This window comes from Micromys minutus, assembly GCF_963924665.1.
Source record: "Micromys minutus genome assembly, chromosome: 1".
Lineage (NCBI taxonomy): Eukaryota > Metazoa > Chordata > Mammalia > Rodentia > Muridae > Micromys > Micromys minutus.
Window position 1 is genome coordinate 82,255,241 of NC_137969.1, and position 576,716 is coordinate 82,831,956.

General features: G+C 40.7%; 2 protein-coding genes across 3 annotated transcripts; one reads left to right on the plus strand and one right to left on the minus strand.

The window, feature by feature from the left end:
• Positions 1-23,523: 23,523 nt before the first annotated feature.
• On the minus strand, positions 23,524-328,817 carry ASTN1 (astrotactin 1; the record flags this gene model as incomplete). 2 transcript variants are annotated; one of them, XM_080936628.1, is made up of 23 exons in its annotated part: positions 23,524-23,761; positions 27,885-28,068; positions 37,437-37,537; positions 43,356-43,491; positions 44,573-44,724; positions 48,099-48,232; positions 55,005-55,273; positions 92,038-92,226; positions 94,684-94,788; positions 100,435-100,562; positions 101,844-102,038; positions 104,986-105,152; positions 114,123-114,273; positions 114,771-114,908; positions 120,549-120,623; positions 169,650-169,734; positions 179,240-179,407; positions 180,237-180,386; positions 184,800-184,907; positions 185,848-185,994; positions 187,728-188,121; positions 215,970-216,157; positions 328,535-328,817. In XM_080936628.1, the coding sequence occupies 23 exons, from the start codon at positions 328,815-328,817 to the stop codon at positions 23,524-23,526; spliced, it is 3,885 nt and encodes a 1,294-aa protein (XP_080792754.1). The 2 variants fall into 2 exon arrangements, with proteins under 2 accessions (XP_080792754.1, XP_080792753.1); XM_080936627.1 differs by having other exon boundaries at positions 179,216-179,407.
• Positions 328,818-387,614: 58,797 nt separating this feature from the next.
• BRINP2 (BMP/retinoic acid inducible neural specific 2) lies at positions 387,615-434,730 on the plus strand (the record flags this gene model as incomplete). The annotated part of the gene is made up of 7 exons (XM_080939354.1): positions 387,615-387,883; positions 413,176-413,366; positions 414,514-414,722; positions 426,426-426,531; positions 429,864-430,100; positions 431,781-432,003; positions 433,614-434,730. 7 exons carry the CDS (start codon positions 387,615-387,617, stop codon positions 434,728-434,730), a joined length of 2,352 nt encoding a protein of 783 aa, XP_080795480.1.
• Between the last annotated feature and the right edge of the window lie 141,986 nt (positions 434,731-576,716).

Below are 576,716 nucleotides of genomic sequence, written 5' to 3' on the forward strand. Positions count from 1 at the left end.
TCTGTCTTAGGTGTGTTTTCTTATAACAGTTTCTGAATCACACCCAGAAAGAAACATAGTTTCATGGTCTTCTCCTCTTACAAAAGCTCTGAGATCTGTCTCCCCTAATTTTTTCCTCCAGTGGAAACTAAGACCAGGCAAAACTTGGAGTCACTTCAGGTATATCCAGAAGCTCTCCTCCTGTTCCTCCTACTCTTTCATGACCAAGGCCAAAGCAACAAATCCATAGACTGAGGAAAAAAACATTATTTGGCAGCAGCAGCACATTACCCCTGCTCTGTATGAAGTCACTATATCTATAGTGACTATGGATATAGCAGTATATATATATATATATATATATATATATATATATATATATATATAGTTACCTAAGAATAAATATATGGTGAACAACAAAGTCATTGAAAAGGGGACTGCACTGATAGTCCACTATCCCTAGCAATATAATAAAGAGTACTTAGATGATCTTTACTGTCTAGCTCACAGTTCCAATCTTCCAGGCAAAACAATTCATATTCTCAATTCCAATAAATTTAATATGGAAAGAACAATAGAAAAGTTTAGATTATCTACTAAACACACACACACACACACACACACAAAATTTTTTCTTTGTAGAAGCATTCAAATTCCTGGATGTGTGTCAACTTTTGCCTTGGGAAAATCCCGAAGGAGACAGAGACAGGGCAATAGTTATCTTATGCACAAATCAGGAAGAGAGGCTGCCACTCCCAAAGCACTCATGAGCACAGAGTGCCCACCAGTCCTTGTGCCTCCTCTTCATTAAGTCCACTAAAATTAACAGAGAAGACATTTCTATCCCATGCTTCACTTTAAGATACTTTGTTCTTTCTTGGCCACATTCACCCTGTCCTGGAAAGCCAAGAGGACAGTTTCTCTTGGTGTGTGGAAAGCTCTCCAGGCTTAAGGCCATTTAGCCATAATCAGCTAGAGACAGAGGCAGCTGTCCTGTCTAGACTTTGTTCCTAGGCTCCAGTGTTCAAAAAACCTTAAGTCCCTAATAAAGAAAATGATCAGAGAACCCAGGAACAACTCATGCTTCCCCCCAGGTGATTGCATTTTGTTCTCCTTGGACATCAATAATGTCATCCAGCACCCCCCACAGAGACTCCTCTGTCTGTTTCTTTATTCCATTGTCACCTGTCTGTTTCTTCCTGTTCCTGGTAACAAGAGTTTTGAGGTCCACATGGCTCAAAGGTGGCTGACTTCAATAGTTAGCATGGCAGCCTTCAATCACAGACACAGAAAAGAGGTCAGCAGGGGCAATGAGCAGATCCTGGCAAAGAAGAGTAGAGTCTTCATTTCTTTCCTTTCCTTACCAACATTACAAGGCCTTGGCCTTTGACATGCCATCTATTCTGTGTGATCACCATTGAGTGTGTCAGTTAACACCCAAGGAACAGTTTGATGGAAAACACAGTGAAAGGGGCTGATCTACTGTATTGTAATGTAAAACAGCTACATCCAGTTATTTTATAAGATCATGAAATGTTCATTAAAAAATCAGCACATAAAATATGAAGTGTGCTTGGTGTCTTATTCTTTGTTTCAATGATTTCATTGTTTCAGAGTAATTTTCATTGGCCCAAACCAGACCCACATTTCCCTTATTGGCTGGTCATTCCCTGCAGTCACATGAAAACTATTTGTTACATAAATAGGTTATGAAAGAAATGGGAATCCACAAGAAGAGATGGCATTTACCAAGGCAGAGTGTACCATTGTGGTGCCAAACACCTTGTGAGCCATGAAACAATGCTCAGGAAGGATCATTTACATTTCAGATGTGATACGCATCATCCCTGGATGCCAAGAGGAAGTGGCACTTGAGTCCAATATTGGACATCAGTGAGGCATCCAGCTTAGCTGACGCTCAGAACTAAATTAATATGTGCTGGGCAGTTGGTAAACATAATCTTATTTAAATCACATATTCTCACTTCCCAGATGAGAACACCAACCACCAGTCTGGAGAAGAAAGATCTCCCAGATGACATTACTAAACTAGCTTCAAGCCTGGCTTGTGGGATACTGAGGCGTAAAAATAACAGATAGGTAGTGAGCAAAAAGGAGGAGGTGATGGATAGTGTCAGAGGTGGTGGACCAGGTCAGAGGTGATGCTGTCATCGCTGAGGGAAAGGGAAGCCAGGAGAGCAAGTTTTGGAGCAAGAACATTAATTTGCTCCCTTTATGAACTTTGCCTGATGAGCAGACAGATAATTAGTTAGAGGCATCACAGAATGTGTGAGGTCAACACCCTGGAGGAAGCTCTGTACCTGGGACTAGGAGGCTAAATTCGCTGGTCATGCTACACACAGTTGGAAAAGGCTGGGTGGATTATTCATACCACCTACCTGGCACGTGGGAAGACATGAAGAAAAGGTGGGTGGAAACCTAACCAACCTGACCTTGGATTGTGGGAAAGAGTTTTGTGGTTGGAAGTAAGCATTATATAATAAAAGGAATGATTCTCTGGCATTTTCTGCAGTAACCTACAAAGTCCCTTCCTGTGAAGTCTGGCTATCTGTGGGTGAAGGGGAGACCACTTTTGCTTCGGCTGTTCTACAAGTGAGGAAACTGAGTGATGGGGAGACTATTAGAAATTGGAGGTACATGTAGTAAACTGCAGGTTACACAGGACTCCAGATTTGGTTTTGCTTTGTTTTGTCCTTTGCTCTTAAAGTAATGTGTTCTGTTATTTTATATGTAACCCAGGAGACCCAAGAGAGCCCAGACCCTACTGCAATGAGAAAGGTCACAGCTTTTCATCTGTTTGGGTTTGGAGGTACACACACATTTCCCTATGGTTTTCTTTCTCTCCTCCTGCTCTCCATGTTAAATGGTAGCGAATCCTCCTTGAGCCCTGGCCCTCTCATATGCCAGGCCCTGAGTATAAGCAGATGCCCTTGAATATGCCAGTTAGGACAGTTGGACAAAAACATCTGACAAGTTTTTATTCTTAACAGCATTTCCGAGGGAAAGTCTGGTTTTCATTGACTGACAAGTTGAAGTGATGTGATCAGTCATCCCTAAGATGGCTGAGAACTCTGAGCTGACGCCTGCACTTCTATACAGACCGTGCAGGTGAGGAGAAGCTCTGGAGGTGAAAACACGCTGAGCAGAACACCTCACACTTCCAAATTGCTCCAGTGAATCTCTGGACCTGGAGCTCTGGTTACTACACCCCCTTTCTCTGTCTCTCTCTTTCTCTGTGTATGTATGTGTGAGTGTATTCATGTATGGTTTTGTGTGCACACACACAGGCATGTTTATATATGTGAGTGCACATACATATGTTGGTATACATGTATTATGTACATGTGAAGGCCAGAGAACAGCCTTGGATATTGTTCACCAAGCACTAGGCACTTTTTTTAAAAGACAGGGTCTTTCATTGGCTTGAAACTTGTCAATAGGCTATGCTGTCTGGCAGCAAGTCACAGGGTTCTATTTATCCCCATTTCCCCAGTGCTGGGGTTACAAATGGCTGCCCCCATTCCTGGGGAATGGAGATCGGGTCTCCATGCTTGCAATGGAGACATTTCATAGACTGAGATTTCTTCCCAGCTCCTGAATCACATTTATTTTTAAATCATTTTGTTTGCTTTTTGCTTTTTTGTTTTTAGAGATAGAGACACACAGAGACAGAGAGACAGAGAAAGACCAAGGGGAAAAAAGCATGAAGTTGGGTGGGTAGTGGCATCGGAGAAGAGTTGGGGGTGGGGAAAGAATGTGATCATGATAATTGTATGAAAACATTTTTAAAGAATACCACTGACTCCCACTCTGATATTTTTAAAGGGGCTATATATTCATAATGGTCTTTGCCAGCAAGCTTTTGGTATGTTTCTTATACATTTCTCCTGCAAAAAGACAAGCTTGACTTAGAAAGTAGATGTTTATTCTTGTCTGTCAAATTTCCTTTTTCTCATCAAAATCCAGGCTGCTGGTCAGTGCACTGGTTCGCTCCATTCAGCTTTTTTCTGATAACTATCTTGCTTTGTCTTCTGTTTCTGTTTGTTTTTCTGATCCTGCTACTCCATCTTGAGGTAACATTGGTACATGTTAACAAGAGCCAGCATGACAATGGTGACGTACATTCTTGGGAAAATAATCTACCAGTCTCAGCTGTGTGATGTTTCCAATGAATATTTTAGAACTTCTAAGCTCTGCAAGACAGTTCTGAGGAACTGCAATTTGCTAATGTTTTTACAATCAAATTTTCTTCTAAGGATAATTTAATATAGTCAAGCTTCCTTTTCTTTGTCCTTGTCTACATAAAAGTCATTTGTTGAATACAAATAAAATCATATGAAGAGAGAGTGTTGACATTGTAATGACTACCCAGCATGCATCAACTTGTCTTTTCTCTCTACTAGGTAGCCTGTTATCTAATGCTACTGTCTTTACATGTTTAGAGACAGTCACATCAGATGTTTATATCACACAGAAACTCTCAAAACTACAAAATGCCCTGATGTTACAATTTATATATGACTGCGTGTTCTCTAAAGGATACACCAAACTGTTAGCACACAAATAATTTCCGAGTATTGACTCTGTGATTGATCAATAGCCATGCAAAATATCCAAGTGCTTTTCACTCTAGGAAACACTGCTCACAGGGAGACTCTGTTCTAGGGAATCCAGGGACAAGAATGATTTTCTTACTTCTCAGAGGCCAATCTTCAAGGATAGAAAGTCCAGCAAACAATAATTTGAGTTCTGGCTGCAGCACTCACTAGATAAACATCTGGTTACTGACTCTTTCTGAGCATCAGTCTCCTAATTGCCCAATGTTTTCAGTGCCAGGAAGGCAGACATTATGAAGTGTGTGCTGGCAATGATGAGTGTAGTCCACTGTATCAGAAGTTGTGTAGAGAAACTTGAGCAACTGGCTCTGTGTGGATTCTAGAGACCTTCAAATCTCCAAGAAACCAACCTGGGAGTCTGATATTAGAGGACTGCTGGGAAATGTGGCCTGATTAGTTATGTGCTTAGGAAACTCAGGTCATATGGTGACTCCGGAGTAGTTGGGCAAGAAGATGTTCTAGCCCACTGATCTAGGAAGAAGAAAATTGGATTTGTAGGAGAGTCATGGTAAAGCTCAGCACTAAGAAAACAGAAACAGGCTTAGGGGAAATTCATAGGAGTTGGAAAACCATATTTGAAAATGTAATTGGAACCTGCCTAGAAAATTGTATTAGTTGTGGAAAATGCTGGTTATTTTCTTCAAAGAGCAAGTTATTGAATCATTTAATGGATCTGTTTTATAGAATAACACTGCCCAATGTAGACCCTTACAATATTCTATATTTGAGTTATTCAATATATCGACCATCACACACATCTTGCTATGTAGTGTATAAAATATGACTGATGAGACAGAAGAAATTAATTCTGTATATTGTTTTATTCTAAGTATTTAAATATAAACAGCTAAACATGTAACTAGTAGATACCTTGCTTGAATATACAGTTGTAGTATGTTATAAATATTATACCATTTATTTTAAAATATATTCTGGGTATGCTGTCTAACTTTATTTTTGATAATACTTGTTTTAGTTAGGGTTTCTAGTGATATGATAAAGCATCATAACCAAAAACAGGCTTATTTCCACATCATAGACTATTACCTATGTCAGGACAGAATTCGATTAGGACTGCAACCTGGACGCAGAAGCTGATACAGTGGGCACGGAGGAGTGTTGCTTATTGGCTTGCTCTCCATGGTGTGCTTGGCATGCTTTCTTATAGAACCCAGGGCAATCGGCCCATAGAGGGCACCACCCACAACAGTCAATATCACTAATTAAAAAAATATATATCTATTAGATTTTCCAACAGCCTGGTCTTATAGAAGTAGTTTTTAAATTGAGTTTTCTTGCTCTCAGATGACTCTAGCCTGTGTCAAGTTTATATAAAACTATCCAGCACAGTTGACCCCTTGTCGAATTGATACAGAAACCACATCACTATTAAGCCATGACCTTGCCTTTCTCATTCATCTTCAAGCTCTTACATTAAAAAAAAAAAAAAAAAAAAAAAAAAAAAAAAAAACTTTAAAAGTCCCACAGTCTTGACAAATTCAAATACATAAAAAGTTCAATCTCTTTAAAGTAGCCAATCTCTCTTTAAAAACCAATGTCTCTTGATATTAAGTCTCTCATCTGTGGGCTCTTAAAAGTCAAAACTAAATTAAATACTTTAGTAATGCAAGAGGGAAGAACTAGGGCACAGTCACCAATAAAATCAAAGCAAAACCAAACTTCAAAAGTGTAAACAACTCAATGTTTAATGTCCGGGATTCACTCATGATCTGAGAGCTCATGGAAGGGGTTTGGATGACATCTCCAGCTACACACACACACACACACACACACACACACCACAGAGCTTGTCATCTAACCTCCATCGGGCTCCACTATACTGTTGCTGTTATTCTCAGTTGTTCATCCTATGGTATTGACATCTCCCAATAAACGCTGGGGTTCCTTGCAGCAACTTGACTGCACTTTCACCAATAGCCTCTCAGAGGCTCTCTTCATGGTGCCAAGCCTCACCTTCTTTGCATGACTCTTTTAGTCCTGGGCCTTCAAGTGCCACTGAGGCTACACTTTCAGCAGTGGTCTCTCTTGGCCTCTCACAGTGACAAGTGTTCTTCATGACCTTTCATACCACCTGGGTGATTTTTATACTACCAAGTTTAGCCGCCAACATGTACAAACTGGGCTGCTTCTGGAACACAGCTTCTATGTGCTCTCAGGAAATACTTCCGAGAAGATTGCACCTCTGTGATACTGGTCTCTTCTTAGTCACCACTAATTTCTCAGCACCGGCCAACTAACATCACGTATCCCAGGGAGGTTTCATTTTAGCAGTTCTGGTATTATACTAATCACAGCTGATTCTTTAGCCCCAGATAACCAGAACCACATGTATTACTTTATTATAACAAATGGTCCCAATAGAGTATTTAAGTATCTCTCTGAAACTTCACAAGCCAAGTCTCTATCACCTGCATTGTTCCCAACATTCATATCTACCAAACTCTTAGGAAACATCCCACTGAGCTCTCAAATCTCAATGCTTTTCTTGGCAATGTTCCAAAGTCTTTCTACAATCCTCACTAAAACAACATGGGCAGGTCTATTACAGCAAGAACCCGCTATCCTGGCACCTACTTGTCTTAGAGTTACTACTGGTATGATGAAATACCGTGACTAATTTTGTGTTTCTTATAGAATCCAGGACTACCAACCAGCCCAGGGATGGTACCACTAACAAAGGGCCAAGTTTTCTCCTCTGTTTAATTAATTAATCAAGAAATTATTAAATTACTAATTAAAAATCCTAACTAATTAAGAAAATACCCTACTGGGTTACCTTATAGCTTGATCTTATAGATGTACTTTTAAAATCAAGATTCCCTCCTTTTGGATTGCTTTAGCATGTGCCAAGTTGATATGAAACTATCCAGCACAGCACTAGAAATTGAACCAACACTTTATAGCTGTCAGACAAGTGTGTGCTCTGTCATTGAGTTACATCTTGGGCCCTTGGCATGAGGTTTTATATCATGCTAAGAGAGAGAGAGGGAGAGAGAGAGAGAGAGAGGAGAGGGAGAGAGGGAGGGAGGGAGAGAGGGAGGGAGGGAGAGAGGGAGGGAGAGAGGGAGGGAGGGAGAGAGGGAGGGAGGAGAGGGATGTCTGTACTGAGCTTTTCTTTCCATAACACCTTTATATAATTTTTACTAGATACATAAACAGGGGCACTAGAGATGGTACAAAAACACTTGACATAATAAAAAGGCATGAGAACTACTCAGATAAGTGCAGATAGACCAAGATTGTCCAACTAGCAATTGGCAGAGCCACGAATAGACTTAGTAGTCTGTTTCTAGAGCCTGTATATCAACCAACCCAGCTATTCTAGAGATTCCATTTCCTTAAAAGCCACACCCATAAAACACTATTCAGTTTTGTGGGTTCTCACACCTGAAAGCAATCCCAAAGATCCACCTCTTCCCTATGGCATTCCCTTCAGAGAGTTTGTCCTACCTCATTCTGAACCAACCTAGAATTATAAAACTCACTGTCTTGCAATGTTGTGAATTTCATATTAGAGATTTCTTCTGCTTAGGAGAATCAATGCATAGAATGTTGTTGAGAATATTATTGTTGAGTCCAGTGTGCTTTTTTGAATACCTATGATGTGTTGGATGCTAGGGTAAATTGGTGAGAAAAAGAAAACACACACACACACACAGGAATCAAATTTCTGTTCTCAGGGAGCTTAGTAAGCAACTGAAGAAGAGAGCATTATTTAGAGGCAGGACAGGAAAGAAATCATAGTTCACCAGCACACTTCAAATAAGGAGACAAGGCAAGTTTTCATGAAATGGAACTTATGAGATGGACTCAGGAAGATGAGTGTGTCAAGGCAGAAGGAACAGAGTCCAGGTAAGGGAACTTCCTGAGAACTCCAGTGGAAATTCTAGATACTGTTGAGGGATCCTGTAAACAGAAGTATGGGGCATTGGTCCAGAAGCAGTGGGAAGGCAGCCATTTTTTTCAGAGGAAGAACACTGTGAAGACAGTGAAGTGTGAAGACAGTGACATGTGACAGTGAAGTGTGGCCAGGGCTGGAGTGAGGGATACAGGAGTGCTTTGAAGATGTAAAAGGAGTGAGTGACCAGGCCAGGTGATACTAGAGAGAGACAGACTAACTCAGGCAACAGCATCCAGAAGCTCGAGATGACTTCCTGTGTGTGAAGAAGATCATTGAAGTTAGCTAGCCTGGAGCACAGTAGAGAGGTCAGGTGTAGAAGAGGGGACGTGGACCCTGTAGCATCCCTTAGCCATGAGAATGAGTCTGCCTTTCAGTCGGAGTGCATCTCCTCCTTATAGAGTTTTTGCTATACTTCCAAACAAGTCATGCTTATACACAAAAGCATCACCACTTCCTGTCCCAGCTATCATCTTTCTTCTATCCTGTCCTACTTCCACTCCAGCTGTGCGCAGGTATCACCTCTTGAACAGACAAGATGAAATCTTTTCCAAGCAGATTGCACTTTCCTCTCCTCCAGATACTTCAATTAGGCACACCCTGTCCACCTCAGGGAGTCACTGTTGCTCTGGGAAATGAATCCATTGCCTTTTACTGTCAGTGATGTTAAATTAGTCTCAAATCACAGATGGCCTTTGACCCTGAACTCCCACAGTGTCGGAACAAATACTCTGCTGCTCTACTGACCAGATATTTTGTCAGCAGCACCTGGACCTGTCACTGCAGTGCTCCGCCATTCCCTGTCCTGGACCCATTTTCTTCCTGTATTTCCTTCCTCAGCTGTTTCTCACAAGTCTTCTACCATGAAGCCTTGCCTCATCTCCCTTATCTTTGTCTATTCTCCATGCCATTATCTGAAACCATACCCCAAAGCAGCTTGAGGAAGGGAGGGTTTACATCATCTTAAAGCTTACAGTTCATCATGAAAGGAAACCAGGGCAGGTACTCAAGTGAGAAACCTGAAGGCAGGAACTAAAAAAGACAACATGGATAACTATTGCTTACCTGGCCTGGTCTCCACAGCACAATTGCTTGTTTTTTTTTTATACAACCCAAGCCTACCTGCTTAGGAGTGATAACCCCACTCATCAATAATTAATCAAGAAAACAGCCTACAGAACTAGTTTTCCTACTGATCAATCAGATGTAGGCATGTTTTTCCAGTTGAGATTCCTTTTTTTCTCCATAGGATTCTAGTTTGTGTCAAATTGATAACAACTGCAAAATAATCAGCACCCCCGTATTTAATGAGATTTTTGTGTATATGGTTCCTTATTGCCCTCTAAATAATCAATATATTTGATGGATATTGGTTTTAAATATGCTCTTGGCTTTCCCCAGTACTTAACTATGAGCTTTTTGATGGCTGATGAAATTAAAGTTACTAAGCTTTTTGAATATCATTGTGAGAACTCAGAGAATAAATCTCTTCATTAGAAAAAAAAAAGTAAACCAGTGTAGGATACCTCTATTTCAAATTCCAATTAGCAAACAGTACAGTTTCAAATGCATTCACATCCCTGACCAGGAAGTATGAGGTAGCACACATCTCACACTGCTACATGGCAGACAGAAATACCATCCCATTCATTGTAGGATCTCTGAACTTGACTTATGTGGTGCCCTGCCCAATAAAACACTAAACTCAGCAATCCTCATTTTAGAACCATGAGACCAAAGGGAAAAATTAAGATGTGCTGTTTGCATATTTGGGGTTGGCACAAGGCTAACACAGAACACTGTGAGGTTTATCTGCATAGTATGGAGATGATTTATTGGTCAGTAACTTAAATACCACTGAATTCAGGGATTATCATTTGTTATAAGACAGAGGCATGCTTTCGCCTAGATAACACAAATACATGTCCATGTCAGGTATAATTATGTGCCAACAGGGTACAGGGAAAGGAATAAACAACTGTTGACCAGGCAAGCTTTACAATATAAGAAGCAGCCCAGCAGCTTTATAAATTGCTCTTATGAGTCCATTACTGTAGTTAACAGAAATGTCCCTTGTACAAGAAGAAACAGACTAGTAGAGTGATCTAGGTGTAGTAAGTGACTACATTTTGAATTTCTATGTACTTTGTTTTGCCTTCAGTATATGCTATTCTAATAAGCTAACTGATATTATATTGCTCCTGTAATACACATATAAATAACGAGTAATTAAGTATTTTATGAGTTTTGGGCTGTGTTTTAAATTTAACTTCATCTAAATCTGTGACAAGATCCAGTTTGAAGTTCCCGATTAAATAATTAAGATGAAATTTTAAGTCTAAGTATGAAATGAGGAACATTTTTTATATATCTTTTTACACACACACACACACACACACACACACACACACATACACACAACTATATCAAGAAGACAATGTAATTGATAAGGTATTTCAGAAGGGCAGTACAGTGTCAGAGCCTGCCCCATCACTTTCTCTAGACAGCATCCATTAATGAACAACCATTGCTCATAGATACTTTTAGTGTTAAACAGTTGACATCATAAAGTAAAGAAATGCAAGGACAGGGCTTGGCAAAAAGAGTAGCGGAGATTTGTCTTGTTAGAAATGTACCTGCTGTTGCCAAGGCATCTGAACTTTTTAGTTGTTGACCCCCTAAAAGTTATCTTCAGTCGACATCCTGAATTCAGTTGTGCTCATTCATAAAGTGCAGAGTTCAAACTGAAGACCTTGTTTGTCTGTTCAGCTCAGGGAGGCCTTGAACCAAGTGACGGCATCTTCCGAAGCTGTTGCGGCAAGTAAGTAATCAGTGTATATTTGCTGGTCTGCTGTGCACATTCAAATGGGCTGATAAATAAAAGTAACTGTCATAGAAAGTGTTTAACTTTCTTTCTCCAGCTTGAGCTGGAAGCCAATAAGGACTTATTGACAATAGGTATCTGTTAATACTTATTAAAGAAACAATTTCTGTATTTGCCTTAAGGAGGTGTGCTATACCAATTGTAGAGCATGTCAGACGTACTCAAAATTTTATCTGGTTTTTTAGTTTCCATTCATACTGTGGCTTTTTCAAGATCCTAAGGCTAAGGATTAGATAAAACCAAAGGGAAAAGAGTTGAATACAAAACGGAATATGAGGCGGCAAGAACTGAGCTCAATTCCTGGCCCTACCTGCTCTTAGGCACATATGTTCACATGTATATATCAATTTTATGTTCCATTTTAAGGTTTTTCATGCATCTCCTAGCTGTTGAATGCCTTATGTGACCTCTGGTCTTAGATCTATGACTTGCTTGACCTTGACTGTGGGCCTTTCTTGGATTGTTTAATTCAAGTTCTCTGTATCATCTCAGCCTTACTCCTTCACTGTATTTGTACTTTTATTTTTCTGGAAATTTTAACCCATGATCACTTACATTCTTATTACTAATACATGTCTTTTTGTTCAAACTGTGAATGTATTGAGGTGGCCAGTCTATTCCCACAGTGGGAATACAGTATCCAGGACAGCAAGAAGCTAAGTGCCTATCAGTGGCTAACTTTTGCAGGGAAACACTTTCAAAGTGTCTCCTCATATTCTGAAGAATATCTGATTCAGAGGTTTGGGGGAAAGGAATAATTTATCCATCAAGCCTCTTCTGGTTCTTTAAAGAGTTTTCCAGATTTCTCTGGGAAGGTCACTCTTCTGTGCCCAGCAGTAGGAAAATCAGCACCTGGGAGGCATGCTTGCCTTTTCCACTCCTGCCTTCACCCTGAGAATTCCAGAGAGGTACAGGCAGTTCCTGCTAGTGGCCTGGCCCCAAGCTCTGTGGGAAGGAGTACAGCTAAGCTCAGACATTCCAGTTGCTGCTCAAACCCAATGGCACTTCATTAAGTCCTGGACCCCACCCTCTTCCTCTAAGTGTTTGCTGCTTTTCCATGGCAACTAAATACCCTTTCTTTATGTCTCCCCCTTCTTTGCCTCACTCCAGTCAGCTCCATCACCAACACCTCTGTCGTGGGTGTCCTCCAATTCCTTATGAGTTTCCAAGGGACACAGGGTACAGGAGGACGATCAAAGCATCTTTCCCTGTCCAATGCCCAAGAGTAAGACTGTTTGAAAGTTTGAAGGTCTGAAGGGCAACTGAGCTGCAGTCAAAGATCATCATGATGTACACATATGATATCAAAATATGTGCATTTGACCATTTTTGCTTTATTAGTAAATAGACCTCCAAGCAGCTGGGATGGTTTGCGTGTAAATATGGGGAGGCTGAAGAGTGGGGATGATGGTGTACCTTGACTCTTAGGTCAGAATGGGTTCAAACTCAGTGAAATCAGAGATGTGAGGAGTTCTGGACATTTCTAGCTTTAATAAGTACCTATTACCAAGAGCCTTGCAAATGCTATACTATTGGTCCTTCTCCATGGCAGTAATGCACTGTGCTAAAGACCTGGGGAGGGGTGTAACAGGAAAACACAAAGGTGTAAAGATTGCATTTGGCTTTCCTTTTGGAAGACTGCAAGGTTTGTTGTATGTAAAGCCATATGTTCCCCATCCTTGCTAAACAAAAGCAACCAAACAAAAATCTCTGTTCAGTTGAATTTCCCAGTTAGTTTAGTTCTATCTCGCCATATTAAACAAATATAGACTGGAAGGCTATTTATAAATGAGGCCATGGCTGCATCATAGAGTGACATACTTAACAGCTTTATTACATTGAAAATAACTAACCAATTCCAATAGTCCTCATATCTAAAAGAGTTGGCTGTAGAAACATATTTGCAAGTGGTCTTGGGGAATGAGACAAGAGGAATAGTAAGAAGTGTTTCTATGGTGCTGATAATTGATATAGCAAAGACTAAACACACTAGAATCTTCAACAACAAAAGATGAAAAGATGCCTTATGTATTTAGGGATAACACTCACACACACACTGGCACCCACACAACAACAGTTAAAGCAAAGGAAGTGGTGCAACTGAAAGAGAACCAGAGTGGTGTAAACTGGAAGTCTTGGAAGGAAGGAAGAAATGTAATTATATTATAATCTCAAAATTATTTTTTAAAGATGTTTTGTACAACATAGTAAAACCTCTTCAAAGAAATTCCATATACACATTTGAACAAGACCTTTGGCACATTAAAAAAAGAGATATACAATGTGCAATTGGACCATGTTTTCTTACTGCCCAGCCATGTTGTCAAGAGACAACACCCAAGAAATTATGAATTGTTTTGAAGTCTGAAAAATACTGAAGAGGGCCCCACAGCTCCAACACTGTTGAGCATGTGGCATGTTTCTGGCATTGCACCAAGTATCTTCCAACGTGTTTTCTTGTGCAGTCTTATTGTTGCTTAGCCATTAGTATGCTAGTGTATCTTCATTCATTCACTTGTACTCTATGATGTAGCTGCTGAAATCCTGCAAGCAAGCTGGGCTTCCTTTTTTGTTAGTCAGTCGTCCCAGGTGAGGTTTTCTTCATTGGGTACACTAGAGGGACACAGTTAAGAAGAGAAGAGACTGCGACTGGTCCTGACTGTTAGCTAGCTAACCTAGTCATCTGACGTCATCAAGGACTCCTTACCATGGCAACAGCAATATGGTCAGTCCATGTTATCTGGGTTCTGTTGTTTCTTTTCAAATATCTATTTATTATGTATTCTATGTTCTGCCAGCCTGTATGCCTGAAGGCTGGAGAGAGTACCAGATCTCATTATAGATTGTTGTGAGCCACGATGTGGTTGGTGGAAATTGAACTCAGAACTTCTGGAAGAGCAGGCAGTGCTCTTAACCTCTGAGCCATCTCTTCAGCCCTATTATCTGGGTTCTTAATGATTCATCTTCATCATTCCTAAGAGTAGTTCCAGTACCAATGAATCGTCTTTCTTCCTTAAGGGCCTCTGGTTTCTGAGACACCCATACCCTTCCTTGGTTTTCAGTCTAATGGGTAGTGCTGTTTTCTGCTATTTATAAGGACTCATGCCTTATTTAATTGTCTCTAATAGTTCTGCTTTGCTTTTCTGTCTGTAATATTTTAACCAATACTTTCTACTCAGTTCTAGTGTTGAGACATAAAACTGAGTTTAGCTAATGCATTGCTCAAGTACCAAAAATGGAGCCTTTGAAATACTTTGTTCCTGATAGTAAAATCATACTATTCATATGCCTTAAAATTTAGTTTTAGAAATGAAAGTACATTTTCAGAAAACCTAAGTAGAATTCTGGGGCTTTCATCATGTATCGGCAAAACCAAAAGATTTCAGAAGCAAGTTATTTGCTCTCATTTTTTTCCATTATCAAAGAAAACAGAACCTGTATTCTTTAGTTTTGTCATAAGCCATTTACAAAATGTGACTCATGTTTTCAATTTTCCTGTATATTTACAGTTTTACATATTCTTTACCTTTTTTGTTCCTGTAATCAGGGTAAAGAATCACATGACACATACCCTGTGAGTTACAATCTCTATACTCTCCAAACATTTGTAGACCTCACTTTTCCTGACCATAATCTGAATTTTTTCAAGCCAAATAATTAGGAAGCATTTCACATGTCCAATCAATTTCAGAACACAAAAGCGATCAACTTCTTTTTTTATTCTTATGTTGACTTTTAGAGTTTAAGTAGATCTAAACTTGTTAGTCATCAAAACTCAATCTTCAAGATAGTATCCAAAAACTTAATCACTTAAGTCTTATATTAAATGCTATGCAAGTAATTATCTTTCAATAACATATGCAATAGTTAAAATCCAGACAAGGGAACAGAAAGAATCTTAGATAGCTTTATAGAGGAGGTTTAAAATATGACATCAACTAGAAAGACTGAATTAGAGAAGAGAGAATATGTGGAATTGTCAGACAACCTTAGGTATGACAACATCCAGAGATGCTCCTCCTTTGTGAACACAGAGGACACACAAAGAATATAGAGGCCAACAAAGAGATGCTGGAGACACAATCCAGGGTAAAGGAAATGGAAATTTCCCAGCTTACTGCCTACTCCTGTTTTCTAAGCTTCTGAAAGTACATCCAATATTCCAGTAGAGGCCAGATGATAAGAGACTCTGGAAATATCATTACTAAGAGTCCATTCTGTGTGATGAAGAATAGAGCAGAGAGGGTCCAGCAATGGTTTCAAAAGAGATCATTGGCTGCTAATGGCACATAAGGCTTGTCTGACCTTAGTTTCATCCATGTGAATAAAGCTGAGTCCTGGGATGCCACAGTGACATGGTCTGAGGTGATTTCCTGTCTAGTGAGCAAGTCATAACAGTGTGTGACTCTTTGGACAACAGCCTCAGGGTCTCCTGACATTTAAATCATCTGAAACAAAGGAACTTGCCCTTCTTATTAGGCACAGAGTATGGCTGGGTTTCTGTTCCTAGGAAAGGTAGTAAGGAATGAATTATACTAATTTGTACCCCATGTAGGCAAATATACAATAGGCACTAACAAAAGTCAATTTTGGTGAAGAAATGTAATGTCAAAACCTGTCTATCTGTAAAGAAATCAGCTAATTGCACCAGCATCCACATTGCAAAACTCCAGAACAAGATGTTTACTTTTTTCTCAATTTGGATTAGTCCAGACATGAACCAAGCCCCAGATTCCTCACATGAACTGAGAGTGATTCCCATAAGACACTTGAGGCTTTAGTTAAAATGGAACCACTAATCAACTGTTTCATATGAAAAAGTAACACAATTGGAGTTCATGGTGGAAGCCTGGTTGGTAGTTGAGTTTATCAAATCCAGGGTTGGATTCTGGGTCTCGTTCTCCATTATCCTGAAAGCTTTTATCTATTCTTACCCAAGAATTGATAGGACTCTGAAAGGCTAGGGGAAAATAGACCTAAAGAAGTCACCAATGTATATGCAGAGCTATAATAATAATTCTGTAGCTTTGTATTGCCCTCATGAGAAAGAAAAAATAAAAGAAAGCCAAATTGGAATGGATCGTAGTAATTTCCTCCTTTAATTCCTCTTTCTCAACTCCTTGCTTTTCCCACCTTTCTTCTTCTCAATAAGAAGGTCCTCCCCACATTCATTCCTTATCTTAGTATGTAATCCAGTGAATTTAATAAGAGCTGCTTGCATGTGTATATTCATCTGTAGGCTAACCTACTAGGCTATAGGAAACTTAGCAACACTATATCACTGAAGAAAATGACTGCCAAGCAACCATCAATGAAGCTGTCAATAGGATCTCATGGAAGACTGAGGTAACATGAGGCTTTGTCCCATCTATAATGAAATGTTGATGAGCCAAGTCTTGTGCTATAGATAACTATGACTGCACAGAGTTCAGAAGTGTCACATTATGTTCAGAAAATGATATTTTGCTGAACATCTCTCCATTCTTTGGACCTCCCCTTTGTTATGTTCTGTCTTCCACAGTGTTTTCTGAGTTTTGGAAGCAGATGAAGGACAGATATCTCAAGTAGAGTGAAACATCATTTATTTTCCATTGAGCTGTTTTTCTAATGATGGCTTTTCACTAGATCCACTATAACATCTCCTCTTGCCTAGCATAGGACATACAGGCAATGATTTAGAAAAAAAAAAAAAAAAAAAAAAAAAAAACAAATCTAAGGAGGAATTAATGAAGTACAAATGCATATAGAAGAAGTACGACATCAGCACCATACTAACATGGCCATTAGCAGAAATGTTTATACTTTCATGCAGATACTTGATTTCTCTTTCTTAAATATTATTTCCAGACTTGTGATGAATATCAAAGAGTTTTATGCAGTTAAGAAGTTAGCATAGGAAGTGGCATGTAGGTAGTATGGACTGGAAAATCTATTTCCATGAAGTTCCAAATGCAAAAGAACACAGAGATATGTAGATTTATGTTGAGCCGATATATAATGAACAGGAGAGAGGGAGGCAGGGAAAGGTTTATGAAGGTGGAAGAGAAGGAGAGGAGGAAAAGATTCCAGAAGGAACGAAGATGGAGGCAGATGTTTTCATCTCTCACGGCACATCTCTAGCTTGATGAGGTTGTTATTATTATTTTTAAGGGTTTCTATGGGTTTTTTTTTAATCTTATACAGAAAAGCAGTTTTTATCTTTGGCCATTGTGTAGAGGGTTTGTGAATTGAGAATTTGATATATAAAACTGTTTAATAAGCTACCAGGCTTTGGAGTCATGTTTGTACCAAACCATGGAAAAAAGAAACATGCCAAGGCAGTCATATCCCTCTGGAACAGAGGCAGCAAAGGGGCAATAGAGTGATCCACGTCAGAGTTCTCAGAGGCCGCATGGAGCACCAAGTGGAATGAGATCGCATAGTGTGAGCCCTGTCCGCGGAGTAGACTGCAGGGTTCAATAAAAGGTTAAACCATTTCTTTTTCATATTTACTGCAACAAAGATAAAACAAGTGAGAGCAACCCCTTTTCATTCAATACTTTTTCTCGTACCTTGCTGGATTCTTCTCCTGCTCATTTTCTGGCCCTGAATATAATGTCTTCCCTTTCATGGTGTTACCATCTATGCTTTAGGATTTGCTCTTCTGAATCACTGGGGTACAGTATCTCATCTTTCTTTCTGTAGTCCTCTCATGGTGCACAGACTTTGTTTATGAGTGAGAAGAACATTCTTTTTACCCCATCATGCCTTCATTGGCTTCCTCTTCTTTCTGAGAGAATTTAAACCCTGTATGCTGGTCACTAAGATTGAATAGACATGCCAGTACTTATTTGAGTCTTGTATTTAGCATATATAATCATTTTACCATCTAATATAATTTGAATGAGTGTCAGGATTTCTGGGTAGGCTTGGCAAAATGATTCCTATATTCTTCATCATTTTGGTAGAAGCTGGGATCCTATTCAGTAGGTAGGGTGACTAGTCTTTTTTTTAACATAATATTTTTATTCATTCTTTGGGAGCATCACATCATACACACTCATTTCCCAGTACTCCATGCCTGCCCCCACCCTTGTGACCTTTCCCTCCAAAAAATAAAAATAAATAAATAAAATAAAATAAAATTAAACAAAACAAGTCCAATTTGTGTTATCTACATACTCACTAGCAGTAGTCAAACTCTCAGTGGCCTGACCCGTAAATGGAACTGAGTCATTCTGCTACGCACTTCCAACAGATGCCATCAATTGCCTAGTGCTAACTTCAGCATCCTTAATACACTTTTTAAGAGTTCTCTTTAATAACTTCCTGTTTAGGCTGCTATGTTAGTGGTGATTATTGGCTGTGGGTTAGGGTGAGGGTAGGGGTTGTCAGGAAAGTCTTCCATGTCCCTTTTTCTCAACAATGTGTCTGCAATTATCAAACTCACTGCAAAAGTAGCTGCTTTGCTCTTTACACTCAGCAGGAACACAGACCATGGGCTTCTCTGTGGTCTCTGGTGATAGCACATACTATGCACACGATCCCTGGCTGTTGTAGGCCCATAGACACAGACAAGGCCCTTGGAGGCAGCCCAGACCATGGGCATCACCATGACCTCAGGTGGCAGCACAGGCTACTCAAATCAATATGGCCCCCAGAAGCAGCATGGGCCATGGACATCAACAGGTTTTCAGACTGCAGCATAAACCCTGGGTATCCAGACATCCACATATGCTTTGGTGGTAACACATGCCACACATATAGACACAAACCCCAGCCACAATAGGACCATGGGCACAGACAAGGCCCTGTCAGGCAGTAGTGGAACTACTTTTGAAGTGATCAGACTGATTCATCTTTATGTTCTTAACAGAATTGTCCTAGGGAATGCTGTGGACCAAGAGCTATGATGTAACTTCCCCATCATGGAGTAGAAGTCAGCTTGGCAGCCTTTGTTTTCTTTCATTTAAAAAATATTTATTTATTTTTATTTTACATGTAAGAATGCTTTACCTACATATATTTGTGTGTGTGGTATGTGCAGAGGCCAGAAGAGGATGTCAGATCTCCCTGAAACTGGAGTAATGGGTGCTTGTGAGCTGCTATGGGGGTGCTAGAGACTGAGCCCATGTTCTCAAAGAGAGGAGAAAATACTCTTCCCTGCAGAACCATTGCTGTATCACCAAGTCTTAGATCTCTTATGCGAAGGCTGACTGCCCCAAGTGCATGCTGAGATCTCAAAGACTTTATGACTCTGGTGTAGATGTCATAAATTGTTACGTTTATGTCTATCATAAATTATTGGTCAAAACAGTCATTAACCTATCCAGACTTGAGGGGAGAAGATGCAGAACAACATACATGTAGTTGAAAGGCATGCAGAAGGGTCTGTGGCCAAAACACAGAACTGTCACAGCCTGTCTTCCCTTTATGAGTCCTGCCTGGACAGAGCCTATGACTTCAAACATCACTTTTCAGGGGCTCTATTAGACCCCTGAAATCTTAACCTCTGATTACTGATGAATTGAAAGGGAATCATATGTTTTGGTGGTAGACAAAAAACATCTAAAGTCACACTGTAGCCTGTAAAAAATATTAAGAATTTGGGGTTATGCACCAGGAGTTGTTTGTTTTATAACATCCAGCTAACCTCAATGGCCTTTGCAAAGCCATTTTTTATGTGTTTGGGATACATAAAGGGTGTATATGGGATGGGCTTTTGCAACATTTTCTTAGATGTACAATATTTGGACTCCAGAACCTCCCCTCCCATCCTGTGCTTTGTCAGTCTACCTTCCCCTCATAGTGCTATGTTCAAAGTGGAAGGCCATGCTCTGGCAGAGCAAGGCAGTATCTCTCTGTGTCTGGAATACAGTGGATGTGCTGCAGACATTCCATTTACTGTTTACTTGGAGGAAAGGATAAAAGATGAAAATCACTACCACATAAAAGTAGGCTTATAATTGGCCATGGAAGCTAATTTTCGTTTCTAGTTAAGATAATGGCTTCAAAGCCTAAGTATTCGGAATCTAAATTGTAACATTTAAAACTTGAATTCACCAGCGGGTCACCGCGATACTCAGTTTATGGGGAGACACAAGGTAATAGCCACACACTCAATGCTTACTGATAGCTTTGTTTATTATTTAGTTGATTACTTCATTTCTCATAATCGTACAATAAACCTTTTAAACAACACTGTTGTGGTTGAAGTTGGTCACATTACACCACCTCTTTCTTCTACAGTAGTGGGGTGTTTTTCACAATTATTTTTTAATAGAACATTTGAATATCAGGGAGTGCATTTAATTAAAAATAACAAATGGACCAAACTTCAAGAGAAACAATTGCACACTCACTGATGGGTGTGATTCTATACAGTGGCTCGTGGACATTCAAGAGGAAACAATAGAGATCTCAGTTGGACACAGAGCTGGAGGTGGTTAGGTGGACGGAGTGGCTCCTTAAGACCTGTTTGGCAGCTTAGAAATGAGGTTTAATACTGGCTCAATCACATTAGCCTTTCTAGACAGCTCCTCCAGGCAAGGACTGAGAATTATTGGCAGGATGTGATATGATCTCTCTGAAAGTAAAATCCTTCAGCAGCGTGTAGAATCTTCTGCAGACTACCCCCAATCCATTCATGTTGGAGATTCTAACTCAAGCAGACATTGCTCAAGTCATGGGAGCTGTGTATGTGGTGCTTCGGAGTGTGTGTGTGTGTGTGTGTGTGTGTGTGTGTGTGTGTGTGTAACACACATCTGAAGAGAAAACACAAGAGCACACTGAAAGAATAAGGTGATCAATGGGAAGTTGGGGGAGATGGAAGATAAAGGAGACATGAGTATGAGGTGGAAATCTTTGGAGAACAGGTCATAAAAAGAGGAGGAGAGTAAGCTTGAAATAAAAGCAGAATTGGTCAGGGTAACAGTAGTGATCTTAATAAAACTGCTTGTCTTCCCTCCACAGCCCATAAGTTCCTGTCTCCAACAGGGCTGGAAGGCATCCATAGCCTCAGTATCCTTCTGTTCAAACAAAGACACTCTTTTCTTCATAGGATTGAATAAAATAATGGGGAAAAATGGCATTAAAGGATGTTATACTCACTGCCACACTGGCCCATAGCATCCTCTTCTCTGGCAATGGTGAACAAATTGCCCTTGGATGCACTTTTACTGAAGCCCCTATACTGGCCAGAGGTGAGATAGCTAAGTTTTCCACTGTGTTTTGTTCTAAAAGTTGGGGAATCTGTGAGGTAAAAAGTATGAGGAATGTTTTCCAATATTCATCTGGAAAGAAGCAAAAGAGAAATAAGACCAGCCTTCAATTTATTCCCTTTTCTATGCATCCACAGGGAAGCTAGTGTGCCACAGTGCTGAGGGTACCAAAGGTGTCCTGACTCCAAAGGGTATGGGTGTACTTTGACTTATTGTACATGGTCCCTTAAGAAGGTGAAGTTCTCTGGGCAGGTCTCCTGTGGACCTTAGAGCTTCAACAGCCACATGCTCTAGGCAACATAGAGTAGTTAAACTCCTGTGTTCTGTAGGCACTGCAGCTCAGGGTATATAGTGTATGAGGGACCTGGGGAACAGTATGTGACCTTCATGCCTAGGTTTCCTCATCACTAAGAATAGAACTTTCTTTAGGGGGTGCTGTGAGATTCTAGTTGTTTATAGTAGTGCACAACACACACCAAAGAGTCAATTACATCTGTCATTATTCCTAATTTGAAAGTATGAATCAGGCTCAGTGGCTGAGTTACAGAGCCTTCCAGACCTGTGTCATGTGCTTCTACAAGAAGAATCCCAGTCAAGGCAAGCTGGCTGAATGTACACTGGGTCATTGCGAGTGAATTTGGTCCCATGAGGTTGTTTCTAAAAGGCTAGCCTTCCTATTAGCCAGGTGACCCTATCATCATCCTTGGGCAGTGTGTGCAAATGGAGCCTCAGTTTTTATGTGTGATCACCAGATGTTCTGGTCTCTCCAGAGGCTCTGATGCTCTTCAGTAACTCACAGATTTGTGTGGGCAGGCAGTGACAAAGATAGAGTCCTAATGATTTTCACCATACAGAGAACTGTCAAAATTTACAATATAATTAAGAAATTGTAGCTAGGGTAGTGTGGACAGAAATGGTCTCCAGACTGATAAGAGCTTTACTTCACTAAAACACTGACAAGAAAGAATCTCATTCCTGGATTAAAGCATACATCAGCCAAGTCCTTTTTGTTCAGGGAAAGAGGCTGGGGACCAAGCAGAACCAAGGCTCTTAGAACTCTGATGGTACTCTAGACATGGACAAATATTTTTAAACAAACTGCACTTATTTCCTGCAATGTTGGTTGCTAGATAGTCTTGCAGGTAACCCTCCCTGGAGTGATATTTGACAGGTAACATCTCACTGCCTCTCAAAGATCAGGTTGTTTCAAAGAAAGAACAGAAATCAACAAGAAATTATAGTCCTTCTTTAACATGGAGAAGGGAAGAACTAAATCTCTGTAAGGTCAGATGGACCTGTAACAGAACTTGGGTTTATATCTTCAGTGTAGAGACAGCAACAGGAGAGGGTCTGAGGAAACACCCATGAGAAACTGGCATGGGTCATTTATTATCTTCTTCAGTACATGCCTTGGCTCCCAACATTTTGATGCTTCTAAGAAACACCTGAGCTAGGGCATGTTGTAGCTGAAACTTTATGCCCTTACTTCTGTTCCCAGGTGCCATAGATTTGGGAACCCATTAAGTAGAAGAGCCTCCACCTTAGACCTGCTGTAAGACACAGGATAGAGGTCTTTAGAATCTTGATAGGTTGATCGAAGGTAAAAAGGTGAACAAAACCAATGAATACCAAAGTGAGATTCAAGGTAATCTTCTAAGGGAAAAATGGTGCTGCATGAAGCTACTGGCTGGCTGGCGGGTTGACTGGTCATGCAGGTGGAGAATGTCACACTGGACAAATCTTTCAGGGAGCAAAGGTCCACCATCTTCCTGGTTTAAAGAAGATTCTTGTGGAGCTTTGGATGTTCCATTAAAAAAAAAAATGTCTAGAAATCCACAAACCAACGCAGATGTTCCCCTCTTCTCCCCTGCTTTATTTTGGCAGTTACTCCCTGGCACCATGATGCTAGATGTCTTTGCTGTCCCCATAGTCATTGTAAGGGACACTCAAGGTCTGTTCCTCACATGTCTTCCTGAGGTCCCGGCTGAGCTCTGACCAGTCCAGTCCATAGGGTTTGATTTCGCTGTAGCGGCAGCCCAGGTATTTGAGTGAACCACGCCTTAAGCTTATCTTGGGCTCCTGAAGGAGTCCATTGCACCAGCTGCTCAGATCTCCAAGCTGAGAAAGGATAAGACCTGCTTTCCTACAGATCAAAGAGAAAAGAACACTTCTGTCAGAGAATAAAAACAAACCAGAGAAGGCTACAAAAGAATTACTATCAGAGTAATACTATATTTTAAGAAAGTTGAGCTGACCATTCTATCTTCTCCACTTAGTACAGCCTTTCTTACATGTGTATCTGTGGATGGATGGATGGATGGATGGATGGATGGATGGATGGATGGATGGATGGATGGATGGAATGGGTATGCAAAGTGGTACATGCACAAACTTGAAATAGAAGTAACAAATGCAGACATAAAATAAAAGTAAAAATGAGAACATGAATAACTAATGTTTAAGTGGGAATATATAACTTTTAAAATCTCAGAATCTGTAGTTTTGAAAGAAATCAGATCACTGTTCTATAAAGCCAGTGATTTGTCATCATTAAATGACATGGCATAGGCTTGCCTGAGTTTTCTCCTTTCAAGGCTATATTTGAATTGATATTCAAACAAACAGTCAATATGGTGAAAAGAAAGGGGTATCTGATATAACCAATTATGCCTGTGTGGAGGTCATTATGTTACAATAAGCCTGGGAACAACAGGACTCCAGCTCACATTGACGCGGGAGTATATTTTGGACAGAGCAGTCTCCCAGGTGTACATAGCACCCAATTAACCTCCAGGAGAGCTCATACTCCACTTCTTTATCTACTTCATAAAGCCACAAGGCCATTGCCATTTCTACTGAGCCCCAGCTGATAAAGGATGCAAGGTAGTAGATAAGAGAGCATCTGAGCCATTGAGGATCCCTTGGGGCAGGAGAGGAGAACAAGGTTGCCTCAGAATTACACACATTTGAAAAGACCAATTCCTTAGCATGAGGGAGCCTCTGGGGCCTAGCCTGGTGAAATGGCCATTATCGGATTGACTACTGTGTCTTTTTTTCCTGCTGTCAGAGATAAAAGGTACCTGGAAGCCAGTTCTCAGACCTTGTTGGTTTCCTAAGTTCTTAAGACAAGGGATTTATTTTCAATTCTTCAAAGATGTAAGTGGCCATGGAGCCATGAGGACGATTCTCCTCATTTCAGCAAGCTCACCCACGTAGGGTTCACAATGCTGTCTAGAAAACTTGCTGGGCAGAACCCTTGTAGTAAATGAGAGAATAAGTAAGCTAGTAAACTTCTCCTGTGAAGAAGCATCTCATCTGTTTTAATCAACAGTTCCTTACATAAGTGAGCTTTGTTTCTTCTGCACCTCACTTAGAATAAACATTTCAAAGAAGAATAAGTATATCCGTTTAATTTCTCTTCATCTGGGTATGTGGTGGGGGGGTGGTGGTGTGTGTGGTATATCTCTGGATTCCTAGAATGACAGGAGAAAGGAGAGTGAAGCTGACATTGAAGTCGGTGTTGAACTTTAAGCAGCAAGTCAAGGGGCTGAGAGCTCTGTGACAACATTGGAGGGGAAGTTGAGCTTTCTCCAATGGCTGTAGATCAGAGGAACTCACAGTCTACCTGCTGACTAAATAGCCTCTCAGAAGGATGATCGGTGTTTTCCCTATCAGCTTCTATAGTTAGGTCCGGCAGGTTTTCCAAAAGAAATTACCAGGACTGTGGTAATGATTTCCTCTAAATCCGTCCATTGTGTGCTATCATTAGCCAGCCTTCTGAGGAGTTGAAAGGAGTGGGGGTTGGGGTGTAGAATGAAAGAGGGCAACATCTCATCATCTTCCAGAAACAGGCAGAGCACAACCCAGTAGCCTTTCAACAGAGCGAATTGAATTAGACTCCGGAGTCTTTGTTGGTGTTTCCACTGCTGCTGTTATTGTCCTTTAAATAATAATTACTTTGGGTCTGCCCCTGACCAACTCAGAGTCAACAGCCTTCTTTGTTAGCAATGGAGCAACACTGCTGTCCTCAGAGCGTTTGCAACCTCAGCTCAGTCTGGAGGGCCTCCACAGGTTTCATGGAATTGGATTTAGTAGAATTGTGGGAATCCTTTCTGTTTGCTAACAGGAAGTGTGCAGCCGCAGACCCATTTTTATTCATTCTTAATATTAAGCCCACAGTGAATTGGTGTCCCTCAAGGTGTGGACATTTCCTTTCCTATGGCTCTCCCTGAGATCCATGACACTAAAAACCAAGATTTTGTTTTCCATGGACTAACAAAATAACACAATGTTTTCTACTATGTGTTTGCGAAAGGCCTGTATTACACATGAGAGAGCCCCTGGGAGGAGAGCGTGGAGGGGAGGGCTTTGCTTCACAGTGACATCCTCATTCCCTCCCCCATCACTTGCTGCATTAGCCAATTTTTCTTCTGAGTCTCAAGTCACAAAGAAGAAATTTTGAAGATTCAAATGCCCTTAGAAGTAACAATAAAATATGCAATGTTAGTGCTATTCAAAATGTGGCATTTATGCTTCCTAATAAAGAATTTCGCATGTATGCTCAATAAATCTTGGATAAAAGAAAGGGAGAGAGGAACAGAGGGAAAAGGAAAGAGTGAAGAAGAGGAGACAGCTGGAGAAAAGTATGTCAGGTGTGTGCAACAGTTTGGCCAGGGATAGAAATTGAGTACAGAGTAGAAAGAACATTCCTTAATATTTACCTACCCTCTAAGCAAGGATTTATTTCATACAAATGCTAAGATTAACTGGACTTATCTATTCCCCTTAGATCCGAAGCAGCAGCTTCACTTGTTTAAAGTCTATCATTTCTTATAAGTTACAGGTAACACTTACAGGTTGTAGCAAGATCCTGCTGACTTTATACAAATAATCATTTTACTCCAAGAAGAATACCCTGAATTTTCTCCTTTCCTCACAAATAATAAAGTAGAGCTTGGAAAGATGGCTAAGTCAGCAAAGTGTCTGGCATGCGGACGTGGGTGAATGCAATTTCCAGAAACCAAGGAAGAGACCAGCGCAGTGGGGCAGGATGTGTTTGCAATCCCACATCTGTAGAAGTGGAGGCAGGCAGAACAATGCCTGCGGGTAACCTTTGGCCTCCAAACACATACACACGCAGGTGTGTAGCTGCACAATGCAATCTTACACACACACACACACACACACACACACACACACACACACACACATACATACACACACACAGGAGAAGGAAATACAGGGGAAATGTCCTGAACAATGGCCCTCTGTGAACATTTATAACTACAAAGGTGAGTGTTCTTAGGTGTCAGATGAATGGGGAGAGATGACCTCTGGGGGACACTGTGCTTCATAATGGGAGTATAAGAAATGTTTTAGAGCCAGGTAGACACGCACAGGCTCCTATAGTACTGATTCCCTTGCTTCTCCTCTTTCCCTTCCATACCCCTTTTCTTTCTCCTTCATCTCTGTCATCTCCCTCATCCTCTGTCCTCTCTCTTCCATTATACCCTGTTCTCTTTTCCTTTCTTTTCCTTCTTTTTCTTCTACATTCTTCCACACACACTCTCATAGCCCTTGTTCTACTCCCATTTTTTCATGAATTCTTGATTAATTTAGTAAATTGCATGCCACCCAAATTTTTACCCCATCTAAGTTTCAGAATTTCTAGGAAAGCCTACTTTCTCAAGATAGCAATATATGGTCATAATAAATGTTATAACTGGGAAAGGATATCGCTCCACATTCCCCATTCCCCATTTTCCAGATACTCTATCTGGGCTCTGCATTCTAAAAAGAGTGGAGTGTATTGTGTGTTAGGAAGTGACAAGCCTGGATCCAGGGTAAATAAGTTAGTACCATCCCACCTTAATGGAGGTCTCTATCTTCTCTGATACTGTTTCAATAGAGCATTTGGAAGTCTGTATAAGCTAGGTAACATTCATGGGCACTAAATGTTTCAGGATAACCTCTTTAACAAAACCCCTAATTCTCTGTCATAAGACTTCACATTCTTTTCCTGCAAATTTAGCAATGGTAGTTGTGTGTCAGAGTGATTAAGGTCAGGAAAAAGGGCTTATTCTCGGAGTTCAGGAAGTGAGTTCATGACTCAATGGCTTCAAGAGAGCTTACTCCAAACCATTTTTGTACAGCTTAGTTCTTTGAGCATCTAAGATCGCTCAGAAAATCTCTGCAACTTCTGTAACATTGTGAGAGGCAGAAGAATCCAGGGAGTGTTTAAAAGAGATGCACAGCACATTGAGTACCTGGGTCCTAATTCATCTTCACACCTCCAGGTGAACTCCCCAAAGCTCTCGTAGTGCTGGTTATAGTGGTAGAGGACTCGATGCAAAGTGGGCGACCCCAGGTCCAGAAGGGTGTTGTAGGCGGTCTGTTGCTCCTTTCCACTGGTGTAGCCATTGAAGAGATTGTAGATCTTGTCTGCTATTTCTGAGGAAGGAAGAAAAGTCCAGTTGTGCTCTGAGAAATGCATAAATACGTGATATCAGCTCTGTGCAGATGTGCACCAACACAACTCTAGATGGTGCAGTCTACTAACAAATAGGGCATGTGTCACACAAGGTTCCCATAATCATGATGAACAGAAGATTAAAAGAGAAACAAGAGAGAGGATTCAATGAAGAGACACAGTAGACAGAGATGTGTGAGACTGCTGCTGCTGTGAAACAGTATACTATTTACAATCTGCTACTTTATAAGTAGTGAACAGAAATAATGTTAGGTCAGGAATAATCAGTACATAAAACAATGATAGCTGTTTGTTATCATGACCAACATTAAGCAATGCAAACAATTGTTTGTGTTACATGACTGGTGACACAAATACATTTGTTTACATTAGTATTCATGAGCCTGCCTGCTCTTCATGTCTCTGCTCTTACATCTGATTGTTACAGCATTACTTGTGCATAGGAAATCTGTAGCTCCATTACAGTCTTTATGGGACCGCTGTGGTATATGTGGTGCATTACTGAATGTTCTCCATTATTAATAAAATTACCATTATATAGCATTCAACATATATATATATATATATATATATATATATATATATATATATATATATATGAGTGTGTGTGTGTATGTGTGTGTTTATCCAGGATAGTTTATAATTTTAGAAACAAAACTTACAGACAAAATATTCAGCTACATTACACATAACTTTCCTTCAAAAATACACACATATTGGGAAAATATATACATATATACTTATGTGTGCATGATGTTTTTTTAAAACACTGAACCTAAAATGTGAAAGTGATTTGTGTAAGTCATTCCACATCTGTGCCACTGAGTTTCACTTTTCTCTATACTAAATTAGATTCCTTTGACTAATACACCTCTAAGGTCAATTTCAGCTGCAATACTTTTTGTCTTCCCAAGGTTTACTAAACAACACATAACCTGAGGCAAAAGCTCATATATTCATGCTTGATTGGAAAGCATAATCCCAGAGAAACAGAGCTGGGGATAAAAGCCAATGAAACAATAAATTAGCAAAAACATGAAGGATTATATTAGGAAGCTCCCTGAGTACTTGAATGCTATATTTTTCACGAGAGGATTATGCACTTTCTGAATCACTACTGGGCCATGCAATGGGAGAAACAGACTTTATGTTCAGCTCCCACTAAGGATTGGTTCAAGTTTGTTTCCATACAAGACTGGTCCATTTTTGCTCCCTTGAGACATTGACAACCTTATATATGTTTGGTAGCATTTACCAGGTGGTTCCCTAAAAGGATCAGGGTATCTAAGGTCACAGATGGCAGAGATAAAGTGAGGCAACCCCCAGGAGATACTTCTGAGCCATGAGAAGAACCTGGGAAGCAATGACTTTGGAACACAGAATATTTGTTAGAACCATATAGACCCCATGTAAAGAAATGGGGGTCTTATACATCCAGAAACTGAAGCCAGAACACTGTGCAATCACAAATGAGTAATCATTCAGTTTAATTTATATCCCTGACATTTCTGCCTCAAAAGTTCCCATGAATAAGACCAAGTTTGGGAGCACAGGAGAGCAGTAGCAGTTTTGTATAGCTTTTCGTTTTTGTTTTATAATTCAAGGGATGTTATCATGACATGTTTCCTCATTGCAGCTCTCAAAGGAGAGATGCTTTTGCATATTGTCCTAAACACCTGGGAGTTAAGATCCAATGAGCAGGTGAGCAATGCTTTCCCTTGGATGTGTTAATTCTGGAGGTGAAGGAACTGGGTTCTTAGGTAAGAAAATGAGAAGTATGCCTACTTAACCCCATTAGTTAACCATAGCATGAGCTCCTTGTACTAATACCAAGTGAATTTTGGGATATTGGCAAGTGACAGGCCCACCAAAGGGATTTGGAGAATGAATAAAATTTCTACCCAGTGTTGGCCTCCACATCACACTGATGGCTGTGGTGAAAGGAGACAGACCTTATTTCCTTGGTATCCTCAGAACCATCACTGCGCTAGATAAAACAGCTATCAGAAATTGCTAGCTGAACAAATACAACTCATAACTTTGCTTGTAGTTTGATTCCACCTTGTAGCAGGGTCTCTAAGTGATCTCCCTCCAAGCTGGTTTACACTAACTCCAGAAACAAAATTTACAGACAACATATTCAGCTATATTACACATGACTTTTCTTCAAAAACCTTTTAGGTTGTTAAAATTCCCAGGTTGCTAAAGTGTATTTTTTTTTTTTTTTTTTTTTTTTTGGATGAAGAAGACAATTTAGAATCTCAAGTCCCATGATATCTCTAGTTATTATTAAAGGTTTATTTATTTAATTGGCTAATACCTTTACATCCTCATACCCCTAAGTATGGATTTATGCATATCCTTCATTTACAAATAAGATTAAGAGATAAAACAAGGTTACCCACTGAAGGTCACTTAGCTATTGTGGACTGTTGTGAAGGTTCTAAACCGTGCCATTGCCACTTTGTGTCAGTTCTCAGTTCTCAGTGGAAGGCATAAGAGGCAAAAATCTTGAGATAACTATCTTCAGTAGAGCACATGAGGGTGGGGTGTCCTTTTAAGTATGATAGGAGCCTGTCCTTTCTGGAGTCATGACTGAAGGAAACAGAGGGTCAATCCTAAGGACTGACTTGTATTGATTTGGAAGGAAGAGGATGTTTACCTGAGACAAAAATGCCCAGGGAAGGAAAACCAATGATGCTCAAGACTTCAGCTTAAACAGGATGATTTAGGATTCCTCTCCAACTGATTCATGGATGGCAAATTATGTGTCTTGCAATGGGAGATAATGTGTCACATTCCACGTTCTACTTGCAGTAGTCTATTTTGAGAATTGGTCATGGCAGAGGTGGTGACTCTTGGTGCATGTGCCACTAATATGACAACCACTTTTAGCTGACCAAGTTAACGTCCACATCCTGTTCCACCACAAATCTTCTAAAGCCAAGGCAGTCCAACTTAAGGATAAGATTACAAGCCTATCCGTAAATAGGAACTCATACTTAGGGAAACAAAACAAAAAAACCTATGCATCAGCTCCCAGAGCATGATTACATCTGGCTCTTCCTATCTCTACCGAGAGAACTGAGACTATTTACTTCATTAGCTTTTAGAGCATTGCAAAGAATTCACTAACTTAAAGAATGCAGGTACTTTTAAATGATTATTTTCCTTGGCTTTGAGCTTCGCTGAAGTCTTCAGTTATATATGATAAATTCAGCTCCTCCCTCTCTTTAATATGCACAAGTTAGGCACAAGCAAAGAGCAGCAGAAAAGTTAGCAGGACATCTGTTAAAACCTCCTGCAAAAAAGGGAGGTTGAGTTACTAGACATCAGAGATCTCTCTAACAGTGAGATAGATTAACAGGGCTGGGCTGAAGCCAATGGACTCAAAGACATGGCTAAGAGCAGGCTTCGGAGTTTTGAATGGACTCGGGCTCCTGTGTATTGGACGTATTACTTACCCTCTTTGGGTCTTAGTTTTTCTGTTTAATAATGGTTAGTGATATACACTTCCCAAGGTTTTTAGGAGAATAAAAGTTTTACTCAATGTGAAACCTCAAGTTAGTACAATGTCTGGCCATAGGAAGTTTGTTTATACACTGATGTAATACAAGTATTATTGAATGCTTACTGGAATGGCCCTATCCTTGGGAGTCACATCACTGAGAAAAACTGACAAAATTCCTAACTCTGTGTTTGCTGTAGAGTAATGGGAGACAGTCAGTGAGTGGTCATTCTAAATAAGGAAAATGCAGTATGTTAGAAGATAAGAAAATAGATTTGAATGGTAAAGATAGACATATTGAGAAGAACTTTGCTCTTATAAATAGGGTGTCTGCACCAGATCTCAATGATAAGATGGGTACTGGACTTAGATACTAAGGATGGGTGGGCATGGGCTGTGAAATATCTTTTGAAGACAGGAAGTTCTAGCACCAAGGCTTTCAAATGATGGTGAGCATGAAATGGGCTGGTGCATATAAAAAGAGGTAAATGAGGGGGAAAGGGGGAAGATGGGTTTTTTGTTTTTTTAATTGCCAGTTTCTCACTAGATCCTGTTTTCTGGACAAAGAGAGAGGACATGAAGCACAGGCGCACTAGAGACTGGAAAACAGTCTAATTTAAATGAGGCAGTAACTTCAGAGACACAGGTTTCCTCAATCCCCTAGTAATAGCAGCTCTTTTGTTTTATCTAAATCAGGAACAGTTGGAAACATCTGTAGCTTTCCTTGATGGTTTCTTTGACAAAAGGTCCTCAGGCAAGAAACCTGATTCCTCACTTAGTAGTTCTCAAGATCCACCTACAAGCACAGTCCCACACTGAATGCCTCCCCTTCGAGCTGCCCTGTGTGTCCGGCAGAGCAGTGATTCTCACATGAGCAACAACAGCATTTCATCCATGGCTGCTGTTTGCCACTGGACTGTCTGACTTAGAGCCTGAGAACATCAATTTCTGGCAAGGTGCAGGGCAATGCTGATGCCGTAGATCTAAGTACCACATTTGAAGATAGCTGCTGTACACTAGCCCATTCTCTCAAACTTCTCATTACTTTTCTTCTGGGACCAGAGTTATTATAAAGCAAATCTCTCTCTCTCTCTCTCTCTCTCTCTCTCTCTCTCTCTCTCTCTCTCTCTCTCTCTCTCTCTCTCTCCCCCCTCTCACATCTTTTCCCCTGACTTGAGTATATATTCTTCCTTCCTCCTTATCTTTGTGTTTTCTGAAACCTTCTCTGGGACTTATGGGTCCTTCTCTCATGTCCTTGAGGAGAATGGTTCTTAACCCCCACAGCCAACTTCAAGCAATTCCTTCTCCCTTACATTGTTAAGATGCCTTCAGTTTCAAAATTCCCCTGACTTATATTTCCTCCTTCTCATTTCCTGACCACTCTCTTATAAAGAATCTTTCTCTTGTTCACCTCTGTGCCACTTCCATGGCAGCAGGTTTGCCCCTATCGAAGGGTACCCTTTAAGACACTCAGCAGCCAATCATTGTCCCTAAGAACTGTTCCACCTTTGAAATGTCAAATCTTAAAAGAACATACTCTGAACACAACTTTTTTTAAAAAAGCCTGTATTTCTTATTGATACTCAACCTATTCCTCAGTGGTAACAAAAACAAGCAAAACAGCAAAAAACCTGAGCACTGACTGCTCCATTCACTTCAGGTGCCCCTCAACCTATGTCCTTCTATACCTGAGATCCACACCACTTAATATTAGTTTGTTTTTTCTCTTCTCTTAGTCCCTCTTCTATTGTCTCTCTGCATGCTCACCCTTCTGGAATCTTCCAGGACAAAATCACACATCATTCAAGCAGATGAGACTGACATCACTCTCTTCCCCCAAGCTCCACATCAAACTGAGAATCAGATCAAATCTTAGCAGCTGCCGGATGGTTTTCCTGGTCTAAACACCAGCTTGCCTCACATCAGCTGCCATAGCCTTCTATTTCCACTTTAGAATGTTCTATGTGGTCTGCTCTTACCATGGGCATAAGAATGACATTCTAAAGTCTAATAAATTACTCTTTTGTCCCAAGTTTGCCAGGGCATTCCATCATAATCCCGATACCATCTCCTTCTACCAATGACAAAGTCCTACTAAATATTTCCAGAGCCCCTGGGAAATCCTACCTATTAGTGCCCCACAAATATGAGCCAAGAATCACAGGCCTTCTTTACCTTCTTCAAATATCCTGATACATTTTGAAATGATCTTTGCAAAAATATTTCTGTGGCTTCCCCTTTCATGTACTTTCCCCAACTCTAGCTTCTGCCCTTCCTCTAGCATGCTGCATTTATTATCTCCATAGAGGCATCATCATTTGTAACACATATTTTTTATTATTTTTGTTGCTGTTTCCGATTGCCTCTGCAGATATAGTTATGCAGATATGGTAATTTTTGCTCAGGTGCCTAAAACAGATATTCAGTAAGGACTAAATACCTGCTGGATGGATTAATAAGTCCATGAAATTGATTACAAGATCCTTGAAATTTGAAAATTGATTCTTAGTTTAATACTAGGATCTAATACATATCTATCTGTTCAGTGACTAATACCAGGAGCCAAAACCCATCCGTGGGAGTTTCAAATACTGGAGTAGATGCAGTTTTGTGGCACCAGGAAAGGAAGGTAAATGCTGAGGGAGTGAAGGACAAGAACTCCTTCCTTTGGTGAGATTCCATGAGGAACTTTCAGAATGTCACAACTCAGCTTTTACTTGAGGCAACAAGGTTTAACTTATTACTAATACTCTTGCTGCAGCTCCAGGAAGCTGGTTTCAGTAGAAGGATGGTAGAAACATATTTATGCAGTGACTTGAGTGTTATGACATGTTAAGATTCTTAGAAAGTACCTAGGAAGTTTTGGATAAAGGCTCACATGAGGAATAGTGCCTGGAAAATGACAGCACACTCCTGGTCAAATTCCTCTTTGTCCTTAGATTTAAGCTGAGACCCAAGTGAGTTATATTTATGAACACCATCTGTGTTTGAGGCAGACAAAGCATATGGGGTTTTTCTTTGTTAGAACGGTATTAATTTTTAAGGATACCCTCCATTAGTCTAACTAACCCATTAGTCTCCAGACTTGCTCTTTTTGGATGCCTTTCTGGCTGGAAGATAACGGGACCTGGGGGTGTTGTTTTATTCTCTCAGCACCAAATTGTCTTGTGTCCCCAGTTCCTTGTCTGGAGACAAAGGCAGAGCCAATTCAAGCACCCTGCTCTAGAACTGACAGACAGGAGCTCTCCAGAAAAAGAGATGTTCTGTTTCATGAGTCCTGTACTGAGCAAGATGCATCTCCTGTTAATCTCCTCCCTGCTCTCAGAGATTTGAGTCCACATTAAACAAGACACCTTCATTTTCAGTGACTGCTGCTATGAATCTCCCAAGACAGACTCTCACCTAGAGGTGTGGGACCCAGACCTATATCTCAGTGGAACTTCAGAGACCTTCATGGCTCAGATCCTGCAAACCAGTTCCTCTCCTACTAGGGAGAAGCACAGCTGCCTCACACATGTGGGTTTCTGTTCCTATCCCATTGGACAGAGCCCTAAAAGGGAGGATTCTTGCTGTTGTTTTTACAGTGGCTCTTCTTCAGCCATGTGCAGAGACAACAGAGGCTTTCATCTAATGTCCCTCTCAGACGTGTCCTTGTAACATTATAAAAATAAATGGGCATTGTGGTCAGATATGGATTCGAAGAGTGGCTTACATTAGGTTCTTCGTAACCTCAGGCACCTTATTTACTTTACTCTAAATTTCAATTTTCTCATGTGTGATTTTTTTTTTTTTTTTTTTTTTTTTTTTTTTTTTTTTTTTTTTTTTTTGCTTCATACATAAAATAGTGAGTTTCTACAGAAGGGAGGTTTTCTGATTGGTTATAAATGACTGTGATTCCTAACACTTGCTGATGATTTACCATATACTGATCACTGTTTGTTTTTACTATTTTAAGTTAATTGCCTCATTTAATCCTTCTAGACCCCTCAAATTGGGGTGTATTATTTCCTCATTACCACATTTTATATGTAATTGAACGGAGGCATAAGGTAAAGTAGCCTGCTCAATATTAAGTAAGTGGACAGTGAGTCGGGGGTCCAAACCTACGCTGTTGGCTCCAAGGCTAACGTAATGTTCTTATGTAACCTGTCAGTCAATTACACAGCCTTCTAGATATTAGAGACATATGGTGCAGAAAAAGAAACTTGACTCATACCATTATAACACCTACTAGCTAGTGGTGTCTGAAGATTGAACGCATCATTTTAAAAACTAAAAAAAAATATTCTAAAGTCAGAAACACAGTACTGTGAAGACGCCTAACAATGTTTTTTGCCATCATCTGCTATAAGGAAGGGACGCTTAAGCTGAATTTTCATGCTGAGATGAGTTAATCACTTGGAAGGGTACAGAGCATTTAAACTAATAGGGCCTAATACATGCAATGACCCTACAATAGAAGTGAGACCTGTATAAAAGGAATTGAGAAGAGCAATAGGAACAAAAAAGGAAAAAAAAAAAGACTGATGGGGTAGTTGGCAAGTAGACACAGAAGGAGTGGAAAGGGTCACCCATTTAGGTCCCAGTAGTCCTATTAAATATTTATGCCACAAGAAGAATGGCAATCCATTAGTAGATTGTAATGAGAAAGTCTTCCATTATAGCCAGGTGTCTTTAAAAATGCTGGGTCCATAGCATGCCAATAAGGTTAGCTAGGAAAATATTGTTCAAAGTTGTACAATACTAAAATGCCCGTGGATTTAAAATTAAATCAGAGCTAGGTAGGGCAAGGCATTTTGAGAGTCCCATTCCTGCTGCAGGGATCTGTCACTGCACTTTTCAATAAAAGCTCACTTGCTTGCTCTTCGGCCTGCTTTCTGTTCAAAGAAGTAGATAAAGAAAATTAGTCTCGATCTCTCCTTCCTAAATGACTTTTACCATTGTAGTGTCACCCAACAGCATTCTGGCACTATGTCCCTCTTGGTTAAGATGCTGTATACATAGCCAAGACCTATATGTAAGGTAATTCAAGGCATTAGAAAATGAGCTAAGCCATGGGTCACCCCTGACTGGAATCTGCAGAGCCTGAGTGCTCAGTGTCTCTGCTAATAAAAGAGCTTCAATTTCACTTCTGCCTAATAGACGTCCATGGCTTAGAGTATCACCTTAATTGGTGCTAGAGCTCAGCAGAGGAAGTAAGTAGAACTGACGGGCCCTGGCTTCAGAGATGTGAAAACTTCATATCAGGGAATGATGCCAAGACCAGCCAGGGAGCATCTCTTGTGTGACGGATGATGATCAAGGAAAAACTTCCTAGTGGACCAGGACCAATGCCAGTGAAGGAGCTTATACTGAATACACTCAAGAGGTGGCACAGAATAACTTCAAAGTACAGAGTGAAAGATTTAGATGCATCGAAGGAAGGGGCTGTTAACTGATCAATTCCAAATCTACAGCCTTGTATGCTTCAGCTTGAAACAAGCTTTCACATGTACAAATCCCCATGAAGAGCAAGTGATCCATGTGTGTCCTGAGGATAGAGGCTGCTGGTGCTTTTGCATGGACATAAGCATCTGCCTTCCTGGAGACTTTAATCAATGTCTGCTGCTGACTCCTGCATTAAGGACTCTATGGGATAGCAGAATGCAGTGGAAACTCCGGCCCGAGTGCAGACTTACAGCAGTACTGATAGAAAGCCAAAGGTTCTACCTTTAGCATGAATTCCTTCTTCCTGCCCCACCCCTGGCCATTCTGGTTCCTTTGAGTGGCAAGGGTAGATGGTTGGGCAATCATGTGTAGACACTGCTAACATTCTCATACCTTGGGCTTTGACATCATCCACCACAGGACATGGAGTCTTCACGATCACATCACTTGGCCTGGAGCGTCGCCCTGTGTTGTCTACTCCCCAGAGGGTGAACCTGGCAGAAAGGTAGGAAGGTAGGATTACTAGAGGGAATGCATCGAGTGGCTGGGGCTGAGCAGCTCTGTCTGAATGTCCAGCTTTATTTGAATAGGTGAGAACCCAGCCGGCACCCTTCAGCTCACATTCTGGTTAGAGAGCAGTGGTGTGAAGTCTCTTGCTGCTCCCAGTGGTCCATGGTTGGGATACGCTATTTTGAAAGCTGTTTGATTAGAAGCATCATAGGGAAGGACACTTTATCTTCACAGGGAAGTCTCAGGCACCATTGCTAAAAATCCTCAGGCCCAGTTCAGACCTGCTCAGGATAACCTGGAAACTAGAAACCTGCACGTTACCAAACACTGAGACTTCTAGGTAACCCATTTTCTTAATCTTTCTTTAAATCGGTCTGCCTGTCTGTCTATCATTTATCTATCTATCTATCTATCTATCTATCTATCTATCTATCTATCTATCTATCTATCTTTGACAAGGGTCTCATTGTGTTCCCCAATCTTAAGAAAGGAATCTGTGACCTCCAATGATCCTGTCTCTGCCATGACACAAAACTCAGATGCTTTTCAGGGATCCCTGATGCCATTGCTATTTTGGCAGTCAATCACAGGGTGAGAGAAAGAGCAGGTATCTTTGCAAATGTATGGCGAGAACTTGGGTTGAAGGCCAAGAGGAATTACAGTGACTCCTGTAATATCTATTTTCCCTGTCTATAACATGGGGAGGAAATAAGCCACAGAATGAAAGGGAGAGGGGGTGTACACAGCCCTGGAATATCATAGCATGCCCTGTAAGCTCTGTCCTGCTCCATGCTGCCATGGGTAGCTGTTCCAGTCACTGGTTTCCACTAAAAAACAGGAATCCAGTGGAAGTGCCTTAGTCCAAAAGAGGGAGCACTAGGACCCAGGGAATCTCATTGGATGATGAAACTGATAGAGAAGGAGAGACCCTGGAGACTTGACCATGAAAACAAGCTCTGGTGTGTGCACAGGGCCTCTGATAACTAATCAGGCCACTGCAAAGGGTGTTACTACCACCTTCCTGCCATCGTTTTTCATGCAACATTACTATAAAAAGCCGTGATTACTGAAAAACATGGATTTTGTTGTTGTTGTTGTTCTTGGCAAAGTTACAGGGAGAAAAAAGTGCAGGGGGAATAGAAAAAAAGAAGGGTGGCCCAGGTAAATGCCAGCCGGGCCTCAATACTAACCTGTGAAATAAAAAGCAATGGGTACTACTTAATGATTGTTTTCAAGGGATGTTTTCAAAAGCGAGGGGCTCTCATGCCCACTGTTCACAAGGAAGCACAGAGAACAGTAAGACCCAAATGCCCTGAGATGTCATGTGCCCTTCTCTTCTCTCCTTAAACTCACAGCAGTGCCATGGAAACCTCAAATAGGCAGGCTCCAGCATATCCCCTGGTTTAGTAAGACCTAAAACATGATGACCTGCTTAGATCCAAAGACTGGGTCAGATTGGAGCATTGCGTGCCTAAAGGGCGTTTTCAACAGTTAGATCAGGAGCAATCACTATGATTTTTTCCTTTCAGCAGAGAGGATTCAGACCACTCCATGAGGTTTGCCTTATACCTTGCTCCTAAGCTCTGCTCAATGGTCTTCCCCCGTAGCACCACCAATCACAGTCCTTCCTCATATGTGCCTTGATTCCAAACTGAGCATCTTGCCATACTTCTCCTGCCACACCTTCCCAGAGAGAACATGGGGCTCCACTGACACCCCTTATCCCCATTCCTGCCCTGGTAACTATGATATTTTTTCTAATTTGACTCTGTGTACTTCATCAGCTTCTTGGCCCTGTTTCTGGACTTGTTTGCTGGATCCTCAAACCTGTAGCTGGTACACCTATCCTTTTAGAACCTTCTGTATTTCTGAGTTCAGTTAACTGTTAATCAGGTCTTAGAGCACATTCAACTAAGGTTCTGTGGGGTATATCTGAAAGTACCATGAGCTACTCCCCATGCAGACTTATACCTCGTGGTCTGTGATGCTCATGCCAAACCATGTTCTCTGTATTCCCTAAGAGTATGTGAAGCTGGACATCCCTGACATTCAGAATGAACAAATATAAACTGTGGGAGTCTGAGACACTTTTAGTGAAAGTGGAATGTTTTTTTCTTCTGCTTGGGCTTCAAGGTTTGGTCTTTGTTGTGGACTCCATCCACTCTAGCAACTGTTCTTGGGAGAGCCAGGAGATACAAGACCCTGGCTGACACTTTAGGCTAGATGAACATAGTTTCAGATTACAAGTCTAGCCCTGTTAGCCCCTGTGCTCATAGGCAGCAGATCTTCCATGATCCTACACCTCCAGGTAAGGCTATGGCTACTACTTCCACCTGCTAGTAAGCTAAAGGTACCAAACTCAACTCTATGGCTGGTGCCATTATTTACAGCCCATCATAATTTAATCCCAGACCCTTAATTCTTAAGTTTCCCTGGACTATGGCATCTTATTATTTGAGTACCAACTTGGTACCCAAGTTGCAAAACCAGATGGATCCTGCCTTTCAGTCTGTAGGATGGAGTCAGTCACTAATCTTCAACAAGTCCACACTCTAGGCAGCTCTGCTTCCTATCTTGTCTTACTCTAAGTACCAGCTACACTGTGTCAGATCCTAAGCTGGGACAAAGATGTCCCTATTCCCTGTAAGTCTTCCATACTCTGTAGGGCAGCTAGAGTCAAGTGGAAGCTACTGATCTCTGACCATTTAATAGCACATTTGATTTTTAATATGGGACAGATAGTAGGAAAGGAAATGCCTCACACAACCTTCCAAGTACAGACAGAGCTTGCTCTTCAGTACATTTCCTCAGGAGTTCCAGCCCCCACACTCCCTCCACCCGAGCACCCCACCCCCTGCAACCCTGAGACACTGAGAGAGCAGCCAGCCAGGGTATTTGACTGTGAAAGGCTGGGAAGCACTTTCCTTATTTTCGTGTGGAAATGCCATGTGCTGTCATTAAAGGAAGGCCTTCTCTGTTTGGTGTTAGCATTCTCATTTCGCCACAGCACTCTCAGAAGGCAGCAAGAGGGTAGCTGGAATTACTGACAGAGGAGATAAGCCTTGCTCCAGATCTAGAGGGCTCACGTCTAAGTCCGTTTATTGCTTCTTCCAAAGCTTCTGGGCTTTCTTTCCAGCCGCAGGCTGGGTCCTTTCAGTGCGTAGTTAGCTTCGTGGTGATGACACCACAGAGGCATGTGTGTGTGGGAACTGGACACCTGGCTCAGGCCCCAGGGCTGGGCCTTAAAAGTCTGGAGTCTAATGCTAAGGATGATTGTAGGGCGGTCAGGGGCTGCCTAGAGTTTCACCTGCTGCTTCCTTTTTTTTTTTTTTTTTTTTTTCTGCCAGTATGGGGGCTTTTGCTCATCCTGTGATTCAGACATCTTTTTCAATCACCTGCCTGCTGCCATGTTCTCTGAAATGCAAGGGCTCTTCTACCAGCCAGTATGGTGAGAGGGTGGTGGAAAGGGGAGGTCATCCCTCCTCAATCCAAAGATGATGATGTTAGATCTGTCACACTTTATGGAGTTCTTAACTCTGATTTTGCCACAGGATCTATTCTCAGAATGCTTCTCTAGCGGCATTAAAAGAAAGATATGGCAAAGGAAGGCAGCCGAAACTCAGATATAACTTTATAACCCCCATTGAAGACCAGCTTTTGCTTTAGATGGCAGGATGATGCTACTGGATTCCAGCTGAAGAACCTGGGATGGCTTGGAAGTTAGATTCAGGGTGTGGAAAAGAAGAAACCCTGCTTCAGCCCCTAACCATTATTTACTTGTGGGATTCTGAGGGAAGTTATTCAGTTCGACTGACCCTCAGTTTCTTCAGCTATACAATGAGAACAAGTATGGTTATTCAGGACCAGATCTCCATAAATGACAGTTACCATTCTCCTAATTTATAAGAAAACTTGGGTGGAGAAAAGTTAAGGGTCTTATTTAAAGTCACTTTATAATTAGGAGCAAAACCAGGTCTGAAGGATTCTCTTTTTGCACCAAAGATGAAAGTTCAAATAGTCTTTCCTCCTCGACAAAGAAGAATGCTTCTATCCCATAATACTCTTTTCCCACATACTGGGTCTCATGTCCAGGCCATTGAAGGTTAGTCTGCCAGGATCTAAGAACATCATCTTGCATGCAAAAGCAAGAGCTTCTCCTCATTTGGGGCTATGAAGTTATATCTGAGTGTCAGCTAGCTTTTCTAGCAATCTGCAGTGCCACCTACTGGAAACTGGCTGTCCTTTCTTTAGTCTGTCCTCTCCCACTGCTGTAATCAACACTTACAGGAAGTAAGTGATTTACAAAACATAGGAAGCGAACACTAGAAGATCCTTAAAGAAAGTGGGAGAGAATCTTAGCCTCGGGTCTTTGACCAGGAAACAAAGCCAGGGCAAGGCTAAATTGAGGAAGGTCCTAGGTAGGGTTGGTAATGGTCTTTCTAAAAGAGCCATGCCCACCTATTGTCCCACTAGAACTTCTAACTTCCTAATTAACAGGTAGGAAGCCCACCCTATTTATAAATGGTCATAGGAGTCACATTGATTTGGAAACTTTTAAAAATTAGATTGCTGTTTTTCAGTCCCACATCTGTATTCCTCTGTCATGAGCTCTTCCTCTGAGGGGCCACAGCTGTCCAAGAGAGCTGTTATAGGTCAAGACATCCTTGCCCAAAGAGCAGACAGAGAGTCTTTGGCATTGGCGCTGTCACCTTCATGTGTACATCCCTTTCAGATTCAAAGATGTCACTTGTCTTTATTCATTTTACATTCACACGATACAGTCCTGAGTTACATGTCCTGTTTGTAAGACACACAGCTGAATATCTAAGTTCATCACAATCAGTGACACTCAGATTTCTAGTGCCGCCCATCTTTGAACTCCTTAGGAGAGGAAGTGGAGATGATTTATTCTGGAAACCTTGACTCTCTGCCTGTGACCTCATCTGTAAACTGTTAGATGTTTTTCATACTGGTGGGGTCAGAAAGCTTCCAAACTGCATCACTATGAATCCAGAGTTAGACCGTGGATTTTTCCACCATGACTTAGATGCTATCACCATATCTCCTCTTTTGGCATCTCTTATGTCTCCGCACACAAATATTTTACAGTTGATCCCAGAGCACAGGAAGAGATGAGAGGAGTTCAGTGAGAACACAGGGATGTTCCAAGCATAGTGATATAATTCACTACATTTTCTTTGAAGAAACATGCTGACCAGTTCTGAACTCTATAAATTATTTCAGAGCCACTAGAGATGGCTTTCTGAAGCACAGTTCTTGGCATTGTCCCCTTTTCTCTGACATACAGCATTCACTCTGACTCCCAGGTTCATTTTTCTGCCACCTCTTTTATTAGGCATCTGCTTCAGACCAGTTGGACCACCCACATCTCCTCTTCATGACTCTGCCTTTGCCCCGGGGATTTTTAACCTAGTGCCCCTTTCCCAACATCATAAAAGCTATTGATTTCTATACAATTCAATTTAGAATCTAGCCACCAACTCTACATGGAATAAATCCCTTCCTTCTTTCTTTCCAACAAGTCCCTGGCCTTTCTAACTAACATATACTTATTCTGCCTTGAGTTGCAATCATCTGTTTATATATGTCTCCTGTAAATTGTAAACCCTTTGATGACAAGACTTCTTTCAGAAGTTTCTCCATAATGCCTATTGAGATACAGCTGCTGAGACTGAAAGATAAAGTCTCCTGCAAAGTCTCTGAAGAAACTTGGGTAATAACAGGAGCCAGCAAAGACCTCAAACTTTCTGGTAAGGAAACATTAAGGTGTGTACTACTCACATGTAAATGGTGTCAGGTTCCAGGCACCGGATGATGAGAGAAATAGTGGTGAGCTGCTTGTCTGGCACCTGAGATGGCATGGCACACGGAGCCTTTGCTCCTGAGATGATGTCGTCTACAAAGCTCAGCACTGTTTCTGCACAAAGGAAAGGAATGAGGGAAGCCTGAGAAACAGTGATGTCCAAAACATGAGCAATACTAGAAGAAGTTGATGGAACTTCTTAACTTTCTAGCAGTGGAAGGAAGGAAACCTTAGAGAAAATTCATCTTTTCTGATGGTGTCATTGTTAGCCAATCAGCTGAGAGCCATTTGTCCAGAACTAACTCAGAGACTACTAAGGCAAATAAATAAATAAATAAATAAATAAATAAATAAATAAATAAATAAATAAATAAATAAAATAAAAAATAAAAAAGACAAACAAACAAAAACAAATGCCACATCTGTGCAATTTTTCATGAAATGGCTTGATGCTGATGAGAAGATTTGGGGTGCTGTTTTCTGGGCCCTAATATACCTTAAAAATACCTGTGCATGCCAAGGAAAGCTCTTCAGAAACAGTAATGGAGAGTTCTCCATGCTCCAAAGATGTGTCTTCAAACCTTATTACCAGGTTCAGTAGAAGCTCCTAGACTATGGGCACCCTCATCCCCAAAGAGGACCATTTCTATGCGAAAGATTTAGGATTATTTATGTTTGCTTTTCTCTATGTGTTGGTAGTAAGGCATGGGACTTTTATTTCTGTGGGTTATTTCTAAGGCTTCTCTTTTCTCTCAGGACTTGACAAAAGTCAGTTTGCTTTAGGACAAGATGTGGGTCAAGAGCATCTGTTGCGCACGCCTTTGCCTAGAGGGGGTTATTAGCAAAGGAATTTTTGTTTTTTTTTCTGTAATCATGGCAGTGGTTAGCAGAGAATTGTTTCTTAATTGTGGGCTGGGATAGCTAGTGTACCATGTTGTTGTTGCTTGTAAGTGTGCCTAACGGCAATGAAATGGACACCTCTTTGTGTAAATAAAAGAAAAGCAAAAATCAAAACAAGATTTGGTCAGATGTTCACCATGCAAAAACTCTTAAATCGACAAGATGGCTGCTGCCTGCAAGAGGCAAGAGCTGCCACCATTCCACGCTTTCCCGTGCTACCCTGCGGCACTGGGGGCTTGAAGCAATGCCACAGGCTCGGTGCTCTTTTCTTTCTCTACTTTTGGAATATGCTCACCTGTTTCTACTTTGGAGTGGTCCATCCGGTCAGTGACCTTCTCTTGCCGGATCAGGTAATCTACAATCTGTACTCCAATTGGTGGCTCTGAATGCTCCCACTCCAGCACCACGAGAGTGCTGCTCGGTTCATGCACTGTGGAAAGTCTCAGCCTGAGTGGAGAAAAGGGGAAACATGAAAGGAGAACTCAGCTGGGTCTCGTGTCACCACCTCAACTGAGACAGTTCAAGCTTGCCTTGCAAGTGATAACTCTAGTCTCTCTGAGCATTTGTCTCTCTCACTAGATGCTAAGGTCTGCAGAGACCTAGAAGGCTTATGATTGTATCTTGTAAATGAATGAATAAGTAAAGGTATAAAGATGTGTTTGGGGAGAGGGTTTTATTGACGGGTCTTTTTAAATATAGTTTGAAATATAATTACTGGGTTTTCTCTTGAGGAATACTAAGCAAATATTTCATGCAATGTGTAGCTCATAACCCAGTGAATGTGGCATCCTAGAAAACATTGCATCAATAAGAGCAGTTAGTTTAGTTCCAGAACCATCAGGAGCTGGCCAGCCCTCCTTGCCCCGCCCCTTGATCTGCTGTCTTCTTCTTTAGTCCATGTGCTGACTGAACTTCAGAACAGGCTCATCTTAAAAGTAATGCTGAAAGGTGAGAGTTGACCATGTGGCCATGTGTCACATTCTTTGGGTTGTGATACCTTATGTCTGCTGCTTAGGACCTGATGTCAGTTTCTGTCTTTGGGTGCCTATGAAACCTGGCTCCTACTTCAGTGACTATTTGTCTTTCCTTTCAGTTCACAGCTTCTCATTGTTTTCCAGTTGTTGTTGCCCTGATCATTGCTTTGCCTTGCTATCTCATACCTCTCTGCACATTATAGAGACTCAGTACCCAGTGTTGATGTCCACTGGGGTACATCTCCTGATGGCCAAAGTGCTTCCAAGTTCTGACTTCTTATATGTGGCTCAGGTTTCCATTTTGCTTCCAATTCCTCGTTTCTCTCCAGACCACTAGACTAAGAGGGTTTTCCCAGTTTCTGCTCACTTGTAGCCTCCTTCAACCACAATATCCCTAGTATTCACCCACATGTTTGTCCTTGATTCTTCTCCATCAAAAGTGTCTGCACCCCTTACCTTCTACCTTCTACCCAGCGCACATGTGCCTCTCTTGGTCTCAAAATCCAAAGGATGAGACAACACAGCTGGATCACACAAGGTGACCTGCAATGTCTAGTTTCAAGTCAACACCTATGTTCACAGTGTTTATGCATGTGATACCACTTTAAAATAAAATCAAGGGAAGGTGTTTGGGGACTAAGAAGCAGTTCAACTAGTAGGAAAACAATAAGAAACACATGGTCATATTTTAGCAGCTACTATGAAGGAGTGCATAGTTTTCATATTACATTAGGGTGGAATAGATCCAAAACAGTGCGGATATTGACAAATTCATTAATTAGAGTCATATGCAGAATGCTATTTTGAAGGGGGAAAAAACATTAGGACACTTAAGTTAGTAGCTGAGTTTTCTGAGAACTCAGATTCTGTGAAATAGAAGCTAAGGCCAGCCCCTACTGAGAAACAGAATTGTGTATGAGTTACATGGATTTATGTAAAAGTAGAGTACATGTCTATTTTTTTCTAACTACAATTAAAGTGCAAAAAAAAATTAAGATCTGTTACTGACTGAAGTAACCAGAGCTGAGAAGAAACATGCAGTTTTAATAGTTTATAGTTATATTTCTGGAATATTTTAATACTTTAATTGTATACCTCTCATGGATAATCCCTCGCTCACCTTCCTTTCCCATCATTATATTTGATAAATACATGTCTAGAAGTGAGGTTAGCCTTAGGATATTATGGCTGGATCTGTGTCCCTCTATTTGATAGTTTCCACATTACCTTTTCACAGTAGCTTTCGTATCTGGTGAATCTAACAGTATTACATTCTCTTAGTTCAGTCCTCCTAACCACTGAGCCATCTCACCACCCCAGAAAGTGATATTTTTATCAGGGTGGAACTAGGCTTATATAACTTGGCCAAGATCACAGGTAATGATTAACAAAGCCAAGCCATTCCTTTTCTACTATGTGAATTTTATCTTATTTTATTATTACTAATTAGAAACTTGTTTTTATTTTGATTCAGATGTCCAGTTACAGCTACAAAGAGAGAGAAGCCAGTAGCTGGAACATGTATAGGCACCTAAATAAGGAAATATTGGCTTGCAGTGATGGTTTGTTAGTACTATTTCCCACTTTATCCTTCAGGTCTTTCTCTTCAGCATCTACTTCTGCCTGCAGACAGGTCAGAGGGCAGCCTCCACCTGTGGATTTCTGCCTACAGTCCACTTTTTTGTGTAATTAGCCCTCTAACTCTGCAGGTCTTCTAGGCCTCAGGGAGGCATGGGGTCATATGCCACCATCTTGTCCTAACAATACTATTTCACAGAAAGAATACTTTGTGCCTTAACCCCTGTAGAAGTCACCTTACTACAGGATAACTTAATTCCTACATTGGGTCCTGGCCTCTCATCTTGGCCAGTTCTTTTAACTTCCTCATGAGAGATTGAGAATTTGGACAGGCTCATTCTCAGCCATCTCTGCAGCACCTCATCCATCCTTTCAATACAGACACCCCTAATGTCCACCCCAGGTTTCTGCTCTTCACAGAGTGTTGCTTACAGAACATTCTCGCCCCAGCTAACACTTTTCTGAGATTATTAGAAATTGTGTTATCTCTAGGTCTTTTTATTTCACAGAGATCCACTTGTGCTTCTGCCTACTGAACACAATCATCCCTTGATAGTTCATGGGTAAGCCCAAATGGGGCTGGTCTACTCCTCCTCGGCTCTGCATGCCTCTTGATTGGTTCCTTCTCAAAGATGGTTTATCCCATATTTAACAGTCACCGTGACCTGTTGGTTTTCACCCAAAACGTTTCAGTTTTATTTTCTCTGGTGTTATAGCCATTCTCAGCCATGACCTGCTTCCTGCTCTAAAACTGTGAGAAAATACAATCTTTTTGAAGTCATCTCTTTGTTCATTAATTGAAAGTGTGTCTCGATAAGAGTGTTTACCTAGTGCATATATTGTCTGACACCCAGGAAGTCTTTGAGAGGTGGTAGTGTTGTTGGACTTGTTCTGCCCTTACTGTAGACTTCTGTCTTCCCTGGGAGCCACAGCACTGCCACTCTATGACCTTCTACCCATGCTGTCTTACCTTGTTTAATTGCTATTTGCTCCATAAAGTTTTTGTTGTTGCCAAAAGAATGTCAAAAAGCAGCTCTTTACATTTTAAAAATGCAAAGATTTGTCATACTACTTCCAGTAAACAGCTCATGTGCCCGCCCCTTTTTATCATACTGAAAGTTCCCCGGTGGCAGGAACAATGCAACTTTCTTCTTTCCAGTCCCCAGCACTTAGCCTATCACTTTGAGACTAATAGCCACAAGATCCTCTTTCTGAGTAATGGTGCTAAAGGAAAACATGCGGGAGAGGCGAATGGGAAGAAAACCATACACAGGCTGTGGGAGGGGCGCACAAGTAGGGAGTCCATCTGCTCCAAAAGCAGTAGAATCACATCGGCACCAGTCCTCAATGACATCTCCAGTCCCTGAACACCAGAGAGAGCTCATGGTGGCCTCCTGTAAGAGCTGAACAAAAATAGCAAAGAGTAAGTTTTAAACAATGACTGGATGGTCATTACCAAGAGACCTAGCATCAGGGTCCTATGTGGTCCTAGATCATCTTCAAATAAAAGATTGTGTCACCACTGTACCACCATTCTCTAGTCTGAATCTGTGTCCCAGAAGATGGACTATGGGATAACCCAGCCTTGTAGGACATCTGGAACGTCCCTCTCCCTTTAGTGTAGTAGCTCATCTCTATCACTACAACCCATCATCGCCTTATAATCTAAATGTGATGACATTACTGAGATCTCAGCATTTGGAGGAAGGAGGATCAGAAGTTAGATACAAGTTTGAGGGCCAACCTGGCTAGAAATCCTGTCTCAAACAGAGAGAGGGGGGAGGGAGGGAGGGAGGGAGGGAGAGAATGTGAAAGAGAGGTGGGGGAGGGAGGAAGGGATGGAGGGAGGGAGGGAGGGAGGGAGAGAGGTTTACTGAGGCAGAGACAGACAGGATCAGACAGAGACAGACAAAGAGGGAGATAGAGGAGAGAGATTGAGGGAGAGAAGAAGGAAGCAAGGGAGGAAGGAAGGGGTGGAAGGAAGGGAGCGCAGAAGGAAAGAAGGAAGGAAGAAGTATAAAAAGGAACTTTCACTTTGAAAGAAAGTCAGTTTCCACTCTGTCTCTCCCTTACTGCATTCTATAATACCTCACACTGTGAGCTCTAGTGACATTAACTTCTTTACCTCACGTCTTTGGGTGGCCTGCCTTTGCTTTACTTTCCTCTCTCTAACTAGAACTTGGCCCTTCTTCAAATGTCCCTCTGTGCAGAAGGGTATACCTGCTCTCTCTGTCCTGCTTCTAGTCCATCATGGTCCCTCAGCCTGTTTGATGGTCCGTGGTGAATGTGTGTGGTTCTGCACTGGATTGAGAATAGACATCTTTCTTTGACTGCGAATCGGAGAAGCTGTGTAATATAAAGGCTAGATTCTGAGTCTGCATCCATCTTTGTGGATGAGAACCTTGGCTTTGCCAATCATTACCTGTGACCTTGAGCAAGTGACACAAACCCAGTTTCCACTTTGATAAAAATATCACTTTCTAAGCTGGAGAGATGGCTCAGTGGTTAGGAATGACTGTCTTTCCAGAGGTCCTGAGTTCAATTTCCAGCAACCAAATGATGGTTCACAATCACCTGTAATAGGATCTGATGCCCTCTTTTAATGTGTCTAAAAACAGTGACAGTGTACTCACATACATAAAATGAAAAGAAAATCTTAAAAAAGACTTTAAAAACAAAACAAACAAACATGATCACTTTCCTAACAGGGATGTATGACAATTAAATGAAACAGTCTATACCAAGTGTCATAAAATATGTACCATACCTGATAAACATTCTTGTTTTGGATGACAGAGGCTTACATAGAACCTTATAAAAATTACAGTCTGCCACAGTTCATTTCATCAAGTAATTTCATGGAGATGTTTGCCATGGCATAAAAGCACCAAAGATAAAATCAGACCAAAGAGGCAACAGCGCTTAAGACAGGGGCAATTCTCTGGCAAAGGAGCAGCTCCTGAGTGAAGGATGACCTCTCAGAGAGCGCATGCTCCCTCAGCTCGGATAATCTAAGAATGAAGGTTCCAGGCTATCTACACTCCAAGCTGTGTCTCTGGGTCACATGGCACTTTTGGCCTTGGCTTTTCTCCTCTCTGTCCCAGTGCCAGCTTGTCCACTTTGATAAGCTAGGAAAGGGGGACATAGCTGTCTTGTAGAAGTTCAGACTCTAAAATCACCAGAAAAGAAAAAAAATGTGAGAAGGAAGAGAGAAAGAGAAGAGCAAGGAGGAATAGAAATAGAACTCCACAAACACCTATATAAAGAGCCATACATAGGTTCTAGACTTTCAAAGTTTAGCATTGGTTACTATGGTAATATGCTTGACTCATGGGAGTGACATTATTAGGAGTTATAACCTTGTTGTAATAGGTGTGGCTTTATTGGAGGAAGTGCGTCACTGTGTAGGTGGGCTTTGACAAAGTGCAGAAGAGACCCTGGTTTTGGCTGCCTGCAGAAGATTCTTCTCCATTACCATGTCTGCCTAGAGGCTGCTTGGCTTCTCCCCATGATGATAATGGGGAGACTTCTGAAGTTATAAGTCAGACCCAAGTAAATGTTTTCTTTTATAAGAGTTTGCCTTGGTGCCTCTTCACATCAAAATGCTAATTATGACAGTTACTTAAGGCTACAAGATGGATTAAATAAGGGTCCAACTGATTCTACTACCAAAACTTAGAGTTTCAAAGAAGCAGGAACTAATTTTTCATCATAGTTATGATTTGTATAGTGTTTCTAATTTGTAAGGCCCATTTAGATACTAACTCTTGGGTGGATGATGATAATGATTTCCAGTGAAGGTTCTGAGAGTGATAGTTAGGAACTCGTTCAGGGTCACAGGCTAGTGAATGAGACAGTGCCAGAAAGTGGTCCCTTCATGGCTCACTGAACTCAAGCTCTTCCCAGTACTTGCTCTTAACTAACATTGACTTCACCATTAAGTTACTTACTTTATACTCTTCTGATTGAGATCCAAATAAAAAAGATAGCTTTTTAAAATTAGGAAGACAAACTCTTTGAGACAGACAAACTAAAAGTGCCTGCTGTTTTATGGTGTCTTCAGTCAACACCTGTTTGCTAACCATCTACAAGGGGCCATTTCCTGTGCTAAGCACGAAGAATGCAATGACGCACAAGAAGACACATACGGTCTCTGTCTGCATAAATTTTCCAGCTAGATAATAAACAAGCAGGCTGGATTCATGTAAACATTCAGATTCCACCATAGTGTTGAGGGGTCCTGATGAAAAGGTGAGGCTCTGTGGGTACACATAGCAGCAAGAAAAGTCCAAGAGGCGGGAAGGATACTATTCAGTTGCAAACAAGGATGGTATTCTTCATTTGGGGGAAAATTGGTGGAATTGGAGGACAACATGTGCGGATGAAAATGCAGTTGCATACTTTCTCTAGTATATGAAAGTGTAAAAAAAAAATTGACCTGAGAAGAAAAGAGAAAATGTTAAGTAAGGGAAAGGGAAAAGGGGATGGAGAGGAAGGAATTGGGGGTAGGTGGGAGGGAGGTTGACTATGATCTAAGTATAATATAAGCTAGTGTGGAAACATCACAGAGAAATACATTGAACTCTGTTATTACATATTAATGAGTTTACTTTTTAAAATAATCTGGTCACAAAAACTGTAGTGATGTAGATAGAAAAACAAACACTAAGAAGACTGGATCCTTAATAAAACTGGACTTGTAAAACCAACTAGAAATATCAGTCTGTCTATAAAAACCATAAGACCAAGAAGTTCTTTGACTGGGAGGTAGCGCTGGATTATAGTCTGTAAGGAGAACAAAACTATTATAACATTTTAAACATTGACTAGAGATCAGATATTTAATATAAAAAGGATGGCAAGGCACATATAATTCTTTTTAAAAAGCCATTTATTTAAAAGTTTTAATCTTCTACCTTTGATCCACACCGCTCTATGAGAGTTCTTACATCTGAATCCTAGGCAGAATTGAATTCAACAGACTAGATAGGGTATGTTATGGGGTGGGTATGAAGTGTATTCTTTAAAGGAGCCTTGATCCAATGTGTTGGAATTACTGACAAATAATTTGAAGACACTAATTTCATCTATATGTCAGTGCACTGGTTGATACATAACATAATAGACATTGGAAAGTAAGCCCTTGTAGGAGGACATAGGTCACCGGGGCTTTGTTTTGAAGGTTATTAGACTTGGAATAGTCCTTTTGAAGTCTCTTTGCTTTTCAGCTACGATGTGGTAATAATGTTCCTCCTCCACACTCCCCACTCTCATAGCCATGAGACCAGACAACCATAGACTCAAATCTGAGTAGCTGTGATATTTTTTTCCTTTAAAGTTGATTGTGTCTGGTGTTTTGTCACAGTGACGAGAAGCTGACTGTTATGTAATTGATAAGAAGAACCAAAGTGAAACTCTTTTGAAAAGAAAGAGAAAGAGAAAATTCACTGTTTTTTAGATCTACAATTTGCCATTTCATGAACTCCTTGGAGAATACCTACTTGTTAACAGATTTAATAAAGTCTTAACAAAGAAACAAACCAAAAGGAACAAAAACAACTCAATTCTGGATGGTGATTTTCTTAAAAAAGAAAAATCTGAATTTTTACTTCATGTTTACCAGTCAAATATTTATTCATCCATTCATTTATTTATTTAGCAGAGTATCAACGATGCACCAACCCAGACATTTTACAGAAGATAGAGCAGTTCTCATAGGCTAGAGTGGAGCAAATAACCAAACATCCAGCATGAGCATAGAAAATGCACACTTTATGATGTGTACACATACAGTGGAGGACCCACGAAGGAGTTTGAGTGGGACTGGGAGCCTGGTGGAGAGGTCACTGGGAGCTAGTGGTGCTAGATCTGAAACGTGGCATGATGGTAGGCATTTTCTTGTGACAGAAATGTGATGAGTGTATTCTTGGGACAGAGATTTGGAAGTCTAGAGGTCTGAATTCATGAAAGAAAATGTGGTGTGTTTGAGGAGGCAAATAGTTAAATTTTGGAGTATGGAGTATAACAATCTAGCCACTTACATGAAGATGGACAGGATCATGAGCAGCTTTGAAAGGTTATGATAAGGACTCTAAATTGCACTCAATGTGAAGGCCCATTAAATTACCTCAATGCCAAGATGGCCAGAAGTCAGTATTATATAGTAATTCCAGGTGTTTTAATACAAGGACTAACAAGATTGCTTCAATAAAATGTTTGATATTACAGTGAAGAATTAGGTTGTAATGGGGGGCTCAGATATTGGGATAGATACAGGACATACATGCTGCTATTGATATTGAAAAAGATACTGGGGATGTCAAGGACACTGGTTCCCTTTAATAAGACGGGAATTCCACTGGTATCTATTTAAGACAGAAGGTAATGAGCTAAAGTTTGTTGGGAAGTTATGTACTTGCCTTGTGACATCAGAGATCATCCAGTCTAACACAAGGACAATAGATCAAAGAGGATAGCTAGAAAATGAACCAACATATTGCATGGGAAGACAAAAGCCACACAGAGTTATCAGTGTCATGCTGAGCACCTGTCCAGCCCTTCCCTGGCTTCTGTACCCATCGTCTACATTCTTTGACGGAAAGTAAAAAGTGGGAAAAAAAAAAAAAAACAGTTACAGAGAAGATGGCAAAGGCAGAATGTGTCATGAAAAGGAAAGAATCCCCTGGTAGTGAGCATACTCTATCTAACACTAGCTAGCACATATTGAGAAACTAAAGTACTTAACACTGGGCCAGATGGGCACTGTCTTCCTGTCCCTTTCTGCAAAACTGATGCAGGGCAAATGGAGGGGTGTTTGGCAAGCAAGCAATCCAGAGAGTGGCGGCTAAGGTTGAACTTTCTTAAGCATACTGGATTTGATTGATAGCCCCAAGTTCTTTGGCTCTCACTGAGCTCTTCTCTATTCTGTAGCTTTTATCCACTCTAACTTGAAGGATGACCCTACTGAGCTCAGCTCCCCCTGTATCCAGGCTGGTGAACCAATAAGCTCTTGGTTATCGGATACAGCACTTGAGGGGGGCACAATGCTAGGTAGGCAGTGGTAGCCCTGTGTTAATACCAACACACCTTTGGGTGTCCAATGAACCAAGCCCTTCCTTCTTTCAAGTCCCTCTCTCCCAATTCTCTTCTTGTAAGCATCTCAGATTTAGGAATAACTATAGGATAGCAGGAACCATTTGTCTTATTGTTCCTGTGAGGAAAAACCCTGTATTTTCAAACACTTATTGAATTACCTACCGAAGAGGTGGGTAGGGTATGTGAGAGAAACAAACATGCAAAATCCCTCCTGTGAGTCTGAGCAACACCTATGATACCAACTGTGACACACCAGGTGTCTCTTCAAAGAGAAAAAAAGGAAGCAATTATCACCCCACCTGGATGGGCATTCTGCTCCTTAGGTAAGCTGTGGGCATTTGCCTTGCAGATAGTCTGTGAAACCTCCCACTCTCTATTCAAGTTTGGCATGGCTGGTTTCTTTGTCTGTATGCTGGTTTACCCTAGCCTGTAAGCTGAAGGAAGAAGTCACAGCCTCTGCTCCTCCCAACCCGCCACCTCAATCTTACCAGCTCAAATGTTTTTTCCTAAGAGCTTTAGGGACAGAGAGGTAAAGAAAGAATGAATCATTGGGAAATGTCATGGCCATCCAGAATAATAAAACATTGGGAAATCAGCACAGATGTGGTGTTTTTTCCTTTTAGCCTGTTATGAGCAGGGTACCAGGTCCTTCCAGGCTGAGGCTGCTAGGGTCTTACTCTTGGACCTGTGTCTAACTTGCCCCTTCTGGTCTAGGTACAGCTCGTTCTAGGTTGGGAGATCAGTTAGAATGGTTCACCTGCTCCAAGGGGGAGACAGAGGTGAGTGTCCATATAACATGTCCCCTTTGGAAAAGCTATTACAATGGCTTTAGTGATTGCATATGCCTTCTTATTTCATTTCAGCCCTTTGTACTCAGACTTCAATAGTTATTCCCGAATCAAATTATTGTGGGTATTATAGAATGCACTGATTTGATTTGACTTAATATGTAAACATGCAAATCTAAACAAACTAGGTGCTGCTCTTAGCTGACCAAAAAGATTTTGTAGCTGGGTTGCTGTGTGGAAAAAGTTCTCAGGTTTTGGTACCTTCCAGAACCAAGTATCTCAGCTCTCTTACCCTCTGGGTCTGGTTATTGGTCACCAGTTCATAGATGGGGGATGCTCTGGTCACTTCCAGCAGAACCGGTTCAGCAGGGGTTTCAGGGCTGGATGTCACATGACACAAAGGACAGGATGAGGGACATCGTCCCTTTCTCTGGCACTCCATCCGGACTCCAGCTGCCATACGCTTGGTGCCAGAGTCTGACAGGCTAGCGATGTATTCTGGGAATGTCAGAACCTTGGGATCCCTTTCCCGTTCCTCCGACTCATCAGATGGGGAGTTGCCTGCCAGACATGGGAAAAAGAAACAGTGAGGTGGGGCAAGATAGCAAAGACTGCCATGACTTGGTGGCTCCTGAGTTCTGAGGTCTAACCTTGAGAAGTTGAAAAGGGCCAATGAGGGAGTAAGCGTGTGCCTCTGTCATTCTGCTTAATTAGGGGCAAGCATCTTCTCAGTGACACAGAGAGTTGGAAATAGCATTTAACGTATGAGAAGAGCTTGGTTTTTTTTTTTGTTTTTTTTTGTTTTTTTTTTTTTTCTGAGAATCATTGGCTCCAGTGATCCATGCATAGAGATGTGTCTGCGGTATGTTTGTTTCCCAGAAAGCAGATGATAGCAACAGTGACCACTTTATGCCTTGGTTTCTCCATAGCTCTCACTTTTAGTGTTATTAAATGAATGAATAACAAAATGGTTTGAAGACACACATATGGTTTCTCACATGCAGGAAGGACTCAGCATCACAATCTTGGTCATAAGTACGACTGAGGTTTATGGAGCCTTCCTATGGCATTGGGGTTGACTGAAGATCTCCTTTTACCATTACATAACCATTGCCAAGACTCCACCATTACACCTATTTCTACAAATCAAGAAAGGACAATATCATCAAGGTCACAAAGGTACTGAATTGTGAAACTTGGTATTTGAACCAAAATGCTGAGTCCAGAGTGTTTAAATCATACAGAAAGACCAGCATTTCTTAGCTGCATAATTAATTCATGCCTTGAAAATGCAAAGGAATGTTTGGCTTTTTCAAAAAAATTTTTTTTCTACAGTTGTTTGCCACTTAGAAGTCAGCTATATAAACTCTTGATCTATTTTTGGTGAGGAACATGAAAAGAGCCTACTAGAGAATAATGGTTTGTTCCCCACAGAAGAAAGCACCATTTGCTCTTTCTTCCTTCGGTCCTCCTGCTTATCTATTTAATTCATTCGCTATGAAGGACTCTGTGGACAGAGCCCTCCAGATTTCTTGAGCTATTTCTGACAGTTGGTATCCCAAGCAGAAAACGATTTTGGAGAGACTGCTGTGCCTTCAGAGATGGTGGGTACACAGAATGTTCTGGTCTCCAGTGGGTGCACTAAGAATGTCATACTTGGTGGGACACAGTGGGAACTGGTTGAAAGACCTCACAAACTGGTTCCAGGAGGTGACTGGGAGATATGACTCACTGACTTAGAAAAGCAAATGTTCTCTCCTCTGGGGTATGGGGAGCACCCTCTAGGCCCTCTCTTTGGGCCCATGTGGGAATGTGGTGAGTTTCCCACTGTTCTTGATTACCAGATAAATAGCATTTTGTGGATGAGACATGCTTACCCAGCTACTCTTGACATGGGTTATCTCTTGTGTGTGAAGGTCCAGGATAAACTCAGTGACTATGGGAGTCAGTCTATTTAACATTTATATTTACTTAATCATAGATCCAGGATTAAACTTCAGTCCCTCCTGGAATATAGGAAACCTAGACAACAGCACACACACACACACACACACACACACACACACACACACACACTGAAAGTCAAAGATGATGACATCAAACTAACCAACCTCAAATCACTTTACCCACAAGTTCGTCTTTATGAATATTTAGGCATCTGCATCTCAGCCATGGTTTTGGACTTTATCTTAGGCTGAGAATGGATTGCTAGAAATATTTGAAATATACTAGCCAAGACTCTTTTCATAGACCTGCCAAGACTTTCTACACCCCATTTTTGGTCTGATTTTTTTGTCTTCTTTAGACTGCTGGTGGAGGGAAGTAAGATCTTTGGGCAGAATCTGGTATCTGTGCAAAGTCTTCATGAGGTTGGAAACTTTTTCTTCTTTGGCTCTAATCCCATTATCATCAAAGGTATTTCTGTAGGGTGCCACAGCCCTCCTTTGTTAAGAGTTCCATTCTGAACACTTGCAAATCTACAATATGACCACTAGATGGGGCTAGATGATCAAAAATTACCATGTTCGGTTTCATCAGACCACACCAGAGAAAATAAAATTTCAGAATCCTAAGGATAATATATCTCAATATTCTACTGGCCCTTTTTTTCTAACATACAAAAAAACTACAAAAGCAAAACAATTATAAATTATGCACCTCATATCTTCACAAGAAACATGAAAATCAGGCAACAATGACGGGATAATTGAAAGAAAGCCCACAGGATAAAGTTTTAAAAGAATCCTCTCTCAATTTTGAGTAAAAGTTACTTCAAAGTGAAGTAATAGGCCAACATATTTTTTTTCTATCACCTTTAAGCAAATTTTCCTAGGTCACTATCTAGATGAACTGTATTGAAATGCACCACCAGGGGGCACTGTAACGTGCGTACTCTGTATGGCGTTAACGTTCCTGCCCTCCAGCTGGCCGTCATTAAAGCTTGTAATTGCTGTGAACAAGAGGGGCTGCTCCCCTTGTTGCTGTCTTCTGGCAATGCCAATTAAAATCAAGATGCAGTTAATCCCTGTCAATACCCATCCACCCTACTTTCTTGGCAAGATTGGAGAATACAGAAGGAAGGCTGAGAAAAGCTTGTAGCTGGGGATGCTAGGTGTTTCCAAATGCTTCTGCTTTGCTTTTATCTTCAGGACCTTAATCTACATCTCTCCCCAAATCAGATCCACGTTTCGGGTTCCTGCTGGAGGCCAAGGCCAGTCAGTATACCTTGCTAACATCATGGTTACATGTGGTGGAACTGTCTAGAAAGAGGCTGGATTTATACAGTACAATAAACAGTGAGCTCCCCAAAGCCATCTATCCAGTCTCCAGCCAGGAATAGACATGTGCATGAAAGAGATTTTTCAAAGAGAAAATGGATTTTCTATGCACAGTTAAAGATACAATTGGGAAATGCTCCCTAAAATCATGAAGTCCATTGATGAAAGCCCACAAAAATCTCTCCTACCCCAAAGAGAGTGCCCTGTTCCCTGCGAGCAAATGAATAGTGAATGCTGTCTTCAGGAGAGTCTGCTATCTGTTGGTGGACAGGTGGGAAGAGGGATTGTCACTTTATTGCCTATGACCCAGTGGTCGCCCTTTTGTACTGACTACTCCTATTGCAGTCTTTGGAACTTTGATCTATCCTCTGGTACCTCGGTAGAGATGTTCCTGGAATCTGAAACACTGTGATGCTTCTTAGGAGGATGGATATTTACTTCAGCAGACAGATAGTCTTTGAACAAAAGAAACAATCTACAGTTAAGGTCTTGGAAGTGTGTCATCTGACAAAAACCAACCAAACAAACCAAACAACAACAACAAAACCAATGTATATGTGGCTCCTCACCCCTAGTTTTGCAGAGTTCACACTTTTATTCTCTGGGAGGTCTTCCTGTCAGCCTGTGACACTTAGCTTTCTTACAAGTAGAGAAATATTCAACCTGGAATGTAGTTAACAACCCTAAAACTGCAAAGCATTTTGCAAATACAGTTTGCTATAAATAAGTGCCATTTGCTTTAGGCTAAATCTGTACCCTCAAGCACACAGTGGATGAGTTTTCCCAATAGAATATCATGGCATGAGAATATTGGCATCCTTAATGCTCAGAATCTCACTGTGCATGTGTGCCCATGGCCTTAGGCGTGCACATATTGACCCACTGCAATTTGGGGGCATATTACAATGATGAAAGTGACCAAGTCTTTTTCATGCAGGCTTGGCTCTGCCTGTGTGAACTCACAGGTCACAAAGGTGAATTACTTGTTGTGAAGTAAATTGGTACAATACATGTAGGATTCTGAGGACTGCTTCAAAATCTCTCTCCTGAGCTTCTGCCTAAGGCAACAAGATGCAAATGACATCACAGCTAGAACTACACAGGCAGTTCATTAGGCAGCAAAGAAATCAAATGCAAACTAATCAGATCACAGCTTTGGGGATAGCTTTGGAGGCACCAAAGAAGGTTTGCATGGGCCAAAGAACTACAGTTCAGCCAGATATACTGGAAGACTGCCCACCCACAGCCAGTACCCCAGCACCCACCCCAACCTTCACCCGTATCCACTGTGGGAGCCATGATTCCAAGTTATCATACAGGCATTGCTCTCATCTCTGGTCTTCCAAATAGAGGAACCCAACTTGGCATGTCCTTAACAACCCTAAAATCGGTTCCAGTCAGTCTCTTCAAGTTGTTAAAATCGTTGGAAAGAGTTTGAAGTCAGTTTGAACTTGAACTGAACCCCGACTTATGCCATGAGCACCTATTATCTTAACTACAAAGGATATACACTGAGTACTTCCTACAGTTCCAGATGCCTGATCATAACAGCCTGACGTCAGGAACGGTGCATTCTCACCTTTGATTTTTATTCCCCTAGTTTATCTATTGTCTGTATCTGTAAGTATATCATTCTGTATCTAGATCTATCATTAACCTCTCTGTCTATATCTTTATTCTTTGTGTATCCTGAGAAAATTATCCTAAGTTCCAAGCCTAGGTGTGAATGATTACAAAACATCAAGCTTAAAGAATAGAAGTAAAGCATTTGTCAGATAGTTCTGTACCTTACAAAGTCCTCAAAGAATCAAGTAGAAAATGCAAAGCATTGCTGTGGGAGTGCTGACTCTGTGACTCCAGCCAAGTTCTCTTTCCTACATAGCAACGTTGGTCTTAGGTGCCTGTTAGGGCATCGACTTATACCAGTTATATGACGTCATACCCAAGATCCCCCTATTTGTGCTCACTGTCTCCTCCATCCTCTCTGGGCAGCCTGTTCCCCCTCATGCACATCCCAGATCAAGGGAAGAAAGAGATGATGCCCCAGTTGCCAAAATAACTCAACTCAAATTCCCTATATTGTAGCAGTGTTAGCAGTCTCTCTCTCTCTCTCTCTCTCTCTCTCTCTCTCTCTCTCTCTCTCTCTCTCACTCTCTCTCTCTCTCTCTCTCTCTCTCTCACTCTCACTTTCTCTCTCTCTCCCTCTCTCTCTCTCTCTCTCCCTCCCTCCCTCCCTCCCTCCCTCCCTCCCTCCCCTTCTCTGAATGTGTGTGCAAACATTCATTTAATTTAAATTACATTCTCTCTCTCCCCAACCCATATTCTTTCCTTCATGTTCAATATCATGAAAGGGAGTTAGCAGTTTTAAATCTACTCCATGGATGGCTTCAGGTTTTGAGTTTTTCTTTATCTCTTGTCAGCTGGATGACTTAGGACAGGCTTCATGCCTTCTAGAGAGTCTAGAAGTTCTTGTATGAAAAGTAAAAATGTCTAAACAAAGTGGTACTTCACCAATACAACTGAGTATAGTGATACATGCCTGAAATCCCAGCACGTGGGGGAGCAGAGGCAGGAAAATTAGCAATTTAGAGCCATCTTTGGTATGGGGTGAATACAAAAATCTGTTTCAAAACATTGAAACAAAACAAGCAAAACTGTAAATCACAAAGTTAATCTTGAACAGTCCTCAGAACACAGCAAATGTTCTATCAATTTATTTACTCTGACCCTGCTTGTCCACTTACCCTGTTCTGCCAGCAACCAACATGATGATATGCTGAGTACCATGAAGGACAATGCCTTGCTCTCCAGTGCAATACCACAGTACCCAGAACAAATATTTATTGAATGACAAGAGTGTTGATTAAATAATGAAAGCTTTTGCAATGAATTGCATATAAAGTGATTATGTCCTTCTTCCAATGGCAACTAAACATCTGAGCTTTATTAACTTAGAGTACTGTTGTCCTAGGTTCTTTTGAAATGTTCTATATTTGACTGGAATAGTGGGGTACCTGAGTAGTTTCCACTACTTTCATGTTTAAAGGATTGTTCAGAGACAACTCAGGTACAAAGACTTAGGTAAATACTGTAGAAATTTTATTCTGCATTTTTTAAACTGTATGTGTTTACATCCACATGGATGTTGAGTAATTTATTTACTGGAGATGTGAGGATTTAGGCTTCAGAATGGGAATATGGAGAGCAGTCAGCTCTGGTGTTGAGGAACAGCCATTAGAAAATGTGGATAGAAAATCTGAGGAAGTTATCTCAAATAATGTCTTCATGTAGCAAAAAGGTCATGACCGATGGCTCAGGGCCCAGGAGAATGTAGCCAAGAACTGTGTGGAATGGAAAATACCAATAGGGAAGGGAAAAGGAGTTCTGGGTAGATCTGAGGAACAGAGGCATTCCAGGGAGACTGGGAGTTTGGCCAGACATGTGTTTCTTCACCAGCACTGAGAGATAGCTGGACTCTAACTAACATAAGGAAGGGAGACACCTGGAAAACAGTATCTTCTGCTGTTTTCCCAATCTCCGAGGCTCAGCCTGCACACAGGGACAACTCTAGGTTCTTGGCTCTCATCCATCAACACCCAGTAGCTCCAAGCAAGCAACCTACTTAAGTAATAGAAATCATAGGTTCCATCTGATCAATGTATTCAGAAAACAAAACAAAACAAAACAACATCAACAAAACACAACAAAGTTTATATCCTCGTCTTTTTCTAAAAACGAATCCTAAAAAGACCCTTTTCTCATGATGTGCCCTTTCTTCAGGGTGTGCCCTTTCTTCTGTTCTAACATTAATATCATAGTACATTTCAGGCACAGCCCTTTGTTATTTCACTAGGAAATGTCTAGAAATAATGCCTCTTTGCTATCATCAGACCTTGAAGCCAGTCCCTGGAGAGCAATATCCAAGGCTGTGGTGAAGTGTCTATCATCAGATGCCCACTGACCACTTCATAAAAGGCCAAAAGCTGGGGTATCCAAGGAAAGATGTCTTCTAGAGAAGCGGGTGGATTTTTGTTTAATCGACACTTACCCAGAAAAAATGCTTACTTTTTCTGCAGTCCTTGTTGACATTTTTCTTTTCTAAAAATGCAGTGTTCCAATTTCCTGCCTGCTTCATAAAGCATTGCCTACCAAACAGAATTAAACCTTTCCCCCAAGTGCCTCCAGGTGATGGTTTTGTTCATCAATTATAACTATGCAGATTTGGAAGTTAAAGGAGACAGAAATAAAATGGCACCAATGCCCCAATGGCTTTTAAAAATTGATAGATAACACAATGTTATAATTTCTTAAACTAATCCCCTTTTCATGGGATTTTTTTCTAACAAATAAGTCCCTAGCTAATTAGGTTCCTGTTAAATTTAGATTTGGTATAGGTACAGCATTCATTTCTTTTGCCAAACGTTGTTAGTCAGCTTTGGCATGAGAACAGTGAATTCAATAATAAATGATCTAATTCACCAAGCATCCCATAATGTCTCCTTTGGTCAATGACAGTGACATTGGGGTCAAAGTTCAGTTAATGAAATTTTATGGTATCAGAATTTACCAAAGAACTACAAGACAAACACCAAGAGAGCCTTTCACATTAACCTGTGATCTCCATCTGCACCCTTCTTTTAGAATCACAATTTTTGTGTGAAGAAAGAAAAGTGAAAGTAACTCAGCCAGGCAAGCAACTTTTCCTGGAGAGTTTCTGGAAATCATCTTTGCACAAACCATACATCTCAGGAGGGGTGAAGATCAAATCCAAGAACTGCTGGGAAGCCCTAAAAATTTTGCTGCAAAAACAAACTTCTCCATTCAGCTGCACGGTTAGTGCCCAGCGTGCAGGAAGCTGTCTTATGGTACATTACACTGTCGTGGCTCATGCCCAATGCGCTTCAAGTCAATGAATTCACAGGAATAGAAAGAAGCAACACAAATTATGCCCATCCTCTAACCCTAACCCTCAAAGGACAGCCTAAACTTTAAGATTCACCACACGGCCAACACTGAAGAATTTCAACCTTAGCCAGATTATCCAGAATGGTTTGCTAAATGACCACATGGAGTTGACAGTGTGGGAGGCTAGGCTGAAACCATAGGCACTCAGACCTGGAAACAGATGCTTTTTTACTCTCCTTCCTTTCATTCCTCTTCCATTCCACCCCAATAATCCTTCATAGAAGTAATTAGACCACAATCTTGCATAGACAAAGACAGGAAATATGGTCAATTGCACTTGGCTTTGTGGATCCTGTCTCACTCACTTCCATAGGAGGGACATACCCCGTGCATGTCCAAAGAGTCCAGCACTGGTGTTGTGAAGAACAATCCTGACCTTGGCTAGATTATCAGGCTTCCAAGTTAGGAACAGAAACCTTAAAACATTGTATGACTCAACTTTTCAGTTCCCTCCCATAGCCTCACCTCTTTCATTTCTAGTTGCCTTTCATGAAAGTCAGAGCAGATCAACAAGGTTTGCTTTCACCACGTTGTGATTCTCAGTTTCCTAAGGCTGAATTTACAAATCATCATCAAGTGGTTTAAGTGATAAAAATGCCTTCCTTCCCATTCTGAAGGATAAGAGTGTGAACTGAAGGTGCAGTCCAAGAAACCATGCTCCCTTTGAAGGCTAGGAAAATGATCATCATTGCTTCTTTCAAACTTCTGGAGGATCATGGCACTTGCTTGGATGACTTAACAAGCTGCCACTCCAATCTTAGCCTCAGTTGTCAAATGGCTTCCTTCTCTGTGAGTCTCTGCCCAAATCTGCTTTCTCCTCTTATATGCTAGCCATTGGTTGTAGGGTCTATCTTGAGTTCATGATCACCCCCATCTTAACGTAATTCCTTTTGCACACACTAGTTTCAAATCGCTTAGCATGATGAGGTAGCAGATAGGCCTGGATTTTAGTCAACCCATCACTGTGTCCCACTTTTAACAATGTGAGTCCTGTGGTGGAGGGCTAGGGAGGTTTCCTTTACTGGGCATCTGGGCACTGACTGCCCCTTGGCTTCCTCCTCGTGCACACAAGCATTGGAAAAAGGAAACACGTTTCTGACTCCTTCACTATCCTGCTGCCCAGCAGCAGCTGCATGCAGCTTCTTGTCAATGTCAAAAATAAACCTGACAGAGAAACTCAGAGTCACAGCCTTCAGAATCTGAAGAGCTGGTCTGGATTATCCCTGCTGTTTTCCCCCCTAGACAGAATGGCATGGGGGAGGGGGAGAGGGAGAGGGATGAGGCGAGGAGAGAGGTAAAAATGAGAAGCACCTGCAGAGTTTGTGGTTTTTTAATCTCCATTAGCAGGAAGACAAGGGGACTGAATAAGTGTGTTCAGTAGACAACTAGGAGAGAGCCTCTGTGTCTCTGGAGGTGTAGATGTAGGGTTTCCTTCCCTATTTCTCTTGTGAGGCTGAGCTGAGAAAAACAAATATATACCCCTGATAATATTTCCACTGCAGGTGTTTTTCTTCTCTTGAGGTTCTCCTCAAGAAAGATCCAAGGATGCTCTCGGAGGAAGAAAATCATATGACTCCAAGAAGCAGAAAGAATCAGAATCCTGTAGATGAAAGGGAGCTTCCAGCTTAGATAATTTGGAGGATCCACCCATCTAGAGACAGGAATTAATGGCGCTTTCCTCCTCCCACACCACAGCATCATTGTCAGGCAGGACACCTGTGTGTGTGCTCCCCTGATTCTCCACCAGCTCAGCGGTCTATTATTTGTTTCTTCACGATGCACTGCACTTTGGAGGATGCCTGCCTCTTGATTCTTGACTCCTCCCCTGTGTGCATCTGCCTGTCCATCTCCCTTTAAACCTGGACAGGAGCACAGGGCAGAGAATCTTTTGGAGTGTTCTGAAACAGGGCAACACTGATACAGTAGGATGGATTGCCCTGGCTCCGCATTCAAAGAACGGGGCTACACGTGGCATATGTGGCTGAGTGAGGACAGCCTGCGTGAGTTATGTGCAGGTGGGGAGTCTCTGGAGTGAACTCAGCTCCATGGTGTGATATTCAAAGCTTCAGCAAGATGCTGCAGAGGCTGGTTATAAATATCCTTAACTACCAAATGGTCTAGAAATTTTTAATAAAAATATTATTCAATAATAATACTACTCCAGCCAGCAAGGGAATGTTGTAACACTCTCCATTTTCCTCTGGATACTCATCTAGCTTCTGTTTTTCAAATGAATTTGGATGTTAAATCCTTTTGCTGCCCTGACCAATTTATTCTGCAAATTAACTATATATGACAGAACTTCAGGGCCATCACCACTTAGCTCTGCTTCGCTGAAATTTATGCTGCTTCTCTGCCTGCTGGAACCATAAGCTCAAATACATTGTGACTCTTGCTGGCAATTTGGGATTCTGCACAGTCCTCTCACCTCTTGGTCCTCATCTCTTGAGTTCTAAAAAGTGCTGAATGGACCGGGTTTCTTTCCCCTCTCGGTGACCCGTGCCCCCCGTTCTCAGGTCCTCTGGTCTCTGTGGCTGCCTCTCTCAACCTCAATGAAGTTCTTATCATGAGATACATACAGCTTTACTCAGGGCTCTAATCCAAAGCAGTAGAGAGACTCAAGAGCCTCAGACTGGTTTTCAGAACCACATGCCAATGGTGGAAGCAGCCCAATGGTATGAGATAAGCAGGTTAATGGTTAGGACTGCATAAATGCTAAGCCAGGAGATGAATATGAGAGCACATTTAGGAGAATATGCTGATGAGGCTGATGAAAGAAGGGTCATGCTGCCATTAAAAAGCTACATTGGGAGTTGGCTTGGCTTTGGTTGGACCAAGTGCAGAGTCACATTTATCCTGGGGGAGGCAGTTAGATTTGCAAGATACTGGAAGATGTGGTCACATGAACAATATCTGAAGAAGATGGGCTTAGCACGGATATAGTGAGGCCTGGCAGCCCTCTGGTGGGTAATCCCCTAGATCTTTAGATATCTTGTGGGTTGTCCCCTAGAAAAGACATCACACAATTTCTGTGTATTTTCTGAGAGTGGAGCTCAGACCAAAGGCAGGAAGTGAGAACAAGATGAGTTTACTGTGCTTCATCTTGCACTGAGTACCTGCTTGTTGCCGGAAATGCTTCTTAGTGTTTGTGAGGGAAGATGTTGGTGGCTAAGAATATAAAGCTCATTTGACAATGTCTCTTGGTTCAAAGAGTAGAGAGGAACATGACAGTGAAGTGAGGGTTTGTGTTAGAATAACAGGAGATACTTTGGTATACACAAAGAGAAGCATTGAAACCATTTTCACTGGGGGAAGTAGCTGAAAGAAGAGACAACATTCCTTTAAGAATATCATTTGTAACAATATTTTTAGTTTGCACAAAATAAGATAGACAGCCTTGGAGATTGCAAACTTTTAACCAGAGGTATTATTAATGTAGAAGCTTGGGAATCACTTCTTGGGGGTATCAGCACACTGTAGGCATTTTACAATGAATTCTATGCCCCCTTTAAAACTAAATTTAAACTCACTATTGGGAAATTGGTGGAGTTGGGTATTTGTATCTCATCAGGCGCCCCTTGGGTGCTGACGGAATCAGGCTTTAAGTAACATGGTGAGATTTCTGGACAAGAGTAATAATTTATTAAATATTGCCAGAATACCTTATAAAATTCTTATAAACATTTCTAACAAAAATAAGTTAAATTGTGGGATAGGTATTTAAGGATTTCAGCAAGTTATTTTTCAACAAAAATAAACAGCTCCACTGTTTACAGAGATTTTTTAAAAAGTATGTATGCAAAGTTCCAGAATGTAAAAGGAACAAGTTTAAGAGCCACTGATTTCAGCTCTGATGACCTTGGCCTGAATTGTTCCAGAAGTAACCAAAGGTTCTTTTCAACCAGGAGATTGTGCTGGAGCTGCATAGGTTACTGTCAGAAGAGGCAGACTGTATCATATACCACAGTTAATTGGCTTCCTGTGTCTTCTGTCCTAATTGGTGACCAATTAAGTCAGAAGCGTTCTAGATTCTTGACCAAAGAAGAAATCTAATTACTTAAGTTCATCTTCTCATGAAGAGAGTACTCTGATAACAGTTTGTAGAGTATATGCCTGCAATCCAAGCATTCAGGAGCTGAGGCAGGAGGATCTCAGGTTCAAGTCCAGCCTAGGCAACATAAGGAGTTTGATGACAGTCTGGACGACACAGTGGCATCTTGTCTGAGAAATGGAGAAAGAAGGAGAGAGAAAAATAAGAGAGAAATGCTCTGATGGAGAAACAAGAAAAGTCAGTACCCCTATACACAGCCATCCAATGAGATGAACACAGACAACATGAGGAGGGGCAGACAAAGATACATATTCTCTTCCCAACATGGATCCAGTGTGAGCATATATCAACAGAGTGCAGTATTCATCTCTCACTCAAAGGAACCTTTTATCATTAGATTCAACAGGATGATATGGTGATTTCTGTGCTAGTTCTTAGAGTTCTTATAACAATAGTACATGTGGAACTAGTATAAATACTAAGTAATACATCTGTGTGTTTCTCATGGCTTGCTGCCAAGGAAAATAAGGTCTGTTATTGCTATCAGTATAACATGCCCAAGTTGGTAGCTAAGATAACTGATAAAGGAGTTATTGGTTCCTTGTTGGCCTTCTTACTTGTCCATTCAGCCCTCTGCAACCCGGGCCTCTGCTTTGGTTTGAATATGATTGAAGAGTGTTCTTCAAAGTTTCAGTCCTTCATATGGATACATTAAAGGTTATTGGGGACTTTAATGGACAGGTCACTGAGTCACTTGGGGAAACTATCCTTGGATGTGCAATAGACAACACCTGTGAGTCCCCTGAAATGGATTCACTGAGGTGGAACCTGCTATAAAAGAACAAGCTTGGACACTTCAAAGCCTCTTTGGCTTCTTGTCTGGTCTTTTAATCACCACTGTTTCCTTGGCACTCTTAAGCATCAAGATGCCATGTACTTTGAGATCTTCACTAGACCTAAACAGAAGGTATCAAGAATTTTGAACCAAATAACCATCTTTTGTTTATAAGTAGGATAGTCTCCAGTTTTTTTGTTGTGGTAATTACCCAAGAACTAATGCTGTTTTATTAAACATCTATCTCCCTTCGATGAAAATTGACCATAGAACAGCAATAATCAAGGCAGCAAATGTATACAGTCAGGCAGACAGACAGCTGGACAGACAAACACAGAGCTCTTTCCTGTATCAGAAGGTCTCTAGAGTCTCTGAGGAGGCTAGATTCTCTGGGACTTCTGAGTTTAATCACCAGATAGGATCAGGAAGATGTCTATGATGTCAGCATTTATAAAATAATGTGGTAAAAAGTCCCCGTATTGGGAAGACACAAAATCAGAGCTACAGGGTGAAACTAGAATTAGGTAAGGGTTCTACAACCTGCCTTCAAAATGCAGCTGGAAAGTCTATGGCTTAATATAAGGTCCTGACAGTAATGAGCTGTGTACCTACAATGACAGGAGAGATCAGAGCTAGAATATGGGCCCTGCTGTTCCTGGCTTCCCTACTAGAAACAAGTAGTCCCTATAGCCTCTCAGTGTAAGAACAAAAGAAAAAAAAAACAAATAGTGTGTAATATTGTGATAATAGGCTTTCAGGTAATTTTCAATATGCAACATTAAATAAAACAAATAGATCAATGGGTTAGAGTATTTGCTGAACAAGCATGAGGGACTACATCCAGATTCCAGCACATATAAAAACCAGAGCATGGCCACATATGTTCACCTGTAACCCAAGCACTGTTGGAGACAGAGACCAAAGAATCTATGAGACTTGATGGCCACAAGCTAGGTCAAATTCAGAGAAATTACTCTATCTCAAATGAAGATGGCCATGATATCCTCATCTGGCTTCAGCATTTATGTACATAGATAAGTGTAACTGGACACACATATGTTCATACCCTATACACCACAACAGCAAAAGTAGTAAAAGAAAAAAAAAGGAGGAGGAAGAAGGGAAAAGAAGGAGGAGGAGGGAGAGGAGGAAGAGGATATGGAGGCAGAGGAGGAGGAGAGAAATTAGATGGAGGAAGAGGAGAAAGAGGAAGAGAAAGAAGGGGAGAAAGAAGGCTACAACAAAGGCAATTGCTGACTTGACTAATATGTCCTTATGGATATCCCTATTGTGGACATGTTTGTTCAGATTAACAGGAGGCTTTTGTTCCCCCAGAGAACCCTAAAACTGAAAACAAACATTTTTAGAAATTGTCTGTTAATCAATATTAAAGTGAAAAAGTGGAGAGAAGAAAAGACTCCTGGTTATGTTGAACTTCTTCTCAAATAAAAATACTGGACTAGTAGAGTGGGATTAATCTCTGGTCTTCAAACCCATTCTTTTCCATTACAAAGGATTCTCTCTGAAATGTAGCCATGGATAGATAATGCTTACACAGTCAGCTGGTATATAAACGGGAGCCATGAAGAACTTCCATTCTCTACCCTAAATAACTATTCATAATACTTAGCTGTCAGCACTAAAGGAGTGTTAAGATTTCTAGATTATCTTTTGTTTTCACAGAAAAGTGAAAAATGCCTGCCCTTCTGTGTATCAGTAAAACCCAAGGGGTATCTTTACCCTGTCTACAACTGGAATCGGAAACCTACAGAGAAACACACTCCAATATATTAAGTCATAAATTCTAGTATTTCCAAAGTGTTCAGCCATAGAATCTTGTATTTAATTTTCATTGTGTTAGTAACAAGCCTACTGACAGACAATTCAGATATTGTCTTTACTGTACTGTGGTATCAAAAAAAAAAAAAGCCTACAAAATGCAATGCCTGTTCTTGTGTGTATACTGCATTCACAGCTAAATACTCTAGACAATTAAGTAGTATTAAGAGATCTGGAAAAACTGGATCCTATTAAAAAGCCTCGTCAGGAAATTTATAATGCTTCCAAGTTCCAGAGGCTCATCAGACAGGAAGGATTTAAATGTGCTGGAGCTTGCATTTACATCTCCAGATCAAAAATGTAGTCATTTTCCCCATGCATACATCATTTTAGGTCTTTCTTGAGCTTTTTTCATCAGATTCCGAAGACTTTTTCCTATCAAAAAGTTTCTTGACATCAGGCAAAAGTCACAAGACCCAAACTGGAACTCAACTCAATTCAACAGAGCAAATACAGAGTTACTGAGTGTTTATTTACAAGGTGCTCTATGGCTCTTCTGAATATTCCAAAATGAATTATATGTAATCCCTGCATTCAGAGGATCTATTACCTCCCATGTGAGTGAATACAGACACGAAAAATATAAATGTCACTTAAAAGATAGATCATGTAAGAGGCAGATTCCATCAGAGTGCTTGGAGTGAGAGAGGACCTTGGAGGAGTGGCTTCTAGGACAGGCCTCAAGGGATGCAAGCATCCTTTAGGACAAAGGCATTGCTATTGATAGCAGGAGGTGACAAGCTCTTTCTCTAAAGGACAAGACTGAACGTACTTTTTAGGTTTTGTGGGAATCTTGGTTTTTGAGGTTATACCTCTGCAAAACCAAGTACAGACCTTTAATGAAAGAACACATTTGTTCTAGTAAAGCCCTGCTTACAGAACCTAAAGGCTCATAGTTCCTGTAAAGTTTTACATAGTTTTCACATGTTGCCAGCTTTGATCCTCATTTTATTTATATTTTACTGCTGAAAAATACGCTGTTACTATTCTAAGCTTGGAGGACATTTAAAAGCTAGCAGCAGTCCAGAAGTACCTATGGGTCATAGTTTGCAATCAACCTCTCCTCTACTGACATCTTACTACCAAAAAGGGCTTTATTATAGGTAACCTGACTGCATTCTTAGATTTGATTTTAAGGTAGAAATCATTATTTTTATTTTTCAGACTTCTGGATAGAAATCTGAGGTCATGTGAGTTTCAAAGACCTTACTGGGCCATATTGCCTTCTCATAATGGTCAGGAACACATGGAGGTAGTGCAATGGATATTTTGGTTTGTTTGTTTGTATTTTAAGAAGCATATTGAAATAAGAATACAGGGTTTGCTGTGGTGGTTCTTGGCCCTTGGAGTCATTTTGGCATCCTGTGTTTATCAAGTTCTCTCCTTAACACGTCATGGAAGGAATAGATATAACACTCAATTACATTTTATTTCTAGAATATTACCCCCATATTTGAAGGAGGAAGAAAGTAGTCTTTGAGTATCTATTCCAAAGTCTCCCATCCCAGGTGGTGGGCCAGATCCACATGTGGGAAGTTGTCTAACCACTGCAGGTGGTGAATATGCTTGGAGATGGGATTGTCCGAGTCTCTAAGTTCTCTTTTTATTTTGCTCTCCATTTTGAGACACAATTCCCTCTTGCTTGGCTTCTTTGTACTCTCTCGTTTAAAATCAATTTTCTTTACTAGAGGTGATGAAAGAAAGGTGGATATTGTCAGGTTCTCTCCACCATTTGCTATAATTACCCCAGTGGTGGTCTCCAGCATGCTTGGATTATTTTCTTTCTCTAAACTAAACTATCCATGCAACTGTCTGTGGGATTCTCACAAATGTAGGCTCACCCTGAACTGTCAGCTCTTTGATGACACAGACAGACTCATCAGTTAGGACAGATCTATTACATATCAGCCCTGAGTCTAGCTCTGGGCTAGGTCCAGTAGGGAGTTCAGACAGTAAACCATCTTTCCTGAGAATTTATAGTCCTCAAAGGATAGAAGACCAAGAAACACAAAATGAAAAATAATTACAGCTTCTCCTAATTAAATAGTATCTATGTCCCTGGAGTATTTTTCAATCAAATAAAAAATCAGACTAATAATCAGAGATTTATTCAAAAGGATTATTGTCAAGGTAGAAGTGGCAGGATATTGTTGTCACAGAGAGAGAAGAGTCATTTCCATAGTGAGAACACTCTGATGGAACCTGTATCACGCTACATGAAAAAGCTTTTTACTTTTGTAGAAAGAAGTAAATGAAGTTAGAGTTAATATGGTGTGTGGAAATGTTATAATTGGATAGAAGACCTGAGGTAAGCTTCCTTTCTGGGCTAGCTAAAGGAGATGGAGGAAGGGTGAAGTCCATCCTGAGGGTAGGCTAGATCTCTGAAGATGAAGAGAAGATGCTAAATCAAATATTGATTTATAAACATTTGATACAAGCAATCCAGCCAATCATTTATGAGACAAAGAAGAGGAATTTGGTAGTTGGCCTCACAACCTTATCAAATGTAAACATGGAGTCTTTGGCAAGTCTATTTACGTATCAGAGAAAAAGGCATCTTAGCACAGAAGGGTACTGGGATTTCTTATTCTCTCCACAAAAATACATCACTGTCGGTTCACTACTGAACCTTCAAGGTTAATGTTGAAATAGCTGAAGTTATGAGCAGGTCTGACCCCAGGGTATACATTCAGTCCTAAATGATATGATTGCAACTGAAGGTGTAAGAAAGAAGACAATGGGTTTGAGAGACTCTTGGGAATAAATGGAGGACCACATTTTGTAGAATGTGCAGAGGCTCCCTAGGTTGTTAAGGCATAGTATATTCCTCAAAGAGGGTAGTAAAATTAAAAACCCACAAAGAAGATGGCTGCTACCGAAGTTAGTAGGTTAACTTAGAGACACAAACATGTTACCTAGAAAAGAACAAATATTAAAGGTACACAATAAGCCATGAGACAGAGTCCTGAAGAAGCAGAGCAGTAACAAGACTTGAAGCCATAGTCTGGGAAAAACACTTGCTAGAAGCTAAGGGAGTCTGCTAAGGTGCTGATGGAGGTAAATGATGCAGCATCACAACTTGAGCCCATGAAGGTCTGAGCGAATGAGACACCAGCCAAAAGACAAGGACAGCCACTCAGGCTTAAGAGTTCTGGGGGCCAGACTTGCATAGATGCTGCCTGCACTGAATGAAAGGCAAACCAAAGGGCTACCTTGGGGAAAACAAGAGGATTCCATGACATAGCTGAGAAGTAATAGATCTCTTTCTCTTAGAGGCTAAATAACAACAAAACCTTAGAATTTTTTTGATGTAGTTTTATAGAACTTTTGTTTATAGAAACTCAGAAAGTTCTTAAGTCTAGAATACCTTATCAACATTATTTGAATAAAAGGCAACCAAAAAGGTTTTCATGCTTTGAGAAGGTAAGAGAGCTTGCATCAAAACTAAGCTTATAAATCTTCAAATCTTATAAATCTTTTACAAACTTTAAAAAATATATATGGAAATTTAGCATGTGGTATTGGGGAAAAATAATTTGAACACTGAACTCAAGTCTTGAAGAATACCTTGTTGAACCTATGTACTATGAAACCTGCTTCAGAAAAGTTCTAAGAACCAGATTATTCAGAACCTACCATGGCCCAGGGCTCTACTGGCCTTGTGACATCTCCGGGGCACAGTATTTTTATTATTCCGTTCTGTAGATGAAAACTCTAAGGACCAGGGGGTTCATTCCTTCATTTGAAGATTATGGAGCCAGAAAGACTCTAACTACAGCTTCCCTACCCCAGCTTCACACTTCCTTCTGCTTTACACATGTGCAAGACCTTCAGTATCAGACTTCACAGCTGACTCCAGAACACCTGACAACCTGGTTTTCTTTTCTGAGTTATTCTTACCACTTTAAGACATCCTTGCTGTATTTCATAGACTGTGAGCCTGCTGATACCAACATCCAATCTGTCTCCATTCACCTGTGGTTCTACACAGCTTCTGGTGGTATCCTTCTGATTTGAGATTGCTCCTCTCCCTTTGTTCCCTAGAACCTGACATCTATAAACATGACAACATGGGCAGGAAAGGGCAGAATGAGCAATCTCCTGCCTCCTAATGTAGGCTGGTGTGATGCAGGATGACAAGAGAGGCACAGGTAGAGTCCTAATGTCTTATAAGTTCCTGGAATTGACATGCACCAGGCTGATTCTCACAGTTGTTACCATCAAAAACCGTTTAGTGTTAAATTTAGAATAAAAACCAATTAAAAGATAACAAGGAAACATATGCTCAGAATAGCAAGAATCAAACATGACTGCTAGCTGCTGCAGGAAAGAAGAGTTTGGAAGCTTTACCAACCTGAGTTTTTTTTTTCTCATTCTCAATCTCTCACCCACATTCCCAATTCATCTCCACCCAAATGGCTGGGGGGGAGGGAGGGCTCACTAGAATTTTTACTACAATGTATACAGTAGCCTGACACTACAAACCAAATTTTTCAAAAAATTCCTGCTGATCCTTTCCCATGTCTTAGACCAGAAGATTCTGGTTAGGGGTTCAATGGTGTGTTAAAACAGTGACATGGTCTAGGTTCAAGGTACTTCTCCTTGGGCTTATGACCACAGAACTGGTAGCTAATAAAATTATTTACCTGTTTCTCCCATCTACCTCAGAAAAGGGTGCCTGAAGCTTGGGAGACCAGGAAAGATGCCTCCACTCTAAATTCAGAAGGTGAGGTTGTTTTATGTTCTAGTTCCTTCTATGTTGCTATGATAAAATACTAATCAAAAGCAACTTGGGGATAAAGGGTTATTTGGTTTGAAATGCAAGGTCACAATGAACCACTGAGGGAAATCAAGTCAGGAGCCTGGAGTCATGAACCTGACGGGATTTGCTGGTTCTCTTTGTCTCCATCTTTGCCTCTGTCTCTATCTCTCTGCCTGCCTTCCTCAGTCTCTGTGTCTCTCTGAATTTCTCTCTCTGTCACCTCGTCTCTCTGTTTGTCTCTCTGTTTTCTCTGTGTCTCCCTGTCTTCCTGTCTCTGTCTCTCTCTCCCTGTCTCTCTCTCTCTGGCTCACTAGCAGACTCGTGGTTATGTAGCTCTCCTATAGAGACTTGGACAACCTGGTTAAGGATGGTATACCCACGGTGGTTTAGACTCTTCTGGATACTCACAGGGCAATCTGATCTAGGCAATTTCTCAGTCTAAACTTTCCTCTCAGACAATTTTACACTAGGTCAATTGGCAAAGCCAATCATGTCACTGCCTTCATCATTCCCAGCCTCTTAGGCATCTAGAAACAAGCTGTCATAGAACACAGTTCTGGTACTCAGAAAATCATGCCAATCAGTTTAATGCGTTTGCGGTCTTACTAAATGTTGGTTTGAGAAGTTATACAGGGTCTATGGTGGCTTCATTTAACTCTTCTTGGCTAATTCCCTATGTTATGTTCTGTAATGGTTCCCCACAGCTCTGCCCTCCATACGCAGAAAAGCCCATAACCTGGAAGAATTCCCTCAACTACTGTCAAACCCACAGTCCACTCGACATTGGTTTTCCCTTTACCTATCTTGGCTTTCATCAGTCCCTACCACTTCTACTCCAAAATGTACATTTCTAAAGCACAATCATATGGCAAATTTTCCTGTTGAAATATTTTAGTGATGTTAAAGAGACAAAAAGACAAACATTGGATAAGAAGATACTGCTGGCTGGCCCTTTAACCTGGGCCCTGTACCTCACTCCAGGCTCTGGGTGCTCCATATAGAGCAGGCATCTTCACTCTCTGGTTTCACGTGCCAGCCTACATCTGTGACCAGTTTAGATACCTGCCCTGGGTTGGCAATATTGAAGTTCTTTTACTTCCATCACTCAGTTCAGACAGTGTTTGTATTTCTCAAAATTTAAACCAGGCTACACTGTATTTTGTTCTTTCTGTTCTCACACCATTAGTAGCCCTCAGACTTCACAGTAACTTCTTGTTTATTGGTTACTGCCTAACTTGTGAACAACTTGTGAACAACTTGAAGGCAGTGCCTACTTTTGATCCATCAATGTACACTAACGCCCAGCCTTTCATGCAGGTCTGGACCCCCATCCACACTTAGTTCAGATATTTACAGAATGTGAAAGTGAGATGACAAGGGCAGAACTACGCAGAGGAATGAACTCGTCTCTTCAGCTGTCATCTTCATATTGCCTAGTAACACTACAACTGTCAAGCAAATGATCGTGACTGATGTGAAAGCCTCTTGGAAGGAAGTGGCATTCAAGGCCCAGAAAGGAAGAGACAGGATTAGGCAATAGGCATGTTTGGGGCCCAAGTAGAAACAAATCTGTAGCTCTTTGCGACTAGGATGACAAGTGATCTGGACATCGCCCCAGTTTCAGTTTTATTCTCTGTGTGACCCACAAGCTGGAGGCCTCACCTGTGGGCCTTGGATCCTCCCCTCTAGAGCTTGGTAGGAGTGCTAGACTATTAATAAAGAGGGAGAATAATAAAACAAAAACCTGGCTCTCTGGGTGATATTCTGACTGGGAAATGGCTCCTCAGTCACTATGCACTGGATGGGGTTAACCTACCCACTCTTGTGAGATCACAAGGGACAGCTCTGAACTTCTGCCCTTAGGAATGCAAATCGAAACTGCACCTTTGCAAATGAATGGAATTTACATAAGCCTTTGGCCAAACAGGATCCTAAGATATAACTTGCTTCCTTATATCATAAGGTGGTGAGAAATGCAGTAAATGTGAAAACACTAATAATTTCAAATTTCTGCCTGTGTTTTTTACTATTATTACAATTTAGGACTTTTTCAGTTGTGGTGCTTTACAGTTGTCTAGGACAGTTAGTCCATTTCTGCTTTGTGTGCTGTTATCAGTCTCATTGGAATAAGGCATTGCTGCTCACACCCTTAGACAGCACAATCCCCCATGCACTTCTACCTCCTGACCTCCCTCTACAATCCCCTTTGATGCCCACCTACTTCTTCCACTTGACCTCTAACCTGGGACACCCTAGAGTTGAGTACCAGGTTTATTCTTTTTCTCCTCGGTAGTTTCATCTACCCAGACCTCTAGGGCTTCAGACACTGCAGATCTGTATTTGTGCCTCTGACCTCCCCTTTGTTACAAACCTGCTGCTCTGCATTTGGATGACTTTGTGGCCACTTAAAATTTCCAGGTCTACCTGTAGCTCTCTGCCCTTAGTCCTCCCCTGTCTGCTGGGTCCCATCCCTCCTAAATTTAGTGCTTCTTTCAAATAATCAGTTACTTAAACAAATTTATCCAGAAACTAGTTCTGGCTCCCTTCCCCTTGCTCCTTCCCCCAAACTCACCCCATCACCAAGTTTCTCTAGCAACTACTTTCATAAAAGCAAATACAAGACTCCATTTATGCTGTCTTTGTCCACTGCCAGGGTATGAGCCACTTGCTGATGTACTTGTGCCAGCTCTGACTTCTCTTAAGGCTTTTTATCTGGTGCAGAGGAGACCTAGACCTCGGATTAGTGACCTCCTACCTAATGTTCTGGACAGAACTGATGGCTCTGTTTGTCAATCCTCAGCCCTTCTACCCTCCCAAGTCAGGCGACTGTCCCATTGCTCATATTACCCTGTCCCACCTGAAGAATTCCTATTGGTCACTGTGCTCCCCATGGATGTCTTTTCCCTATCTAGCTCATTTTATATAGCTTGGCCTGTGCAGTGAGTCAGCTGGACCTTTCCTGATCCTTTCTAATGTGGGCAACCTGACTGTATTCATTCCCTCCACAGCACATTCAAAACCCATAATCCTTTGCTGTTTATTTACTTTTTTGTATCATGTCTCTTCCATGGTCTCTATCTCTAAAAGAGTAGTGATTACTTTTCTTATACAGTGTTGTTTTCCCAGCAGCTATAAGTTGGAGACTATTCACTAAAGGACTTAAAAAATAAGATTTGAGAAGAGAGGCCAATTCCACTGTTATTTTTTATTTTTTCTGTTTATCTGTGGGTTCCTGGTGACCTCTACCAACCCTGCAAGTTCAGGGTATATGAACTGTATAAACCCAAGCACACTGACAATCCATGGGAGAAGAAACTGAATACAGTTTAGAGGATCAGCACTCCCCCGCCCCAATATAACCCTGTAGAAGAACGCAGAGAGCTGTGTTTCCTGACTATCTTCATCCCATTACCGTGGCCAATGGCTAGTGTGAACCCACCGTGAACAGGATCTGCGCATCACCTAGCGGAGATGCAGGATGTGGACTGATATATGTTCTCTAAGAAAAGGAACCAGGGGATTGAATGAAAGTGCATAGAGCCTAAAGGCCCCCCAACACATCAATATCACAGAGCCAATTACTACTGTAATCGACAGACTGACAGGAGGGAGCGTGGCCACCAGCCTGGGCAGCCAGGTACAAACAGAATGACTAAACATCACTGCATAAGCCCCTCGGTGGGGAAGAGCGCAAAGCCCCACAGAAAAATGAAAATTCCAAAACAGTGCCACTGTCTGCTCACCAATCACACTTTCTCTCTACTGCTGGCCCCCACAGTTCACCTCCAGAACACAAACTTTGATTGACACACCTTTTTTTTAAAGAAACTGAGCTGGAGATGTACATGTTTCTACCTTTCTTTTTCTCCATGTTTGTCTTGCTTAAAAAAAAAAAAAAAAGCATTTTATTTTTTTTTCCAGTTGCTCTAAATTGAAGACTTATAAGTTCTAAATCAGTGGGATGCACACTTGACCTGTCTGGGTATAACACAGTGGTGGATTTGCTCAGTTATTTGACTTAATGGAACAGTCAGTTCCTTTTAAATTACATGGTGCTTTAAGGAGACACCAGCAAAACTGCCTTTAGTGCTTTCAGGGTTCCTGAGCCAGAGGCCAGCCTGATGTCTTAGGATGGCCAGGACAGCTCCAGCAAACGCTCTCTCTTAAAATGCTGGTCAACTGCTTTCACTCAAACCTTCCACACAGCTCCCTTGCATCCCTATAGTTCATCCCATCAAGAACGGCCATTAAAGCACCATGCATGTGACAAACTGGGCTCTCTGTCAAAGCACTTGTTCAGGAGGAAGGATGTCCTGAGCCTTGCATCCCTTTCCTTACTTCTTCTGAGGGACCCTTGGATGGAAACACAGGCTCTTTCGGGAAGATAATGACTAGACAGCTGTTATGTTTACCCTCAGTGTTCCCTGTAGGGAGAGTTTAAGGAAGGAAGTGGATGTGATTGGAGAACCATCTGGATCAGTAGCACAGATGAAAGAGGTATACCAGGGCTTTGGGGCTATTGTAACATCAACAATCTACATTTCAAACAGTTGCTGACTAGCTACTGGGACCAGGTTTTAAAATGATGTCTCTAACTTCCTTTTAAAAAACAAATTACTATCTATCTATCTATCTATCTATCTATCATCTATCTATCTATCATCTATCTATCTATATATCTATCTATCTATCTATCTATCATCAATCCAATTTCCTAAACATTAATTTTTCTTATGTTTTTTTAATCCCTTTATTTTAAATATCTTTTGTTGGAAAGGCTCTCTAAAAGGCCCAAGCCTGGCAAACATAATGCCTGTAGGTCTTGCCCTCTTACCTTCCCTCTCCCTTGCCAAACCTTTAGAGTAAATCCTTAAAGCTAGCCTATTCCCATATTTGATTACTTCCTTATGCTTGTCTAAAAGTCCATGTTTTAACTATCAAAACACAAAGGTCTAGCAGTCAAAGCTCATTATTTGGCAACTCTGACTAAAATGTCCAATCGGGACTAACAAACTTAACCTAACACAGACTTCCATTTTTTTCTCTTTAAAAATCACTTCTGCAGGTACACTGTTGCTGTCTTTGCCCGATCAAGAGTCATCACTCTCTGCTTGCTCCTCCAAGGCACTCTCCTTTACACTGATAATTTGGTGTCTGAGTATTATGTGTCAATCCTAAGGTTCTTCTCACATTAATGAAACCAACTTCCAATGAGTGCTATACAATTAAAGAAAAGTCTGTCTCTGATTACCAAAGGACATAACCTGGAAGTTTTCTAGAAGTAGCCTGTGACCACACTACAGTGAACTTACAAGGAAGGGATTCTCATGGGACCTTAAAATCATAGTATCTGGGAGGCAGGGCTAAGAAGACAGGAGCTAGTCTGGGTTACATAGAGAAATCCTGTCTCAAAACCAAAGGTTGATAAGTAATTCCAGAAAAGAAACCTACTGCAAATTTACTACAATACTGACTGGTAACCCCTAATTCAGAACAACAATCACAAATTGAGAGTCTGCTGTGAATTAAACCCATTACTTCTAGTATCCCGTTTTATCAAATGACTTTCTTTTCAGTCTAGCCTGCTTTTGGAATGCCAAATTTATAGGCAGGACATAACCATCCAACCCTCCCATAATCATGACAGCTCCCATAGTTGATGATGACCATTGGAGATCTGAGAGGATGGTGGTTTTTGGAACAAGCTGCCTCTGGAGTATGGAAGGGCAGCACTAGGGCTGGGAAAGTGTTTATAGGTGATCCATTAAACAATATCCAGGTGCTTTTCTTAGAAAATATGACAAGGTGCAGAAGAAAAAGAAAGGGGAAGAGGAGAAAGAGAGAGAAGAGGAGAAAAAGGAGGAGAAGAAGGCAGAGGAGAAGGAAAAGAAGAGGAAGGAGGAAGAAGAGGAAGGAGGAGGAGGAGAATGAGAACAAGAACAACAAGAACAAGAAAAAGAAGAACAACAAGAACAAGAAGAGAAGACAGTTTCACATGTTTTGTTTGAAGAAAACTATTGTTTGGGTGTATGCTAAAGGCTGCTCATGGTGTGGCACATTTGCAAGATGTGAGACTAAGAAGCTGAATATTTATAGATGTAGAGACAGAGGTAGAGATCTTTTAGCAATCTTTGACTTCTGGATGCTGGTGAGGATGTAGAAAAAGAAGCTTCATTTGATGATAATGGGTTTGTATGCTGTGCCCACCACTATAAAAATTTCTCAAAACCTTTAAAACAACCCACCAAAAGGGCTCTGTGTCCTACAACAGAGACACCTCTATATCCACATTTATGGCTTTCTTCATGATAGCCAAGACACAGAAGCAGCCCAGATTCCTATCAACAGACACCTGAACAAAGAAAATTGGGTACATCTATACAATGGTATTCTGTTCATCTAGGAAAAAAATGAAATCATGACATCTGCAGGGAAACAACTAGAATTAGAAATCATCATGTCCAGAATAATAAATCTGGCTCAGAAAGAATATACTGAGGGTTTTCTCTTGTGTGCACTCTAGATTTTAGTTTTTATATGTGTGTGTGTATACATGGGCATGTGCAGAATATAACACTGGAAATGGGGCCATAGATGGGGAAACCTTCAGGTGAGAAAATGCATGTGACATGAAAACAAAAGAGGGAAGGAGGAAGGAAAGTAGTAGGAGTGGGAAGGGCATAGAAGAGGAAGTGAGAAGAAAAGGCTAAAGAACAAAGAATGGTTGAAAATGCCATCAAGGAACACATTACTTTGTATGCTAATTATAAGCAACAAACACAGTTGTTTTTTTCAAACAGGGAAAGTCTGTGCCTCTGAACATTCCATTAGCTGTTTCTGCTTGGCGAAAGCTTCAAAGGTTCCTAAGCATTTAAAAGGTACAAGCACCCCTGTGGCTCCTCAGAGGGCTTCCCTGGGTACCCTATTCCAGAGGGAGCCAGTGTTCACAACCCTTCCTTTAAAGGGACTCCAGTGAGATAGTGGTTTGATCTTCTTCCCAGGAGTCTGGTTTGTAGGGGATTCATCACTTGTGAAACAGGCATCGATTGTTTAGGGAAGGAAGGGATGCATTTTACTGAAGATTCTTTCAAAGGTTTTATCTGTGGCTATTTTGTTTAAAAGTAGAGAGAGGAACTTCATATTTCATGAAAATGATGATAAGAACAGCAGAGAGACTCATAATAATCTACATCTTGGTGCAGCAAACACAGAACCAGCAGATATTTTTCTTTATATATGAAACTTAAACCCACCCCATCTATCACTATGCAGTAGAGTTTAATAGCCCAACTTACAGACACAGAGACTGAGGCCCATATCTAGTGAGCAAACATCTCAATAGCCACATATAAAAGAAAAATCTGATGTAATTCTGTCAGACAATGAACTCTTGCTGCAAGCAACTCCATTAAATTCCTATTGCAGCACAGTTGAATTAACCTATTTAGCCTTGAGTCAGGCATTATTAAATGTTGCATTATGTTATCAGAAATAGAAATCATTTGCTGAGTTTATAGAGTCACAGAACATTAGAAGTAGAAGAAACTCTTAAGTGTAATCTAATTTCAAGTTTGTTATTATAGAGACAGGAAAATTATTTTGAAGAGGGCTAGGTAATTTCTTCAAGGTCAAGGTGTCTGACTAATAGCTCAGCTGAGACAAAGGACCCTGGTTCTCTGGTATCCCATTCCAGCGCCTTTCACCTTGGCTTGTTGCTACAGAAGAAGATGATCATACCAAGCCAAAGAAACAGTGCTCACCCCACAGTGAATAGCCCAGTGATGCCACATTCAGGCTCTCCCATTTGATACAGTCTCCTCCTGAATCACCCATTAGCTTGTGATTCTTTTTTTCTCTAACATAATTCCTGTAGAGGTAATTAGTTCTAGAATTCATCCCAAAGCTTAATCAAGACAAAAAGCCTCACAAATTGGTGCATCGTATTGTTAAGCTTCTAGCATGTGCATTATCTCTCCTGTGTCTCTACCATTCTTTCCAGACTAGTGGTATATGTTGGATAAAATCAAATGGAGCAAATACATTTTCCACATTTTACATTGCTGAATCTGGTTAATAGAGTACATTTGGCTATAAGCAGCGATTCTTATATTGTGTTACCGAATCCAACCATCTCTCCTTTCCACGGTCATTTTGCTTCATGGTCCAGTATTTTTCATAGCAACTCCTTGTGCTAGTTGCTTTACGTGCTGCTGAGACAAAAGCAACTTAAAAAGGAAGTTCCATTTTGGCTCACAGTTTGAGGGTATCATTCATTGTGGTAGAGAAGTCATGGGGTGGAGCCTTGAGGTCGTTGGTCACTGGATTACAGACGGAAAGCACAGAGAAATGACAGGTGATGCGCAGCTTGCTTTCTTCTTTCTATTAAATCCAGAACCCCAACAGGAGAAATGTACCCCCTTATTTAGAGTGGGTCTTCTGATCTCAATTAATCTAATCTAGAAATTAACTCACTGATATGTTTAGAGGTCGCTCCTGAAGGATCTTAGATTTTGTCATATTGAGGATCAATTTTACTGATTTCACTCTTATATGCATTACATTATTTGAGAAGCTATGAAACAAAGGAGAAAGGCTAGATCACTGTAATTGCATCTGCCTTGATTATTTTTACCTCAGGTCTTTAATTCTTTTATTTTTGTTTTTGTTTTGTTTTATTTAGATTTTTTTTTCTTGTGCCTGAATACTATCTGGGCAATAGATTCCCTGGACCTGGAGTTACAGATGTTTATGAGTGCTGGGCAGAAAACTGGATTCCTCTGCAAGAGAGACAAGTTCTTAGAACCACCGAGCCAACTCTTCAGCTCTTACACCTAGGTATTATAGGGTGAGCTCCATCTTCTATTCCAGGTTTCAACTTAGAACACCCCTCATCATCATCACTGTGTGATTCTTGCTGCCTGCCAACTTCATATGTCACCAGTTTTCCAGTTAACCTCCAGCATATCAGCTGATCATAGCTTCTTCATAGCATATATGTCTGTGTGAAACCATGGCTTTCATTCAGTTGCTCCTTGATGATTTTCCCTTCTCTTTAGGAAGATTTTTCTTCTATATCATTAATCATATACACAGTGCCTAGATGAACGTCTAAATACACAGAAGATACTGGAGAAGTAAGTGGATAAATCCAAAACCTATTCTTAGGAAGCAATCAATCAAGCTGCAAAAGTGACATTTACATACATGTACAAACTGAAAATAACCCAGAACACAACTGTAATGGGTAATCTTGATTGTCAATTTGAAGGCATTAAAAAACAAACAAATAAATAAACCACGGAGTGTGTCTGTGAAGAGTCATCTAGATTAGGCTGATGGGGTGGAAGAGCCCACCCTAAATGTGTGCATTGCTTTGTCTGGAGTGCAGAATAAAGAGAGTGACTTGACACAAGCATTGATCTCTCCTCTGCTTCCCGATTAGGGACACAATGTGACTGACTACTTCCTGTCCCTGCCACTACATCTCTGCTGCCATGGAGAGTCACAACCTGAAGCAAAGCCACCTTTGTCAGCTGTTTGGTCAAAGCATCAGGTCAGTAACTAATATGGTGATATATCAGCCATAAGACTGCATGAAGAATATGCTACTTCTCCATTGCCAGATCTAGACACCAGCACCGTCCTTTCAACCGAAGTAGTATCCTGGCTAAAATATAAAACTCTGAAAATTTGTGATTCTGAAAGTGGAGGGGAAAATGACTCTTTCTTAAGTACTATTTCAAGCAATCTTTTTTCTAGAGATGGTCAGATGAAGACAGTATTGCCTAGAACACAAAGCTAAACACCTTTACTCCTGACTGTTGTATACTCTAGTTTCCTTTAGTGTCTGAGTACGTAAGACAATCCACTGTTAGATACCAGATGCTTCTGTATATAAGCTCAATAATCAATGGCTTACTCAGGACAAAGCCTCCATCCGAGGTTAGTCCTCTAGCCTGTACCAGTCAGTACTTTGTAGATAGGAAAGCAAGAGACCCCTGAAGGGTGCCACTTATTGGTTGCAGAGGATGGCGAGAGAACATTCTGCCTGATGATCTTTGAGAAAGCAGGCACAATGTGTTCATGGAATGAACGACTTTGGTATCACCTGGGAGCTTGTTGGGAATGCAGCCTCTGAGGCTTCATCTAGGCTTCTGGAGTCAGTTTTCATTTTAATAAGATCCTATACAACGTGTATGCACACTACATTTTGACAATCATTGCTGGGATTTGGGAACTGCTGGCACCAGATATCCTGATGGAAATTAATGCTGCAAATTTTGAAAATCCAGAAAATTGGAGAAAATTGCAGTGCATCTGCCATGCACCTCGCAGAGCCAGATCACCTAGCCTTCGTAGGATCACCATAGATCAATTTCCCGACTTTCATGATTTCTTGATCTTACCTCAAACCTCTTTTTTGTATTGTGAACTTGCTAGGTAACATATATGAAGCCATTTTCAGTATTTGTTCAGTGATTTAAAAATTGTGTGTGCTTGCACACATGTGAATACTTTTGTGTGTTTGGAGCCAGAGGTTAACTTTGGATGTCATTTCTTAAGAGTCATTTTCCTTGTCTGATGAGGTAGAGTCTCTATCTTATCTACTGGCTTGGCACACAAGTCTGCCAGCAGTTTCTGGAATTCGGCTGGCCATCCCCTTCAGCACTGAGATCACCAGCATGCACTCTTATGCCCAGCCTTTTTTTTTTTTAACTTTTTATATTTTTAATGTGGATTCTAAAGATTGAACTCTGGTCCTCAGGCTTGTTTGAAAGTGCTTTACCAACCCTACTTTCTCCCGAGCCCTGCAGGCATTCTTTTCCAATCCTGACTTACTACCTATTAGTCCTGTGACCAAAGAAAATTACTGAGGCTCTGCAGAGAACTTCTTTCTATGGACTGGGGAGGGTAGGACTTAAGTGATCCATCTGCAAGAAAATTATATGAGAAAAGCTACATTGTGTACATAACAGATTACCTCGCTTAGAACAAGCCTTCAAAACAGTCACTGCTGCAGAATATTATTCCTAGTAGCATTCTCCCTCAACTTACAAACCCAGTTTACTCTGGACTTATTGCACCAGAAGCTCGGTGCCAGCAGCCTTGAACTGGATGCTCACACAAGCTTAGAAAGCTTAGGGTCTCTATTAGAGGTTCTGCCTATGGCATAGCCATACTCAGCTCTGGCAGCTCCTCCCTCAAACCTGTGGATGCCACAGAGCAGCAGAATCCTCCTGGTCCGTTTGCAGCTTACTGCATGGCTCTGGCTTTGCATTAAGCAGACCCTTAGCAGACGTTTGCTGAATGACTAAATGAATCATTTAGAGAAAATAGCCATATGCCATGATTGCTTTGCTACTTGAGTGCTAACTTTGTTGTTACAAATACACACAGAAAAGGGCCTTTGGAGCTGGTTTGCAACCCAAGGGTCATAAAACAAAACATTTTAGAAAATTTAATGATTACTTTTCCTCAGATTTCTGTAAGTTTGTGTCTTTAACTTGGTCACATTTTTTAAGGCATGCATTGCAGTCTAGGACATTAGCCTGAAAACCACACCAGCCTAAAACATATGAGACTAATTCTCAGCTGACCAGCACTCAGCCTGGCATCTGAAGAATAACTGCTCAGGAAGTGGCTGTTCTGGGGCAGCTGCAGCTGAGGTCTGTCTATCCTGGAAAAGGGACCAGGTGAATCTAAGACCAAGGCTACACACAAGCAAAGCAGAGAAACATGGAAAACACAATCTCGTGTGCAGAGGATACAGTGTCACATAGGTAGGTCAGACAGGCAATGGCATAGAAGTAGAGGTCATGGGATGTGACAAATTTCAGCCGAGTCACAGAGGAAAAGGAAGGCATCACGCTCAGCTTTCCCCATGGGGAGGAGACAGTGAATAGATAGCAGTATGTATTGTGGGGGAGCACAAAAGAAACTGGGCTTATTTCAGTTCATCAGCCTAGAGGCCCCAGCTGATAGCAGCAAAAGCACAGGTCAGGAAGGTAAAATGGCCAAAGGTTGGATCTCAAGAAACAATGTTAGTGACTTTGGAAATGAAAGGTAAAACAGGCCTAGGGAACAGGCTCCTGAGTGGAGTATTAAAAAATGAAAGAAAGCAGCTGAGCTTACTGTGGAACAGGGGATTAACATAAAATCTGTGCAAGACTTATTTGAGGAAGGACCACTGTTTCTCGATTACTTTTCTGAGCTCTATAGATAAATATAGCCTCCCCCCTATTTTTTCCAAAGTAAGGGAAAGTAAGAGGCTCATTCTTTGACCAATCTGTGGGATATAATTGTATGCCAGGAACTCCCTGGGGTTGCAGTCTTAGAAACTAATGTAATGTGTTCTTAATGCTTTGCATTTCTTTCCAGCCTTCTAGCTAAGCTCAGAGTTTTTTCCTTTTCCTCTTCCTTCCTTCATTCCTTCCTTCCTTCCTTTCTTTCATTCTTTCCTTCTCCATTTCTTTTTTTTTTTCTTTTTTTGTTGGGGGTAGAAGAGGTGTTGTGTGTTTTATTCAGAGTCTCACATAATCCAGGCTGGTTTTAAACTTTCTATGTGGCAGAGGAAGGCTTCAACCTCTAATCCTGTATTCACTTCCCAAATGCTGAGCTTACAACCATGCCAATGCTGAGTGATGTGCAGAAACAGTGTATCTTTTGATTTTGTAGGTTAACTTGACCAGTTTTCACTAAAGATAACAAATTTTTCATAAAATAGGTTTAAATTTTTATAAGACTTTATTATAGAGGAGGCACATATTTGTTGTAGAAAAAGAAATATGAAAGTTATCACCATAAAAAATAAAGCTCTATTATTCTTATCACTAATAAATCTTGGAGCAAACAGCCAGACAGTTTTCTTTCTTATATAAACAAAGTGGTGTTGGTATTACATATGCATTTTCTATATATATTACTTAGATATGTATATGTGTGGATTTATATATACATATTCTTCTATATGTATCTACATGTAGATATACCTATCTATAGCTATACATAGAGAAAACAACTAAGGGACTTTATATGTTATTTATGTATATATGTATTTGGATATATACACTGCATACAAATGTATAAGACCATACCTAATTTATCTATTCTACAATTTGTTCATTTGCCTATAAATGGAGAATAGAAACTCCAGATGTCTAGACAATAAACTGGTAGTAACTGTTGTCTTCTTCCCCCTGGTGAGTAGATTACTTGGAAAGAGTAGGGAAAAAGGATTTGTTTTTTGTTTTATACAGTTTTAATGCACTTTGAATATTTGAAACAAATGCACTTAAAATTAAAGATAGAAAGTTAGTGCTGCCAAGGTCATTGTTATGGGAGACAGTCCTACAAGAAAATACAACACAGGTGAACATAAGAATGCTCCAAAGAATCTATAAAACATGATAGAAGCAGGAAACATGCTACAAAGAACTGTGCCTGGGGTCTGGAGGCCTTGTGAAAATGGTGTCACTCTGGTAAGTCCTTGCAGAGTAGGAGGGAGATCCAGGGTGGAAGACAAGGTCGGGTAGATGGATAGATGGATAGCCTCAAGGCTCAGAAGTCCTAAGAACTTCAGTGCCAAGTGAGGAGATTCAGGATCTCAAGAAGCACTTGTCCTCTCTTTCTGAAGTCAGTCTTAGGAGCTTCAACCCACTGGGTCTGGATCCGGACTTCTGGCCTCCAGACCTAGCAGAGCATGACTTTATTGCTAGACTTCAAGCTTGTGCAATTTGTTACAGCAGCCACAGGAAACCAATACAGGGAGCAAAGCTGTACTTCTCATGCGGAGACAGCAGGAACAAGTAAGTGTGTGGCTTCATGCTGAGGAGCGATGCCATTAAATTGCATTTTTAAAAGGTAACAGATGGTGAATTTTAGAATGTAGTGAAATGGCAGGAAACAGAAGCAAAGGAGTTACAAGAGGAAACCATTTACATGTTGTTCTTATTGATATAATAACTATACAGATTTACAAGTACAGCATGATGTGTTGACTAATGCATATTATGTATACACATGATGTATGTTTGATGTAATAACCAAAGTGAGGTGATTAGCATATCCATCACCTTAAATTTTGATCACTCATTCATGATGAATATACTCAAATATTCATTTCTAGCTATTTAGAACATAACAACATTGTAGTTAACAATATTTACAATGTGTGTGCAGCACATATCTGAACTTAACTCCTGCTACCTATTACAGCATACCATATATGACCTTCGAACTTTCTCTTCTTCCCTTTTACTCCCTCCGATCTGAATCATTGTTATCGCAATTGATATTGTAACCCCAACCTTGAAGAAAAGCAAAACAGGAGATGGGTTAAGGTGGCAAAGAGGTCAGAACTTCATAGTGGTTTAATGCAACTGATATGAAGAACAAAGACTCTTCACTTTAAATCTTGTGCCATACATGGTTTTAAAATCTAGTGGTTATAAGGAATCCAGGTGTTGGTCACTGGAGTTCCTGGAGAAGATACATGCAGAAGTCTTAAACACTCAGTAGCAATGAAGTCCTGATTCTTAGAGGAAAGGAAAGATTTTGGGGTGGTAGTTGAGGAAGACTTAGATTGAACATCAATGAAGAAGGAAGGAACAGTAAAGATGAAAGGGGGCTAGAGACATGGCTCAGGGGGTAAGAACATTTGTTGCACTTCCAGAAGACCAGAGTTCAGTTCTTAGCACGCAAATTGGTGGCTCACAACTACCAGTAACTCCTGCTCCAGAGGAACTGATATCTTTCCTTTGTTTCCATGGGCAGTGGCACAGTAGCACAGCTGTTCCCAAACACACACACACACACACACACACACACACACACAGAGAGAGAGAGAGAGAGAGAGAGAGAGAGAGAGAGAGAGAGAGAGAGAGAACTTTGCATTCTTATAATAGAGGTAAATGATTTCTTTAAAGGAGTAAGGGCAAAGGTTTGAAAATAGAGGTTAAGAACATAGGAAGAGAGTATGAACAAAACAGCATAGCAACACCGTGCGACAAGAGGATTTTTAAGGAGTGACATGTTGATAGAAAGTCTATAGACAAGATAGATGGAGGGTCATAGAGTAAATGCTAGTGACACTGATTAAAAAGTCCTTGATTTTCTCCTCTAGTGCTATTAAAAAGCAATCAGAAGAGTGAAATGAAGTCAATGGGAGGCACAGAGAAATGACAGAAACCCTCTTAAGAAATGTATTGAGAATGTGTTTAAAGTAAACAGTTGTAAAAAGGCTCATGTTTGTGAGAAGGTGAGTTTTCAAAGTCTCAACATTGGGAAGAGAGAATTCAGTGGCCAAAACGGTGGCAGACTTACCCAGGACAGAACTGATGATCATGGGGTAAGGGAAACGAACAGCTGGGAGCCAAAGAGCAGGCAGAAGGTTTGATCTGAAGTGGAAGAAATTCCTGTTTTCTGGATTTCAGGGTAAAGGATAATGACAAGAGACCAGGTAACTTTAGAGATGGATACACAGGGACAAAGATTACTGAGAAATTCTATTTCGAATTGTGCTAAATTCTTTTTTGAGAAAGGAAGAATGAAAGAGAAGGGGGGGAGGCATAGAAAAAAATGAACGAGAGAAAGTGATCAAGTCTAATGTTAGATATAAGAAATGGAAGTATATTTTTTTCACAGGTTTCCAAAAGATTCACGTAGAGGTAGTTAATCCAGAATGCCAAACCACACAGTGGAATCATGCGGAGTTAAAAAACAAAACAAAAAAAACCCACTGTTGAATGGACAGCTTCCCTCTACAGATCCGGCCTCAGCCATGGGGCTCCTCAGTGCTACAGTGTGAATGCTGCATGCCCTCACTGATGCCCACGAAAAAAGTCCATATCAGAAGGGTTTTTACACCAGTGACTATCTCCACTGTCACCACTGGTGACAACTGCAAGAAACAATAACAACAGGAATGGGGACAAATGGTTGTGTTTTAGAGTTAAGGGAGATTAGTGCCCCAGATACAAATTTAAAATTGAGAACCAGGACAAACAATGGCACAGATGAATGCGATAGCTTACAGAGAAGTCTCAAGAGCAGGGGGTGGTAGCGTGAACATGGGCAGTGGTCACCCTTGCTTTTTACATGTCAGGCATAGCTAAGGCAAACTAAAATGACTGAATACCCTTTGAAGGTAAATGACAAGTGAGAAGTTAGATAAATCATATTTCGGAGAACTAAAGTCAAACAGTTGGGTTGTAGTAAAACTGTATCTTCAGTGACTAGAGAGGTTTCTCATCAAAGGAAAGCTAGGCTGAGTGACAAGCTATGACGAATTTCCCTTCTCAGTTCAGTATTTCTCTCTATGGACAGTACCGTCCTTGGAGAGAAGCAACATGTAGAATCAGAAGTTTGTCTTCCAGAAATGTGAGGCCTTGGCAATCACTGAGCCCTTGTCAAGTAGGACTAGCTGAGGGATCAGCCTGTGACTCAGTCCCTGGCCTCTGGAATGGAGACCTCAGAGAGCTTTGGCAGCTGGAACTGATCTTATCTACGGTCACTTATAGTACATTGTTTTCCTGGTAAATTGGCTTTAGAACATTGTTCAGATTCCAACGTTTGAGTAGTCTGAAGTTGTGTTTCCTGATTTCGGAGGACTCTGGCTTAGGGGATTATTTTCATAGCTACAGTAGCCCAGAGACTAATCTGCTGGTCCTGAGAAAAAGATGCTAGCCAGAAGAGAAGCCTTATCGCTTCTGCATCCTGTTGAGGAAGGCAAATGGGTTTGTATGGAGCTTTCAGGAACCGGAATACTCTGGCCAGAGCCGTAACTGCTCTTGGATAGCCAAGAGAGGAAAGTTCCTAGTCTCAAAGGAAGTCTTGATTCATGGTTGTTGAGACTCCCACTTGTTGAATTTTGTGTCAGTTGAAGACATCCCTGTTAGCAGCTCACAAGCCCATAACGAGCTCTCATCAGAATACCCTGCAGATCGGCTTAGCAGGAAGTCCAAGAATGGCAATGCTAAATCAGTCTTGATCTGATTATAAATACTTAGGACAGCATCACTCCTGTACGACAAAGTGACCTCAGAAGGTTTGAAAGTTTCCAGCATCACATTTATTGGTCATTCACTTGCTGTTCCAATAGCAGGAAAAATATTTATTTTTAAACCTGTCATCCAACACTATGACATTTCTTCAAAACACAAATCAATAGGAAAATGGAAAATAAACCTAAATATAGCACAAGAATGAACGAGAAGGGGCCTAGTATGTCATTCCTGTGAGAGGTTAAGAGGCAGTATGTGGGGTGGCTGTGAGTAAATGGACTGGAACTTTCCCCCCCTTCTCTCCTACTCCACAGCAGCAGAATGGATGGTGGCTGTCAGCCATTAGTGGTCTCTCTATTCTAACTAACATAGTGAACACATGGTTAGGATTCCATTCTGCATCATCTAAGATCCTCATTTTCAGATTTGCTTTGAAGCAAACTGACCTTAGAAATTTTGCATACGAGTACAGAGAACTGAGGGCAATCTGAATTAATTCTTTTCCTGTGGAGCCTTTCTGTTTGGCCATACAGATTGTATGTGGGCCTGTAGGACTTGCACAGGTGTAAAATGTGCCACTAGGCAGGCCACTCACCTTTACTGATGTCTTCATACTCCAGCCAGAGTCTCTGCTGGACTTGTTTATTTGGGTACCATATAGAACAGGATTCCTCAAAGCCGTAGACAGCTTCCTGGATGTAATGGTTACCAAACTGATCCAATAAGGCCACAAAATCTGCACGAGATGTAGCCCCATCCAAGGAGTGAAGAGCATTGCTGAAGGCTATGGGAGAAAGTCACCCAAGGGTAGATAAGGATGGGAACTCACCCATTAAGTACATGGATTTCTAAGCAACTTGGACCCAAATGTGACCCTGTGACCTAAAAGTAGTGTTTGAGAACTATACAGGAATATTATACATTTCTGTTTAACTGAAGTAAATACTCCTGTTCCCAAATAAGTATCTTTTCGAGTATGTTGGTTGTGTTATTTAATTTATGCAACTTGAGCAGAGGAGTGCAAATTCTGACTCCTGCAACCATTAAGCAAATGGTTTTTGTATCCCCTAAAACTGCAGTTCATGACATTAAGCCAATTTAGTCAGTTCAATTAATAGCATTTTAAAAATAGAGAATAGGTTAGTCTAAAATAGAAACAAATACTAGCAGAGAACATTTTATATCATAAGACGAAGCATTGTTTTAGGATACATTTGTTGTGCAAATGTGGGTGTGGGTAAAGCACAGGGTCATAAAATAAAAAAAAATTCTTTGGGTAGAGACTGTAATGTCTATTACTGATTGTCAGCTTGACAGAACCTGCAATCATCTAGGTAATTAATGAATTTCAGGGCATGTGTATGAAGGAGTTTCTAGATTGGGTTAGTTGAGGTGTTTCCTGACTGGTTTAACTTACATAAAACTAGGTACATTGAAGAAAATGAAATATTGAAGAAATATCTCCATAAGATTTGCCTATAAACAAGTCTGTTGAGTGCTTGTGCTTTGTTTTGTTTTAATTAGTGATTGATGTGGAATGACCTAGCTCACTGTGGGTGATGTCAAGTCCTGGCAGGTAAGCTTCAGTTATATAAGAAAAAAAATCTATGAAAGCCATCAAGGTGAAGGCAAGAAAGCAGCATTCCTCCATGGTTTCTGCTTCAGTTCCTGCTTGGAGTTCCTGCTTCAGTTTCCTTCAGTGATGGTCCATGAATGAGAAAGTGTAAGATCAAATAAACCCTTTCCTCCTGAAGTTGCTTTTGATCATGGTGCTTTTCTCACAGTAAAAGAATAACCGAGACAAGGTGGGAAGACCCGCCCTAGCTCTGGGGTGGGGGGTGCCTTTGAATGGGCTGTGGTTCTGGACAGAATCCAAAGGGAAAGCAAGATGAGTATTAGCATTCATCTGTCTCTGCTTCCTAAGTGCAGACACAGTGTGACCAGGTGTTGCCAGAACCTGCCACCATGCTTTCTCTAATGTGGCAGTGACCACAAACAAACCCTTCCTTAAGTTAATTGTATCATGTGTTTTCTGGTATATCATTGAAAAAAAACTAAGGAATATAGGAACCAAAGCAAGTTTGCAAAACATTTGATTAAGAAATGGGTAAGGAAAAGACAATGGGAGAGTATTCATAGGAAAGGTCACTGAAACAATGCTTCTATTTTATTTTACAAAAGCCAAATGTAAAAGAACTGGAAAATGAGGAGCAGCAGAACTCCGTGTGACTTTTCACTTTTCACCCCAACTAATTTTCTCTGTAGTTTCTGCTTTTCTTTAACTGCCTCATGGGAGAAAATGGTCTGTAGTAAACGTTCCAACTCTAATACTTTATCTGGCCAGCTTTGTCCATGTCTCTTTTCTAAACATTCTTTTTGAGTATATGGCTTGTTTTCCATAATTCCTTTTCAGTTCTTTGACTTGATTTTTTTTTTTTTTTTTTTTTTTTGAGACAGGGTTTCTCTGTGTATCTCCAGCTGTCCAGGAGCTCACTTGGTAGACCAGGCTCTCCTAGGACTCAGAGATCTCTGCATCCCAAGTGCTGGGATTAAAGGTAAGCACCACATGGTCCAGCTATCATCATAATTCTTAATGGTCAATTATCTTCTTTCTATTGACCCTGAGACTCCACCTTCCTTCTGCTGACTCTAAGATGCTAAATAAACTGAGAAGTCACTGCTCCTTATTAAATATAGTATATAGCTGCAATGTTTATATGTTATTATATTTTATGTAATAGATGTTACAAATATTATTACATGTAGTTATAGACATATTTCTCTGTTCCTTTTTATGGTAATCTTGCTATTATATTTGCTGTTTAGGAAATGACTCTCTTCCTATTTCATTCTTTTCACTTCCTTCCAGCTACTCGGTTTTTTTGGGGGGAGAGGGGGAGGCATGACATAAAATCTTTTAATCATGGTTTTGTTCTTTCAAATGTTTATTCTGACAATTTATGAAAAGCCCAATTTTAAAAAGATACTCTCATCACACTTAATATTCCTAGAAAAAATGATATTTCCATTGTTCCAGCCTTCCAATTCTATAGCATAAAATGTATCATGCAATTTAATCTATGTGTAGAAAATAATCTCATTCTATCCATTTGCCCTAAAGAGTCAATCTGTTTGCACTGGTTGCATGTCTCACAGAGTCCGCTGTGTGTTGATCTACTTCTGAGCTGAATGATTTCTTTGGAAAGGAAAAGCCTGGGGGAAAACTTGCTGTAGTGCTCACCCTGAGAGATGGCTGCTTGGTTGAGTTTGATGTGGTACATCACAGACCGAACCGTCCAGTGTTGCAGCACTGGGTATCCAGACACTTCACTGAAGTTCACCATCCCTGGGGACAGAGGAGACATAAGGTCAGTGTGTGAGGCTGACTGGCATGTTGCAAGTTGAAAAGCATGAGCCAGTTCAATTAAGCTAAGGATGTAATGGTGAGAAGATTATGAAGGGCCCTTTGATGAAGAGACTTTCTAGGCGAGTATTCAGCAGTAACAACCATCCTCCAGTGAACTCTCCATCTCTGCTGGGCATTTTGCTAAGCACTTTGCATAAGTTAAGACATTTGATCCTTCTGGCATAGAATCTATACCTGCCAATGAAGACATTGAGACCCTGAGAGGGAGTTTATATAAAGTATCCAGTATACTAGGTTAAGGCAGGGTGGGTTCCCAGATATGCCTGAACCTAGGCCCACGTTCCTTACTCATTCTATTGTAAAATCTAAACAATAAATTAATATCCAACTCCAGACTTACTGTACTACCAGATTCATAGTCTCAAAAAAAATGCAGTAATTGACTCAGTTCATATATCTGTAACATCTATTTTTCTGTCTCATTTAACTGATTTATATTTGCTATTTACACTTTAATGATTCTGAGGATGATTATACTTATTTCTGTTTTACCAGAAAGGACAGTGTCCAGGTAACTAAGTCATCCACGGGTAGTGGCACCCAAATATCACCATCTATGTGCTCAGGCAAGAGCTTATATATTTAAGGTGCCCCTTACCTATGAGGAAATCTAGATTCTGAGAAGCTAAGTCTGCTGCCCAAGGTTCTCTCAACATATGACTCCTTAGAGTCTTTACACATTATCAACAATGTGCTCTTCACTAGGAGATGGGAGAAAGAGTTCTTCAATTTCAATTCTAACCACTCTTAAAAATATAATATCCTTGAGAAACAAAATAACTGGGCCAAAGGAAATAAAATAATGTCTTTCTAAGTTTATTTAAGGGAAAACCAATTTTAGCTTAATTTCTGTGTCTGACATTTGTTTTGTATATATGTGTGTGTGTGTGTGTGTGTGTGTGTGTGTGTGTGTGTGTGACATGTATACCTAAATGTGAGTATGCATGTACACATACACAAATACATACTTCAAGTGCACATAATACATAGACTTTGGGTGCACAAATATGGCAGTGAGCAGACATGTGCAGACAATTCTTCAGCTCTTTTAGTTTATGGTTCTTCAAACTAAATCAACTAACATAATACCTAAACCAAATGAAGAGTCGGCAGGATTAACTAGCTGTTTGTCGACTCTGATCAAATTGGCTGAGTACTTACCAACTTTTCATTTCTGTGTGAATTATATGGGAATAATTATTGGTAAAAGGAAGAAAGGTCAAGAAAAATTACTTATTGAAGCAACTGCTTAAGTTTTCTCTCAGGTAATCAAGAAGAAGTTGCATTCAATGAGGAGAACGTTTTGGTGTTCTTATTTGAATGTTTATCTTTCAAGGTATGAGACTTTTTGATGACATTCAAAATGACTACAAACCTGGGTTTTCACCTTCACATTGACTTCAAAGGCACACAAATAAAATTTGAACTTAAGAGCTGCAAGACTTCATTACCTTAAAAATACGATTCATTAACACAGAAAACACATTCGCAGTGCAGAGCCATTCAATACAGTGTCCATGTCAGAACAGCCACTCTGTTGCTGTCTGATAATGCCTATGTATAAAACACATCAAGTCTAATACAACAAGATTTTCAACAATTGAGGGTAGAGTGCTTTAATTGAACTGTGTTCTGGTAGAAAAATATACACAAGAAACCATGCAGCCTAGACTGCAAGGCTAATACTGTGGCTACAGCTGACCATTTCAGAATGACAATTACTTTGATGTCTGTCACATTTTCCTCTCACAACCCAAGTAGCTTCTGTCGGGCTACTTCGCTGTGGGACATGTTGGTTCTCAAATGTTTAATCTGCAAAGTCAGAGTTCTGAATTAAATGAATTCTAGTTTTCTTTGCAGTTTGTGATTTCATATGACATTAGGCAAGTGATAAAAGTGTTCTGTTTTTATATCTTAAAAGTGGGTATTTATTTCATTAATTAAACATGTAGGTGACCAGAACAGAATAAAGTTATGAGCATAGAACAATTTGGGAGAGAATGAAGCAACATGTACAAGCATATTCCAGTGACCTTGTCACCTTTCTTACCCCACCCCTCTCTCTACCTCTACATATGTACTTGACATTTCTCAATGAATACATTGCTGTGATTTATAGACTTCATCCTAGAACAACACAAAGGATGTAAGAATAAGTGTGATGCATAGATATTTGGAGAGAGGGATGATGATATTCTACCTCTCCTCAGGATGAGCTAACTAGACTTGGTTACTTAACCTCTAAGCACAATTCCAGTGGCTATATTCAGGTTCCACTGTAGTCAGGGAAGCAGCTACCTAACTGTTAATGCTGGGTAAATGTCTGTTTATGCCTACTCACACATAATTCTTCCCGTAGTTAGAAAGGAAGAATGAAGTATGTATTTTCTAGCTGAGTCATGAGTTTCTTTCTCAGAGTGTTGTTGACATTTGGTCAGGTTTATTTGACCATCATTTTTTGGAATACATTTATACTAAATAGAAAACTATGCCAGTCTCTACTAACTCATCCAGGGAACAAACCTAAACAAGGCAGTTGTGTGGAAATCCAGCCCTTCCCTATCATATGACCCCAGAGGCCCAGTGATTATTCCCATGACAATCTCATGCAAACACCCAATATCTTATTAATGACTGACTATCTAATATGTCCCCCAAGGCCACAGCAGTTAGCTTACCTAGTGTATCCCCATGTCAGCAGCTGCTTGTCATACTTGCAACCTTCCCCTTTCTCATCATGAAGCTTCCCCACTTTTCTTTCAACCTTTGAGGCTGTGCCAAAGCAGGCATGATAGTTGCCCTATTCCTTGCAATCACTAACCCAGAATAAACAGCAGTTGCCTGTTGGTGCCGTGTGATTGGCTTTTCTTTACTGCCCTGCAGCCTACATCGATGGAAAGGCCTGGGAGTGTAGAGAGTTTAACTGTTATTCTGAAGAAGCCAATGAAGATTTATAAATCACGTTTTGCAGTGTTATTTAATAATTCTGCCAGACGGTCTGTGTGCAAAGGATTCTCTAATTAAATAGGATTGGGAATTGCTGGGGTAAATAAAGTGAAGGGGATTTCTTGCCTGCAGGCTTACTACACCAAGGTGATGAAAATTATTGAGGGAGGACACCACATGCAGCTTTCTGAACATATTTGAAGTCAGAACTGGTTTATGAATAAAACTTCAATTTTCTTCATGATAAAAAGCAAAAGAAGAAGGAGGAGGAGGAAGAAGGAGGAAGGGGGAAGGAGGAAGGAGGAAGAAGGAAGGAGAAAGAAGGAAGGAGAAAGAAGAAGAAGAAGAAGAAGAGAAGAAGAAGAAGAAGAAGAAGAAGAAGAAGAAGAAGAAGAAGAAGAAGAAGAAGAAGAAGAAGAAGAAGAAGAAGAAGAAGACGAAGAAGAAGAAGAAGAAGAAGAAGAAGAAGGAAGAAAGACAAGAAAACATGTTTAGAAATGCTGAGACAGAAGACTCTGAAGATCACTTTAGCCCTAAAACCTTCCAAGCTTGTAGGTTTGTGAGGATTATGACCCATAACAACACAGAGTGAGACAGAAAGGTTCACTGTCTCATGCTGTGAAAAGCTATCACTAAACCGTTGCCAGAAGTAGGTACTGGGTCAGCCATCTCTTTGTTTAATCCTTCTAGTTGTTCTGGGTTTTAAAAAGACAAGGGAAAGAGCTCACTCTTTACTAATATCACAGAAAGGCATGTCCTGGGTCTAATTTGTTCTGCTTAACCAAGATAGATTAAAAGCTGAATAGAAAAGCAGCCAGGTCAGGAACTGCGTCCATTCCCTCTGCACATCCTATTCTCTCTGTCTTGGAGCCATGCAGAGTAAAAGGGTCTCAACTTGTCTTTATTTAAAAAAAAAAAAAAACAAAACTCTACAAAGCCGTGTGAAGAATGGTCCAAGAAAACTGGGGTAAATATTATTCTGTTGTACTAAGAATGTAATTTTAAGCTTTGCCTTTTCTGAAAGGTAAGGATTCAAATACAGGTGCTCCTGATGTTTCTCAGCTCTATTCCCTTCACTCCTGAAAAGCTGCTGGTGTCATCCTAATCTGCCCCGGGTGTCTCCCTCACTTGGTAATGGCAGAACAATCAATTAATTGTAAACTTGGAGGGAGGAGTGTGTGTGACTCTTGGCGAGTCTTTAAGTAGTTTATTGGTAGCATGAAACTTGCTCTGTTAGCCCCCAAGCTTCATTTACACACACACACACACACACACACACACACACACACACACACAAAACACATGAGAGAGAGAGAGAGACAGAGAGAGAGAGAGAGAGAGAGAGAGAGAGAGAGAGAGAGAGAGAGAGAGGGAGAGAGAGAGAGAGAGAGAGATACGCTTTTTAGTAAATAAATGGAAAGTGAAGCCAGAGATATATCAGGACCTTTTAGCATTCCTGAGGCTACATGTTAGTTTCATAGGGGCTCTCTCTCTCTCTCTCTCTCTCTCTCTCTCTCTCTCTGTGTGTGTGTGTGTGTGTGTGTGTGAGTGTGTGTGAGTGTGTGTGTGTGTGTGTGTGTGTGTGTGTGTGTGTGTGTGTGTCTATGTCGTCAGTCTACATAGGCAACTGACTTTTTATTTTTTATTTTGAAGATATTCCTTGAAGATCCAGAACATATCTACTTTTTATTATTATTTTATGTTGCTTCCTTTCCTAATATAGGAAAGACATGTAAGAGGCATGGTCAACTTTTTGACACTGATACATGGTATTGTTGAGACCTGAGGTTGTCATCTACAATGGAGTGCAAATAAAAGGAGAAAAAGAGGCGGAAAGCAGAGAACCAGGAAGATGCAATGAATACATACGGCAGAGAGATGAGGGAGAAACAAGCATAATAAACAAGATTGAGCGCATGCCAAGTTTCAAGCCACTGGTTTTCTACAGTTCAAGGGACACCTGAAGTCCCTTCTTAGCTCAGAGAGATCTATCCAGAAGCCAAAACCTGTAAAGGAACATTATCGCCTTTGGGCCCCGCCTCTGCTGATCAAGCTGCATCTCTGTCCCTTATAGGCTGAGCAAAGAAACTGTGGAATGGAAAGAGCAGAGAAGCAGGCTTTATTGTCTCCTTCACTCAGTGAGGGATCAAGAGGCCTTCTTATAGCACAGCCAGATTCAAACACAGGGTCACTGGATAACCAAACTCTGCAAGGCTCTGTCTTATCTCACTGCTTCATAAATTCTTTGCCGGGAACTCAACCACATTATTAACGCACCTTTAGGGGGATAGATGCAATCCATCTTCCCTCTGTTTCCATGACCTATATACCTCTAACAGACAAAAACCTTTGAATTCATATGCCTCCATTATAACATTTTTTCCCTGACGAATTCCTATAGAATTTAGCAAGAAAAATATTGTCACAGCCATTTTGTAGCAATTCTATGAAAATATTGACAGTTTTACTGACAATGAATCCTAGTAATGTTTGATTTTATAACTTTCCATGAGACGACTGGCTTAGAAATACATGTGAGCACCGTGAAGCCAGTGGCATGATTTTAAGAAACTATAGATGGCTCTCTGTGTGTGGTTGGAAAAGTGAAGGCACTCTTACCAGTCAGGAAGTCAGGGTCAGGGCTGGGCTCTGAGATTTCCTCTAAACACTGATTCTCCAGTGGGACAGAGGCCACCACAAGACCATCCGGCAGCTGCTGGTCTAAACCACGAGCAAAGTTGTTTTGTCTATAAACAGAGCAGACCACGGTTTTCTGAGTGCTCATGGTACCCCTCAGCATGGAGTCTAGATTTCAACACACAGGTGTAAAAATTCTTCTTTTCTGAAAAGTCAGACCTCACCTTGAAACACAATTGGTGCTCATGACAGGACATAGTCATGTGAACAAGGGAAGTAGATGAGGGTAAGGGGCACAGAGATGAGAGGCAGAGTAGAAAATGTTTCCCTCCACCCCAAGTTTTCCCTCTGACTCCAGCTCTACAAGATATTAACACTCTATGTGGCATCTGTAGATCTCAGAGAAGACTTAGGCCATCACAAGATCAATTCTGATACCACACTTCTTGCTCTGGCAAATCAATGCTATTGATGAAAGTGGAAAAAAAAATACTTGTAAAAATCTCCTGTTCATAACAGAAACAGAAATTATCTTGAAAATTGTCTCCAATTTGTTACCAAGACGTTCCAAGGCTTAGATTGCTACCAAGTTGTGTTTCATGTTAGAATATTGACATCATAGTTATCATCGTTATCTCATAGACAGTGATTCAAACAGCCCCAAACAGAACAAGAGCAGGAGTCAAATAAGTGGCTCAAATATTTTGTCCTCGGGAGTGCCTCATGATCTTCAAAATAATTAAATGTTCCACTTATGATCATCAATGTTAATATTTACCAAGCTAGAAATTAAAAGAGAATTTAAAAAAATTAATTCATATAAAAACACTAACCCCATTCAACATTAATCTGTTTTATGGAAAAGAGGAGAATGACATTATTTTATATTTTATATGTCTTATTTAACAGAAAACAACAGGATTCTTGCAACTGAATCCAACTTATTACAAGATGTTGTTTTAGTTGACATATATGAAAGAAATTTAGTTCTCTAATAGTTGGGGCCTAAGTGCTCCCTGAAGAGGTCCGGTGATGTTCAAGAATCCTTTCAGCTTACTCTGAGGACAGCTGTTCTAGACTCGCTTAAGCCAGGTCTTACGATTTGGAAGTAGAATGGAACTTGAGCATTTTGGTGTGACTGCAACACTAAATCGTGAAGGTAAGATTTCTTTTAAGGTTTTTCCATACATCCAGAAGGAGCATGTTTCTTGGATTCTTGAATGGAGAGTGTAGATGTGAATGGCATTGTGGGCAAGAACACAGTCTGTATCTTTAGGTATATCACATTCACCATGATCCAAGATATACAACTTTATGCCTAGAACAAGGCTCTTTGAAGAGGAAGACACATCCACACTCCTGAAAAACAGCTTTATGCATATGAAGTTCACCTGAATGTTCCTTTTAGCACCTGTCCAGTAGCTACTTCCTTGGACTGGTTGTTGTAACCAAAGAACATTTCCCCAAAGAGAGTCTGGTTCATGGGAACTTCCCTGCTTTCCCCACAGTCACCTCCCTCTGGGCAGGTCTCTGTGACAAGCTGGCAAGACCGTCCATCCACACCAAGCTTGTAGTCTTCGATACACCTAATAGAATAGAGAACTCAGGATAAGAAAGTATGCATCAATGACTCATCAGTGCAAAAGCAATTTAGCAAACTGGGAAACAATGTCTTAGGAAAGATTCTAGATGACCCTAAACTAAAGATAATCCAATTGGATCTTGGTTCTTTAAAACATCTTAAATTGAGATTCGTTCCATCACCATCATATTCTCTTATTTTATTTTTTACTTTTTCCTAGAAGAGAGGTCTTTTTGGACTCCGGAGCACCTGCCTGTCCTAGCCTTCTGATTTCCAAATCAAATTTAAGAATTAAAGGAGATCAGCTTCTAAATGAGTTGACATACTTAAGTATAAGGTATGCCTGCCTTTTTCTCAAGCACATTCTGTGGAGCTTTGGCATTTGTTTGTAGGTTAATTAGGCAGCAAAAGAGTGACACTGTGCTTAAGAAATGAATAACCCTGTCAACCGGTCCTGTGGCAAGTCAACTAAGAAATGAGGCAGATTTATGATTTCCTAGTGTGTTCTGTTTGAATACATACAAACAAATCAGCAACTCATACAAACTGGCTTCCACTTGGCACTGACATTCGGGACTAAACAGATGCCAGGCTACTGTGTGCTCCATAAACCAGCAACTGCTTCCTGGGTGGGTGCTTTCTGTGTTGTGTTGCTCTAATTGGAACGTAATATTAATTTGGTAATCATGGGTCAGTGACTTGTAAGTCATTAATTGGACTTTATTTGTAGTTATGTTATAAGTAAGATACATTTGTTAACTCAAGTAAAACTTAATTCTTTAATAAGGCTGTCTTTGTTTCTAAAAATTGTCTCCCTCTTTAGAAATAGAACAAATTTAAAATTTTTTAAGGTAATTATGATGCTGAGCACATCATTTCTCACTAGCTGGAGTAATTGTGATAAATTAAAAAATACAGTCCTTTACAGGGGAATGAAGAATCATAGTTTTAAGAAGTAAGGCATAGTACTGTAACTTTAATGCTGTCCTTAACTGGGTAACTCTGGGCCAGTTGATTAAATCCTCCCGAGACTTCGTTTTCAAAACTGCCAGAAAGGTGTGGGAAGTAGCTGATGTTCTGGGTGTTGAGGAAATGAATCCATGTATTCAACATATAGAACTTACGGCATGCTGCATGTACAGCTAATGCTGGCTAAATGTCGCTGTTTTTGTTAGCAGAGGTGCAAACGAGGCCCATAAGCAAACAGCCTTCACAGCTAATTCATCCCATTTGCCATTTATACAGTTGGGTTAACAGGTGTGAATGGAGTTCTTTAATTGTAAGTGCACGCAATTTTTTTTTCTCTACAAGAACCTTAAATTGGGGCTTATCAGGCAGCTGGATGAGATATTTGGGATTGGGCAACACTAATCAACCCTAATGTTGACTGAAACCAGAAAGAAAGTCCAATGAGAAGTTACAGCTTTTGTCCAGGGGACAGATACGGTTCAAGGCCCACAGTGGACCAACTCCACAAGTCAGAGTAGGTCTGGGATGAGACCTTAAAATGGCTTCTTCCTCTAGCTACATAAACCAGGGTCTGGGTGATGGGGGGTAAAGCTTCCTGGTTCCATTTCAGTCCATCTGAAACATCTTGACAATTGTCTGTCCCTTCCATATGGCCCCATCTCTCATTCTTCTGTCCAAGTGTCCCACAGTAAGCTTCTTGAGAAGGGAGGCCATGCTGGGTACCCTGCTGGTGCTCCTTTTTCTAACACACACGGAGGATAAAATAAATAAAAAGAAATGCAGCTCAGGATGAGTCTGCTTCTGTTAATGGAAGTGGGTCAATCTTAAAGGTAACATTACAGAGAACATTAAAATTTAGAGCAAGCTTCTATTTATAGAATGGGGTTTTACAAGAAACTGCATACACAAATTGCTTAATTGCAAAGAAATGAGATAAAACACAATAAAGCAACATTGCAAGTGCACTGAAAACCTTCTCCTGGGCTACTCAGCAGGCATCGGCTCTTAGCAAGCCCCTAACACAGTTTTATGACTATAAACATTGATTTTCATTGCAAACTTAATAGATAGTGTGATTCTTGAGGACATGAACCTAAATGCTACTTTCCTCCGAAGCCTAGTGGTCAGTGTGGTGTATAACATGCAGCCAGCACCCAGTGGATTTGTAGCAACAGGAGGGGGTGGGAGACAGTAGCAGGGAGTGGGGGAAGGGAGGAAAGAATAGAAAGCAATCTACGGACATGGCAGAACTGGTTAAGTATTTACTTGATAAATATAGCATGAAATGACTTCAAATATAATTTCACTCAGCAATACAAATTTAAATTTTGAGAAAACTGCAGAGCTTTTAAAAAGTCAGAAAGGGCTGGAATTCTGCTCCAGATCTTCCCGTTTTCTGACTTTCCAGTCTTGAGAGAGACAGTTCACTTCAGCAGGAGAGAAGCCTGTAAAATGGAGCATTATCACCCATCCTGTCCCCTCACAGCGCTGGCGGGGAGAGCTGATCACAGGAAGAGTGTTATAACCTGAAGGGTTAATGACATTGCAGAAGGGGGGGGGGATAAAAACCCTGGGGCTTTTAGAAGCAGCATTTGAAGTTTCCATTCTTCTAAAACCACTCCTTCCCTTTGATACTCTAGTAGGTTTATATAATCTTTCTCAAGTTTTGGACCACGGGGACAGTTTCTGTCACAAAACATATTATTAACGTAACTTCTTTAAGGCATAGCTTGGCACATCTTGGTTTAATTGGACAATGACTTATGTAAACTTTGTGGTTAATTTCTCCTTTTGGTAAGCCAGAGGCTGTTTCTGTAGCCACTGGACCAGACTTCCCTAAGGTTCCTCTAAACCAGACAATCAAAGTGCTCATCCTGTGCTCTCTAAGAGCCTAGGGCGAGACCAGTTCATTCACATGGACCTACTGGGTTTTTAGCCAGGAAAGTCCCTCGGCCAGCAACTTCATGGCTGCTCCAACTCACCCGCAGAACATGAGGATGTTGTACAAGGTGGGGTCATCCGGGAATGGCGCCATCTCCTGGAGACACAGCTGTTCGCAGCCGCCGTTGAAACCATCTGAGCAGTCCACTCCGATATGGCGGTCATAGCAGCCTGAGCTGTCCTTCATAGGGCTGAGTCCTGAGGGGCACTGGGAGAACCAGAAAGAATCCACACAAGAGGGTAAACAGGAGAGCCGAGTGCAATCACAGACACACTCCATGTGAAACAATTACACCTGGCAAGTAATCCATGAATTTCCTTTTACCTCTTTGTCTGTTTTTTTCTTTCTTTCTTTCTTTCTTTTTTTTTTTTTTTAATACCTTTGTTTCTCTCTGGGCACAACTCACACACACATTTGCATTAAGCCACTGGATCTGAAGCGGGCTGGCATGGAGCACTGTGGCAAGCGGAGAGTGCTGCTTCCGGATTGGACCTCACTTGGCAGCAGAGAGGGAGGAAGCAGTGGGCCAGAATTCAAATACATTAAGCAGGGATTCCTGTGGACTAGGGAAAGCAGTGGTGCCATTTGAACTCCACATTAAGAGGGCACTTTATCAAATTTGGTACCAGTTGGCGAGTTTGGAGAATGGAGTGAGCCAGGGCTGCCAGTCTAAAGGTAAAGGAGACTTTTCTTGTAGCCCTGGAGAGGAACATGATGTCTCTTACAGTGGGGGACCTCTTACAGACCTTGATGCCTCAAAGACATTCCTGGGAAGCCACACAGCCTACTTCATAGTCTAGCCCAATCCCCAGGACATCCCATGAGGCAAGCCATAAGCGGAACCTGAGGCACAGTGTTTGACTCCTAAAATCATAGCTGCTCCACACCAGTCCGACCTGGGCTCTTTGGCAGACTGGCTGTGGCATCCTGATTGAGTGGCTTCATCATCTCCTGTGACACATGTAGTTACCGAACCCAAAGCCTGGACCATTCTTACACACCTGTCCTGTGTCATCTTCATTCTAGGACATGGAGAAACCCCAGTATTGCTCTAGACTCTCTAAAATTCTTTTTTTTATTTGATTTCATTACTGTTTTTTAACCTGGCTCTTTATGCCTGTGTGAAGACGTCCATTAATATTAACACTGATTCTAACAGATTGGGCAGATAGAAGGTAACCAGGTAGGCCAGGCTTGAGCAGCTAGAATGGGGAAAGGCTGAGAGCATGTTCTGATTGGATTTCAAAACTCAGGATTTTAGGGACTAGAATATCATATCTGTCTGTCTATTATTGACCTATTTATATATCATCTATCTATCAACTATCAACCAATCAATCTGTCCATCCATCCACCCATCTAACCTGTCTGTCTGTATCTTGCAAGCATACTCCTCTACAACCCAAATAAAACTTGTGAAACTTGGGCCAATATGGCCCATGTCTCCCTTCACTCCCCATTGCTTGGCTTCTCCTCTCAGTCTCTCCTGCCAGGCACCTTGCCTTAGCATGGAGCTTAATGCCTCTGCAGATGTGTCTCTGAAAGCCACCTCTGCTCCCTCCTCCTTTCCCCGTCAAAGATCACAGCAGGATATGCAGTTTACTGACACTAATTCTGCAATTTCCTAAGCAAATGTCCCACCCTCAGGACATGCCAGGCCCCCAGCTTAGTCCAGCTCCCTTTCCCACAAAGGCAGATGGGATGCTGGAAGGTGGCAGCATTTAAAGCCAATTCCAAGGGCTGCCCCCTGCTGTGAACACCCAGATGTTCCCTATAATGGCTCTGATGGCAAACAAGCAGTTGCAGAAGCACGGGTTGCACCCCACGATTTGTTATCACCCACCCCCCTACACATACCCATCAAGCTCCTTAGCTACCCAGCTGTTAGGCCAGATGTGCCACCAGAGGGGGCTGGCTTAGGCACCTTGTGGTTGCCCAGTCTTGATTTGGATATAACAATGAAGTGTTATTGGAATTAAATGTCTTGTACCCCCCCCAACACCCTTTTGTAAAACTTGTTAGACGCCATCAAGCAGAATAAAGCCAGTTGTCCCGCTAACACTGCTTCCTGTGATTTTAATTCTCACACCAGCCAGCTCTATCAGCCTCCAGCCAGGACTGGCCGGCTTCTCAGCTACCTTGCTTCTTTTCAGTGTGCCCAAATTTTTGACAAAGACTTCACGGAATGAAACAAAATGTTCCAGAATTCCATGTCCTGGCATTCATGACTTGCCTGGCCCTAATGTCTAGATGACCATGACTGTTCCAAATTGGACCACCTGATATTCAGAGTCTCTTAAAATTTTTTTGGAAAGAAGACAGCCTTCACTGTCTTGTCCAAGTTGGATATATATTTTTTAATTATAAGTAAAGCTAAAAATAACAACCATAACTATCACAAATTAGGCAATTCTTTTTGTAATCTATTTTTATCTTATATATTTTCTGTAGTCCCAATAACACACATATACTTTATTTTTCTCAATTTTATTTATTGAGATATATTAATTTTTCAATATTACAGGTGGCTTACAAAAACAAAGAAATTTTCTACCTTTGGTAGAAAATGATAGGACCACACTTTGGGCCAAGGTCTGTCTTACTCCAAAGCTTGTGCGTCTTTCTGACATTTGACTGCCCACCTGTGATAAAATCTGGATTCCTCAGAAGAAATTGAAGAAATGTACCAACAATGTGAAACAGCCTTGGAGATTTGCTTTTGACTATTTTAAACCATTTCTGAAGTATATTCTTGCCTCAATCACAGACTTATAGGTTAATGGTTTTAGCCTGATATTTTCTATATTTGTACACACACACACACACACACACACACACACACACACACACACACACCATGTTATTAGCGGAACTATTTTAGGACTAAATACTGCTAGCTGTCCTAAGTGATGACCTTGAAGGCAAAACAAGACCCTCAGTCATGGAGAAAGATGCAATTATCTTTATTGTACTGTAACTAACTTGGGTGGCAGTTCAGAGAATCTTAGAAATATTTCCAGGAAAAATAATGTTGGAATGAAAAACTGAGATTTTTTTCATAGCTCTTGGTATCTGGAGCACCCTTTCCCCAGGGAGCTAATCATTCAAGGAACCATGAAATAAATTTGATTTTTCATGTGTTTTCCTTCTGTTAAGACATTCAAATTTCAGGTTTTCTTAAAATCTTGCTCTGACTACAAGGAGAGGCTACAGACAACTGTGGTCCTGCTTCTGGAGATAGGTACAGTCCAAGTTGCAATTTTTTTTTCTGGCAAAGCTTGGCAGTTCTCTCCTTTTGGCTGTGGATAATTGTTCCATTTGGTCCTTGAATGAGAATCATTTGCCCAGGAGAGAGCCCCAAGGTCAGATATTAACCCTGCTTTGCATAGGTTACAGTTAGCAGTTCCAGGGACTTTATAAACTACAGGTTTCAAAAGAAAACTCCATTTATTAGAGCCATAGCCCTCCCCCCACCAGGAAGATCTAATGAATGACCTCATATTTCAGTGACCCCTAAAACACACAAGGTTAATCATCTTTCATGAGATGTTCATGGCTTCTTGACTCATTACTGGTCTAAGGCATAATTTGCTAATGAGATTAAAATGACTTTTCCCCATTCAAATCCTATTCTTTGCCATCTTTCCTCCTCTTTTTCACCAATGAGTTTTGGTTGATTAATTGCTTAGGAAGCTAAATTGGAGACCACAGACATCTCAGTTCCAGATTACAAAGTAGATGCTCTGCTGGCAGACGCATATGAGTGATGGACGCATGAGCACATTCTTGTCTCCTGGGAGCAAAGGGACAGATTTCAGCAGCTGAGCCTGCCTCACCTTACTTGGATGATTCATAAGCCACAAGACCACATTTCCTACTGGAAATAGTTTTTTTTTTTCTCCCTATGTAGCAATCTCATACATTTTGCAAATGATGATTTCCACAATTTCTTGATGGGCTTTGACATGCTGGTTCAAGCCATGCAGGACTTCTCCCCAGGGGAAAAGTGTGATGGAGTTAAATTTATATTTCAGGCTGCTGTGGTCTTCTGCCGCCATTTCTCTGGAAACCTCTGAAGTGTATTCATTTACTTATTGACTTCCAGAGAAAAAGAGAGATGCTCATGCTTAATGGTCTCTGCACATCTGTGCTCGAGCAAAGGTGAAATCACACATGTTAAATAAAACCATAGTGGGCAGCATGTGGAGGAAAGGTGTCCAGGTCACAGAGCAATGCAACATTTATTAGAGTGTAATGGTCAGGAATGGTTCCAGACACAAGAATTCAGGACCAATAACCCTGCTCCTTGTGTGGCCATAGTTTACCTCTCTAGTTAATTCAACATTTTACAAAGCAGAAGCATTTGTTAGATATTCTCAGCACTAGTGTGAGTGTGTGCAAGAGGAGGAAACATGGGATTTCCTATTCCTTTTATTTGTGGTCTATCAGGGGGTAGGTGTGAGAAGAAGGAAGGGGATTATGTAGATGGATCAGTCAGGAAAGTGATTGTTGCACAAACATAAAGATGTAACTTCACCTTTCCAACACCTATAAAAATAAAGGCCTAGTCTGTATGGATATTTGTAATCTCAGCCCCAGAGAGATGTGCACATAAGGATTCCTGAGGCTATATGGCTTTTAGCAAGGTTGTCTTAATGAATTCTTGAGCTCTAGGTTCAATGAGAGATCTCATCTCAAAGACTAAGCTAAGAAGTGATGAAGAAAGACAATTGATGTCTTCCCTTGGGAAAAGTGTCTCCTGGTGTGACACACACAGACACACAGACACACACAGACACACACACACACAAACACACACACACACACACACAATTATTATGAATCTCTAATGAAAATTGGGGCTGAGTTGAGGAGACTGAAGTTCTCTTTGCTACTTCTACTTAATCGCCACTGTCATTAGTCATAGATGGTTCATCCAAATCATGGGTACAATCACCTTACATAACTAAAAATACTTTACAGACAGGAAGAAATCAAGGATCTTGAGATGAGGGAATAATCTTGGATTATTTAGATTGGCTCAATGTAATCACAGGAGTTGTTAAAAGTAGAAGAAGGATACAGAATGGAAGAGAAATACACTATACATTAATAGAGAAATACAGGATTGGGGGCTGGAGAAAAGGCCCAGCAGTTGAGAGAACTGACTGCTCTTCCTGAGTTCAATTCCCAATAACAAATGGTAGCTCACAACCATCTGCAGTGGGATCTGATGCCCTCTTCTGCTGTGTCTGAAGACAGCTACAATGTACTTATATATATATATATATATATATATATATATATATATATATATATATATATATATATATATAAAATAAATAAATGAATAAAGAAAAAGACAGACAAATGGAAAGAAAGAAAAAAAGAAAGGAAGAAAGGAAGGAAAGAAGGAAGAAAAAAGAAAGCAGGAAGAAAAGAGAGAGAATGAACAAAAGAAAGAAAGAAAGGAAAGAGCAGAAGGAAGGAAGAAAGGAAGGAAGGAAGGAAGGAAGGAAGGAAGGAAGGAAGGAAGGAAGGAAGGAAAAAAAGAAACTATCTGTGGCTTTAGTTAGAGGTGTACCAATAGATCTCTGAACTGAGAAAAGCATATTGAATCTAGAAGTTGGAAAGGATAAAGAAATTGAATATTTCCAAAACCTGCAGAAAAATTCAGCCTTAACTACCCCTTAATTTTAGCCCAGTGAGACTCATCCTGATTCTCATGAAGAGTTGTAATCTTACACACATGTATAGTCTTAATCCACTAATCTCGGGGTGATTTGTTTCAGCAACAATATGAAGGTATCTGTTGCAGGAGAATCTAAGGTAATGAAAAAGGTCTGGCTATCTTCATGCTCTGAGAACCCTCTGGAAGCTTTTGTGAGCCCCAATTGTTAGAGTGCCGTTTTATTTTGTAATGATGTGTTACGATTTGTACAAGGCTTTGCTTGTCACGGGTATTTGTTTTCTGTCCTTGGAGACTATATAAACAATAGTAATTAATTGGTAGCAATTAACCCCTGGGAGTTGATGCATAATTAAAAGAGACTTCCAAGGAAGAATGAAGGTTGAATAGGCCATGTGACCATAACATGAATCCTACCTATCTGGCTTGAGTTTATATTAGAAAAATATAAAGCTGCATCTTCTGTGTGGTCCATATCTCTGACTTCTTCCCAGGTTACTGAAGGTCCAACTTGCTCTTGCTTCTCGTTCTTTTCTCCTTTCATGAAAATATGTCTTGCTTGGGAAGTCTTTCCATTCAACATACAGAAGACTGAAAATAAGGGTCTATGTGCAGAGGTGGGCCAATCTGTAAATGGCAGTCTTTGCCTCTGGCCTACCTCCAGGTAACAAAGGACCACTTTGCTAACACAAGACTTGTAGACAATACAGATGCCCAATAGACTCGGGTCAGGCTCAAAGTCAGATCCTTAGTCATCTTTCCAGTAGGGTCACAAGCCTCATGATGGGATGCATGGCTCTCACAAACTCCACCCTTCTTCTCAGGGATCATATGCTTCATAGCCAATGAGAAACAGTAAATAGAATATATCTGCCAATTAGCTTGGGCGCTTTCTCTCTGGGAACCACGTGGAGTAGTGACTTCAAAGAATTATGCTAATTGAGTTCTGGTATAATTGGGTGACTTTCTGCAGTGGCTCCAATTCTGCAAATGCATATTCATCAGAACTATTCCTGCTAGCTCCTTCTCACAGATTACAATGTGGAGACTGTAGGAATCTATCAGAACAGCTACATGCCAAGTGAATGGCCAAGGATGGCCAACAGAAGGCACCTGACAGGTGACCCCTCGCCCTGGGGAAAGGACCCTGATAGGAAGAAGTAACAAGAGTCAAATTCCTGTATGAGAATATTCCTTTGAAAATCATATGTGAGTGGCTAAGGAGAGTGGGCAAGGGAGGACCACATAGGTCCATGCCCAGGTTTCAGTACTTAAAATGATCCCAGAAAACAATAAGGAATGAAAGATAGGAAGTCTGTGTAAAGGAAAGCAGACTAGATGGTGAAAGAGAAAAGCACAAAAATACCTTCTCTTGGAGCGTATTTAAACAGTGAAATTGTCATCTGAGAAATTGGTGGGTGGAAATGGCCAAAGGAGGAGAGCACCAAGAGGCATTTGCTCACCTTCTGGCTGCACGTGGAAGCTATGAGCTAACCAATACCATCTCTGTTGTTTGAAATACTTTTAATTTTTCCAAGTGCCATCTCCCATTTTTTCTGTCCTCTTTAAGTACCTGTTAGATTATTTTTTCTGCCCCATAACTTTATCTCTTCTTTGTTTTTTCCCCATGCCTCTTTCTTTCTGAGCTAAGCCAGACTTCTGCTAGTTGCAGCTTAGTTGGTATGAACTAAGTGACTACACCCTGGACACCAGATAGACATTCATCACTGACACTGAAAAGCTCCCTGAATGGAACAGATGCTCAGAATTGAGTAAGAAGGAGGGTGAAAGATGGTGTTGGCTCAGCATTCTCACAGCTTCCCATGCTCTAGGTCCTCTCCTACATCTCAGCTGTCAGAATGGGAAGTTATATGGGGCACCATATCCTCCCCAGGGCTGGAAGCTCCTGGTCCTTTCTCCCAACTTAAAATTCCAGAACTACACATTTCAGTGGATGTTCACTACCTCCTCTGTTCCCACTTTCAACATCTTCCCTGACATCCTTTCCTGACACAGCCTCTCTCCCTTTGTGATTTCATGATTCTCCCCTCTAAGCCTCTAAAGAACGTAGGAATAAAAAGATGAATGTATTACGGGGAATAGCAGCAGCCAACATAAAAGAACCAGCACCCAATGGCTCCATTATCTCTGGCCTCCATTTACTTTCCTAGTCCAGTACCACCTGCAGTTCCATAACCTGGGAGATTGCATAGGATGTCCTAGCCCCCAAAGTCTTACTGACTTACAACATCACCTGTTTTTTAAACTAGCTAAGTTTATATATCTGAAAATGAAAAGAAAGCAAAAAACCAGAAACCTTCTTTTTAAAGAAGTGGGGCTCCTTGATGCAATGTCTCCAACTGATCACAAGTTGTTTGGTTTTGTTGTTGTTGTTGCTTTGTTTTGTTCTTTCCTGAGACAGGTTCTATGGAGCCCTGGTTGGTCTAGAACTCATTATGTAGAGCAGATCTGTCTCAAACTCAAAGATGCTTTCCTCTAAAGAAGAAGCTGGAGAGGTAAGCATGGGTTCTAGGAACTGTTGTTGTAGTCAGCCTTAGCCTTTAACAGCAGAGTCATCTCTCTAGTCACCCATCACATTTTTATTATGTTTTTCCTTAGCATTTTTATCATCACTTCCCTAGCTTTGGGTGGGTTTCCCCTAAAATTTTGTATTAGCTTGGAGCCAATGCCATTTCTTGAAGTAACTGATCAGCTTTCTAATAGCTCTTGCCAACTATCTTGTAAGACCCTACTGTTCAATCTATGGAGGTTCCTCTAGAAAGGTCTAGAAAACCTTGTTTTTGCAGGATATTTGATCACATTGTGAGTTCCCAGATTATGTTATTTATGGGAAAACCTGTCCTGTGGTATGACTCAGCCCTAGCATACACCTTTAACCCAAGAGCTTTATGGTATTTATGAACAGGATTAGGTAATGTCAGTCATAGTTAAGAAGGCAGAGCAAAGCAACCAGTTGACAGGGACTGAACATAGGGAAAAAAAAACATATTGAGAGGACATCAGGAGGAAGGATAGAGAGACAAACAGGAAGTAGGACGGATATTCAGTTTTGGGCGAGGGGTGAGGTTGAGACAACTTGGAGGAGAATTTTCTTTTGGCATGTCTGCTAAGGAGGAAGGTCAGCTGAATGTTTCTCTGCCCTTCTGAACTAGTGGACTTTCACCCAAGCAACTGGCTCCCATGTCCTTACTGGTAAAATCAAACAATTGAGATTTTGCTTTTGTTTTTCACTTAAAAAAAAAAAAAAAAAACAAAACAAAAACCCACCACCTAGTAGTGCTCTATGAAGACTTCTTGGTAGACTGATTAACTCCCCATTCCTATCAAGAGAAAAATTCTTCATTTAGACTAGATGGTGGTCACAGCTGGCTACTATGTAGATTTGCTTCTGTATCATGTGTTATGTCCCTGCCCCAACCCCACCCGCCATTGCCAGAGGACCTTCTCGGATGGAAGAACTAACATACCACACAGCCAGTGGAATCCAACTTGCGATCTGAAATGCAGCGAAAGTTCTTACTGCAGCCTCCGTTATCCCTGCTGCAATCACGCACGGGCCCAAAGGAGTCTAAGAGGACCTCCAGGCTGTCAAAGGATGATGACGTCATCAGCTCCTCTCTGTAGGAAGAAGCAATGGAAATATCACAGGATTCCAAAAGCCACACGTGTTCCTGTGTTCCATGTTCTGATCTGGTCTACTTTTGCTGGGCTCACTCTCTTTTATTTAAAAAAAAAAAATTGCAGATTAGCCATACTCAAAGTGTTGAACTAACAAATCATGGGCATTTGCCATATCTGGGAACTGAGCCAAATGCTATAATGCCTGGTCAAAGAAGGAGATCTGAATGTAGGCAAAGAAATTAACATTTTATTGCCTGTCAGTCCTTGAGGTTTGTGGGAAGTGCTTACAAACTCTAATTTTATGTCCTCTTCCAGGGAGTGAGCCTTGGGTTATGCAATATTGACCCAGATAAAGAGCAGATTCTGACTTTATATATAGGGAACTTGAAGGCAGCTCGCCAACTTCAGCTTGCTCTACCTTTGCTTCCCCTGGTTTTGGTACCTTCAGATGGTTTCTCATTTCATCCTCTAAGGCACCCTGAAGAAGTACGTACCTGACCTCCACAGCATCCTCCATCACAGTCATGTCTGTCTTACACTTTGCTGATGGGTTGATGGCCAGTTCAGCTGGTGGAATCACAAAGCTCTTACTGAGGGGCAACCACATGCCTTCCCCGAGGGTATAGGTGAATCTGCATGGACACACATGCACACACATAACTGTCCATGAGCATTCTGTCATCATGTGCCTCCTCTTTAGCCTTTATAAGTCTACAAGTACCCACACACCAAGTAGTTCATTGAATATCAGTTACGCCAGAGGATCTAGAATAATGTCACCTCGTGCTCCTTTCTCATCTTTCTTATCCCTTGTAGTGCTCTTCAATGGGTGAGACAGTTAAACTGTCCAACAGGAAGAGCATGGCAGAGTCAGAGAAAGACAGAGAGGCCTCATCCTTCTCACAACGCCAAAAATCATAAGGTCTAATCATAGTACCCATTCACCATTAGAAATGGCTTTTATCAAGTTTTCAGAATTTTTTCGGCTTTGAATCTGGGATTCTCTTGCGCTAAGCCATACAAAATTTGGAAGCAGTTTAATTGAGATGCTGGCCACCCGCATCCTCATCCTGGGTCTGTATAACTTGCAGTGTCAGTTAGAAAAGGAAGAAGTTTGCCTTCTCCAGCTTCTGTATGACAGGGATGGAAGTAACTGAAGTCAGGGGGCCTCCAGGGGTGAGAAGTGAGAGATGAGCCAACAAATGAAACAGGCCCAGATTTATCTTCTGCACGCCTACCCACACCCTGAGCTAACAATGATAACCCAGGGGATACAGGGAAGACTTAAAAAATTTACTCTTATAACAAGAGCTAAAAGGAATAAAAGAATCAATCAGCATTTCAAGGGAGAGCTTAAGGAAACCGGGAGAGATTATTTGTTTGTTTATTCATTCATCTCATCTCAAAGACATTAAAATGCTCTATATTCACAGTAAAAAAAATAGTCTAAGGATTAAAAGCCAATGTGGGTGGAATATCACAAGGCAGTGGCAGCCTAGCGTCTCGCAATTTGATGTGGCGGGAGGAACAATGGAAGGATATGTGCAATTAAGCAGAACCTCTGCACTAGCTTCATCAGCATGCTGGTCACAGTCACATTCAGAGCCCTGCTCAGCTCTCCCCTAGCCCACACAGTCTTCTCTCCTGTCTGCATTGCCTGAGATGATAGCAAATCAGACTAGTGCCTGAGGTTTTGGTTTCCGTCTTTAAGTGAAGTGTGGAGTCCACCCTAGAGTGCTGTCCACAGAGCAAATGCACAGACTAGCGATGCCCCACTGTGTGGTTTCTTCCCATGACCCGAATGACAGTCCTTGCCATCACGGTTGCTAAAAGAGAAGCTCAGCTCCAGCTTCCACCACAGGGGGCTGTGTGTGTGTGTGTGTGTGTGTGTGTGTGTGTGTGTGAGAGAGAGAGAGAGAGAGAGAGAGAGAGAGAGAGAGAGAGAGAGAGAGAGAGGCAGGTGGCCTGATTTGGTAGATGGATATTTCTCCCATCTCTGAACTGTTTCTTAGTTCTCCACACTTCTGAATCCTCTCAACTTCTGGAGATATTCTGAGATGCTCTTACTCTGTAGGAGGCTCTTAGATCTTCCTTCCTCTTTGTATGAAGCAGTAGCCAAGCCTATGACTTGAGGGGTGGTGCAAAAAATTAATGCTGGATTCACTAGGAAATAAACCAGTAATATTTGTTGAAAGCAGAGCAGCACACACACACACACACACACACACACACACACACACACACACACTATATGGCAATATGGCAACAAGAAGCTGATCTGAGGTGTCCTGAGTCTGGGAAGTAAAGATAAATGTGGGTTGAAATAAATCACTTTCAGGCATTTGTATGGTTTTATTTGTATTTCATAAAGGACATTATTGAGATAGCCTCTTACACTAGGCAGCTTGGACAAGGACAATACTAGCACCTACCATTTCAGAAGAACAACCACCAGCTTATATGGCTTCAGGATTAATGTGGTTCATTGGACATTGGCCTTTGTCTTCTATTATGTTCAAATTTAAAGAATGCATTGGCGAAGCTAATCCTTCCTGGTAAACAGGATGTGAGCTAACCTTTGAGTTTCAGTGGATCTAGCGGCTAAGACTTTATTTTTCTGTGAGCAGGAGATGAACTACAAAACAATGGAGTCTTGGTTGGTCTGTTGTAGAGTCAAAGCAGGTGTGACAATGAAATTAACATTTATGGAGGACTCTCAAAAAGAAAGGAAGGAAGGAAGGAAGGAAGGAATGAAGGAAGAATAAAAAAAGGAGAAAAGAAAACAGAGAAGGAATTTGTCAGAGCTCCTTCCTCATTTATTCTCAAGATGGCCTTCTCAAGTAAGTACTTTGGTCCCATTTAATCAATACAGCATCTAAAACTGTAAGAATATCAGTGACCTTCCAAAGATCAACCCTTTGAAGGAAAGACTAGGTTTTCAGGTGTACATCCCAGCAGCTTGCCAGCCCATGCTGACTGGTGCATATAAAATTCTAAAACTTTCTTTCATCCCCAGAATCTACTGAACAACTCCAAAAACCAAATATAGACTAAGCTGTTAGGAAAAAAAAAAATCTGTGTCCTGAAATCTCATCTGTCCCTCATTCATGCAAATTTGTCAGGAATGACTTTTAAAACAGTACCCAGTGGAAGCTGGGAGAGCATCTGGATTGCCTTCCCACACTGGATTCTCTAGAGACAGCTGGTGATGACCACTGCTGCTTAGGACTCAGCTTTATGCTTCACAGTGCTCTTGAAACCCACATAGAAACTTCTGTCCAAAGGCTTTTGCCAGACAGACAGAATAAGCCTGTTGTCTCTCTAGCTTGATGCAAAATATAATGTGTGAAAACATAATAGCTTTTGACTTGGTGTCACTACCCTTCCCCAGGCCAGGTTTTTCAAAGACAGGATGGTATTTTTCTCAGGAACACAGGTACACAACACACATGCGCGCGCGCACGCGCGCACACACACACACACACACACACACACACACACAATGGCCTACAACAGTTCTTGGCACCAGAGTCCTATGGAATGGACAGATTTTCCCATTAAGTCACTATAAGAATGTCTTCAGTGAGAAACTCAGCTTGGCTGAATCAGAACTCTGTATTTAGTTTGGGATTGGTGGTTTTCAAAGTGGGATTCATCATATCTTTTACTAGTCTGATTTCAAGAGCTTGGGAGATACCTAAATTGAGTACCTACATATACCTGCCAAAGGCCTAAAATATTTTTAGAACTGTATCTGTAAAGCTTTCTATGGAATATCTTTTGTAGAGAAGACAACCATCTCATTCAGAAGCGAATAGCCAAGTTAAAAATAAATCCGAGATAAATTCATTGACAACTAACTGCTATAGTCATTCATTGTGAATCAGTAGAATAAAGTTATATAGCAATGTTTATCAACATGGCTATAGATGAAATTTACCATGCTGTGTTTAGAATGTATTCATTCCCTGAACATAACTCCCAGGACTTGAATAAACTGGTTTGTGCTCAGTGCATTGATCTAAGCCTGGGTCTTATTACATATGACTAAAAGACTGCCTTGTAGAGAAGTCTGAAAACCTAAAGGCAGGAAGCCTATGAAGGTCATATGTACAGCAACTGAAATCATGCTTTGAAATGATGAATGTTTGAAAGATTACAGACATGGACTATAGAAAGGAAATGCTCAATTTTTAAATGAGGAGGAAAAGATGCAATCTTGCTGAATGACAAGAATTTGAAAAAATATTGGATATAGTGGATTGGATACTGTAGAAGGTAGATTTGACCACAAATAGAAAATTCCATAGGGGAAGGAAAACTTATTTAACAGTTGAATATCAACACTCAGTGGTGGAAAGATTTAATGCTGGAATTTAAACTCTAATTCACAGGTTAGAGAAATATGCAGTGGCTTGGAATTGATCAGAATAAAACTATGAATTAGTACAACAGCAAATAAATAGCCTCTTTTCATCACTGGTCGGATCAAACTTTTCTTGGAATTGCTATTGGTAAATGGTTGACTTAGATGCCAGATGGTTTTATTTTAGAAGTGCCCCAAAATAAGTGAAGCAAACCCATTGTATTCATCTGAGAATAGGGTTCTTGTCATGTTAGAGACCAAAATTGTTAATAACATATTGATCATCCCATGGCTCCTGCGGCAGTGAAGTCATGGATTAAAGAACACACCTGCTCCCTCTGTAGTTCATAGCTGTCTTACCCAATTGGCAGCCAGCAAGCTTGAAAGAAAATGATGCTTGTGTAGATGGAACATATTTTCATACACAAGTTTTGATCTAATAAAGATTTAGCCAGAACCTTTGGTTACTGGTGCTAACTTAAGATCTGTAGAAAATGGAGAAGTTATCTATGCTAATCAATACAGTTTGTCCTGACTTCCCCTTACCTCCATTTTGTTACTTTCAATGGTCCTGGAAGCTGAGCAATAAGAAAATGGGGGGTAAGTCATCCAAATGAGAAATCATTGTCAGAAATTTGAGACCAAGGAATATTGTTGATTTCTCATAGAGCACAAACATTTAAAGTAGGCTGTAGCCAGTGTCATGAACTTGATGCAACTTACCCTGGGAGGCACAGTCTGGAGACTGAAGGGAAAAGGGAGGCCATGTGTGGAAGTGGTAATGAAAACGTGAACTCTGGTTGTGTTCATCCTAACTCATGAGGGCAAACAGCGCAAGGTGCGCGTAGTATTGGGCTCAAAGACACAGATGCAGGGGCAAAATCAACACAGAAGGTGGTGTGACTGACAGCGAAGGGGGTTGGAGAAGGTAGCACTACAGAATTCTCAGGCAGCTGCATTACTGCAGCCACAAAGAAGCAAGTCCACCTGTCCTCCAGGGCTCTCCAACTTTCCAGCAATGGCATGCAGCCATTGAACTCATTCTTTGGCAGCCTCCACCTGTGAAGGTCTGTGCAGTTCCTCCAAAAGTGGGCTGGCTCGGGGAAGAAGACAAAAGTCTGTGATGCTAGGCTAAGCACAATCTTTGACTCTAAGTAGGTTCGTGGTAAATGTGTGTTAAGTGAGGGACAAACCGACTACCAGAATGAACAATAAGATCTTAGACTGGAAATAAGTTTATGCTCCAGAGACGGCCTGGTGTGAATTAACTTTTATGAAAATTCAATAGTTCATGGCTGGCACCCAAATTCCCCCTTCGCTTGTGAGTCTTTCTAATATGTGCTATTTATTACCATATATGCAGGTAGAAATTGGGAGGGACTAGAATCATCAAATTTGATCAGGAGGGTAATAGATAAAAGAAAATAATAATGAGGTAGAGTTTAGAATAGAGGGAGGCAGGGGCGGGAGCGATTAATTTTGAACAACTTAAGACTCTATGAAGAAGGTGCAAATTAGATGTAAAGTGGAGAGGCAGAAACTGACATTAATTGCCTGTTCTGTGCCAGATTTTGTGCTGGGGACTTTCCCTGTATTATCTCACATATCCTTCACAATAATCCAGCCAGGCATGTAATATAGCCCAACTAGAAAAATGGGGAACCTAGAGGATCTGAGAGTTTAAGCACTTTACGGAGGCTCCCTGAGCTGGCAAGGAGTGAAATCAGACCCAAACAGAATCTGTCCAACTTCCAAGTGCCCCATGCCGCCACTGGGTATGACTTGGGTCAATTGGTTCTAAGTAGGCAGAGCACATCTGAGTATTTCTTGTATTTACCACTCTGAATATTCACTGGGAGGTAGAGCTTACAGACTTACATAAGCATATCCCTGGACATGAACTTACCTGAATATTTTATCAGAGGGTTGCTCTCCCAAAACCAGGTCAAAGCCTCGCTGAAATATTGTGTAAGGCCAAGGCCTAAAAGGAGAAACATCAGTCAATTAAAGTCCACTCAACAAACACTTTATTTAAGTCAGGTGCCATGGTAAATCCAAGACCCAAAAATAAAGACCACATATTGTCTGACCTCAAGAAGCTTGCTAATGTGAGCTCATGGACCACCACAAAACCAGGAAAGGGATCAAAAACAAGGCTAGTGCAAAAACTGCTGCACTGCCATGAAAGCAGGAATTCATAGAAATGGCTACTATACAGAATAAGATGGGACTCGGCCAAGATTTATACTCTTCCTGTTGTACATTCACAGAATTCTATGCTCACTCGGGAGAGGGGAAATACCTTTATCAGTCCAATTTGAAACTAGGCATTTCTGGATTCAAAACCTGCTCTACTATAGAGCCAGCCATTTGAATAAGGGAGATAGTTTTCCTTGTTGATTCTAATTCCTTGTTTGAAAAAAAAAAGTGGGTTAACAACAGCAAATTTACAGACACTCATAAAGATTAAGCAAATTTTTAGGTCAAAGGCCAAAGGTCAGAGTCTTCTGAGGTTTGGTCCCTACTTAAAAGACTTGAAGTTTAAGATATTCCAGATGTGTCCAAACTTTTTTTCCTCTTTTTTATTAGATATTCTGCATTTACATTTGAGATGTTATCCCTTTACCCCGCCCCACTCCCATCCCCCACCCCCTCCAGTTGCCTTCACAAAGGTGCACTCCCTCCTGATCCCCAATCTCCACCCCATTGCCTTATCATTTCCCTACACTGGGAAAACATGCCCTCTCTGGAACAAAAGCCTCTTCTCACATTGATGCCAGACATTTTAATGCCACTCATATAAACAAAAGTAATTAGTTCTTTTCTAGTTATTATCAACTCCGCCCTGGTAGCAACATCTGGGTATTGGCAAGCATTCTAGAAAGTGGAAAAATATCCCTTTAAACAATGTGTGTCCTTTCACTGGCTCAGACATGGAAGCCCCAAATGAATCACTCATTCAAACACATTTTAGAAAACCTGGAACTTGAGCTGAGTACTGAGCTATTGTGTACACTGGCTGAACTTAGTCTTTTAACTATAGAACATAATTATTGAACAGTCTCATAATTAGTCCAATTACTGAGAATTTATTTTGGTTGTTCCTTTGTTTCCCAGGGCCTACTACAAAAAGTCAGCGAATATTTTATTATTATTTGCGTCCAAATCTAGTATTAAGTATTAACTCTATGGTTGCCAGTGGAAGGCTTATCACCTAGGAGATAGAATTAAGGAAAATTCGAGACAAAGTTTTCTTGAATATCACACTTATAGTTGAGCAGCAGCACTGGTATGTAAACGGTAGGGTGACTGGGATACTGCAGAGCTAAGACTGCTTTGCACAGCACAAAATGCCCCCATGTTCTCTAAGCTCCTAAATATCATATGGTCATTTGCTTAGGTGTTTAAAAAAACAATTATAAATCTGAGTCCAAATGCTAACTCCAGTTACATATAAATACAGCGTAGCGTGTACAGCTTTGATACAAGGTCCATTGTGGGTGGGTACCTATTATGTCGGAGGAGAAATAATACAGTGTATAGTTACTGATTCCTAAACACAACCTATACTGATTTGGGTTTGTTTTGTTTGGTTCTTTGTGAGACGAGGACTAATGCAGCCCAGGCTGGCCTCAAGCTCACTTTACAGGTGAAGGTAGCTTCAACATCTTAATCCTCTTGCCCCTGCCAGTGAAATGTTAGAAATACGGTAACACACCATTACACCAGATACAAAATAGCAAATCCTCATTAGTCTCCATTGCTCTTGTTATAGTCACATATTTATCATGTTTTTCATTAGGTAAATTGCACTATGTACGAATGTCTGCAGTGCACTTTTCTGTTCTGTAGTAGAATATGTTTCTGTTAAACGGTTATTATACCAGGATAAATTACCTGCGTATTTCTGACTTAATTACAACTAAAGCATTCTTTTAGAGATTTTGTATGCACAGCTTGCATTATTTATGGAATTAAGAAAAATGAAAGAACATTTTAAATGGTTGTTATAAGATAGGGTGTTGAGCTAAGTCAAGTTAAGAATCACCAACTTAACCTAACCAGTTAAGTGATTAAAGCCACAGAAAAGCCCATGTTTGGCAGCAAACAGAAGTAGGGGCTCTTAGGAATACGTAAGGGAAGGTACAGTACAAATGCTGTCGGTTTCATGGTTACTATAAATACTTTCATCCAAGGATTCAATTTAGAACTCTCCAGGGATTCAAAAGTATCCAGAACCGCAAAATAAATAGCCCCTACATCAAAGAAATGGTTGCCCCCAATCAGATGTTTTCCATGTTTGTTCCTTTCATCAGATTTGGGTGCAGAACTGTGTTTCAATCTGCTCCTGTTTGGCTGAACAGTAAGCGATGTCTCTTTAGCACTACAAAATATAAACCAATTCAATAACAGAGGACCCAGGCAATTCCAAACAGTAGAAAAATTAAAAATAAAGAACAGAGACTTGCTGATCCATTTCTCCCTTTGGGGACAGTATCATATTCACTTACTATTGTTTAGTCATTTTAAACAACAAACATTATGCCTCCAAGTCATTTCTATATTAAACACAGGCACAGTGTAGAATCAGTGTAAATTCTTGCCATGGTCCCTATAATTTGCACACACACACACGCACGCACACACACACACACACACACACACACACACACACACACATACACAGAGGCATCTGTCTTGAAGACACATCAAATCAACTTGGATATACTTAAGCAGATATATGCATGTTTCTCAGTGAAAAAAAGAAGAGAATTCCAGCTCTTGACTCTCCCAAAAGCAAAAGCATCTTATTTAGGGAAGGCTCAGATCTACAATAGAGACTCCTCCACCCTTAGCCCTGCCTGCTCACGTTTAGAGGCAGAGGAGGGTAAAGTGGTTAGGGCATAAGGTTCTGGAGTGAGTCTACTTGATTTAAATTCCAGGACACAATTTCTATAGTGACCTTGGACAAGTTCTTTAACCATTCTGTATCCTTATGTCTTCATCTCTGAAATGAGGCCAAAGGCAGTGGCTATGTCTGCCTAGTAAAGTAGTTCTGAGAAGAAACTAACTAGTTCATATAAATATATGTTCAGAACAGTGCTGGCATTTAATGAAGCCAGATCCATTATTATAGATGTTAAATTTACTCATTACTTAGATCAGATATAAATCCTATAATAAAGAGTGACTTTTACATTTCTAGAATTGTGGCTCTCAACATGTAGGTTGTGACCACCCTCCTTCTTTGACGGTTCCCATACCAGATCCTCTGTATATAAGATATTTATATTATGATTCATAATAGTAGCAAAATTACAGTTATGAAGTAGCATCAAAATAATTTTATGGTGGGAGGTCACCTCAACATGAGGAATTATATTAAAGAGTTGCAGCATTAGGAAGATAAAGGAAGGTGTGTCTTGCCCCAATGTATAATGGAATACCAACAAAGGCTATAATCCTAACCCTAACCTAACCCTATAAAACTCAGATTGCAGATACATTTGAGTAGGAGAAAGACAAAGGCCCCACTCAGGGATTCTAACTTCAGTATTGACAATAATCACCAAGGGGCAGAGAAAAGAACATTATAGAACTGTTGGAGAATTCAGGAAGTTGCATATCAAACCAGCAAAGGAATAAAAAGAAACATTTATCTTGCTCCCCATTAATCAGGGATGATCTGTCAAAGATAGGGATTCAAAATAGATATATTTACCAAATATTTCTGGAGGCCTATTTTGTATTGACTGTGGTACTAGGCAACAGGACTTGGAACAAGAAGATTCTTGCCCTCCAAGGAGTCTGCAGTCTTTTGGAAGAAACGCACATCCATTTAGGTAAAGAGAAGAGAATGTTAACAGGAAAGAGAGGTGGAGTTATAGGAAACAAGCTCCATCCATACTGGCTGTCGCTCAGCCATCCAGAGAAGAGAGGCTGTGTGTTTGGCAGAGCCTGAAATGGAAGTGGGGAGCTTGGCTAACAGCACTGGGGAGGCTCAATCTTGATTCAGGAATAGCAGGAAGAAATGAGGAAGTAGATATAAAAGTACTGAAAATACTTTGAGCTAAAGATCTGGGACCTACCCCAAAAGGAGAGCTTTCTGTTATTAGAATTCCTTGCATTAAGGCAAGATAAAAAAAAATGCTCTGGCCCCAACACAAAGAAGCCAATCTCAGCTCAGAGCAGTGCTACCTCTTGAGGTTAGAAGCCAGCTCTTTGGGATGTTAGAAATGTCCCATCCTTTCTTTGCCATTCACCCCATATACTTTGTCTTCTCTACATCAGTAAAGTACATAGTTGATGTCTGTAGCAACCACAGCTCAATTCTCCATAGGCCCAGACTTCAGACAGAAATGCCCTCTCCTTTATTAGCAAAGCTATAACTATGAAATAATTGCTTGACATATTCAGGGCCTCTTGGTCAGATTGTGGGCATCTAAGCAGGTTACAATTCACTGGGAGATGCTAGGCATTATTAATCGCACAAAAAAATTTTATTTCAGCTTCTACTATTCTGGTGCCTCAAGCAAGACTGCGTGTCAGTGCTGAGTGGAGTGGACTCTGCCACAGTTAACTGTGTGGAGAAGGCACTGAACCATCTTGGAACCTGCAGGCAGTTTCAGGCCACATGTGGTGCAAGACCTGCCATAAAAGGAGCCCTCAGTCTCTTGTTTTCTCTTAGATATGTGGCCTCCGCTATTTTCTGTGCCCTATGAGGCAATACTCCTGTGTTGTCTTAACTAAAGAAAATGGGTAGGATCTGAACTCAGAAAATAGATGTTTATGCTTTTAAACTTGGTTAAAAAAAAAAAAACTCCATTCTGATAAATCAAGGTCTAGAACTTTTCCCTTGAACAAGGACAGCTTCAGATGGTCTTCCTGTAGGTCTACCCAGGCCAATTCAGCAGCTGCCTTAGAGCCATTGCTTCAGACAGAAGCAGACCAATGACCACTGCAGAACCTACTATAATGGTAGCAAGGCAGGTAGAAGGGTGTACATGCAACTATCCATGCTGACAGTACTGGTAATCAGAATTGCTTTCTGATGTGCTCTTATTGCTTTCCGTTTTCTATATATGTATTAGGTAGTATGCACAGCATATTTAATCTTCTCTAAGCATCCGCAATTTCTTAGCTTTAATTTTCTGTTCACAACTTTCTTTTTTTCCATGACCTGAGGATTTTACCCTGGGCCCTAAAGATGTGCTGAGCAACAAGTGAGCCACCTGGGAACTTGACTTGGATGTTTTCTCTTATTTCTGATTACTTTGGCACTTACTTCACTGTGTAACTTGGCTCTGATTGAGTAAAAGGAAACCCTGTGTGAGCATCAAGCTACACGTTGGGCTAAGAATTCCCTCCCACCAGACTTTGTTTGCAGAAAGGAACTAAGGAACTACTTGTGTCCCACGTGAGGTTCCTTTATGTGCCCAAGAGCTAACTCTGATTTCCTATTAAGTAGGACACTAGAAACAGAGGACAAAGCCTTTGGCCAGAATGTCAAGTGATAGACTTTATGCTAGAGGGCATCACAAGGGAGTGCTGGGTAAATATGTGCCTTTATCCAAAGTAATAAAGATAATAATGGTTAACGGTGCCCAAAGTTTATATGTGACACATTATATGCTCAGGGTATTTGCAGATACTTTTCTACCTATAATTCTGCCTGTCATAATTTATATTACTCTTAATTTTTATTATTAGGTAATATTAATAGTGCTTGTACTAGTAAATTGTATACTTTTCACAGTTGTCATTGTATGTCGTAGGTAACTAGTACTATCCAGCATAGTGTATATGATTTAAGTTAGCTTTAAAACAGCTTTCTGAAACTTAAGCTATCCCTGGCTCTTTTATTCACAGAACACAGAAAAATAATAAATACTTTCACTCATCAGCTATCATATCCCCTCATAAAGGTCATGATAACTGCTATATCTGTAGGGTCACAACATCACACAGAACATGCTCAGTAACCTCACTGAATCACACATGACTGAGGGATGAACACACCAGGCATTAGTCTTGGATGAGATAATCATTAAGCTGCATGACCTCAGTAGGTCACTTGATTTTCATAACCCTGTATAACTATCTATGAAATATGTAGATGTCAACCAATGGATAATTTCATAGCCCATCTGAGACTAGCATTCATGGATGTATGATGCCAGTCAGCAAGGTAGTCAAATGCAATGGTTGTTGACTTTATTGAATGTTAGAATATTTTGGGAGATAAAATATATGGGCAAAAGCTTATTTAGTGTAGAAACATAGACTCCAATTATTTGGGACAAATTAATATTTTATTCCCAAGGAAAACATCTTTAGTACAGCTTATAACAGATAGGATGAACTTAATAATACTATTTTCTATCCATTATGAGTGTACATTCCTATTTGGTGAATAGAGAACGCTTTTTTAATGTCATATATAAGAAATAAATTGTTATAATGGTGATATATTTTATAAACTTAGTATCTTGTAACATGTAAATCTCAGGAGATATAGAATTAAATGTTCATGAGATCAAATCCATTGTTCAATGTCTTGTCATAGGTAACAAATTAATCAATAGTTTCTATGTGTATATATCATGGTTATAACCAACTAGCAAAGAAGTTAGGAGTGGGTCCAGGAGTTAGATCAAGCAATTTTATAGCCAGGCTTGACCAATTGTGAACTATGTGACTTTATAAGATTCAGACTTCCTATCATCAGGACATTCTATGCCCTTCTAGACCTTGCTAGAGTCATTCCACAGCCACACCTCCTTCCTGTTCTCTACACCTCTTAAAGTCTTGATCTTTCTTTCTGCCAAGGTTTCTATTATTTTTTAAAGTTATTTTAGTATATAATAAAGTGGTCCAATATTTGTGCTGAATAGCTTTATGTCAACTTGACAAAAGCTAGAGAGGATGGAGCTTGGATTGAGAAAAATGTCTCCATAAGATTGGGCTGCAGTCAAGCCTTAGAGGAGTTTCTTAGTAAGTGATTAATGGAGGACCACCCAGCCTACTTGTAGGTAAAGCCACCCCTGGGTTGCTGATCCCGAGATCTACAAAAAAGCATACTGAGCAATCCAGGAGAGCAAACCAGTAAACAGCACTTTTCCAGGGCCTCTGTATCAGCTCCTGTCACCAGGTTCCAGCCCAGTTTGATTTCCTGTCTTGAATTCTTCATTTGATGGAGTATGGTGTGAAGTAAACCCTTTCTTTCCCACATTGCTTTTGGTCCTGGTGATTTATCACAGCGATAGAAACCTTAAGAAGGACAGTGTTCAAGACCCTTTTCTTATGATATTGTCCCTCCTTGTTATCCATACCACCACATCCTCACTTGCCAATAATGGAAACTCACTACTGGTTTTGAGCTCGAGAATCTCAATATTGAACCCTCACTATTCACTTTCTTGCCTCATTTCGAATACCCGACAATATTCTACTGCCATGAGATAGAATGTCCACAACCCACCATCTCCCCAATAGTCACTCAATTCATGTACTCCCTTTTCATAAATGACGGTTAAATTGTCATTAGTTACTACAGCAATTTCCTTTTATGCTGCCCTCAGTTTCCACATCCTGGCACTGCTTCTACATTCTTTTCTGCAATGCTTTAATTCTGGTTAAATCCAATGACCATGTAGCTCCTTTTCAGTGTTTCACAAGGGAAGGCAGCTGGCAACCATGCCATTGTAAATCCCTGACTACTACCTTTAATGTACTCTGAACACTTCCCATTGATTAGATTACATTTCTTTTGTCCATTCCTTCTCTTTTCCTCTGGACCACTATTTAATATCTTCTTTTTCCTTCAACCTCTGACACCTGCCCCCTTTTGCTTCAGTTAATGTCTTTCCTCTCTACACAACAGAGACAAAAAAGGCAATCGGATTCAAAGCTTCCTTCATCACACCCACCCATTGCTTGTTCTGTGACTATAGCTTGGCCTCCTGATGATAATGAGGCATAGAAAATTCATGCTTCTGTCTGCAAGGCATACCAGCTCATCCCTGGCATCTTACAGGCATTGGACTGAAAGGAAGAATCCCTACATAGAATTTACAGTCCAAATGCTGTTCAGATCTTATGATCTCAAGAATATAAAAGAACACTACAGAGCTTCACTTCATATGTACCCTTGATATAGTTGAATGAAGTATGCTTAAATAAATTTCAAATCATTAAGAATCTCGGATTTAATTTTAATTCAACTTTTTGCAGTAGTTTTCATTCTATATTTTATGTGTGAACATGAATATGTTTTACATAAATTATTTTACTTAAAGATAGAGGAAAAAGCCGCTACATCTCATCCAGTGTGTGGCTCAACTGTTGTCTCTCTTACAGCACATATATCATCAACTGCACACAATGAAACGATTGTTTTCAAAGATGTGTACTTAGCTTCTTATAACTCTGGGATAAATAAATTTTAACTATTACCATTCATATTTTAATATAAATGATGGCTCTTTCTAATTGTTAAACTTAAATTTCTTATCTTTGCATTCTGTATATGGTGCATCCATGTGTGTCTCTGTGTGACCAAGACATACTTATGTCATAATGCTGAAGTAGAGATGTGAGCAAAACCTCAAGAGTTGGTCCTCACCCTCCGCCTTGCTTGAAACAAAGTGCCTCTTGTTTACCCATTCATTGTTAGATATTCAAGGATAACTGGCTCAGGAGCTAGAGAGTTCTCTGTCTCTAACTTCTCTCCAAAGAAGTACTGGGATCACATATACCCTGACTATGCCTAAGGCTTTTGTGTGGGTTCTGGGTTTCTGATTTCAGATCATCAAACTTGTACAACAACACTTTGCCCACAAAGTCATCTCCCGCTCCTTAAAATGGGGTTTTGCCCAAGGATATTTCAGAGGTGTATAAAATAATTTTGAAAATTCAACAGCAGAAAAAAATGGAGATTCTAGATTTAGAGATTCTAGGATACAACTTTGCCAGCCCTCAAAGTAGCAATAAATAAAAAGCAAAAACTACACATATACACAAACAAAATCCATACTTGTCTCTCTTTTACTTCGTCCAAAGAAGCAAGTTGGCGAATATAGGTAGTGACCTCAAACAACACAGAAGACAATACTATGTTGATACCTAGCACATGCCTTAGGGGGAGAAATTCTACATGTCCTTTGAGTTAAGAAGCATCATAGAAGGTAGGTGCAGAGTTCTTGTGTCCTCAGATGAAGAAAGTTGGCCTTGATTTGAAGTTCTACTGAATATTTTAGGATTCAGGATTATTTAAGGCAAAATGAGGGGGAAAATCTTCAATGAGTCAGAAGAGGCTGATAATAGTAGTTGCTATTTATTGAACACTTACCATGTGCCAGGCAAGCCCCACACTGAGACATCCATGTAAATCTCATAGCCACTTACAAAGACCTCAGCTATGTAACCATTATGCCCCTGCTGTATAAATAACCAGAAGAGGTAAGGTTCAGGCAGTTGCCTAAGGTTTTATAGTGTGTAAGACACAGAGATGAGAGGGTTAGCATGGATCACATGGTCTAGTTCCTGTCATGGCTTCTTCTGTTCTCACTACCACAGGATGAGAGCTATGGGAGAAAAGTGTATAAATACAGCCTTAGGTCTAAATCCTGGAACACTGGATAGCCACTGGCTTGGCTAACCTTTATTGGAGATAAGGTTATCTACAGTCTACAGGAAGCCTCCCCTTTTTGTTGGCCTGTAATTTTTAAATCAAGTTCATATGGCACACATAGTATTCAATTCCCTCATTTCCTTCTGTTAGTTTTAAAATTTTCTGCCACTAAATATTTATCTCTACATCACTCATAAGTCACACTAACAAAAAATTTCTCAAACTTATGGTGTGTCAGATTTACCCCCGTGTGACTATAATAATTCTAAATTTTGGGGGTCCTCTCATTCCATGCATCTAGGGTTAGGCCAGATATAAATATTTTTGGAAAGTGAATCTAATGATACTGAAGCAAAACTTCAGAGAATTACTAACCCATCAGCGAAGCAAACCGTTAGAGACAAATTTGGTACTGTATAAAATATGACTACCATCAAAGCAGAAATTGTAATGCATCCTAAGAACTCCATGAGACCCATTCATAAAATTATGAATGGTATTGAGGAACAGAACATTTTTGAGTTTTTTATTGATTAACTATGTTATTGCCAATCTCATTGCTATCATATGTGATATAGATTGTCTTTATAAAACCTGTCAGTCATTTTTGATATCTGTAGATCAACATTCCCATTAACACAGTGTGTCTTAGTCATTTCTATTGCTGTAAAGAAACTCTAAGACCATGGCAACTCTTAATAATAAAAGCAACCAGCTGGGACTTGCTTATAGTTTCAGAGGTTCATTATCAGCATGGCAGGAAGCATGGTACCATGCAGGCAGACACAGTGCTAGAATATCTGAAAGTTCTACAACCAGATCTTGAACCAGATTAGAAAGAAGAAGAGAGACACTGAGCCTGGCACGAGCATTTGAAAACCTGAAGTGTAACCCCAGTGACACACTTTCTCCAACAAGGTCATTCCTCCTAATTCCTGGCAAATAGCTCAAGTATCTAATGACTAAACATTCAAATGACGCTACAGGGGTCATTCTTATTTGGATTATCATGTAATATTATATAAGATTGATGTTGTTCTGCATGCATGAACACATCCATGAATACAGATGTCTAACAATGGATGTGCAGATGTGACACAAGCCATATATATGCATTAACATGGAACTTAAATGACTTACATTGTACCACTGTAACATTTCTTGACAGGGTTGGAGAGCAGATAACAGGTGGGACTTAGAACTGCTGTACTGTTCTCTCCAACCCTCCTGGCAAGTGCTGTAGACAAGAAAGCACTAATGCAGAGAACAGCCCGCAGAGAGCAGAGATACCGCCATTAGACTTGCAACCATTCAGACAAGATACCCCTAAAAGGTCTCACTACAGCTCCTGTGCTGTCTGGGGCTCTGGGGTCAGACAATCTCTATTCACGCCCAAGGTCTAGATTCGAGTACCTTGCCAGCCACAGTTTGCCAGCCACACAAAACAGACATAAGATACTTAACCCTTCTAGGCCTCTCCTTTTTTTGTGGACAGACGGTAATAGTCAAAACCCATTTCTTCGGGAACTATAAGAAGATTAAATGAATGAATAAGTAGATTTCAGGACAATAACTGAAGTAAAGTTGTCAATTTCTGAATGAAAATTTGCTCCCACCTGTTCTCTGTGGAGTCTGCATCTAGAGGCTCAATGGGTTTACACTCTGAGTTAATGCAACCAGGGTCTTAAGTTCAACTTTCCTGAAAGCTTGTTAGTCTCGCTTTCTCTACACAGCCTGCTGTGTGTCCCTGACACCCAACTTTAATCACAAATGAACAAGATAAAAACTTGGGAATGGAGCTGCATAAATTCACTGCCATACAAGTAAAATGGTTCAACATCTACCTGTGGCAAAATGTGACCTCCTTGTACAAAGGAGGCCACAGACCGTGGGCTTCTGACTCCACCAAAGATACACATCGAATTCCTGTGGGAAGTTAGGGAAGTAAATAGCACTAACTCAAGAGAAGGGAGAAGAATGAGGGAACAGAATGTACAGTGGGAGGCCCAGATCGCTGGGTTCCTGTGATCAATAAAATAAACAAGTCAGAGAGGAATAAAACATCCATCAATGAACACAATTTGTATTTTACTATTCTCCAAAAGCCCTCCCCTATCTACCAATTTATTTCAACTCAACATATATTTAGCAAGCATGGCTTTTAATTGAACCTCTCATCCATTTATTCATTCATTTATTTATTTAGAAATATTAATTAACCAATTGCCACATTTAAAAAAACCTCTTTGCTAAACACTGTCAAGGGACATCAGAATGATTAATAGACATTATTTGCCATCCAGGACTTCATTAATGTAGTAAATCATTCCCTAAGCATCTATTATACACCACTGAAGAGAAGCCACTGTGGAGAGCTCTGGGACACAGATGAAGGCTGGGTCTTTGTTCTGGGTCATGGTCCAAAGGGATAAAGTTGACAAGTAAACAAACCATAGCATTTAGTTTGTCAATTTCTATGATTTAACAAGGAAAAGCCACGATTTATTGTGTACTAACTAATAATCACGGAGCAAGTGCTTTACATTTATTATAATAGCTCTCATTAAGAACCATGGAGAAGAGTTAATATATAAGTCCCACTTGATATATGATGAAAGTGAGGCTGAGGAAAGCTAAATACCATTAGGCAAAACCTTATTGCAAATGTGATAGAACCAGGACTCTAGTCCCAAACCATAGAAGCCAGAGCCCTTCCTGTAATGTTTGAGAATTCCTACCACCCCGTTCAGAAGAACAGAAGAGATCTGCAAACTGGTAGGGCTAAGAGGGTGAGAACACCATCTGGATCCCTGAAAAACATGAGATACTCCCAATGAACTAGAAGCAAATGAATTCAGAGGAGAAAAAGATTATATGAAGTCTAAAGGTCATGGAAAAAAAGACTCACGCAGGGATGAGGTATGTTAGACACACTTTGGTGAATGAGCTAAATCTAGGAGTTTGTGGTGCAGAGGGAAGAGAAGACTTATTGCAGAAGGAACAGTATGGACAGAGGCATGGAACAGATGGACATGAGAGGACACCAGAAGCAATTAAGACAACAGTCATTTGTAATGTAAGGTAGAGGCCATTAAAGAGGTGGGGAGTAAATCACAGAGGAATACTACTAGAAACTAAATTTCTACTTTGTGGCAAGTATGGAGTCATGACAGAGTTCTGAGCAGTTCTGAGCAGAGCAGCAGTAACATCAGGAGTTTGCACCTGGAAGAGGGGGACACACAGATTAGAGTAACTTTGAGAACAAGTAATGGCTGGCATTTTGTAGCCAAGATAAACAATGATGTATGAGTTTGGTGGTAGATGTGTGATTCTTAAAGAGACATTGCCTCCTAAGGCATAGTCTCTCTGTGATTGATCAAAGCAGTAGTTGTGGAACCAGTGGTAGTTTAAGAAGCCCTTTGGGTTCAGAGACAAGAGGACTAGGGCAATGATTCTGCCACAAATTAAACCAGTAGTTACAGGGGATGGTCTTGTATGGAGGTACAGGTATGGAGAGGTAGGGTAACTAGACAAGGAAGGAAAACAGGAACCAGAAAGTCAAGAACAGAGGTGGAGTCCCTGTTTAAAAGAGCAAACCCATAAGAGAAGACAGAGTCATAACACAATGTAGTGACCAATCATTTTATGCTTCCCTCTTGCAGACAAGCTCACTGAATCTGAGAAAGACTAAATCACCAAAAATGCATGGAGACAAAAAGTGAGAAAAGATTGATTTGTTTATTCGCTCAACAAACACATAGTCAGTAGCTGCTATTGGCTCTGTGTGCCTATGGAGTGGAAATAATAAGGTGAGAGGAAAGGAGGGTATTGTTGCAGACTTCAGTAAACCTTTCTAAAAGCTGAGGACAGTACTTGAAAGGATCATGGTAAATCAAGAAGAGCCTCGGGGAGAAGGTAAAGACTAAACTCTGGTACATAGTCAAAGCACTTGGAGTGTCTGAGGAGAGAATATAGCAAGAAAAACTACAATTAAATATTTGAATGATAATAAATTAAGTGTGTTGTTAGAGCATTTTAATTGAATATGGGGATGAAACGAACAAACAAACAAACAAACAAAAAACTTAGATTGAGTATAAACAGGCTAATTTCTGTGGGTTCTGCCTTAGCTCTGCGAGGTTCCAAAGCAGAGAGGCAAGAAGAAAACCACTCCAGATAGGGCTTGGGTTATGACAGACAGAGCAGGAGATAAAGGAAACAAAGATTTGGGACTGACTGTAAATATACTTTAGAGATGATGGCTTTTCTTATAGTCTAGGTTGGTTGAGGAAACAATGGGGTGAGAAACGTGAGAACAGGTCTGATGAACATTAGGAATGTCCTAGTGTTGAGTTTAGAGAGGACAGAATGAAACAAACAGACTCTGGGGAGGCCGTGCAGAATTCTAGGGCTTCATATTTGAACAGCGTGCTCTATTTGAAGCTTGGATACCCAGTAGAGCCCAGAATGTTAATCCACTTGGAAATAAGGTCTCAGTTGGTATGAGTATGTGAGATATGGTCAGATTGGTATAAGAGTGAGCCCTAGTCCTGTACAAGAACTTGGAACTCTAAGGAAATGGACAGGGAGACAGCCAGTCATGTGAAGATGAAGGCAAGGACTAAAACAAATAAGCCATTGAGAACAACGAGTGTCTACAAAGCTTGAAGTTGGTAGGCTGGAGTGACCCTTTTGCCACCACCCTCACCTTGGGCTTTTAGCCTCCAAATTTTGAGACAAAACATCCCTGCTGTTTCATGCTACTGTCTGTGATACTTGGTCACAGAATTCCCAGAGACCCAGAGATTTCACCTGCACAGTTGAGTGTCCTCACTAGAGAGATCCCTGGGATGTTACAGCTTCAATGAAGGAAAGAATCTAAGGGGAACAGGATCACAAAATATTTGCAGAGGAGGTGTAAGGAATCCAAAATTGATTGGATTCCAATAGAAAGGCAAATTTCTATTGGGTTGTCCACAGTGTGGTGAAGAAATGCAAGACAGAGAATGAGAAAGCCTTATAGGTGGTTACAGAGATTTAACACAGCGGGTGTTGCTGTTCATCAAATGTCCAGGATGTAGAACTTAAAGGTCTAGAGCTAGGAAGCAGAGCAGAAGACTTGTGGATCAAGCATAGGGAGTTAGATTTTTCTGGTGAAAAGTAGTGTAGAACCGGTGGTCTTAAATAGTGGCAGAAGGGAGGTCAGCTGAGAAGTGGAAAGAGGAAACTCAAGGGTGTCTGAGGGAAGGAGCAGAGATGATGGAGATAAAGCTGTTTCATTCAGTTTGATTTTGAGGAGATAGAATCTATGGGGGTAGTGATAAATTACACTTGAGAATAGGGAAGAGAAAGGAGCCTCGATAGGTTTCTGGTGGGAGTGAGAGGGTGTAATGGCTTGGTTTACTCTTCTGAGCAATTCAAAGAAGCAAGATGCTTGAAGTAAGGGCTCAGGTTCTGCTCTGTGGAGTTTGGATTGTTTATAAGATGAGGAGCGATGAGCTAGTGAGAAGCATAAAATGAAGATCTGGACTTACATTGTGGTCGATCAAAGCGGTCTTAAATTATTATCTTGAAAATAAAAGGAATTGATAATGATAGTGATAATAGTCAACAAAGGAATGACTGGAAAGGTCTGGTGAGCAGAACAAAGGAAAGTGAAAGAGGACTCTACATGCACTAAATGGCCAGTTAAGCACCTCTACATTGGCCACACCCTAAGGCTTAGTAGTAGCATAAGCATGTGACATTGTCTGAATTTCTTTAGACACAGAAGAACCCTCTGTGCATTTGTGGGACTGGTGATGAATTTACACCTGTAGAAAGGGATATGAAAAAGACAGACAGCAAGATTTCAAAAGTGTGGCTTTATTAATGACACTAATTCTCAAAGTAATGAGGGCCTGTGCATTAAGGGTCAGAGAGAGCAGGATGAATCCTTCAATTCAGTGACTGCTTCTTGGCAAGCTTCAAGTTAAACAGATTTCTAATTTCAGCATTCATCCAGATCACCCCAAGCGCTTATTAAAATGTAAATCTGGGGCTTCCACCTCAGAACTTCTGAGTCAGTAGGTCTGAATTAGGCTGAAGAACTTGCATTTCTAGAAAGTTTGAGGTGTTGCTGATCCTGCTGGTATGGGAAGGCCTGGGAGGTGTGAGATCCTGCTGGTATGGGAGGGTTATGGTAATAGTGGTTTTAGCAACAAACCACTGGCTACCTGAACTACCTGAAGATCTTGGAAGGTCTGGCTTTGTGTGGCTAGAAGAGCCATAGATATTGGCTTATTTTCACTTCCCCAAGATTTTAAGGTCAGTTTGAGAATAGTCAGTCAACTTCAAGCATGGAACCAACTATGTATGGAGAGTTGAGTCCTGGACCTTGAGGAATTCATGGCTCATGGAGTAAATACATTCTGTAGTTATGGACGAATGTACTGGGGGAGGGTGCAATGTGCAGCGAGCAGAGGAAATGGAAAGAGTTGGAAATCCAGAAATGGCTGAGGGAAGATTCCCCAGAGGAGACTAGACAACAGGATTGGCTTACTCAGGGTTTTTAATGGGGAGAAAGACAGTGCAGATAATGCTCAGGTGAGCTACTTCTACTGATAAAAGGGGAGAGGGCATCCCCTTCAAAGGAAGAGCTTCAAAATGAGTAATGTGGTTAGGTTGCCTAAGGTATAGGGATAGGTGTATTCAGGTTTGGGAGACCAGAGCCTGGAGTGAGGGAGTGAGGCAGCCTAGCAGGGGGCAGAGCAGTGAGCAGCATGAGGAAGGGGCCAAGTTCAGGATTCAGCCCACCCCACCAGGGAGTCCTGGAGAGCCCCCAAGGACTCCTTGGTTTATTCCTGCCATTCCCACTGGATTCCTTTCTCTGTCTTATGCTGGAGATTTCCTCCTAAAAAGCACAGTTGCTAACATCTTGTTATTTTTCATGTAAAAGACAGGAAAACAGAATCCTGTGCCTGAGTCCTGTTGGACTTGCAGCAGATTTCAATCCCTGTTACTTATTTTATGGGCCATTTTTCCCCCAAATGCTCCCTTTCCCCTGGTATATTTGTAAACACATTTTTATTCCACTTAATCCGTTTGGCAGCATTAACTCATTCTGCACCCACTGCCTTATCTTTTCTTTGAAGAATGCTCACAGACACAGTTAAAGCTCTCACACCCTTCCTTGTTCTCTTCTACATCTATGCCTGTTTTGGGGTCTGAGGATACCTTTTGTTTCCTGAAGGCAATGTGCTCATCACCTCAGATTCTGTTTTCTGCTCTTCATAGTACAGTGTCACAGTACGGTGCACAGCTTCTCCCTCTCTCTGAAACCTAGAAAATATTTGCTCTGACCTTGGACTTGGGCACAGTGGTGAGCAGCTTCAGGCCTCTGGACTAACAAAAGGTTTTAGATGCCCATGGCTGTCCCTCATGCAGCTCCCACCAGTCTCAATTTCACTCACACAAATGACAGCTGCAGGGACGGCCAGCGTTGGATATAGAACGTAGAATGTTCTGGCTGGAGCCTAATCCGTTCTTTCAAGCTGACTGACTGTGAGCAGAGACTTCAGGAAGTCCAGCAATTGTAGGAGCCCAGCCAGAGGCAAGACAGAGGAAGAGACAGCAGCAGAGCCTGTCCTAACGCTTCACGGACTCTGTGAGTGCTTTGCCTTTTCTTTTTCTTCTTTTTTTTTTAAGCATCATCTGACACAGGGGCTTATTCTTCCTCCACACTATTGGTGCAGTAGCCAGGAACAAAAAGCAGAGGCTGTAATTGTTCAGAACAGACAATAACAAGAGTGGAACTGTTCAAAAGTGCTAGTCTGCAGTGTTTGGCTTTTGGTTTTTTTTTTTTGCTGCTCTCCAGTGTAAGTGATAGGGGATGGTATGCATTACTCTGGGGTTAAGCAGATGGAGAAACTCTGCCTCTACTACTGAAAAGAAGATGTATTGCTCTATATGGTAGCCAGGGTGCCATCATGCTGAAGATTTTCAGAGACTCTTTGGGGGAATATTGAGATGATGTTTGTCTCAAAGGCAGGCTGGAATTCTTTGTGAGCTCAGACAATGCTCAGGCTTAGACTCCTGACATGAATGCCCAACCCACAGCCAGGGGGATGCATGGCTAAGGGCAGCGACAGATGCCACCTGACACAAAATCAGAAACTTACTTCAAATACTCCAAGACTTTTTTTGTGATCTTCTCTGTAACCTGAATGTGTGGTTCTCAAGCATGAACTTTAGAGATGACAATGTCGTGCCACACTGTCACAAGGTTGGACATATCTCATATTTCTCACGACAAAACCACCTCCACATGCAATTATTGCGAGCTTCTTTCCTAAGTGCCAACAGTTGGCACAATTATTGCCTCCCAGTGCAAAGCATTCTATTGTGAGAAGGTGTTATGGTGTTGAGCATTCTCTCTTTCCTTAGAGATAGTGCTGGGATTACAAGTGTGCGTCACTACTCCTGGCTTGCTTTAAAACATTTCAGTTGAAATATGTTCCATTCTTGTGTGCTTCCACCTTACTGTCTGGAGCAAAGCAGAGAGAGAGATAGCTGCATTTTCTCAGCACTTTTGTTTGAATATGTTTCTTTTTCTTCTTTAGTCTGCAAAACAAAAATCTTTCAGTGCTTTCCTGTAACTAACCAACCTCTGGTCACTTTCACCCGTGTCTTACCTCCCTAGACTGTCACTGCCTCCGTAGGCTTACATAATGGAGTCTATGACTGATCAGACTGTCACACTCACAGTGGGATTCAAACAAGAATCCATGACTCCTCCTCCTCTCTTTCCTGGACACATAGATACACATGATCTTAGCTGCAATTGGGTGGGTCTCACATTTCTCTAAAGTTGGTCACTGGGGCCAAATAGCAGCGACAACACCCACAATCTTACTAGTCCTCTCTGTTCATGTAGTCTGGGATTCCACACAAACAATTCCTCAGTCACCAGGCCCTCAGGATAGTCAGATAGGGCACATGATAATGGTGACTGTGGACTGAATACTACCAAGCCACCCCTGCGCTTGCCATTGGCAAGGAGGGTGGTGTTGTTTAGTCTATTAGTGTCCTGTTTCTCAGGGAAGTTCAAATCAATGGCTAGTCAGATGGGGGGGGGTAATGTCTGGCTCCATTGGAAACAATTCTAAAGATTCATTCCAGTTCCAAGCTCCCCCCAGGATACTAGACTTTTCCTGCACATTTGATCATCTTCCAGTGCCCAGTCTGTGCCTCCTGCTCCTTACAGAGCATGCTCCTGAACTCTTCACAGTAACTGCCCCTGTGCAAGCCTGTCCCCCATGGCTTCCTCACCACCTTCACCCAAAGCTCTCTCATCCATCCTCACGCCTGCTTTTATGCAGTGTGAAGAAACATCTTGCGGCCTCTTGGAAGTATTCCTCTTCTACTGCAAACCCAGTGAACCTTTTCTGCAAACATCTGTCCATCCTAGGGGAGAGTTGCCTGTTCTGATTATATCAAAGGAACTCTTTCATGTTCCCCTCTCTCAGGCCAAACAAGCTCTAGGTAGCATGCACAGTCTGTTCCAGGGTGAGAAAATGCCAGGGGTGAGCAGATCAGTCTCAGTGTGTGTTTCTAGCTCAGTGTGTGTTTCTGCCCTCTTTGCTCTTTCCCCACTGCTGGTCCACCCCCTCAGCAATGCTACAGCTGGATCCATGCCTCCCACTCACAGCTCTGTTGTGTGCTTCTCCCCACACCCACCCGAGTTTCCCATGATCCCAGACCTCAAGGTCACTGCGGCTCTGGGTTCCTTCTCTTTGTCTCCTGCTCTTGGCAGTCATGGAGCCCTTTTAGAAGAAGTCAGACTGATCACACAAGGACTCTAGGCTAGAATCACAAGGCCTGAATAATTGGATTGTGCTTTCATTATCCCCTTCTGTGGCTTGTTGCTACAAAGGGTGTGCCTTGGTACCTCAGACTGGCCCAAAGCCAAAGCAACAGGTGTGTAGTCTCAGCCACACCTCCTTCCTGTGTCCATAGCTGAAACTGTTCTACTTGGACTCTGTTCTGTCCTCCTGGCTCCATAAGCCCGACTAGATTCCTGCTCTCCACTAAACAGACAAATTTACTTTCAAACCATAATCTCTAGTCCTAGCTATTTTGTTGTTACGCTCTCTCCTGTCTAGGTTATTTTGTGAATGGAAGAAATATGGCCTTTTCTTGCTGCAGGAGTGACTGACATGAACACCCAGATAAATTTAGAAAAGCAGAATGGCAAATCCTTAGGTCAGTGCCTAAGAAGCTGATTCTCAAACTCACTTTCTTGATTCTCAAAAAAAGTGTCTTCTCTTATGGATGTCTTCCAAGTTTTCCACGTTCATTTTCTGCTTAATTTCTTCACAACACATGCACTTGCTAGGCACAAACTGAGAAGAGCCTGGAACCTGTGTTAAGTTCAGATAAAAGATTAAGCTGGCCCCACACCAGGAAAGAGTTCTGATCAATCCATGGTAGAGAAGGGCATTAGAGGTGACTACTTTAAATTTTGGTAAAGCAATGTACAACATTAGTAGTGATAAAAGCAATTTTGGCAACCTGAGAGCTAGCTATACCTGAGAGCTAGCACCTGAAGAGATGTTCTATCTACAGTTAGAATGAGACAAAGATGGTCTTAAATGGGAGAAGAAGGTGGTCCACAGTGTCTTGTTTTCTACAGTGTCATAGTCAGTGTGCCACAAAAGCAGAACAAATCTCTTTTCTTGTCACTCAGGAGAGTTCCATGGTCACATATGTGAGCTAGGAAGCCAGAGTGAGGTCACAGGAAACCAGAGCGAGGTGAGAACACAGATTTGACAGATTGGTTATCTGACCTTGAGAAAATCTTACCCCTTTGTCTCGTTTCATTCTGTGAACAGTGATAATCATCAGAACCTTGTTGAAGGCATTGGTGGGACAGTATCTACCTCATAGGATTATGGAGAAAATGGAGGAGGTTAATGCATATAATGTGAGCCATCATGTCAAGCACATAGGCAGCATGGAGAATGTATCTGTTGTCACCACGTATGCTGTCCTTGTGGCAACAGATTCCTACACTGACTCCTATACTGATACCTTAAAACAATTAATGCTGAAGGCTGAAGTTCACAAAGCATGCACACACACACATACACACATACAAGTGGTGGTGTCTAGCAGTCTTCTGACTTGGAATGCCTGCAGACACTTTGGAGTGTCATACCTTGGGGTTGGTTGCTATATATATGTAGTGGAGGAACATCAGGGACATTGGTATGTATCCTACAAATAACAAGATAGCCCCATTACAGATGTCAATCCCTCTGAAACGGAGAGGTCCTCATACAATGTAGAGGTTACCAAGCTTTTTCTGTTACAAGCTCCAAGACAAATAGGTTTCCCTTTGTAGGCTCTCTGATACCTGTTGTAACCACATAACTTTGACACTAGCAGGGAAACAGTCCACAGATAATACCTAAATCAGTGTGTTAACAGGAAAATGTAATTTATAAAGAGAGATGGGAGGTCTGATTTGGCCTGAGGCCAGCAGTTAGCCTATAATTATCTAAAGCCACTCCTGTGACACCATCATCACCCATTTCACGCTGACCTCCTCACCGCTTCCCTTTTCCTACTGGGCACCACCCATGCTGACTGGAATCCAACAGCTCCTGCCTTTTTCTCTCCTTGCCTTCATGGCTCTCCTTTGAGAACCCACAGCATGAGTGTACCACTTTCCCCGAGGAAGCTGTGCACATTCAACAACCCACCCCCAGTCCCCTGCCCTACCATAAACACCTCCACTCCCCAAAAGGATCCTTGCTTCCTCCTTCCATCCTCTTTTTCAGGGTGGGCACAATGACAATGAGGGCAATTTAAAAGCATTAGTAGTGTCTGAAGACACTGGGGCATTCTTGGGGTCCAGCAGCTTTGCAAAGAAAATAAGCAACTAGCTTCAAGAGGCATTCCCAGCATGAATGAATTGGGTCTGGTGATTGATAGCAGCCATGTGACTGAGAGAGTGGATAGGGTAATTGTGGAGAAATATGGAGACTTGCCCCCAACATTTTATCTGAAAGAATGCAGGGTAGATGCTGCTATTTATACTGGCCAAGATGATGGGAGTTAGAGCAGATATCCATGTGGGAGTAGGCTTCATGTTCCATTCTGGACAGGTTAATTTTAGATACTTATAGAAAATCCATGAAGAGATATCCAGAGGCAGTTAGAGATGGTGGCATAAAAATAAGAATAGAGATGAGGACTGGAGGTAACATTTTAGAAACAAGCATATGGACTAGAGTCAAGTCTGAGATAGGGGAAAGCTACTGGGGGAAATAATGAAATCTGGCAATGGGAAGAAACCAATGACCCTGCAAAACCTCTGGAGAAAGACCAGAGATGCAGACAATGTCTGAAAATATATGCTTGTCAGATCCTCAAATGTGTTGACTAGTATTATTGTGGGACTGGAAGGAGGTCAAGGTATATATTCAAATGAACAGAAATGATGGAAAAATATAATGTACCATGTAGCTCTGGATATAGTAACAAAGAAACTTCCAAATGAATTTCTCACTCCTTCAAAGAAACTTGGTTCTGAGTCTAAACACTCACTTTAACTAACCTAAACATGTTTTTAGGTATCCTACCAATGTTAATTCTACTTTTGGATCCTAAGCTCAGAGATGGTATTTATTCCTTGACAGAACCGAAGAGCTACTTGTTACTCCCTATTCTTTAAAAAAAATGTATTTTGATTTAAGAGTCATAAATATTTTTAAAATCTTATCTATTTATTTAATATTTATATGCCTGGTATCTATACCAGACCATCACTGCAAGAACAAGGGCAGGTAGAATAGCTCTCTGATAACAGGAATCAAAATTCAGCATTGTTATATAACCCAGATAGAAATAAGTATTTATACAAACATATACATTCTACTGTCTGTTCAAATGAGGCTAAAATAGTCAAATCTATTTGTAAGAAACACAGATGCAACAGTCACTCTTCTGTTAATGCTGCAGGATCAGCATCAAGTCCAAATGTATGAGATGTCTGCGATTACCCAGTTGACACTGCACCGAGGAAGAGGTCTTAAGTATTTAATAGGCTAAAACCCAGGTCAAAAGAAAAAAGCATTCATCCAGTTTTGACTTGTCCTGATCTCTTACAGAATTAAGTTTAAGAAAATGAAATACATTTGCCACTGTTTTGACTCCCATAGTGTTATAAGTATGGTGGAAGAAGAATGGTGTGTGTGACAAGAAGCTTCATTTTGGTGTTTGGTGTTTCTGTTACCTTCTGATGACTGTGGGTTTAGACATTCAATTTCTTATTTAGCAACTTTGTAGCAAGCTCTCAGAGGCATTAGATCTAATCACTGTCACTCTCTTTGGAGAACAGTAACCTCTGCATGGCGATATTTTCCATTCCTTTCAGTGGTAGGAAAAGAGCCAATTAAGCCTCATCCTGCAGAGGTACAATGGCCAAACACACAAAACGCAAACCTAGCAACTCCATTAAAGTTTTGCATCCATAGCTTGTGGAACTGGGAAGAGGGAAGAGGATGCTGGTCATGCCAGGTCTCTGAAAATGAGGGTCACTTTCTCTTTTAAAACTAAGGTCACATGTGGTCCCCTGCCTCCAGTGTATTTCTTCTGCTTTCCTACAGAGTGCAGGAGGAAAAGGAAGGAGAGAAAAGAAAAGAAGAGGTTAGCTTAGACCATGATTTTCACCAGTAATGGACGAATAATGGCTCATTCCAGGAAGACAGAGAAAATGGCCTAAATTAGAAACCATTTCACAATGCTGGGCCTCAGTATCAAGTTGAGCCAAACCCAATCCAACACAGCAATTTCCCACCTCCCAACTGTTTCTGCCTGTGCTCAAAGCTCCAATTATATCAGCCCAAGTACTTCTTGTAAACTCCAAACTCTGGCTTCACTTGCTTGCCTTCCCTGCCCCCACCTTGAGCTCTCTGGCTCTAAAAGGGAGTGTTGACTGTCAGTAGATTTGGGCTTCCTTCCCTCCTTCAGCTTTCCTGAGCTGCCTCCCTTTTCTCCAGTTTCCTTTATTAAAAATGCTAATTCTACCATTTTCTGCCTGGATCCCCGACAAACAGTCAAAAGGAGCCGAGGATGGGAAGGAACAGGAGCGAGCACAGAAATGATCTGAACCAAGAAGTAGCTTTTTATCTGGCTGTCCCTCTGTGAATGCTCCCAGCCTTCCCTGAGGCTCACAACAGTTCAAGCACAGCACAGGTTTGGGGAGGATGAGGAGGCTGAAAAATTCTTTTTTTCCATTTTAAAATTAAAATCCCCTAAAAAGAAAAATGCTGCCCTCGTAACTTTGGCAGGGACTTTCAGCTTTTGTTCTCTTTGTCAGAGTGGCAAATTTCATCTTCTATTCTGGAGGGCGAGTGAGGAAGAACAGAAGCATGCAATATGCCAGGTCCCAACAGATAGACCTGTAGGAAGAGAAGACAAGGAAGAGTAGGCAGAGAGATAAAGGCAGCCAGGCGCTAGTTCGAGGATGTGGCAGTGGACAGTACCGAAGGGAAGAAGGAATGCAAAGAGAAGGCTGGAGTCGACTTAACCGAACAGGAAGCAAATGAAGACTAGAGAAGACAGTTGGGAATACTGAAGAACTGGGCAGGCTGCAGAACTATAAAAACTACATACAGAAAAAATGACTTGGGCAAAACCCCAGAGATCAGCTATTCACATCCTACATCACCAGGCATGCTACACAAGATTTTGTCCATCAGCTAGGCAATGAGATGTGGTGCTACCCACATCTTCTAGTAAGCACCAATATCACATGCCCAGCCTTTATCTTTCCTTTATTTCATCCAATTTCCTGGTTTTATCTACCTAAAAATCTCTTACGCCCTGTCTCATGACATTGTTATCATGTGGATACTCCTAGAACATGGGCACATCTCATGTAAATATGCTTATCAAGTTATACACCGCACCACAATACTTTCCCTCGCCCTCAACCCCCTCTCAACCAATGCCTGAGCCCTCCATAATAAGTTTTGGAATTCTTCCCCAAAGTCGCTCATTTTTCTGTATTTCAGGTAGTCAAACACTTTTCACACCCAACTGTGAAAACTGTCGAGGCCATTATAAGTGGTTGTCTAAAGCTGGAAAGAAAGAGTTCATTGAAAAGGAAATAAATGCACATGCTGCCGTCAGGAGACCTGATCCCAGATAATTCAACATTAATCAGCTGTGTGACCAGATGGATTAGTGCGAAGCCAGTTTTAGCTCTGACAGTCTTAAGACCTGATCTTCCTTAAGTCTTCAGGAGAGCAGCACAATGGGGGATGGGTTTCAGAGCCTTCCAGCCTTGGGCTCAAGTCTTGGTTTCATATAACCATGAGCCAGGTAGTAATTTATTTGACCTTCTGATGGTGAAGTCCCCAGAGGCAAGCTCGGGGTGATAATGCTCACCTTCTTAGGAGAGCCACAGTCGTAAAAATCAATTCTCCATGGCGACTCCCCTGGGCTGAAGGAAATACCTACAAGTTTCACTTAGGACAGAGTTAGTATTTATATCTACAACTCTGCAGCCATTAGAAAAAATAATGTCCATAAATTTTAAGTAGTCTGCATAGTATATGACAGACACTCCTGTTTGCTTGATATTTTAAAAATACCTTGAAATGGCTCTGTAAAATGGCAATTGTTCCCCATGAAGAAGCCATAAGGTAAGGCAGGGCTTCTCCACCTTCCTCATGCTGCGACCCTGAAATACAGCTCCTCATGCTGTGCTGACCCCAACCATAGAACTGTTTTTAGTTCTGCCTCAAAACTGTAATTTTGCTACTGTCATATATCGCAATATAAATATCTGTGTTTTCCAATGGTTTCAGGTGATCCCTAAGATTAGATTCCCCGAAGGCATCTCAACCCATACCTTGACAACTGCTGATGTAAGCAAAGCATGGTTAAAATTCTTTGTTAGGACAGAGTAGGCCTCCAAAAAAAAAAATGGCAGCACTTTCTGCTAACTAATGGGGATATTTCACAGCATCCGAGTTGGACCTAAAGAAGTAAATTCAAGTTGATCATATTCAGTTTCATTTACTCCCCCATGCTGTTAAAAATATGAGTCTGAAGGATTTAGAAAAAATTTCAGAAGTCCTGACATACTACCTTGAAGAAGTTGTATGTTTGTGTGTGTGCACGTGTATGTGTATGCACATGTGCATGTGTTCATGTATATCAATGTTTATGTATGTATATATGTATGTGTGTGCATATGTCTATATTGTATATGTTTATATCGTGTTCATATATTATATATAAACACATATTATATATGTATTTATATGTGTATATGAAAAATTCCAAAGATAACTATTTTGAGTAAGTATTCTGCTTTAAATTTCTCTAGAGACTCCCACCATGGGATCCCTGAGTTTCTGACAAGAGGAAGTGAGCTAGATGACTATAAGATTGAACTTTACTGGGTTATTCATACTCAGACAGTAAGAGAAACACCTTCCTTCCTTTCTTCTCCCTTGGAATTTGCCATGTCTTCTGAGATGGGCTCTCTTGCAGTCTATGCCGGGTGTTTCTTAGGTGGAGGGTGCTAAAGAGGGAGTGACTCGGAAGGGCAAAGAAATCCCTGTTACTCTTTCTCTCCAAAGCAACCACAGGGAGATGACAGCCACCATCTCTGCTGACACCGCAGTGCTGTGGGGTGAGTCATGCCTCCTTGAAGTCCAGATGCTAAAGCTCAGTTGCTTTGTGACTACACTGAAAACGAGGCCTTTAAGGAGGTATATGGGGTTGAAGCACGATTGTCCTTAGAAGAAGAGGAAGAGAGGTCCCAGAGCTTCCTTTACTGTAGAAGAACATAGTGAGCACGAATCTATCTAGTGGTCAACTGTGGCTACCTCAGAAGCACCCCATTCTGGGCCTCGCATCCTCTCCAACCTTGAACACATCAAATAAATATCTCATGTTCAAGTTGTCTAATTCACAGACTTGTTTTTATTTTATTATCTTTATTTATCCTTTGAGAATTCTGTACATTTCTATAATGTATTAGACCAATAGTTACTCCCATTCTTCACTTAGACTTCTCCTAGATCCCCTCCAGCCATACCTCCCTCCCAAGTTAACCTTTTCCTTTTGAATTCATTGAATCCAATGCATGCTATTCAAAGCACATGATGTAAGGGCCTAAACCTTCCAGGGGCCATTTTCCTGAAGAAAACAGGCAATCTCTACTCTAGAAACCTTCAGTTGCCAAGACTCCTCAGTGAAGTAGGACATTGTGCTCATCTCTCTCCTCCATGATGCAATGCTGTGATTTTGTGCAGGCAACCCCAGTTGCCAAGAGTTCATGAAGTGTCCAGAAGATGGTTTGGCAACATTGCTCCTCAACCTTACAATTGTTCCACTTTCTTTTCCCTTCCACAGTGATCCCTAAGCTACATGGGCAAGCATGGTTTTTATTGTTGTTGCTTTGGGGTGTTATTTTGTTTTAGAGAAGTGTCATTCTAAGTCAGGCTGACCAAAGACTCATGACTCTCTTCCCCCTTTGCCTTCCGTGTGGAATCACAGATATAAACCACAGTAGCCAACTCAAAATTTTATTATGGTAGCTGTGGATGACGAATACAAACATTCTTTATGACCAACCAAGAAGATCACATGACATGCATAACACAGGACCAAATAAGGGTCCACTCATGTCCATAAAAAGTTTAGGGAACTGTGCAAAGACTGATAAGAACACTGGCCCGAGCTCCCACTTGGCTGTGTATAAGTGCAGTGGTCCTCCAGGGAAGAAGGTTTTAAATCACCACAGTGGTGACAGGAGAACAGAAATGAGCATCTTGGGAAAGTCCTGTGTGGTGAGTTAGGGGTGGCTGGGAACAGGAAGATATGTATCCATAACCCTGTCTTCCTCTACCCCATATCCTGTAGTGATTCCAGGAGCATTCTCTTCCCAGAAATTCATTTTCTACAACATCTACCTGTATCTGTGTTACAGATACATGCTCAAGTAACCCAAGATAAGCTGATGGGGACTATATTAGATCCCATTTGCCACTGGCCGAGCCTTTGTTCTGTCTTCACTTGAGTTCTCTAACTGTAAGAAGGGTGCAGCATGACCACTGTATTTCCTTCTGTGATATATATGCAATTCACTGATCAAGTGTTTCCTTCATATGCCTTTATTTATTTCAAGTGGCCCATTCATTGGTTTCACAAACATTTAGAGCTGGCTTCTAACTTCCTCTTACCCAACTATCTTAAACCTTGTGCTACATACATGTTACACCAGATCTATGACAACTGTGGGCATCATTATAGGTGTGAAGAGATTTCTACCTTGCTCAACACTAATCCCTGTCAGAGACTCAGGTACATAATGTGTGTGTGTGTATGTGTGTGTGTGTGTGTGTGTGTGTGTGTGTGTGTGTTTGTATAAGAAGAAAATACACAGAGCACACCCACCATCATGAACTCTGATTTAAATGGGAATTGAATTTAACAAGCCTTGTGAACTTAGGGAACTGGCAACAACAACAAACAATACACCTGCCCACCCCTCATTCCTACTAACCCTTCACCCAACAGGGACTGTTCACTAGCCTTTTGCCACAGCTTTCCTGCCCCCTACAATACTGAAGTTGAAATTTAATTACCTTCGCAATGGTCATAAGAGGTAGGGCCTTTAGCAAGTGCTTAGGTCATGAGGCACACTATATTCTCCTGGGTGAGTTATCACTGGAAGATTTCTTGTAAATATGATTTGGCTTTGTTTTTCTCTCCCTGAAGTGTATGTGCTCATTTGTCCTTCCTCCATGTTATGACTCAATAAAAGTCCCTTAGTCCCTTATCAGATACTACCATGTGCTTTTAGACTTCTTAGCTTCCATAACTTAAAAAAAAAAAAAAGTCATCTATGGTTTATAAATGACCTAGTCTGTGGATTTATGTCATAGAAGTGTAAAACTGGTCAAGAATAGGCCAGGCAATGTTGTAGTAAATATTAAAAATAAAAAATATGGACTTATCTCTGTATCAGACCTACCGTCTCACTTCTTGGGCCGAATTCTAGTACAGAGCCCAACGTGCCTCTCCCACCTGGTCTAAGCCGCCACCTGGGTCTCACTCCATTTGCACAACTCCTTTTCCTTGGTGGTTTTCCTCTGCCTTCTCTATTGCCTCTGTCCTGGGGTGTTTCTCTACCCCAAATCCCACACAAACACCTCTATATAGTCCGATAGCTTTTCATACAGGTTTATGCATTCAATTCTCAATCCACAAACCCACTACACAATGAGATTACTTCAAATAAACAAAGATACAATCTGCCCTTCTATATGAGATATTAGACCTATAAAATCCTTAATGTTCATAGCTACTTAATGCCAATTAAGCCCACCTGGATCTAGTCTTTCTAGACTTCCATGTTGGACCCTCTTTTCCTCCCTCATCCTCTGACCTCTCTCTCCACCTTCCTTACCCTGCCCAGTCACTGGCTTTCCTTTATTTTACTAATTAAGAGCAGAAGGTTCAGATGAAACCACCTCATAAGTGTATAACTAGGCAGCCCTTCTTGGGGTAGTGGAATTAACATTAAAATACGAACAGCTTTAGGACAATCAAAAGGTGATGATATGAAAAATATTAAAGTACGTGTGACTTTGGAAATATACAATGTGAAAACATAAATTGAATGGAATACATGGCCTGATCCCAATTTTCATGATGGCAGCACAGAGTGAGCTGAGGAAGAAGGACTTGGAAATAGAAGCTGTAGTTAAGTCTTTTGAAACTCACTCAATACTTGTGATTAGATTATCGATAGAGACTGGGAAGGCCTTTATTATATGTGCACCAGATGTACTCTAGGCAAAAAGAGACAAAATGCATGGATGTCTCACTCAATGACAGCAAATTCTTTCAAGGTCATAGTAGGTTTGCAAGACCAGCACGATACTTTGCCTTATGACCAACATGATACCATGCCTTATGACCTGACCACCTTCCAAAAGTTCCTGCCTCTTGAAGTTTTTCTCAACTCAACAATTGCAACAATGGATTATAATTCTGAGCTCATGAACTTCTGTGAGGTCAACTATGTGCAAGCAGGGAGCCTGAGCTGGTGAGTGATTAAAAGTGAGTGAAGGTCACATTTGTCATATAATTGCAAAGAACTTGATAAAGTTGTGTCCTTGTCCCATATGGAACCTTATGGAAAGCAAAACTTAGGAGTGATGAACCAGGATAAGTGGTTTCAGGCATTGGAACTTTACATTTACGTGGCTTTTTTAGCCACATACAGTGAGATCAAGAATAGAGAGATTATTTAAAGACAAAATATATAATTAAAATGTAATTGGATTGGGAGAATTTGGAACCTGATTTTTAGGTTAAAAAAATGCATGGGAGAAAATACTGGAGCTGTAGACCTTCCCTCATATAAAGGAAGACCATAGGACAAAGACACTAAAGCACAGAGCTACTCCCCACCTTCTCCTTATAGCCCCGAGATCCAGAAGGGTAAAATAGTTTATGAAGAAACAATCTGGAGGCCATCTGTGGGTTCATTTCCTGGAATCTCCTGGGACTAGTGATCTCCATTCTGGGACAGGTTTCCTAAACCAAAGCTTAACTAACCCCAGGTATAAACTGATCTATATCATGCTGGCTGTTGATATAGAAGGTAGAACTAGAAAATCTTAGCAAAGACCACATGTCAAAGTCCTAGGTCTTCATGCTCTCTAAATGTAAGAACTAGAGGGACATCATGGCTATCCTGGGGAAGAGGCCAAAGGATGCAGAGGGAGAGGTAGGTGTTCAGACAAAGGCTTGCCCAAGAAGCAGAGCCTCTGCAAGGAGCTCTTGCATAGTGAAGCTTTTGCCATGGAGCCACACTCAAAACCCCAGAGTGGTAAAGATACCAGTATGAAATACCACCTTAGGCAAGCCACAAGAATAAAACTCTATCCTTAGAGAAAGGGCCTTGACATAAAGGCAAAGAAATTAGAGGTTTGGGAGCCAAGTCTAGTTTGCCCCATTGGAAAACATGAACTTGAAGAACTTCTTTTTGCTTTAAGACTTAATGCTTTCCATGTTAGGTTTTGAAATTACTTGGGACCACGTCCTCCCTGACCCTCTTCTTCTCTTCTTGCTTACTACTTTTTTTTTTTTTTTGGAACAGGAATGCTACTCTCTACATAATTTGTATTCACAGGCTCACCTCTGGAAGGAATGCGATTCAGGACAAATCACACTTGAGTGTTCTTTACACCCAGATTAGATGAAAGTTGGCCCTTTGGACTCTAAACTTTATGTTGGGATATATTGAGACTTTGGGGCAATTGGATAAAATGAAACTATTTTGTACGAAAAATACAAGTTTGAGGGGGCCTGGTATGGTTTCAAATGTTTCCTTTAAAATTCATTCTGTCTGGGAGGAGGTGAATCATGCCTTTAATTCCAGCACTCATGGGCATAGGCAATTGGTTCTCTGTGAGGTTGAGGCCAGTCTGATATGCAGCATCAGTTCCAGCACAGCCTGGGCTAGATAGATAAATAGATGATAGATAGATAGATAGATAGATAGATAGATAGATAGATAGATAGATAGATAGATAGATAGATAGATAAAAATCCATGCTAGCATTTAATCTGTCTTAACAGTTTTAAAAGTGTTGACTCAGAAATCAGGATGTTTAAGGCTTTGGTTCTCAGCCTTCCTAATGTTTTCTGCAACCCTTCAGTATAGTTGCTCATGTTTTGGTGACCACTTCCCACCCCCTCCCCATAAGCATAAAATTACTTTCACCGCTACTTTATAACTGTAATGTTGCTACTGTTGTGAACTGTAATGTAAATATCTGAGTCTTCCCATGGTTTTAGGTGGCACTTGAAAAGGGTTGTTTCATCCCCAAAGGTGTCCCAGCCCACTGGGTGGGAATCACTGCTCTAGATCAGGCTTCCAGTAAAAGTGAGCCAGCTTCTCTGTGTTATCGTATTTAAGGTTTCCTGCATTATTGCTATGGCATAAGTAGCCATTGCCAGACACTAACACCATTGGTGTTTCCAGCCTCTTGAGCTAAGAAGACATCTATTGCTTATAAATGACCCATTCTGTGCTATTTTTTAGACATCAAAAATATTGGGTATGCCATATAGTGTATATCTGAAGTAGTCTTTATGTAAGGCTTTGGCCAAATAACTAATGCAAAAGCTTACCAATCTTTCTTTCTTGTCAATCTCAGCTGCCTTGCCCCCTAACTCTTGTTGCTCTGGCACAGCATCTTCATATATAAGCTGGATCTAGGGGCTTAGGCTAAGACAATCTTATACTGGTAGTTCCTAGTTCAGGCCGTTTAACAGTACACACGACTTTATATAGGGGGCTATATTGCTGCACATAGTTGAAAGTCTACTTAGAATTCTCAGTTTTGAGTTTGGGATTTTTATGTGGAATATGTGAAATAATGTGAAATGGGAGTTTCTCTCATGATGTTGGACAAAGTCATGGCTCCTCATCAGGCCACACAGTTGCCAGGTAACTAAGTAACACTTTCCAATACAAAGCTCCAATACTTGGTTCATAGGTTGTGAATATTAAGTGACTGTGTGGGTTGGGATGTCATAGGATGTAACTATGTAATCCAGATTATCCTCAAACTCCAAATTTCCCTTTATAGTCCCAATTATTGGTATTACTGGTATGAGCCACCATGTCTGACTAAATACATTTTGACCTATGATATTTTTGGCACTGGGTTAGGTTTATTGGTATGCATCACCGATGTTATTTGAGGGGCATCTGCACTTCCATTTACCCAGTTATAAAATAAGGACTTGTAGAGGCTAGATGAATTAAGTGGTTTGAACATGGTTTACCGTATCATAAGGAATGATAGCTAGTTGCTATTCTCTATATCTCTTTTTCTCAGATACCTAAGATAATACACGTGACATTAGTAAGGACTTTCCAAATGAATAAGTAATAACTGTGTTCTACTTTAGTGGTGCTTGGAAGACAAATGAATTAAGTTATAAAAGAATACCATGCCATAAAACACTGATTTCTCCTTAGGAGATAGGAGGACTTAAACACCAGGCAACACATAGAGGTTTTATAGAGCTTGATTGCTTAACCTCAAGTGCAACCATTTACTTTATCACTCCAGGAACATTTATTTGATGCTTAGTAATGAATGTGACAGGAAACACCACAGAGTTATAAAAATGAAAATGACATAATCCTGAACTGGCAACTTGCTGTAACAGGCACAGGGAGACAGACACACAGAAGATACTAGTTGCCAGATTATTGTAATTATCATTTGAAACCAATAACATAGATGGTAATGTATATGACAGGATACTAGGAGAGGCAGAGGGCTTCTTCTATATTGAATATCATTGATAGGCATCACAGAAAGAGCATCTCCATATAGACTTAAACACTAAGAAGGCACTTGGGTGTCCATAGATAGATAAATAGATAGATAGATAGATACATAGATAGATAGATAGATAGATAGATAGATAGGTAGGTAGGTAGGTAGATAGGTAGATAGATAGAGAGGGAGTTACAAAAAACTGCATATCTGCAGGCAAAGGTAGTAGAGACATGGGCATAGCATGGTACACATCATACACACACAGCCTCTGCAACAAACTCACTGCCATAGCGTTTCAGGCAGAGAGTGATTGGAATGAGAGTGCTGGGGGGCTTGGCAGAGATGTGGACAGGGGAAGCTTGTAACTCATCTTTGACAACTTTAAATTTCTTTTCTGTAGGGCCTCAGAGACAACAGATGAGTATGAGGCAGAGTGTGTAATGGGCAGATCTTTCTGATATATCTTTTTGGTGGCTGCAGAAGGACTTGAGGATAATTAAAGAGATGGGAGTCAGATAGTAGCCAGTCAAAGGACACAATGAGAGCTAAAGCTCCTTCCCAGAGAGTTGTGGTATTACAGATTAATCTATGTCCTTGTGCGAGAGATCCACTCAATAAACAGGGAGTGGGGTGCTCCATGCTAACCCTTGAGGAGGCATCTCAGAGGCCTGACCCCCTTACCAGTTTCTTTTCCTTATGAATTTATGAAGGACTATTTCTTCCTAATAAATGGGTCTTCCTAAGAAAGCAGGGTATGTCGTCTTGGTTAAAGTCCTAAAATATCACCACTAAAATCTAATGTCAAAATTTGTACAGAAATTTAAAATATGGTCTTGGAAAAACAATTGAGTTAAACCTCCTTTTATTCACATTAGCCAAATAGCTTTTGGGGGTAGGATTAAGGAACAGAACATTAGAAATAAAGGTTCCCTTTAGCTCTTCAAATAATAAAACATAAAACTCGAAGCCATATTAAAAACAATCAATTAAACAAACAAAAACCCCAGCATCCAACTAAACAATCCAAAAACACACCATGAACAAAGACAACCAAAACAACAACAAAAAAACTAAGGGTTCTACTAATCTTCTCATTCATACACACGCATGCTTGCGTGCGCGCGCGCACACACACACACAGACACACACACAGACACACACAGACTTACACACAGACACACACACAGACATATATACACAGACACACACATATGGGGCAGGGGGGGCAGAGAGGGAAGGAAAGGGAGAGTGGGAAGGAGGAAGAGGGAAAGGAAGGAGTAGAAGGAGAAGAGATTGTTTTCCAGCTGCACCATTACCATGATTATCAATGATATTTTCATCCTCAGAACCATTTGTCTGTCTGTCTTTCCTTTTCTTCCTTCCTTCCTTCCTTCCTTCCTTCCTTCCTTCCTTCCTTCCTTCCTTTCTTTCTTTCTTTCTTTCTTTCTTTCTTTCTTTCTTTCTTTCTTTCTTTCTTTCTTTCCCATCCTTTATCTCACAGTGCCTTAGGTTACCAACTCGAACTCCAACCATGCCCTACATTTTATATCTCAGCCCATAGTAAATTTAACTTCTAAATTGGTTGAAGATAGCAAGAATGGGGAAAAATTCTGAGATAGCATCATAGGCTTACTCCCTGAGCTTCAGTTCAAAGGATTTGTGGTTTAGGCCCAGAAAACAATAGACTTAATGCATATATATGCCCCACCCCCCAATCCTCTGGTGCACAAGGGTGCAGCAGGAGGTGCTGGGAAACAAAATCTTTGATAATGTACACTCCCTGCTGTGAAGACTAATGACTTCAAAGCAGGCATTTGCCATGCTGGGGGCTTCCATAGAAAAATCTGACTGTAGTGTAATTAAGCAAGAAGTCTGACTTTAGAATATTGTGTCCAACAGCTCCCTCCCCTGCCCAGTGAAAAGCACAATTTGGAAAAGAGTGAGACAAGGCTTTTGAAGACCAGGACTGTCTTTGAAGCTAGCAGAAAAAAGAAAAATATCAAACTAAATAAAACCCAGGCTGCCCACGGCCTGCTAGACAGTGGCTGAAATTCAAAAGTTTTGAACAGTGGAAGCAAGGCCCCTCTTTTAAAAACCAAGTGTTGTGTCTGATGCTAGAGCCCTTCATTCTAAAGGGAAGAACCGTCTGAGGTTATTGTCATGGCTGCCACTAACCATCTCTGGGAGCCTTTCACCTTTGCCTTCCTTGGTTCTGTTATTAACAGCCTTCGAGTTCTGCAACCTGGATAACTGTGCCTGTACCGAACCAGCACAGACTCTTAAACACAGCATAGCACATAGCAACTGGGTGTTTGCAGGGTAATTGGTTATTATAAGTAAGCTAGGGATAACTTAAAGACTAGAGGGAGATACACGTAGGTCAAATGCAAATGTTACATGGATGTGAGCCTTCATGAATTTTAGAAACAGTTGTCTGTGACTCTGAGTGATGAAGTCACTCCTTACTGGGTCTCCATAAAAGTTACTACTAATGAATTTATTGGGGAGGAAGTGGAGATGCAGTGAGCTTAGGGATTTGCTTGAGGGAAGTAGGTAGTTAATAAGCAGAAGATTCAGGAACTGGACTCAAATGATCTATAGAGTCTGAACTCATACATTCTTCTGGCTTAGCTCTGTATCAACTAAAATGTCTTGTCTCTGAAGTGAACTAGATCTGAATGTTTTTGGATTACTAAAGAGTAAATGGCAAACAAATAAACAACCCCCAGACAAACAAACCAATAATAACACTGATGCAGAATTGTAACCTCTACATACACGTGTACATGTCATACACACACATACACACACACACACACACACACACACACACACACACACACACACACACACACACACACTGGGGGTAGAAAGAAAATAGTTGGAAGATTTTAGCACTTTGAAAAAAAATCTCAAAATAGTTATCCTGTATACAATGATGAGAAACATCAAAAAACTTAAGACCCAGCCAGCCCCCATCTGAAGATGTCATTTGTTCTCAGGCATCCATCCCACACTCTACACAAACTCTGCATAGAAGAAGGGAGTAAATACATTCTTTTCTTCCAAAGGACAAAACTGCTCAAATAGGTATAAGTCACAGGAAAGTATTTTTTATTCAGCCAAAAGTCCTGTTTAAGGATCTGTGTTACAACAATAGAACGAGCTGCCTCATGAAATACCACTGTCCCTGACATTAATAATATTCAGATAGTGGCTGGAAGGCCATCTGCTATAAGAAATGCTACATGGAGTGACACATTGGATAATCTGACCTTGAGCTGGGCTCCCAACCCTGAGCTTCTAGACTTGTCAGTGATCCTGCTGAAGCACTCCTGTTCTTGTCCCTAAAATTAGATATGTGACTCACCCCTTCCATGAGAGAAACGAAAATTTAATAAGGTTTTATATAAGACCTGTAGTTACCTTTAGAGAACAGAGGCCTGATTACATCTTCCCAAAACACACTCAAACTTGATAATCCTAAAGTGGTCACTGGCTTTGTCCAGGAAAGATTTATAAGATGAGCATACCTTTTCTATTTATTTGACACATGTTGACTGAGTCCCTGTGTTTCTGGCAGAGTGTTAGGGTAGGATAATGCAATGACATATGGAACATTATTTTCTCCTCTGTGTAATTTGCATTCTGGAGGTATGTTTGGCTAAGCTCACCTGCCCAACTGACATTAAATTTGCAATATTTGGTCAAAGATCAAAGAGCACAAAATCAGTCACAACTAATTTTAAGCACGATTTTAGCATTTACTGTATACTGATCCAGTACATTTATGAATATTATTGATTATAACAATAATATTGTTATATTATTCTATTCGGTCTTCCCAATAATCCTTGTGATAATTTTGTTGAATAGGTAACATGTTTATCCTTCATGACAGTGAAATCAAGGTTTATACAAGTCATAAAATCACCCCAACACAAAAGCCTTTTATGTAAAGATTTGAACCTATGCCTGTCAGACTATGTCTCTTCCATTGTGTTACATCATCTTCCATAAAGGTTAAATGTGAACAGGTCAGAGATAGGGAGAGGGCTCAATGGCAGGGTGCTTTCTTAGCACGCAAGAAGCTGCGAGTTCAATTCCTTGCACCTAAACTGTAATAATAAAATGAGTGGGTAAATATCAACTCTAGTGGGTAGGAGGTATGCAGTTTCCTGGCTAGCAGAAAATAGTTTGACCAAGTACACTCAGGCTGTTAAGAATACCCAAAACTATGACTGAAAGAAAAACTTCAGAGTATGTCTCAGATGATCTTGTCCCTAGGTCAGGTAACATGAAGAAAATAGGTAAGTCTGTGTTTCAGACGTGAAAAATAAGTAACTCACTGGACAAGGCTCTGAAATTTGCCTAGAGCAAAGGCCTGTCTCCATGTTCCAATCACCCTGTATAGGTGCTGCATGTACTGTTCTAAGAACATAATGGCTGAATGCTGGCCATGATGTTTGCACCAACAATAGCACAAAGATAGTCAGCAACAAAGCCTGTCCCCACAGACAATTACAGCCTAGGGCCCCTCAGTATATATCTAGCTGAAGTGCCATTTTACCTGAATTGGACAGAGGCCAATAGCACTTACTGTGTTTAGGCCTCCAGCAAGGTCCCTCTAGTGACTTGTTATCCTCCTTAGGATGCTATTTCATTCTGAGAGATTCTCAACTCAGAACACATGCTTACTGTTTGACGCTAGCCTCAGCTCCTGAAGTTTCTGTCCTTAGAAATCTAAAGGTAAATCTCAGTCTTGTCTGTTTCCATCTTGAGTCTCTTGGGAACAACTGCCCTTCAAGTGTTTGACCAAATAATGCCTTCTGTAGGGACTATTATGATTTAATATTTTTCCCTATAAAATGTGGTCAAAAGTCTTTTCTCCCATGTTTTGAAGTGAGAATGAAATCTTGTCTAGTAATGTGTTTTTAAAACTAATGGTCAACTTCACACAGTTTACAAAGACCCAGGGGATAGACATAAATTTGAGGGATATTCAAGACCTCGGTAACCGACTTAAGAAGACCACCTTGACTGAAGATGGTGCCATCTCGTGGGTTGGGGTCCCAGGACACATAAAAAGGAGAAAGCTAGCTGAGTACTAGTAGTTATCTCTCTGTTTCCAACTGTGGGTGTAGTGTGAATGGCCACCTTTGCTGTAACCTTCAGCATTATAACTGTGCCTCCCAACAATGAACCATAACAAACTTCCTGAAGTTGTTCTTGTTAGATATTTTGCCACCACAACAAGATAAGTCACAAATACAAGTACTTTGAAAGGTGGCTGCAAGGTGCTTGTAAAGAGCAGATCGTTACTGTGAATATTATCATCACACGTGCTACGCCTGTGCCGCACAGCAGAGGACAAAAAGGCTTTAATAGTAGGCGTGTGTAGAGTTACCATTCACTGGTAATGTCAGTTCATCTCTAGTTAGGCATTTCCCAGAGTTGACTATGTTCCCTCTGGTGACCATCTCACATAAAGCAGGGTTCTCACATGATTATGAAGGAAAGAGTCCCTGCTGTACATCAGCATGGATGCACAGGCTCCATGCTGAGAACTAGCATCTGGGCAGCCCCGTGGGAGACTTGAATCTCTAGGGCTAATTGGACTAATGCAGCCTCGGGGGTTGTGTAGCTGTTCGTAGCCTCATTTCACAGCCCTCTGCAACAGATGTCTAGGAACTCCAGAATGAAAAGGCCTTAAATCCAAAACCCAAGTACAAGTGGCAGGTTTGGCATTGGCTGTGCCTCTTCAAGCCATCACGTGAACTTCAGTGTGGAAAACCCTGTGGGAAGGAGACTCCTAGGAGAGGAAGAGGTGACTCCAGTTGCTGAAGTCCACGGTGGTATAATGGAAACAACCTGGATGCCAGTGTCAGGCGTCAGGCCTCTGTGATCCTTACCAATGTACCACTGAGTCTCAAGTAATAATAGAAACATTTTAGTGTGTGGTGTTTGTGTGTGTGTATGTCATGTGTAGTAGTATGTGTAGTGTGTGGTGTGTATCTGGTATATGTATGTGGTATGCGGCATGTGGTATGTGTATGTGGTATATGTATGTGGTATATGTATGTGGTATGTGTATGTGGTATGTGGTGTGTGTATGTGGTATGTGGTGTGTGTATGTGGTATGTGGTATGTGTATGTGGTGTGTGTATGTGGTATGTGTATGTGGTATGTGTATGTGGTATGTGGTGTATGTATGTGGTATGTGGTGTGTGTATTTGGTATGTGGTATGTGGTGTGTGCATGTGATATGTGGCATGTGTATGTGTGCCCCCATCTCTCTTTGTGCGTGCATGTTTACTTCAGAGGATAAAATTTTATGTGACCTGGATTCTTTTATTTTTTTTCTCACAGATTTTTTTTCTGCCATATGTACTTTCTTTTATTATATGAAGAAAAACAAAAGATTAAAAACGAGATATTCAGTGGCAAAATGTTTACTTTCTAATTTTTGAAATCGTACACACACACACACACACACACACACATATATATATGGATAAAACATTTAAAGCTTAGTAAAATAATTTTGACACGAGTGATTGAAAAAGAATCTAAACTACTTGTCTCGGAAGAATAAGGAATGAGATTAGTTTTATGGAAATTGCTTTCCCAGAAATTGTAGGTGGTATAAATATCACTAATTGCCCATCTCTTAAAAGATGCAGTATGTAGGATTTTTATTAAGACATCACACACACACACACACACACGCACACACATACAAACACACACACACACACACACACACACACACACACACACACAGAGAGAGAGAGAGAGAGAGAGAGAGAGAGAGAGAGAGAGAGAGAGAGAGAGAGAGATGGAGAGAGATTATCAATTTATTGGTATCTACTTTGGGAAGGTGTATGTGTGTGTGTGTGTATGTGTGTGTGTGTGTGTGTGTGTATGTGTGCGTGAGTGTGTGTATTATTCCTTTGAGATAAGTTTTTACTGAACCTGGAAGTATGTTCCTGTTTGTACCCTCCCCAGTTCCAGTTACATGTGGCCATGGGTTCTGTGCTGGGACTTGAAGTCAGGTTCTTGTGTTTGCTGAGTGCTCTCACCCTCTAAACCACATGTCCAGCCTCTTATGGTGATGCACTTAAAAAAAAAAAAAAAAAAAACTATTCAGCATGAAATTTAGTCTTCCATGCAATAAATGACAAGAATTAATTAGCACTGCATGAAGAATTGTTCAGTATTTGCAAACACTGATGTACTATACTACTGTACTACTATAGTAAATGTGTAGGCCACTACTTGTTCAAACAGCTTTTTTATTACACTGACTTACAGCAGTGTGTACTAAAGACTTGCCCTGAATGCGAGACTTAAAAACCGCTTATTTCTCCTAGCTCACTGTAACAGGTCATTAAATTGAAGGTTTCCCATAAGACATCAAGACTAAATTCCTTACGGAAAATTTTGAGAAAAATGGTGCACTTTGAGGATACTTGTAATGGTCTGCTTTGTATCTTTCCTGCTTTTTGTGACTGTAAAGATTAGACATAGTCATTGCTAAACTTTGAGGAAGAATAAACTATATACAAGTGGATGAAGGTGGCAGCAGGGAGAACTCTCGATGCATGGAAAAGGAAATTGGAAGGAAATACACAAAAATGGCAAATGGTAATGGTAGTTTTTGTAAACATAAGATAATAGTTGAATTTCTTTTTCTATTGATTAAAAAAATAAATAGCTCAGATCTCCAAAGGGAAGAAAAATCATAGCAGTCAACTGCCTAATATCTTTAAACTGGAGCACAAGGAAACTGAGGGCTCGGAGAGCATTTTTAGTGGAAAACATCCATGCATTCAATAGAATATATGAATTCAGGACACTCTCAGCAAAGCATAGGCAAGACATAAAACATTCATTTCTATAAAATTGAAACAATTTATCTTCCATTCTTGAGCAGATGGGAGGGTAAATTGAGGTTGATTTTTTTTCACCCTGGTGGTCATGTTGGAGGAAATATGAGTATTCCTGTCTCCAGCACTGGTTAAAATAAGTCTCACAGTGCCTTAACTGGACTAGGCAGAGACATCCGTGTGGTAGTGTTACCCCTCCTGTGGAGGCTGCGCAGCACTGTAGGTGGACACCTGTCACTCAAATGGGGGCAGCCTGTGATAAGATGAGTTTACTTGTGCTAAAAGGGAGAATGAACACAAACAATCTTGCCACCCACCTAGAGCTAATAACCAACTCTTAGATTATTACACGCTTTTCATTCCTCTCTCTTAAATATCCATCCAATTGATTTATCTCCAATAGTCAATTGTTACTATATAGCCTGGCCATAAATTATGTGGTCTAGGATAAATTATTTTACCTTTGATACTCTAAACTTCCCAATCAGTAAAATGAAAATAACTTTTTAGTCACTAGTCTACAGACTAACTCTTACTTTCTCTGGGAGGGGGTGGGATACTGTAAGAGGAAGCCCCCATTTGCCTCAGGGTCTAAAAGGTATTTGCTTCTGACATTTTCTTAAGTTCAGCTGTACTTCACTGTCATTTGAGAGAGTATTAAAAGTACACACACCAGAGGTCGAGGAGACAACTCAGTTGACAAAGCATTGACCTTGCAAGCATGAAGATCTGAGTTTCAACCCCAGAACCCACATGAAAATGTTGGCTATGATGGCTCATACTTGTAATTTCAACACATGGACAATGGAGACACAAGTATCCCTGATGTTTGCTGGCCAATCAATCTCGACTAATTAGAGAACTCCAGGCCAATGAGAGATACTGCCTTTAAGAGAGAGAGAACATTCTTGAAGATGTTGCCCAAGACTGTCCTCTGGTCTCCACATGCAAAAGCCTGTGCACCCATGTTTATATACACACATGCAGCCCTCTACACCCACATTAAAAACCAAACCAAGACAATAATAATAAGAGTCTACAGACTTATAAGGTCTCTCCAAGACCAATAAAACTGAAATCATCAGATGACGAGGTCAGAAATGGGATATGTGAGGATATATGAATAACTGAATGGGCTGTACTGGTGAACAGGAGCCCTCACTTAGGCAAAGCTTGCTTTAGGTCAACCAGAAGTGGCTAAGATGATTATAAATGTTGCTCCTAAGAAGGAAGCCAAAGGCTTTATCCAAAATGACTTGAGAGTCAGGGGTAGGTCAACAAAGGCTATTGTGCAGGTTGTTTGGCCCAGTTTGGCCCAGATATGTCATGTCTTAGAAAGCATAGTCAAGATTAGTCTATCTACAAAAAAAATACATCAGTAGACTCAGGTGACTAACCATATAATTGTCATCTAAAAATTGGTCAAATAAAACCTTCTTTCACTTGATAAAATCCATAAGAGTGAGGTCGAGAGTTTCCCAAATCATCTTGTAGTCAGGGGATGAGTCCATCTTATCTTGAGAGGACATCCTGGAATGTGTGGGTCACTTTAAAGCTCTGGCTTGCTTATTCAGGGGTAGGGGATGTGTCCTGTGAATTGATTTCCAATGGAATTAGGTTGCAGAAAGCTTCTACAGTGAAGGATTCAGAAGATTTAGGCTTTGTTCCAAGAGCTTCCTTTGACTATTCTAACCCTGAACTAAAAAAGAACATGTCAGCAACATTGCTTTTGACTCCTGAAGGAAGAGGGGAAGACACAGGGAAGTCATAAAACAAAGCCAAACAAAAACAGAGGGGAATGGGGAAAAGAAAAACAAATAGACTAGCAAATAAATTCACTGAAACCCTTGCTAGGAACTAGGGACCATGATTAGACATGGGGGCGAGGAGCTAATGGGACGATAATCCTATTTGTGAATGGCATGGCAATGACAGGAACTGGGCACAGACATTGAGGTCTGGGCTGGAGGGCAGGGGAGGAGGCACCAAAGATAAGGCACCAGCTGATGGCTGTGCTGTGTGTTTTATCTGAAGAGTTTGGGGGAAGGTGAATGACTTTGGTGACATAGAAACAAGCAAAGCAGTAGAAAAAAAAAAAAAAAAAAAAACAGGCCAGGTTGTGGGCTAGAAAGGGGCTCCCCAGATTCAGAAAATATTGTGTTACCAAGGACTCTAACTCTACCTAGTGTCATTTCTAAAGAGTTTCATAGATGGTCAATAAAGTTCACACCGAGCCCCAAATCCTGCATGGAACTAGAGCCACACAGCATCTACTAGCACAGCTGTGAGAAGGTTTTTACCTCCTTACCTGACACACTAGTATCATGAGGACCTGAGTTTATCTTTCTAGAATCTAGATAGAAGGCTGGGATTAAGTAATCCAAGCTTTGGGAAACGGAGACAGGTGAATCCCTAGGGTTTGCTGGCCAGCCAGTTAGTGAGCTCCAAGACCAGCCAAAGATCCTATATAAACCAGTAGCGTGGAAAGCAATTATAGACAAAACCTAATGTCAATCTTTAGCCTACATACATACATGTGTATAATTCAGTGTACCCATACCAGACAAGTACACACACACACACACACACACACACACACATTGGATTTCCTGGATTTATATGAAGACATTAATCCTTATCATATTGGATTCCCTGCTGCCTTAGCAGAATCTACTGGATAAATAAGAATGAAGAAGTTACAGGAACAGAAGACATTTAAATACCTAGACAATGAAAAGGCCATCTTAAGATAATGTGGACCATGTATGAATAAGGGAGTCAATACCTGAGGATGCCTTCTAAAAGGTGTCATGTAGAGGTGGTTCTGATATTTTGATCTGGAATCTGCCTGTGAACACAGAAGGTCTTATGCTCCAGTTAGTTCTTGATTGATCAATAAAGATGCTAGCGGCCAGTGACCTGGGAGGAATAGGCAGAACTTCAAGTTCTCCCACAGGCAAGCTAGCAGATGAGAAAGTTAAAAAGGATTTCACCATGTTTTGAAGAGAGAAAGAGCCATCAGCCTGTGAGAACTCCGGCAGAATGGCTATTGGCTGCTTCCTCAACTAGGCCTGGAGTAGCATGTGAGAGATTAGAGACCAACTGAGCTGAGGAAAGATTTAGGGTGTTGATCTAGGGCCAAAGGGCCCTAGCTGAAACTGAGGGTAGATTTATGTTGTTGATCTGGGAGTAAAAAGGAGGGCACGATGGCCGAGGAAAGCTTAGGACAGCCGGGACACTGAAGTAAAGCATATAAAAAAATAAGCACATTCGTGTGTCTCATCCAAGAATTCAAGGTAATCTGGGCGGGCTGGTAGCATGGTCTACTGAGAGCTTAAGGCAAGGTAGTAGGAACTACATGCTACATTGTCATCTCCCTGGGCAGTCATGAGAAGAGGAGTTGTCCTGTGAGCAGGGTCTTTCCTGACAGTAGCTTTTAAACCACTGGAGAAACAGCTGTTCATCTCTCTCAGCAGGTCTCTCCTCATCTCATGAGTTATCACTCTGTCTTTATCCTTCAGCATTGAAACCCAGTGATATTTTATATTTCTCTCTTAGAGAATCTCCTTGGTGTTGTCCTCTGCAGCTGAGATGCCAGAATAAGTAATCAGACTATTATTTACCAGGAATCTCCAAAAGCATGAATTTAACTAATTGTGCTATTCTGAAAGATGTATCTAGAGGCCCTTGAGTACACTTTTAATTTAACAAAAAGCCATTATTATGGCCTTTCTTAATAACTCTGAAGCATCTAAATAATTTCGGTGTCTCTTTTCTTCTCCGATATTCTCATGCAAATCAATCTCTCTTACTTCTTCCACCCTCATTGACTGTTTTCATTTCTCATCGTTGAACATTTTTCATTTTTTTTGTTGTCCTAGCAAACAAATAGCAAATTCAGCCTCCACCATGAAGCCACAGTAATGAGAGGGCAAAAAATTACCTGGAAAAGGCACACAGCGAAGACAGAAGATACAGAAACAATGGCACTGGTTTGGATAATTCAGCCCTGGGTTCACTCAATGGCAATTAAATGATACGGAACATCCTAACCAAGAGTGCTTGATTCTGTTGCCAGCATCAAAGATCTAGGATGTATTTTCAAACATCTCATGTTCTTGGAATGACCCATTAGAAATCTTTTATATACACCTTTCCTTAAGTAGTCATGACACTAAATTTACTTTTAGTGAGAATGTTCTTTTTATGCAATGCATTGCATTCTACTATTTTTTAATCTTCTATTTGAATCCCTTCAACTGTGCAAGCTGGAGCAGCTGGCTTTCCCATGTAGATCAGGACACGAATGTTTCAAACTGCTTGCTTTTTCCCGGGCATTTTGGGCAGGACTGAGGTACCAGAGTTATTGTAATGCAAGTATTTAATAGACTTTACACATAGGCCCTCTAAGTCTTAGCCACTCTCTTGTATTTGTCTACTTTTGCTCATTGTGCTAGCTTCTACTCATTTTAGCTTTTTCTTCTGGCCATGTGCAAGAGACTTTTAAACTAAATTGAACCACTTATCTGCCATTGCTGTAAACCACGCCCCTCACATCACTGCTTATTAACTAGAACAATTAAGAAAACTTGGTGTCTAAATGAAACTCTATTACAGTTCTTCAACCTTATCTAGGTCACCACTTAACTCTGTTCTCATTGACCTTCGATCAAAATCTTTCTCCTGGTAGATCTTAGAACTATTTGTAATTGTCCATTACATGCCTATTGTGGACTATTAGTTATCCCAGAACAAAACCTTTACCTTGCTTTTAGGCATAGCAGTCACACATTTTTTTCACCTAAAGATTAATGGAATGGAAATTTACTAAAAACATAAATGAATTGAAGAGTAGATAATAGAACATGGTGAGAACCATTCTTTAAACAAACTGGCTCATTTCTCACACTCACAGACTACAATCACACAGTTCCTACCTATTTACATGAACTCATGCTTGCACATCACACTATATAGTCATACAGACACTACATATTCACACACACTCACAGTCATACACACACACTCTCTTTCTCACACACTGTACAGTCATATAGTCACTATATATTTACATGCATACATTCACAAACTGTCCAATCATACAGAGACTATATACTTAAATACACTTACACACATACTATACAGTCATCCAGACACTACATATTATACATATAATCACACAAACACTAGACAATCATACAGATGATACATATTTACATACAGTCATACTCTCTGATACTGACACATTCACACATTGTACAATCATACAGATTGTACATGTTTACATACACTCAAACACAATTATATATATACACACACACTCACAAGACTATATGTGCTAGAGCAGGTATCAGGTGCCTAGCATTTTAGACGTAACTCATCTTCCTCACAGAAGTATCCATTTGTAACTTGTTGTATGAATATCCTTGATTAATTTTCTTTAATTCTCTGAAAAATCACAAATGCTTTTATTTTGCCACCTTTCCTTTGCTTATCAACTTTAATTTCTCACAAATATCTTCAGCCATTAGTGGGCATAGATTTGGGTTTTCTGCCTAGAATAAACCTACTGCAGTCTTAATGTATGCCATATCAGAATTGTAGGATGAGAACATAAGTTCTCCTGATGTGGGCTCTTCACCTTCACCTTCTAGAACATTAAATGAAAATTCCAGGAAAATCAGGCTTACCATTGATTTTCCCATAACGCTCTAATATGTGTCATCATTTAGAAATCTGTTGGGCAGTTTTCAGTTCAAATGATAGTCTTTACATTCAAACCAATTTCAATTAATTTGGAGAAAATCATCTAAAGAAGCATTACATTAGTTTGGTACCCTGACTTAAATCACAATGTATGGCATCTTCCACTTTTCACTTCTGGTTTTATTTCGGGAGGAAAACTGCATCCATTTCTCTGGCGTCGTATTATAAATATAAATTCAAGCTGCTTATCACTCCTGCTCCAATGTCCTCAAGACACTCACTCCTCTCCATCCTGCTAATAGTTGTTCTATAATTTTATTATTGTCCACAATGAGACCTCATAGACAGTGACAATCATAGAATAATGGAAATTAGAGATGGAGATGACAGATTAGGTGTCTTTGTCTGTTTCCTGGGGCTAATGTTCTTGTCAGTCTACAGCTCAGTGCTTTACTCTATTTTGTTCCTAAGGACAGAAGTGCTGGCACCTCTACCATTTCCCCCTGAGGCTCTTGTCTGCATCCTAAGACTGTCTCTACATCCAGCCATAGGGAATAACAAAGGCTTTGCAATTACCGAGTGAAGTCAGGCCCATCCTCACATGATATGTCTACAAGGCTAGGGATGGGGAAGCTTGAGCGATTAACCACCAAATCCAATCACAGGCAAGGGCCAGGCTGGTGCATTTAGAGCAAATGTGAAATGATATCTCGTAGTTGTTTTCTTCAGCAGCAAGATTGCCGGCTATGAGATAGAGAGGTGGTATCCATCACCTTTTACAACATTTAACTCAGTCAGAATCATGGTCAGCTGCGATTCTCAGCCATCACATAAGCCAAAGGTCTGGCTCCGCAGCAACCATGCAAACAACTCAGCAGGAACAATAATCAGGGGAAAATGCAGAATTTACCAGTGAATGCCATGGTATATTCATATCATACCTCACTTGATAACATCTATTAGCCAATCTTTTAGTCTCTCCTCTAAACATATTTCTTTAAAATTTGTGGGCTGCCTACCTGATAAAAGCTCACATTCCATACAAACCAAGGCATTTGTCATTCTCAATAACACAAAAATCTCCTGGCATTTGGACTTCCCTAACTTTTCTGACCTGTGATCCAGATTTCCTTTTCCTGACTTCATTTACTCTTGTCCTGATCCCTTAAATGGGTTCCAGAACACTTGCCCTCTTCCCCAGCGATGGGCATCTATCACACCTTGACTAGTCATCGGCTGGCTAAGTCATCAGAGTTGAGTTCTTCTTGCCCCTTATCATAAATCACTCCCTTGGGCTCCTCAATCATTTTTATTGCTCTTCTCCAAACTCTCACCCATTTGTCACCATATTTATTGCTTTGAGAGTCCAGAACTGCACTCAATATTCCAGCTTTGGTCTCATCAGAGTCATGTACAGGGGGCTGATCACTGACCCAGGAGAGAGGGTTTCTATGGCAGTGTCAGAAATGACATTTGTTTTTGTTTGTTTGTTTGTTGTTTTCTTTTTCACATTGTCAGGCTGCCAACACAGATCTAATTTGCAGTCCGATCAATCCCTCACCCACATGCCTTGACTTCTTTCTGCTTCTCCCTATCCCATTGATCAGCATTATTAGTTAGCTTTTATTGAACCTTCTTGACATTTGCCTAATGCAGAAAGAAAGCTCTCAGGATTCAGAACAAGACACAAAACAATCACCACAACACAAGACGTATAGAGCTAATGACACCCTAGTGATATAGTTTACTTAATTTTCTTGAATAATAGAGTTAAAACCTACTAATATGGTAAATTTATGTTACATATGTTTTATTACAGGACAAACATTAAAAAATGTAATAAAAAAGGAATAGATAAAGTAGCTACTTTTCTGAAGCCACATGTAGTTGTGGGAAAATAAAAGTATACATAGAAATGGTAAGTGCAGATCAGGCATAAATGCTCATCCCCAGGGCCAAGCACTGTCTGAGTCTTGTATGTCACCCCTGCTGGCAGTGTTGCTGGGGACTTTTTTCTTTTCTTTTCTGTTTGACTCCCATCCATCTCTTGCTGGACTCTGCAAACCCCGAGAGCTACCACAGAGTCTATCTGTCTTCACAGGGAGCTAAGTTCTGCCGAGGAATGGTCATGGATGGAGGTAGAGTAGAAAAGAAGAGAAAGACAGCTTCATTGCCATGTCACAGCTGGAAGTTGCAGGGCTGGGTTCAAAGGCGTTGTTTCCTGACTCATAAGTGGAGGAGAAGGTGACATGGATGTCAATGGTATGGCATGACTACAGAAAGGCACAGTGACTTTTACTACGGACCCTTCAGCACAACCACTTCTTCATGCACAGTTGTCCCATCATGTCTACATGAGAACGCAGTGACTTGGGAAACTGCCAACTTATCTCACTTACCCCTGATTGGTCCCCCATTCATTCCGAATGCAAAGGTGCTTGTGGACAGGATCCTTCATGTAGCCTTCATAGCACAGACATTCCCCTTAGGATCAGGGTAGAAGGAAGAGAGAAACACAAGTCGATCAACTGCAATGTCAGTATTTGAGTAAGTTAATGTGAAATGATCAAATTAAACCCAGACTTCAATAATAGCATACATGACACACATACATCCCACTGTCCCTCTCACTGCCCTCAGGAATGAATTGATCCATTTTTACAATGCACAATGATTTTCTACATTGAGGTATCTACTAACATCTGCAAAGGACCTAGAGTATGTGCTCTGTAAGCACAAACACTTGTGAACTATTTGAAGTGCTTCAAAGAATCTTAAACCAAGGTATTGTTACTATATTATTCTGATAGGAAAACTTGAAGGTTCGACATGTTGAGACTTGTCAGCCTCTTAAAAAATGACACAGTTAATACTTGAACATATGACTATATGACTTGAGACATATCATCAAGCCACAGTTAGTTCACAGAATAGTCATGGTAATTCAAGGAGGTTGTAAGATCCTCTTCTATTTTTGTAGGAACTCTATTTTTTCAAGTGAAAATGTCTACCTTTTGAAGCTAGTAAACAAATATCTATAAGCCTGCATTATTCCTACTCTTCCATATTATTAGTTTTATAGGAGTTTTTTTTTTTTTTTTTTTTGGTTGCTATATCTTCATATATTTAGAGGTTCCAAGCCCCCTCTGAAATTGTTTATTTTATTTCCTATTTGAGGGTATCAACCTCTCCAAGGCAGGATCACATGGTCTCCATTCATTTAAAGAGCAAACTTGAGATCTCCCAAAGGCTAAGCAGCCATTGCGCTGTTGAGTACCTAAAGACAGTAGCAGTTGCTTCCTGGTGTGACTGCTTGGTGCTACTTGTCTCTAAGCTATGTGATATGTTACACTAAAGCCTTTGCTCTTAATCTTCCAAAAGCTGGTTATTTAATTTATACCCAGTGCAATAACGAAGTGTGACTTCTCCAAATTTGTAAATAACAAATTTACAAAGGTGCCAAATCCTGAGGAGACAATATGCATCTGGTCTATTTATCTCCTAAGGAAGAGAAACTTTAGATGGATATAAATAGAACAACAGCTCTAAATGCTACTTCCTCTTTATGAAGATTAAACTTAATAAAAAGTGAAGGGAATGACTCCAATAGAGGAGAAGAGTCTGAACTGTGTGAGTGGGCCAATTTCTGTTTCCGATTTTTACTCATGCATTTTAATATCTACCTAGAAGCTACTGCCTCTCAGGGTCTCTATATCAACTAAAAGCAGCTTGACCTCCACCCCAACCACACTCAGCTCCATGTACTGGTGGCTGTAGTAAAAATGGGTAGCTTAGTAGTTTAAAAAAATTTAAAGAGTATTAGAGATTAGCACATTGTTTCATGTACAGAAAAATCTGACTTTAGTATTACCGACTATATTGAAACCTACTGACCTACTGCAGGCCCAAATTTATTACCTTCACTGGTACTGGGCTACATCTACAAATGCCATGGAGCTTAAAGTGAACTATCAGAAATACAGCTTGAAATAAAGTGGTCAGTGAGTGATAAGACCAGTCAACGATGGCCACTTTCTGATAAAAGAAGGAATACGATTTTTAAAAGCAGGTTCCAGAGCTAAGTAAGTGGAGAGTAAGGCATTATGCTTTAAGAGTTCTAAAGGAATCAGAAACCCCAAGGATAAGGTTGATCTCAAACAAGTAGGCTTTACATAGATACTGTGGGGATTAATTACTTGTCTTGTGTTGTGGCAAATAATGGACAAAAGCAATTTATGGGTATCTTGGATCATTTCTATGATCCGTCATGGTGGCATGGCTGCATCTCCAATCAAGTAATGAAGGACAATGAACGCTTGTGCTCGGCTGGATTTATCCCTTTTATCCAGTCTAGGACTCTAGCCCGTGGAACAGTACCTGTTGTATATATGACAGGTCTTCTTACCTCACTTATTCTCATCTAAATAACATCCATAAACATGCCCAGAGGCTTGTCTCTTCTATGTAAAGTTAACAGTCGATATAAATCATCAAACTGTAGTTCCAATTTTAAATAATTAAAATGTTTAACCTGAGATTATAGCTCAGTGGCAAAATGTTTATTGCTCAAGTGTAAGAACAGGGATGTTGATTCTCAGCATCCATATAAAGGCCAGGTATGGCAGTGAGCTTATAACCCCAGATCTTGAGTTAAAGATAGGTGAAAGTAAAGAACACAGTAGTCAGTCAATCTACCAGAAGGAGTGAACTCTAGATTCAATAAGGGACCCTGTGTCAATTTTAAAAAATCTATAGACAGTAATAGAAGAAGATAGCTGAAGGGGATATCTAGACTCCATATGCATACCTATAAACATACCTGTATATGTATGCACACATGGAATACATCACACACAGGCAATAAATAAATTAATAAACTAACAAACATTTGATGTTCATCTATAGCGATACCCATACTACCAAGATATCTCAGCCAATTAATGGGTTACATGCTCAACTGTGTCTTTTCTTTTGGGAAATGTACTCTCCTGACTGCCCTCCTTGCCAAGTAGAAAACAATAGGATGCTAAAAAGCAGGATGTTATCATACGAGAGTATCAAGTGCATCTATCTGATCATCAGAGTGGTTTTAACTGGACATTGGGATGTAGCTCAGTTGGTAGAGTGCTTGCCCAGAATTTTAGATCTTGGGTTCAATCCTTAGCACCACATAAATTAGACATGATAGATAATGTCTGCAACCCCACCGAGCATTTGGGAGGTAGAGGCAGAAGAGTCAAAAGCATAAGGTCCTTCTCAGGTACATAGCGATTTTAAGGCCATCTCAGACAACATGAGACCCTGACTCAAAAACAAGAACAAAATAACAAAAACACAAAACAAGAATAGTCTCACCTGGACACTTTGTCTAGAATAAGGATTAACAATAAAAGAGCATCATTTTCTACATTTGATATCTGGTTACCACAAAACATATAAAAATAAATCCAGCAATAATTCTGAGTTCAAGCGGAGACCTATTTTCCTAATGACGTAAATACCTAACATTTGTGCAGGGCATTTACCTCCTCAAATTGCCTTCATGGTCATTATCTCCACATGACACTTCCATCACTCATTACCATGTAGGGACACACTGCTGACAACAGATAAAGCTTTTCCCCATATAATGGCATATGCCACTCTAAGTCAGAGAATCAGGAATTTTCAAACATACCAGGCTAGAGTTTGGGGATATCCAAAATCTGCCTCTCAACAGATCCTCATTTCTGGAATCCACTAAACTTTCCTCTTCCTCATTCCTCCTCAAACCAGTTTGGCCATATATACTGCAAGGAGTTCAGACTTGATGAGGAACGTTACTATAGAAACCAACTGCTAAATCTTGACTTCAAGAGGGGTTTCATGTAAGCACAGACTCTGACTGTTAGCTGTGAATTTTAAAGACCCCACAAGGGTGTTGGATGCCCTCCTAAGCCGAAGTGTTACAGTCTCTGCATCTGCTGTGACAGATGGCAGGGAACACATGAGGTGCTGACTCTGTGGTGGTGTACATAGGAATCCAACAGAAAGACGTGCCATGGCCACGTAGAAGTGCCCAGTCAGGAGAGTGTAGCATGTTACAGTGGCTGCAGGAGCTATTCTGTGGATCACACTGTTAATGAAGAAAGCTCCCTGCAAGGGTGCAAAGGACAGGGACCTCTATATGTACTTTTGTTTGGTACCAGGAAGACAAACACACCTTGAGCCACCTTTCATGGTGATCAGGACCTTTCATCATTTCCCATTCTACAGTTAAATGACTGAGTCATAAATCTAATGTAGGGACTAAAAAAGACCTTGAAGCTAGAGGTCCACAGATTTGGCTAAAATCACATTTGTTAGATTGTAAACCCAAACAAAGGCCGAAAGCTCTGGTTATCCCAACTGCTTCAGGTAGCAGTTGGCTTTTATTAAATAGGACTGGTTGTCCCTTGTCTAAAAAGAAAATGTGGCTAACATCAAATTGTCTAATAATTCCCTATCACAGGGAATTAGCTGAAGAGAGTCATGCCCAGGGCTGAATGACCCCACAGAACTCTGAAAGAGAAGCCAGGGAACATGCTAAGGCTTATTATCCCAAAGGAAGGTACTTGAATGGAGTAGCAGAAAAGAATTTGGAATGAGTACCCAATCCAGGTTTTAGCACCAAAGCAGGAATTGAGCTCTTCCAATAAATTAGGTTAAAAACTCCCAGAGAGGGGCAGGGAGGCAGTGGCACAGAACAAGTAAGAAGTTTGAGGCTGAATTATCTGGAAACCTGATTGATACTTTTGACCTGACTGAGTTGGCCATATAATGAATGATCTGGGAAAGAAAGAATTTCTGAGAACATATATAGATATTAAAACATCCAAGTCTGAGTTTTCTTGGCTGCCTGTGTTCCCTGCAGACATAAAAAGTTACATATCTTGAAAAAGGCAGTGGAGGCTGTGGCCAGAATTGAAGTAACAGAGAAATGGAGCAGGTGTTGGAGGCCTCCACAACTGCCCAAAGTCCGAACAAAGCCTTAGGATGAGTAGAGAGAAAAGCCAATGAAACTAGATCGTCTGTCATCAGAAAACAAAGTGGAAATGAACAACCAAGAAGAGTTACCCTCAGAAATCACAGGTAAAGTCAGCCTGTGACAGGATCTAGCAGACACTAAGCTTAAGCCGTACTGCGTTGTGATTCTCCCAACATGACTAGAGATGTTCCTGGAGGGCCAGTCTGGTGAGGTTGGCAAGAACATTAGCAATTAGCAAAAGACCTTGTCAGAATCTGAAGCTCTCAACAGCCACCCAGAAGGAAAGAAAGTAACCCTAATCCTATTATCTAGGTGTCCTTCTAAAAGAGCAGCATGGGATGAAACAATACAAAGTGACCAGAAATGTGGTTTTGGATATATACATTCTGATACAATATATTCTGATATGTACCCTGAGTTTACAGTCCAGCTGGTCTATTAACTGAGTAAGGGTGTTAAGCCAGTTTGTCAACATCTCTCTAAAGTGGAGATAAAAATACTGTCTGCTTTGTAGGGCTGTGCGGGGAGCTTTGATTGTCTAAGCAAATCACAGTGACAATAATATGCTGGGCTCCTGATAAATACCACCTAGCACAATTTTTGCCAAAAACATTTTTCCACACATTTTCCACCTGACATTACAAAGCAAGAAGGAAATTGTCCACAGTGGATTGTGTGAAGTCATCAGCAAATCTGAACCTAATTACAAGTATCCTAAATCTTCCCCAAGCCAGATACTAGGAGGGACTCATCACAAATTGATACCTGCTAGGAGAGGATCACAATGCTTAGGAGAGATTTTTTTTGTTTTTGTTTTTAATTGGACATTCCCTGTATTTACATTTCAAATGTTATCCTCTTTCCCCCACTTCTTTCCCCCTTCCCTCTTCACTCGTTTTCAAGAAGGTGCTGCCTCTCCCAACCACCTTCTCCAACTCAATGTCTTGGCATTCCCATACACTGGGAAAACATGCCTTCACTGGACCAAAGGCTTCTTCTCCCATTGATGCCAGACAATGCTAAGCTCTGCTACATATACTACTGGAGCCATTGGTCTCTCCATGTCTGCTCATTAATTGGTGTTTTAGTCCCTGGGAGTTCTGGAGGGTCTGGTTGGTTGATAATGTTGTTCTTCCCATTGGGTTGCAAACCCTTTCAGCTCCTTCAGTCTTTTTTCTAGCTCTTTCATTGGAGTCCCCATGTTCAGTCTGATGGTTAATTGCAAGCATCCTTAATTGTACGTGTATGAGTCTGGCAGAGCCTCTGAGGAGGTATCCATATGGAGAGATCATAAATGGTAGATATGAAGGTATCTCCTTTCTCAGACATGCCCACAAATAACCAGAAGGTCTGAGGAGTTGGGATGATTATAAGAACATTTGCCCATCTCGGTTCACTACTGTCCAGGCTGGTCTCTGAGCTCTGAGTTACATGGTCACAGTTAACATGGTGTTAGAATATAAGTGGAGAGGAAGGCTAGAACTGGAATTTCTCTCACAGGCCCTCTCACATATGAGGCCTTCTTTTATAGAGTTATGATAGTGGTATAGGAAGAGGGAGTATAACAGGTTTCTCCCCTTTGACTGTTTTGTCTTTCTTTTGGTGTATTTGTATCCAATCTCAAACTTACATATCTAAAGCAACTTCACTTCATTATGGGACAGAGGGGACCAATGTGGGTTCTATGAGGCTAAGATTAAAGCACCTACACAGTAAGTTTCTACGGAGCTCTGCTTTTTTCTGTAGGCTACAAGTGAGACCTTGCTTCCTTTCTTTAAAGGCTGTCTGCATGCCTGGTTCATTACTTGCCCTTTAAAGTATAAATAGCTTAATGAATCATTCCTTCATCTTGATCCTTTAACTTATTTTCACTTCTAGTTTTGAGATGTATTGTCATAGCACTGGAACACCCAGATAATCTAGGATAATCTTGCTTTTGTGACACACGTTGTTAGGCAACTTCAATTCTATGTGCCATTTAACCTTCTTGTATCATATAACATCACACATCTACAGATTGTGGGGAGGAAGATGTGGGCATCTGGTGGAGTAAATCTACGTTTCTGTCTCTCACGCCTGGAATTGTGGAGTCCTGTGCAGATAATGTGCAAATACACACTTAACTCTGGGACACTTTTAGGAAAGCTGCCTAAGGAGTGCTCTAGGCACCAAAGGCTGCTCCTTAGCAGTGCCTGAGCATCTGTGTTTGTCTGCTTGTGTGTTTATGGGTTACGTGTGTGTCTGCGTGAAAAAAATACACAAAGTGCATTTGCACAGCCCTATGCATCCATATGGGTAGACCCCTCAGTTCGGCTGGGAAAGCACATGTCCCAACACTCTGACATTTCCAAGTAAGCTAGCTGGAGGATTGCAAAAAATAACGTCGACTTGACTTGAAGCCAATTCCCACACTCAGCTCTTTAGAGAAAGGCTCCTAGGATGGAGTGTGGGAGGCGATAAAGTTTCTGAGTGATGAACGTGTGGGATGACCACATCATCACATGTGCAGAGAGAAGCAGCACAGGGGTGGGTGGGGTTCCAATCCCAGCATTAATGAAAACGAGAGGCTCCACAGCATCTTTTCTCAGCTGCCATACCAAATGAAGATGTTGTCCCTTAGTTTTGTTGCAGGGCTCAGATTCTTATATTTAGTATCCCTTGTGACTTCCCAATTGGAAATTCATTAGTTGTTAGAGATACTGGGGAACCACTTGTAAAAGAGGATCTTTCCACGGTTATTTTGTAGGAAGGATTAGAAACTGGACATCTTCAAGGGGCTGGAAGGTAGATACAAGACTTCTCTATTGACAACCAGCTTCCTGGCACACCTACAAGAAAGGTTCAGTCCAGGTTACCTCCTAAAGAGTTGGGTGACAAACATGTTGGACCCAGCATACCTGAACACTTCATGTCACATTTAACAATCCGATTTTTGCTCTGACTTAATGATAGGCTAAATACAAACTCACCTTATCAGTAACCATGAGACTCTGGGCAAATAATAATCAAATGCTATGTAAAGTAAGGTGGCGGCTCATGTCCAACCCTCCTAAGAGTGTAGCAGCAATTCCTTCCCTTCCACATGTAATTGTTGGCCCTTGATTTTTTTTCAAGGCCAAGAGGAAATATGTAAGATCCTCTAGAGATCTTGTTGCTCTCAGAAGTGAGTTTAACAGTTAAGATTGTCCCAAATCCTACTAATCCTAACCAGCTGGAGAACGAGGGTACCAGAGACCAGCTCTGCTACATGGAGAGTTCCCACCTCTGAGATGAGCTCTTTTTAATTTCTTCCAAGCACACTAGCTTTTGGGCATAGTGCACAGCCCATCTGTTTGGTTTGGTGTTTGCCTGACAGCGTAGGAGGGGCAGCAAGCAAGCACTGTCTTAGACATCAGATGTTGAAAGTGCTGTACTTTCTCTTCCATATGGGGACCTAGAATCTCTGTGATGGGCCCACGTAAAAATAAGTTTGAAACCTCAGAACATGAACTTTAGATGTCACAGTTACCTGCTACTTTCTCAAAGGGATTTAATAATGAATTACAACTAAATACAGATCATATGTCTTAGGCTACATCTGGAGAAGGACCTTTCTGAACTGAACTTTCTGAAGATACAACCCACCACCAGCCTGTCTCAGAAGTTACACATGACAAAGATCTTGAGGATTCGGTTCATGACCCCTTCCTTTGTTCTATAGCATTGCACTTCTTCTCCAGTAGGGTTTCACCAGTGCTACTCTGGATACTGAAAATTCTTTTTGTAGTTGCTACTATGTATGAACCTCTTCACATTGCTTAAATGTGAAAATTTGTCAACTACTTGGTCCCCAGTTGGTGGCACTGGAAGGCTACTTTTGGATATGAGGGTTATCTGGCAGGTGTAGGGCCATAGGAGGTAAGGATTAAAACTTCTAGGCTACCTCCACTTTCAGCTAGGCTCTGGTCCATAAAGATGTAGTGAGCCATTTTCCCACCATATAGAGCCCTATATACCATGCCTTCCTTGCAAGAGTGGACTGTGTTTCCTTCAAGCATGAGCCAAAATTTATCCTTCCTCCTCTAAGTTGTTCCTCTGCAATATTCTGTTATGGTAACAAGACGAGTAAACAACCTTCCTACAACAAAAGTACAAATCTACCTGGCACAGAGACCTGGGATCCTGGGCATGCAACACTCCACAATACATGAATCTGGGCCTCTCTCAGAACTACCCTAGTCTTGTGTGATAGAGTTACAACCTTAAGCATGTCAACAACCTTTTTGTAGTGATCGATCTCGAAAATTCATTGAAAAAAAAATTCCTATATGCCCCACTTTTCTTTGTTGAGAGGTTTGCTTTAATAGTATTTATAAAAATAAAAAATCTTAAGCCTTCTAAATTTAAAGCAATGATACTATTTAAATGAGTTATGGTACAGATGTACAATGTAGCAGCAAATGACCATTAAGATGCTACTGAGCGTTTTGATTATGGAAAAACTTATGATAGAATATTCAGGAAACAGATTCAGGAAAACTCAACTAGACTTCCTATGCTTCCAGAAAACCTTTTAAAAATTAGGCATAAACTAGTAATGGGAAGAAAAGACATAAAGAATTTTAAAGTGATTGATCTAGGAGACAGAAATATAGATGGTTATCATTTTTTCCATACTATTTTTATACTAACTATGAATTAGTTTTTGCAATCATAAAGAGATAGCCACAGTAGCTATAGGATGACAAAATAGACCATGGAAGTAATTCCAAACTGGCCTTCCCAGGCTAAGGCTGTGGCTAAGACCCTGCCCCGGACTCTGTCAGACTACTGCAGGTTTTTATGTCCAGTGACTCAACCACATGGTGCTATGCATGCATAGTCCACGACTGAGATGGAAAAGGGACAGCAAAATTGGGAGAGATGGTCTGAATCTCAGAAGAATGATCTCAAAAGTCATGCACTCTCTCTGACAGTTACCCGCTGCCCGGTGCTCCCGCCTACCAGTTTCGGGGTCACATTGGTGTTCACAAGGGTCCAGGAGCCGCCGGGCACAGAGGTCCATGGCCCAGGGCCCACTGGAGTTCTGCTGAGAGAAGAGAACCACTTGGGCAGGGTTCAGCCAGTCACTGGCATCCAGCTGGCTCCCTTCCAGTAGGATGAAGCGGCTCCCTGCAGGGTGACAGAAAAGAAACATGTCTGCGGGGGCATACACAATACATGGGCACAAGTCTCCAGAGGCAGGGCACATCCTAACTCAGGATCATTGCTTCCACCAGTCCTAACCTACCATTAGTGGCAACACACGGGAATGGCAGATGGAGGTCCTGCAGTCATTTTGACTGCTGAGAGGCCAGGGACGTTAACCCTTCCAGCCATATCATCGCCTACTGCTGTGCCCCGTCTCATAATTGCAGGACCGTTCCTAAAAGTCAGAGGGACAGAGTGGCTCTGTGGTGGCCATGGCATGGCTCCATCAGACCCTGCCACAAGGCATTGGCACTGATCCAGGTAACAGGGATGTGCCACCAGTCCTCGCCTCCTATGAAATAGCAGGACCTCTAACACTGTGAACATTCCCCACCTGTCTCCAGCCTTGCAGCAACACAATGAATAGATTTTAACAAGTCAATTAATGCAGTGGGCCTAAATGATTGAGGGACTCTCTGAACCTCTACTGTCCTGTCATTTTACTCCCTAAAATGGTGAAAGACCATGATGTCTATACACCTACAGCCTCTGTGCTTTGCGTTTCTCTAAATATAGGAGATTATTTACAGCGAATGAGCATAGAATATTGGAGGTGACCTGTTCAAGTTTTTCATTTGCTCAGTTTCTGAGATTATCTGTGTACAATCTTGCCATCATTTCTGTCTTACATCTTTGGGCACATCCCTCCTCCCCACCAGAGTGACCCTTGGCTTCTCCATCTTTTGTCCAGCTTGAAAACCACCAAAATACTGAAGAAATGCCCCCCCCCCCCTGGGCAGAGTGAGCTCACCATCAGCAATCAAGTGCTCGGGGACGTGGAGCGTGATTTTGACAACTAGAGGGCAGCTGACATGGGAAGAGCACACGAGGCCAATCACGCAGCTGGTGACACTGATCAGGGTCAAGGTGGTCTTATTCACAGGACTTCGGGGAGAGCCCACTGAAAGCAAGACAAAAGCCAACAAGACATAGTGGTAAAAATCCAGGCGCTGGCCATCTGACTCAGCCTTCTGCAAACAGAACCCACAGGGGTTAGAACACATCTCTGCTCTGCGACCTTAGGATGGAAGCTTCATTAGGGACATCACATGACCAGTTGCAGTAAAAGGGAACTTGGCCAGCTGATGTAAGTAATGGTGAGCTGAGTACAGACTCTCCCCAATTTGACTGGGTCAAGGTTACAAGAATCCACAAGGGGGCATTTCTTCCTCTGCCTCCATAGCTGAGTTGAAAACTCTTGGAGGCAAAACTGTTTAAGCCCTATCGTACAGCCCCATTACTGTCCACAGAAGGAGTTATAAGGACATGCTCCCACAGTGTCAACCTGGGCTTCTGAGGGCCTTCCCGCACTGGAGGAACTTGCCCTTGATTTATGGGTGAGCAAATGATGATTCACACCAGAATCCTCCTCTCAGCCGAGGCACCACTAGAGAGAATGGTAAAGCAAAGGCTTGCTTTGCTCATCTAGAAGGCTTAATTTTCTGTTGCTTTTGGATGAGGTGGTGTTGAGCACAGGGAACTTTTGCTGGAGGCAAGATACATGTGGGCGGGTGAGAAAGCGAGACAACAAAACAGAGTTCTCCTAGAAAATTCTTACTTATGTTAATATTTATTATGGATACCAATATAAGTCCCATTATGGAGAACATTGTACTAAGCATTTTCCATACATTGTTTCATTTTAAATATTTGTCTCCTCGTAATATACCTATAAGCATGCCCAGTGACTATCTACTTTGCAGAAGAAGAAAATAAGTCTCAAAGAGATGGCTCTAATTGAGACAGCTCACACTTATGAAGTGGCCATTATGTATCAGGGACCTGTGCTCAGAGTTCTACATTGATCATTCACATCATTGAATAACAAGTCAGGCAGTACCAAATAGCTGTCCTGAGAGGCTGCAGAGTATGGCCAGAACCCAGCAGCTATAAAGGTTAGGAGTTTGGGAACTGCTGATTTCAGGAAACATTGAGATGAGTTGGGGGCCCAGGACCACCCATCTATCAGTATGTAGGGTCTCCCAAGGGGCTGTGGAGAGAAACCAAGAAGGAAGAGATGCAGAGGTTGCCAGTAGCCTCTGGTTCTTGAAAATTGGAGAGATACTATTCACATTAGTATCTATAGCATGTGTTAATCCTGAGCTTCACCGGAGAAAAATGAGTTCCAATATTTTGGGGCAAATTTAAAGCAAGCTTTATTAAATATTAAATACTGACCAGAGATGGGCTTTTGTCAGGACTACTCCCTAGAATTTCTCAGCAGAATGACCCTGAGACCCGTGCTGCAGGGCTTTATGAAGGCAAATCTACAGGTCAAGTCACTTTGCCAAGAGGCTTTGTTATTTTTTAAGACCACAACTCCCAGCATTCCATCCCAACATCCCAGCACTGACTGGTCCTTGGGCAAGATAATGCTTCCAGATTAATTTTGGACATTACACATGGAGTCCATTTCATCACACACATCCCAGTTACAGTATCAAATCCACCAACAGAACATCTTCAGCACTAAAAGGCTACATATTGCTAACGATACCTCTGCTCGTCCTCAAACCCAGCTTCCTGTCAGCTCACCACTGTCATTGGATGTTCACTCAGCTCATACATCTCCATTTGGTTCAACTCTTTCCTCATTTGCTCAGAGGACACACTTTCTTACCACTAAACCTTTTAATAGAAGGTGTTTTGTTTGGTTGTGGGTACTTAAGTTTTCACCTCCGATCTCTAATCTTACATTAGGACTCAGGCAATACCTGTCTCACCCCCACAGACATCCCCCCACCCCAGACTCTTGGCTAGCATCTACATGGCCTCAAGAGGAGAGAATCCTTCACATAGCTAAGGGCAGACCCAGACCCAAGACCTGTACAGTTACGATCTTATTCTCCCTGGATTCTGCTGATCCTTTGGTTTTCTTTCCCAAACAAGCCACAAACACACACCCTAGACTTTGCTGAAGGAAACTATGCTTCAGTTTTCTCACTAGACCATCTCTTCCATTCCAGTGACTTTGCACAGATTATCTCCTCCTCCACAGAAGGCCATTTTGTCACCTTGTCATCCTGGTCAACACCTACGCTTCAACAACAGCTTCCTGAAAACACTTCCCTGAAACCTTAGAGAAGAGATTCTCACTCTTCCTTGTTCTTCTAGCCCTCTGTGCACCCTGCTGCTACAGCTCTTATCACACAGTGTCATCACTGTTTGCAGGCACTTGCCACTGCCCTCCTGTGATTGCAATAACTTGCGACTGAGATTTTTGTCCCTCTCCTCTGTGTGCACTGTCAACCCACAATCCAGCATCCTCGCCTGCCTTCACATTTTCCAGTGGTTTCCTATTTGTTTACAGAGGCAAGTGCAATTGTAACAGCTGGGCAGGTTTGTGCTTTGGTAGTTAGCATAGTCTCTGCCTTCATCCCCACCTTCCCTAAGTTTGTTTGTATCCTGGCTAGAGCTACAGGTCGCCTCACTTCCTTGACAACCACATTGCTTGGAGCCCTCAGCATGTTTTGTTTATGTACTACATTGCTCTACTGAAATGTTCTCACCTAAGGATTCTTTTTCCAGACATTCCATACATTGCCTAATGTTTCAGTGCTAACTCTTCTTTATTGCCTCCTATTGCTGCCATGTAGAATTAAGTGTTATCGCCTTCGAGTACTTGTTTCGTTTATTTACATTATTAAATAAAGTCTTATCATTGTGCCACGTTTTCATGTCTCCACTACCTATCATAAAGCCAGACCCTCAGAAGCCAGGTTATAAGATGCTTTTGCTGGTCTGATTGGTGTATCCAGTCCAATTAATCAGACACTCGCACATATGTATTACAGGCAAAATACTTTAGTAGGTATTTTGAAAAAAATAATTCTAGGAATGCTCCACCCCTAAGCCACTTACAGCTTAGTTAATAATGTAGACAGCTGATGCCTTACAGGGACTTGGAATTTAGAAAAACAAATCATGTCATGCTATAAAGTAACTAACTCTAACCCATCACCAGGGGTTTTCTCAAATAAGACTTTATTAATATAAGACACAACCTGCTTTGGTACAGCCTAAATTGTGTATTCATTCTATAAAATATTTTCAGCATCAAGGGAGAGGAGGGTACTGTCATCTACATCCTAATGTCAGGAAAAATGAGACTCTACAGTTAGGCAATTAAGAGACCCACTGGCTCATCAGAAGAAAAAAACTGGCAAGAAAAACATAAATGCTACAAACTGAGAAGCCTATAGATACTGGAATACAGAGTGAAAATATCTTCCTTCTTGGAATTTCCAGGAAGAATACATTCTGTATGGAGAGAATTTGAATGGAGGTGAGACTCAGCCGCATTCTGAAAGCCACTGGTTAGTCATTGTTTAGAAACGCTACTGGGCTATGTTCATACAAAGGTGACACGGTTGATGCCATTAATCTATCCTCCAAAATGTCCTGAGGAGAGTCTGTTTAATATATTCCAGGATGGGGGTCTGTAAAAACTATAGGCTATGATTGGGAAGACCCAGTAGCCACAATGAGGATTTCAGAGTACTTTGCGTTGCCAAAATAAATAAAGGATGCAATCCTCAGAGGAACCTTCTGTATGGGTTATTGATAAGTCACTCAATATGTGAGGATGAATGCGCAGAGTGGCTGCATCCTTATGCAACGCCACACAGCAGGGAAATACTGAAGCTCACTGGTGTTTGGCTGTAGAATGCCCTTAGAGGTAATGGCACCACTGGGAAGGTCATAGTGTCATCTACAGTAGTAGGAGTCATAGCTGAAGTCTGACTTTATCAAGGATAAGCCTGCAGCAGTACATACAGATGCTGCAAAGGACAGATGTGTCAGCGTGGAGGACAAATTAGCTTAGACTGTGCCAGGAGAAGTGAAGGGCCTGGAGGCTTAGGTCTCAAGATTCTGCTGAGTAAAGACTTAAAGGCCAAAGAAAACCATGTTACTCTCAACTATATAGTTCTTTACTGACTGTGCCCTCCTATCCCAGTCTAGTTCAATCTCAAGGTCAATGTAGCTGAATTGATGTCCAGTTCGAGTGCTGTTCATTTATCAAACTCCATCCACTTTGTCTGGATAGTATGACATGGCTGCTGAGTCTTCCAGAAGAAATTGAGAGTCTTCTAACCAAGAAACAGCCTTTCAAACAATGTGGAAACTTGTTTGAGAGTGCCATTGTCTGGGAAAGATGATTCTCACTCTCACCGAACCCTAGGCTCTCCATTCTTCCGGGGAGAGAGCACCAGCTGGGATCTTTTCTACTGACGTTGGCTCCAGCCCACAGAACCCTCTGTGGACCTTGCCTTTCCCCCTGCTCCCCACTTACACACCTTCCCACCATCCCTACCTCGACTGCGCCTCCGGCTCCGAGAGGGGTCTGTGTAAAAGGTCAGCTGTGGGTCATTTTCTGCCTCTGTGCTAGAGTCCCCTTCAGGGTTCAAGAAGGCAGAACCAGCTGAAATGAAGAGAGAATCAGAGTAGACATTTTCAGTTTTCAGGATGCAGAATCACAGGATGAGGCCTAATTGGCAAGTTAATAAAAATGAGAGTGGTCGACAGTCTGGGAGAGATAGCCAAGGGGCTGGGGCTTCTTCATACTCAGGCATGTTAAGAAGCAGACATTTATGAGAGCAACTGAAAGTGCTGATCCCTACAGAAGATGTGGTTCCATAATGGGGGACTAGTCAGAGAGAACTTTCAGGGAATAGGGTAGAAGAAAAAGAAAGGAAAATGTTCCATTCTGCTTGATAGAAGATCAGAGTTACATCAGAGAGAAAAAGACATTATACTTCTGAGTTTTTCCTGACTCAAAAATATACATGAAAAGAACAAATAGGTAGATAGGCATTTGTGCAGGGGACATGTTCTGCAAGTCCTCTAAAGCTGAGACAAACTTTTCTATTATTTCATGTAAATACCCTCTGTCCTTTTCTGATACTGAAACAGGTAAGTGGAATTGAGCCATACCTTGATTATAATTTCATTTCCTCATTGAATAGGTGAGCTACTTTCCATATTAACAATTAAAGATCTATGTGATTATGGTAAATCACTAGACATTAGGAAGATATGCCAGATAGTCATCCAATTCCCTTTGGGGGGCATGGGCACCATTTCCGATTTCTAGCTTATTTAAATGTGATAAACAGCCATCTCTCTACCCATATCTTCGCACACTAGTTCAGTTGGTTCCTTGGAAACATTCATGCCCCTGACTGTACTTCATCAAAAGTTTTCTAATCCTAAATTTTGGGGCAAATAGCATCTACCTGGCCTCCTGGAGATTGTGCCAGACATTTGTAGCTATGTGTTACGGTGTATGTAGTCAGTTTAATGGCCCACCTCTACCCACATCCTGGAACTCATCTGTATAACTTAGAACTAGGCATGGGTACCTCTTGCTTTGTTGTTGATCCTCTTCCTTTGGCTGCTGGAGGTGTGGGAGAGCAGAGTAGCTTGCTGGTGGTTGGAATCCACAGGGCTTGTGGCTATGATATTATCTTTATACTTGTTCATCAGGGAAAGCTTGGCATTGTCACTTCCTAGAGAAGGAAAAGTCAGGACAAAAAATTTTTAAAAAAGGCAAAACATGAAGGGAAGTGAGAAAATCTGCTTGAGCTGAATAGATGGGTCCTGATGACTGAAATGAGGAACATGTAAAAAGAGGCTGCTGGAAAGGAAGACATTTCTTTCTGCTTTCTAGGGGCTACAAAGTTACAGGAGGAGTGAAGTAAGAGGATTACCATTGGAAATCCAATTTAGCTAATTCTGTATTGATAATGTCACCGCTTGCCAGCCTTTGGCGAAACACAGAATGCAGGGTTTTTCCTTCTGGACAGCGCTGGGTTTTAGCAGAAATAGAATCTATGTGCATTCAGACAGAATGTGGCCTGTCTTCCATCACACACTTCTCCATTCCTTGCTGACTGAACTCTAGCTACTGCATGCATTTGTGCAATCTGTCTGCTCCGTACCGAAGTTTGGGACTGAACCCCCAAGTACCACGTGCCCATTCCATGGTGCTATGTGAAATATGATACATGTTAGAAAATGCTCCCTCCTTCTCTTAAACATTAAATTGTATTAGGAAATGATTATTTATACAGGTCATCTTCTAGATGCTAAAAAGAATTTCCATTTCCTGCTATGTGAATTCACCTTTTGTAGCCTCACCAAAAGTCTGTGCTTTCGCAGCATGATGTATTGACTGTGTCTTCCTCAAAGAAGGTTCAGGGCAGTACCTTGAGGACTACTTTTGGGATGCTGTCTTTTAAGATGTACTTATTCATACCAGTTTGAAAGAGAGAAAGGTGGGCTATCTTAAAAGAACAGATCTTTCGTCTTTACATGTTTTTGACCCTGATCTTGCTCTGCTGGGTTAGGGCCAAGGGTGCCCTATCCACTTTCTCAGTAGATATAACTAGCATCTAAGATCTGATGCTTTGATTGCATGCTTCCATTTTATCTGGAAAAAATGCATCCTATGTAGAGACCACAGAATCAGGGGCTACATAATGCAATTAAAAGACCCAGGGCCCACATTTTAAGAGGCAGAGAGAAAACAAAGTAAAACAAGAACCAACCAAATGAAAAGGAGAGAGCGGAGGACCCTCCATGTTACTAAAGAATTAAGTTGTCTGTGCAAATATGTGGTGTACAAACAAGTCAAGCCAGGTCAGTTCCCAGGCTGCCTTCTTACTTCCCAGAGGACTGCACGAGGAGGCTCTGAAACACTTGGGCAACATGTAAAGACATCTCTCTGCTACCAAGCTGGAGGAGTGGAAGTAGATCCAACTTACACTCCACTTCTTTTATGATTAAGAAACCCAGTACAGTTATCTAGGGAGATGGGTTGTTTTTAAATATTTTTAAGTCTGAGAATTTCATAAATGTGTACAATGTAGTTTGACCAGACCCACCCATTTTTACACCTCCTATATTCTCCCACACACTTCCCCATCCCACCTTTATGTCCCTTTAATAAAGTTTTTTTTATATCCAAATAGTGCTGCATATATATAAAACAGCTGTAGGGCTGTCCACTGGAGCACAGGCAACCTACCAGGGGCCACACTCAAAGACATCTGGCTTTCTGCCAGTAACCATTAAGTGCTAATAGCACCTCAGTTGGGGTGGAGCCTATGAAGAAGGTTATTTTTCTCTTCCCAAAGAAAGGCATTGGTACATCTTGTTGTATAACAGCTGTTGGCTACTCCTATTTACTCTGGCTCCCTGAGCAAGAACTAATCAGGCCCATCTTTTCTTTCATTCTTACCTGGTGTGAGGTCCATGCCAGACTTCTCATTGCAGCCCTGTAGGGAGTCCAAAGTGCGTGTGACCTGACTGGCAAAGTCCTCCCCTCCATTCATACACTCCCTCTGCAGGTGGTGACGCAGGTCTGTGATGTCATACTCATAGCCATCCAGGATGGGTGTCTCCCGGATGCTCAGAGTGCCGCTGGAGTTGTGACCCTGCACACGGGCATTGCGTAAGCTTTCCCGCCCATGGCCTCCAATCAGCACAGACGGGATATAGTGGATCTCATTGGCTGCCTCTGCACTGGCACTCTTCTGGGGCTGGGGAACCCGTCGACGTTTGCACCAGCGCCTGCGAGTGTACAGGATCATCACCAGGCACAGGATGGATAGCAACAAAGCGATCATGCCACCCTGGAAAGACAGGACATCAGATGTTTGCACAAAGAAAGGTAAGCTCCCCCCCCCACAGTGTCATGGGTCCATCTGCTAACCCCATTCAGCATTCATTCATTAATCCATGAATTCAAATGTACTGAGAACTTATCTGAAGTATCACTCAGCAACTAAGGCTCACTCTGCAGATACTGGTGCTTAGCAATGGAGAAAAATGAAAAGATGTGGTTAGTGCATTGTCTCAAGGAATCCAGTTGCTGCTGGATTAGAAAATATTTGAAATAGAAGGTAGAGAGGATTGGGATTTGAGGTCTTCAGTTGCAGAATTCAGAGAGAGTGTTTGTTCAAGGCAAACGTGGTACATGGTACACGTAAAGCTGCTTTGGGGCTTTCTTTTTAGCAGCCAGCATGAGGTGCATGAAGCTTCATCTCATAGCTAAACAATCAATCAATCTTAGATGGATCCTAACACTGGACCCACAAATCAATGAGTCCTATCAGTTCTAAGACTCAGGTTTCTTGTCTGTACAATTAAGAAGTCACCAGTTAACTGCTTATGGTGGCTGCTAAGTATCAGGATAAGTAATGACGGAAAGTGTACAGCACATTGCATCATATACCATCAAGGATCTGCTCAGCTGTCTCCATCAGAACAACTGGCCCAGCAGGGAAAACCACCAGCCCCCTTTACATCCATCAGAGTTGAGTAGCAAGTGAACAAATCCCACTGTTGGTTCACACATGCCTTGGGTGGCGGGGACTCAGTTTAGTTTTGTTTCCGTGGAGGAAAGGGCTGATACCATAACTTAGAGTCAGGCTGGTGGAGGAGTTTCCTGCTGAACTCTCGACAATGCAGAGGCCATCACCTCACAGGCAGGCTTTTATAAGTCAGGGGAGCAACAGCTCTCTGCGTAGATAAAGATACAGTGTTCAGTGAGGCTAAACAACTGGTCTTGACCAGCCCAAGCTGGGGTTTGGAGAGGGGAAGAGAGCCTTCTATGTTCTTTCCCCTGCAGCACTCCAGGGGCATAAACCTTCTGGTACACAATCAAGCTTACCCCTTTATCTTGGCCAATATCCCTTTAAATCTATTTCACTAGGTCAATGTGTGCCAAATGGTTTTCCTCCTAACCTTGGCTCTAGCCACTGCCAATCTACTATATGTTATAGAGTTAAAAGTTCCTGTCATTTCCCAGGGGGATCAGTCTGTGAAAATGGATCAAGAATATTCCCAAAAGCAAATTTAAAGGTCTCTCCCCCCCCCCCAGTTTCACAATGATTATGTTCTGGATTTATAAATATAGTCTCTCAGTATTTAAACCAATCAATCAATCGATCAATCCTCTTGGATATTCCTTTTGCTACCATCTTTGTGAGAAGAAAACATGCACACACATATATGCAAGCAAGCACACATACATACACATACTATGCTGAAACAGGCTACAAAAGGCGGCAGTGCAGCACGCAGTAGGGGCAGCTGGTAAGTGACATACAAAGCCATAAGGCTTTCTGGGAACTTAACTTTCTGCTTTTTAAGTCTTTCTGACTTTATTCTGAGATTGTATTCCTCTGATGCAACCTCTCAGGCAGGTACAGAGATAGTAAACACATTCTGGTTGCTCAGCATAGAAGTATAAAACCAAGTATTCTAGGTCCTCTGAACTGCCACCTCCCCTGCAGTCCATACTGAGGACCCTCAGACACAGAGCTGAGCCCTGCCTAGAGGACACCACAGTCTACCATATAGAACCAGGCCCTGAGCTAACCCACAGACTAAGCATCTGTGCACAACCCATTAGCTTTCAGCAGAGCTGTCAATCAACCTCATTGCAGAGTAGATGGGCTATCCTTTCTCTCACCCTAAACTAAAGCTACAACAATAGGTAATTAAGCCACACAGAAGGAATAACTTTCTGACTGGGAGAAGTTGTCAGACATTGAATTAGGCCACTGAAAGCCAGAGGTAATTTTATTCCCCAAAGAGCTATAAGAGCGACATAAACATCAATCCCCAAGGCATGGTTTGAACATATTCTTTCTAGCTCACGCAGGGTTCCTTAGGAGCCCTCCACCCTTCCTTACTAATTCTGCATACAGATGGTCACAACAGGGTTACAGTAAAATCTAGCCCATAGATTCATTGCCCATATCATTCATAATAAAACAATACCAGTTGCTCATTAATAGGAGTTCTACAATGTATTATTTGTTCACAGTGCTTAAAGTTTTAACTCTAAGAGAAAAGTATCTGCACTGTTGTTTTCTTTTCTTTTCTTTCTTTTTTTATGGTTGTTGCTTTTTTTTTTTTTTAAAGGCATGGAACTTAAATAATTTGTCCAAAATCATGCGATGTGCAAAATGTGCAAAATTAGAAACACTGTAGTGGAGCCCTAGTGACTAATTTCAGAGACTGTGTTCTTTCTTTGAAGGAGACAGGGTGTGTAGATGGCATGTGCTGAGGCCAGAAGTCAACGTTAGATGTCTTCCTTTATTGGTTGTCAACTTCTTTTTAAAATAGGATATGTCTCTGGACTGTCTGGCCAGGAAAGAACCTCAGCACAGTGAACCACAGTGCCTGAGTATCATGTGGGTGCTGGTGATGAACTACAGTCTTCAGTTGTGCACATTACACATTGTATCCACTAGGGGAGAGTACATCGCCCCCTCCCCCCCCAAACAGCCCAAGAGCCTGTACATCACTAGGATTCAGTCACCTAATAATGCAGGTACAAGATTATTTGGTAGAAACCCAATCAACAACCCCACATTAAACCCCTACATTTAATCTTCTCCATATTTACAAATGCCAGCAAGGTGCTGTTAGGTCGTAAAATTTAGATGATTTTTAACATAGAAATGTATGTTCTCTTTCAGCTCAGCACCCACTGAAAATCTCTAGGTTTGACACCCCTCATTTGATGAGCAGCTCAAGGTGTCTAGAGAAGTTAAGACCATGGTGAAGCTGAGTGGGTGACTCTCAGGTCCTTTACTTCTCATGAGGCCATTTTGTTAGAGTCCTATACAATTAACTTGCCATATAGTAGAGCCCAGACATCCAACTGAAGATGCTTTATGTTTGTTTCTCTAAAACATACAGCCTATAGAAAGCTAGAAATCAAGATTTTATTTGCCTAAACCTGTATGTTTAGTGTCTCTGGTGTTACTTCAATAGAACATCTTCTCTGCTGAGAGGCAGTGACTTTTGATGGCCTCAGCTCTTTAGTGTTTGGTTACCAGTAATAAGCTCCAGCCAGCAGGGCAATTTACTTCAGGCATAGGGGAAAGGATTCTCAGAACCAACTTCTTCTAAAGTTTCTTTGCTCCAATAACACAACATGGTAACAGGTGTCTTAACACTTTGTTGTGACTTACTAATTAATAGTGGATTATTATGATAACAATACTATGTAAGATGTAATGTTATATAATATTCATATGTGATGTTATCTAAAATGAGATTTTCTGATGATAATAATGAGCTCACTATGTATAAGTCTTTTTCTGAAATACTTACATGCTTTATTCAATAATCAGATACCAAGCAAAAATATAAAACCCCTTCATAATAAAAAAGATCCCCTGTTATATTTGAATTAGGACATATTTCTAGAAAGCAAAATTAACTCTCCTTACACAATGAAAACTTGGAAGTTCACTGTAACATTTGGCTACAATTATATTTTCATACAAGCCCAAATCACTTGATTATCTATTATTTTTAGCTCCCCTACATTCATAGAAAAGTTTACAAAAAAAAGTTACAGATGTCTTAAGAAAATTTTTTCAAAGACTCTAAGAAAGGTAGCAAATGACAATGGCTCAAACCTCAGGTCAAGGGTATGTGGGGACTTCCTGTTAACCAAACAAGGAAGAAAGGCAAAATGAAGATATTATCTCATTTGCAAATGAAATTTTATTGTGAGGAAAATCTCCTTCTGGCATCTAAGTCCCAGTAGATGTCTGCTTACAGTCTGGGCAAGAACACACTGGCTAACCTGACTTTGGGGAAAGTATAGGGGTTGTTGGCAAGCCTTGGTTGGTTTTGTGTTTCGGAACTTCTTCACTCTGTTCAGTGTATATTTGTATTAGTTTCAGGTTTTATGGCATTGAAAACCCAAAACAAAACATTAAGGTACATCTATATTCAGGTGGTGAACAAAAAGCTGCAGATTATGAACATTAAAAATAAGTAACAACTGACTTCATGTTATAGCATTATTTGCTCATTATTCATCTTTGCATGCGTTTTCTGATCATTTCATTGATTTTCCAAAAATGTTAACATTTGTAAGTATAACTGGACTGGAAGTATGTAAGGACTCTGCATCTATTCACAAATATCTTGTAAATATGTGGTATTTTAAAACATATTTTTCTTTTAAAAATCAATAAATCATTTCTACTGGCTTTAATAGAGATCAAACAAATGAAAACAACCTTTATTTTATTATGAAATTGACATTTATGCTACTTACAAAAGAGAGAGGAACATAAAGCTTGTCATAATTTGTATATTTTATACTTTTTTCTGTAACAGTGTTTTCTATAACATTGACCGTAATTTCTCAGGGTCAGTGAAATTTTAGTGAGATCTTTTCATGTTCATTCTAATCACCTGCGTCACTCACAAGACCCCCAGTGTGCTCACCCTATCTCCTGGGTCATGCCTCCCATTTTGGCTGACTCTTCAAAATTAGTTCAGCATCCTGGTTTCCATGGACTCCTCTCCAGTCTCAGTGTCCTGAGCATAGACCCTTTCACACTAACCACAAGTATTTCTACCTTTGACTAGCTTTTCTACCTCTTCTAATAGACTATAGTCTTTATGAAAGTCGGGGTCATGTCTGATATATCTCTAATAGCTCCAGAGTTAGTTTTAGTACCTGGCATAAAGCAGAAAGTCAATAACTGCTTGTAGAATAAAAGGAAAGAATGGAGGAAAAGAGGGAGGAACGAGGGAGGGAAAGAGAAGGAGAGAGGAGTTCATTGACTTTAAATTTATTGTACTATAGCCATTTATATGCCTACAAGCAAAACTGATACAAGCCCATTACTTATGAGACTAATTTATTTGTTATTAAGGCATTCAATGAATGTTTGCCAGACCTGCACTAGGGATGTATGTTTCTAGTGGTTTCTGTTATTACTGTTACAAAAATAATACAGCTAGGGTTCCTAATCTAATGGTGTTTACATCCTAGTCACGGAACAAAATCAAAGAACAGAAGTAAATGCAAGCATAAAAGAAAACCACTCTGATTATCAGTGCTAAAAACAGCTAGTGCTTTTTAGAACAAAAGGAACAGCAATAGGTGGATACACACTGTGAAAAATGGAGTAACCTGGAGGCCAGTGAACCCCTTCTCTGATCAGTGTCACATGATCAATAAATCACAGAATAAAAGAGACCGGATCTATTAAATGTCACAGAAGTTTAGGGCACCACCTGGGTTGTGTGCACCATTGGCAGAAAAGTGGAAAAGCTGAGATTTTGTTTCTAGTGACCATCTGTCAAGAGGCTGTAGCCAATCAATCAGCTAGCATTTCAAAGTCCAGAGGCAGAGTAACAGTAGAGTGAATTTGAGACATCATTAATTATCCCTTGGGGCAACTGGAAACACAGAATTTAAAATCACATCCTTAAGCAAATTAAAGAGTAGTGAAAAATAAGAACTAAATAGGCACATTTGGTCTCTTAATTTTTAAAAAAAAAATGCCCAAAGATGAGGGCCAAAAATCATATATGGCAACAATAACTTAAATCTGCTTCCAGAAAGCAAACATAAAGGAAAGCCTCAACAAACCCGTTGTGGCATCTAGCCACATTCAAATCCACAAATAAATTGCCCTGAAAAAACAATTAATGACATAGATAACAGAGAGACAGACAGATGATTAATAGAAAGAGTAGATAATAAATACTTGTTATAATAAAGATAGGCAGATAGATGTTAGATAGATAGATAGATAGATAGATAGATAGATAGATAGATAGATAGATAGATAGATAGATAGCATCAAGACCTTTCTGACCTTGTGATTTGTAAGTCCATTAGAAAAACTGGCCTAAATTAGAAGTCTTTGTGACAATTATACCAATTTGTTGCCTTAACTGGATTTAGAATCATCACAGAAACACAGCTCTGAGTATGTCTGTGAGGGTTCTATCAGAAATGTTTAACTGGAGAAGGAAACCCAAACCTGAATGTAAATGGCACCATCCCATGACCTGGGAATGCAAGCTAAGTACTAACACCCTCACATTCCCTTCTTCCTGTTTGTAATGACTTCTTTCAAGCTTCAACTTCAATGATTTCTTTGCCATAAGGACTGTACCCCTCGAAATATAGCGAAATGAAGCCTTCTTTCTTTAAGAAAGAATTTCTTCTTGTTAGGTATTTGATATCAGCAATAAGAAAAGAAACTAACATAGTTCCCAATAAAGTAACAGTTCTGACCAACTGCAGAACTTTCTGCAACCTTCATGGCCTCATTGAACCTAATACAGGCCTTCCTCTACAGCATAAGGTGACAGAAGGAAATATAGCAATTTTTGTTCTGAGCTCTTGGTGATTGTAACCATGAACCATGCCAAACTGAAAATAATGCTAAGCTATTAGAGCAATGGTAGGAAGAACATGAACACATCTTCCTACCCATTAAGCCAAAACCACAGACCAAATACATAATGGAGTTGATTCAGAAGAAACCATAAACTCCATTTAGCTCTGATAGAAGGACACCTCCCTTCCTAACGGTACAGGCAGATATTTGAAGTCAAATAATGCCATGAAGATTGTGGTAACATATTCTTGACCTTGAGAATCCCTCTTTTCAGGCAGAGGAAGCCATCCACAGTAGGAAGAAAATCCCTTGGTTATCTTCTCTGACAGATTTTTCTTGTCTGTGGTGGATGGTGAATAGAAATCCATTATCCCTTGCCTATTTCCTTCCTAAGTGGAAGACAAGTGAAATGCTTCAAACATATTAAGTAGCAAGTTCAATTTATATGTTATTAAGAACATCATCTTCTCTTGGGGGCTTTCTGAAGCTTTTAATCTTGTGGAAATGCTTTCCATTTGCCATGGGCCACCATATTAATTAAGGAGCTACAATATGTGTTCTGAGTCTTCTGACATGAATTGCACAGCTATCTGGCAGAAGATCGCCTCACCACACTTGGCTAGCCTCTCAATGGAGCATGCTTTTGCTGTTGTCTGATGCCTCAAGACCTCCAGACTCCGCTCTTTACACTCCTAGTAACATATACCCAGTACTTAGAGAGGAAATGGAATGTTTCTATGATCTCTCCTCATTAAAATGTTATTTGCCTGGTCAAGATAGAGTGAACAGCAACCTCCCGTAGACATAAGACCAACGCTAACATGAAGAACCTTCTAGGTAGGGCAAGGTGATCCTTAAGACCCCTGCAATCTAGTGTGATTATTAGCAGATTTTCTCTAAGGCAACTCAATGCTGTAGCTTCTTCCTTGTTTACTTCATTTTACATTTTTTAGGCTTAAAAGTTTCAAGACAGTTAGCTTTGATCACTGTCTTTCCTTTTGAATCTGGAATGTTTTTAACTCCTCTATGAGACTCTGGAGTTTCATCTAATGAGTGCCTAGAGTCAACAGGGACAGAGGCTGGAGGCAAGCTTGCTGGAGTCAGCCTGGGCTATTTTGGTTTATCCTCCTTCAAATTCTTTTTTTAGAGATGCCGTTTTGGGATGTTGAAGGTTTTTTCCTTGACTCAGACCCCTGACTTTTCGGTCCCACTGCAACACAGGGGGATGCATTTCTTCTTAAAATTCACTCTGATTCTTAATGGCATCAGTTACTTGCCTTTGCCCTAATGAGAATGCTAAGGTCGAGTGGTGCTGAGTGGAACAGGATGATGGAGCAGTAGCTTGCCATGGATGTGTTTTTAGGTCCAAGTCCACCTCAGTGGATTCTTTCATTCCAATAAATGGCCTAGATCTCTAGAAGGGCAGTGAGGAATCAGACAGAGCTTGGATACTTGCATCCCTCTGGGTTTAAACTCAAAAGTTCTTTGAAAGATGATGCAATTGTGGCAGATGTTCTGGATGTGACCCTAATCAGTGTCAGGTATTAAAAGGACAGATCCTTATAGAACCTATTTTGTAGTTGTGTGTGCACACCCATGCATAAATGTGTGTATTATACATGATGGCCAAGCTAGGGGTCTAAAGGATCCACATAGAAACAAAAGCCCTCCAGGTCACTGTCTCAGCAGCCTATGGGTAGAACAGCATGAGACAGGCTTTCTCCCTGGACCATGAGAGCACCAGTCCTTCCAAACTTCACTAGCCAAGCATGAAGCCAATAAATAAACATCTCCAGCTGGCTAGTGCCTAATGCCTATCTTTGGCTATGCTCCTTCTTTTTTCCACCTTGTTTTCTTCCAGTAGGTAATCTTGATGGAATAAAATTGTGATAATAATCTGCTCCATTAGAACCAAACATTAACAGAATTATTGAACAAGTAATAGGAGAGGCAGTTGGTATTTTTGCTAATGACCATTACAATTCTTCTCATTGTTTAACTAGATGAAATTAGTTGGTTTTTTTTTTTTTTTTTTTTTTTTTTTGTTTTTATCTGTCTTCTTAAAAGTGAGGAAGCCTAGTCCAAGGGGAGGAAAAGGAAGTCTTACAGAGTTGATGATTCAAAGGGCAGCAGTTGTAACTGAGAAAAAATAATCAGCTACTTAAAAACCCAATCACTGAGAAAGACCATATGCAAAAAAAGCATGCGTAGGGATCTCAGTGACAACAGCCTGTGACACCATTAGTTGAGAAGATAAGTTAAGATTTTTTTTTTAATTTGGTCCATAATCTTTACTGTCACTATATAAACCAGTTAAAACATCAAATATCTGTTTTGTTCCAAGATGAAAAGTCTGACAGACTCTTCAAAGCTGTGCTTCTCAGAGAACCCAGAGAAGGTGTAGATGGATCATCTCACATGGAGTGTGACCTTCGTCGTATTCATGATCTAAGTGTAGGGCACAAGTGAATCATCATGGGAGTCATGAACTCTGTTGTGACTGGGCATACTCAGATATTCAAATCCCTTTTCCCCACTCTTCTGTTAATAAAGATTGTTCGATGATATGTAGGAAGGGCATGTCTACATAGCTGATGGTTTGTTGCATGACAAACTCAAGGACAAACCACTTCTGATACATCTGATCTTTTTATCACAATTCCACTATGTGCATTTCATTCGTCTTTGAGCTTCTGCATTGTTTGTTAACAAGGGAAACATACTGCCTTCCTCCCATACTGTTGGTATGGAGAAGGAAAATTAATAGTAATGAGGGTATTTGCTAAATTCCTACCATGTGCCAGACATAATTCCTAATATACTCATTACTTCACTGAATATAAATATAACTAGATAAATCAATAAATATAACTAGAAGTTATTGCTTTTATTTTTAAATGAGAAAACAGAAGATCAAAAGTATTAAGTAATTTCTACAAATTTATCTAGAGATACAAAGTCAAAATAATACCTAAATACTGACCCTTAGTAATGTGGCTAAATGATCTTGTAGAATCAGAAAGGTCTACAATGATAGCCAGGGTTCTAGTCATCCAGCTCTCTCACTATACTCCATAAATTAAACCCTGGACTATCTTGCCATCATATCTAATCTCTGGGGCTAGGCAAGCAAGGATCTCCTTGTATCTACATTAGTATTATCGATATTGCCTGCACCATATTCCAGTGTCCTTCCATGAAGCTTAATCATTGTGATACATAAATCCACAACTCAGAGCAATAGCTCAATTGTACCAAAGACACTTACCTTACATAGAGGGAGGAGCTTGATATTAAGATTCCCTGGGATAGATGATTTCAAAGTATAATCAGTGTGCTAAGAAGATAGCTTAGTCAGAGCAGTACTTGCTTCCCAAACATGAGGACTAGAATTCAGATGTTGATCACCCCCCTCCAGAAAAAAAAAAAAAAAACAATGTAGTGGGTAATGCCAACAATCTAAGCTATAATAAGATGGCTAGAGGAAATAACTAGATCCTGGGAACTTGTACTCTAGACAAGCTGATTCCTGGAAACCCACAGGTCTGATAGGTAGATTCTAGGAGACCTATATTCTAGCTATCTTAGTGCCATGTAGAAGTTCCAAGACAATGAGACCTGCTATGTCATACAAAAGATAGAAGTACCTAAGGCTCAACACCCAAGGATGTCTTCAGAGGATCTCAGCATTCATGCTCTGTGCATCATGCTCACACACACACATTCCCCCCCCACACACACACATGGGGGGGGAAGGGAGGAAGGGAAGGAGAAGGGTGGATGGAGGGAGGGAGAGAGAAATTATTGTGATTCAAAAACCTAAGGATAGAAAGGCTTTCAGATTGAGTATGACACACTTGTAGAAAGTTATCTTTGAGAGAGTACAATATATAGACACACAGACTTGTGTCTATTGTCTATAAAATCTTGTTCTCCAATCAGACACCTTTGTGAAACAATAGACAATTGCACAGCATTACCACACAACCGAGACGGATTGACCAAAAACGCCACACATACGCTTTTGATGGTGACTATGAAGTACATCATTATCAGACTCTCCACCTGCCAAATTTTTGACAAAGAGATGTAGACACAGAAAATAAAAAGAAAGCTGGACACATCACATTTTGCATCAGGACCTGTTGTAGTTTGTTTTCATTTGCTGTGATAAACACCATGACCAAAGGGTTTCTTTGGCATGCATCAGGGAGGGAAGTCAGGGCAAGAGCTCAGGTGGAAACTGGAACAGAAACTATGGAGAAATCTTGGCTTGTTCTGTGGTTTGGCCTTAGTCATTGTTTCTGCAGCCCAGGACTACCTGCTTGAAAAATAGTTTCTTCCACAGTTGGCTGGGAAGAATCAACAATCAGGATGATTTCTCATGGACATGGCCCAGGTCAATTTGATCTAGGCAATTCCTCACTATAAATTCCTTCTTCCAGGGTAACTATCACTTCAGTCAACTTGAGAATAAAAACTAACAAAGGCTAACAGTAATGCTCATCCCCAACACAAACCTTTAAATGCTGATCACGAGGAGCCTTCAACTTGTAAGTTATCTGACCCATGACAGACAACATTTTAACCACCAGCCCCAAATTCTCATCTAAACCCTACAAAGGACAATGAGAATTTAAAATCAGATCCTTTTCTACACTCCAGCTGTGGCTCAGTCCTGCCCTCCAAGAAAGATGCATAATAGAACTGAAGACTGTAGCAATAGGAGAGAGGGAATTTCGGGCTTAGGAGAGATGCTGATGCCCAAATAGAATCAGAGCATTGTGTACCAAAATCCCTTCCAAGCCACCACCCTTTGCCAAGGCCCTAAGCCTGAGAGGAGGAGGACAGAGAGAGGTAAGAGAGACCAGTAACACTGCCTCCCTGGCACCATGCACTGACAGCATGCTTATTTTTCCCTTTAAAGAATGTGTTGTGTTCAGTTTTTCTTTGGAGCTAATCAAGCACAAACTCTGGAGAAGAGGCCTGGTTCGTAAAGACAGTCTGAGTGAGATCCTGACACCCTCATTAGGGCAGGCTTCATTAAACCACCGGCTTCAACATCAGCAGCATATTGTCCACAGCTAATTACATTTCTTTTTGTTGGTAAAGTCATTAACCAAGTCTTCAAATCCTTCCCATCATTAATGCAAAAAATAAAGAAAAAAAAAAAAAAAAAACCAAAACAAAACCATTCTCCAACTGCCCTACCGGGCCTCCTCCTTCCCTAGTGCCCCTCCTAGTCACCCGTGCCACATGTTGCCAGCTTTGTTCTGGTTTTCAGGCTTCTGCTCTTGTGCTTGGCTTTTCAGGATCTGGTGGGATGGTGACAGACCGAGGGAAAGAGCTTGACACAGAAGCTTCTTTTTTTTGCACCAGCTGACTGTGGCTTACTTTGTTCCCAGTTAGACGCCTGCTATATACACCAGGACCTTGGGCATAAGCCCAATGCTTACTAGATAAAGATGGGCCAGGGCAAAGACAAGCTCGAGGCTGAGCCCAGCTTCCCCCCTCTCCCTCCTGGGAGGCAAGGAAAGGCTCAACTGTGCTATTGTTTGTCAGGTTTTAATTTACAGACCAGTAGCTCAATCATGCAGAGTGAATTCCTGGGTCAGCCTGATCCAGCCAGAGATGATCACATGATAGAAGAACATCAGAGACTCTTGCTTCCAAGGCAACTGATGAGGCTGACCTCATCTGCCAAGCCAATGTCTAATTCTGTGTCTGGGGCAGGCGACCCTGGGCTCACCATTTCCAGCCAATGTGCAGTGTCATTATGAATTCATTTTAATTCAGACCATAGTGCTCATGAAGTTTGAGTTTTCTACTTCTTTTTTAAAAATAGTTATGGATTATTCTTTTTTTATTCTTAATGCATTCTATTTTACTCTCTCTCTCTCTCAATGTATATGTGTGTGCGTGTGTGTGCGTGTGTGTGCGTGTGTGTGTGTGTGTGTGTGTATGTGTATGAGAGAGAGAGAGAGAGAGAGAGAGAGAGAGAGAGACAGACAGACAGACAGACATGTGGGGCTCGGGTACAGGATAGTGGAGTTGTTATTTGTGGCCATCTCTGACCCTTTCCTCTCTCCATGCCCTGATATTTCCTAGCATGGTTTTGTTCCCGTAGCTTTCCCTCCTGATTGTCTAAGCTCACTCTACTCTTCTGAGCCCTAGCAAAGGTCCTTCTCCTCCCTGATATGTTATATTTCAACTCCCAAAGTATATGCTGGTATAAATTAATCTTGAATTCATAATAGTGGGTTTCTCCTACCATAGTGTGGATTAGGCTGGCATGCAGGGCCCATATTCCAAATGTAAATACTTCCCAGAATCCTTCAGAAGAGGATCCAGCACAGGGATCACAGCCTAGTGAATACAAGGCTTTGTTTAACAGATCTCCACTGTCTCAATGCAATTGAGAAACTGTAAAGGCCATTACTCTCAAGCTATTTGTCAGCTTGTCTGGACACCTGTCTTAGTGTCTAGTAGCTGGGAGGCCCTTGAGTCACAAACTTGGCTGCGCATTGTCCTGGGAAAAAGCCAGCTAGATTAGGATGAGAGTTTTCTCACCTGCAAGATATTCAAATATCAGGTTCATGGTATAGATTCAAAGTTCAGGAAGAGGGCTGTGTTTTCAGAAAGCTCAATATCTTTCAGCAAGCAGTTGTGAGATGTGAGATATCTGGGGTGAGGGGTGCTCAGCTAAGTGGACAATTTTGTTTCCTGATAAATCTTATTGTTCCTGCACCAGTCCGTGAGACACTATGAATAGTCTCATCACCAGAGAGGTCAAAAACACTGTCATCATTTTTTTTAAACATCAATTTAGCACTTCATTATCCATGGCAGTCTGTATCACATGTTTTGTAAAAGGAACAGTATTTTTTTTTAATAAAGGACCTTCTTCTTAGAAACTAAATCTCTAATTTTCATTCTTTTAAAAAGCATGTACATCATGTGTACTTATTTCTGTAAAAATACTTACACTTGTATTTTTCTTTCTACAGTGATTGGAAATAGGACAAAAACTTTCTTGCTGACTCCATTTTGGAGTTGGAGGAAGTAAATCTGGCTTACAGGAGGACCAAATGCTGTTAGGACCAGCAGTTTTCTCTGCCAGCACACCCAGACAGATGAGGGTCACAAGCTAGGTAGACCTCACAGCCATATTAAGGTTCCACACTGTCTGTACCAGCTATAACCCTATAGATTTTTTTCTCTTCCTCAGTCAAGAAAGCACACAAGAATGAGTTGGGTAGGAACTACATTATTATAGGTCATTTATAACTCTGACTCTGTGCTAATGAGAAAGAGAAGTCAGTCATAAATTTTAACACTTTACTTATTGTTTAGATCAAATGCATGTTCCACATCTTAACAATTGATGGGGACATATCAGGGAGCATGGCATTATGGCTGCAAACTGCAGAAGTTCAAAACCAGCCACTGAGGATAAGGAAGAGCTGTTTTGTTTTTTTCCCCCACCAAAAGGTTTAGCCAGGAACTTTCCAGACTTTGAGAGTCTGGGGGGGAAGCCTTTGTAATGCATAACACCATGTGGTCTTATCCAAAGACTTAGAAGATGTCTCCTGATACTCAGAGTGGAAATCTCACTCTGAAAATCTTTAAATCACTTTTTTTCATTATCAAGTAAAATATGTTTATGAAGCTATTTTATGTAACAAATTATTTATATAATTGATTATGATAATAATGGCATGCTTATTTATGTATGAAATACATTATATATAATGTATGATTATATTTATAATGTATATAATATATATCATATAAAGGAAATACAATTTCATGGTCACCCACTTCTGGCATGAGTAGCAGTCTTCATTTAAGGGTCTAGTCCCAGGAATGTAGCTAGGAAAGAGAGACATGACCACCGGAAAAGAGGAAGCAGAAATCAAAGGCTCCCTCTGAAGGTCTCACAGGACAGAGGAAGCCACTGGCTGGTCACTAGCTCCCCATCCTTTGGCCATCCCATGTCTCTTGATTGTAGCTATTTGCTAACATCTGCTCATCCTATCTCATAGGGCTGCATGTTCTTTACTGAAGTCCTCGGTGGACTCTTACTAGAAGACTGGGTGTTCTATCAGGATACAAAAGTGCATAATGCCTCCCAATGAGGGGTGCCATCTCATGGGAGACACCCTCACTCTCACATAAGGACAATGAGAAGAAGTATATCATAACTCAACACAGCACAGAGGGAAGGAGAGTGGGAGGCAGTTTCCTAGAGGAAATGAAGAGGTGAAGAAGAATTCTAAAGAAAGAAGAGGTCCTGTCTATCAAGGACAAAGTCACTGCTTAAAATATGGAAGTATTAAAAAGTAAGAAAGTCCACCCTGAGCATGGGTGAGCTGCTCAGAGTGGCTATGGCAAAGAGTAAAAGGAGTGTGAAAATGCCTATTTCTATTCATTTTTCTGGCCCTTAGAGTTTCACCCCCCCCCCAATACCCGATATTCTTCCCGCTTCTTCTCCCTGTTCCTCTCCCAAGTCAGGCTGTGACAGGTTGGGCACCATGAACTTTCACATTCTGAGCAGAAGGAATCCCTCAAGGAGCTTCATCTGCCCTGAAGAGAATATAGTTTGAACTGGGTTTCATGAATCTTATGGTGATGTGAGTAGCATTTTAAAAACAGGACAAAAAATGGACACAGGTGCCAAGTAAAGAGGGGAAGAGAGAGATTCGAAAGACATCAGAAAAAAATATGTGTAGTGAAAAGTAGGCAGACTAGGAGACTCCATGGTTGGGATGGGCTCAAGGGCAGGAAGTCAGTGGGAACAGAAAGGGGAATCCTGGTTAATAAAACATAAACAGGAAGTGGTCACTGAATAAGGGAAATGTACTATTTACTTGTGTATATAATTTTCAAATGAAATAACTGTTTTTCCTTAGAGCCAACTCTACAATTCTGATCACCTGGAATGATGCTAACTGGGTAATGCCGTGCTTACAAATGTTTCTGAATGCCAAACTCAGACCCTTGTACATGCACTACACGGAATGGCTAGAAGGCCTACTCCTCACTCTAGCCTTTTCCATTAGATGCATGAAAACAAACAGGAACATCAAGTGTGATCAAAGAGACAAAAACTTTCCTTACACCTGATGACCTGAGTAGGGATAGGGCATAGAAAAACTAGACATGGTGTCCAGTCTGTCAGAGAAAAGTGTGCATCTAGTGAAATGCATTACTGACCTTCTTTAGCACTCTTCTTCAGAATTTGTTCTGAGAAACAGAAGGCCCACCTGAAAGAGAGTCTATAAGCTTACCTCTGAGTCCACACTCACAAACCATTACTTTTTCCTTTGAAACATCATCATCCCTCCCAAGATCTTCCTCTTTACCCAGTCCTCCAAGTCAGAGACTGGGCAGTCTCCCCATAATCTGTTTCTTCTTGGGGCCCTAGAGGTGCTCCATCCAGAGTATTTTCTACAGGGAAAGTTGGAGGTACATTTAGAGAGCACTTGAGAGAAGACCCATCACTGTGTGACAGGAAGCACAGCAAGTTCTGACACCTGCTAAGAGACTCCATCATGCCATGGAAAGAAATCACAATCACCAAGTGTCTCCCAAAAGCACTGGGACGTTTTCCATCCCACCTAACTCATAGCCACACTCCACCATTTTCCCCACAGACTATTGTTTCATGATCATGAATGTGGAAAAAAGAAGGAGAGTTAAGTTGCTGCAGGGAACAAAAGTTTCTTCATAGATTACTTTCAAGTATGTCAACCAGGGACTGCTATGTCCCACATGCCTTTTACTTTCATACATCAGAATGTGATAGCCCGAGGCTACCCACAAGGTCATCTAACCTGAAATTCCAAAGGCAGAGGACAGAGCCTACCTTTGTGCTCCTAGCGCACGGAACACCTATGTCTGGTAAAAGTGCTAACCATGTAATTTCATTAGTGTGATAAAAGATTATTTTTAACTTGTATCAAAATAAATAATGAGGTAGACCATCAAACCTGTGCTTTGGTTGATATTTTCATCTTAGATAAAGGATAAAATAAGCTTAAGCTGGACACATTAATTAATTTAAATTATAGTACTTGGAAATGCTTATATGGTATATGTAAAATATGAAGTTAAAAAATTCCTTGGAATTTTCAGAATGTTTATTCAACCAAGGTTTATATTTTGGGATGAAAACTTAGAATGGCTTTCCTGAAGTTTCAGAGGGTTTTGATAAAAAGAGGGAATTTAGTTCTGACTTACTTTTCTATGGCCTTATCTTAACCCCAAGCTGCTGCCTCACTAGCCTGTTTCTTCTTGTCACTGATATGATTCAGGAGCAATACAAGTTATGCAAGAAGAGCTGGATCTATGGTCATGCAGCCCTGATATAGAAGTTTCTAGAACAGCCCCATTTGGGACGTAGTGATGCTTCTCTAGCTCACTCTAGGTGGAGTCCAGGGAGAGGGAAGAGGTCCTGCATGTTTGCAGTCCTCAAATGTTGAAGCCTTGGATGTAAGCCATAGAACATTGAGAAGGATTGGAACCAACATCATCATCTGCAATCCAGGGCTGGTGACTTGGATATGCATACTGTATGACATTTAGAAAAAGGAAAATGAATAAAAGATGGCTGCTTTGATGTCACTGTTGGGATACAGAATTCCCCTAGGTTTGCTATATTTTACAGCACACATCACTCTATAAGAACGTGTCTCAAGCCAGCAATGCCAGGTTCTGACATATCCACTCTTACAAACCCCAAATGTCTGCACGTCTGACTCCCAAAGCTTTCCATAACTCACTCAAATAAGATTAGAGCACAGGGAAAAATGAATGCTAAATTTTTTTACATGGCGCCACATCTTCCATACACATCTCCTATCTAACCCTGACACCTTTATGTTACTTGGGTACCATAATTTACATCACAGGCCACTGCAAGTAGTTGTACAAGTCTCAAATACAGGTGTTGAGACCCAGAGACTAGAAGGTTCCAGACACTATTCAGTGAAACACTTGGTTCTGACAGCCACAGTAAAGCATCAACAAATTGACATCTGATTCATCCCAAGTTAGTCAGCAACTTGACTCATCTCTAGCTATTCGAGGATGTCAGGCACAGTGATAGAGGTATCAAGATCGAGGGAATCAGAAATAGCAAGACAGCAGCTAAAAGCACCTGCCCGTTCCAGATCTCTCTAGGACTTCAGACCTTCTGACATCATCGTCTCAGAAAAAGCAAGACCTCTGCTGAACTTCAACAGACACAGAAAAGTTGATGTGATAAGGCAAGGTCTGAAAGACATTGTCCACCCTGAACCTCAGCAAGGATGCAAGAAACCAGTAAGCTTTGAAAGCTTCCTATATTGTGTATACCTATACATAAGCCAACTTGATCATTGTACTGCATTGGAGGGCACAGTTCTACTTTCACTATTATACAATTATAGTGAGTGTTTAGCTACAAAGGAGTGTTTTTCCATATCCTGACATCTCAGCAAAGCAAAGGTGTGCAGCACAGTTGAAACCAAACAGGAGCCATGATTCTTACAGAGAAGAAACTAGCATATGATGACTGTGCTGCTTCAGTCTTCTGTCCAGTATAAGCACTGCATTGTTCTCACCATGTGACTTGACTAAACACATCAACAGCTCACAGAAATAGGTACTGTGCTTCGAGTTCATCTGAATTTGTGGATACTACAAAGCCTTCAATTTCTCACAAAAATAATTTAGGCTGTAAGTAATAATTATAATCAGTTTATGTGGATCTGACTAAACTGATATGCTAACAATTTTTTTCACACTGAATACAGAAACTCAGCACTTCTTCAACAGGCTACCAGATTTTAGTGTCTTTAAGTTCTAAAACCAAAAATTTATCTGATCAACTTCACAAATTGTTGCCTATAGTCCTAATACGAGCCACTGCTTGCTTGTCAAAAGAAAGTTTTGTTGGAAATAAATCATACTAATATATTTACATATATGGGATCTATGGTAGTTTGGGCACTGATTTCCAAGCATTGAGCAGATGGGACAAAGCTCACATGCCCTCAGAGTGGAAGAGGCTTACCAGCTACCTTCTACAGGCCATAGTTTAGATAATATTTGTCCCTGAAAGGATTCTGTCTGTGAGTTTGCAGCTGTCTCCACCTTCTGTATTGAAGTCTATTATGTCTCCAATGAGAGCCCCAGGGTGGAAGCTTAGAATCAGATTTAAAAGCTACTTCAAGTCTATAAGATAATCTACAAATTGATTGGTTGATAGGCTACAAAAAGTAGCACTGTGGCCTGGAGAAAGACACCAGTACCAGAAAACAGAATCTCTGAGTTTTCCCACAATGTTAGCTATGAGTGCTGCCCACTATTTGCTATCTTCCCTTTCTGTTTGTGAATGGAAGAAATAACAACCTTTGTATGCATGGATACCTGGACAGAAAAGGAATTCCCACAATGACATCACTTGGCTTGATGAAAATGAAGCACGCTAATGAAGTTGCTCCAGAGAACTTGGAGATAGAATCATCAGCCTAAACCATAGGATACCTGCTAGGATACCTGCTAGGAAACCTTGTTAGCAATGAAACAGATGCCTATCAAGGCCTAGATGTCTATGAATACATGCCATAGTTTGTAATAGACCAATTCTGTTGCTTTCATGTTCCTAATTACCTCCGTCCTTTCCCTAAGCACAGATCCTTCAGGCCTCCTGGAGGGGGTTGCTATGATCCCCACTGCTTTGATTGCTCCCTGAGGTAGTGACCCCCTGGGTAACACATTGCACACAGAATTGTTTCAGGCAGTTTGCATAGTACTCTGACAATTTACCTAGCTGATATTTACTGGGCATCTCCAATAGTTTTGGCACTGGAGGAAGTGCTTTACAAGAATCCCTTATGTAATCATCAAAACAGCCCCTTGAGTAAGATCTATTACTATTCGTGTCCTAAAGAGAGTTTAAAGAGATAAAGCAATTTCCACAATGTCACTAGAAAATTTAGTAAGTAATAGAATTATGATTTGAATCAGTCTCTCTGATAGCAAAGCCCTTGCAGTAAACTATGTAACTGAAATTCAATGCTGTAGAACTTAAGGTTTAATAGGCTTCTCAAGGACTAGTGTTTACTCAGAGGCAATGCCAGTCTGGGTTGGAAACCTGAATCTCACTGTTCAGAGGAGCTCTTCACCTTTTAAAGTAGCTTTGAGACTATACTATGGTAGCAATTTGCTCAGTATTGTATAGACCTTCCTAATCTTCGTCAAGTATAGGATTTCTGCTGGCCTAGCTAAATCCAAACATGGTGGTTTGGAAATCTAGACAGACATGGCAACCCTGAAGCTACATAACTCAGAAAATATTGTAGCAAAGATGGGTCTGGATATAAGTGCCTTGAATTCTGGCTTCAAATATCATGGTATATTTGACTATTGCCTAAGTTTCAGAGTTCACATCTGGAACATATAGTAGTCTTCCCCCATTTCACAAAATGTCTATGGAAAATGAGTGGTGTTAGGGATAAAAATGATCTTGTGTACTGCTGTGGATAGACTACCGGGGATCAGTATGCAACAACTTTGTTATTTTGAATATTGGCTTTATGTATATGTGTGATGTGTGCCTATATGTACGATGTGTATACATACAGGTGTCCCAGGAAGCCAGAGATCATTAGATCATATGGAACTGAAGTTACAAATGGTTGCAATATCCATGTGGATGCTGCAAACCAAACAAGGGTCCTCTACAAGAGCATAAAGTGTTTCAACCCCTAAATATTGACTTAAACATCATAAAGATTATGACTCCTCCCCTTAAAAGGATCTCCAGGGATTTGGGAAAACTCAGAGATGTATTGACAGTTTCTGTATGAAGCAAGCTAAATTTCTGGACAGAATATTGCATTGAATGGTTAAAAGGCATCAGAATGTTTGTGAAAATCCAGCCTGTTTGTGACTTTCCTTGGTGTCTGGAAAGATGGGGAAGCCAGAAGGTCTCATTGAAGTTTAGGATACCTAGCAAAACTAAAAGAAAATAGACCCAAAGTACAAGAGAGGAGACAGCTGTTTCACCTGACTCTTAGGTCTGCTAAGGGTTACCCTCAAATATCAAGTATTTGTAACATGATCAAATGTTCTGTTAAAACAGGGTCTTGTCATATTCAATTTCTATCTACTTAGTATTTTACAAGATGTCTGAAACCTGAAAACATTGTTAAATGAAAGAATCAATATTGAAATGAGCGAATGAGTCAATGATTTGTTTAAATCTATGGCAGGCCAGCAATGCTTTAGAGAAAGACATTTCTGATTCCTAAAACTTCCCAGCAACAGGATGAAATTATACAAAGAGAGACTCCAGAGTTTATTGCTACACTACTTTAACAATTCCAGAGTTGGAATCCCCCAACTAGTCTCTGTTTTCCTTGCCAATAAGCCCAAAGCCAGCTGTGAGGATGGGCAGTAGAAGCCAAGGTTAGCAGGTGGGTTTAGTGGAGCTGAACGAAATCTGAGCATCTGAGGTCAGCTGCCTGGTACAGCCCCAGAAAGCTCTGTTTTCAATAATGGCAGTGGGTCCTAGTGCTCATAGACTCAATGAGCTGAAGTGACAAAGGGGAATGTATCAGATTGGGCTCAGCAAGGGTCCTCAAAACAGCACAAGTTGCTGTGAGTATATTTAAGTACTAAAAACAGGTTGATTACTTCCCTTAGGACAGAGCTAGACTGGGTGTGCCTGCAGGTATAGACTAAAACTTGTAAGATGTTTGCAGGTAAAAGTGCATGCCTTACAAATGTCTGTGCTCCTACTTGGATATGGGAGACAAAATGAAGGCATCTGCTTACAGCCTGCTAGCCTGTGTGTTTGCAGAAAAATAACAAATATACTCTGTTTCAAACAAGAAGAATGGTGGGAACAAATACGCTGAGATTGTCCACTCACCTGTGCTCACATGTTGTCTACTTGTATGCTTTAATAGACGAACATGTGCGTGCGTGCGTGTGTGTCTGTGTGCGCACACACACACACACACACACACACACACACACACACACAAATGCAGACACCACCACCACGACCACCAAAAACAACAACAAAAACTCCACATATCCTCACATAGAGCCTAGCTCAGTCAGCTACCCAGATTCAAATTCCGGGTCAGCACACTCATAGACATTTCAGTTAGGGCTTAGCCTGCCAGTTCCTTAGTTACCTCTTCTGTCAAGACAGTTACACTTTGCATTGTAGTGTTGTGATAAGAGAAGAGTAAATGCAAATTCACATTCTGATGACTGTGCTGCTGCTGATGGTTAGTGATGGGGATGGTGCCCACATTATTTTTGGACTCTACTCGGCTCTTCACAGTAAATTCCAGTGCAGTTAGCAGGGTAAACAAGCAAGCTATGAAAGTGTTATTTTCAGCCTCTGTTAATTATATATAAAATATATTATATGTAACATACAATGTTAGTTATGTATATATTATATGTATACACACACATATATATGTATTATATATATATATATATATATGTATATATATATATATATATATATATATATAGTGTTATATACTTAAATTTTACATGGATATTAGGGATTCCAGCTCAGACCCTTAGACCTGTGAGGCAGACACTTTCCCAGCTGAGCATCTGAGCATCTAATACCCTTTTAGTCAGTACTTGTAGAAGCATCCAATTCAGCTCTGCCAAGTGAAAGAAGAAATCAACCTATTACTAACAGTATTACACACACACACACACACACACACACACACATTCACTGAAACTAAACAACAATGCATATAGCATATATATGCATATATATTTATGTTCCAAATTTATATAATATATATGCTGTTCCTAGCTGTGCCATGAGCAAGAGTTTGATATTAAGCCCATTCCTCCTTAGCCATAGCAAACAGGAAGAGATTAAGTTTGCATCTGCCTACGTCTACCTATAGGATAACATGATATGAATACTTGGAGCAAACAGGGACTGTGGTAACTAGTTAGATCTGCCTGCTCCACCTCCCTCTCCTTAGGAACTAGAATTTAAGAAAAGAAAAACAGAAATAGTAGAAACAAAGTTGAAAAAACTGTGTCAGGGGAGGTCACCAACAAGGGGACATGAAGAGTAGAGGAAATTTAAAACATAAAATGATCAGAATATTAAAAATATAACAGATAGTGGGCTGACAAAGGTGCTAACTCATAGCAACAAAACAGTAGAAGCAGGTATGAAGGAGACAGGCTATGATCCCAGGGGCTGAAAGCAACCTTCCAGTCATGAAAGTATGACATTTGAAAATTTGCATTTTTTAAAAATCAGGAGTGTGCTGTGTCTCCTGTAGCTGTAGAGAGAATCCTTCACAAAGCCTGAGTGTAGATCTGTTCTCTAATTCTGGAAGGCCTGAGCAAAGCACTCATATTGCCGATGAGATAATGAAGATTCTAGAAAGGTCAGTAAATTACTTGAAGTGGTAAAAATCAGCATTAGAAGCCTATGCCTCCAACTCTAAATCAAGAATAGGTTTATACTGTAGCCAGGCTCTGACAGTACAGGGACACAGAAAGGCACTGCTTGGGAACAAGAGGGATGAGCCACTGACTCAGCAAAGGAACTAACACATAACTGAGTCCAGTGCTTCTTGGTAGAAAAAGACCCATTCCACGTTGACAGGTGAAGGAAGCCTGCAAGACAAACCTTACTGAAGGCTGAGCATTGTTCCCAGTAAAACATGTGGCCTCCAGGTTTTTGCATAGTTGTCTTTCAAACAGAGCAAAGCCATTTGTTTTTGAGAGCTTGTTGATTATCTTAGAGACTGCCCACTACTTTGTTAATGGATGGCAAAGTGTCTAGAGATGCCATTGACAGACAGGGGAATGACCAGAAAGTCAGCCTAGTCACATGATGAATGTCTTGAATGGCGAGCAAATGAATCAGATTCCGGTTTTTGTGGTTTTGACTTACTATTCCAGTTCTTTCCTTTCCGGCAGTATAACTCATGCCTAAGCATTTCCATTTGTTTCTTGAAGATCAAAGGATTGGCCTTGCTAAATTGAGGCCTGATTTGAATGACACGAATAATATTGGCTGACTATAAACCTGTAAAAATGACCTTGATTCATGAATTTGCTAACAAATTTTCATAGTAAATTTGCTGAGGGCAAAAGGTACTGGAGAGCATCCAGCACTGTTTCTCATGTCCACTGATGAAGTACCCGTGGTTCCTGAGAACAAGGATTTTGATGTTTGAGACTACTCCTTTACATCCCTGATGTCTGTGCTCTAGGAATTAATAAATCCCAGCTCAAAGCAAAGTGGCAAGTGATGGCTGCGTGACCGACCTTTCATAAAACAGTAAGAGCTAAGATGGGGACTCTCAATACAATGCTGTTGGGCAGCCCTGAAAATTGGAACTGCCCACAGTTGGTTTAGGGAAGGCTTTGAACTAACTGGTGCCTAAATGTTGCTTCTCCAAAATGGAACTTTCCTAAATCTTCTTCTCTATCTAATGGACTCTAGGACTCTCTTGCAGTTCCAGGCATCTCTTTTGTCCTTAAGTTTTGATTGTTTTTTCAAAAGAGATCACAGTACTTTAGGTTACACAAAGCTCCCTGGAGCAGGGAGCATTGGGGACCTTGGAGTATACCGACAGGCAGAGGCTACAGGAGCCTGACAGTGCTAGCCTTACACAGCTAGGGGCAGTGGTTATGGACAGTACTTAGCCCTGACTGATGGGCTTGTCCACATAGTGCTCAAAAGGACACATAGAAGTTCAAAAACACCCTTCCCCATTGTAAGTTGTTCCTAAGAAGAATAACATTCAAAAGATATTCTTTAGCAGTAGGAATTACCACAACAAAAAGTAGACAAATGGCAAACAGACAGACAGACAGACAAGACTAAAGGCTAGTTGCTAGAAAAAAAAAAAAAAAAAACATAGCCAACATACGTGCATTTAGGAAATCTATTAAATTGCCATCTTTAATTACAACCAGAAAACATAGAAATAATATATTTACATTTTATTATGCACCATTGATTTTTTTTACATACTCGAAGAAGAAAAAATGTACATCACAAGGTAAATTAGCAGAAGTGTCATGGAGAAATTTAAATCTGCATAGTGTCTAGCTATCGGATGTAAATCCTATCAAAGTCTAGTTTTCTGTGGAATAAAGAATTTTCTCTGTTGCTGAAGTTATTTTTTTAAACAGTTGGCTTAGCATTCACACTCAGTTTTAATTCATTAATTCTGCTACCAATTGTTCAGAAGTGTCCAAAAGAATATGCTTCTTCACTGTCATGGTCCTAAGTGTCAATTACCCTGTAAATTTTGAAATAAATCTCTTCAGCTAAGTTTGAATCATGCAGGGGGTTAAAATATATCCTCTGACCCTCAAAGCAATAACTTAAGATTTCAGCAGGGAAATCCAATTATTGTACACAAGGAAGAAATGGTGACTCTTTTGAAAAAAATAATTCAAAAATTTTAGTATGTGATTGAAAAATAAAAAAGAAAGAAAGAAAGCCTTCTCCAAGTCTTAAATTGCAAAGCACCCAGCTGGAATATTGGTCGAGTGCAAACCCCTGATTTTGCTGATGGCAGGGTTGTACCGGACACATTTGGAAGGAGAGCTTCTGCTTTCTCATTCATGTAATCTCAGAAGGGTACCAAAAGATAACCGTATTGGACATTCTATCATTCCTTATACACTGTGTATAAAATGAAATGCAGTGATAGGAAAATATGAAAATAAACATTAGTCCCTGCATTAAGGCATCCCAGCCAAGTGAACAGTGAATATAGAAAAACAGAAACTTGAAGGTTTTCACAAAACCATGCATTCACTGCGCATGTTGAAATATTTAGAATTGCCTGTTAAGCTTTTAAACACACAGCTACTTAGAGAGAAAAGAATGGTGGGGCATATTTATATTTTTACAACAACCTTAACTTTTCTTTTCAAATGATTCTATTTTGAATCTATCTGAAAAAAAAAAAAAGCATCATTATTGATCGTTAGAGTTCATGGGTAAATAGCTCTGCTATTGTTATTTCATTAGTAAGAGAGTTAGTGCGCATCACACTGCCCAGGACTATTACTAGCCAAAGGGTTTTATTATCTTTTAACATTTATCAGGCTGCTACTCCCACCCTCCAATAGCTGCCTACATCACCTCTAACGGATATTGTATAAAGTGAATCCAATACACTCTACCTATCCCAGAGTCTCTTCAGAAGAAACCATCAGAGACTCTCGGAATGACATCTTCAAACAGGATACCCTCAGGCTTGGTTTCTGAGCTGAGGGCAGATCCTCAACTTCAGACTTTGAAAGTGTTTCTAGAGAAGCAGCCTGAGGATGGTGAGGTAGTGTGTGGGTGTGTGGTGTGGAATGCAAATGGGGCAAAAGTGGAAGGCCAGGTGGGTTGCAAGCTCCACTGAGGAGCGATTTTGACAAGGATGCGGAGAAAGGTGGCTGTGCTCTGTTCACTTTGAGATTCCATGCAACATCTGAGGTCAGAGACTTTCCAAACATCTATGGGGATGAGGTGTGATCACACCCAGAAGGTAGAGGCAAGTTAGAGGCAACTGACACTTGTCGTCCTTGTCATTCATTTGTACCCTTCAAGCCTCTGCCTTCTCCAGCTTGGCTAAAAAAAAAGGGTAAAAGGAAGCTAAAGAAAATGCCAATTTTATTTGGAAAATTAAGTGCTACTGCTGTTCTGTGGTGGGGAACTGAAAGTATATAAAAGAAAGATCTGAAAACTAGCTCCAAGACTGATGCTGTTTCCTCTTCATTCCAGGGTTAGCTGTCCTCCACCCCCGCCTCAGGGGCTCTCAACACAGGCATTAATGTGTAGGGTTATCTCATGGGTATCACAATAGCACAGCGTGTTTCCTAAAGCCCTGCAGTATTCTTGATCAGCATCTTTCTATCCTTTAAAGCTACCACCAATAACAAAATACTCAAAACTTACTATGCTCTCTGCTAATGCAGCACTGGATATAACTAGAAGACGTAAAACAATACTGGAGCAAGAGATGAATTAAAGTTAGACCAAGGCCTAGGCTGGTTGTGAGCATACTGGCAATGAGGTAGCCATGTCCTACACACATAGCCCACGGGCAACCACAGGAAGTGTCAACCTACTCTCAGGAATCTATAAATAGGTACTGCATTGGCTCACCAATGCCTTGGATGCCAAATATTTTCCTGTCTTCACTGAGAATGTATTTATTGACACCACATTAACTATGCGATACATTTGTTCTATTGCTAAGTATTCAACAGTAAACAAACACTACCAACCCCCACCTCTCTCACTCCTGTCATTATAGGATGTCATTGTGGTGACATTCTTAAGTATAGGTTCCTAGTACTTTGGGAAGAATGTTATCATGTTCTTGAGGCTTCACATTTACATGCAGATTGCCTGATGGTGGTGAAGTTTTGAAACTGAGCTACAGAGCTTCTACTGGCATCCCTTTTACTGTGGCATAAGAGAAAAGCAGGGTGCTGTTTTCTCCTGGTTCAAGAAAAAAAAAAAAACTTAAGAAGATTTGGTAGTAACAAACAGCTTGGAGATTCAGTCATTTAAAAAACCTTTATGAAGTAATTTCTCTGAAACATCCCAATATATTAGCTGAATAATTACTTTCTAAGACATTCTGATATTATCTCATATGTGGAAAAGCCACTCCATATATGGGTATGTTCCTAGAAAGAACAGTTGGGAATTTTCTCTGTAGAAATAGCTGCAACTTTCGCAGCACATGTGGATACATTCCCTACAAGTGAGAAGTTTATATATCAGCATGTTCAATGATCTTCCTGGATTTGGATTTTCTACAGCTCCGTCTATTGAAATGGTTTAAATGCCCACTCTCCTTGAAAGGTTCTTGTGTTGGAAGCCTAGTTTCTAGACTGGAAATATTGGGAGTTGATGTGGGACCTTTAAGAGGTGGAGTCTCTAGAAAATCCTCATTAGAACTTGATCATCAGAATGCCCTTGGAGGGTACTGTATAGCACCTCTTTGACTTTCTGTTCAGAGTGCAACCTCTTCCACACTTGCCCCGGTCATAGGTCATAGCCTTCTGCTATGATGCGAATAGCAGTGAGTGTCCACACCAGAGCTGAACTGATACAGGCACTATGACCTTAACCTCCAGAACTGAAGGCTTCTTCATAAGCAATCTTGTTATCACAATGAAAACCTGACCAATACAGTGCTGGCATCAAGACTCTTAATATCAAGAGGAACATAGGCTGGGTGACCAGATGGCTGGGGCTAGCCTGCTCTTACCATGACTGAAATATGGAGGATCCTCAGTTCCTCCTCTGCTGATTCATGTTGGGGTTCTTCAGTTGGGTCTTGTCCAGGAAGACTTGGAGCACCATCTTGGTGGTGGATGTGAAAAAGTAAAGTACCATTCTCCAGCCATTGCTGCCTCCAGCGCACCAGGGGGATGTCTTCTGTGTTCCCTGAGATTTCTAAAGGAAAACGACCAAAGTCACAGAGTAAGATTTTGGACTGGGCCAAGATTTCATATTCCTGGTTTTGGGTACCAACAAGCTACTTCTGTTTGCAGACAACAAAGGGTTCTGGCTACAGCTAAGTTTATTGCGACTTATAAAACTCAAGAAAGACAAGAGATCAAGAGAAGAGAATTATCCCCGCCCCTGCCCTCATAGGTCTTTCTGTGATAAAACTAGTGAGCCAGGCTCTCACCCAGTGAGAAAAATACTGAGGTGAAAATTCAAGTTCTTCCCCTCATTCTGTGGTCAATAGCATCCCTTACATCGCACAGTTTGAATACCTGATAACCCCCTGAGGTAAATTCAAGGTTGTTTGCCTCTTGTAAATCTGGACACGTTAGTTACCCAGCAATTACTCCTAGACACCAGTGAATCTACCAAGAAGGGTAATTACTGTGCAGAGAACAGTCATTTATGGGACAGTCCTGGGAGGTTACTGAAGAGCCACCAGGGATGCCTGCCCATTTGTGAAACCATAGTCATGACCTGTACAGTCCATTGGAGACAGCTGATAACTTGTCATGACAGGTAAAGACATGCTTTAATACTTTTTTGTTGTTGTTTTTCTCTTTAGTTTTGCAAAGCAAATGTCATGCACGAAGAAAGTGGAGTGAAATGGCCCCTGATCACAGATATAAATACTCACTTGCTGCTGAGGTACCTCAAAGAAAGCTGGGCTATCATCAGTAGAAAAATGCTAAAGAACAAAACTGAAACCAACCAACCAACCAACCAACCAAACAAACAAACAAAAACCTACTCTGCCCTCTGCACTGTCGTGAGGACCAAGATATTGCTGCAGGAATGTCTTATGTACACATCCTCTTTTCTCTTATTCCTAAGCAATGTTAGATCAGAGTTCTGAGATATCCGATAGTAGAGAAATCTGAATAATCCAGATTTTCCAGGACTCCAGTTAGCCTTCAGACCATGTTTCTTTTAACAACTATTACAGCCTCAAAGGGGACCAGTGTTCTACTATACACACATTAACAAATCAATTCTTTATAAAATTTCATTTTCAAAAGGCATGCATCTTCTCTCAAAATTTATCACCTCTGGTCCAAAAATTATTCCACAGATATAAAAAAGATTTAATGGACACATTTAGAATATATTCTCATCAACTATCACAATCATAAAGAGGAAAGCAATTTTAAATATTTATGGAATTTATAATTATCCGTCACTATTTATGGAAGAGCAGACTGATGTTATTTATTGATTTAGCCACACATTTAACAGACACACACTGGCCCTATGCTCTATGCACCAGGCCCCGTGCTAGGCACTCGGGCACTAATTAAAACGAGGAGCTGTCAATTGTTTAAAACACCTCACTACAACTGAATGCAAATAACAAGTCCCTGTAGGATGTTGAGAGGAAGAAAGGACCTTAGTAAAACAAACAAGAGGGTAAGAAAGTGGTTTTCTCTAAGAGAAAAGATACCTCATGCTAAGTGGGGAAGGGAAAGGGATGATGAGGCAACTAATAAAAGAGGAAGATGAGGAGGAACAGGCACGCCCATTGCTCTTTTGTGTAGGTCACCCAAGTTTTTCATAGGACAAGAGTCATTGGCCTACCCCTGACAGATGCTGAAATGATGGCCTTGCCCATCCAACAGCACACTGTCCAGGGAGAAGAGGAAACTTGAGATTGTGTAGGGGATCTGCCAATAAAGTATGCTTTTTCAGAATCGGCCTCTCTTTTCTGTAGGCTCTGTCAGGTAGGTAGATCATCTGTTATCTAGCATGTGATTAGCCTAGAATTCAGGGAGCTTCAGAGGGCAAGGAGACCAAGAAGTAAAGATTTGGGTTTCAGAGCTGCTTTTCAGAAGGCACCTCCCTATTTATTGGGTGTAGTGGTATGCTGGCTTCTCACACGAACTGCGCCTGTAAATCTCTAAATCAACATTTCTCAATATGTGGGTAGTACCTCCTTTGTGGGAATGGAACAATTTTGTCACAGTGGTTTCATATCAGATATCCTGTATATCAGATATTTACATTATGATTCATAATAGTAGCAAAGTTACAGTTAGCAACTTAAATAATTTTATTGTTGGGGGTCACCACAATGGGGAGGAACTGCATTAAAGGGTTGCAGCATTAGGAAGTTTGAGAACCATTTGTCTAAATTTTCTTCTACATCCCAGATAAAAAAACATCTTTGGATGCGTTTCTGAAGTTAAGCATTTAAAGTAGCACAAGTCAAACCCAATGTGTGCAGGCCCAATAATCAGCAAGTGTGTCCAGGCCCATGGCTGTATACCATGCAAGTAGACACTCCTCATGACTTCTTGTGGCTTTAAAGTGCTAGAGGACTCCTAGAAATATGCCCTCCCCCAAACCCTTGTTCTGCCCCTGTCCCGGGACCAAATCTGTACCCATCTCAGCAGAGATAAACATCATCAGCATGCCAGATCCCAATAGTGCATTTGATGGCATAATGAAGTCCATCTTCTTTTCAGAACCATCCCCACTCAGGCTAAGATTTATTCCAAGCATGTCTGGATGCCATTCAGCTTTTTCTGTAACTCTTCAGAATGATCTAACACCTGTTTCTTTAAATCACTTCATAAACTAGATTTTGTTTCCCAGCAGATCCCCACCATATAGGTCAGACTCATTAGCCCTGCTTTAACCATGGAAACGAAACCAAGGAAATACCTAGACCAAGGTCAACCAACCTGACACAGAGCAGGGGCAGAGACAAATGAACTATTTATTGCCCTCTACACTGTTTTCAAAAGCTGACAGTATAACCTTAGAACATGGAGAAAGGGAAGAGTTATGGGCAGAGCCCTAAAGTAGGAAAGCCACGTGATCTTTTATGAGTTTAGTGGGTATAATAATCTAATATTTTGTTCCAGGTCTTTATATCACGATTTACTTTAAAGTTGAGGTACAATTTAAATGCCTTCAAGTCATGTTTTAATAGTGTGTGTGTGTGTGTGTGTGTGTGTGTGTGTGTGTGTGTGTGTGTGAGGTTATGGTCAGGTTATGTAATCATCACCACTGTCTAATTCTTGAACATCTTCATCATCTTATCAAAAAACTTTATGTCCATAAGCAGCTACAATGTTTTAATCAGGATTAAGATATTACATTTCATGGCACTAGGCATGGAGGTACCAAGGAGAGACTAGGTGCTATGAGGACCTTGACAAAATATTCCATGGGCCAATGAGATTAGAACACAGAATCTCTGGCCATGGCTTCCAGGCTGATTCTCTGAACCCTTCTTCAGGTTATACATTCCCATCCCAGTGAATGGCAATATTATGATTCTGCACAGACTTGGTTCGCTGTAGAGGGCAAGAGGTAAAGGAAATAGGGCACCACATCTGCCAAGAACATTCATCAATTCTTAGTTTCATGTTAATTATACAAAAATAGATTTATCCTTGGTGGTTCTCCCTCTCCTGACAGGATCTGACATGAAAAAGCTCAAATGCCAAACCAGGAACGTATTTATATTTATGCTATATCTGGCTGGATTACACAGAACCATACAGAACATAGTAAAAGCCCTGCTAACTTCTTCACAAACAAGGTTGAGAATATTAGTGCAATCACATCTGTGTGAAAGTTTCCATCTCAAGAAGAAATGTAATGCAAGCCAGTCATGAGACTCCAAGGAGCAAATTAGCATGGTGATAAAATTGTTACTCTAATCCAAAGTCACAGAGGATTGCCATTAAAGCTCATAGAGGATCTTTGTGGCAATGTACTGAATAAAATGAATTCGACAGGACCCTCTACAGTTCAGATTTCACAAGTGCCAAATTTCAGCACACAGTGGAGTTGTGGTCTCCAGAAAGAGAAATCTGTCTGGGCTCATACCATATCTATTCTTACCCCTGCAAACCTTACATCTTCAGTACCTCTCCAAACCTTACAATACAAAGAGAGCAGGGTGCTATCTCTTCTTACATACTAATGTCCCTGGAGCACATGATGCTGGCCACAGTTGGGAATTAAACTATGTACTCCTACTCTCAAGGTGCTTTTCATCCAACTGGAAACCAGATGTGGCCACGGCTAAGTGACAGCAATGCTGAGCATCAGGTGAGACCTGGCTGGGTAAACACTGATGGAAAGCAATAAAGTGGTGGGAGATGCTGGAGACATGCACAATCCCAGCTGAAGTGCACAGTGTATGCAAAGAAACACAAGGATGATGTACATTGTCAGAGTCACAGGGGGTCTGGTTAAGCTGCAGGGGTGGGGGATATGTAGAAGAATTACAGAGGATCTACTCTCAGAATCCAGATTAATGGTATGCTGAAGAGCCTTAAATGTCATCTTAAGACGTTCACAGCTAGGGGAAAGTCATTCACAATTCTATTAGGCAGAGACATCAACCAAGACTCAGAATGAGAATGGTTGATTGCTACTAGGTCTAGGTGTCACTGTGGCTCTGACTCTGAATTCTTCAGGGAATACAGGAATGGGACTCAGGAGGCCTAGGCATGGTCTGAGGAACTTTGAACATGCCTCCTCACTCTGACCTTTTTCATCTCTGTGAAAACTCAAGTGTATTGATGAGCTTCCATATTTCTCTTTAACTTTGACCATCTGGAGACACGATTCCGTCACCAGAAAGAATGTTAAGTGCAGTGTCACAAATAACATTAAATGTCTTCTCAGATCTAACCTATGTTCCACCTTGAGTCAAGGGAATATGGACAAAGACCTCGACGTACAGACCCAACTTCACACTGTACCCCAGTCTGTAGAGGAAGACTTTCATAATGTTGCAGCAAATAGCTTGTTTCTAAGAAAGAACTGTAGAGCTTCATGTTCCAGAGACCTGTATCGGTGGAACACTGGGCAGGAAAAGTCCTAAGAGAGAAAAGCTTGGGTTGGAAAAGGCAGGGTGAGGTGATATCACTTTTAATTAGCCTTAGTCATTGTTCTAATGATAGCTCGTGGGTTGGGAGTTAGTAATCTCTTTGTGGGGTTGCTTCAGGACACTCAAAAGTTTGCTGCACAAATTGCTCTACCTGGCATTGTAACATGTCCTTGCTCTCTACATGTTTTTCTCCTTTCCCATATATATCTGAAAGCTGGGAGAACTTGATCTGAGGAGTTGTTAAGAAAACATCAAGTCAGTATCAGAATTTCCTTCCAAATACTAGATTCACCATACCCTCACTCAATGAACGAGACAATTCTAATTGAAGTATGGCTTTTAGTTGAGAAAATTCTCAAGGATCATTTAATTTGGTGAATTGCATAGAGTATGGTAGATCTGTACAGATATCTTGGGACTCCCTCTCACTTCTATAAAGTCTGAATTTCAAGCTAAGTTCAACTGAGTAGTAACGAGGCACTGTGGTTGTTGAGGTCAAGGTAGGAGGTTGCATTAACTTGTCCATGCTTGGCCTCATGTTGAGGGCACCTGCAGAACAGATTCTGTGATCTTTCAAGGTTGATCTTGACACCTACTGGTGGCCATTCTGCCTGTTGAAAGTCCTTGCTTAGGTTTTCAAACTTATTTTCATCCTAACACAACATTTTTTTCCAAAACAAATCGAAAATGCTTCCTGAGTTACTCCCAGAAGAACAGACTTATTGAAGAGTTAGTTCTACTGAAGGAACAATAAAAGGCATTAGTAACCAAAGTCCTTGCTGCTAGAGGATAGGAGGAAATCTCTGAGTTATTTAGAATTATTGGTTATTTTCATTGCTAAGTGGGATGTTACTTATAAATAATATAAATAGTTTTATATTATTTGTAAAATAATTGCATGTAAAAGACAACACTTCTGAAAACAGAATGGAGCCTCACCTCTACTATATTCTATCCCAGTGGCCATTGTGAGTGGGCACAGGTATATGACCCCAGTACTAGGACAGTGGAGATACAGGATCACAAAATCTTGCTTACTACCACCTAGCCAAAAACCAGGCAACCAAACACAAAAACAAAAACACCCAAAATGAAACAGAAAAACAAAAAAGCAATCAAACAAAAACATTGGGTTCCAAGTTAATGAGACTGTCTCAGGGGAATAGGCATAATCTGATAGAAAAGGAAATCTAATGCCAAACATCCACAAATGCCCATGTGGTGCACACATACAAAAATCAGAATAGTTAGCTCACCAATTTAGTAATGCTAGACCAACTTTCTAAAACAGGGTGTAACTACTCTGTCTTGTCTATATGAGAGTGGCCATCACAAACATTATCAAAATGAACTTGTGACAGAACCAGTCAATTTCTCTTTTCATTTTTTTTTCTTACTTTCCTTCTCCACTCCCAAATTCAGAGCTTGAAAGCTATTGATGGTAGGCCTAGTTTTCCATATGCTTTCATTATGGTCTTCTGGTTGAAACCATTAACAGAGGTATTAACTTTCAACACCTTTGAAGAAAATAACCTGTTCAAGTCAGGGGTTAATAACAGCCAGGGATCACTAATTATCTTGCAAATCTCCACCCTGATATCAAAGTGACACCAGTCTTTAATGTCTCAGGAACAGCAGCCTCTAAAGACCACAACTTGTTTTATAAACATAATGACAGCAGCACATTAGTGTCTTCGCCATCTGTGAAGGAAGATGAGGGGCAAACAGAGGAGAAGGAAGTAGAGAGAAAGGACAAAGTCAAGAGATGTGGAGGAAATGAGGTCAGCCAGAAAACTGACGGGGCCTGTGGGCTACATTGGCCTGTGGGCTTCACCTCTCACCACAGGGACCATCTGCTTTGGAATACCTAAATGGAATGATCCTGCATCCCAGAGTGAGAACCACATAAGAAAGTATGCCCTGCTGGGCCTGAATTCAGCTGGCATAGATGCTAGGAGCTCTGATGGTTTGCCTGGAGTGTGTCTTGCTAATGCCTAGCTAAATGGACAAAATGGGAGAGGTCACAGCCAGGAAATTCTTTTGTGAAGATGTTCGTAAACCATTTAGGAATGTAACTCCTCTTGTGGTTTCTGAATTCAATCTGCTGGGCACCATGGAACTGCTTTCTATTGTTCTGTTCCGTCTTCCTCCCCCAAACTCCAGCTACAGAACTATCGAGCAAAGCTTTAGATCAAGACAGCTTAAAATGCCAAACAGCTATTAACAGAAGCACAAGAATTTCTTTGCTCATGTTATCAGAGCCCTTTTGATTTGCTGAGACTTGGAGTAGAGAAATTCACCCATGACTAGATGAAGGATAATTGAATGTCTATGTCCTCAGATTAGTGACATTCACCCTGCATGACTCATAAACTAGGGGCTCAGTATATCACTGGCTCAGGGATAAGAAATGGAAACTCAAGGCACAAAGAGCCCTGAACAAGGATGTGGAAGAAAGTTTGTGGTCATCTCTGGAATTCATATGCCTTGTATTCAAGAGATGGGATGGAGGTCTCTGAGATCTCCAAATTAATCACTAAATTAATCATGACACTTGGTGATAGTCAACCTCCAAGTCAGGTGCAGGCTAAGCATATTTTTGCATGCAATCTGTAGATATTTTCAAATTAGGCTTTTCTTTTAGCCTTTGGATTAGTTATGTGTCAATGCAGTCTATTTTTTCTGTAGAGTAAGGGTTGGCTGAAGTGTCTCCTATAATTTCAAATTAGGATTCCCTTATGGAGACTCTTCCACATACAAATACTTTCAAATATTTTCCAGTTATCTACTAACCTTCAGTACGTTATGTATATATATAACGCCATGTATTGACAATACACACACACACACACACACACACACACACACACACACACACACACACACCTATATATGTATGTCCATCACCTGATCTCTTAACATCCATAAACAGTACCTTTTGACAATGCTATACTCCAAAAACCTGAGATTTCAGCTTCCTTTAAAGCTGCCCACCCACCCATTTCTTTTCCAGGAATGTACAAAGGTGGAATAAAATGAAATCAACACAGGGAAGACACATGATGAAAGAACATACAGGCCTGGGCAGTTGCAGGTGGGAGCTGTGGGAAGTGAAGAGTGGCTTTTAAAATCAGCTACCATGGCCAGCAATGGAGCTTTCTATGGAGCTGCTGGAAGTAGGTCACTGTGTGTTACAGTGCTGACATGAATAGCAATCCAGCAACCTCACACACATTCTATTTACCTAGCCACGGAGACGAAAACATTCCTGTGGGGGAAAGATGCAGCCAAAAGGTTCTGACAGAACCAGAGAAATGAGAAGCATTCAAATGGCTTGTGATTTCACCCAAAATGGTTTACTTGTTCCTACCACAGTGTTTCTTTGGATCTTTTCAAACCTCTGCAAAGAGTTTATCCACACGATACTCATTAAAGTCTCATTTGAAAAGGGGGGTGGGGCAGAGTTCTTTGAAAAGAACCAGGTTATTTGAGCTGCAGATGTACTGGTGAAAGGATTTTTTAAAAACACTTACATCTAATTCTATTCTCCACTGCCACATGGCTGACCTTTGAAAATTGAGATAACGACATGCATTTAACAAAATCTGACATCAAGTAAGATGTGTAACAATATTTAAACTTCATGATGTTAAAATATGTATTTATAGATCGTTTCATACATTGTGGGAAGAATAAGTCATTTGAAGCCTGAGGTTTCTGCACTGGAATTCTAATTTGAGCTTTGTAAGTCTTGGGGGGGGGGGGTTACTCTGAGTGCCACTGGGTGCAATATGGACACCTTGGTTTTAGAAACCCAAAATACTTGCTACAAGGTAATTATAAGGAACATCCCCAGAAGACCCTATAAAAACTGCATATACTCAAAGTCCTCTCTCTGATGCTTTGGTTCTTTTACAAACAAAGATTTCAGTATCATAATTCTCATATCATGGACTATCTTGAGGTTTCGAGGGTCTGCGGCTCTTGCTTACAGTAGGTGGAAAAGGAGAGTTGATGATGTAGAACTATCATCAGTAAGTTATAGTGAAAAAAATTGGCATTTTGGTTTTCTTAAAAAACACAGAAATATTATAAGAATATGTTTTTGGTTTAATTCCGGGTAAGAGATATGGGCTGCTTCAGATTGTCGACAGCAATTATGATTTGCCTCGTGATCTAGTAGGGGCATGATTTTGCCAGTGGCAGATGTAATGTCTGCCATTATGTAATGTTTGGAATTCCTGGGGCTTTGCTGAGGGTATATAAATGTTAGGGCCCCTAGAGGCATGATGGATTGTTGCTAGGCTGTTGGTGGGTTGGCAGTTGGTTGGTTGCTACTGGTTGCTGTTGGTTGTGTTTTGTTAAGTAGTCATGTGCTACGAAGGAACAAGAAGAAGAAATTAGAAATTTTGATGGCAAAGATCATATTTCCTCCAAGAAACTCGATGCCCCTAATCAGCAGGAAGTATTCTAATAATAACATCATCCCTTTCTCTTTTTATCCTTTTATCTCTTCTATCTAGTATAAGGGGGTTGAAAGGGTGGAGAAGGGTGAAAGAACCCATAAAGTAGCAAACAATGGCTACTGTAAATAGCATATAAGAATAGGATGTATGTGGTTCTCTCTAACCTATCTTGATTCATTTCCATTTCTAATTAGCACTCATTCTATTATGTTTCTGTTCATACTGTCAATCATTCAACTTTACAAGTGATGAGATACTACTAGGTGTTAGCTGAGCTAAACAGCCCTTCCAGTATGCATGAGTGCCTTATACCTCATGACCTTTCCATTTAGTACGAGATCTCCCTATTTTATAAGGAATGAACTTGAATTACAAGAAGTTAGCCTACTTAACCAGGTGTGCTCAGTTAGTAAACAATAGAATGGGAAGAAGGGAAAAGCGAGACCTCTTGGTTTTAAGGCTACTATTCACTATACCACTATAACCTCCTTGCTCTACAAATCCCAGTCTCAGGATATATGCAACCTGGTTGCTTAGCAGTTTCTAGCACTTAACAAACAAGAAAGAGCAGTGTCATCATATTTGTGACTATTGGTGTTATTCATACAAATCCTAAAAATGAGCAATAAGCTTTGACAGAAGTTAGTACATTGTACCTGCACATGGTCCCAGGAGCTTCAACGTCTTAAAAAATCTAGGAAATGTTAACTCATGAATTAGTTCAGTCCCCATTAAGGAAAGTAAGCCAGGTCACAATGATACACTCCTAGAAGTGATATTTAGCAAACAATACCTTTTGTGTGTCTCACAGAAGCAAACAATACTTTAAGACCCAGTGATTGAACTTCTACCAAGAGATGCCCTGGTATCTGTGCCCATCAAAGGCTGTCATGTGAGACCAGCTTTCAGTGAACTGAATGCCACATACTGGACAACACGGCCCTGAATTAAATTATGTAGGTCCTGTTGGGCACAGTGGTACACACCTTTAATCCCAACACTCCAGAGGTAGAGATAAGCAGATCTCTGTGAGTTTTAGGTCAGCCAGGTCTACATAGTGATATCCAGACCATCTAAGGTTACCTAGTGAGACCCTGTCTCAAAATAAAATAAAATAAGGTCAGGTCCTCCCTGATGGATGAAACATGTTAGTTGTAGGCAGTATACCAGCAAATGAAGATGTGTTAAAATAATAGTTGAACCTTCTTTGGTGATACACTAGATCCTCTTTTCTAGACTTATTCCACTTGTTCTCCTCTTGGTGGAAATCTCAATAATCTTTGTACTCAAAGACAATTCTCTTATCTTCTTCTTGGAAGAGAAGAGAGACTTTTCATTCATTCCCAGTTGCAGAAGCTCCCATCCCTGAACATGGGTGCTGAATGTTGGTGCACGGAGCTCCAGCACACTTGCCTCTCTGGCTCTCCTCTCTGTACCATTGTCTCCTACAGAAGGTAAAGACAAGTAAGTTTGAAAGCCTGTTCTTACTCCAAAATTTTTTAGTGTTACCTTCCTATCATCTACACTTGCCATCTCAGAGCCTGGAATAGAAACTTCTCCAAAGTGAAGATGAGATGTTATCAGGATCTCAGGTACCATCATTCTGTTATTTAGCCAGAGAGAAAAGGATCAAGGAATAGCCATGAAGACTTAGGTCCATGAAAAATTCCTATAGCTTCTGTTGTGTAATTTGCAAAGCCCTTATTATAAGCCGCTCTTTAGAAATTAATCAGCCCTGAGGGGTGTGGTTCATAGAATTAGAAATCAGAAGTCCAAAGAAGGGACTTGATATTTCCAAAGGAGAGAGTTGATGAGATAGAATAGCAAGGCTGGAACCTCATCTTCCAACTCACAGTATAGCACCTTACCTATTCAACTGGACTGTCTACTAAAACAATGCTTGAGGCATCAACAAAGATTCTTGAAGCCATAAGTCTGGTCCTGCATTAATGCAGATGTAGGGGGAATCACTCTGAAAGGTTAGGGAAAAAATAGATATCCAGAATATATACATCAATAGTAAACAGGAGCAGGCATTTGTAAAGTTGAGGCTATGGAGCTGACACTAAAATTGTGCTATTAATCCCTTCACACAAATGAAAGGGCAACCTAATGTGAGCTCACCATATCTGGCTCTTATGGTGGATCAGATCTGCTTAGTTTGTGCTTTCAGTTTTTTGTCTAAAGAACTCTTAACATTGTCTTAGCCTAGTTCTATGGGCTCATTTGCATAAACACCCATTAGACAAAAGGGTCAAGATGAGCTGTAAATGATCCAACAGACATATCTCGCATAGAAACTTTAATCTAGGCATCTAGTGCTTCCTATATTGATGATTTAAAAGAATTCAAGGCTACCGGATCTATGACTTGTGTAATGCTCAGCTGGGAAAAAACACATCACATCCACTCTTTGTTGGTTCCCTTTCTATACTTACTACTTTAATTCCAAGGTCCTGTGTGAGGAACAAGAAAAGATACTTTTTATGTATTTCCAAGTCAGAAATATTTGAACAACTATAATGTTTTGAGTTACAATGTTTTTATAGGATGTGATTTGCCAACAATCCCAATGTCATTTCACAGTTAACCAAGGCAATTTTTTTTATTCTAATAACAACTACTAAGGTTAACTCTCAGATCAAACATCACATGTCACACAGTCAACATCTCTCTAAACATAAAAGTTTATTTGTAGGTTACAGAATGACTACACTGCATTAAAGGTTGAAACAGAAGCCATGGGGTGCCAAAGAGGCCTTACTGCAAAGTCTAGGCAAGTAATGAGGATGTAGGGGGAACACTCTGAGAAGTTAAATATCTTAAAATCCAGCTGGAGCTGGGGAGGAGGTATAGGATGGAGAACAGTCAGAGGGTGGACTGGGAGGGGAATAAAATCTGATATATATATTAAAGCCAGATGGAGCATTGGTTCCAACACTCAAGCCGAGCCTCAGACTCAGAGCTGAGCTGAGCCACAGGGTCTGGCAGAGCTACCTGGAAAGGTGCAGAACTATGAAAGAAGTAGAGTCAAAAGGCAGTATGAGGTTGAGACAGAGGAACATGAGAATGAAGCCATGCAGGATCAGATCAAGAGATGAATGGGCAAATGAAAAGGAAAAGGAACTAAAGTCCCTGGAATGGTCAGGAGCCACCTGCCCATTGCTCCTGTGAGATATACACAGGATCATCAGAAGACAGACTGCTGGGCAACAGGCTAGAATTGTCCTCTTTGTTAAGTCTATATGAGTGGTGTGTACAATAAGTTTCTGGGCCTGATATTATTGATATAATTTTAATATGCCCATGAGCTCAAATGGTTCCAATTTTCTTTGAAGAAATTATACTTTTTAAACCTTTAACTAATATCAATCTGTGTCTCTGAAAGGAGTAGTGTTTTTACATAATTTAGAAGTTACAGTCTGATCTAGCTCCCCACATTTGTACCCCAAATGGAGTTAGATGACATTTGAAAAAAAGGATCCTTGATAAGCCCTACATTTTCAAAAGCCATTGTGAATCAACGCATCAAATAAAAGAGAATGGGCTTACAAACTACAGCCTCCAGGGGCTGAACCCAAGGCTATCCTTTGTCTCCCTTGGGCCTCTAACTCCTACCCTTCCCCAACTCACTGGCCTCTATCCTTATCATCATAATAATGCAGTTGCTTCCTGTCTTTTTAGGTTCTCTACCGCATGTAACCATAATACTAAAGCCATGGCCCCAAATCCCTTTCTGACACCCTAAACTTTCAGGATGTTAGCAGTTTTCCTTTATAACCCAGTGGAGGTTTTTCTCTGCTCTGGCTCTTCTCTGTGCCTCAGAGAGATAATTCTGACCCACACCACTATGCTCATTTCTTCTCTGCCTTAGGGAAGTAGAGATGGCTGCTTTGGGCTTCCCCGAAGGCCTCTGCATATCCCCACATATCTATATTAAAAACTCATCCTTAGGGGGAAAAAAGTCTTGAGTTGTTGAGAAGGCTGAGTGAAACCTTAAAAAAAAAAAGCAAAAAAAAAAAGCCAAGCACTGACAAAAATGTATTTGAATACATTTATGCAAAAATGTTTAAATTTTTTTCCTTTTATCTTTGCTTTGTAAAATAAAGTTTAAAAAGATAAATAAAAAAAAGCTACTGTGACTTTTAAAATTGCCACTAATAAATGATTATTGTCAAGCTGGGCATCTTGAGCTCTATCCTTGAAAGTTACCTCCTGGCATGATCGAATCATCCCCTGAAAGTTGTCCACCGATTTCCATTTGTACATATACAATAAATAAAGAATGGGTATATTTTTAAATGGAAGTCTCAGGAAAATGGTCAATCAGAAAGCTACTGTTTTGTACAATGAGAAGTAATTTAACAGTGGGTTACTACCTAATCCCAACATCCTCTTTCTCCAAGCACTCCCTAACGTACACCTATCATGGGTCTGGCTAACAAATAACTATCATGAGAAATGGCAGCTATGACAAGGACATTCATTTTCAATGTGAAGATAGGAGTCTCTGATATGAGAAAGATATCAAGAGAGCAATGTGTCCCCTGCTGGTTGCACAAAGACCATGTTAGACTGTCCTCCAAATATGCAGCTGATAAAACTCAAAATCCCATTTGAAATCCAGGAAGAATGAGGCTGAAGCACATGAAAGGAAGGTTGGATTCCACCAACTGGCTCCCTCTGTCATTAATGTCATTGTGCCATGCTGCTTTTAGCGGTGGCTTTGCTTCTCAGATACACTCCGTTCTTCCACCAACTCCCTAAGGAGGTCCTGGTCACTATGCCACTATGCGCCCTGTGTCTATGAACATCCTTACAGTTTCATTAACATTTCCTAAGAGCCCCTTTTGATTCATTTAAATCTACTCTCAAAATTATGTGATTTAAGTTTTACAGACTAAAAGCAGAGTGGCAGATTTTTCGGTTTCTACTGTGTATGAGTAGACTTCAAGGGACAACAGCTGTAAATTTCATCAAATAAGCCAAAGTAAGAACAAAAGGAAGGCGGCTAAAGTGACTGGATCACTAGGTTCCAGACAGGACACAGAGATGAGGACTGAGAAGCCACTCCACAGTGCTGACAGCTTCTATGTCTACCTCCCCTTCTATGGACAAAACGTACCGAGGAGGGAAGGCGGTTGTCTGCCTCTTGATTTCCACCTTGAAGCTGGGGTTGAGCTCAGCTCCTCAGCAACACTGGTTCCTTCTTTCATCAAGTGCCCCGAGTCCTTCGGTTTGCTTACTACACCTTTCTGTTATGATTATGCTCCACTTTGGGGAATGAGCTCGGCGAATGATAACTGCTGAATGGAGAAATATTTCCTTTCAACCTCGGCAAAGTCACCTTTCTTGGGTTTCAAATGAGCTTTGACATCTATCAGTTGACCACATGGAGGACAAGGTCACTTTCTGTAATAAACCCTGTAACATTCTCCTAGTCTGTCTCATTCATTTTGCTTTTGCCCATGTTTGTCTGTTATGTGAAGTTCTGGGCTATAGTTCCACTGAGACAAACTACTTCCTTATGACGACGGAAGCCTTTTGTGCAAGCTTTTTTTGTTTATTAGATCCAGTCCCTGGAGTGGAACAAGACAGCGCTGCAGAAGTAGAAAATATGGTTATGACTGGAAAAGCAGAGTCTCTGGTAAGGCTCCTACACTTAGAACCACATGAGTCATTATGCCTCAGTTTCTCTATCTTTAAAACACTGTCAGTAATGAAAACATATGATTAAGTGTGCTAGCACATGGATATGTATACAGCAAGGCTTGGGATTATGAGAAATTTTGGTCATATTCATCAGTAATATTATTCAAAATTGCTGATAAGAAAATTTTGCTTTAGTCGTGAGGTGGCAAACAGCCAATATGATTTTCCAAAACGTAGAGTACTATTGTGTTTGCCATCTCCTTCACACTGGCATTTCTTTCCCCTTTTTGGCCAGGATGGTATATTGTGTTGATGTTTTCAAACAATGTTATTAATGAACTCTAAGATAATGTCCCCAAGTAACCAGTATGGCAGAGATCTTTTCCACTTCATAACTGCAGGACATCTTTATCCATAAGACCTTGATAATGATCACACAATAGAATCATGGGATAGCACCCATGATACCCCTTCCTTCTCACAGAGATGCTTCTGAGAGTCTCACAGTTTATCTCCACCAACTTGACATATCAACATATAAAGAATTCAAAAGTCATTGGGTAGTTATATTGTTTTCAAAACTGAAATCCAGTGCCCAAGAGACATAGCAAATCTTCACTGTCAACTGCATTTGTCATTGCCCAAGAGACACATTGCTGGATATATTTATAATGTTGTTTCCAGAGCTGTTTACATAAGGGAGGAAAGGCTCACTTTGAATGTTGGTGGCATCATCTGATAGCTGAGGTCCCAGACAGAAGAAGTGGAAAGACATTTAGATGGCTGAGTACTAATACTGATCTCTCCCTGAGTACTCAGTGAGACACAATGTGACTGCCCGCCTCATACATACATATAATCCACCTATAAGCCTTCTTCCTTTAAGTTGCTTTCACTATGTGTTTGGTCAGAGCAATGAGGAAAAAAACTAAGAAAAAACAGAAACATTATTTAAGGCAGGTGGATTTGAAAGGCATATTTTAAAAACCAAAGTAGACTGCCTTGACGTGTGTGGCACAGAATCAGGGCTATTACAGACCACGGGTGGTTCATATTCACTTCCTCTTCAGGCTCTTCAGCATAGCCCCTCCCATTCCCTCTTCCTCTTGATTGTTTGGATTGGTTTTCTAGTATTTACAGATTTCATCCAACTTTATCTGTTTGAATGGGATGCCACCCATAGTGGCAAGCAGGGTCATCTGCTATAGAAGATAAACTCATCACCTCTCCAATCTTTACCTTTGACACCCTTAGGGATTCATAAGTATATTTTATGCAGCAGCACTAATTAAGCCATACTTTGTTGTAGCTTGATTTGGGGTATTCTTAGGGTTGATGATTACTTGCTTCCATACGTTAATGTTAGAAAGTAACGCACTTGTTGAACTCTCATGAGTTCTTCAATAAAAAAATGAGAAAATTTGTCACATCATTTACTTTTATCCTTTCCCTCATTCACAAAAATAAAAGAATCTTAGGTATTCTTGGCCATATCTTAAAAAGGTTTCTTCACACCTAGAGGGGCTGTTGTCCATTAGTTTATACTTAGCATCCATTGTTTCGCTCATAGTCATCTAACAACTTAATAGATGTGTTTACATCCTTGAAACCTTGAAATGATGCTTTAAAGGGTTTCATTCATTCAGAGGACTCCTGAGGGACGTTTGAATTCTTTGACAGAGATTTCCTCAGCCACTTAAGAAAAACAAAATTTCCACTCTGTATTATCTTTGAGTTTCATAGATGTTGGAGACTAAAGCTTCTGATATAAGTATTGTTTTCTTATTTTCTGGAACTTTCTTTTTAAGTGACAGTCTCCTAAACTGCAGCAGAAACCTCCTCCCACACCACCCACCCTGAGACATAACTCACAAAGGGGACACTGCCTCAGCTCTGGAGAGATGCATCCAGAAAGAATTGGCAGACCTTTCCCAAATAGAAGGCCAGTTGCCGGAAGTGTCAGGAGAAGGAAAGATGTTTCCTGTCTAGAGTATCTTGAGGCTGTAGTACTGATGATAAACCTAAGATGAAGGAACTTTTAAAAGTAGCTGGCTCTGTCACTTTAATTATCCTGTCTAGAAAGAACGCCTGCCATCGGGCTGGAGACCAGCTCTGCTCAGGAGATTGATTAGAGGGAGACTTTTTTTTAACCCCAATCTAGATTGCTTTAGTTTTACTGGAATTGAGGCAGGCCATAAACCTATCAGTGATTTGAGAAAATTGAAGCAATTAAGTCTGCAGGTGTGCATATCTGTCATATTAATGATGGATCTGTGTTAATACAAGCCACAGAAGGATTCTGAGTGGAATATTCACTTTGACAAGCATGTAGCCACCTCCTGGAGGTGACAGGACTTAATGTTCACTTCAAAGTGACCTTTCTCTGGGTGTGGATTGGATAAGCCTTTACAACCAGAAAGTGGCTCTCAGCATCCAAGCACTGCCTTGGGATGTTAGCCCATTGCAACTCCAGTTCCAATGAAGGCAAAGATGATGCTAATGTAAGATGTTAATTAAACACCAACCATTTTACTCCAAGCTGGTTTTGCTTGGACATGTCCAGTTGATTAAGCCTACTACAGATTACAATATTCGTTTTAAAAGATGGCCGTGAGAAGAAAAGGAAGTAACAGCATTCAGTAGTCATGGTCACTTTAATGATTTCTCCTTTTCTGACCTTGAACCATTGCAGTTCCTAGAAATTAATCTCCAGTCACATCTTGCAGGCTACCAATGACTTCAGGATGGGGAATGGTTAGCAAGCTTTAGGAAAAGACAGGTTGGCTCCTGCACTGGATGGATCTATTCTTACACTGTCCACAGTCTTTTCAATGAGACATGTCCCTCCTCCGATGGCCAATCTTAGCTGAGCACTTTCTGTGACCCCTCTGTGGTAGATATCTCACTCAAGGATAGCCAAACTACAGATGGTGCCATGACCTGCTGCATGGCTAGACACAAAGAGATGAGCTAATCAGATTTTCACCCTTAGAAATTTGAAATAGGGAATATGGAACAACTCAGGCATAAATCTGCAGAAGCAGAGCTCAGAGGAATGCATAGTGAAAGCACAGATGGGGAGTCTGGGCCATAAGGGCCACTTCAAGCTGGAGAGATGAAGAAATAGAAAAACATGAGTAAGCAAGTGTTCTGATGTGGAGAAAAACCACGGGGCATACAAGGAGGCATGCATAAGAAGGCCAGGAGAGAAGGGGTGCTGTGTGCAAGGGTAAGGGACACTGGGGCAGCAAAGGAACACCCCATGGTCTGTTACAGAACCCTCACAGCCCTGGATCTCACTGCTTGGAGACTGAGCAGTCAAATGTGTTTTCATTCATGAAAGTTCAATTTATTCCACATACTAAGGACACCAGACAAAGATTCCCCTCAAGCAGAAACGTATGAGTTGCTACCTTGGAATCACAGGAACCTCTGTTCTCAAATATGTACATTCCTCCGAAGATAAAGAATGCTTCCACCCTTGATAATATTGGTCACAACAACCAGCAAAGGACCAATACAGGCCAAGAACAAGCTCAGAGAAGGCCAGGCACAAGCCCATCAGAGGTTCCATATAGTCTTACTCCAAATACAACTGATAAGTACTTATCACACTCTAAGTGAGAAAAGTCAGGTAAGAAACACTTGTTTGGGTTATCGATGGTAACCCAGATTCCAGATCTAGTCACAGTTGTATCTTTTAAAGTCTAGGTATGAGTCCAATGTCACTTTATAATTTTTTCCAACTGTAAAATGGAACTAATGACGATGAGAAATCAAACCATTGTATGAATCACCTGTAAGGTCATGAAAGCAAGCAGATAGAAATGATCCTAGAAATCTAATGCACTTTGTTTCATTATTAAAGAAAAGATTTGCCTTTGCCAGTCCACATAACTTAACAGTCAGCAATAATGCGAAAGGAGACAGAAGAAACGACGGTGCATGGCTGTTAAAATCAGAGTTTGATAAAATATTCTACTTCTAAAGGGATACTGTCATGTAAAAAAAATCAATTTGAGTAGAAAAAAAAAATCTGGTTTGTTTATTAGTTTTGCTCCTAATGCCACCAAATGGACCTCAGTCTGAAATGGCTTTTGAAATCAAATTTGCTGTCCTCCAATTTTGCAACTTACTCTTTATGCTAATTTGTCTGCACCTGCAGGGACAGAGAACCTGGCAGCATTGGGCATGAGATCCAGGAAGAAAAACGCAGCACAGAGATTCAGGAAATGAAAGCAGGGCTAAATCGCATTAGGTGTACAGGGGCTGGGCTTCATGTAAAACAAGGGGAGTGGATTCAGTGTCTGAGAGAGCACTTTGAGTATAGAAAATGATGATCCTTCCCCAGGTCTCAAGAAAAGGCGTAGGCTATGAAGCAATCAAGGGGCTAGATCTACTGGTCAATCTGAAGGATCGTTATACATATTTCTTTAAAACTTTCCTGATTTAAACTTTAGCCTGAACATATTGAAGTTAATTCTTGTTTAAAAGTCTGAAGACAGCCACAGTGCACTCAAGTACATGAAATAAATAAACAAATCCACATTTTTTTTCAAACATCTGAAGCTCTGTTTGGAAAGAAGTATTACAAACTTTAGGAAAAGACCCAGCCTGCACTCTCTAGCAGGTGTTCTTCAATGTTCTCCTTTTCCACCTTTTTCTGTGACTTCATCGAGCCTGGTCTCAGGCTATCAAATCCAGTATCCTAGACATCATAAAACTTGAGGACATACACACTACAAAGGACTCACAGATCGTTTGAAGGTTTTACAGATGTTCAATAGCACAATTTTCTACCCCTATTTAAACATTGTCATATTTTAAAATGGATCCAGCATTTTCTTCAAGGTTACATGAAACATTCACTCAGAAGCAATCAAGAGAAATAACTCCTAGATAAGGTAGGTTTCTGTTATAATGCTTCTCCAGATGCAAAGAGAAAGAAACCTGAAAATATAATTTATATGTTCTATTTTGCATACTTTTTCAATTTTGGTGTCCAGTCTTTTCATTTTAGATGCTATGCATTGTATAAAGAACCATCAAATTTAAACTTCAGTCAACACCCAGTAACCACTACAATCCAATGAATGCTGTAAAAGCTATGTATTCGATGCTTGAGCCAAAAAAGTCAATTTTTGAGTTATTAAATGTAGCGAAAAATCAATTTGGCTCATCAAGTGTTCTACTCTTGTTTCCCTTTCTTCTCCCCGCAAACCCCCAAAGCATGTCTTCATTCCTCAATTCTTCATACTACTATTGAACATGACTGAAGGGAGACTTCCACACATCAGCAAAGACTGTTTAAAGTTACATAAAATGCACATCAAATATTTACCCACTGTTTGATTCTGATTAGGCCAATTCCCTTATTTCCCTTGGGTAAACACATGTTTCTTGTAGAAATATGGGTACTTTTAGAGTTGGTAATGGTATAAAATGTATTTCTATATTAAGTGGTACAACACTGAAGATGGTGACTTTTTTCTTCATTAATTCATGAAAAGTCACTAAGCATCCCATGTTTGCTAACATGAAGAAATAGAAAATAAAAGGTTTATTGCCTTTCTCAAAACCACACCATGCTACAGGATTGAGGCTAGCGTCCATAGCTCCTGCTTAGCTCAGTCTAAGCCACAGACTACTGTCTTTTGTGAAACTTCTTGAGATTTTTATGTCCCTAATTCTGTTCTGTGTCCCTGGGGAAACTAGGGAGGAAGGTTAGTGAAGGGGAAAAAGACAGGCTTTAGACTCGGACAGACATGGTTAGATTCTCAATCAACACTGGTGTTTTCTAGACCTGGGAGTCTAGCCCTCATAGCTAACCTGGGAAACTCTGACACTTCATCTCTAAATTATACATAATCAAAAGGCTGTGTGGGGATGAGATGGGACCCTGTGTGAGGGACACAGCAGTCATTCAACTTATGTGTGCTCTTTTGTACTTGGTCTTTAGAGGCGAAATATAATTGGAACAGCAGAGAGAAATAATAAATTCTACAAACTGGGACCCATCCTCACTCCCTTTCAGTTTTCTTGTGATTGCTAAGATTTCCATCTGATAAAAGGATACATTTTGAAACAAAAAGTAACATTCGTTTATATACAAAATCCTTTCTCTGGGTAGCATAAAATAGCAAAAATGTGAGCTGAAACAAAGTTGACCAAAGACCTCTTGCTTGGCTACTGATGAGCTGTGTGAACTTTCCCTCCCTCCCTCATTCATTCATTCATTCACTCATTCATTACATAAAAAATATTCCTTTCTGAATCCTACTTCTTTCCAGCAGACATGTTAGTCTGTCCAGAAACAATTTATATTTTAGAATGAACAACTAAAAACTATCGCTAGAAATGCAACAAAGGGCTGTGTCAAAGATCTGCACGAAGATGGAGGTAAACTATAAGGGGAGGGTCCTCAGTTTTGCCTAAGAAGTGGGCATCAAGAAGGCTCAAAAGAAGATGTGCTATTTGGAAAAAGCAAAGGGGAAATGGGTTTGTATTGGTGCATTATGGGTGAAGGCACTCTAGAACACTCCTGGCTAAGACACACATGCTGCAAGGCTCCTCTCTAGTAGCAACAAGACTACTTGGGAGGCTGCGTAAAGACAGAGTACACATTGGTGGCCATATTGCACAAAACGCCATGTGTGCCAAGAAACTTGACTTTGGTGCCTAGAGAAAGGGAAGTCAAACTTTGGCTGGAATTTGGTTCCTTCAAAAGCACATGCAATAGGAGCGACTGAGCATCAGTGTACAAATGGGTCAGGCTAAGAATGAGTTTGGGGTTGGTCTGTAGAAAGAAGTGGGTGGAGGTAGGAATTTGAAAGAGACAAACCATCAGATTAAGTCAAGGCCTGTGAGCTGACAGAGAGAGAAGGCATGCAGATCAAACCTGAGAGGTCAAGGCACAGTTTATACCTTCCTTCTGTCAAGAAAGCTGAGGTTCAGGTGCCGGAGTGGAGGTTGGAATTTGCTGACCTGAGTTTTGTATTGACTCTCTAGGCAGAATATCCCCTGACGACTAAAACAGACACAGTGTGTGTGCTGAAACTCTATCCTCCAGGTATGCACAGGTATGACTTACAGCCAAGAGACTAGATAAATTTGCCCTAAAAATGTGCAGCCTGTAAAATTTAGAGACCAAGAAAAACATCTGGGCCAATAGGACAAGAGAATCCTTCGTGGACAGGCTTCTCTGGTCCTCGTTTTCTCCCTTGATTAAAGGAGAAGATGCACAGTTTTCTCCGAGGTTCCATTCACCTAAAAATGTCTCATTCAATGCTTTTTTTTTTTTAAATCGGGTACGAACTTTCACCTGCATAGCTCTTTTCTGTTCCTCCACCTTTGTTATTTTTTTGGGGGGGGGGGGAAGCAGTTTGAAGCTGACGTTCCTCTGAAGTGGTCCCTTGATCTTTTTGTCATAAGGACACTCACACAAAGAGTCCAGGAAGGAGACTTTACAGCAGAAGCAAAGGCGAACGTGAACCAGGGCAGGTCCCTGTGCCAGACTGTGGCCTTTCCCAAGCCTTCAAAGGAACCACAATAGCAAGGACTCTCCTCCCACTCCACAGTTGTTCAGGGGAAAGGATTTTAATACAGACCAGAAAAATAACACCAGGGCTTTGCATTAAATACTCCTGGCTTCCTTACAATCCTGGAGGGACATCAACTGTTGCAGATTGTGCCTAAGGTAGTGGCATCTCATTACGTGATGGTAGACTTAGAAGTTATTAAGACTATGGCATTTTCATTGGCCGGATCCTTATTTATCATTTTGCCTGTACTCCACTGATCGGTGCATATCTCCTTCTCTCCTGCATCCCTCCTCCAAACAGCCCCATGGAGTCTCTGTAGAAAACACATCTAAATTCTTATTAAACCCAAGATAAAGGAAGGGGAAATTCAATTGCTTTTGTATACTGCCCGTTTCTCATTAGCCTTGGCTCCTTAAGCCCTTGGGTTATGGGCCAGTGCTTATTTTCATGGCAGCACTACTAGATTTTATTACATTTGTACGGAGAGGCAAGATACTCTCATTTAATATCAGGAGAAATAGGTTTAGTGACCTGCTGACAGCAGCGAGCCACGGATCAGTATATTTTCCTTATTATGTGAGTCTAGGGCCATATGTTGTGGGTTGTCTAGGCAGACTATAAAATGTATTGCTTATCACACACAAATTCAACACCAGCAAGCTATTGTCCTTTTTCTAAAACTCCCCAATATTAGGATTTGACAGTCCTCAGGGTTGTACAAAAAAATTGAAAGGGGCAAAACTATAAGCTTCAAAGCATCGGGACTCTGTCCCTGTCAAGTCCTATCATGAGTTTTTGGAAGGAAAATGCCTCGTCGTATTTTTCATAATGAAAGAGTTGAACTTAAGTATCAGAAGTTTAGGATTGAAAGTGTGGAGTGGAAATTGGAAGAAACTGCATGGCAACTAGAGCCTTCCATGTGTCAAACAGAGGCAGGGCATTAGGATTTTAACCTTGGGAATAAGTTCCTTACCTCCTTATAGATTAATCAAGCAACAGAGGGATGGATCCATCCCCTCCTTCTTTGTTCTATGAGAGTGGGATACCACAAACTACCCCAAATCCTATACTATCAGCCCAGCTCCCCAGGTGGACAACTACTCTAGTGAGGATTACCTGGGTCAAGAAACCAAAACTATGACTTAAATAAAGAATCACAAGCAAGTCCTACTGCCACAATGACCAAAGCACTGTTGCCTCTCCTACCAAACACAGCAGGATCTAAGGACAGCTACTGTACACTAACTCATTTGATCTTTTTATTTTTCAAAATTATTTTCCCCTTGAATCATTTAAACCCATACCTTTGGTATTGCCTTCTGTGTAGACTGGAAAGTGTCGAGTTTGGAGAATTACATGCACTGCTTCTGATTCTAAACACAATGCTCTTCCAGCTCCCAGTATATCAAGGTTACCTTCTCATGGTTGGGACTCCTTAGGAAATCCCACCAGATTGTGAGTGCTTGCAAATGGTCCAGCTCCAATGTGGATGAAAGAAAGACAAATAGCCAAAGGCAAGAGGACTGTCTAGAAATGTTTCCCTATGATCCTGGTCCCCACATCCTGCACCAGACAGAAGGTCATTAAATAAACACTGAGAGTGTATAGAGCTCCTCAGTTGTGGAGATGCCTCATGGTGACCCCTGCTGTCTCCCTTCCCCCAAATCTCCAGTTTTTACATTTTATTCTCAGGTGCCCTCTTAGTAAATTTAATCTATTTTCTCAACCCAATTCTACCTATAGAAAAGGTGAGTTCTGTTAGCATCTGTGTTCTGCATGGTTTAAGAGTTTTCATGTCTTTGCCTCTCCTTTTGTATCCTGTCAGTGTCAGGAGGCTGTAGCTCAGCTTCTGCCAGAGTTAGCTCGTACACTGGGCCTTGGTACTCTGTGTGCCACCTGCACAGGATTTGTGGTGTTAGGTCTCCCATAGTCCAGGCCTCTCCACTGTTCCCTCTACCTTGGTCTAACTAATAATGCTAAAAGTTATTGTCATTTCCATCTTCTCCAAAATTACATCTGTTCTCAAGGTCCACTTCTCTTATGACTTCCTTTTTCTTTCCCTTTCATTAATTGTCCCCTTGTTCAAAACTTGAGCCTCAGTTTCTGTATCCATCCTTGCATTCAATTCTAAGCCCACTGGCCGATGATTCTGCCCCAGATCATATAGTGTGTGGGCAGAACATTGGTGTAAGATAATATGAATGTCTAAGTGGGTTGCCAGCTTGGTATAGATGATCTTGGTTCTTAAGGCTATTCCTAGCGATCTAAATGATATTAAACAAGTTGATTATTATTTCTGGAGTTTCATCTCGTATTATAAAAAGCTTCCTTTGGACTAAAGAACTTTCTGATGCATCTTGACATTGTAGAAATAATAAGGAAGTGTTCTTGTTTATGTATGTTGGAGTACACCTTAGAAATGAAAACAATGCCATGGGACTAGTCATCACTACTCTTTAAAAACCTGACCTGAACCCTTGTGTTCTGCTTACCTTCTGATTTAACAGACATTTATTGGGCTTTGTTTTTCTCTCCTTTTATTCAGATACAGAAGACTGGCAGCATATGGTCTTATGACAGGATGTTTCTGAAGCCATGGAGTGTGAATCTCAATCCCACTTTGACACTTAGTAACCATATAATCTTCAGTCAAATCATTTAATTGATTGAGTTTCACATTCCTCACCTACAGAGTGCAGAGAAAGCAGCAGGAAATATCCCTACCTCCCAGGGTGGCTGTGAGAGCCTGCTGTCACACAGTGCTAGGCACAGTAAAAGCCCCCAAAAACCTGAGATTCCCTGATTTTCTCCTCTTTCTTCAGTAGTAAAGTCAGAATCTTCATGTGAGTCTTACCTCATCAGTGTCCCTACTTTTTCAAATTCACTGGGCTAGCCAGTGATGGAGTAAATTTCAAAGAAGAGGTAGATTTATTATTTATGTGGTTTTGATTTCCTTTAATATGCTGTTTTGTTTTGAGACAGGGGCAGGATCTTTCTCCCTCTCCCTCTCCAATTACAGCTTCAGCCCATGCTCTCTCTCCCTCTCCTTCTCCTTCCTGTTCCCCCTCACTTTCCCTCTCTTTTGTAGGCTGACTTCAAACATGTGATCCTCCTGCTGTGGCCTACCAGGCAGGATTGCAGGTGTATATATACACACACTCTCTCTTTCCTCTCTCTCTCTCTCTCTCTCTCTCTCTTTCTCTCTCTCTCTCTCTCTCTCTCTCTCTCATCTACCATTTCTCATCTAACTTTCTAGTTCATATATGTCTCTATTTATATCTATCTATATCTTTTTCTATACCTATATTATCTATATCATCATCTAAATTTATATAGATTTAGAAAGCTCATTTCCAAATTTTGTGGCTCTTGAGAATCAAATTTTTAATTCAATAATTTGATATAATACAGGAGTTTTTAATATTACTGAACTGTCAAATCTCCTGATCTTTCACAATAGTAGGAGTTCTCTTGCTTCTATGTCTGCTTCTCTTTTTCTCTGTCTTTCTCTGTCTCTTTTCTGTCTGCCTCTCTCTGTCTCTCTCTCTATCTCTCTCTGTTTCTCCCTTTCTTTGTCTCTCTCTGTCTCTCTCTCTATCTCTCTCTGTTCTCTCTCTCTCTCTCTCTCTCTCTCTCTCTCTCTCTCTCTCTCTCTCTCTGTCTCTCTCTCTCTCCCCCCCCCCCTTCTTTTCTGGCACCATCCCTGTAGCTTTGGATTCATCTAATCAACTCCTGTTTCTAATTTTTATCTTTCTTATCAAGTAGACTTACTAATAAACCAAAGTTTAAAAACGGGGGAGGGGACACCAATAACACTAATACTCAACAAGCAAATTAATCCAACAACAATATCAATAATTAAACTTCGAACAAACACACACATAGTATGGAAATGAATTATTCTAAGAATGCTCTTCTTGAGGTTGAATAAGCAAATGTTGGAATTCATTTTGATGCACAGAACAGACTGATAAATGATTCTGTGGGCATATGGTAGAATAGTATATGCTATTTGTCATCGTAATTTCAGAGATCATTTAATGGTATGGCAAAGCACATACAATGCAGAGTTAAGCTATTTTCTTGTATCCAGTCAGGGTCTCACCATATCTTACATGCTGGCCTGGAACCCAAGATCTTGAAATTACAGGTGCTGGAATTAGAGGAATATACCATTCAGCTGCCAATATCAAAAACATATTTAAACTTTTAAATATGAAAAATATGAGTTTAGTTTATTTTTTAAAAAATCACATGGATAGAAAAGATCAGAATGTGTGGCTGATGCTTGTATGCCATTGAAAAGTAGAATTCTGAATGATTTTAAATTTTGCTTTGAAATTTATTATTGAGGTATTTCATGTTGTTCCAAAGGGACAAAGATTTTAATAAAAATCATACAATAATTACTTAGAGAATACAGATTGTTAGCTACCTATATGATAACTGACATGCATGCTTCTTGTTCTCTACATGTAAAGCTGCCAGTGCAGCTACAGGATATAAAGTAGTCTATTTGAAAGAACTGAAGAAAATGTATCCACCCACACTTTTTTCTTTTTTACAGGAAATCTCTTCAAAAGAAACCTTAGAGATACTTACTATGCTAAGATAAAAGAAGCATCATTTTGATTCCAACAGGGACATTGATACCCAAGTCTCATCATTCTCCTTCCTCTCCTGTTCCTTGTGGAGTGATGGATATTAGTGAATCCTTTGGCCCTGGAGAACACACGTGTGTAACCATTCTTCTTTATTATCAATTTTACTGGATTCTTACCTGGGAGACACATTGGGTATGTCTATTAAAGGCATTTCCAGAGAGGTTTAACTTAACTTGGAAGAATGACCCTAAGTGGTGGTGGTACCATCTCACAGGCTGCGGTCCAGAGTAAATGGAAGAAAGGAGAGAAGGCCTGGTAAGCACCAGCACTCACCTTTCCCAATTTCCTACCCTTGATGCTCTGTGACCAGCCCCACTCACTACCCTCTCTCCATCCCCAATGCCTCCAACCCAACATAAACCCTTCTTCCATAAATTACTTCTGATTGTGTATTTGGTTAGACCGATGCAAATATAATGTGTAAGTTTGGCTAATATGTAATTTGACTAATATGATATGTAAAGACCTGTACTTGGTCCAGTGTCATCATGCCACCTATGAAGACCCCAGGATGGAGAAGTGATCTAGATAGTCACTAGCCAGCTTGTCCTACCGCACTGAAACCAAAGTCCTGAGTTCTCTCACTCCTGAGCCAGTTGCTCAGCAGACATGACAGTAGGGGGAACTCATCTTTCAGTGTACTCTTGGGAACTAAAGCCAGTGTCTGTACCCGCAGTGCTGACAATGAATAGCTAGCTTTCCCCCGGCAACACACTCAGCAAGCCATATGTTGAATTCTGCCCGTTCAGCAACACTCAGGACATTATTTATTATTCAGAGGTGACCATAGCCTCTTTTACAACCTTCAGACTTTGTGAATCTCCTCTAATCCCCACCTCTGCGCTCAGGCTGCCTAGGTTTACAAGAAATCCTAGTAAATCCTTTTCTCTTGTTGCACTGAATCAATGTCCCAGTAGGTCTGTATGTCCCCAACCATGCTTCACACCGAGCCAACTTTTGGATGGAAGCATAAAACTCAAAATCTCGCTGAAAGCATTCCAGAAGCCTAAGGTGTTTATGGGAACTGAGGAGTGTTAATCCCCACTTGTAAGGCCAGCTCCTACTCTGGTAATTACTTTTCTCCTAAAAAATGTGTCCCTGCTGGCTCCTGTTAGAAGCAGCCATCATTCCCACCTTACAGACTGAGGTTTGGTCATCCGTCCAGCATCTCTGAGAGTGTTTCCTCCAGGTGCTAGCTGCATTTCATCACCAGCAGAGTGGGGCTCTAGGTTCTGTGGTTTGGGGAGTGTTTGGCAAGAGTTCTACATTAATGATGTTGTATACCTGTAAGGAATTATTATCACTTAATCTCTTCTCATCTTCTACCGTGGGAAGAACAATAAGAAACAGACCGCACATGCCTCCAAGTTTCAGTTTAGTATAAGTCTAATGGCCAGGACTGTGACAAGACATCTGAGCCTCTCCAATGTGACAGGATTGGATTGGAAATCTGCTTAAGCACATAAAGAGAATAGAAAGCTTTCTACTTGCTCATTCACATGGAGCTGTTGGCCCTCTGCTTCTGCCACTGAGAAGGCCAACTTTCACTGCCAGAGTCAAATAATATTATTCAGCCCTAAGTATCAAACATACTCCCACCCGGCCCTCTCTGTCTGTCTGTCTCACAGAACCCAGGCTTGGCTTAAGCTCACAGGATCTGATGACCTTGCATTTCTGACACTCCCAATTCCCATGGGGATTGTGAGCATGTGCTATTACAACAACAGTTTTGTGAGGTGCTGGGGTTCAAGCCCAGGATTGTGCTACAGAAGCACTTTACCCACTCAACCATATCCCTGTTGCCTAGGCAAGTCTTCTCTTGGTCTTGATCCCACAGAGTGAAAACAGAGGCACTTTTCTTCATCTTGAGAAGCAAATCAATATACCGAGAATATAGAGGGGCTTGAGCACATCTGAATGTAGCCAGTATCCTTGTCGGTGCTCGTAAGAAGGCAGGATATTAACAAGGGATAAATTTGTGATTTTACATATTTTGCCTAAAATTGTAACATGCTTATTTTAAGAAACCAAATGATTCAAGGGTGTTTGTTTATAGACAAGATCTCTTCATGTAGTTCCGGCTGGCCTTAAGCTACTCTCTAGCCTATGATCCCCAAATCATCATATGATAGTGTTCTAAAACAACATATATGTAAGGTACTCAACAATAATTAACATATATAGTAAAATTCTGGTAAGCTTCTATGTATATGTACTATATCCACTTACACATTTTTTCTTCTCTAACATAAATGATCACTAACATTAATTGAATATATAGTATTTCATATACAGCTACTATTTCATTGTATCATTAATTATTAATTCTTAAAATACCACTAAGGTGTTGATATTCTTAGTATCAATTTTAGGAAGCAAGTATCCTAAAAGCTAAGGTCTATAGGATGTTATTGCATGTCCAGCTTCTGTTATAGGAGTTGCGGGTAATGGAGAAATAAGCCATCAGAACTGCATGAGGTAATTAGTACTGTGATTAAATCTCAAAACTAGGAAATGTTAGAAAGATCATAGGCATGCTGTATTACCTTGTGTTAATTCCTTAGAACTGGCTGTGAATGCCATGTTAATAAAACTCAGCTGTGTCTCCATCCTGGGCAGAAGACCATGGGCCACAGAGAGCACAGCAGAAATGCTCTCTGCATTGGCTCACAAAACCTCCTTCTCTGAGGTCTTGATGCACAAGTCTCTTATATTTATCATCTCTTCTTACAGCTACAGGAAACCTTCAAATATTTGAGGTTAGCTCTCATTGCTCCCATAAATTTTTCTGACTGGACACAACTAATGCATTCAACTGTTCCTGTTCTTTTGCACTCTTTGGAGTTCCTCAACAATTTATTTATATGTTTTTACTTTTCAGAGACAGTGGAGTTGGGTGGGAGATAAACTAAATATTTATAAGCAGCAAAAATGGGAAACACACATGGGTCAGTTGGTTCTACTATTATGAAGCAAGACAGGAGTAACAGGACTGGTGACCAAGAGGAAGGCTGTGCCCTAGAAAAATGCCTCCAAATAGGGGAAAATATAGACCTTGAAAAAAACTAAATATAGGACGCATTTGAACTAGGTTCACCCAGTGATCTAGATGCTTCTCAACACAGTAACCAGAACTGACCTCAAAAGTCTGAGTATCACACAACTCTCAAAAAAATCATTGTTACTTCCTTATTGGAGAAACTATACTTTCATTAATGCTGCGAACACTCCATTAACCTCTTAGACCGTGATATTCAGTTGACTCACTTCAGGCTCTCTGGGAACTAAAGCTGGCAACTATTTTTATAGAGGAGTTATTAGTTATTTTTCTTGAATGCAGTTTGGGGAGTTTATGTTTATTCTGACTATTTTTCATGCTGTCAGATTTAACCCATCTCTCCAATCTGTCAAGTCTCTTCTGCACACTGACTTCCATCTTGGCATCCAATGCAAACATTGCCTTTGCCAGTTTCATGCCACCTATGGCTCTGATACATATGCATTTTATCGAAATATCACACTATAAATTGCCTTTTATAAGATATATAATCAACTGAATGATAAACAACACTATGTAGCCATCACTTCTGTCTATTTCCAGAACATGCTTTGCTTTCTCAGCAGACAGTAGGAATCTCTTACTTTTTATTATTTTTATTATTATTAATCATTCCATACGTTTACATCTCAAATGATATCCCCTTTGCCATTTACCCATCTACCAACTTCCCATCCCACATCTGTTCTCACTGCTGTCCCACCTACCCACACTCTCCCACCCCACTGCTCCAGCATCCCCCCTACGCTGGGGCATCAGGCTTCCCCAGGACCAAGGGCCTCCCTCTCTCTCATTGCTGCCAGGCAACGCCATCCTCTGCTACATATGTATCTGGAGCCGTGGATCCCTCCAGGTACACTCCTTGGTTTGTGCTCTAGATTCTGGGAGAACTGGGTGGTCAATTTTCCTCTTCTTTCTCCCATTAAGAGTCTAATCTAATTCCCTACCCAGCTTCAGGCAACTACTATCCCACTTTCTGTTTGTACACATTTGCCTTTTATGTATATATGCAGGTCACATACATAAAATCAGTGACATGTCACCTCTTGCTTTCCTTTTCTCCTAGTGTAATAATTTTAAAGTTACAGCCATTATATAACATATATTCGTACTTGGTTTTTGATAAAATAATGCATACTTTAAGAATAATCTTTTGGCTGTTGATGGTTGCTTTGATTATGCCCACTTTTTACATGAAGGATAATGCTGCCACATGTAGAACGAACATTATATGTAGGTTTAGATATAAACAATACATACACATATTATGTTCATGTGAACAAATTGTTTTTGTTCTGAAATAAATGGCTGAGCATGGCAGAATTCTGTTTAAGTTTTTGAAAACTGACAGACTGAATCTACAAATCAGTTTTTCCTTTACCAATATATGAGGACTTGGTGACGATCATTTCCATAGAACCAGTGGCTGTGTTTGTTATTGTAGTAGCCCTGGTGGCTGTGAAGTGGGGTTTGGGTTTTCATTTTCTAATGACTGACCCTGTAGTCTTTTTCTGTGTGCACATTGACTTTTGACTATCTGTCACTGAGACACGGCTATTGAAATCTTTGCCCAAAGTTTAATTGGATTATCTTTTTGTGCTTTACTTATATCATCAATCCCTAGTCAGATACAAGATTCACAAATATTCTGTATTATGCTATAGGTTTTATTTAATTCCTTTGGAGCACATTTGTCAAATGTTGAAATCTAAACTTGCCTATATTTTTCCTATTGCTTTGGTTTTTTTTTTTTTTTTTTTTTTTTTTTGTTCCAATTTTTTATATTTTTATACTATATTTTGGTTATATTATTTTCCTCTCAGTTTCTACCACCCTTATGCTTGGGGAAGAAAAACTGCTGTTTTTTTCAGTGGAGTAACATTGGATCTATCAACCACAACCCAGGACAGGCAGCTTGGGAGGAGTTGGCCAACACAAAACATGCCCCATGCTTTTTGTTTATTGCTTTTGTTTGTGTGTTTTATGGCACAGTCGGGACTCATTGCCTAATCCAAGATCACAAAACTCCTACCAATGTTTTCTTATAATAGTTTCATAATTTTAGCTCTTGCTCATAGGTATATGATCTGTTAATGCTTGTTTATTTTTTTATGCGTGATACAAAGCAAGGCTCCAACTTCATAAGATCTGCATGTGATAGACAGTTTTGTAGTTATCCCAGAACCAGCTGTTGAAAGACCATTCTTACCTACTGAATTGCCTTGGCACTCCTGTCAAAAATGAACTGTCTATAAATAAAAGGATTTATTTCTAGACTTCTAATTCTATCCCATTTGTATATGTCTGTGCTCATGCTAATAGCACACTGTCATTATTTCTGCAGTTTTATGAATTGTGTTACAGAAAACAGTCATAGCAATGTCGAATAAGACAGGACTGAGTAGCAAGCCCCGTGTGACACTGGACCATCAAGCTCATGAAGACAGGGGCTTCAATATCTTTGGTTACTAATACATTTTTAGTAGATAAGGTCTGACATATGGTTAAGCTCTGAATAAATATGTGTTCACCGACAGACTGGTTGACTAAATAAGTAAACAATATAAGAAGAATCAAATTTCAATCCCATATTAATCTATTTGTGATGGTTTGTACATGGTTGGGCTAGGGAGTGGCACTATTTGGAGGTGTGACCTTGTTAAAGTAGATTTATCACTGTGGGTGTGGGCTTTAATACCCCAGTCCTAGCTGCCTGAAAGTGAGTATTCTGCTAGCAGCCATCAGATAAAGATGTAAAACTCTCAGCTCCTCTTACACCAAGCCTGATTGGATGGTGCCATGCTTCTACCTTGATTATAATGGACTGAACCTCTGAACCTGAAAGCCAACCCAATTAAATGTTGTCCTTATGAGAGTTACCTTGGTCATGTTGTCTCTTCACAACAGTAAAACTCTAAGACACTACTTACCTGGACCTGCTCTCTCTGCTTTCATCTCCCATTGTATCTGTGGGGGATATTAGTATGGAAAACTTTCCCAATGCCTCACTAAAGGCCATGTTATTTGTTTTAATACTATATGTAAAAAGACTTCATGTTATATCCATCACCTTAGAGTTACCAAAAACAATGCCAATCTGTCATAGGAACAACTTCACCTGATGATTTACTCCACATAACCTTTGTTACCAACTGTACTGGCTGCTTTTGTGTTAACTTGACACACTCTGGAGTTATCATAAAGAAAGGATCCTCAGTTGAGGAAATGCCTCCATGAGATCCACTGTAAGGCATTTTCTCAACTAGTGATCAAGGGAGGAGGGCCCAGCCCATTGTGGGTGGTGCCATCCCTGGGCTGGTAGACCTGGGTTCTATAAAAAAGCAGGCTGAACAAGCCATGGGAAGTAAGTCAGTAAGTGACATCCCTCCATGGCTTCTGCATCAGCTCCTGCTTCCTGACCTGCTTGAGTTCCAGTCCTCAGTTCTTTTGGTGATAAACATTAATGTGGAAGTGTGAGCTGAATAAACACTTTTCTCCCCAACTTGCTTCTTGGACATGATGTTTGTGCAGGAACAGAAATCCTGACTAGAACACCAAATTTATGAATTGCAAATTTCACAATGAGTTATACTGTTTTCATTTAGTAGATTAGGAGGGAAAGAGGCATTTGTTTCGAAAGCTAATGTCTTAACGGTTGCTGTCCTTTGCAAAAGAGCCAGCCCAGAAAGCATGTGGGAAAGGAAAGACCCTGTATACTTGCTTATGACAGGCACAAGCAAAGGCCTTCTCTTCTGACCAAAGCCTGGAAGACTTGCAAAACAGCACTGGGAGGAGAACATACTGATCTGAAGATGGAATACAGGTCATACAAGACAAGAAGATATTTTAGTCTTTCTTCATACACCCAGTATTTCTTATTTGTATAAAACAAATGACATTTAAACTATAGGAGTGAGGCATACACATGCACATGCATGTACATGTGTACATACACACACATAAGAGTGCACACATACACACACACACACACACACACACTCACCACACACACAGACAGGTATCTGGAACTGGCATATTTCTACATTTGGCTGAAGATCAGGTTTTCCCTTTGCAGTGTAGATCTACAAATACTGCCACTCTCATTGATATCCACGCTAGCTTGTCTGAGGGAAATGCCCTTGACTGAAATTACAAGCAACTCCTGTAACACAGATAATCATTTTGGCCTCAAGTACTGGCGCTGCTTTCATGTGTATAAATAATAACCATCTCCATTATCATCCACGATTGCTGCACAGGTTATCCCATCTAATCTTTTCAGTTGAGATGAATATTTTTCTTTACTGCAAAAATGAGACCATCAAAGCTCAGAAAAGCTAGAAAAATTATCAATACATAATCAGTAGAGCCAGGACTCAAACCCAGATCTATTTGATACCAAGCTGTGTGACTTCAATCACCATGTCATGATGCTTCTTAGAAAGATATAATGCACTAAATATGTCCACAGGGCAATCTCATAGAACGAGAAGATGCTTGTGTGGTTGAATGATTCCAATATAATCCAATTGCTTATTCTCCAGCTACTAGCCCTGAACTTGCCTGGGCCAAATCTACATATTCATAGACTGCCTGACCTGCTCACATTCTCAGTATTACATATTTGGGGTTTTGCCTAATTTGTGTGTTTATTTGTGTATTTTTTGTTTGCTTGCTTCATTATTGTTGTTTGGTTGTTTGGTTGGTTTTCAGACAGGTCTCCTGATATAGACAAAGCTGACCTAGAACTCATGATCTTCCTGACTCTGCTTCTCAAAGTGTGAACCATCATGCATGGTGATTTATTTTTTTACTATAACAACAAGGAAACCCTACCCAGCATGTACTCTAATTATAGAGTATTCTTAACTGGATCTACAATTGCTGTACAGATTGGTCTAGAACTTTTCCGTGTTAGATGACAATGACTTTAAACTCACTGAACAATTTTCCATTAATCTCTCCCATAACCTTGGCTAACTAGCATTCTATCCTAGTCTAGCTACCATTCTATCCTAGTCTATCTACCATTCTATCCTAGTCTAACTACCACTCTATTCTTTTTTCTTGTGGCCAGACTTCTTTGAAATGTTACGTAAGTAGACTAAGGAACTGTTTGACTTCTGTGATGGACCTGATTCTTTTAGCAGTCTCCTCCAGATGCTTTGGTGCTGTGATACCTGATTAAATGATATCAATCTACTGTACTTTCTTTGTCCATTTGCCATTCAGTGAACATTTACTTGGATTTGCCATTACACAACAAACAAGAGAGTCCAGATTTTTTTTCAGGGCACTATTTACAGTTTTAAAATACATATCCAGAAATTAGCATAAGCAATATGGCCCAGCAGGGAGAGGCTCTAAGAACTCACAGGGCAGAGGAAAAGAAGTGATCCCACAGGTTGTCCTCTGACTTCCATATGTGACACACTCCCAATATAAAAAAATAAACAAGTAAATTTCACAAAATAATGAATAAATATCCAGAAATAGAATGTCTGGATATTTGTGTGTGTGTATATGTATGTATATGCATGTGCCTGTTCCTCTCTATGCCTGTGTGTTAGTATGCATGCAAGTGGAGGTCATAAATAAATGTGGGGGTGTTTTCCTCAGTTGCCTTCCACTTTGTGTGAGTATAAGTATGTAGAGATACAAATTCATGTATGTGCATGAGTATGTGAAGGCTGGAAATAAATATTGGTTGTCTTTTAAAATTGCTCTTCACACTTATTTTCAAGATGGGGGGGGTATCATACCTAACATTTATCCATTCAGATAGTCTGGCCTGCCAGCTCCAAGACTTCCCTGACTCTACCTTACCAGTACTGACGTGCAAGGCCAGTTTATGCCACATAGGGAAATCTACTTCTCTTTCTCTCCTTCTCCCTCCTCCCACACACATACACACCCCTTTTACATATTATATATGTATATATTTCTTTAATATTTTTCAGTAGCCTCTTATAATGTCAATAGCTTGCAAATAAGCATTCCCATTTCATAAATTTCACACTGTTGATTTTTTTTTGATCCAAGTAAAGTGTTTAATTTGATGCTAGTGATGTCATATCTAAAAACTTGTCACAAGTATGGTTCCCTTTTGTGCCACCTCCTGCTTCGGGAGTTTTATTGTTCCAGTCTTTGGAACTATTTAATCTTTACTTTACCTTTGGTTCATTTTGTCTATAAGATAAAGAGCCTCATTTTTTTTCTAATACCATTTGCTGTGTAGTTTATGACTTTTGACGTCTTTTTAACCAGATAATATGAGTTTATATCTGGGCTTTCCATTCTATTCTACTGATACATATCTCCATCTTGTTGTGTCATACTGTTTTGGTCACTGCATTTTTGCCATATTTGAGGACTACATGGAGCATAAAACCTAGGAACACGCAGCAGATGATTTACTATCGCAGAACTGGCTGTACCACCCCAAGTGGTAGAATCAATCTTTTTCAAAGTCCCAAAATACTTTTTCTTCTTCTGTAGAAATAAGGTGCAGTGCAGGGGAGGATTATGGCATGACTGTGTCTTGAAGTTTATATAGAATCACAAGGGATCCTAAATAGTGTAAAACAGCCTTGTGGAAGAAGAGCAAAGCTCTGGGCTTTAATTCCTTGTTTTATTTCATTTTTTTTGTTTGTTTTTTTTTTGTTTGTTTGTTTTGTTTTTTGTTTCTTGAAGATCAGTCCACCACAAAAGCCTATCAGATTCTTATCACTCTGTCTTGTGGTGTGGGGTTTGAAAGACAGTTTGGAGACCATTTAAATACATGAATCCCAGAAACCCAAAGCCTATTTCAACACTTCAAATCCATTACAGGTGATTTCTAGACAAAAGCTGCTATGGCTTAAGTGTTCATATCTCCTAAGTTCATCCACAAGCACTCATTCAACAAGGATGATATTAAGAACTTAGACTTGGTGCCTTTAATTTGGAGGGTAGAATCACAGGAATGAGGTTAGCACCGAAAGCTGACTTGTTGTTTTTTTTTTTTTTTTCTGCATTGACAATTTCGGAATTTTGGTTTCTTTCAAAAGCAACAGAGATATTTATTTTAATCCCAGGGCTGGGATATGGGGTTGCTTCAGACTGTCCACGGCAGCTGTGATTTGCTTCATGCTCTTACAGGGGCATGTTTTTGCCAATTGCAGATAGTTTCTGCAGTTGTGTGATGCTTGGAATTCTGGGGACTTTTCAGAGGGTATATAAATGCTAGGGCCTGGAGAGGTGGTGTCAGCTGTAGTTGGCATTGTGGCTGTTGGTCATGATTTGTTAAGTAGTTGTGTGCAAAGAAGAAACAAGAAGAAATGAGATATCCTGACTATTAAGATCTTTCCCCAAAGAACTTGACACCTCTAATCAGTAAAAAAGTAGTCTAATGGTAATGTCACCCCTTTTTAATTTCTCCCTTTTCTTTAGTATTATAAAGTTTTAGGGACTTTAAAGGTGAAGAAGGGTGAAAAAAACCAAAATATTAAAAAGCAATTTCGACCATGTAAGTGTACAGCAAGAAGTCATATGTCAGCATAGTGTGAGGGTGCCATCCATGAGCCAGAAAATGGGCCCTCAGCAAACACCAAATCTACAGATACCGTAATTTTGGAATTTCTAAATCTATGTGGCACATAAGCCATCTAGCACATGGCAGGTTGTTGCAGCATCCTAAATGGACTAAGGCAGAAAATCAGTTCCTGCCAACCAATCAAATCATCTCTTTGTTTATTTCCCCAACTTCTTTCACCTCCCATGAGTTTTATTCAATGTATATCATTTCATCAATTATTATGTTGCTAAGAAGATGCTGTGCATTTTTAGAGATGGTCTCATTCTTTTTTCCTTCGAGTTCAAATACCTTTTCCCTAAACTGGTTCAACATGATATGTCTAGCTCCAATACACACTCTGGGCTTAGAACCTAATTTAGACCACAGTTTCCTAATCTAGCAGCTACAAGTCTCTACACAGCTCATTCAATGAACCCAGGTATCAATGTCATCTTCTAACAGTACAGATAGACTGTGACACAAAACAAAGTGCATCTTTGTCCTTTGTTCCTGGTCCATGGCACAGAGGTCCTAAAGCACTTAGTCTCACTAATCAGCAGGTAAAAGAAACATTTTATTATTGTTACTATTATACATACTTTTTTTCCTTTCAAACATAACGGGGGTCTGCTCCGTAGTTATGCATGCAACCCTGGGACGCTTCAGAAAGAGCAGGAGGAACTAAACAAGTATTTGAAGGCTGGAAACTTATGACCCATTTTCAGTGGTCATGTAAAATAAAAAAATGGAGACTGAGTTAATCTGCAATGGCTCATGATTAGTCATTCACATCTATGTAATAGAGTCTCCATGTGAATACCCAGGACAGAATTCGGAGAATAAGATTGGTAAACACTGGTAAAGCAGAACCATTAGACAGGGCATAGAAGCTTTGCTTACCATTCTCTATCCCTATCTTTTGTATCTTGTCTCTTTGGCTTGTCCATTTTGTTGTATTTCATTCTTTATAATAAAATGAGAAGTGTATGTGAAATATTTTCTTGAGTTTTAAGAGAAATTCTGGTGAGTTATTGAACCTTCATAATGAGTTGTGGGAAATCCTCTATTCCTGACTATAAAAATGACCAATTGGAACTGTGGTGGAAAGATTTGAGATTGGCCTGCAATGTAGGGAAAGTTTAAGGTGCTTTGAGTTTGGAAGTTAACTTCTGGTAGTTAATGTCAAAATTGAATTGTAACGTTAGGCATCCAGTTTGTGTCTGGAGAGACAAAACATTGGTTGTTGGTGTGGGAAAGCCTCAAATATTTAATGACAGCAGGTTGTGAGTAGAAACAAATCATCATAGCAGCAGATACACCTATGCCAACAGTTTGATAAGGAGATTAAATTAAATGACACAGTGCCTGACAAAGTTTATCAAGGACTGTGTGTCAGCTCTTCTTATTTATGAACATTTACATCTCTGGGACTTGTGGGTAGTCCCTGTGGTCAGTCATGTAGTTTCTACCCACAGGATCTGTGGCTTTTCAAAACTGCACAGGATATATGAGACATTTCTATAGAAGAAAGTGAGGCCAGGCAAAAGAAGGAAATAAGAGACAAACTGGATCTAGACAACAAGAGGGACAGACAAGCAAAGTAGAAGGGTAAGTTACACCAAATCACTGCCTGTGATCTCCCACAATGAATTCATCTTCACCCCTTCATCCTCTGGGCCCAGGATAAGGGAATGTAGTCCTGGATAGATCTTAAAAGAAGTAAATGGGAAAACACTCTTCAAGTGACCTATCTGGCTCTCTACTCATCCCTGATCCCTCAAGTGACCCAGTCTGATTTAGGTTCTTCGAGGTCAGGATAGAACCTAGATCACTTCTATGAATGTGTAATGAGCCTGTAAGTGTACTTTGGGCAACAAATCAAAACCTCTGTTAGCAGTTACTTCAATTCAGAACTCTTCTCTCTCTGAAAGACCAACTGCCCTTTCATTAAAGCCCCCTTTTTTCTGTGAATTATGCATCTTACTGTGGAAGAATGTACAATCTCATTAAGCAACATCAATCCTCAACTCATCTGATATACTCTCATGTGCTGCTATAATTAAAAATTAAATAAGAAGTGTTATATTGAAGAACTCCAAAGCTGATTTTATGTACCCTCTTTCTTCTCTGAACACATCTTTCTTACCAGGGTTTTTCTAGTGTAATTATATTCCTGGGAAAACAGGCAGGCAAAAAGTAAATCAGGATACAGTCTTTCTTTAAAGTTCTAGTTTTTATTTTATGATCTTTACAGGTTGTGAACAAAATCAAGTCTGAAATTTTCTACAGTGAACACATACTATTTTCCTTTTTGGTTGATTGTAAAGGGGGAATCATATATAATATTGGCTCAGCTGTATCTTTTAGACACAGGGACAACCTCAGAGTTTCATTCACTCTGAGGATTTCTGCTAACTTATTTCTCAATGTAAATGCCTGACATATGAATGTTGTTTAACACATTTTTCTGAATAAATAATTATTAATATTAACAATAAAAACCAAGAATGTATCTGAAGTCTGGAAAAGGCCATATTTTGTCCAGCTGATTTTCCTGACAAATCTTCCACTGTCCCTTTCATAAATAGAGCAAAACCAATCTTAAGGGAAGCATGAGGCATTTTTTCATGTGCTTTAATTTTATTTGGAGGCACATTCTCCACTGGAGGCACATTTACATCAAAGGAGAGACCTAATCTCTCTTTTGCCAAGTCATGGTCACTGAACTAAACTGTATTGATCTTCTGAAAAACACAGAGTGTGGTGGCTACTCTTGGTTGTCAAATTGACTACATCTTTAATTAACTAACCCCCAAGTGACTGGGTGTTTCAGGATATCTGATCATACTGTGAACTCCAAGACTGTATACTCGATCAACCTGTCTCTAGTTGTGCTGTGACTCAGTGCTAGCATCCACTTTTATACAAGAGTGCTGTGGCATATTTGGTCATACTGTGAGACTGTACTGATAAACTGTTTCTAGTTGTGGTGTGGCTCAGCCCTAGTACAAACTATGAATCCAAGAACTTTTGGTTTATTGTAAAGAAGATTAAATAAAGTCAACCATAGGTCTAGAGGAAGAGCAAGTATCCAGTTGACAGGGTGTAAACGTAGGGAAAAAAAAGAGAGATCGAGAGGACACCAGGAGGAAGGGTAGAGAGATGCATGGCAAGTAGAAAGGAGGGAACACTCAGTTTGAAGGGTTTTTCTAATAGTGTGGAAAAGGAGAACTGGCTTATTTTTTCCACCTGGGATGTTGAAGAGGAAGGTCAGCTGAATGCTTTCTCTGCCTCTCTGAGCTAGCAGGCTTTCACCCCAGCATCTGACTCCTGAGTCTTCATTGTTAAAAATCAAATGATTTTGTTTTAGCAAAACTACAGCTGGGTACAGCAGTGAGAGATTATTTTTTTATGAAGTCATTCAAATTGGTGAGATCCACTTATCTGGATCTTTTGCTGGATGTGTGTGTGTGTGTGTGTGTGTGTGTGTGTGTGTGTGTGTGACATAGAAAAAGGAAGCTTGCTCCAATGCTCACTGACTAGCCCATTCCTTCACTGGCATTTGAGCATGGTATATCACTGGCATATACTGAAGACCAGCTGAGATGCTTAACCTAGTGGACTGAACAACTGGATTCTTCAAAATTACATTGGTAGGCAGACAGTGTGGGCCTAACTGGACCATAGAGATGGCATATACATACACACACACACACACACACACACACACACACACGGGGCGAGAGAGAGAGAGAGAGAGAGAGAGAGAGAGAGAGAGAGAGAGAGAGAGAGAGAGAGAGAGAGAGAGAGAGATGGTGATTAATTGGCAGGCAGGACTTGTTCCCAGGCACTTAATTCTAATTCTAACACAGGTTCCACCACACTGCACTGTGGTATGGACTCCTTCAGTGCTTTATGGGTAGATAATAAAAGTTAGTTAAAGCAGATGATGACGATAATGAAATTTCACTGTACTGGAAACAGGAAAAATGAGGTCAGTTAGCTGGCATTCAGCGGTGCTTTGTTAAGGCACAGCACCTATTCCTTTCGATCTCTCACTCTACCTTAGGAAAAAAATTAGTCCATGTACTTCATTTAAACTAAGCCTTAGGCATCTAAATATCATTCATTAAGAACAGTTAAAACAAGTGCCAGCCCCTAGTAATACATTGTGAGAACAGAACAAGCAGTATAAAGATAGCTTAGAAATCACATACAAGCAGAATTCTTCACAGCCGTCCTGATCCCCTGCTGACCAATTTTTATAAGTGAATCTTTTTTTTTTTTTTTTGTGGTATCACAAAAATGAACAATCTGAGGCTTTGACATCCAGAGAGAGGTTGGCACCTCCATGGATATTGCTCTGCCTTCAGGAGCATTGGCAGAAGAATACTAACTTGGGTGGGTACTGGAACTCCATTAGAGTGCTACACAAAGGAGCACTTGAGGCAGGCACCTCCATGTTTAACTAAAAGAGCCAGTTTCTGATAGAAACTCGGTCTTTTCATGGTGTTAGCACAAATGCGACTTTCTCCTTTAAAAATGTGAAGTCCTAGAATGGAAGAGCAGTGTGAGAATGCTAAGCTTTGTCCCCACATAAGGCCAACATTCCATTTATTGCTAAAGAGTTAACTAAATGTTTTAGACATTAAGTCACAAGACTTTCAAAAGTTCCCAGCATTCCTTATTAAAACAGCCCCAGATAGGAAACAATGATCATTGTTGCTAGGGTAGGAAAATGACGTACCCTCTCAGGGATAATGTACCCTCACTCACAGGATGATATACTCTCACTCACAGGGATGATGAACCCTCACTCACAGGGATGATGTACCCTCACTCACGGGGAGAATGTACCCTCACTCACAAGGATAATGTACCCTCACTCACAAGGATAATGTACCCTCACTCACAAGGATAATGTACCCTCACTCACAGGGATGATGTACCCTCACTCACAAGGATAATGTACCCTCACTCACAAGGATAATGTACCCTCACTCACAGGATGATATAACTTCACTCACAAGATGATATACCCTCACTCACAGGGATGATGTACCCTCACTCACAAGGATAATGTACCCTCACTCACAAGGATAATGTGCCCTCACTCACAGGGATGATGTACCCTCACTCACAAGGATAATGTACCCTCACTCACAAGGATAATGTACCCTCACTCACAGGATGATATAACTTCACTCACAAGATGATATACCCTCACTCACAGGGATGATGTACTCTCACTCACAGGGATAATGTACTCTCACTCACAGGGATGATATAATCTCACTCACAGGATGATGTACCCTCACTCACAGGGATAATGTACCCTCACTCACAGGATGATATACTCTCACTCACAGGGATGATGTACTCTCACTCACAGGGATGATGTACTCTCAGTCACAGGGATGATGTACCCTCACTCACAAGGATAATGTACCCTCACTCACAAGGATAATGTACCCTCACTCACAGGATGATATACTCTCACTCACAGGGATGATGTACTCTCACTCACAGGGATGATGTGCCCTCCCAGGGATCAAGCACAGCTATTTCCAGTAATAAACACATTCCTAAGGAAACCATAGGTCAAAGAAGCCAACCACCCATAAAGTTTACACTGAATGCTAACTTGTAAACTAGTCAAATTATCTGCAGTGGCAAAATTAGGTCAGTGGGTAGTGGATTCCCTGGGAAGTGGTCCCTAGAAAAAAATCTTAGGAATGATTGGGGGAAAGGAACTGATACTTTGTTTAATACTAATACTACTAGTACTAATGACATCACTGTCTTGCGCATGTACAGCATGTTTGTGGAGATAAAGTTTGAAGACTTGTTAGATCTCACGTTCCACCTTCATATGCACTTCGGGAATGAACCTCAGGTCAGCAAGAATCTCACCAGTTTCAATAATTTTGTTTCTTAACTTAAGTCCTTAGAAGCCACCAAGCTCTAAGTTTATAGAATGTGAGGTTATAAGAATGTACATGACATTTTTAAAAAGCGAAGTCCTATTTTTTTTCTATAGAAACATAATAGGGAGTGATATGAGTTTGTGGGAGAGCTTTTCTGTCAGCAAGGGAAAGTCAGATAACCCCCACAGGCAGACTTTCCTCTCCTGTGCCGATGTTCTCCCTTCCTTGATTATGAAACTGGTCACCAGCCCATAAATGAGAACACAATGTATGAAATGTCACATTTTTATGCAGGAACCAAGGCATTCACTTCTTTGTGCCCCAAGGCAAGATCAGGTCTCAGTTTTTATATACTAAAAATGGACCCATTAGGATAATGAGTGGGTTCATGCCTGTCATTTTCAAATTGATTGCTGGCAATGTTCAGTACCCGAAACAGGTCCTGCTAATTATAAGGAGCAATCAGAGACATTCAGGAACATACATCATTTGGAGCCATGGGCTAATTGGTATTTGTCCTTTCTAAGGTCTGTCGAAAAAACATCGAAGTCTGTCCTCAAGGTTCAATAAAGGGAGAGAGAAAGGGGAATTAACTTTTATAATTTTCTCTTAAAAATTAATACATAGTTAAACATTTATATAAGCTTCACAATAGTTTTCCAGGGTATATACTAGTAGCCTCAGTTTTCAGAACAGGAGGCAAAGTCAGGATAAGTTTCACTAAGTTATACTTCTAGGAAGGAATATGTAATTCTGCCACACACTTTCCTACTAAGATTACTGTTATTCTCCAAAACAGGATCTTTGCAACTTTGCCTCAGTTCTATTCCTGTACAAATGAGTATTCCAAGTGCCATAGAAAACAAAACAGTATCTCCCCCCCCCCAAAGATTTCTTTCAACAAACAAGCCAGTGCATATTTAAAAGTATATAATTTTTTATGAATGGTCTAGATCACCTTCCCTGCTCAGCCCAATATTCTAAGGAGTACACTATAAAAACCTTTCCAAAGCAGGCCATAGTTGTCCACTTTCAACATATTTGATCTCTCTGTCTGCCTCTCCGTCTCTCCCCTCCCTCTTTTCCTTACCTATTCCTCTCCCTCCATTTTATTTTATTACTGGCATGTATGTATGGGCACTATATGTGTCCTGTTTCCAGACAGGCCAGAAGAGGACATTAGATGCACTGGGGATTAGAGTTACAGATTATTGTGAGCAGCCATGTGGGGGCTGGGAATCTAAATGTGGACCTTTGAAAGAGCAAGCAGTACTATAGGTTTGTAAAGACAGGAGTGGGAATCTCTGACGAAGCCTGTTGGCAGGTAGGTATTCTCATCCTCTGTATTATGGAAAAAGTGAGAGATGGAAAATCAAGTGCACGGTTTTTAATTGTTATTTTTATATTATGTCCAACAGTGTTTTGCCTGTATTTATGTATGTGCACCATACATATGCCAGGTGCCCTTGAAGAATAATAGAGGTAACCGGATCTCTAAGTAGCTGAGCCATCTGTCCAGCCCCCACTCTACATTATTAATACTATGTAACTGGTCAATATTTAGGGAGAAAACGAAATAAAACAAACAAGCTTTGGTTCCAAAGGACATCAAAGAATCTGTAAAGAATGCATGCTGCTTTGGGTGGTCAGAATTTCAACTAGGACCAGGCTTCTAAAGCTGAACTTAACAATAATGGCTGCTGCTATGTCCTAATAAAGCATTTGAGGAGCTGGAGAGATTGATCGGTTGTTAAGAACCCCGCTACTCTTCCAGAGAACCCAGGTTCAATTCCCGTCACCTACACTTGGTGGCTCACAACCGACTATAACTCTGTAACTCTATTACTGGGGGGGACTGAGGGGTCTGATTACCTTTATTGTCCTTCAAGGACACCAGACATGCATCTAGTGCATGTACATAAACACATGGAAAACACCCATACACATAGAATAAAAACAATAATTAAAAAATAAGCACTTGACTTTCTATTACTCAGTTTCCCCATAATACAGAAGGATCCATCTGCCCTCAGACTTTATAATAAGATCTCACTCGTGTCTTTTCAAAGATTTATTAGTGAAAATGGTCCCCTGTGATCTTATGTGTCCTGAACAAAGCTAGCCTTGGTCTCTCCTGGCTTGACCTGGTCACAGGTCCCAACAGAGAACGGCTGAGAACAACTCCCTAACTCCTAATGATATACGAAGGCAAGCAGATAATATGTTACAGTTGGAAATTGAATAGATCTAGAATTAAGTAGGAAAAGAAAACTCATAGCAAATTTGTCAAGGTAAAGGGGACCTACAATAAGCCTTGACTTTGCACTCAAAAGAACAGGATAGATATTTGTCATCTAGCATCTCTGGCAGGGTTTGAAGAGTGGAGCTCTGGGGGCATTGTCCAGAACCACATCAGAGAAAGGCTATAGTGACAGAGCAGCCAGAGATTTTTTTTTTTTTTTGACCTAAAACTGGATTTAACAGAGAACAGAGAATAGAAGACAGTGTGCTACCGAGATACCCAATGATTATGCAAATATAGAAAAACAATAGATAAATCAAACTTAATTGCTGGCACATAATCTTGTGACTCTCCACTTCACAGCTTCCATCTGGTGTCAAGCAGAAGTGGGTAATAAAGACAGCCTCTTAGACCCTGAGTTAGGTCGTTTTACATATTTATCACACTTCTCAAACCAGACCCTGAAAAACATGTATTATCATTTTTAAAGAAATAAGGGTCAAAGTGACAAAGGAACTTGCCTAAGACAGCCACAGACAAAGCTGTCACTAAAATATAGGTCTGGCTGACACAAGAGCCCTTGATCATTAAACTGGGTCCTCTTGTCTCTTAGGAGTTACTCTCAGGGTATACTAGCTCTGAGCAGATCCTCAGGCCGATACAGTAGGCAATGCAAACCCTGGTGTTGTTTTGCAGTTGCAGATTGTCTTTGAGTGTACCATCATTTGACAAGCATCTGTGGAAGCCCAATGTGTACTAGAGTGCTGTTAGAGATGACTAATACAGTGTTCTTCCTGACCTGGATCTATACCTATCGATGTTCTAACACACATGGCCCCAAAACAGACCTCAATGACAGTTTGTTAGACACTAAAGAAGCCACAGATGAAGTGTTTGATATCCACCCCCTTGGAAGTACTTTTTAGCAAACAGGAGTCCCTAGTAAATAGCCCTTTCACCTTCCTTTCTTCCTTTCTCTCTACCCTTAGTCCCTTGGTCTTTCTCTTTTTTTGAAGCAGGTCATAGGAACTCTAAGCTGTCCTCAAAGTTACTATGTAGCTTAGGATGACCTCAAACTTTTGATCCTCCTGCTTCTATCTCTCAGAGGCCGGGATTACAGATATGTACCACCATGGTAGATTTTAGACCAGGTAAGAGGTCAAACACAGGGCATCATGCTTACTACACAAATACTCTACCAAGTTATAACCCTGCCCTCAGAAAATACACTTTAGACTAAATTGTGGCCATCCTTTATTAATTTCCCAAGGTTTCGGGGTAAAAGGCTGCTACATATTCTTTTAATTATAGGCCCATGGAAGGGTTGATTTTACAAAAAATCAAACTAGTAAAATTACTGCAGAAAATTAAAGGCCTTAATAATTTATTCATAGTGCTATTAAGGCAAAGCCATGCTTTATTGGGTTGTACATATTTATGTTATGATGCAGAAGTCTCTAAGGTGAAGCAATTAATATTCTTCACATATGTTCACCAAACCAACAATGTCTTTGTGTCCATTAATGATTCCAATAATTACCACGCATGATTTTCCAAGTTTAACTATTTTCAGTGGAAAGACTATTATGGACTTTATATCCTAGCTTTATAGCAATGGAACTTTGGAGAAAGCAATAGACTTGAATGTTAGTCTGAAAGGCAGTTCTTGTCTTGTCTTAGACACTAAGTGCAGGTGACCTTGAGTTCTACATCCTCCTTCATATTAGAGATAAAAAGATCTGGGTGCAGTGATTCCAGGCTTTCCCAGCTTTATAACTGTTTAGGCAGACTTTTCCGGGTGTTATCTTCATCCCTTCTTGATCACCACAACCTCTCATCAAGTATCATTTCTCTTTTCACAAATTGTATTCTTTTCTGACTACTTAGCTGAGGCCAGAGTTACAAAATGAAGACTTGCCTGTTGGGGAAGAAAGCAAGGGTTCTCTCTCCCTCTCTGCCTTGCTCTTTGCCCTTGAGCAGTAAGTCACTTAGGAATGCTGGGCCCATCATTTCCTCACTGATGGGGGATTATGTGACAACACTCAGCTACGACAAAAGACTGAGAGGGGATTAAATAATATGCTTGTCTGGGATTTAGCCAACACTTGATGTAACACTGGATACTCAGTAATAATTACCTTTTGAGACTCACAGAACTCACCTGAAATGCCTTCCAGATTCAAGGGCAAACGGTTCCCTAAGAGGTCTTACTTTCTTTTCATCTCTCAAGGAGAATTGTGCACAAACATAGCATCTGGGTGTGTCATTAAAAGCATAGATTTCCTCTTTAACTGTGTCTTCTCTTTCTCCTCAGAGTATTGAAGAATCACTTGGCCCTACAGTCTCAAATCGTTTTTCCCATATGCCTTTCAAGACAGATACTTATTATGCTGGGAGCATAATGGGAAAATATCCAGCATTTATTTCAACACTGTTAAGATACAGACATACACCCAGCATAAGGAAGTCCACCATCCTATTGTTAACTAAATTTTCACCGAGCTGGATACAACAACACAGCTTTATGGGATGAACCTCATATTTATGCAGGAAACAGACCTTGATTAGATGATGATAATAATTATTGTGAGCTGTGATTGAAAACGTAGCATATTCTAGCATTATTCTTGGCAATTTTCATTCGTCAACTCTATTTGTGAAGACACCCCTATGAGACTGTTGGAGTCATTTCATTGTATAAAGAATGTACAACCAAAAGCATCCAGACCCCGCTTCCAGAATTTACACACACCAGAGTTGAGCTGAGGAGTCCTATTTAGAGTCATTGCCTCATTATTTCATTTTTCACAGAAGGTGTGATGATCTGAAAGATATATGAAGTGAATTGGCCATATTATAAGCACTCCATAAATAGGACTTTTTTATGATTTAGGTTAAAGAAGCTATTTCTCTTTTATTTTATTGGGGGTGGGGAGTCTCTCTCTCTCACTCTCTCTCTCTCTCTCTCTCTCTCTCTCTCTCTCTCTCTCTCTCTCTGTGTGTGTGTGTGTGTGTGTGTGTGTGTGTGTGTGTAGTATGTTCGTGCACATGGTTCTGTCCTGATGCCTGCACTTGTGCCCATAGGAATGGAAACCAGAGGAGGATGCTGAGTGTCTGCTTGAGACAGCCCTCTCACTGAACCTAAACCTAAGCATAGCAAGTAAATCCCAGTGTCCCTACCGCACCCACTCCCTACAGTGCTAGGGTTAGGAGCACATACAACCACACTAGGTTTTTAAAAGGGAGTGTTGGGATCCTGACTTAGGTCTCCATGCTTGATCAGGAGGCACTCTTACTCACTAAGCCATTTCTCCAGCCCTTTTCATTTTAAGCATTGTTGTTCTTAACTGACTAAAGCAAGTATTCATCAGCTGCCTTCCTTTTCTTTCCTTCATCAACCAATATTCTCAACTCCACTGGCCTCATTACCCCCTCTGCCTATGGACCCTATGCTCAGCGGTGTCTGCATTCGCTACCATGGTAGCCTCTCTTTTATCCTGAGTTGTAACTTTTCCCTGGCCCTATCCTGTGGAGCTTTCCCTTAGTGGACCTCTGACACAGCTTAAAGGAACTGAGCTCCTCCTCCCTTCTGTAGACTTTCCCCATGATTTGCAGATGCTCGAGCCCAGTCAGAAAGGTCAATTACTTTGTAATAATCCAGAGTTTTGCTGTTGAACAAAGGGGACACAGACATGTTTATCTACCCTCAAACACAAATCTACTCTGTTAGATAAGTTCATTCCAAGATTGTAGACTCCCTGGCTTCCTGCAACTCACTGATCTAATTGCCAAAACATTAGCACATCAGCGGCTTGTTTGGCTCAGGTAAGCATGGAGCTGAATGATGTTCAAACACATGACAGCAACAGTGAGGCAGATAGCAGGACTTATAGGACACTGTTCCCAGAAGATAGTTGTGGTAATTGGCTGTCATCATTCCTTCGCAAGTCTAGGGAGAAGCGCAGCGTGAAAACATACATAGAAAGCAGAAATCTTGAGGCTCGGGGAAGTGCAAAGCACACCTGAATCCTAGGAACTAGTGATGAAGCCAAGAAATAATTAAGTAGCAGATGGCCAGCCGTGCTGCCGGAATGGGCAGGGGAGGGCTCCTCCTACCTCACCTATCTAATCTGGGGCAGCTGGCAGTTTACCTAAAGACCATTTCCGTCTAGTTCAGGGCCTTGCTCTTCATGGACCAGCTGCATAGACATCGTGTGGGAGCATGTTAGAAGCAAAGAACCTTCCCAGAGCTAGAGATCCTAAATCAGCGTTGGTAATGGGTTGTTCCTTGGGAACCTGTGCATGGAGAGATTCTGAGAGATGCCCCATAGCTCAGGCTAAGACAAGTAGGTCATGCCTTGTGATAAAATACACTCTTTTAAAGGTTTAAATGAACGAGTGCATACTCACTAAGAATAAGTTCAAAATAAAGGAAATGGGAAATCAAATTTTACATTATGCTCAGAATGGAAGGTGGTAACAGCGGAGTTGAGACCCATGAGGAATCTCAAGGGCATTCTGCCTGCTGCTGCAATTCCAACATCTGCTTGTCTTACCTTGATGTTCAGTGTGCAGGGGACCTGGCATCCAAATACAGCATCACTTCCTGGGCACCTCATGTGTATTACAGATTACAGCTCTCTCTACACAACCCCTTCTGCCTTTAGGTTCCAATAACTCCTCTCTTCTTCCTCAGGCCTAAGAATGGTATCAGCATCTTCTGCTTAATCCCCACACATTATGCTTTCCATTCCTGTAGCTTTTAAATAGTCACTCCATAAACCCCCATGATGTTACCTATCTGTAGGGACACTCATTGATTTATTAGGACAAAATTGCTCACTCAAAGACCAGAAAGAGAGTGGAAAGTGCTAGCATGTTGTTGGAAAAGAGACTTGGGAGAAAGACACACATCCAAGACTTACTATAAGTTTGACCAAGAGACTATTTGTCCCACTACAAAAACAATATGTTCTGAGCCAAGAAGCGCCCTTGTTTTTGGTTCTGTGTTTTTAAATTCCATCTATTCACATACATCTGTTTTGTTTTGCTTATAGTATTGAGAAATGAAGATAGGACTGTGTGTGCTCAGTGAGCAATCTAACTTTGAGCCCTACCTCCAGACAAATCAAATTGTGAGATGGGGCTAAGTTGTTGAGGGTGTTTGTGAACTTATTCAGCACTCCAGGCTGACCCTAAGCTTTCAATCCACCTGTCTCAATCACCTGCAAAAAAAAAAAAAGAAAAAAAAAAAGAAAAGAAAAAAAAAAAAAGAAAAAAGAAATAAAATTTACAGCCTCACCATCAGGTTCAGCAGCTGTTTGTATTTTTAATAGCAAAATTCTCGTTGATGCTTCTCTGGCTCTAATGCATGAAACAGCCACAGAACAGAAGACATCTGCACTTGCCTTCCATCCCCCACCAAGTAGAAGTGTAGAAGTTGATCAAATGTCACCGATTTCCAGGTGAGATTTATGTTCTCATGGTCAACATTTTGTTCAGTTTCCTCTTCTTTTTGTATAACTTCTACTTCCAGAAACTCCAGAAACATATCTGATCTTTTTCTCCTCCCCTTTTTCACTGAATGTCATATATACCCAGCAGTTTAACTGCACAGCAAAAACTGCCTTTAGCAGATGGCCTGTGGCTCATGCCACTCCAGAGGGTCCAATGCAGTAAGTAGTCAGCATGACCACACCAATTCGACAGGATGCTTTCCTGCAGCTCCCCACCCACAGTGACTGCTCACCCACTAAGCCCATTGCCCACACCTCACAGGATCCCTTCCTTTAGTCTTACTGTCAACAGCCAAATCTCAAGCGTTCTACCCTACCTTGTTGATCATTCAAGGTCATCAGAAAGCCTTAACTTCTTTGTAAAGCCTTCTCAGAAGCTAACAAACATGAAAAAAGGTCTTTCTTATCCAAATTCTTCTAAAACAGTACCCATTAGATTCCTTTAGTAGTGAATACATGCAAACATATCTGGCTGCACAGGAGAGAAAGACACTGAAGCTTCTGACTTGAAAGAGGGGTCAAAGACCCTTCACTTGTTTTCTAAAATGTGTTTTTATCTCTTAAATCTCCTCTATCTGCTTCTGTAGCCTTGTTCCATACCCTTGGCTTTTCAAAGCATGCCTGTCATTGAGCGCCCCCTTTGCTTGATTGATAGATTACATTCTCTGCAATATCTAACATGTTCCCCGACTTTCCTTTTTCATTGTGGTGAGGTACACATATAAAATTCAGCACTGACTTCTGCTATGTGCAATTCAGTGACATTTAATACATTCATACTGCTGTACAACCACCATGGTCACCAATTAGAATATTTCTCAGGATCCCAAACTGACCCATTATATCAATTAAACACTGAGTTTCCTAATAGCCAACATTCTCCATTTTTCTTCTATGCATTTTTCTACCTAACTTATGTCATACAAATAAAATTTTGTACCATTTGGGGGTATTCCATGATATCCACATGTGTGTGCTGTAAGTACAATTTTTAAAGGTTGAATACTATTCCATTGTATGTAACGATCCCGCTTTGTTTGCCTGTTCATCGGAAGAAGATGAGGACTTGGGCTCCTTTTGCCCTTGGTCATCGTGAATAATGGTTAGAGTAAGTTAACTGAGATTCAGAAAAGAGACTAGAAAGGCTTGGAAAGCAGAGAGAAAATAATGTAAATTCACTGCAGATAGGTCAGACTTCAGTGCAGGGAAATCTCTTCTTGTTATCTAGATTTCATTTGAGTGGACCCATAGAATCTTTATGTAAATATTTGGTTCCTAGATGATGTTACTGGGTGTTTGTGAAATCTCTAGGAGATAGATGTTTCAGAAAGACCTTTGGTAACTGACAAAAGTTCTGTAAAGGAAACGCCCTCTATATCTCTCTGCTTCTAGCCTGAACTATGAACAAGTGCCACTCCACATGCCCATCACAATCAACCCCACTCACCCCAACTGAACTGAGGTAAGCATCACTACCTGAGCCTCCAAAACTGCATTAAATAAATTTCTTATCTTTATCACTAGTTGCTTTGGGTATTCAGTTGTAGTAGTGAATAACACACATATGAAACACGTGTGTAAATGAACATGTTCTCAAAATCAGCAGAATATCTGCAGCTTGGGCACAGCTTTGGCAGTTGGGGGCACTTAGATAATAATAGAAACAAAGGAATGAATAAGATTGACTATCGAAAGCAGGCAGAATAAAAGGCAAGGGGACTCTGTTCAAGCTCTAAGGAGCTCCAATTTTGTGGCTGGATAGAGGAAAATAAGCCAAAAAAAGGGAAGCCAGAGCAGTATACAGAAAAATAGAATTAAGTTCAACATGGTGTGTAGTTATTTATTTTCAATAAAACACCTGAAATAGAAAAAAGATTTATATGTATATTTGTATATATACATATTCATGTAGTCATGCATATATGTCTGTCTAGTATTTATGTGTGTGTGCATGTTTAGACCTCATCAGTTTGGTAAAACTAATATTGAGAACAATACAATAGAAACTCATTCAATGATTAGTAATACTGTTCTTTCAAACATGATATGGCAAATGAAAAGCACTAACTTAAAATGAGTGGGAATTAGATGGTAAATGTTGGAAATACTTCTGCCCAAAGAAGAAGTAAATGAACATAAATACTTGCTGAGAAGGGGTTTATAAATTAAATAATGTTACATTGGTGACAAACTGTTAGATGTTTGCGATATACCTGATAAGACCTTCAAATCAGTTTTAAAAGAGATAAATTATGCTTTCACACACACACACACACACACACACACACACACACACACACACACACGCCTACCTGAAGGGACAAACAACACTCTGCATTAACTGCATGAATGCCCTAGGATGGAACTGTTAAAATCCAGCTCTTGGCAATGTAACATCTATAAAATTAAGTGTTGAAGAAGAAACACAGAAGTGAGATGAGATTTCAAGACACACTCTCTGACTAAAAATTGCTAAAAACTAGAATGCTGACTGGAACCAAGAGAGCATAGAATACATGCTCTTGGTCCCTTGCACATTGTTCTCCTCTGTGGAACTAGGTGTGAACATGCCTCAGCATGGAAAAGGTAGGCAGGAATGATCTCTCCAGGGCCTTTGATCTCATAATAGTGTGCAATTGTTTCTGCTGAGTTATTGCTCTGTGTGCGTCTTTCTTTTTGTAGTGCATTAGAATAGAAAGCTTAGCTAAGTGTCTGAGGCTCAGTCTTTTTACCTCCAGAAAGCCAGAGTAGTGAAACCTTATACTGCTAAATATTTGTTTCTTATTCTTTCTCCACTTATTGTTTGCTCTCCCATTTAAATTATTATATAACTTCTTTTTCTACTAAGAATACTCACTGGTACTTGATTGTTTCTCACTAAAGTATATTCTTTTTAGAACTCAGACATAATAAATAAGTATCTATACATTATATATAAACAAAGGACTAATGGGAATTTGACTAGGTCAGAATTGTATTGCTTTGGGCCAAAGACCACAAAAAGACTTAGAGATAGAAGACAGCCTACTTGGATTTCTTTAAGGTGCATTTTCCCAGTGTAGAGGAATGCCAAGGCACTGAGGTGGAGAGGATGACTGGGAGAGGGTGCACCTTCATGGAAACAAGTGAAGGGGGGCCAATGAGAAGGAAAAGGGGATAACATTTGAAATGTAAATACAGAGAATATCCAATAAAATAATTTTAGAAAGAAGTTATAGAGACCAAATAAGTATAAGTTTGAATGACCTCCTAAATGTAACTGTAAAAGTACACATTTCAGTTATGAAAAATGCATCTTAAGACCTATATATTATTAGATATATAGTTAGATATTGTTTTAGGATTTTACTGCTGTGAACAGACACCATGACCAAGGCAACTCTTATCAGGACAGCATTTAATTGGGGCTGACTTACAGGATCAGAGGTTCAGTCCATTATCATCAAGGAAGGAGCATGGCAGTGTCCGAACAGGCATGGTGCAGGGAAAGCTGATGGTTCTACATCTTCATCTGAAGGCCAGTAGGAGAATACTGGCTCCCACATGGTTAGAAGGAGGTCTCATTGCCCACATCCACAGTGGCACACTTCCTCCACCAAGGCCACACCTACTTTAACAAGCTTTAATAACACCACTCCCTCAACCAAGCATATTCAAACGACTACCGAAATAGGTCCTAGGGGTATCTGATATAGTATTAGCCCTAATTATAAGACAATCAAATAGTGTCCCAACAATGCAAACCTGCGTTATTCAATGGTATTCTAAAATATGTATACATCTACTTATCCTAAGAAATGCTTGATGTTATTTCTAGATGGAAGAGAGAAACAAACAAGTATGTATAGAATGCCATACATGTAGCAAGCCATATAATTTTATAGGTTTTCACTTAATCTTCTCAGTGACCCCCAAGAGAGATTTAGTAGCTCCATTTTCCAAGTAAGACAACCAATCCTCAGAGTGATTGCATAATTCCCCCATCAATAATTAGTGGAGCCACACTCAGGATCCAGGATCCTTTAAGCTCACAGTCCAGGACTTTTCATGTTCTGTTCTGAAGGAAAAAAAGAAGGTGGAAAAGGTCTGATTCCAGGATACCTCTAATATGAGATCAGCAGACCAAGAAATAAGGTAGTATCTTGCCTTTAATTATGAAGTAGACATGGTTTTAAAAAAAGATTGCTTTAAAAGCATGGTTGAGTCTGAGAGAAGTGAGATCGATTGAGCAAAGTGAAATTCTGTGCAGCCCTCATATAACTCTTGAAAATACTAGTTTCTATAAAAGCTGGCTCTTTGGGGACATGGATGGGGTGTATTATTCAAAAGTTCTCTAGCAAGAAGACTTGGTGGTAGAGAAATGTATTAAGCTTCTTTTATTGCCTAGAACTTGATGTCCTTGTCTAATGGAATTCTTCCCCTTCACCCCAGGTGCTATGATATCCAAATAGAGAAACTGAGTCTTAGGTAGTGAGAACTTTCTTGACATTACTAAGTAATAGAGCCAAGGTTTAAATCTAGATTTGTCTTGGAGTCTAGGCACCTACATTAATTACTTTTGTATAGCTGTAGCTCAAATGACTTGGAAGAAACAACTATTTCTTTCAGCTCACAGTTTTATAGAAGTCATCCACCAGGGTAGGAAGAAAATAAATATTTTAAAAGATCTGGGAAGAGACAAAGGCATGGTATGGCCATTAAGGACATGTCTCTCATAGTCTACTTCCTCTAGCTAGGTCTCATCCTCTACATTTACTATATTCCAGTAAAGCTATCATGTTATGAATTCAAAAAAGGTCAGAGTCTTAGAGTCTAGTTATCTCTGGGGACACCCTTACATAATATCCAAAGGTATGTTTAATTAATCTCTAATAAACTCACTTTTATTTTCTCTTTGCAAATTCCGGCTGACATTAAACTCAGCATTTTAGTTGTGGGTGGTCTTGAGTCTCTGATCTTTCTATAAACTTCGTAAATTCTGTGATTACAAACAAGAGCAACCTTTTCTAGTTGATGCAGTGTTGGGGATCAGAGCTAGGCTTTGTACATGGTAGATCAGTATTCTATTCACTGAGCTACATCCTCGGGCCTCCTAGGCATTTCTTGGTATAATCAAGTTAACAGTCAAGATTAAACATCATGGTATACCTACCACAAGTGAATAATCTCAAGTCCTCATCTCAATTTTGAAACACATGGACAACTGCTAGACACAGAAAGGATTTCATAACATCTGCTTTGTGTAAAATGTAAGTCTGATCTGTCCTCTGACCACAGGAGTTGCAGATGTCTTTAAGGGATAATGATCATACTTATTAGACCATCTACACAGGCTTAGCAGCTCTCAGAAGGAGCAGGAGTCTGCCATTTGGAGGGGTGGAAAGCAATGGTATTGTGGAATCTTTTGTAAGGTTCTAATACTCTAGTTGACCTTTGACCCACTCCTTCCCCATCCTCTCAACCCTTCCACTCCTGCCACAAATTATCAGACAGCCTCCTTTTCTGGATGACAAGAAAACTTCCCCGGCATCTGCAATTCATCTTTGGGGAATGCTATGCAATTTGGTGGAAACCAGCTTCAAAGAAAATTGCTCTGATAGCCATTGGGTCACTTAGGTGTTTGCCTACTCTGCAGTAATTGCTTTAACAGGAAAAAAAAAAAATACTTGTTACATTGTTTTTGCAGCTGACAGTGGCTTTTGTGGAAAGAATCCACCTCATCAAAGAATGAAGGGCTTTTTCAGGGGTACACATACCAGCTGTTCTCAGGATGGCTCTCTCCCACCTTCCATGTCTCCTCCAAGCACCTGGCTGAGACCAGGGTATTAATCATGGAGGAGGGGTGCATGAGTCACTGCATTCTAGTCCATGTTGAATAGTGCGGGTGCTACCTAGGACAGCAGCTAGGATAGCACAAAGCAGACAGGGATATGTTCAAAGGCAGATGTGGGTAATGAGGTCTGATGGGGAAAACAATTTCAAATAAAGCTTCCTGTTCCCAATCAATATAGCCATGGTGAGTAGATTTTGCTGCTGCCAAAACAGGCATCACTTTTTTTTTCTTGTTCTTTTTTTCACAACCCTAAAGCCCCCAGGTTTAAGAGTTTAGTTTAGGAAGGGAGGTAGGGGGAGAATCATGCAGTGAAGACATTCCCCAATTCTAATAAGATGGCCATGCTACCTTTTATCTGTATGGTTCACGCAGCTTGGACAGTCCCAGGGCAGCCAACAATCCTTTTCATTTCCCCTTCTCTGAGTCAGTCTGTTATCATGCCCAGTGCTCTTCTCATTATTTTTTTTCCACATCATCACCTGCTCCTCCCTCTGCAATGACCTTTCTCCCCCATGACTGGTTGTGAAGATTCCTTTTTAGTTCGTCTGCAAGACCATCTTTGTAGCAATAACTTTAACTAGCCGGCCAATTCTTTTCTAATCCAAAACAAAGTACTCCATGAAAAGATATGCTAGCATGTGCTGAATGGACCTTCATGAGGTCAGCATTCCTGCTGACTCCCCAGTTCTCCAGCCCTTTCTGCAGGAGCTCAGCATCTTACTTGAAAACTGCCTCAGTATCTTGAGGAGTGCATGCAGGCTTGAAGCAGCATGAAGATAGTCAACTTGCCATGGAAGACACCAACTCATAACCACTGTGCTTGCCCCAATCCAGAACATAGACATCTCAGTTGGTTTCAGCTTCGACATTGCTCCCCAGAAGCAAAAATAACACACCTATTAAAAATTTAAGGATATGTGATTAATGTCTTCCAGCAACTTGGAATCAAGTCCAACTGGGTGGCACGTATTGATGTCTACATCTTGGAGCTGTTTGCTTCACATAGACACCATAAGCGAGAAGAGCTATGAAGAAAGTGCCATTCTGTGTTGCCATCCCATTGGCCTCGCCCTTACTCTTTTCCTGGCCATCCTTTACTGCCATATAGCTTCCTTTGGATATGCTAGGGCTGGATGCACCCTTGTCTTGATCTTCATCATTTTCAGTAACCTCTTTCCAGGAGAGCAACTGGTTTAAACCCCCTGTTCTCACTATAGAATACTCATGCACTCGCTCCCCTGATTCTAGAACTTGAGTTGTACAGAGCTTAGTAGTCCTTGGACCTCTCCATCTTTAAGTTTGTGCTACAAGATCCATCAATAGCATAGCACATGCTCTGAATGAACAGGTTCTATAGATAATCCCTACCTAGCCCCAAAAAGCAATCAGTGGGTAAGGAGCCTGCCACTAAGAGAGTTCAACAGCTCACTAAAGGAATGTAAGTCTATAAATACAGATCAAGTAAAACATGATTCACAGGAAGATGTACAAAATATATAAGTGGGGTCAATTATGGGTTACAAAGAAAATAATAGCAGTGAATTATTATTAATAGTAATAACATCAGCCTAGGGAGGTGTGAATAGACTTATAGAGATATCTACATGGTATGTTGGTAATCAAAAATTTATTTTAATAAGGTACACTTGACTTCCTAAAATATGACATACATTTATACATAGCAGGATATGAACTTCATTAACTAGAGAAAGGAAAACAGGTCAGAAAAATGCTTGTCACAAAAGGAAAATAATTTCAAATGTTAATGTAAAGAAACAATGGCTGGGAGGAGCAAAAACACCTCTGTCCATCAGACCCACATACATTCATGACACACATGACACATGGCAGCACACAGAGTATCATGCTAACCTGTGTGTGGTCTGGGGTCAGGCTGCTTGGGTTGTCTTCACTCTGCAACTAAGTACCAGTTGGCTGGGTGTGAGTAAATTATTCAAATTTTTGAGCCTCTGTTTTCTTATGTATCAAATAAAGATAATAATAACACCTATCATAAGGCTAATGAATTTATTAAAAAGGAATAATGAAAATGAAGAATCTAGTAACCATAGTCTCTAATGCATAATAATTTAATAGATAAAATTTTTAAATGCTTTATTTTGTCTATCAAAACCAAATGGGCAATTGCTCTTACATAAACTAAATTGATCATGATGTGTATGTGTGTGTGTGTGTATGTGTGTATGTGTGTTTTACTTGAACTTTTAAGAGTATAGTGGTCTCATATGCATTTACCAGAAGTAATTGAATAACATAATATATGTATCTTTTAGCCAGTTTCCTTTCTCTATCTTGTAACATTATAGTCCATTATTACAACTGAGATGAGACACCACTTAAATACATCCATTTTATTAATGATCCCTCTTCTTCCCTCCCTCCTCTGTGTGTGTGTGTGTGTGTGTGTGTGTTTGTGTGTGTGTGAGAGAGAGAGAGAGAGATAGAGACTTAGAGAGATAGATTTCTATAAGTATGACCCTGCTCAACATACACAACATTTTCATTACCACAAGAATATAATATTTTAAAATAAATTTTAAGGTCAAGATTAAGAAGCCAAAAATCCAAATACAAGCTTTGCCTTTCTTTTAATACTTTATGTCTTTTACAATTGATACACAGGAGTTTTCTAGACCTATCTTTTCTTCTTCTTTCTGTAAGTATATATCAAAGGCACAAAATAAAGCATCAGAAGAAGCAACTACAGCCAGAGTAGGAGTGGCAAAGGGTTAGGAGTCTGGGGCAGAGGCAGTGAAAGTAGAAAGAAAGGAAGAGAAAATAAAAGAGAGCAAGGAGAATAGGGGAGGGGAATGGGCAATCCCTCCCTGTCTAACTGATGAGGGACACAGAATCACCCTCAGCCTCAGGGCGGCACTTGGCAGAGAAAACTGTTCTAAATTGCCTCCACCTCATCTAACATTTCCACAGGCAATTCTGTGATTTGGCTGCAAACACAGACTCCCTCAAGAGGCAGAAAACTACAGCCTCAAACTCTATTCACTAGAAAAGACCAAGACGAGAGAATGCATGAACAATTTCGCTATTGCCATATTGAAATCCAAGTTTTATTTAAGTAAGTTTTATGATAACGAAGATAATATGAATTAATTAGATACACCTGGCAAATTTGTAAGCATAGAGAAGAAATAAAAATATTTTATAATGCCACCTCTACGGGTAGCTTTTTTCTGAGTTCCCAGGCACAATAACCTGTCTCTTCTACGAGATTACTTTCATGTGGCTTTTAATCTCTAAAATGTGCATCTTACTGCATGGAGAGTGTAGCTTTGATTTTCCCTGTATTATTTCACTACACTTCCCGCATACTTTAGTATGGTGAACTGGTTGTATGATGAATTTTCACAAGAACCTTCTGGAGAACTAAGTAGGGTTCCAGTTGCCCACTAATGGAGCTCAATATCAAGGATTTCAAACATTTTCATAAAACATTAACTTTAGAACAACGGAGTTCCCTTCTTCCTTATAGGACTTCACCTGGCTTGGGGCTGCACTGCCAACCACAGGGTGAGTTATAAGACACATGCAGATGTGACCAGGAACAGTGGAGATCCAGGAACACAGGCCTTGTGAGACTGCGCTGCAAGTAGAGGGAGCACAGAGAGGTCTAGACCTAGCACAGAAAAAGCACACCCCCCCATGGGTTCAGGGAAGCAGGAACTCTGCCATAGGGACTTGGATTCCATTCAGAGGGCCCATGCATGCAGAACAGGCACTAAGGCCATCTGCCACTAGGAAGAGAAGAGATCCAGGGACACAGGCCTGGTGAGATTGCACTGTGAGAAGCCAGGGCACAGAGAGGTCTGGAGAGAGCGCACAGAAAGTGCACCACCACAATTGGTTCACTGACAACAAGACCATGTATAATCACAGACAACAAGATGGCAAGAGGAAAGCAAAAGAACCAAGACAACCTGGCAACACCATAACCCAGCTCTCACATCAAAGCAAACAGCAGAATGCCAAACACTCCAGAAAAAGAAGACTCAGACCTGAAATTATACCTCAAGATGATGATAGAAATCCTTAAACAAGATATGGAGGAAAAGCATAAAGAAATAGAAGCTTTTAAAGAGGAAACAAGAAAAACACTCAAAGAAATCAACGAACTAGAAGAAAACAGAACCAAAGAGATGAAGAAATGGAAGAAGAAATTTAAAATGGAAATGGAAACAATAAAGAAAACACTAAAAGAGACAACCCTAGAGGCAGAAAACCTAAAAAAGAAATCAGGAGTCAAAGATGCAAGCATCTCCAACAGATTACAAGAGATGGAAGAGAGAATCTTGGGGGCCGAAGACAACATGGAGAACATAGATAAAACAGTCAGAGAAGATGCAAAAGCCAAAAAGTTCCTAACCCAAAATGTCCAGGAGATCCAGTACACAATGAGAAGACCAAACCTAAGGATAATAGTTATATAAGAGGGCAAAGAATATCAACTAAGAGGCACAGTAAATATTTTCAACAAAGTTGTAGAAGAAAACTTCCCTACCCTTAAGAATGAGATGACTATGAACATAAAAGAAGCCTACAGAACTCCAAAGAGATTGGGCCAGAAAAGAAATTCTTCCCCACACATAATAGTGAAAACACCAAGTGCCCAAAGCAAAGAAAGAATACTAAAAGCAGTAAGGGAAAGAGGTCATGTAACATATAAAGGCAGACCAATCAGAATCACACCAGACTTCTCAACAGAGACTATGAAAGCTAGAGGATCCTGGACAGACATCATGCAGACCCTAAGAGAATACAAGTGTCAACCCAAGCTGCTATACCCAGCAAAACTCTCAATTACCATAGATGGAGAGACCAAGATATTCCAGGACAAAACTAAATTTACACAATATCTGACCACAAACCCAGCACTACAACAAATTATAGGTGGAAAGCCCAATACAAGGAAGGAAACTACACCCTAGGAAAAAAAAGAAAATACCTAAGCAAGAAAACCAAAAGAAGAAAGACACACAGGCACAATTCTACCTCTAAAAGCAAAAATAGCTGGAAACAGCAACCACTATTCCTTAATATCTGTTAACATAAATGGGCTCAATTCCCCAATAAAAAGACATAGGCTATCAGACTGGATACATAAACAGAATCCAGAATTTTGCTCCATACAGGAAACTCATCTCAGAGACAAAGACAGACACTATCTTAGAGTGAAAGGTTGGGAAAAAACCTTTTAAGCAAACGGCCCAAGAAGCAAGCTGTAGTGGCCATTCTACTATTGAATAAAGTAGATATTCAACCAAAAGTGCTCAAAAAAAGATAACGAAGGACACTTTTTACTCATTACAGGATAAATCTGTCAGGAGGAACTTTCAATCCTTAATATATATGCTCCAAATACAAGAGCACCCATATTCATAAAAGAAACCCTATTAAAGCTCAAAAAGTACATTGCACCCCACACAATAATAGTGGAAGACCTCAACACCCCACTCTCACCAATGGACAGTTCATGGAAACAGAAACTGAACAAGGACACAGTAAAACTAGCAGAGGTTATAAATCAATTGATAGATATCTACAGAACATAATATCCTAAAACAAAATAATACACCTTCTTCTCAGCACCTCATGGCACCTTCTCCAAAATTGACCTTATAATTGGTCAGAAAATGAGCATCAATAGATATAAGAAGATTGAAATATTCCTATGTATCCTATCAGATCACCATGGTCTAAGGCTGGTTGGTCTTCAATAACAACAGAGACAACAGAAAGCTCATATACACATGGAAATTAAACAATGCTCTATTAAACGATAGCATGGTCAAAGAAGAAATAAAGAAAGAAATTAAAGATTTTCTACAATATAATGAAAATGAAAACACAACATACCCAAAGGTATGGGATGCAATGAAAGCAGTACTGAGAGGAAAACTCATAGCTCTGGGTGCTTCCAAATAGAAACTGGCGAGAGCATATCCTAGCAACTTTCAATGGAAAAAGGATAGCCTCTTCAACAAATAGTGTTGGTCCAACTGGCACTCAGCATGCAGAAGAATGAAAATAGACTCTTTCTTATCTCCTTGTACAAAGCTCAAGTGCAAGTGGATCAAAGATCTCCACATTAAACCAGGTACACTGAAACTATTAGAAGAGAAAGTAGGGAAAACTTTAGAACACAGAGGCAAAGGAGAAAATTTCCTGAACAGAACACCAATGGCTCATGCTCTAAGGTCAAATAATGACAAATGGGACTTAATGAGATTGCAAAGTTTCTGTAAGGCTAAGGACACTGTCAAGAAAACAAAACTACAGCGAACAGATTGGGAAAAGATCTTTACCAAACCCACATCTGATAGAGGCCTAATATCCAAGGTATACAAAGAACTCAAGAAGTAAGACACCAGAGAATCAAACAACCCTATTTTTAAAATGGGGTACAGAGTTAAACAAAAAGTTCTCAATTGCAAAGTTATCAAATGGCTGAGAAGCATCTAAGCAAGTGCTCGACATCCTTAGCCATCAGGGAAATGCAAATCAAAACAACCCTGAGATTCCACCTCACACCAACCAGAATGGCTAAGATCAAAAATTCAAAAGACAGCAGATGCTTGTGAGGATGCGGAAAAAGAGGAACACTTCTCCACTGTTGGTGGGGTTGTAAACTGGTACAACCACTCTGGAAATCAGTCTGGCGATTCCTCAGAAAATTGGACATAGTACTACCTGAAGACCCAGTTATTCCACTTCTGAGCATATACTCCAGAGAAGCTCCAACATACAACAAAGACACATGCACCACAAAGTTCATAGCAGCCTTATTTAATAGCCAGAATTTGTAAAGAACCCAGATGTACTTCAGTAGATGAACGGATACAAAAATTGTGGTATGTTTACACAATGGAGTACTACTCAGCTGTCAGAAACAATGATTTTATGAAATTCTTAAGAAAATTGATGCATCTAGAGAATATCATCCTGAGTGAGGTAACCCAGTCACAAAAGAACAGACATAATATGCAGTCACTGATAATTAGTTAGTAACCCCAGAAAGCTCAGTACACCCCAGAAACAACTCACAGACTATATGAAGTTCCAGAAAATCAAAGGCCAAAAAAAAAAAAAAAAATGAAAAATCATTATGTTTAATCTTTATAAACCAAAAACTTTGACTATTTCCAGGTTACATCTTATTTTACATTCTTTATGCTCATTGTAACTAGTAAGATTTTAATGCATACTATTCATCTTTTTAAAAAATCAAGTACTAACAAAAATGTATTCATATAGTTTTATGCAAAAGTGCTTAAAATCTGTACATTTATCTTTGTTTTTTAAAAATAAAATTTTTAAAAATAAAAAGTTGTTCAATTTTTTAAAAACTAATAAAATATAATTTAAAAAAAAAAAAAGACACACGCAGATGCAGCATTAACTCGCTAACTCTGTGAGCCCATAACACCACAGTTCAGGCCAAACTAAACTGCAAGGAAGGCCACTGTTAACAAGATTACATATCATCTTGATTCTTGTATTTAACATTTGCTAAGATATATTGTTTTATGCAGCAAAATCAAGGATTTCAGGGAGGACCACTTTTCTCAGAATCAAATACTTTTCTCTCTATGACAGAAAAACTGAGTGTTGCATTAATCTTTATGTACCTGTTTCCTATTATCCTACAAATATCACTCTTTTCCATGAAATATCAAACGTTGTATACCTTCTATTAACTGTTGTCTCCCTGAGTCAACTTTCTCAAGTTTGTCTTTATAAAAAAAAATAAAATCTACAATGTGTTCTTATCTCTCATCCCACACTTGTAACTTCTCAAGCTTTCTGCCTCTACTATCCCATTGGGGTTCTAACTTTAACCCTGATTTTCCTATTGTCTTAATTACAGTTACTATTGCTGTGATGAAACACCATGACCAAAAGCAAATTTGGGAGGAAAGGGTTTATTCCACATTGTTGCCTATCACTGAAGGAAGCCAGTATCGGAAGTCAGACATGGCATGATCCTGGAGGCAGGAAATGAGGTCACAGAGGGGTGCTGCTTACTGACCTACTCAGCTTGCTTCCTTGTAAAACTCAGGACCAATAACCCCAGGATATCCCCAACTGTAATGGGCTGGGCCCTCTCCCATCAATCACCATTTTAAAAGTACCTTATAGCCAGGGCTTATGGAGACATTTCCTCAACTGAGGCTCCATCATTTTTGACAACTCCAGCTTGTGTCAAGTTGTCATAAAATTAGCCAGCACACCTATTACTTCTCAGGGTTCTGTATTTTTTCCATTAAATGCATGCCTCACCCAGATTCTGTCTTCTTACCCTGTGATCTTGCCCTTTAATCCCAAGGACACTCAGCCTACCACATTTTCCTCATCTCAGTAATTGCCTCTTTTCTAAAAACTCCCACATCTTGAACTGATGCTTTCTGTCTCAATGAGGTCCATGAAGATAGTCTCAATTTCTCCTTTAAGTAAGTATCTTAGTGAGGATTTCCATTTCTGTGGTATGACACCCTGACCAAGGCAACTCCTATAAGGAACAACATTTAACTGGGGCTGGCTAACAGGTTCAGAGGTTCAGTCCATAGTCATCATGGCAGGAAGCACAGCAGCTTCCAGGCAAACATGGTGCTGGAGGAGCTGAGAGTTCTACATCTTCATTCAAAGGAAACCAGGAGCAAATTGTCTTCAGACAGCTAGGAGGAGGGTCTCAAAGTCCCCTACCACAGTGACACACTTCCTTCATCAAGGACACACCTCCTATTAATGCCACTTCCTGAGACAAGCATATTCCAACTATCACAATAAGTATCCAGATGAATTTCTCATATTAGTCTTCCTCAAAGCTCTTTCTTTCCCATCCTCTTTCTCTTAGTACCCCTTCTATTGCCCCCTCTAAAGGGCAACTTTTCTGTGGAACCCTGTATTGGATCAGGGGCAGACAGTGACTTGTTCACTTTTGTGAGCAAAAGTGGTAACTGGACACTCAGCCCCATATACACACAGGGGTGCAGGCATCTAGCACATATCTCCACCCACCTCTCATGTCTACATATCTTGCTTTCCTGTCTTCAGTAGCTCGTACCTCCAACTTCATGAAATCTCTTGAGCTACTCTGATAGCTTTCTACCCCAGTAACCTTCCTAATTCCTTACTCTTACATCATCACCAGAAACCAGTTTCAATGCCCCAATGGAACTCCATTTAGCAGTTATCTATTAAAATCTGAGTGCTGGTGATTGGGATAAGCTCTTGAGATACAGCACGGAATGAGGTAGACACAAGCTTTCAGCTAATGAAAACTATACTTTAATGGTAATATACACTCAATAAGTAACAACCATACCCACACCAACTTCTTCAAACGTTTGTGACCATCTCCTACCTCCACATAAAGTCCACATTGCTTGGCATGGAATTGAGATTCTCCCAAAATATATGCCTGTTGTAGCCCTGCTGGACGGCCACCATGCCCCAGGTTGCTCTAAGATACGGCAACTCCTAGCATTTGTCCTAGCAGTTTTCTTAATCTGTTCCATCCTTCCCTCTTACCCACTGAAATGCTCACCATTCTTTAAAATCTGTGCAGTCTTTCTTTCCTGAAAAGCCTGGACATGCATCAAAAAGAATAACTTCCTCTCAGCATCCTTAAGACATGTTTATTTAACTAAACAATCATTCTGTTTTGTATCACAATTATCTGCCTATCTTTGCCCCTTCTCATATATACAGTAACTCCTAAAATTCTTGACAATGGAATTTGTTCTTTATGTTTATATCTATCATAGTTCAACATAGCTGTGGGATGGATGAATGAATGAATATCTTTATCACTCCTTTATTAGTAGGGAGGTTGGCTGTGATGTTGACAGTCTAAGTATTTAGCGGGTCTAAGTGATAAAAATAGTCTTTGTAAAAGTGCTCAATCGGTTTCAACGATTTTCTTCTTTAAGGATGATGGGTGTCATTTTTCAATTATCACCAATTAATATGCATAGAGAAAGAGTTTATGGATGACTGGCATTGATCCTAGGGGGCTCTGTGGAACACTTCGGAGGTGGGTCTTGCTCTTCAGTGCTCTGAATATAGTAATTTATCTTTACATTCTTGATGTCAGGATACAAATCGCTTCACCCTTAGGAGCATGATGGAAGCAGGGTTCACAGAAGGCAGGTCCTGATTTTAAGAGGTTATTTTATGGAAAGGCAGATGAACAGTGTGAATTTTTACAGAGAGAGCATTCCAGCACCCAAAGAGAAACCTTTTACAAAGTAATTAATTATAGGCTGTCTTTAAAAATCAGCTCTGACCACTCTCTGATACCTGTAGCACCATGTTAAGATTACATTTCATCATCGTGTTTAAAAAATGCATTTGGCCCCAAAGCAGATCCACTAAGGCTTGGCAAAAGATATCAGTCCACAAACTTGAAATCAACTAAATATAACAACACTGAAGCAGCACCTTCAAGAGTTGGGGGTAAAGGCTGCAGAGAGAGCCAAGTGGGATGGATAGAGAAAACCACAAACCTATCAGGAATAAAATGCACATTTAGCTATTTCTTCTGATTAATAGATGTTATCCCCACAAGAATTCCTTTCTTCTTGTAGTCTCCACCTGGAGAACGCACACTCACTCTCTTTGCTAGTTCTTGAATGTTATCTTTCCTGGGAAGGCTTCCTAACACCCTAAAAAAGTCAGTTACACCCTCCTCTATGCTCATGAAGCACTGCATAAATCCACTCTGGTGAAATCTTAGGAGAAATTCCTTACTCCTTTTTCTGTGGTTATAACATCAAACATCACTGCAGACATACTTTCCTGAGTGCCAAGGACTCTGTCATATGCACTCCTTAATACCCCAAAACTGGACATTTCTGATGTCTGGTAGATACTTAATAAATGCACAGAATCCATGTTTAATATCAAGGGAGAAAAACAGCCTTTGTTAGTGAATTCACAGATTAGTCCTTAATTCTGTGTGTATCTTTTTAATGTTAATAATTTAGGAAACTGAACTTCTACTACAACATTTTGTGGTTCAGCAGCACTAACTCCAGAGTAGGCTGTCACAGCCTTGTAGGCTGCAAGTAGGTTGCCATGACAACAAGGTTCTGGATGGAGGCTCTGGCTAAAGAGCCCTTCTCAACTCAAAAGAAGCTGCAGAAATTCTAAGGATATTTTGGTTCCTCCTCCTTCTTTCTTTCCTTCTTTCCTCCCAAACCACTCTTTCTTTCCAGCACCTTGAAAGTTGAACTGCACTAAGTCTCAGAAGCCAGCTTCCCTGGAACTCCATATCACACCTGGAATGGCTGTGACCACACAGAGAAGCATAGGTTTCTTTCTGGAGTGTTGAATGCCTCGGTGTTCCTGCCTCTCCCTTTCTCTTCTTGCCTTCTTTGTAGTTTTGTTTTTGTTGCTGTCATTGCTCTTTCTTCTCTTTGCTTCATCCTCGGCATTGCATAAAACTGTCCCAAGTGTGTCTGCTGACAGGCAGACTCCTTAGTATTCTTGTCACTACCATGAAATTCCATGAAGGAAGGAAGGCTTATTTTGTCTCATAGCTGTGTCCATCTTGGCAGTAGGAGTATGAGGCTGCTACCTCATGTCTACATTCAGAAACCAGGAAAAGATGAATACTGGCACTCACTTGACTTTCTCTTTGTCATCTGGTCCAGGACTACAGCCCATGAAATAGTCCCACCAACATGAATGGTGAATCTTGCCACCTTACGTAACTCAATGCAGAAGTTCCCTCACAGGCATACATAGAGCTTTGTCTCCTAACAGATTCTGATTCCTTTAAAGTTGACACTCCATACTGAGCATCATAGCATAGCATCCTCCCTCTCTTCGACCCAGCGCTGCATGGAGGCAAAGGCATTCCCTGAGACCTAAAAAAAAAATCAGGGCAAGAAACAAGCCAGGTTTGGGAAGAAGACTGCAAACACCCCTTATACTTCCACATGGAAGACAGTTGTCGTGTTAGATACTCTCCAGAGGATCTGGTTCAGAACCTGATAGAGAATGCCGGCAACAGCCTCTACCTCATTCTCAACAACAGTGTTTTAATGGTGGTCATCTGCTCCTCTGTGAGCACCATAGCACAGGGATAGGGAACAGAGTGACTGTGGAGCCCCGTGTATAATCTCACACTAGATAGGCCCTTAAAGATATGCATGTTAAGTGACTGATGTCTCATTCAAACACAAATTTTCCCCAACCTACAGAAACCCAGCTTGTGATATTTTTTTTCACTTTATAATAGTAGGAAGACAATATATGTTCAACAGGAACGATACTTCAGATTATGAATTCTAATCTTTCCCTAGGCTAGTGATAGATGGTATAATGCTCTCTTGTGATGCTGTTCCAGCAGTGAGCCACAGCTGTCATGCAGCCCTTAGATTATGGGGGAAAACAGTATTGTTCTTCCACATACGGAAAGGGACTGTGTCTTGTACTGCAAGTCTATGTTGCTCTGATAGTGTATTAAATGCATCTTCAGATTATGATTTTTATCTTCAGATGAATTTATCAGGACCCAAGTCCATGATAATTCAATGAGCACCCATATTAAAATTCCAAGTTGCAACAATAATCCTCTGGAGGCATCCCCCACTTCCCTGGCAAGCTTTCATATGAAAACACTATAAAAACTTTAAAGTGGGGAGCTTGATGGAGAAGCCCCACTGGTTTTGGGGACCCCTGCCTACCATATAACAACTAATGGCTTTCTCCTGACCTCAGGCATCCCAAGCATGTTCTCTTGATCTTGATTCACACAAAGCTAAAATTCCAGGGCAAAATCTGACAGCAACTCACTTCCACAATCAAACTGAAAAGCGCTTCCTGAGGCTAGTTCCCCAGAGTTATTTAATTCTCCCAGCTTCTGCATTTCTCTTCCCTTTCCTTAAATAAGCGTATTCTTTTGATGCAATATTCATGACTCCCAGACACAAGGCGAGTCCTCCATTGCAGAAAGATGGCACTTTTCTTCTGTAATGAGTTTGCACCCTTCCTATCTCTCTCAGGCAGCCTGTCTCAGTCTTCCTGACTAAGCTGATGTTTACTTCAGCTTTCCTACTAGCTGCTGGCATCTACGGAAAAACCCAGGGGACACACTTAGTCATGAGAAAGGGGGTGCCCACCGAATGACAACACTCAAGCTTCACCTTGTGGAGGCGTGCTCCAGCATGTGCTCTTTCCTTCTGGTAGGCTTCTTCAGTAAGGCTTCTCCTTCCTTTTCAGAACTGAGCTCAGCTCCTCCAATCCCTGATTGTCTCCAAGCCTCGGACTTAGGACTTGGTCTGTGTGCTGACTAGGCTTGGAAATGGACCCTTCTCCACAGTGTGAAGTATTTTCAGCTCATGCAAATCAGGATATGAATTAAATGCTCCACCAGTCTGGTCAGGTTTTGTCTAATCTGCTGCTGTGTCAACTCCTGTTTTCTTGTTAGACACACCATGCAAAGCACCATGTGCACTCTGTGATGACAATGAAAGGGTTCACATTTTTAAAACCTCAGAGGTAGTGTCACCAAACACCAGCCTCCTATAAAGGCTGAGAGGGCGTGCTGGCTGCTTCATGGGAAGGATGCAGAATAAAGGATTAAGAAAGCTGTGCTTCTCACATAAGCTCTGTGACCTTGAACCAGTGACACACACTAAGATTCTATTTTCTCAGAAGGGAAAATGGGTGAATGAGCGTAGAGCAACATTAAGGTACACACACACACACACACACACACACACACACACACACAGAGAGAGAGAGAGAGAGAGAGAGAGAGACAGACAGACAGACAGACAGACAGACAGACAGAGAGCAAATAAACACAAAACCTCATTCCATGGGAAAGAAGTGGCCCTTAAAACTAGACAGTCCTAGAATAGAGTTTACCTAAACAAAAAACAAGAATTTAGGTTAGGTGGTCCACATTTTGTCATCCTCACCCTCAGAAATATGGTGCAAGAAGATCATGAGCTCAAGGCTAGCCTTATCTACATAGTGAGATTCTACTTTTTTAAAAAAATCAAAACAAACCTCAGAACAAAAGTGGTCTGTTGATGATTATATGTTAGCAAGGAAGCTACAGTCCTAGAATGTGAGATTTTGGGGTTTAAATGAAGGGCAGAGATAACAGCTATGTACCCCCCTTCGTATCTTAAGAGGTTTCATGTAAATGTTAAGGAATGAAGCACCCTAGTGCACTGAGGGGTGTTGCCTGAAGGCCACATTCTACCACCTCTCTCTTCTCTTCCTCTCAGCTTCCCTGGGTTCCCACACTGAGTGAAGGACTTGCTGATGACAGATCTCTGTGGTGAGTATTCATCATGTTCCTCTCCAGCATCTTAGATTTATTTGTAATGCTGCAGGATAGCAGATCAGCCAGGAACAGAGGTTCCCAGGACTAGGAGCCTGAGCTGGGGGAGCAATAATGGCAACTGAGCTGGTGGCACTATGTCATTGAGGGGCTGCGGTAGGTAAGGTGAAAGAAAAGGCAAGGAAAAAAAAGAGAAGCCCTCCTGACCCACTTAGTGTAAACCTGGCAGCTTCATCTCTTGGCTCGGGCAGAATGCATAAATGTTGACGGGAGAGAGTGCTGTGTCTACCTGGAGCACTTTGGGGTTATGGGGTTAAAAGAGAGATCGATGGGAATCCTACTGTTAGTTGCCAAATCCCATTCTCCTTCTGCCAAAGTGGGTTAAAAGTGAGACACAATAAGACAAGAATGAGGATAAACCCTATGCTACTGAGGGACCGAGGATAACCCGGTAAGTTACCATGCATGGCCAACAATGGGTGCAATGAGAGACAAGGATCAGAAGTGACACAAGCCACAGTTCTTCTGTCCTTCAACAGGATGCCCGTGATGATGGCACCTGCAAAAAAACCTTTTGCTTCTTGTCAACCTGATGAGCTGCACTACCTGGGGGACACTGGGGCTTAGCAGTGACAACTCAAACAGTACATTTGATTGCTGCTGCAATGTGGCAGAGTGTGAACTTGCAAGGTAGGAGGTGATCGATGTGAGACATCATAAAGGAGTGAAGTCACCACCTCTCCCATTCCCTTCCTTCTCCCAGCCAGCATCACTCCACAGCAGCAAAATCAGCTCAGAGCCTGGAACTAAAGCCCATCCTGGAGGCCCACCTCATGTCACTGCCGAGTTTTTACAACTGGCCACTCTATTCTTCTTACCTCACAGTGGACAGCACTCTGTCCAGACATGACCTAACTCAGACTACTGCCTTCCCGAAAGGAAAATGACGGGAACCATCCATCCTATTTCAAAGAACTGGAGGCAGAAATGTTCAGGATCTAAAAGGTCTCCTCAACAGCTTGCAATAAATTATGGAAAAGACTGAGAGGAATGAGACCTTAAGATAGTGAGCTAGGATCAAGGTTATTCTGACTGAAGTACCAGTCCCCAGCCCCTAGGCCAGGGTATCTCCCAACTCTCCAGGGGATGCCATGTACAATTGTTTCTGCTTCTGTAGCTACAGGCAACTGAACTTAACCACGATGTCACATGCTGGTCAGGACTGAAGAAACAGATTTTGTTGTGACGGCTCAAGGAAGGAGCCAAGGAAACCAGTGCATGCTGCCTAAAATTCATTTATTGCTAGTGGTCCCACAGAATGCTGCCCTTCACCCCAGCCCCCAGCCCCATGCATAGCACACAAAACATTTGAAGGTGTTTAGTTAAAAACAATGTAAAGGGCTGAGAAGTTAGCCTAGTGGGTATGGTGCTTGCTCTGAAAGTTGAGGACAAGGGTTAGATCCCCATTACTCGTATAAAATGCCAAGGTCTATTACTCTTGCAGTCTCAGTGATGGGGAGATAAAGACACGAGTAACCCTGAGTGCAATGGCAAGCCAGTCTTGCCTAATTGGTGAGCTCCAGACAAATAACGAAACCCCACCTCAAAGGTGGATGGTGTTTCTGAAGCAAATCTTAAGATTAGCATCTGTCCTCCATATGCACACACACATGCTATCACATATGCGTGCACACATTAAAAAGGAAAAACTCTCACCAAATAACACTAATAAACATTGAACATTATGTTGATCCTGGTTTTAATTTTATTATATTTATTTATTTAACTTATGGGTATGTATATGTTCTGTGCATATTCAGGCCAGAAGCATGTATACATGTCTGCATGGCATAACATACATATGGAGGTTAGAAGATAGATGACAGCCGTCAGTTCTCTTCTCCTAAGCATTTTCGAGGAGGGACTGTGTAGATTACAGACTGGCCTGTGGGCATGTCTATCGGAGGGCCTATCTTGATTGTGTTAACTGAGATGGGAAGACATATCAACTGTGAGTAGCACCATTCTCTACGGAGGATGAACAGTTGGAGAGTAGAGAAAGGGCGAGCATGCATGTCTTAGTTCATTGCTTTCTGCTCTTGACTTGCAGCTACAAGTTCTTGACTTTGATTTCCTTGCAATCATGAGCTATAACTTCAAATTGTGATCCAAATAAATCCTTTCTCACTTAAGTTGCTTTTATTTGGGGGCATTTTATCACAGTAATACTAAGAAATATTTTCCCCCACCAATGACAATTAAAGCCTAAAAACTTATTTTTAAAAAAGCACCTTTTATAATTTATTTTCTTGGGAAAAAAATGTGACCTTCATCAGAGCCTATGGAGGTGACAAGGTAGGTACATTTTTCTCCCTTTGTACAGAGGAGGCAGGTACCCAAGACTCCAAAGCACTTAAGGTTAACTGAAGGACCCAAAGATGGATGATAGACATGTTGGCTTCCCTAGTTTCCCACTCCAGCCCTAGTGGTCCTCAGAGGCACACAGACATCCTGCTTCTTTGGGCTGGTGTTTTCAGTTCTTAAGAGAAGACATTCTCTACAGGCTGCAGCTGAGACTTAAGGCTCCACCGTCCCCATCCTGGCTCTGTGAACTGATTACAGCTTGGCCATGGGCACAGCAAAGAATTGGCAGGTCCAAGCCTTTGGGATGTCTCAGGATTGAGTGAGCTAACCTCAGGCAGGAAGCAGAATTCGGTGGCTCACCAGCAAAGCAAGAAAAGGAAACGGAATTAAATGCCAGAATGCTAAGTCTATTTCTATCTTGCCTAGGAGGGGCCGGGTCTGTTGTGTAAAAGGTTTGATTTAAGGACATTTAATCTTGTTCTCCTACAGAGTGGTTTTCGAGGATGCCTTTCAGGCGTACATCTGAATATCGATGGAATGGCTTTGGGAGCTGCTGCCCCACTGAGGCCTCGTCTCTTTCTACAATGAGGATCACAAGCTTCTCCTTCTAAGAAACACTAAGTACAAAATCAGCATCCTTCCCAGGCTTGAAGCTCAAAAAACCAAATAGAATTCTAAGCTTGTCAATGAAACACTGATTAGTCTCATTTGCCCAAATATTTTACATGTTAATATTTTCACTTCATGCCATCCTTACAAGAATCATTGGAAAGATAATCAGCTGGGTTTGAGAGAAGTTTAGTAGTATATATGGGACCAAGTGACTCCAAGAAATCTCCTTCAGAGAACTGCCTCTGTTCCCTTACTTCACATAATCTCCTTCCTCAAACTTATCACCATAGAGAAGAAAGAGGCCTTGAAATTCTAGTAGAGCTTCAGTGAGGATAGAGCATGCCCTAATACCACTTTGGCTAAAGACAGTATAACATCAGGGTTTTCTTTAGGATGAACTTACCAATGATGAATATCTGCATCTGATATAAATTGTCTAATGCATTTTACTAACAGCTACCAAAGCCACTGGCCAGCAGAACAAAGAATAACGACAAGACTGGTGATCGTCTTTTTAAAATCAGGTAGGAGATTAAGTTTTCTTTATTGTCAATTAAGAGCTCTTTAGGATTCACCAGAATGTTTAGATAGAGGAGGAGGAAAGGGAGTTAAGTTAGCACCACTAAAAGGTGCAATAACTTTTATTACTCTCAGTGAAAATTAAGGACGGCTTTCATTATCCAAAAGCAATGAGGAAGTATTTTCCCTTGGAATTACAGAGATCTGACTGCTGTGCCATGTCTGGGTGATGCCAGCTCATGTGTTCTTGTCACATGTAAGCTTATCACTCAGGAGGTGTTCAGAAAGCATCAACTTAGTGCTTGCTGGTACTGAATGCTGAGAGAGTGTGAGCAGGCTGTGAGATCTCACTCCTGTTCCTAACAGGGTTTTCAGTTGAGTTAGAGTGACATCATCTATGTACAAAGTAATCAGCAACCAATTCAAGACAGCACACAGCTGAATATTTATGACAAAAACAATAAATGCCAAATGATTTAAAATATCAAAAGGCCACAAAGAATGAAGTGGGTAGGGAAGATTTTATGGAGAAATGGGAATTGGCCTAAGTCTTTCAGAGGATGGATTGGATAAACAGACAAAGAAAAGAATCCAAGTACAGAGATTAATTTAGGTGAAGAACTAGAGTTCAGAACGAGTGTGATGAAACTAATGTATTTTATATTTGTGTTTCAAATGACTAGGCAGAGATCAAGTGGATTGATTGCCCATTTAATTCCTCTCTGGTTTGCAGAGGAGAATTAAATGCTAACAGACTGAATATTGACAGAGGCAGAGTGGTCCTTAATATGAACACCATCCCTTCCTAGGATTGTGGGGTGCTTACCTACAAGTGGTGATAATAATTCTGACACATTCAGACCTAGCTTTCTCCCTGGGGGGTAGGGGGAGTCTCTGAAAGAACTGTGGGTACTAATGATAAGACAGAATGCAAATACTGTATTGGCTCACATCACACATCCATTCAGAGCATCATTCAGTCACTGGAAATGACACCAAGCATATACCTGAAGAACATTATGGTCTTTTGTGACCTTAATCTTAAAGTATGAGTGCTAACACCCTAAATACCCTTAGTCTTCTCATGGAAGCTGATCATAAAATACAATTTATCTAAATTAGTCTTCAACCAGTTTGTCTTTTCTGCCAGTATCACCTCTAAGGGTAATTTTTCATGTGCTTATTACCTGTCATATTTAGCAGTAAGGACCCTTTCATTTCTACTAAATTAATTTTCTCCTTCAAGCCTAAATGTGTGTCCTTTATTTGTAATACTTCAGGAGAGTATAAGAAAGTCTATACCCATTCTTTACATTAAAATTTTCTCTCATATGTCCTGGGTTTTTTGTTGTTGTCGTTGTTGTTTGTTTGTTTGTTTGTTTTGTAAGACACAGTCTAATATGGCTTAGGCTGGCCTCAAACTCACAATATAGCTAAAGATGACCTTGAACTTCTGATCTACTTGTATCTACATCACAAGTACTGGAATTAGAGGTGACATGTTACCACCTTAGTTCATGTTGTCCTGGGGGATGAACTTGGCGCTTAGTGTACACTAAACAATCACTTTACTACCTAGTCTACCTACATCCCCAGTCTCTATTTGTTGATTCTTATTGGCTGTCTCTGGTTTCATGGCTCTATTTCTTACTGGTAGAATTTGTATTTATGTGTATGTTTACTTTCTTGCTTGTTTCTAAGCATTGTCATTATCATTACCACTACCAACACAATTCTTATAAACCTTGTCTGAATCTCTCAGCCTAGCACCCATCTCTGAAATGATTTGCTCCAATTCACTTGACATGAACCAGCATGGCATCTTTACCTAGGAGCATTCACTTCTGTGGGAGCCACAGATCCACAGCCTTGTCTAGAACTCCATTGCCAAGTCTAACACATTTGTTTCTCAACCTCTCTTGAAACTTTCAAATCAGATATGACACTGTACTTTAGGGGTTAAGGCCTGGTATGTTGAGTGGTCCTGCAGGGGAAGATGGTATGACCCAGAAGTAGTGAAGAAGATAGCTAAGAATCAAAGAAGCACGGGAAGAAGGGAGAAAGAAGAGGAATGTCTTTCTCTTTGCTCCAAAGCTCTAAGTCTTCTAAAGACTCTTGTGTTACAGAGTAAGTTGCATGCTAAGTGACCTGCTCCGTCTTCTTGATGCTATCCTGGTGCAATTGCCACTGTGATTGGCTATGCTACTGTGACACTTTTACTTTTCCATTGTTGGTGCAATTCTCCCCACTCTTAGGGTTCTTGCCTTGCAGTTGAAGCAGTAAGAGTTAATCCTTGCCACATAGTGTATTCTCAGAAACCTGAACTAAAATAGGCATCAAGATGTACCAAATTTTATTAAATGAAATCTCTGCTTCTATAAATCTCAGAAAAAAATGTCAGTGTTACTGGTGATTCAAGGTCTAAATACATGGAAAAGGCTAAATAACAGTCTTGGATCAGCATATGCCTCATGCCAGATAAAGAGGATAAACCATGTGATATTCCAAGGTATGAGCAAATATTATAACAGACCAAAAAAAAAAACCTAGTGCAGGTAAATTATGCTTATTCAATTATAACACAAACAATTATTTTTTAAGGAAAGGTATCCTTTGACTTTTATCTAACTATCAGTTATGAAATTTATTTCTTTTGGTTCAACATGACTCTATGTGGAAGAGTTTAATGTCGACATTATTGTATGGAGAAGAGTTTAATGTCAATTGCACACTAAAAAATTTCATTATCATCTCTTTCTCTCCTATAGAAATATTAAAATGTTAAATTAAAAATATATGAAGTGGTAGTTTCTATAAGAACTCGTGATTAATGATTCTTATTCCAGGAATATCTATTTATTCTCTTATAGCTACACCAGTTCATTGCCCATGTCAGAATATCTGGCCTACCTCACCCTTTGTGTTTGTCTGGGTAGGAAGCCCAAGACTCTAATCACTATCCAATCCTTCCACTCTCTGCATGGTTTTATATACATATGCATCCAAGTGCCCTTCTTTTTGTAAATTCTTCACTTCTCTCTTGTAGCAGAAAAGTGATCTGAGGATTCAAAGAGCCATTCCAAACCCCTGGCTGCCTTACACACTTGCATAAGCAACCAAATAGAGTTTCACAAGCCTGGGTATCTGATATAGGTGGCCTATGGTTTTACAATTCTATTTTAAGTTTTTTCAAAAGTGCTGGATGGATGGCATCCCATTTTGATGATTTATTTAAACAGTTTGTCAGGTCAACAGCATCCTGTACGCATATGATTCTAAACATAAATGTTAGCTATAGATATAATTTTTCATGTCAAATATGCACTAAGGGAAAATGACCTTTATGCTGGAGAGATGTTATTTCTCTACAAACAGTAGCTTGTAATGCCCTACTATAACAGTAGTCATATTCTAATAAAATAAAATAATAATAATGCGAATGTAGGTTTCAATTTAATAGCAGATTTTTTCAGGCGATTCATTTTTTTTTCCTTAATTACAACCCTGTGGGAAATGTAAGTTTTTACTTGTATAATTTTATTATTTTATGTTATTAGATGAATTTTAGCAAATAACATTTCTATGGAGGATTCATAACTTGGAAGAACTGGATAAAATGAAAACAAAAGAGTCTTCGTTTCTCTATTTTTCATAAGCCTCTTTGGAGATTATGCCTTAGCTCCGTAGGCTATACTCTCCCCAGATTTTCTCATTATACACCGACACATGACACATGCAATGCCTTGTAGTTGTAGGCTTTTCATGGCTACGTTCATTGGCTGCAAACTACATTTAATGTTAATGTAAATTATTTGAAATTCTAGGAGCCAAAACATCATTAGCGAATCAGGATTGTTGCCTTCAAATTGTCCACATCTTACTATTTTTAAAGCTGAACAAGTTACTTAAAGCAAGTAAATACTCTTTAAAATATTCTTTTCCTTAATTTGGAGAGCTAATACCCACTTCTGTTTTTGAAGCTGGTGCATGATTGTTGGTGAATACATACACCAAAGTTGAGGTTCCTTAATTGACTCCCAAGTTCCAATCTAGAGGAAACATCTGTGAGACATTGACACTTTTATTCCCACCCTGTTTCCCTTTTCCTGTGATTTCAACAGTTTGTGACCCTTGGAATCTGAAAGGTTATGAAAACTCATCCCCTATGGAGGCATCTAAGGAACAGTTGTTTCACTCTATAGAGTGAATGAAAGCTTGGTAGCATGAGCAGCTGAGCCAGAAGTGTCTGTGATGATCACTGGCCTATAAGTAGAGCAATCATGTTCCTCTGGTCTTCTTGTGACAATGTGAGGCCAACACTTGAAATTATAGATATAGTAAATAATGAAAAAAGAAGTGTGAATAATCTAAGAAGAATGAGAAATAGGGCTCAGATTGTCAAACTTGTCAGTGGTGTCAGAGGGCTCTAAGAAGGATGGTATAATCTTCAGATAACTCAGGGATCATGCCACATTTCACAAATAGTGAAAATAATTTTGTTGTTGTTGAGACAGAGTCTCATATGTTCCAGGCTGCCTCTCATGTATCACCATGACAGGTTTATACAGTTTTAGGGACCAAACCCAGGACATCATATACACTAGGAATGTACTCTATCAACTTGGATTTATTCCCAGACTAAGTAGGATTAATAACATAGCTGCAAACCTAGATAGGTGCAGACAGTGTTAAAATTCCCAGCAAGCATGTGTAAGGGTCAAGAATATATGTTCCAGACATGTATAAGCTTTGAGTTTATACAAGTTGGAGTGATTTTTAAGCAGGGAACTCAGATCTAGGACATTGTCCTTCGAGCATAATAAGAAGAGGTAAATAATATTTCTAAGTCAACCTAAAAATCAGTTGAAGGACATTTTGAATATAGAACATAGAGAAGGAGGACATGGTAATGGGTTTTGCAAGACAAGAGGATGCCGTCAAACATGGAAAGTAATTGTCAGAAGAGATGAATGGAGTACCTGGTCTAGAAGTAGTCAAAGTAAATCTTCTACAAGAAACGCTAATCAGAAAGAAAGACATATGAAACAGAAATATACATGAATACACACACATACATACATACATACATACATACATACATACATACATATATATATATATATATATATATATATATATAGAGAGAGAGAGAGAGAGAGAGAGAGAGAGAGAGAGACCATTCTCCAATCACAATGATGTTAGCCATGCTATATCTTCTCTTTGTGCATCCATTTTTTAATTGTAACAAGCACACTATGGTCCTGCAGTCTCAGTACTGAGTTTCACAGAAGAGGGAACAGGCTCCTTAAGGTGAGTTGCTTTGGCTCAAGGTCAAAGAACATGTGAATAGAATCTCATTGCTGGTGAAGCTTTACTTTGACATCTTTTTCTCTGGTTCCTTCCATTAAAACTTATTTTTCAATGGAGCAATCTTGAAACTGGACCTTGCCCTTATTGTCCCGTGTAATTTTTGTCTACAGAGTAATTGAAGACATACCCTCATTCCCACTCACAGGAGACCTTAAAAGAACAACAAAGTCCATGTTCCTGGATGCTCACTGTATGCAGACGGTGGCATGACATGCACTAATGCTGGCACTCTTAAACTGTCCCTATAGTTCCTTCTTTGCAATGAGGTAGAGCCAGAAGATTTAAAGTCAGTTTCTCACTCTGAAACATCACATCACATTTGTAGGCCCCAGTATGCCACCCTGTCATTGCACTGTCTTGTCTGAGCTGGAAACAGGGTTTATGTACCTGACAGAGTTAGCCAAGGTAAGAACCACACCCTTCATGACAAGGCTCTGAAACCTTGAGTTGCAGCTCATTAGGGACCCTAGCTTGTTCAGGCCCATCACCTGCTGCCAAGGGTAATTAAATCAGGGATTAGTGTCACCTAGAGAGTTTGGTGTGAGCCTGGTCCATGTTAAAGTGCTTGACATTGAGTGGCAAAGGCAGACAAGGTTACTATTAGCTCTTGGCACGGGGTATTCTCTCTGAGGTTTACAGTCACTGGCTGTTAGATCCCTAGAGTAGGAGAAAGCTTTACTTTCTTGTTTCCTAAAGCTTTTTTTCCTATATTCTGAGACCTGGTTTGCACTTATTGAATTTTTTTTTAATTAAAGTAGATGACATACTTCACTTTTAAGAAACTATTAAAAATACCTCCCCTCAAGTCATCAGAAACTCTTCTTGTCTACCCTCCCAGGTGGATGGAGCAGTGGAAATGGTCCTTGCTCCTGTGCTTATTCCTCATCTGCCATTGGCAGAGCAAAATTTGCTCATCCAGTTCTCTGGAAATATAAATTACTACTACCTTTCTGGAAAGCGATTTGGCCATATGTTCCAAGAACTTAAATAATGATCATAACTTTTTAAAAACTGAGTATATAAGTGTACTTCTGGGAATGAAATCTATCCTAACAAACCAATCAGAGATTTTTAAAAAAGGGTTACAGCATCAAAGATGTTCACACTGCATTGTGCACAGTTGCAAAGACATGAAAATGTCAGTATTCAGTAGCATATTACATTCACGAGTTAGAGAAATAGTGTTCATTCTATTGGATAGGCATAAGAAAGCAGATTTTCTTCACATGTGCTGGGAGACTATGTTGCTTCCTAATTCTATGAAGAGCTGAGAAGTTTGAGGGAGCTCTGCATGTTCCACTTTCCCAGAGTTCACAGAATGGTATTACTTTTAGGTCCTGATAATGTGGAGATTTATCCACAATAATATTTTAAATAAGAAAAATAGTTTAATTTTCATATACTATAATATCTCAAGTAGTTAGAATCAATAGTAAAAAAAAGAAAACATGTTTTGTGTATTTTCTATGCAAATACAGTGAATATAATTTGTCTTTATGGTTTTAGGAGGTGAGAAAGTATTATATTTCTAAAATCATGCAAATCAAAGCAAAACCCAATCTAATCAACTCTTTCCACATAAATAGAAAATGTGATACTCCTTTTGGCTGTGAAGACTTAAGCTGAGGAGATGGCTCAGCTGGAAAGTCTCACAAGCATGAGTACTGGAGTTCAGATCACCATCAGGCACATAAAAACCAAGTGTGCAATGCTTGAAATGCTAATGCTAGGTAAGCAAAGACAATAGGATTCCTAGAGCTTGATGACTAGCTATTTTTGCTGAATTGATAAGTTTCATGTTCAATGAAAAGGTATATACATATAAATATATATTTATGTATGCACATATATAGAAAGATATATATATACATATATATGAATGATAACGACATCTGACATTAACCTCCGTCCTCCCCATGAATGTACATATACATATACATACATGCATAATACCACATGAGTGTATACACATGCATATATTACACACACATACATACACACATACACAGAGAGAGTCTTGTCTTCCATTTTCAAGTTTTTAACTAGTATCTTCCAATCTGTTTTCATTTAATAATTATCAAGTAGAGATGGCTATGAAGCAAAGTCACCAGAAAGGAGTGGTGGCAGGTGGCATCCTCTATCTGGAGGCTTCACTGATATGGCTCTATGATCATCTGGGTGACCCCTAAACATTTTATGCTGACCCAGTTTCTCCTAAGCCTACACTTCAGGAGAGAAAGTATTAGTAGATCAGTATCAGTATCCCGTTTGGGCACTGAAATCACAGTTTCAGCATATCACCCCAATGATAATCTGGAAACACTATTCCTGAATCCACCAAGGCCTGAGTGCATGCTTGGGCCTAGCTGACAATGTCTCTAAAGAACCTGACAAAACCCAAACACCTATAATCCTCTGTAAAGCATCCAGTCTATGCAAAAACCTATAATCCTCTGCAAGACCACCTGCCCCAGTCTATGATCTATAACTTGCTTAGCAGAGTGCCTGTGTTTAGCAGGTGTGAAGTAACAAAGCTGTTCATCAGAGACCTGGATTCACACTTTTGCTCATGCAGATCCCAAGCAGAATCATGGGTGTTAATGGATATTCATATCCAGAGTGAGAAGAGGGTAAAAAAGAGGAGGAGGATATTCCTATGCTGGCATTCTCTCCTTCTGGAGGGCTTCACTTAGGTAATCTTTTCCAGAAGCACTTTCAGCTATCCTTTTAAATACAACATTTGGAGAGGTTCTAACACCCCAGAGACATGCTCAGATGCTAGAACTTATCTTAACTGAGCTTGTCCAACTAAAGTTTCTGCAAAAATGTCAGTAAGTAGTAACATCAGAATAGGAAGAATAAGAAGAAATATTAAGCAATGATTGTATAGGTTGTTCTTTCTCAATTCTCAGTGGTCAAAAGCAAAATTGAGCTCAGAGCAAATGGGTAACACTCACTCATGACAGAACTCAAAGAAAGCTCTGTCTGAATATACTGCCTATTTTAGTTAGGGTTTTACTGATGTAAAGATACAACATGGCCAAAGAAACTCTTTTAAAGGCAAACATTTAGTTGAGGCTGGCTTACAGTTTGGAGGTTCAGTCCATTATCAGCATGGCAGTGTCCAGGCAGACATGGTGCTGGAGAAGGGGCTGTGAGTTCTGCACCTTTATCAGCATGGCAGTGTCCAGGCAGACATGGTGCTGGAGAAGGGGCTGTGAGTTCTGCACCTTTATCTGACAGCAGCCAGGAGAAACTGGCTCTTCCACACTTGGTGGAGCTTCAAAGCCACCACCACAGTGATGCACTTCCTCTAACAAAGCCACACCTACTCCAACAAGGCCACAACTTCTAATAGTGCCACTTTCCATGGGACAAGCATATTCAGACCACCACACGGCCCAAGCTTTTCTCTTTCCACAGCATCATATCACTTTAGAAGGCATAGGATTTTACTTTTTAAAAGGTCAAAATCATTTTTTTACATACAAAGTCCCTGGGCTAGGTGGGCTTGAATGGCATTCCTATTCCTCACTTTCATCTCTACATCTAGTGATTGAATAAAACTAACAGCATAATGACAGGGCAGGGATGGGGCTCTATCTTTTCATTAATAATGCTTGCATATTTAATACCACCACATCAACGACTAGAGCTGCTATGTCCCCTACCACCTAGATAATAAAACGATTTTCTACTTAAATATCTACCAGTAATTTACAGGTAAGCATTTCTACTTATGTACAAATAGATTAGAAAGGGTGGGAAGCTAAGCTTATAGGTTGTTCTTCTGAAAGTCTGGTTCATTTTTTATTTTTGAAGTAGAAAAAGGTGACAAACATGGCCACATCTAAATTGCTGCCAACTGTACTTAAGAAAGCTCTCTGAGAAGAAGGAGCAGGTGGCATTTGCCTTGACTCATTCGTACTCTGATTTATTTTGCTAATGTTTGCATCAGATGTCAAGGAGATAAAACCTCTGTACCTAGGTCCATGGCTCGTGCATATTAGTCACTCAAGGAGTGTGTGCTGCATACAAGTATTTATTTTATAGAAAAGTGGCAAGAAAGAGGGCACAGATCTCTGGATCCCCAAGTTGCAATCTGTTGTGCTAACACCTGCAGAATTCATCATGCCTTGTATGCAGCTGGCCTCTGTGCTTCCAAGGAGCCTGAGATGTACAGATTAGTAATGGATTGCAAACGTTAAGGATGTCATTTCATCAACACTAAGTGGGTTACATTTTCATTCCACTGAGTGCCTTCTTGCTTCTGAAGCAGGCCCACAAAGAAGCAGCACCTAGCTGACCTCCCCACCTCTCATTATCCACTCCTGCTCCATCACAGGGGCCTAATCAGCTCTTCCAGCCCTGATCTTGTTAGAGCATACTGGTCTCCCACCCCTGGAGCTCTGCCTAATATACTACTGGAATCAACCTCACTTCAGTGGTGAAGAATCACGAGGGGTCTGGTTCTTTGTATTTGATATGAGCCAATGGCACCCCTACCTCACCCCCACTGCCACACACACACACACACACACACACACAGAGGAGTGACTCTGGCAAACACTAAACTGCTTTTTCTCTCTTACCACTTTACAAAGGACAATGAGGGGAACTATCCAATTTAATGCTTTAAAGGGGCAGGAAGAAAATTTATTGTCTCAGGACTGCACAAATCTTCAAAGAAAACTCCAATGAAAAACAATGAGTCTTTATGGCTTAAAATATTGATTTCTTTCCCCACACCCCTACATCTTAAAAATAACCTTGCTGAATGTTGCTAGAGGATGCAAAAAAGTGGTAAGAATGCAATAATAATCATCCTATAGGAAGCTGGTTACAACAAAAACCTGATGAGTAAAAAGAGGCAGAGGAAGCAAATGAATCATGAAGAGGCTGATATAATGAAGGCACAGCCTTCTCTTTCTCATTCTACCCGTTTCTTCCAGTTTTCAAATTCAATATTAAAGAAGAAACATTCTTGGGAGTCTAAGAACTTTTGCTTCACGCAGGTCAGTAGAGGCAGGTAGATGCATTTGCTGCCATAAGACACTACTTTTGCTTTGTTGCCTTGTTTCCCAGCAATGAGGAATGCCTGCTCCCATGAACTCTGTGCATCCTCTTCTATGAAGAGTGACTCTATGCAGGATAGAAGGATGTTGGGATTTCTTTGTGACCATGTTTAAAGACCCATTCAAAGGGATCCATTCATCAAACAAAGATGGCACCTGATTATCTTACCAGTACCTTAGCAGTCCTCTCAACCCAACCCTGCCTCAGGCAATACTCAACTTTATTCTGCAAAGGCATCACAAAGCAATGATTTCTGCTGTACAGCAGCTATTGCTATTCAAATGACAGGAGCTCAGGAGAAGAGGCCAGATACAATATATATAAATACTTGAGTCTATTTACTTTGAAAAGGAGAAAGACAGGGGCCAGCCACACTGGTGTGAATTACCCAAAGCAACATGGAGGTTCCACCTCAGTAAGAGGAGGGAGAGATATCTAAAGAATAAAACAACCCTGGCTATCAATTCACCACGATCTACCTGTGACTGCAGCTGAGTCTCCCTTTACTTTTTGTGCAGTATGGCCTTGGTTTAAATGACCTTTAAAATGCTTTCTGTCTTAAATATCTGAAAATGTCATCATTCAAAATATGCCCATGGCCCAAGGGCATAAATACCACCTACAGCTTGTCAGAAATGTTTTATCTCAGTTTCTCCACCCATAAGTATCTAAAAGTACTCCACTTCCTTCCACGGTATCTTCAGGTGACTCACAGAACATTAAATTTTTTGCAGGTATTGTTCTAGAATATTTCATCCAAGGCTTATAGTGAATTCCCTGCTCTTGCTTGAAAGTTATAAAAGAAAGCAAAATGAATGTGAGACTTGGTGACTTCTGAAGAAAGTATTACCATTGCCACTAATAAAATGTGACAGCTAAAGTTTGCCACCAAATTTAGTTCTGTCTTTTTTTCAAGAACTATTCAGTCTTGTCTCCAAGCACTTTCACACCATGCAAGACCTCAACTGTCATTGCTAGAATCTTTGTAGTTGTTCTTTTGTGGAACAACCTATTTTTTAATTTAGCTCAACTGGATAACTTCCAGGTCCTAAGTTTGTATGACATTTAACTAAATATCCCTGTAGAATAATCTCTATATCAAAGTATCATATCAGCTAGTATGACTGTACATTTGGTTAGACCTCTTTCTCCATTTTCTTGGCTTTGCCTGTATGAGATTTCAGTACTACTAAATTCTGCTCTGGACCATGATTGCTATTTCCCCCTACCCTTTTTCAGACAATAATGAATAACATCTTTCTTTGCTTAGAATGCAACGCTACACTGCATTTTCTGTGAGAAAAAATATGGCCATTTAGGTTTCTACTTAAAGGTATAAAAAATGTTTGGTTGTTGATATAAAAAACATTGGTTGCTGAAATTGGACTATTGAAATTGAAATCCGCTAATTGGAGTCTAAACATTCTTTGCCTGTAGAATGGGTGGCAAAAAATTCACCATTGTCCACTATTTCTGATCTGCCCCCCACTCACCAAGTTAGAAAGTATTGGCTTGGGCAACTTGGAAAGTATGGGATGGATATCTTCTGTTCCTGAGAACTGTTGATCTGGGATTTGGTTCTAGAGCTAATAATGATTTGGTTCTATAATACAAGTACTGAACAATTGCATGGGTTGGTGAAATGAACAAAGAGGTATTGACAGTCTGTGTAGTCAATGGGTTGGTGAAGAAATCAGAAATGTTCAAGGCAGAACTGGCAGAACTGTGATCACAAAGAGGAGAAACCAAGAGTAATGTGCATAGGTCCTCGTCAGAGGCTTCTTCTTCCCCATCAGCACTGTAAGCTAAGATAAAAGTGATGTGTGAGACAAAAGGAAAAAATCCGAGGATAGTCCATATTCCTATGGTTATTACAGAATGAAAATGTCACGTTGAAGGGCAAATTCCTAGAAGCAAGTCTGCAAACACAGATCCATAAACAGCTAGCATTAGAAGTCACAGTCCTTCTGAGTCAGAGCTGGAACACAAATCATCAAGGTCAATGAAGACATAGGTTTACCTTTGGGTCTCTAACACTCAAAGCTATGCTTAGAAGATTTTTAGGACCAATGATTGCGGTGCAGTCAAACTGAACCTGGGTCTCCTGCATCTTACTCTAATGCTCTCTCCAAAATGCCTTTCTGTCTTCTATGATTTATGGTGATTTTAAAGAATAGAAAGCCTATAAATGAAATGTTAACAAAAATAGTATCCAGTATATTGGAAAACATAAAGCATGCATCTATGACTCTTAGAATAGAAAGTAATGAGGATAAAGTTTAGAATGAGGTTAAGAAACCAGCACTCAAGGGAGGAAAAAGGTGCCTTCAGGTACCAATGACAAGGAGAGTCCTCCAAAGGTTGCAAGGGACTACTGATGACGTAGTAGTCATTTCACCTCTCAGCAACCAAACCAAGCTTTAGAAAAAAAGCCCAGACCAACAGTTCCAAAGGGTGGGGTAGGGGAATCCAGCCATTAAGAAGAGACAGATGTCTGGAGCTAATACACTCTCTCGCCTTCAACAGACTAAATAAATCTGGCTTCCATTCAAGGTCAGCTTTGAAGTGAGAAGGTTGGAACTGTAGAAATTCCCTGCCCAATCAAATCTCTCTGCCTCCTCTGCTGATATCACTTATCACAGGATAAATCTTCTTATTTCACCACAGAAATAAAAGGCTTAAAATATAACTGCTGGTGGGTACTGCACAGGCTGAACCTTATTCACATTCAACTCCAGTCTGTGAGGAAGAGCATTAATGAGATGAGATCTTCCAGCTTTGCATTGAGGGTAGAGGAGAAGCCATTGAGGAATCTCTGGTTGCTAAGGCAAGCCGATGAAAAGACAGGTCTGCAGAGAGAAGAGGCTGCAAGCCCCAGATATATTTAGAACAGTTGGTCGTTTTTTGCTGAGCCAACATGGCTCCACCTTCAACTGGACTGGGACAAATAGCTATGTCCTGAGGTGGTTTTTGTCATGCTAATGCAACCAGACAGCTCTGCTTCACAAGATTTAGAGGGGGTCTTTGTGAGTTTGTTTGCATTAAGCTGGACTTCTTTAGAAAGCCTTCATTAATCAGGACATAACTGAACTGCAAAGGAAAGGGAACTTTGGGAACTACCTGAGAGACTGAGGACAAGGGACAGCCTGGTTGGAGGCCAAGAGAGGAGCAATAAGGGGCATGTTCCTTCTGCCACATCCTGTGCCAGCTTCCTGCAAAGACAACAATTTCTTGCAGTCTTAAGGGGAAAGTGCTATCTCTCCTCTGCAGAAGAAGCAACTCAAGTTAGAGCATTTTGCATAGAAGTTGGTTGGCCTTGACTGCTAAAATATCAGGTTCTCTGACAACAAAGTTCTTGTTCTTTCCATCCAGCTATGCAGGAAAGCAAAGAGGGAAAGAACAGTCTGTTGAAAACCATTTCCAGTGCAAGTTAGAAGGACAGAGTTAAGGGTGTTGTGAAACACATTCATTTATTCTGTGATTATCCCTTTAGTTTCTGGAATGAGCCTACTATTGCTGTAGGCACTGACAGGAGTAAGTTCTCTCAGAAAAGATACATAAGAAACAGTATCTACTGTACACAAGCATGTAGTTCAGATCAAAATAAATGCCTAACTTTTATAAAACTATGCAAATTCAGTAAGAACTGTGAGATTTCAGGGAATCAAAAGCCTAGATAAGATAAGGAAGTTATGGTGGAAGGGACTTTCTGGGAGAGAAGGACTTTCTGTGTCCTCCATAGGATCCAGAAAGAATGACAGGACTGGAACAAACTGGTCCTGAGCATAAGCTGGAGCTCAAATCACAGAAGCCTTGGGTACCAGAGTGATACAGCAAAGACATGTGGTGGTGCCTGAGAGCTTTGGAACTCTCGAAGTCTCTAAGGATCAAATGCCAAGTTCTGCTGGCTTCAGGATTTATCTAATATGATTACTATCCTTATAAGTCTTTCATTATCATATGAATGAAAACATCCCCCAAACACCTCAAAAGTATGTCTAAGTGGCTCCAAAGAGAATATTAAAATATGGGCATATCCCACCTGAGTGTGAGAATCAAATGTATATAAGGATACATAGATGGTGGGTGAATGATGAGTGAAGTTTGTCATCACAGTATTGCTAGAGTGAACATACTTTCATAAAATCAATATTACTGTGACTAAAAGTGGCTCTACTTAAAAGCCACTATGGCTGCCCAGATGTTATAATCTTGTTGCATTCCATTTATGGGTATATGCAGGACCTTGTCGTCTTACACCATGTGACCAATATCATCTGGCCCTGATTTATCTTCTGATTCTTCCACCACACAGTAAACATCATATAAATGCTTTATGGATATATAAGCAGATGAAACAATCTAACTACAGCATGACCTGACTTACCATGTTTGAAAAATAAAGCTAATCTTTCAGATCACAGATCAAGACAGTTTGGACAAAATCCTGGGTACACTCTGTTATAACACGATAAGTAGTTATCCTTCATCTACATTTCCATTTCCATTTGCATTTATTTGGTTATGGTACTGTGTGTTACTTAATTGTAATTTACAGTCTATTCTATTAGTTGTCTCATCTCAGCCAAGATGGGTCTTCCATTAAGAACACAGCAGAAGAGAGAAGGATGGAGCATGACATCCAGGCACATGGAAAGGGCAAATAAAGACTAATAAGCCAAAGGCCTGTTGGATATCAGTGTTCTCTGGACGTCAGAGGCTTGGGGTCAGCCACACAAACATTGCTGTTGAGTTTTGTTCACTACTTAGCTCCATGTTCTTACCATATAAGCCTAAATTTGCACAGTAATAAAAAAAAAAAAAAAACCCACTTACTTCCTAATATTGTGGTAGTGATTGTGTAAGGAATGGAGCTGACCCTGTATATGCATCAGAAGCACTGAGCCTGTGTAGAATGTTTCTTACTCTGGCTTCATGTTTTCATGCATGAGAAGTCTCAGTGTCACCAAAGACCTCTCCACTTTGGCACTCGTCGTGGAAAGAAGACAAACATGTCTGACTGGGGGCTACAAAGAAAGGATGGATCAATCAAGGCTGTGCTCCTCTGGTTCCTCTCTGTATTCCTGGTCTCTGCATTCTGATTGGATATGCATCTGTGTTATGCCTTAAAGAGGGTTAGCACAAGTTCTGTTTCCAAGAAGACATGGGATTCGTGGAGGTAAATTTTATTTGAACAAAATGTTCAGCAAGCCTCTCACCATATCTGGTCCTTGTATCCTAGCTTTATCAGGTAAGTGTGGTGTGTTCATTTCAACCTGATGGCTCATGTCACTATCTTTTCATCAGTTCTAAAGGTGGTTGGAAGAGGAAAGTGACACTCATTATATACATTTGATCTCAACGATAAATATTTTTGTAAATGGCACCATGGCACCAAAAGTAAGGCATAGCTATGTGCTATACTTTCTCACATAACTGCATAAATTGCCAACAGGGTAGTTAGGTGTCAGATTATAGTCCACATGAAATATAGTACTACCTACACATCCTACCTTCTTTTTCAACATTAACAAATTTCCCTCAAACATATAGTGGGCATAGGTCCTCCCAGAGTATAAAGAAATGCTATTAACATTATACTATGAATCTCAGCCAGAATGGCTGTGTAGACATCCTCTAAGATAGCTCCTTTGACCATATTTATTCTTTGCTTAGTGTTATTTGAGGCAATAAAAATAATAGTTGCAAATTGCCAGCAAATTTTTAGATTCTACACAGGATGGTTGGCATGCAGCTTCATAGTCAAATTCCTATCATATTTTTGCTATTATGTTTTTTAAAAAATATTCCTGTAGTAACAGCAGTTGCTACATGATATGCAAATCCAACAAATAGAAGAATAATAAAAGTGAATAATAAAAGTAAACATGTCAAAGGCAGTGTAGAAAACCAAGTTAACTATAGTTTATATGTCAGATGTTTGTAAAACGGAACATTGTTGCTCATCAGCATCTGTGGCCTTTGGTAGAACCCATGGCAGAGGTAACAATCTGAAGTTGCTCAAGTTCCTTTAGAAAGTGGCAAAACATTTGTATATAACCTGCCCATTTTCTCCTATAAATTTCAAGTTATCCTTGATTACTTACCACACCTAAAACAATACAAGTAATATTAAAATACATGCTGTTAAATATTAAATATTAACATACATATATCATATTGTTCAAGGACTAGGACGAAGGAAAATATCTAGCCATGTTTTGTATAGGTGTGTGTGTGTGTGTGTGTGTGTGTGTGTGTATAATATGCTTTCAATCTTGGATTGACTAAAGCCCAGATGTGAAGGCCACAGACACAGAGAGAAAATGTCACTTTATCCTGTTACTCCAGGGCGCCTGAAAACTTAAGCAAAGTGATTCAGAACACCAGATGATGTGGCGTGGTCTAGACATCCAGGCACTAGAAGCAAGAAACATGACAAGACTGACAGATTGCAGCTACTGCTTAAAGGTTCCCGCCTACATTGCTGCCACACTTCACAATTAAGATCCTATACAAACATTGAAATGAAAAATCCAAGAGGGTCTGAAAATTGGGTGGACTGAGTGTACTTTCATTAACCAAGGCTGGTTAAGAAGCAAAATAAATAAATTAGCTGTGATGGTTCATGCCTGTAATCCCAGCAGTTGGAAGGCAGTGGGGCAGGAGGATTGCCATAAGTCTGTTTTACACAGTGAATTCACCAAGGAGAGAGTAGAAAAATAACAATCCCCATAGCAGTCCCCACAATACCCAAATCATCTCTTGCTCTATCTGGAAGTCATTATTTAACCTAGGGAGTTTCTGGCTTTTCTAGAGACAATCAGACTGGGGAATCCATGATTCAAGTCTTTTGTCTCACCAAGCTCACATTCACCAACAGCCAGGACACACGCAGTGAATTAAGGTTTCTGAGGCCTGAGAACTTCATGTGGCTGAGCTCCAGATCCTTTAAAGTGATTTAGACTCCCAAGGGAACAGAAAACACTGAACTTCAGAAGACAGATGTCAGCAAATTCCCTTCTAACTTGCACAGGAGTCCTCCCAGCCTTCTGCACGCCCCTGTGGGCATCCGAGGCGCTCGCATAGTTATCCTGCTCCAGTGTTCTTAGTAATCATCTCTGCACAGAACTCGGAGGGTGTAAAACTGCCATGCACCAGCATGATTTACATGGTGACCTGGAGACTAAAGCAGTTTTTGCATTTATATTGGGGAAAATCCATTAACCGGATAATTTACATTTCCCTCTCGAATCTCCCTCTAGTATGAACATTTCCAAGTTGTTGTCAATGTCCAGTCTTTGGAAGAACATTAACTTCCATCATCAGCACCATAATCATCAATCCACATTGTAATGTGAGAATTATGGGGAACTCAGATTTGCTATGGCCCTGTGCAGAGACATTATTCTAGGTTTGACCACCAACTATCTGCCTATAGGGTGGAGGATGCAAATTACTTGGAAGTGGTACCCTGAAAGAAAAGGCCTGTTCTTGGAAGTCACCATCCTGGGAGCATCTATCATAGGAGCTGTTTCCAAGGTAGAAAGGAGTTAGGAAGTAGATTATCCAAATACCTAAAGCATACATTTCTTTTAACACAAAATAACAGATGTTCAAATGATAACTTTCATAATTTAATGTAGCCATGTCCAATGTTAGTTTTCTTAAATTATTATACTTTAAGTTATTTTTTTCTTAAATCGAAATCTAGGCGCACACACACACCAGTGAAATGATAGGCTTAACATGGCTATTTGGCTGGAGTGGGGGTCAAGGCTGGCTTTAAGAAACCATCCTTTTGTTTGTAAGAAACCATAGGCCTCACAAATGCTAGAATTCTAAGAGTCTCCCAGTAACCGGGCTTATTGCTTTTCTAACACATGCTTTCTAATATATGTTTAAATGTTAACATGTTTTAAAAGAGTGCCGTGTGCCATTTGAAGCATTCTCATACCCATGTTAATTTAGTTTTATTATAATAAAATAACTAGACAAGATTATAGAGGCTAAGGTGGATAATGGATATATGTATATCTAGGGATGCTCAGCAGTGTTTTTGCAGCTTTCTGAAGGCCCAATGTCATTTCAAATTAACACAATGCACCTATTAGTCAATCTAATAGTGAACAAATTCAAACAGCCTAAAAAATCCCATTCATTTACCACATAGTTTATCTAGAACTCTATCAAATCCCCATGACAAAAATATGCTTATTGTGATATGATACCATATTTTCAGTTTTACCCTGGGGTGATGACATCATAGGAAATACTAGAATGTGGTCTCTATGCCAAGTTACCTGAACACATATGACTGACTCAGAAAAAAAGCTTAAGAACTAGGAGGAAATGGAGCTCCACAATGTAGTGTTACCTTACCACTGGTTCATGGGACTAGACTCCATTCCCCATGTCTTACAGAGAATCTGATCCTATCAAGAAGTGATAATCTTCAAATGTTGGGAAAGGGAGAGTACTAGCCCATTGCTTACATGGGGATTTCAGCCCCTTTCCAGAGAAATGGTTCAGACCAGAAAAGTATTTCCCAAAGGCTATACCACTGCACTGGAGGGCTTTCTGGACAGCGATGTGTGCAAGTAATGCCTTTTCTACCCATCCCAGGGTAACTGGTGGGAGGAGGAAGATTTCCATTAACTCATTACTTCCAAAGTTGTGTCACTGACAAGTTTCAGAAGTTCTACCTAGAATCTTTGGAGCACCTTACCTCTTTAAATCCCTAGGTCTCTAAGTGCCCAATCCTCAAGACTGCCAGCTCTGAGCTGACACTTAAGAACTGGATTACTCTAGATTGTTTAACATTTAGCCCTGGAACACTCTGTCCTCCCTCGGTTCCTCTGGTAATAAATGAAGGTACAAATGCCTGGGATTTTTGAGTGCTTCTCCTATCAGAGCCCAGACTCTTCCAGTAGCTCTAGAACAATAATCATCCGCATCTCCTTTAATACCAAGACCCCGGGGAAATAAGACAAAGTTGCTTTAAATGTCAGACTCTCTATTGCTCTCCCTGGTGACCTTTAGGTAACCATAACAGTGTGCCTTCCAGGCTCAGTAGATGCCCAAAGTCCCAAAGACAGTGGCTAAATAAAAGCACCTCTGAAAGCCCCTTGAAGTTCCTACATGCTGAGACTCTTAACCAGCTGCCTTCCATTCTTGACCCACACACATTCTCACGTGCCTGAAGGAGGTTAAGCTAAGCCTGGCAAATCTAGTCATTAGAAGTTATTGTGGACATAGCTCTGCCCTTGGAAGGGATCACAGAAAACTCATTACCCTTTAGTAATAATAAATGATCAGAACCTGAAACACAAGGAGATCATGGATTTCATTCATTCATTCATTCATTCACTCAGTCAGTCAGTCAGTCAATCTTCTCTCCATTGACCAGACTGTAAACACTAATCAGACATGGACAGTGGGCTCAAAGACTAGGAAATGCACACATACACACTCAGTGGGACATGAGAGATGTAAGCCAAGTGCGGTAGCATCCACATGAAAAGCAGCGGCTCTTTTCTGGAGCACCAGGGTCAGTCTTGGCTAAGAACCTTCTTGAACTGGGTCAGTAGTTTTCACATTCTCAGACTCTACAACCTTTTTCAGTCCACATCTTACAGAGCCCTCGGAAGTGTCTGTTCACGTGGACTGTATCTACCCAAGTGCACCATATCTGAAGCTGGGACTGAGAGAAGGTAAAATATTTACCGTTCCATTTAAAAATAATAGCGACCCTGCTACATGCAACATTACCCATGGATTCTGTGAAAGATAATTACATTTATAAAACAAAGCCTACTTAAAATAGCAGTTTCTAACATATTTTTGCAAAGATTTTAAGCTCAGTCATTAAGGACTCCTAATGCTCTGGAAGAAAACTAGAATTCAGTTCCCAGCACCCACATCAGACAGCTCACAATCACTGACTGTAACTACAACTCCACAAAAATCTGATACCTTCTTCTGCCCTCCCAAAATGCATGTGCTCACACACACAGATATATAAATATATATTTTTCTTAAATCTTTAAATGGTGTCTTAATAAGAGTCCTAATTCTCATCTTGGCTTCTACACTGAACACAGAACCTAGTTATTTTCGCTGGATTATATAAAGACATTTCCTACTTAAAACAGAGATGAAATCAAAGTGATAGTGGTTATTTTTCAATACATCAAAGGTGAAAAAGTAATTTCTTCATGGTGTGGACTATCAGGGAACAGAAGCTGGAAGTTGAACTTTCTGTCCACATTTGATGTAAAATTGCACTGTCATGTTGGAATATGAGGATACTTCCTCTATGCATGGGTGCTTTTGAAGCAATACTTAGAAAATAGGAGAAATTCTTATTATCTAGATTGTCTAAATGTCAGCCCACTTCATGCTACAGGTTCAGAAATTCTCACTCTATTATTTCTGGTCTCATCGGAAAAGTCCTTTGGTGTTGGGAAACTGTGACGTCTCTGTGGCCTTCACAAGTTTTTATAATATTCTATCAGTTCACTTCAAAGCTGGAATTTTAGCACTAGCAGCAAAACTGTTAGTGTTTGTTGTTTAACCAAGCTCCTTTGTATCGGTTTTGAAGAAAAGCTGTGCTAACTACATTCAAACAGCTCCAATTCTCCTGCCCATTTCTCCTTCAAATAAAAACTGTGCAATGAGAAAAAAATAAAAATAAAAAGCAGGTACTTTAGCCTGTGACTCAGACAGTCACACTGCAGTTTGGAGCCAATGTGTATGTCCCTCTGAAGACCCGGAGGACATGTAGACAAGCATCAACAGCTAACAGACGATCAGCTGCTTCACTTCAGTCACCCCCAAGGAAACCCTGGATCTGGGAAAATAACCAGGGATGGCTACAACAGTTGATGTGACCATAATATTTACTGCTGTTACAGCTTTCCTCCTGAGTTCCAACAACCTAAACCAATGTAAATATCAACTCAGAAATCAAAAGAGAAAGTCCAGTGATATCTTAATATTATGATAAAACAATTTCAGTTTAAAGACTTCTGCAGGAATCACATTGGCCTCTGTGAGCCTGATACACTCCTTTGGGAAATAGTGAGCTAAACATGAGGCCTCTCTGGAGTTAGCCTGGTGAAGGTCAGCAGCACCAAGGTCACATGTGCCACCCTGCACTCCTTCAGATCAGGATTCTGCCTGACGCTGTGGTGCTGCAGGCGGGAATGGCCTGGTTTGTTCACCTTAGAGATCATCATCTGTCCTCTTGCCTAGCCTTAACACTGACCCATCTTACTGATGCTGGGCCCTGATGACAGCCCCAGCTTTAAGGTGGGCTGGAGGGAGTATGTGAGGATCCTCTCACTTGCACTCCATACTGTACTTCCTTTCTACTCAGGCAGAGGGATTTTCTAATGCTTGGACTGCACTGGTCAGTCATTTCTAAAGCAGTTTTGTTCCTGGCTTGTGCGTACTGATGTGACTGGGAACTGCTGGGCATCATGATTAAAGTCAGTCAGAGGTGTGTGTGTACATATGTGTGGGGGGGGGCAGGGAGGATGGGCTTCCCTGTGGATGCCACCTTCGGTTTTTCTGTCTTAAAAAAAAACAAACTAGTTTTTTCTTAATATTAAAAGTACCATTTTTTTAATTAAAAATAAAAACATTTAATATCTATTAAACTAAAAAAATAATGTTTTCTGGAATGTTTGTTTTGGAACAGCATCTCACTGTGAAGCCAGGGGTGGCCTGGAACTGACTATCCACCCCCTGGGTTGCACTGGTTCTAAGGAACCACTGTGCTTAGCTAAGAAACTATCTTCCTTTAAGAATCTTGGCACTTCATGAAGTGGTCAAATGGAGAAAACAATGATTTTAGAATTGAAATATTACTGAAAAATGTATTTAGAGTGCTATGAAAAACAAGGAATCCTCAGAAATATTTGAGAAAAAGGTTGTACCTAAGATACACACAAATACACACATACACACAAATACACACACAACACATATACACACAAAAAATAAACACATAAAATACACACACATGCACAAATGCACACCCATAACACACAGACACACACAAATACACACATAAAACACACATATACGCACACTGCACATATATAACACAGAATACACACAAACACATGCACATACATGCACAAATACATACAACATGCATAGCACACATACATATCACACACACACACACACACACACACAATACACACACCAATGAATCAAACAATTCAGAGTTAAGACACAAATGTCAGCAGTGGTACACTGTTTTGAAGAAGGCAGAGAATTGTAGGAATGACCTTGATGTCACCCATTTACCGGATCTCTGTCCCTGGAGCCTCAGAGTTTTACTTAAGAGTCAGAACAGATTCTAATTTTGTTTTAGATGACCAGCTACCACATCATTCTGAACAGAAACTGGTCTGAGGTTGTGCAGACAGTGATCTATTCTATTTACTAGACCAGAAAGTTTAAAGGAGTGGCTTCCAGGTCATCTGGGAAAATACAGCCTCCTTTCTTTCAAATGAAAGATCAAACTTAATTCTGCCTCTTCCTCTGGACATTTTCCCACATGATGTGATGCCTGGAGCTGTTGCAGTTACCTTATTATGAATCTGGTAATGAAACCCACACTCATCACTTCAACAAGGAAGCACAACGGTGTTAACGACTACTATGTTGAGACTGGAAGGGGCGAGTTGTATTTAACATTAGGGAACAGAAGCTGGCAGGAGAACACACAGGCAAGGAGGTAAAGAGGCTAGAATGAAAGTCTAGAAGAGAAAGAAGGTTTAAAAAAAGGTGAGGTACCAAAAGAGGTGGAATTCTTCCTTCTGTGACATGGTTATGACTCCTTCATTTTTGATGATATTGTCAGATCAAAAGGTCACAGTTGGAACTCAATATCTGCTCAGAAACGCTTAGAATTGGGTTGGGGATCATAATGAAAGCAGAATTTGTCCAGTTTGAGATGGAGTTGCAGCGAAACCAGAGGGTATTTATGCCTAATAACCTCAAAGCTTTAGGTAACCTATGAGACAAGATCATGGCAAGTGTAAATATGTAGAAATTAAGCTGAGAGCTTAACTATTTTACCAAAAGTCTGAAATAGGCACCTAGGGAAACGTGAGGGGAAGTTCATCAAGGTCAGTACAAAATTAATAAACAATTTTCAAGAAGAAACCAAGATCATAACTCAGAAAACCATAGAGCCTCAAGTCCATGCAAGAAAGAACATTTATATACAAAGCTTAGTATCTGCTCCAGACATGGGAGAAAAATCACATCAATTTTGGAAGAAAATTCTCATCTGCTCATTTGAGCACTGAAAGTTGAATAGTTTCAAAAACTGTGTAATTGACTAGAGCGATAAAATGTATATTAGGGAATAAATGGTGTCAGAGTGCTCTGATACACATGGAGAACACAAGGTGTCAATGAACTGAAGAATTCCCAAGAACCAACTGAGGGGCAGAATGAAAAAGAGCAGGAGAGAAGCTAGAAATAGAAACTGGGACAGGAAGGGACAATATCAGAGTTAGACACATTTAGGGAATCAGAAGAGTATGGCCACAGTCATATGTGTACAAAATGCAATTTTGAAGGAAGAATTGGGGGGGTGCCCAAGTAATTATAGAGCAGGATATTAGATGCACTGTCTATATGAAAGGTTGGCCAGCTATCATGTACAGGTCACTTGCTGGTTCCTCTAAATAAAAATTTAACAGAGCATAGCTACAGTGATTCATTCACCTAATATATTTACCTAGTATCTGTGGATGTCTCCTCACTATAACCATCTATTGAGTAGTTATAGAGACCAAGTGGCTTAAGATTGAAAATATTTACCACCTGTCCTTGCACAAACACTTGTTAACCTGGGTCAACACAGTTAATGGGCTTGTATAAAGGCAAGAGAGAGATTGAAAGAAAAACAGGGCTAGTGCCAAACACAATTATTGTGGAGTAGCCTGGACACTAATAAATGGGACAGGAAGGAAGAGAGGGCACAACTGAAGAGATGAACTCCCCAGACCAAGTGTTCTGCAAGGATAGCAGTGTTCCATATGTGCAAAAGAATGCTTATTTTGAAGGTATCCTTTTATGCAGTGTGTGTGTGTGTGTGTGTGTGTGTGTGTGTGTGTGTGTGTGTGTGTGTGTGTTTTCTTACTTTTCATTTTCTTGAATTAAATCTAGTATGTGGCCACCTAGCCCAAATTGCATTTCCAGGTATGGCAGGGTATAAAGGATGCGTGTGGCACTTCCTCCTTTCCTTAAATTACAAAGTCTTATTCTGAGCATCTGCCCTTCCCCTTCCAGCAACTTCTTGCATCCCTGTGAGCTGCTTTGCCAAGGCTTCAAGGACGGCAGAGGGATGGGATAGAAGGATCTTAGGCTTCTAAACAATTGACTAAAGCAGGAAATTCTGTCAAACTTCACCACCACACTAGGAGTGTCATCTGAGGGAGGCATAGCCTTTCTTCACTTAGCTGCTTTTACACAGCCTCTTTTTCCCAGAAAGCTAACATATCATGTTCATTCAAAAAATATCACTTGAGGAGTATCTTCATATCTAGGATTTATATTTACATGTGTTTTATATTCAGTAAACTCAGGAGTCCGTATGTGGCTCTGATGCTGAGAATTCATGCAATAGAATTTGCAATGGCGTGGAAAAGACAGTAACCATCCATCCCCTCCGCATGGGAAATGTCTGAGAGTGTGCAGAGGAGACACATTTCACACTTGGGCATAACGCTCCACCAGATTATGCCCCCTTGGAGTGCTAGAATAACAGAGCCACTATGCTAGTGACACTTTTTGTCCTCTGACAAATATTTGAGAGAAACAAGTTGAAATAGGACTTACTTCAGCCACAATTTTAGAGGTTTTAGTACATGATAACTCCATTGTCTTAGGACCATGGCAAGGCAAAAATGTCACAGAGAAAAGGTGTGGTGGATGAAAAGCTCTTCACCTCGTGTGGACTGGGAAGCAAAAAGGAATAAATAATAAGGAGTAATGGCCAAAATTTAGCTTTCAAAGGCATGTTTCTACCAGTCAACTTCTTCCAACTAGAGCACACTCTTAACAGTATCACCATCTCCCAATAATCTACTTAAATTTTTAGCTCATCAAAGAAGTAAACCATTGATTAGGTCCTATTCCTCAAGAGCCACAATCCCATAAGCTCTGATAATACACTCACACACTCATACACACAAACACACACACACACACACACTCTCTCTCTCTCTCTCTCTCTCTCTCTCTCACACACACACACACACACACACACACAGACACACACACACACACACACACACATTCAGGTGTGCTTTATTAACTTCCTAGGGCAACTTAAAAATCAAGATTCATCACATTAGTCACCCAAGAAATACTAGGAAGAACAAAACGGGGGACACAAAAAAAGTAAGGCAGAGAAAGAGAACAAGAAAACAATAGGAAAAATAATGAGGCTGAGAATTTATATGCAGAGAACAACTAGCTCTCCAGGAGAAGGCAGGGAGAACCAAAGCCTCACTTAGGACCACAGTGTGCATACTTGCAAGGTACCAGAAGGTGCTCTGTGCATACAGATTGCAGTGGAAATAGGGTTTCAGGGAAGCTAGATAACGTGTCAATCATACCTACAGTCTAGAAAGAGTTAAAAACAAATTTCTCTAGGTACTGCTACAATGTATATACTTAATCTCATGTCCCTTCAGCTATGTGTTGTCATTTTTAGACATGGCACCAAAGTATTACTTAAGTATTTATTTACATCCTTTGACCTATTTTTTTTTAATTTACCCTTTCTATTACTTGTTCCTTAAGCTATAGCTCATTATTTCTCACCCAAGCCAAGAAGTGCTATGACCCACTCATCTATCCCAGCATCCTTTGACTTTTACCTATTACTTACTTGTTCATTATCTCACTAACAAAGTCACTAATTCACAACTTGGTCATTATAATCATCCCATCTCCAGGTAATGATTTAGACATCATAGATCATTTTAGTGCTGTTTAAAATGTTCTACAAAAAAGAAGCAATTACTTTTATGGAGCAAATGTAAAATTGATACTAAAGTCTAACAAAGGTTAAGCAGACAGAAAACCTAAGAATAGCCTCACTTAGAAATAGTGTTGCAATGAACTCTTCATAAAATATTATTAAACAAAATCCAATTTCACATTCAAAGAACAATTAGTTATTAGCAGATGAAGACTGTTTCTCAAATGCAAAAGCAGTTCAAATTGAGGAAATCTATGTATATAATTTATTTTTCAAATAAATCCAAGGCCAATATATTAGTTAGTGTTGTACTGCTGTGAAGAGACACTATGACCAAGGGAACTCTTATGAAAGACAACTTTTAATTGGGGCTGGCTTGCACATTCAGAGTTTCAGTCTATTATCATCAAGGCGGGAGCATGGCAGCATCCAGGCAGAAATGGTGCAGGAGGAGCTGAGTGTTATGCATCTTTTTCCAAAAGCAAACAGGAGAACACTGGCTTCATGGCAGCTAGGGTGAGGGTCTTAAAGCCCATACCCACAGTGACACACCCGCTCCAACAAGGTCACGCCTACCCCAACACGGCAACACATCCTAATAGTGCCACTCCCTTGACCAAGCATATACAAACCAACCCAGGCCACAATCATATCACCAGTTCTATAAATACTGAAAAACATTTAATTATAAAAATATTCTTTGTGAAGGAAAAAAAATCAATTCTTTTTTAATATGCTATCTTTTATTCAACTTTACCTAATTTCCGAATCATATCTAAAAATTAGCAAATGGGTTCGTAGTAAAGATGTCATCTCAAATCAGAAGGAAACCTGTGGCCATTTAATACATCTGAGCATATAGAGATAGCTAACATATTACTTCGCATAGAGTATCTGGACAAAGGAATATGTCATACCACATATCAGAATAAGCTCAAGGTCTATTAAATATTAAAATGTAGAGGATAAACATTAGGATTTAAAAGAAAACCTATGAATCAGTTTATAATCTTAACATGTAGAAAGTATTATCAGCTAAACTTTAAAAAAGTATAGGATCTTTTTTTTTAAGTTTTTAATTTCATGAATTTCAAACCTTCCTCAAATTTAGCAACAAAATGAATAAACAAGGTCTTCCATGGTGGCAAACAGTTTTCAATTCAGAACTTGGGAAGTAAAGGCCAGCCTGCGCTATATGAGATCACCACAGAAACAAGCAAATCAAATATAATGAAGGGGGGAAAACACAACTTCATGTAAAATGCTTATAACTGAGATTATAGACAAAAGGATAAGCAAGCAGGTATCTGAGTATTTGTAGCACACAAAACTGACTGTCAATGTGATGTTAGCCTATGGGCTGACAAATACTACAAACTGTGTACTAACAATTACCAAGCGTGGGGATATAGAAACCTTCATCTCTTGCTGATGAGAATCCAGACTGGTATACCCATTCAAACTGACAACCTTGTTAAGTATTTATCATCTATATGATTGGAAATCTTCCTCCTGGCATATGATATATAAATTCCCCCCAAAGTACCTAAAGCAAACATGCACAATGATAATAATCAATCACAACATTGTATCCAATTGTAGGTAGTAAGAAACAACCTGTGTGTCAACCATCAGTGGGATGGTAAAATGTGGTCAATATCTACTACGGGGTGTTCTACAGCAATTGGATTCCTTTGAACTATGGTGTCAGTATTCCTTATATGCACTGCTAGATGTACTGGGATATATATGTCTGAACACTATATACATCTGAACATACTTGAGAGTGAACTAATTCAAAGTTAAAAATTAAAATTTAGTCATTCGTTCTAACTAAAATTGAAGTGGTGAAGAGGCACGTGTTATTAGAAACTACTATATTGAATAAAACAGATATAAAACAGTAACATTATTGTGAGATAAAAGTGGTCTATAATCATGTATCATAACATGATTAAGTCTTAAAAAATGTAATGCTGAGCAAATAAAAAAAAATGAGAAATGGTCAAACACACCTGTGGTCCCAGAACTTTAGAGACAGGAAGCTCAGAAGTTTAAGACCATCCCACGCTAAATAGAGCTTATTCTATAAATAAATACATAAATAAATAAAAATGTATAGTTGTGGGACAGCAAAATGACTTGGCAGGTAGAGGTGCTTGTTGTTGAGTTCAACACCTCTAATCCACACAGTAATATTAAAGAAAAGACTCTTATAAGTTGTCCTGTGACCCCCACAAGTATAGTGTGCACCTGCACTCTGACATACATGCACACACACACATGCACATACACATGTGCACACACTAAACATTTTTACAAGGCAAAGTAAATAGAAAAGGAAAAAAATAAAGTAAAATAGATGTCCAAATAAACTAATAAAGCCTTGGAAGGAGAGAGGCTTACATAGATGAGAGAAATCTAAGCTGTGAGTTGGGGGATATTTTTAGCATAAATATCTACATTGCAATTGTAATAAATATACACAAACATGGAGAAAAGGATGTATACAAAACTTATATGCAGCCTTTGGCCAGAACACAACTCCTTTGACAAATTGAAGACATTCTTTTAAAAAGAGAGATACTCAGTGTACATTCACTAGGACTTCTCACAAATATGAAGTTGTCCAGGTACAAATCTACAAGAAGGAGACTGTTGCAGACATCAAGGGGATGGGTATTATTAAAGACAGACAAATGAACAAACAAAACAACAAACACCTACAAATGTTCCCTAAAAAACTGGGGAAGGATCCAATTACTAAGTTTGCTGTTGGCCCTGCTGTAAGCACACAGAATCAGAACAAGAATTCTGCCAAGATAATAAATGTGTGTGTTAAATGTATCAACACTTCAAGGAGTCAAGATAAGTTCCTGAACATGTGAAGAAAAATTATGAGACAAAGAAAGACATTAAAGAAAAATATACCTGAATTCAACTGAAGAGATGCATTTCAGTTCTGCCCAGCGTCTGGGATTAAGGAAGTAAAGATGAGAAGAAGGAGGACTCGGGTATTTTTTAGAACAGTCCAATTACTTTATAAAACTATAACCATGGATATATTATCACACAAGAAAAAACAAGAGGCACCAACAGATAAGCATTTACCAACATATGTAACTTTAGTGTGCCAAGAGCCAACTCTAAAGCCAGGGAATTAAAATAAAAGAAATCACTTAAGACATTCAAGGTCCCAAAGGTAGGCTTCAGAATGTGACAAAAATAAATAAATAAATAACTCTACTATAGATGTCCGAATAGTCTTAATAAAGGCAGTGAGGAGCGCATGCTGACCCAGGCAAGTTTGGAGATGAGTAGTTTTTAAAACTAAAGCAAAAGAAAGTGTACCGAGAACTGTACTCTCACTGTCCGCCATTTCGCATAGGGTGTGGGTAAGCAGTTCTAATAACTGCCACGCACTCCAGCCTGGAAGTGGGATTCTAAATAACTGGCTGGCAGATGATCAGAACCAGGTTTCTCATTGTGGAAGGAAGATGGGAGAGAAATTGCAGACTGATTCATGGATCCATTAATTATATAGAGAGTAGAAAAGAGTTAGAGTTGTCAGTATGAACTGATGCTTAACTCGATGTGTCTAAAGATAGAAATGCTCTCAGCATTCATGTGTGTATGAGTCGATTTTGTTTGTTACTTTATAGTGCCAGATGACAGTGTAGAAACAATGATTTACCTAGTCAGTACATAAAATAATTCCTGGAGCCTATATCTTATTGTTTTTTAATACCATTTTCCAGAAAGGAATCAGTGTTCCTGAGAGTTAGAACTATTTCAGGTGTTGTGGGAATACCTGAGATGAACCTAGGAAAACTTACGTTAGCTAAAAGTAAGACATGTTCAAAACAAAAGTCCACACTAATAGAGGTATGTGAAATACACAGGAGCCAGCTGAAATAGTTCCCATCAGGCAAAGCTAGAACAAGCAATTTGTGTAATAAGATCAATAGAATAGTATTGAATTAAAACCCCAAATATAAAATAAAAATTTTCTAGTGTATAAAATAAGTATTTATGAGTCCATTTGCTATGAATGAATGAATGAATGAGTAAATAAATAAATAAACAAAATACAATTCTTTCATATAGGATGATTCTAAATAATTAAGACAGAGACTAAACCTATAAAATAAGTAGTTTTGTGTGGTCTGTGGACAATGTGTTGTGATGGAGTTCAGTTCAGAATGGGGAGAAAAGTGAACCTCTACAGAGGGGACCTCACAGCACAGCCTAACTGGGTTGTCAAGATAAACAGCACCTGTTATCAGCCATGTTAATATCATATAAGATAAATGGCAGAATATTCCTTCTTCCTCAAACCTCACATCTCTTCTAATTACTGGGGAAAGATCAGAGGAATACCAATGGAAGAACATTCTACAGATGACTGACCAATGTTGTTCAAACTGACAAGGTCATTGAGAACAAGTCTGAAAACCTGTCTTTGGCAAGTGAAGTCTAAGGAAACTGGACAAGTAAATGGAATGCGGTACAGTGCTCGGGACCCTGAGCCAAAAGCTGCTTCTTCAGCTGTGACAAGAACATCAGACTAATGTGAAAGGCTAACAGGAAGAGAGCCTGAGTGCCTGTGTATCTCTCTATATTCTAAATAATGAAACATGGTTTTCAAAAAGAAAAAAAAATCTGTCATCATCTTCAAAATCCCTCTCATCCCTCCCTTTCTCACTAAGACATTTTATTAGCGACGATTCTACTCATTTTGTCTTTCGTATCCTTACTTTGCATAAATATTCGACCACTCACCTAAGATGACTCCATCACACATGAAGACGCATCATGAGTATGTCAACATATTTACTTCCTATCTTCAATTATCGGTGCTTGTATGTTCTGCTGTCACCAACAGCATCGCTGCGAATGATCCTGGTAAACACTAAAGACTTTCTGTGTGGTGCAGTTCATAGCTAGAAGTGAAACTGCTGGGTCTTTGGGTGGTCACATTTTCAACCCTGCTTTTACAAAAGTTGTGGTATTGATTCAGATTTCCCTGAGCAATAGTCTAATTTTTATGAAGTGTTCTGTGAAAAGAATCCTCATGAAGATGTTTTGATTTCCTTACAAAAATTTTAAACTACATCATATTTATAGTAAAAGTAATATGATGATAGATATCATTGCAATGCATTAGACCCCATCATAGGCTAACACCCTGGATGGTTAACTTGCTGTAGTCTGTGGGCATCTATCTGAACACTGTACAAAAGTGAAGAAATTAGGATGTGGTATGTCTCAGCTGAAAATGTCCCAAGTTCTGCACTCAAAAACTAACATTTATCTGAGAAACTCCTAGTCATTTAATTTTAATCATATTCAAAAGAAGGAAAGTGAGGGAGGAATAAAAGAAAAAATTATAAGAGGAAGGAAGCAAGGGAGGGAATATATATATGTGTGCATACATATACATATGCATGCATATGCACATATGTGTCATTGCTCTATAAAACAAGATCTCAATCTTCCCTCCAAAAAGGAATAAAGAAATTAAGCTTGTATTTATTTTTCTTTGATAAGCTCCAATGTCTTAAATTTAAGCTGTATCAGCAGATCTTGAAAAACACTTGAAGCATCATAAAAATTCATCATTCCTGCATTCAAAAGTCCTTTGATGTAAAAATATCTCCATTTCTGTGGAGAAACAGTAAATAATAACTCTCTCAATACTATAAATTAGTGCGATCTGCTTGTGTGTGTTGTTCAAGTCCTGAAAACTCCAGCTTATGATTGCTATCATCCATCCCTCCATGTCTCAGATGAGGCAGCAACTCCATATAAGCTTGTTAACTGCTAATCTAAACAGTTCTGTGGAGGAGAAAGGGAAATAAAGAAAATACTCTTGAAAGTTCCACATTCAATGGAAGATGGAAAGTCAAATGAAAAGAAGCTAGGGAGACTGAAGTGCTTCAATTGCTTACTGTTAGCCCAAAGCCCACCTGTAAGGAGGAAATGCTGTCCAGTGTTAAATCTAAAGCTGGTTCCTCACTACATAATGGCTCACTGGGCTCTGATTGTACATTCTAAGCAGCACAAGACTATATAACAAAAGTCAGAAGCTTCCTATGGGAGTTAAACGTGGTGTTTTTGTATGGGCTCATGGTTCTGCCCCTTCATATTCTGTTTGTATTTCGAGGGGGCACTTCTCAGAATACTAGCATAGTGTCAGCATCAACTGGCTTGTTCATCATGCCTGTGGACGCCATAGTATATCTCCAAGTAGTAAAGGAACAGGCCTAGAAATAAGAATCCCCCAATTATTCATAACCGAATCGAACTTCTTCAGTGTTTCTTGATGGGGTTCACCCTCAGCACTGGGCCTGTGAGGAAAGACTCAGTGGACAAAGCTGTTCCAGAAGCATTTGCACACAAAGGATTTCTCAGTAGAAAGCAGATAAATATGTTTTCTTTATCCTTTTAATTGCCAGGGATCTTTATTTTTGTAAAAGGATAATTTTGGAAAAAAATTAAACCATACAGCACAAGACATAGAGAAAGGACTAAGTGTCATATTAACTCAGCCAAGTTTAAATGACAGACAGGTCACCCCTTTATTAACAAGTGGAGCCTGAACACTCTGTTTACCACAATGATCCTCATAGTTCTCCCCTGTTGGAGTGGAAGGTAACCTGAGACTGACACATCTGTCTTCATAACCTATTCTTCTAACCACCACACTGGACTACTCTAGATACCTTTGACAGCATCTTGTATGTGGGTCCTTGCTACACCAATGCAGGCTGGTTTATACTTAGATGTGCTTTCTTCCATGAAATCCATGACAGGTAATGCAAGATGCCAAGACTCAAGGACAAGCTGTCTCTTTGTTAAGGTTTATACATGCAAAGGCTCCAGAGTTGATTTGAAGCAGAAGACCCTTTCCAGCCATCACTGGGAGTAATAAGCACATCTTACTCATAACACTAAAAGTCAGGATGCCCCTTCACATTAACTGTATTCCCAGATCAAATATTCTCCCAGAGCAGGAGTGCCTGCTTCTATGAAAGCCAAGACACAATGTTTAATTGAGATATTAATCTAGTAAACGGTTGAAATCTCCCAAGAGGATAATATGTACTCTTTTCTACTCAAATATTTCTTAGTGAGAAAATTAGTTACTTTGCAATACTTTAAGGCTCTTAACAACACACTTGAAAGCAGAGGTTTAGATTACCTGGCTTGGATTTGCCTGATAAGTATCACAAAGAAGACAATCGGCCACAGTAAATTTTATGTTTGTGGAAAGGCAAGCAGGCTAGAGATGGAATATAAACACGCCAGTTCAAAACTATGTATAACCAAAGAAGATCTAACTTATAGTGCCATCTTAACCTTGTACCACAGCCTGCAACTTGCACCTCAAAGAACAGGAGACAAAGAATCCTTCTACACGCCCACATCTTATAAGTAAAATGGACAGGGCTAATAGCTGAGATAGCCTCTGGAGCCCATCTCACTAATTCCAGGTCAAGCCAGCCATTCCTGCCTGACCTGTAGAGAGCCCTACTCTCCAGACCCACATGCAGCCTCCACTCTAGTCAGGGAGCTCTCCATATAGCCAGGTCTTTCCTGTATCCAAGTATTCATAGTCACCACTATCCTGTTAAGTAACCTGTCCACATGACCTCAAGTACCGTCACTTCTAGACAAAGCCTACTCAAATCTATCTTTTACTTTATTCATATAAATGCGTAACACATATATGTATATATATATATATGTACATGGTAGTCTTTGTAAAAAATAATATATGTATATAATACTGTGTGTGTGTGTGTGTGTTAGTCTTTGTAAAAATATAAGTGTTCCAGATGACAGTGGTCTGTGGAGGGGTAGGAAAGGCTTCACAGAAAGGTTATCTGGGTGCAATGATCATAAACAGGACACCTGTGAGCAGGGAAAAGACAAAACATCCCCTAGGGAGAGGAAGGTATATGCAAAGTATGTAAATCATCCCAAAACTGCAGATGACTTTGATGGATTCGAGGCTTAAAAGGTTGACAGCAAGATCACCTATTAGAGACCCTTGCTTGATATGGTTGATATGACTGTCTTTGACTCACTGAAATGCTAAGACTTCATTCTCAATGCAAAAGAAAGCCAATATATGTTTTGTTGTTTATTCTCATTTTCTTTCCAGAAGTGACAGGACCTTATTTTGTTCAAGGCACTGCTAAGCACATAGTCCATGGAACCTGCTCTTCTCACAGGAGTATCTGTTTCCTTGGTATTCTTATGCCTGTCAGCATCCAAACACACAACTAGGTATGATTACAGCTCTTGTAAGCATCTTTGTGTTCTTGATGAGTACAAGGTACCTGGGACCAGGGATGATGTAGTTAACTTCTGTGTCCTGATAGTCCCAAAGAGAGTTAAGAAATATAAAATTCATAAGTTTCCATAACTACTGACTGGAAGCTAGTCTGTCACTAGAGAATTGTGAGACAAGATCTACACACTAATTATTACTTCCCTCACTATGAATCTTTAGTTGCAGCATTCAGGACCACAAAAGTTAACTTGAAGAACACATGTCCTTCAGTCTGTCTGCCATGAACTTGGACTCCTCTCCCTTTTTGCTCACTTAGATGCTGTTCCTTTGGAACTCCAGGCCAAAAGGGTCAGACACCAGCAAATCACTGGTCCAGTATGGACGTATTTTGGTACTTAGGAAGTTGAAGAACAAGCATGCACTTTCTGGTCCTGAAGTGAAAGTGCCTATGCTTCTGTGTAAATGCCTTAGTGCAGCAGGTTACCATAGCAACTCCAACAGGGTGCTGCAGTGGGCAGCTTTGTACAAAGGCACAGAAAACCAATTATTGAACATCTAAGCTTTGGACATCTAGCCCATATAGGTCTATCACAGTATACAGGCCTGGACTTGAAATTCTTCAAAAGGAGAAGTGGAGTTCTGTGTGGCTGTTAGCTCAGCCTCCCCTTTTCATCCATATGTGTCCACCTTTATGCACAGTAAATACTGCATGCAGAACCCCAAACAGCCTTTTGAGAAACATATAATTCTCCACATTCATTCTTACAAAGCACGACCAACAGACTGAATTTGCACATCAGCATGACTTCAACAGAACTTTATAGCCACTGAATAACTCAACAAATTGTATGCTGTAATGAGTAGCATATCCACGCTATTCCTACTGCTAGCCCCCAGTCTTTATTATGTTATTGGTGTTCTTCCTGAAAAAAAAAAATCCATTCAAGTGTGTAGGCTGGCTTCACTGGGTTTAACTGAGTTGCACTCCAGGAACTGTAAATGAACTTTTCATAGGACCAGGCAATTTTTAAAATTACTTCTCCATTGTGACTCAGAAAGGAGGGTTTACTCACCTACTCTTTATGCTCTCAGTTTACAGATGAATCTTTGTAAAAGAAGAGCAGGAAGAACGGGTCTAATTTCACCTGTAGGTTCAACCTACACAGGGCCAGTAGGGAACCATCCTTTTACAAAGTGAATTTGAGTTTGTAGAACATTGAGTAAATGTGATCCTATACTGGATTGATTCTCTCTCTCTCTCTCTCTCTCTCTCTCTCTCTCTCTCTCTCTATCTATCTATCTATCTATCTATCTATCTCTGTCTCTCTCTCTCTCCTCTCTCATGAGTTGTAGTTACCTTAAACCCTCCTCCTGCACAACATTGGAATATGCCAGGCACATTATAAGACTTCATAATTGTACTCCAAAGACATGAAGTGCACAGTCGGTGCAGAAAGCATGGAGAGACATTAAAGCTTTAGATGGTGAAGTAGAGAAATGTGTTACCTAAGTCATATGAGCCTGTGATGCTATGCAAGATGCTGGTAATAAAATCAAGAAGGGCAGTGTCAAAGGGTTATAAGATTCAGGGCCTGAAAGAATTTTTGAGACCTAAGAAAATTAGTAGAAAGGAATCAGAGAGATGTAAACAAAAGGAAAGAGAGGCCATTCTGTGTGCAGGAATAGCTGTACCTACCTAGGGTAGTTTAGAGAACAGAGGAAAACTACAGTAATAATTGGACCACATCACACAGTTGGGCCATTTCCTTAGGAGACACTTTAAAATGTTATGGAGATGTGGAGGCACCCAAATAAAGAGGTTGTTAGATTTAGGCATGAAGGTACAACTTCCTAAGATAAACTCCAGGCGCTTTTTGGAAGGAAGGGTATCCAATCCCTGATGAGTGAGGTTCAGCCCTAGCAGTGAATCCACACATGCTGGCAAGATGACCACAGAACTCCTGTTCTTAAAGGCTGGGGATGGCTGTGGGTGGGGATGGGTGCCCAATGATGTGAAGCAAAGAGCCACTAAGCATGTGGCATGCAAGGAGTGAGAGAGGCCTATGAGAGTTGGGCTGGAAACTGAAGCTGTTCAGATGTGTTCCTGAATGAAAACTCCCAGCTCAGGGCTCAGGAAGATTTCAGAGGCACTCTAGCAACCTGTTCCTTTGGAGCAAGGCAACTGAGAGAGAAGGGTCAGATCTCCAAATTGAATTTGGGGAGACATCAGGGGCACTAAGGCCCAAGTGCTGGCCTGCAAGTGGGTGTGGAGAAAGGTCCAGGAGTGGGGCGGTTCCAGGGAGGTAGCGTGGGGGAGGGGAAGTGGCCACAGCAAGTGGATGTGTGGAACGGGCCAAGGGGTGGAGGGGTGCCTGTCCAGCGCCTCCTCCGGCCTCTTCCACCTTTCCCGGGACTCACCCAGCACGAAGTAGGGTAGCTCCGTGTTCTCTAGGTCGTCCACCACGACCATTTCTCCTGGGAAGTCATTGCGCACCGAGAAGAGAAGCTTGGGTTCGGAGGCCGAGGGACTGTGCATGATGCTCAGGTCGTTCTCGCGCAGGAAGGGCAGTGCCGACACAGTGATGCTCTTGAGCTTGCACTCCAGCTCCTTGGATGGATCCACATCGCCGGCAGCCGTGGCCAGGACAGCCACCGGCCCCCAGCAGCAGGCGAGCAGGGCGCAGAGCCCTGCTAAAGCCATCTTGAGCCCTGGCCGCCTTCCTCCCAGCGCTGCGATGGTGGGGGAGGCAGCCAGCAGGGAGGGAGCAACGAGCAAGCAAAGGAGGCGGGGGAGGTTGGGGAGGGAACACCGAGCTCGAGAGCCCTGGTCCCCGAAATGAGACGCTTCTCAGAGAGCCCTAGGTTCCAGCGCTGAGGTCTGGAGAGCCTGGCTCTTTGTTTCCCGGAGCTGCTTATCTGGGGAAAGGGAAGGGGGGTTGTGGGGGGGGCGAGAAAAAGGAAAGGAAGGATGTTGGGAGGAAGGAGGCAGAGAGCTGGGGATTCTAGGGAATCAGGTCAGTCCCCAGCTGGCTGACGATGCTCCTGCCTTTCTCCTCCTTTCCATCCCCCAAGCTCTTAGTTATTAACTACCTGCTTTGCATTTTTAAAATTGCGTCTTTGTAATGCAAAAATGTCTCTTGTCGCAGCTTCGTCCAAATGGCTTGGGAAAAGGCATACACTGGCACACACCTTAAAGGGCTCATCTTCAAAAGCAGGTGTGTGTGGGGGTTGGGGGTGTCTTTCTGGATAAAAATGTGCCCAGTGTTTTGGGTATTTGTGGGTGTGGGTTTTCTCCTTGTTCTTCTTGTCCTTTTTCTTTTTGTTCTTCCTTCTCATCTTCTTTCTCCTTTTCCTCCTCCTTCCCCTATCCTCCTCCTCTTCTTCTCTTTAAAAAACAAACAAAACAAAAAACCAACTTCTTAGTTGGACTGGATTTGTCTGTTAAATGAAGAGGGTGTTGAAATAAATGCACATGTATACATTTTGATCCAATATGTATTCTGCAGAATAATTAAAGATAATTTTTGCAATATTGATGTAAATAAAGCAATCAAAAAAGAATGAACAGCAACAACAAAAAAGAAAGTCAATGTAACTGATACTGTTCAGCAAAATAGAACTTTCACTTGCAACTTATGCCTCATTTCATCTCTGTCACGAACACTGTGTACCATAAGCAATAACGTGATGGGATGCTGTGATTGACAGGAAAAGCAGACTGAGCTCAAATAAACGGTAAGCATTTAAGTTTAGAAAATTCAGTAAATAGAGTAGAGAGTGTATGTGAGAACCAAACTTTCTCAGCAGCCATAATTTATGGGAAAGTAATAAAAGAATATTGCTGGTTGTGTTGAAGGTCAATCCAAACTTTGTCAAGAAAGGAATAGAGTATACTTAGCCCCCTTACTTTGTATTCTTAAGAACACTACCATCACCACCGCCCAAAATTCAGAGAAGTTCTGTTCCAGCTAGTACATGCTCATGTTGTCCTTAAATGTTACATGCTATAAATGGTATAAGAAAAGCAACATTTGGGGAATGCTGGGACCTGATATTTGGCTGAACTTCAACATGATAAGCAATGATTGAGGTCAGTTTCTACTCTAGACATGGAAATGGCCACCTTCTCAAATAGAACCCCACTTTGAAACAATTTCCATCCCGAGTTACCTGGAGTCACTTACTGACACATGCAAATATGTGCCCTTTAAAAGATAAAGCTATGAACCATACATTTCACAAGATTAGTCTAACTGAGTAGTTCAATCTAGTTGAACCAGCCATGTTTAAGGTCACATTTAAGTAATAAAAGAAAAAATACTGATGAATTGATGTAAGTTTTGTTTTAAAGCCTGGCATGTCTAAAAATTAATGCATATCAACATTACCATGTTATCATCACAAACTATGAAAATGAATACCTCAAACAATGACCTTTCCAGCCATCTTCACTACTCCCCTAAAACTGCTGAAGGACATAAAGGCTCCTTGAAATCTTTCCCTCTTCTCTAGTATTCAGAAAATTATGGTATATAGAGAGGCGGTGTGATTTGCCACGGGGTAAAATAAAGCCAGCAAACAGAAGTGGCTCTGGAGCATGAGAAATGGGGTGCAACTATCAGATTATCTATCTCCTAGCAGATTGGTTTGTTTAACAAACGAAAAAATTAAGGCCAAAAAAACTAATCCAAGGTTTGATGAGATCAGTGTACAAAGAGTATGTGCAACTGAAAACACAAACAGTATTTCTTAGATGACAGTAATTCATTCAGCTAACACTGAGTGTCCATTATTTTCTGGGCATCCATCAGAGCATGAGCAGAAGGAAGGAATTCCTCCTATTTATGAATAGTATGTAGCCTCTAAAATTTTTTAAGTCTTCCTAATTTTGAAAAGAACAAGTGTTGTGTCAGAAAGCACAACTGTAGCACTGTGGGGTTCCCATAAGTCACTATGGAGTCTTCCTAAATTGTGACAGTTGAGAGTGTTAGATACTGACAACTTGATATCAGTTTCCACAGAATAGTTTAACAATCAAGGCTATAGGAACAAAAGACTATATATTTTGTCAAGGCACATGGTTTCCATACACAGGGATGTAATCTCATATCTTCCACTTTTTAGGAATGAAATACTTAGAGATGAGGATAGAAATTGAAGCTCACAGAAACCAGAGAGTAAGACCTGGGTGACGCTTTACATTTAAGTGAGATGAGGAGTTTCAGGTGAGTCCCAGTCATCTCTTATGTGCAGAGTTAATGTGCTGTAGCAATGCTACCTATGCGTTTCAAGGCTAGCCTTCATACTCTCCTTGGAGGAGAACTTGAACCTTGCCAATTCTTAGTTTCTCATGAATAGAGTAAGCTCAATTGTTCCTGTTCCTATCCCATGCTATAGATGGTATGCATGCAAGTATTTTTTATTATTTAAAATATACTATTTAAATATAAGCTTCCTACATATATTAAATATAATATAGTTTTCATTATAAAATTATTTTAAAAATATATTATTTTAAAATGCCAATTTTTGTAAGGTATAAGCCTAACTTCTCTCGTCGAGTCCACTGTTTCATATTTAAATGACAGTGACCTCTTTTTGTGACTCTTATATATTTTGTAACTTTGGATTGCTTTCTTTATAAGCCCATTCTGTACCCAAGTACCCAGGTACCAGAATTCAGTGGTTTGTAAATTTATAGAAGTCTTCATTTCTTACACTTATCCCTTTAGGTTGATTGCTCACTTGCAGCATTTCACTCCCTGATCACTACCTCCACAACCTATGTGTTCACACACATACACACCAATGAAAATGGGGCTGTTTCCCATTCTCATCCTCCTGTGCCTTTCTCTTCAAACGAAACACGGTGCCTTTCATTCCTTAGGTTATCCAAACTCCTCAGATAAACCTCCAGCCTTCTGTTGTCATCACTCCATTCCATTTATTACACTCGAGTGTGTGCACACATGCACTCGCGCAAGCGCGCGCACACACACACACACACACACAGAGACAGAGTGATATACACACTTAAATGCATATACACATTCACTGATAAACAGTGTCTTGCAGTAAATGTTTTTATTTGCAGTATTTAAACAACAAAATACTAACACATAAATAATAATAATAATGTATAATTTGCAGGGAGCTCATGAAAAGGAAATAAGCTTACATATTCAGAGAATCTCATACATTCAGACATTTAGTTGTTCAGTGATAACAGCCCTTACCACTGTCCTGTTCCATGGTATAAGTGCTTCAGACAGAGTGGACTTTTAAAACATTGCCACAAAATTTCTACACTGTTGGTGTAAAAAGTAACTGTAGTGATTTACATTCCTTGCTCTTTACCCAGAAGAAATGGTAGCATGTGTGCAACAATGATTAAAGGTGGAACTAACTCAGACAACCATAAGCTTCATGTGCCCAACACACATTAGTGAGGGAAAGAAATAGTGGGTGTCAGGATAGTAGTTCTCTTTGGGTGGTTATAAGATTTTTCTAAGAAAGAACAAAAGTTTGCTTCTTGTGATGTTGGAAATGACATTAGCAGTTACCGGAATGAACATACTACCTTCATCAGATGAACATTGGCAGGTTTTTTAATGTGTGTTTTCCTTCATTAAAATATCACAGGTGATTTAAGAAAACATGGCCAAGTTTTTTTTTTTTTTTGATTTTTCACATCATCAGTTGTTGCTTCCCTTGAGAAATTCCGACACCTTTGTTCTTCCCATTGACAAGAGTTACATCTATTCCATCATCCGTCCCTTTCCTCACTCCCTCACATTATTTCACAAGAACCTTGACCTCCAATGCATTGGCCAGGCTTAGCGGGCTCTATCTCTAGGAATTTCTGGAGCAACTGGCTCCACAATGGGAGAGCAGTTAAGCTCTCAGTATTTTCCCTAGATAGCCCATCTTAGTTGAAGATCTGGGGACTCCATAGGACCACCATTTTCTGGCATGTTTTATAACAGAGACTCCTGCAGCATGCAGGAGGAAAAACTTGGGTTAGATGCAGAAGAGAAAACAAGTGAATATCAGATATGGTGGGAATAAGGCTTTGTAGGTAAGAAGCAGTCTCTCTGCTTTCTCACTCAAGAGCATCTGACTAAAAGGGCACTTTTTACGTAGCCCATATATATCTACCTCCACATACATCTAACAAGTGCCCTCTTCTTCTGTCTAATTCTTTACAACACAATCTCTGATGTTGCTCTCAAGAAAGGAAACTAAATGGAGACCCCTGTCTTCCTTTCTGCCTATTTTTCTCTAGATATGCCCTCGTCACATGCCTGGGTGGGCATTCCCCAACATCCCCTTACCAGTTTTAACCCCAGCTCTTCTGACCTTTCTTTAACAATGTCTCTTTCCGAAATTTAGTATAGTTCACCAGTTAGTAAGATGTTGTTCAGCCTCACACATTTATTAGAACATCAAAAATATACTACTCACACCCATTCAGTTAAAGTTAATATCTGTATCCCTCATTCTTTCTCTCTCCCCGTCTTCCGCCCTCACCCACTCCCGGGCTTCCCTTTCCATTCAGAAGCTTAGCAAACAGCACCTGCTTCTCAGAAACAAGGCTTGTCCTGTTCTCCTTTCTCTAGTCTTCCTTTAAACACCCGAGTCCCTCTTCCTGACAGCCACTGGAGTGAAAGGAGACACACAGAAGGAAAACATCACAGGCAAAACAATTCTTCACTTTTGGATGCAGGCCATTTCAGAGGTCTCCCCAGAATCCCCAAAATTCTCCTCGTTGCTGTTGTCCTTACAGACCTGGTGTGGGGCGTGAAGTGTCTCAATTTAGTTGTCAATTCTCTGCCTAGCCTTCTTACCGTTGTGTGTCCTGTGGTTTACCCCCCTCTCTTTTCCCCCTCCCATTCTCTCTCTCTCTCTCTCTCTCTCTCTCTCTCTCTCTCTCTCTCTCTCTCTCTCTCTCTCTGTCTCTCTCTCTCTCTCTCTCTCTCTCTCTCTCTCTGTCTCTCTCTGTCTCTCTCTCTCTCTCTGTCTCTCTCTGTCTCTCTCTCTCTCTCTCTCTCTCTCTCTCTCCCTCCCTCCCTCTCTCTCTCTCCATCTTCCCCCCTTTCTCTTCCCCTCCCCTTCTCATTCTCCGTGTGTCTGCGTGTGTCCGTGTGTGTGTGTGTGTGTGTGTGTGTGTGTGTGTGTGCTATTTCTCACTTGGGGGCTCACTCCTAATTAAGTAATCCAGGAGGTTTAAAAAGCACAAAACAACTAAATGAAACCTCAAATTGGAAGGAAAATAGCTCAAATGGGTCCCCATTTCTGGGAGTTCTGGTTAAGCAAGCAAACAAAATGGGCTGGGGCGAATGATTATTTTAACTCAGAAGACCAAAGCAAATGTAATTAGTTCCCAGTCTACTTCGTGTTCCTCAGCCACTGACACTCTCCAACCCACACTCCCAACCCCACACGTAGCCGTGAATTTATCCAATTCTTCTTTACCCCTTACAGGGGGAAAAAGTCGCTGCTGCAAAGCTGGGAGGGTTAACAGAACTGGTACCCCAGCCTGCCTGCCAGCCAAAGGAGATTGCCGGTAGGCCTCAGAACCCGCCCCCTGCCAGGCTTCCCAGCCAATGGGTGCCTGTGGGGAGTATGGCGCGGGGTCCTATTGGCTGCTGACCTACGTGCATAAGAAAGAACGAGAGAGGCAGGCAGGGCAGCATTGTTATCTTAAGACACTCATCTGGTGTCTGAGTCTGCAGGTGACACTGCTTAGGTACAGACCGTGAAGTCGGAGTGGGGACGCGCCGGGCTGCAGCTCTAGGATGGAATCCGCCTGCCTGCCGAGCGGCTCGCAGCTCATCCCGCAGCGCCTCCGCTGAGCTCGGCGGGTTCCGGGAGACTTGGGAAATGCACCTGCCGCGCGCTCCGAGGACACCGGCAGGTCCTCAGGCAGCCGAAGGAGCCCAGACGCCTGAGGAACGGTTTCTGTCCGCGTACAAGGCACAAATTTCGGATAACAGGGCGGGTGAGTCTCTTTAGAGTTGGGGGGAGAAAAAGGCAAGATCTTGGGTTTCACCTCGGTCGAGGGACAGGGGACTCCTCAGTTGGACTCCCACTTTCTTCACCTCTCCCACGCCGCGTGCGACCCAGCCTAGCGCTGATCCCACTTCACAGATGCTGTGGGTGCCTGGGATGCTCGCTGCTCCGCGGCCAGGCAGCAGGAAAGTGGTCTAAACGCCGCCGCGGCGGCGGCAACAGCAAAGCCCAGTGCAGGAGAATTTGAAAAGAGACATCCGTTCCCTCTCACAAGCTGAGAGGGAGGCATTCGCATTTCCCCAAAGGAGAAAGAGCCACAAGAAATCATGAAGTAAAAACTTTGGAAGGCTGCCACTGGAGATGTTGCACAAAAATCGGACGTCTTTTAGGAGTCTCCTCGTAGTCCTTGGTGGTTTGGGGAGCAGCTGATACAGCAAGAAGGGCTCTTACAAGGATTCAAGGTAATCTTGCAGGGGGTCTGTATCCCCTGGGTTTTCTGTTTCACCTTTCGTTGTAATTTTGATGAGTCCTCATTCAGCCCTCCTGTCTGGTGCCCGGCCATCGCCTGCAAAAGGAATAACTCCCATTCCATCCCCTAGTTTCTGTCAGGTGGAGCTTAACAGTGGACTTTGCGTTTGAGCTGACTCTGGAATTGCCTCCTGGTGTCGCATGGCTGTCACAGAGCTTGGGCACTCTGCCTGACCTATATTGTTTTTGCCTGGTTTAAGTCCTTAAAGTTAGTGCAACTCCCATTAGCTTTGAAAAATTCATTCGGGGTCCATAATTGCAGAGGATGACAAGGACTTTTGCTTGCCTGGCTGATGCTGGGCAGAACTGCAGGGGGTTCACTGTTTGGGGAGGACCCTAACGACCTGGTATTATATTGTGCAATACAGCTGTATTCACATGGTCATAAAGCTCTGTAGCATGCTTTAGAGGCCAGTTTATTTCATCTATGAACATGTAATGAGGGACAAAAATAATTCCTAGGAGTAAATCCCATAGTCTCCTTTGGGTGGTGTAACAGAAACCCCAATCGATTGAGTCAGTCCTGATAGTGCACTGGAATATTGCTGTGCTGAAGGGAAGGTCTGCTGAGACCATCTATCAGATTGTTTTCCGTGTGTGTGTGTGTGTGTGTGTGTGTGTGTGTGTGTGTGTGTGTGTTCCACAGCTGTATGAAGAAAGCAGAAACTGGCTGCTTACAGAAACACTAAGCATCTCTGCCTAGCCCCTGCTCGGGCCATGATGCCTGAAGTGTCCCTTTCCGGTAGGAGGATGAACTTGTGCACTGCTGTTCTAGCCCAGAGGAGTTCTCTCTTCACCGAGCAGTCTTTCTGCATGGTACATATTTATCCAGGGTATATAGACTTAAGCCAAATATTAACTAACAATCAACTGGATGCACTGTAATGTGATTGAACAGACCTTTCTGTAATATGTATGCTTTCCCCTGTCCTGGGATCAGGTTGCCCTGAGTAGGAATAGATGTGCTAAGAGAATATCAATTATAAAATAAAATCCTGACCTTATCCAACAGGGCCAGTAATATGTTAGCATAGGCCAATAAGAAGAATCAAACATACACTGTGAGTCCAGTATTTCTTCCCAGGTCTTCTCTAGACACGTGTATGTTGATATCTTTCCTTGCCTTGCCTTGCCCGTGTCCAGGTTCTTGGAGGATATGCAATGCCAATATTAACCAGGCAGCTATAGGATTCTACTAAATCCCCTGGGGGGCACTCTGATGACATCAGGCAACAGCTGAAGTGATGCTGGAGTCTCTGTGTTTCTCCCTCTTGGTTTTCCACAGTTGTATGCATGGTTTTTTATTTGACATGGCCCTCTACAGTTCCTTCTCACCTGGAAGGAGTTGCTGTGTAGTACAGAGAGCATGAGCAAGCAATGCTGCTACAGCGATCTGTCTTACCAGCACCATAGCTGCGACCCACTCTGGGAAAAGGTGCATGCTTTGGCTTCTGTAAGGAAAGATATGATTTGAAAACATGCCGAGCAAGGATACTGTGTTTGAGGGTAAGAGAGCAAACATCAGACCAGAATCTTTGTCTCTGGAAAACAGCTGGTTTTAAGGGATTTGACAGCTGGGCTGCAGCCATGGGGAAGTCAGAAGCATTCTGGACTATTATCTCTTTCTCTTCACAAAAAAAAAAAAAAAAAAAAAAAAAAGGAGCTGCCTTTTCTTTTTTCTTTTCCAGAATGAGTGGTAGGTACTACAGTGTGGAAACAAGAAAGACAGAGAAGGAAAATGCTGGGGAGGACAGAAGAACCCCATTCTCCTTGTGTTGGCCTGGTTTGGGGAATGGGAAACATCTCTTTCTGGATCTCAAGATCCCATTCCGAGTGTTCCGATCTGGTCTCCTGACAGGTTGTTTACTGAGCAAAGCCGGAGGACACAGAACATCCCTGCGTCATCAACTCCTCCTGATCCCCTTCTCCAAGGTACAGACTTGTACCTGGGGAGCACCACCTTAGACCTATCCCTCTGAGAGGGTGCTCCAAAATCCCTCTCCACTCACAAACAAGAGGTGACTCGAAGGGACTGGAGATAATGTGTGGGCACTTTCTGCTGGCTGGAATGTTCTGTGTTCAGGTTTCTAGCTAGTGGTTAAGCAAACACAGCGGGGTGTTACTTCTGGAGTTCCATTCTTCCCTCTACTTAATAAGTCCTTGTATATATTTTTAAAAGCTCCTTTCCCAGTGAGCTGGGAGAATTTGCAGAAGTCCTCTACATAATCCTCAAATGGCTTATTGTATCCTTGTCTTTGGTTAAACTAAGATATAGAGCTCGAATGATTTCAGTCTTCTTCTTGGAAAGGGGAGTGCAGCACACTCCAGGAGAAGATCTTACATGGGACACACAGCAATAGAAAAACTCATGGAATGGAGTCTTGCTCTTATTGCTTCTAAATTATTGTCCCATGGGCTTCTTTTATGGCATGGTTTCATCTCAGTGTTTGTGATCTGACTTGCTTGCTTTATACTTTACAAAACTAAGAGGTTATGGTATGATCTAGGGGAATAAAAAGCCTTAGGAAACTTTGTCCTCATGATTTTTTGGTCTATTTGGAAAAATAGGCCTAAGTCCAGGCAGGGGTAAATGGTGATGTAAGTTCTCAACAGAAGCTCAATACAAGAGAAGTTAAAAGGCTGACTTATTAATCGCCCATTGATCTGTGCTAATAATAAGAGCTATCAGTATTCCATGAAGGGAGAAATAGAATTGAATCATGAGAGTTAGAGTGGAATATTTTGGGGAGGCAGAGAGAGGGTTCTAGATGATCAAGTCCCTCACTATAGCACAGGGAGAAGCTGAAACTACTATGGGATTTCATGGGTCTTTGGGGCCACCTCTTTTGTAACCTGGAAATCTTATATATCTGGGTTAATTGTATTAAACATGTATGCCTAGGAGAAGTTTATCTAGGACCAAGACAGAACTCTGAAATACTGGGTCTATCACTAGGCACTGAAAATGTTACCTGACCTTTCATCTACTCTCAGGTTTAATCCACACACAGTGGAAAAAGCTTTATTCAGGGCCAGAGAACACATCAACTTCATAACCAAAAAATTTGAATGAGGATGTTGGGGAATGCAGGCAAATTTCAAGAGAACACGAGAAAAGACTTCTCATATTTTAGGATCAGAATCCTTTAAGAAAAAGCTTTGATTTTTCTCCATTTCCTATTTCTCCACCCAAATGTTCCTCTTGGGGTTTACTTGGAGCCGGCAAAATGCCAAAGCCCTTAGGCATTTAGCATTGAGCAGAAGATTTTCAATCTTAAGATTCTTGAGCATGCCCATGTACATAACCTCTTGTCTCCTCTTCTCTTTCCCTTTTAATAAAACATATGCTGTTGCAGTCACAAAGGAGGAGACCACAAAAAAGCAGGAGGGGGTGGGGAGTGGTACTGCCCGCAGCTGTACTGTGAAGTACTGTGATTGTTCAGCAGAGCAAAGAAGGGAGAGGCATGGTGTCCACCTGGGTAGAACCAAGGGGAGTCTAAGAGCTGCTGCTGTCAAACAGAAGAGGGCTCCAGCCAGCTACACACACACACACACACACACACACATACACACACACTTGTTCTAGGAGTTGGCCTCTCTCCCAGAGAAAGGATCAAGCAAATCCTATGAGAGGACTAGCTGCTCAGTGATCTTGGTCTTCAGTTGGTTTGAAGCATCAAGCAGGCTGCATGCCACTGTGTGAATGACTCCATTCCTATAATAGGGAAAGCTCCCACTAGGCATGAGAGGAGAATGACTTGCCACAGTTCACACCAGAACTTCTCTGAGGTCTGGAAGAAGTTCCCTGGGAACTCAGTCCCTCTTTGTACTTTGACCCAGGAGTACAGCAATCTCAAACCAGATCTTCAGAGACATTAATGCTCTCTTGAAGATCCTACCGTAACTCTACCTGTCACCCTTGTTTCTACTAGCAGCCCATTAGCTGAGCTGTGATAAGACATCTTCTCCTTTTCTTTTCAGATACTTACATTTCCATGTTGGGGATAGAGCCAGAGCCCCAGGAACATGATTTGTAGTTCATAATTTTGAAGGAAACCCTGCTCTGTTTGGGAAGGAAGTGAGAGAAGGCTAAGTTATGATGGCTGCAGTGGGCTAGACTTCTCTAACATAATGGTGCAGGTTAGTCCTCATTAAATTATCACTCTGATATGCAGAAGAAAGTAGAACACCATCATTTGCAATGAAAAAATCCCTGGGATGCTAGACTGGGTAGAATGAGAAGCCATTGCAGGCAAAACTTCACCCAAGAATTCCATAGGTAGCTCAGGAGCTCTTGAAATGTGTGCTGGGACTGTAAAATGCAGCTTGGGTTGGAAAGATTTACTTTGTCAAAAGCCATGTAAGAAACTTGTATGTGGCCCAGCTGACATAACCATTGCCTAGTTCAAAGCCCTGGGTTTCATCTCTAGCAACACGTGAACTAGGCCTGGTGACACACACCTATTAATCCTAGTACTTAGGAGGTAGAGGCAGGAGGATTGGTCATCCTCAACTATATAGAGAATGGGAGGCCTGCATGGAATATAGGAAATTTCATTTCTAAGAACATTCCCCCCCCACACACACAAAGAAAAGCGATGTAAAAATACACTATTTTTACACTGGTCTTAGATTTAAATGATGTAAGATTTTAGATACGCTGGGTTAAATAAAATCGTTAGTTTTGCTCATTTCTTCTTATTTTTTAATATAGGGACCAGAAGTTAGATTTCCATCTGCGGCAGACATTGCATTTCTTTTAGACTTGGCCAGGCCCTGCAGAGCAGTAGCAGGTTAATGGGGAGAAAGGGCAGAGCCTGAGACAGGAGGAGCCAGAGACATAAAAAGAAAGAGAACATTGAGGGAGAGGTCAAGAACGGCCCAGAGGGAGCCTCTGGGCATGTATTTCTGAAATTTAAAAGCAAGGAACACAAATAGCTTACATGGCCTATATTTATTTGAGGAGGGACCGAGCTAACTGTGACTCAGCCCACCAGAAGCTTTTATAAATCAATATAGCTCTCAGAGTGAGTTGGGAGAAGTCTCTTGGTTTAGTCTGTTTTTTTTTTGGGGGGGGGGATAATAGTAAAAATAACTAAGTGAGTGATCCTCAAGGTCTTTCTCCAAAGAACAAGGACATACTTGGTTGCACCACTAATGGTGGTTAAACTTTGAAGTCCCTCCTTGGCTATCTCTGCTACCCTATGACCTCCCCTCCCATGACTTTCTCACTTTTCATGTTTTAGTGTGGTGGGGAGAAAGAAGAGCCACCACTGTATTTTCAAGAGTAACTATCAAACTACCAATTAAAATGTGAAGATGCAAGGATCACATTTTATTTGTTAATTATGGGTTGAAATACATTTGCCCCTTTGTCATTACTATGCTAGTATTGTTCATCATTGAGATAGGGTGTGGACATGCCTAGAACTTCTCTCATATTTGCTTAGCCCTCTATCATTTGCAAAGAAAAAGGTTTTCCTAAGCTATATTTCACTTGATTCCCACAGCACCTCTGAGGAGCCATTATTTTCTCCTTCCTATGTTTTCCATGATTCATCTTCAGATTACCTTTATGATTATATCTTCTAATCCTTCTCTTTGTTTGGTCTCTATTCAGTCTTGCTTGCCGCTTTAAACTATAAATTATGTGAAAGAGCCTTGACGCAGCACGGCCAAACCCCTCTCTTAGGGCGTTGTTCTTAGTGTGAAATGGAACAGAGTGGCAAATACAGCTTCAGTGTGGAAGACACTCGACAAATGTTATGCCCATTTCCTGATGAAGATCTCCAGTTTGAGACACAGACCGCTTTGGTATCCCAAACTAGGCTTGCTGTCATTTCATTCCTCAAATACCTGCTTCAGCAAATGACACAATCAGATCTCCAGGGACATGATAAAGACATGTGAAGTTGGACTTAATGGAACACATACGTAATCCTGGCATGGGAGGGGGAGGCAGAAGTGTCAATGAAAATTCAAGGCCAACATTCTCTACACAGTGAGCTCCAGGCCAACCGAGGTTAGTAAGACTCTGCTTCAAAAAAAAAAAAAAAAGAAAGAAAGAAAGAAAGAAAGAAAGAAAGAAAGAAAGAAAACAAAACAAACAAACAAACAAACAAACAAACAAAAACAAACAAACAAGAAAAAAAATCACCACCACCAACAACAAAGACCTTGTTGGGTAAGAGAGCTTGACTTGGAGACTTGAGGACCGGAGTTCAAATCCCCAGAACCTATGTGAAAAACAGATAGCTAAAACTAACCCAGAATAACTGCACATATCTATAAATGCAGTATTGGGGGAATGGAGACAGGCAGATCTTGAGGCTTCACTGACCAGGAAGCTCATCTGAATGACAAGCTTCTGGTTGAGTGAGAGACTCTCTTAAGACAACAAGGCTGAGAACAATGCAGGAAGTTACTCGACATCCCAATTCTAGCCTCTGCATGTGAACATATGGGCCTGCAATATCCACACACTCACATGTGTGCACCACGTATGCACACATGCACACAAACAGGAAACAAGCAGGTGGATTATATTGGCTCTCACTTCTCTCACACCATTCCCCACCCTCATGAAATCAATCAGTAACCCTGCAATCAATCAGCCTCTGGTGACTTTTGGAAGCCTTGCATTCCTGGTCACTCCTCCTGCTACTCTCTGAAGTCAGACTCATCCCTTTTTGCCAGGACGTTCCTGCATTTGCCAGGTCCGTTTCCCTCGCAGCCAGAGTGATCTTTCAAAATGGTAAATTTGATTATGCCTCTTCTCTCTTTGCAATTCTCATGTGGTTCCCCAGAAGCATCAGAATGAAATCCAAATTTCTTAGCCTGACAAACAGAACTCCTTCATTAGCTGGTCCAACAGCCTCTCTGTGTGCCTCTCCTTTCTACTGCAGCCTCAGTGAAGCCCCCAGCACCCTGTCTCTTAGCTGTGCCATGGTGTTTTCTGACAGTGCCCTCTCCTGTCCTACTCTCTGCTTCCTGGGGTTCCTGAGTCTCAAAACTCTGTAAGCATCATCTCCTCTGTGTAGGCTTCTCTGAGACTTTGGGACAGAATTAATTGCCTCCTCCTCTGTACTCCTACACTTCTTGCTCAAATCTCTCTCACTCTATTCACCACGATGTAATGATTCCTTTATGTAGCTTGGGCAGTGGTGTTGACATAGGGATTCTAAGACACAGTTCTTTGGAGGTATTCAATAGAGAGACCATATTATTGAAAGCTGAGCTCTATGCTCCAATATAAGAGATTAAGCAGATGCTAACAGACATGGAAGCCTGGTCCTCTACGTTCTTCCATTCTGGGGAAAACGTGGTTCTATCATTCATAGGGTCATTGTTGATAATGGCTGACATTTTTGTAGCATTTATTTATGTGTCAGGCCCTGTAGTGAAATCAGCTCATTTACTTAGCACATGATCCTATTCACTATGTTCATCCTTTGTATCTTACATAAGATAAATCGGAACTTAGGAGACATGAAGGAACTATGACTGGAGAGATGGCTCAGTGGTTAAGAGTACATGCTGTTCTTCCAGAGGACCTCAGCTCAGTTCCCAGCACCCTGGTTGGGCAGCTCAAAACTTCTTGTAATTCTCATTCCAGGGCATCTAATTCTCTCTTCAGGCCACTATGAATATCTGCACACATGTGACACACATGTGCAAATACAAGTACATACATACCCATAAAATAAAATGTGTTTAAATAGTTATATTTAATAAATTCAACATATTAAATTCACTCTATGTAAGTATATATAATATTTATTTAATATAATTTCTATTTAATAAATATATAAAAACACATCTATAAAAAATGAGTATTTAACATACCATGAAATGATTTATTTAATATATATTAAATGTAAATAATATATTAAATGTAAATTCAATATATATTAAATAAACATGTTTAACACAAAGTAGGACGAGGAAATGAAACTAGTCCAAAGTCACACAGCTAGAATGTTGGGGAGTTAGTTTTCCACAAAGTTTAGGTCCTGAGTCCATAAGCTTATTTATGATCTTCAAAAAAATAATCTTACAGGCCAGTAATCAAATCATGAGCTATGGTACCTCTACCTAAAATCTGGAAATAATAACCTCTCTGGAGGATTAGAGACAATGATTGAGAAATAAATATCCACTGAGCACTTGCCTCAAAATGGGCATTCAGAAAAATGGTAGCTGCTGTTTCTGTGTCTACAAAGATGAACACTTGTGAGATGCTGACTCCCATAGAGGTCAGAGTAGGACCTTTGCATAGTAAATGAGACTGAGCTCCCGCTGCTGGGGGAGATGAGTCAGGTATTTCCTAAGAACTATTGCCAACTGCCAGGTCCCATAATGCTTTCCAGTTACTTCCCCCACAGATCGTGTGACAAAACCTCCTAATGGGGTATTTCTGTTTATGAATAAGGAAATGGAAGTTCCCAGAGATTAAATAACACATTCAAGGCTTCCCAGTTCAGATGAGCCAGAGTTCACCTTTGACCCTAAATCTATCAGACACAAAAGCCTTTTGCTTAAACATTGGACTTGGCAATGCATCCCTGCCCTAGGTTGTGTCCTGGGGGAAAGGTGGCTCGGTGGTCAAGGTAAGATGAGCTCTTCAAATACCTGACTGGTGCTTGTTAAGTAGGACAGAAGCATTCTTAACTCTGAAGGGATCCCTGGGAGCAGGCCACCAGGGCTGAGAGATGGTAAAAAGTGACCCAAATTTGAACACTGGGAATACAAAAGCAGGCAAAACAAACCAAAACAGAAATGCAGACAGAGCCCCAATAGTCTCTAGTGCAAGGCTTTCTGTGGCTGCTTTACTTAGTCCATGTACGCTGAGTATTTCAAGTGCCCTTTCTGAACACAGGTATGTTATGTTCCTTTTTGTTTTTCCAAAGGAGCAAGGTTTTCAAACTGAAATTGGACATGAGTATCCTTAGGCTTGGAGGAAGGTTTCTTGAAATACTCAAGATTTTTAACCTTTTAGGAAAGCAAAGGGCTCTCATTAATAAATCTCCATCTAAAATTCAAATACACCCAGCCAGTGCCTATGGAAGGCTCTCCCTGGAGCAGGCCTGGGTGCCTGGAGCTGGGTCACCCCACAGTTTTCTCCTCAGCCAAGAGTTCTGCCCAAGGCACCTCCTCTGAACACACTGAAAAGCATGGGCTATTGAAAACCTTCCAAAAGCAAGACTTGCCATTTTTAAAAAAGAAATAATAGGTGATATATTAAAATTGATCATAAAATGTAAGACCTTTGCCAACACAGACACATCTGTGACATTCAGTAAGACTAGGAAAAATTACTGCTCTCTCTTAGTCTCAATGACTGAAAATGCATGAAATCCAATGTCTATGAATAAACACCTGCTGTGTGCCAGGAACTGTACTAGACACCAACTATGCTTACATGTGCAGTCTCCTTCATTCTACCCACCCTGCCCCCACATGAAGGAAGTGCCTCTCACTGTCCTCAATAAAATGAGAGGAACTGAGTAATGAAAGTCGCTTGACACTCACCTGAGATCTCAGCACTTGGGGAATAATGGTACTGGGAACTTTTCTTTGCTTGCTTTCAGACAGGGTCTTGGTGTGTCTTCTGTCTGGCATGGCCTGGATTTTGTTATGTAGACCAGGCTGCATCTCAAAGAGATCCTCCCAAGTCTTCCTCCCCAAGTGCTGAGACTAAAGGTATCACCCACCAGGCCTGGCAGTGTTGAGATGTTTAACAGTCGGTAGAATGAATTAGAGAGACTGACTTTGGTCACTAACCCCTAAAACATGAACACTGGATGGAAATAATATTTACTAACCTAGCTCATCATTTCTTCCTGGAGACCAAAATGTTTCGGCTGTGAGATTTTACCTCATCTCTTTGCTTTCCCAGAGCGTTCCTATCTTCCCAAGCATGTGCTGCAGATTTGTGCCTTTGGCATTTCTCTCCCTGATGCTCTAGTTTGGGGTCAGCTTTTTTATCAGGGTCTAGGCCCAGCGGCAGCAGTGATTTGAAGGTATCCACCTCCATTCCTCACTTGGGGGCTTCATGCAGGGCACAACGTCCTGAGCTGCAGGTCTTCAGGCTGGAGCAATGACGTCAGTTGACTTACTGGAATGGTGTGGGGACAAGGTGCCAGAGAAACCCTTGTAATCCTATTGAGGAATAGAAACGCCTAGGTGGTACATAATTACTGCAGGGGCAGCTCACTTCTGCCTCCCCTTTGCTGTATCTGGCCACTTAGCCTGCTATAAATATGTTGTCACACAAGGACCGGGCGCAGGTGATGAGCAGCGTTCCTGTGGGTGATAGGTCCCCAGAGGCTTCCTGAACACTTTGCCTCTTCCTCAATCTTTGCCCTTCGGGATTTGAGACTCAGAAGCCAGAGTAAGGCCAGCATCCTCCTGAAGCCTCTGGGCTCTGGAGACCCCAAGAGGCAAAGGCCTCGGAAGCCAAGAAGGTTCTTGCCTAGAGGTGGCTGGCCTTTTCCTAAAAGCCTTACATGAAGCACACTTCCAGGCAGTTAAGGAGGCATAGCTTGGCACCCGAGTGTGGGTATAGAGGAGTGGGAAAAGCTGGCTACATTTGTAGAAGTGAGTCTGTCCAGAACAAGCTGATTAGGCCAGATCTCCTTTCTGCCTGACTGAGCCATGCTCCTTTGACCCAACAGCCAGCATCTCTCTCATCCCCTGGAGCCCTGGAGACTGCCCGCCTTGGCAACTCTCTACCACCTCCATCAAAACGACAGCTTCCCTAAGGCCCCTTCACACACATCTCAGTAACCTGATCAACTCATTTGTGCTGAAGTATTAATGACTAATAATGATTTAATGTGCTGTCTCCCAATTAACACTGAAGCATTTCAAAAGAGAAATTCACAGATTCTTAACCTGAGTGAAAGACACATGTTTTTCCCTTTTCAGAAGGATTGCAGGCCCCTGAAGATGCACAGAACAGACAGGTGCCTGGGTAACAGTCACTCCCAGCAACATTTGAAAGCAGTGTGTAGGAGCTTACATAGAATTACTTAACAGAGTCCTTCTCCAATCCACAATATCTACGTAACCCCCACCAGGAGAAGAAAACTAGGATGCAAGAGCTGACACAGCTAGTTCCTCCTGTCTCCATAGCAAAAACTAGATGCTTAATGGCTTTCATTCTCTTGTGGGAAAGACCTTAGTCGCCGAGGGAAGAGGTTCAGACACTACTTATCAGTGCAGATCTGGAGTGATAAGAATATGTTTTTATTTAATCCCCAGGGAATACGGTGCTGCTTTGAACTCTCCTCAGCTGCTGACTATGGTTTGCCTCATGCTTTAGGAGAGCTGTGGTTTTGCCCGCTGAAGATAGTTTCTGTGATCGTGTGCCATTTGGAAATCTGGGAACTTTTCGGAGGTTATATAAATACTAGAGTCATGGTTGGCTGTTGGCGGGGGGGGGGGGGGGGGGAGGGGGAGGGGGCATTGATTGTGGTTTATTAGTAGTCATGTTCAAGGAAGAAAAACAAAAAGAAATTAGGTTCAGAGATCTTTATCTCTCTCTCTTCCCCCCACCCTTTTTTCTCTCCTATCTACTGATAGGGGGTAAAACTGGGGGGGATAAGGAGTATGAAAAAGGAGAACCCATAAAATAGCAAAACTCAGCACAACCTACCCAGATCTTTGGCAGAATCTTCTGAGCTGATCCTGTGATCTTGCCCAGTGACTCTACTGCTCAAGCCTCAGTGCACACAACTAGAAAATGGATGTAGCAAAATTCACAGCCCAGGATTGCTTGGTGCATGAAATATTGCAGAATTATCACATATAAAGTCTAGCATTTGAAGGATGTCTATCGTGCGACAGTTCTGCTCCTAAACTTACTTTTATTTTGGTATTTTTTCCCCTAAGTTTCCAGTGCAAGGCCACATGCAAATGCCATAGTTGTTGATCACTTAGAAGATCCACCAGCAGTCTGGCCTCCTAGCACAGTTGGTTTGGTAAAGACCTGGATTGCTTTCCATATGAAAGCATCTATGAGATTTCTCCCTCCCCCTCTGCTTGGTTTCTTTAAATGTATCTCACAAGTGCAGTGAGTGAAATGGATTTGGCAGAGACTTAGAAAGACTTAATGCATTTCGGAAAGGGGGGGAAAGCCATAACAAAACCTGGTTTGTTTTTGTGATATATGGTTCAAGAGACATGACAAAACTCCATTTTTATGCTTAGGAAAATTGGCTAATTTTAAAACAGTTGACACATGCCATATGCATATAGAGTAATGATAGATTTTGCTCAGGCAAACAACAGAAGAACACAGGGCCAGAAATATCTGCTGGGGCTTTCGTCGGTTAAATTCTTAGTTTATGGCAAAGCTGCCCTGCTTAAGAGCAAGGTGGGAGGGGCACAAAAAATGAACTCGCAGTGGCCTCAAGTGCTCGATTCAGATATTTGATCCTAAGAACACTATCCACCAAGAGGAAAATACAGGCATTGCATGTTCATGGACTGAAGAGAAGAAGGGGAAGCTACCCCACAAGCTTTTAAACAGTTTCAGAAGGTATTAGCCAGAAACGTAGTGCAAAAGACAAAGGAAATGTGAAATTGGTTAGAACCCCTGATTTGTGTTTCAGATCGTTTCCTGGTCACTCATCTTGTTGGAAACATTTGGTGTTGGCCTCTTCTACTACAGTTAAAATGTGCTTTGAGATTCTCCTGTAAATAGTTCCGTATACCTCTGTGCCTCAGTCAGAAGCCCAAGCTCTTGTGGGCTGATGGTGTGCAGACTTTTGGACTCAAATGATTTTATTTTATTTCATTATGTATATATATATATATGTGTATATATATATATATATATATATATATATATATATATATATATCAATCAAGATATGATTTAATTAGTGAGTACAAAAAAAAAGTCAAGAGCTTAGAGGTTTATGGTCAGGTCTTCAGGACCCAGCATCTTGACATTCTAATTCTGTTATTTCTCACCTTAACCTGAACAGAGTCAGCAGAGTCAGTTTTCTTTCTTCCTATAATTCATTCATTATTAAGTTTTCTCTCCTTTTATTCCTCTTTCTTATCCTTTGCTTTGTCTGACTCTTCACTCTGGTCCCCCACTGCACTTTGCATCCTCTTCAGGATATCATGAAACAAAACAAAAACAAACAAACAAACAAACAAACAAACAAAAAAAAGCCAATATCTTGATGGCTCATTTGTGACTAGACCAAGTAGAAGAGGAATTTTCCCTGATGCATTTTGCCTCCTAGAATAAGTCTCCTGTCCCCTGGTGAACCTGACCATGAAGGTGAAGGGGAGGGGCTAAGCTGTGTGCTGCCTCCCTCCTTAATCATAGATTCAGCAGCCCGAAGGCGGGAGCTGAGGTTTGTCTATCAGCTTAGCCCCTCCTTCCTGGCCCAGTGTCAACTACCCGGAAGACTTCTTTTATTCACAAAATTAGCAATACAAAAAAAGGGCACAGATCTAGCTATTAATCCCACCACACCATTTTCATGGAAGTATGGGATGCCAATAGTTCGTCAAGTGCCCTTTCTATGGAGGGTAAGATATTCAATATTCAGAACCTCAAATTTGTAAGAGTATAAAATTTTGAAAGTTTTTTTTTTCCTCTAAGGCAGTGGCTCTCAAATTTTAATGTGCACCCAGGGAGCTTATTAAAATGCAGCATCTTCAGCCCCTTCTCCAAGGACTCTGATTTCGTAGGTCTTGTGTGAAATGCAGAAAGCTGCATTTTCACATGCACGTGCACCACTTTAGATTAGCTGAATAAAATTTTACCCAAATTTAGGATAGTAGACTATGATGAGCACTCCTCGGCTGGATAATACATGTCATATAAGGGGAAGAAGCCAAGGCTCAATGCCCCAGTGTAGGAGAATGTCAGGGCAGGGAGGTGAGTCAAGGTGGGGGGACACCCTCATAGAAAGAGGGGACATGGGAGTGGGATAGGGGGTTTTCTGGAGTGGAAACTGAGAAAGGGGATAACATTTGAAATGTAAATAAAATATATTCAATAAAAAAGGAAGAGGAAAATAAACCAAAAAAAAAAAAAGCAACAATAACAACAAAGAAAAGTTGGAGGAACATCTCTGTGTCCCCAACAACCATCTCTCAGAAATACTCAGAGGTTTACTGTTCATGAGAAAGAGACATGTTTAACGAAGGATTTTATATACGTACATTTATTAAAACTTTCTTTTATTGTCACATAACTCTTAAATATTGAGGCATTTAATATGGAAGGTATTGCCCATGGGGAATAGGGATCTTCTACAGGACTGGATTGGTAATGCAACTCAGCTGTATTTTATTAGTTCAAGGAGGGAGAAGCCATGAAGGATCACCTACAATCTGGAGAAATGTTTGTGAAAGCAGCCATCATGTGTTAAGCATTTGATATTTACAGGCACCATTCTTTCTTTTTAATTATGTATTAACTCTGTTTATTCTCAGAATAGCCTTATGAGTCAGGTTCTTTTATTATTCCCATTTCACTGAGAGGGAACTAAGACTTTGAAAGGTTAATAATACGCTAATGATCATGGAGTTACCAAATGGCATAGTGGGACATGAACATGGGGAGTCTCTGGAAATCCTACCCTGTTAATGGCTTTACCTGGCAGCTCTTCTGGGAGCAAGGTCCTGGAAATTATGGACTGCAAGGAGTGTCAGGTCCTGCTAGACATAACCTGGACAGGAACCATGATGCTTCAGTGTTTCTGGACAGACTTTTGTAGATGAGGACCTATGATTATTGCACTTCATTCATCAGAGAATTTATTATAATGACCATAGAAACTTCCGAAAGATTTTGCTGCACTTAAACACAAAATATGCTTAGTAAAACAACCTGACAAGGATGATTCATGGGTAGCAATTAGGTACAGAATCTTGTGCCTATGAAATCCCAAACTGGGTTGACAATCTGTTCATCCTGCTGACACCTTGATAAAAACCACAGTAACCTGGCCTTGTTACCTACTACATTCTCAATCCCCTCAGGAGGTATTTCTGCATGGAAAATAGACATGACTTTCCAATGATGGGGCTCTAGAGAAAGGTTTCAACAGTTATACCCAAGTCTTTTGGAAATCAGCCTTCTCAGCATGCCCTGGTTGTACCCAAGTTATGTGGTTCCTCTTTGTCAACAATTTCACACTTTAATAGAAAATGTTTATAGCACATCCTCTTGGTTGACTCAGCATCAGCTATCAGCTCCTAAAGCCCAACTAGAGATACCTGATCTTGTCTTGGCTACTTTGTCTCCCATTGTGAACTCGTCCTCTGGGCCCCATGCCCTCTGACATAGAAGAAACCAGGCAGAAAATTCTTCCGTCTCAAACTGAACAGGTACACTTACCAAAATCTGTTCTCACGGTGTTTCTCTTTGGATAAAAACTCCATTGCAGGTGCTAAACTCAGAGTCAAATACAGTGAGAATAGAGCCCTCCATTCCTCTGGGCTTTATGTAAAACCCAAAGCATCAGCTTACATAAAGGAAAAAGAGATGTCAGCCTCACAGGAACTCCCAACCTCTACCATTCGTGGCATTTTCTTCTTTCTGCTCATGAAAGTCAATTTTCTCTCCCCCATAACTAACTACTATAAGTGCTGAGGACTATCGACTCTGTACTGGGGCTGCCCACCGACTAACCACTGCTCATTCGAGCAAAGTTACCTATACTTAGGGGTTAGTGGAATCATTTTGTTGCTTTTATGTATTTTTGGTTAAATAATTAAAATGATTAAACACCAGTCTATGGATGATGGAATAAAAGAATCTTAGGTTATAATTCCAACAAAGTACTAGCATTGTGTTACTATTCAATTTTTTTCATTAATAACATGGATATAACCTCTTCCTCTGAGGGTTATTGTGAAAATTAAGTTAAATGGTGGCACAAATGCAGCCCAATGATTGGCCCATAAGTGTTTGAGTAATAACAACTATGATCCTTGTGATTATTATGAGTCTTTGTAGTTAGGGTCATTTTCTGAGTGCCTTACAGCAAGTACCATGACTTACTTACTTCTATTTCTATATTCATTCTACATTGTTCGATTCCTAGTTCAAAACACATACTGAGTTCCTTTGAGGTTCCAGGAGCTAGAAAAATACATATGAACAAAGCAGATGAACCTAAAGTTCTTGCCCCATTGAAGCTTATATCTTGATGGCAGTAGAAAGACAAACAATAAACATTATAGGGAATGCATAGGTTTCATTGTTGTTGTCTGCTGCTGCTGTTGTTACTTAATAGATTCTAGGGTATCAATACAGCAGAAAAGACTAGCACTCAAAAGAGGACTGCACGGTGTTATTATAATCAGATGCTCAATGGGGTGACATTTGTACCATGTGGCTATCTGAATTCTCACACAGTGGAAAATTAGTGCATGTTCTCTAACAACTGCCCTATGAGGGTCTTTGATGTCTGCTTCTCTCATGTACTGTCTCTTATCCTCTGAAGTTTCCTTCCCTTCTCTCACTATGAGCTCGTTGAAAGCTTAAAGCATGCAAAGAACTTTTCATTTGTGTTTGCTCAGAGAGTTCCTGACTCAGTACTGTGTGTAGGTTAAGAACTCACTCATTGTTTACAAGAAATAAACCCACCCATCTTTCCTGAAAGTTATTATTTAAAAGCCAAAATTACAGCCTGTAGATTTAGAGTAAGACTTACTCTTTTCACACATGCTTTTACAGAGTACTTACCTCTAGGTTGTGCTGGTTTGAAAGTTTCAATTATGTCAACCAAAGTCAAAGTGCACAGTTGCTGTGTCTCCATAAAGAACTGAAAGAAATGAAGAAGGGCGAACTGTGGGAAGGTGAGGGAGAGACACAAATGATCTCTCGAACTGTGACAAAAACATTTCAAATGTCTTCATGTATTTCTAAATTGTAGTTGAAGATTCTGTGGCATTAAAGGAAACCATGGTCCTAGCTAGAGTTCACTCCAGATGAAAAGAAATCATGGAAGATTATTAGGCAAGAAGACACATGGAAGCAAAACTTGGTTTTTTTTTTTTTTTAAATGATGCAACCAAAAGTGTTTTGCTAGTCAGTCAACTGAGATGTGAGACCCATTTATTAATAAGGCCCTTCAGGTCGAAACCTGTCAGTAACCAGTGTCCCAGCGTTGATTCCAGAAAAACTTTTCTCCGGCCAAGCCCATGTGCCTCCATTGTCACAGGGAGGTGACAGAATGATTCATATGGCTGGCATCCTCTTCTCAGAGAAGAACCATGGTCAACAGTGGCAAATTATCTCTGGGATGGTAAATTACCTCCAGGCTAGTTACAGATCCAAACAATCAGAGATACTAATCGGTCCTCCTGCACACAGACCTGCCTGTCTGATGCAGAGGATCTTCAGATCATTTACCTCCAGCATTCCTTCAATATAAATGCTTCTCCACTTGGGATCCAGGGAACATTGATCATTATTTTAAACAGGGTCCTCTCTACATTGAGATGTTTTGTCCTGAAAGAGCCTGGTGGAGTAACACATTGTGCAGCTGTCACCCTCTAGAGAGACTCTCACAAAAGCAGGTTGTCTATCTCCTGTCTCCTAAGGCAAACTCATGAATAAACCATCTTACCATTAAGTCATGTGCATAAATAATTTAAGATAGGCTTGTGAGGAGAAAAGGAAAGAGAATGCTATGTAGGACACTAATCACATCACCACTGTACTCTTGGATGAGATTTGGAATGGTCCTTAGAGCTTGGTAACAGGTGTTAGACAGAGAAGATCCAACTGAACAGAAATCCCACCATGCCTTATTAGCCCCTTCCTTGGAACTCAGTTGACAATGGATGGAACCTGGTAAAGCTGAAGCTTCCTCAGAATGTTCCCATCCACTGTGTGTTTTACAAGACTACCTCCCAACTGACAGGAGCAATGGAGGTTCCCTTTGGAAACTGTGTATAGGTCCTTAATTCGCCCGTGGCCCAGCCAGTGAGCCTTTCTATAGACAAGCTGCAAAAAACACCATAGAAAGGATCTTGTTCCTCTCCTTTCTGGTTGTGTCTCTCCTCACGCTCTTTTCCTCACTAGACTGAAGTGATGTGACATTTAGAAAATGTCTTTTCAAGTCTATTTACCCATCTGTCGCCTAGAACAGTCTCTGTCCCTCATTCTTTTTCTCTTCCACATATATTTCGAGTACAGTTCTTTCTGCTTGTGTCACAGCTCTCCCATCTCTCTCCCTTGTTCTTTGTCAGCCAGCAAAAATCTCCCTTTTCTCATCTCCAAAACAGCCTACATACCATCTGCCAAGGTTGGCAGACTCTAGCTCACTCCTCTCCTTTCTCCCCTGGTGGCAGTTGGTAAGGAAAAGCATGGGGAGCCTCGTTTGAAGTAGCTCTAGGCAGAGTGGACTCTTCTGTTAATTACTCTTCCCTTGTGGGCCTCTATTTCACAGACTGGGAAGCAAACGTCAGGCTCTCAGAATGTCCCTTGGATCCAGGCACAATGCTATGATAAGCTACAATTAACAGGAACAGGCTCTAAGGTCAAGTTGCCAGGTTTCAGACTTGAACTCCACTGGGTCTGTAACCATGGCTGAGGCCCTTCAGTAGCTCCAAACGACCTCATGTGATAGATAATAGATAATCAAAGCATAGATAATCACCGTGTCTTCCATGAGGGCTACAGCAAAGGTTAAATGAAATAATTCTGCCTTTCGAATGGTTGCCTGGGATATAAATGCTACTAGTGCTTAGTGTAGTTTCTTAAATGAATGCACTAACACTCACCATCCCTCTCCTCAGCCAAGAGAAGTTCTTCAACACTTTCATATGTTGTTAAGCTCTGGGAATGTCCATTGATCAGGATCCAGAAATCTTTGTCCTACTCAGGAAAGCATTGCTGCTTCCAGTGGCTTCTCACTCATGAAACCTGACTTTATATATCCCCAAGTCTCCATATTAGATGGTCCTATCCAAACTAGCATCTTGATGAAACAAATGGTAATTTGCACATATGATTCCAGAGGCTTTTACCTCCTGTACACTCAAGACACATACACTGGACACACCACACCTTGAAAAGTTTCAGCCTCTCATTTTAAGCTGTGCCTGCTCACGGATCAGACCTATTTACAAACAAAAAATTTATTTGCCATGTTATAGAAATTAAGTATGTCATTCTTCCTGCATTTTCCATACTAAACACCATGCTTTTAACCTTACATTAAAGATTAAAAGATTTATAGTGAAAAACCATATTTCTTTCAAATAGGTTTTAAAGTGGCATCAATCAATTCGGGTAATGAAGATAATGGGAAACAATGTTCGAGCGTGGAGTTCATGTTCACAGTGGGGTGATTATGTCAATAATTGCTCTGCTATGAGCAGATATAATCGGAGTCACCTGAAAACTTCACTTCCTCGCATTCCTTCCCATCCTTGAATCCTCAGCATTTTCACCAAACTCCTACAGTTAAGACTATTCTGATTTGAAACTTCATAAAAAATGATATTTACAGCACAGGCAAGGGACCTAGATGCTTTAGTTGACAGCCCACACTTCCCAGTGTATAGGTGGATGTCCACTTCTATGTAGGTACATGGATTTTTATGTGGTAGATGAATAGACCTTGCAATTCTGTATTAGTCCAAAAAGAAAATGATTTGCAGAAATAAAGCTGGTGCTAGAGAGACCAACTGTGAAAGCTTTCTGCTCCCAAATTCAATCTAACTATCTACCCCCACTGCCAGTGTGTATATATTGGTTTGTGGAAAGGAAATGAACCCATATTAGCTCTACTCTTATTAATAACATCACTCATATCCTTCCTACAACCAAGTTTCAGCTTTTATTACTACCACTGACCAATGGCCAGACCTTATCTTCAACTTTGGGTTATTTATAGTGGAGTGTGAGAACATAAGTAAATGAAATTTGAGGAACACTTAGAACTTACTTTACCCATGCCTTCTCATCACTGACTATATCTCATTGTACCAATGAGCTAGCACAAAATAGATCAGGTTTTCTACCCTGCTCAGCAAGAATAAATGACTTATCAGGTAACTGAAAACATAAAGTAGATCTGGAAATACTTCCAAAAACAGAAGAAAAGAAACAAGAAACTAGATGTAGAAATACTCAGGATTGAATAACTCAAGAAAAATTAAGGCTTGCCCTAGGTGGCTTGGGCTGCAGGGCAGTCCTGTTGCACAGAGTATAACAGTAATAAATGGTTACTTACACTGTAGGCCTTGTAGGTAGAAAATTCCCTGCGCTGTGTAGCTTAATATGCTGTGTTTGCAGGCATGACCATAAGAAATGGGGCAGGTTTTTATCTCCCTTTCTTTGTCTAAGTGATGGAGATTTTAGTACTATTGATTCACTTCACCAACCCCATTGACTGTAGCCAGAACCATAGCATGGATGAGTGGAAGGACCTGAATCTCCCCAGTAGCACTGTCGTCTTTCCAAAGCAGTTTTGATCAGCAGCAATAAATGACTGCATTTGAGCAATTTCAAATCATTTCCCAGTCTGTGAGGGGGAGGGATTAGAGAGACAATTAGACAGAATCATCTGTGTTATCTTATTGAAAGCAAATACCAGCCTTATGTTAATGGCATTTATAGTATCCACTGAGGTAATTCTAATAGAATTACAAGGGACATGGCCAGGAATGCCCAACAGGCGTCTGTGGTGATTCAATTAGAAAAACTTTCAGGAACAATATAATTGCATGAAATTCTTATTTTTCCCCTTGTTGGGAACAAAATTTTTGTCTTCCCTTACAAAAAGAAGGAAAAGAATGTATGCCCTCTTCTGAACATGGACCATACTCCCTCAAGCATCCCCCAGGTAGAATTCAGCAGAGTGAAGTCTACTGTGTCTAACAAGTACCCTCACCAAGACCAGAGTCCCCATAGCAGAGACTCTGCAGAATTTCGTGGCTTTCTGCTTTTTTCCCATCACGTGGTGAAACTGTATGTGTGCCGCCCATGGTGTGGAACAGAGAACAAGCCACGATCTACTTTTGCCACTTCATTTATTGATCTGAAGTTCAGGGAGTAATTTGCTTAGACGAATGACTTGTTGACAGCTACACATTTAATTATTGGTGAAATCTGCAACTAGAACCTCTTTCCCTTGTGTCCCAGGTCCATGAGTCTCAACTTTTATGATGGATATGCTGATAATTAAGATGAGAAAAAGGTTGACTCTTGAAGAAGACAGGAATGATGCTTATAAGATGTTGGCACATATATATTATCATTTGTTCTATGTAGAAGGCAATAGCAGTAACAGAGCCCATCTTTCATTATTATTTAATGTACAGGAGCAGAAGAAGCTGAATGTTTATATTTTGTGTGTGTTTTCCCACCAAATCATTTTTTTTTAAAAAAGAAAGATGCAGGAAAGCACATTTTCTATTACATCCAATATCCTAAGATACGCTTTTATGAGATGTTGTTAGTCCTGGTTCCTCTCACTAGTAGGAAGGATATTTCACTTTCATATCTTTTAATCTACAATTCAAAGGGGATGTATAATGATATACATTTCTCCAATAAGGTGTTTCTGAGAATGCAAGTTTAGAGCTAGGACTATGTGATGTTCTCTACTCGGCCTCAAAAAAAAAAGTTTGTTTTTTTTAGTGGATAAGATTACTACAAAAGACAGGAGTCATTCATCTGTCTAGTATGAGTAACAGGGATGAGACGCATTTGTAATTTGCAGGCAAAACCTTGTGTCTAACCACTCAGTGCGTCTAATCTCCTTCTGTCCCCTTTTGATTTTAATAAGCCTTCATTTTTCTCTCTTTCCTGAACAGCTACCCATGACTAAGGAGATTTAACTCTCTCTCCTTACCTGTATGAGGATCTCATAAATATTTACACATGGACAGAAAATGCAGGAATATAATAAAGAGGCAATGTTGTGTGTGTACTTGTGCAATGTGAACTGGGTTGTGCATGCATGCGAATTACATACACCATGCCTTGTTATATGACCTTGCAATATTTTCTAGTCCCATCAAAAGACTTGACTTTGATAACATTCTATGTTCTACTAGTTAAAGTAGTTTTGAACTATTTTTTAAAGAAAGAATTTAATTTATGGTCACTATAAAAACAATTTCCACTTATCCATCAATTTGTTTCATCAAACACCAACAGATAATATACCATATGACAAGAAATATAGAGAGGTCTATAGATATACAGTTTTAGAATGGTACACGTCTCTCCTGAGAACTCTACAGCCCATGGATTTCCTAAACAAGCCCCTTTCATCTTCATGGTCCCTTTCCATAATCGTCATGCTTGTTCCCAAATGACATCTTTTATAAACATAAATTATTCCCTCAAAAGACAAATATTTGCTATCATTAATTATATTTATAGGAATGCCTCTGGTTTGGGAGGCACTTCCAAAAGTATTATTGGGTCATTGTCACAGCCCTGGAATAAAACAGTGTATCTGTGGGACTCATTTGAGGAACACAATTTTCCTTTTGGATGTTCCAATTCTAGAACATTTCCTAATGTACTGTTTCTGCTCATGCCCACGACTCAGTGGCAGCTCCAGGCAGACTCAGAAAGAATGACATGCAAGTCCTCTGCCCTCCCTTCCTTTTCAGCATCATCCTTCCTCTTCTGTATCCACTCTGTCTCAAAGCATTAAATCCTCTTGTGTTGTTTCTTTCTCCATCTGGGTCTGAATCCCAGGCCTGCCACTCACTGGCTTTGTAGCTGTAAGCAAGTAATTTAATTCCTCTAAGTTTAAATGAAATCAAACCAACACCAACACCCACAAGGCAGGAGGGAATCGGTTCCTGAAAAGCAGCTGGCAAGGCGCCAAGTCAATCTTGGATGCCAAAGGGCAAAACAGAAGTCATTGACCATCCCTGGAACCAGGCATGCCAAGAGCCAAGTGGAGTAAACCATTCAGGGCCCACGTCCGCAAAGAGCATCCAAGAAGGCCTGTAGGTAGTGCTATCAACAACAGAGAGGGCAGAAGAACAAAAACCTAGCAGATGGCATTTTGCTGATTTGTTGCTTCTTTTAAAAGGGCTGGGTGTGCCCCCCTCTCAGAGCTGTTGCCTCAAAGCGTCTGTAAAGAATGATACCTTCCTCACTGGGTTATTTTAAGATTTTGATGACACACTGCATATGAAAGTGCTTTGAAAACTGTAAAGTGCTCCACAAATGCTAATTTCTCTATTTACCCCTTTTCAAAACTGCTCAAAGCTGGCAATTTATAGTGGGATAAGAGAATCAAACTCATGGTCAAGAGTAGAGAACTGATGAAATTGAATGGGATGCACATTTCACTGGCATGCTTTTCCCAGCTCGCTATCTTCTCTCACATACACTGTAGTGTTACCTAAGAACATTGATACTTCTAGTGCTGAGGCCCTGAACATGAGGGCTGTGCACTGATTTGTCTAAAGAGAGCCCTATATACTGGGATAGTTTGAGGGGAAAAAAAGCTAGCAATTAGGTGAAATCTCAATGACAGCCATGGGGTCAATATGTGTCTAGCCAGTCCTGTATGTACTCTCACTCAACATATTGACATATATTCACGGGGCAGTCATCCCCTCCCTCCTCTATACTTCTACACACACACACACACACACACACACACACACACACACACACATACACATACACATACACACATCATATATCAAATATAAATAAGAGAGTTCTCCTCCTAAATCTCAGCCAGTAGAACATGCAAGTGTGCACATCATAAGATGCAAAGTTATGACCCTACTGGTAAGATTTATAAGGGAAAGAGGCTGTAGGGAAAAGACTGAAACCTTTCCCAGGGAATATCAGAAGCCTGCTTCAGAAAACTGAAATGAGAAGGAAGTGATGATAAATGAGTGACGCTTTGCTAGGCAGAGACTAATAATGATACCTGACACTTATTAGACAATTATTAATAGCATAGCCAGCACCTTCCCTGAGTACTGTGCCTGACACTCATGTAACCATTCCAATGACAAATGTATAAGATAGATGCTAGTATTTTCACCTCTAGTTATAGAAAAGAGGTCCTCTGAATGTGGGAGACTCTAAGAACAGCATCACTACTACTTATGAGCTTTTCTGAACTATGAATTCTTAGGCCTCACCCCAAAACTTTTGGCTTAGGAGCCCTTGAATGGCTTTGAAATTTTAACACGGCCTTCGGTTACTTGGGTATGTACACATGGCTGATGACCTCTCACAAAGGGAAGCTGAAGCAAATTATTGTATTGAGATGCTCAAAACTACTCAAGGACAAAATGGCAGAAGGAGGATTCAAACCAGAGTAATGGGACTCAGGATATCCACTCGCAAAGTCCATGGTGGGAGAGGATGATGAGCCTTGGTGAAGCTGAACGGATTTCTTCTTCCATCCTTACCCTGGACTCATATGTTGGAGCTTTACCCCTTGATGGGAGGTATATTAGTTACTACTCTTGTTGCTGTGATAAAATACCTGTCAAAAACCAGCACAAGAGAGGAAGATATTTTGACTTAGCCTTTGAGGGTACAGTCTACCATAGCAGGGAAGGCATGGCAACAGGAGTGTGAGGAATGTGAGGTCACATGATGTCCACAGTCTGGAAGCAGAAATAAATGATGGCACTTAACCCAATTTTTCCTTTTTAATCAGTCTGGGACTCCAGCCTCTGGAATGGTGCCACTTGTGTTTAGAGTGGGTGGTTTCACCTCAAGTAACTCAGTGCAGAAAGTCCTTCACAGAATTGTCCAAAGGGTTGTCTTTTTGATGATTCTAGATCCTTGACAATACAACCATCACAGCATTGCGAACCAGGATGTTTGGGAGGTAATTAATGGTGAGATCAGATAGGCATAGTCCTAATCTAATAGAGTAGAGAAGAGAGAGGGGAGAGAGAAAGAAAGAAAGAAAGAAAGAAAGAAAGAAAGAAAGATAGATAGATAGACAGACAGACAGACAGACAGACAGATGATACAGAGAATATCTCTGTGCCATCTGAAGAAGACACTATGAATTGCCTTCTGCAAAACGTTAGCTCTTTCTCAGAAAGTAAGAGCATGGTGACCTTGGATTTCTTCATCTTTAGAAGTGTGAGGATACTTTCTGTTATTTAAACCGCCAGTTTATGTTATTTTGGAATGGCAGCCCAAGCAGACCAATACATTTTCTGCTTGTTCTTTTAAAGGGCAGCTTTGCACAGCAGGAGAGCAGCAGATGATGATGACTTGACCCTGATTGGTCATTACCCAGGGGAAAGAAGTGAGTACACAATAGGAGAGAGGAAAGAGAGGGTATGGGATCTATGGATAGCACTGAGTGAATAGGATGGGAAATGAGGAAGGGCAGGAGAGGCGAGAATTAAAGCTAGAGGCATCAAAGTCAGATTCTGAAGGCCCTTTTATGTAAGAAAGGGGATCTAAACTTTTTGTATGAATGATGAAGAGTCAATGAAACCAATGGAGATTTTTAAATGCATCAAATTTGCATTTTAGAACAGCTATAAAGGAGAAACGGTAGGACTGAGTACAATGATATTGTTGAGAAGAAGATAGGCTGATAGGTTACCAAGCTGTTGCATGATTCCAGGTTCAAAGCAAAGAAAGTGAACTAAAATGACAATAGTTTGCTTCTAAATCTAAGATGCATTGGGATTGTGATGCCTATGGAGATTTGCATAACCTTGTTTACATACATATTATATGTAAGCAGACATCTACATTCCAGTGGATGGAGTGGGTTTCTTAAAGACACTTATTAAACGCTCAGCTCAACATATCTTATTCAAACTAGTGAAACGAGAGAGGAAAGGAAGAAATAATTACAGCTCCCTTAAGCCTCTGTATTGTTTTACTTATTGCAATAAGCATGCAGTGCTATTTAATTTTTCAGCAAATTCAATAATGCTGGTTCATGTGCATGCAGCTCTGGAGCTTACATGTGAGCACAGTCCTTAGCTTGAGATGTAAAATTGGGGATATTGTTGAATAGGTCACAGAGAATACTGTGTGATTTTACAGACCTTGGGAAGAAGGGACCAAATCTTTAGAATACACCAGGCTGGTGTCTAGCCCTATCCAAAAGATTGATAGGCAAAGGAAAGCAGATGCCAGACACAGGTTAGCCAGACAAAATACATTAAAGTGTCCATAATCTCAAGGAAGCATTTCTTTCACTCTTCATGGTTTCTCTGAATCTTCCTGACACATGTGAGTTAAAGAAAATGTTAGGGCTAGGGGACACTGAGGAGGGTAAATCTGAGTGCTTGCAGCTGCGCATGAGCAGCTAAGCTGAGCATATCAATGGAAGGATGGAACTCTAGGACATACCCCTGAGCCATTTGCAGTAGGTTATGGCCAGCTCCTACAGTGCTTTCAGAAAGATCAAGGTCAAGGTATCCTTGCTCTTTCTACAGTAAACTTCTCAATGTTGTGCTAGCTATATCTGTATGCATTTCCTTGCATCTCATGAATGTAATTCTAACAGACTGAACTGAGGGTAAAGAAAGTCTCCGCCTATTCCAGGGAGAACAGTGCAAGAGGGAAAAGTGTAGGAGAAGACTTGGGAGAAAGGTGACTTTAATTCTTACCTCACTTTCTCATCTCACGTGCCCCTTCCTCATTTCCCAGCCTCTTCACTCGGTGTTTCTTATAGACTCCATGGTCTTTCTTTTCTCTGTCCTATTGTGTACTCTCTTCCTTCCCCTGGCTTATAATCAGTCAGGGACAAATAATTGTCATCCGCTGCTCTCCTGCCGCACAACACTGCCCTTAAAGGAACCAAGCAAAATGTGTATTTGTCTGCTCTGGCTGCCATTCCAAAATATCAGTGCTCAGGCGGTTTAAACGGCTGGAGGCACCCTTTGCCACTGCATCTCAGCTGAGGCTGCCTTTCTACTCTGCAGCGAGTATTTGCTTTTACCTGTGCTTCAGTCTTCTTCAGGAGCAAAAGAATCAAGAGCGTTCTTGTGTTGTGGCTGGGACCAGAGAGCATACAGCAGGAGGCACCTATTCCCACCCCTAACATTTCCACAGTTGTCAGGTGAAAGAATATGTTTCAGGGGGAAAAAATGAATTGCATCAGTATTGCATAGTGCTGGAAGATGGGGGATGGCTTGAGAGATGCCCTTTGAATTTGGCAATTAGGGTTTTTGGTTTATAAGAGAAGAAAAAAAAAAGGAAGGAAGGAAGGATAAAAGGCTATTTTTATTTTTATTTTCTCTGCTCTAAAGCATGCCTTATATCTGACATCTCTGTTCCTAATTCTGATAAGAAATAGAGCCTCATAGTTACAGAAACACATGCACAAGCTTCTCATAGATGGTGCATTCTATTCTTGTCCGGGGTAATATTTTTGGAAAGGGAAAAATTTATCCTTAGAGATGTTTTTGCTCATTGAAGGAAGAAGATAGGGTGGGGTGGGGGTGACAATAGTTGAAGGTCTTTCACCTTATTCTGCCTCATTGCTCCACAAAGTTGCAGCCAGGAACATCTACACTTGGCAGCATTATAATTCCCTTAGGAAGAACAGTCGTAGTCCAGATTTGAGGAAAATCAATGACCTATTTACAGAAGGGTGGTAGCTTTGATTTCCAACTTTGGCTACCTACATGGTGCACTTTTACTGTGACTTGTTAAGGGCAACTTTGCCCAGCACGAGACCAACATAAAGAGTGCTTATCTGCTGCTGTCTGGTCATCAACTTCTGTGGCTCAAGTCTCAGAGAAGGGGTGAGATGGGTGAGCCCTCCCCCAAGTGTCCAGGCAGGCTGGAATGGAGGCTATTTTAAGGATTCATCCCCATATTTAGTAACTCACTGCATCTGATGTGGATCTCCTTTGTATTCAGGTGGAGTCCAGCACGGCACAGATGAAGCCCTGCCCCACGTTCTTCAGTAGGGATGTAAAAGGCAGTTAGCGTTTGCAAGCTGAAAAGAACTTCTTAGCATTCTAATTTTAAAATTGTATTTAGGTTGAAAATTTTAAGATTCAGGCATGTCCTGGGAAGTTTTTCATATCCTATAAAAGCAGGGTGAGAAAAAGAATTGAAGAATATCTACTTTTAAAAAAACGCACATTAGTCTAGAGTGCTCTCACTACTTTGCCCTCTCACCGCTGTGCCAGCAGATACCAGTGGCTTGATGTGTGAAAACTGTATTGAGTCCATCCACTTTACCATCTTCCCAGATGCCACCCTAGTTCCGGACACCATCTTTTATCTGACCCATGTTCTGAACCAGCAACTGGTTTCTATTTTCACCCCAGACATTTTAGAATCTGCTCTCAAAATAACCGCTAGAGAAGGCCTGCTATTATACAATGTCACACTCAGATTAGACACAAAGCTTAGATTCCTACAGGGTCACGACTTAGAAAAGTCTGGTCACCACTAAGTAAATGACCTCATCTCTTCCAACTCTCCCATTCAGAGCTCTGTGGAGCTCTGTACTCTTTGCTACTCTTGAGACAGAGCCAGTTCCACTTGTGTTCACTCCTGCCTTGAGTTGCCATGTTCTGATCCTTCAAATGCTCTCTTGGGACTCTACCCTCTTGCTTCAAGTCTTTGCTTGTATTGAGTCCTCTGTATGACAGCATTCTCCACCACTGACATCTGTCCCTTGCTCTTCATGGCTCTTGTTTCCACTTGATGCTTTTGGTACTCTCCACTGAAACACAAACACTATAAAATTAAATAAGTAATTAAGTCATGCTTAACGAATAGCAATTACTCAACAATGTGTGGAATGAGTATAAGATGAAAGAGATATTTACAGTGCCAAATAGTGTAAAAACACACATTGGACAGAACTTGGATGCCCTAGAGCAGCAGAAAGCTAAACTCCTGATGATACGCCCATGCCTGTGGTTTAGTTTCCCTATTGTTAGGAGAGGCTCAGATGGGGTTCTTCAGGCAATTTTACATTCACCAGTTTTATCATAATAAAACTGTTTCCTTAATAAAAGAGAAAAGCAGAGCTTTTGCATTGTTTTCTTGGTGGCCCAAGTCGTAAGGTACTGCTTTACACATAGCAGTGATCATTAGAAGAACAGGCATGTTCAATACTTGATAGGAGACAAATTTCCTGACACCTAGACCATGTCTGGTGCTCCATACTTGACTCTGAACTTGGGAATCAACCTTACAACCCTTGTTCTAATGTCCTGGGATAGGATAAGATCAATGTAGTAAGAATTAGGGACCAGACTTTAACTTATTTTCCCCTGATTTACAGAGTATCGAAAGCATCTCTCATATAATTAACATCTAAGGGGATGAGAATAAAATTATGAGCCAAAGCAAATAAAGTTACAGCCTTTGTGCAACTCACAGACTAGCGGGGCAAAGATGGATTTTGACAGAACAATGACCCAAACAGCTCTGTAAAATTACAACAAACCGGTTCCATGAGTAAAAGAGACATATTGTCAAAGGCTGTCACTGAGAATTTGACCCTGACAGAGAGATTCCAGAAAGGCTTTCTTAAATAAGTGATGCTGAGACTAAGAGCTGTGGGTTGAGTAAGAGACAAACGACACAACAAAAACATTGATAATGTCACGCCTAAGGCCCTTAAAGAAGATCTGTGTGGGTGAAGCAGGTGGGAGGCCATTTGTAACTCTGGATGCATTGTAATGATTTTTATAAATGTGCACACTGTGGTAGGAAGTCATTAGGTGACTGATGGTCTGGGCTAGCACTTCTTATACCTGCATAACAAATCACCACACTTACAGCAGCAAGAACCAGCACACATTAATAGTCTAGGCATTTCTATGGGTCAGGAGTCCATGCATGGTTTAGTTAAATCTTTGCTAAGATGCTCACAGGTTTGGTTGCTGTGAGCTAGGGTTCATTCTTTCCTGAAAGCTGGGCTAGGGAAAAATCACTTCCAAAGCTCTTTCAGGTTATTGGCAGAATGTATACACTTTAGTTACAGGTCTGAGGGTTCTACTTTCTTTTAGATTATCAGCCAGGTGCTTTCCTTTGTGTCCTAGAGCCCACCAGCAATTATGAGTTACAACACCCTTAGCACAGATATTCAGCACTGAGTGTTCTTTTCCAAGGCAAGGAAGAGAATCTCTGTCTCTTCAGTTACTTAAAATGGAATCTTGTTGTATGCAATAAAATTGTAAATGACATCTATCATCTGTGCTGTAGTTCATTTGTTGGAAGCAAGTCACAGGTCCTACTTGTCATTCAAGGAAAGAGAATTGGAATGGGACTAAGCCATTTTGGGGTTACCTTAGAATGAATTGATAGCGGAAAGAATGAGGGAAATCTGATGGGCAGAGAACACACTCAAATCATGACGGGAAATGATAGTTTAGCATAAGGTATGGCAGTGGATACAGAATTGTAGGCATGTGTGAACAATGTTTTAGAGTTAAAAATTGATGGACTGTGGGGATGGGTTACACTTAAGGGGCAAGGAACAGGGAGATAATCAGAAATATTAATGTGTGTCTGGCAAATAAGTAGCTCAGTGGAGTTCAACATTGTCAGTTGTTAAGAAGCATTGGGGACTTTACGAAGATACTTGCTCCAGACCCTGATCATGGATGTATAAACCATAATGTTAGAGGAGGGGGTGGGTCCAAGAAAGGAAAAAATTTAAATATAGTTATATAAATTTAAATATATATATAATTAAATTTATATATAAATATATTTCTAAACGGTTCAAATCTGTATACAAGCTTGAGAACCACAAGAACAGAAGAATTATGATTTTTCTTTCTTTTTTATTGAATATTCTCTGTATTTACATTTCAGATGTTACCCCCTTTCCCCCAGTCCCATTCCCCCTCCCCCATTCCATTGCCTCCATGAAGGTGTTTTCTCTCCCAACCACCCTTTTCCACCTCCACACCTTAGCATTCCCTTACACTGGGAAAGGAGCCTTCACCGGACCAAAGACCTCTCCTCCCATTGATGCCAGAGAATGCCATCCTCTGCTGCATCTGCACCTAGAGCCATGGGTCTCTCCATGCGAACTCATTGGTTTGTGTTTGAGTTCCTGGGAGCTGTGGTGGGTTTGGTTAGTTGACAACTTTGTTCTTTCCATGGGTTTGTAGACCCTTTCAGCTCCTTCAGTCCTTTCTCTAGCTCCTTCATTGGGTTCCCCATGTTCAGTCCAGTGGTTAGCTGCAAAGCATCCTCCTCTGTATCAGGACAGCTCTGGCAGAGCCTCTGAGGAGGCATCCATATCAGATTCCTGCCAGTAAGCACTACCTGGCGTCAGCAATAGTTCATGGGTTTGGTGGCTGCATATGGGATGGATCCCCAGGTGAGGCAGTCTCTGAATGATCTTTTCTCCAATCCCCGCTCCTCTATTTGTCCTATTATTTCCTCTCAGGAGTGTTTTGTTCTCTCTTCTAAGAAGGACTGAAGCATCCACCATCTGGCCTTCTTTCTCTTTGAGCTTCATAATTTCTGTGAATTGTTTCTTGGGTATTCTGAGTTTGGGGGGCTAGTATCCACTTATCAGTGCGTACGTATGAGTGCTCTTTTGTGAGTGGGTTGCCTCACTCAGGATGATAGCTTCAAGTTACAGATTGATTATTTTCCCCCTCACTATGATGGAAAACCGTTTAACACTATGAAGAAGTTTAGGATTTGTTAAATTTGAGAATATTTCTAAGATGTCCACTTAATGTATGCAATTAAGTAACACACAATTTATTTGAGTACAGGAAAAATTCCAGGCTAAAGGTATGAGTTCATATACACTAATTGCATTCTAAAGCCATGGATGTGAGAGATGTCTCCTGGGAAAAGAGCTTACAGTGGGTAACAAGAGCTGAGCTTTGAGGAACAGCAACACTATTGATTAGCTCTAGTATGAGACTGAAAGAAATAGTCATAGATGAACTAGATCTATCTCTCTCTCTCTCTCTCTCTCTCTCTCTCTCTCTCTCTCTCTCTCTCTCCCCCTCTCCCCCCCCACACACCTCACCAAAGGAGTAAGTATGGAGCAAGAAGACACAAGAAAAAAGTTTCAAAATAGAGATTATAAATAATCATGGAAAATAACTCATACAGTTAAACTGCAATTTCTAGAATGTGTGAACCCCTCACTACTAAAGAGAGTTTGGAAGAGTTCAGTTAAAGCTAGTTCTCAGCTACCTTTAACTGAACATCAGACAAAGATGTAGAATGTTCTCATAGCAAAGGGAATGACTATGGAATACTGGAAATTTGGAGGAAACAGACTAAGTGAGATAAAGGGAATTTCAATTACTTCATATACTTATCAATTATAAGAATCACAAGTGATGTTATGTGTGCATCTTTTTCCATTAGAGTATTTTTCTAAACATATATAGAGTTTTTAGTTGTGTGAGATTTACCCAATATATATTACTTTCAATATAATAATACGACACATGCTGTTTTATAACATGTATCTTTAAACCTATATGTTCTCAATAATGTACTGTTTCATTGAATATTCTTGAATAAAAATACCTTTAAATGATTGTATTGCACCAGATTGTATAACTATACTGTAATTTTCTTAGTCACTGTTAGTTGACATTTAGGCTATTTTGAACTTTCCCATATTATAAAGATAATTAAATAAAATATAAATAGATTTTGCAAGGCTGGAAGGGTGAACAAATGCCATTCCCTTACTCATCTCCACATTGGAGATCCCCCTGAGAAATGAGACACAAGGAAAGATGGGCTTCATTGCCAAAAGAATGAGCACAGAATGTGACCCAGATCTAGAACAAAATCAGGAGCAGACAAACAAGACTTCCTGTTGCTGCCTTCAGACCTTTCACAGTACAGCAGAGGCAGAGCTTTCTGTGCTATATGTTGGATAACACAGGGAAGGTAGATTGCCCATGTTTTGCAGACAGACAGATGTCAAAGAGAAAGAAGTCCAGAATGAGCAAGACCAGATGAGGTCTGTTCTTGCAGACTCAGTATAATCATTCCCTGACCAAAGGCACAGGGGAATATTGCCCTTTATAAATGTACCCATATGTGGTACATAGTTAGCCTTTAAGATGTCCTTCAGTGATGCTCAGTCTCTGGTATTTATACCTTTGTATAGTTCTCTCTTGGACATAGCAGCATTTGTTTGGGTCAACAATGGGTGGAACAGAAATAATGCAGTATGACTTCAAGGCTAGATCCAACACATCACTGTGATCCTACAATGCTGTTTCTAAGGACACTTTTCCACAAAGAAAGCCAGACTCCATTTTATATGAGAATCCTCAAACTGCTCAATGGAAAGATCCATGTGAAGAAGAACATAGCCCCTCTGCCAACATTCCGTATCAGCCCATCATGTACTACCTAATCTTCTTTTCCCAAGTCAAATCCTCAAATGACTATACCTCATCATGATTACAATCCACTGAAAGACCTAGAGCCAGGACCTCCTGAAGTCCTCACCCTAAAGATTCTGTGAGAAAGACAATAACCCCCTACTATTATGTCCAGCTGCCAGAGCTTGGGGTAACTCATTAAAACTCATTAAGCATCAATGGTCTATGCTTCAGAAACCTATTGTTGCTTTTTCTCCCCTAGTACCAATCAGCAAACACCTTTGTAGCCAAATCTTCATGTTCACAGTCAATATAATTGTAGTTTTGCTATGTTTAAAAAAAAGTGCAGGATCCTGATGTCATGTAGTTGAATCTTACACACATTATTTCAGATGCCATAACATTAGTCTTAAAGCTATGTTATTACAACCTTTGGCTCACTCACACACTTGCCAGAAGAGCAGTGTTATTATTGTCTGTGTGGAGATAAATGAGCCAAGAGTGGTAAAAGAGCAATGATAAAGTCCTTCAAAGTTGGTAGGAAGCACAAAAGACTTTGGGCATGTGCTTACACTTGGGGGGCATTTTTGTAAACAAATGAGAAAAGGGTATATTACAGATGCCCAGTGTGTTTGCATTGGCTGGATAGAGGGCTTCATACAGTGATGGTTATATTTGATGTGAGGGGATGGAAACATGGACAGTTGAGAATTCAATCCATATCTAAAAGACATGTGGAGAAAAAAGAAAAGCAGCAGGAACAAAAGAAAGAGAAAGCCCAAAGCAATAGTTAATACCTGTGATGTTATAGAGCTAGAGGAAGACAACAAGGGCCACAGAATTCAGTGAATGATCCCACCTGCAGCAAGCTGCTCTTGTTTATGGGTAGGAAGCTATAAAGTTCCAACAGTTGCAGCATCATGCTTTTCAAAGGCTTATTTTTAGACTGCTCCCGATAATACCCTAGGAGTTGCTAGATCTGAATTAAAAACTCCAGGTTTCTTCCTCCCCATCCTTTTTCTAAATAAAGAGATATCGATTGACTAATGGCCTTCATATCCTGCTGCAAATGGCCCTTAAAGAAGAAGAGACATGGTTACCCAGAGCCCAAGTGGCTAACAACTTGGAAGAAAACAAGATTGTGCACAGTCTGTGAGATACCTTCCAGCCTAATGAAGAAGGGAACCGTGGAGGGCAAAGGCAGTAGCATTTGAGGGAAAGAATTAAGCTTCTGGAAGTAAGGATGGCCGTAAGGCAGGTACTTGAGCATGAGCACGTGGGAAGTCCTGTGTGAGTGGTAACTCTCTTTGTGGCATTTTTTGGTACTTCTTTGTGGTGCTGAATGCTTTTAATCCCAGCACTCAGGAGGCAGAGGCAGGTGGATGCTTGAGTTTGCAGTCAAGCTAGTATACAGCATGAGCTTCTGAACATTCAAGGCTACACAGAGAAACCTCCCCCCCCCAAAAAAAAAAAACAGAAAAGAAATCAGATTTTTAAAAAGAGAATGGTGCTTGAAGAAATTTTGCACAGAATATAATTCCAAATCTGCTATCAACTGCCTACATCATCTCACTCTTTATAACTGTGCACTGGAGTCTAAAACAAGGTACCTTCCTGGTCAACCATCCAGAATTTCAGCTGTTGTTTGCAGATATGGCTTCCTTGTTCCTAGGATGTCTCCCTGCAACATTCAGCTTTTGCAGGGTGCTTCTTTTCCCTGCTCTCTCAAAGGTATTCCCATAACTACTGATTTAGAACAGACTTCCAATAACAGATGTAGACATAAGGCTATCCAGTTGATCAGGATGTTGAATTTGGAGAAAGAGGTTAGTCAAGGCAGAACTACAGAAGCAAAGCGAGAGACAATTCAGAAGGGTGGGTCGAGCCACAGAAAGAGCCATAGAATCATAGGGTGATTTGAGAGAAGAGGTGGGGGAAGTAGAATCTAGTGGCTACAACCTGTGTGCCTGGCCTGGATAGGCAGTCCATTGTGGTTGTCAAGTACTAACACCCAGGGCAACTAACTTGACCACTGAACAACTCAATTTCATCAGCCATAAAAAGAAAACAATTTTGGAAATCAATGTCTATGGTTATATTAAAGACCAAAAAGAGAAAATGCTTTTAAAGTAATAGGAATGGTATCAAGAGGTCTCGTATGTTCCTGAGCAAATAGTATTTCTCAGTAAATATTACCCACAGAGAGTAAAACGGCTTCCTGGTTTGTCGAGGAGAAAGTTGCCATTAATTTTGCCAAAGTCAGGCTGCATGATGTTTGTGGGATGCAGAGTGGGTGGAAGATACTCCTTCATGTGTGTAAATTCAAGAAGAACATTCAGAGGTAATGGGGGTGGTTTTGACTTGTAAGGAAATCCGACAAAGGAATGGAAGAGAATGGAAGTATTTTAAGAATTGTGCTCAGTCATCCCTCCCTATTCTCTCTCTGTTCAGTGGTAACAGTTTGTCCACCAAATGTTGATAATTGCTTTTCAAAAAAAAAAAAAAAAAAAAAGGTGCCAGTGGCTGATGCACCATATATTATTCCTCCACCATCACATTATGCCATCAAGGGTTCAAATCTCAGCCCACTGCTTCCTCAGCAGACTTTACTATTGGGGTGTACTGATGACGTTCAGATATGTACATGGCCAGACAAATTCCCTTTTATTTTTTCTTTATCATGTGTTTGTTTCCTTTTTCTTTGCAAATATACTGCCTCACTCAGAGACAGCCACTACCATTTTGGGGTTGGGAGATAAAAGGTAGGAAGTAGCATAGCCCCTGGTATGTAGTTAAAGACTCCGTTCATCTCAGCAGTAACCAATATTACTCAAATTTACTACAGTATGAGCAACAGCCCCTAGTGTTGGGAAGGGAAACTGCACCCCTTATGTTGTGGCCTGTAGCAGAAATGAGCCTTGTAAGTGAAGACATTAAAAAACAAAACAAAACAGAATTGAGAGCATCTTTAATTGAAATTTCCGGGGACAACAAGCGCAGAAGGCATATGCGTAATTGATCCCAAGGCCCAACACACCAGCTGGGATGTCAGAAGGGCAGTTTCAGCCTCCGGGCAGCTCATTAGGGCAGAGTGAGAATGGATGGAGAAAACAGAAGCCACGTCCTGCTGAGTCATCAGTGTCATTTCCAGGATCTGCCTGGGCATCCCCATGGACCTCCTGGCTAAGGACTGACTAAGCACAGGGCTGTAGAGTTGGCAGAACATCAAGGCTGTGGGGGCCCAGTGATAGCTGAGGGAGAGACATTTGTGAATGAGTGTGATGGAGTGTTTCTGTTTGTTTACACTCAACCCAGATCTGTTACCCACAAGTGGGGCAAGCAAGTGCGAGATCCTGTGAGGTTCACATGGGAGACTGTCTGACCAGCTGCTCAGGTTGGTGGCCGAGATTCTCCAGTGTGAACGGCGAGACTCATGTCTTGCCAAGAGTCCTACAAATGACAAATTGAGGACAGGCAAGCATTTTAATATTCATCTCTCCCTTGTTTTCTTAATTAGAAAAAGGTTCCTTATTTGATCACAAAAAATGCATTATGCTATTGAAAATGTGAGAGTATATAAAATAACATAAAATAATAATTTCAGCATTTGGCAGTGATCATGCACCTATTTTCATTTACAATACCTTCCTCTATATGGTTTCCAGCCTTTGGCAGTCATGTTCTGGTTCATTCTGCCATGATGGCATGTGAGGATAGCTGAGGGAGAGTTGTTCATCTTCCTATTATCAACATAGGAAAAAAGTGAAAATGGCTCAGACTTATTTTGCGTGGTGGTGATACACTAATGTATACCACAATTATTTACCTAAGTTCGGAAGCAGAGGCCATCACAATTTTAGGAGGTGGGGTTTACCTAGTATATGGTGTCAACAGTCCAGTGTCAGGACCTTTGACCCCTTCACTTGTATGGAACTGCCCTCCATTCCAAGTCTATGCTTAAGGCAGCTAGGTGGAAGGTAGTCATCCTTCACAAAGGTACTGTAGTCAGGACGTGTCATGGTAGTTCTATGACTACGTGTTACTAAGTGGCTCCTATCAGGTGGCCGAAGGTGTTTTTCTTATTACTGATAATGACCCATGACATGTTATACTAGCTGCTTTCCCGATGCTGAGGGAGATATTTTGATGTTACGAAACATCTCACCATCAACCTGGTCAAGGTTTATCACTTTGGTTTAGCACTGCTGTTTCTCGCCTATCAATGTGATTATTGTCAAGACTTTCTTTTTTTATTATTTTTCTTGGTATAGACTCTCTTTTGTAAATTTTTTTTATTAAATTGAACAACTTTATTTTTTAAAAAAAGATAAATGTACAGATTTTAAGCATTTTTGCATAAAAGTATATGAATACATATTTGTCAGTACTTGATTTTTTTAAAGGTTTGATAGTATACATTAAAATCTTACTAGTTACAATAAGCATAAAGTACATGTAAAACAAGATATAACCTGGAAATAATCAGTTTTCTTGGTGTGTAAAAATTAAGCATAATGGTTTTTCATTTTCTTTTTTTGGGGGGGGCTATTTTTCTTGAACTTCATATAGTCTGTAAGTTGTTTCTGGGGTGTACAGAGCTTTCTGGGGTTAGTATCCAATTATCAGTGACTGCATATTATGTCTGTTCTTTTGTGACTGGGCTAACTCACACAGGATGATATTCTCTCTCTGCGTCCATTTTCTTAAGAATTTCATAAAGTCATTGTTTCTGATAGCTGAGTAGTACTCCATTGTGCAAATATGCCACAATATTTGTATCCATTCATCTACTGAAGGACATCTGGGTTCTTTCTAGCTTCTGGCTATTATAAATAGGGCTGCTATGAACATTGTGGTGTGTGTGTCTTTGTTGTATGTTGGAGCTTCTCTGGGGTATATGCCCAGAAGTGGAATAACTGGGTCTTCAGGTAGTACTATGTCTAATTTTCTGAGGAATCCCCAGGTTGATTTCCAGAGTGGTTGTACCAGTTTACAACCCCACCAACAGTGGAGAAGTCTTTCTCTTTCTCCGAATCTTCGCCAGCATCTGCTGTCATTTGAATTTTTGATCTTAGCCATTCTGGTTGGTGTGAGGTGGAATCTCAGGGTTGTTTTGATTTGCATTTCCCTGATGGCTAATAATGTTGTCAAGACTTTCTAAACCCATCATTTATTCTTCATCTGTTCGTTGGCAAGTTAGGTAAGAAAAATGCTTCTCCTCTTCATCACCTATCTATTTACCTATTTCCCACCTATCTTCTTATCAGCATCTGTGCAGACAGATAGACAGACAGGACATATGAGATAGATGATGGGGAGACTGGAGTGGTCTTATGGATTTACTGGAGTGGTTCCGGCTCTTCTTGTCCAGGAGGTCATAGAAGCAGGCTTGTCACGGTAGTTCTGTGTTAGTTTGGCATGGGCCTATTATTCTCTTAAAATTTGTTCTCACCACTGTGCTGGAGCTTCTGCTTAAGAGAACGTGAGGGAAAATTTTCAGGAAGTTTGTGAGCCATTCATATCTGCTTTGGTAGTTTGGCATCAAGCACGGCAGGAGTGTTTACATCATGGAAGCTGGCAAGTGTCAGAATAGCTTTTTCCCTCCAGATCTGGCTGTTAAAAAATTTACCAGCATATTACCATTTCTATCACACAATGAGGTTTCAAGCTCCTCTTATATATTAACTGCCTATTTCCTTAACCATTCACTTCTCCCGGGAGTTCTAAAGCCTTTCAGTGGAGGTCAGCACTTAGAAACGTAGAGTGCAGAGCTAGTGAGTGTGGTGTGATGACAGTGTGTGTGTGTGTGTGTATGTGTGTATGTATGTGGTGTCTATGGCCACAAACATTAGGAAATTGATGTATATATGTGTGTATATATACATACACACATACATGCATGTCTTAATCTAAAACAATTCTATTTTAGAAAATATTATTTAGAAAAGTTAGAAAGAGCACAGGGCTTTTCAACCCCTCCCAGCTTCCCCTCTTGTTAGAAACATGGTACTTTTGAAATTGGGAAATTCCCAACACTCTGGAAGCAGAGGCAGAGGGTCAAAAGTTCAACATCATCCTCGACTACACAGCAAGTTTGAGATCAGCTTATCTCAAAAGTCAAATAAAACTAGGGGATTAGCATTATACAAGCTGTTTTAGATTTTATAAGTTTTTCTACTAACATCTTTTATTTCTGTCCCAGAATCCAACTCAGAGTATTATATATTTGTCCATAAGAAAATACATATCCATCTATAAATTTATCCATCAATTTACCCAAATCTTTATTTGTCTATCTATATGTAAAGTCAGCTCTCACACCTATAATTCCAAGACTACAGCATTAGGCTTACTTAGCTTTCATCCATCCCATAGTTAGGTCTCTTCTCTGGTCAAGGAAGTTGGCTCTCATTTCTTCAATATTCTTCCTTATAACTAAACTCCACTGAGCTTCTGCTCCACTCAGCCATATTCATGTAGCTTAAGATAAATTCTCTCTGAATTGTCCTTGTCCTCACACAAGCAAGTTGAAGGGAAGGAAGCAAGCTGTAAAAATGTCTCAATGTCTTGTTAGCTCATTCTCTCTACATGTTAATCATACCTTGATGGAAATAAATTACTTCACACAGTTCATAGTAGACAGTAAGTGCTCAGTAAGGAGAATTTTTTCATTAGCTTTGTTGTTGATATTGAGGACCCATGGGGAGGTAACTAGAGGTTTTTGAGGATGCAGTGGGAAAAACATAGAATTTGGAGACATGTATACTATTATGTATTTTAGAGACTAGGACCTAGACAAGCATAAAGTAAGTTCCTTTAAAAGTTAGCCTTGCAGTTTCCAGAAATACTTAACAGTCCAAGCTAATTAGAATTCATTGACATAAATCAGTGTTTTTAACCCAATGCATGTGATCCACCCATTTCATCTAGTCCAACAACAACATTTGTTTTCAGTCATAACCCAGGGTTCCTAGGAACAAAACTTCCCCTTCCTTCTTCTTAGTTGAGAACCACTGGAGCAAGTGATTGGCTGGCTTTGTCTTACATAAATTCTCTGTTTTGAATAGATTTGAGAAGCATGATCTTTTATTTTTACACTTAAAATTCTTAATCCATTACTTCCTGCTAGTTCTCAGAGATTTAGACCAAAACTGACAGAAACCATTTACAATGAGGCAGAAGATAATCTTAGTTGTTATTCGGAAACCAATCAACTTGTGTATCATAGAGTCCTGAGAGGTTCAAATAGGCAGTGTTAAAGCTTCCTAACAGGATGTGGGACAACAAGGCTTGACCCAAGAATAGTACAAGCAAGGAAGGGCTTGGCAGCTTTCTTTGAAAAGAACTGGAGGCATTACCTTCTGACCTTTGCTGCCTCCCCTCCTTCTGATTTTATATTCTCCCTAAATGGAATGCTCTTCATTAAAGAAACAATTATCTTTTGGGTTCAAGCCTAGCCTTAAACAGTTGAGTGAGAAAAGGCTATGGATTTGGAAAACAGCAATGAAGGGTAAGAGGGGGTGTCAGAGGTAGGAAAGGGAAAAGGAGAATGATGGAATTATAATCTCAAGAGATACAAGACATAATTACAAAAAGGAAACAGTCTTTGGATAGATAAATGCTTCCCTAAGAGGAAGGAGGTTGGCAGGCATCTGCCACATCTGACAAAGGATTTGACTTTTCAGAATAGTTTAGGGAAGGTAGAGCAGCCTGAGTCAGAATCAAGGAAAATTTCTGTAGAATTATCTCAGCTCTCTATTGGGGACTCTTAAATGTCTTTGCTCAAGTACCACTAATCAACACTCAGATCACTGCAGTGTTTCTAAGTTCATACTTCACATTTTAATAGGAAAAGAATTTAATAGGAAAAGATGTTAAAAAACTAAGATGGCTCAGCTTGTGAAAACAAAACCACAAAACCAAACTAAAACAACAACAACAATGACAACCCTACTTGATATTCAAGTCTAACAACCCGAGTTTAGCCCTGGGAACCTATGGAAGAAGGAGAAAACTGATTTCCTAAAGTTGTCTTTGACCTCCACATGCCATAGGCATACAACTTCCTTTTGAACCAATGCCTGGAACAGTGGCTCCTGGAATCTTACAAAAAAAACAAAAAAAAAACAAAAAAAAAAAAACAGTGTTTTTTTTTGTTTGTTTGTTTTTCCACATCCAAGATTACATAGCAACAAACCTTTGCAATTAATTAGTGAATGAGATGCCCTGGAAATTCTTCTAATGCACTAGATTTAGTATATAAATAGCACTTCAGGTAAGTTACCATTATTCATTTAGCAGGTGGGCTTATATATAAGATCTGATTAGTCAAAGGGAAGAAAAGTCACTTGGCTCAAAAACTAAAGAGGTGACCCATAAGGCTAGATGGATAGACCTATTTTCTACCAATAGTTATTGGCTAATTACTAGGAATAACCAGGACATTTTTTTAGACTTAGTACCCAAGGACAGAAGCTTAAGTAGGTTAACTGCAACATCCTGACCTTTCTCATAAATCCCCAAGGTCATTCTTGCTACCACATTCTCTTCTCCTCCTCCTCCTCCTCTTTTTCTTCCTCCTCCTCCTTCTGCAACAACCTTACTGGTTTCATTCCCTTTGTCTTCTTGCTATACTTCCCTTACACTAGTACCAATCAGAAAGGTGATAGTGAAGAGTTATGGTTGGGGTGGAGAGTGGAAGGAATGAAAAAATAAATAAAAGGTGGTGGTGAGAGGAATTGGAAAAGGACTTAGATATGGGTTTATTGGACTATGCTACCAAAAGGGATAACGATTCTCTCTCAGTGTACTTATTGACATTCATTGAGCTACATATAGTTTATTTTAGCTTGAGTTTGTGATGTGGCATCTATATTTAATCCTGCAAGCTGTCGGGCAACTCATATATTTACAAACACAGTCCCGGAAACAATGTGTTTGCTGGTCACATCTGCATCTCTAATGTCTGGAGCTCTGTGCTGTTTGGCACACAGTTCAGGGCATTATCATTTTACATTCCGGTCAGTGCCAAGGCCTGAGTCGGGCAGGTCCTGGGCTAAGAGTTCAGATTCAATGACAGGCCTGGCAGAAAGCCAATAGCAGGGGATGCATTGAGGACTGGAGGTCAGAATGGAGAGTTGATAGTCAGCCCCACTTCAGTACAGCAGCCTGCATAGTGATGCGAGATTGCTGTGTGCTTGGCTTGAGTTTATTTTAGCTTTACAAGCCTCCAACTACTCTATGTATATACAGAAGCTCTGCTGGAAAGGAGCTGGGACTTAAGCAATGAGAGCTACTCGGGTGGAAGGAAGCGCAGGGAGTTGAGTGGCGGAGAAGGCTGCTCTGTGAAACACAGAGTCAGCTATTGGCTGAAGTGTGGAGTGGGTAACAAAGCTGTACTGAGTACAAGGGAAGGAATTTTGACGTGACTAGAGAGAGGTGTCAAAATTCATTCCATGAATTTGGGTAAGAAGAAAGCCTGGTCTGTTGTCCAGAATGCAGGAAGATGAACTCCATGTTACAGTGAAGTTCATGAGGCAGGTGTGAGAAGTTCATGGAGGACTGACTGTCTACAAGTGAAGTATTGGAGACACAGGGTTCAGCAAGAATTGTAAGCCTCTTGTTCTTTGCATAACCTTGCTGAGATTGGACTCTAAAGCAGAGACAGGAAATTGTGAGTATGTACAGTTGGACTTAGGAAAATGAGAATAAAATAATAATTTATTATTTTTATTTATGTATATGTGCCTGCATGTATTGTTGTGCACAATGTGTGTGAAGTGCCCATAGAGGTCAGAGTGCACTGGATTCCTTGAAACTGAAAAATAAAATGCCTTTGAAAAAAATAAGCATTTGCGAATCAGCTGATGTGAAATGCTGAGACCTGGATCTGGGGCCTCTGCAAGAGTATTTAGTGAGCTCTCTTAACTGCTGAATGGTCTCTCCAACCCTTGACCTTAAGGCTTCCGAGCACTGATTCTCAACTTATGGGTTTTGACCCCCAAAAAGGATTGCATATCAGTCCAATATATTAGATATTATCAGTAGCAAATTAAGTTATAAAGTAGCAATGAAATAATTTTATGGTTGGGGGACACCACAACATGGGGAACTTTATTAAAGGGCCACAGCATTAGAAAGGTTGGGAACCACTGTTCTGGGAAGTGCCTACATGAGTCACCACTGTGCTCTAACAGGCCATACAAAGAGACAGTTGAGAAGAAGCCAACAGCTTCAAAGAAGCAAGAGGTCTTAAGTTTCCTTAACAAATCTGGAAGAACAGTGACAGGTTTCTCTGCTTTTGTCCTTGCAGAGTTTAGATGATTCCTTCGCTCACAAGACTGTTTTTCAGTGACATTGACCTCAAGTTGTCTAGACTGACCTTCCATACCTATAGCTCCTGTCATGAATCTGTAGCTTTTATGTTTGTAGGCATTTAGATGGCACTAGGACTTTCTTACTAGAATATTACTGGGCTTCTGAATTTTGTCCCCTGCAAAATGTATGTAATACAGATGAACCTAGACTTTTGATGGAATTATGTTGAGATAAATTGAAATTACTGAAAATGTGTTTAATACACCAATACTTAATAACGGAACCTGTCACCTAAGTGCAGGGTAAATTATGAATTATTCCTTCTTATGATCATGTGTCTAGGTGGAAGCTGCCCTTCCCTGCTGCTGTTCAGTAAAACCAAACACTGTAGCTTGTGTCATTGTTGTTAGGCCAGTGGTCATCTAAACCAGCATCAACCTTACAGGGGTCTGTGAGCTTCCAAGGAAGTAATATAGGACAAGTGTTTAGATCAGTGCCTTGTCTATAGTAACAATAGCTGAGCATGCTTGGAAGGATTCCAGTGACTGTTCCAGGACTTCCATGTTTTAGACGTTGAATATTTCAGTTTACCTCTAACACATGTGAGACACAGAGCAAGCTCCATTTACAACATTGGACTTAGGTTTCATTTCTAAAGCAGCAGTGCAGCCGTGAGGTAATCCTTCCACTCCTGTGGCCATGGTTTTCTCATCAGCTGAACCATGTGAAGGGGCTTCCATCAGTGGCTCTCAGCTGTGTCCAAATCTCTTGGAGAGCTTTTCAAATGATACTGATATAGAAGATATTTCCCCCGCTTCTGTCCTTCCTTCCCTATTTAGATTCCACTCCTCACAGTCTCCTTATACCAAGAGTCTAGCTAGCTACCCATGGCTACTCAGAGTCATCGGGTCAGAAGATAGGCCAGGAAACTGTAATCAGTGCTGAGCCTCGCTTTGAGAGGCTTCTTGAAGGAAATGGATCTGAAAGGTATGGTGGACAGTTGTAAGCAGGTAAGCCAGGACACAGTGGCACAGTGGCAGGGCACAGAGTTTTAGAACTGAGTGACTTCAGAATGAAGGACATACTTCCCTGGACTGAGGCTCAAGGCCTCTGCTGTAACTACGGAGTACCTTGAGCTGGAGCAGAGGCACCTCTGAGTCTGCAGGGATTGCTGATTGATCATGCAAAAGCAAGGTTTAGATTGTCTGTCTGTGCTGCTTTCTCTTATAAACAACTAGAAAACCACACACACACACACACACACAGAGAGAGAGAGAGAGAGAGAGAGAGAGAGAGAGAGAGAGAGGGAGAGAGAGAGAGAGAAGAAAAAAACATTTAGTGAAACTGTCTATGGACTGTTTCTTACATTAATAACTTGTGATACAGCAATAGAAAATATGTAGACACACACACGGGGCGGTGGTGGCTCTCAGCAGCAGAAGTCACACTTCTTAAGTGCTTCAAAACCTCTTGACCATATGTAGTGTCCTTGTTATATTCTAATCCCTCTTGTCTCTTGAGATAGGGTCTTATTATGCAGCACTGCCTGACCTGGAACTCACTACAGAAACCAGGCTGGCCTCAGCTTCACAGACATCTGCTTGCCTCTGCCTCCCAAGTGCCACAATGCAGGGGGTGCGCCACCATGACCAGCTTCTATTTCCTTTTCTTAAAGTCTACCCTAGGAGCCATTTCTCTTTGAAATGGCTTACAGAGAGATCTCAGGATCTGTAAGAGGAGGGCAGATTGGTTCATATGGGGCAAAGGGAGCTGCTAGAATTTTTAAATGAGGGAGAAAATGGAGGATTCTGGTGGTATGGCTTTGATCTGTAGAGAGATGAGGTTTTAAAAGCTCGAAGCCTACAACTTTTCATTAAACCAATCTGATCAGCAGTGCTCCCCTTGTCTTTTCTGGTGAGCCTACCTGACCTCAGGAGAGGATGTGGTCTATGCTCTCTGACCCCTGCTCTATCATGCAAGACTCTGGCTCAGACAAATCAGTTAGCTTGTCTAGCCCAGGAAAAGTGCCAAGGACACCCAGCAGACAAGTATGAAGCCTTAGCAACTGACAGATGACTCTGTCCTTGACAAATGAAGCTTGAGTTGTTTATAACTTTGGAGCCTTGAGGGGATGAAGCCTACAAGGACTAGTGCCACTGAAACCATCTGTATATGAGTGTTATGAATGTGGAATTGTGTATAAAGCTCAGTACGCTACACGGTCCTCAAATTCCGACTGTGTAGATATTGCTTAATAAGCGATTGGCTGGTTGATGGACGGGGGTGTGAGACACAGTAAGGAGAGGTGAATTACTGGCCTCGGAGTCACAATATCTGGGTTTCGAGTTTTGCTTCTGTCTCCTGTGGAGTGGCCTCCAGAGAGCCCCTTTGCCTCTCTCAGCCTCCCCTCTTAAAGGTCTCAAATTAGTGTAAGAGCATTTAGTAAACAGTAATTATGATTAGCTCCTCTCTGCATAAATAGTTATTAATATTACTGACCTGATTCTATGCAGTGAGGAATATCTACATCCTCATGTTGGAACTTGATTTCTAACCAGTGGGGGACATGTGAGGAGATGCTAGTAGCTACTGGAGATCTGCGAAGTACAGCTAACGGTTCACTGTGGCCTGTGCTGAGTGTATGGAAAATGTCAGTGGTCAGTCTACCAGAGGGAAGGAAGGACCCAGGCCTTGAAGGAAGCCAATAGCATCCCTGCAACCACCCATGGCTGGGGACTGTCTTGTTACTCCTCCTGTCTCCCTTTCCTTTCTAGGATAAACAGGTTTTGTATCAACACAACATGTTGTGGATGACAAAAACAAACAACACTTCCTTGTTTTTTTTAAAACACTGACACCCTCAGACTTCTTCAAGGAAACAGCTCCTCAATAAAGTTGGCCAATTAACCACTTAAATGGCTTGAAAACTTATTTAATGTCACTGCCTAATCACTTTATGAAATGTCACTGACCCAGCAGGCAACATTTTCTGCTTCATATCTCTCTTCCACTTAGCTCTTTCTGCAGCACAGCACCCCCTCCCCGCCTCCCCACCCCAATGCATGCGACCCTTCTGTTTAATAGATTTGTGGGACTTCCATTTTGAGCAGGATCGTGGGCACCATCTCTCCTCATAAATCACTTCACAGAAGGCTAAGGTGAGCCCCCCACAGGAAAGTGTCTTGCCTCCAGGAACTGACTTGTAAGTGACAACACAAGTCCTTCCTATAGTAAGCCATGGGACTGGCATGGTCACACTTGGGCAAACTTGGATCTGCAGCTGAAGGAGGCCATATTTTCCACTGCACTGACCCACTGTTACCCTTACTGTTCGCCTCTGTTTAAAGAGGTAATTTTAGGATCCATGCTTCATAAGCAGTAGCTATCATATATTACTTAATTTGTATTGTATTTACTAATATATTTGAAGATAACAGCTTTATTAATCCAACTACTACCCTCACACTTGAAACCTAGTTATACACGTAACCCCTCCAGGATGCAGCACCTCCTCTTCAGTAGATGTCTTTTACTGTTTGTTTGTTTGTTTATGCTGAGGATTTAACACGGGGCCTCACACATTCCAGGCGAGTGCTCAGCCACTCAGTTATACCTTCCACTCAATAATAATTTTCATTTATTTTCCTATATCTATCTACTTCATTTGCCAAGACTTTACAATAGCAGTCTAGGCCATAATTCATAATTGTGCCTTTATTCTGAAACACCAGGCACAAATGGAGATAGAAAACAAGAGAACTCGAAAGCAACTCAGACCTCTTCAGCTGCGTAGTGACCTCGTAGTAGCAGTGGCATGATTCTTATAAGTGGTACCATCTTGAAGATAGAACCACTTCTCATGTTACCTTTCCTTGTATTTAATTTTCTCTATTGGCAAAATTATGACCCATTTAATTCATGGCTTATGGGACAAATTTGAGCTTATGCACTCAGACCAAAAACAAAAAACAACAACAAAAATAAAACCACCACTACCACCAACATAACAAAACCCTACAGCTTGTTAAACGTGTACTTTTGATGCAAAGCCAAATAATCTGTCTGGGTATAAACTGCCTTAAGTGTGGAGGGTAGGCAAAGGACATTATTCGTCCTTCTTGGGTCAACCATAACATTTTTCTTGAAGGGGATAGCATGGCGCCTGTGTCACTGTCCTCCCAGGTAACATGGAAGCCTGCTCGGATGCTCAGCTTTTGCAGGCATGAGGAAAAGGCACTAATTGCACTTATTAATGGTGCCTCCAAAAGCTGTGAGGAATTAGACAGTCAAGATCGATAGATTGTGTTACAAAATATTCGGTGATAGTATTGTGAAGAATAAACAGAAAGTTGGCCAAAAGCTATTCCCCCCTTCAAAAGCCCAATTTTCACACAACTGCCAACCAGCAATTAGCTTGTCTTAAAAAATAATAAAGAGGAAGTTTTAAAACCTGTTGAAGGTTCTTCGTTCTTAAAAAGAGACTTTTTGGTAAAGATGTCTTTAGATCCCCAGGAAATCCACTGAAGCAGAAAGCCTGTGGCTCCTGGACCAGATTTCTTTGACAAATAGAGAGCCCAAATGCTCATTCTTGCTGTGCTCAGCAGACATTACCCAGCAATCAAAATCGTTTGATTCTAAAGCTGATATTCCTCTAACAGGCAGGTTCCAGAGCATTGTGAACTATGAAAAAGTATAATTACAAACAGAGCTAACAAGAAGCATGTTTAACATAGTCTGATTCTTTCAAACAGTTTTTTTCCAGTAGGTCCTGTCCTTAGGAACCCCTCCTCGTGCAGCAGAGGGGGTGGTGGCTTCTATGACTTAGGATACACAGGTGCCAGTCTGTCAAGAGGGCAAGTGGCTTGACCAGGCTATAACCTGTCACAATCTTACAGTGACTCTGATGAAGCACATAGAATTTGATGCAGCTCAGGAACTTGAGGACCGTACATACATCGGATAGATGACAAAAACTTACACATCTGTGTACTTGGCAAGGAAGGACGTCACATGAAGGCAAAGCTGGGAGAGAGGATTGATATTGTTCTATTCTAAAAACTGCCATATTTGCCTCTTTTTACCCCAGAGTACCATCTTGATTTCCTCCAGGAAGCACGAAGCACCCCATCTTTGGCAGGAGGGAAGTGGCAGCAGCTTCTTGTGTTTGCTTTATTTTCTTGTGGCCATGTAACACACTTTGAATTATCTAAAGTAATTCAAATTTGTTACCTCACACTACTGCATACATGTAGACATGTGAGAGAGCAGAGGACAGGCACCCTCTGCCTCTTTTCTGCTTTCTTTTTCTTTTCTCCTGAGACAGGTGTTTCTTCACAGGAATTCACCAGGTAGCTAGGCTGTCCTGCCAGCCACACCCAGGGATCTGCCTGTCTCCCTGATACTCTGATTACAGGCACACACCAGTGCATCTGGGATTCCTGTGCAGCTGTTTTGAGTGGGTTGTAAGAACATCATTTACGGTCTTGTACTTACAAGATAAGTGATTCTCTGTCTGAGCTGGCTCCCCAGCCTCCTCTCATTGCTTTAGTGGCCCAGAAGCTTTTGCTCCAGTTAACAGGAGTCTGAAATCAATGTCCTGAACATAAAAACCGATCTTTGTGGCATGCAAAGTCCTCTTCCAACACATTGGTTCCCTTGCAGTTGTATGATGAAAGTTCCCATGCCCTTCCTAGTTGCTGGCTGCAGATTGCTCTCAAGTTTAGACTACACTTCTGGTTCCTTGCTCTGTGGCTTTCATGAGCAATCCACAGCATGGCTGTTTGCTCTGTTTTGGATCAGCTGCTTTCTTCTAAAGATTCACACGGGACATCGTCCACAGTTATCCACAAGTCTTTCTTAGTTTCCAACATCATCTAAGTGACTGTCTGGACTTTAACTTCTACATTCTTCAGTTTTTTAACTCAAAGTCAAAGAATAGAACCTGACAGCCCATCTTACTCACAGGCCCCACATATGCTCAAGGGAACAGAATTATGGAGAATGTTTGGGAGTATATGAACTTTGGGGGAGGTGTCACTTTAGGACCCCACTTCCCATGAGTTTGTCCACCAGTGTTTGTGGATTTCCACCTTACATGTGTAGTATGTTGGCCTCCTCTGTCAAGGAGTCACAGTTTCCCTAATAAATGAACTTCCTACTCCTCTGTCAATTCTTCCATAAGAAACACAGCAATATTTTATAACAGGAATGAATTGCTAATGGTAGAGATTCAGGTAAGACAGTAAGCACCTGCTCACATATTATTGGTTTTTGGCATAATGTCAGGCACTTAGGAGTTCTCATTTATGTTTCTTCAATAGATGAATATGTGAATGATGAAATGAGAAATATTTTGGGCATCCTCATCAAATTGTTTCACTATAAAAATTGTCTATTCCTTCCACATGCAAGGATGATTCCTCTTTTTAGTTTTAGATCACTCCCCCCTCCCGGAAATGCAAACTTACTTTAAAAATACATTTGGGGATTTTCCTTCTATGATTCTACTTTTTTATAGTTAACTTTTTAATCTACATGGACTAGATTCTCAATGTTATGTATAAAATATTCCATTCTCGCCCAGTTAGTCTCTGATGGCTTTGTATTTAATATATGAACTGCTGTGTATGGTTTTGAGTTCTTCTACTTCATTGATCAATCTGTTCAATTTGTGAATCAGCATCACTATTTTAATTATGAGACTGTTATCATGGCTTAAGATCTGAAGAGGCAGGAACAGTGCTATTCTTTCCCTACTGTGGCTGGTTAGGGTGGGGCAGTATCTCCCACCCCTACTCCAGCTCTTCGAACAGCATGGCATTCTTTGGCAAGAGTCCAGATCAAGGTTTCCATGTTGCCTCTTTTCCTAGCTGAACTCCTCTGGCTCCCATCATACACTCCGTAGATACATCTACCTAACAAACTTTAAGAATGGGGGCAGCTTCAAAGACTGGGAGCAGCTCACCCTGCTCCCAGTACCCAGCAGCAAACCAATAACTGCAAGGAACAGCAAGGACTGTTTGAAATACCCAGACTCTCAGCTTCCTTCTGTCTTCTCATCCTTACATACAGAGACCCTGAAATGCCTCCCACACCAATACTGAGGCCTCTGTCTCTCAGGCTCAGTATACTTTTGGAGCTGGGATTTCCAGGATTCCCTCCAGAAGACCCTTTTAGGTTCCTGGATTAGTAAGCTAACATACCTCAGAGTGCTCCTGGGGGTGCTCTGGAAGGAAGCAAGATGTACCAAGGGCCTCTTTGTCTACACCTGCAATGTAGTGAAACTTCAGAGAATTATCACATCTGCCTCACCCCTGGGTATCCTATCTCTGGGCTTTGGCAGCCAGAGACAAGCCTCAGACCATGAATTACAGGTACTGGGCTCTGGAAGTTGTTCTGGCACAACGCTGAAGTGGTGTTGGCGAGAGAAATTCGTGGGGCTTTGACAGCATGTGCTAGAAATTAAAGATTGGAGAAGCGGCAGCGATTCCAGGAAACCCAGAGTACTGAATGATTCCTTGCATCTAGAGGTTGATAAAGGTGACTAGTGCTTAGACAACATGTAGGCACTGGAAATCAGAGGCCTGTGATGAGTCACAAGGCAGCCAGGAAGAGAGAAGGACAGAAGCAGCCTTATTGCTGGCATTTTTCCTCAAAGTGGGGAATATACTCATTCACTTCTTCAAGATGGATGGCTGCACGCATGCCCAGTGCATTCAGCAGCTGAGTTGGATGGGGGGGGGGGGGGACTCTTCTATTCTGCTGTCTGGTAAAGCAGCTCTTTGGACTCTTGGTATTGGAGCTCCTCTGATCCTCTTTTCTGACTCTATCAAGGCCTTCGATAAAAGAATAGAATACATGCCCTAGATATAAGTCTGCTCTTAGCCTAGTGCCAATCTTGGGGAAGCAACACTCAGTCTACAGGACAAGTACAGGAAAAAAAATGTAAATATGTAAATATGTGGGAGCCCAGGTAGGAAAAGTGCTGGGATTCATACCCTGAGTTTAAATTTCTATTCCTTCTTCACGGCTGTGAGAAATACATCACTGTCTTGACCTGAGCTCCCTCTTCTCATCTGTAAGATGCTAAGAGAGGTGTTTCCTCATAAGTTTATGTTTAAAGAAATACTGTCATATATACTGAGCACTCAGCTCAATGCCTTAGGGCATCACTTGGCTGCACCACTGCTCCAGTAGAGAGGAGTTTCTCCATCCAGTTATGTATGATGCCCTCAGACAGGAGATGGCCCTGTACCCACCTCCCATCTCTTTGTGTCTTTCTAGTTTGGAGCCCTGGAGGAGCGGCACGGAGCGGGAGAGTTTGGCGAGAGAATGAAGACACTAACCGCCCGGGAGAAGCATGAGGTGGCCGTGCAGCTCTCGGTGTAGAGGGCTTTGGCCGGAGGCCGCCCCATGGGCAGTCCTGCTGGCACTAGGCGTGCCCGGGTGGGTGCTGGCTGTCTCTGCCACGGTGGCCGCTGTGGTCCCGGAACAGCATGTCTCCTCAGCTGGCCAGACACCCCTGGACTGGCTGCTCACAGACCGAGGCCCCTTCCACCGCGCCCAGGAGTATGCTGATTTCATGGAGCGTTACCGACAGGGGTTCACCACCAGATACAGGATCTACAGGTGAGTAGCATCTCCTAGAGAGCTCAGCCTAGGTAGTTACAGCTGGTGTGTCAGGCCTCAAGCCCTAAACTAATCAGAGTGCCCTCAAGTTGAACTAGAGGTGAAATATGGAGAAACATCAGGTAGGGAAATAAGCCTGTCCCATAGTGTTTTTTTGTTTTGTTTTGTTTTGTTTTTAAAGAAGAAAATACATACAAACTAGAAAATCTGCTGATGCCTCCTGGGGACTTAGCAAAAGGGTTTCTATTTATAGATTGTTCTGCTTATAAATTGAGGACAAATCAGGCAGCATGCAGACAGCATGTGGCCCAGGCTGCTGTAGGAGGTCAGAGTCAAATGCTGGGCCCAGCTTTAAGTAATGGGTTAGGAACTTCTATGAGTTGTAATTACTTAGCCATGCAAATAAAGAAAGGGAAGCTTCCCTCTTAACTCAGAGGTCTGGGGAACCTACTGGGTCAGGGACAAACCTACCTTTACCCTTGACAACAACACAAGCTCAGCTCAGTTTGGCCATGGGCAGAGGCCCATCTTTAGGACCATCTCCTAAGAAGGGCAAGTGGGTGTGTCTCGTTAGTCTAGCATCCCGAGTGCTAGAGCACACCACAAAAGTAGAAAGCTCCTTACCCTACTGACCTAGCAAGGCTGGGGCTCATACAAACAGCTCTCCTTTCAAATTTCCCTTTGCCCCTTGGGAATTCTTTCCCATTCCACCATCTCTCTCTTTTTCCTTGCTGAACTCATCAGCATTAAATGCATCATTAGCCATCTGGGAGCTTCTCTGATATTGGTCCCTCTATTTAAGATCATTTATTTTCTAAATTAGTATTTTGTTGTTGTTACTGTTACTGTTGCTCTTTTGAGACAGGGTTTCTCTGTGTAACAGCCTTGTCTGTCCTGGAACTCAACCATCACACCCAGTTTTTATGTCAGTTTTAATGCAGAACAATAAGAAGAAAATATGCAAACAGAAACATGGAATCACTCATTCTTTAACATCTACACATTTAGTCACATTGTTTAGGCATATGCATTTCTAGTTCTATGAGCATAAAGTCTTTGGATCTTTTGCTTGCCTTGAGACTTACAATTTTAATTAATTTATTTATATTTTTATGATTCTCTGTGGTGTGTGTGTGTGTGTGTGTGTGTGTGTGTGTGTGTGGCCAGCCTCAGATACCACACTATGCCCATTTGGAAATTAGAGGACAACTGTTAAGACCCAGTTTGCCCCTGCCACCCTGTGTGGTCCAAGCTGGACTTAAGTCCTCAGTGCCTGTTGACTATGATGTCTCATCAGCCTTAGTCTCAGTCCAAATCATCTCTTTATTTTAAGCCTTTCCCATTTTTTAAGTGATGTAAACAGGGGTCCAGAGAGTCATATAACTTACAACAAACATACAGGTTTAACTTCCAAATAGTCAGAAGTCAGAGTCTGAGTTTGTAGAGTGAAATTAGAGATATTTAAAATCATTTTCTTGGAAAGTTTTTTCTTTCTTTTTAACATTTACAGTAACTTTGCAGTATGTTTAGGTTAATGTAGGGTCTCAGAAGAAGGTATAGGAAGATTATGGAATGGGAAAACAATAGAGCAGACGCTTAGGGAGCCACTTACATGGTTTACAACTCTCAAACTCAGACACAAAGTAGACAAAATCAGGCTATACTAGGCTGCTGAAACACCAAGGACATTTTCATCTCTCCTTACTGTGGAAAGATATTTATTTACTGTGCTTAGCCCAGCCCAAATCTGGAAAAGACGACAGTTCACACCTCTTGCTTAAATGGTGTTGGTCATTGAATGTCTTCTAAGAATACGGAAGAGGTTTCCACAGAATCACTGAGGGAGTGAATGACTTATGCTTTGGGTTGCCTAAACTAACACATGCTCAGGCAAAAGCAGAGAAGCCAGAGCATTAACTCAACATTCAGTAAATATGTAAGATTCTAGGCACATGTACCCACAAACTTTCCATAAGGTAAGAGTTTTCTCTGTCTCTCTCTCTCTCTCTTTTTTTTTTCATCTTACAAAAATTAAAAACCTCTATTTTAGCAGAGAACAGTTCAGTAAAGTGAGGTTTAATTTACCTTCCACAATTTGGTGTATCCAGGATTCAGAGAGGCAACATCTTTACAAAAAAAAAAAAAAATTATATTAGTACATTTGAATTGAAGTCAGAGTAAGAATCCTAATATCACCATGAACTTCAAGGAGCTCGAAAGAGAGAAAGATTGAGCCCTTGCTTGTTTCCTTTCTCCTTTTTTTTTCTCCTCTTGGTTGATTCTTTTCCCATCACTAAGCCTCAGACCCAAGTCTAGATAGCTTAGCAGCCAGTTAACTCCTGAGAGGTGGCTCAGAACTGGCTGGTTGGGAGTGTCTGAGATCACTCCTGCACGATTAGCCCTCTATCGGGTAGTGATGGTTTTCTGATCATTTAATGTGAGAAGCTCTTACACTGTGCTGTTCAGTCTTTCTGGGGTCAGTTATTGCACATGAACCTGTACTTGAGGAAACAGTAACCCATCACTCTGAAAGGAACGCAGCACTCTGATCTGTGACCCTTTGATGGGGCTAGAAAAAAATGGTCACAGGTCACTGCTCCAGGAGTCTTCTTGGAGGTTTTGCCTTCAGTGATTAAGCAAAAATGTTGCCTTTATAGATATTGGCTATGTTATCCCGTTGTGAGTTCTTTTGTAGCCTTATTCTATTGGGATCCCATGGCAATTGCCTCTGAGAAATTCAGGACCTTGATTATGCTGAGTAAAGCAGGTCACTGGAAACTGGGAAAAATACACACGGAGTCATATCCCAATTTCTCCTCCATGAGTCAAAGGAGGCTGAGAAGAAAGCAGCTGACAGAGAATACAGAAGGGCTTTGTGGAAAACTGTTGTGTCCCAAGAAGATTAAGTATTTCATTTCCGCCTTTAAGGAAGCCTTTTGATATACAGAAATCAGACAGTATCTATACATGCTTTCTGTATAAAGGGGGATCAATAGGTAACAAAGAGTAAGATTTTCCCAGGGCATTGGAATGCAAGGTCAAAGTTACTTGACAAGGCTCTCAGTCGCAGACTTTCCTCTTATTCAGCTGCTGATGCTTATACAGCAAGATCCTACTATTAACCCCTCTGGTCCCATGTGGTTTTACTTAACTATCTGAGGTCACGCTCCATTTGAGGACATATCTAATCCTTCCAGAAAAATTTCAGTAGTCTCTGCCCATGGACTTCCAGAGAAAGTTGTTGATTCTTTTATAATGGTTTTCTATAGGTGGAGCTGCTTAAGGGTGAAGCCTGTCGAGCAGGGTGCCCTGCTGCTTCTGGCTGTGGAACTGAGAGTTTACCAGCTGCATACTCCTTGGTAGACTCCTCTGTGTCCTTATTTCCCAATCCCCTTATTTGTAAAGTGGAGAAAATAACAATGCCCACTTCAGGACTGACGTAATAGTATATGAGTTAGTGGATACTAGGCAATTGGACTAATGATTACTGAATATTACTTATTGATATTGAATTGTTTTCAATAAATATCTGGACAAAAATGGTAAGATGAGGAATGAACCATGGCTGCTATGACTTGTGTTTAGGGCCTAGCACACAAAAATCAATTTAGAATTAGTGAATTCTTCTTTTGTTTGTTGTGTTTAGAACACTTTACCTTCACCCACAACCTGGTTCTTTGTGGAGAGGGCATCTCAAATGAGGAACATATACTCTCCCTATCACAAGGGCTACTAGAGGAAGCCAGGGGGCTTTGGGCATAATTAGAGTGGTCGTGGGCTTAGTTCTTATTCCTGCAGCCAGGGTAGCAGAGTGACAATCTTTGAACATGTCCTCCAGAGACTGACCACTACCAAAACTTCCTGGTCCCAGGGGGTGATGCTAAGAAAAGACTGTGTACTGTCCAGTGCTCCACCTATGAATTTTAAGATCGCACCGACTAACTTGCCAGCCTTTGTTTCTCATACAGAACCATGATCTAAACAATCAGCTCATTTCTTAGACACCATTTCTCAACAGCTACTTATAATAGCTGTAGAAACAGAGATCCTGTCTCTAGTTCCATTTGTGACCTCCAATTGCCCTCACCCCTGATTCCCTTCAGAGTCCCACTATAATAAACACTCAAGTGCCTATCCCCCCTCAGCCATACTAAAGGCAGATAGAGCCCATTAGGGTTTTTGGCGATGTGATGGAGTTGTTCACCGTCAGAGAGGGAGCTAGTCACTGGCAGAAGTAGCACTAGGGCTCCTGACTTGAAGTGTCCTGCTCTTTACTCTACCCCATACCACTTCCCTTTGACTATTAAGTACATCTTCATCACAACACACAACCTAATCAGGTCCCTAAATTGAGATGGTGCAAATGTAAATATGGGTTCTCAAAACACTCTAGCAAGAAAGTTCCATTCTCTCTGTTCTACCAATCAAAGTAATGCGCATTGTGATTTTTTTTTTTTACTTCTTTTTGTATTAAAGTTTTAATAGAGAGATAATTATGGGATTGGAAAAATTCCAAGCCACTATGATAAAACACTTAAAACTCAGGAAGAGAATATATTAAAATTGAGAAAGTTCAGAACTGTGAAGAACTGTGGGTATAATATGGTGGCTGGGAGTAAAGCAAAGCCAGGTACAATCCCAGAATGTTGGCCTCACTACCTCTGTGTCTACCAAATTGTTAGAATGTTAGCCTCACTACCTCTGTGTCTACCTAGTTGTTAGAATGTTAACCTCACTACTTCCATGTCCACCTAATTCTTAGAATGTTGGCCTCACTGCCTCTGTGTCTACCTCTCATTTTTTTTGGAAAGGAAAGATATTAGATTACATTGTGCTCTTGGAAAAATCCACCAATCTCTAGACCCTAAGAAGCAAACAGCTGGAAGTCAAGTTTGTAGAGGATATGCAGGTTCAGAGTCAGAGTGTGGGCTGAATAGAAATGGTTAACAAGGCAGAATAAGTTCCCAGCAGGCAGCACAGTAATAACCCTGAGTAAAGGCAATCTGTTTGGAATCAGACAGGATGCAAACTGAGATCTGTTACTAAGTCACATGGAAAGAAGGTGACAGGAAGAACTAAGTATTTGATCAACATGCCTGAATTTGTAATTCATAGATTAGACCAATCACATCTCCTGACAGCTTTCTGAGAAGATGGACCCTCGTTTCTCCCCAGACCCACAGAATCAGGCTCAGCATTTAAGATTCCTGATGAATTATGATGGCCTTCAGACTCTAGGAATTCTGCACTTGTCACAGGTAGTATATGTGGAGCAGGGAGAATGAGAATGAGCCTGGCCCGGTGGCACAGCCTGTAATTCCAGCATCAAGAGGCTGAGGCAGGAGGATCACAAGTTTAAGGTCACCTTGGGCCTGTATACAAAGACTTTATATCAAAGCAAAAGCTAGGGAAAAGAAGGTCAGGGTGGATAAGAAGAGACAGTATCAAGGGAGGCCACATCACTCATGGTACATCTGCAGCAGAGACTATGAACTGGAACTATTACTGATGAAAGAGAATAGCAGTTGAGAGAGGTTAGATTTAGGAGTTATTAGTACCAAGGCATATAAACTCACAGAGTAGTTGCATCAGCATAGAGAATACTTTAAAAGCAGAAAAGGCTGCAGGGCCTGGGAGCAGCCTGTGGATGCCTCTTGGGAGATGGGGAGGCGAGGAGGCAGAAAGCAGCTGTGGATTCAGTCACAGGAAGAGCACCAGAGCTGATTTATCATCCAGACCACGTCCTGCCAACTAACAAATACTGATTTGGATAAACAGCGAACCCTGGGAGAGGAACCATCTCCAATTAAGAGATCACAATCCACATAAATAAATGGCAACCAAAGGCAACCTCGGGCTGCTTAGGTAAATCCCAGTGACTTCTTCGGCGCTCATTTCAGCAGCAGAAATAGAGAAAGTGTGTGTTATTGTGCTGCCTTGGGACTCCCTGAGGAAGCTATGGTTTTCAGGACCACAGAGAAGCAAGAAGAAAGTTGTCTGGAGAAAGACCAGGGCCCAGTACAACCTGGTTGGTCTCTGGAATCACTGGGCTCAGATTTGGGAGCTTGTTAAGACTGAAGGGGGGAAGGGACATCCATCAACTAGTGCTGTGATCTTAAGTGGATCACACATTGAGGTGTATGGCAAGGATGAGTTTCCAGTCTTTGTCATTGACACACCTTTCTTCTTAGGCTAGAGGAATGAGGACATAGGGAAAAGTCCAAACGAAATGGTTTAGAAGGTACACTATCCAAGAGTGTGGGGTGGCTGCCTAACTGTAGAGTCACGCTGGCATATAAATGTTCATCTAGATTGTAAATAAAACAAAGCATTTTGGTCTGTCAATGAATTTTATTCCAGAAATTGAACCTCAGCATGTCATTCTCCTCGTGAAAACTGCTGTCCCAGCCTCTGTTGTGAAAGCCTACCACCCCTGCACAGTATACCTATATGCTGTTCTGGTATTTGACATCTATAAAAAATTAAATAATAATGTGTACTGCTCTCTTAGAGCAAGGTTATGAAGAGTGCACAAGCCGCTGAAGTTCAGAGAAAATCAACTGGTATTTTCAACAAGTCTTTTAGTGAGCCAGACCTGCTTGGTATTTCACAAGATTTCACGAAATAACAAACCATGAAATAAGGGGGATACAGTATTTGACTGGATTGAATTTCTAGGTGAGTTCCCTTGAAGAAAGTGTTAGATTATTGGCACAGATAGACAAGAGGGCTTAAAAGGTAATGCTTAAGCAAGCCCTAATGGAGGCTGGAGGCTCTCTCTGGAGAAGTGATGAGGGAGGGTTACAGACACTGAAGCCATTAGGACTCAGACAGCCAATGCCATGTGCCAACTCTGAATGCCAAGATCTCTAAAACTATGCTCCTCCTTTTCCTGTTCTTATATTTTTGCTCCCAAATTGTATCTCTAGACACCGATTTCTTATACAGTGCAATTTTAAAGGTTCTCAGAGGTAGGGGCATGCTATCTTATAATATTGCGAGTGTATTACACAAACTCAAAGTAATTGTGTTCAAGGAAGGTAATTACCAAGTAAAATTCTTCCTGGTTTTACTTTGAAAAACTGGACTGTCAGTAATTACCTTGTGAGAAAATGGTAAGCAGTTCTTTAGGATTCTACAATGCTGGTGGTTCTCATGCAAATATAGCATCATTTATACTTAAAAATATGGATGAAGGCAATCGTACCATGTCATGCTCTTGCTCCTGAGGTTCTTACTCAAATACTTATAGAGGGTCTCTTGTTAAAAGTATTCTGGGCACCATAACAGGATACAAAAGATAGTGAAATAGGAGCCTTATGATTTCTAGAGAATCTAGCACAGTTTAAATAACAGAGTAGACACTAGAAACAAATTGAAACCTAGTTCCTCAAGACCCAGGAGGAAGATACCACTAAATGGGAGGTAGAGAGATTGGCTTTATAGGGCTGAGTTAGAATGCCAGGCCCACGCTCCTTTAGAATACAACGACTCTTACCCCAAAAGTAAAGCCACATACCTCCTAGGAGCATATCCAAGTTGAGTTAATGTTGGGTGGATAGAAATGTCAAAATGGAAATGTGCAAGAAATGAAGGGAGACTTGAGGGGATAGTTCTGTGGTAAAGTGTTTGCTATGCAAGCAGGAAGACCTCCTGCATCCCCAGAAGGCACGCTGTGCTCAGTGAGTGTTTCTGTCGTCCCAAAGCTTCCACAGTAAAATGGGAGTCAAGGACAGAAGAATCCTCAGCAGCTTGTGGGCCAGCTAGCCTGGTGTATATAATGGTGAACAGCAAGAGACCCTGTCTCAAACAAGATAAAAGTCAAGCACCAGTACCCAAAATTGTCACCTGAACTCAACACTCTCCCCTATCATTTATGTGCCTACTCTCTGATACACACGGTAAAAGCAAGAAAGCAGGAACAAAAGGAAGAGGGAGGAATGGAAGTAACAAAATGGAAGGAATAAAGAAAAGAAGGAAGGAAGGAAGGAAGGAAGGAAGGAAGAAAGGAAGGAGTAAAGAGTAAAGAAAGCCTCTAGGATGGCCAAGGAGAGGGAGCAAGATCAGTTATATTTGCAGACAAGATTTAGTACAGAGATCTTGAGCCAGTCAGGCAGAGAAAAAGGATTAATTCTTGCTTCAAGAAATAATTAATTTTATTCATGAACGAATTGTTCCTTACAGATACTCTAGAGCAAGCAGACAGGGACTCTGGCAAGTCAGCTGCTCTTCTCGTTTTCATCTCTTCGAGAGATGAGCTTTCTCTGGGTCAGGTATTCTCTCTCTCTCTCTCTCTCTCTCTCCTTCCCTCCTTCCCTCTTTATTCAGTGTCTGCTGCATCTCTCCCACTATAGAGTGCCCCACAAGAATATTATTTCAGTACCCAGAGCTTGGAACAACAAGTAGCCCACAATGAGGCCCTTGCACATTGGGCACCTATTTAGTGAGTGTCCAAGTGAGGGCCCAGGTACAGGGAGATCAGCCCTCTAGGAAGGCCAATAAAAGTCATTCCTTCTGTGTGGCAGAAGTCTGGGGTGCATTACAAGGTCCTATGAGAGGGGTTTGACTCCCATGGCAGTTACCTATGTCTCTTTGCAGGATCAGAAATATCAGTGTATACTACAAGATGGTGAAGCTAAGTTTGCAGATCAAGGTTTACACACCTGGGTGAGACAGGGATTCTAATCCAACCATCTTGAGCCTGCCCCAAGATAGACAATTAGGCCTTACTTATTCAGCTGAACTAGTGGCTCAAATCTTAAGTGAAACAGAGATGCCCTCAGAGGGTGCTGTACACAGGAGGGCAAGTGAATGGACTGAGAGGAGGATGAGAGAGAGAACCAGAAGGGTTGTCTCCTGCCTCAAGCATGAGTATCCCCAAAGCAAGAGGCTTTGTTGAGCAGAGATCTCACTGCATAGGCTACTCTACTGAATGATCACACAGAAGAGGAGGCTTTCTCCACTTTCCTAATGTTACTATGGGAAGAAACAAGTCACATGCCAAGAAATTGCTTGCTTTGCAAGTACAACCAGAACTGATTAATTTTTTTTATTTTTAAAACATCAGGTATAATTTTAGGGTATGTGTTTGTCTGTCTGTCTGTCTCCTCTCCCTCCCCGTGTGTGTGTGTGTGTGTGTGTGTGTGTGTGTGTGTGTGTGTGTGTGACCATAAGAGGACATTGGATCCACTAGGACTGGAATTACTGGTGGTTGTGTGACATCCAGTCTGGGTACTGGGGACTAAACTTCAGTTTTCTGCAAGAACAGAAAGTACTCCTAACCACTGGGCTGTCTTTCTAGCTTAACACTTTTTTTTAAACATAGAGAAAAAAGCTTGGAATGTTTTTCTGCACTAATATTAATGCTATCCATAAATAAGAGTTAATATAATATAAACAGTCAACATTTGTATGTCTATATGCCTGGCCTACATGCGTGTATGCATTGCATGTAGGCTCACAGACGTGTTACTTTGCACAGTGGCCAATTAGTGAGCATCCTTGCTTGCTCTCTATCTTATTGCCTTGAGATACAGTATCTCCTCATCGTATCTGAAGATTTGGGGATGGGGAGGACTAGTGGTGCCTAATGACCATCAACAATCCTCCTGTCTCAACATTACCCTCTGACTCTGGAGTTCCGGTCTCTGTAACTATACCTGACTTTCTCTGTGCTGACACCTGAAACTCACTCAGGTCCTCACACTGTGCAGCAGACACTCTTACTCACCAAGCCACGCCCCACCCTAACCTGCAACATAATACATGAAGTATTTTTTCTTTATAAAAATCCTTTGTTTGTATTCATTGTATTATGAATGCTCTATCTGTATGTACATCTGTGTGTCAGAAAGGGGCATGAGACTCCATTGTAGATGCTTGTGAGCCACCATGTGGTTGCTTGAAATTGAACTCAGGACCTCTGGAAAAACAAGGTGCTTTAATTGTTGAGCCATCTCCCCAGCCCCTAATCGAAATTTTTCTAGTAAGAGTTCCATGAGGGCATACTCTGTCCATCCGTATAGAGCATGAAGATCTTGAGCTTTAAAGGCTGCTCCACAAGCAAGAGGAACATTGAGTGTTCAGTTCCCAACATAGGAGGGCTGACTATTCAATGATTAATATGTAGCTTAAAAATCATTTAAAAGGATGTTTAATATTCCAGAGAATGATGCCCCACATTTTTTGGAGCATTCCAGTAGATTCTTGAGATACAGAAGACAGAATTCAAGGGGCTGTAAGTGGCTGGTCCTATCTCTCATTCCTGAAATCCTCACTTTCTACCAGAACTCCCCATCTGCATTTAGGCTCTGGGGAACTCTGAGCAGGAGGAGGCCACAGTGGAATTTCCTGAAACAGAGTACCCACATCAAGTTCTGTATGTGTGGGCTTTGGCCGACTGGTATTTTTCTACATGGTTACAGTGCAAATCAGATTTCTGTAAACCCATCTTCTACTAGAGGGGCATTTAATGTCATTTCCCAGACACAGTATCTTATTTCTTGCCTAGAAATGGCTTATAAAAATTCAGTGTTAAGTAAATTTGAGTAAATCCCTAGCCCTAACTTTTAGGGACAGGTAGACACTGATTTACAAACAAACATGTCCATTTGGAAATGTCCCATATTTCAAGGGATAGATATCCGAAAGAAATCTACAATACAGCAAATGTTGTACTTGGGAAACTTTGTAAATTTGGATTTAATTTTTATTTTGTTATTCATCAAAGATGAACAATTTTTCATGTATATGTTCAGACAGTTCTGCTTGACCTGTCTTCCACACTACACTGGGCTGTCAGATGGGAGAGTGAAGGATGCCTGGAGGCTGGGAGTCCTGTGCCTGTTTTATAATTTGTCAGCATTGCTATGGGAGATTAGGGCTGGCCTTGTCAAGACACACTTAGGGAGGAAGAAGGAATCTCTCAGAGCTGACTGTCCATGTCTTTCTGTTTCTTGTTAGATGTGCCACGGGTTCTTGTACCTTATACCTACCAGCTTCTCCAAACCAGAGATTTACCTCTTTCCCCCCCAACCTCCTGCAAAACCCAAAGGCTCTCTCCACATCAGTGAGTCAGCGTGAGCACAAAGTCCCACTCCCTGGACAGGAGGCTCTGAGGGGAAGAAAATAATGTTGCCAGAACCTTCACTACAACCCTAGGCCCTTGGAGGATTCTTATTTCCCTTGTTTGTCAGGAGAGCCCAGGCCTTACCTAGGGACATGCTAGTGACGAAGAAAGGACAGGAAAGAAGGTTCTTTGGGGACTGACTGCTTCTGGATCCACAGAGGCATGTAAACACCTAATCATCCCTTGCCATGGGCTACATCATTGGTTTATTAGTTACAGAGGTAAACTTTGGCAGGAAAGCAGAGCTCTCACTTGCTTGTTCTGTGTCTGTTCTAAATTATGAATCTGATTAAGGGGGCACAAAGAGGCAAGGGGGCTGTGAGAATCTTGCAAAGTTGGCCTGGTTAATGAAAAAGTCGCATGCATGTGTGACTTTATAGGGGAAAAAAATGTGACTTGAGGCTGCCAGTGTGAGTTTTGGTTTTCTGCAAGCATTAAAGTAGAGCTGTTTGCATTCTGCTGCTTGCACATCACAGCCAGACCAGAAGCTTAGATCTAGGAAGTACGGGGCTTATGAGCCTGAGATGAGGAGCCAAGAATGCACAGACAGAGTCTGGGTTTGCAAGGAAGTCTGAAGACATAAAATGGCACATCATAAGAACCAAGGAATACTTGGATGTCTAATTAGAAGGAAACTCCAAAATCAACTAGTGCAGAGTACCAGCTCTACGTTCTCATAAGGGTAGTGAAAATGCCTCGGCTGGAGCAATTCCCAGCACAGGGATTTACCAAAGCCCATTTTCATTGTGCAGGAGTTTGAAAGGCTCTAACATCTCTCCCTCCCTTCCCTCCTTCATTCATTCCTTCTTTCTTCTTTCTTTTCTTTCTCCTCTTTTTCCTGCCTCCTTCCTTTCTTTTCTTTCCTCCTCTCTTTCTTACTTTCTCTCTCAGAGAGATTCCTACTCTGCAACCCACATTGAATAGAGCTCATTATGCAATCAAGGCTGAAACTCAACTCATGGTAGTCCTTCTGCCTCAGCTCAGGGGTATACTAGAAAGATCTTTCTGAAACAGAAGTTGTTTATCTCCTCATTAATTATGTCTCTGCCTTCATTTCTCTGGGATGAGCTTAAGCCATTCTGACTCTGCCTTCTTTCTGTTGTTAGTACCCCCCAAGAGGTTCCTGCCTTTCTCCTCCCTCTCCTCTCATACTCTCTCTTAAACTAGTCTTGTTTATTTTACCCCAACTCTCCCCATTTTATCTTTCTTCCTAAAGAAAACAAACACAGTTTCTTTTGACAAGATTTTCTCCTTAAACCAATTCTGGCTCCCAGGGACTAACTTGTTTGCTTGCTCTTCAGAGTTCTTAAGAACTGTCGAAACTCAGTATCTGTTGCCCATCTTAGAGCTTCTGACACCCAGATTTCCTTCAGAGCATTTTTTACAGTTCTGAGTGATTAGCAGTGTTGGTTGGAGATCACTGGCACATCTCAGTATACAGGGACACATACTGGAAGCTGAAGCAACAGAGCTGCAACAGTTGGAAATACGTGGGGGATGAGGAGATGGTTTTTACTCAAGTTAAATGCAGGAGAAATGTACTGACTTGGTTTCTACCTTCTCCAAGTATCTCACCCACCCCAGTTTGCTCTAGCTTTGTACAACTGGGCTGAACGTTTGTGGTGAAGCCATGACCAGAATGGAACTCGTCCTACTACATCCCTAGTACCTCCTCTGGTGCTTCGTGATACTGAGCAGCATGCCACTGCTGAAAACTGTCACCTCTGTTCTAACCATGTCCCAATTTGAACCATAGGGTTTCAACTCCAGCCTTTTGGATTTGTCAAAAACCACTTAGATTTTTTCCCTCATCTATAATCTAACGTCTGTAGGTCCCACTGACCCAAAAGACAAACCCCAAATATATTTCTTCATAAAATTCATGTCCATCAATTCTGTACTTCTACCGATAGACAATACGTACTATACCCAGGCCACATAGTTTCCCTTCCAATTGCTCCAGCCCTAATGCACAGCTCGAGAACTACCCAGGTACAGGAGGCTCAGACTGCGTTTCTTTCTGTGTCTCTTTCTGCAAAATTGTTTTTTCATGTTGGGTCCCTGCACACCCTTCAAGCAAGGCTTCGAGACTTTTGCCAGAGGATTGGTTTTACACCTACCAAGATTTCTCATTGCCACCTTCATATCCCTGACATAGAACTTATGATTTTGTGTGCTTACTTATCTTGCCTATGACTTGTCTGTGATCTCTTTGGGGCAAAGAACACATCTTACACCTTCTTATCTCAGCTCCATATCTATATCATAGAAAGACAAAAGTAGAGGTTGAAACCGTTCAGTAACTTGGACTGTGTAGGACTGAATTAGCTGCAGTATACAGATGGAACTGATACTCGAAGCTCTGGAATAGGGTGGCCGGTTCCAGCTGCAGTTTGGATAGGTGTGTAGCATTGTGTAAGTAGCTTTGCTTGTGTGAGCTTTATTTTATCAACAGTAAAATTGGTAGAATAATATAACTTGAATTATTTGGAGATTACTATACTTCAAGATAGATTGTGTGTGTGTATGTGTGTGTGTGTGTGTGTGTGTGTGTGTGTGTGTGTGTGTGTGTTTATGAAGGAGGTAAATATGGAAAATACCAGAGTAGTAAATCTAGATAAATGTGTAAGGAGGAAATACAGAAAGGTTTACACAGAAAGAGCGAATAGCTGAGAGATAGTCTCACAGTATCAAACTTGTTTTACTGTATGAAAATCCTTGCATAAATCAAATTTATCACTTAAAGTCTATGTACTACTCTCTTTAACTGTAGCCCAGGTTAATCTTTTGATTTTATAGTTATGGAACAGTTAAAAATAAATCTTTAATGGTAATGGTGCTTTCACTGTGAAGACCTTTCCCACCAAGATCCTACAGACAACTCATCAGAACTTCAAAACCAATGACATTCACCATGAATATCCAAAAAGTGAGAAGAGAGATCTGTTGAGCTGAGAAGGAGAGGCACAGCTGTTTGACCAGGGAGATCATATGCACAATACAAGTCACTGACAAGGAGCTTTACCCAAGTCATAATATGACCCAACAATATTTCTCCTGGTTGGAAAATCAGGCTGATATAATTCAGACAGTATTAGTCAAAGCAGGCTAACAGTTGAAACAAATAGTTTCCAAAATCTTGGTGACATGATAGTTTTTCCTTTTCTGCTCATTTCACACTACAATCTAATTCATGGGAAGGGTGAAAGCACTTCCTTCAGGATCCAATATGAAGCTGAGACTCCCCTGAAACCTGAAGTCCAGCCAGCTTCTAGACTCATCATGGTACATGAGGAAATAGAGCACACACACACACACACACACACACACACACAAATGAATTGGAGACCCCCTCTTTCAGGCATGCATTCACTTTCTATGCTCCAGAACTGAGTTACATGGCTATACATAAAGAGAAAGTTGTGAGGGGGAGGCAGCAGGTTGGCTTGAGCATCTGTAAACCAGAGAAAGAAAATGAAAATAGCAGAGAAAACAGCTTTTCAATCTCTGCCATAAGAGGTGGACTGTAAGGAAGCAAAATACAAAGTCAAATTTAAGTTGAAAATGTCACCTTTCCAAATATAGGGTATAAAGGCAGCCTTCCTTCAGCATGTCTTATGAAAAAGAAGCCAGACCTATAGGTGCTGGGCGATCACAAATTCATTGTTACACAATAATGCTTTATATTTCGATAATGACACAGTAGTCAATGAAAGAATTAAGGGAAGGTAGTGAGTAGAAAGAACAGAGACTTCACCACTTAGTAAGCTATGTATCCTTGATAAAGATACTTATATTCATATCTATCTGAAATAGAGTTGATATTTACTGTTAAACTATTGTCTCAGTTCCACATATAAAATAGAACAAATCTAGTGGGTTACAGTGGCTGTTATCATACCATGTGTATCAACTGGCTGTAAAAACTTTGCCGCACACTGAAGGTCTGCAAAGGGTCAGTGGGTAGCTTTGTCTCCTAATAGTATTTACTTAGGGTCAAAGCTAAAAGAACAGAACTGTAATCCTGGAAGAGTGTGACTTTTCTAGAGAGGAGAGAAGAGCAGTTGGGAGAGAAGCAACAGGCAATGGTTCTTGAAGAATTGTCCAGGAATTGTCCAATGGTTACTTCTGTCTTCATTCTTTTGCCCAAAGCAACCGTGTGTGTGTGTGTGTGTGTGTGTGTGTGTGTGTGTGTGTGTGTGTGTGTATGTATGTATGTATATATATATATGGTTGAGAATTAAGTTCTGCCCTTATAAGTGAATGATTCTATCAGGCCATATATCAAGGACAGAACATGGGAAAAATCCATGAGGCAGTCTACTACACTGATTTTTGTAAGCTCTCTGTGATAATTTTTAAATATATCAAACATCCAGTTCCATTTCTGGTGACACTGAGGCCCAGTGAAGATTGGTCCCATGATAAGGTTCACAGATATCATAAAAATGATGATGAAGACAAAGATGCACTAAGGGTACTCTCACTTGTCTCCAAGGCAGTGTCTCTGTCTTGGAACGCATCAACCTGTGTTTAAAAAGAAATACATTAAATAAAGTCAAGTGCAAAAAGTGAAATTGGCCATCAAGGGCTAGAGATATGGAAATTCTTATAGGAACTAAAAATAGTTGGTAAAAAAAAAGTATTCTATATCAAAAGCAAATATGCTTAAGTAACAGAAGACTTGCCTCATTTCAAAATGAATAAACTTTCAGAGTACTGGAAGGAACTGTAGCTTGTGGAAATTATCTTGAAGTGAAATGGCTAATGGGAAGCCTAGGAAGAAGTCTGCTGGGGAGAAGGACAGCACGGACTACTTGGCTTGCTGAGTGCACAAGCCTGACAGGAGATAAACAGTGATGAGGAGGGTCATTTTCTCTACAGGTGAACAGATGAGCTTTAGAAGAGCAAAGCAAGTTTCCAAGGCAAAGATAGGGTTTCTATGTCTGCAAAAATACTAGCCATCTTTTTTGGTTCTGTCTGGTCTTGCAGATTCACTGGCCCTCCATTGCAAGAAATCTATTGCATATCATAATGATTCTACATACATGTCATTTCTGGTGCCCTCTTCAAGTCCCTAAGCTCCACAAGGGACAAGTGTGACTCACCAAACAGTGATCTCTTCCTCCTCCCCTAAGCTTGACTCTCCCCTCCCCACCTCTTCCAATCAGCCTTAATTAAACTGTTTGAAAGCTGCAGCTTGATTTTAATTAGAGCAAAATTGAAAAGATTAGAATAAAATTGGCCAATCATTGTTTACGGGCCGTTGTTTGAGAACACAGCAGGCTGCTAAATTACCTCCAGGCCAGGCTTCCTGAGTTCTTCTAGACAGTGAGGACAGGGCACTAGGACATCAAGGATGAACCTCCCTCATGTCTGCTCTTCTGCCTTCAAGGTCATAGGTGCTGAGATCTTATTTAACCCAATGATGCCACACTGAATGGCCTAGGGATTTGTCCTATCCGCAATAGAAAACAAAGCAGAATTATCTGGGAGGTATGACAAAGGCGGATGGTAGAACCTGAATTAAGCCCAGCCTCCAGACTAAGACAGAAAATCATTAATAGCCTGACCCAGAAGCTAGTCAAATTCAACTACTAATCAACTGAGACTTGGGGCCAGCCACTTTTCTGTTTCCAGTCTCTTCACTTGTTAACTTTTAAAAAGATAATAGTTGAATAATAATAGTCCCTTTATCTCCTCCAAGGTCCTTATAATACATTTGCTAAACATGTCTGAAAATTGTTTGCAGTTTTTAAAAAAATACTAAAGGATTTCACTATACCAATATAAGAAATTGTGGTTATTATTATCATTTCTTTTTATGACTCAGATTAATCATGTCTCATTCATTATAGCAGTAGAAACTCTAATAGCCAAAGACATTATAGTAATCTATTGTTGAGATAGAAATCTTTTGATGATGTGGTAAGTCTAGAGATACTGCACTCTGTATGGGAGCCAAAACACGTATAGATCTCTATTCCTCTATTATATCAAGCAGGAGAATCTGAACTGTCTGAGCCAAGGCTCTGAGGTAAACAACTGGAATTCCTCAATGCCTATGCTACCTTTGACCATTCATGTGAGGTTTTCCTCAATTTAAAGCTGTGATCCTAGAGGGAAAAAATGAGTTCTTTTTTGAGTGGCAGGATAACCCCTGGGTATATGAGACATTTGGTAGAGACACGGAACAAGAGAAGACCTTTTGCTGGAAACTCACTGGGAAAGTCAGCAACACTCAGTGGCTCTCTCTGAGTCTCTTATGTGAAACTGGCAAGCTGTAAGCTGCACAGGAAGACATCTCTCTAAGAAAAGGTGAGCTCAATGAATCCATTATTTACATTTACCCACAATTAGCTGAGGTGTGAAACATGTTTTGAAGGGCCATTGGTTGATAGTTTAAGTAGACTAAGTTAAGTTAGAAAAGATGGCAAAATCATCTGTGGTTTCAGCTTAAGGACTGCCATTGTTCCAAAATTTTTAAATGGTTTATTCTGTAATCTATTCTGTCTTTCTTCATTTTGCTAGGAAATCTAATCCAGCCATATATTTTTTTCTTATGATCATGGTACATTCCAGAGCAACCACTCAGAGAATTATAGTTTAGACTCTTGTACTACAGCAGTCCCTTTGAGCATCAAAGTTGGGTGATGCCTCTTCAAAACAGAGAGGTTACTTAAAAGAGATTAGAAGGTAATAAAATGGAAAGAAACTATTAATAGTACTTATAATATGAACTAGTAATAGTACTTATAATATGTAGTAATAATATGAGACCACTTGTGTGGGCCATTTGCAAACTGCAAGACAGTACTTGGTGCTAGGCGTGCTGGACTCTGTGGCTGTCTTAAAACATCTCTCCGCTTCTCAGGGAGTCCCATCCTATTCTGAGAACTGCCGCCTGGGTGAGCAGGTGATGATCGGCTGACTGTGCAGGAAGCAATAATGATTCTCAGAGTCTAACTCAGGAGGAACAAATGACTCCCAGCACACAGGGGTTCCCTGACTTTAGGTTCAGATGCTGCCAAGCCTACCGGGGTGCCATGGTGAACACACACACACACACACACACACACACACACACAGAGAGAGAGAGAGAGAGAGAGAGAGAGAGAGAGAGAGAGAGAGAGAGAGAGAGAGAGACAGAGACAGAGAGAGAGAGAGAGAGAGAGAGAGAGAGAGAGAGAGAGAGAGAGAGAGAGAGAGCTGCAAGCTCAGAAGAATCAAAATGTGACTTTCCAGAAGACAACCTTATAGGTGACCTTGGCAATGTAATGAACAGGCTTTCCCAACATTAGAAAACTGGTAGTAAGAAAATATCTAACTCTTAAAGTCTCAGCACAGTCACTCATAGTTTATTCTTAAACATCTATCATCTATTTATCTCTATCTATCCATTATCCATCCATCCATCCATCCATCCATCCATCCATCTATCATCTGCCTGACTTCTACTATTATTTATTATCTATCTACCATCTTATTATGTTTGTATGTATGAATGTGTCTGTCATCTGTCTATCCATTCATCCATCATCTGCCTATCTTCTATTATCTATCTATCTATCTATCTATCTATCTATCTATCTATCTATCTATCTATCTATTTATCTATCTATCTTACTACCTACCCACCTATCTAGCCAGCATACTCTATTTTTAAATGTTTCTCCCTTAGGAGTTTGCAGGTAGGAAACCTTCATAATTAATGGTTCTTCGTGGGGCTGAATCAATGCTCTCAGTTTACAAGCCCAAAAAGTGGTGCTTAAGAGCAAACAGCACCTGGGTTGAAGACACCAGCTGTGTTCTTTCTGAATCTTTCATCTTCAGATGCTGGGAGACCCGCAGGGAGGCTCTTGCTGGCAGATTTGTTGTTGACCTTGTGATACACAGGATGTGGTGTTGCTGGGTAGTGACTTGGAGATACCACTTTTTATTTACAATTTTTGAATTAGAACAACCTGTAGTCATTTAATGAGCTCAGTGGAGCACCATTGAGACCCCCTTTTGGTTCAAATGCAGAACTGGCTTAGAGCTGGCTCAATCTAAATTCCTGCTGAGGCTTCTGTTGCTTGAAATTTGGCATAAGTGTGATTCAACTTTCCCTAAACTCATGTACGGCCATCATTGCACGACTGGAAAGAGCCAGCCATCATTTACTGGCGGCCTAGGCCATTAATGTGAAGCACTTTGGGACAAAAATAATATTGATAACTTTAGAATCTTTTTGTTTATACCTAAAAATGTCAGAACACATGGCAGTGTATTTTACATATGCCTGATATGACCCGCTGGATTTCACCTTTCTTGGATCTTAGTTGTTATTGGTGAGTTTATTTTTATATTAATTTGGGCCTTAGAGGTAGCCCTGCTTACACTAGAAGGCGGTGGAGAATACAGAGAGCTTCTTGTTGATGATAGCCATCTACTGAAGCACCCTTATGAAATGCATATGCATACCTTTTTCCTCCATGTGCACCCTGAACAGCTCTGTTCATCCTTTGGCTCCACCCAGGAACTTCTTTCTGCAGTATCCTCTGATGTTTCAAAGAACTTTCCTTAGTACAGTGCTGTGGGAAATGTCTTCTTTCTCGGGCTGTTTACTGAGTAAAAACACACTGGGAGAAGATTTTTAGGAGAAATGGCTAAATCTGAATGAAGATTTACTTGATGTCTTAATTGAAACAAAGATGATGGCTTAATTGAAGCACTGTATGTTAATTTAATTGATATATAGAAAACATTCCTTTCTTAAGGGAAAAAGTCTTGATTATTTTATTACTAGAAAAAAAACCCTATTAAATGAAAAATTGAAAATGAACACTTATGCTTTGACTAGCTTAGGCTGACTTCCAGTATTATCTTCTGAGGTTTTTTTAGCTGCTGGGAAAAAAAACAGGTTAATGGGTTCTTTAAGCACATTTTTACTACTTTCTGGCTTTAACTCCATTCACAGTCATTTCCCAGTTATTTCATATCAATGAAGGTCCTCAAGGTCTGGGAAGAACTTGACCAGAGTAGAAATGCATGGTTTTTGGATCCTTGGAGGCTGAAGCTTTTTGTTGTTAGCACCTAATTCTGCGTTGATGTCTGTATTAGTCAATGTTCCATTAATATAACAAAATGTCTGTGGCTGGGCACATTACAAAACAAAGAGGCTAATGTCAATCACAGTTCTAGAGGGCAAAGGATATGGTGCTCGTAGCACTTTGCTGCTGCTCAGGACCCACTTGGCTGTGGGACATAATGGATGGCATCATGGAGAAACTGAATCCAGGAGGAAGAGATCCCTGAATAGGACAAGAAAGGACAGTCAATGGGCAGAGGAACGAGAGACATTCTTTTGCAAAACAGACTTCCTAGAAACCTAGCCACACTCCCATGAGAACTATTATAATCCCGCCCCATTTTTAAGTTTCCACCACATCTTAACATTGAGAGAGAGAGAGAAGAGAGGAATAGAGGAGTAGAATAGAGGAGTAGACGAGTAGAGGCCGGCCATGAGCACATGGAGGGAGAGAGGGAGGGGGAGAGCAAGAGTACAAGAGAGACCAGAGGCAAGAGAACAAGAGAAAGAGAGGAGGGGGCAAGCAGCCCCTTTTTATAGTGTCAGGTCACTGGGGTGGAACATACCTGGATATTGCCAGGTAACTGAGGGGTGGGTATACCTGGCTGTTGCTAGGTAACTGAGGTATATAGAATACCAACATAAATTATATATGGTGTTCAATATATAGTAACTTCAGGTTTTGTTTAGATAATTTAAGAAATGAAACTATTTTTGTTAGAAGATAGCTAACTTTCTAAAGAGATTGAAGTCTGAGTAGACACAAGGGAAGACAGAATTGTAGAAAAGCAATGTAGTGTTGACCTCCACCACAATCACTGAGATTTATGCAGACCTCCCTATAATTGTGTGACTCCATCCATCTTACTCCCTCAACATTTCTGGGCTCCAGTTCCTGCCCCTGTCACCATCACCCTGAGGAAGGTCAGTGTGCTCTTTTTTTTGATCAGGTTCTGCTACCAGCTGGTTATATTCTTTTAGGCAAACCATGGCATCTTCCTTTTGTGGTTTTCTCAGCTAAGTCTCATTGCTGGAATCTGAGTCTGCTACAAATGGATTGCAAATATGTCAAAGGCTTCCCAAGTCTTCCAAACATCAGGGCAAATACTAAGGTGTCAAAACTTGTTTTTCCAGTGTATTCTGCTATGAACAGCCTCATTTAAGACTCTGAAGAGAGTCTTCTCTCCCCTCACTTTCTTCCTCCTTTCTTTCCCTCCTTCCTTCCCTCCCTCCCTTTCTTCTTCCTTTCCTCTCTCCTTGTCTCCCTCCCTTATTCTATCTTCTTTTTATTCATCTTTTCCTTTTCCGTCTTTTTGATAAAGGATTTGATTCTATCGCAACCTGGTCTAGAATCCGTGGCAATCTTCCTGCCTCAATGTATATCATGATGTGGTGAAGTTTGTCAGAAGGTACTCAAACTTCTCCTCCACTTCTCACAGCATTGGTTTTTCTCTAGTTGTGTGGCAGGAGGCAATTTGCTCAGCTTTCTGAACTTCAGTTTCCTCATTGAAGTCAAATACTGTGTAGCTGTTGACTTGCCTTCAGCAGATTTCCCGAGGCTGATGTCAAACTGAGCAAAAGTGCAGAACTTAAAGCCCGTGGGGCTTGTTTGTCCAGTCCTTAACATAATGAATGGTAGAAACTACCAGACTCACTACAGCGGGAATGGAGATATTCATTATTGACACCTGAGTGTTAAACTGGGCTCTGAATGTGGACAGTGCACAGTGGACAGCCATGAGAGGTCCATGCCTGCTGCAGAAGGTGCATGAGGACCCAATAGTATAAACAGAAAAGGCAAAAGTATATGCCAACAGTGTTAACTGCTTATTTGAGGCAGCGTCTAGCTATGTAATCTCGTCTGGTCTGGAACTCAGAACATAGACTATGCTCACTTCCTGCTGTGCCTCCTGACTATGGGCATTGTAGAAACACACCATCATACCTTTCTGATTTATATTTTTGAAATGTATAAAATTATGCTCCTATATTTTTGTAAGTAAATTTTAACTTCCTGATATATACATTTAAAATGACTCGCTTTATGTCAGAGCAATTGCTAATTGGCTGTTGCTTTCTAGGGCTATTCTTCTATAACTATATTTTAATCAATTTCCCATTCATTTGAAATCTAGTGGATTGGGAGAGCTGTGGTATTAAAGGGCATGGAGAATGTCTCCTTCTATTCATCAACATAATGTTGTTGAATATCCCTATTCCATTGTAAGAACGGCTAATATGGTTCTAATGCTGGCGATAGTTAATAACAGGGAAGATATGCTACCTGGTGGAGTTTATGTTCTAATGGGAGGAGAAGGAAGGGAAAATAGATGGTATCAGGTGCTAATGAATGCAAGGGCATAAACGGGGGGGGGGGGGGGACGGGGAGAGGGGAGGGGAAGAAGCCCTTCTGGATTAGATCATCAGGAAAGTGATGGGCTTGGGCCATTTTAAGAAATCATGGAAGACTGAACAATGTCTCCTCTTCAGCCTTGAAACTAGAAAGATAACATGATAAAAAATAGTAGTTAATGAAGTCGGCATGTAGCTTATCCCAAGGCAGAGAGCTGGGATTGATGACCCTAAGGATTTTCTTCTGATTATATTTTGTTTCTGTTTTTAGTAATCTGATTTTATGATTCATCTGTGTAATTATCCTCTAGCCAAAGAGAGGATACTGGTTCCTATCTAGCCATCCACAAATGAGATCAGGCAACTTTTCTTCACCCTGCAGTGGGATTGGGGATAGCTAATGCTTTTGACAAATAACCCTGTACTTTAATTAAAGTTTAGCATTTCCTGCACAAAAGAAATAACTGACAATATATTATTATTAACTTGCCTAGTTCGATAAATAAAGCTACACGGTGAAAAATTGAAAAGACTGAGTTGAAACCATGAATTATTAGTCACCATTTTCTTTTCTTCCCCTAAACATAATCCTCCTTTCTATTTGAGCCTCCATCTCAGACAGGGGGGTGGGGCTTCCATAGGCTCAAATTATCAAATTACACATGGGTTTCCGTGCACTTATTTTTACCTATTTTATTTTCTGCAGCTCCATCATAAGTATTCCTTGGCTTTGAAGGGAAGACTAGACACAGATTAAGCACTTTTACAATGAGGATTGGGATAAGAGGGATCTGTGGAGACTTTACAACTTGTGCTTAACAAGATGGGAGGTGTAATATGGAAGGGGGATGAAAAACTTATTTCCTACAATTATTTAAGTTTAAGCTCAAGACAAAGGTTCCACTTAGAATTTTTCCTCTTCCAGATACAAATGCTTTGGTGAGCACATCATGGACAGTGAACCCCTGGATGTGTTGATAGAGAAACCCAGACATCTTCTGAAACAGGCTGCTTAGGACATGGTCTTTTTGGTTCCTTTCAGGACCCATGTGACATTTACAATGAAAGTGGGGGAGAAAAATAAGCAGGCAAATAAAACTGATATGTTATTAGAAAGGAAAGTACTTATCCCAAATGAATCTGGTAGTCATGTGTTGGTCATCATTATAGGAGTGAACTAAACACACAGCTTCACCACAAACAGAGAGAGGGGAGAGAGAAAGAAAACACATGCACACGCACACTCACACAAACAGAGAGAGGGGGTTGTGGGTGAGGGAGAGGGAGAGAGACAGGGAGAAAGAGAGGGAGAGAGAGAATGTGACAGTTTCACTTAAGAATGCCCTAAAGCAGTACAATTTACTAACAGCTCTAAATATTGACCTTTTATACATGCCTTTTTTAATGTTCCATGTGATGAATTGGGAAATGCACACAAGGCATGTCTGCAGCTACTGAAGAGATATGGTGATCGCAAGGAAAACACATATGTGGCTGGGCTACAAGCTGAGCAAGCAACTTTTCTCCTAGAACTCCACTTATCTTGAAAACAAACAAGAGTAGCAGACAACCTATAGTTATTTAGAGTTAAGTGTTTGGCAGACATTTTCTCCAAAAATAAATAAATGAATGAATAAAGCAAGCTAGCTCTTAAAAGAGAAACTGGTGATATTATTAACAAAAATAAAATTTCAGTTATCACGTTGAAACCTCAAATCCTAGAAAAGTTCTGTTCATTGTTATGAGCTAGTCAGCTTCCTGATGTTTAAAGGTATTTCTGATGCAGTTAGTGGTGTGTTAGTAACTGTGCACTAAAGAGCCAGGTTGCTAAAGAGCTGCATCTCCCAATGAACAGATAAGTCCAAGATGTCCAGTGTGTCTTGTTACTCAATCATGAACAGTCTAATGATCTGTTTAAATTAAAACTTTGGGTTTCAAGCAACTTTTAAGAAATGGCCCTTCCTTTACTTTGTTTTGGTCACAAGCTCAAGAGTACACAATTAGGACACACTGAATGTTGACCAAATATGAGAACAAAACTCTTCTGTCAAGCAAATATGAAAGATTTACAAAGCTACAAAGCAATATGCTGTCCTTGTCAAATTTGTTTTGTTTCAGTACATATAGTTATTGCCATGAAATGTATTGATTTTGTTATGTGTAATGGGCTTATTACTGTTAACTTCAAATGCACTATTGGATAGATAACTTTAATCTTCTCAATTTTAATTTCTGATGTGCTATCAATCGATATGAGCTAAATAAACAAGTATGGGGAATGTAATTATCTCCAAGGGTTTGAAGGGATCCGAGCCCCACGCATTAAAACGCCGTTCTTTCTAGATCAGCCTCCTAGTTTTTAGCAGTGAGCAGCAACTAAAGCAAAGATGGAACGTGTAACTCACCCGCTGTATGACTGCTCTCACTGGTCAGTCCGCTGCAAATGGCTGCACATGCCCAGCATGTTATTTTTCTATCTCTGTGAGGGAAGATTTTGAGCTACCACTGTCCAACAAGAAAGCTGGGGGCTTGGGGTGGGGCGGAGGGACAACGTGTACTCTGGTGGAGGGGAGCTTTTCAAACCTGAAAAGATTAGTCAGAGGAGGAGCCTCTTCCACTGGGTTCTCCAACCAGTGAGAAGGGCACTGGAGGAGAGGAGACCTCAGGCGGAGGAGGCCTTATTTCAGACTTCTGGTTCTGAAATACAATGGGCTTTTCCTCACTCCTTGGCTTTCCCTGCAGGGAGTTTGCCCGATGGAAAGTGAACAGCTTGGCCCTAGAAAGGAAAGACTTCTTCAGTTTGCCCCTGCCTCTCGCCCCAGAGTTTGTCCGCAACATCCGCCTCCTCGGAAGGAGACCCAACCTGCAACAGGTTACTGAAAACCTCATCAAAAAGTACGGCACTCATTTCTTACTTTCTGCCACTCTTGGAGGTAAGCAGCATCCTCGGCCTCACCCAATTTATTGTTCCATTGTTTAAAATAGCTTTTACGATCTGTTGAATATCGTTCTATCTCCCTAAATCTTTTTCCCATTGCCCGAGAAATATTTTCTTTCTGGTGCACCGGAAAACAGTGTATTCTCTCTGTACCTAAATCCACCCTAGAACTTTTCTGTTCTCTTGCATCCAGAGGGAAGAGCTTGCAGGATAAGGAAGCCGGGGGGGGGGGGGGGCGTGTTGGGGGGGACAGGAACAGGAAACACACACACACACACACACACACACACACTTCTACTAAGCAGAAGTCAGCCAGCAGGGGGCGCTCCTACTTTTATTTTGACTAGCCATCTAATCCAGGGACTTCTCTACTTCTTAATTTTTATTGTGGCTACAAATGTCAGCTGTGTAGACAGAGAAATAGATAGATGTTCACTGAGTCACTGACCCCTCCTTCCTTACTGTGAAGATTGGTTACCAGCCAAACCACGATTCCAACAACTCGGTGAATCTTCCTCTAATAGAATGGCGGTGGGGACTGGACTGTGCAAAATGGAGCATGGAGTCTGTCTGGGCTGGATCACAAGACAGGATCACAGATCACAGACATTCTCCAAGCTGTAGGAAGAAAGAAAGAAGCGTTTATCATAACATTTAGTTAAGTGTGCGGTAGACCAAACACGCCCCCTCCCTGGGGTTGAGGCCAGCTGCTGGCATGTAGCAGGTGGTGAACTAGGGTTCGATAGACAGGGAACAGGAATATAGCCTCAGAGCTTTTGCCCTTTCCCCGGATGCAGTAATAGCCATGTGGCTTCTTATAAACAACTTGAGAGGGGAGAATTGTGTCTCCCCCTTGGAGGCAGATTGCCTGCCATGGAGATCAATAGAGGATGTTAAATGGAGACACCGCTGAGGGGTTAGCTTTGGGAGTCTTTAAGAGCTGAGAAAGGAGGGCCTCCCAGGCAGGGAGGCCTGTGACCCTGTAGAAGAGAGCCCTCAGAGTGGAAAGGATGGGGAAGAGGCTCACAGCAGGGCGATGCTCTCTCTTAACTCTGTCTGCCTTACCCAAGGGCTCTGGGTTCATAATGGCAGGGGATTCTGGGGCTGACAACTTCACTAATGAGCTCATGTTTTTGTTATAGGAGAAGAGTCCCTGACCATTTTTGTGGACAAGAGGAAACTAAGCAGAAAGTCAGAAACAGCAGGAGCTGTCCCTGTAGTTGGGAGCACTGGGAACAGCTCTGCTGTGTCTCTGGAAACCCTGCACCAGCTGGCAGCCTCCTACTTCATTGACAGAGAGAGCACACTGCGCAGACTTCACCACATCCAAATAGCCACAGGGGCCATAAAGGTAACAGCCTGCCAGCACCTGGCAGGGAAGCCAGAGCCTTAGCTGGCTCAGGTCAGCCATATGAGCAAAGAGAAACAGTGGCTTTCTTGTGGCATTTCGGCCAGTCCTTAGAAATGGTTGGCTCACCCACTCTCTGAAGGAAGAGCTACCAGACTGATCTGCTGTTGTCAAAGATGCATGTGACTCTATTCTAGTGGATGTTGAACACTGCGTCAACCCCCACTGCAAGGGGGTTGATTTCAGAGGGTCATTTATAAGCGTGACATCCATTTTCTAGGGTGGGAGGAGGGCGCATTTAATATTAGATTGGTTGGGAAGGGCACTTCAGGGTTTACCCTGTGAGCCTAAGACCTGGTTGTGTAGAACTGAGGAAGAATGTTTTGGTTAAAAAGATAAACAGACAAACAAATAAATTCTAAGTGCTAAGGCCCCAAGTCAGCAAGCAAGTTTAATGCCCGGTGAAACATTAGAGAGGAGTCCTGTGAGGGCAGAGAGGTAAACAGAAAGACTTTATACAGATGAGGTTCTGAAGGAGGATGCACTAGATGGCATGGCCACAAACTGGAATTTTAACACCAGGCAAAGTGCAAGTTTTAGCAGGAGCATGACAGAATCTCATGATTTCATGCATGTTTTTAAGGGATCTATAGTTATCGTGACTTTAATAGCTGTGTTTTCCACCCTCCTTAAGAGCTTCCCAACTCTAACTAACCTGTAGAACATTCCTATGAAGGGTCCTATTGTTAGTGGATGGCTGAAAACATTTTTGCAAATGCTGGGGTTTTAAAATTCTAAATATACCATTAAGGTGGTCGGTAGATATCACAATTATGTTCTGCTTTTGTATCATCTGAAAGGGCAAGGCGATTCTGTTCGCTCACCAGTTAATCCAGTAAGTATTTGTGAGTACTTAGCACATATCAGATGCCATTGCAGGCACCTAGAACACAACATGAAAATCTCTACACTCATCAAGCCTGTGTTCAAATAGTGGACTTGGTGACTTAGAAGTACTGGCATACTGCAGAGGCTCACGCTTAGTGACATGAAGGGGACAAATGGCAGAGTGGAAAGAACCCAAGATAAGCATCAAAGTGAGAAACTATGTTTTCACTGTAGAGGAAATCAGAAGAATGGGTCTTTATTGGAGAGTAGTGGGATCCACACAGTGCTTTTATATTCATGATGATTGATAGTCTAGCTTAGAATAATTTGATAGAAAGCAATGTGGTGATGAAGTAGGAGAGAGAGAAGGTAATTGTCCTTAAGTGAACGAGTTGACATTTTATATAAAAATGAAGAGGTGGACCTTACAGAGAGGTACTCCATTCTTTGTGTCGAGGGCGATGTAGAATGTGTAAGGATATCTATTGAAGGATGGTAGCATGTGGTGGTGGGAAGATGTTTCTTCACTACTTTGTTCTAGTCTCTCAGTTAAATAAGAAGCATAGACCTCAACTAAAAGAAAAAAGGAAGTGTTGTGGAAAAACGTGTGCCATGGGCTCTTCAGCCAAGGGATGGGGGAGGTTCGCCTGAGTAGATGCACATGGTTTTGGGGCAGCTGTAGGGACCCATGTGATATTCATGGCCACAACTGCAGCATAAAACAAGCCACTGTAGTTTAGTGAGTTTTATCTGCTCTGTTCTCTGTTCCACATACCAGCAGGCATGCACTAGAATAGAAAGTTAGATTTACCCTAGGTGCATGTATGGACAAAGGGAAAGAAATAGGCAAATGTATTAAGATTATATACCAAGATTGTATATCTGCACTGAGGATTCAGGATTCTAAGCCAATCATTTACAGACGGGTTTAGGGTGACAAAATGTAGGTCAAGTCCAAAGGCTGAAAGTCTAAGTCTGATGAAAAGTAGTTTTCAACCTTCTTAACACTGCAAACTTTTAATACAGTTTTTCATGTTGTGGCAATCCCCAACCATAAAATTACTTTCATTGCTACTTCACAACTATAATTTTGCTATTGCTATGGATTGTAATGTAAATGTATGGTATACAGGACGTCTGATACTCATTCCTTGTTGAAAGAGTCACTCAAGCCCCAGATTGAAAACTGATGTGTGAAGAGACTGAAGATAGTACAGCTATAGAAGAGATGTCAATAAAGTCTAGGACATAGCTTGGATGTGGTGACTAAAGTGAAATTACAGCTGTGTATGGGGTGGGATAAGATAGGGCTGCCAAGTATCAAGGAGGAGCAAAAGCCAAAGAATAAGATGGATGAATGCAGAAGTCAGTGGGCATGGTACAGGCTGTGTACCAGTAGGTTCACTACTGTAAATCCTCAGATAGTCAAGAAATGTAACAAGAAAACAAATATCAAGGGGGCCTGGTGGGAAACATGGCTTCCAGAGGCCAGAGATGGGTAGACAGTAATGAAGAGCTGCAGTGGTAGACCTGCTTCATTTCTCTTCTCAGGAGTATGAGATGTGGGAAAGAGAACAGCCACCACTAGAGAAGGCTGCAGGGGCAACCACATTCCTGGAGAAATGAAGCTACCCTTAAATCAAAACAAGTCAAATGGATGCTTAAGAAAAGACTGGGGTTGTAGAGATATTGCTGTGGACTAGTTATGACATCCAGGGCACGTGTAAAAATTAAGTGAAGAGGAGGTAGCAGATTACAGGGCTATAATGTCTGGAGGGAGCATATGGAAAAAGAGGGTGGGTTTCAATTAACAGAATGAAAAGGTTCATTTATGAAGCTGGTATCTAATGCAACTTACAATGACAAAGAGGGACTCTCAGTAGCCCGGAGAGAGTTACCAAGATATTAGAACTTTGTAGGATCTTGCCTCATCCTTCAGTCTCTTATGAGCTGTGTCACAGTTGGAGAAGAAGCACAAAATTCTTACCAGAAAATGCAAGGCAGATACTTTATCAACAACTCAAAGATCTCATTACCTTCTAGTAGCCCATGGCCCTCGTACCCTACCCCAGGTTCATTGATTCACCAGTATTATTGTTCTCTGCCCCTGAATTCTCTTCATATCCATTCAGGCCCTCTGGTACAAGTCCTTCTCAACTCATAGCTGATTTTCTCTCTTAATGCTTTCCTATCCTCCTCTCTCAACTTATCACCGTACACTGTTGCTATGAGAATAAGTACACACCGTGGTATCCCCTGATTCCATGACTCCACACTACACAGAGCAAACCCATGTAACCTGAGTGGCATGCTAGTGTGCTGCAGCAGAAAGAAAGCAGGCTCCACTGCAGTAGTTCGAGTCCCACCTATGCTTGGGGGGTTGGGCTTTGAACAAGTCACCAAACTTCTTCGGATTTCATTTCCACCTTTCTAAAATTATTAAATTATTAGAAGAGTTTTAAACTTGAAGAAATTCTGTGATGTTTAATAGAAATAAATAAATGTACAGATTGCCCAGAGCATAACACAGTTGGAGCTTGAAAGGTTTGATTGTTCCTAACAAAACAAAATCACTGGTGATCTGCCCCTGCTGTCTTTCCAGTTTCATCTCTAAACAGTTCTCTTTCTGCTCGTCCACGTTTTACCCTTAACCCACACGTGTAACCCAGGCATATCCACACACCAGGTGCTTTGAAGACATATCTCAGTTCCTCGAACTTGCTTTGCATTTTATTCCCAATGCCTGGCTGCTGACCCAAGTGGCTCTTCTTTCCATTATTTGCTCAGAAAAGTGACTCTTGTGAAGTTTTTCCTGACTCCCAGCATAGTTAAGTGCTCCTTCCCAATGTTCCAAGCACGTTCTGCCACTAAGCTTATCATTTGAACTATAGTTGCAACCTAACATGATTATTTAAGCACGTGACTGACATATCCTTATAGGAGAAACTGTCTCAGCTTTCCTTCCCTCGAAGAGCACAGAGCTTGTCTTGTTGTGGGCAGTGAGTAGACAACCCATTGAGTAATGATAGATTGAAGGAAAGAGGAAAGAAGGAGGGAGGGAAACAAGGAAAAAAAAAAAAAGGAAGGCAGGAATGAGGGAGGGAAGGAGGGCAGAAAGTATAACTGTCTCCAGACCTACCATTTTACACATGTGTCAGATAAATCTCCTTAATATGATTATGAATACCTATACATGTATTTAGTTGAAAGAAACAGCCATCTGTCCGAGGCAGTGAGAGTATGCTTGTTAAGACTTCTGTAAAGTCAAGTACTAAATCTATTGTAGACATTTGCGGCTTGGGAAAGACTGCTCACACTCCGCATACTCTTTTAAATTCTTGTTTGGAAGTGTTTCTACTTTAAAAAAAACATCCTCACCGGCTACAGTAAATACTTAATAAATGACGACTTATCTCTTTATTGGCCCCTGCAGCCTCCTCCGCAGACTCCTCTCTAGTGTGGAGCTGAGAGACCGGACTCTGTCACTTGGTCCAACGAGCTACACTATCCACTAGATTCCCTTCCCATGCGGCTCACTCCGCCCGCCCTGGTGCTTCTGCCCCAGTGTTTCTTTACCCCATGTTGCAGTAATTATTAAAAAGGAATGTCTTTTCTCTTATTTGGACCCCGAGATCTCACTCTGAGGGCGCCACTTTAGTGTGGAGCGATGCACACAGACTCTGTCACTCGGTCCACAAGCCACCCCCTCCACAGGATTCTCTTCCCAGGCTGTTCACTCCACCTGCCCTGCTGCCTCGGTCCCGGGTGGCATTACTACCCCAGCGTCCTCTTTCCTCCACTGCCCGTCACAAACATCACTTCAAAGCCTGGTAACTTTTCAAATGGGTTTATATAATAGATTCTCAATCCACAAACCCTCTACACACTAAGATTACATCCTATAGACAAAGATACAAAGTACCCTTCCACATGAGATAAAAGACCTATAAAATCCTTAAAATATTCATAGCTACCTATTGCCAATTAAGTCCACCTAGATCTAGCTTGTCCTTCTCAAGCTCCATCTTGATCTTTTCTCTTCTCTCCTCCTCTCTCGATTTCCTCCCTTTTCTCTGCCTACCTCTCCCTGTCCAATCATGTAATGCCTTAACATAAATCTACACTCACCTGCCTTATTTTCCAGCTTCTTTTGTTTGAGTGTTATATTCTCTGTTTACCAGGCTTTTCTGAAGCCCATGGCTTTGGTTAACAGCTTCCCTTGAATGTAAAGCTGACAATGGCCGCCCTGAAGGTTATCTTTATATTTTATCTGCCATCAGTGTAGGGTCCACACCTTATTCATGGTCTAATGCTAGTTCCTGATGTCCAGAGGAATGGCTGTCTTTATTCTATATTAGCTGAATTTAGTAGTTATCGACAGTCAGCTCCTTTTACAGTATTGGTTTTCACATAGCTCTCAGTTCTCTCCAGAAGAAAAATAATTGGTCTAAGTTGACTTTCAGCGTATACACCTAGCAGGGTTTACAGAGCCTCTGCCAAGGGTTCCTAGACATATCCCTTAAGTTTATGATAGAGGAATGAAAGCTAAGTATTCAAAGTCACATTTTTTTATAATGCCTGTGGATGGTTCTAGAGCTACAGTCACTATCTGTTTTCTCAAAGGAAGGACCACTATCCATGGAAGCATGAAAGTCTTTTTTTTTTTTTTCTTGGAACTCTCCCAAAGACGTATTGAATGTGAAATGAACATCCAGTCGCCACTGCACTGACTGACCTAAGGTTTTCTCTGGCAGTTCAATGGGTTCTCCCCATAGGATACAACTCGGGAAACTAAGCATAAAAGGGGACGATTTCGTATTTTCTCCACCCTTTCCAGTCTTTAGTGAGGTGTACAGATTTCAAGGACATTCTGCTAGGCTGAGGATCCAAGGACTGTTGGTAACCCACCTCACAGCTCCGCTCACCTGCTGGGTTTGATCTGCAGTATGGCTTTCAAAAGATTTGGCCTCTTCTCTCTAAGTGATTAGCACTTACAGACCTAAGTAGGATGGTCTGATAGTCAAGATGCACCATGCAGCGCATCTTGTGGCTAACAGTCTCTTATGCAGTAGCACTTGCTGCAGCACTGCCTCCTTCTACTGAGCATGCCTTAGCAGTCCTCTTGCTGGGCTTCATCTCATTTATTACTCTTTCATTGGTGGGGGTGAGGGCTCTGCTCACCTGCTCTGCCTTCAGAGGGAAAAGCACAGGTACCTGTGTCGTTTCTCTAAGCAAACGTGTGGTTGCTTTCCTCTCTTCCTCAATAGCTTCTTTGCATTAATGTAGAGAAACAAGTGTCCTGCCCCCTCTGGTCTGTCCCTCTGGGAGGCAGTAAACAGTACTGTGTGCTCTAAGGCTTGCCCTGATCGGCACACACTCCCGAGATAGGATTTGTCTCATTACATTCCGTCTGTTCTCATGCCTGTTTCCCAACTCTCCACATTCACAATGACAGGAGGCCTTAAAGCAGTAGGGACTCTCCTTGTATGCACATAGCACTGAGTCCCTTTACAGCATCTGGCATGTGGCAAGATGTTCTACAAAATGCTTGAGAGGTGAAATCGAGCTACACAGTTTAGAGGGAAATAACGCAAGTGCAGCGAGAATAATTGGGGTTCATCCCTCTCCGATGCTTACTGTTTCTCTGACCTTGAGGAGTCATTGAACTCCATTTGTCTCTTCCATAACCTGTGTGACCAACCCCTCAATTCACCCATACACAGGACTTTCAGCTACTGTGGCTACTCCTGTTTTTAAAATATTGAAATACTCCCTTCAATCTCTCAACCTAACCACATCTACTCTCCCCTCTGGCCCCTACAGATCACTTTTCGGTGTCAACCAAAGGGCAAATGTACCTTAAGAACTCTCTGGAACCCTCCTGGATAATCAGGATGGCATCTTTACCTTTAGTTACTGCTCTCATATTCTACATGATAATAGAGATGATGATTACCATCTCTGTCCAAACTATAGGGTTGCATGACAGCAGATGATGCATCCCAACGGAAAACCATAGATCAGCACCACGAGAGAGAGAGAGAGAGAGAGAGAGAGAGAGAGAGAGAGAGAGAGAGAGAGAGAGGGCCTCTTTCATAGTTATAATCCAGCTTTTTGGTAGAACAATATGGAAGGACTTGGTGAAGAAGGGTTGAAGAGAGCCAGTCAGAAACCAGCTGGACCCTAGACAAAAAAAAAAAAAAAAAAAACAATGTGGAAAAGCTACAGCATCCCATGATTCACTGTAAAGCCCTTTTAAGCACACACACCGTCACTGGACTCTTTGTGCCTCAGCCACATTGCTCACCATTAGAAGCCCATTTTCCTCTGCTATTAGCAGTGCACGCCCTCCCCTCCCCCAGCCCTAGGTAGAGCAGGAGCAATCTGGAAGTGAGAAAGGGGAGGAGGGTAGGCTCACTGGAATGATGCTTTGCACAGTCTGGTATTATGGAAAATTGGATGCGCTAAAGAACCCGAGAAGCATGAGGGCTTTCAGAAGGCAGGATGGTCTCTGTCAACAGACCAATTAGCACACAATTATTTTCCCCTTCTGAAAGCTTATCTGAGGCACTTTGTGAAATGTGTGTGCCTGAGTGAACTGCACTTTCTGTTACCTCTATGGACCCTTTTAATAATCTCCCAGAGCTGCCTGCCCCTTTCCTGAGAAAGCTGCAGGATTCTCCAGACTTGGCCTTTACAGACAGGGCCTTTCATCACATTGGTTGGGAGCAGGGCTGTCTCAGCCTGTACTATTTACACAAGTCAGTGCCTGACACAAGACTCTTCCCAGGCTCCTTTCATTGTTCTTTCTCGTTGCCTATCCAGGGAGGAGAGAAATCATCTCAGAACAGAATAGAAATAAAAGGAACTATAACTGTGGGACTTAGTGAAGTCTGATAAGCCTTCCTTATGAATACGGGCTTGTCACCATCTTCTCTATGACATGGCTGTAACTCTAGGTTATTTCCTCTTTACTCTCATCCTTGCTTCACCAGTAACAAATGGACACTCCTCTTCTCAGTGGTGGCTTGTCTTCCTGTGGGACTCATATTCAGACTAGCAGAGAAAAAAAAAAATTCAAGGCATCACAGCCAGCATCGTTATGCTAAGGAAAAAAATGGAGGGGAGTATCTGGCTGTGTGCTGGTAAGAAAAGGGAAGGGCGACAGAGGGAGAACTGGAGAGCTTCTGTTGTGGCTGTTCTCTGGCCTGCCTTTCCCTGCACAAAGCTCAGGATTTCCCTCCCTCCCTGAAGCTAGTTGGTGAGTCACCAACTCAGGAGTGGGTAGATGGATAATCAGAGATAAATATTTTCATGGCCAGCTTACCTTGAGGTAAGACCAAGATAGTTTCTCAATATTACAGCATGCCACCTTAGCCCTGCCATTCACACAGGTTTCATTAAATTGTGCTAGTTCTCAGCCATGGCTCTTCTTATAGAGAGATTTACAGAAAGAAGAGACTTAGCCTTGAAGTAAGTCTGGTTCTGTCTTCCAAGTCTAGTCTGCTCTCTAGGAAGCCACTCATTCAGTAGGAAGTATTTGGCATATAGTGTCCATGTGAAGAGAGGCCAGCCCAAGAAGATCCACCAGAACATTGGGATCTGAGGAACATATTTCCACTTGTCTGCAGTGCCACACAAGAGGGACCTGTCACATTCATCTGTGAGTTAATATTAAATTAGTGAAGCAATGCAAGAATATGTTGAATTAAACCTAGCCCCTTAGGGTACAATATATAAAACATGGAATTGGCTATTTAACTAATCTAGGTTGTATTTTCTTAATCTCTGACAGAAAAATAGTAAATGAAGAAATGAGGTTATAAAGACTCCTAGATATGCTTAAGAAGAAGGTTTGTTGTAGAGATGAGGAAAAGAACAGTTAGAGGCATCTGTAAGAGTCTACACTGAACCAGGCCAAGGAGAGGAGAGCTAGGGAAAGAGAGAAAGGGGATGGGGAAACTGAGGACCAAGAGGCCTCAAGCAAGCCAGGAGAAAAAGAAGCCAAGAGACCCTTGAGGGCTTATAGCCAAAATGGCTGAATTATATAAGGAAGAGAAGCTAGAGAAGGAACACATAAAAATCCAGCCCCTGGGAGGAAAAGGTTTAGGGTAGAGGGCAAGGTAAAAAGTGCTGGGAAGAACCCCAGGTACTGAGTGAGACTTATGGGTCCTAACAGATAGCGATACTAACATCCAGTCATTACTACTTGTTTTTCCCAGTGTTAGCCTTTGGAGGAGGGCAGATCATTAGCGTGTTAGGTAGACTGGTTTGTATAGAATATTATTTAGAACATGATGGTATTTTAAGATGGATTAAGTTCATTTTAGTTTCTACAACCCTTTGCCTTGTTTTCTCAGGAATTGAAATGACACAGATCTGCAGTCTGAAAGCTCCAATGTTAATATTATTTATCTATCTATTTATTTATTTATTTACTTACTTACTTTTTTAATTTAGGGCTTATTCCTATGGTTCTTGCAACTTAGCAGGCTGAGGCAGAAGGATTGTTATGAAGACTATCTGGGCTAAATCATAAGTTCCATGCCAGACTACCTCATGATCAATCAATCAATCAATCCTGAGGAATATTCTGTTTTTCAGACAGCACCAGGCCAGCCCCTCAGCTCTCTATGCTGTGGGTTCCTTTGAGGAAAATGGGAGGATTGAGATTGAGAAGCCAGGCGGCTAATTGAAGCTCAGGGCCCAGTTGTGACTCCTTTCCCAGTGTTGGTGGTGTCATTCCATCTTCCATGTGACAACTTTATTCTCCATGGATTTTCTAAGCCTGGGTAAACAGGATTCCTTCTGTGATGTCCTGTACATTTTGGATCCCACAGGGAGACAGGCATGTATCTATGCAGGTTGAACTCTGTGCTTGAGATCCTGATATCTTCCTCCTGCCCCCCAAATTTTTTTTCATTGGAAATTTTCTGCATTTACATTTCAGATGTTATCCCTTTCCCACAATCCCACCCCCCTCCTCCTCCCATTGTCTCCATGAAGCTGCTCACTCGCCCAACCACTCTCTCCCACCTTAGTACCTTGGCATTCCCCTACACTGAGAAAATGAGCCTTCACAGGACCAAATGCCTCTCCTCCCACTGATGCCAGAAAATGCCATCCTCTGCTGCATATGCACCTTGGGCCATGGGTCTTTCCATGCAAACTCATTGGTTGGTATTTTAGTCCCTGGGAGCTGTGGTGGGTTTGAATAGTTGATAATTTTGTTCTTCCCATGGGTTTTCAGACCCTTTCAGCTCCTTCAGTCCTTTCTCTAGCTCCTTCATTGTGGTCTTCTTGTTCAGTCTGATGGTTAGCTGCAAGACTCCTCCTCTGTTCTCCTTATCATATATCTACCATAACTTTTCTACTATCTGCGTCCTGCGTGCACGCACACACACACACACACACACACACACACGTATGCACACTTTTATTTGGTTGTTTTTTTTTTTTTTTTTTTTTTTTGAGTCCTCTTTCTCCATAGACCAGGGTGGCCTCAAGTTCAGAAAGCCTTCGCTTGCCTCTAGTTCCTGAACGCTGGGATTAAAGGCATGTGCTGCCACCACTGGCTTCTTCCTACTTATTTTAAGACTAGCTTCAGTGGCGTTTCTTTCTGCTCTGTTTGTTTTTCCTCAGCCTAGGGACACACTCCTTGTGACTCATCCTTTGCTGTCAGTCTTTTGTAATCTACCTTCCTTCTTGAATGACTCATTACATAGCTTATATATCATGTGCCTATATCCCTGTAACGACTGAGACACGTTACTCATACATTCTCAGGTTCACTGCTTACTTATGATATTCTAGACACTAGCTGCCACTGAAATCATGGCAGGCAAAAATAAACACAAACTTATGTCTGTGAAGTCTGCAGTGTGGGAACAAGGCAAGAATCAAATACGCTCAGGAAAGGATGTTAAACAGCAGCTCACGTGCCTGCTACAAAGCACGGGTGCCCGGAGCTAGAAGAGGAGGTCAGCAGTACCAGGTAGACCCTCAGAAGATCTTCAGAAAGGTGCCCTATGAATGTTTGATGGATTATGTGGAATCGAACAGGGGCTGCTCAATAAATACTCCTTGATTGGTTGATTGATTGTTGGCAAAGACTTTGGAGCTCCCGAGAAGAAAGGGCCTCCGGTCCCCATCATTCTTATTACATAATTATTTCAGTGAATTTAAAGCTCCCCATTTTTCATCTTATACTTTAAACATCAAGGAAAACTGATGGGCCAACTTTATAATATTTTAAAATATGGTGTTTGGAATATTACGTGGCTATAAGAGTTTATGTATATTTAATATGCTTATTAAAATATGCAGTAAGCCCATGGCTGATTTTCTCTAAGGATATCTTGGTACTGAGGTGGAACTTAAATGTTTAATACTAATAATAATACTCATAACTCATATTGCTCTGGTGCTTTTCATCTTCAGGATCTCTAAAACCTGTGAGAGCTACATCAAGTGGATGCAACAGCTTCACTCACGGGCTGTCAGAGTTCATGTCTGTCCTTCACCTCCTCTAGATGAGGGACGGGGCAGACAGCAACTTGAAGGTTTTTCTCAATATCCAACTTCCTGGTTACACATTTCATTTGCTTCCCTCTCTTGGCCACATACAACTGTGCCACCAATCACACAGAATAGATGTTCACCCACTCAGGATGAGGAGACAAAGTCACTTCAGATTCAGGACACTGAGTATCCAAGTAGATGACTAGATGTGAAGGGCAGAGAGAAATCTTCCTCTTGGTGGGTTTTTTTTTTTTTTTTTTTTTTTTTTGAGTCCATATCTTTTTCCTTCTTCTCTAGGTCACAGAGACCAGGACTGGTCCACTGGGCTGCAGCAACTATGACAATCTGGACTCCGTCAGCTCTGTCCTGGTCCAGAGTCCCGAGAACAAAGTGCAGTTACTGGGTAAGCGGATGCAGGGTGATTTCACACTGCTCAGTCCTGGTAGAAAATCCAGATCCTTGAAGAGAAAGAAAAGATCTTGTTTTCTCATTTGAATATCTTATCAGGGGTCAGGGTCTGGATGGCTGTATCCAGGCTCTTGGCCTCTTATTTATTAGTACTGAAATAAGAACTCACAAGGATTTACTAAATGAGCAAACTAACTTTATTCAAAGCAAATCAGTAGCCAGATCAGAAATAAACTTTCGGAATTGATAGCAAGATACAGGAGTGAAAGTTATCAAGGACCCAGATGATTGCCTGGGCCTTCCTTTTATGGTGTCCAAGAAGAGCAGGAACTGTTTATTAGGGACCAGGATGACTCTCTACTTTGATATGCAGATTAAATTCCATAACTATAATTTTTCTGTTAATGTTCCATTACATAATGCCTGTGATTTTAACCAAATGCTCACCCAAGTATGCATAGGCATAAGATGGTATATAACAGAGTCTCCCTAAAAGATCATTTGGGGACACAGTTTTGTCTTATTGCACATGTGCTCAAAAGCAGTCTAGGCCACACTGTTCCCCCAGCTTCATACCCAGATGCTAGCAGAGTACAGCTGAAGAGAAGATAACTTTGATGGGCGGTAAAGAGGAAGAGAAACATACTCCATTGTCCAGAGCGGAGTATGTGTGCAGCATCTTGAAGATGGGAGTTCTAAGTTGCTAACAGTTGCTAGGTTTGATATTTAGAGTTTTGTGTGTGTGTGTGTGTGTGTGTGTGTGTGTGTGTGTGTGTGTGTGTGTGTGCGTGCCTCAGTTAAGTCCTTCTTAAGCCAAGAATCATCACAAATCCTAGGATCTCCAAGTAGCAACTTTCCCTCAGTTTTGGAGCAACACCTAGAAGGATATGCCCCATACTAGTGACTGATTGCTCTAGCCACTTGGTAGCTACAGCCTTCCAGTGTGTTCCTTCTCAAAACCTGTATCATTATTCTTTAAGGATCAGACACAAGACCTTATCATCTTAAGACAGACTCAGGAACAAATGGACTTTCTACTTTGATTGTGGGTTCACTAATGAGCTGGAAGAAGAGATCTACAGACTCTGGGGCTACTGATCTAGACCCACAGCAAGGAAGTGGCTATTGCTTTCCATTTCCTTGTCTGTTGTCTTCCATGAGAACTTTAAAGCCAGGAGTGGGATTTGGAAGAAATGAACAAGAACATGTGGACTGGAGGCTGAATAGACAGAGCAGAGAAAGGAACCAGAAAAAGCCACTGTTGTAGGCTCAAAGACTGAGGAACAAGTGGAAATACCCACTTCTAGCTCTGCTCTTCAAATGTTTTAGAGAAGAGCTGTGCAAACTGATTCAGTAGAAGTTAATTTTTTATAAGGACTAACGGAATTGGCCTGTGTTTAAGATATTATTATCCCAGCATTACAAAATCAATTGCCTTCAACCCAGGATCTACGATTACAAATTTTAAGTAGTCTGACCCAGATGCCACTAACATTGTTTAGAAATCAACAAACATACTACAAAAGAAGTAAAAGATTTACTCGGAGATCCACTCTTCTCCTATGTTCCCATAAGAACTGGTCATGTGTCTAGAAATTAGCAGTGAGCGATGTTCGAAATGCCTGGTGGTTCATTTTGAATAGTTTATGCCGTTTAATTTTATAGCCCATCACTCATACAGACATTGCTCAGGGCACTCACTTTATAGCAATGGGAAATGTTCTGGGGAGGAGGAGGGAGGCCATGAGGACATGGGGGGGGTGTCTACTTGAAGATGGTAAGTGTTGAAAGTAAGCATGTGGATAGGCTGTGTGTGTTGAAGGGGCACTGCCAAGTGCCATGGTGGGCACAGATCCTGAAGGGGAAATTTCATAGCAGTTCTGAGTAGGAGGCAGACCTCATGTGAGAACAGAAAACCTCCATGCCTGCTGACAACTTTAAGTTATAGTGTGAGGTCTGCTGGGGCTGGGACACACACTGTGAGCTCTTGATTCCCTGCCAAGGACAAAGTCAGGGATGTAAAAATAAAGAGGCAGCCTACATTAGAGGAAGGGGTATATTTATATTCAGAGGTCCTTCTATTCAGCATTCCCCTGGTACAAGGTCTAACAATAGCCCTATAGGAGGAGTCCCCTGAAGATATAACCCACACTCCATCCATCCATAGCCATATCTACCCTTCCTTCATCTTTTGTAAGCATCCAACAGCCACCTTATCTGTGACTTGAAGCCATAATGGGGATATGTTCTACTTGTAAACTGATATCCTTCTCAGATGAATGAGAAAACTAAAGCTTCAAGTAGTTCAGTGCTTTGTATCCAAGTCCAGAAGACACCATTTTGAAAAGGAAGTCATCCCTCAGCCTAACCTATACAGGCCTGATAGCCTGATGAATCTTGAGGCACAGGCTACCATCTTACATTCATATCGTAAGAGTTAAATCATACTGCGATAGGCAGCCATTCCCATGTATGCAGTATGACCTGTGAAACAGGCAGTGATGGACAGCCGTGCTGGGACTTGAGTTGGTCACTGTGGTCAGTTGACTTTTACTTCCTCATTTAAAACAACAGCAACAAACCTCAAGGTGAAGTTGGGCATGGTGACAAACACTGGTAATCCCAGAACTTAGTGGAGGAGAGACAGGAAGATCTGGAGCTAAAATTCATCATCAGCCATGTAAGGAATGTGAGCCTTGCTTGTTTTAGAGAACAAAAAGACAACAGCAGCAGAACCCTTTCCAATGGAGAAGACCCTGAAAGCTACGGTTTATGTATAGAAAGTACTTGGCTCTGTATGCCTGTCTCACATAGAAAACATTTTCAGTTATCTGGGCTGGACTGAGAGGCCCAGAATTCAGTATTTAGTAATGTCTGAGCATGCCTACTGCCAGGTTTAATGAAACTCTAAGCAGGATGGCTGGTGGTGGAAGCAGAGCAGACTCAGCAAGCCTCAAATTCGACCCCATAAGGGTTTTAAACTTATTTTATCTGAACCGTCTTCCTATTACTCTCCAAGAAACACTGTAGCCAGGAAGCCAGTTCTTATGATAGGGACACTCTCAATTTGGCTGATGTGAAGAATTAGGCTAAGCCTTGGGCTTTGATGTTCCTCATCTGCATATTCAAATCCTCCCCCATCCATCTCAGGGTCTAGGAATGCCTTCTCCCAACCAGCTCAGCAAGATCAGACCCTGGGGTGACCATTCTCAGGCCTAGTCAGCAACCCCTGCTTGGATTTCTATAGCCTTGGGTATGAGAAAACAGGGTCCCCCCTCCTGCCTCCACTGGTTCTGCTCCGTGACTCCTCATTTGTTCCTTCCCCAGGCCTGCAGGTGCTGCTCCCTGAGCACCTGCGTGAGCGATTTGTGGCTGCAGCCCTCAGCTACATCACATGCAGCTCTGAGGGTGAGCTTATCTGCAGGGAGAATGACTGCTGGTGCAAGTGCAGCCCCACATTCCCAGAATGCAACTGTCCTGACGCTGACATTCAGGCTATGGAAGACAGCTTGCTGCAGATCCAAGACTCCTGGGCCACTCACAACAGGCAGTTTGAAGAGTCAGGTAAGCAGGTTACTAGCTCAGAATTTCTTCATAACAAAGAGTATGGGATGTGAGGAATCTGACCTGAATCCCAACATACTATGTTGGTGACTTTCCAAGGAAAGAAAGATTATTATGATCACCAAGGGTCTTAAGTGGTGTGGTGTGTTTTTCTTTATGCACATAATTGCAGCACCTAACTCAGAAGTGTGTGTTAACAACTTAATCAATAAGATAAAATACCATTGAAAGTATAGGTTTTGTTTATTCTGCTGGCTACTGATTTCATGGCGTCTGGCACCATGTTTGCACAAACTAAATATTTGTTGGTTCTATAAAGTATATATAGAATGGTTCTAGTTAGTATCCAATACAAACCAACTATTGCTTGTTGCTGCCTTAACTAATTATCAATATCCAGCTTAAGACCTGAAGTCTGAAAGATTAGATTTGCTTCTTGTCCTACTTTGGCTTAACCACATAGCTATTCAGTGCTACAATATCCTCTTCCTTAAAAACACAGGAGATCAGTACCAGAAGCTATTTTAAGAAGTCAAGTTCTAGTCCCTGGCCCATGCTTTGGGCTAGCAGTAATAGTCTTCATTTTACAAGCCCTCAGCTTTCACCACTGGGAGAGACTGACTAACGGTGAATAGATAAAGGTATCATAGACCTCTGCCAGGTGGGTCAGGGTGGTAGGTCTCAAGGTAAAGCAGAAAAAAGACCCCTGAACATGAGTTCAGAAAGTGTACGGTGCTGAGGAAACTCGGAAGAACTCATACTCAGAGCTCAGTGACAGAAATCAAGTCACTTCTATATTAACTGTAGGGAAGAATGCCTTTGTGATCATGAGACTGGGAGAGCTAGAGTATCTTAGAGAATCAGAGAGTAGGTTGTGGAGGGAGAGGCTAAGCTCAGGAACTAAATGTTTCTAAGGTTTCTTAGCAGGATGAAGTAACTCTCTGTGTCAATATTTGCCTATCATTTGAGCCTGTTTACCTCTTTCACCAGAGAGACTTGGCCTAAGAGAGACAGAGAGGGAGTGGATGGGGAAGGAAGGAAACCAGGGAGGAACTGGGAGAAGTAGGAACGGGCATTATCATCAGGATATATTGTATAAGAAAAGAAAAAGACAGTTACCGGGTAAGCTATCTAGAGAAATAAAAGAAAAAGAGATACATCCCAAGGCTATTACTAAAAGTAGGATTTCTAGCCATTTGAAGGGTGACAAGAGACCTGTTTTGAAAATCAAACACTTACTGGAATAATAACCTCTGAAGCTGGGGCTAGAGAGATGGCTCAGTAGTTAAAAGCAAGAAAGGCTCTTTGAGATGACCTGAGACTGTTGCTTGCAACCACATTGGGTTGTTTACAACCACCTCTAATTATTGCTTCGGGAGACCCGAACCCTCCTTATAGTCTCTGTGGGTACTGGCACACATGCAGCACAGATACAGAACATACAAATAAAATTTTTTAAATGAATAAATTAAAAATAGAATCCTGGAGCTATATTTCATGATATGCTGATTAATTTTCAGGAAAGCCATATGTAATTTAAGACCCTAGAATTGTGGATGTGAATGAGGCCCTTTCTTATGCAGTGGCTCTGAGGGACCCCTGGGACTGAGGAACCAACAGCCTGTGTCCCCCAGGACTGCATAGCTTCACCCTGCTCACATCCTCCACTTTTGCCCACAGAAGAATTCCAGACCCTGCTGAAGAGGCTCCCCGGTGACCGATTCCTGAACTCCACCACCATCTCCCAGTACTGGACCATGGACTCTAACCTCCAGCACCGTTATCAGCAGCTGGGAGCAAGCTTGAAAGTCTTACTGAAGAAGATGCACCGGATCGTCCGCCGCCTCTTCAATCTCTGCAAGCGCTGCCATCGGCAGCCTCGCTTCCGCCTGCCCAAGGAGAGGTGAGCACACAAGCTTCAGAGCCTGAGCCCAGCACCTCCTGGCCACAGCTGCTGAGGCCAAGAAAGATGCTTTGGTCAACATGGAAGAACAAAACGTGATGATAGATGTGGTCCTGCAGATGTGGCTTTCCCCTTTGTCACTTTCAATCCTCAGCTGTGTATGAAGTTAAGAGCCTTGTGTTACTTGTATATGAATTGTAGTCGATTCAAATACTAGTCTAAGAACCCCAATTCTCATTTATCCTTTTCCAAGTCTTCTAGTGAGGAAAAGAATTGAGTGCAAGCTCATACATCAGTTGCAAATGATGAAAATAAACCCATTAGATTGTTTCAAAAGAGTGACTCACATTTGCCTGAGTCATGGGAGGGAAGACAGCTGAGACTCAGAGTCTCCCACTAGGCTGGGAGTGTACCACGATAAGACCCATTTATTTACTTACTCATTCGTATGTGCATTCATTAAAAATGTATTACACCTGTAGCCCATGCCCTGTGTTTTAGCTGTTGAGGACACCATTGGCAAGGAAAGACTTAGGAAACATATAAATGCATAAGAAATATTTAAAAACCCTGACTGTATCAGTCAATGAAATTAATGGGGGGCAGCAGACACAGGGACACAAATTTTAAAAAGTAAAATAAATGTAATAAAAGCATTAAAACTGCTATCTCTGAAGAGGCAAAGGCTGGAGAGAAAAACCCTCTAGGAGAAGGGAGCCTTGGACACTTGTGCTCGAAGAGGTAGAAATGCCTGGAAAAATACAGGGGAGAACTATCCTCGGGAGTATAGGTCCTCTTACTCGCGTTCTAACTATGCCCCAGGGAAGGTGGGAGGTAGCGGTGGATAAGACAGATCAGTGAGGATTATTGTGATGGTTAGTATGTTTTTTTCAGTAACTAATTTCTATATGCTCATCACGCCCAAGATACAAGCTTGTCTCTGAGAATGTGTGAGTAGAGCCCCTGTCCTCATTGTATAAGTCAGTGCACAATAAACCAGTAGTGATCTTATATACAGATAGTTGCCACCAATTAAATAAGACCACAGTGATGAGATGTTGACTGGAGTTCTCCTTTGAAGGAGACACTGGGAACAGCCTATTTGAGGAGGTAGCTAAGAATTGAAATCCAAAGTTGGACTGATCTGCAGAAAATCCTAAACCTTATTGTAAGAAAGATAAAACAGAACATAAGGAAAGACTGAGAGGTGGGCACAAATGTGGCAAGAATATGGAATGTCTGCAGAACCATCCTACAGGGCAGCCTGAGACGCTAGATTTGGTACGTGGTGTTGAAAAGCTTCCAGTTTTGAAAAAAGGGGATGGGGGTGGGCTTGAAAAGATAGTCTGAATGAAATCAGCCTGGCTGTTTGCAGGACAAGTCTAATGTCAAATATGGCTGCCTGGGTCACCAGATGCAGAGCTCCAGGCTTAACTTAGTTGTCCAAAGTAGAGCCACAGGGTTTCTATCAACCGGGAACTTGTGGCTTTGATCTTTTCCTTGTTCCCTCCCTCATCCCCCGCCTGTTACTCAGTGTCCTGACAATCTTAGGGAAGACAGTGGTGAGTATCTTCCTTTGACTCTTGCATCTTTATTTTCATCTTTTCAAGATCCTTGCCTTTCTGGTGGAACCGAATCCAATCCCTTCTCTACTGTGGAGAGAGCACCTTCCCTGGGACATTCCTGGAACAGAGCCACAGCTGCACCTGCCCCTATGACCAATCTTCCTGTCAGGGCCCCATCCCATGTGCCTTGGGGGAAGGGCCTGCATGTGCTCACTGTGCTTCAGACAATACCACTCGCTGTGGGAGTTGTAACCCTGGTTATGTGCTAGCCCAGGGACTGTGCCGGCCAGAGGTAGCCGAATCTCTGGAGAACTTCCTTGGGCTAGAGACAGACCTGCAGGATCTTGAGCTGAAGTACCTACTGCAGAAGAGAGATAGCCGCATTGAGGTGCATTCCATCTTTATCAGCAATGACATGCGCCTCGGCAGCTGGTTTGACCCTTCCTGGAGGAAGCGGATGCTACTCACTCTGAAGAGTAACAAGTACAAACCGGGACTGGTGCATGTGATGTTGGCCTTATCCTTGCAGATCTGCCTCACTAAGAACAGCACCCTGGAGCCTGTCATGGCCATCTATGTGAACCCCTTTGGGGGCAGCCACTCTGAGAGCTGGTTCATGCCTGTGAATGAGGGCAGTTTTCCAGACTGGGAAAGGACTAACGTGGATGCAGCTGCACAGTGCCAAAACTGGACTATTACTTTGGGGAACAGGTGGAAGACTTTTTTTGAGACAGTCCATGTTTACTTACGGAGCCGAATCAAGTCCCTAGATGACAGCTCCAATGAGACAATCTACTATGAGCCCCTAGAGATGACCGACCCCTCCAAGAATTTGGGCTACATGAAAATCAACACTTTGCAGGTCTTTGGCTACAGCCTGCCCTTTGACCCGGATGCTATCCGAGACCTAATTCTTCAGCTGGACTACCCATATACTCAAGGTTCCCAGGACTCTGCACTCTTACAACTCATTGAGCTTCGAGACCGGGTGAACCAACTGTCTCCCCCTGGCAAAGTCCGGCTTGACCTTTTCTCCTGCCTGCTCCGGCATAGGCTCAAGCTGGCCAACAACGAGGTGGGCAGGATCCAGACTTCCCTGAGAGCTTTTAATTCCAAGCTGCCAAATCCCATAGAGTATGAGACGGGCAAACTCTGTAGCTAATAGGGGAACTACCCCAGTGCTGGTCAGAGAGTTGATCCACACATTCAGGGTGCAAAGATAATCTAAGCCCTCACCTCAGTGCCAACAGAGTACTTTTAGCACCTGGGAGTTGGGAGCTCAAGGCTTAGACTGAAGCAAGCGGAAGACAACGATACAGCCACTGCATATGTGCACACAACAGCCCTACCACACACTCACAGGGAGGCCACAGCCCAGCAGCCTCGAATCTGTAAAGTCGGTGCTCTCTAAAATGAATGCAACTGAAGAAGAGCTAAGGAAGAGATAAAAGAGCTGGCTAAACCAGGAAAGAAATGACTGGAAAAAAAAAAAAAAAAAAAACTGTTTCAATGTGATTCTTGTCGTCCATGATAGCAAGAGGGGACAGAAGTAGGAGGGGCAGGGACCTCCCCTCTTCGGAGTCACTTTTGTATTCTTTTTAACCAGATTTCTTAAATATGTCATTGTTCCGTGACTCCCTGCACTGCTTCTTCCTTTTTGTACAGTGACGCCCTGCAGCCTGGAGGCCTTGGGTCCACCACCTTGGTGTCCTTAGGAAGTGCGTGCAGCGCTAGGCAGAGGAGCTCAGGCTAAGGGCAGGCCAGAGCCCTCGCTCACTCCCTCACTTTTTTCTCCAGCCAGCTTCCCCACTTCCTCGGCCTCCCCAGTTTCAGAGTTTTGACTTGTTCCAAGACCCCCTCACAGTTTATCCAGAGCCCTCTTCCCACAGCACCTGTCCGTTCAAGGAAGCGATTTTGTCAAGTTAGAGAGACAACATATATGGAAATGTTCTTTTTAAAAAAATAACCAACAGAACAAAAAAATATTTATTTTGTGATTGTTTTTCTTGTCAACCTGCTCCAGTCACAATAACCTCTGAGTAAAGTTTTACTTGGTTTAACAAATTTTGAAGACCCTTTTTAGTGGGAAGGTGAAAAAAAAAAAGAGAAACATAGTTCCTTGGCTTGCCTAAATATTTATTATTCTTGTTGTCTGGTAAGAGAGGTTCATAGATGATGCACAGTGCCATGTAGGAGGCCATGTGGGAGGCTGTTTGTTTAGCATACATGGTAAGTATTTTGTGCCTGCGTTTACTTGGATATAAAGTGTAGGTGTGCACATACTTGAGTGTGTGTGTGTGTGTGTGTGTGTGTGTGTGCATGTGAGTATGTATGCATGTATTATATATGTATGTGTGGGTGCATATGTGGGTATGGATGGATGTGTGGCCCAAGGGTGTCTGTGTGTGTGTGTGTGTGTGTGTGTGTGACAGAGAGAAGGAAGGCAGGAAAATATTAAATGAAAATGGAGCAGAACTTTCTTGGAGAGTCAGCATGAGCCCTGGCACCAGCATAGCCCTCTATGACATCAGAGGATTGGAAGTTCTTGCTCGCACAGAAGCTGTAGCCTTAATGCTGAAACCTGCCTGCCTATAGGAGTAGTGATGCCAGTGCTCCTGTGGACATCAGGAGGCTTTCGTGCATTACACATCTTATTGGTCTAGGATTGCCCATCAAGGAGATGGACAAAGATATAAATATGGTATGGGCCTCCTCCATACCCCACTTTGCCAACTAGACAAATGCATATTTCTCAGCTTAGCACCCCCTCACAGCAGTCAGGGATCACTTTTCAGCATATTACATAGAGAAGCATTTCTCTTTCTAAAAGCTTCATGTTCACTTACAAAGTGTAAGTATGGAAACCCCATTTTTATTCAGAGAAAATCACCACAGAAGTACTAAATATCTTCTTCTGTGGCTTTGATACATGTTTGTTGGTAGAAAGTGAAATGAGAAGCAATGAAAAGATACTCCCATCTGCCCAAGAGTCTTCTATGTGCATTTTTGTATATAGAAGAATGTGATATCATATTTAATTATTGTAGCATCTTTAAATTACAACAATAACAACCACAACAAAAATCTGAGGCAGGTAAGTGGCTTGGGTCACTTCTTCCCCAAAGATTTTAAGGGTAGAAATTCAGAGTGCTGGGATTATTATAGGCTGTCTAGCCCTAGTTCAACCCACTTCTTGCTATGGAAAATAGAGCCAGCAGATGACATCCTCATCAATGGGAGTTCTGAGAAGTACCAGAGGAGGATACTCTTGGAGAAAAGAGGGTTGCAAATGTCAGGAAGACTTTGATATATGCCAACGATGGGCTTCGAGAGGTATAAGGCAGACAGTACCGTCTGCTTTTAGCACTCCAGATGATCCTGTCTACATGCTGTAGGAGTGGGTGGACAGGAACTTCCACTCATAAATTACAAGAACACTTTTTATGTGGCAAATTGTCAGCTGTGTATAGCAAACCTCAGAGTGGAAAGACAGCAACTGGCAATCTACTGTGCATAAAGTTAGGAGCGGAGCCCTAGTGGCGGCACATGATCGCCACTGTAGGGAGTGAATCAGCACACAGAGATACAGGTTCCCCTTGGGTCAGTCCCACTGTTGTGCTGAGGGCTAGGAAACCTCAGCCCAATGCCTCTCAATCAGACATCACAATTGGACCACAGTGTTGCTAGCAAAATCTGTTCGCATTTGAGAGATGAGAGACATGTTGTTGAAAACCTCTGAGAAGTCTGATGTAAGATGAACTGTGAGTTGTTACGGATTTAGGAATGTCCTTACCTATTACAGGGAGTTCATTCCTTGCCTGCTGAAAGCTGTAAACTGTGAAGGTGAGTGTATCTATCAACTGCATTTAAACATCCTGTGCTCTATCAGTGCCTCTTCGATATCAGGTACAAGGGACTATGATGCAGGTCTAGAATAACATTAAATTTGAGAGTAGGCATTTTAATTCTTTGCCTCTTCATTTGTTTTGGAACTGTGATGGAGTATAATGGGGTGCCTCATGTAGAAGAACTTGGATTAAGGCATCAGACCAAAGATTTTGCTCCTTGAAGATGGAAAGAAATAAGACAGGGACCTAGGAGGTGGTCAATATCACTTAAGAGCAGGGGTTCTCAACCTAGGGTTCACAACCCTTTTAGGAATCATATATTAGATATTTGTATTACAATTCACAGCAGTAGCAAAATTACAACTACTGGTAACAACTGAATAATTTTATGATGGGGGCCTCAACACATGAGAAACTGAATTAATTTGCCTCAGTGTTAGGAAGGTTGAGAACCACTACTTTAAGAAGTCTTAAAGGCTTGGAAATTAGTTAAGCATAGAGTTTTTAATTAATCTAGGTTGTAAAATTCTTTAAGAATGCCCTCTGTTGAAGATTTCACCTGTAAGGTCTATGAGAATTTAAAGATGTGAGGTACCTCTTCTCAGACACATTTGCAAATAAAGAACTGTTATAATTAGTACTGGTTTGTCGATGATGGTGAACTCACTGTGGAATTAAAGCTAAATCACAATTCAAGTACTACCATGCACCAGATAATAACAGTCAGAAATTCAAGCCTTAATTGTAACCTCAAAGAACTAATACATCAAATGCTAATCTTCTGTAATGCTTGAGACTAATACCTCTAATACTAAATAATATATTTAATACCTGCTGCTAATAATATAATGCTGTACTCCATAAATGTACTTCGTGATGAACTGCCTAACACATAAATGAACTTACAATATTGGGCATTGCATATGGTTCAGATCCTGTCCTTGGCTTCCTTTCAAAAGTATGAAAATAGTAGTTCATAATAATAAGAGCAGCCTCAGGAGTAGAGTATTCTGACTCCATGATGATCTGCCCTAAAGTCTATAATTTCATCCAGTAGGTTTCTCCTGAATATTAAGAGAAGTTTTCTTTTGTCATTATTTTCTGTATGGAAGCTAAAATATCCCTTGGGGGAAGTAAGTCTTACAAATTAACCCAGTGGTAAGATAGAGGACAATACTCTTGGAGTAGGAAGTTTTGTAGAGGCCAGCCTCATCTCGTCATTACTGACATAAAGCCAAAGAGTTGAAGGGAACTGAAGAGAGAGTAAAGAGCCTGCCTAGCTTGCATCTGTCAGCAGAGCTAGATTCAGCTGTCTTGTCTTTTCATCCTTGGTTTCTTTCTGCCAGTAAATGGCATCCGAGCCTTTGGAGTGAGCAAGGCTCAGTTCAGAACTTGGGAGTGTGGAAACAGACAAAAGAAAACAATCTTCCAGGAATAAGATCACTACAAGATGGAAATACCTCAGTATCATTCCCTGTTATTGGTTCTAGGAAGCAATAATCAGTATATATTCCTAGGAAGAATTAAACAGAGAATATACATGTTCCATGAAGGACAGAGAGAGCAACCGCCTTACTAATCTCCTGCTAGCCATATCAGCTCAGAGTATTCAATCACAATACTTTGCTTCTAATTTCCTGGTAGTGATATTTTCTATAAACTAACTACTGCAGATTTTTAATATCACTAAAGTCTCCTGGTCTATATAATACCTTTCTTATGCAGGCTAGAAGCATAAGTTGCTAGTAGCACTGAAAACCTTGGGCTCTCACTATCGACTGGATCTTGACAGTAGCTAATAAAAGCAATGAAGATACCCCAGTGTAGGCTGTTCTTAATACAACACATAAACACCGAGTGTTTTTGGTGTCTCACCCACAACACCAAATCACCCTGCACTTCTAGAACAGCTTTATTCTCTCTAGATGAGGCACTAGGCATATGAAGGAGGAAAGACAGGCTGGAAGTTTTAGGTAGTGTGTCAGGACTATGGATACTGCCTTCTGGCTTTTAACTGTGGTCTTGCCATCAGTCACTCTTACAATTAAGCTAATTTTTTCCTACATCTTTGGGACTCACTTTGTTCCCCAATGGAAGAGGGATCTGGATTTTCTGCACAGGTTCTGAGCATCCTTCTAAATTGTCCTTTGACAGTGTGAAGGGCAGGGAGGTAGACAAGACCATTTAGCCAATGAATCAAGCCAACCTGCCTTTGATTCACATTTACAATCTAAATGATCTCTATCTACATCTTCTTACCCACAACCTGGCTTCCTCATCTCGACTTTTTTGACCAGAATATTTACCTCCCAATGCTCTTGTTCTGCATGCTTCAACTTTCAGAATACAAACATCTCCTTTCAAGTCACCAACACTCAAATTCAACCAGCCAGTCTAATCTATTCCTTATTGATGATATGTTCACCCTCCATTAATTACCAGGCTAGACACTAAGTTTAGGATATTCAAGACCCTAAAATACAACATGTTTATAAGTTTGTGCATGCAGGGAACTGGTGTCAGACTCTTAAACAAGAGTGGTTCACTCTCCAGTAGAAGAGTACAGAGTACTGTGAGAATGCAGAAACAGTAAAAACTACCCCCTCTTAAAGAAACACCCACAAGAACATAGTTGTGACTCTTCTACTAACTACAGGAACAGTGCCCAGGATGAACAGATATATCACTCGATACCATTACATAAGTAAAAAAGTAAAAACACAGTAACAGAGACCCCAATGAGGGGACCAAGTTGGTACATTACCATTTACCAAATAACACAAGTGATTTCCACAGGAGCATACTCAAGAGTACAGTGGTGTGAAATTGGTACTTATTCCACATCTCTTCACCAGGTCTGGGCAAGGACTCTGCATATCTAACTTCAAGGGTAACACTGCTGTTGCTGGTCTGGGGACCACACTTCAGAGGATGCTATTACAAAGCATGGTCTCACTTCCCTGTCATAGTCAGAAATATAAAATAGAAGTCTCTGGGGGAAATACAGGGACTAATAAAAGGATCCATTTCTTCTGGCTCTGGACAGGGAGCTTACAGATGAAAATCTTGGAGCTCTTCTGACCCTTCAGTTTTCCTCCATTTAAGACCTAGATAGCTGACCTATATAGACCAATAGAGGAAGAGAGGAATGATAGAAAAGAAAGGAAATTTTAATAAATGAAATCTCAGAGGTCTCCAAGCTGACTTGCTTTATGAATGTGTGATTGTGGATAAGCAGTTCCGAGGGCTGGCTGAGTCATGATGGCTAAGAACAGGCCTTTTCTCCAAACCTATCAGAGTCAGTCTGCTGAGAAGAGGGCCAGGGAGTACCTGTCACTGTATGGAAACATACATCAGAGGAAATGGTTAAACCCACACTAGCAATGCAAGCACCCAGGCCCCCAGACCATAGAGCCTTCTAGGCACCTAATCTAAAACATGAAATGAATTATTCGTACTTTCAATTCTGTCCTTCTCAGCTCCAACCTGTATGGTTACCACGCTTGCATCATTAATAGAAACAACGGCCAAGATTTATGAAGGGTCATTCTTTCAAGGCTCTGAGAACTTGGAAGAATGAATCAATCAAAATTATTTATTGAGCATTTCAGCTAGGAGGTGTGGGAAATAAAGCAAACATGGATTTAGTGTGTATACTTCCTTAATTCAAAAGTCTGCAGATGACTGAGGAAATGAAATCCAGGGTGGTGGGCAGGAGCCACAGCCCAAGGCATGTAGAAGCTGGACAAACCATGCCTTTCAGAATCATACCATCCCAGCTCCACCTTGCACAGGGTGTACAAGGCTGGATACATATATCCTTCATTCTCTTTCAGCCTCAGTTTGTACAGAAGTAAAGGATGTGTTCATAAGATACAGTATGTATTCATAAGATAAAGTGATAGTCAACTGGCATAAAAGATGATTGACAGGAGCCTAGCACATCCCCAATGCATTTGGGTTGTTTTTTGTTGCATAGAATTCTATTATTGAAGGGAAGGAAGGGGGAAAGAAAGGGGGGAAAGAAAAAAAAAAAAACAAACCAAGGGAAAACTCACGTGACTCACTTGCTAAGCAAAATTTTTCCTGGAAACAAAGAGGGATTTATCATCTGAGCCTTTATGTAAAGGTCATTGGGTAATATAATGGAAAAACTCTCCTATTACAGTTTTCAGAAGACACGAATAAGCCATTCAAATGGCTATTTCTTGTATAGACCCTCTATAAAAGCAGAGAATGTAACATTACACATAAATCATCACCAAAATGTCTGTGCCCAGCTAGGTCATGTGGCCCAGCGACACTGTTCTGATGATATAATGTATTTCTGTGATAGAGCTTGGAGTTCCTAAGAGAATGGTTAATTAACGTGATTAGACTGCCTCCTTCCAGTGACAGATCTTAAGTGCACTGTTCACAAGCAACAAATTGCAGCCAATTCCTAGCTAAATTACTTGATGGGGAACCAGAGGGTAGTTCTAACATAAGGTTCCTAGATACAGATGGAAGAGAGGCAAAGTTTGTATTCCAGTTATAGTGGAAACGCAAAATGAAGGTATGTGGAAAGGTAGAAAGAAATGTACCTACCAGGCAATGAGAACAACATAAGCCCTGGAAAATATTCATGAACACAATGAAAAGTCTGCTAAGAATTTGTATCCTATGACTAAGCTCCTGAGTTATTCTTTTCATTCATTTCATTCTTTGTCAGAGAACAGCTTCATTAACACATACCTCATGAAGCTCATCCTCTTAACGTGTATAATTTTGTCATTTTTATTTTAAAAGGCATCCACAGATCATCAGTAACTACCTTAAGAACATCTGTATCACCCAAGGAAGAAAACCTGACCACTATAATGTTTCTCAGCTCTTCACATATATGAGCAAAACAGTTGAGAAGGAAGATTTATTTTGGCCCAAGGTTTCAGAGTCTTTAGTTTATTATGGCAAGGAGAGCCTGGCAGGCCAGAATAGCTCACCTCATGCTAGCCAGGGAGTTAAGAATGATTTTGCTTACTAGTTTCTTCTTTTTTCTTTTTATTCCACATGGGTCCTCCAGGGTACTGGATAATATTCTCTTCCATAGCTGATAATATGACAAATATCCCAACTTAAGTCAACCTTAAAAGAGAAAGTGTTTATTTGACTTAAAATTCCAGGTCCCAGTCTCTCTTTAAGGTAAATCAAGACAGGAACTCTTGAGGCAGGAACTCATAGCAGGCCCACTTGTTACTACCTGTGAGCGAGGAACTAGGTTCACAACTAAAGAAGTGCAAGAAGAATTACAGAAGTGGTAGTTTGATGGCAGCAAATGCTTAGTTGTGTTTCTTACATAGTTTAGGATTATCTGCCAAGGGAATGGCGCTGCCCAAAGTGGAATTGACCCTCCAGGATCAACTAAAAGTCATGACAATCTCCCCACAGATGTATTCTACAGACTAGTGTCATTTACATAATTCCTAAATTGAGATTTTCTTCCCAGATAATTCTAGGTTTTGTCGGGTTGACAGTTAATGCTAACCAAAACAGGTATCCTGCCTCACAGTTCAGGTGAGGTCTCCCCCCTTTAGTTTATACTCTTCAGAAGCCCCTGTAGACATACCCATATGTTGGTCTTACTAATCAATTTTCTTCTTAATCTAGTCAGGTTGACAATCAAGATCAACCAGTACATATAAGCAGCCATTCTCTATTCTTGCTCAATTATAATTCTAGGTAAGTAACTTTTCATCCATTTTCTATCTAAATGGAATTACCTATTCTGAATTTTTCATATAAATGGAATCATACAAAATGTGACCTTTTGTGCCTGATTTCTTTTAGTTAGTATAGTATTTTCAATCTCTGTTGTAACACACATTAGCATGTCATTCCTTTATAAGACTGAATAATATTGTGTTAAATAGTTGCAGCAGTTTTTGTTTATTCATTCATCAGATTATACTTACTTACATTATTTCCTCTTTTGGCTTATTAACCAATAATTCTGTCATGAACATTTTGTTCATGCTTCTAGGTCAACACATAATTTTTATTCTTCTTAGTATATACTTTAAATGGGATCGTTGGATATCATAGCAATTCTATGCATAATCATTTGAAGAACTGTCAGACTATGTTTCAAAACAACTGCACCTTTTCACTTTATAACAGCTCATCCCTTCTAACCTAGGCTTGTATCTGCCTCATAGCTATCCCAGTGGATGTAAAGAGGTATCTCACTTTAGGTTTTACTTATATTTCCCTAAGGATTAATAATGCTGAGGGTGTATGTGCTTATTGACCATTTGCATTTCTTTTTTGAAGACACGCTGACCCAAACATTTTTCTCATCTTCAAAAGGCAATTAAGTACATTTTAATCTGATGGGTTTTAAGAGCTTGTTATTTACGCCACATATCAGATATATGATTAACAAATGTTTTCCCCCATTAAAAAGATTGGATTTTCATTTCTTAATGCTGCTATTTCGAGCACAGATGTTTTAGATTTTGATGGAATCCATCTACCTAACAAAAAAATGGTTATTTGGTTTTAGATCTTAAAATGTGTTGTAGATCTGTGGTCAAAATATGTATATTTATATTTTTTTCTAAGAATTTCAAAATCTTTTACTATCTATTGTAAGCTTATTATCTATTTCTGAATACTTTCAATGTATAGTGTGGGCTAGGAGTCAAGTTCATTATTGTATGCAAATATACAGTTATTCTAGTACCATCTGTTAAATGTTTCCCATGGGATTATCTGGGCTTGAATGTCAAAAGCATAAATGTATATGTGAGCATAAACGTATGGCTTAATATCTACATGATAAATTCGAATTCATTGATCTATCTACATATTTATCATATGTCAGTAACATACTCATCACTCTTGTACATTCTGAAATATAGAAGTTTTTAGACCCTGACTTTGCTTTCTTTTTCAAGCTGTTTTGGATATTCTGGGTCACTTACACTTCATTACAAATTGTAAGTTCTGTTCATCATTTTCTACAAAGATTTAAGGTTGTTCAGATATTTTGTTTTTATGTAGAACTACAACTGACTCTTGCATGCTGATCTGATGTCCAGCATCCTGTCCAGCATCCTCGTTGAAGTTGATATCTCTTGTTCATTACGTGTGTATGTGCTGTTATTTTTATAGTTGATATCCTATTCATCCACCCATAGCTTTTCTCTCCTCTTTGTTTTGTAGTATTCCCCCTTGTAGCTAATATGCTCTTATCCTTGTGTCAGAGTGAAGCAGAAGTTCTTCATGCTTGGGCTTTTACCAGAAGTATCTGAGAAAATTATTTACTAGGGGATCAGATTGTCACATAAAAAAATCACTGCCAAAACTCTGTGTACCCCCAAAAAGTAACCAAGCATTCATAGAGAAGATTGTGAGAATAATCAGTAATCCATGATATTTGCTCAAATGTCTTATACAGCCTCAATTGTATTAGTTATTTCCAAAGAACACGCCATAGGGCAACAGCGCTATAATCAGTTTTAATAAATGAGGCCCATGCACAACTTCCATACTTGCATTTGAGGCTACTTGCTTTACATACTCCTGTATCTAGGTAGCCTGTGAAAAGGACTGGCTTTCTTCAGCTGGCCAAGTCATTCTGCCCAGCAGTTTAGTGCTTTTTCTATGGATAATGCTCTTTGGTAGCATTAAGAACATACAATTTAAACATCTTCACATTTCCTGTGCACTTCATAGTTCTAATAACAAGCCTCATTCCAAGAATTCCTTGTGTCTTTGAATCATTCTCCTTCTAGACGCTTAACATGACAATGGGAGCATTAACCAGTATGATAAATTCATGTATATTTTATCTTGGGTCACTACTGTTTCTACACAAAGTGGATTTCCAATTCTACCACATACAAGACCTTTGACCATGAAGAAAGTTTTACTTATTATTATCAATCAGTGTGTCCCTATAAATAAAGCTTGGTCATTTTACTTTCCTGTTAGTTAGACTTTATATTCTTCTCATTAAGCTATAGGTTAAACTTATGGCAGAAATGTTAGTACATTAGTGACAGATGACACGCAGTTCTGAGTTACCTGATTGTTTAGCTTCCTTGTGCTCTCTAGTCCAAACTCTCCAATCTTGGATATACCAGTCCTTGGATTGGTGTACTTTATATTTGGTAGTTTTAACCTAACTCATCCAATTATGCATTTCTCAGTTGCTTATGGCATCATAGCTAGAAGCTCTGTATTTGCCAATCTGAGCTGCCCATTTTTTTTTTTTTTTGATGAGTTGGGTAAAAGCTACCAAATTATGGAGTGCACATTAAGAGTTGATAGATCATTATTCTCTGTTAATAGCATGGGCTTTCTCCATAAGACAAATGCTCTATCATGAAATTCTTTTGTTGGATTTTCCATAAACTGTATATTGTCATGCCTAATCTTCGTTGTCAACTTCACACACCTGAGAAAATGAAGCCTTAATTGAGAAATCACCTCAAGCAAATTAGCCCATGGGAATGTCTGTAGAGCATTTTATTTCCAACTGATAGAGGAGGCCCCAGACCTCTGAGTGTAATGCTGAGGATTTTGGTGGTCCTGGATTAGCCATGAAAATTAAGTAAGCAAGAGAGTCAATAGAAACCTATTGAGTTCTTTATTTCAGTTCCAAGCAACAGGTTCTTATCTTGGTTGTCTTGGTTGCCCTTGACATGGAGTGTAAAGTAGAAGACTAATAAACCTTTTCCTTCTGAAGTGGCTCCTGGTTGTGACATTTATCATAGTAACCACAAAACAAAACAATTATCTTTTCCTACTGTAGATGCTGTGAAGTGTTGATTGTAAGCTTGATGGATTTAGAACCACCTAAGATGTGAATCTTTAGGCATATCTTTGTCAGCTTTTCCAGAAAGGTGTGACTGAGGTTGGAAAACACTCCAATTGTACCTTTATATAGGCTGGAGCTCTATACACAATGAAGACAAGTGAGGAGTACCACCAGTATTCACCTCTCTGCTTCCTGGTGGCAGACACAATGTAACTTACTACCTTATTTATGGTCCTGCCAAGCTTTTCCTGCTGTGATGGACAGTACCTTCAAACTGTGAACCAAAATAAATTCTTCCTCCCTTAATTTACTTTGTCAGATATATTGTTACCACAATGAGAAATATAACAAATACAGATGCCTTTGGTACTATTGGTACTCCTGGGTAATGTGGCTCACATAACCTCTTTACCATAGCCTGGCCATAGCCTCCAGCTTTTTGTGTTAATTAGAAAATAGTTCATAATAGTATTGTCTAGCACAGAATCATTGTTTGGTGCTATGGTATCAGTATGGGGAGACACAAGATACTATCTTGTATAGTCGAAGTTGGAAGGGATGTGCTGGAACTCTGGAGAACTTTGGACTCCTGAAGAAAGTCATTAGTGTGCCGAGTCCCTTAAGATCCAACATCCATCATCTAGACCATGTGTGTTTTAGTAAGACATGAAATATTTGCCACTTATTACCACAGTCCTCAGCATGGTATCGTCAATATCATCTGCCAATGTGGTTTGCTATGGAATGCCAGGCTCTCTCTCTCTTTTCCATCAACCTGATAGCAGAGAGAACTGTTATCATAAAAGTTTTATATTCTCCTCCAGTTTACATAATTGCATACTCTTCTAAAGTTCACCTACTTCTGCCCCTTCTCCCTGATAGAGATGAAAATGAATTTGTTCGGCAGCTTACTTATTAGCATGTGCTGGAGCCTGTTATTAATCCACTTCACTGAAAACACATCTGGCACAATAGCTGCAGTTAGGGTCACTGTTTTATGGAGGAGTGATTCCTTCAGTTGTGATGCATTCCCTTTGCATAGGATCCTGTCTGAATGAGCCTCACCGGTGCACACTCTACATCTTTGTGACCAGCATTTCCTTAGATGTCAAAGAAATAAGTCAGGTATGACTTTTATTTACTATCACAGCTGGAGAAGGAGAAAGATTCAGTGACTTCCATCCTATCTCTACTAGGCTATATTACCCTACAGCGTGAAAAACAAATGTGAAGATTTTCACCAAATCCCAATTACTCTTCAATTATGCCAGTAAATTACAATCTGATAGGATAAATACAGGAAACATACTGTGAGACAGAACTAAGATTCCAGCTTCACACATATTAGATAGTCCTATATACCCTTATTCTAACAGGGAATTGTGTAGATTGGTTCCACTACACAATTGGAGCATTAATATCAGTGTTGTTGAAATGTCTAACAGCCCTCTGGAAGTCTTAGTGTTCCTCTTCAGAAAAGCCATCACTTGGGTCAAGGGCTATGCATTTTGAAGGACTGGCAGATTTTCATCTGACTACAATTGCTTCAGACCTGCACAATTTCTTTTCATTTGAAATCAGTGTCTCCTTCTGCCTCCAGTGTCTGGAGTTATGAACTGACTCAATTATGGACACCTTACAATGTTATATGGGCTTTAATTTGAGAGATTCTTTTAGACTTCTCATACACTGGATATCTCTTGCTTCTGCTGACTGTAAAGTACTTTCTATGACTGCTCATCTAATACTTTTCTGGAAATAACAAACTCCAATGATGCCTCTGAAAGTCCGAGGCCACTCCACCAGGCCTATTTAAAAGCTATTTGAGTTTCCATGCTCTCTCATATCTGTAACTACTGGGATTCCTTGCAATAATCATGATCCCGTTGATTCTGAGCACCAAGTGCCGTCACCTATATTTTTATTTTAAGGATACCCAAATCAGGCTAATTGCTATTACCACCCTCTGTTATCAGCTCTGTTCTATAGAGAACAACTACCACTGAGCTGGTCCTTTACTCCAGGGTATTCCTCAATTCTTTGACATTGGATGTCTGTTACTCAGGTTTTGTTCTAGAGCATGGTGAGCTGTAGGGATTCCCGTCCTACATTTTATGTGCTCAATTTTGGAGCCCTTTGATCTCCTCTATCACCATCCTCCATGGCAATACTGATGCATCTTCATGTTTATATATTGGCGAATCTAAGATGCCTTCAAGTGACTTGTTGATAGCATCTCCTGAGTCCTGGATTTGGTATAAAATAATGTCCAAATAGACTACTGTGACATAACTCCTAGTTATCTAATCTAGATATTTTTCCCTGTCCTGATCTATCACTCCACAATTTGATCTCATACATATACTACCAGCTACTAACAATCTCTGTCCTACAGGTTCTTGGGAATGTAGCTGCTCATTCCACAACAGACTCAGCACACCTCTAGACTGGTTGCCCTGTAATGTGACCTTTCTTGTTGACTATTAAGAAAGTAAGACTACACAGATCCCAAAGCAGGCAAAAGTTGGCTTGAAAAGTATATGCCTTCTGCATCCCATCCTCTTTAGCCACTGGCTGACCACTGTCTTCTAACAATTTAGAGAGGATATGAGGGGACTCATGAAAGCCCAGACAATCAAAGCTCTTAACTGCAACTTCACTTCAAATCTTGGTGTCTTTTTTTTTTTTTTTTTTTTCTATTAGTGCCACTACGTGTCAGAGGAGGCTTACTGAGGCTAAGTATTCAATCCTATCCAAAGCCTCCCCTACTCTACTGACTGGGTCCTGAGCCTAGCAAAGGATTCTTTTGATATTTGACCACAGTAGATAAGAGTTTTCTTAAATGCTGCTAAGAGGCCTTTTGAAGTTCACATTTCTCCCTGCAATGTAAATTAATCATCTGAGTCCATCGCTGTTTATCATTTACAAATCACTGGTCCTTAGAAAGTCCCCAAACTCCAAATTAATAATCACCATTTCTCCTATGCCTTTCAGGCACAAGTAGCAGTGTTTCAGGCCATGGCTATGCACAGTCCCCTCAGTCCACCATTGGCAAATGTTAATGATGGCACAATAATGCCCTAGCATTTAACAAGTGCACAGATACAACACAGAGGCCGCTCTCCTGCACTTATTGTGACAATGGTGTTTGCAGTGCTGGATAGCCAGTTATTGAACCATATACAAAACTCCATTTTAATAATGGGTTTGGTGGAACCACTTTTTGCATCAAGAAATTCTTTGATGGAGAGTCAGTGATGGAGCCTGAGTGGCCCTTTAGCGTTATTCCCAAATGAGATGAGGACTTTGCTTCCACATCACCAGTCAGGCAGTCATTGACAAGGGCTGCCTCTCTAAACAGAGCCACGCCTTTAGAAAAGCCAGTTCCCCGAGGCTGACAGCCATTTCTAGAAGGAAGCTTGTATGGATCTTAAACAATTGATCTTCTAGGAAGCTAGGAGATGTCTGTGTCAAGCATGCAGAGGCCATCACATGGATCGTATTGTCTGCCTTGGTTTGTATATAAGATGTTCCCTTAAAACAACAGCACAGTGGGGAATGTGATTGGAGAGCATCTCAGAAACTGGCCAGATGATACTGCCATTATCACTCCAGGATGTAAAAGCGTATACTGATTTGAGGACCTTCCCTGAGAAGATAGCACATCAAGGCCACCTGTGCTCACAGGACTCATTTTAGCATGGCCAGTTGTCCAGGCTCAGAGGTTACTAGATCAATGGTCAAAGTGGGTCCAGCTACCACATGAGCTAATAGCAAACCCAAGTATCATTTACATGCTACTAGGTACAGAGAATGCAAGAGTTATAAGGGACATACATTCAATTTTTAATGGATGACTTTGGAGATCAGTTAACATGACACAGAGTCAGATTCTTTGTTAGCAGCTCCTGAGTAGGTTATTTATGAAACTAAGACTAAAATGGATACTGTGTCAGAGACTCTGGGAGGTTAGAGATACCAGGAAGATAAATATCTGTAATAATAATAATAATAATAATAATAATAATAATAATAATAATAATAATAATAAGCAATGAGCAGAGCCAGTCCTGGAGAGAAAATATGTGTGGGCACCATGAACAAGGCTTTAGAGATGAGATTGCTCAAGCCTTTGGAAATTCCAATATTTATCAAATGGCAGACATGAAACTACAGATTTAATGCTTACCTAGGTTTAGTCTTGTTTTGGTCTAGTTCCTCTTTTCAAAAAACTCTTCCTATTTTACCTTACAAGTTAGGGTTTGAATTAACTCTCAGAAAAGACTCTGGACTTGATATTTTGAACAAGGTTGGAACTGTTAGGAATATGGGAACTCTTAAGAAGAACTGTTCTAGTTTCCTTCTTTGTTACTGCAATAAAACACTGACCAAAAGCAACTTAGAGAGAAAAGGGTTTACATTGCTTACAAGTTAAAGTCATCAAGAGAAGACAAGGCAGAAACTCAAGTCAAGATCTGAAACAGACCATGGAGGAATGATGCTTACTGATTTTTCTCCCCCTGGCTCAGCAACCATTCTTATTCATTCAACCCAGGCCCATTTGCCTAAGAATGGCACCACCCTCAATGGACAAGACCCTCCTCTATCAATTAGCAATCATGAAAATGTCCCCCATAGACATGCCTATAGTCTAGTTTGATGCAAGCAGTTCCTCAGTTGAGATTTACAATTCCCCAGGTAACAAGCTTGTTTCAATTTGCAAAAGGCTAATTAGCACATGACCTGAATGCAGTTTTAGATTGTGAAATGGACACAAGCATTTAGGAGGCCAGGGGTGGTAGTAAATGGTTTGGATGTGAAGTATTCCCCAACAGGCTCATGTATTGAAGGCTACTCAACTGGTAGCATCATTGAGAGGTAGCTAGATTATAAAGCCACTAACTTCATCAATGTATTTGGGCCTGGCTAAAGTAGGTCATTGGAAAAGGTTGAAGAATGTATTTTACCCTGGATCCTCTCATATCCCCTCTCTCTCTCTCTCTCTCTCTCTCTCTCACACACACACACACACACACACACACACACACACACACACAGAGAGAGAGAGAGAGAGAGAGAGAGAGAGAGAGAGAGAGAGAATATCCTGTCCATCAGCCACTCCTGCCAAAGAGATAGTGTCAAAGGACTATGGACTGAAATTCTGGAACTGTTAACCAAAGTAAAAAGTTTCCCTCACTTTTTAAGTTTCTTTCAGGTATCTGTCACAGCGATGAGAAGCCAAATGAGCATGGCAGCCGCTTCTATTGCCACCGCTCCAATCAATTTGCTGCCTGTGATTCAATGTTCCTTACACTCGAGTCTCCGTAACTCTGAAGATAATACTTCTTATTCGGGATACTTGGGGTTTTAGCTTGTGAGTAGGACCGTAAGTGACAACTTGGTGGCAAATAATGTGGGTAGGATTAATCTAGATTGTGCCCTGTTGACAGAATGGCAGCTGTACTGGCTGTTGACTAGGGGACTGAGTAAATTTCTCCAAATACAAGAGAAGAAAAAATTGTCTTGACATTACATGTCTGATTATGACATTGTCCTGATGATTAATCACTTTGGGACTTTCAGACATTGTCTGCTAATTAATACTGCCCTGTCTTGTAGTCCTCTGACTCCTTAGCCTCCAGGGTCAAGTCACAGGACAAAAAGTCTACTCTATTCTCACTAGGGAGAAAGATAATAAGAGAATGATGGTGACCAAAGCTGATTAGATCTTCAATAAAACATTCTCACTGTTTCTTTTTGGCATGTAGTAAATCTCTATTTGCCAGCCTCCTCTGACATTAGATGAATCCATGTGCTTGGGCTCTGAATAAAGAAATTCAGTAAAACTGATTTCATAGCCCCTCCCAGATCCACATGATGGACTCTTCATGGAGTTATTTTCTTTGTTCTTCTGAGGAAGGCAGTAGCCAAAAATGAATGTCAGTCAAGGTCAGAGGAATGGAATAGGAGGTGTAAGGGCCCTTGTATCTCTGCTTGGAAGAGAGCTGCCCATGTAAAATCAGGCTAAGATGTAAACCATCACTTGTAATGTCACTCCTCTTGAATATAGAAATTGTTACAGTGGTTGGCTTGTCTTTACTAACAGACACAGCAAATGAATGTGAGTCAGAGGAAACCCAAGGGAACCAGCAAGTGCTCTGTTTCTTACCAGCTCTAGGTGCTAAGCACTTGATTACACTGTTAGCTTCTCAGCACCTATGCAGGGACTTCAGCCATCCAGAATAATCATTTTCAAAACTAAACAAGTTTCCCCTTGAAAGTCACCTTGTTGAGCATAAGAAATAGGCAGGACTTCATGTGATCAGAGGCCCTTAATTCAAGTAAGGCTTGTTGGCTCCGAGTTACCCTTTGGCCATCTCAACAAGCTTTGCAGAGAGTAGAAGATGACTTACCCATCCTCCCTACTTGTTCCTAGTCTCTCTCCTTAGTCCAGGCTACACACGGCAAAGCTGCATCTGCTTAGAAATGCATCTCTTTTTTTGTTTTTTTGTTTTTGTTTGTTTGTTTGTTTTTTGTTTTTCTTCCAAGAAACATAGAAATTGATGATCTGAACACTGGAGTTTGGCTGGGGTCACTCCCCAAGTGGAGGACACATCAAGGAATGTAGACTCTGGGATGACATCCTTGCACTTGGCCATGCCAGCCTGGCACCCCATGGTGTTCATGCTCCTACAATTAAACTGTTTGATTCTCAATCATCTGAAGCTGCTGCCAACTGCTCGCTGCTGATAGTCAGAGAGGCTGCTGACTATAATGTCAGCAATTCTTCTCTTCTGCTGCTCCTGACTGGCTCCACGATGCTCTCTCTCTCTCATGCCCCATGACAGTCAGGCCCTTATTTCCTTTCACCGACATGGTATCAAAAGAGTCACCTGGGCACACTCAGCAGAGCTACTGAGCAGTCACTCCCTTTAGTGCTTGTAGTCTGCACCTTGCACAGTGCCATTTCAGCACTTTAAGTACCACCTCATCCTAGCAGGATTTAAGTTCTTATTTCTGAGAACAAACAACATGGGTACTAAAGAGAGAACACTGCTGAATGCTCAACCTCAGCCAACCTAGAGCAGCTATGTCCTATATATGACTTCAAAGGATGGAAACATCAATTAAGAAGGAAAATGTTGTATTGATCTCAGATACAATCTAAGAAATACTTGGGTATTTAAATATGTATCTTCTTTTTATTCCCATTACTAACACCGTGGATTAGAAATGTGCCACGTTTCCCAACCATTCCCATATATGTATGTATACCAACATCTGTTTCAGTCTCTGAGTTTTCTCCTTTCCCCAGGCAATGCTCAATAGTATACCTATTAGCCACAAATGGTCACTGAGTATTTGGAGTATAACTAGACCAATTAAAATATGCTATAATCATAAATAAAAAGATGGATTTTAAAGACTTAGGACAATAAGTAAGTTATGTATATTAATGATTAGATTTAAAATGTTTGTAATGCAGACATTTTAGGTATGTTAAATTTAACAAAAAAATATACCATTAAACCTGTGGGTTTTCTTATTACCCTTTTAATGAGGCTACTACAAGTTGTAAAATTACAAAGTTTTCATTTGTGGCTTACAATATGAATAGGATTATCTGCTTTCCAGGGAATGGCCAATAGGTTCTGGTTGAAGTATTGGTTGTTTGTGTCACCTTGCTATTTCCCATAATCAGCTAAACAAGTTCCAGCATCTTGGACATGGGTTGTAAGTGTTTCTGTGCTTTCTTTCTTATCTTCCCACATTTCTCAACTCTCTAGTTTTAAATTACACTTTGACATCTATAGGTATAGGTAATTCTTCACACACACACACACATCATTTTTATTTCTTCTGCTTCAATTATATTTCTCATCTCATTGAATTGCCGTTTTCCCTATGAGTTACGCAGAAGCACCTCCCTCTTTACCTCTTCAGATTTGATAACTTCTAAAAGCCTGCCCTAATCCCATTCTCTTATCTGTCTTCTCCCAGCAAGTTCTAGGGTGAAGCAGGCCAGGAACTATGGGACAAAGCTTAGGGAGCAGAGTATACCAAGATAAAATATGTTTTCAAGGTTAGCTTGTCTCACTCACCCTTTCTGTGTAGGCTTTGCCTCGTTGAATGGTCTTCTACATTACAAAATGTCCATGGCTGCTCTTAGCAATGCCTTAAAGTAATTTTTGTGTCATTGTTTTGGTGGTAAGGGTATTCATTAGTGAGCCCTTGGCACTCACGTTGTCTCTACAAGGGGATGTTGACACCTACAAGGAGATACTCAGTCCCCTGTCACTGGCTCCTGGTTTGTCAGACACTTTGTTATATGCCAGGAATGAGGTAATAATATGCAGCATATGCATAAAAATATCGCAAAGCATTATGTGCTCTCTATCTTTCTACTTAGACAAAACTGTCCCAATTCTGAACCAGGAGCTACTAGATGTATTCCCAGATTTCATGGAAAAAGTTCTGATTCTGTAGCTCTGTGGTAGGGTTCAGGTGGTCCGTGAGAACAGAAACTTTCCTGTTACCTCCATTCATAAACTTCCTTATATATGAGAACTACTAACTACCTGATCATACATGTCTTTGGTGTCCTGGTTATAAAGGAAATGAAGAAGGGTAATGTGTTCTAGGCTCCAAATGTACTATTCTGCATCATTTCTGGAATCAAGATTATGTTCCTTTTCGAGAGACTGGGTTGATAAACCAACATCACATGAAAAGAAAAAAAATGGATTTAAGGTTATAGGATGTGTAGTGTGGGGGGTTGTTGACTTAAACCCAGCCATCTTCTCAAGTGAGCTTAGAATTTGCCTGCAAGATTAGATTGAAAATCAAAAGAAACTCATACCTAGGATTCTCAGATTAACAAAAGGAAGGCAAGGAGAAAGAAAGTGGGTCGTGGAAGCCAACATATGTAGAGAGGAAGAAGTAATTCAGTCTTCCTTGAAGGCACTACTAGCTAGGCTCAAGTCTGCTGCAAAGTATTAGTGTGGAGAATCTCATGCTGGGATCCTTTGTTCTACTGTACCTGGCACAAACTTAGGAAGCTTCTGAATATCATTCTCTTCACCTTTTGGCTCTTTATCCATCTAACTATAAGGAGTTTCTCCAGTTACAACAGAAGAGGGTAATTTGAGACATCAGTCTGACATCCCTATGGCGCAGGCAGTGGTCTTTCTACCTTGTTGACCCTCCTTACCCAGAATGGAAGAATCACTGCACAGAGGACATGCTCTAGCATACCCTGGATGTCCCCCACCCCCATAACTATACTGAATTGCTCTAGGGTCTAAGCCCAGCTGAGACCTTAAGAGCAGTTGTCACAACCTCAGAACCACAGGGATCCTTGATCCTATTTTCTGCCTCCCTCTCTCTCCTCTTGGGCTTCTTGGCTCTAGAGACCACATTGTCAGCTAAGCAGACCTGACAACTGACAGCTTTCAAGAACAATAGGAACATGCTCTCTCTCTCTCTCTCTCTCTCTCTCTCTCTCTCTCTCTCTCTCTCTCTCTCTCTCTCTCTCTCTCTGTCCCTCTCCCTCTCTCTTCTTTCTTTCCCTTCGTTGTTGTAAGCCTGACTAGAATTTCAAACAAGTCTTTGAGATAAAAATATATGCTAGCCTAGGCCCTGCTCTCAGCTTCCTTCTCAGATTGGCAGCTGTCCACCTGGTAAGGTGGGTAAACCTAGCAGCTGCAGATGGTTGGTGGTGGGGTCCGGAACAGGGAGGCAGGTGGGCAGGCTCTCTGATGCCCAAGTAATCTTCTCTGTCCTCACACTGGTCTGGCTTTTATTTAGAGCATAGGAAAGGCAGGAAATCCCCCCAACACTTCCCCCCAGGGAAATACCTGTAATGTGTCCCCATCCCAGGGGACTTGACTGTCCCTGAGCGTGGCAAGCCCGAAGGCTACCAGTCTCAGCTTAGCCTTATCTATCCTGAGCATGTCATCCATCTTCTTCCCATCAGTCCCTGCTTAATGCAGATAGATAAATAGATGAAGAGACAAGAAGGTGAGACTATAAACAGCTTAAATAAACTATCCTATTTACATCTTCACTTCAATCTATCAATCCATAGGTCTGTCTGACTAGAGAGGACTCTCCCTCAATCTGCTGCTTCAGCCTCCATTAGCCATTCATCTGTCTTCCTTTTGCCCTGGACTTCTCCCCTTCCACCCCTGTTCCCCAGCATCAAAATAAATCTGAAGCTGAGACACAATGAGCCTTGTCCTTCCACTCCAGTTATCCTGCAAGGGTGGAGGTGGCAGCTGACACTGGTGACATCCTCCTAAGGAAATATGCAAATGGTTTTGAATGCTCAAGGGACAAACACCAAGTGTCAGATCTGCTGGGCTAGTCCCACATTTGCAGCTTTGCAAATAGAGCAAAAAGCTCCCTAATCCAGGGTCTCCTGGGGTAGGCAAGGCAATGGGGGATGGCGGTGGACTGGGAGGAAGAGAGACAATTTAAATTAATAGGGAGACAGAGCTAGGCATTGCATATTTGTACACCAGATAGCTGTATCGCTTTTCCCTTTTATTGGACTGCCTGGATGATGTAGTAGAAAAGGTGTAGAAAAGAGAAAATAAGAATGTCGTGCATTTCACCATTATCCTCTTACCATTCAAACAGTTAATATCTTGGGATCCTCTCAGCTCCACATCATCCTACTCACAGCACAAGGGGCCGGTTTGGATGATTACATTCCCAGTTGGAGCAATGAAAATTCATATTAATTGGTTTTGAAAGTATCAACCATTTAAAAGAGAAAGAATAAAATAGACCACCAATCCCAAGAAATGAAGTATTGTCTATGTGCTTGGAACACACACACACACACACACACACACACACACACACACACACACACACACACACAGAAAGCTGACCTGCCCTTGCCCTGGGGTCACCAAATATCTAATTTTATTGGATCTAAAAAATTTAATTGCTCCTCTGAAAATGGTGTCAATACGATTTCCATAATCTATCTGATAGCAGACGTCCCCATATATTCTCTCGGATGCCTTCCTTGGCTCCATCCTTCCCTTCTTTGACCCAGACAAGTATGCCTTAAGGAAGGCAGGGACACTTACTAAGGGAGGATAGAGCACAGCAAGACAGGACAAGACAGGACATAACTCTGCTCTCAGTGATGATGTCAGCTCTGGGCTCAACCCTATTTTCTGAACTACAGATCAGAGATGTGGGTCTACCACACACAGGAAGTGACTTTTGAGATGTCAGAGTGTGCTTGGGTACCAAGGGTCAAAGTCAAGAGGGCATCGGCTGCAGGATGTGCAGCAGCTGTGCTCATACTCTAGAAGAGCCCAACATAGCTTATGAAATGGTCCAGGGACCTACGTTCCCGAAAACATGGAGACCCCTTGTGACAAATAACTAGGGCATCACTGAAAAAGGGGATGCATTAAGTGAGACAGGAAAAGCTGGGCTCAGGCAAGAGGCTCTGAAAAAATAGTGAGGTTTAATACAGCCAGAGGAAAAAAAGTCGAGTAAACATTTTACTCATCTACCACTTAATAGATATTGGCTGGTTTACTTTGGAGCTTTGTGATATTTATTTATAAGTGTACACTAGTGAATATCAGATGTCAATAAGTAATTATGAGCTCTGCCAAAAAAAAAAAAAAAAAAAAAAAGCAAAAAGCAAAGCCAGGCCATTTCTCGAGCTAGCCAGATGGATATTTGAAAGGCGGTAGTTTTTGATGTAGAAAAACTCTGCTCTCATATACATTACTTCAACAGAAGATTTTCTGAATAAATAAGGAGAAGGGAGATGGAGACTTAAACTTTATGATTCTGAAAATCACTCGCATGTTTCTGACTCTAGTTTTGCTCATTTGTCATTGATGGAGGCAGGCGAGTGATGCTGTCTTGTACTTCTGAGTGCTGGGGACCCTAAGGCTCCTCCCAACAGCATGATGAATGATTTTGAGATGTTCAGTGCTTCATCATTTAAAGGAAGAAAATTTTTTATCCTCATGTTTGAGACAGTCTTTGGAAAATGAAAAACATAAAATGACAAGCTAACAGTAAGGCAGAAAGGCCAGCCATTTCAATGTCTACTCACCCAAAAGAGAAGGAAGAAAATAATTTTAAATCAGAGAGGCTGTGAAGACAAAAGATCTCCTGAGAATGAACACTGGCAAATTAGGGGTGTGTGAGTCATAACTATTTGTATAAACAGTGGGTGTTCTAACAAGATTCTTGGAACCATAACCCTGTACTCAGTATTTCTCTACTGAGGGATTCCATGGAGGTTTGTTTGTTTGTTTGTTTGTTTATAAGAAAGAACAGTCAGTGTGGTGTGATACATTGTAGGTGGTTGTGTATAAGATGGTCAGAGAAGTTAGCTCAGTATAAGGACTGGTCACATAACACCATCCTGTTAAAAATCAGATTCTCAGATGCCACCTCAAATTCATTGAATCAGAACCCCGGAACTGGTGTTCTGTAACCATTTTTAATGAATGTCCCAGTCCTTATGTCAATGACCCTCTGCTATGTCTTAGATGCATGTTTGAGAATTTCTGGCCTAGGCTATATCATAAGCATCCTTCCAACCCAGGATCAAGTGACTATGAGAAGAAGATACCAGAAGAGCAGAGAACTGGACAAGGTCCACCCACTGCGCCTTCATTGATTTTCTGCTGTGCCCCTGGTGTGGCAGCATAACCATGAAGACAAAGCCCATGTGTGCTTTTCCAAGTCGTTTCTGAGTGTGAATGCCTTGATTTCCAACAGAAAGACATCCTGCATCACCAAGCCTGTGGTAGTAGACCAGACTTCTCTTTTTTAACTTTGAAGCTCACAGAATAAAAGCAATTCTTAGGTTATATGTTTTAATAAAGAGTGTTGCACACACCATTCATACAGTGTAATGAGGTAGACATCTCAGTTTATAGATGAGGAAACTGATTCTTACAAAAATTAAATTATTTCTCTAGGGTTACTTAATTTACCTACAGGGGAGTGAGAAATAGAATCCAATGTCTGACATCTCTATTATGACCTATTTCTCCCATTCTTTAGACATATTTTACCTATTGAAGGTAGAAAGTATAAATGGCCCTGTGAGATTTCTGACAGATTTTGATATGTAGAAAGGAAGTATCTCGAGAGCTGAAGAACGTGTCACCTTTATTAATACAAGAAAACTCAGATTTATGTGGTGAAGGGCAGCTGGAATGATAACCTTCCAAGATTCATCACTGAACATGAACCTCACTGACCTAGTTCCTTCAACTAGAACCTATCACCCTACAGCTTCCACACCTAGACATGGTCCATTTAGACTTTAACCCATCAGTGGCTACTCATGGTAATAAAGTAGGAATGCTCATAATCCAATCATCCCCAAACATCGCTGCACTAAGCAATCAGTACCTGTCCTTATGAATATTTCTATGCAACCCACAAAACAAGGAGCATTTATACAGACAGAAGGAAATATGCAGCAAAAAGAAATTTGGAACCTTGAAGATCAACATGGTGTGGCCCTATGTTGTAAAATGCTCATATCTACCAAAACTACCACATTTCTGGAAAAGGCAAGGACTGAATTGTGCCCTGGAGCTTTCAGAGAGCACAGTCCTGCCTACACCTAGACTTAAGTCCATTAAACTGGTTTCAACCTTCTAATCTTCATAACTATGAGAAAATGATTGTTTTTGATACTATGAGGATGATCTTGAACCCTTGGTTCTCCTAATCTTTGCATATTACAGGCATGAGACACTATGCTTAGTTTATATGGCATTGGGAATTGAGTTTTTGGCTCTGTGCATTCTAGGTAAGCTTTCTCCCATTTGACCCATATTTCTAGCCCTACATTAAGCAAAAAGCTTGTTGCTATTTCTTACCGAAGTCCCAGGAAGTAAAAACAGTGTGATTGAGGGTCAGGGTAGGAATAGATGCAATTAAATTGTTTAACACAACATTCCCCAAACGTGTTTGACCACAACCATATTTCCTTCATACAACTTATTAATAACAGCAAACCAGAATTCACAAGTGTGCATCAACTCTGGAAAATGACACCTAAGGAAAATTCTTTGCTAATTATTAGGGCTGCCACTGCTGGGTTTAGAACAAAGAAGCTCTTCATTAATGTTCTGACCGAACAGGAGCCAGAAGCCTATCCTTGGTGAATCTGTAGCATCACTAAGACCAGAGAGTGTATTCAAAGCAAAATTTCCTAAAATCTGTGGATAACAAAAAAGGGAAGCATACATGAAACAAAATAAGAGAAAGCAGAAATTGTGCTTGAATTTAGAAGATGAGTTGATTTACAGAGATCTGATCTACAGGAATTTCATTGGCTAGTCCTAGCCACTGTCATATTGCCAAAAATATATGAAATATTTATACCCTAGATCATACTAGAATGCCTCCAGGCTTCCCTATAGGGAATAAAACCCATCTGTACAAGAAATCTGTACATCAATGTTCTTGTAAAATGACCAAAATCTGAACAATGGGCTTTTGGCTGTGGGGAGGAAGAGGGGAGGTAACTCATTCCTTAGTTCAAGAGACAAGAATAGTTAAGGGTGAGGAGACTTCTGCCCTCACCTTTCACCTGTCTTGATGCATCACTGTCACCATGCAGCTGTATAGAATGGAGGACCACACAGGAGACAAACCCAGGTCAAAGCAGCCTTCTCATCCAGGCCCAGGAACACTTCACCTTGTTCTCCAGGAGCCACTGTACTTCTATAAGTACATTAATGGGAGAGACACGTATTATTATAAGCTCCATTTCCAGCCTCCCCTCCCTAATATCTACTTGTTGTTATGGCTATTACCAATGTCTACACACCTCTTTCACATGAATGAGCAGCCAGAAAGTAGCACTTGGTCTGCTTTATTGCCATTTGCCTTATGTAGGCCATTAAGACTTTACCACCCAAGCAAAGAGGTTTAATTTCATCTTTAAATAAGAAGGCACTGGCATTTGTCAACCTAAGCTGGGTGGTGTGTGGCTTTTTTATGGAGAGCAAAGAAACTTGTGTCCTGGTCTTTGAACAAAGAGGTCACAATGACATTTCAGAAGTCCCTTTATAGTTTATTCTTGCTATGAATTCTTGGAAAAGAAACTCAGAAAGACACACACACACACACACACACACACACACACACACACACGCACACACCTACAATCAAACATACATTTAGAGAATGAAGAGAAAAACGTAATGCACAGTGATGCATGCACAAAATATTGACTGCCACTCAAGAGCCGGGGTTTCAGAGTAATTACTTCAACTAGGCTGCCCCCGCACCTCACTGAGCTGATTCCTCTTGACAAGGAAGGGAAAGGGGCCACAGAGAGCTGGCTCATTGTCTCCACCACATTGGTAAATATTGTTTGAAACCTGCTTTATGATAGGAAGAATGCAATGGGAAGCTATTGATATTCATAATGTGCCAAAGCCAGCCTCCCCAGTAACAGACTGTGAAAGCATTCACAAAAGCCTTAGCAAGGGACACTGCTCTAGGTGTGCCTCTGTTCTGCGAATCTGAATGGAGTCTATTTTTTTCAGTGACCTCAGGCTCACACAGGCCACCTTCTTCCCCAGGGCCTCAAAGCTGCTTTTTAATGGCTGAACCCATGAGCCCCAAGGAACAGCTTTAAGGAAGTTTCTATAATTTCCATGAATTGATGAGAGGGAGCCTCCACCTCTCACTGGAGCAGAGGACTGCTAACATTCCCCAGGGAGCAGAGAAGAGGGAGAATGAATGTATTGGCAGGGTGGTCAGAGGAGTGGAAATGTCACTCTGAAAACTGAGCAGCAGGCTACCCCTCCTGCCTGGCTGGCGTGCAGTAGCTTTGAGGATGTTCCTCGAAACCATGACAGCTGGAGGCAGGTGAGTGGTACAGATAAAAGAACCCACCTCTGCCTCTCGAAGCATGAAAACAATCTCCACTAACCTTTATATGAGGCATTTACTCTCTTCCAACCATTGTTTCTGTCTTTCAAAAGCCCCAGATAAAGCCAGCCCTGTAAGCACTAGCGTGCCGATTAAAAATGTGAACATGCTAGCCCAACAGTGCCAGCAACAGTGCCCCATTGGTCGGCAGTGGAGCAGCAGTGGAGGGGAAAGAACTGAAATCTAATGGACCCCCCTTGGGGATCACCTGCCTCCACACATTGTTCCCTGCAATCATCACTGACCCCAAATGGGACCATCTGATGGGGAATGGGCTATGTAGCCTACAGACAGACTCAGTGCCATATGGAACAGGCATTCCAATTGCCCATTACAATTCATAAAAACAATTCAGGATTCTAACTCTATTTCCCTGGCAATCGAGTTGAACCATCACTGGGCCCAGTGTAATCAGATTCTGCTGCTCTATTTATTAAATATAAGTTGCTAAACACATGACCCAAGAGATGATAATAGGACTTAGAATCTAGCTTAGTGGGTCATCATTTCTCAGCTTTGCCTTTGGATATGAAAGGCAATTGTATATATGTAGCAATTGTCAGCCTATGGCTGTGCAGAACCTGTCAAGAATGGATTATCATGGATGTGGCTTTTCTTCAGGGCCTGTAGTTGGTTAGAAGTAACAGCTTAAAGAGGTCAAGATGGTGAGTTCAATCCCAGTGCCAGGTAGCTCTTTATCTTCAATTCAGTCAAAATTCTAGTGAACACCTCTTATATGCCATTACCGATGCTCTTTTCAGTGGCAAAGGACAGACAATATGTCTGCCTAGTGGCTGTGGAAGAAGACCAGAAAAATTCAAATTTAATTGGGGTAGGAGGTGCTGGTGGGAGGCTCTCTCAAAAGTGCCAGAGACCTGGGATGTGACAGATTCCCAGGACTCAATGGCAGTGACCTTAGCCAAATTGCACAATATCGGGGAGAAGGAATTAGAAGAGCCCATCTCTACTGGATAGACAGGGCCCCAAGTGGAGAGATGAGGTTTCCAAATCACAGTCCAAATTTCTGACTCAGACTTGTTTCTGTCTAAAACAATGCAGGAAAAAAAATAGAGAATATGCTGAAGGATAGGCTTCCCAGTGAGCAGCCCAACTTGGGATCTATCTCATGGGGGTGGGGGTGGGGGCACCAAGGACTGACACTATTACTGTTGCTATGGTGTGCTTACAGACAAAAGCCTAGCCTAACTGTCCTGTGAGAGGTCTTACCAGCATCTGACTGAGACAGATGCAGATACTTACATCCAACCTTTGGACTAAAGTCAGGGATTCCTGGGGAGGAATTAGGGGAGGGATTGAAGGACCTGAAGGGGAAGGTGACCTTATAGGAAGACAAGCAGTCTCAACTAACCTGAGAGCTCCCAGAGACTAAGCCACTAACCAGGCAACATACATGGGCTGGTCCAAGTTCCCCAGAACATATGTAGCAGAAGACTGCCTGGTCTGGCCTCAGTAGGGGAAGATGGACCCAACCCCAGAAAGACTTGAGGCCCCAGGGAAGGGGGATGCCTGATGCGGGGTGGGGGTTGGGGAGCATCCTCTTGGAGGCAAGGGAGAGGGAATGAGATGAGGAACTGAAGGAGGGGAGACCTGTAGGGAGGAATGGCTGGAATGTAAATAAAATAATTAATAAAAAAATACAAATTGAAGCCCTCATCTGTTAAATACTGGGAAATAGGTAGACATGAATAGTTATCTGTGGGAACCACAAAGGAGGAATAACTAAACTATAACTATTTTCTCTGTGTGTAGAGAACCATACAAATTATGATGCCTGAATCTCAAATGAAGCATCAAGATTTGCAATATTTACCTGGGGGAAGATGAACTCATAAAGTTCATCTGCCCAAGAGTATTCAGCCCATGGATGGGAGTCATGGGAAAATACATTGCTCATCTGAACCTCACTGGCTGGCTGTCAGTAACACACAGAGCCTGATGACAGATCAAGGAAGTACTTCCCAAGCCCCAAGCTCAGGTGACTGACATGTGACCCTGCCTGAGCACTTTCTCTTTATTAATTACCTGGCTTGTGGTCTCCATTATCTATGGTTCACCACACAGGACTCAGAAGTACTAGAAATGCAGAGAGAAGTATGTTGTAAACAGTGGCAGATGAAAAGCACCTGCATATCCTGCACCCTCCCAAAACTCTAGAAATGACAACTGTCCTAGTTCGCTTTCTGTTGATAAAACATTCTGGCCAAACACAGCTTGAAGGAGGAGAGGGCTTCTCTGGCTTACACTTCATGTCACAGTCCATCATGGAGGGAAACAGGGCAAGAACTCAAGCACAGCCAGAAACAGGAATGTGAAACGGAAGCAGAGACCATAGAGGAATGATTCTTATTGGCTTATTCCCCATGGCTCGCTCAGCCTGCTTTTTTATACTATCTAAAGCCTCCTGCCAAGAAGTGGCAAGACCCAGAGTGTGGTTCTCCCCCTCATCAATCATTAATCAAGAACAGGCTCCACAGAGCGTCCATGCCATCTCATCAGTGGCAATTCCTCAGAAAATGTTTCTTCCTCCCAAATAACCCAAGTTTGTCAAGATGTAAAACGAACAACTAAAAGATACAGCTAAGGGGTTTCTATAAAAGCTGCCTGTGCGAGGCTGCGCCTAGCTCAACTAGTAAGAGCCTACCTATCACGAAAGAACCGCAGGTTCTTTCCCCAGCACTGCAAAATGAACAAAAGCTGGGCATGGTGGAATCCCCACACAGCACTGAGACAGGAGAGCAGCTACATATTTGAGACCAGCAAGGGTTATGATGAACTCTAGGCCAACCCTGGGCTACATAGCAAGCTCCTATTTTAAAATCTAAAGCAGGCGAACAAAAACAGAGGCCAACAATCATAGGGAATAGATTAGCAACATGAGACTTCACTTGGAATTAGCTATAACCATATTCTCTTCTAAAAATGTACTTGGCAACCTTAGCCATTACCTGCTGGTACAATGTTCATATACTCTCTCCAACACTGCACCTATAACCTGCTAGCAACCCTAAATCCCTTCCAATACTAGGCTGTATGTATACCTGATTTAAACACTCCTCTACTAGGTTTTTGGCATCACCATATTTCTATTCAAACATGTCTCAGAATATATTGTAAAAATAAGAGAGATGTGTCAGTCCAACCTGAGCTTGTCTTGCACTAGTGAACAATAAGGCAAACCATGTACTCTGAGTGGGCTTATGGGGAGAATCCCTATTTGCCTTCTCATACCTATGCATAATTATTCACATGTATGACTGACCCAGAGGCATGATGTTAAGAAATATGCACATTAAGAAAAGCCTTACATATTCACACTTATCAATCAAAAGAGAAAATTTCCCATGCTAAATGGATATCTCCATGTTAGGAGTGTATCCTTAGCAACCAACCTTTTTTATCCTCTTGAACCTCATAGAAGGAATCTCCAAGCAATAATCAGGGCCTTTGAATAGTCACACATACATGGTTCTCTGTCACTCTTGAAGATGTATTTGTTTCTGATCTGTACTATTTTTTTTCTTTGAATAAAGTTTTCTTATTACTTTGCAATCTGCATGAGCCTTTCTTTCACATTTTTTAAACTAAGAGGCCACGGGGCTGGAAGCACTTGGCCCTGTGACCCTCTGTAACAAAAACACCCACCAACAAATTTTAAAAGGTAGAAATTCATAAGAACAAATTAAGAATGAAGGGGGAATTCAGACACCAAATTCTGGAACTACAAGCAAATGAACAAGTTTGAAAAAAATGCTGGAACCAAAACCTGAAATGGAAAAAGTCCAGAAGTAGGAAGGTCCACAGTGCTCTCTGTCTCAACACTGGTAAGAAATCAGACAGTAAGTGTCTGGGGAACTCTAGATTGAGCAGGAGGAGCCTCTTTGGAGGAGAGAGAGAGAGAGAGAGAGAGAGAGAGAGAGAGAGAGAGAGAGAGAGAGAGAGAGAGAGAGAGAGAGAGAGAGTGTGTGATGTGTGTGATGTGTGTGATGTGTATATTCGGGAGGGGGGATTTGATGGTTAGCTACATGATTGCCCAACCAAGCTCCACTCTGCCCTGTTCTGAGCACTCTCCCAGGTTAGTATTTATAGGCAAGAAATCTGCAATTTTGAGAAATTACAACAAAATGCAAAGCAAAAGACCTACAAGAAAACTATCAGTAAATCAGGGGCAAACAGAGAACATTCAGTCAGTATTTTAACATCTTAGTGTTAACTGTTGGAATCTATATATGAGAGGAGTACGGAGGAACTTGGGAGTTATGTGCAGGAGAACAAGTTCAAGGTCAGCCTTAGCTACACAGGGAGTTCCAAGTGGCTTGGAATATGAATGAGAACCTGTCCCCAAAAGAAATAAAGCAACAACAAAAATGTTTTCATTGTTTACGATAGCATGAATTATTTCAGGAAGCCTTGAGCATGGAACAAAGAGGCCCAAACAAACAGCTAACTACAAACAGCAAAAGTACAGAGACAAAGAAGAAAAGAGAAGAATGTTTTCAAGAGAAATTCCTGTAATTATCATCTTCAGAAAGATGAAAGAAGATACTGCCTACATAACAATCGCAGCTAATGTGGGCTGCCCACTCCGACATGCAAGGCCCTGTTCCCAGTGCTATCAGACTATTAGCGTCCATAGAAAAAGCCTGTGTGGAGTGAGGGCAGCAATTATCCCCATTTCCTAGTTTGGAAAACTGAGCTCCATGGGGTTAAGTATAATGTTGAGTATTACATACGGGGTGAGGCATTGATGCTGTGATTTGTACCAAAGCTGCGCCCTCAGAATGTAACCTCAGCTGCCACCAAATTTTCCTTTTCTAAAACAAAGAGACTACAAAAAAAAAAAAAAAAAAAAGAAAGAAAGAAAAAAAGACCTTCAGAGAACAAAGAGTGAAACCTGCAGTCAAAGATGAAATGTTCCTAAAAAAGGAGAGCAAGAAACTAGCTCAGAGGGAGAGAGAGAACCTGAGAAAGAGTACAAGAAAGTGAAGAAACAACACGCAGGGTGATTTAAAAAAAAAAAAAAAGATCCAATAACTAAATCAACAAGGAAGGAAAAATGAAATCTAGAAAGTTAGAAAATCCAACAAAAAGGGAAACCCAAAGGACTACAAAAGAAGTGTGGCTGGAAAGCCAACCTCAGTAGCGCCATCAGATGGCCACAGAGGGTAAAGGTCCTAGAAGGATGCAAGGAAGGAGTGCAGAGACCAGTAAGACACATGAGGAGAGCAGGTGCCACAAGGGCTGGAGAAAAGGACAATAGGCACATTATGAGCTAACTTTATAATTGAATGAGAAAAACAAGCCTACTCCCTGTGACCCAGCAGTGTGAGCTTATTACATTTGCATTTGCTCTCAAAATAATAAAAGGATGGCATAGTCACGTCCATAGAAACTGTGATTAATAAGACTAGGGAAATGTGTGTGTGTGTGTGTGTGTGTGTGTGTGTGTGTGTGTGTGTGTGTGTGCACGCACGCATGCACATGCACATGCACCAGATGGCTAAATGCTAGTAAGGGTAATCAATAGATTATGCCTAAAATTGAAAAATTAGCTGTGTGAGCATGTTATTTAAAATTATTGAGGTAACCGCCAAAGAAAAGATTAAAATAATTGAACGTGATTGCCTCTGGGGAGTATGAACCTAGGTTTGGGATGGATTATTAGGTTTTATTGCAAAATACATAGAACTCTTTGAATCTCATCAACTATATATACCTTGTTAAAATTGAAATGATTTTGCAAAGAATTATAATTATCTTTCTGAAGGTATTAGCTAGTGTATAATAAACAGTGTTTTTAAAAGTATTGATCTATTTACTTTATATGTATGGATGTTTTGGGTATCTGGTACTGGCAGAGGCCAGGTAAGGGTGTAAAATCTCCTAGGGAGGACATCAGAGAGTGTCAAATTGTCTGGATTGGAGTTGCTGATAGTTGTGAACCACCATGTGGATGCTGGGAATCAAACTTGATGAATCCTCTAGAAGAGCAGCTAGTGCTTTTAACCATGGAACCATCTTTCTAGTCCCTAAAAAATGGTTTTAACTGGACAGGTTCAGTTTCTTTAGACTGAGAGAGAGTCCCAACCACTTAGCAGAGATTGGTACCCACAGAAATTCAACCTTCAGTGGGATGAAGCTTGTCTGGCCTGGGTGATCCCACTTCTGTGGGCCACAATCCAAAGAAAGCCACTGTAATAGAACTTGTAGAATGCAACAGGGGACCTTGGTATAAACAGGGTTTCTCTGTGTGAGTTAGACTGACCCAGACTGCTTTCCTAAAGGATAATAGGCTGTTTTCACCCTAAATGGGATTGTTTTCCTGTCTGTGCAGCTTATTTCTCAGCAACAACACTATTTAGGGACTGATGATAGTGATTTCAGGTGAAAAGGAGGTGATACAACTGTTCTCATTGGTCTGAACTCCAGAACCACTTTATTCTCAACATTATGAATCAGAAGTCAAAGAACAAACAAACTTTATTATTTTTTGTAATAGAATCAGTTGTGAGGTACAGATCTAGAAATTAGCTACTGACATTTGCATACTGATTTAGAGGACAGGAACAGTAGGAAGTAGCTAAGAAACCAGATTAGGCCCCTGAGTGAATGATGTTTCCCTTTGGAAATCCAATTTGGTCCAACTGTGACCCAAACTCTCCTTCATCCATCTCTGTCATGATTCCTGATGAGTACTGGGTGTTCTTTGTTATCTCCTTTTGTGGTGCTGTGAAGGAGAATGACCCCCATAGGCTCTTATGGTTAAATGCTTGGTTTCCAGCTAATGAAACTGATTGGAAAGAATTAGGAGGTGTGGCCTTGATGGAGGTAGTCTGTTAGTGAGGATGGGCTTTAGGGTTCCAGATGCCCATTTCAGGACCAGGACCAGCCTCTCTTTCTTCCTCTTCCTCTCCCTCTCTCCCTCCCTCCATTCCTCCCACCTTCTCTCCTTCTCCCTCCCTCTCCACCCCCTTTCTCTCTCTCTCTCCCCCCCCCTCTCTCTGTGTGTGTGTGTGTGTGTGTGTGCGGGTGCGTGCATGTGCTTAAAAATTATGGGTCAGATGTGATCTCTCAGCTACTGCTTCAGCAGCATGCCTCCCTACCTTCATGTTCTTTGCCAAGATGTTCATGAATTAACCCACAGAAACTGTAAGCAAGGACCCAGTTAAATTCTCCTTCTAGAGATTGTATTAGTCATGATGTCTCTTCACAGCAAAGGAGCAGTAATTAAAACAACATGCAAAGGGAAAACATGCTGGTGAGTATTGTAGGAAATTTCTTCCATCACACCCAAGGTGACTTTCACCCCACTGCTTCATCATTCCTATTCCTTCTGCTATTCCCTGTTCTAACACACAGTGAGGCACAAACCTAAGGAGCTGTTTTTGAGTTTTTTTCTGTCTTGGCTTCAAGTTTCCCAATGAAGGGAACACTATTTGGGTCAGCTTCCTAGAGAAATAAGATTAACTCCTTTGATGGGGAAATTTCAGGTCAGTTTGGAAGAAGGACGTGAATTTATGCAGATCAGTTGCTTCTTATCTTGCTTTGAGTAGCAGCTTGCTCACTGAGAGAATTCATTCACTGACTCTTCCTATGGCAAACAAACATCAGTTATGTCTCCCATTGGGGAAGGAGAACACACATGACCCAATGCTTCTGTCCTGCTCTTTAATCTAGTTGGTTTTGACTCTTAGCAACAAAGCTGAGATTTTGATGTCATACTGTATCAGTATGACTTGTGCATACACATAGGCTATCTACCAGCAACTTCTAAAACACACCACAGTGCTTCACCCTCAGTTGCCACCATATCTGTCTTCACTGGGTCTTCATTAATTTCATCTTCAGCTTCACAGTTCTGCAATGTTCCCTTACTTTTCTACACCCAACTTACCTATGACCTCTTCAGGGAGGTCTTCACTGACCACTCCCCCTAGAAGAGACCCATCTCTACTGTGTTTTACCAATTAGAGTCTCATTTGTTATTCTTATGTAATTAGATATGGTATATATCCTTGAAGATAATTCTTAGCTTCCTATATGGTAAGGTGTATCATTTCTCTCTACAATGAATATTTACTTGAAGATAAGGACGTTTTCACGTCCATGACTATGTCTCCAGCACCTATAATAATATCTTACACAAGGTACATCCCCATGAAACACTTTTGATCAATCAATGAGATTACTATAAAAGAGCTTTCTACAAAAGAGCTTAAGTCTAGTTTTGAAGCATGGGATAGCTCTGTTACTAATATGGAAAACGGCACAGTGAGTGTTATTCCTTTGAAGGCTGATTCTCCTCTAGTCCATTTGTTGACCACTTGGCTCCTATCACAGTTCACAGGAGAGCATCCCGTTTGCAGGCTAACAATTGGAATGGTTGTCACTCACACTCTCTATTCAGTCCACATTCTCTCTCTTCCCTGAAATATAAGGCTTCAGTGCAGATAGAAGCTGGTAAGCTGGTGTCTCTTATAACCCAGTGACCATTTTAGTCACAGACATATCCATTTAAATCTATCTCAGGGTCACTCACATTTTTCTACTTTCTTCTTACTTCCACTCTACAATCAATTTTATTTTCATAACTATCTTTTTGTCCCAAGGGAATCTATACTATTGTCATTTAACTCCTCCAATCTGGAAATCATTTTTTTTCATTAGCATTTTCTTTTGGGGCTTTATTTTGCATCAAAAAGTTAATATCTATATACTTTAAAGGATTTTAAAAGTCATGAAAACATTACATGAAACTATTAAAACAGTACATTTATATTTTATTAGAAATAATCTCGCCTGTCTGGTTGGACACACAGGAGGTCTTACTCACAGTCATAGGATAATTCTATACTGTTTCTCAAGGATTTATAAATGAAATGTCATCACAGTGTAGTAAGGGCTTCTATGAAGCCATACATTTTAATGATATTGTTTTAGATGCTCTAGCCAAGACAAGGACATGAAACAAGGCAAATCCTTGGAAATACTCATTAAACACTCAGTCCAATTAACCTACCCCTGTGTGGCTCTTGAGTAGTTGAAAGTTCTTAGGCAAAACAAAACAAAACAAAACCCAAAACAAACAAACAGAACTAAAATCCAAAAACAAAACCTAGACTGACTTTATTCTTTAGTTTTCTATATCTAAAGTGCATGGATACTTGCCTTTGTGACTCATTCATACACATGCAGACATTCACTATATAATGACTTTTGAGTCAACAATAGGGCAAATATATCATGGTGACCCTGTAAGATTATAATGGAGCTGAAAAAATGTCTGTCACCTAGATATGTCATAGCCATCATAACATTATAACATAATGGGCTGCTCAAGTGTCTGTAATGATGTTGGCATAAGAAGCCTATTGCACTGCAGTTATGTGAAAGCATCATGGATATGGTTGTATGTGGTGTCTAGTGCTTGCCAATGAGAACAAATGACTGTGCTGTTGACTTATGTGCTTACTGTAGTGGACTTTTTAAAGCATTGGTTTAGCTACATACTCTTTCTATAGAAATCGTCTTTGTAAGCAGCATGCATACTTACCATACATCCTATGTTTACTGCATTCTTGAGTATACTGAATGACTGACCTAAAGATTGTAGGCTTGTGTAGGTGAACCTGGCTTACATAATGTCAAAACTGGCTAAGAATAAATTTCTCAAGATACATCCACGTTCCATCCTCAATGAATATATGCCCATATATATATATATATATATTCATATATATATGAATATATGTTCATGTGTATATTCATATTATATAAGAGAGAAATATAAAGGGTCTTTGAAAAAACAGATATCTAGTATAAAAGGTGTTTTAAATAAGAAAATGTTTTCTTTGGAACATTTTCTTTGGCCTTTCTTTTGGAAGGAGATTGAGTACCATTTCTAAACTTTAAGGAAAATACTTGTCATACTCTAACTTCCTTGGATGAAATTTGGGAGTCTAGTGCCTAAGGAGGAAGTGTAGAATATTGTGACTTGCTACATAAATGGGCCCATGTGGTATATCTACTCTTGCCCAGGTAGACTAGGAAAACCCTTAACTTCTGGTTGAGTTAGTTCATACCCTGTATCAGGAAAAAAAAAAAAAGGAAAATATGGCAAGACAATTATAATAGATCACCTGCCCTAATTTTAAACTCATTCTTGTATCTTATAAACTGACCACAGGTTCATTATGTTACATATTACAGAAAAACAAAGCAATATAAATGTTGCCTCATGTTGTGCACACACACACACACACACACACACACACACACACACAGAGAGAGAGAGAGAGAGAGAGAGAGAGAGAGAGAGAGAGAGAGAGAGAGAGAGAGAGAGCTAATCCTATAAAAGATGCTTAGATTCAATAAAATGTCCCTGTAGGGCCAGTTGTACCTGACACAATCACTTTCAGCCTCTCATTTATTAGTATCCATTAAGCCTTTCCACATTCCTGTTACCAGAGTCCTGTGTGGTGACTGACTGGAGCTATGGAAGACAAGTCTTCAAAGAAGAAGGCGTGCGTGGTGGCATGCTTAAGCAGACACTGCTGCTAGAGGCAACCTGAGTCACAGGGCACAAGCACAGTATTGATCGGAAAGGCAGGAAACGTGACGGCCTTCTGAGGACAAAGACAACAGGCTGGCAGAAGAGACAAGAGTAACTACCAGAGATGTGGTCTCAAGGCTCTGTCACCCGACTGCTGCTTTCATGGTGTCATCCTAGCCCGCAGCAGAGAAAGACAGGTTTCAGAAAGAGCAGAGTGGGGCCCAGAGAATTAAATGACACGTGAAAGCTGTCCTGCCAGTTCAAAGAGAAGTAGGGTGTGTAGAAGCAAGCCATAGGATGTGTGGGTAAGACTCGGGCCTCTGACTATCTTCAACTGCCGGGCTCCTTTCTTCCCCAACTTTCTTCAGCTGCTCAGAATAGAACTTGGTGAACCATCTTGCTGCAGGTGTTCCCAGAGCAGAAACACACTGTAACTGAAATCCTCTGAGAGGTTGCTTCAGTGTTGTTGACTTGACAGAATCTACAGTCACCTGGGAGAAAGCCCTCTGGGCATGCCTGTGGAAGATTCTCCTGATTTTCCTAATTGAGATGAGAACAGGAGCCACTGTTGGGGATCCTTACTCAGACTGAGTCAAGGGGCTGACTGAAAAGGAGGGGGCTGGGCACAACCTCTTTTCTCTGCTCCTTGGCTATGAGCTGGATGGAATCCAGTCTTGAGTTCCTGTCTCTGTGACTCCCCACAGTGATGGACCTGTGACCTGAAATCAACCATTTTCCAGTTAATTTGCTTTTGTCAAAATATTTTCTCAGAGTAACAAGAAACTAAACATGACCCCAAAGAAACATCCCCACAGAGATAAGAGAGGATTTCTCAGCCCTTCGGAGCACAAGCTACCCTTGACTCTGGTGAGTCTCATATAACCTCCACTGATAAGGAGCCAAAGGTGGGGTAAGAGAGGGCGGAGATAGAAAGGACATACGGATGGTCCAGTACCATCAGGATGCTAATAACCAGGATGAAGACAAACAATTCCCTGGGTCTTTGGAAACAGGGAAAGGTCCCTAGAGGAGCCCCTGTGGCAAACAGGCTAAACCAATATCCCAACACTGGGGAGCACACATTGATGGGATCAACCTTCCCAACAAAGGAAGGAGGTAATTTTAATCAAGGAATGAGGATAAGATGAGAATTAGATTACCATAATTGTGAGAAATGATCTATAAGAGCTTGTTCTTTCTGATTAGGAACATCATCAATAAATTAGAAGTTGATAGCATAAAGTTTCTATATGAGAGTGGCAATAAAGATGTTTATTTTTATTTAAGGCAAAAATTCTAGTATGCAAGTTGTTTCACCTTGGAATGTTCTGGGCACATGAGAAGGCTGTGAAATATGTTGAATAAATATATGAAATGAATAAACTATTTTGTCTGCCTGTCTATTTGAGACTAGGTCCTGCTTTATAGCCAAAGCAGGTCTCAAACTCATAGTCCTCCTGTTTCCCGCCCCCCTCCCCCACCTCCCACCACTGCTTTTGTTTTAAAACTTTGCAATTATACATTATACACTGCCATCTAGTGGCTATGTTCCTAATTGTAAGCAAAGTACCAAAGTGAAAAAAAGAAACAATTATGGACTATAACTTAACTGTTACCAGTAAAAGAACATTTGCTGCTCTCCCAGAGTCTCCAGGTTTAACTCCCAGAAAAATTTCCAACTCAGTGGCAGCTCACCACCTTTTGTGACTAAAGTTACAGGAAACTTAACTCCTTTTTCTGGCTTCTGCAGGCACCAGCATACTCATGGTTCACAGATATACAAGCAGAGAAAACATACCCAATTAAAATAAAAAATAAAAATAATATAAAAAATTTTAAGGGGGTTTGTATTGTTGTTTTGTTTCATTTTTGATTCTGTTTATATTTATAAAAGAATATGCTAACAGTAGATTCTATGAATCTTTTTATCACCATTCTAGATGGTTCAGGAAAGCCTATCTTGAAAGTTTTACCTTCTTTTTCCTGGACTTTACCTGCAACTTTTGAGCATTCTTTCAGTCTTAAAACTCTGGAGTAGACAAACTCTTTTAATATCTATAATGACTCTTGACTCAAAAGTCACAGGAGGGACCCAATACCTTCCAGTTGAAACTTGCAAAGGAGTTTATGGAAACACTCCCTCTCCAGCCATCTGCAGAGTACACAGGTTAGCGGCCTTTTGAGCCACTTCTCCCTGGCAGTGATAGGCTCTATTTCCATCGAAGGACATTGGGAGCTGACACAGGCTTTCTAATTTGTACATTAATGAATGCTATTTTCATTTGCTTTACAGAGCAGTCCCTACAAAGACTAGTGACGAGATGAAGCACCACTGGCTTCCTTTTCCTGACAGGTTCAAAAGTGCCACGCAGGTGGCAAATGAGACTTGGCTTCCCATTAATTTGTAAGAAGAAACTTTCTTGCCATTCAGATTGTCACTGGCTCCTTTAGCGCCCATCAAGGGCTTGTGGATTTCACTATTGTTATATTTATCATTGCTGCTGCTAATGCTGTAGGCAATATTTCTGAGAAAATGATGAAGAGCACATATCAGAAGTCTTCCCCCAATAAATGTCTTAAAATAGCTAGGAACTTGGGATAACTCTTAGGGTGAAGAGCGCATGTCAGATGATACAAATTCTAACTTGAGCATAGCTCTAGATCTGGGCAAAGAACTTATTCTGAAATTGCCTTTAAAGAGCTCTAGAAAGCGATGTGAGTGATATGGTTGTTGCTAATGATCTCCATGATGTAGCATCATTAGGCTGGTTGAATGGCTCAAAGGGCAGAGATCAAGACCCACACTGAGTTCAGTTCTGAGGAACCATATGGTGGAAGAAGAGAACCAGCTCCCACAAGCTGTCCTCTGACCTCCATTCATGCCTGTATACACACACACACACACACACACACACACACACACACACACACTAGATAGATAAATAGATAGTTGATAGATAGATAGATAGATAGATAGATAGATAGATAGATAGATGAGTAGATGGATAGATGCATGGGTGGATGGATGGACAGATGGACAAATAGAGAAATAAAATGTAACCTTACTTGTTAGAATGTACCACCACTTATCAAGGTCATGGGATATACATTATTTTATATTTGTTAATTTAGCCCATGGACTGAGCTTTTGGATTATTCTATTAATCGTGGACAAATAGGAGATCTTCTCAGCTTCCCACAGGACAAAGATGATTGTCTTATTTAGGGTTTTACTGCTGTAAACAGACACCATGACCAAGGCAAGTCTTATAAATGACAACATTTCATTGGAGCTTACAGATTCAGAGGTTCAGTCCATTATCATCAAGGCAGGAACATGACAACAACATCCAGGCAGGCATGGTGGGTGAGAAGTGGAGAGTTCTAATCTTTCTCCAAAGAACCTACAAACAGATTGGGTATCCTCAGACAGCTAGGAGAAGAATCCCACAGTGACACACTTCCTCCAATAAGGCCACATCTTCTAATAGTGCCACTCCCCGGGTCAAGCATATGAAAACCATCTCAATGATAGAGCAGAGTCATTCCCAGATTATAATGAAAAGAAAATCAGAGTAGAGCAAGACACAGTATAGATTTGATCTCTTTCTTCTTTCTTGGCATTCCGGAAATAGATCCAAAGATTGACACAGTCACTAGACAAATTTGAGTCCAAGAAGGACGAAGGAGGAAAGAAAAAGAGAATGTGGTTTTCTGAAGCTGAAAGGCCAGCCTATGGGTGTCACGTGGGAGTTTTGTTGCTGTTCTGTGTTTGACAGACCCACCCCAGATATTTTGTAGAATAAAACCATGACAATAAAGCAGGAGTATTTGCTGAAAAAGCTTTGTGATATGTCAATTGGCTAGCCTCAGTGGTATTTCCCAAATACCCCTTCTGGGACATCCTTGTCTAGAAAGGACTGCAAAGGGGATAAGTCTAGGAGAATTAGAGTGTCCAGGAAATTTTCAGCCATTTGTCATATATGTACACCTCTCAATTATTCAATCAAACACTAGAGAAGGCACTACTGGGAAGGATGTTACAGACGTAATTTAAGCTCCAAATCAGTTGATTTTCAGCTAATCAAAATAAAAATTATCCTGGATGGATTCTTCTGGTTTAATCAGGTGAAGGGGCTTTGAGCAGACCAAGCTCTCTCTGAATATGAAAGATTCCAAGCAACAAGGAAGACAGAAAACTGTGAAGTAGCTCAGCAGCCTGAGATCCCAACACTCCAGCCGTTGCAGAGGATCTACTCATGTTCTCAGACTGAGAGAGCAATGTCCACTCTTTACCCCTGCATCCTCCCTGCATGCCCCGCTGTCTGCTCTGAAGATCTGGGGCTGTATGGCCTGTACTCTCCTATCCTCTTCTGGCAGTTGTCTAGCCGGAGCCCTCTGTCTGATGTAAATGTAGGGAAGACTTAAACAACAAGAGCTTTATCAGCCTGACTGTTTTACATAAGGAATTGTCTCTCCTGAATGGTAGCAGGCACTGGCTTGAACAGAACCCTTATGTTAAAAACATACTTGGGGAAAAATTGCTATGTCCAACTGTGAAGAATAGGTAATTCCTATATATATATAAAGAAATACTACACACTGAGTGGTTTGGTTGTAGACAGGTTCACACTTGCTCTTGTGGAATCACAAAGCTCAAGTTCACAATGAACTCACAGTTGCAGGGCAGTTTATGGCAGGGTCTCCCTACTCAGCTTGTAGATTGTTTTCATTTGATTTTGATTTGTTTGTTTTGCTGTTCAGTGTATGAGTAGAGAGCCAGAGAGCTCTAGTGGCTATGTCTTCCTCTTGGTTCTTCTTGACTGTGGCTCCATGCTTATGACCACAAGAATCACCACAAGGAAAGATCCTAACTCAAAATAACGACACATGAGGGGTCGAGGTATCAACATATGAATTCAGAAGCTCATGACTGAATCCATAACACCATGCAGTAAGAGGAAAGAGGAAAATGATTCTGAGATTAGGGGTGCTGAAGGATGAGCTAGTCCTACAATGGGGCAAGCACAAAAGATACTGAAGGGCAGTAGCCTTGTGTGGTCGCTCTAGTAGCTCTTTGGATGCCTCAGCACATCTTTGTGCACTCTTTCTCTTTCCCGTTCTCTCCCCAGCCTTTCTGAGTTCACCCAATTATAGGTCAGTACTGGATCATCCAATGGTTTTTGAAAGAAAGTTCTCTTAATATATTTTACTAAAGAGCCACAAGAAAAACAAAGTTTTCACCACACACTCCAGAGCAAAGTACATCAAGTGTTCTTGGTAGTTGTAACTCTTCTCGGTTTCCACCGCTGTCCCCCTTGAGAATTCCCTAAAGTTATTCTTTCATTTTTCTATTTACCCAAGCACTTCTGTCCCTAACCTCAGGCTCTTATTTAGTATAACATAAATTTTCCACCCCATCTACCAGGCTCAATGATTTATCAGCCAATACATACTGATCTCCCATAGTGGAGTTCCACAGAAACATTTTTCTCCATCTTGCTTCAAGAAAAGCAGAATTTCTAAAGGGATTGATGTCCCTATAGGATACACACAGCAGCCAAGAAGATACCTCCAAGTAGAAGGTAGGCTAATTCAGAAAGAGGAGAAAAAGAAAAGAGCCGTAGGCTTGGAGTCACTCAAGATAAGTACTCATTGTCTCTAAAGGTTAGAGTGAATTATTTCAGAGAAGAGAAATGCAGCGAACATAGGATGGGCTGCCTTAGTCACCCCTCCCAACCAGCAAAAAGAAATAGGCATGGTGGTAGCAGTCTGCTGGGATCTGGGCTCCTAGAACACAGTATGAGCGGCTACCCCTGAAGGAACTCCCTCTGCCACTCATAAAAATGGCTAATTTAACACACCATCAAATTAATAATGGAAAGTTGTGTTGCCACAGCACCGAGGGCCTCCCATTCATCTGCTCACTGTTGGGGGAGCCCTCCCTGAGCCCTTTTCTCATCTCATTACAAAAGCGTCTCTCTAGGGGACTCAGCAAGAATTGTTCCCTGTGGAACTCCCACACTCTATGCCTGGAAATGGTTTGGAGGTGATGTGAGAAAATGAGCTATGCCAATGGTGACTACAATAGAGAAATGTAAACATTTCCGAGGGGGGTGGCAAATAACTGTGATCTCAGTATTTGAGACATACTATTCAAGGTCAACTGTTCAAGGCTAGCCTCAGCTACATTGTGAGTTCAAAGCCATTTTTTTTTTTTTAAATCATTTACCTAGGTTCTCTTTAAGATCTGTCCTAGATGAACAGTGACCATGATCATCTTGGTGGCTTGATATTTTATATATGTTCAAGCTATACCTGAGCACTCCTCTAACTTTTAAAATGTGTATTATCTCATTTATTCCTTGCCATATTCCTTGAGAACAGCATCATCACCATTATCACTAGTTTTACTGTATTTCAATTTTTCATTACATATCTGATGTATGGTGTTTAATCTGTATGTATGTATGTATGTATATATGTCTGCATCATATCTATACGGTACTCAGGAAGTTCAAAGGGGGTGTTAGAGCCTCTGAGAGTGGGGTTTCAAATAGTTGTGCTGCCGTGTGGGTGCTGGGAACTGAACCTGAGACCCCTGGCAGAGCAGCTAGTGCTCTTAACCACTGCGCCATCTCTTCAGCTCTGAACATCTCTAGTTTTAAATTTTAAATGTAAATTTAAACAAAGATATAAGCAAATTTAGTAGGCCATCTGAATTCTGCATTGAAGGGCTGGAACTAGAACTTTAGCTAGGAAGTGTGCCACTGGTGCTGACGTTTAGCTGTGAACGCAATAATGCCCCCAAAGCCGAGGAGATGGTCAACATAATGCACATTATTCTATTCCAGCCCGTTTAAAAGTTGGTGGCAGGCTTCTCAAACTCCTTCAGAATCTTGCTTAGGTTTCTGATGACCAGATGCCCCAAGTGAGCACAGATACAGGGAAGAAGCAGGTAAAGGTATCTGACCCACCAAGGATTAAGCACTTGACCCTTTGCTGATGGCACTGCTTGAAAACATCTGTTTTCCTATGTTGACCATATCTATAGGTAAAATACTGTTGTGGTTTGATTATGCTCTTCCCAGGGAGTGCCATTATTAAGAGGTGTGGCCTTTTTGGAGTAGGTGTCAACTTATTGGAGGAAATGGGTCACCGTGTGGGTGGGCTTTGAGGCTCCTATGCTCAAGCTCCACCCAATGTGAAAAGAGACCCGCCTTCCAAGGCTGCCTTGGAAAGACTATCTTCTCCTGGTTGCCTTCAGATCATAATGTAGAACTCTCAACTTTTTCTTCAGCACCAAATCAGCCTACGTGTTTCTCACCATGATGAGAATGGACTGAACCTCTGGAACTGTAAGCCATCCTTGTAGCTTTAATTGTAAAAACCTACGTTTAAACGATGGTTCTTGCACACATTAACCTCTTTTCCAGCCCACCACCCACCAGAGGTAGTGGAAAGGAAAGGATACAGGGGAAGTGGGCCTGTTTAGAAATGATTTTGGAGAGCAACTCCTATCTGTGTTGTCAGGAAATCGACAGTTCGGTCCACAGATCAGCAGCGGCAGCTAAATCCACTCATAAACACTTCATAGATACACCATCAGTCCAGTTTGGTAGAGTCAGAATAGCAAACATGAATCAGCAGTAGAGGTACTGCTTTGTATAGACAGCCAGGCCTCAACTTCTCCATGAGTCAGCAGAAGGGACCAGGGATTCCAGGGACACCAGGAAAAGTGAATATCAGGGAAGACTCAAGACCAAGAAGCATTTAGCTATGTAAGCAAGCCAAGCTCAGCCTCTGTCACTGTCTGTCAAGTTCTCTTTATAATCCCTCCAAACATCACATGTCCTCAGCCTGTCTTGTTTCAGCAGGTATCTTGTTCCAGCACATGAATCTGCCTCAGTTGACATCAAACTGCTAATCAGCCTGAGTCTGTGGAAGCAGCAAAAATCTAAAGCACACCACCAGAATTTTTTTGGTACATTGCTTTCTAGAGAGTTCCAACGAATGGAGATCAACTACACAATGAAAGTCAGACCAATCCATGTGTATCATTAGCAAAGAATCCTTCAAGTGTCCTTTCACATGTTTACTTTAAAATAACATCCTTTCTTTTTTTCTTTATTTTAAAATTATTTTATTTGATATTTTCTATATTTACATTTCAAATCTTATCCACCCCACTCCCATCCTCCTTCCCCCTCCACTTGCTTCCATGAATGTGCCCCCTCTCCCAATTACCCTCTTCACCTTAGTGCCTTGACATTGCCCTATACTGGGAAAACAAGCCTTCACTGGACCAAAGGTCTCTTCTCCTGTTGATGTCAGACAATGCCATCCTCTACTACATATGTGACTGGAGCTATGGGTCTCTCTATGTGTGCTCAATGGTTGGTGTTTTAGTTCATGGAGGCTCTGGAGGGTTTGATTGGTTAATAAGGTTGTTCTTCCCATGAGGTTGCAAACCCTTTCAGCTCCTTCAGTACATTCTCTAGCTTTTTCATTGGGGTCCCCGTGTTCAATTTGATGGTTAGCTGCAAGCATTATCAATTGTATCTGTGTGACTCTGACAGAGTCTCTGAGAAGGCATCCATATCTGGTTCCTGCCAGTAAGCACTTCTTGGTATCAGCAATAGTGCTTGGAAAGCACCCTTTCATATTTTAATTCTGCTTCAGTGAAACATTTCTTCACTATTCTGCTTTCATCTTTCACCTGTGTCCACTTCAGCAAAATGTTCCTTCACATGTTTGTCCCAACCAAACACCATCCAACACAACCAACTTTCCAAAGAATCCTTGAGTTTCCACTTCATATTTCCAATTAAATGTTTGCTTTTGTAAGAGTTGTCTTGGCCATTATGCTTCTTCATAGGAGCAAAATCCAAAGACAAGCACCTATAGAACCAGGCTATAATGCCAGAAACATTGTCCACTGATTACCTGTGGGTGCGCAAGCTGTATTTTTCCATACAACTGTAGGACCCTAAGAAGGCAAAACCAACATTTAGAAGGCTGCTTTCCACTTAGGACTTAGAAATATGGCTCATAGCAACAGCTTTAGGTTAGCTCTGTTTCTACTTGTGCTCAGCACAGTTCTCCACATGAGGGATGGCCTTTTCTTTTGCTAACTTCAGACTCAGGCTTCCAGTATTGCCATAAACACTGCCATCTTCTCTTGCCTGGATAACACTGTCAGCTTTGTCTTATTTTGTGACTGTCCATATCTACTTCCATTTCATTTAAACTAGTAGGATATTGGAGAAAATGGAGCATAATCTTTACTGTGATGAACCGAACTCATAGCTCTATTGGCACAAATGATGAGTTGGATGCAAAAGAAAAGATGTCACACAGGACCATGCTTTGAAGAAGTATTTTTGATATTCAGCACATATAGAACAAGACCTCTTACCCATGCCTAGAGTTTGGGCACTTTGGAGCTTAAACTTCCTCTTGGCATCTTTAACATTTGTTCCTAGATTATAAATATTAGCAAAAACATCTCAATAAGAAGTATCATCTAGAAAGCCCATCACAAACTGCCATTGACATCCAATGACAACTTAATTCAAGATAGGTTTGTATAAATTCAGGTATAATGCTAATCTGTGACATCAGTGCTTGGGGAAGAAAATGGTCAGGTCTAAACAGGGGAAGTCAGATTGTATACAAGAATGAGGAAGGTAAAGAAAAAAAATGAGGGAGAGGTAAGAATTTCTCAGAAAGAGAAGAAACAGAAAAGAATGGTGTCTGGTTCCTAAGCCAGCCTTTGGAGGCCTCCTGAGTATATTCCTATTAAAATATGAACAGACACACACACACTGGGGACAGAGAATCATGTCACATCAGTTACAATCTAAGGAAGCCACAAACTCTCCTTATGTTTTCCAGATATAATTTGACATTCTGAACAATGTTGGTTAGATGATTTTGATTGATATCTCATTTTGAAAAACTGCCTTTGAATTACCCAGTTTTTCTTTTTTTTGTCAAGAGAGTTTAACCAGTTTTCAAAGAGGACTTTCAAGGTTAAAGGCATATTTGGGCATTGTCAAGTTCAGGAGGACTGCTATAGCAGGTGGAGCACTTACTATGTTCAACCAGTAAGTGTGCTGAGACTCTCTCCTTGGTATATGCTGAAGGCAGGGAGAGGAAGAAGGAATATTTGGCTATTGTCATCAGAGAGTGTGTGAGGGTGTAGAAATGGGTGCCTCTGAGCCAACACCTGCCACTGACCAAGGCATCTGCAAACCATGTTTGTTTTCTGACTGTGAAAGAACAGGCGTGGCTGTCTCTGTGTTGTCTTCCTATTTACCTCTCATATCCTGGGCAAGAGACAAGAGACGGGTATGGCCATTGTTATCTTTCCTAGGCATGGCTTTTTTTTTTTTTTTTTTTTTTTTTCAGATTTGATACACTGGCAGCCCCTGTGCTCTTACCCTAATCCTAGGGTAAGGAAATAATCGTTTAACATCAGCAAAACCCTTTTATTGTATGTGGAATTTATTCATATCTATAGCAGTCCTTCTAGACAAACTTGCCATTCACTGATCATAAAACACCACACCTGTACATATTTCCTGCCTGTAGACACTTCAGCCCTGTGCTGGTCCCACTTGTTCACAGCATGTTCTGGTCTGTTCTCTGGCTGAATTCCTTTTCCTGAGTCCTTCTGTCTTGTGGGAGGTCTTGGGTAGGACTGAGAAGAAGGAGTGAGTTCATCTCAGCTCCTTTTTCAGTGACTTAACTTGACTTTGATTTTAAAACCTTTCATTTCCAAATGTATAGAGTTTAAGTTTTATTTTTGCTATAAAGAAAGAAGAGAGACAAGAGAGGAACAGAGATAACCAAAAGCAAATAAATGCTAATCATAACATATTTTTGTTGACTGCATATAAAACTGGATTTTGTTGGAGATTAAATTTAGTCTGGCTACATATTTAGAGTCTAAGACACTCAGCCAGGTGCCTGCAGAAGGAGCTCTGGTCAAAGATTCCCCTCCCTTCTTTTAAGTCTAATTGTAGTTTTCAAATTGTTTCATTTGGATTTTTCCAGAATGTTTCTATGAACTCTTTTCTCATGAGAAAATATACAGATGAAACATTTGGAGTCCAAGCCTAAATGGATTTGGAAGAGTCATAGGGTTGTTTCTGTGCTTGTTTTGAGGGGAGGTGGTAAAGAGCAGAGGAGTAAAGGCAGCGTTTTCCTTTTGCTCCCACTTTTTCCTGTACAGGGAAGGGTGGGGGAAGTAACTAGCTGCTGCCGACCTCTTCTCTTCAAACATGCAATAAATTGAATAAAGAAGTTGATGATGTCACTGATTCGCATATCCTCACCAGTGGATGATGTCATTGACTTGCCTATTAAGTGCATCCTGACCAGTGGATGATGTCACTGATTAACGTACTCAGTGAATCCTGACTAGGGCTTTCAATAGCTGGTCTTCCGGTGCATGGTTGTTTGCTGACTGTTAGGTTGGGGGATGTTTATGTTCTAAATGTAGGGCAACAAGAGAAGGTTGAAAATAGGCACCTCCATTTTCCAGCAAAATCAATGGGAATCTTTGCTACTATCTATTCAAAATGTGTGATGTTATGGGGAAAATGAATCTTTGGAATTTTTCTATGATGTTGTCCTTGGGGTTTGTAGTTCAGAAGTGCTATAGTCTATAATTTCCTCGTTCTGATGCTAAGAGGACAGAGTATTCTGCCTGCAATAGAAGATTCTAAAGATAACAAGAATTACTTTCAATACAGGAACTGTTAGTACATGACAGAGGCATTGGAATATTCTTATATACAGATTAAAAAATCAGAGTCAGCAAAATCTCTAGATAGATACAAAAAAGAACTACCTGACAATGAAGCCTGATAGAAACAAGAGAAAATGGGGGGCATATTTTTATTTCTCTCTTCTAGAACATTGTTTTAGACTGGAAGAGACAAGTTGACCAGAGAACACTTACAGAGAGAAAGTGAGTCCTATAGCCCACAACACTGAAGCTCTCTCCTTCCCATGGATTTAGTACCATTGTTCACAAACACGACCAAAAAATTCACTTGACACTTTGGTACAGAATCTAGTGGCCATCACCTATTTTTAGAAAGATTGGCATGGTGGATTTGGGGTTGCATTTGGCAACCTGTATTAATTTTGCAGCATGTCAACTCTTGCAAAGCACAGATGTAGTGTTAAAGTTTTGATGAAGATGACAGGAGCCTGGGTTCTTCCTGAGGTCGATCACTAATTCATTAAAGAGACTTGCTTAGCCACAGTTTCCTAACCTGAAAAAGTCTCCACAAATAACTCCACTCTGCTCACCTTAAGGTGCTTCCAGTCTGAGATAAGAGATGGTGCCGACCTTCTATGGGAGAATGGCACATGGCAAACATGACTGAATGGTCCCTTTATCAAACTTTACACCTCTCATCAATCACTCTCCAAAATTAGTCAGGAGAGACCCTCTCTTTTCCCAGCTAATCTTGGATATGACATTTCAAATCCTCATATATTAATTAGGAGCCTGCCTTATGCACAGACCTGAGGCACTCTCGACCTCCGTAATCTTGGACAAATTGTTGAAACTGTCTAACTTTCTATATGCACCTGTGAAATTGGATGCTTTTACCTACTGTCCATAAGGTTGGGTCAGGGGAGTCACTGTCATTTGTCATGAACCTGGTTCTTCTCATTCACCCTCCTCAGTCACCTGTTCCATATCCTACAATGAAAATGACTACTATATGGTGGACACTAAAAATCTCATGGTCTGGGGCATAAGGTAAGTTAGTAAAATCTTATCCAGAATAATAAACAAGCTTTTTACTTTGAGAAAATTCTCAACACAGTGCTCATTATAAAGAAACATACAGAAGTGAGGTAGCAATGTGTAATCCTAGGTGGGTGGTAAGAGGCGTAGAATTCCCAGAACCTCCAGCAAATCATCTTTGTGAGCACTCACAGCCTTTCAGCAAACAAAACTCTGGAATTCCAGAGGTGCTTGCAATGATGTCAGAAAAGCAAACAAGCTATATTCCTTAGGGTTTTTCCTGGTCTCACCTATGGCATAGGTTGTATACTCATCTGGCAAGGAGACTCGGGAAAATAAATGGCTGCTGGAGATGCATGGTTATATGGAAAATAGCTGACCCATGTTTTGTTTGGGATTTTCTGGAATAACGACATGGGACATTTCATCTATACTCATCTCTAACATCCAAAGAGAGCCAATTTATCAAGTGGCAGGCACCTCTGGGAACATGAGCTTTCTTTTCTTTCTATTTTTTTTTTTTCTGAGGAGTCCTTCTTGTTTAAAAATTTACTAGTGGGTCTGTAACAATAGCTATGTAACTGTGACCTAACTTATATCTAAGTATGTAAGAGTCAACTGGAATTTTTCCCTTTTTCTATTATTAGTATTGACAAGTTCAACAATATGGGAAAATGTCCATGAACCCTCAGTCTAGGAATGCTCTTAAAGGAGATATGAACATGCTACCTGGCATTTGGCTTTCTATGTGAACACTTGTGTTAAAGCTACCCCATAATCCAAATGCCTGTTCATAGAAGAGAGCAGGACAGCAAAAGCTGGTCAGTCACTTTCCTGAGTGTCTGGCTAGGAGAAATAATGCAACGTTATCACAGGCCTCTCTGCGTGTCCCATGAAGCTTTGTCTAACTCCTACTCTGCAGCCATGATATCACCTGCAAGTCTGTAGGGCGATTGTAGAATCTCCCTTACTCCCTATATCTTGCCTCATACCTAACTTGTTACTTTAGGTTTCCTCAAAAACACTCTCTAACTACCTCATTTTTTACTCTTCAACTGGGTAGAATGCCTTTTCTCTGAACTCTGTTATAATGGCCTGCCTCTATATGGATTATTTTCCATCCAGGTAGCCAGACAGTCAACAACCCAATCATCCATTCATCCATCCATCCATCCATCCATCCATCCATTCACCCATCCGTCCATCCATCCATCCATCCATCCATCCATCCATCCATCCATCCATCCATCCAACTAGCCATCTGGTCTTTCTCCTCTATTACATTGAAATCTCCTGAAGGCAGAGAATAAGCCTTATTTTGTTTTTGTATCACCCTCTGTACAAAAGAACTCAGTAATTGCTAACTGGCCAATTCATTTAATAGGCAGATGAATAGATGGACAATGTCAAAAGTAAACATCCTGTATTGAATTATTCTATTTTGCTTAAAACTGCATTTTGAAAGGTGGGACTTGTATACCTTATGTTTTCCTCCATCTGAGATGCTTGGTTTGAGACATCATGCTTACCAAGGATGTTATGATGGTTTGAATAAAAATTCTCCCACCCCCATATAGGCTCATATGTTTGAATGCTTGCTCCCAAGTCAGTAGAACTATCTGGGAAGGATCAATGGTTATCATCTTGTTGTCTGAAGTATGTCAATCAGGGTTTCAAAAGACTAGTGCCAACGCCCTGTACCATTCCTATTATTCCTTTTCTGCCTCATACCAGTGGCTCAAGTTGGTCACTCTCAGCTGTCCCTGCCACCATACCTTTGTTCCAAAATCATAGACTCTACTATCTGAAACCATAAGCCCTCAAATTAAACACTTTCTTTTTCTAAGTTGCTTTGGTCATTGTGTCTTAAGATAGCAATAGAAAATTGAGTAAGAGAGATGCATTGTTCTATTAGAACAGATAGTTTAGCTTCATCAGGCACAGTTGTGCCTCTGTCTCCCTTTGATGGCTGTGAGATCTGTTCTATGAGTTCTTCCTTCAGACTGGAGAGTAGGGTGGTGAGGAGTGACTGCTGCTTGGCAAAGCCTGCAGTGTAGGTTTGGCTTTGAAAGGAGAGAAGGCTTCTGGAAAGCAATCCAGTATCTATTTGTAGCTTACAAAATAAAAAGTTTTAAAATGGAGAGAGAAATTTCCCAGGACAGATAATATCCTAGAAGATAAAATTTAAAAAAATAAAATAAAATACTACAAGGAAGTTGCTAGAAACATAATGAAGAACTATTCTGCCACATCCAGTCTTTAGGAATTGTCCAAGGCAATTTCAAGTGGTCACTGGTCTACTGCTAAAGGCAAGTGGATTCCTAACCTTGTCTAAGACACTAATTCTACATTGTGAGCCATTTTATTTGTAGCTATTCAGTGTTAAGCAGTAGCTGTGATGCCTACAATGGTATACACAACATAATGCCAAGCTTTCCAGGCTATATTGAAAATGTAGGAGACACATTGCTCTGTATTACTGAGGACTCGGGTTCCTTCACATTTAAGCTACCCCTGGATCAGTATGCCAGTGCCCTAGAAAGTGTCCCCTGCTGAGTGTCAGAATGACTCAGGGGAAGGTTTAAAATATCTTGCGCCCAAGCCATATTGTATCAGTGGAATCAAAACCTTCAAAACAGGAATCCAGACCTCATTATGTCTAGATTTTCCTAGCCGATTCCAAAGCCCAGCTCACTTTGAAACATGATGTCAAGGAACTAGCCTTAGGTATAACATCTAAAATTGTAAGCTTCCCATCCATTCAGTTTACAACCTGGGGCTGGCCAGTGAACATCTGGCTAAATCAGTGATTTGTGTTATCCCTATCAGTATGCTTGAAAGGCTCAGACATTTATCATAATGACCAGTATAAAGAAGGTAGGCAATAGAGAGACAATCACTTGAAAGAATATGTGATGAGCCACCAAGTGAGGCCACCAATGCTATTTTTTAGTCCAAAAATAATAATATTATGGTTGTGGCAAGGAAATTCTAAGAAATGAAGTAGACACAGCCCCAGTGCTAACAAGGCATCTGTACACAATGTGGCTGCGTGTATTTGTTACACTGGTCAGCGCCTTGGGTGGAGTGGAAGAATAGAGTGAAGCGTTTTAGTTCACCTTGGGAAACTGCCTACGCCGTTGCTCTGGCCTCTGTCCATCTGCCGATGTAACGAGATACCAAGCCAAGAAGCCATATGGCAAAGGCACAGCAAACTACAAAGGATGCTGGGGATGGGATAAGAGATGTAAGAAATAGCCTAGGAAAAGAAGGAAGGGTTGGTGGATTGTAAACAAGGGGAGGGTGCAGGGGAATGGGGTGGGAGAGAGTGACTGAGTTAATCAGTGGGACCCAACAGTTCACAAGGACAAGATGACAAGAGTTTCAGTTTTTGGCGGTTCATTAGCACTAGGACTGAGATCTGGGGGAGGGGCATGAATGAACCATAAGAATTCAAAGAATGGGACAGTATATATAGCCCACCATTATATACGGCATGTTACTTTGAAGTTGGAAGTTGTCAAATTGCTTTCCATTCCTGCAAAAGCCTAGGCAGGCTCTCCTTCTGGGATGCACATGGACCCTAATGCTTCTCTGCTAGAAACACAAGCTCACTCCAGCTTGTCAGTCTGGTCTGCAGTCCTAGCAAGCGCGATGAAACTTTATGAGGCTTATTACAAGCAAATTACATGGGAAACTGCATAGCGCTGGAAGAAGGCGGTAGCAGGGGGCTGCTGAGCACACTGTTGGAAAGGGGAGCAGGTAAAGATGCTGGGCATAGACAACCTAAACGAGGAGGGCCCTGGAGCCCATCACCGAGCAGCTGGCAACTCCCACCTCCGGGGCCTGATTTTCCAAGCAACGACTTGAGTGTTCACACCTGCACTGGCTGAGGCCGTGGCCCCACTCTGCAGAGTTAATGGGGCAGACAGAACTCAGAGATGCTTTTGGCCATGACAATGACTGCTCTCCTCCTTGGCCCTACCTTCTGTACTGATGGAGCAGATTCCTCTCCAGCTGCATGTGGCCTCCCTGCTGCTGGGCTGGGCGGAGGTGCTCACAAAGGACCGTCCAGCGTCAGCAAAGAGCGCCATCATTTTGTCCCCCTCAGTTGTCAAACTTAAGTCTTACGTCGTGAGCTTCCTTCTTTCCTTCCCAGTTCACGGATACTACCACTTTAAACTCTTCCCTGTTTCCTGTGAAGTGAAAGCTTAGTCAAGGCCCCGCGATTCCTTTTTGGCTGGTACTTTCAGCGGGAAACAAACCTGAGACAGAATAACCGGTAATCTCTATCCCAGAAGCTGAGATTCCTGTGGTTTGCTGTAGTTTCTAAACACAATAGGAAAAAAAAAACAAACAAACAGTTTTAAATCTAGAATTGATTACTTTTCTTAAATTCTTACCCACAGTGATTGCTGATAGGAAGCCTCTATAACTAGACTTTTCTTTGTTCACCATAAACATTTGTATACACACATACACACACACACACATATACACCACACACACACACACACATATACACCACACACACACACACACACACACACACACACACACACACACTCATTCAGATCCTTCTGATTGGATGCCCAGAGAGGCCTTTTCCACTGTGGGCAATTTAGGAGAGGAATGCAGAGTAAGTTCGGCCAGGAAGAGATTAGGGCAGATGCCTTGGACCAATCTAAATGCAGGAAACCAAAGAAGCAAAGGGGAGATGCTATGTGAATGCTATTACATAAATTTCCCTCCCAGCACAGCCTGAGGTGGTTTAGATGCTGTTTCCATCCAATGGGAGATCCTTAAGCTCTCCTACTAATGCTGGAAAAACATTCACTTAACAGGCTTGTCCAAACAATTCCCTTTTTAATTCAGACATGATGAACTGCAGGGGAGAAGCAGAGCCCCAGGGCTGTCCGCCTCAATACCGTCACTCCTGACAGGGCACAGAGCCACACACTCACCTCAGCGGCCCATTAAAAAGCTGATGGGGAAACGATGCTATGGTCAGGTTACAGAAACAGGCAGCAAGCAATTAAGGCCTTCCCAGTGGCCCAGTCTTCGCTTCACAACGCCCACACGGCCGGCCTGTGCATACAAATCCAGCTCTATCTCTTGCCTTCCCTCCAATGTTCCTCCAGGAGCTTTCTCTATACCGCCCACCCACCTTCTTGCACATGAGTTTGCAATGTCTTTCTCAGACTCCAATGTGCAAGAGAAGCCAGAGTCACACAGCTATCTGGTGCATCCGATCACAGCAACACCCGCAGCTTTTCTCTGTCCCATGCTCTTTCCGAATGTTACTTTGCTCTTTCTCCTCTCTGATCTTGAACCAGCTCCATCTTCCTTCCTCATGTAAGAAAGGCATTGTGTGTGTGTGTGTGTGTGTGTGTGTGTGTGTGTGTGTGTGTATTTCTCAGATTCTGTCTTCTACATTGCTCCTCCATCTCTCAGTAGCCAGACCCTCCCCCAACCCCCTGCAGGAAGCTTCTTGAGGCAGACTTATAACTATTTTATTGCTTCGTCTCACTTTTCAATTTCTGTCCTTCCAACTGAACTAGATTCCCCTGAGTTAAAAACTTGGCTTTGGATTATGTAACAAGTTCCTTGGGGAATACATGAGGATACAGCCTGTCATGTAGAAGTAAGCAAACTGCCAAAAAAACAAAAAAGTGTGTGTGTGTGTGTGTGTGTGTGTGTGTGTGTGTGTGTACGCCAGCTCGCACAAGGCCCTAATTAAAAAGAGATCTAGCTGATGAAAAGTAGTGGGAATAAAGACAATTCAAGTCTGGCTAATGTTACTTTCTTGTCCAACAGTCATTTTGAAAGTGCTAACAGGATTAAAAAAAAAAAAAAAAAAAAAAAACTACTGTTGGGTAAAATATGCATCTATGAATTCCTAGTGTGCTTGCTGAGGTATGTGCTATGTCAACTGCAGTAATATTCAGTGCAGTGGTAGAAAATGTATTTCAGGGGTGTAATTAATTAGCCAATCGACCTAAACCATGTGATGGGAAACATTTGCTATTATGAAGTTTAGTAACATTGTGTATCATACTGTGATTAATACCATTCAATTATCTAAATATGGCTGTTCTCTGCTTATATAGTTTGAGAGATATGGAAATCATTGTAACACATTTCACACATATTTCCATATATAACACTTTTCTGTGATATTTCAAAAATTTGGAAACAGTCCCCATGTGATTGCTCAGATGGAAGCTCATATATGTTGAGTTCAATTCATAGGCTGGCTTCCAAAAGGAGCAACATGATGAACAGCGATTTGCAGGTGGCTGAAGGGCAAAACAGAGCTGGAGAAATAGTGGACAGGATCCTCCTCTGTCTGTCTTTGTAGCTGTGGCCCAAGACATGTCAAAAAAGAGAGGTTGTTCCAAATTGTTGCTAAGTGCTAAATTTTCCTCTTGGGAGAAATTTAGTAAGCTAAATGGAATTTACCCAGAAACGTTTGGGATACCATCTAGAGCAAAGGTCAGAAGATAATTCGTTAGTGAAGGGTAGATTTATAGTAAATATTTTTTTCTTTAGGGACCATATGGTCTGGGTTGCAATTGCTCAATCTGCCGCTATAGTGTGAAAGATTCTACAGGGAAAACCAGTGGGCGTGGCTCTGTCATAACACAAACCCTCATTTATTAATATTGATATTTAAATTTCGCTGATTTTTTTCACATGGGATAAAAACAAAGCAAAAAAAATCTTAGCTCATAAACGATACAAGTATAAACTTTAAGTTGTATCTTGCTCTCAGAACCCTGCCCCCTTTGATCTCTAAGGTACTTGCCATAAATCTCTCCCCACATGGCTCTCCTACCTTCTCTCTTTCCTTTCTTCACTGCCCAACTCTCTCCTGATACTACCTCCAACAATTTCTAACTCCTTGCTTTGTAGAATGGTGGTTTCTCGTCCCCCCTGAAAAGGCCACAAGGGGAATGCCCTTCTGCATACTCTCATCAAAGAAGCTGCTTCTTGTCCATAAGAGAGGACCAGAGGCTTTGTTGTTGCTCTTCCGTGTACACAGTCCCAGTGAAGTGAGTGGAAGAGAGACAAGCCCTTATATAACTGATGTCATTGGCTGTACTTCCCTGCATTTTCCTACAACACACTCAGAGTCAACCCCTTTGGAATCAGTGGTGGGATTAGCACTTGTTTGTCACATGAGCACTTGAAGAAAGCACAGATACTAACCTGCACATGCCATTACTCATGCCAACCCCTGTCGACGACTCTGGAGAACACTACTGGCATGGCAGATGCTTCAGCCCATCTTTGAACCGCTGGGACAGAATGCCATAAACCTAGACAACTTGAAATAAAGTTGGTTTTTTTTCTTTATGGTTCTAGAGGCTGAGAAGTTGGTCCAAGGTGTTAATATTGGGACAAAATCTTACTGTGACCAGCACATGGCAGAAGGAAGAATGCCAAGGAAGTGACAAAGAGAAGCCACTCTTCCAAAGTCTTTTAAAGAATGGTATTCATCTATTCATGGGATTAGAGCCTTTATAGTCTGAACATTTCCCAAGCCCTGTTTTTTTCATTTAGGATTCAAACATCCATACTGTTTGAATATATTCAAACCACAGAGATAAAACCAAGCACTCAGAAGTCGATTGCATCTCTGTTCTCAAAATTTCCATACGAACATGGAAATGACACAGAAAATTTACTTCCAAGAGTGTGGACTATGAACATAGTATTGGGTCCAGTTTTGCCTTAAGTCAACCCTGACTTTAGTCAGCTGTAACATTTACCAGAGTAAAATGACATATAAAAGGTCAAGAAAGGTGTCATACTATCCCTAATTTACAGGGAACACTGAGATGGAAGTCAGGAGAGGATATGGCTGAAATTAGGATGTGAAATCCAAATATAATAGAAATATGCTATTGTATCCTACATATGCTTCTCCTATTCCAGGCTCCCACCTTTAATATAGGGATTTTCTGTGGATGCAGTTTAGTCTTTAGTGGAAATTCTCAAACTTCTACAACCAGAATATTTGCCAAAAATGCAGCCACACCCACTAATTGAATGTCATAGTCCAGGGATCACTTCCTTCCACCTTACATCGAATTAGTAGAGAAATTAGACTGAATCTTAAATAATCAAAGCTATAACAGTATTAGGAATTATGAATTGAAAAATAAGAGATGCAAAGTCTCCTTTTCTGCTCTGTCGCTTTCCTCCCACACATCACCTATGCTCCTTGCTGAATGAGCATTGCTGTCAAAGAAATCAAAAACAGGTTTCTGAGCTCTGCTTAAGGTTTGAACAGACTATGAGATTTAATTTTAATATCAATACAAAGCCCCATACTCTCTACAACATAGTTGCCTTTAACCATGCCAGCCCAATAATAGTGGCAGAGCTGTAGTGGGGCAGCTCTTGGAGGGCTGTGCCTGTCACCAGATACCCCTTTTCCCCCCCGGCAGACAAGTAACAGGTCCTTCTTTTGCCTAGAAAACACATTCCTCTGGGAGACCAGAATCTATATCAGTATTAAGCAATTGGTCAGTTCTAGGAGCACTATTGGAAAAACCACAATGCTGTACTGATCTGCATTACAATTGGAAAAAGGTCAGAACAGATTTACGAAAAGCTTGCATTACATGGACAAGCGTCAGGAATCGATATGAAAAATTTGATATGTGGAGAGAGATTCTGATGAGATAGTGTCAGTTACTATGAACCAAATAACTGTCATATGAACAGTAGTTGAGACTGCCAAGGCCCATCCAAGAGAATTCTGGTCAGAGCTGTGTAATTATATTCCACTAAAGTATGAATTATATATTAAGCAAAGGTTCTCAAATGTTTTATGGACCAAATTATTAAAAAACCAACTGCTGACTTTGTGTGCTTTCCTTTACAAAAAGCCAGAATATATGATCTTGGACTCTGAGGCAGGATCGAATATTTTGAAATAAGGTTAAAAGACAGGCTTTGTGAACCATATACAACATTGTATCTAACCGACTCTTTAAAGAAATGTTGTTGCTATTTAAGACCCAAAGAAGAATATTTTCAGTTCATTGTGGTTAGTATTTGTATTGATCCCAATTCATCCAGAGCAGTGAAGAAAATGTTGTACCTAGAATCATCCACCACCTGCCCTAACCTCAGGAGGGACACATTATAGACTACTGCAGGCAGACTCCCTTTCAGAAAGCCTTGCATTCCTTCCCAAACACTTATTTTAAACATTTATACTGTTGTGCTTTGTAATCTGAGCTATCGAGTAGTCTCCAATTTAGCGAGGAATTGACATCAAAATAAACTATTATAACACAGTTGGATAATGCATATTCAGAAGCAGTGTAGAAAAGAAATAGTTACTACTTACAGCAAGCACACTAGGAGGTTTGGAATCATATTATTTGCATACAATAGAAAAATGAGTGAGTGGGCCATCGAGATGGCTAAGTGATAAAGGTGCTTGCTGCCAAGCCTGACAGACCTGAGTTCAATCGTTGAGTTCCATAATGTAGTATCAAATATTTGATTTCTGCAAGGTGTCTTGTGACTTCCACACCTACTCTGGCACATGCATGTAGTAGAAGTACACAAATTAATAAATAAAGGTAATACTTTTTAAGTGAGTAAAAGAGCCTGGATCAATTGTCTTCATACTCCTGGAAAATCTCCTCAGAGCAGGTCATGTTTAAAGTTTCCAGAAAATCTTTTAGGGAAGTTGGTGAATCAGACAGAAGGGACAGCATACATAAAGGCGTGACAATGGGGGGGAAGCATGGATGGGGTATATAAGAAACTACTAGTGCATGAGAGGCACCCCAAGAACCTCAGGAAAAGGGGAGCACTCCCTAAACAACAGTACCTGCTAGGATGACAAGTGGGTCCCTACCCTTTACTTTGATTGCTTTTCTCCAGTGGGAAGTATTGCATCCCAGCTCATCTGGGGCAGATCCACACATAACCCCCCACACCTCTCTTTCCTTCTTTACAAGTTCCATGGGTTTACTGCTCCGATAACCTGTTCTAATAGGAGTGGCAGCCTGCACTTGATTTTGCCGACCAGGGGCCAGCAACAGCAGGCCAAGCAGCTCTGCAGCAGGATTGTCTTCATTTACAATCTGGACAGCAGCCAGCCTGGGGAAAACAGGCTGTGAGGTCTGAGGGTCCAGGAATATTTTATTTTACCTCTGCCTTGACTCAGTCATTCTTCTAAACCTCCGCTAGAATCTCTGAGTAGAAAAACAACATTTCAAAATACAGTCCTTTTTATTACTTCTTTGTTTTTGATACTATAATTATAGCATTTCCCCTTCCTAACTCTAAACGCTTTCATATACCCCTTCTTGCTCTATTTCAGGTTCATGGCCTCATGTTTCGATTGTTGTTACTTACATATATGGATATACATATATATTTCTAGATAGAAAAATACAACCCACTTACTCTGTCTAATGGCTCCTATAAATGTTTTCACATCTGACCAGTTGATATTGAATAACCAGTTGGTGTGCTCTTCCTGGGGAAGACCAGATAGACCAAAAGAAAAGGGACCATGGTTCTCTTCAGGACTATCATTAACTAGCTACAGTACTTCTGTGTTATCTCTTATTTGCTCCCACCTTAGTTTTTACAGTTGTTTGAACAGCTAGCTTAGAGCCGATAACTTGCACATCTTTTCCAGGTTGGAGTCTCTGGATGTAATGGGTAGAAACTGTCAACATAATCACAGTTTGGGTAGCTCTAGTGTCGCTGGAGAATATTTGAGAGCAAGAGTTGGCAAAGTACATCCCGACAAGCTAGGAATACTCAGTATGGCTTCTAATGGACTGACTGCAGACGGAGCAAAGAAGAATGTGTGACAGACATGAATGGGTGCCTTACAGAAAAGATGTGCTGTGCTCTGTGCTTAGGACAAAACTGTTCAAACTGGAGATTTTGACTGCTGAATACTGTAGAGCAAAACTGTACCTTCCACCAATGCTCAGCCCCTAGGGCAGGTGTCTTCAACCTTCCTAATGTCATGACCCCTTAATACAGCTACTCCTGCGTTGACCCTCGACCTCAAAATTATTTTGTTGCTGCTTCATGACTGTCCTTTTTCTACTATTATGAATTGCAATGTAAACAAATATCTGATATGTGACACCCGAAGGAATCGAGGCACACAGGTTGGGAAACACTGCCTTATGACATCACATAGAACCTAGCCAGGAACATGTCACACAAAGTAGCTACTCACTGTGCCTGTGACCTGAAAGAAAATACTAACTACTTCACCGTGTACTCCATGATAGAGCCTAGTACTAAATGCTTTATATGGCTTGTTTTACCTAATGTTCATAACAATTTCAAGACATGGATGTCCTAATTTTATTGTGGAGAAACTGAAGGCGTCGGTGGCTGTGACAAGGCAGCAGGCGTGTCATCCACTGCAGTGCTCTTAGCCACTTCACAGTATTCCATTTCAAAGCCAAGGCATCATCGTCTCAGCTCTCAAGGGGCTTCAAATGGGGGTGAACCAGAGGATAGCCACACACCTGGAAAAATTTGCTGTATATATGTTACATATACGGCCTAGCTCTTCTGCAGACCACTACAGAGATCGGATATACCAGATTACTGTAGTAAGGCAGAAAATAATCTCAACCGATAGGAAAGAAACCTGCTCAGAGTTCTGTAGGCCCAAGTTCTGACATGTGAGGGCTAGGTTCTTTCCTCAGAGTTTCTCAATTCCAAATCATGCTATTGGGCAGCCTGCTTTCATACCTAGATTGCAGATACTTCTTCTACATCCATACCGTTGTGGAAAGAATTCAGTTCTTTATAGTGGAGGACTGAGGACACGGTTCCCCTGTGGGCTGTAGCAGGGACTGTATTAGATCCTAGAAGCTACTCATATTTCTTCTCATGTAGGATTTCCATCTTCTTTGCCAGCCAGGGAGATTTTTCTCGGCAGCAATCCCCTGTCACTTTGAAATCTTCAGAAAGAGACTGGTCTCACTTAAAGACTCACTGGATTAGGTCAGTCTCAAGCAGGATATTCTTTTAAAGTCAACTGATTGGCCACCTCTCAACTGCACCCAGAAAATCTTTTCCCAGCTGCTGTATTGTTAATGTTCCCCAGGCTGACTAGGAGAGGTGTGTACTCAGCAGGGGCTGGGACTCTAAGGGGAATAGTCTTAGAATTCTACATACCAGAAGAGCACAGGGAAGGACAGACCAACACACTGGAGCTGCACCACATGCCTTTCTTCTTGCAAAGACATTATCTTTCTCTGCATTTGAAGGCCCCAGCAGAGAGGACGCTGTTCTGGAACCTTCTGGCAGATGATTATACAGCAACTTTTAATCTGGGTTTGGAGAGGTGAGGGTACAAGCTCATAAAGCAAAGACTCTGCATGTTAATGTACTCTACAAAGGTAGAGAGGCTACACACACTGGTACCCCATGCTGGCTCTCCGTCTTTCTCCCCTTAATAAGGTCTCTGTGGAAAAGGTTCACCCCAGAGGGTATGCGCTGGGCAGAGTCTGACTTTGTGAGTTCCCCACAGCCCTGTGTTCTCTGTAGAATGTGCTGCTTTCACGGTTGAAGTTGATTATTGAATAATGAATTATCATTCTTTTTTAATTTCCCAGCCCTCTTCAGAAAGGCACTGCTACTTTTCTACTCCCCGAGACTCAGAAATAATGGAAAGGGAGAGAAAAGACTCGTTCACACAGAGGGAGCAAAACAATCTTACCTATCAACCCTGCTTTGATTCTGGAGATGATAGTAAAAATTGTTTTAATTAATTCTCTGATTTGGAGTAATTTCATTTCACAGTTGACCAGAAAATAGCACCATGAACAATCTGAAGCTCCACTGGGTAATGAAAGGCAAGGCACGTGGCTGGACCAAGAAAACTCTTAGGTGCTAGGTGCCTCTCACAGCTTGTCTAGTATATGTAGGCTCCTGAGCTCAACCTCTAGCAACAAAAGAGAAGGAGGAGGAAGAGGCAGAGGAGAAAGAAGAGGAGGAGAGGAGGAAGAGAAGAAAAGGAGGGGGGTCTATATAAACAGCTGCTGTCAGTGGTCTCAGCACTCCAGAGGCTGAATGGAGAAGGAATAGGGCACCCTTAGCTACACAGCATAAGGGGCAGAAAGAAAGCTCTTGCCCTCTTGGAGTTGGAGAGATTCCTGATCTCTATGGGACTGGGACTAGGTATGAAGAGGTAATACTGGAAATGAATACGCAACCCAAGCAGAGCAAAGCCTTGCCGAGGTAAGGTGGTGAAGTCATTCTCCAATGTCTTTATGGTGTTGAATGAAAAGCCATGCCATCTATCTCTTGTCTGGGAATTCTATTATTATGGAATGCCACAGTCACAGAATTCACGGATATTTTGAGAAAAGAGGGAAGAGTATTGTTCAATAGGGCAAATAGCCACAGTTGACAATAGAGAAAGAAATGCCATGGTATCAGGCAACCATAACAAGGGATAATAGATTCTGGGTGTGGGCAACAAATAAATTAATTTTCTTCCTGTTTGGGAGGCAAGAAGTGCAAACTGAACGTGTTAGTAAGGTTAGTAAGATTTGTTCCTCCTAAAGACTCTCTTACACCTTTGACTTCTCTTTCCTTTTCAATAGTTTATATGTTCTTTATGCCCTGGTTCTCTACCCAACACACTGTCTGTCTGTCTGCCTGTCTGTCTGTCTGTCTATTTATCTTGTTTGCTCATATATTTTATTAATATCCAGATCCACTCACACTAGACCTTCTACTCTCTCACTTCATATTTCTTTGTCCTTTTTTATATTAAATAACCCATTGACTATGATCCATGCTACCAAGAATAGCTGTGGGGACATTCACTGGAGCATGATCAACATTCCTAATGTTAACAACTCTTTAATAGAGTTCCTCATGTTGTGGTGAACCCCAGCTGTAAAATTCTTTCATTGCTTCTTCATGCTGTAGTTTTGCTACTGTCTAAATCCTAATGCAAATTTCTTGTTGCAGATATCTGATACAGATCCCCATGGAAGGTTGTTTACCCATCCAAGGAAGTTGTGAGCCACAGGTTGAGAACTACTGATTCTAAAGCTACACCTTAAAAAAAAAAAAAAAAAAAAAAAAAAACCTGTCTTTTTCTTCAGAAGTCATAAGCTGTTTGTAGCCTGTAGCTTCTTATTTAGGGTCTGGCCTCTCTTCTTACGAGGAAAATACTCTTACTAAATTATCTATATGCCAGAATTTTCAACTAAACATTTTTCTAAGGGTCCAGTTTCCAAATAAGGTCACATTTGGAGTTATTCTGGCTGAAGACGTCTATGTTTGAGCTTTGTGGGTGGGATGTTGAGATGAGCTATCACAGTTACATAGGCATCTGAATCATTTGGATTTCTTAGCAAAAAACTCAGACATAGCCTGAAAATGACTTTGTGGAAACCAATTTTGGAAACACGATCATTCCTTAGGTTGCTTCCTTCTGGAATACCCAAGGAAAGATATAGGATGATTACAAAGTCTGGTTTTGGGATAGAGCACCTCAGTTATCCTTCTACAAGGGCTGAGCACAGAACCAGGTATCAGTGGGGCACTACTGGAAGGATGTGTGAATATGTCTGAGAATATAAGCTGGCCACGAAGTTTATGAGAACTTGCTATTGGGGGCATGTATGACTCTTGAGTATGTTATTGAATATAAATATGTCAAAGTAATAATGTTTAATGTACAAGGAGTAAGTGAGAGTATGCATGTGTGAGGTCATCATATGAGTGTGTGAATGTGTGTAATAATAGTATTATGAAGGTACAAGTGAATGAGAGTTCATATGTATGTAAATGAAGAAAGGGGGTGACAGCATATGTATGAGTGTATGTGTCTGAGAAGTGATTGTGTGAGAGTCTATGTGTGAGAATGTTCATACATGTGAATAAAACAAGGGCGATGTATATGAGTGAATTGGGAGCACATGTTCATTTGAATAGAGTGTATGAAGGTATGTGAGTCCATATGTGTTTGGTTGGTGCTGGAAAGAATCACAACACAAGCCACATTATCTGGGTCCCAAGTCACCTTTTGCATTCCTATAACATATTATAGGACTTTGTCTGAGGCAGAGAAAGAATGCTATAATAAACAGGTTCTATGGGTTCATGAGTTTCTATTCTTAAGGCCAACAAAGCATGCAGTCCTGTAGACAGAAAGCACTATACAAGTTCAGATGCCAACAGTCGGGTATAAAATACAAGAATCTGACAATAAAATTGGCTTGCAAAATCATTTATATATTTATAAATAAATATCTGTTTGGACATTTTGCTAATAGACCATAGGTTTTTTTATAAGATGTCCTATCACAGATTGGATCAAAACTGAATTTTAAAGTGTAATATGTAGCATATAGACCTCTGAATTTCTCTGAAATTTATTCACCTTAAGGGCATTTCTTTTTTTCTTTGTCCTGGAATTTTATAATGCTCCTCCTCAGGGAAGAACCAGATCACTCATTCCATATATATTCTTCCTCGCATTGCTCTGGGTAGACCTCTGTCTCCCTTTTGGCATTTATCATTTTGTAGCATGATAATTTTTTCTTGAATAGCTCCTTGGCTCCTTATCCAGAATGTAAACTCCAAGAGTGGAAAGAATTTTTGCCCCATTGTTTTCATATCTACAGTCCAGAGCCTTAACCATTACCTACCACAGCAAAGGACATGGAAATGTCTCTTGATGAATGAGCATACTGGACAAAAGCCTACCATGCTCTGGGCAACCTCCTGAGCACAAGAGGCAATACAATAAAGGCGCCATTGACTCTCCAATTACCCAGTTGTGTAGAAACAAACTCGAAAGCTAATGATTAATGGTCAGGTAATTGACATCTAGATGTTGTCTGGAAATGATATGGATAATGGCAGTGCCTTACACTGGACCAAATAGAAAGACATAGGTGAGACATCATATAAAAAACAGACATTTGGAAGTTGATGTGCTGCAACTGTTATGGGGCAGATGACATGCAATGTGAACTCTAGACAAAGAGGTAAGTGGGTAGGTAGAATGGGATTGAGCCAGGCTTCACCATAAAGATCATTTAAAATGCATAGATTGCTTTTTTTCCAGGGAAATTTTAGTTTTGTTGGTATTTTTAGACCATGCATTGCAGCAGATAACTGGACTTGCAGAAACCTATCTGCAGATGCAGAGAATGACTGTACCCATCATGGAGTAGAAAGAGCTAGGATGTGCTCAGTATATACTGTGCAAGCTGAAAGCTGGGCTGTGGTTTGATAGGAAGTTGAAAAGTTCTTTTCAAAGATAGCAGAGAGACCCATAATGTGATTCAATTGGCAACTGTAGCAGAATACAGGAGAGACATAATGGAGAAATACTAGAGACAGGAGAGTTAGAAAATGTCTGAAAAAGCAAGCTGGCCAGGGTAGCCATATGTGGGGACAGAGGTGGTATTTAAAATGACTAGAGGAAGCCAGAGAGACAGGAAGACAGCAATCACTGGGAAGGATCTGACTTTCTGGTTTAAGTAAATGGGTTAATTGTTACATCAGGAAGACTAGGGGATAATTTGAAATGACTATTCCCTATAGGAGCACTTATGAAATAGTTTCGGAGCTGAGCATTGTGTCCTGTGTTTGTATTCCCAACTCTTAGGCAAAGGGACTATGGGTTTAAGGCTAGCCTCAGCTATATAGGAGACTGTCATAAAGAAAATGAAAGAAGGGAAGAAAAATTGGGGGAGATAAAGAGAGGAAACAAAAGCTTTAGGTATGACATCATCACCAGGGAATATAACTTTCTGCCATGGTTACTCTTCCCTGCTCCAACTTTTGCTGTCTTCTATGGGTGGCGTCCTTCTCTCCCCCTGTCCCACTCTCAGAGCTGTGCAAGATTCCCTGGTGCACCTGTGTACTCTGACTACAAAACCGGCTTTATTCCAGACTTCCTTAAAAAATGGAAGTGCAGTCAAGGCACCAGGGAGATGCTCTTTGTTGACTTGAACATAAGCTGAAGACTTTCACAGAAGACTGATGTCTGCACACTGTATGTTAAAATAATAATAAGACAAAAATCAAAACAAAACAACCAAGCAACAAAACAAAACACTTCACTTACCTTGATACCAGATAAGAAAGTTTAGGAACATCAAGAAATCGGTACAAATAGAGATTCAAATTCAAACAAAGCGGTGTCTATCCTATGCTGGTGAGAGACATTGTCCCTCTGCAAGCATTTTTCATCCTTTCAACCTTACCTATCTTCCAAGTGAGCTTTAAGTCCCTGGTAGTTTAAAATGTGTTGGGAAGGAGAGATTGCACAATATTCCGCTGTACTCTTAGAGATTCGGGGGTGAGAGGCAATACATGTCACAATTGGTCACAGACCAAGAGGGTTGGTGCTTTCCTGAAGAGAATCCAGGCAAACTTTGCCCTTGCTAACAGGCACATGACACTCTTTCCAATGTCATAGGAAGCTCCCACTGAGAGAGAAACCATCTTTTCAGATGAGCCATTGCTATAGGATTCCAAGGGGTAAAATAAAAGCATAGAGCCTTGTGAGTGGACGCAGACTGATAACCGGCTTCCTAGTTCTCTTCCACTGCCAACAAGCCTCTGAAAGGGCTCTACCGCACTAAATCTCAAATGGTGCCAGCGAGAGCAGTGCAGGCTGGGAGAACAGGAAGCTCCTGTCATGAGCATCTTAGGGCTGCCACCAAAACCTGCAGGAAGGGGTCCTGGTGACAGGAACAGGAGGATGGGATGTTTGGAAGCAGAGTAGACAAATATAAAGATAGAAATCTCGAGACTGGAGAAGGTAGGAGTGGAATTGGGAGCGTGGCCAGGACCTGGCCTTCTAAATCCTTTTAAATGTGATATAGCATTCAGGTGTAGGGTGGATCCCCATACTGGGCTGGCACAAGAAGAGTTGTGGCTGACACAGGCTACTTCTGTCTATTGTATGTCGCCCCTCCCCCTCCTTCTGGCAGCTAGATAATCTGCATCACACAGATGAGCAGAGATTTTAGCCTTTTGATGACTCAAGGTCACAAAAGTCAAATTCTAGGGCTTCATGTCAATCATGTGGCAAGCAAACCCACCCAGGTGTAGGAAATATCATTTACCGGCTGCTGACAGGAACATGGACACCATAGGGGCCACTGACAGCCAGCCTCCAGGCCACAGCACAATAAATGAGATGGGAGATGTGTTACCTGGGGGACTTTCAGCAGACCAATGTTGGTCACTCATCCTAAAATCCACTGTTAGCATAAGGCACTATTATCCAGTGGCTGCTGTATCAGATGCTCAAAGACAGGTATACTCACTTCTTTCTGCTGTCCATCACTTTTTAAACATGTTGCATTTAAAGAAAACACAAATGAAACATTTGAACAGGCTGTGTTTATAGTACCATCAATTAAAAGCCTCAGAGATGGCTTAATAGTATCCCTGTGTAGGCCATACAGAAGTAGCCCCTCTCCTGCACCGTGAATTGGGGAAATGCAGTCTGTAGAACTGAATTCTACACAAATTTGTGTCTTCTCCTTTTCCCATTATTTTGGGCAGTTTCTCTGGGTTCCTATGCCTTTCTCGTGACCTTGGAATCGGTTTTGGTTTCACATTGTGCCATCTGGATGTCAATGTCATCATTGTTCCATCTCATCAGTAAACATTCCTTAGGCTTTGTACATTCTACCTGCCCAACAGAGAACTTACTCAACCCTTCAGGACAGTATCTGGCTAAATTCTGTCCCTTCTCCAAGCGTGTCCAGATTCTAAGCCTCAGAGCCTGCGAATGCTCTCTGCCTTGAAGAAGGATCTTTGCCAAAGGAGTTGTGTGAAGGATGCTGAGGAGAGGTGAGCACACTCCACTCTCCCACTGAGCACAAGTGTCCACATAAGAGAGAAAGCAAAGACAATCACACAGACAGAAGAGTAGGAGGCAGGGCAACACTGCCAGGGTAGGTATGGGATGAGAACCAGCTCTGTGTGTGTGTGTGTGTGTGTGTGTGTGTGTTTTAAGCCTTTTAGGCTGTGATATTTTGTCACAAGAGTCACAAGCCTGATGAAGGAAAAAACATTCTTGTGATATTAATTATAAAAGAATCGAGATACCTGTTGGGCCTGTGTACACTCCAGTCTTCAAATCATTTAGGCATTATTGCTTCACCCAACTAATATACCAACGTGGAAACTGTGACATTAAGAATTTCCATGGCTTCTGAGCACACTATCTAGGATTTAGACCCCACATTCTTCTATAATTCCAAGAAGTGGCTCTCATGGTATTTCATTCAGCTGCACACACACACACACACACACACACACACACACACACACACACACACACACACACACACACACCATGCCCAGACCAGTGCACTGAGTTCAGACACAATACCTTCCCATGAAGGCAGTCCTAGGCAATATCCTGTGCTGAATCATCAGGAGGGAAATCCTTGACTGGTCAGATCTCTGGGAACGACCATCATAAAGTCTGGGAAGAAGAGAATTGTGCCTTCATGTTGATTGGACAAAAGGTCATACTGTGGACAGTCCAAAAGTGGAGTAGGTTAAGGAGGGAGAAGAGATGCTCCTGGAGTTACACAAAGTGTGAATAACTGGAAATACGTTGGCAAATATATTCTCATCTCGAGAAATAAAATTGAAGCATGAACTTCAAATATTAAGCTTGAGTGCTTAGATAATTGCAGTTAATCTCTCTGAACTTCAATTTGCAATTGTAAAATATGAGGGTAAAATGACTGTATATATTATATGGAAGTCTTTGGAACATATTTGGTCCTCCATAGACAATTATTAAATTACTATTGTCATTTTTACTATGAGTTGACCATGGCTTATTTTTTGCTTGAAGATACAAATTTTGATTCAAATGCTCTTCAAGAAGATATCATAAAATGATCCTACCCTTCAGCTTAATTTATCTTTTATAGTTATATAATGAATTGCAATTCCACACTAAAAATAAGCACCCTTTCAAATTATCTTTTAAAATAACTTATTGAAAGCAAACATAAATTCACCCCATGTATAATATTCTTTCAATTGACTTTGAGATATGAAAGCAGACTTGTTAGAGGAAGAAAATCTATAATGGCTGTGCTCACTCATCCACCAGAGATTTACGAAGAAGCATCTCAGGAATCAAGGCAAAGTGCAGTAATTGCCCGAAGAGCTATGGATAAAGTGACATGGGATTATAAATAGAAATACAGAAAAGTTGGCTAATTAAAAAATTAAGTGTAAACTCACAAGAGGGAGAATTCCTTTTCGATAAGATGCAGAGTGGAAGGTAGAGGGATAGAATGACAGAGGCGGGGGTTCCACCCAAGAGGAGGTGCTGAAAAGAATGTACAGCCTGAGTGTTGAACCTTTAAAGGTGAAGTCTAGGTTTTAGGAGCAGCCAGTGATCTCTTGTCAAAGAAGAAAGGGACAAAAGTCGCAGTATCTGTGGGAAACAGCAGATGAATCTGTGGTAACGAGGCAAAAATGCATCTAAAGTGTCAGACTGAACATGGAAGAGCAGATGGCTAAGAGGAGTCCAGTCAACTCAAACACTGTAACTATCAGGTGTTCTTACACCTTAGTGGAGGATCACCAGTGGCTCGAAATGGGAATGCTGTAATTTTAGTCTGTGCTGGTGAGAAGAGGGGTGGAGAGACTGGCTGTAAAGCCTTTTCAGTAAGAACTAAGTGAAAGGCAGAAGGTAGTTAGTGAGAGACAATCAATGAGATGGGCTGAGTGCTTGGCAAAAGGTAACCAAGAATGACTTTACAGTTTTAATCCAAAGGCCACAAGAAAACCCTTTCACTGTCAACCTTAATAAGGAACAGAGGAAATGGCCAATTTCTTGGAAGAACTCCTATGTTAGTTTGGTAGATATCGAAAGGGGAAAATGTTGAGTTTGTAAGAGAGTTTGACCTTGGAGAGTGAAGAGAGAGCTCTACACAGAGTGATGGAAAGAAGCCCCGAGAAACCCTGTGATTTCTAGGAAAGAACAGAAAAAAAAATGGGAAGAAAAAGAATGTGATAAGGCTGCCCTGGAGGCTGCCATCCAATTTCATGTCGTTTACAGGAGTCAATGACATGTGGAAAAGAGACACTAAGAGTTTAGGAAGAAAAAATTTGTCCAAGGTCTCTAAGTCGTTAGAATTCTCCAAGGAGAAAAAAATGGAAATAATGTAGATATGAATATATACTGATAGATATTAATAGACAGATAGATATCACTATAGATCGTTATAGTTCCAGATACATATGAGAACAGATTTACCAGAAAAATTGGCTTATGTGATTATGGAAGCAAGGGATTTCCATAATATGTCATCTATGAGCTAGAGAAACAGGAACAATGAACTTGGCTCAGTCTTAGTCAAAAGATCCAAGAATCACAGGAGGCAAATAGTGAAAAGTTTTCTAATCCAAAGCCTGAGAAGCCAAGAGGCCACTAGTACAAATCTTGGAGTTCAAAGACAGGAGTTCTAATGTTCAAAGGAGAGAAGAAAGGTGTCCTAGTTCAAGATCGAAGGATATTCGCTTTTACATGTCTTTGTGTTCTCTCCGGGTCCTCAGGCACTTGACAGTTTCCACATACATTAGATGACAGTGTGATTTCTGTACTCAATCCACAGATTCAAATACTAATCGTTTTCAGAAACATTCTTTATAACTAGAAATTATGCCTTACAGCCATATGTGTATCCTTCACCTAGGCTAGTGGTAACTTAAAATTGACACCACAATGTCATTTTTGGGGTCTTGTTTAAACAGCCATACTGTTGAGGAATCACAGATGTGGCTTCATTGTCATTTGAGAGAAGCACTATCTCACTGCTGACTTAGACATGCTTACTTAGAAAGGGAAAATGCCATAAGATATCATCAGTAGACAAATAATTACAGGCAACTAGTGACTTATGAGAGAGAGAAAATTAGTCTCACCCAGAGATGAACCCTCTAATTGGTAATCCAGTAGGAAGTGATAATCCTTGAGGTCATATACATAAAAGACATACTTTATGGACTCAGTAGATTGTATTTATACATTTATGTACATATGTATATGAGTCTCTCTCTCTCTCTCTCTCTCTCTCTCTCTCTCTCTCTCTCTCTCTCTGTGTGTGTGTGTGTGTGTGTGTGTATGCCTGCACATGCACAAGCATGCAATAATAGAAAAAAAATCTCATCAATTTGAAAGGGAGAGGCATGGAATGAATTAGAGTGAGAAAAGTAAAGGAGGAAGTAAAGTAGTATAACTATATTTTATTTAAAAATAACTTTAAAAGAGGCTAAAAATAACATCATAACCTCTAATGTCTTTGAGGAAAGTATAGATAGTTCATAGAACAATATATTAGACAAAGTTGGGTTTTTGCCAAAGTTGTATGCCTATTGGAGATTCCAACCTTAGATATCTCTTCTGATTCATCTATGATGCTCTGAGAAGTCATCTCAAGACATGCCCACAGCAAAGTGTTTTCACATTACATTTCCACCAAATTCAGTACTCTTACTTCATGGCAGACTCTATGTGATTGTTCTGGGACTCAGGGCTAATACTGAAGGTGTAAAGGAAGTGATCAACTTTAGTCAGTATAAACCACACGTCTCTCCTCCAACAGGAAATGAATGAAAACCTTTAGTCTTAGTATCTAAAATCCGTTGCCATAGAATATGAGATCTTTTTATAGTCCCTTGGTTTCATAGATAAAATAATTTAGCACAGACTTAGAATAAAACTCAGAGACAATTATATTAGAGTGTGAGCAGAAAGAAACAACAGAGCAAGGTAGTTGGAGACTGTAGTGCTGCCAAGATCATGGACAAAGGAAAAAAACAAAGTCACACTATCTGAGTTAGAGGGCTAGAAATTAGGTTAGCTAAGCAACAGTAGTCACAATAGTTGCTTGTATGTGGTGGGAGGGAGAGTGTCTTCAGAGATAGAGAGAGAATGCCTAGAGTATTCTTAGGACTTGGACCAGTTCTAATATTGTGTGTGTGGGGGAGGGGTTCTGAAAGCAGAGAAAAGTTATACTTTCTACAGAGAGCATGCTGGTAGAACAGTAAGCATCTACACACAATGAGGAGCTTCTGGTGGATGTAAGTACCTCATACACATGTCATTAAAGGTTCTCAACCTGTGGGTCAAGACCCCTTTAGGGTCAAATTACCTTTTTATAGGGGTCACCTAAGACCATCGGAAAACCCAGATATTTGCATTATGATTCATAACAATGGCAAAATTACAGTTACAAAGTAGCAATGAAATAATTTTATCGTTGGGGGTCACGACCACATGAGGAACTGTGCTAAAGGGTTGCAGTGTTAGAAAAAAAAAAAAAAAAAACACTGCCTTAAGGGAATAGTTATTCTTCTAATTTTCTTAACAGAAAACATCTCAGATGTTTTATAATTTTAAAGGCTTTTTAATTGCAATTATTCATTGACTTATGGTAGTGATGGTATGTATCTCTGTGTTTGTATATACATGTGTGTATATCTCTGTGTGTGTATGTGTAAGCTAGTGTACATGTATGTCTGGGTATCTGTGTGTCATATGTATACACGTATGTGTAAGTGGGAGTTTATGTGTGTATATGTGTGCATTCATGCATTTGTATACATGTGTATGTATGTACATATGTATGTGAGTATATGCGCTTGCATATATGCTTGTGTGCATTTGTGTGGTGGGTCTCTATATATGAGTATGTGTATAAATGTGTTTGTGGGGTGTGTGTGTGTGTGTGTGAGTGTGCATGTGCATGTGTGTATGTGTGTTTACTTGCTGGTCATGATGCATGTTTGGAGTTTAGAGGACAGAACACTTGTGTGAGTTGGTTCTCTCCTTCCACCACGTGGGTCCTAGGGATCAAACTTCAGCAGTCATGAGTGTGTCAATCTTGGTGTCACCTTTATTTACTGAGAAGTGTCCCTGGCCTTATAACATACTTCTGGGACAAGATATTTTCCTGAGGACTAATTTGGACTCACTTGATTGACTGATATTTTTGGAGTAAGTCTTAAGGAAACAGACAATAGCACATTTTTGTGATCTTACACAATATTTTGTATAGTTTAAAGTGCCATATCTCCTCCTAGGGCCAGTTACAACTGGCATCCCATTCTTTGGACCAAAATATTATATAACAAAGTAGATTAAAAGAACTGAAGAGGAAAGTTTTAATTTGTAAAACAGCAGTGCTTTACCAGGAGGCAACGCTCTCTCTGCAAGTTAAACAAATCCTGAACTACCTTCACCTGTCCTCACTGTGCAGTGTTTGTAACCCTAAAAAGACAACATGGGATCCTTCTTCCATCCTTCAACATGATATTTCACTTAAGAAGAGGATATTGTGCTTCCTCCTCATTTCTTAAAATTAGAGTGTTACCAAGGAAACAGGAGGTGGGGTCCAAATCTGATTCTGAGGGAAAAGACCATCTTCCACAGTCTCCAACCCTGCTGATTTCTGATAATCTACTCAACAGCATTCTCAGGCTTTATTTAGGCCCCCAAACTATTTGATATCTTAAGAAAATAAATGATCTTCCAAAATGAGAAACATTTGGGTAGTGGTGGGGGATACTGTAAAAAAAGGTATATATGTTTGAAATCTACAGGAGTAGTCAGATTGAATATCAAATATAATTCAAATCAACTATGAGTTTTATTTAATGTAGGTAGTATGTACATTGTATAAGCACATAATATAGAAATTTGTTTTATGTTGTTTGAGGTATTTATCCAACAGTTCATGTATCCAGAAGGCATAAAGAATTCAGTTTTCCTGAGAGAAGGATATCCAAGAAATTTTGAGCTGATGACATTATGTAAATAATTTACAGGCTCTCTGGCCAATTTATCTAATAAAATTAGCATTGATGAAGTTAAGGAAAAAACTTCAAAGTTCATTTGGTATAAGAGTCTTTCTCAAGATGTATTATCCTGTTAAACTTATCATTCTTTGATTTACATAGTGACTGGTGGATGCAGGTCTACCTTCTTATTCTTGACCTTGGCGAACAGGAGATACTTATCTTCTATCTTAGCATTTCTATGTTCTCAGCTCAAACCTCACAAATAAGTATTTGACCATTATTGAAAGTTTAAATATCTATTAATAAATAGATTCATAAAAGCAAGATTTCTGCATTTTGTTATTGAGAATTCTAATGCTTTCCAAAATACAATGAGACTTTGCAGACAACTAAATGCTTTCAAGGGGCAGCTTGCAGCCTACATCCCATCTATATGCTTAGTTTTGTTGTCTTTGGAAATGGATTAAGAAAGGACAGCAATTTGTCTCCTGCTGGGATACTATGTCCAGATGAAGCCTGGGGACCAGGAGTGAAGCAATCAGATGAAGATAAAGCAATATCTTTTTCCTGAAGAAAAAGTTTCTAGTGGGGTCTTATTATTCATTTCAGATTTTAAAATTATTAAAAATGGGACTACATGCATAACATTCATCTAATTTATGAAAATGACAGTCCAGAATCCTATTTCAGACCCAATTTTCACTACATGGAAGTTGTCTGTGAGCATTTGACTCATATTAGGATACTCTTGTTAAAATTACCACAGTCTGTGGAGAAAATCAACCTCCTGAAATATACCATAGGGACTACCATTATAGGCCTTTTAAGCCTTAGCATATAATTTCCTACAATATGTAGACAAGCTTTCTAAATAATGTACATTTAAATAAAAAGGCATCATATATGTTAAGCATATATGTATTTTTATATATATTTACTTAAACAATATACATTTTAATGTATTAATGGTATGGTCATTTTACACTACCTGTCAGACATTGAATCAATTTTTTTTACATCTACTCATTTCTTACTGGTTATTTTGAATAAAGAACCTCGCTGGTGTTTTATTAATATGTCTCTAAGAGAAGCAGAGGCAACTGCCTCCTCGGCAATCAACCACCTTCAAGTTATTTCCAAAATTTATTCATGAAATTGCGCTTCTGAAGATGCTATGAAGGTGGGTAGGTACTCCAAAAAAAAAAAAAAAAAAAAAAAAAAAAAAAAAAAAAAAAAAAAAAAGTGGCAAGTTGAAAGGATACAGTCAGAGACAAACAACCACATCAAACCCTCAATGTAGGGGCAAGTGAAGTTTTTGAATAACCAAACCTTTTTTTAAAACATCATTCAACCTTAGGTATTGTTCCTGTGACAAAGATATATTAGTCTGTCCCTTCTCTACTACCACACCAGACAATCCAGGATACAGTGCAACCTTCTCCAACCACCTCTGACTTGACAAGAGACAGCAATCATAATCAATAACAGAGTCACGATGTAGTCTGTAATTGCCCCATCTGCATTCTAATGGTTCTCTCTGCTGACTTCTATTTCTTTTAGAACTTCTATTAACAATCAATAGGCTCTATGTAAAATACTCACTGAAGTTTAAACTTTCTAAACTACTTAGAGGCACTTACACATTTGGAGGAAATTCCATTAGCAGAGACCAGGCTATTAGTTGGGTGAATATGCATTTTAAGAATAAATGTTAACAAAGACCAGGTGAAATTTGGCCATTCAAACAACTGACCCACCTTGTAAATGCAGGGACTTTGTGTACAAAAGGAGATTCCTAACTGGGTCATTGATTCACATAATTGAAGTAATTCCCATGTTGTTCTGCTTCGCTGACTATAAAGCTCTCCAAACCATGAACAAGTATGCACGTCATTCAGCATGATGCACAGGGCTCTTCCTCAAGCATGCTGCATGCCCCTCTAGAGTTGCCTATCAGTTGCCCTGTGTGCTGGCTCTTCTAGGTTACCACCTACTTTCCGGTGTTGTTTCATTTAGGACAAAACAGAGTTTGAAAAACATTACTTTTTAAAGTTATTCACTGGCCTCCGTTATCGAGCTCAGAGAACATAACTTTCCCTAACATTGTTTGATCCACACCTTCTGGGCTGGGGACCTGAGTTCAAGAGAAGATAGTGTAGGTTTTACTTGAAGGAACCAGGCTTTGTATTAGTGACACTAAATAATGAGAAACCTCAAGGAATTCTAAGAAAGAGGAGAAAGCTCTGCAGAGAAAGATGGATTTGGCCCAGGGATCCCAATTTGCTGCAATTTCAAATATTGTTTTAGCCCTCAGGACAAAGAAAGTGATACATTGCAACTGTCAGACTGAAAAAAAAAAAAAAAAACTACTCCATTTTTTCCTCCATTTCTTCTGTCCCAGCAGAGGTGGGGGACATACATTATGATTTAGACTGAGCTGAACAGGAAAATCATGCAAAGCAGTAAATAAGTAAACCCAACTAATCAGGTGATTACAACAGTGCAGATGTGAGCACAGAGAGGAAGGAGAGCTCACCATGGAGATACTAACACCCAAGTTTCAGCAAATCGTTATAATATTGTAAATCTATAAAACACATGAAGAGAAGGGAAAGCCAGTGCATGCAAGGACTATGTAAACTGATGTGATACAGGAATCTATGTCCAAGCAACCACTGTAGTCTTTATACACCAACACTGTCACCAAGGGGACCAAGAGCATAGAGAAACCATTGCAGCAAATTCATACCAGGCAGACTTGAGCCAATTACCTTGTTACTCTATGTTGATGATCAGTTTCTCTCTGTAATATGTGGATATAAGACTTTCCCTGTAGGTGTGAGGACTTTATGAAATAACACTGGTATGGTGGGTAGTTTTCATTGTCAACTTAACTGGATTAGAATCACCCAGAAAATACACCCCTGGAAAAGAAAAGAGATCCACCCTGAATGTGGGGGGCACCATTCCATTGACTGGGGTAAAAGACTGATTTTTTTTTTAAAAAAAGCAAATGGCTAGGATGATGAAGCAGGAAAGTGCCTGCCATGCAAGCATGAAGACTGCAGTTCAAATGCCTGGGATCCACATTAAAAGCAGAAAATGACAGCACATACCTGTAATCTCAGTACTGAATATTTAGAGACAGTGCGATGCTAAGGCTTGGTGGCAGTTAGTCTTGATGAACTGATGAGCTCCAGATTCAGTGAGAGATCCTGTATCAACAAATAAGACAGAGAATAAAGACTCCCAGTACCTACCTCTGGCCTCAACATCTACATGTACACACATATGTGCATTCCTTCACATGTGTTCATATGTTATTAATTAAAAATGAGGAGAAAGCAATCTAAACATCAACATTTATTTCTCTCTTCTTTCTGATTTTAGACATCATGTGAGCATCTGCTTTATACTACCATGGCTTCCCTTCCACGATAAACTGTATCCCTTCAAAGTGTAAGCCAAAAGAAACTGCCTCCAATAAGCTGCTCTTGTCTGGTATTCGGTCATAACAATAAAAGGAAGTAATAAAAATGGAGAATTTAGCTTTGGTAAGAGCTCAATTACAGGGCTACTCTTTCCTCATAGTTTTAAGTACTCATGTTTAAAACCATGGTCAAATGCTCTAAGAATATTGAATGGATCATTTGTAAAATAAAAAAAAATAGTCAACTTGGAGTCATTATGACCAACATGATAAAAATCTCTTATCATCACACTTTTCTTGTCTAGGACACAATTCATTCCTTTGTTCACTACATCCAGACTGTATAGATTCCCCATTCTTCAGTCACTTATATTCAATCATAGTAATCAGATCTGTAATTATGGTTACCTGAATGTGTGTGCTCAACTAACTCTTAGTTTACTTAATAGCAATTAAACACAAGAGTAGAGATGGGAAAGTTTTATTAGGGCACAAGCCACGGAAATACAGAAGAACACTGTCTGTACAATTGGCTGTGCTACAAGACAAATAGGAAAAGCACAGCATTGTAGTAAGTCTAGAGTTCAGTTTCAAGCATCCACAAGGGGCTGAGAAAAAAGGCATCTTCCAAGGATAAAAGAAAGTACTATACCCATAGTTTTACTCTCATCCCCAAATCAAATTATACGAAGCGTGGTTGGTTTAGGCAAATACTTCTGAGCTCACATAGAGTCATGAACCTGTAAGTAGACCACAAATGCCAGTAATATTGCCTTTCAGTAAGCAGTAGTCTTAGCATATGAGTTCAAAACATGTTTTCATTCTTACACACAAGAATTTAATATTTTATCACTAACAGAAGTGGTTCTTTATTTAGTTTTGTGAAACAGTTTCAGACTAGCCTCAAATTCAGGATCCTCATGCCTCAGCCTTCCTAGTGTTATGATTACAGGTGTGTGCTAACCCAACCAGCTGTAGTTTCCTGTTTCAGAACATCTCCTAACATGTTTTGACAAATGATCATTTATTTTGGCCTTTAAAAATAAAAAGAATTATTTTCAGCCAGGTGTGGTGGCACTAGCCTCTTAATTTCTGCACTGGGGAGGCAGAGGCAGGTATATCTCTGTGAGTTCAGAGACTACCTGGTCTACAAAGCAAGTTCCAGGACAGCCACAGATGTTACACAGAGCAACCCTGTCTCAAAAATTAAAGGGTTGAACTGGAAACTTATGGTTTCTTTGGAGAGTCAGTTGTGTCGGATGGTATTTTACTGGGGCAGAAACATGAAGGGGTGTTTTCCTGAAGTGGATACAGGTGAAGGGATGTTTGCTAAAGCAAGCATGTAAAAGGATGTTTGATGCGTTCTTCACTAACATTGCATAACTGAGCTCTTTTGTTGTGACTCCTTAGAGAGTAATGTACCAAAAACCTTCTGGTCATGTTCTGGTGGCTTCTTGCCACTTCCTCAGATTCAGGCCGATTACCAAAGTGATGTCAGCTGATAGAGACTTCTGTGGAGTTTTGTTAAGACAGACTCATGTGTTTAGACAAGACATGTGGTGAGGCAAGACAGACCCATGGAAGACAAACAGATTTTGGAGGTAGTGTATCTAGGTCTTAATGGACACTGACAAAGGGCTTTCACAGCTAGCTTTGCACCACATTGTTGGTCTGACATCTTTGCTGAGCTTCACTTTGTTGAGAGAGTCATAGCAGAACTTCTCCTGGTGTCCCTACTGCTCTTGGTCACTTCCGATGGCTCCTGGTGTTTCTGCTAAATCATAACCTGCTGCTGATTTGTGTTTGCTATCTTCACACTACTGAACTGGACTGCTGGATAATTTTTTCACTGTTTGAGTGGATAGAGCTGCCGCTGATTTCTGTGAACTGAACTGCTGAATTCCTGACAGTGAAGATTGGATTTGTTCCAATGAACAGTTTCTAAAGTGGTCCACTCCCCCTGTATCCTAATAACCATTCTTTTGGACTACCTTTGGTGGGTGGTGGGCTAGAAGGAAGGATAAAGAATTTAAGAACCCATATTAAAAATACACATTAAAAAAATCTAAGCAACAATGAGCTATTTTCATTTTATGTATACAGTGTTCTTCTTGCAGGTATATATGTGCATCTTACATTGCCTGAACTGGGAGAGGTCAGAAGAGGTATCAAACCCAATAGAGCTAGAGTTACACACAATTGCAAGCCACAACATTGGTACAGGGAACTGAACCTGGGTCCCTGTCATGAACAGTAAATGCTTTTAAAAGCTGAGCCATCTCTCTATCTCTTCATTCGACTTTTTGCATTATTAATTGCTAATGGAAGCATGATGCTTATGTGTGGTAAGACTTGAGAGTCTCTTGAGAGATGGCTTAGTGGCTATGGAGAATCATCTCTCCCAGCATCTTTTCTATGAGCTCTAAGGGTCCCTATGATAAGCAGATGAAGAAAATCTCAGTGCAGCTTATTTAAACTTTTATCCTTGCATCACAAAGATCATCCCCAAAACTTACACCAAATCCATAAGAGAGAAAGAGGGGGTTTCTTTTATGAAAAGGGGTTCTGTCCAGGGCCAGGGTTAAGACATCAGCACATTGACCAAAAAATCCAGAAAGCACTGAGAACACAGGTGATAAGACAGAGACCATAAAATGTAATTTTTTTTCCCTAGGAGAAGGCTGGTAAGAGGTTAAGGAGCATTTTGCAAATGATAACCACGTTTAGATTACTATTATTTATGTCAAAGGTCAGAATTCCTTCAAGTCAAATGAGCAGCTAATGGGCTACTTTGAGATTTATACTTATATCATCATTAAGTTTGAGAGTGGGTACAGGCATTTCCCTTAAGTGTGCTGGAAAGCTAGACGGCTTTGGTCTGTTTTATATTTATTATTGTTGTTTTGTTTGCAACTGATGAATTATTCCTAACAAATTACTGAAGACACTAATGATCATCGGGATTTTCCTTCCCATCATGTAGATCAAATGTAGAAAAGTTCAGATTTTGAACATTTTCTTCTTTCTCGTTCTAATCATTTCTTCTGCCCTACCCTGACCTTCTTGCCCTCTCCTGAAGTTGAGAGAGACAAGTTTGAAAATGAGCCAAGAAGGTTGGAAGAGAAGAGTAGTGGGAAAGGTTCTTCCCTAAGTGTTTCCAGGCCTTGGAGAGGAGCTTCAGGAAATAAATCAACACCACACCTTCTGTTCCTTTGTCTCTTTATACATAGCTGCTCAAATTAGCTTTAAGTTCCCTGAGGGTAGGGATAAGGTCTATTTTCAAACTGAGTGCAGAATCTAGCACCTTCCTTAATCAATGTTAAATAGTAACAGTGCATTTTAATTGGCCTACTTTCAGAGTATCAGATTAAATTATTCTGCTAATTAATTGGTTGATCTCATATTTCACTTATATTGTCAGGTTATTATTTTTCCCTTTAGGGCTCAAGACACGACTGACAGTTCAAATACTTCTTCATTAATTACCTGATCTTAGAGTTTTGCATAATTTTATGATAATTATTTTGATACCTTATTTATCAAGCTCCAGCACATACTAGGAACAGTTAAGAACACAGAAGCTCTTACAAAATCTCATAAATATGTACATGGGTTCATTGCAAACAATCCAATGGAAGGTTTTCTTGGTTTGACCGAGAAGAGCCTTTAATTAGGTTTAATTCATCAGACATCAAGCTAGTTTCATGTAAGTGATCACTAAACATTTTATAACATTGGATCAATTTTCCTTCTCACTAGCCAAACATTTTCTGTTAATTGACTCATCCTGTCTTCCCTAGCTGGTTGGGAGATATAACTAAACCAATCACTATGTTTTAAAAGGAAATTATGAAAATGGGTAAGTTTTTTAAGAGGAAAGAAAGCAAAGAAGAAAAGTGTTTGAAAACCAGCATAGGTCAAATGACTAAATGAATGATGAGTGTTTTTTGCCTGGAAACAGAAGTGGTGAGATTTAAGAGCTTTAAGCAACAATGAAGGCCTTACACACATAGGAGAAGGCTTAATGTCATGAAAAAGAACCAAATCCAAGGAGTGAATATGAAGAGAAAAAAACCTTGTACAATATTAAAAGACTCTAAACAAACTTTTAAAATACTCTGAGCAGTGTGGCCCTTTTTGGATATACATAAGTTGTCCATTGAGGAGGTATAGAATAGGAGTCTCTTGTCTGCTCTTCAAATTGAATACAGGACTTTGCACAACATGCTATGTAAGTATTCTTCCACTATGCCCCCAATCCCTGTTACTTTAAAAAAAATTCAACCGATGTTTACATATGCTTATGCTACAAGGTATTTTTGTAAGGAAGAGTGAACACTGAAGCAAAAGATGGTGGCCAAGAAGCTTAGTTCTTAGTAGCTTGTGGTAGTTGGAGCAGTTACAAGAATAAGGAAATGTGTCCCTGTGGTATCAGAGAGTTGAGAGCAGGGAGGTGGCAGGTGGCGGGTGGCTACTACCAGGGATTTATGGGGGAGGGTGGAGAGCTATGATTTTAATCCAACTCCAGAGTAGCCTTTGGAGGGTGGTAACTGGAAAGATGTCATTCAATTTGCATTTTTAAAAGATCACTCTGTCAGCTGTGTGGAGAATGGATTTGAGAAGGGGAAGAGTGATGTGGGAATAACAGCTAAGAGGGCGTTATGGAGTCAGACTGACAAGAAATTTGCGCGGGTAGATTTGAAGAATGTTACAGAAGCAGAGCTGCTGCTATGCCACAAGGGAAGGCTGAAGGATCAATGGCACGCGGTGACTAGCTCGAGGAGTGCTTAAAAGAGAAACTGGCACTTTAAGTGAATGGTTGAACACAAATCAACCAGTGAGGGTTTCTAAAGGCCCTCACTGAGCACAGTGTAATTTATAGTAAATATTGGCGGTGGTCACTCTGTAACCTCCATCTGGTTCCTACTACTAGAAGAGCCACTCTTTATATTAACCAAGAGACTAAGGTAAGCCAGCATCTATGAAGGCAGTGATGGTCTATTGCTTTCTTCACCAGTGAGCCATAGTGCCTATCAGGACACGCAGAAAATAAGCCAAGTCCAATAAAGACTTGATCGATGAAATAGCAAAAACAAACAAAAAACCCAAAACCAACCAATAGACAAAAAAGTATGATGTAGAATAGAAAAGAACTGTAGGTGGTATGCAAACAAAATTATCCTCACTGTACTTTTCCTCCTGTGATACAAGGATGGAGCACAAAGAATAAGCCAATACATGTGTAGGAGTTATGGCCTAAGATTTAAAACAGGTCAAAACACTCCATCTTTCTAACTCAAAGGAAAAAAACAATCACATCTAAAAGCATACTATGGTTATACAAAGCCACCTGAGCCACTGTTTCCATGTTAAGGATACATGTGATGCACATAGCACCCTGGATAATTTGTTCCAGAATGTGCTGTGAATCCTTGGAAAATGTCAGTGAATGCATAACACCTATGCTCACTGAAGACAAGGGAAATAGGATGTGGAAACTCTTTGGCCTAGCTTAAGAAGATAGCCACATTCTTGGGTCCTGTGTTGCTCATGGGGAGTAGTCTGTCCAGCCAACATCTTTATTTGTTTGTGTGTAAATGAAAACTAGCTTAACTTTTATGAGCTTTCACCATATATATAATGTGTATCATTGTATAAAATGTATATAATTGCTTTGTAGGCTCCAAAGACCCAGCAGGGGTTTTCTACACTAGCTTTCCCTTCTCCTCCTGCCACTCTGGATCATTGCCTTTGTTTTGCCTCATTCTCAGAGTCTATTCGCCACTCTTGTACTATGAGACAGAGGGAAAAACAATGACAACCAAACAGTAAACTTCACTCCCAGCAAACAGAAACTGTTGCCAAGGCAACTGAGCAAGAGAATCCCTGCATCCAGCTATCACAGTGTGAAGTGAGTTTCAGATGAGGAGATGGCTTAAGGGACAAGGAGCCCCTTCAGGAAAAGGCTGACCTAATAAAAGAACTCACGAATTGCCATTTCGAATGATGTCTTTTTTCTCAATAAAGAGAGGAGCTTACAGAAGCCTTGAAAGACAGACAGGCTGGCAAAATAAGATGAAATTTCACAGGGGTCTGAGCAATTAATCCAACTACAGGTAGATCTGAACCATTGAGCTTCTGGGCACAAGTAGAGGGGAGACTTGGGGGTTAGGAGCAACAAGAGAGGGAACCGGGCATGAAACACTCTTCTGATACTGTGTACACTATAAATAGGAGGGGCTGCCTTTATTTGTGCAATGCCTTTGTCCAACCCAGCACTCACAGCACAGACATTATCAACCTTGGCTTCCAAATACCCCAGTGAGTGGAGAATCAAGGAGGGGATTATTTTACAGATGGGAAAGCTGGCACTCACAAGCAACATATGTGCCAAGGCCCCTTTGGAAGGAAGCAGTACAGCCAGAAACAGGATGCAGGTAAAAATAACGACGATGAATGTTACCTTTTTGTTTAATTGCTTCTTAACATCTCCACTGGATTTAGATATACTGCAGAAGCATACACAAGCAATCCCCCCAACATACACACACACACACACACACATACACACACACACACACACACACACACACACACATACACACACACACATACACACACATACACACACACACACACACACACATACACACACACACACACACACACACACACACACACATACACACACACACACACACACACACAGTTTAAAAGAGTCAAATTAATTCTGTTTGATCAAGAACAGTGAACAGGTATACTAGACACACAGTTTCTAAGGCCCTTAGACCCTGTGACTGAGGGGATAAAAGGTGAGCCTGGAGACACACTACGTTTATCGAATGGAAACTCAGTAAGGAAATGCCAAGAGTGTTCTTGTTTGAGTTCCTTTTTTAATGGAAGAACTTGTTGGAGATTCATTTTTATACCTTCCAACCATGTGGATTCTCCATCTGGGAATCTTAATCAATCAAACAAATGTTTATTGACTGCCCACCATGTTTAAATCTAGTGCTGCAAATGGATAACAAATGTTGCCTGTGGTACTCACTTGATAAGCCTGTGTATCCATCAGAGTGCTTCTGCGGGATGTGAAGAACACATGCAGGAAAGGTAAGTGAATGAGCAGAAGATGAAAACGAAGTCTCCATAGATGCTTCTGGGGGACAGTGTGCTGTGATTCTGCAGGTACGGTGGCATGAACTTGGAGCCTTGGCCCAGGTTAGCCTATAGGCTTCTTGACAGAGATTAGGTATGTAAAGAGAATGAGATGGTACTAGCCCCAGGCAAACGAGCCCCAGACACTTTGGGTTTCACAATATTCCAGCATTTGTGCTTCAGACATAGGACTTGGCAGATGTTTGTTTCTTTTCCTGGTAGTGTGATGAAAAAAACCCTGATAAAGGGAATGGATTTAACTTGGCTTATAGATCACACTTTTAACCTATGGTGGTGGGGAAGGCAAGGCAATGAGGTCTTTAAGTAGCTGGTCAAATGATATCTACATTCAGGAATCTGGAAGTGATGATGCTTGTTTGTAGTTCACTTTGTCCCTTTTTATCCCATCTGGGGCCCATAACTCAGAGGACAGTGCCACATGATTCTAGATCTCATCAAGCTGACAACTGAGAAGAACTATCATCTGTTGTATATGGTTCTGGCTTTACACTGTGCCCTTCATAAAGACCTATGGTATTTATCACTAAGCTTTCATATGGCGTGTGAGGGATCATTCATATAAGAAGGAGTAGACCAGTCTTAGTTTGCATTCCATTGCTGTGAATCTATAACCAAGGCAACTCCTGTAAAGGAAAACATTTAATTGGGACAGGCTTACAGTTTCAGAGGTTTAGTTCCTTATTGCCATGGAGAGAAACGTGGCAGCAACCAGGCTGTTGTAATGCTGGAGGAGCCAAGAATTTTACATCTTGATCTGAAGTAAGCCAGGAGGAGGCTTTCTTCCACACAGGGACAGCGCTTGAGCACTAAACGACCTGAATGCTCACCTGTACAGTGACATAGTTCCTCTAACAAGGCCATACTTCCTAATAGTGCCACTTCCCATGGACCGAGCAGATTCACATTACTACAGCCACATACTTCAGAATGTCTTGAACAATAATAACTATATAATACAAACACTCATCTTGTCTCAAATACAGCAAGAATGGATAGCTGACAATAAGTAAACCAGCCCACTAAGTAAGACCCCATATAACAAATAAAGGAAGTCTGAGTCTTTGCTGTAGTATATACTCCACTGGCAGCTTCAGGACAAGGCCCTAATTCTCTGATTCCTTGCTCATAAAATATGAATAAATTAATTATATTTATCTCAATGGCTTGGTAAGGATCAAATTAAATAATGCATGCAAAACACTTTGCCAAATATAAGGCAATGTACAAATCTCAGCTATTATTGCCTTCAATAGTATAATTTAGCATATCATTAATTTATGTCATCCATTACACATTTTCTTGTCGAAGTACTATTGAAAATCATAGACCAATTAAGGCTGACATAGCCTCTTAAGATGAATAAACTAAGGTAGGAGGAAAATAGTTTCTCTTGAGGTCCAGCTGTGAGAAGTAGTCGTAGTAGGTTTCTGTTTTCAGCCTGTGTTCTTTCTGCCGAATAGCCCCTACAAGGTCCCTAGGAGAAGGAAACCATACAATCACTTTTCCCCGGTGCTTCTGTTATTACTTCCACAGAACCATAATGTCCACTCTTCTTCAAAGCCCAGATCTTGGGCTGAGAGACAGTTTAGTGTACCTGCCCAACATGGTTCAATTCTTTTCACTACACATAGAATAAAAATTCCTTCTACAGAGGACTGTGCCTGGGGTCTTCCTCAGCATTAGACCCACCAGAAGCTCTTATTGTGCCTTTTCCATGTGGGATATTCACAAATGAATTATTTTCAGAGGTAAGTATTTTGTGTTCCCATGCTAGACAGATTTCTGTCATGATCATGAAATACTTAAGGGAATTAATCTATCAAGAGAGAAGGTTCATGCTGGCCCCATGGTTTTTGTTTCCTGTTCATGACAGGGCAATGATGAGGGTGATGGCAGGTAGCAATGGCATAGAGCATACAGTGAAGCAAACTTCTAAACTTGTGGGTCAAAAATAAGATAGGAAGAGAAATAATCCTATGACTGCAAAATGTTCTTCAAGGCCATGTCCTCAATGGCAAAAAAACCAACCTCCTTGATGGTTCAGCCACCTCCCAGTAGTACTACTCTAGAGATAAAACCATCAACATTGGCTTCTAGGGAACATCCAACCCCCAAACTATAGAAGTCCCTGTTTAGATATGATTCCAAGGGAGGTATGTGATATATGTTTCAAGTTCTGCCTTCTGGGACCTTACAATATAGTTGATGATAACAAAAGGAATCTGCATAGAATAGTGTTGTAGCTTATTGAGTCCTATTATCTCTAGAGAGCCCTCTCACTCCAGCCTGGTCTGTTTATTCTGTCTAGCTGTCCATTAGCTGTTTTTATTGTTTCTCTTTTATATTATTCTTGTTCATAAAGGTTTCCCTGTGTCACTTATACTCAATATTTCCACACATATATCTGTATGAATGACAAGGCTTTCTCACCAAAACATAAGCCTGGAAATTTTGATAATTAGCTCCTATGGCTCAGAAGCAGCTGTCTAGAGTTGCTTTAGGGAAATGGCAACAGATATTGGAAGAAAGCAGTAACTAGTCCAACTATTACTGTCACACTAACACACAGATATGCAGAGAGAGGGGTGAGACAGGGAGAGACAGACAGAGATACAGAGAAAAAGAGAAAAAGAGAGACAAAGAAAGAGACAAAGACAGAGAGAACCAGCACCGCCTCTTTCAGAATAACACTAGTGAGGTTGCATCAGCTTCACATGATCAAGGCACACCATACCTTCCATGACAACATGACACTTAGAGAAACATGGAAGTGCCTAAAGTAGGTCCCTAGGGTTGCTAGGTCACTTCCGTGTCACCAGTTTCACAGTTCTGCTGCATGGCTGTGAAGCATTATCTTCATTTCTTCCTAAATTCCTCCAGAGTCTGCATTTATGCTTTTAGCATGTAGCATATGTTCTTCCTATTGTGCACCAAGTCATTAATTAAAGATTGGTTAAGCAGCTATGCATACTCTCTCTGGCAATAAAGCCGGAAGCTCACCACTGCCTCCCTTCCTCAATAGCCTGATGTTTAACGAAGGAAGTAGACTAAGAAGAAATTGTGAATGACAAAAGTGATGATCAAGAAACACTGGAAACCCAGTCAGGGCAAGAGGAGTGGGGAGAGACAATCCAGGAAGGGCAGGGTACCTTGAGATAGAGTCACCTGGAGCATGGCCTGGGGTGAGTGGTTCTTTGGAGAAATCAAAGAGAGTGTGGAGGTGTCTTGGGAGGCACAATCTTGTGAATTATGCTACTATTTATTCATAGTCCTTGTACGACTAGCTATATTATAGGGTTCCCAAAGATAGACATTAAACCTTATATACTGTGTGGCCTCTTTGTACCTTCAAATAGCCAAAATCTGTGTATAATGGACACTCAAATCATACCAGCTGCTGCTAGAGAGAGACCCATTTTGATGTGTTGCAGTTGTCAAACTAAAAGACAAATAGTATCCCTCAAGCTGGATATGTCATTGGCCCACTGACTTCGGTGACAAGAAGGTGGTACTAGTGTGCACTTCTCTTGGGATTCAATCATCCTGTTTGTCCTTGAATACTCTAGTAGAGAATTAAACCTCTCTACCCCAACCATACTATTATTACACACTGTAGATTTCAGGAGATTGGGATGTAGCGAAAACTGGGAGGTCTGTCAACTCACAAAGTGAAGGTACCCACAGACAGCAGCATCTGGTAGGCTCTGGGGATAATGAAGACTTGGTGGCTTGAAAAAAACAAAGACCTAGAAGAAATCTCTATATTCATCTCTACCTCTATCTCTATATTTCTTTATCTCTAGCTCCCTCTCTATATCATATCTATTATTTGTATTTCTATCTAATCTCTATCTAAAATATATTATCTATATCGTGTCCCATTAAGAAACTATCTATAATCACCTCTGCTATAGACAGTATCTCCTAGTTCTCAGGACAGGGAATGTACAGGTTGTGATAAGAATATTCATATGGGTTCTTACCACAAACGCCTCCAGCAATGGGAGGAACAAACAGATGTAGTTAGTAGACCGTGTCCCCTGCCCTCTCTGCTCAGCATACCCAGGCTCCTTGCCCAAGAAGGCCCAAGGACTTCTTGGGACATACCTCTCTATTCCCCATTTAATCTCTCTAGGGAAGAGCACTGGGCAAATGAATTCGTTACAGACCAATGCTATAAATCTTGAAGAATGTGTATTTTAAAACAGCCAACTTTTTCAAACATGCATTTGTACTCTGAGCTGTAAGTAACGCTCAATAAAACAAAACAGGCTGCCTGAACAGCAGGACTTGGGTTCTTAGGAGAGTTTGCCTGTAAGTCATTTCCCAAGTCTTCTGGAGTAAGATTCTTTGTAAACTCATCTTCAACCTAGCTAAAAAATCCATTGAGAAATGGAAAACATATATTGAAACTGTTGAGTGGGAAGATCTCTATTTCCCTTCTATAGCTTGGTTCTCCCTTACCCTGTCTCCCTTCAGGGGGCCATTCTAGTCAGTCACTACAGAGGATAAGACAGATCAAGATACTGACTGAAACACAGGAGGTAAAAGGGAACTTTTAAAAAGGATAATACAGAGGTGGAGAATAAACACAAGCCAAAAAGGTTTAAACTTACAGATAACTAAGAAGAAGTGGACAAGGAAATGGATAAAACTGGGTTTTAACACTTGAAAGAGATTTTATAAAAGAGATGGGAATTTGTTAAAAGGTGACAGAGGAATATAAATGACTAGAAAACAAAACAACCAAAGCCATCAAGATAAGAGATCAAAACATGAGAGATGAAAGATATAAAATGGTGATAAAGCTCAAACTTGTATAAACATAGAGTTTCAGGGAAACAGGGTGAAGAATCAACATGAAGAGCAGGTTTGCAAAAAAGAGATAAGAGGAGTTGGTCTGATAGAGGGTCATAACCCTCTAGCTTCTGAACACTGGACTGTGAGAGCTACAGCCTTTCCCTCTGTCCAGTGCAGACAAAGCAACTAATGTTGCTAAAGTGTCTACCTTAACCTTGTAGAATATACATGGATTTTTCAGTCACAATAGGAGACTCAGTTTTCTCTCTGTCTAGGATAGAAAAAAGAAGCATAAATCCTCTAGAGAAGGGCATGTCATAACTAACCTCCTCCCTTTCTACAGATACAAAGAATATTGATAATGGTTCCTCCTCTCAGTTTTCACTTTAGGATGCTCTTCAGCTCTGAAAGCAAACACTGGGGTCTGTGCTTCTCATGATGGATCACTGCCAACAAAGGCTGGCTTCTATGGTCCCCTATTCTGACTTCCACTGCTCTTTATTTATTAGCTACTTTTCCACATGATAGCAACGATGGCCAAGGAAGAAGGGTTTATAATGGCTTACAGTTCTAGAGGACCATTCTATCATTGTAGAGAAGGTGTAGCAGCAAAAGAAGAGTCAGTCAGTCAAAAGAAAGAACTGGACAAGGCCCAGCCTCATAAAATATTAGGGCTCATCCCAGGTGACTCACTTCTTCCAACAAGGAACTACCTCGTGATGGTTCTACAACCTTCCCACACAGCTCACAAGATCAAGCATAGTCACAGCACCTCTCACTAAAAATAGATAGCGATAGATCATACACATACACAAACACACATACACACACACACACACACACACATACACACACACACACACACACACACACTCAGAGAGAGAGAGAGAGAGAGAGAGAGAGAGAGAGAGAGAGAGAATACATGGACCAAGAGAAGGATATGGAAGATGACAAACCAAAAATAAGTATTATATGAAACCTTATGGAATCCCACTATGTAAGCTAATTTAAAAAAAGAACTTAAACACAAGTATTCTGAATAAGTGTATGTTGCCAGCATTACAACTTGGAGTTTCTTTAATAAGGAGCCTCACTAAGAAATTTTCTACAGTAGGTTGGCTGTGGATATGTTTATGGAGATTTTCCTGAATGTCTTATTTGATGTGAGAAGATTCATCTGAAATGTTTGCAGCGACGTTTGGTAGAATCTTAGATTAAAAAAATAAGACATTGAAGAAGAAAGATTACTTGCTTTACCCTCTTGTCAACAAGTTAACTTACCCTGTCGTTGCTGTTGATTCTTTCAGTAATATTAGAACCAGAACTTTTCTGGGCTTCCAATGTGTATTGAAGACCAATGGTTTTCCAGCAACCATCCAAACCTCCGGTGCCAGATTGAGACTGTTGAGATGGACAGCCTCCTAACCTGAGCAATTTCTGGGTTTTTTTTGAGGTTTGGGGTGCATGGAACAGCTGTTGTTGAACTATTTCAACCGTATTTCATAAGTCTATATAATAACTAATTAATCCATACAGATAAATATTAGGTAGATAGGTAGGTAGGTAGGTAGATAGATAGATAGATGGATGGATGGATGGATGGATGGATGGATGGATGGATAGATAGGCAGGCAGGCAGGCAGGCAGACAGACAGATAATAATTAGGTGTGTGCATATATTTATACATGTGTATATTTATTTATATGTGCATTTGTGTGTGTGTGTGTGTGTGTGTGTGTGTGTGTGTGTGTGTGTGTGTGTGTCTGTCAAAACCTGATAAGTGATTCTAAGTGCTCAGCCTAAACAGGACAGCTATATAACTTCCTCCAAGAAAGCTTTGGGGGAACATTGCAGTAGAGAAGGTAGAAAGGCTGCATGAGCTAAAGAATGAGGAGTAATATTATGAAATGCTATCTTCTGATATGCTGTGGACACTGTATTTATAAACTCACAATGTGGTTTCCTACACATGATTCACACAAGATCCAGCCACCACTGTTTCCACATGGACATGGAACATGGCCTGTAGTACTGGCTGAAGACCTATGGCTAGTGAGTGGCTGCTGTGGAACAAGAATCACTGTTCTTCAGACATTTAGGCACTGACAAAATGTTTATAATCTGGTAAATAGTACCACACTCATACACATGCAAGCAAACCTAATTAAGCTCAGTGAGCTTAAAAATGAAAGACATGAAAGGGTTCCAGAGGGACTTGGAGGGGACAAGAGAGAAAAATAAAGAGTAATCTGATATATAAGCATATATTATATATTTATATATAAAATATTGGATGAAATTGTCAAAAAATAAAACTTATTTTAAAACTTACAAGTACTCAGATTAGATCATTCCTATTAAAAATAGTTCGGCACCAAAAGGACATAGCGGAGTAGAACTACTTGGGTCTCTTTGGGTCCTGTTTGCAAGAGTCCCAGTTGGTTCTCTTCCTTTAAGTGCCCAATTCTGTGTCCTGATTTTTATTTCTGAATTTTGCTCCTTTTAATTTCTGGAAATTGGTTAGGTTTAACTCTCACCATATCCTGCCCACTACCTATTTACTCTAATTTTATTTTTTTTCTTTCTTTTCTCCTTTTTTTTTTCTTGTCTTCTCTTCTTTCATATCTTCCTTTATTCCTTCCTTCCTTCCTTCCTTCCTTCCTTCCTTCCTTCCTTCCTTCCTTCCTTCCTTCCTTTCCTTCTTTCATTCTGAGATGTAGCCTAGAAGCTCCTTGAACTTCAGAACTTCCCCATAGTTTTGCCTCCTAGTGCTAGCATTTCAGGCATGTACCACAATGCTGTTTATTGACTCTCTTTTGTATCATTGACTGAACTCAAAGTCTTTTGAGTCTTTAGAATGCACCTTGCTGGCCTTATACTATCTATGTATGAAATCTTAGTTTTTCATGATAATGAGGATTACAGCTGCTGTGTCTCCCAATGATAGCATTCTAATTCCAACTGACCATCTAAAAACCACTCTTCATAGCACAAGGGAACAGTATATGTTTGTCTCTAACCTGAACCTATTCTAACTACTAAGAGCAAAACAGAATAAATGTGGAAGGTGGGGTGGAGTGTCATATTCCTATATGAGGCAGCTCCGTTTGTCCTTTAATACCAAAAGGCTTTGGAGCAGACCAATATCTCATATATTTCTTGTTATTTACTGTTAACTAATTCTTTAAAGTTTAAAGACAACACACAAGAGAACTATATATATCCTGGCATTTAACCAGAGAAATAATGGGAAGTGAGGATCTCTACTAACACTGCAACAATGTCCATTCTGAACTGTCATACCTGACATGGAGTCTATACTCTTCACCTAATAATGATGTCCCATATACCAACTATGAGTCCCTGTGCAATGCAGCCAAAGCAGAGCATCTGTGGTGCCTCAAGTGATAACACAGACCAATATTCACGTTGCTTAAAGCTCTTCAATGCAATTCTTATAGCTACTTGCAAACCTGCACATGGAATTGATGTCTGACCAATATTAGCTAGACTACATGAAATCTTCCTCTTGGTAAATGAAACTTGCCAATAGAGCAACTAATTAGGTCCTGTGTGTTGGATCCAGAGGGATTATTATTATTATTTTCTTTTTTTTTTTTTTTTTTTTTTTTTTTTTTTGATGACTTAAATCTGGACACAGAAAAGCACAATTTAATGTAGGCAACTGTGAGGTATTATTTTAGGGCAAAAATTCCATGGAGAGATCAAGGCATGTGTGTATGCACAGCTTTGGAGAGGGGCCAGGCAAAACATGCAAGTGCTCTACCCAGCTGACTAAGACATGCACAGCTTCACTCTGATACATACTGACCTCTTTTGGACATCTAGGTCAAGGTGGAGGAGGGAGTATCTTTTGTTCTTTAATCCCAGGGCTGTTTATTTCCCCTGAGGTTGGATTAGTGTCCTTTCAAAGAAAGAGACAGAAAAACAGTAATCAGTGTGTCAGGTTATCAATTGAGGGCTCAGGGCTTTACAATTCAGCACAAAGCTTTCACCCAAGGGAGGACTTAGGGATGCAGTCTTTTCTAAAATCCCAGACATGCTTTTAACCCAGAAGCACTGGTTCCCAGCTTTAGAAAATACACATTCTCAGATATTCACAGGACACACGCTATCCTCCTATATGGAGCTCATTTGAGGTGCACCTAAATCCAGGTCAATAACTGTAGGTTTATTTGTTTGAGTTTGGTACCTATGAAGCTGCCACCTAAGTCAGGCTTTTGATAATGTCTCCATTTCTTGTTCCAGGTTTTTCTTTAGGAAGATATAACATCGTCTGCCTTCTTGGTGATAAAGGGAACCAGCTCCTGTCTTATCTTTATAAAGCCTGAGCTCATTTCAGGTTAAGACAGCTCACCTCTCATCCTCTGAAAACTCGGCTTGCACATGTCCCTGAATTGTGTCCCCAGAACTTCTAAGAACCTCCTCCTTCATGGGTCTATGACCAAGCAATACTGCCCCCCTCCATCTATGTGGTCTGGCTTTCAACCTCCTGCATCATCTATGAATGGCTTTGTCCCCTTGACTTACAGTTTTTCCGAAACAGCACTTTCTTTATGAATCTTCTCTTTGTTGGAAGCCTTGAATGAAGCTTTGTACTTCTCACGGGCCAGAAGCATGTTCCCTCTACATCTCAGGGATGTTCCGTCAGCAGAAATAACCTTTCATGTTCTTCTCAGCACATGTTTTAATAATCTGTTTCATTCCAATATTTGCTCATTAAAACAATGCGGAGAAACGTGAAAGTTCTTGCTCCACAAAGGCAATTAGAGCTTGCAAACCAATCACTGAAGATGATAAAGTGGAAAATAATAATAATAAAACACAAAAAGACAAATAAAAGATGTCTGTGACTATAGTTTAAGGTTATCAGACTGCTGGACATTAAACCATACTCCTTTTAAACTCTCAGTTTATCACCCAGTCACACAGATTCTGAAAGCAAAGGCAAGAGGTAGCCTTCATGCTTCTACGGGCCCAACAAGAGTTTTCAGGAAGCCACACCCTGGATACATGAAATGGATGTTATTACTTACAAAAACAGAAAGGTAGAGCTGGACAATTAAACGGGTAGAAAATCAGCTAGGATTTCTGGGAAGGACAGAGACATTTATTTGGTTGTAGATATTCAGGGCATATGGGAAGAGTCTGTGGAAGAGCCAGGAATGATATACTAAAAGTGTCATTCTTCAAGGAGCCGTTGGAGAGAATGGACGGTGGCGTTTGCTGTAGTTTCACTGATGAACTCTGATGAGGGCTGGGCAGCTGCTTCAGTGGCTGATGTCTCTGTGCCCTGCTATTGCCAGGATGATGCACATGATGATTTCTACTATACTTGTCCTGTAGACTTCATCTGCATCTTATGGGTCCTTTTTAGTCTGTTCTTATTCAGTAACACTGTCCTGCTGCCCTATATGATAAAATCAACACGTTTCTTTAAGGAACATAGAATGAAACAATCTGTAACATTATTGTAAAAGTTCTGAATTTCTGTTCAGTGTTTCTGCAGAAGGATGATGAATGTGTATATAAATAATTCATTCATGTGTGCATATGGGTGCATGAAATTCATATTATATGGTGAGTTCAGTTTGTAACAATAGGTATAGGGTTTGAAGTTTCTTACTTAGATAAATAGCCTTTTAAAACCACACTGAAGAAAAGACTGCAAATTGAAATTCACATAGCATCAGATTAATCATTTTAAAGTGACCAATTCAGTTGCAATTAGTATATTCATATTGTCAACCTCTATCTTTATCTAGTATCAAAGAACCTTGTAATTTTCAGAGAAAACCCAAATCCACTAGGCAGCCTTTCTTATTCTTTCCCAACTGAGCAAGTGTAAACAACCAATTTGGATTCTGTCTCTGCATTTAGCTGTTCTGGGTATTTCATATAATGGAATCACAGAACACGTGGTTTCCTATGCCTCTTAATGTTCTTTTAGTATGTTTTTTCAGATTCCTCTGCATTGTAGCAATTGTTATAACTTGATTCTTTATGGCTGAAGAGCACTCCATCATATGTGTACACCACTACTTGTCTCTAGCTATCCATTAGTGGACTTTGGGCTATTTCTTCCTATGGATATGTTCGGGTATCTGCTTTCAGTCTGAGTATAGCCAGAGTGGGACTGTAGGATCCTCCAATGACTTTCTGATTAGAGAAATATTTAGAGGAATTGCCAACCTGTTTCTCCGGCTTCTGAGTCATTTCCATCTCTACAGCGCATGGAGGTTCTGATTTCTCCATATTCTCGAGAGCACTTGTTAACGTTGGCTTGTTTTCTTCCATTACGGATGTCCATTGCCTCCACTATAGAGTGAGAGATGGAACTGCATTGCGAGAACATTTTTTAAAGGTTTTAAAAAATATTTATGAGTATTTTGCCTGCGCATTTGTATGTGCTTGGTGTGCACAAAGGTTAGAATGGGGCATAAAGTCTTCTGGAACTGATGTTAGGGATAGCTGTGAACTATGTGAGTGTTCAGGACCAAATATGAGTCCTCTGCAACAGCAACAAGTGCTCTTAAGCATTGAGTAGTGTCTATAACCCCCAAACCAGGTATTTTCCTACAATGTAATAATCAGTCCGTACCCTATTGTCAGCATTCAGGTTGCTTTGAAATAGTTTTGACTATAAATAACTATGAGATGAAATCCTTACACAATATATAAATCATTAATTAAATCGCATTGTTCTTTAGCAAAAGTTCCTGAAGCTATGGTATAGTTCTGCATGGAAAAATGCTGAGGTATTAAGAGCTGGGGCCAGAATTCAGGTTGTCCAAACCCCAGCCAGTCATTTTGTTTATTGTTTTAATAAGCTGGAGTCAGTGTTTCACATGGCAAATATATAGAATAGTAATTGAAACTCAGCAAAGGCAAAAGTATAGAGTCTGATGCTGGGCAGGGCCAATGATTTCAAGGTCATTTCAAAGCTTACTTTATTCATTCTTCCTTACTTTGGATGGAAAAGGAGGCTGACACACAATACAGCTTTGTGTTCTTATGCACCACTGTACACCCAGTTCCATCAACAACTTCACACCTTTTGTGTACAGCCTTCAGCAAAGCCCTCCACAGCTCCATCAATCCTTCATGTGCTAAAAGTCTGAGAGACATGGGTTCAGATCAATTGCACTTGGTCCACTGCCCCCTGTGGCATTTCCCTCCATTTCCATGCTACTTCTCACTGTGCTTAGGTAGCAGAATGACAAGCAAATCCAGCCTGTCACTGGTAGCCCTCTATTTAAGTGACATTTTCAATGAGATTCGAGCTGCTGAGAGAGGGAGATCCACTGATACATTTTGAAAATTTTAGTGAGATCTCAAAAAGAAATATATCCAACCACATACACTACATAAAACTACAGTCTGTTTCCCTTCTAATTGGTAATAAATGTAAATGTTTAGTTATGCCTGGCTAGGGAGCTATGAACAACACATCTGTCTGACTGCTTTTTCAGTCTTCACGAGAACTGCAACACTTCAACCATCTGCAGCCTATGGAAGAAGGGAGAGAGAGGCTGCAGTAGAGGAAAGGTTTTCTAAGAACGGGATGGGGAATTCATTATTCAACAAATGTTTACTGAACACCTTTCATGGCCCGGCCACAGAAAAAGAATGCAATTGAGTCTGAGGAACATAATAAGTTTCCCTCTATCCAAACTCTAAATCAACTAGAAGGATGTCGGACAAATAGAAATACCAACTTGATTATTGAAAACAAGTGCTGGAGAATGATGCTTCGTTCTGATAAGATGTTTTAAACGTGGAATCCAGCATTAAACTCATCTCCTTCACCCTAAGAGAGAGCATTTAAGGACTGTGGAGAACAGAGCTCAACTACTTCCTGTAAGATCTAAGACCAGGCCAGTAGCCTTCCTGCAGGCCAGCATGGCCAGGAAGAAGAGAAGAATCAGTTACTGAGAATTCATATGAACATGAGTATGATGAAGAGGAATAGGGAGAAAGATGCAAATGCTGTGGATCTATGTTTCTTGGGAATATTAGCAGACTTGGGCTCTACCCTGTTCTTACACATTCAGATTTCATTGAAAGGGCTTGAACATGAACATTGGGATTTCAAATGTGACTCCTAGACTGGGAATCACTATTCTAATAAAGAGAGGAAAGGAGCTGCCTCACCCCCCATGCTGCCACAACTGCTACAGTGAGAGAGTAGAGCAAGACTAATTTCCACCTTCTGAGAGTTCTTCTCCACAAAGAAATACATCAGAGAAACTATACTGCCTTGTGCACTGAGGATAGAGGAACTGAAGGGCTAGAGCTGGGACCTTTTTGGAACCATGAGCCTGGGGTCAGAAAATCATCTTGAAAACTGTGAAGGATCAACATTGTAAAAATGGCCATCTTACCAAAAGCAATCTACAGATTCAATGCAATCCCCATCAAAACACCAATTCAGTTCTTCATAGAATTGGAAAGAGCAATGTGCAATTTCATCTGGAATACCAAAAGACATAGAATAGCGAAATCCATCCTCAACAGCAAGAAACCATCTGCAGGAATCACTATCCCTGACCTCAAGGTATATTACAAGGCAATTGTGCTAAAAACTGCATGGTACTGGTGCAGAGATAGGCACGTGGATCAATGGAATAGAATAGAAGATCCAGAAATGAGCCCTCATGTATATGGTCACCTGATTTTTGCAAAAAGAGCTGTAAATATTCAATGGAAAAAGGACATCCTATTCAACAAATGGTGTTGGTCCAACTGGCAGTCAGCATGCAGAAGAATGAAACTAGACCCTTTCTTATCTCCTTGTACAAAGCTCAAGTGCAAGTGTATCAAAGATCTCCACATTAAGCCAGGTACACTGAAACTATTAGATGAGAAAGTAGGGAAAACCTTAGAACACATAGGCACAGGAGAAAATTTTCTGAACAGAACACCAATGACTCCTGCTCTAAGGTCAAAGATTGACAAATGGGACTTAATGAGATTGCAAAGTTTCTGTAAGGCTAAGGACACTGTCACAAAAAGAAAACGGCAACCAACAGAGTGAGAAAAGATCTTTACCAACCCCACATCAGATAGAGGCCTAATATCCAAGGTATACAAAGAACTCAAGAAGCTAGACACCAGGGAATCAAATAACCCTATTAAAAAATGGGTACAGAGCTAAATACAAAGTTCTCAATTGAGGGATATTGAATGGCTGAGAAGCATCTAAGGAAGTGCTCAACATCCTTAGCCATCAGGGAAATGGAAATCACAACAACCCTGAGATTCCACCTCACACCAGTCAGATTGTCCAAGATCAAAACTTCAGATGACAGCAAATGCTGGCGACGATGTGGAGAAAGAGAAATACTACTCCACTGTTGGTGGGGTTGTAAACTGATACAACCACTCTAGAAACCAGTCTGGCGATTCCTCAGAAAATTGGACATAATACTACCTGAAGACCCAGTTATTCTACTTCTGGGCATATACTCCAGAGATGCTCCAACATACAACAAAGACACATGCACCACAATGTTCATAGCAGCTCTATTTATAGTAGCCAGAAGCTGGAAAGAACCCAGATGTCCTTCAGTAAATGAATGGATACAAAAATTGTGGTACATTTACACAATGAAGTACTACTCAGCTATCAGAAACAATGAATTTATGAAATTCTTAAGAAAGTGGTTGCATCTAGAGAATATCATCCTGAGTGAGATAACCCAGTCACAAAAGAAGAGCCATAATATGCGGTCACTGATATTTGGATACTAACCCCAGAAAGCTCTGAGCAGCCCAGAAACAACTCACAGACTATATGAAGTTCACGAAATAAAAAAAAAAAAAAGAAGAACAACATGAAAAACCATTATGCTCAATCCTTACACACCAAGAAAACTTTGACTATTTCCAGGTTACATCTTGTTTTACATGTACTTTATGCTCATTGTAACTAGTAAGATCTTAATGCCCACTATCAAACCTTTAAAAACAAAACAAGCACTGACAAAAGTGTTCTGACAAAAGTGTTCTCTTATACTTTTATGCGAAAATGCTTAAAATTTGTACATTTATCTTTGTTTTTTAAAATAAAGTTGTTCAAAAAAAAAAAAAAGAAAGAAAGAAAAGAAAAAACTGTGAAGGAGCCATTAAAATAAAAGATGATGATAGAGGGCTCCTCTTGAGGTTATGGCAGATCAAGAGATGCAGAGGAAAAGAAAAAGGGAAGGGAAGGAGGCAGACATAGAGGAAGAGGGAAAGAGAATATTTTATTATTTTTAAAAGATGCAAACAAGTAGATAAGAACTCAGATTGCTTGTTAATTCTTCAGGGTTCTGCTTTTGAAAAGAAGGCTGCCATGGCCTGTCTTATCCCTATGTGTAGCTTCTTTTGGGACTGTACTGCTGTGAGGGGTGGGCCAGGTGCTAGAGACCATGCTGGTGAGTATGAAAGAGGATGAAGATAAAAGACATGGTGCTATTGCAGAGCCCAGAACACCTGCTGTGGGTGTTAGTTGTTGCTGCTTTCTGCTGTGAGAAGACTCAGAAGTTTAGGCATCACAGATTTTTCATTGCCTTTCATGTTACTAGTTGCGCTGAGTATCTATAGATAATTTTGCTCCATTCTGCAATATTATCATTAGTAACTGGCAACAATAACAATGTTGAATATATCTGAGCACTGCATCTTAATGAGTTTTATTGATAACCAGACCAAATGAGTTTTCTGGTACCAAGTGTCTTTGTCCATTTTACACAGCTACAACACAATATTTGATATTGGATAATTTCTTTTTTTTTTATTCAACTTTTAATTTTTACCACAATAGTGGCAATCACCAAAGAAGAGAGGCTCATGCAGCTGTTGTTCTGGAAGCTGGGAAGTTCAAGTAAAAGGCTGTTTCAGGTGAGTACCTTGTGCTGTCATGACGTTGAAGGCAGGACTGTGGACATGAGTGATGAAAGTAAAATGATAAAGAAAGGGGATGAGAGAAGGTAGGGCTGTTTTATAGTCTGTCCTGGAAACCAACTCAATGCCAAGAAGGTGAGATCTCCCCACAGGCTTTTGGTAAGTTAGACCTGCATTGACATAAAGATCTCTGAAGTTTAGACCTAAAGGCAATGACCTAAAGGTTAGACATGCAGTGACCTAATTGCCTCCTAGAGGTGTCAACACTTTTCAACACTGTTACACTGTGGACTAGATCTCCAGCACTTGACTCTGGGGAGGCAAAACAAGTTTAAATCATAGCACTAAACAACAACAACAACAAAATGCTTTTGTTTGTTTGTTTTTTAACTCCTTTCAATCCTCATAATTACTCCATGAGTCTCATTTTAGATTCCCATTTTAAAAATGAGAACCAGGGGTTAGGAGTAGTTAAGTAATTTCCTAATGTCAGCACTTAGGAAACAGGAATCAATAAAAACAGTGTTCTGGCTCCATATGACCCCCCTACCCCCTCCCCCACTTAACATTTTACTACAGAAAAAAAAAAAAAAAAACAATATCTTTTGCCTTTAGAGGCAAGGCTTTATTGACAAGGATGGTTTTCAAGTCCTTCAGAGGCATATGGCCACAGTTGTCTTTGCCATGTATAGAAATGTGATTGTAGTTGTTTGAGCATTTTTTGTGCTATATTCCCCACAATAATCTCTCCTACAATATGGGAAAAGCACCTTACTTGAGGGTGGAAATATTAACACAGTTTCAGTACATTAATTTCCCAAAGGTCTTTAGAGCACTCATCAGACTATGGGAAAATGAGAACTTTGGAACTCAGAAACACTTTCTCCCTTCTATAATTGCTTGTCGAGTTTTCTAGATTAACATCCTTCTTGTACACTCTATGTGCCTGCCAACCATCCTCGGGAAATTCCTTCCTCCAGGATTATTGGCCATAAATATCTCAACTTTGCATGTATGCTTTGCATTTGATGGCTAACTTCTAACCAAATAAATGAATGAGTTGGAAAATATTAGCACCTTGGACCACAAGGAGTAGTGTAGAGGCTAGGCTTTGTTTAGGGATATCTTGGAGCTTGAAAGCTGAAAAATGGCAAGTTAAGTAGGAGGCTAAGAAGGAGGAGGTGTCCTCATCTCTCCCAGGGCTTTGGTGACAATACTTTGTCTTATAACTATAGGTGCTTGATGGCTTTGCTCATCTTAATTTCAAATTGGATCTTTATTTTGAATCCCTGAGACGTTGCATGGTAGCAGTCTGCATATCATTTTTGTTCCTCTCTTCTTGGAGGTCCTATCTTGGCAGCACTTGCAGCTGACTTGCAATTATCTTCACTTGCTTTTTAAAGAGGCATTTGACAAGAGTTCCATGGTTAAGAAGAAAAAAAATGGTCATCACCCACTTTTCTATGCTTAGCACAAATAGAAGTGACATCTTAAAGTAGCTTCTCTCTATTTCCCAGCCTCAGTTATACTCAAGGCACATCTATGGAGGTCACATGCTATGTGGGATCCTGTGATAAAGATCTTGGCAGTTGGATAGATAAATAAAACCTAAGTCCTGCTTCCAGGTGGATACCCTATGTTAGTAATAGCACAATGAAGTCTCTTCTCCTTAATAACTATGGATGCAATGCTATGAAAAGTTTAATTGCCTTGACCTTGGAGACCTATATAATCATCCATCTTATTTAATATCTGTTTAATTACATATAAAAACTTAAGAGATAGCATGAAATTGCAGTTTTGTCCACACTAAGTTCTTTTCATATTGCTGTGGGCGCATGAGAAATTATGCTAGATATATATCCCTACCTAAGATTTAAAATGTTAGAAACTTAATGACCAGAAAGTGTAGCAACTTTCATGTTGTTGTGTAGGGATATTCTAATAGTACTTTAGGCTTAGAAGCTAGACTGAATGTTCAGCCTCTAGGAAGTGCTACCCACTTGGCTAGGGGATAGGAGGAGGTAGGAAAATATAAAAGAAATATTTTCTGTCTTTTAGGAGCTTGCATCCAAATAATTCTAATAAATAATGTTGGGTGCTTACCCAGGGAATTACACAGGGCAACTTTGTAGCAGAAATGAGGGTTTTTTTAAGCCTAAATAGAGGATTCAGAAAGCCTCCCAGAAAAACTACTGCGTGGGAGTCAGTTCGGGCATAGTAAAGAAAGGTGTAAAAGGAAGTCAAGTTAGAAAAAAAGAAAAAGAAAAAGAGGATAAAAGTGTGTGTGGTTAGAGGGTGACTCTTGGTTCTTTGCTTTGAGTTAAGTGGTGGTCATGAAAAGTCTGAGCATTGGTACAATGCACCTGTGCTTAGTCATCATGACTGCGTCCTAGACTGAACTAGAGAGGAATAAGGCATTGAGTGCGAATCCCAGCTTAAGATCACAGCCATGGGGGACTTGAGGCCTGTGCTAACACTGTTAAAACTCTAGTTCCAGAACAAGGAAGAAATCACAAGAGAAAGCATTTCTTCAACCATTAGGTTGGAACCCCAGAACTTGTCCAGGCAGCATGAAAGAAGGCTCAGAAATATCTGCTGTGACTATTGTGAAAGGAAGAAAATACAATGACTCTGAGATTTGGAGCTTGGATAGACAGGTAAAGTGTGCATTATTTATAGTAACTGGAAAGAGATAAGAATCTTGGGGATAAAAGTAAGAAATGGCAGTTTGGGATATATTCTGAGTTCAAGATGTCTAGTAGACAAGTGCAAAGGAATTGAGTAGTAAAGACATATATATATATATATATATATATATATATATATATATATATATATATATATATATCTGTAATTCAGAGGAGAGGTGAGAGCTGGAAACACAAGCAGAAGCCTGGTTTCCAAGCTCATATCTTTTTTAGATCAGAGCCAGGAAGTAGTAAGCAAGAAGTAAATAATGCATGTTTAAGGTTGACTGCTTGTGGGACATGGGAGAAATATTTGGTCTAGAAGAGAAAAGAAAATCTTTTAGTATTCCTTAAATTCTGCATTACAGTAAAACACTTATGACCAAGGCAGGAGTTGGCTGTTAATCCCAGCTTGAAAGTATTTTCCCACTACCTACTTTTGGTGGTATTCCATTTCTTTTTAGGCACCACTGGAATGAACTCTGTAGAATCTTCTTTTGGCATTTATCCAGGGGAATGTTATCTAGATAGTAAAGTATCTAGAAATCCTTTAATAGGGAGATTAATTTAAATGCTTGTCTGCGTGCCTGGCTGTCTCTGTCTCTGTCTCTGTCTCTGTCTCTCTCTCTGTCATACACACACACATACACACACACACAGGCATGAGTAATGAGACACTTTATATATTTTAGGAACCAATGAAATAGTAGGTTTTTTGAATATAAGCATAGTAAACCAATAGAAATTATATGCAAATAAATTCATCTTTACTCAATAAATAATTATTAAATACCCATGTTCAGCAGTTTTTATTCTAGATATAGAGATATAACAAAGTACAAGGTTCATCTTCTGTTCAAGTTCATGTATTAGTGATGAGGAGACAGGTAAAGAACAAGATCACTGTTCACTGAGGGATACAGTGAGGAGTTTGAATGAGGGTGGGGTAAAGTATCCCAGAGACCGAGGATGAGTATGCAATGGCAGAGAAGAAGAAAATCTTAGCAAAAGATTTTTGTGCATGGTAAAAGTAAAGCAAAAATTCTAAATATCAGAACTGAGACTGGGGTGTTAGAACAAAAAAAACTGGCTAGTGTTGCTAAAATAATCGAATGGGAAAGGCAGCTCCAGATAAAGTTGGTTAGGTAGACAGAGCAAATTTACATAAGGCCTTTGAAGTGTGATAGGCAATGACTATGTAATTTCTGAACAAGCAGAATTTGTCCTGGTAGTCAATTCTCTAAATTCTACTGGTGTGTGTGTGTGTGTGTGTGTGTGTGTGTGTGTGTGTGTGTGTGCATGTGTGCACATTGTGTATGTGTGTGCTTGTGTGTATGCACATTTTGTATACATGGCCTCTATAATACTTATGTGTGTATATAGGTATGCTTGTGTGTATGTGTGTATGCTTATGTGTACATGTCTGTATACATTTGCTTATGTGTATACATATGTATGCAAATGTGTATATGTATGCAGTACATATGTGTGTTTGCATGTAAGTATATATGCAAGTTTACATGTATGTGTGTATGTGTATCTGTGAACATGGAGGCCAAAGATTGTTGTCAGGAGCCTTTCTCAAAAGCTCTCCACCTTAGTTTTTTTGAGACTGGGTCTGTCATTGAACCTGTGCCTCACAGACTGGCTACAGTGGCTAGCTGAGGGATTTTGTCTCTTCCTCCCTAGTTCTGGGACAGGCATTTTCCGATGGAGTCTTCTCCCAGCTCCTAAATGAAACATCACTCTGTAGCGAGAGGAGTGTGGGGAGTGAATGGCACAGGTGAATAACAAGGGGGAAAGTCCTATATCATGGATCAAAGTGTTAACAGTGCAGATGAGTAAAAGCTTGATAAGAAAGTTTGGAAACGAAAATGGCAACATTTCCTGAAGTGGATGTGGGAAAGCAGGGAAGTTGGAAGGTGAGTATGACTTGGCTTTGGGTGCAAGGATTCGATGGCTGGTGCCATCCTGGAGTAAGAGAGGAGAAGCTAGGGAGGTACAGATTGCAGGTGATGGACAGGTTAAGGATAATGAGTCATGCCGGAGGCCAGCCCCCAGCCCCAGTGTGGGTGTTTTTTTTTTCTTTCTTGTTGGCTCTTCTTGAGGCAGCGGAGGGGGAATAGTGTTGGCAGAGGGTAAGACTTGGTCTTATGAGATTCTGGGGTAACACTTAGATATTTAGGGTTGCTGCATAATAAAAGTTTACTAAGGCTAAGTTACTGTGCTACTGTAGCTGACCTGCCTTCTGTGATCCTCTGAGGCTAGAGACTGCAGTTTCTGGTACTTAGCACCTCTTCCTAAAACAGCAAGAGATTAAGTAAATAGACTTTGTACTATCTCAGCTGAAACTTCTGGGCTAGCAGGAAGAAAAGGGAAACTTAGAAAAGTGATGTTTATTACTAAGTAGTTAAAAAGTGTCCTATGAAAGCTATCTAAAGGGAAAGCAGAAAGATCCTAAGTGGAAAAAGGTAAAAAAGGTTCCTAAAAGAAAAAAGTTCTTCTAAGAAAAAATGGATGGAGTGGGGTGGAAAGGGAATGGGATATAGAAAGGGATCCTGAATAGGAGTGGAATTGCGGAATCCTCTTTTCCTCTCTTTGTCCTCAGTACTTATACATCTTTCAGAATACATGATCACATGTTACAAAGTTCATCACAAGTTCACACAAAAAATCAAATCATAAATTGAAATAGAAGTTTACAACAGAGTCTGTTTACATGCATATCCATTAGGAGTAATTATCTGGCTAAACATCCATCACCTTTCTCAGCTCCATGGGTTCACCGAAGGTTTAAAAACATAACTAAGTTATTAGTGAAGTTTTGTACAGATAAGCCTAGTCAATATTTTATCCTCAGTCCTAGCACTTATAATAAATCGTTGGTTCCCTTTTAATGATCTTTGGTTAATTGTTTTACAACATCTTGGAATGTGCTCTGAGTAGCAGAAAGTCTGATTACTATCTAAGAGTAATTAACTGGTGTCACTTGGGAAACTGGTGAAGTTCTCATTGCAGTTTTGACTATCAGAAATGACCCAATGACAGTCTCACTATAAAAGAGCTTAATAATCAGTTATAAGTTTAGGAATTCTTATAGGATCATCCTTAAGACTTAAGTTATTGATATGTCTATATAGCATTACTATAAAACATTACATCTTCCTAGATCTACAGAGATCTGTTCCAAAGGGGTGTGCTTTAACTTAATGACTATTATATATGTTTAATAATAACAGGAAAAGCATATTCATAGCAGGGATCTTTCCTAAAATGAAGCCCTCACAGCTTTGCTGAATAAGGGCGAACCAGTCGCAGACTATATAATAATCCGAGGCTGGCCATCTCAGGATGATCACCTGCTAGTTCTTAGCTTGTTCTGTTATGGCTCCCGACAGGTTCAGATTTAGTATAGACTCACAAGTTGTCATGCCATGCAGGAATTAGACACAGTAAGCCAGGTCTCAGGGAAGAGAACAGGGCTGGAGAAACGAGAGTAGAAATGAAGACTGGAAGAAAATGAAAGAGACCTCCAAACTTGGTCTTGAGAGGTTTTAGCATTTGAGCAGAACCAGTGAGGGGAAGCTGAGCTCTCTTCATCTCTTACCATCAGAGAATGGAATTATACACACCGGAAAATGACACAATTAATACCAAAAGGAGAGCCTATTTAAAGAAGAGGGACTATTTCATTTAAGATATATTATCTGAAAATAGAAATCTTTTCTGTTATAGATGGGCTGTCCTATTGGTTTGTCAATGGGACAGGACAAAACTGGTCTGTAATCCTATAACCATAAGGCAAGTATTCCAGATCAGGTTGGATCCAGGAAACGACCAGAGACAGTTATTATTAGCTGCCCCCAGACTCCATCCTCTTGTCTTAGACACCTTTGTAGACTCGTTCCCTTGGTGTGAGGGCTTTGCTTTATTCTTGGGTCTTTATGAATTTTTTCTTATATCTCCAATGCTCTTTCCTTCTTTGACTTTATTTGAATTCTCTGTGTCATATCGTATCCTCCATTACCACACTAGTCCATTAGCGGTGCCTTTGGCCTTGTTAGGATAACTTGTTACTTTCAAGTTTTGGTTGAGTCCTTGTCCCAGTGTATTCTGTTTTTTTTTCAACTTTCCACAATCATTACAGTCATTGTTTATTCCCAATAAACAAATATATACACAAACCTATATCTCCTCTAACTACAGCATTTAGCCTTGCCTATGACTACAGATCTTTTGAAATTTCAACACCAATTTAGATGTGTACTGTAACAACTTGTAGCACCATGACTCGGTAAGAGAGAGCCATGAATGGCTAGGCTTTAGTAGGAAGAACTACATGAACAGGGACTTACAATAAAGAAGGCACCTGCTTCCTACATGAGATGTGGAATGAATGGCCTTTCAGGACACTTTCAGCAACTAAGATATTGGGATGCCTTCAAGTGTACCATAAAGAAATGAATCTCATATTCTTATTTATGAAATTATTTAGAGAGCAAGTATTTTATGAATGCAAGAACATCTTTTTTTCTCTAACATCTGACTGTCCTCATTCTGGATTTCTGCTTCTATATTCTTCTCATATGTTTTGTTTTAGGTTGATGGAACTCTTGTTTTGCTGACAAGATACTTTGCTCGAGGCTTATATATTGCTACTTAGGCATAATTCCAAGTGACAAGATTATACATTGGATTGTACAATTTTATCCAGTCAAAATGGACCTTCTCAATTTCTTTTGCATGTAGTCAGCATGCAGAAAACATGAAGGAATTGAATTGAGGCCTTTAAAGACATATTTCCTTGATAAAGCTATGGTTTGTGGTGATGTTTATGACCCAGATCTAGTAAAGGAAAGAAATGGTATTCTTGAGTCCATATGGTTTAACTCCTCAGCTACTCACCTGCTAATAAGAGGAAAGGTTACTGTGTTTCTATTTGTAACAAGTATGCTGATGAAAATTACAAACAATATGGAGACAGGGCGTGTTTCTATTTGAGTACACCACTTGCCCTAAAAGCATGAAGACCTGAGTTCAGATCTCAAGAACCCATGTAAAACAGGACATAGTAGCTTACATTTATAATCTTAGAGCATCTGTGTGAGGTCAGAGGTCTATATCCCTTGGATATGCAGCAGTATACAACAAGAGACCTATCTTAAAGTGAAGGGCAAAGATCAGCACCTGACATTGTCCTCTGGCCTTTACATACATGCAGTCAAACTTACACACATGAATACAAACACACACACACACACACACACACACACACACACACACACACTATAAAACACTGGAAGTAGATCTGTAACTTTTTGAAATAGTTAAATACCATCCTAGAAAACAGCATTAACTTAGTATAAGCTAGGAACAGGCCACACTACTTATCCTCTGTCTCTGTCCCAAGGTCACTCTTACCGAGATGTAGACTTGCAGTGGCCCAGGGTGGGGGAAAATAGAATCTAAACACAAAAGCCCAAGCTCGGTAGTCTGCATGTTTGTCTGGTTAGACTCACGCAGGATCTCTAAAGTGGTTCAGAGGCATCTATTCTCCCATCTTCATTCTTTGTGTTATATTTTGTCTGACCTGTTTCGTTCATTTTTGCTACCTGCTAGGGTTTTGGATGCTTTTAAATGTGTAGACCTGCTCTAAAACATAAAATACAGTAGTGCTTAGAAACTTTCATACACACATTTTATTTGACCTACAACAGTGCAAACATCACAAACTTTTAAGGCAGAAACAAATGTAACTATAACCAGTTTAATGAAGAAGCTGGAATGAGAAAAGAGGCAGAAAATAACTTTATCCATCACCACCAAGGCCCCCTGTTCTCTCACACACTCCCCATGGTATTGCTTTTTTCCACCAATGGATAATTCCTGGTCTTATGATTATTTTTCCTGTAACTCCCATGTGTTTCTGAAAAAAAAATCTGACTTTTCAAATATTTGAGTCAAATCTACCTTGATATTAAAGTGTCTATCTCTTACTCTGTATAAATAAATACTCCACTGTTTTACCCATGCTCCAGATGGATACTCACTAAGGTCCAGATCAAGGCATGAAGGGGTGTGTGAAAGGCAGCCTGCCCACTTCTTTGATCACTGTCTAAATGCTGAGCTTGTAGGTGAGATGAGGAAAAAGCTGTGGTGTTCTCTGGCTGGTGAGTGGAAACCATGTCCATAGGTCACCTGTATGTCAGAGGACAAGCACTTTTTCTCTAGCAGGTTGTTTGGTTAGTTCTTTCTTGGGTCTCACCTGGAGGCTTCTCACCTATTGTTCCTACAACTGAGAATCATCTTCTTCTCAGAACATTTATGATTCCCTGCACCATTAACAAAGACATTGCTTTAGAATACTTCATCTCTTCAAAGTATCCTACTGAAAAAATTCCTACAATTCCTGCAGTTTTTTTTTTTTTTTTTTTTTTTTTTTTTTTTTTTTTTTTACCTTTAGTGAGGTTGCTATACAACAGCAAGGAAAAGAATATTTGGATAGCATAGATTTGGGGATCGTAGGCCATTTTCTACGAAGCTGTCTAGTCCTTTGTTCTTGCTTTGTAGACATCTTTAGCCACTGCAGGTAGCACTGGCTCAGTCTCCCCTGTGTCCAGAGAATACACATCAAGCCCTTCCTCATAGGCTTGAGGTAGGGAGAAGCACAGAGGTCAGAGGTCAATTTCTAAGGCGTTCAATCTTCACCAACTTCTTCCTATGCCCTCAGCCTTTCCTTACCTTCCTAGAATCAGGTGATGGAGCGAGAGGGCAAAGCATGTTTTGGTCCGCCTCCTTCCAAATGCTACATGGATGATGCAATATCTCATGTCAGAACACAAGGATCACCTTTAGGGTCTTTCGATAGAATAGGACAAACACGAGCTCTTTCTATTCAGAGGACAACGTAAAACAAAACAACCAAAATCTCCCCTCTGCTTTGTTGCCCTTTGTCTGTGGAATTCTCTTCCATTCAGGTGAAACAGTCCCATCTGAATCAAATAAATTTTATAAGCCCCGGACTGAAAAAAAAAAAAAAACAAAACAAAACAAAAATAAAAACACCCCAAACAACCTAAACTGCTAAAATGTCCTTTAGCCTCATACACTTCCCCAGTTTTTGCAACAAATTTTCTGCTTTTCTTCACAGTCAGATTTCCTGAAAGGTTTTTCTACACAAACTGTCTCCACTTTGCACATTTCCAATTTACTCTTCAGCCAGAGCTGCCTGACGTCCGTCTCCATCACTCATCAGAAACGGCTGTTGTCAAAGTTAACAACCTTGCCTTGCCAGATGCAATTGATGCTGTTCCTTCCTCACCTTTCTGGGTGCTTCGTCAGCAGCGGATTGACAACTTTCCTACTACAATCGCTTTCTTCAATGGTCCCCAGGACAGCGCGGTGTCCTAATTTCCTTTTGTCTCACCATTTTCTTATTGCCCTTGATCCTTTCCGTTTCTGATGGAGCCAAACTTCCGGACTTTCCCGGAGGGTCTCCTTCCGTTCAGCGCGTCTCCCCCTCCTCTTTGAAAGCTGTACCTTCCACCTAGTCTAACGGATCACAACCTGGTGATATAACCCAGACTGGCCATGCCACTGTACTGGCCTTTCACCCCATTGTCCATTTAATGGGATGTCCTGTAGCCACTGGCCTTCAAACCAGACGCGTTTCTCGTGGCACTGTGGTGCTACCAACGTGAGTATGTCTAGCTCTGGCTGGACCCATCTTGCTCCACTCGTTTCCACCCCATCTTCAAAATTTGACACTATTTTGGCTCCATCTTTTCTCTCATAGGCTAGAAAATTAGCCCAAGGACTCACCATCTCTACCTCAGACATCTTGGCTATCTCTCACACTCTCACTGTGACTCTCACGCTTTCTTCCCAACCTCCAGAACAAATTTTAAAATAAGACAATTTTAGTATTTTTGCTTTGTTTTATTTAATTCTTTTTTAAAAAGTTCCAGTCTGTAGCTTAAGCTAGACTAGATTTTATGTAACCCAGTTTGGCCTCAAACTCACAGCTATCCTCCTGTATCAGTCCTCTCGAATAAGCACAAGACATCATACATGGTTTTACCTTGCCATTCTCTGCCTCTCTACATATGGTTTGCTCTAACTTACAATTGATGATGACCTGTTTGCTATTTAATCCTTGTCATCCTACTGCCCTATAAATAAGACCCCTGTGGACAGGTAACCTGCCTCTTTTGCTCAAAGCAACATTCTTACCACTTACTTTAGGATCTTGTTGGGAGAAGCATGCAAAAAGTAGATACAGGGCTAGCCTGTGCTCCTGTTGCCTTTCTAACTGCTATGCATTTGAACAGCATCTCCAAAAAAGCACAGACAAAAAACAAAACAGAAATGCAATGGAACATTGGAGCCCTTCTTCCCATAAGATCAAAGGACTGTGTATTTTACTATGTACAGAACACCCTTGTCCTCTTTGGAAATATCTTCAGAGAGCTCATATCCTCACATGCAAATGCTCCATAATATATTCAACAAAGAAAAAGATGATATGGTGTGGTTCTACAAGACATCTACTATGGAGAAAAATGAAGCAGGCCAGTGGGCAAAATATGGGAGCAACAAGGGCTCTTTAGATTCAGTGGCTAGAAGGAACATCCTCTCTAGAAGACACATGCACACAGGGGTATGTGGAAAGAGCAGTTCCTAAGAGTTAGATAAAGGGGGGGGGGGAGGTGGTGAGGCAGGAAAGGGGTTGAGAAAACAAAAGACCAAGTCTTAAAACTGATGAGAGAGGAGGAGAGTCTGGAGGCAGTGGGGTTGGAGGGTAGGCAGGGCTCAAGCACGGGAGGCTGCAGAGGACATGGCACACTGTTGCAGTTTTATTCTGAGTGAGATAGTAAATGTTATAGGGATCAGTGCAGGAGGACAGTGTGATCTCATTGGTACTTCAGACAGACGTTCTATGGCAGCTTTGTAGGAACTGGCCAGGGGCACCTGGAAATAGGAAGGCCAGCCAGTAGGCTATTGTAGTAGTGCAGATGAAAGGTAGGCTGCGGGCATGGGGAAAGGTGTATCAGTGGAGGACATTCTTTGAAGGTAGGATCAAGACAGCCTGTTGGTATGTCTGCTGTACAGAGAGGCAAGTTTCAAGCAAGGTTTCACTGAGGTCCAAGTAAGGAGTTTCCAAGAATAGGGGGATGGGAGGGGGATGAGGAGTCCTATTTTGGCTAGGATAATTTTGACTGTTCTGATAATTTTGACAGTGCCCTACTCTTAGGTTTATTGCTATACATGATGGTTGTAGAGGGAGTTAAGTGTGTGGATGTTACTGTCCATGCAAACTCATTACCAAGTTTTAATGACAGCAAGTCTCAGATCGGATTTTACAAAACATGCAGAGATAATGTCTTTAACATATAGGGACAGGGCCATTTGTACACCTGCTCTGGAAGCTTGTCAGCTTCCCTAATCACATTCCTGCCAGGTGTGCCAACTGTTACACTGAATGAATCCACTCAGCAGAAAGTAATGTCCCAAAGTAGAGTCAGCTAGCCAGCCATGCTTTGCTTGGCTGGCTAGAAAGAGGGATGCTTAAGGAATGAGCTGTATGTACTATCCCTAAAGTAAATCCCATAGGCCTTGAGGGATTCAAGATATATGTTTTTATATATAAATATGAAAATATATTTTATATGAGCAGGTAATGCTCCTAAAAACATCTTCCTATCTTGGTTATCTCTAATTTAATCTACAAAAGCCCATTTCTAACATCCATTATGCTGATTAACAAGCTACTAATTTCACAAATGGAAACACAGTTTTGATTCAGTGTGCTAATTAGCAAAATGTCTGGTGTTGATCAGAGTTAAAGATAGCTGAAGCGCTTGTGGTAGCTGCCTCTGGAGGAAGGCCTTCCTGCAAGGAAGCCAGCTGTAGTGCCAATTCTTGATTAGAGAAACTGTCTTCAGCTAAAAGTAACAAATGCACACCTTGGAGTATGCTCTGCTACATTTCATAAAGCCATGGTAGATATGCATGCTGCCTAGAATGCAGACACACAGAAGGATCATGGAGGTCCCTGGATACACAGGGATGCTATTCAGGTGTACAAGGGAACTAATGTCTTGAGTCAATAGGATTTGAATGGTGTTTAAAGCTATGAAACTAGATGAGAAGGAAACACATTCAAGGACCAGGACCTGACATACTTCAACATTAGGAGATAGTTAAAGAAAGTGGACATCACCTAGAAAATAAACAAGTATATATTACAGAGAAAAATACCAGCGGAATTTAGAATTTCAAAAGGGAAGATTGACCAAAATGCATCAAATGTTCTGAGAAACTAAGAAATAAAGATTGAGGAACAAACACTGGATTGACCAGAATGAAGTTGCTGATGCCTTAGTCTGGGTGGTCCTCATACAACCCCACTGTTGGTAGGGTTGTAAACTGGTACAACCACTCTGGAAATCAGTCTGGTGATTCCTCAGAAAATTGGACATAGTACTACCTAAAGATCCAGCTATTCCACTTCTGGGCATATACCCCAGAGAAGCTCCAACATACAACAAAGATACATGCACCACAATGTTCATAGCAGCTCTATTTATAGTAGCCAGAAGCTGGAAAGAACCCAGATGTCCTTCAGTAGATGAATGAATACAAAAATTGTGGTACATTTACACAATGGAGTACTACTCAGCTATCAGAAACAATGAATTTATGAAATTCTTAAGAAAGTGGTTGCATCTAGAGAATATCATTCTGAGTGAGATAACCCAGTCACAAAAGAACAGTTATAATATGGAGTCACTGATAATGGAATACTAAACCCAGAAAGCTCTGAACACCCCAGAAACAACTCACAGACTGTGTGAAGTTCAAGAAAAAAAAAAAAAGAAAGAAAAGAAAAGAAAAGAAAAGAAAAAACCATTATGCTCAATCCTTACACACCAAGAAAACTTTGACTAATTCTGGGTTACATCCTGTTTTACATGTACTTTATGCTCATTGTAACTGGTAAAACTTTAATGCACACTATCAAACCTTTGGGGAAAAAATGCCAAGCACTGACAAAAATGTATTCGTATACTTTTATGCAAAAATGCTTAAAATTTGTTCATTTATCTTTGTTTTTTAAAATAAAATAGTCAAAAAAAAAAAAAAAAAAGAATTGAGGAGAGACTTAAGGACAGTTTGGGCCACTAATTGAGAAAATATGTTTTTTTGCATCTTCTCTCGCTGTTTTGTCTATGTTTACAATGCTGTCTTCTGCCCCTGAGATTCTCTCTTCCATCTCTTGAGAAAATATGAAATTTAATGGTAACTGAAAAAGAAAAGGCAACAAAGAGGTCTTTACTTATATTGTTTTTATTATGTGATCTGATATATATATGTGTGTGTGTGTGTGTGTGTGTGTGTGTGTGTGTGTGTGTGTGTATGTGTGTGTGTGTGTTTGGGCATGTGCACATGACTACAGTGGGTCAAGAGACCATGGGTGTCACATTCTTTGAGGCTGGAGTTACAGGTGATTGTGAACTGTCAGACATGGATCCTAGGAACTGAACTCAGGTCCTCTGAGAAAGCAACAAGTTTTCTCACCCACTGAACCACCTCTCCAGCCTCACATAGCATGCTCTGATACTGTCAGAAATGACCTACTAAAGAGGATGGATTAAACAGGAAAGGAGAGCATCCATTCCTGATGCTATGCCATGGGAGGGCATCAGTGCCACCTTAAAGTCCACAGTGACCTACATGTCTATGAGGAGTAAGATCCAGAAGAATTCAAATTCTTAAACTAAAAGACCACTTAGGAAGGCATGCCGTAGGCCCTGCATCAGACCATGAGCCAAGATGAGAAGCCTTTCCTCTGTTAACCATTGGCAGTGGGGTTGACTTGAGAAATGCTCTAATTGTATAACTCAGCTCTCAGATCAGTCCTGGGTATCATCAGCAAGTACAGAAACCGCCTCCAGGAAAACCAAGAGCCTGCAGTGTCTTCATGGAAAGAGGAGAAGCATACTGCTGGCTCTTGTCTTGCAGCCACCAGGGAAGATAAGGTCACATCCAGTTCATTAATAGGAGTAGAGCTGTTAGATGAGGACTTGGGTAAAATAAGAGGTTCAGCTACACTGCAGCTGCTGTTTACTATGTCTTAGGCATTTGCATTTTGTTTTGTGGGATAATACATCCTCTGCCTTTTAAAATCACTGTTAGCTGGAGTATGTGATACTCAACCCTAAATGCCCCTTCTCAGGGCACTATGATAAATTGAGTAGAAAGAGTATTCCTGAATGCTGCTTTTATACAAGACCTGGTCCATGCAATTGCATCGTTCTCTTCACCCAGGGCCATGTGCTCATCATCTGTCTTCAGTATCTTACACACATCCCACCACACAGAAGAATTATTAAAGCAAAGGTTATGAGCCAATTAATGCATGATTCCATTTCTAATTCTCAGAACATCCAATTTACTCAATTAAAGTTGTATTTATTTAAAATTCTTTACATCTCCTGTTCCTCTAAACCATTCCTGCTTCCACATAATTCCCTTCTTTCATATTCTACAGATAGATAGATGAAGGATGTATATATAAATAAATGACAGATTGATATATAGATAGATGAGGAAGTGAGATAGGGAAATAGATTAGATAGAAAGAAAGAAAGAAAGAAAGAAAGAAAGAAAGAAAGAAAGAAAGAAAGAAAGAAAGAAAGGTAGATAGATTATAGGTGGGTAGACAGTTTTAAATTTACCAATTTAACTCTAGGTTCTGAATATGAAAAAAAAAATCTTGTCTTTGTGAGTCTGGCTTATTTCAGTCAACATAATGATCCCGTTTCCACTTATTTTTCTCTAACTGTTGGAACTTTTTAAATTGAACTAAATGACTTTTGCATTATGAGATGACCATAAGCCTTTGAAGAAGATAAAGTGTGAAGTTTTACAGTTCAAGTGTCAAATTGGCAAGAGATGAATTTCATTGTAAACTGGACTTGTATTTTAATCAGCAAATAGATACAATTCTGAGCACATCTTTTATGGGACATAGAAAGAGGATTTTCTAAGGCCCTCCCTGAATGTGAGCAGTATCATCTCTTGGCTTGGGTCCTGAACTAGATAAAGAAGAAAGGAAGAAGGCAGCAAGTAGAGCGCCAGTGTTCGGTCCCCTCTGCTTCCTGAATGTGTAGGCAATGTGCTCAGCCATTTCCTACCCATCACTAAGTCTTCCCCACATGACCCACAGTATCATCTTAAACCATGAGTCAGAACAAACCCCTCTATTCACAAATTCATGTCATTTTGTTGAAGCATTGAGAAAACTAACAAATGCAAATAATAAACCCCTTTCCTATTTTTATCCCCTTTACTTGTGTGTCTCTAAAGATCTTGAGTACTATATTGAATATGAGCACAAAGAGTGAGAACCTTTGTTTTATACTGGCTTTAGAGAAAGTTCTTCTAGTTTTTTTATTTGTTGTAACACTTAATACACCACACACACACACACACACACACATACACACACACACACACACACACACACACACACACACACACACTTTATTGTGTTGAGAAATGTTACTTCTATTCTTATTTTCTTCAGGGCTTGTATCATGAAGGGCTATGTCATTTTGTCAAACGTCTTTTGTGTGCCTATTGAAAACTCATGTGTTTTCTGCCCTGAAGTCTACTTACATACTCCATTACATTTACAAGGTTGCACACACTGAACTATATGTAAGTCCTTGCAATGGAACTGACTTCTTGTTTTTATATACTATTCTCAATGTGTACTTAAATCCAGTTTTCAATTAGTTTGAGAATTTTTATGAATATATCTGCATGTATATTGGTTATAGTTTTTATTTATGTGTGTGTGTTTCTTTTAAAATGTCAGAATCAATTGCTTTATTGGCTTTTATTCTCTTTTAACTTCTATTTTATTTTTATTATTTCTTTTCATCTGCAGTTTTGGAATTTGGCTTCTTCTTTCTCTGAAACCTGAGTTATACTATTTGGTAATTTATTTAAGATGTCTATTTTTAATACAAGCATAGTGTTTTCAATTGTTTTGTTCAACTGTGTTCTCATTGAGTCATTTGTTTATTAATTGCTATTTTGAAGTCTTGTCTTATGTTTCAATTAAATTGCTTTGGGGGGATATTATGACTGCTAATCTAGCTTCTGGGGGAATCATATTGTTTTGGTTGTACCTATTTATGTTTTATTACTGGGGTCAGGATCTGAAGATATTGCATTTGTGGTATTTCTTTTATATGGACATCTGGTCTTTCCTTGGTTGGGTGGATATTTGGATCTTTGATTGCTGTGTGGACAGGTTGTAGATTATCAAAGTAATGCTTGGTTTTCAGTCTCAGTGTTCATACTCTGACTGGTTCCAGACCTGAAGTTCTTGTTTGAACTTAGACTTCATGTAGTTCCAGACAGGTACAATGGGTGAACTGGGAGATAAGTTGTCATGTGGAGGAAGCTGACTGACTCTGGAAAACTCCCTAGTTGGGTTCAGGGTCTAGCTTCAAAAAGGTGTCAGAGGCAGAACTAAGAACATCCTAGGTCTGGTCATAGATGGCAGTGATTCCCAAGGGAAAGAAGATGGGCTAGAGGGAGATTTAAGTTTGCAAAATTTGGGGAACCCTAGAGAAGCAAGAATGGGAGGGGAAGGAGAATGGATATAGGTCATCTACCTGGGTACCCATCAAGTATGGTGGCTGTAGGGTCCTTGGAATAGAACAGGTTGTGATTGGTGGAGAGTCAAAAGAATGGAGACAAGTTAGAAGGAATAGCTTGGAATGATAGGAACAGAACTAGTGTTGGGTGTGACATTTGGTCTGTGCCATGTGGCAAGTCCCAAGGAGAAGGAGAAAGGGTCTGGAAAGGCAGAGTAAGGCACACAACAATAACACGCCTCATAATGACCCACTGAAACCAAAATCCACAGCAAAGGAGAGTACAGGTCTCCTATCCTGTGTTGGCTATGAGGGTTCCCAGGACAGAGTGGTTCCTAGAAGAGAGGGGGGGGGGCTAATGTCCTTTGGTATTTTTGCAAAGATCCACAGATAATTCAGAAATGTATTTCTCAGTCTCACAGGATTTGTGCAGCTTCTATTGCTATTGGTTTTTACTTTTATTCCACTATCACCTTGATAAGAAAGGAAATGGTTTTGATTCTTTTGTATGAATTACCAATTATTAGGAGGAAGGCAACAGAAAAGAAACAAAGAGAAGGAAATCCTTTTCAAAGAGAACAAGGCTAATAACTAAAGCATATCAATGACTGGAATTAATTAGTGTCTTCAAACCCCATGTCTACTTGCAATGGGAACAGAAAATCACAGCAAAATTGAAGCAAGTGACTCCTCATGAGGTCTCTCATAGAGTCCAAATGCCTTTTAGTTTCAAGTCTTGCTTCCAAAGCTTACCAGAATTTGACCTTGAGCAAACACTCTGAGCTTCATTTCTCTTCTCTGTGAAATGGAGATGATAATATCTCAGCAGGTTGCTTAAGGCTCAAACAAGGTTGAACATAAAAAGTACCTATCGCTGTACCTGGGTCAGAATAAATGACTAAGATCATGTGGGAAGGTGCAGGAGATAAGCAGGTTGTTATATTTTGTTCCTTTTAATTGAGAAAGCGTTTCCCTAAGAGAGCAGCCCTCTGCTGTCATTCCCTGGTAGTTAGAAAAGTTGATTTCTGTCACTGCTGGTGTCTGAACTTAGCCTAAAGACAGCCGTGAGATGAAGGCAAGCCATCTCCATGTTGTGACAGGAGCATTATCATTTTCTAGTTAAGAAAATAAGCTGGAAGACAGGAAGTAGGAAGCTCAAATAGGAAAAAATAATTTTCTATTTTTCTGATGCCTCTTCTATTTGGGGCAGTGCTTAAGTTACTATGTCTCTAGTCATTAAGTTACTGCATGGATATTACTGTGGTTTGTCACAAATTACCGCGTCTTCCCCAGCCCCCCCCCCTCCCACTTAGATAATGCTTCCTAAAGCTGCTTAAGTAGTCTGGGTGCTGAATTTCTAATCTTCGGTCAGTTTATTCTAGACCCAGTGTGGGTGCAAGAGAGCCAGAGTTAAGCTAGGGTTCCAGCACACTGGAGCAGAGGCCTACAGATGGGACAAAGCAATTCATTTATTTTAATTTTTCCTGGATCTCTTCATAACTTATTTCATTCCTTACATTTGGCACAACATAATTCCCTGACAATGTGCATTCAGGCCGGTCTACAGGGAAACCAGAAAAAATGAAGTAGGACTCTTAGAAATCATGTTCTTTACATGAAACTAGATCAGGCAGTAGGAGGGGTGAGCTGAAAATAGCCTGAGGGAGTGAGAGACAAGCCTGTGAAACAGAGAGGCAGGCAGAGACAACTGAGATTGGCGAGGAGCGGGCACTATGCAGAGAGAAGAGAAGACAGGTATGGTTCCTTTTTTCAGAATTCTGTTAAATCATCCACTCATTCCCCAAGGCAAAAATCTTTCCCCAACAGGCAAAGTGTTTTAAATTATGTCGACTTAGTTAAAGTGCTGTCCCTTTGATAGACTATCTGCCCCAGCAGAAACATCCATTGTCTGAAGGAAAATAATCAATCATTCCATCAATAAATGGACAGATAGATAACAGTTTTCTCCAGATTTTAAATTAAAGTGCTATTATTATATAAAATTCAAAATGTACAGAAAAGCCTAATGACCAAAATCCTCCATTTTGTTTCAGAGGTGTTACTATTATTAGCATGTATATACTTAGATTTTTCTGTTAGATAAGTAACACAAAAACTGTCTCTTTATTTCTCACACTTACACACATACACATGCACACACAAACTTCCCCATTTAGAATGTTTCAATGTAACAAAGTAACTGAAGAAAATCCTCCTAATTTCTAAACAAAATATATATTGTAGTCGACCTGTGACTACCAGTCAGTGTAGATACTTCAAATGGGAGTCTGGGAATTAAAAGATAGGCATGAGAGAAGAATCGAGCCAAGACAAAGTTTTGATCAAGGATAAATTTTATTGCACAGCAGCAGGTTTATAAAGGCAAAAACTATTAGCCCAACCTTTAGACATGACTGATGACATAGATTACCTCATGTCAACAGCGAATGGCATAGGTTTCCATTCCTCAGTACAGGTCTCTCTTAAAGGGAGTCGAAACTGAGATCAAGCCAAAAGTGGAACTCCCAGCCAAGGCAGGAAATTCCACCAACCAAAAGTTGTGATAGCAAAAGTAGCTAATGCAGCAACTCCTGCTATGCAGGTAAGGGCAGAATTTCCACAATACATGTTGCTGGGACTTGTAACATTTCCAGAATTACCAGTGTGACAGTTGATTTCAGATCCTTGTATTCTCAAAGACTAAGTTTTCCCTTATGCCTTCCTTACCTCTACTATAATCAAAAATCTTAAAATATTTATGAAGGGGCTGGAGAGATGACTTAGTAGTCTAGAGCTCTTGCTGCTCTTGCAGAGGACCCAGGTTCAGTTACCAGGAGCTTCATATACACATATAAATTTACAAACATTTTAAAGTTATCAAGCCTATGTACATATTAATAATAGTATTAGTAATTAAGTTTGGAATAAAAGAATCTGTGTTTGCTATTAAAACCACCATACATTGTGAATTCATGGCTGTTCAATAAATTCTGACCTCGTGAAAGACATGAGGATGTTCTGCTGTTTCCTACATAGTGTTTTTAGGACATAGGTACCATTAGATCATGAACTGTGCTGCAGAATGCTTGTCTTACCATCATAGATAATTGCCTTATGTTGGGAGAGGTATGTTTTATAATTTCTTGAATTCAGGGAGACATTTTGGGACAATGACTTATCTATGCCTTCATCCTTAAAGGGAGAAGAGATAGAGTAGACAGATACTCATTGAGTTATAAATACATCTATGTACAGAGGCAGGCAGGTGACCCAAAGAAAAGTAAACAGATATCACATCTTTATTGTCTTTTTGAGGAGGGCCTAAGTGCTTTGTAGCAAAAGCAGCCTCTAAATGCATGTATCGGTGTCTCCCCATTTCTAACTCCTAAGTCTTGTAAACTGTAAAGAATGTTAGTTACTTGCTACAATGCTAGGACAAATTACCAGAGGAAAGCAACTTAAGGAAGAAAAAATGTTGCTTTGGTTCATAGTTGGGGAGGGGTGTAGTTATTCAAAGTGAGGAAGTTGTAGTAGCAGGAGCTTGGTGTTTGAAGTTAGAACTCTGAGAGCACGGAACACTGATAGCTCATTTTCTCCTTTGTATTCAGTCCAGCACCCCAACCCCTGAAGTGATGCCACCCACCTTTAGAATAGGTCTTTCTAATTTACTTAATCCAATCTATAAACATTCACAGACATGCCCAGAGGCTTGTTTCCATGGTGACTCTAAATTAAGCTGACCATCATCATAAACCAGCACATACACATACGCAGAGTCACATGTGCATAATTACAAAATGCAGATATGTATCAAAAGTGACACATATACACTATATAATATGTAACGATGCCTGCAATATTTGCTAGTAGATTTTTACTTCATTTGCCATGTCTCTCCACATAGTTCCAATTGGATGTTGTTTGCAAGCCTTTTCTCTGAGTTCATTTAATTTTCCAGGAAAGACTACCTAATTCTTCACCAGACTAGCTAATGTTCTGGGAGATAAATAGAGGGGAGGGCGGTGTGCACTTTACGGGATGTAGACTTTACCCTTTCTCCTTGTCTTAATTATAACCTCATCCTCTGCATCCCTTTGGTGTGCTTGCCTCTAACTGCTCCACCTATGACATTCTTCCTCCATGTTTCTTGGTCATACTCCTCATTGATCTCATGGAGGTAATGTTGCAGATGGAATACTGTGTATTCTTTTCATGTTGAGGTACATTTTCCAGTGTGATGCTGTTTGAAGGATGGGCTTTGGAAAGATAGCTAGATAAAGTAGCACACTGTGAAGAGGCACTTGCTGACAGGAACTTGGTGTTGCTATCCTCTGGGAAGTTCTGACAGCACCTAACCAATGCAGATGTGGATGTGCTCTCAGTCAGCCATCAGACTGATATTGGGGACCCCAGTGGAAGAGCTGGGGGAAAGACTGGAGGAGCAGAAGAGGATTTCAACCCCATAGAAAGAACAATGCTGGCTGGTCAGACTACCCAGAGCTCCCAGGAACTCTATAGATCACCAACCAAGGAGGGAGGGATCCATGGCTTCAGATACATATGTAGCAGAGGATGGTTTTGTCTGATATCAATGTGAAGAGAGGCCCTTGATGCTATGAAGGTTTGATTCCCTGGCATAGGGAGATGCTGGGGTGGTGGGTGGGAGTGGGTGGGTGAGTGGGAGTGGGTGGGTGGGTGAAAGTGGGTGGGTGGGTGGGCACCCTCACAGAGACAAACGGAAGGAGATAAAGCAGATAGGATTAGGGTTATAGAGGGGTAACTAATGAGGGAGATATTATTTGAGATGTAAATGAATGAAATGATTAATAAAAAATTTTAAAAAGAAAGAAACCTTCAAAATGTGTTACTTTCACAATGGGAGGAGATCACAACCAGGCATCATTTCTGGGCAGGAAAACCTCACCAAACACCGAGTGTTCCAACCCTTTGAGCTTAGGCTTCCCACCCTCTAAACTATGAACAAAATTTGTGCTACTTAGAATCCATGCAAGTTAGAGGTACTGCTGGATATCCCTGACTCTCACAGAAGGTTAAACAACCTGTCTGTACTGCGTGCCAAGAACATGAAGATATCATTACAGTCTCTGTTTTTGCCCAATCAATTATTGTTAGGCACATGCCTCAGGGACTCCTTTTTTATTTGTTGTCCCATCTGCTATTGAACTTTAGAGCTCACACATCATCTCATGTGTTTTGCAGTAAGTGCTATCATGCCACCGTGTTTATTGTCATAGTAGATTCCTGAAATTTGAAAGAGCTGAATTCTAGGTTTAGACGGTATAGAGTGAGTAGGTTCAGCAAAGACTCTGATAAGCTACAGCAGGGAGGAGATCAGCAGAGAAACTTCCAGGAAAGAGGAATTCTTCTATTTAAAAAGTACTAAAATTCTTAGAGACAAATGTGGGGACAATGCCTACAATAGCAAATATGAATACATAGTAATTCAATTTGAATTCTTCCAAAATAACTATCACCTAGGACATTCTAAGTTGTCCTGAGTGTGTTACCATTGGTGACCTTTCAGCTAGTCTGTCACAGAGCTGAGATTATGCTTTGGTACTAGGTGTGCTGAGAGAAATGACAGCCAATTTGTACACCCTGGTAACATAATGATTTTCTTACTTCACATGCCTTTTGGCAAACTATAATGAGTTAGACCACTTAGTGTCTCATCAACAAGTGCATCATAGAACTACATTAAACAAACATGCCGGATGATTTTTTCCTTCAAGAATAAAGCCCACCCTTGACACTGCCTGAAGGTCAAGGAGCCAGAGACTGGACAGCCCAGAGACCTGGGATTGAAGCAAACATAACTGGAAAAAAAGAAAAAAAGAATAAGAAAAAAAGAAAGGAAGGAAGATAAAGAAAGAAAGAAAGAAAGAAGGAAAGAAGGAAAGAAAAAGAAAAAAATCATACTCATGGATTGGTTCCTAACCTAATTATCATCAGATAGGATTCACCCAGCAAAATCGATGCAGAGATCTACAGTCAAACATTAGGCAGAGATTGGGATAATCCTAAAGAAGATGGGGAAGAAGGATTATAGAAGCCAGAGGAGTCAAGGACACAACAAGAAAAGCCACAGAATCAACTAACCTGGGGTTCTAGGAAGCCCTGAACTGCCTACCAAGGAGCCTGCATGGGACAGGCCTAGGCCCTCTGCATATATATTACAGTTCTGTAACTTTTGGTGGGACTTCTATCAGTGGGAGTAGAGACTGTCTCCGACTCTGTTGCCTGCTTTTTGGGACCCTTTCCTCTTACTGGGTTGCCTCCTTTAGATTTAAAAGGAGAGAAGGTGCCGAGTCTTACTTCAACTTTGACATGCTATGGTTGGTTAATATCCCTGGGAACCCTTCCCTTTTCTGAAGAGAAACAGAAGAGGAGGAAGAGGAGACAGAGGAGGAGAAGAGGAGAAGAAGAGAATTGAATAAGGGGTAGATGGGAGCCGGGGGGAGGGGGAGGAACTAGGAGGAGAGGAGGGAGAAACTGCTGGTCCAGAAGATAAAATAGGAGTCACTGGTGGAGGACTGAGAAGACTGCAAATGTTGTTAGCATGTTTTCAAACTGGTCTCCTGCAGCAAATGCTGCTAATGTGGCTTATCCCATTTGTACTGGACACTCCCCCTCTCAGCTGTTAAAACAAATGACTTGCCTCCAGGGATCTGGTTAGTCAACTGACCATTGCTAACATTCACACTCATTTCTTAACATGACGGCAGTGACTGGTCCCGCAGCTCTCGGCCTTAAAGTGACTTAGGTCTGGCGACAGCAGCATATGGTACAAGGGAATAAGAAAGTTGGTTGGGAGTTAAGAATGAGCATGTTTCAAACTTCTGCAAGGATGAAGGAAAGCTCTGTGGAAACTGGCTATAGTCCAGGGCTTCAGTCAGTCAATGGGAGCCAACCAGAAGTCATGGACCCCAGAACACTAATCACATCATAGGAGCCTCTGATGCCTTTCCAGCCAACAGTGCTGATATAGGACACCTTGCCAGTAAATCATCATGTCAGGAATTCAGTTTTGAGTCTTAGATCTCAGTTCCTTGTTCCCATCACAAATGGATTCAGTGTTTCATTCATCAACCACAAACAAAGAACTGGCAGTGTAAGTTTAGAGCACAGTCCGCCTGCCCTGATGTTACTAAACCAAGGCACTGGCTCTCCCAGGGAACAGTTAATGGTTTCTTCGTCTGGCTCTTAAAAATCCCACACTCTCAAAGTGGCAATATTTGTTCCTGCTAAATTCTGGGCTGTGACCTATATAATATTGCAAGCAATGGGAAAGCTGAAGAAATGCTAAAATATATGTCTAAAAAATGTGTTTTCCTCAAAGCCTGAAAGAACTCTCCCTCCCCATGCCCCCCCACCTGTCTGTCTATCTCTGTTTGTCCGTCTCCCTCTCTTTCTGTGTATGTGTCTGTGTGCCTGTACATGTGAGTCTGTCTGTGCATGTGTGTGTGGTTGAGACTAACTTCTGATGGTTTGCTCTGACCACACCCTCTCCCTTAATGTGATCAATGTGTATTGTTTTAAGTCTTATCTCTATGCTGCTGGTTCTCGACTTTTACCTTTGACTTCTTTAGCCCGGGGAATTATTCCTTCTGCTACTTGCTTGACATCCCCATCTGAATGTCAGATGTACATCTTAAATTCATTATGTCAAAGGCTAGAACTCTCTGCTCTCCGTTGCCACTAACTTTTCCCATGTCATTCCACCATCTTTACCTGAAACACAGTTTTTCCTTCCTGCATCTTTACACACCTATGCTATATTCCCCCACAGTAAACCAGATGATGGCAAATATATCTTAGTAATGATGTCATATTCTTCAAATCATTTAAAAATTAATACTTTGGAGCACATGTTTTTAGTATCTTATCAATGAAAGGCCTTATTCTTATTCTTAAAGCACGATGATAAACTTTAATTATTTAATATGCTTGTTTAGATAACTGCTGTATGAATTCTGTAAATACAGATATCATTTCTGTTTAACACACTGCCATCATTTTTTGAGGTTTGAAATAAAGGTTAGTGAACAGTTAATACTTGGTAAATATTTTATAATAATACAATATTCACATTTCTGCTGTGTGTTTGTTGAGAATGACCTACAGCCTTACTTTATTGCCTTTTTGAATTCTGTCAATATTTTTCCCTTACATGATGGACACTTTTAATGAAGAATTTCAGATTTAATCACTATAGGATGTTCGATTTTGTTCACAGGGAAGAAAAATATTCCATATATGAAGATGTAGATGTTGGAATCCAGGCAGATTAGCTTCCCAGTTCTGAGTTCTATCTTTCACCTCCTTCAATAAAATTAAAAACCACCACATGTCAAGAGGATTTTTCTTTTGTTGATCACTTGAAAATGATCAAAAGCATAAATGGGAAATCTACCCATGAATGAAATTATGTATGTGTTTTAATAATGACTCCTCATGTCAGCATTAAACATTTCTTATTCAGTTGCAGATCAGCTTCAATTAACTTTTTCAAAATTGGTGTTTCAGGATAACCTAATCCATTCCTTCTATAATATGTATAAAGATGAGTAATTGCTAGGTTAAGCATAAAATCTGAGGTAAAATTTCTTCTTCTTACAGCTACAGCAATTCAGATGTAATTCTGTTGTTTTCTAGTGTCTCCCATTCAAGGAAACAAAACAAATTTGTCACCACTTAACTTTAATGTCTCAGTAAACAAGCTCTTGATTTTCTTCCTGTTGTTAAGGGACCCACAAGATCTTCTAAAATCTTTGTAATTCAAAAGTTGTATCTGATTACATATAAATGTAAGTATAATTTTATTAATTTTATCAATAAAAGCAGAAAAATTTGGTCAGTGAGTGTGAGAGCTTTTCTTGAGCTCAGTAATATTTTCAATTGTTTTTTTCCCAACTAGCTATCATTTAAGGGGATATTTTTTAAAAGCATTTTTTAATTTCTTGAAAAACTTTTGTCTTCTGTATTCCTTATCCCCACTTTCAATTCTTCTTTTCACTATTTATGTTTTTGAGAGTTTCTCAAATAATTTCCATGAATAGCTTTCTACACACCCTCATTTCAGTCCCCCAGTCCCTCTGATGAAAATCAAATACTTTTAAAGAGGTTCTAGTTTGCAATTGTTATATACATATTTCTAACCCTACAGTTTTCTGGTATGTCTTTCAGGATCACATTAATTATTTAAACTAGGATTATCCCTGTGAAGAATTATTGTACCAATTCCTAGTCAATCATTGCTCTTGGTACCCTGAAAATATGATTATGCCATGAGAATTCCCTTCACATGCATTCTTCAATAAGGTCCTCATGGAAATAAAAGGGCTAAGGGTAAGCAGGGTAGCTACAGAGCAAGTATCTTCTCTCTCCTCCACTTACAGGGACCACTTAAGAAAACTCATCACCTCTTTTTTTTTTTTTTTTAAAAACAACTTTATTTTACAAAACAAAGATAAATGTACAGATTTTAAACAATTTTTGCTTAAAATTATACATTTTTGTCAGTACTTTTTTTTCAGATTTTAACATAATTTTTACATAAAACTATATAAATATATTTTTTGGTCAGTACTTCATTTTTTTCAAGGTTTGATAGTATGCCTTGAAAACTTAATAGTTACGATGAGCATAAAGTACATGTAAAACAAAGTGTAACATGGAAATAGTCAAAGTCTTCTTGTTTTGTGAATATATGTATATTTTTTGTTTTCTTTATTTCTTGGACTTCATACAGTCTGTGAGTTGTTTCTGGGGGAGTGCAAGCCTCTGGGGTTAGCATCCCACTATCAGTGACTGCATATTATGTATGTTCTTTTGTGACTGGGTTATCTCACTCAGGATGATATTCTCTAGATGCAGCCATTTTCTTAAGAATTTGGTTAAGTCATTGTTTCTGGTGGCTGAGTAGTATTCCATTGTATATATGTACCACAATTTTTGTATCCATTCATCTTCTGAAGGACATCTGGGTTCCTTCCAGCTTCTGGCTATTATAAATAGAGCCGCTATGAACATTGTGGTGCATATATCTTTGTTGTGTATTAAAGTGTCTCTGGGGTATATGCCCAGAAGTGGAATAGCTGGGTCTTCAGGTAGTACTATATCCAATTTTCTGAGGTATCGCCAGACTGATTTCCAGAGTGTTTGTATTAGCTTGCAACCCCACCAACAGTGGAGAAGTGTTCCTCTTTCTCCGCAGCCTCGCCAGCATCTGCTTTCATCTGAGTTTTGGATCTTGGCCAATCTGACTGGTGTGAGGTGGAATCTCAGGGTTGTTTTGATTTGCATTTCCCTGATGGCTAAGGATGTGGAGCAATTCCTCAGATGTTTCTCGGCCATTCAGTGTTCCTCAACTAAAAACGTTTTGTTCAGCTCTGTACCCCATTTTTTAATAGGGTTGTTTGATTCTCTGGTGTCTAGCTTTTTGAGTTCCTTGTATACCTTGGATATTAGGCCTCTATCTGATGTGGTGTTGGTAAAGATCTTTTCCCATTCTGTTGGTTGCCGTTTTGTTTTCTTGACGATGTCCTTAGCCTTACAGAAACTTTGCAATCTCATTAAGTCCCATTTGTTAATCTTGGACCTTAGAGCTTGAGCCATTGGTGTTTTGTTCAGGAAATTTTCTCCTGTGCCTGTATGTTCTAAGGTTTTCCCTACTTTCTCATCTAACAGTTTCAGTGTATCTGGTTTAATGTGGAGATCTTTGATCCACTTGCACTTGAGCTTTGTACGAGGAGATAAGAAAGGGTCTATTTTCATTCTTTTGCATGCTGAGTGCCAGTTGGACCAGCACCATTTGTTGAATAGACTGTCCTTTTTCCATTGAATGTTTACTGCTCCTTTGTCAAAAATCAGGTGACCATATACATGAGGGCTCATTTCTGGATCTTCTATTCTATTCCATTGATCCACATGCCTATTTCTGTACCAGTACCATGCAGTTTTCAGCACAATTGCCTTGTAATATAGCTTGAGGTCAGGGATAGTGATTCCCGCATATGTTTTTTTTGTTGTTGAGGATGGATTTTCCTATTCTAGGTCTTTTGTTATTCCATATGAAATTGCACATTGATCTTTCCAATTCCATGAAGAACTGGGTTGGAATTTTGATGGGGATTGCATTGAATCTATAGATTGCTTTTGGTAGAATGGCCATTTTTAAGATGATGATTTTTCCAATCCGTGAGCATGGGAGATCTTTCCATTTTCTGAGATCCTCCTCAATTTCTTTCTTTAGAGGTTTGGAGTTCTTGTCATACAGGTCCTTCACTTGCTTAGTTAGAGTCACACCAAGGTATTTCATAGTTTTTGTGACAATTGTGAAGAGTACCTTTTCCCTAATTTCTTTCTCTGCATGTTTGTCCTTTGAGTATAGGAAGGGTGCTGATTTGTTTGAGTTAATTTTGTATCCAGCCACTTTGCTGAACTTGTTTATCAGCTGTAGGAGTTCTCTGGTGGAATTTTTGGGGTCACTCAAGTACACTATCATGTCATCGGCAAAGAGTGATGTTTTTATCTCTTCCTTTCCGATTTGTATCCCCTTGATCTCCTTTTGCTGTCTAATTGCTCCAGCCAGGACTTTCAGTACTATGTTGAATAAAAAGGGGGAGAGTGGGGAGCCTTGTCGAGTCCCTGATTTTAGTGGGATTGCTTCAAGTTTCCCGCCATTAAATTTGATGTTGGCTGTTGGTTTGCTGTATATTGCTTTTATTATGTTTAAGTATGGACCTTGGATTCCTGTTCTTTCCAGGACTTTTAACATGAAGGGGTGTTGGATTTTGTCAAATGCTTTCTCAGTGTCTAGTGAGATGACCATGTGATTTTGATCTTTGAGTTTGTTTATATGGTGGATTACGTTGATGGATATCCTTATGTTAAACCATCCCTGCATTCCAGAGATGAAGCCTACTTGGTCATGATGAATGATCATTTTGATGTGTTCTTGGATTTGGTTTGCAAGGATTTTGTTGAGTATTTTTGCATCAATGTTCATAAGTGAGATTGGTCTGAAGTTCTCTTTCCTTGTAGGGTCTTTGTGTGGTTTAGGTACGAGGGTTATTGTAGCCTCAAAAAATGAGTTGCGTAATATTCCATCTGGTTCTATCTTTTGGAATAGTTTGGAGAGTATTGGTGTTATATCCCTAATAAATGTCTGATAAAATTCTGCACTGAACCCGTCTGGACCTGGGCTTTTTTGGTTGGGAGGCTTTTTATGACTTCTTTTATTTCTTTAGGTGTTATAGGGTTATTTAGATGGTTTACTTGGTCCTGGTTTAACTTTGGGATCTTATATCTGTCTAGGAATTTGTCCATTTCCTCCAGATTTTCCAATTTTGTGGAGTATAAGTTTTTGTAGTAGGATCTGATGATTTCTTGAATTTCCTCAGTTTCAGTTGGTATGTCGCCACTTTCCTTTCTGATTCTGTTAATTTGGATACTCTCTCTTTGCCCTCTAGTTAGTCTGGCTAGGGGTTTATCAATCTTGTTGATTTTCTCAAAGAACCAACTCTTGGTTTGGTTGATTTTTTCAATGGTTCTTTTTGTTTCTATTTGCTCTATTTCTGCCCTAATGTTGATTATTTCTTGCTGTCTACTCTTTTTGGGTATATCTGCTTCCTTTTGTTCTAGAGCTTTTAGCTGTGCTGTCAGGTTGTTGATGTGAGCTCTCTCCAGCTTCTTTTTGGAAGCACTTAGGGCTATGAGTTTTCCTCTCAATACTGCTTTCATTGCATAGGTTTGGGTATGTTGTGTTTTCGTTTTCATTGAATTCTAGAAAATCCTTAATTTCTTTCATTTCTTCTTTGACCCTGCTATCCTTTAACAGAGTGTTGTTTAGTTTACATATGTATGTGGGCTTTTTGTTGTCTTTGTTGTTGTTAAAGACCATCCGTAGTCCATGGTGATCTGAGAGGATGCATGGGAGTATTTCAATCTTCTTATATCAATGGAGGCTCGTTCTGTGTCCAATTATGTGGTCAATTTTCGAGAAGGTGCCATGGGGTGGTGAGAAGAAGGTGTATTCTTTTACTTTAGGATAGTATGTTCTGTATATATCTATTAATTCTAGTTGGTTCAAAGTCTCTGCTGGTTTTGCAGTGTCCTTGTTCAGTTTCTGTTTCCCTGATCTGTCCATTGGTGAGAGTGGGGTATTAAAGTCTCCCAGTATTATTGTGTGGGGTGAGATGTATTTTTTGAGCTTTAGTAGGGTTTTTTTTATGAATGTGTTTGCTTTTTTATTTGGAGCATATATGTTAAGGATTGAGAGTTCCTCCTCACAGATTTCTCCAGTAATGAGTAAAAAGTGTCCTTCCTTATCTTTTTTGATAACTTTTGGTTGGAAATTTACTTTATTCGATATTAGAATAGCCACTCCAGCTTGCTTCTTGGCGCTGTTTGCTTGGAAGTTTTTTTCCCACCCTTTTACTCTGAGATAGTGTCTGTCTCTGTCTCTGAGATGAGTTTCCTATATGCTGCAAAAGGCTGGATTTTGTTTATGTATCCAGTCTGATAGTCTATGTCTCTTTAATGGGGAGTTGAGTCCATTTATGTTAATAGATATCAAGGAATAGTTGTTTTTGTTTCCTGCCATTATTGCTTTTTTGGGTTGAGTTGTGTCTGTGTTTTTTTCTTCTTTTAGTTTTCTTGTTTAGGAGTTTTCTTGTTTTTACTAGGCTGTATTTTCCCTCATTGTATTGGGGTTTCCACCTATAATTCGTTGTAGTGCTGGGTTTGTGGTCAGATATTGTGTAAATTTTGATTTGTCTTGAAATATCTTCGTCTCTCCATCGATGGTGATTGATAGTTTTGCTGGGTATAGCAGCTTGGGCTGGCCCTTGTGCTCTCTTAGGGGGTGCATGATGTCTGTCCAGGCTCTTCTAGCTTTCATAGTCTCTGTTGAGAAATCGGGTGTGAGTCTGATTGGCCTGCCTTTATATGTTACCTGACCTTTTTCCCTTACTGCTTTTAGTATTCTTTCTTTGCTTTGGGCACTTGATGTTTATACTATTATGTGTCTGGAGGTATTTCTTTTCTGGTCCAACCTATTTGGAGTTCTGAAGGCTTCTTTTATGCTAGTGGTCATCTCATTCTTGAGGGAAGGGAAGTTTACTTCTACTATTTTGTTGAAGATATTTACTGTGCCTCTTAGTTGATACTCTTCTCCCTCTTCTATTCCTATTATCCTTAGGTTTGGTCTTCTCATTTTGTCTTGGATTTCCTGGAAATTTTGGGTTAGGAGCTTTTTGTTTTTTGCATCTTCTCTGGCTGTTTTGTCTACATTTGCAATGTTGTCTTCTGCCCCCGAGATTCTCTCTTTGATCTCTTGTAATCTATTGGAAATGCTTTCTTCTGTGACTCCTGATTTTTTTTTTTTTTTTTTTTTTTTTTTTTTTTTTGGTGTTCTGCCTCTAGGGTTATCTCTTTTAGCGTTTTCTTTATTGTGTCAATTTCTGTTTTAATTTCCCTCTTCCATTCCTTTATTTCTATGGTGGTGTTTTCCTCTAGTTCTTTGAGTTCTTTGAGTGTTTTTCTTGTTTCTTTTTAAAAAGCTTCTGAATCTTTTTGCTTTTCCTCCCTTTCTTGTTTAAGTATCTCTACCAGCATCTTGAGGTATGATTTCAGATCTGTGTCTTCTTTCTCTGGAGTGTTTGGAATTCCGATGTTTGCTGTTATGGGAGAACTGGGTTCTGGTATTGCTAGATTGTCTTGGTTTCTTTCGGATATAGTCTTTTGCTTTCCTCTTGCCATTTTGTTGTCAGTGATATGTTCTTGCCTTTCCCTTGCATATGATCTGTGTCCCTGGATCTCCACTGGTCCAGGTGTCAGATGGGCCGAGCCCTGTTCTATGCCTCAGAGTCGTCTGGTGGCAAAAGAAGTTCCAATGTTCTGTTCCTAGTCGCTGGCTCAGGCAGGGCAGGGCAGGGCAAGGCAGGGGGTACACTTTCTGTGTGCACTACGCAGAGAGATCTCTCTTTTCCCCTGCATCCTAGGTCTCCCACTCATCAGTTGTTCAGCCTTATGAGCTGCCGTTCCGTGTAGCAGATGGGCTGGGCTCTGCTCTGCGTCCTGAAGTCATCGCCGTGTGGAAACAGAAGTTCTAATTTTCTGTTCCTGGTCGCTGGATCAGGCACGGCAGGGCAGTGCAAGGCAGGGGGTGCACTTTCCGTGTGCACTCCGCAGAGATATCTCTGCTCCCCGGCAGCCCAGGTCTCCTACCCACCAGTTGCTCAGCCTCTACGAGCTGCCATTCTGGGTGGCAGATGGGCCAGGCTCTGCTCTCAACTCATCACCTCTTAAGAGGACCTGGCCTAAAGTTGAGCAAAGATGCCTGTGGGTATGACCTCTTGCCAAAGAATCAGAAATGGATCTTGAAAAAATGGATGGAGCAAGGACTGAATCTTAGCCTTGCTAGAAGAAGGAAGAAAAAAGAGGAGATGAAGTAAATAAAAATTATACCATAATATTGATGCTAGGCTAGAGTGAAGTGTCTCTTAGAAATAGCTGTGTTGCATACAGGGAAATTATCAAGCTACTGTAATTAAGATCAACGTATAAAATCCTTAAATGCATTGAATTTGACTAGAACTTAGAGCCCCTCATGCCTAGCAAAGGTTATAATATACTAAAACTATCTTTGCTGCATGGACAAGTCTATGTTGAATGTACCAGCAAAAGAGTTAGGGGATGCCCATGACAGTGCCTGATCAATACTCCTGAAGCCACATCTGAAGGTGAACTCTGATGTCCATCCCTCCCCAATAGGTTTATATCTATGTGTTTTACTCAGTACTTATACACACTCACTAATGCTCACATCTACCTCAATGTTTTCTTGAATGTATTCTTATGATTTCTTATCTGCACATTCTAAGCACTTAGTCACTAAAATGGTAACATGTTACTCTTAAAGATATTGGCCAATGTATAGAAGAAGGAAAGAGATAAGGGAGATTAAAAAAAATAAATATTGGGGCAAACTTCTAGTTTGACTACATAAAACTACAGTTAATAGAACTATGAGTCTTGAGAGTAGTCTGATTCAACACCCCTTCATGTTAAAAGTCTTGGAAAGAACAGTTATCCAAGGCCCATACCTAAACATAATAAAAGCAATATACAGCAAACCAATAGCCAACATCAAACTTAACTGTGAAAAACTTGAAGAAATCCCACTAAAAGTGGGAACTAGACAAGACTGCCCACTCTCCCTCTACCTATTCAACATAGTACTGGAAGTCCTGGCTAGAGCAATTAGACAGCAAAAGGACATCAAAGGGATACAAATTGGAAAGGAAGGAGCAAAAACATCACTGTTCACAGATAACATGATAGTGTAAATAAGTGACCCCAAAAATTCCACCAGAGAACTTCTACAGCTGATAAACAAGTTCAGCATCTTACCAAAAGCAATCTACAGATTCAATGCAATCCCCATCAAAATTCCAACCCAATTCTTCATAGAGTTGGAAATAGCAATGTGCAATTTCATATGGAATAACAAAAGACCTAGAATAGCAAAATCCATCCTCAACAACAAGAAAAAATATGGGGGAATCATTATCCCTGACTCCAAGCTATATTACAAGGCAATTGTGCTAAAAACTGCATGGTACTGGTACAGAGATAGGCATGTGGATCAATGGAGTAGAATAGAAGATCCAGAAATGAGCCCTCACATATATGGTCTCTTTATTTTTAACAAAGGAGCTGTAAACATTCAATGTAAAAAGGACAGCATCTTCAATAAATAGTGTTGGTTCAACTGGTACTCAGCATGATGAAGAATGAAAATATCTTATCTCCTTGTATAAAGCTCAAGTGAAAGTGGATCAAAGATTTCCACATTAAACCAGGTACACTGAAATTATTAGAAGAGAAATTAGGGAAAAGTTTAGAACACATAGGCACAGGAGAAAATTCCCTGAACAGAACACCAACGGCTCATGCTCTAAGGTCAAATATTGACAAATAAGACTTAATGAGATTGCACAGATTCTGTAAAGCTAAGGACACTGTCAAGAAAACACACTGGCACCCAATAGATTGGGAAAAGTACTTTATTAACCCCATATCTGATAAAGGCCTAATATCCAAGGTATACAAAGAGCTCAAGAAGTTCAACAAGAGAATCAAACAACCCTATTAAAAAATGGGGTTACAGAGCTCAACAAAAAGCTCTCAATTAAGGAATATCGAATGACTGAGAATCATCTAAGAAAGTGTGAGATATCATTACCCATCAGGGAAATGCAAATCAAAACAACCCTGAGATTCCACCTCACACCAACCAGAATGACTAAGATCAAAAATTCAGATGACAGCAGATGATGGTGTGGATGCAGAGAAAGAGAAACACTTCTCCACTGTTGGTGGGGTTGTAAACTGGTACAACCACTCTGGAAATCAGTCTGGCGATTCCTCAGAAAATTGGACATAGTACTACCTGAAGACCCAGTTATTCCACTTCTGGGCATATACCCCAAAGAGGCTCCAACATACAACAAAGACACATGCACCAAAATGTTCATAGCAACCCTATTTATAATAGCCAGAATCTGGAAAGGACCCAGATGTTCTTTATTAGATGAGTGGATACAAAATTGTGGTATATTTACACAATGAAGTACTACTCAGCTATCAGAAACAATGACTTTATGAAGTTCCTAAGAAAATGGATGCATCTAGAGAATAGCATCCCAAGTGAGAAAACCCAGTCACAAAAGAACAGATATAATATGCAGTCACTGATAATTTAATACTAACCCCAGAAAGCTCTGAACACCCCTGAAATAACTCACAGACTGTGTGAATTTCAACAAAAAAACGAAGGCCAAAATGAAAGAAAGAAAGAAAGAAAGAAAGAAAGAAAAGAAAGAAAGAAAGAAAGATAATGAAAGTAGTCTGCACCTATGGAGGTTGACTTTATGTACCCTTCTCTCTGGTTTATAGCAATAAAAATGTTAAAAATTTCCATTTTCTATTGGAAAGCTCATTAGTATTTGCTATGCAACAACCTGCACCAAAACATAAGAGCTTAAAATCCCAACATACATTAACCTAGCCAATAAGGTTCTTTTTTATTGACTTAGGCTGGGATGAACATCAGTGCTTGGCTAGTCTTCATCTGGTGCCCTCACGTGCCTGGCCAGTTGGTTGTCCCTGACATAAGTTTAGTATGGTGGGGAACACATGTTCCATGTCTCTCATCCTCATTCTGAAACTAGCATAGTGGCCTCAGCTGCTTTCTGTAGTGATGGCTGATAACAAGTTGAAACCCAGCTATACAAGCATTTTTACGGCTTTGCTTGAGTCACATTTTTAATGTCCCACTGACCAAAGGGGTAAAGCTTTGAAACTATTAATGAGCTCTACAACTTGCATTAATCTACCTGATTAGCCTAATGAAGAGGCTCTCCATCCCTGTGAGAGCACACAAATGTTTAAAAGCACCTCCCAGTTGGACCATTATGTGACACAGAAACACATATTTAGTTTTGAGAAAAATACTCTGAAGCTTTCTTAGAATTTCAAATTACCACTCCCAATGTTAAATCTTTTTTCAAACTGGACGTGTAAAGGGTCTAGGTCTTCACACTGTTTGCATGCTAACAACAGATGAGCCTTTTACAATTTACTAGATACTGTAATTGGATTTGAGGGTAAGAAACAAGGGACATTTTATTTCTCAGAGTTTTTATCATAACCAGGTTCCTTTTACACAGGTTTCTTGAACCTAATTTTCAAAAGGCTGAACACAGAAGGCAGGTCACACTTACACACTCAGTTTGTGGTACAATAGTACAAAAAGACCAAGGTTAGTGACCCGGACCCTTTTAGAATAGTAAGTTTATCTGTCTTCTATTTAAGGTTATTGACTGAAAACATTAAAAGCATGGTCAGGAAGATCAACAATGATCTTTCTCATATGGAGAAATGTGTCCAAATGATGCAAAATCACATTTCCCCTTCTTTTCTTGCCCTAGCCAGAGCTGAGACACATACAAGACTGTAACTTAAGTTTTGAAAACTAACATTGCCTATGGATCTAGAGTCTAATCCATGCAGTAGTACATGACAAATAGTAGTCAACTTCCATGGTCTAACTTCTACACATTGACTAGATTTAAATGTACACTGACTACTTAGATAGTTGGTGAAAGACTTATCTTTGAGCCTCTGTCAATACGTCGTACAGTAAGAGAATCTGCAACATCCTTCTTCCAGACCATCTTTCTTTGTTTCCCAGACTTATCTCCTAGTACCTGCTTTCAGGAAAGTACTACTATCTGAAGAGTTGACCCCAGGAAATCAGAAGCTAAACTGATACCCCAACCCTGTGTCAACTGATGCTCTGAAACACCTGTAGGGTCAAGGTGAAGTTAATCTTATAAGCTCTTTCTCTTGTATGGCTCTACTACTGTCATTTCACTGGAGAAATCCCCCCCAGAACTATATGCACACAAATCCCTGATACAGGTTCTGCTTTTAGGAAACCTTACTCACCACTGTCTACAGAGAGCTGGGATCAAACATGGCTAAATAGAGGTGATAGAAAAGGAGTCAATGTTCCTAATACATTGTTCTGACTCCAGCATTATATTCTAACTATCTGGACCAATGTACTTTATTTCTTTGTCTGAGTTGACCTCTGATCAATTAACTTCACCAGCCCTCTAAGCATCCTAAACTACATTTAAAAGTTTGTTTATTTGACTTTTTATTGATTCTTTGTGAGTTTCCCATCATGCACCCCAATCCCACCCATCTCTACATCCCCTCATATCCTCCCTTCATCCTTACAACCCCACAAATAAAAACTCCATGTAAATAAACAAAGAAAAACAAAGAACCGAAACATGTCTCGGCATGTAAGCTGTATAGTATCTCACAGTGTGTCCCATACTATATCCCTCTGTCCACGAATCTTCACATACAAATGTTCATTGCAATAATTTGTTGATCTAGTTTCAAATCTCTGGCTTCTATGACTCCAGCAATATTGTATCCTCACTGGGCCTCCTCCCCATTATCCTGCTGTTAACCTGTGTCATAGAGATCCTGTAGTTTTAGATGAGCAGCAGCCTAAATTCTTATCTTTTGCTTACCCTGCCATCCTTTCTAAAGTGGACCATTCTGTTTCTGTTACCTGCTAGGAAATGCCAAAGCATTTCAACACTGGATTCGGAGATCTTATATAGCTTTCAGCAAAGTCAAATGACTTTCTAGTATAAGAATGTGTGTGTGTGTGTGTGTGTGTGTGTGTGTGTGTGTGTGTGTGTGTGTGTGACAGAGAGAGGGGGGGGAAGAGGGTGGGAGGGAGAAGAAAGGAGGGAGGGAGGGACAGGGATAGGGAGAGACGCAGGGAGAAAAATCTTTATTACAACTTATAATGAAATATCCTTTGTCAGGCTATGTGTGCAAGAAAAATGTCAGAAAAAACCATGATTCCCTGGAAACACTCTTACTTTCAGCTCACTAGTTACCTGTTGCTACCCTGACTTACACCAGCAGTGCCTCTGGCAATAGCACTGCCTGGAAAGCTGTCTGCCACATGTACTTCTACTTATGCCATCAGTAATGCTAGACTGCTGTTTCTGGATTAATCAGCTTCTGCTCTGGGTGCAAGATGTCTCTGAATTGTACAGTGGGTTGCTTAGGTAAAAAAACAAAATCAGGTATTTCTTAACACAATATATTTTTAGTAATTTAAAAAATTATTTAGTTTCTTAGTTATTTAATTTTCATTGAATCCTAGACAGCCTTTAATTTTGTTGTTGTTGTTTTTTTTATCCCTGACCCAGAGATCATTAAGTAGAGCTTTGTTCAAGTTCCAGGAGTGTTCAGGCTTTCCAATAGCCCCTAGAACTCCAAAGTGAATTCATATGTTCTTCTTTTCTAGGTCACATGTCTTACCCAGAATTCATTCTGACTGTCATATTTCTACTGAGAATTTTTTTTTGCTTCTGCCTCCCACCTACATCCAGTTACCAACATCTCAGGGTTCAACCAATCTACTGGGCTACCATTCTGGTTCTTTTTTCTTTCTTTCTTTTTTTTTTTTTTTTTTTTTTGACAGTTTTGCTATTTCAATAAAAAATATTCAAAACACAATGTACTACCTTTCAGTATGGTACTCTGATTGGGAGTACTTATTACTAGTACAAAAGTTATGTCCCTAAAGTCAAAGTTGCCAGAGGTAGGTCACAAAAGTCCTGGTCACAGCAGCAACTCCATCTTGTCAACTTATCCCCACCTATGTAGGCAAAAACATATCCAGTCTTCACAAGTGAAAGAAGGAAGGCAAGGAAACACCTTAATTCTGCAGATAACTTGAGTTATACTTATGTGCATCTGTATTACACAGGCTCTCAAATTATACACAAATGCAATAACATTAAAATGGTCATGGAATTTTATCCTATCCATTATAATACATTTTGGAAGCATGGAAGCTTCTCCACAGAGTTCTGTTTTTGAAATATAAAATCCAGTTACCAGAATGCCACAGATTCCCTACTCAGAATATTCTCTTATTCTACTAGACAGCATCTGCAAATTGAGAGGCCCACTAGCACTACATTTTTTTTCAGAAAAGAAGTTTTCAAGCAATTTGTTCTCAACATCATCTTCCTTCCCAGTGTCTCCAAGGGGACCAAAGACATGGAGGAGATGCAGGCACAGATGCCACTTGAAACAGCCTCATTTAGAGCATCTGGATACCTTAGAATGCTAAGACACACTTACTTGCTACTCTGAATTGTGTTTCTTTAAAATCTAAAAATATTTACCCTTTTGTCAGGCCTGAAAAAGATCAAACTTTAAAAGCCCCTCCCACCAACCTCCTCTGTATACCCTACCTAAAAACATTCACAACAATTCCCAAGTGGTTCGGCATGAAGAGACGTACAGACTGGTCTGTGGAAACCAACCCAGATAACAATATCAGGCTCTGTTAGTCAAGGAACTAAATTAAAAGCAAAATAATCTGCCTCCACCTTTGATAATAAGACAGGTAATTGCCACATAGTGGAGCCATATCAGAAGCATCAAGAGAGAGTAGAAGGGCTTTTCTTAAACCTCATTTGACTTTGGCATGTGAACATAGCCAAAACCTAAATTAAGACATATATTTATGCTGCCAGAGAAAGGATATTTGTCTAAATTTTTTTTTCTGAAAACAAAATGGATTATGAAGTATTGTTGAGTTTGTAATAATGGATGATGTAGTTGTAGAGAAACAGCATAATATCCAGGCTAGGCAGAAAACAAAATAACAATGTCAGGGTATTTATCTTCAGATGTCCAGTTTAAAACAGAGAAAAACAATAGAGACACTGGACATTATTTTGCAAACTATAGATCTGGACTTAATAGGAGGAGGTAATGTGTGCATATTTGGTGGCTCTCTGTATATTTTTAAATGAAACTTTATGTTTTACACACACATACATGATAGAGACATCTCACAATTTATATCCTACATCAAATTTAAAGTGACAGCACACCTTTTCTCAATTGCCATAACATAGAACTCATGCTTTCTGAGTGCCTTGCTCATCAACCATGGCTGTTGTTGTCTCTTCTTCCACAATGCTCTCCAAGCTCTCCTGTCTTGTTTTCTCTTTTCCATGTT